The sequence below is a fragment of the Mobula birostris genome, chromosome 13, assembly GCF_030028105.1.
Source record: "Mobula birostris isolate sMobBir1 chromosome 13, sMobBir1.hap1, whole genome shotgun sequence".
Classification (NCBI taxonomy): domain Eukaryota; kingdom Metazoa; phylum Chordata; class Chondrichthyes; order Myliobatiformes; family Myliobatidae; genus Mobula; species Mobula birostris.
In genome coordinates, this window is record NC_092382.1 from 101463300 (window position 1) to 101994428 (window position 531129).

Consider the following 531129-nt stretch of genomic DNA (forward strand, 5'->3'; position numbering starts at 1 on the left):
CGGAAGGTTAGTTAGGAAGGTTCAATGGTTAGGTGTTAGTATTGAGGTGGCAAAATGGGTTTAGCAGTGGATGGATGGGAAACGCAAGAGAGTAGTGGTGGACAACTGTTTGTCAGATTGGTGGCAGGTGACTAGTGGTGTGCCTCAGGAATCTGTAATGGGTGCATTGTGGTTTGTCATATACATTGATGATCTGGGTGATGGGGTGGTAAATTGGATTGGTAAGTATGCAGATGATACTAAGATAGGTGGAGTTGTGGATAATGAAGTAGGTTTTCAACGCTTGCAGAGGAATTTAGGGCAGTTAGAAGAGTGGGCTGAAAGATGGCAGATGGAGTTTAATGCTAATAAATGTGAGCTGCTACATTTTGGTAGGACAAATCAAAATAGGACATACATGGTAAATGGTAGGGCATTGAAGAATGCAGTAGAACAGAGGGATCTGGGAGTAATGATTCATAGTTCCCGGAAAGTGGAATCTCATGTGGATAGGATGGTGAAGAAAGCTTTTGGTATGCTGGCCTTTATAAATCAGAACATTGAGTATAGGAGTTGGGATGTAATATTGAAATTGTACAAGGCATTGCTGAGGCCAAATTTGGAGTATTGTGTACAGTTCTGCTCACCGAATTTATAGGAAAGATATCAACAAGATAGAGAGAGTACAGAAAAGATTAATTAGAATGTTACCTGGGTTTCATCACGTAGGTTACAGAGAAAGGTTGATCAAGTTAGGTCTTTATTCTTTGTCGCGTATAAAGTTGAGGGGAGGGCTTGATAGAGGTATTTAACATTATGGGGGGATGAGATAGAGTTGATGTGGATAAACTTTTTTCTATTGAGGGTAAGGGAAATTCAAACAAGAGGACATGAGTTGAGAGTTAAAGCGCAAAGGTTTAGGGTTAAAATGATGGGGGAACTGCTTCAGGCAGAGAGTGGTAGCTGTGTGGAACGAGCTTCCAGCAGAAGTGGTTGAGGCAGGTTCGATGTTGTCATTTAAAGTTAAATTGGATAGCGAAATGGAGAGGAATAGTCTGAGTGCAGATCGGTGGGACTAGGTGAGAGTAATTGTTCGGTACGAACTAGAAGGGCCGAGATGCCCTGTTTCAGTACTGTAATTGTTAAATGGTTATCAGGTTATATACGCTTATATGGGCCTGAAAGATTCATCACTGTGGTATCCAATTAAACGTATTCCTCTCTCATCATGGACCTGTGGGCTTTCGTACTCGATTCTCCCTGAAGTGCTCATTCACCCGATTTATTCCCCTCATGGTTTTATACACCTCTGTAAGCTGACCGGCACACTGTAAGCAATAAAGTCCCGACCTGCCTGACCTCTCTCCGTAACCCAGTCCCTCAAGTCCTGGGAACATCCTCATAAATCTCCTTCTGCACCCCTTCCTTCCATCCATCCAGCCCAGTGGTGGCTTCCCCACAGCAGGACGACGGAAACTGAACACCGTACTTCATGTGCGACCCCACCGACATCTTGTAGAACTGCAACGTGGCCTCCCGACCCCCATACTCTGTGTCCTGACTGATGAAGGCCAGGGTGTAAAACGGCTTCTTCACCGTCTAGTCTTCCTGTGACGCCATTTTCAGGGAACCGTGTCCCTGTACCCCTGAGTCCCTCTGTTCTGCAACACTCCCCGGTGTCCCTGTCTACCTGTGACTCCGCTTTCAGGAAACCGTGTCCCTGTACCCCTGGGTCCCTCTGTTCGACAACACTGCCCAGGCTCCCTGTCTACCTGTGACTCCGGTTTCAGGGAACCTTATACCTGTACCCATGGTTCATTTTGTCCTACAACACTGCCCAGGCTCCCTGTCTACCTGTGACTCCACTTTCATGTAACCTTGTACCTGCACCCCGAGGTCATTCTGTTCTACAACACTCCCCAGTCTCCCTGTATACCTCTGACTCCACTTTCAGGGAACCGTGTCACTGTACCCCATGGGTCATTCTGTTCTACAACACTCCCCAGGGTCCCTCTCTCCCTGTGACTCCACTTTCAGGGATCCGTGCCCCTGTACCCCTGGGTCCCTCTGTTTTACAAAACACCCCAGGGTCCCTGTCTACCCGTGACTCCACTTTCAGGGAACCGTGTATCCGTATCTCTGCATCCCTTTACTTCATCCCCATGGCCGGCATCTTGAACTATCCTTGACTAGTGCAGCTTAACGACAAAACAACCTCTTTATTTATCTTCCACATTGACACAGAGTAACCGACCATAAGACCATATGATGTGGAGTAGTGTTCGGCCATTTTGCCCATTGAGACTGCTTCTCCTTTTCGATATGGCTGTTCGAATTTCCTCTCGGTCCAATCCCCTTCCTTCACCAACGATCCTCATGTCCTGACTGATCAAGAATCGATCACCGTCGCCCATAGATGTACTCAGAGATTTGGTCTCCACAGCGGTCTGTGGCAATAAATGCACAGATTCACCACACTTTGGCTGAAGATATTTTTCCTCATTTGCGTTCCAATGGACGCCCCGCCATTCTGAGGTTGTGCCCCCTGGTCTTCTACTCTCCCGCCACAGGAGACACCCTGTCCACGGGAGACACCGTGTCCACAGGAGACACCCTGCCCACGGGAGACACTCCGTCCACATCGACTCCTTCAGGGCCTTCATTTTTATTTTCCTTCAGTCCTGCTGATTGGTTTTGTCCCGAAACATCGACAGTGCAATTTCAAAGATGGTGCCTGGCTGCTGTGATCTTCCAGCATTCATCTCGGATTTCCATCATCTGCAGATTTTCACTCGTTTGCCATTCAACGTGGTCAGTCCACATCAAGCCTCATGAATGAACCAACCCGCCCCCCCGGACACTCTCTTCTCCCCTGTGTCATAGAAACATAGAGCAGCTACAGCACAATGCAGGTCCTTCGGCCCACAATGTTGTGATCAATTTACACTTACTTTGGAAATTACCAGAAGTTACCCATAGCACTTTATTTTTCCAAACTCCATGTACCTATCCCGGAGTCTATTAAAATACTCTATTGTATCCACCTCTACCACTGTCGTCGGCAGCCCAATCCACACATTCACCACTCTCTGCATAAAATAAACATACCCCTGACATCTCCTCTGTACCTATTTCCAACCACCTAAAAACTCTATCATCTCCTGTTAGCCATTTCAGCACTGGGGAAAAGACTCTGACTATCCACAGGATCAATGCGTCTCATCATCTTACACACCTCTATCAGGTCACCTCTCATCCTCCACCGTTTCAAACAGAAAAGGCAAAATTAACCTCTTCGCGTAAGGCATGCTCCCCAATCTAGGCACCATCCTTGTAAATCTCATCTGCACGCCTTCTATAGTTTCCACGTTGTTTCTGTAATGAGGCGACCAAAACTGAGCACAATCCTCCAAGTGGGGTCTGACCAGGGTACTATATATCTGCAATATTACCTCTCGGCTTCATAACTCAATCCCACAGTTGATGGCCAATGCGCCGTATGCTTCCTTAACCACAGAGTCAACCTGTTCAGCATCTTTGAGTATCCTATGGATTCCCACCCCAAGATCGTCCTGACCCTCCACACTGCCAAGAGTCTTACCCTCAGTTCTATATTCTGCCAAACACATTGGACCTTCAAAATCAACCACCTGACACTTATCTGGGTTGAACTCCATCTGCCACTTCTCAGCCCAGTTTTGCATCCTATCAATATTTCGCTGTGACCATTGACAAACCTCCACACTATGCACAAACCCCCAACCTTTGTGTCATCAGCAAATTTACTAACCCATCCCTCCAATTCCTCATCCAGGACATTTACAAAAATCATAAAAAGTGGTCCCAGAACAGATCCCTGAGCCACACATATGGTTACCAAACCCCATACAGAATGTGACACGTCTACTACTGCTCTTTGCCTTTTGTGGGCAAGACAGTTCTGGATCCTCTAAGCAATATCCCCTTGGATCCTATACCTCCTTACTTTCTCAATAAGCCTTGCATGGGGTACCTTATCAAGTGCCCCGCTTAAATTCATATAATCTACATCTACTGTTCTACCTTCATCAATGTGTTTAGTCATATCCTCAAAAAATTACTTCAGGCTCGTAAGGCACAACCTGCCTTTGACAAAGACATGCTGAATATTCCTATTCATATAATGTCTCTACAAATGTTCATTAATCCTGCTTTCAAGATATTCTCCATCAAAATACCAACCACTGAAGTAAGACTCAGTAATCAAATTTCCTGGACTGTCTTTGGTCCCTTTCTTGAAAAATCTGCAACCCACCAATCCTCCGGAACCTCTGCCGTGCCCTGTCATGAATCAAAATCATTGTGGAGGCTCAGCAATCTGCTCCCTCGATTCCCGCAGGAGCCTGAATTTCTACATGCTCCAGCTTTCCAATCCGCTGTAAGTCATCCGGACTGTCGGCAAGATCGTTTTCTGTTGTGAATAATGAAGCCAAATATTCATCAGGTACCTCTGCTGTCTCCTCCGTTTCCATACACACTTTTCTACTGTTACACGTAACACCCCATTGACCTGCGCGGCCAACCCGAAATCCTTTTCTACCTTTTCAGTTAAGTGTCCTACCCCTTCGCATTTCATGTACCACGTCAGTCCTGCACATCATATACAACTTTGCGACCTAGCTTTTAAAAATGTATTTAGATTTGAATATGTATTCGAAAAATAAAACTGTGCGTAAAACGGCACTTTCCACCCTTCAAGCCGCGCTGTCCACCAATCCCCAGTTTATCCCTCGCCTAATCACGGGACAATTTACAATGAGCTCTTCACGTAACAACTGATACGTCTTTGGACTGTAGGAGGAAACCCGAGAGCCCCAGGCAGTCCCCACAAGACCGTCATATATCCCATGTGGGAAAACATTATGAAGCGTGCAAACAATAATACAACCGTGAAAAATGACAAACTCTGAATCGAAGCGGCCAGTTCTCCATGGATCCCATGTATTATAATCTCTCTGGATAACCTCCCGTGAGGGACCTGGTCAAACGCCCAAATGAAGTTCACGTAAACAATATCCACGACTCCAGCTTCATCGATCACCTTCTGCAGTATATATATAAAATCCTCTGTAATCAGTTAGACATGAAGCAGATTTTGCCAGGACAAGGAATTTGGACTCCCAGCGATGACGGCTGAAAGTAGGTTTGATTGAGAGAGGGAGGGGGTGACAGTGGTGGACGGAGAGAGCGTGGGCGTTGGGTGGAAGGGAATCCCAGTGGGGGAGACGGCTGAGTTCACACACAGACTGAATGGTCTCTCTACAGGTCCGCATACACTGGAACCGAAAGAGAACATCGGAAATAGAACGTACGAGGGGTCTCGGCCCGAAATATCGACGGTACCTCGTCCTAGAGATGCTGCCTGGCCTGCTGCGTTTACCAGCAACTGTTTTGTGTGTCACTCGTACCGTAAGACCTGCCTACTCTGTCTCGTTACATCAGCCCTCCTCGCGACAGTGGCCAGGCTCTCGATCTATGGTGAGTCGAACGGGCTCCGGATGGAGTCAAAAAGTAAAGTAAAAGTGTGGAATGAAGACTTAGCGTAAAACCTCACAGTGCGGCCGACACGACCCTCAACGTGACACCGACAAACACCTCACCGTAACACCGACACACCCATTAACCGTGATTTTAACACGACCATTACCGTAACACAAACCCGTCTCATATTGACACACCCATTTACCGTGATATTAACACGGCCATTACCGTAACACAATCCAGTCTCATATTGAAACCGACATGCCATTCGCAATAACACCAACAATCCTGTCACCGTAGCGGTGACACGCCGCTGTACGCGACACTGATACACTACTAACCGCGACACGAATACGAGCCTCACCGTGACACAGACAAGGCGATCACTGTGACAGCAATGTGCCCATCTCCGTAACACCGACACCGTGACCGTGACATTGAGACACCACTCACCATGACAACTACACGCTTCTCAACATGAACCTTACGGTACTGTGACACTGACACACCACATACCCGAATCGGCGCAGCACCGTGGCAACGTCTCACACGTCACTGTTAACGCTAAACGTCGTTACCCATCTCTCTCAGTATTACAGATTCGTCAGTCTCAGATCACCTCCGATCAAAGCTACCAGCTGCTTTGCCAATTCCTGACCAGTAACAGAGGTGAGAGAACAACGGTCACCTACACGGCTCATCATCTCAGGGCGGAAGGTGGGGGGGGGGTGGTGTTGAGAGAGAGAGAGAGAGAGATAGAGAGAACTTTTCACTCTGTTTTTGACCCAAGGAGTGTGTGATGGGACGGTGTGGAGTGAGTTTCACTCTGTGTCCGACCCTGGGAGTGTATGATAGGACTCGGTGTTTGACACTGTGAGTGTGTGTCGGGAAGCTAAGGGGGAAATGCGGGGCGGCATCACGCAGTGTCAGATACCGGGAACGTGTGACCCGGTCTGGATGCAATTTCACTTTCTGTCTGATACCAGCAGGGTGTGATAGGACGATGGGGAAGGAGCTGTTTCGTGACTGCATGATCAGATGGAGTAGAAGGAACATTACTCAGATTCACTGATTGTCTGCCATGGAACAGTGTGGGGGGAGATTCACTGTTCTTTACTGTTGATTTCCACAGCCAACGTGTTCCAAGGACTGGATCAAAAATAAAGACCGGTGTTATTATATATCCACGATTGAAACATCTTTCCACACAGCGATGCAAGAATGTTCAGACGGTATTTCAACGCTGCTCGAAATCAACTCAAGGGATGAAGCGGTAGGAGTCACACCACGAGAAGATTCCACAGTAACACAGGACCTATCACAGTCTCCCGATACACAGAGTGAAACAACCTCAACACACAATCGGGGTCAGACACAGAGTGAATCTCCCTCCACACACGATGGAGTCAGACAAAGTGTGAAGCTGCCCCCGACCATCTTATGACACACTCCAGAAGTTAGGCACAGAGTAAAGGTTCCTCCACACCGCCCCAATAGACAATTGCGGGATGCGATCGAGTAAAATTCCCTGTACACCTTCCCATTACACACCCCCGGGATCAGACACATTTTGAATTTCCCTCCACACCGTCCCATCACACACTCCGGGGGTCAGGCACAAGTGAAGCTCCCTCCATACCGTCCCATCACAGATTCCCGGGGTCAGACACAGAGTGAATCTCCCTCACACCGTCCCATCACACACTCCCGGGGTCAGACACAGAGTGAATCTCCCTCACACCGTCCCATCACACACTCCCGGGGTCAGACATGCAGTGAATCTCCCTCCACACCGTCCCATCACACACTCCCTGGGTCAGATACAGAGTGAAGCCCCCATCGCACCTTCCTATCACACAACTGAGAGAGGCTTCGGAAATAGATTTTTTTTTGTAGGTATTAATCGAGGGAATTCAATTTCACAGAATTTTGTTTCCCGCAAAATTGTTTACCGAAACCGAAGGTACTGGATTGGAAAATGCGAGGACGGGTGAGAGTTGAACTGATCTGTCGGGTTGGAGTTGGGGGATGATATGGTCCTGACGGGAGAAAATGGGATTAGTTTACGGACTGAAGTAGGTTTGTTGGAAGAGGGAGGTTGATTGGGATTTGTTTGAAGACTTTACGGGGTGGTCGGGAGAAGGTGGTAGAATGGGAATATTTTGAGGACCGATAGGTGTCTATCGGGGAAGGACAGGGCAAGGGATAATCTTGAGGACTGCCGGAGGGCCGTAGCGAGGGAACCTACCCTGGAATTATTTAGGTGACTCACTCACGGTTGTGAGAATGCGCGATGCAGTGGAATTAGTTTGGACTGACATGGAACTGTGGGGATAGGGAGGGAGAATGGGGTTACCTTGCGGACTGACAATGTTCTTTGAGAAGAGCTGGGCAGGGGGAATAGTTTGGTTACTGATGGAGATCTGAGTGAGAGAGTGGGTCAATGGGATTCTTTTGAAGATCGATACAGGGTTGTGCGCACAGAGTAGTTCAGTGAGATTAGTTTGCAGACTGCCGCAAGGCTGTAGGAGAGAACGTGTCAGTGATATAATTTTGGCTGCGGACCCGTGATTATGGGGAGAGAGCGATGCAATAGGTTAAGTTTCAAAACAGACACGAAGCTGTGGGGAGAGGGAAGGGAAATGGGACTAATTTAGTGACTGACACGGGGCTGCGGGAAGAGAGAAGGCCTGTGGGATTAATTTCCAGACTTTAATGTGGGGAGAAAGTGGGGCAGTGAGATTTGTTTGTGGACTGAAACAGATCTGAGGGGAGCGAGATGTAGTGGGATTAGTTTGGAGATTGACACAGTGTTGCGGGGCCAGAGTAGGTCAGTGTATTATTGTGGGGTTGGTTTCAAGTCTGTGGGAAGAACGCTGTTTAATCGGATGAGTTTTGCGACGGTCTTGTTTTTTCTGCTGGAGCTGTTTTGTCTCTATAGAAATTGTTTGACCCTCTTTGACAGGAAAGTGGGCACTGAACTCCTGTACAATGTGTACTCTGGAACGACCGCCTGCAGTCATTGCGACCCCCACGGAAGGATTTTCCGTTGCGATGGCGATCGCCATTTCATCTGCGAGAAGTCGGTCTCATTGATCCCGGATGTTCCTGAAAATATCCAGAGTATCTGTCAAACAGCCCGTGGGGCAGATTTGAATTAAGTGATTACCCCTTCTTATTCCCCCTTCTCTGTACTCCACTATCATTCGACCATCCTCTCAAATTCACTCCACCCCCTCTCTGTCCCTCCCCCCTACTCCATTCTCCTCCATAGGTAGGAAAGGGGAGGATGTCCTGAAAGCACACTGCAGGGAGTTAGGAAGGAAGTTGAGAAGCAGGACCTCAAAGTTAGTAATCTCGGAATTACTGCCTGTGCCACGTGACAGTGAGTAGAGGACTATAATGAGGTGAAGGACAAATGCGGTGCTGACGGATTGGAGCAGGGGGCAGGGATTCAGATTTATGGAACATTAGGAGCTCTTCTGCGGCAGGTGTGACCTTTACAAAAAGGACGGGCTGCAATTGAAGCTGAGGGGCGCCAATATCCTGGCGTGGAGGTTTGCAAGGGCGATTGGGGGGAGTTTAAACTCGAATTTTTGTGGGGTTGGAACTGAGCTGAAGTGACGGAAGAAAGGGAGATTGGCTCACAAATAGAGTAAGCTTGGAGACAATGCGAAAGGGAGGATAGGCAAATGATAGAGAAGGGACGCACTGACACCGATGGTTTGACATGTGTCTATTTTAATGTGAGGTTTATTATGAATTAAAGCGGATGAATTTAGAGCGTGTATCAGCACGGAGCTATTATTACAAAGACGTGCATTCTGCAGGGGCAGGGATGGCTACTTCAAGTGCCAGGCTTTAGATGTTTCAGAAAGGACAGGGAGGGAGGCAAAGGAAGTGGAGGCGTGGCACTGTTGATCAGAGATGGTGCCATGGCTGCATAAATGGAGAAAGTCATGGAGGGGTTGTCTACGGACTGTCTGTGGTGGACGTTGGGATTAGGAAAGTGTCAATAACTCTACTGGATATTTTTTAATAGACCACCCAATAGAAACAGAGAAATTGGGGAGCAAAGAGGGAGACAGATTCTGGAAAGGAGTAATAATAACAGAGTTATTGCGGTGGGAGATTTTAATTTTTCTTGTATTGATTGGCATCGCCCTCAAGTGACCAGTTGAGATGCGGTGGAGTTTGTTAAGTGTGTTCAGGAAGGTGAAGGTTACTTGACACAATATCTAGATAAGCCTACAAGAGAAGAGACTGTATTTGATTTGGTATTGGGAAATGAACTTGGTTAGGTGTCAGGTCTCTCAGTGGGAGAGCATTTTGGAGATAATGATCACAAACTGGAGATAGTGATCCTTTATCATAACATTGGAGAGTGATAGGAACAGACAAGCGAGGAAAACGGTTTATTGGAGTAAGGGGAAACATGAGGCTATCAGGCAGGAACTTGGAAGCATATATTGGAAACAGATGTTCTCAGGAAAAAGTAGGGAAGAAATGTGGTCAATGTCCAGGGGATATTGCCCCTTGCCCATCCTCTGGCTCCCCGCCCCCCCCCCCCTCGGCTTGTCCTTCTTCCCGGATCTCCTGTCCCATGATCCTCTCGTATCCCTTTTGCCTATCACCTGTCCAGCTCTTGGCTCCATCCTTCCCCCTCCTGTCTTCTATCAATTTGGATCTCCCCCTCCCCCTCCAACTTTCAAATCCTTTACTCACTCTTCCTTCAGTTAGTCCTGACGAAGGGCCTCGGCCTGATACGTCAACTGCGCCTCCTCCTAGAGATGCTGCCTGGCCTGCTGCGGTCACCAGCAACTTTGATATGTGTTGCTTGAATTTCCAGCATCTGCAGAATTCCTGTTGTTAGGGGATATTTGCGTTGGGTTCTGCATTGATACGTTCCAATGAGACGGGGAAAGGATGGTAGGATACAGGAACGGTGGTGTACAAAGACTATTATAAATCTAGTCAAAAGAAGAGAAGAGCTTACGAAAGGTTCAAAAAGCTTAGCAATGATAGGGATCTAAAGATTATAAGGCTTGCAGGGAGGGGCTTAAGAATGGCATTAGGAGAGCAAGAACCGGCCATGATGAGCCCTTGGCGGACAGGATTAAGGAAAACCCCAATGTATTCTACTAGTATGTGAAGAACAAGAGGATAAGACGTGAGGGAGTAGGATCAATCAAGTCTGAGAGTGGGAAAGTGTGTATGGATCCGGAGGAGATGGCAGAAGTACTTAATGAATGATTTGCTTCAGTATTCACTTCAGAAAAAGAAACTGGCGAGTGTAGCGATGGCTTGGAGCGGATTGAAAAGCTTGAACACGTAGATATTAAGGAAGAGGATGTGCTGGAGCGTTTGCAAAACATCAAGTGGGATACGTCTCCGGGACAGGATGAGATGTACCTCAGTCTACTGTGGGAGTTCAGGGAGGAGATTACTGCGCCTCTGCAGTGATCTTAGCATCATGACAGGGGACGGTCGAGGTTCCGGAGGATTGGAGGGTTGCAGATATCGTTCCCTTATTCAAGAAAGCGAGAAGAGATAGCCCAGGAAATTAGACCAGTAAGTCTTACTTAGGTGGTTGCTAAGTTGATGAAAAATATCTTGTGTAGGGTTCTCAGTAATACTAGGTGGACTGTTAACTGTTAATCGCTTATTATCAAAATGGCTTCTCTGAAGTGTTATATTAAAATGGCTTCTCGTACTGTTAACTGCTGAACAAGGGGTTCTCTGTAACAACAATGTTTGGTTTATACGATGTTATAATGAAAATTGTATTTATATTTCTAGCCAATGGATTAAAATATTATGCGCACAAGATTGATAAGTTACTTATGTGGTGTCTTTTATTTTAGTTGCTGCTACTAACCCATCATCAAAAATTGCTCTAAAGTATAATTCTTTATTTGGACTTGGCATTTTGTTTGATATTTGCGTCGTGGATAATCATCAGGCGCCTCACCCCGTATCCGCACCAAAAGCATTTGCATTGTTTGGCGGGGTCGACGGCTATTCACACTAGGCAACGACAGTCAGTTGGGGCAAAGGCCGTTACATTGTGGGGGCTCGTCCGGGATTTGAATTCTGTCGGATACGGGGTAAGTCGCCCGGGTTAAATTAGAAGACACGGACGCGGATACGATTGAACTTTGGTGTGAGATCGAGGATGTCCAGGTTAATCATACCAGCGTATTACTTGGAGTGGATCAACGTACCCCAGACGATGTGTTAATTCGATGTTTAAATCCGGACAGAGCTATTGGTAAGGTTGAGACTGTAAGCAGAAAGATTGGTAAAAGGGGGGACTCAGCCTATGTGCTAGCACAGACTTGTGCTGACGTCAAGGAATTGGGACTGCCGCCGTGTATCGATGATGTTGGTGAGTCGGGGCTATGGGGCGTGCACACTCACACGGAGGAAGGGTTTGAAGAGACACCAGAGGAGTTGCCCGAAGCTAGGGGCGGAGATTTTATAGAGCGGCTCCAATCGTTTTTAAGGGATGAATGAAGCGACTGGTCGGATTTGGAGAATGTAATTAGTTCTCATTCGCCACGGAAGGGCGAGGGATCTGAGTCGGCCTAGACCATTAACTCTTTGGTGAACAGGACGGTGGGTCCGGGACAGAAGTTAAGAATTTTCTCAGGTGGGACCCCTATCTCCGACGGGAAAGAGGATTATGGGTCCTGGGTGGAACATACCTCTCAGCTGCTAGGTGAGTGGCAGTGTTCCGAGGAGGAGAAACGGGAAAGATCCAGAGACAGTTTGAGAGCGGCGGCAGCTGAGCTGGTCAAAGGGCTGAGAGTTAACCAGCTCTTGGCTTCTTGTGAGGCGTGTCTAGTCGCCCTAGAGGAGGCCTTTGGTCTGACGGGAAGCACGGTGGAGCTCTTGTTGGGGGATTCAGAATCTGCGTCAGGAGAAGGGGAAAAGCTTTTAGAGAATCTTCTCCGACTACAGTGTAAGCAACATTGCTTGAGGTGCCGGGGGGTCATTTCGCGGGATGAGGTGGATCGGATAAGGATCGACTAGATAGTCACGATAGCGCAGAGACATGATGCGATCTCTACGAGCCTCTGGCGTCCCGCAGAGTGCGTCGCCAACCGCACCCCACCCCCCGTCTGTTGCTCAGTTGTTCAGAGAGGTAAGTTAGGAGGAGGACGATTAGGAAACGGAGGAGGGCTACGTTAACAAGGTACAGTCCTCAGTAATAACTCCTTGTGGTGAAATGACCGGGGCCAGCTCCACACGGGAGACACATAAGTGGGTCGCGATAGGTAGGGTCCCTCTGTGGGAGGGGACTAGCGGAGAAAGCCCCTCCCGGAAGGGACGAACGGCACTGAGGCCAGGCGGAGGCCGGAGTCCTGCGACCCGAGGCGTGTGCTATAACTGCGGGGAAGGGGGGCACTTCAGGCGGGATGTGAACGGTTGGGAGCCCCTCGGAGGGAGAGCCCCCGGGTATCCCATCAGGAAGGAGGGTCACAAACTTAGAGGAGACTCAGTGCAGAAACGGACTGGAGACTCTGGGAAAATACGTTCCCAACAATGTGCCGCGGGACCATCGAGAGGAAAAGACCTTATCACAGAAGGATTGATGGGACCCCGATCCAGCGTGTCGATACGGATACAGGGGACAGATGCAGAAGCCATACTCGACACCGGGTCACAGGTCACAATACTGTACCGGTCGTTCTGCGATCAGAATCTGGCGCATTTATCCCTGACACCTTTCAGTGCACTGGACATTTGGGGTATAAGTTATGGTGATTAACCGTACGATTCCTATTTGTCTGTGAAATTGGAGTTCCTGGAAACTGAGGTGAGGATGTCTGAGGTTCATGAGACCCTGCTATTGGTTTTCCCCGACCACGATGACTGGGGGTGTGTCAATTCTGGTGGAGACCAACACCCCCACCGTGCGGGCACTACTGGGAGCCCGTAAGGAGAAGGAAGGTGACGACTTTTTGGAGACCCTGTCTGTGCACCCAGTTTCAGAGCAGGTTTTCAGGAAGAGTGGGGTCGCCCTGCGCTGGACACGACGTGTGAACGAAACACTAGGTGGTGTACCCAGTCGAAGCCCAGTCTGGTGCGGCAGGGTGAAGTAGCGAGAGTGATGGGGATCCCTATTTTCCCGGGGGTGCCTGAGGGTGAAGCCCTTTCAGTTGACACTCCGGAAGAAATCGATGGGGAGTCTAGATTCCCTGCTGGGGTGCTGGTGAGACCCGAGTCGCAGAATCTGTGGAATTCTGTGCCACAGGAAACAGTTGAAGCCAGTTCATTGGCTATATTTAAGAGGGAGTTAGATAAGGCTCTTGTGGCTAAAGGGATCAGCGGGTATGGAGAGAAGGCAGGTATAGGGTTCTAAGTTGGATGATCAGCCATGATCGTAATGAATGGCGGTGCAGGCTCGAAGGGCCGAAAGGCCTACTCCTGCACATATTATCTATGTTTCTATGTTTCTTAGTCCTCGCTGGTACAGGCACACAGGCTTGTGGTGATCGTCAGGAGTACTACAGCACGGGAGGTCACCTTTAAGCGACGGACGCCTCTGGCGCATTTGTTCCCGGTGACAGTGATGCATAGCGCCCCCGTGAGGCATGTTGTGGGACAGCTGTCGGGAAAACGGCCTAAATTGACTGCTGACGCTTTTAACTTTGGGGCATCACCTGTACCGGAGGGCTGGAAGCGGAGGCTGTTGGAGAAGATGTTGGCGATGACAGATGTTTTTCCCTTGACGAGTTTGATGTGGGTTGTTCCAGGAGCACTCGCCCCACCATACGGGTGACTGAGGGTACTCAGTTTAGGGAACGACCACGGTGCCTGGCCACTGCAGATGTGGAAGACGTGCGGCAGCATTTATGTAAGTTGAAGGAGGCTGGAATCATCACGAAGCCCTGAAGCCCTGATGCGTCTCCTATCGTAGTGGCCCGGAAGAAGAATGGGGAGGTTCGCATGTGCGTGGACTATAGAACACTGAGCAGGCGCACGGTCCCGGATCAGTGAACGGTCCCCGGGTTGAAGATGCGCTGGCCTGTCCCAGTGGGACGAAGTGCTTCAGCGTGTTGGATTTGAGGAGTAGGCATTACCAGATCCCGATGAGTGAAGCCGATAAGGAGAAGTCGGCCTTTATTTGCCCGTTGGGATTTTAGCAGTTCGAAAGAATGCCCCAAGGCATATCGGGGGCCCCTGCCATCTTCCAGAGGGTCACGGAGAAGACACAACAGGATATGAACCCGCTCGAAGTGCTAGTATATTTTAATGACCACATAGTATTTGGATCCACATTGGAAGAACACGAAGCGAGACTAATGAAGACTGAAGCAGGAAGGGTTAAAACTTTCCCTGGACAAGTGCCAGTTATCCCAGACGTCTGTTGGCCATGTTGGACACTTCGTCTCGCTGCATTGAGTAGCTAATTACCCGGCTAAGATCGAAGCTATGACCTGCTGGCCGAGGCCCCAGACCGTGAGTGCTCTGCGCTCGTTCCTAGCATTTTGTGGAAACGATCGGCGATTCGTGACGGGCTACGCCAAGGTGACAAGGTGAGTCATCCCTTGAACCAGTTTCTGCGTGGCTACCCTCTCCTAGATCAGAGGGGGAAAGGGATGAACCTACGGGAGGTGGGAGCATATTTGAACCCGTCAGAAACCTTTGGACACAAATGGGATGACAAATGTGAAGCGGCTTTCTAGTCACTGAAGGAGATGCTGGCTCAGACGCCGGTGCTGGCTTTTTCAGATCCCCGATTGCCCTGTGTGCAACATTCTGACGCCAGTCATGAGAAGTGAGGGGCCGTTTTATATCATGATCAGGGCGCTGGCCGGAGGCCTGTAGCGTTTGTCAGCCGGAGATTGTCACCTTCCGAGCGAAACTGCCCCACTCACAAGTTGGAGTTCCTGGCATTGAAATGGGTGGTGGTGTATAAGCTGACTGACTATCTCTACGGGGACAAGTTTGAGGTGAGGACAGACAACAACCCTCTTACCTACATCCTGACCTCGACGAAACTGAATGCCACAGGCCATTGGTGGCTGTCAGCTTTGTCTGTATATGATTTCAGCCTGAAATACCGGCCGGGGAGCCGGAATGTCGAAGCTGCTGCTCTGCCCCGACGGGTGTATGAGGAGCTGGAGAAGGACGAGGAGGGGGAGAGTGTTCCTGCATCCGGGGTGAAGGCAATGTGCCAGTTTGCTATCACCGTGGAGGCTGAGGAGAAAGAGAGGTCACATCGAGCAGTGGACTCATTGGGGGCATCTGATGACCCCCTGCCCATAGTGTACTGTGATTTGACTGCTCTGAAGACCACACAGCTGCCAGGGTTAAACCCTGGGCAAGTGGTCGCTTTCAGTGAGATGACCTGGACATTGGCCCAGTCTGGCATGCCGTGGCAGAGGGGGACGTAACACGGGCGGGGAAGGTTAAACACGGTTCAGTGTCCCTGTGACTGACAGAATAACGCGGTTGAGGTTGAAGAACCAAATGTTATACGGGGTAAGGTCACTCCGGGACCGACCTCGGTTATGGCAGCTGGTACTGCCAGAGAGTATCGGAAGGTTGTTTTGAAGTCCCTCTATGATGACTCTGGACATTTCGGGGTGGAAAAGACCTATGGATTGTTCAAGGATCGGTTTTACTGGCCACGACTGAGGACAGAGAAAGAAGTGTATTGCAAGTCCTGCGTCCGTTGCATACGGCGGAAGACGCTGCCCGGGCAGCCTGCCCCTTTGTCCAACTTGCAGAGTGCGGGGCTTCTGCACCTGGTGTGTGTGGATTTCCTGTCCATGGAACCCGAAGCCAGCAACACTGCAAATGTCTTGTTCATCACGGACTACTACACCAGGTATGCTCAAGCTTTTCCTACCAAGGATCAGAGGGCAACTACAGTGGCGAAAGTGCTATGGGAGAAGTATTTTGTGCACTATGGCCTTATTCGGCGGATACCTAGTGACCAGGGATGGGGCTTTGAGCGTAAGCTCATCTATGAGTTGCTGGGCATGGTGGGGGTTGAGAAATCGGGTACCACACACTATCATCCGCAGGGCGATCCCAAACCGCAAAGGTTCAATCGGACGCTGCTGGCCATGCTCGGGACTGTGGAGATCAGAAAATAAATCGATGGAGTCGACATATTGGGTATTTGGTTCACTGTTACAACTGTACACGCAACGAAGGTACTGGTTACTCGCCCTATTATCTTATGTTTGGGCGTAAGGCAAGGTTGCCCATTGACCTTTGTTTCGGGACTGATGCGGATGAGGTGTCGCCGAGGCTTACATGAAGTATGTGTCTGAAATGAGGAAAGAACAGAAAAGAGCTTACTGTTGGACGGGGAGGCAACCGCTTGGCAGAATCGGGGAAATAAGAGGAGGCGAATTATCAGAAGGTCATGAGGGCATGAATTATTGTAGGGTTCTCAGAAACACTAGACTGACTGATAACTGTTACTCACTTATTACCAAAATGGCTTTTCTGAGGTTTCATATTAAAATGGGTTCTCATTCTGTTAACTGCTGAGCAAGGGGTTCTCTTTAACAGCGATGTTTGGTTACACAATGTGAGAATGGAAACTGTATTCCTTTGTTCGACATTGGAAGTCAAGTTCTGTTATCTTGTATATGTGTGCTGAATTGAGAAGCGTGGGGTTTTTCGGGAGGCGAGCAGAGAGGTCGGACGTGTGAGGAACGGACAACAGTTCTAGGGCGGCGAATACCGGTCCTCGGGGGTTCGGATGGTGGCGGAGACTCGGAAGGACGTTGTGGATGGAACCGGAGGCGTGACCGCCAACGTATTAAAATATTATGTGCACAAGACTGATAAGGTACTTCTGTGGCGCCTTTTCTTTCAGTTTTTGCTCCTAACCCATCACCAAAATTTGCAATAAAGTATAATTCTTTACTCGCACTTTGCATATTATTTCATATTTGTGTCATGGCTGATCATTGGGCGACTCACACCTTATCCGCAGGGAAGCATTTGCACTATTTGGCGGGGTCGACGCGACTCACTCTAGACAACGGGAGGCAGGTGGGGCACAGGCCGTTACAAATTTATATCTGCTATACATGCCCGAAATGCCTTTCCCGGTCAAATCAGACCGACAACTCTCACTGGGTCTCACGCCATCTGGAATCAGCTTCCCCCTTCTATGTTCCACGCTCCCTCCCTCCTCCTCTCTTTCCCTCTCAGCACTCAGTTTCATTTCTGTCCCTCCCAAACTTCCATCTTCCACGGCGTCTACCTTCTGGGATATTCTTCATAGACTTAAGTCTATGTATATTACAAGTACCAATGCAGAAAAATAGGTTCTACACAATCAAATCAGACAGTCCTCTCACCCTGGGTCCCACATTAGTACGCTCGAAGGATTTACCCTGCTTTACCGTATTGGACTGTAAATGAATTCTTTCCCCTCAACAAACAGAAATCAAGACACGGCCCTCAGTGTCCGGTTAAACCCTGAATACGTAATTTCTGGGGTCGTTGCCTTACGTCTCCGCCAATATCGGTTACATCAGAAATATATACAGTGAATTTTCGGCAATAGCCAACAGGCAAAAATATTCAGTAACCGATTTCAAGAAGCATTTTTTTTTAGATATCAGACAGTCTGCAAATGCTTCCGGGCGGTTCGCAAAATTAGAACAGCTCGTCTACAGACAGTTCCTCTTTCACCAGGACAGTCTCAGACAAGGGTTAGGAACCCCTCGTTACTGACATGAACTGCTGCTAACTTTTGTCCGCTTGCACAAGCAAGGCAGCGTCTGCAGCTTATCCTGTGACCCTCGTGACCTCAAGCTTCAGCGAGGGAAGCTTCGCGACAAAACTTAGTTTGTCCACAATAAAACAGAGCAAACTTACCATAAGACCGTAAGATTTAGGAACCAATTTATACCCATTGAGTCTGCTCCTCCATTTCATCGTGAGATCTCCGATTTACCTCTCTACCCCAATCCCCTGCCTTTGCCCCGTATTTCTCCATGCCCTGACCGATCAGGAACCTCTGGCATAAATGTACAAAAGACTTGGTCTCCACGGCCGCCTGTGGCAGAGCAATCCACAGATTCATCACTCTCTGGCTCAAGAAACTTCTCCTCGTTTCCGCGCTAAAGGGACGAACTGCTCTTCTAAATCCTTGTCCTCTGGTCTTCGACTCCCCCACCGTACGAAACATCCTCTCACATCCACTCTGTCTGTTTCTTCTGGTCCTAGACTCCCCCACTATAGGAAACATCCTCTCTACATCCACTCTATCTGTGTCCTCTGGTCCTAGACTCTCCCCCACTACAGGAAACATCCTCCCCACATCCACTCTATCTGTGTCTTCTGGTCCTAGACTCTCCCACTACAGGAAACATCCTCTCCACATCCACTCTATCTGTTTCCTCTAGTCCTAGACTCTCCCCCACTACAGGAGACATTCTCTCCACATCCAGTCTATCTGTGTCCTCTGGTCCTGGACTCCCCCACTACAGGAGACATTCTCTCCACATCCAGTCTATCTGTGTCATTTGGTCCCAGACTCTCCCACTACAGGAAACATCCTCTCCACATCCAGTCTATCTGTGTCTTCTGGTCCTAGACTCTCCCACTACAGGAAACATCCTCTCCACATCCACTCTATCTGTGTCCTCTGGTCCTAGACTCCCCCACTATAGGAAACATCCTCTCCACATCCACTCTATCTGTGTCCTCTGGTTCTAGACTCCCCCAACACAGGAAACATCTTCTGTACACGCACTATATCAAGGCATTTAACTATTCGATGGATTTCAATGAGGCCACCCCCTCATTCTTCTAAATTCCACTCAGTGCCGGCCTTGAGATATCAAGCACTTCTCATTTGACGCCTTTCAAATCATGGAAACATTTTTTTTTGTGAATCTCCTTTGTTCCCTCTCCAGTTTGAGCACAATCTTTCCAACACCGGTCGTTGCGGAGCGAGGAATGGAGGGCGAGGGAGGGGTGGAGGTGAAGGGTCGGAAGTGTGAAAGGCATGTACAAGCAGGAAGGAGAATTGAAGAAAAAAGAGAGGTGGTTGAGGAAATATAAGGGAAGAGGAGGAAAGAAAGCGGTTAAGTTCGGTAAAAGAGGGAAGGTGTAGAGGAGAGAGGAAGTGAAGAGGAAAGCTGCGTGATAGGCAAGTCGTGGAGGGGGAAAGGTGAGGGGGACGGTAGGAGCCAGTGCGAGGCGAACGTGGGAGAGGGAAAAGAGGGACCGAGGGAGATGAAAGGATGAACAAAATTGGGAGAGGGAAGGATGAAGGTGTGGTGGGAGAGAACGGGAAACTGGGAGGGGTGAAGAAGGGAGAGCGAAGATGGGCCGAAGGAGATGAAGGTGGACAGTCGGAAGGGACGGTGGAAATACAGAAAACATCTCTGGGTGGGTGAGCACATCTGTGTGTCAGGTCGACTGGGTGTTGGTGGTGGAGAGGAGAAAAAGTGTGGGGCAGATAGGGGATAGAGTGGAATAAAATAACGGGGAGGAGGGGAGACTGGGTTAACGGTGGGAGGCAGGAGGTGGAGAGAAGAGCAAGAATTGAGTAATGGAGGAAGATAGGAAGATAGGATAGAAAGGCAGAGAGAATGATGGGATGGAAAGGGGAGAATTAAAAGCCGGGAGTCGGGGAAGGTCGTCGAAGGAGAACGAGAGAGAGAGAGAGAGAGAGAGAGAGAGAGAGAGAGAGAGAGAGCGAGAGAGGAGAGAGAGAGAGAGAGAGAGAGAGAGAGAGAGAGAGAGAGAGAGAAAGAGAGAGAGAGAGAAGGCCACGGAATAAGGAAGAAAAGAGAGAGTGCGCCATTGGGCGAGAAAGGCGAGGAAACCATCTGAGGGGAACAAGTTTCGAAGTGAACTGCCCACCTCACTCGGATGGAGGGGGCTCTCTCACATTGTTGGGTTTGAGTGTTTCTCCTGCTGCCCTGCTTTCTCGCAGACAGAGAGTCTGAAGCCCCGGCCATGAGCAAGAGCACTGGGAGCGCCCGATGCTCAAAACAGGAACCAACTGGCGGTGTTTTTGTCCCGGATAATTGAGGCTCTGTATGAGTGGCTAAGTCCCCCTGTCGTTCCCTCTTTCCTCATTCCTGCCTCCGTCTCAACTCACCTCCTCCAATTCCTTTCCTTTCTCTGTACCTCCTTCGATTCCTCTTCGCCTCAGTCCTCCCAGAATCCCTCTTACACTTCTACCGCCTTCTCTATCCTTCCTCTCCTCCTCTCCGCTGCCTTGTTCCATCCGGACCTCCCTCTCTTAGCACCGCTCACCGGCCCTCTCTTTTCACCATCTCTCCACAATCACTCTCCAACCCTCCCACCTTTATTTCTCCACGTCTCACCCTTTCCGCTCTCTTCTCCCCATCTCCGTCACTCCTTCCTCCCTCCTCTCTCCACACACCCCCTCTCCCCAGACTGTCCATTGTCACCCACCATTCTATCTGTACCCGACCTCTCTCATCCCCTCTTTCTCCCCACTCTCATTACTCTTCCCCCTGTCATTCTCATTTCTCACGACCACCCTCTGGATCTTCCTCATTCTGTCTGCTCCTCACACTGCCTCCCCCTGCTCTCGGTTCCTCTCTTGTTCAGCTCTTCGTACGCCGTTGGTTGGTGCCGGTCTGACCTCATGTCAACACAGTCTTCCTCTGACCACGGTTGCTTCCCCTTTCTGAGCTCAGAGGCGCAGAGAAACCTCGACAGGATGGAGGACAGCGAGACTTACATGAATGTTAAGTTCTCAAAAACGGACTCAGAGTCTCCTTCCCGAGTTGAGTGGGGCAGAGGGACAGGCGACAGATCTATTCTGCAGCTTATCCCCGGTGTGTGTGATCGGACGGGTGGAGGGACTTTCACACTGTGTCTGCCACAGGAGTTTGTAATGGGACGGTGAAGGGAGCTTCACTCTGTGTCTGACCCCAAGAGTGCGTGATGGGACGGTGTGGAGGGAGATTCTCTCTGTGTCTGAGCACAGGAGTGTTTGATGGGACGGGTGAAGGGAGCTTCACTCTGTGTCTGATCCCTGGATTAGGTGATGGGATGGTGTGGAGGGAGATTCACCACGTGTCTGACCACAGGACTGTGTGATGGGAAGGTGTGGGGGGAGTTTCGCTCTGTGTCTGACTCTGGGAGTGTGTGATGGGACGGTGTGGAGGGAGATTCACTCTGTGTGTCTGACCCCGTGAGTGTGTGATGGGACGGTGTGGAGGGAGATTCACTCTCTGTCTGAGCACAGAAGTGTGTAATGGGACGGTGCGTAGGGAGATTCACTCTGTGCCTGACTCTGGGAGTGTGTGATGGGACGGTGTGGAGGTAGATTCACTCTGTGTCTGAGCACAGGAGTGTGTGATGGGACGGGTGAAGGGAGCTTCACTCTGTGTCTCATCCCTGGATTGTGTGATGGGATGGTGTGGAGGGAGATTCACTCTCTGTCTGAGCACAGGAGTGTGTGATGGGACGGTGCGTAGGGAGATTCACTCTGTGTCTGACTCTGGGAGTGTGTGATTGGACGGTGGGGAGGGAGCTTAACTTTGCTTCTGACTCTGAATGTTCTGTCCCCAGCTGAACCTGATGTAACGTACGTGGAAATTAATTTCAAGAGCCTCTCTGAGCCCCGAGTCCGGACAGATGGGGGTCAGTTTCCTCTTTGCTGGTTTTACTCTGATTAGCTGATGTTTCCAATCCTGTCGAGAGATCTCAGGGCAAGCGCATAGTTGACCCTAATGATTCCCTGTTTGAGCATCAGACGGAGGGAACGCGTGAAAAATGCGAAGATGAGGGTAATCTCCTTGATGGTCGGTGAGGAGTGTTGCGCCCTGGGAGGGGCAGAATAGAGGGAACGCAGTGGTATTGTTTGAGCAGAGAATGCTGTGGGAAGGGTCGGTGGGGAGAGATAGCATGGAATGCACCGTGTGGAGAAGGGGCAATGAGGAGCGATCGCTGTGGGGTGGGCGTGGTGGAGATCTATTTCGGGGTGCTGAGGTGGGAGATACGTGTGAGAAACAGTGAAGAGGGAGCTTGGTATAAAAACTTAACCACTCTCTACCTTTTCGAACCACACTCTCTTTTCCCTCTTTCCCCTTCTCTCACCCCGTCAAATCTCTCAATCTCTCCCCTGTGCCTCACTCACACAATTTCCCCTACTGTCTCCCACTCTCCCGTTCTCTTCGTCCTCTCTCAGTTTAACCTCTCTCTCTCGTCTCTGCTCTGTCACAATCACTGTCTCTACCACTCTCGGTCTCCCCCTCGCCATCTTTCCCTCTCTCTCTGCTCACTCTCATCCGCTCCCCGTCCACCCCTCCCGTTCTTCCCACCTCTCTCTGTCCCTAAATTTGCCGCTCATCTCCTCTCCACGCCTTCTCCTCCTCTCTATCCACCCCTCTCTCCCGCTTCCCGACGCTCTCCCGCCTCGCTCTTTCCCCTCTCTTTGATATTCTCTTGTTCTCTCTTCTACGCTCCCTCCTTCTTCCTTTTTCATTTCTCTTACACCTCTCACTCCGCGCTCCCCGACACCCTCCCCCTCCCCCTCTCCCACTCTCGCCCCTTTTTCTCCCCGTTCCTTTCCCCATTCTTTCTCTCGCATTTCCCTGGCCAATGCCCACATCGCGCTCTCCCCTCTCTGTCCAAAGTGTTTGCCTTCTCTCTTTCTCAACGTCTCGGTCCTCTCTCCACCCCCCCACCCTTCTCCCTGACTTTCTCTCTGGCTCTCGCACCCTTTCGCTCCCCTCACTTATCCCTCTCTCTCTCTTCCCTCACCCATTTTCTCTTCTCTCTCTCCCCGACACCCTCCCCCATTTTCTGCCGCTCTCACTCTCTTCCTTATCTAGCTGTCCGACTCCCTCTCCCAGACGGTCTGAACTCTACCTACTCAGAGCTGAAGTTTCGGAAAGAGGAACCCCGCATCGACGAGGACAAAGATCCTCCCATTTGCTCGGGACCCGGCGGGCTGCCAACCACAGCACAAGCAGGTCAGAGTTCGCAGATATGACGTCATTTTTGAGGGATGACATGTAAGAAACCAAAGTGACCAAGTTTTTAATGAATTTGAAAGCTGGGGGACTGATAAGAGGTTCTGTGGAAGAGATCGAGAATCCCGGATGGTCTGTCGCCTCCCTGGTGCCCGGTCCGCAGTACCTGGAATCGAGTTCTCAGTATTCTCAAGAGGGAGGGTGAGCAGCCGGATGTCGCGGTCCGTTTAGGGACGAATAACGTGGGTAGGAAGAGTGAGGAGGTCCTGAAAGGTGAGTTTAGCGAGTTAGGCACAAAGTTAAAGAACAGGACCTCCAAGATAGCGATCTCACGATTGCTACCAGTGCCACATGCAGGCGGGTTTAGAAATAGGAAGATAGAGCAGATCACCGCGTGGCTGAACTCATGGTGCAGCGGGGAGTGCTTCAGATTTATAGATAATTGGGCAGTTTTCCAAGGAAGGCGGGATCTCTTCCGGCGGGACGGTTTACATCTGAACTGGAGGGGGACAAACATTCTTGCAGGTAGGTTTGCTAGAGAGGATCTAGTGGATATAAGCTAGATACAAAGGGAACAGGGAAGAAGAGTGCAGGAAGGGATGTAGGGAAGAAGGAAGTAAAAGAAGATGGTAAACTTGTTCACACTTTTAGTGATAAACAGAGAGTAACAGGTCCAGCTTTTCATAAATGCATTTAATTTAATGCTCTGAACATTGTAAGAAAGGTGGATGGGCGTGTAGGGCATGGATTGCTACCTGGAAATGTGATGTTATAGCTTTTAGTGAAACATGGTTGCAGGAGCGGGGTGATTCACAACGAAATATTCCTGGATTTCCTTGTTTCAGGTGTGATAGAATCGGAGGGATTAGAGGGGCAGCTGTTGTCTTGCTTATCAGAGAAAATATTACAACGGTGCTATGGCAGGATAGATTCGTGGGCTCGTTAGAGAGGTTATTTGGGTGGAATAAATGAGCGGGAATGATGTAGTATCACTAATAGAGATGTATTATGGACCACCTAATGGGGAGCAAGAATTGGAGGACCAAATTTGTAAGGTGATAGCAGCTATATGTAGTAAGCACAAGGTTGTAATTGAGGGAGATTTTAATTTTCCACAAATAGACTGGGAATCGCATACTGCAAAAGGGCTGGATGGTTTGGAGTTTGTAAAATGTGTGCAGGGTAGGTTTTTGCAGCAATACATAGAGGTACCAACTAGAGAAGGGACAGTGTTAGATCTCCTGGCAGGGATTGAGATAGGTCAGGTGACTGAGGTATGTGTTGGGGCGCACTTCGGGTCCAGTGATCTCAACGCCATTAGTTTCAATATAGTTATGGAACAGGATCGGTCTGGGCCCAGGGTTGAGTTTTTTGATTGGAGAACGCGAACTTTAGGGAGATGCGAAAGGATTTAGAAAGAATGGATTGGGACAATTTGTTTAATTGGCAGGGTGTAATACAGAAATGGAGGTCATTTAAATGTGAAAATTTGAGGTGCTGATTTTTTTCTGTTCCTGTCAGGTTGAAAGGAAAGATTAAAAGTTTGAGAGAGCCATGATTTTCAAGGGATATTGGAAGCTTTGTTCGGAAAAAGAGAGATAGCTACAATAAATATAGGCAACATGGAGTAAATGAGGTGCTCGAGGGTTATAAAGAATGTAAAACGATTCTGAAGACAGAAATTAGAAAAGCTAAAAGAAGATACGAGGATGCTTTGGCAAGGTAGGTGAAACTAAGTACAATCGGTTTCTACCGTAATATTGAAAGCAAAAGGATAGTGAGGTATAAAATTAATCCCTCAGAGAATCAAATTGGACAGCAATGTGTGGAGCCAGAAGAGATGGGGGAGATTTTGAACAATTTATTTTCCTCGGTATTCACTAAGGAGAAGGATATTGGATTGTGCAAAGTAAGGGAAACAAGTAGAGAAACTATGCAAACTATGATGATTAAAGAAGAGGAAGTCCTGGTGGTTTAAAAAAATATATAAAAGTGGATAACTCTCCGAGTCCTTAATGGATTTTCCCTCGGAACTTGAGGGAAATTAGTGTGGAACTAGCCGGGGCTCTGACAGGAATATTTCAAATGTTATCAGAAAAAGGGATGGTGCCGGAGGATTGGCGTATTGCTCATGTTTTTTTTCCAACCATTATTTGAAAGGGGTTCTAATAGTAAACCTAGCAACTATCGGCCTGTATGTTTGACAACAGTGGTGGGTAAATTAATGGAAAGTACTCTGAGCGACGGTATATGCAATTATCTGTCGAGACAGGGTCTGATTAGGAACAGTCAACATGGATTTGTACGTGGAAGGTCATATTTCGCAAAGCATATTGAATTTTTGAAGAGTTTACTGGGAAGGTTGACGAGGGTAAAGCGGTGGATGTTGTCTATATGGACTTCAGTGAGGCCTTTGACAAGTTTCCACACGGAAGGTTAGCTCGGAAGGTTCAACTCTTAAGTGTTAATATTGAAGTAGTAAAATAGATTCAACAGTGGCTGGAAGGGAGATGTCAGAGAGTAGTGGTGTCTAAGTGTTTGTCAGGTTGGAAGCCGGTGACTAGTGGTGTAACTCAAGGCTCTGCACTGGGTCCAATGTATTTGTCACATACATTAATGATCTTGATGATGGGGCGGGAAATAGGATTAGTCAGTAAGCAGATGCTAACGTAGGTGGCGTTATGGATAATGAAGCAGGCTTTGATAGTTTGCAGAGAGATTTAGGCCAGTTAGGTGAGTGGACTGAAAGATGGCAGATGGAGTTTACCACTGATAAGTGTGAGGCGCTACATTTTCGAAGGGCTAATCAAAATAGAACAAACGGGGTGAATGGTAGGAAAGAGAAGAAGGCAGTAGAACAGAGTTATCTAGGAATAATGGTGCAGAGTTCCCTGAAGGTGGAATCTCATGTGGATAGGGTGGTGAAGAAACATTTGGCTCAACTCACTCTTCCTCATCCCTCTCCCTCTGTTCTCCGCACACTCTGCCTTCTCAATCACCCTCTCCTTGGCTCTGTCTCGCACCTTTCACTCCTCTCAAACTGTTCCCGTCTTCCTTCGGTCTCCCGCGCACTGCCTTCCCTCCCCCTCTATTTCTTACTCTCTCTCCCCTTTCTCATCTCGTTCTCTTTCCCCACACTCTCGCATTTCCTGCCCTTCGCCCCTTTGCTCTCTCCCCGTCTCTGTCCATTGCTCCACCGTCTTTCCTCTCTCTCTCGCCACTCTTCCATACCATTTGCCTCGCTGACTCTCAGACACCCCCCCCCTCCCCCTAGCCTCACCCTCTCTCTCTTCTGCTGTCTCTTCAACTTCTCGGCGACTCTCTTTCCCAATCTCTACCGCTGACTCATTCGCTCACTCTCTCTCTCCCAGACGGCCTGGCCTCCACCTACTCAGAGCTGAACTTTCGAAAAGACGAACCCCTCATCGAGGAGGATGAGAATCCTCTCATTGCCTCGGGACCGGGTGGAATGCCAGCCACTGCACGAACAGGTCAGAGTACGTAGAAATGTTGTCATTTTGGAGCGGTCACGTGTCATACACGCAAATGACCAAGTTTCTAACGTATTCGATAGTCTGGGGGGCAGATAAGAAGTTCTGTGGAAGAGATCGAGAATCCCGGATTTTCTGTTGCGTCCCTTGTGCAATGTTTCGCGATTCCTGGGATCGAATTCTCAGTATTCTCAAGAGGGAGGGTCAGCAGTCAGAAGTGGTCGTACATTTTGGGACCAATGACGTGGGTAAGAAGAGTGTGGAAGTCCTGAAAGGTGAGTTTAGTGAGCTTGATGCCAACTAAAAGGACAGGACATCCAGGATTGCTATCTCAGGATTGCTACAAGTGCCACGTACAGGCGGGTTCAGAAATAATGAGATAGAGCAGATCAGCACGTGGCTGAAGACACTGTGCAGGAGGGAGGGCTTCAGATTTCTAGATAATTGGGCAGTTTTCTAAGGAAAGTGGACCTGTTCCGCCGGGACGGTCTATCTCTGAACTGGAGGGGGACAAATATTCTTGCAGGTAGGTTTGCTAGCGTGGCTTAGTGGATTTAAACTGTGTACAAAGGGGGAGGGGAAAAAGAGTTCAGAAACAGATGTAGGGGAGAGGGAAGAAAAACAAGATAGTAATGTTGCTCGCACCATCAGTGAGAAACAGAGAGTAAGAGGTCCAGATTTCCTTAAATGCATTTATTTTAATGCTGGTAGCATTGTAAGAAAGGTGCATGAGCTTAGAGCATGGATTGATACCTGGAAATATGTTGTTATAGCTATTAGTGAAAGATGGCTGCAGGAGTGGTGTGATTGGCAACTAAATATTCCTGGATTTCCTTGCTTCAGGTTTAGTAGAATCGGAAGGACAAGAGGGGGAGGTGCTGCATTGCTTGTCAGAGAAAAAAATTACAACGGTTATCTAGCAGTATAAATTAGTGGGCTCGGCTAGAGCGGCTATTAGGGTGGAATACAGGAATGGGAATGATGTAGTAACACTTATAGAGGTGCATTATGGACCACCTAATATGGAGCGAGAATTGTAGGAGCAAACCTGTAAGAAGATAGCGGATATTTTTCGTAAGCACAAGTGATTGTGGGAAATTTTTATTTTCCACACATAGACTGGGAACACCATACTGTAAAAGGGCTGGATGGTTTGGATTTCGTAAAATATGTGCAGGATAGGTTTTCGCAGCAATATATTGAGGTACCAACGAGAGAAGGGGCAGTGTTGGATCTAATCTTAGGAGATAAAATAGGTCAGGTGACGGGCGCATGAGCTGGGGAGCACTTCGGGTCCAGTGATCACAATGCCATTAGTTTCAATATAATTATGGAACAGGATAGGTCTGGACTCAGAGTTGAGTTTTTTTTAATTGGTGAAGGCTAACCTTAAGGAGATGGGAATGTAGTTATAAGGAGTTGATTGGGACAATCGGTTTTATTGGAAGGGTGTAATAGAGAAATGGAGGTATTTTAAAGGTGAGATTTTGAGATACAGAATCGTTGTGTTCCTGTTAGGATGAAAAGAATGGTTAAAAGTTTGAGAGAACCATAACTTTCAAGGGATATTGGAAGCTTTGTTCGGAAAAAAAAGAGCGATAGCTACAATAAATATAAGCAGCAAGGAGTAAATGAGGTGCTTGAGAAATGTAAAGAATGTAAAAAGATTCTAAAGAAAGAAATTAGAAAATCTAAAAGAAGGTACGAGGTTGCTTTGAGAAGTAAGGTGAAAATAAATCCAAACGCTTTCTTCGCTTATATTAATAGCAAAAGGATAGTGAAAGATAAAATTAGTTTCTTAGAGAATAAAACTGGACATCTATGTGAGGAGCCCAAAAGACATGGGGGAGATTTTGAACAATTTCTTTTCATCTGTATTAACTAAGGAGAAAGCTATTGAATTGTGCAAGTAATGGACACAAGTAGGGAGGTCATGGAAACTATGATGATTAAAGAAGAGGAAGTCGTGGCGCGTTTAGGGATATAAAATTGGATAAGTCTCCGGACCTTGAGGGAAGTTAGTGTAGAAATAGCAGGGGCTCTGAAAGAATTATAGAGCATAGAACATAGAATAGCGCAGCACAGTAGACCCCTTCGGCCGACAATGTTATGTCGACGCTCAAACCTTGCCTCCCATATAAGCCCCCACCTTAAGTTCCTCCATATACCTGTCTAGTAGTCTCTTAAATTTCACGAGTGTATCTCCCTCCACCACTGACTCAGGCAGTGCCTTCCACGCACCAACCACTCTCTGTGTAAAAGAAAAACTTCCTCTAATATCCCCCTTGAACTTCCCACCCCTTACCTTAAAGCGATGTCCTCTTGTATTGAGCAGTGGTGCCCTGGGGAAGAGGCGCTGGCTATCCACTCTAACTATTCCTCTTATTATCTTGTACACCTCTATCATGCCTCCTCTCATCCTCCTTCTCTCCAAAGCGTAAAGCCCTAGCTCCCTTAGTCTCTGATCATAATGCATACATTCTAAACCAGGCAGCATCCTGGTAAATCTCCTCTGTACCCTTTCCAATGCTTCCACATCCTTCCTATAGTGAGGTGAGCAGAAATGAACACAGTACTCCAAGTGTGGCCTAACTAGAGTTTTATACAGCTGCATCCTTACATCGCGACTCTTAAACTCTATCCCTCGACTTATTGAAGTAGTAACATGGTTTCAAGAGTGGCTGGATGGGAGATGCCAGAGAGTAGTGGTGGATAACTGTTTGTCAGTATGGAAACCGGTGACTAGTGGTGTGACTGAGGGATCTGTACTGGGTCCAATGTTGTTTGTCATATTCATTAATGATCTGGATGGTGGGATGGTAAATTGGATTAGTTAGTAAGCAGATGATACTAAGATAGGTGGCGTTGTGGATAATGAAGCAGGTTTTCAAAGCGTGCAGAGAGATTTAGGCCGGTTAGAAGAGCGGGCTGAAAGATGGAGGATGGAGTTTATTGCTGATAAGTGTGAGGTGCTACATTTTGAAAGGACTAACCAAAATAGGACAATCAGGGTAAATGACAGGGCAGAGAAGAAGGTAGGAGAACACTGTGATCTGGGAATAATGGTGCTTAATTTCCTGAAGTTGGAAACTCCTGTGGATAGGGTGGTGAAGAAAGGTTTTGGATGCTGGCCTTCATAAATCAGAGATTGAGAATAGGAGTTGGAATGTAATGTTAAAATTGTACAAGGCATTGCTCAGGCCAAATTTGGAGTATTGTTTACAGTTCTGCTCACTGAATTATCGGAAAGATGTTTAGGGGTAACACGAGGGTGAGCTACGTTACTCAGAGCGTGGTAGCTGTGTGGAACGAGCTTCCACTAGAAATGGTAGAAGCAGGTTCGATATTGTCATTTAATGAAAAAAAAAGGATAGGTATATGGACAGGAAAGGAATGGAGGGTTATGGGCTGAGTGCAGGTCGGTGGGACTAGGTGAGAGTATGAGTTCGGCATGGCCGAGAAGGGCCGAGATGTCCTGTTTCCGTGTTGTAATTGTTATATGTTTATATTATATGGTTATAGAAACATAGAAACATAGAAAATAGGTGCAGGAGTTGGCCATTCGGCCCCTCGAGCCTGCACCGCCATTTATTATGATCATGGCTGATCATCCAACTCAGAACACCGCCCCAGCCTTCCCTCCATACCCCCTGATCCCCGTAGCCACAAGGGCCATATCTAACTCCCTCTTAAATATAGCCAATGAACTGGCCTCAACTGTTTCCTGTGGCAGAGAATTCCACAGATTCACCCCTCTCTGTGTGAAGCAGTTTTTTCCTAATCTCAGTCCTAAAAGGCTTCCCCTTCATCCTCAAACTGTGGCCCCTTATTCTGGACTTTCCCAACATCGGGAACAATCTTCCTGCATCTAGCCTGTCCAATCCCTTTAGGATTTTATATGTTTCAATCAGATCCCCCCTCAATCTTCTAAATTCCAACGAGTACAAGCCCAGTTCATCCAGTGTTTCTTCATATGAAAGTCCTGCCATCCCAGGAATCAATCTGGTGAACCTTCTTTGTACTCTCTCTATGGCAAGGATGTCTTTCCTCAGATTAGGGGATCTGCCTGTACCACTTCCTCTGTCATCTCATTCCACAGACTGACCACCATCTGGTTATCACCTGGCTCTCCTATTAAATCCCTTTCCCTTCTCACCTGAGCCCTGTGCACTCTGTTCCTCTATTCTCCAAGTACCGGTAACATAGACGTACGCGTTCACCGCTCATGGTTTCATACTTGTCTGTCAGGTTACTCCTACGTTCCAAGAATAAAAATCCGAAACTGCCGGATATTCTCCATAAATTAGTTCCTCGCATCCGGCAACATCCTCGTTCTCTTGCTTCTCTCACCTCCACCCTCCCATTACACACCGCACCCTCTCTGTCCCTCACCTACCCCATTCACTTCCTTTGCTTGCATCCCGATTCTCCTCCACCACTCTCTGACAAACCTCTCCCCATCTCTGCACTTCTTTCTCGCCGTCTCTCCCAGTCAATCCGTCCGCCCACTCTCCCTCCACTCTCTCTTCTTCCATTTCCTCCACCACACTTTCAGTCGCTTTCCTCTTTCTAACACCGCCCACCACGTTTCCTCATCTCTCCCCCTCCTCGCCGTCGACCTTCACCTCAATCCTGGGCCCTCTGGTTCCCGATACCTCGGACCTGAGGAACGTCTGTGCTCATTCACCCGGCCTGCGCCGCCACGTGGTTTTACACAGTTTGTGACGTCACCCCTGCGTTCCAGGGAATAAAGTCCCGACCTGCCCGACCTCTCTCCATGCCTCACTCCGCCGTGCTCAACACCCTCGTAAACCTTCCAGCTCAGCGGCCTTTCCGATATCCGGGCGACCAACACTGAACAAGTGCGGCGTCACCGCACAACTGCAACGTAACCTCCCGAATCCTGTACTATCATCTTCCAGAGCAGTGTACCATCTGAGACTCTGTTAACATCTAGGTACTCTCCCTGGGTCTCAGGCCATCCAGTATCCCCCTCCCTACTCTGTCTTGCACGTCCCTATCTCACCGCTCCCTCCGTCTCTAATCAGTCCATTCTTTCTCCGTATCTCCATAGATACACAGAACATAGAATATAGAATAATGCAGCCCAATACAGGCCCTTCGGCCCACAATGCTGTGCCGACCCTCAATACCCTGCCTCCCATATAAGACCTCACCTTAAATTGCTCCACCTGTCTAGTAGTCTCTTAAACTTCACCAGTGTATCTGCCTCCACCACTGACTCTGGCAGTGCATTCCACGCACCAACCACTCTCTGAGTAAAAAGCCTTCCTCTAATATCCCCCTTGAACTTCCCACCTCTCACCTTAAAGCCATCTCCCCTTGTATTGAGCAGTGGTGCCCTCGGGAAGAGGCGCTGACTATCCACTCTATCTATTCCTCTTATTATCTTGTACACCTCTATCATGTGTCCTCTCATCCTCCTTCTCTCCAAAGAGTAAAGCCCTATCTCCCTTAATCTCTGATCATAATGCATACTCTCTAAACCAGGCAGCATCCTGGTAAACCTCTTCTGCACCCTTTTTAATGCTTCCCCATCCTTCCTTTAGTGAGGCGACCAGAACTGGAAACAGTACTCCAAATGTGAGATGCATCATTACATCGCGACTCTTAAACTCTATCCCTCGACTTATGAAAGCTAACACCCCATAAGCTTTCTTAACTACCCTATCCACCTGTGAGGCAACTTTCAGGAATCTGTAGACATGTATCTTCAGATACCTCTACTCCTCCACAGTACCAAGTATCCTGTCATCTACTTTGTAGTCTGCCTTGGAGTTTGTCCTTCCAAAGTGTACCACCTCACACTTCTCCGGGTTGAACTCCATCTGCCACTTCTCAGACCACTTATGCATCCTATCAATGTCTCTCTGCAATTTTCGACATTCCTCTACACTATCTACAACACCACCATCCTGTGGGTCGTCTGCGAACTTGCCAACCCACCCTTGTACCCCCACATCCAGGTCGTTAATAAAAATCACGAAAAGTGGAGGTTCCAGAAAAGGTCCTTGTGGGATACCACTAGTCACAATCCTCCACTCTAAATGTACTCCCTCCACCACCACCCTCTGCTTTCTGCAGGCAAGACAATTCTGAATGCAACTTTCCAAACTTCCCTGGATCCCATGCTTTCTGACTTTCTGAATAAGCCTACCGTGTGGATCCTTGTCAAATGCGTTACTCTAATCCATATCGATCACATCCACTGCACTACCCTCATCTATATGCCTGGTCACCTCCTCGAACATCTATATCAGGCTTGTTAGACATTATCTGCCCTTCACAAAGATATGCTGACTGTCCCTGAGCAGACCACGATCTCTAAATGCCCATATATCCCATCTCTAAGAATATTTTCCAACAGCTTTCCCACCACTAACGTAAGGCTCACTGGTCTATAATTACCCGGACTATCCCTACTACCTTTTTTTACCAAGGGGTCTACATTCGCCTCCCTCCAATCCTCCTGCACCATTCCCGCGGACAACGAGGACATAAAGATTCTAGCCAGAGGCTCAGCAATCTCTTCCCTCGCCTCGTAGAGCACCCTGGGGAATATTCTGTCAGACCCCGGGGACTTATCTGTCCTAATGTATCCTAACAACTCCAGCGCCTCCTGTCACTTAATATCCACATGCTCCAGAACATCAACCTCAGTCATATTGTCCTCACCATCATCAAGTTCCCTCTCATTGGTGAATACCGAAAATAAGTATTCATTGAGGGCCTCGTTCAATTCCACAGCCTCCAGGCACTGCTACCCACCTTTATCTCTAATCGGACTTACCTTCACTCCTGTCCTTCTTGTTTCCTTCATATGATTGAAGAATGCCTGGGGTTTTACTTTACTCTACTCGCCAAGGCCTTCTCATGCCCTCTTCTTGCTCTGCTGATCCCTTCTTAAGCTCCGTTCTTGCTTCCCTATATTCGTCAATAGACCCATCTGATCCTTGCTTCCAAAACCTCATGTATGCTGCCTTCTTCCACCTGACTAGATTTTCCACCTCACTAGTCACCGATGGTTCCTTCACACTACCATTCTTTATCTTCCTCACTGGGACAATTTTATCCCTAACATCCTGCAAGAGATCTCTAAACATCGACCACATGTCCATAGTACATTTCCCTGCAAAAACATCATCCCAATTCACACCCACAAGGTCTAGCCTTAGACACAGAGAAAACAGCCGGTATAACAGAGGCCCTTCGCCCCACAAAGCCGTGCCGAACATCTCCCTACCTTCGAACTACCTCGGCCTGTCCTTAGCCCACTATTTTTATAAGGTCCATGTTGGCATCTGGGGGTCTGTTAAAAGGGCCCATCGTTCCCGCCTCCACCTCCGCCGCCGGCAGCCCATTTCATTCACTCACCACTCTCTGCGTGAAAAACTTAGACCTGACAACTTCTCCGCACCTACTTCCAAGCACCTTAAAACTATATCCTCTCGTGCAGGCCAATTCATGGGGAAACGCCTCTGACCATCCACACGAGCAATGCTTTTCATTATCTTGTACACCTCTATCAAGTCACCTCTCATCCTCCGTCGCTCCAAGGAGAAACGTCCGAGATCACTCAACCTATTATTATAAGGCATGGTCTCCGTTCCAGGCAACATGCTTAGAATTATATCCTCCCTTCACTTCTCTCACCCCGTCTCCTCTCTCTCCTCCTCTCTCACCCTGTCCCTCTCTCAAACACTTTCCCCTACTGTCTCCCACTGTGTCTTTACCTTCGCCCTCTCCGCTCAGTGTTATCCCTTTCCGAACCCCATCGGTTCTTCCCACCTCTCTCTGTCCATAAGTTTTCCGCTCATCTCCCCTCCATCCCTTATTCACCTCCATCTCCCTCTCCCCGACGCTCTGTCTCCTCGCTCTTTCCCCTCTCTTAAATTCTCTTCCAGCACCGCCTCATCCCACTCACTGTTGTTGTGTTTCTGCAGTCTCACCCGGCACTCTCTTCCTTCTCCCTCCGTCTCTCACTCTCGCTCCCCTTTCTAACCTCGTTCTCTTTCCCAACATTAACGCATTTTCTCGCCCGTCGCCCCTTCACGCTCTCCCCATCTCTGACCATCGCTTTCACCGTCTTTCCTCTCTCTCTTCTCTCTCCCCTCTCTCCCTACTCTCTCAAAGCATTTGCCTCGCTGTCGCTCAGCCCCTCCTCCCCCTCGCTTTACCCTCTCTCTATTCTGCTGTCTTTTCACTCTCTCTGCGACTCTCTTCCCCATTCTCTACCGCTGACTCATTCTCTCCCTAATCTGCCTGTCTTACTCTCTCTCACAGACGCCCTGACCTCCACCTACTCAGAGCTGAACTTTCGGAAAGACGAAGCCCTCATCGAGGAGGACGAGGATCCTCCCATGGCACCGGGACCCGGAGGGAGGTCAGCTACTGCGAAAACAGGTCAGAGTTCACAGTAGTGACGTTATTCTGGAAGCGTCACGTGTCATTCGCCCAAGATTGTCGAATTTGTAATTCATCTGTCTCCACCACTTCTCTGTAGCACATTCCACCTCCTGTCTGTGACGTATATAAGTGATCCGGATGAGATTGTAGATGGGTGATTTGGTGAGTTGTACGTGATGCGAAGATGGGTGGTGTTGAAAACTGGCAAATTAATTCAATGCGACATTGATCAGTCACAGATACAGTTGGGGAAATGGCAGAGTTTAACCCGCCGTGTATCCAATGTGTGAAAAAAAAGAACAAAGCGGAAAAACAATAATGCAACTGTGAAAAATAATAAACACTGAATCCTCCAGTTTCAGCTGGTGGCGAAGAAACCGAAAAAAAATGTTGACATTCATTTCTAGAGCTATAGAATAGAAGAGCAGGGATGTGATGTTGAGGCACCAAAAGGCACTCGTGAGACACTCTTATGCTTTATACTTTATATTTTATACTTTATTGTCGCCAAACAATTGGTAGTAGAATGTACAATCATCACAGCGATATTTGGTTCTGCGCTTCATACTATTTAAAATAGTTAAAATTAGTCAATATTAAAAATTCAAATTATAAATCATAAATAGCAACCTGAAAAATGGGAAGTAAGGCAGTGCAAAAAAACCGAGAGGCAGGTCCGGATATTTGGAGGGTACGGCCCAGATCCGTGTCAGGATCCATTCAGCAGTCTTATCACAGTTGGAAAGAAGATGTTCCCAAATCTGGTCGTAAGAGTCTTCAAGCTTGTGAACCTTCTCCAGGAGGGAAGAGGGAGGAAAAGTGTGTCGGCTGGGTGGGTCGTGTCTTTGATTAGCCTGGCGGCACTGATCCGACAGCGTGCGGTGTAAAGTGAGTCTTCGAGTAGTGTGTGCAGTTTTGGGCTCCTGAGATATACTGACATAAGAGAGGGTTCAGAGAAGATTCGCGAGAATCATAACCGGAATGAAAGGGTTATTGTATGAAGAAAATTTGGCAGCTCTAAGGCTGTATTTCCAGGTGTTTAGGAGAATGAGGGATGATCTCATAGAAACGTTCCGAATATTGAAAAGCCTGAACAGGTTAGATATGGAAATGTTATTTCCCCTGGTAAGGGATTCTAAGACAAGAAGGTACGACTGCTGGATTGAAGGACGTCCTTTTAGAACTGAGGTACAGAGAAATTACTTCAGTCATAGGTGGTAATCTGTGGAATTCGTTGCCACGAGCAGCTGTGGAAGCCAAGTCATTGGGCGCATTAAAGGCAGAGATAGATAGGTTCTTGATAAGCCAGCGTTTCAAAGGGTATTGGGAGTAACAGGGGAGTGGGGATGACCGGAAGAATTAGATCAGCCCATGATTGAATGGCCAAGTAGACTCGATTGGCCGAATGGCCTACTTCTGCTCCTATATCTCATGGTCTTATGGCCGTATGGTCTCTCCACAGGTGCGCATGAACAGGAGTCGAAACTGAAGATCGGAAATAGACCGAACCGTCAGATCTGCTTCCTCTGCCTAGTTACGTCCGCCCTCATCGTGACAGTGATCGGACTCTCGATCCATGGTGAGTGGAATCGTCTCCGGGTGGAGTCAGACCATAAATAAAGAGAGTGGAATAAATTGTTTTTTTTAAAACACCACAGTGACACCGACACGCCCCTTACCGTAACACCGTTTAAAAAAAAAAAAAAAACGACACCGTAATACGGACACATCCCTAAAAGTGATAAAGACACGGCCTTCACAGTGATAAAGACACGGCCTTAACCGTAAGACAATCAAGACTCATCGTTCGCTAGCGTCACGTGTCACTGCAAACGGTAAACGTCTTTCACCATCTCTCTCAGTATCACAGATTCATCAGTCTAAGATCACCTCCGACCGAAACTACCATGACTTAATCTCAACCCTTGAATCCAAGATGGATCTCTCCCAGAGAAACTCTCTCAATAATTTTTCTGCGCTCAACTCTAATCTGTCCGTTCTGAAACGAATGCACACAGAACTCCTTCACCAGTTCACTGAGATGGAAACGAAGTTCAGATCTGTCAAAGAAACCAAGGCTCAAATCTGTGAATTCTTGATCAGCAGAAGAGGTGAGGCATCGTCCCCCTCTTTAGCTCGCTCCTCATCACAGGGCAGACACAGAGAGAGGAAGGGTCACACTGTTGTCGACATCGGGAGTGTGTGAAGAGATGGTATGGAAGGGAATTCACTCTGTATTTGACCGGTGAGTGTGTGATGGTGCTGCGTGGAGGAAGTTTCACTTTATCAGTGAACCCGCGAGAGTGTGCCGGGACGCTGCGGAGGTGGATTCAATGTGTGTCTGACGACGGAATTGTGAGACTTAACATTACAGCTTCAGACTATGTCTGACTCCGGGAATCTCGTATGTGACAGTATGGATCCAGCTTCACTCTGACAACCGGATGCTGCGATCGGACAGGGTCCAGGGAGCTGTACCCCATGTCCGTTCCCTAAAAGGTGTTATGGCAACGTGGAGAGAGAGTTTCACTCTGAATCCGGGAGTGTGTGATGGGAAGGTGCAGCGGTGGTTTCATTCTGTGTCTGAATCCGGGAATGAGTGATACGACGTGACAGAGGAGGCTTCACTCTGTGACTGAGTCCGCTAGTGTGTGATAGGATCCTGGAGAGAGAATTTCACTCCGTGTCTGACTCCACGGAATTAGTGATTGGATGTTGTGGAGAGAGTCTGACCCCGTGAGTGTGCCATGAGAGGGTGTGGGCGGAACTTCGCTTTATGTGTGGACACAGGGGCGTGCGATGTTTCAGTGAGATCTTCACTCTGTGACTCACCAGGGAGTGTTTAATGGATCGTAAAGAGGGAGATTCACACTGCGTTACACTCGGGGCGGTTGGTGGAGGTGGTGATCGGACTGTGTGGAGGGAGATTCATTCTGTGTCTGACCACGGAAGTTGTGATGGGACGAAAGGTGGGAGATAAACACTGTGTTAGACTCGGGAGTGTGTGATGGGCCCTGTGGGGGCAGCTTCCCTCTGCATCTGACACTTTGTTCTGTGGTGTGTTGAGAAGCTGCAGAGGGAGAATCACTCTCCCTCTGACATTTGTCGTGTGTGCTGAGGGAGTTTATTTCCGTGTCTGATCTCGGGGATATGTCATTGGCCAGTGTTGAGAGAGCTTCACTGTGTGACTGACCCCGGAGTGTGTGATAGGACGGTGTGAACGGAGGTTTAGACTGTGTCTAGCCCTGGGAGAGTGTGATGGGATGTTGTGGAGCGAGCTTCACTCTGCATCTGATCCCAGGAGTGCGTGATAGGATGGTGTAGAGGTGTTGCACTCTGTGTCTGATACTGGGAGTGTGTGATGCTGCGGTGTGAATGTAGCGCCACCTTCTGTCCGCTTCCGGGAGTGCGTGATGGGACATTGCGGAGGGAGATTCTCTCAGTGTCTGACCCGGGAATCTGTTATGTTACGGATTCTGGGGAGTCTACACTGTTTTTTTTTTTTACCATGAGATTGTGCAATGGAATGTTTCAGAATAAGCGTGACACTGTAACTGACCCTGGGAGTGTGTGATAGAACGGTGTGGATGCAGATTCCCTCTGTGTCTGGCCCTGGGATTGTGTGATTGAACGGTGTGTCGGGCGCTTTGTTGTGTGTCTGAATCCGAGAGTCTGAGATGCGAAGTACCAGACGGAGCTGCACTGTGTGTCTGACCCCGGGAGTGTGTGATGGGACGGAGTGGAGGGAGCTTCTCTCTGTGTCTGACCCTGCATTGTCTGTCTTGCCCCGGGAATGTGCGACGTGACGGAGTGGAGGGAGGTTGGCTTTTTCAGAAGCCTGTCGGTGTAATGTGACTTATGTTGGATGGCTCACTATTTGCTGATTTGCAGGGCAAACGTGTCCCCAGACCTGGCTGAGAAATAAAGACCGGTGTTATTTCATGTCCACGTTCGGGAAATCTTTTGATGGAGCGAGAGAACATTGTTCTAACTTTGAATCAAGGCTCCTCGAAATAAATTCAAACGAGGAAAAGGTATATGTCACTCCGTGAGAAGAGATAACAACAACAATAAGACGCTCCCGGGGTCTTCAATAGAGTCAATCAGTCACAGCGTACCCTCACACACGCCCAGGGACAGACGCCGAGTGAATCTCGCTCCACACCGTCCCATCCATCACGCACTCCTGAGGCCAGACACTGGATAATTTCCTCTCTGTCCCAGCCGTTAACACGCTCCAGTGGCTAGACATTGAGAGGGACGCCGCACATTCCCAATGTCTCATTATCTCTCGTCATAACCCAAACACTCTGCTGCTACAGAGAAACCATTTCATTAACAGCGAACTTTTTCCCAGGGCGTTGCATGCACATTAATCGAAGGGATTTATTTTCACAGGATTTTGTTTCCATCTCTATCGGCTATGCAGACAGAACCTACTGGATTGGAAAATGCAGAGAGGGGTGAGGTTTAGAATATTGCAGGTCGGTGGTGTGGGGGTGACACAGGATGTTGAGTTATGCAGGGTTGTAGGGAGAGGGTGGTGCAGTGGGATAAATTTGGGAGCTGACTCGGTACTGCCCGAGAGAGCGGTGTAGCGGGATTCGTACGGGCGATGTACTCGGGGCTGTGGGGAGAGCACGATATCATGGAATTAGTTTAGAGACCGACAAGGGGATGTAGAGAGAACACAGATCAGGAGGAGAGAGCGCACATTAGTGGGATTAATTTTGCGACGGTCTCCGGTGTCTGATGGATCTGTTTTGTCTCTGTTGAAATTGTCTAACCATCTTTGGCAGGAATGTGGCCTCTTATCTTCTGTACCAGAAGTTGTATGGACAGTCCACCTGCAGTAAGTGCAACTCGGACTTATGGAGTTACCATTGCAAAAGTAAATACAGATTCATCTGCGAGAAGTCTGCACATTTATCCCCGGATATTCCTGAAGAGATCCGAGTTCTCTGTCAACACCCCGTGGGTCCGACTTCAATCAACTGACTACACCCCACTTCTCCCCATTCAATCTACCCCTCTCTCACTTCCCCATCCTTTCATCCCTTCCCAACCTCTCTGCCCTAACACCTACCCCAATCTCCTCATCTACTCGCATCCCCATTGTCCCCCACGACTCTCCCTCTTCCCATCTGGACTGCTCTTCTCCCCTCCCGGCCCCGCTCTCCCCCCTCCCTCAATTTATTCCCCCTTTCCGACCCTCTCTTGTCTCTGCCCTTCTTCTCCCCAACTCATTCTGCTTCGCCCCCTTCCTCTCCCCCTCGTACCCCATCTCTGCCTCTCCTCTCTCGGTTTCCTCCACCCACTCTCGCCTCAATTCTGTGCGCACTGGCCCTCAGTTCACCAACGCAGGGGGAAAAAGACTGTGCACATTCAGCCTATCAGTGCCTATCCTGGCTTCATACCTGCGCTCCAAGGAACAAGTCCCATCCTTCGTGCCTTCTCTCCATAACTCAGACACTCTAGTCCCGGCAACATCCCCGTAAATCTCTCTCTGCGCTCTTTCCAGCTCAATGGCATCTTTCCCAAAACAAAGCGACCAGAACTGAACACCAAACTATCAACGCGGTTTCACCGACCTTTTGTACAACCACAACGTGGCTTCAGTGCCGTGCAAAAATATAAAATTCACGACAATTGGGAAAATTAATAAATACTGCAAAAAAGGTGAATGCCGAGTGAGTGTTTAACTGTTTACGGAACGTTCGCAATCTGATGGCGGAGGGGAAATAACTGCTTGTAAATTGTTGAGTTTCCCGGCTCCTGTACCCCTCCCCGGTGGTACCGATGAGCACAGAGCATTTCCCGGCGGGCGGGGAGCCTCGCTGATGGATGCGGTCTTCCCGAGGCATTCCTTCTTGAACATGTCCTCGATGGAGGACACGGTTGTGCCCGTGATGGAGCTGGCTGAGTCTAGAACCTTCTATGGCCCATGGCGACCCTCTGCGTTGCAGCCTCCACACCAGGCGGCCATGCGGCAATCCAGAATGATCGACACCGTACATCCCTAGAAATGTGCGAGTCCGGTTTTGATGTTCAACCCACTATCCTTATTAGTAACTACTTATAAAATAGTAACTTAATCAAGATAAACAAAAGTTAACAGTGTTTTGTGTAGATACGTGCGTAAATATAACTATTGAGCTGGGGGGGGGGTGGTTAAGGTCTTGAGATGGTAAAGTTGGAATGTTCAGTAATCCATTAAATAAATTATGCGAGAGAGCTTTTGTAGCCCAATGTAAAACGCAGACGGAAAAGGTAAGTACAAAATATTCCACAGATGTCACGCTGGTAAAACGAGATAACAGTGTCATTCCAAATGCACATACGAATTATCGCCGAAAGGGACATTTTCACGGGAATATCGTCTTCCAGAGGTTATCACACGGCATATCCAGGCAAGAGCTACAAACGTGGTCCCGCAGGATACCCCAAAACCCACTCCTATGGAATGTACGAAGTGACAGTCACACATTCATTGTGCACTATGTGCCGATGTTTAAAACACACTTCTGGGCACAGGCGAGTTTCAATCCTCAGCTGCGACAAGCTGAAGCTACCGGCTTCCCCAGTCTCTTCCTCTCTCTACTACGAATGAAGGTCTCGCTCTCTCTCTCTCTCTCTCTCTCTCTCTCACTCACTCACTCTCACTGTGTTTAATCTGCACAAAACACGGCAGCCAGTGACTGACGTCATAGTCCCGCCTGAGTCAGGCGCTCTTAAAGCGACAGTCCAGATTAAACGAAACCTGCGGGTTCGAACAACACCGACCTACCACACACTGACAGGGCTGGACACAGAATGAAGCTCCCTCCACACTGTCCCATCACACACACACGGGGTCGAACACAGAGTGAAGCTCCCTCCACACAGTCCCATTACACTCTCCCGTGGTGAGACACAGAGTGAGGCTCTGTCCACATCGTCCCATCAGGCAATCCCGGGGTCAGACTGAGAGTGAATTTCTCTCTACATCGTCCCATCATACACTCCCAGTGTCAGACACAGAATGAAGCCTCCTCCGCAGCGCCCTACCACACAATGTGATGGTCCGACACAGAGTGCAACTCCCTCCATACTCTCCCTCCACACACTCCTGTTGTAATAATCCGAGAGAGGCTCCTTAAATTGTTTTCCATTCTAGGCATTAATCAAAGGATTTAAATTTCACAGAGCTTTGTTACCACGCTCATGTCATCCTTACCCCTGCACACTGGATTGGAAAATGCGAAAAAGGGTAAGATTTGGACTGATCTGTGGGGTTACAATTAGGGAATGACACAATACTGACAGGAGAAAATTACGCTAGTTTACGAACTGAAATATGTTTGTGGGAAGACGGGTGCCATCGGGATTGTTTGAAGTCCGTACGAGATTGTCGGGAGAGGGTGGCATAATGGGAATATTTTGGGGAATGATACGTGTCTGTGGAGGAAGGGTAGGGCAGTGGGGACATCTTGAGGACTGGCAGGAACTCTGGGGAGGATCAGTACTCTGGCATTATTTTGTTGACTGACGCAGGGCTGTAGGAATGCAAGACGCAGCGGAATTAGTTTAGAGGGGGACACGAAGTTATGGGGAGATGGATTAGAGACTTTAAGCTAGAATCGTTGGGAGGTGGGAGTCGAATTGAAGAGACGAGGAGAGAAGGAGTTAGTTCAAAATTAGAGAAAGCTAGTAGACAGTGCATGATGGAGGATAGACAGGGGACAGCGAAGGGGAGCACACAGACCGAAGATGTAGGGGATAAGGAAGAAAAAGATAACAAAGTTGTTTTGGACAATTGGGGATAAAAACAGAGTAAGAGGTGGAGAGTTCCTGAAATGCATCTATTTTAATGCTAGGAGCATTGTGAAAAAGGTGGATAGTTTAGAGCTGGATCGATACCTGGAAATATGATGTTGTAGCTATTAGTGAAACATGTTGCAGGAGAGGTGTGATTGGCAACTTAATATTCCTGGATTTTGTTGCTTCAGGTGTGATAGAATCGGAGGGATAAGAGGGGAGGGTGTTGCACAACATGTCAGAGAGAATATTACAGCAGTTCTTTGGCAGGATAGATTAGAGATAGAAGATGATGTACTCGTCGGCAGCTACAAGATAGAAACTACAGGATAGAAACATGCACTGAGCTCATCTGCCTTTTGTACAATACTTCCTGCATTAAAACGCACTCAGCTCATAACATGAGGCCCAGCAGGCTCAACCTTTTACTTTCTGACTCTGTCTGAGATCTTAACAACATCTGTCCCAATAACCACTCCACTATCGGTTTTGGCATTCTGCTTTACATCCCTCTGCATCTCGAGTATAAACCGTTTCACTCCCCCTCTTATATGAAAACTTCCCGCTGGGTTATTGGCTCCCGTCCAGTTCAGGTGTAAACTGAGAGAGTTGCTCGGTGCAGAGAAAATGAATGAACTGCACAATGTGGGGTGTTGTGACGTGGCCTCCAAGCAGGTGTATGTGCTGCCCCCTAGTGTTCGGTCGGCAGATGACAAGCTCTGTTCTGGTCTTCTGCGGATTTCAGTGGCAGTCAGTGGACCCAGAGCTGCAGGCTGCGTTGTCGCCGATTTTTATATACAAGCCCACAGAACCTCTTTTCTGTCCTATAACACGAATCCGCTATCATCACCGCTGACCTCATCTCGTTCGTCCCTTTCTCTTCTGAATCACCAGAGCCAACCTCGTAGACATCATCTGCCAGACTTGCATCTACCCGGTTATTTGCACCCCTCTCCCTCGCCTAGAAGTCTACACAGTATTATGCCTGTTAATGAGGAGTTTGACCCGGGGCACTCTATACTGGGACTGGCTGTTTAATCCCTTTCATCCTCCTGACTGTCACCCAGTTCCCTGTTAACCTTGGTCTAACTTCCTCCCTATCACCGCCCCCCTCAGCTTCCCGCATGATCCTGAGCTCATCACGTTCCATTTCCTTATCTCTGAGTGTTGGAAGCAGCATCCGGATGCACTTCTCACAGGTGAAGTCGTCAGAGACACTGGAGGTCTCCCTGCCGTCCCAGGTCACGCAAGAGGAGCATTCAAATATCACTCCAGGCATGCCTACTGCTCTTACTGTGCTCTTACTAAATCAAGCCTATCAACATTTACCCCTATCTTATCTTTATTTGCCCCCGCTTGGGAATCCGCTTCACAGATTGGTTGTTGTTCAAAAAAAAAAAAAAAAACGCGAGACACTGTTTTTTAATGCACATACAGTGGAATGCAAAAGTTTGGACACTCCTGGTCAAACTTTCTTATACTGTGAAAAGATAAGCGTGTAAAAGATCACCTGATTTCCAAAAGGCATAACCTGAAAGATTACGCTTTTGGTTCATATTTTAAGCGGATTACTTTTCCTTTATTTCCATCTTGTACAATTTAAAAATAACAAAAAAGGAAAAGGGCCCGAAGCTAAAGTTTGGGCAGCCTGCTTGGCCAGTACTTAGGAACACCTCCTGTGGCAAATATCACAGCTTATAAACGCTCCTTATAGCCTGCTCAGAGTCTTTCAATTCCTCTTCAGGAATATTCTTCCATTCTTCCTGCAAAACGCTTCTAGTTCTGAGAGATTCTTGGGCCGTCCTGCGTATCTTTTCAGGTCTTCCACAGACTTTCGATGATGCTTGGGTCGGGGGACTGTGAGAGCCAGGGCAAAATCTTCAGTTTGCTCCCCTTCAGTTAGTCTATTGTGGATTTTGAGGTGTGTTTAAGTTCATTATCCTGTTGTAGAAGCCATCCTCTTTTCATCTTCATCTTTTTTACAAACAGTGTGCCGTTTTATTTATTTTTTATTTTCCAGAATTTGCTGATATTTAATTAAATTCATTCTTCCCTCTTCCAGTGAAATGTCCCCAGTGCCATTGGATGCAACACAAGCCCAAATCATTATCGATCCACCCCCGAGCTTAACAGTCGGAGAGGTGTTCTTTTCATGAAATTCTGCACCTTTTTTTCTCTAAACATACCGTTGCTCATTGCAGACAATAAGTTCTGTTTTCACCTCATTAGTCCACGGCACTTGTTTGCAAAATGAATCAGGCTTGTTTAGATGCTCCCTTGCAAACTTCTGACGCTGAATTTTCTGGTGAGGACTCAGGAAAGGTTTTCTTCATATGACTCTTCCATGAAGGTCATATTTGTGCAGGTGTCGCTGCACAGTAGAACAGTGCACCAGCACTCCAGAGTCAGCTAAATCTTCCTGAAGGTCTTTTTTCAGACAAACTGGGCTTTTGATTTGCCTCACCAGTAATCGTACGAGTAGATCTCTCGGAACATTTTCTGGTCTTCCAGCCCTCAACTTAACCTCCCCGTTCCTGTTAACTGCCATTTCTGAATTACATTACGAACTGAGGAAACGGCTACCTAAAAACGATTTGTTATCTTCTTATAGCCTTCCCTTGCTTTGTGGGCATGAATTATTTTATTTCTCAGAGGGTTATGCAGCTGCCTACAGGAGCCCATGGCTGCTGATTGTTGGGATAAGGTTTGAGGAGTCAGGGTCTTTATAAAGGTTTCAAATTTGCATCACCTTGCTTTTCCTAACGATGATTGTGAACAAGCCATAACCCTAACAAGCTAATTAAGGTCCGAGACTTTGGTAAAAGTTATCTGAGAGCTCAAATCTCCTGGGGTGACAAACCTTTGCATCGTCATCCTTTCCCTTTTTTTCGCTCTAAAATTGTACAAAACAAAACAAATGCACTAATCTTGATTACAATGTTGAAAAGAATGTTTAAACATTAACTTAATGACTTTTGGAGATCAGGACATCTTCTATTCGTCTACACACACATTGCATGCCAGTCTACTTGCCCCGCTCCTGATCTCTGTTTGGAGGCAGTCCCGACGCCAAAATTGTAAGAATTTATCACATATTCCTCAAATCATAGAGTGGAACTCCCACCGGATCGTTCCATCACACAGTCCTTGGGTCAGACACAGAGTGAAGCTTCCTCCACACCGTCCCATCACACAGTCCTGGGATCAGACACAGAGTGAAGCTCCATCCACACCGTCCCATCACACAGTCCTGGGATCAGACACAGAGTGAAGCTCCATCCATACCGTCCCATCACACACTCCGGGGGTCAGACACAGAGTGAATCTCCCTCCACACCGTCCCATCACACACTCCCGGGGTCAGAAACAGAGTGAATCTCCCTCCACACTGTCCCATCACACACTCCCGGGGTCAGACTCAGAGTGAATCTCCCTCCACACCGTCCCATCACACACTTCCGGGGTCAGACACAGAGTGAATCTCCCTCCGCATCGTCCATCACACACTCCGGGCATCAGACACAGAGTGAATCTCCCTCCACACCGTCCCATCACACACTCCTAGGGTCAGACACAGAGTGAAGCTCCATCCACACCGTCCCATCACACACTCCGGGGGTCAGACACAGAGTGAAGCTCCATCTACACCGTCTCATTAGACTTTGTCTGGCACAGACACAAAGGGAAAATTCTTCTTCACTGTCCCGTCCTACACTTGCCGCCGTTCAAACACTATGTGTGGCTCCCCTCCACCCATTCATTTCGAGAGGACTGTGATGTAAAACCAAGGTGGAATTTTACGGATCTGTGAGGTCATATTTGCAGTATTGTGATGTCAGTGACCTGTACTCGCTGGGATTGAGAAGAATGAGGGCTGACCTTATGGAAAGCTCTCGGATGGTGAAAGGCTGTGACAGAGTGGATGTGCAGAGAATGTTCATTATTGTAGGGGAGTTTCGGACCAGATGACACAGCCAGAGAACAGAGGGATATCTTTTAGAAAGGAGATGAGGAGGATTTTCCACAACCAGAGCGTGGGGAATCTGCGGAATTCATAGTCTCAGGAAGCCGAGGAGGCCCGGCCATTTGGGTATATTTAAGGCTGAGTTTGATAGAGTCTTGATTAGTCAGGGCTGGAAAGGTAACAGGGAGAGGGCGGGAAATTTGATGCTGAGAGGGAAATGGATCAGCCGTGATGAAATTCGGAACGAACTCCATGGTCTAATTCTGCTCCTACGTCGCATAGACTTATTTGAAGTTCAGGGTCCCTGGCTGTCAGTAACTCAGAGGATCTATAGTGGGTCCAACACGTTCATGCAACCACGGAGGTATCATGTGTCATACTGAATAGGACGGACATGCGGGTTTCCGCAACTCCATTTCCCAGAGTACGGTGAAGTTACTATTCTTTTGCGACTCAGACTTGCAATTATTCCCTGTCCCATTCCTGCATGGTAAGTCTGTAATTAAAGACCTCTTGCTGAGCACTCAGCGATCAACCGTAAGAGTTACGTTTCCAGTCCAACTGTTTGTGATGTTTTCCGATTGGTATCGTGCCGTCTAGTTTATTTAGAGTCGATGGTTGTGTTAATTCCAGACGTTACTGTGTAAGTCTATTGTTAAAGGAATCTAGCTGAGCACTCAGTGCTCAATCGTAAGAGTTACATTTCCAGTATTACCATTTGTGATGGTTTTCGATTGGTTTTCTGCAGTCTAATTTATTTTGAGTCTGAGTCTGAGTTAATTCTAGACCACATTCTGCATTTGAGTTCAACTGTATCCATAGCTGTCTCGTTACAGAAGGGATCACAGCTTTATGTGTTTGAGCACATGTGGGTTCTCATTGAAGATGAGGAATTTTCAATGGATGTACGTTGGAGACAGTTCAGTCTTGCCGGATCGCCTCCTGGTGTGCAGGCTGCAACGCACGGAATCTAAATAGGCTCCATAGGGTTCTAAGCTCAGACGACAGTCTGGCAGTCTCAGCCCTCCCCACAACCGAGGACATTTTCGTAAGGCGATGCCTCGAGAAGGCCGCATCCATCACTCAGGACCCTCACCACCCTGGAGAAGATCTGCCCGTTAGTACTAACAAGGAGGAGTCACAGGAGCCGAAACACCCACACACAACAATTCAGAAACAGCTCCTTCCTCTGAGCCGTCACGTATTTAAACGCATGAGCACAGACTCGACATTTTTGCTGTATTTATTCATACTATGTAATTTACATTAATTGTCATCTTTGACCGAATGAGCGACATGTTTGCGGTATTTATTAATGGTTGTAATTTACATTATTTCTAAATATTTGCACCGTACTGATGCTGCAAAAGAAGAAATTCCAGGCCGTATAAGTTTCAGATAATAAATGAAATAGCGATTTCGGTGGGAAACATCCGATACGAGTGGGCAGGACACTTGGCACGCTGGCCTTCACCAGTCGGGGCACTGAGTACCGGAGTCGGGAGGTCACATTGCAGTGTACAAGTCGTCGGTGAGGCCGCACACAGTTTTGGTCGCCCTGCTCCAGGAAAAATGCCATAGAGCTGGGAAGACTCCAGAGGGAGATTTACGGCGATATTGCAGGGACTCGAGGGACTGAGTTATGGAGAGAGGGAGGGAAGGTCGGTACTTTATTCCCGGGAGCGTAGTTGTAATCTTACAGAGTTGCATAAACCCAAGACGGACAGAGACAGAGTGCAGGCGCACAGACTTTTACCCTGGGTCGGGGTATCGACAACCAGACGGCTCAGGGTGGAGGTGAGAGTGGGTGAAAAAGGAGGAAGAGAAATGATCTGGGAGACGGAGGGTGTGGAGAGAACGGGGAGGGGAGAGAGAAAATTGGGCAGAGGGGTGCAGAAAGAGGTAGAGAGGGTAAAGAATTGGGTAGCGGGAGCGGCGAAAGAGCCGGCGGAGAAAGTGCGAGGGAGTGGCGAGAGAGAGAGAGAGCAAGGGTGATGGGGAAGAGCGGGGTGGGGTGCGGGAATCACGAGAAATGAGGGAATAGATGTGTAGAGAGGTTTGTCGTTGTCTGGAGAATGGGAGTGGGAAATGAGGCGGAGAATGGAGTGGGAGGGAGTAGCAGTGAGAGTGGGGAGGGAATTTGGGATGATGGATGGAGGGAGAGTGGAAGAGAGTTAAGGAGTAGAAATAGGGGGTAGTCCCGTGATTCATGAAGCCCCCACGGGTTGTTGACAGAGACCCTGGATGTTTTCAGGAATAGCTGGGTATAAAGGTGTAGACTTCTCGCAGATGAAATGACGATCACGATTGCAAGGGTCGTTCCTTCCTCTCGATTGGCACTGAATGCAGACGGGTGTTCCAAAGGACACGTAGTACAGCAAACCAGGGACCACTTTTCTATCAATGAGGGTTAAAAAAAATCAACACAGACAAAAATGCGCATCAGTAAACCAGATACCCTCGCAAAACTAATCTCATTAAACAGCGCTCTCCTCACAGCCATGAGACCGTCCCTAAACTAATCACACTGACCAACTCGGTCCGGACAGCCCTGTGTCAGTCTCCAGACTAATGTCACAACACCGCGGGCTACTCACAGCCTCCGGTCCGTCGCCAGACTAATCCCACTGACGCACTTTCTCTTCACAGTCCTGTATCAGTCCCCATACGAATCCAACAGACAAACTCTCCACCGCCCCCAAATCTGCCTCAGTACCCAAACAAAGCCCCCTGTCCCACCCTCTCCACACAGGCTTATGACAGTCCCAAAATGAATCCCTCCCGCCTGCTCTCTTCCCGCAAAACTTTGGCGTTCCCCAAATTAATCCCATGGACCCTTCCTATCCCAACAGCTTCGTGTCAGCCTCCAAACTAATTCCACTACACCGCCCTCAACCCACAGGCACGGGTCCGTCGCAAAATTTGTACCACTGAAAAACCCTCTCCCACAGCCCTGCATCAGTCCGCAAACTAATCCCACTGACCCACTCTTTGCACACAGTCTCCAAACTAATTCGATTGTCCCACTCTCTCCCCTCAGATCTCTGTCAGTCCCCAAATTAATCCCGCTGCCCAACTTTTTATCTCACAAATCAGCTCAGTGCCACGTTCTCTCCATCTCCCCAAACCTTCGTGTCACTCTCTAAACTAATTCCGCTGCATCTCGCATTCCCACAGCCCTGCGTCAGTCAGCAAAATAATGCCAGGGTACTGATCTCTCCCTAGAGTTCCTGCCAGTCCTCAAGATGTTCCCACTGCCCTACACTTCCTCGACAGACACGTATCATTCCCCAGAATATTCCCATTGTGCCTCCCTCACCTGACAACCTCGGACAGACTTGAAACAATCCCAGTGGCACCGCTTCTTCCAACAAACCTATCTCAGTCCGTAAACTGATCCAATTTTCTCCCGTCAGTACCGTGTCATCCCCAAACTCTCACCCCACAGATCAGTCCAAATCTTACCCTTCTTCGCATTTTCCAATCCAGGATGCAGCGATACGGGAGGCAAGAGCGCGGTTAACAAAACTCTGTGAAATTAAATTCATTTGATTAATGCCTAGAATAGGAAACTATTTACAGAGCCTCTCTCGGATTATTACAACAGGAGTTTGGGAAGGGAGACTGCGGAGGGAGTTTCACTCTGTGTCTGACCAAGGTAATGTGTGATGGGAAGGTGCACAGGCGGCTTCACTCGATGTCTGACCCCGCGCAGTGTGCGATGAGACGGAGTGGAGGGAGCTTCACTCTGTGTCTGACCACTGTGTATATATTTCAATGCTAGGACTATTGCGGGGAAGGCGGTTAGGTGAGGGCGTGGATTGACACGTGGAATTATGACGTTGTAGCAATTAGTGAAACTTGGCTACAGGAGGGGCAGGACTGGCAGTTTCAGGGTTCCGATGTTTCAGATGTGATCGAGGCAGAGGAATGAAAGGTGGGGGAGTAGCATTGCTTGTTAGGGAAAATATTACAGCTGTGCTCAGGCAGGACAGATTAGAGGGCTTGTCTACTGAGTCCTTATGGGTGGAGCTGAGAAACAGGAAAGGTATGGCCACATTAGTGGGATGTATTACAGACCACCCAACCAGTCAACGAGAATTGGAAGAGCAAATCTGCAGGGAAATAGCAAGCAACTGCAGGAAACATAAAGTTGTGCTGGTAGGGGATTTTAATTTTCCATATATTAATTGGGACTCCCATACTGTTAGGGGTCTAGATGGTTTAAAGTTTGTAAAGTGTGTTCAGGAAAGTTTTCTAAATCAATATATAGAGGGACCAACTAGAGGGGATGCAATATTGGATCTCCTGTTAGGAACAGATTTAGGATAAGCGACGGAAGTCTGTGAAGGGGAGCAATTTGGTTCCAGTGATCAGAAAACCATTAGTTTCAACTTGATCATGGACAAGGATTGATCTGGTCCTAGGGTTGAGGTTCTGAACTGGAAGAAGGCCAAATTTGAAGAAATGAGAAAGGATCTAAAAAGCGTGGATTGGGACAGGTTGTTCTCTGGCAAGGATGTGATCGGTAGGTGGGAAGCCTTCAAAGGAGAAATTTTGAGAGTGCAGAATTTGTATGTTCCTGTCAGGATTAAAGGCAAAGTGAATAGGAATAAGGAACCTTGGTTCTCAAGGGTTATTGCAACCCTGATAAAGAAGAAGCGGGAGTTGCATGACATGTATAGGAAGCAGGGAGTAAATAAGGTGCTTGAGGAGTATAAGAAGTGCAAGAAAATACTTAAGAAAGAAATCAGGAGAGCTAAAAGAAGACATGAGGTTGCCTTTGCAGTCAAAGCGAAGGATAATCCAAAGAGCTTTTACCGGTATATTAAGAGCAAAGGGATTGTAAGGGACAAAATTGGTCCTCTTGAAGATCAGAGTGGTCGGCTATGTGCGGAACCAAAGGAAATGGGGGAGATCTTAAATAGGGTTTTTTGCGTCTGTATTTACTAAGGAAACTGGCATGAAGTCTATGGAATTAGGGGAAACAAGTAGTGAGATCATGGAAACTGTACAGATCAAAAAGGAGGAGGTCCTTACTGTCTTGAGGAAAATTAAAGTGGATAAATCCCCGGGACCTGACAGGGTGTTCAGTTGAAGGAGACTGGTGTTGAAATTGCAGGGGCACTGGCAGAAATATTTAAAATGTCGCTGTCTACGGGTGAAGTGCCAGAGGATTGGAGAGTGGCTCATGTTATTCCGTTTTTTAAGAAGGGATCGAAAAGTAATCCGGGAAATTATAGGCCGGTAAGTTTAACGTCGATAGTAGGTAAGTTATTGGAGGGAGTACTAAGAGACAGAATCTACAAGCATTTGGATAGACAGGGACTTATTAGGGAGAGTCAACGTGGCTTTGTGTGTGGCAGGACATGTTTGACCAATCTATTGGAGTTTCTCCAGGAGGTTACCAGGAAAGTGGATGAAGGGAAGGCAGTGGATATTGTCCACATGGACTTCAGTAAGGACTTTGACAAGGTCCGGCATGGGAGGATATTTAGGAAAATTCAGTCGCTAGGTATACATGCAGAGGTGATAAATTGGATCAGACATTGGCTCAATGGAAGAAGCCAAAGAGAATTGCTTCCACGAGTGGAGGCCTGTGACTAGTGGTGTGCCAAAGGGATCAGTGCTGGGTCCATTGTTATTTGTCATCTATATCAATGATCTGGATTAAAGGGCCGAATGGCCTACTCTTGCACCTACTTTCTATGTTTCTATGATAATGTGGTAAATTGGATCAGCAAATTTGCTGATGATACAAAGATTGGACGTGTAGTAGACAGCGAGGAAGGTTTTCCGAGTCTGCAGAGGGACTTGAACCAGCTGGAAAAATGGGCTGAAAAATGGCAGATGGAGTTTAATACAGACAAGTGTGGGGTATTGCACGTTGGAAGGACAAACTAAGGTAGAACATACAGGGTTAATGGTAAGCCACTAAGGAGTGCAGTGGAACAGAGGGATCTGGGAATACAGATACAAAATTCCCTAAAAGTGGCGTCACAGGCAGATAGGGTCGTAAAGAGAGTTTTTGGTACATTGGCCTTTATTAATCAAAGTATTGAGTATAACAGCTGGAATGTTATGATGAGGTTGTATAAGGCACTGGTGAGGCCGAATCTGGAGTATTGTGTTCAGTTTTGGTCACCAAATTACAGGAAGGATATAAATAAGGTTGAAAGAGTGCAGAGAAGGTTTACAAGGATGTTGCCGGGACTTGAGAAACTCAGTTACAGAGAAAGGTTGAATAGGTTAGGACTTTATTCCCTGGAGCGTAGAAGAATGAGGGGAGATTTGATAGAGGTATATACAATTATGATGGGTGTAGATAGAGTGAATGCAAGCAGGCTTTTTCCACTGAGGCAAGGGGAGAAAAAAAAACAGACGACATGGGTTAAGGGTGAGGGGGGGGGAAGTTTAAAGGGAACATTGGGGGGGGGTTCTTCACACAGAGAGTGGTGGGAGTATGGAATGAGCTGCCAGACGAGGTGGTAAATGTGGGTTCTTTTTTAACATTTAAGAATATATTGGACAGATACATGGATGAGAGGTGTATGGAGGGATATGGTCCGTGTGCAGGACAGTGGGACTAGGCAGAAAATGGTTCGGCACAGCCAAGAAGGGCCAAAAGGCCTGTTTCTGTGCTGTAGTTTCTATGGTTCTATGGTTCTACGGAGTGTGCGATGAGACGGAGTGGAGGAAGCTTCACTATGATCAGGGACCACCACTGTTCTTCTCACCCTGGTAAACGTGGGAGCCGTGTGAATATCTCCTCTCGTGGTGTTGCACCTACCGCTTCATCCTGTGAATTGATTCGGAGAAGCCTTGAATCAAAGTTTGAACACCGTTGCCCAGCTTCATCGTAAGATGTTGCAAACGTGGAGAAGAAATAACACCGTTCTTTATGTCTGACCCAATCCATCGAACATTTTTCCTCTGAAAAGCAGGAATAAAGAAAAAATCAATCTCCCTCCACGCCGTCCAATCACACACTCCCGGGGTCAGACACAGAGTGAATCTCCCTCCACACCGTCCCATCACACACTCCCGGGGTCAGACACAGAGTGAAACTCCCTCCACACCGTCCCATCACACACTCCTGGAGTCAGCCACAGAATGAAGCTCGCTCGACACCGTGGCATCACACACTTTTTTAGTCAGAAACAGAGTGAAAGTTCCTCCATATGTCCCATCAGAGACTCCCGGGGAAGCTCCTACCACGCCGTCCCATCACACATTTCTTGGTTTAGTTTTAACGTGACGATGTCTGCCTCTGTCGCATCAAACAAACACACAGGGATGTTCCCAAATAACTCTCCCAAAACACATTCCCTGGACCAGACACAGAGTGAAGATTGCAAGAACACCGTCTCAGCACATGCACGTTGTGTTAGACATGGAGTATAGTTGCTTCTACACCAACCCATCATAAAACCCCGGGGTCAGACTCAAAGTGATGCTCCCTCCAGAATATCCCAACACACAACATGTCCTCAGACACAGAGTGGAACACTTCCACACCGTCCCATCACACACTCCAAAGATCAGTTTTAGAGTGATGCTCCCTCCGTAGCACAGCGTGTCAGTCACAGCGTGAAGCTCCTTCCACAGTATCTTTTCACAGTCCGCAGTGGTCAGACGCAGAGTGACAGTCCGTCCATACAATCACATCACACACACAGTAGTTGAACACAGTGTGAGCATCGCATAGCACTGTCCCATCATATACTCCCGATGTCAGTCGCAGAGTGATGCTCCCGCAACACCGTCCCCTGCCAGACTCCTGGAGTCACACACAGTCTGAGGCTCCCTCTAAACTGCCGGATTACACGTCCCGGGGTCAGATACTAACTCCCCCCACAGCCTCCTATCACGCATTTCCGTGTTTCCAACTCAAATTGAAGCTCGTTCACACCGACCCCTCACAATGTTCTGGAATCAATCTCAGTTGAATCTCCCTCCACGACAACCCATTACACACTGCCAGGACCCGTCACCAGGCGTAGTTATTTCAACACCGTCCCATTACAAGCTTCAGGATTCAGATACAAGCTGCTGCCCGCCACCCCATCACAGACTTCCTGAGGGACAGACTCAAATAAGAATTTCAATACACACCGTCCCGTCACACACTCCCGGGGTGAGAGACAGAAATTAGCTCCCTCCGCAACTACCAATCACGGAACCCGTTGCCGGACACTGAGGGAATCTCCTGCAACACTGTCCAATCACAGAATCTAATGGGACGAACACAGAGTAAAACTCCCTTACACTGTTACCTCAGACACACATGGGCAGACACAGAGTGAATCTCCCTCCACACTGTACCATCAATCAACACAGTGATCAGACAAAGATGAAGCTCCCTCCACACCGTCCCATCACACACTTCCGGGGTCAGACACAGAGTTAATCTCCTCCACACCATCCCATCACACACTACTGTGGTCAGACACAGAGTGAATATCCCTCCACAACGTCCCATCACGCACTCCCGGGGTCAGCCACAGAATATTGCTCCCTCTGCACGGTCCCAGCGCACACTCCGAGAGTCAGAACAGAGTGAAACTTCCTCCATACGTCCCATCACAGACTCCCGGGGTCAGACATAGAGTCAAGCTCCCACCACACCGTCCCATCACACACTCCCGTGTTCAGACACAGAGTGAAACTTCCTCCATATAACCCATCACAGACTCCCGGGGTCAGACATAGCGTCAAGCTCCCAATACAGCATCCCATTACACATTTCTGGGTTCACTTGTAAAGTGACGATCTCTGCGAACCGCCCGATCACTCAGACTCGCCGGGGCAGAGACAGAGTGTAGCACCCTGTGCCCTGTCCCATCAAACAGTAACACAGAGAAGCTCCCAAAACACGTTCCCGGGATCAGACACAGAGTGAAGATCCCAAAACACCGTCTCAGCACATGCACGTTGTGTTAGACACAGAGAAACGGTTCTTCCACACCAACACATCACAAAATCCCGGGGTCACACAGAAAGTGATGCTACCTCCAGAGCATCCCAACACACAACAAGTTCTCACACACAGAGTGGTGCACTTCCACACCGTCCCATCTCACACTCCAAGGATCAGGCACACAGTTATGCTTCCTGCTGAGCATCCCATCGCAAACACACTGCATGAGACCCAGAGTTAAGCTCATTCCACACCGTCCCATCATACACACCCAGGGTTAGACACAGAGTGAAGCTCCCTTCACACCGTCCCATCACATACTCCCCGGTCAGACACAGAGTGAATCTCCCTCCACACCGTCCCATCACACACCCAGGGTTAGACACAGAGTGAAGCTCCCTCCACACCGTCCCATCACACACTCCCCGGTCAGAAACAGAGTTAAGCTCCGTCAACACCGTCCCATCACGCATTCCCGGTCAGTCGCAGATTGAAGTTCCCTCCACACTGTCCCATCACATACTCCCTGAGTCAGATCAGAGCGAAGCCTCCTCCACACTGTCCCAACACACAACACCTCTGGGATCACACACAGACTGAGGCTCCCTCCAAAATGCCATATGATACGTTCCGGGGCCAGATACAAACTCCCCCCACAACCACCGATCACGCATTTCCGTGGTCAGACTCTAACTGAAGGTCGTCCACACCGTCCCATAACACTCCCCGGCTGTCAGACACAAATTGAATCTCCCTCCACAGCACCTCATTAAACACTCTTGGGGCCCGCCACAAGGTGTAGCTCCCTCAACACCGTCCCATAACAAACTTCAGGAGTCAGTTACAAGCTCCTTCCCACCATCCTATCACATACTTCCTGAGGGGCAGGCACAAATAGAATTTCAATCCACACCGTCCAGTCACACACTCCCGGTGTAGGACACAGGACTTAGCTCCCTCCGCAACTTCAAATCATGCAATTCATTGCCAGACGCTGAGGGAATCTCGTTCAGCACTGTCCCATCACAGAATCCAGGGGACTAACACAGAGTGAAACTCCCTTACACTGTTACATTAGACCCACCCGGGGTCAGACACAGAATGAAACTCTCTCTCTCTCTCCACGGCCCCATCAAACACACATTGGTTCAGACTGCACGCTGCTCACTGTCACATCACACGTTCTTGCGGACAGACACAGAGTGAAGCTCCATCAACACCGTCTCAGAACACACCCGGTAACAGACACGGAATGAAACTCCCTCAGGACCGTTCCATCACGGTCTCCCGGTGTCAGACATAGAGTGAAGTTCACTCCACACCATCCCATGACACGCACCCAAAGTCAGACATAGAGTGAATCTCCATCCATACCGTCCCATCACACAATCCTGAGATCAGATACGGAATGAAACTACCTCGGCATCACAGACACCGGATTCAGTTACAGAGTGCAACAGCCTGCACGCCATCCAATCACACACCTCCTAATGGGTCAGACACAAATTGGGCTTCCATCCACAATGTCCCGTCACGCACTCTCGGGAACAGACGAAGGATGAAGTTCTTGTCTCACGTTCCCATCATACTCTTCCGGTGTGAGACACAGAGTGACGCTCCTTCCACACTGTCCCATCACACACTCCACGGTTCAGCCTCAGACTGAAGCTTTCTCTCCACCTCACTATCACACACTCCATGGGTCAGACATGGAGTGAAGCTCCCTGCACACTCTCCTAACACAGAGTCCTGCAGGCAAACACAGAGTGAACCTACTCCAACACTACCGCGTTACACCCGCCCGTGATCAGATAGGAAATGAAACACTCTCGCCACCATCCCACTGCATACTGCCGTGGTCAGACACAGTATGATGCTCCTTCTACTCTGTCACATCACATAACACAGGGGTCAGAAAACGAGAGAAGCTCCCTCCGCACCGTTCTATCACTCACTCCTGGCATCAGACACGGAGCGGAAAACCATCCAGGCACGCGCCACTGTTCCCGGTGTCAGACACACACATAACCGCCCTCCCAAACGCAGTCACCCACCCCTACCTCCGCTATTCCTTCCCATCACACGCACACTGTGTCACAAACAGAGTCCAATGATACACACACGGGGTGAGACACTTTAAGCTTCCTGCACACGGTCAGATCACACAATAAGATGGTCAGGCGCAGATGGAATCTCTCTCTCCGCCGTCCCAACACACGCTACAGGTGTTAGACGTGGAGTGAAGCTCCCGTCCGCATTGTCCCATCACACACTCCCGGAGTCAGACAGAGAGTTTTGCTCCCTCTACAAACCCTCGCCACGTACTGCCTGGGTCAAAAACAGAGTGAATCTCTCTCTCTCTCTCTCCATGGGCTCATCACACATTTCAGCGGTCAGACGTGGAGTGATGTTTCCTGCACACCTTCCAAATACACTCTTCCCCGTGTCAGATTCTGAATGTTACTCCTTCCACACCGTTTCATTACGCACTCTCGGGGTCAGACACAGAGTGAAACTACCTGCACACCGCCCCTTATACATGCCCTGAGTAAGAGATCAGAATTTAGATCCTTTCCCAAAGTCCAATCTCACACAGCCTTGATCAGACACACTGTGAATCTCTCTCTCCACAACCCCATCACACACTCCAGCGGTTAGACACGGAAAGAGACTGCCTTAGCACACACGACAAATAACAGAGGGAGACCGATTCTCCCTCTACGTCTTCTCAACACACCACAGAGCAAACTGTCTGACACAGAGGGAACCTGCCTCCTCACCGTCCAATCACACACTCCCGAGAATAACACAGTGCGAATCTCCTTCCTCTCGTCCAATAACACACTGTCGTGGGTAGACACAGAAAGAATCTCCCTCCGCACGGCCACATCACACACCACCGAGTCTAACAAAGTGTGAATCTCCCTCCTTACGGTTCATCACACAGTCCCTGGCGACTCACAGAGTGAAGCTCTCTCTGAACCGTCCCATCATCCCTCCCCACCCCCCCACCGTGTTGACACACAAAGCGAAATTCCGCCCTCATCCTCCCATGGCATACTCACGGGGTCAGACTACCTTCACAACATCCAGTAACACAATCCGGTGTCACATAGAGTGAACGCCCTCTGCACTGTCCCATCACACACTCTCGGAGACAGACACAGACGTTCTCTCTCCCTACGATCCCATTACACACTCCGGGAATCAGATAGAGTGTGATGCTCCCTCCACACCGTCCCATCACACTCGTGGATACAGTCACAGAGTGAATCCCCCTCTGCAGCGTCCCATCACTCACTCCCGGATTCAGACACAGGGTGAAGCCCCCTCTGCACCGCCCCGTCACACACTCCCGGGTTCAGAGTGAAACTCTCTCTCCGCCAATCCATAACACCATTCAGGGGTCAGACCTTGGGTGAAGCTCTCTGGGCCCTGTCCGATCACACAAACCGCCTGTCAGACACAGAGTGAAGGTGGATCCATACCGTCCCATCAGAGATTTCCGGAGTCAGACATAGAGTGAAGCTGTAAAGATACGTCTCACAATCCTCTGGGCAGGCACAGAGTGAATCCACCTCCACAACGTCCCGTCATACTCTCGTGGGTTCAGTGATAAAGTGAAGCTTTCTCCTCGCAGCACCATCACACACTCACCGGTCAAACACAGAGAGGGAATCTCCCTCCATACCGTCTCTTCACACACTCCCGATGTCGAGCACAGAGTGACGCTTCCTCTCTCTGTGTCTGCCCTGTGATGAGGAGCGGGTTAAAGATGAGAATGATGCCTCACCTCTTCGGCTAGTCAACAATTCACAGATTTGAGCCTTGGTTTCCTTCACAGCTTTGTACTTCGCTTCCATCTCATTGATCTTGGATTGAAGGGTTGAGTTGAACTCATGGTAGTTTCGGTCGAGGATGCACTTGGACTGACGAATATGTGATACTGAGAGAGATAGTGAAGGATGATTAGCGTTTACAGTGACACGTGATTCAGCAACACGCTACCGAGCGGGCCACAGAGAGTGTTGTGTCAGTGTCACGGTGAAGGTCGTCACAGTGAGAGGTGTCGGCCTGTCGTGTCACGCTGAGGGGTATATTAATGTGTCAGTGAAGGTTATGTTGTTGTCACAATGGGGTCTGCGTCAATATCACGCGGGTCATGTTCGAGTTGTTGTGAAGGACGTGGAGGTGTCACCGTGATAGCTGATTCCGTGCCCCGGCGAGAGTTGTGCCGGGCCACAATGAAGTGTACCTCGAGGTCACGGCGAGGGAAATGTCAGAGTAAGGTGCCTGGTGCTGTCACGGTGAGTGGAGTATCTGTGTCATGGTATGGGGTGTGCTTGTCTCACAGAGAGGAATGTTTTTGTGTCACGGTCAGAGACATGTCATTGCGACGGTGGTTGTAACAGTGTCAGGCTGAGGTGTTTTGGTATCACGCTAAGAGGTTTGCCTGTGTCAGAATGAGGTGTGGGTAATTGCCTCAGTGAGCGGTGCATCGGCGTTATGTTGAGCGGTGATACTGTCTCGGTCAGGGGTGTTACAGTGACTTCTGAGTCTTTGTCTCGAGGCGGTGAGGATCACGTCGAGGAGCGTGAATGTGTCACAGTGTACGGTACCTCAGTGTCACAGTGAAAACCGTGTCGGGGTCATTTTGAGGTGTGTTTCGCTGCCGCCTTGAGGAGTTTATCAGTAACACGGTCAGTGGGAATGTCGATGTTACAGTGAGGGGTACATTGCGGTCAGTGTGACTGCCACGGGTGTGTCACGGCGATGTTCCGTGTCCGTGTTGCGGTTAGGAGTGTATCTGTGTCTCGTTGAAGGTCGTGACCCTGATACGGTGACTGAATTGTTCACGTTCTGGTGAATGGCGTGCCGGTGTCAGGGTGAGTCTTAATTGTGTTACGGTGAAGGCTATGTCTTTATCATGGTTATAAGCCATATGACCATAAGACAAAGGAGCAGAAGTCGGCCATTCGGCCCGTCGAGTCTGCTCCGCCATTTTATCATGAGCTTTACCATTCTCTCATTTAGTCCCTCTCCCCCGCCTTCTCACCATAACCTTTGATGCCGTGGCTACTCAGATACCTATCAATCTCTACCTCCACTGCCGCCCGTGGCAACAAATTCCGTAGACTCACCACCCTCTGGCTAAAAAAAAAAAATCTTTGCATACAACAGGAATTCTGCAGATGCTGAAAATTCAAGCAACACATATTAAAGTTGTTGGTGAACGCAGCAGGCCAAGCAGCATCTGTAGGAAGAGGTGCAGTCGATGTTTCAGGCCGAGACCCTTCGTCAGGACTAACTGAAGGAAGAGTGAGTGAGGCATCTCTGTTTTGAATGGGCGCCCTTCAATCCCTAAATCATGCCCTCTCGAACTAGACTCCCCCATCATGGGACACAACTTTGCCACATCCACTTTGTCCATGCCTTTGAACATTCGAAATGTTTCTATGAGGTCTCCCCTCATTCTTCTAAACTCCAAGGAATACAGTCCAAGAGCGGACAAGCGTTCCTCATATGTTAACCCTCTAATTCCCAGAGTTATTCTAGCAAATCTTCTCTACACCTTCTCCAACGTCAGCACATCCTTTCTCAAATAAGGAGCCCAAAACTGCCCACAGTACTCAGATTGATGTCTCACCAGCGCCTTATAGAGCCTCAACATCACATCCCTGCTCCTATACACTGTTCCTCCAGAAATCAATGCCAACATCACATTCGCCTTTTTCACCACGGACTCAACCTGGAGGTTAACCTGAAGGGTACCCTGTACGAGGATTCCCAAGTCCCGTTGCATCTCAGAACTTTGAATTCTTTCCACATTTATATAATACTCTGCCCGTTTATTTCTTCGGCCGAAGTCCATAACCATACACTTTCCAACATTGTATTTCATTCGCCACTTCTTTGCCTATTCTTCCAATCCATCCAAGTCTCTCTGCAGACTCTCCATTTCCTCAGCACTACCGGCCCCTCCACCTATTTTAGTTTCGACAGCAAACTTCGCCACAAAGCCATATATTCCATAATCCAAATCGTTGATGTACAATGTAAAAAGAAGCGGCCCCATCAAGGAACCCTGTTGAACACCACTGGTAACCGGCAGCCAACCAGAATAGGATCCCTTTACTCCCACTCTCTGTTTCCTGCCAATCAGCCAACGCTCTATCCACGTATATAACTTTCCCCTAATTCCATGGGCGCTCATCTTGTTAAGTAGCCTCATGTGTGGCACCTTGTCAAAAGCCTTCTGAAAATCCAAATATACAACTTTCTCTGCATCTCCCTTGTCTGCACTACCTGTAATTTCCTCAAAATATTTGAAATAGGTTTGTCAGGCTGGATTTTCCTTTAAGGAATGCATGCTGAGTTCTGCCTATCTTGTCATATGCCTCCAGGCACTCTGTAACCTCATCCTTGACAATCGACTCCAACAACTTCCCAAACACCGATGTCAAGCTAACATGTCTATAATTTCCTTTTTGCTTCCTTGCCCCCTTCTTGAATAGCGGGGTGACATTTGCTATCTTCCAGTCCTCCGGAACCATGCCAGAATCTATCGAGTTTTGAAAGATCATCGCTAGTGCCTCCGCAATCTCCACAGCTGCTTCCTTCAGAACACAAGGGTGCATTCCATCTGCTCCGGGAGATTTATCTACCTTTAGACTATTCAGCGTCCTGAGTATATTCTCTGTCGTAATTGTGACTGCGCACACTTCTCTTCCCTGCCAGCCTTGAGTGTCCGTTATACTGCTGGTGTCTTCCTCAGTGAACACTTATGCAAAATACTCGTTCAGCTCCTCCGCCATCTCCTTATCTCCCATTACAATTTCACCAGCATCATTTTCTATCGGTCCTATGTCTACTCTCACCCGTATTTTGCTCTTTATATACTTGAAAAAGCTTTTAGTATACTCTTTGATATTATTTCCTAGTTTCCTTCCATAGTTAATCGTTTCCCTCTTAATGACCTACTTAGTTTCCTTTTGGAAGCTTTTAAACATTTCCCAACCCTCTATCTTCCAACTATTTTTTGCTTCCTTGTATGCCCTCTCCTTTGTTTTAACTTTGGCTTTGACTTCTCTTGTCAACCACGGTTGCATTCTTTTTCCATTCGAAAATTTCTTCTTTTTTGGAATATACCTGTCTTACCCCTTCCTCACTTCTCACATAAACTCTAGCCACTGCTGCTCTGCCGTCTTTTCCGCCAGTGTCTCTTTCCAGTCAACTTTGGCTAGCTCCTCTCTCATGCCGCTGTCATTTCCTTTACTCCACTGAAATACTGACACATCGGATTTCGGCTTCTCTTTCTCAAATCTCACAGTGAACTCAATCATGTTATGATCACTGCCTCCTAAGAGTTCCCTCACCTCAATCTCTCTAATCACCTCCTGTTCATTACACAATACCCAATCCAGTACAGCCGATCCCCGAGTGGGCTCAACAACAAGCTGTTCTAAAAGCCATCTCGCAAACATTCTACAAATTCTCTCTCTTGAGATCCAGTGCCGACCTGATTTTCCCAATCCACTAGCATGTTAAAATCCCTCACAATTATCATAACACTGCCGTTCTGACAAGCCTTTTCTATTTCCAGTTGTAATTTGTAGTCCACAACTCTGCAGCTGTTTGGAGGCCTATAAATAACTGCCATCAGGGTCCTTTTACCCCTGAAATTTCTTAGCTCAACCCAAAAAAATTCTACACCTTTCGATCCTATGTCACCTCTTTCTAATGATTTAATATCATGCCTTACCAAGAAAGACACGCCTCCCTTTCTGCCTACCTTCCTAAACTTCCAACACATCGTGTTTCCTTGGACGTTCAGCTCAGATTTTATTTCCTTACTTCTACAAGGCTGCTTCTTCCTATACGTTCTGTCCTTGCTTTTAGCCAGAATATACTATTGTTGGGGACTCTAATGAGACTCTTGGAAAATCTTCCACTGTTATTTACCCGTCGCACTATATTATATGTGTTCCCAGTTTAAATTCTCTCACATCCCATTTTTGTGTTACGTTGTGGGGTTTATCGGTGTCACGGGGAGAGGACGATTTGTGTCAGGTTGAGGGCGATGTCGGTGTCACGGTGTGGGGCTTATCGTTACCAGGGTTTTGAGAGCATCGGTGTCAGAGTGCGGGGCGGGCGCGGCGTCACGTGGCGTGTCTCTGTCAGTGTGAGGGGAGTGAAGGTTCTCGGTGAGTGTGTGTCGCTCTGTGTCACGGCGAAGAACGTGTCGTCACAGTGGATGGCTCGTGTCAAATTGAGCGGTGTGCTGTTATCACGATGAGGGGTAAGTAGGCGAGCTGTGAGGGGCGTGTCGGTGTCACGATGGGGGATGTATTGTTTTGACGGCGACCCTTATGTAGGTGATGCGGTGAGCGTTGGTGTCACGATAAGGGACGAGTCGGTTTGAAAATGAGGAACGTGACTCTGTCATAGTGAGGGATGTGTCTGTGTCAAAGTGCGGGACTTGCGAGTGCCACGGCGAGGTGCGTGTCGGTGTTAGAGTGAATCGTTATTACAGTGGGGGTGTGTCGGTATCAGGTTGAGGGATTTGTGGTATTATGTTGACGGATGTGTTGGTGGGGTCGTGTCAGGGTCACGGTGAAGGATGTGTGGTAGTCATGGTCAGGGGCCCGTCAGTACCACAGTGAGGGGTGTGTTGGTACCGCAGTGAAGGCAGTTTCCCGGTAATGTTCGGAGTGTATCGCTGTTATAGTGGCCATTTTCATTTTCTGCGGTTTGGTCGTTACGAACGGTGTTAAACTCACCATGAACCCTCCAGCAGATACCCGTGATAATGAGGGTCGCTGTTAAAACGCAGATTAGCCATATGCTTGAGTCTGATCTGTCTCTCCCTGTGGGTCGTTCACTGACCATGTCGTCTGTGGAAAAATCGTTCCTCGACATTGTTAATTGTCATTTTCCCTGATCTATTCCACCCCTGATCGTCCCACTCTCTGAGTTCAAATCAGTCTCTCCCCTCCTGAAGAGCAGTGGACATAAATCACAGAAAAATACAGGCCCTTCGCTCACAATTCTGTGCTATACTAGTGAAATCCTTTCTGCCTTCGCAATCTCCATATCCCTCCAATCCAGTTAGATTCTCCCAGTCTACCTCTTGCCGTGGAGATTGGCCACAAGAATATTCTGTTCTAGCTCGACAACTCCTTTCAGCTTCCTGACTTTCACACTGTTTCCCCTTTCCTAAACGATGCATCTAACTTCATCCCAATATGTCCTCCCGATCACCCCTCAGCTTTCCGAATGATCCTGTGTTCATCCAGTTCCAGTTCCAACTCCTTAACGCCGAGTGTTGGAAGCTGTATCCGGATGCACTTCTCACAGGTGAAGACGTCAGAGACACTTGAGGTCTTCCTGCATTCCCATGTCCTACAAGAGGAACATTCAATTCTGCAGCCAGGCATGCCTACTGTTCTAAAAGAGCAATTATAAAAAAGGAAACAGTAAAATAACGGAAAATACATCTATGTGCTTTCTCTCAACCGAGACTCTCCTCGCTGAATCATCGAAGAGCTAAAACCTCAAATCCCCACGATAGCACTGCCCACTCCAATTATTGGCTCTCGGCTTGCACCGGCCCTTTCTAATAAATTCCGGACCCTGATTGGTTGCTCTTCAAATGCTGATACTTCCTCTAATCGCTGCTTTTTAATGGCCACTCGCCGACCAGTGTGAGTGACACTTACTTGGCTCCTGATCTCTGCTTGGAGACACTGAAACCAGATATCTGTCTGACTTAGACACAGAGGGAGTCTCCCTCCATACCGTTCCATCTCCCTCACGGAGTCAGACAGAGAGTGAACCCCACTCCCCCCCACCCCCCACAACGATCCAGTGCAAAAGATCGTGGTTAGGCAAGTAATTAAGCTTCATCCACATTGTTCTATCACACACGTCCGGCTATAGACACAAAGAGAATCTCCCTCTTTCCCGTCCCTAATACATTCCCAGGGTCAGACAAAAATACTGCACAACGTCCTAACACACACACCCTGAGTTAGACACTGAGTAATGTTCTCTCCACACAGTCGCAACACGCACTATCAGGGTTCAGCCACAGAGGGGAGCTGCATCCACCGCGTCTCATAACACGCTATTCAGTTCAGATATTTTATGAATTCGCCCCCTTCCTCCTGCTCCATCGAGGCCCACGCTACCGGATTCAGAAAAAAAAAAGAGTCGAAGCTCCCTCCCTCCCTTCTGCTCTGTGTGTGTGTGTGTGTGTGTGTGTGTGTGTGTGTGTGTGTGTGTGTGTTTGGGTGTGTGTAGTGTGTGTGTGCGTGTGTGTGGGGGAGGGGGGCTGCGTGTGCGTGTGTGTGTGTATGTGTCTGTCTGTGTGAACGGATGGGCTGTGGAGAACTATAGTAACGGCGATATCGAGGAGCAGATCGGGAAATAGGTCCTCGAAAGGTGTAATAATAAATTTGTCGTGAAGGAGTTTTAATTTCCCAAATATCGATTGCCATCCCCTCAGAGCAAGCGGTTTAGAAGAGGGGTGGAGCTTGTTAGGTGTTTTAGGAAGTTTTCTTCACACAATACGGAGATAAGCCTACAAGAGGAGAGGCTGTACTTGTTTGGTATTGGGAAACTCACTTGGTCAGGTGTCAGATATCTCAGTGGGAGAGTCTTTTGGAGAGAGTCATCATAATTCCATCTCCTTTGCAACAGCATTGGAGAGAGATAGGAACAGACAAGTTAGAAAAGCGTTTAAAAAGTGTACGGGTAATTATGAGGCCATCATGCAGGAAAATGGAGGCTTAAATTGGAAACAGATGTTCTCAGGGAAAAGTCGGAGGCAATGTGGCAAATATCCAGGTGATATTTGTCTAGAGTTCTGCATATCTACGTTGCATTGAAACAGTGAAGTTATGGTAGGGTACAGGAACAGTGGCGTACGAAGGCTGCAATAATTCTCGAAAGAAGAAAAAAAAAGTTTCTCAAGGTTCACTGAGGAAGGAAATGTTAGAGATCCAGAAGATTACAAGGCTAATCTTGTAATCTTGAAGGCAGCATACATGAGGTTTAGGAAGCAGGGATCAGATGGGTTTATTGAGGAATATAGGGAAGCAAGAAAAGAGCTTATGAAGGGGATGAGAAGAGCAAGAAGGGGGCATGGGAAGGCCTTGGCTCGCAGGGTAAAGGAAAACCCCAAGACATTCTTCAATTCTGTGAAGAAAAAAAGAATGACAGGAGTGAAGGTAGGACCAATTAGAGGTACAGGTGGGAAAACGTGCCTGGAGGCTGTGGAAGTGAGCGAGGTCCTCAATGAATACTTCTCTTCGGTATTCACCAATGAGAGGGATCTTGTTGATGGTGAGGAGAATATGAGTGAGTTTGATGTTCTGCAGCATGTTGATAATAAAGGAGAGGAGGTGTTGGAGTTGCTAAAATACATTAGGTCGGAAAAGTCCCCGGGGCCTGACGGAATATTCCCCAGGCTGCTCCACAAGACGAGGGAAGAGACTGCTGAGCCTCTGGCTAGAATCTTTATGTCCTCGTTGTCCACCGGAATGGTACCGGAAGATTGGAGGCAGGCGAATGTTGTCCTTTTGTTCAAAAAACGGCATAAGGGATAGTCCAGTAATTATACACCAGTGAGTCTTACGTCTGTGGTGGGAAACCTGTGGAAAAGATTCTTAGATACGGGATCTTTGGGCATTTAGAGAATCATGGTCTGATCAGGGACAGTCAGCATGGCTTTGTGAAGGGCAGATCGTGTCTAACAAGCCTGATAATATTCTTTGAGGAGGAGACCAGGCATATAGATGAGGGTAGTGCAGTGGATGTGATCCATATGGATTTTAGTAAGGCATTTGACAAGGTTCCACACGGTAGGCTTATTCAGAACATCAGAAGGCATAGGATCCAGGGAGGTTTGGCCAGGAGGATTTAGAATTGCCATGTCTGCAGAAGACAGAGCGTCGGGGTGTAGGGAGTATATTCAGCTTGGAGGATTGTGACCAGTGGTGTCTCACAAGGATCTGTTCTCGGACCTCTACCTTTCATGATGTTTATTAACGACCTGGATGTAGGGGTAGAAGGGTGGGTTGGCAAGTTTGCAGACGGCACAAAAGTTGGTGGTGTTGTAGAGAGTGTAGGGAGTGTAGAGGATTGTCGAAGATTGCAGAGAGACATTGATAGGATGCACAAGTGAGCCGAGAAGTGCCAGATGGTGTTCAAACCGGAGAAGTGTGAGGTGGTACCATTTGGAAGGGCAAACTCCAAGGCAGAGTGCAAAGTAAATGGCAGGATACTTGGTAGTGTGGAGGAGCAGAGGGATCTCGGGGTACATGTCCACAGATCCCTGAAAGTTGCCTCACAGGTGGATAGGATAGTTAAGGAAGCTTATGGAGTGTTAGCTTTCATAAGTCGAGGGATAGAGTTTAAGAGTCGCGATGTAATGATGCAGCTCTATAAAACTCTGATTAGGCCACACTTGGAGCACTGTGTACAGTTCTGGTTACCTCACTAGAGGAAGGATGTGGAAACATTGGAAAGGGTACAGAAGAGATTTACTAGGATGCTGCCTGGTGTAGAGAGTATGCATTGTGACCAGAGATTAAGGGAGCTAGGGCTTTACTTTTTGGAGAGCAGGATGAGAGGAGACATGATAGAGGTGTACAAGATAATAAAAGGAATAGATAGAGTGGATAGCCAGAGCCTCTACCCCAGGGCACCACTGCTCAATACAAGAGGACATGGTTTTAAGGTAAGGTGTGGGAAGTTCAAGGAGGATATAACACGAACGTTTTTTACTCAGTGGTGGTTGGTGCGTGGAATGAACTGCCTGAGTCAGTGGTGGAGGCAGATACACTAGTGAAGTTTAAGAGACTACTCCTCAGGTATATGTAGGAATTTAAGGTGGGGGCTTATACTGGAGGCAGGGTTTGAGGGTCGGCACAACATTGTGTTCCGAAGTGCCTATAATGTGCTGTAGTGTTCCATGTTCTATGTTCTGATAGGAAGCAGCTTAAGAAGGAAATTAGGAGAGCCAGAAGGGGCCATGAGAAGGTCTCGGCCTTCACGACTCAGGAAAACTCCAGGGCAATTCTACAAGTAGGTGAAGAGCAAGAGGGTAAGACGTGGAAGAATGGGGCCTATCAAGTATGACAGTGGGAAAGTGTGTATGAAACCGGAGGAAATAGCATAGGTACTTAATGAATACTGTATTCAGTATTCACTGTGCTTAAGATCTTGGTGATTGTCGTGATAAGTTACAGCAAACCGAAAAGCTTGTGCATTTATATATTAAGAAAGAGCGTGTGCTGGCGCGTTTTGAAAGCATTAAGTTGGATAAGTCGCCGGGACCGGATGGGATGTACCCCAGGCTACTGTGGGAAGCGAGGGGGGAGATTTCTGAGTCTGTGGTGATGATCTTTGCATTAGCAATGGGCACGCGAGAGTTTCCAGAGGATTGGAGGGTTACAGATGTTGTTCCTTTATTCAGAAAGGGAGTATAGATAGTTCAGGAAATTATAGACCAGTGAGTCTTATCTAAGTGGTTGGTAAGTTAATGGAGAAGATCCTGAGAGGCAGGTTTTATGAATATTTGGAGTGGAATAATGTGATTAGGAGTAGTCAGCATGGCTTCATCAAGGGCAGGTCATACCTTACGAGCCTGATTGAATATTATGAAGATGTGACTAAACACATTGATGAAAGAACAACAGTAGATTTAGTGTATCTGGATTTCGGAAAGGCATTTGATAAGGTACACCATGCAAGGCATATTGAGAATGTAAGGAGGCATGGGATGCAAGGGGTCATTGCTTTGTGTCTACAGAACTGGCTTGCCCACAGAAGGCAAAGAGTGGTTGTACTCGAGTCATATTCTGCATGGAGGTCGGTTACCAGTGGAGTGCGTCAGGGATCTGTTCTGTGACCCTCAGTCTTCGTGATTTTTATAAATGTCGTTGATGAGAAAGTGGAGTAATATATTGGTAGGTTTCCTGATGACACAAATGTTGTTCTCTGGCAGAGGAAATGAAGGAGCTGCACAACGTGAGGGCGGTGTGGCGCGGCCTACAGTCTGTGCTGCCCCCTAGCGTTCACACGGCAGAAGTCAAGATCTGCTGCGGTCGATTGAACATTATGGTAAATTCCATTGTCGCAGGGCCTCAGGTAGGTTGGAGGTGTTGGGGATAGTGTGGAGGGCTGTCAGGAGTTACAGCGGGACACTGATAGGATGCAAAGCCGGACTGAGGTGTGGCAGATGGAGTTCAACCCAGAAAAGTGTGAAGTGGTTAATTTTGGTAGGTCAAATATGTGGCAGAATGTAGTATTAATGGCAAGACTCTTGGAATTGAACGTAGGCCCGAGAAGTAATACTGCAGCTTCATAGGACCCTGATCAGACCACACCTGGATAACTCTGCTCAGTTCTGGTCGCCTCAATACAGGAAGATGTGGAAGCCATTTTAAAGAAACAGAGGAGATTTACAAGGATGTTGCCTGGATTGGGAAGCATGCCTTATGAGAATAGGTTGAGTGGACTCGGCTTTTTCCCCTTGGAGCGCCGGACAATGAGAGGTGACCTGATAGAGGCCTATAAGATGATGAGAGACATTGATCGTGTGGATAGTCAAAGGCTTTTTCCCAGGGCTGAAATGGTTGCCACAAGAGAACACAGGTTAAAGCTGCTGGGGAGCAGGTATAGCGGAGATGTCAGGTGTAAATGTTTTACTCAGAGAGTGGTGAGTGCGTGGAATGGCCTGCCCGCTACAGTGGTGTTGGCGGACACGATACACTATTTTAAGAGACCTTTAGATAGGTACATGGAGCTCGGTAAAATAGAAGGCTGGTGGTAAGACTAGTATTTTCTAAGGTAGGGGCGCGTCCGGCACAACTCTGTGGGCCGAAGGTCCTGTATTGTGCTGCAGTTTTTGTATGTTTCTGTGACGGAATGTGTGGAGCGGGCTTTGCTGTGAAGGCGTGCAAGCCACTGGAGTTGGTTGCGGTGAACCCACACAATCGGTTCAACCACACCGAGCATTGGAGAGTTTGAGAACCGAGAGATCGATATTCGGTTGGAAAGAGGGAGTTGTGGCCACAGACGTTAACTCTTCCACTCCCTCATCGCACTTCGCTCTGAACACAAAGAGGGAGGGGTGGAGTGGAGTGGATCACAGAGGCATGTAGGGGTGTAGGGGAGGTGTGGGATTACAGAAACAGGCCGGGGTGCAGGAGAGGTCTGTGTGACGCATGCGTGGAAGGATAAAGGGGTGGAATTCGGCACGCAGATATGGAGGTTTGTTAGCGAGGAGACAGGCGATGGAGACGGGGAGGAGTGTGTCAGCATTACAATGCAGGCTGTGGCGGTGTATCGGTGACGCAATGAAGGACGCGTCGTTGTCACGGTAAGGGGTGTGTCGGTGTCGAGGTGACGCGTGTGTCAGTCCCTTGGCGCACCTCACTATTCACAGTGTTTATACCCCGGACTTGTACACCTATGTCCCTCCCTCCTTCAACACTTCCCACTATTCACAGTATAGGTCATTGCATTCCACACTGAGATTAGACTGCGATTTGGATCCCAGTTACCAGGTACACCTTTGCAAGAAAACAACTTGTCCAAATTCACTTTATCCAAATTCATTTTGATCCAAGGTAAAATTGGACGTGCTCCAATTTAGAATCCAAACCCGAGGGCCGGATCTCTCCTCTTTCATAACTACCTTGAAACTGATGGTATTTTGATCACCAGATTAAAGGTGTTCCCCTGCACAAACCTCTGACACTTGGCTTCCCTCATTTTGCAGTAGGAGATCAAGTATTGTCTTCCCTCTCGCTGGGATTTCTCCGTACCGTGTAAGTAATCTTCCCTGAATATTTTTGACAAAATCTCTCGCACTGGTGCTCTTGCAGAATGGGACTCAGTTGAAAAGCTAAAATTGCCTGCTATATCAGTCTTGTATTTCAGCAACAGTCGGTGATCTCATGCAGTTTTGTTTCTCCTAATCGAGTGGACTGTTGTCTGGTGTATAATGTAGCCCCATGAACATGGTCATACAACCCGTATTCCTCGTTTGCACCCATAATGCCTCACTTAGACGAGTTCTCTTGTCTGTTCTGACTGTGCATTGCGGCGACATGTTCTCTGCTCAGTAATGTCACACCTCCTCCTGTAAGTCCTTGGCTTTCTCACGTCTGAAAATAGGGAAACCCAAAATATTCTGCTGTCCTGCTTGCTCCCCCTACAACCAATTCTCAATAATTGCTGCAAAATCATAATTCACTGTGTCTATTCATGCCCTGATCTCACTGCCTTTTTTTAAAGCTTCCTGCATTAAAATATACGGAGCCCAGTGCAGCAGACAGATCATGCACGACCTTTTGATTCCTGCTTTTTTTTTTTTTGAGGTCTTAACAACATCTGTATCCATATCGACTTCGCTATCTGCTCCAGAACCCTGAATCCCATCCCCCTGCAACTCGAGTTCAACAACTCTCTCAAAAACTCCCATGCACGGTACCGGAAAAACACATCCCTCTGGGATGTCAGTTTCCCTCCAGTTGAGGTGTAAGCCGTCGTCTATCTCTTCTGTATAGATCCCACCTTCCTTGGAAAAAAAAACACAATTTTCCCAAATTCTGAAGCCCTCCCACCGACACCACACTTGAGTCACGTGGTAAACTGTATGGTCTGCCTGTGTCTGACACGCCGGGACGGGTAATGGTCCTGTCCTTTAATTTAGTAGCTAAATCCCTGACCTCACTTTGCAGAACCACTTCCCGATTCATACCGATTTCATTGGTACCTATATGGACCAGGACCTCCGGCGGCTCACTCACACACTTCAGAATCATAAGGAAGGACTGGTGTGCTGAGAGAAGAGGAGGAAGGGGAGGAGAGTGGAGGCCACAGAAAGGGTGTTCTGATCGCAGCCTTTGGAGCAGAACTTGCGAGTCACCATTTTCTTGCTCTCTGTCTCTGATTGGAGACTGTTTAATGGCCGAAATGCACTGGCCAATGAGTAGGAGTCACAAACAAGCGAGAATCCTTCCATATAATCCAATCACACACTTCTGGAAACAGATACTGAGTGACGCTCCCTCACAACGGTCCATCACACACACCCTCGATCCGGTACAGCGGGCAACTCCCTCAACCCTGTCCCGACAGACACTCCAGGGTCATACAGAGAGTGGAACTCCATCCACACCGTCCCATCACACACTTCCAGGATCAGACAAACAGCGCAGCTGCCTATATATTATCCTATCACATTCCCGGGTCAGATATGTGAAGTACCTCCCGCCCCACTGCAGCAAACTCCACTGGAGTCAGAAAAAACTGCGCAACGCTCCCCCTCCTCCAGTCTCCCCACTCACCAATATCCAGTCCTTCCGCTTTCCAGTAATCTCAAATTGAGTGTGTGTCTCTCGGAGATGGTGTGTGTGTGTGTGTGTGTGTGTGTGAGAGAGAGCGAATGGTGTGCTGCTGGAAGAGGAAGGAAGGGGAGGAGAGAGGAGGCCAGGGAAAGGGTGCTGAGACTGCAGACACTGATGCAAGTGGTGTGGAACTACCGTGCATTCAGAGCTGTGGACAGTCTCAGAACCTGGTGATAGATGTCCGGTGGAATGGGGGAGGTGCAACACCAGATGTCATCTCCCCCTCATACTTCCCACAATTGCCTGTGACACAGAGGGAGGAGAGTGGAGGGACACGTAGATGGGGAGAGTTTAGCGGGTTCAGTGTATCACGGAGACGGGGAGGGGTGCATGGGTACGTACGGGATGATAGAACCGGCGAAGTGTGCAGGGGAGAGTGTGTCACAGAGACGGGGTTGCTTATCGGTGAGGGATGGGTGACGGAGACGCGACTGGTGTAGTGGAGACTGTGACGGTGACGGCGAGTACTGTCGGAGAGGGAGAGTTTGTCGGAGTGGGGGAAGGGTTTTGGAGAGGGTGGGTGTTATCCATACGGGTAAGGGTGTTTCACAGGTACAGTGCAGGGCGCGAGTCTGTGTTGGTATCGCTGAGTGGTGAGTTTCTGCTACGGTGCAGAGCCTGTCAGTGTGTCACTGTCACGATAAGGGCGTGTTCGTGTCATCTGTGGTTCGTGTCGGTGACGCCGAAACTCTTTCAGTGTCCCTTTGAAGAACATCTCTGTGTGACAGTGAGGGTAGTGTGTCTCGTTCACAGCTGATGCAAACTGTACTGTACAAACTGCAATAAAGTCTCACGATAAATTCCTTGGCCCCCACCCCTTTATTTTCACCATGGATATCCAGTCCCTGTATACTTCCATCCCCCACCAGGAAGGTCTCAAAGCTCTCCGCTTCTTTTTGGATTCTAGACCTAACCAGTTCCCCTCTACTAACACTCTGCTCTGTCTAGCGTCCTTACTCTTCAGAATATCTCCTCTGGCTCCTCCCACTACCTCCAATCTAAAGGTGCAGTCATGGGCACACGTATGGATCGCAGATATGCCTGCCTTTTTGTTGTGTTTCTGGACAGAGTGCAGAGGGAGATTTACGAGGATGTTTCCAGGGCTCGCGGTATGAACAGGCGTTATTCCTTGGAGCGTAGGGGTGGGTGCATAAAACCACAAGGTGCACAGATAGGTTGGGTACGCACAGTCCCCAGGTTCGGGGAATCGAGAATAAGAGGGCACAGGTTTCTGCTGATACGTGAGAGAGAGAGCAGAGAGATTGATTAGATGAGATTGGGGAGTGAGACGTTGGAGGGACGCGGGAAGAGTGGGCAAGATTGGGGGAAAGAGAGTGATAGAGCGAGAGGCGTTTAAAGCAGGGGAGAGGGGCAGGTGGGGGCTGACAGTGAATTTGAAAGACTAAGGAGAAAGAGGAGGTTGTCACGTGATTCATATCTCCTGTACTGGCTGTTTCAAGAGATCGTGGATCACCTCAGGAATATCCAGGCACACAGATGCAGCCGTCTCGCAAATGAAATGGTGCTTATCATTATTGCAATGGGAACGCTTACTGGACGATTTGCATTCAGTGCATTGGAACTGTCCAGAGTTCCACGTCTGTCCCCAAACTGTCCAAACTACACCGCTCTCTCTCTACAGCCTGGTGACAGTCTCCATACTAATCACAATGTCCAACTCTCTCCTTGGCCATGTGTCAGTGTTTAAACTAGTCCCACTGACCCACTCTGTTTCACTCTTTGTCTGACCCCGGGAATGTGTGATGGGATGGCGGAGAGGTACATTTCCTTCGTGTCCGACTCCGTGAGTGTGTCATGGGAAGGCGTGGAGGGAGTTTTACTCGATGTCTGACACCGGGAGTGTGTGATGCGACGGTCTGGAACGTGCTGTTCTCTGTGTCTGACTAGGGGAGTGTTTGTTCTGAGGATGCCGAGGCTCTCTCTCTCTCTCTCTCTCTCTCTCTCTCTCTCTCTCTCTCTCGCTCTCTCTCTCTCTCTCTCTCGCTCTCTCTCACGCACACACACAGACAGACACACACATGCACACAGACACACAGCCGCTCCAGCACATCGCCGCGCTACCACCACCCTCTTCACCAACTGCCCCCCTCGTTTCCAAACCCCACTTCTCTTGTCGCCTCCGCCCTTACTGACTGTGGAGAATGTAACCGATCCCAGCTGTTCAGCAGGCGGCAACTTTCCTGGAAACGACCCAGTTAAATTTCCGTGAGTGGAAGCTCAGTGTGCGCGGGAGGGAATGGGCAGAGTGAAGGTGGTGTTTTGAAGGTGTGGGGATAGAAAGATAGGCTTAGTGAGGAGGGAAGTGAGACGGAAAGGCACACGGCGAGTGGGTGTCCAGAGAGAGAGAGAGGGAGCGGGAAAGAGTTGCGAACCTGAAGCGGGATAGGTACATTCGTGGGGATAGATAGGGGGACAGTGACTTATGCAGAGAGCGAAAGGGATAGACAAGAAGTAATGGAGGGTGTTTGAAAGAGCTCCTGAACTCCCTCTGTTGGGCTGACTTCCCAGCTTTTTTTTTTGCTGCTTCGATGAAGAACCAGTCAGTGTCGCCGCCCGCTTTCTGGACTTCTCTGAAATACTGATAACACCCAACTTATGCTCTAATTGGAGATGAGAGTCAAACCGTAGATGCCGATCAGCGCGCGTTGGTTTCCTGTAAACATCAATGTCCACATATCCATTAGTAGAGAGAGAATGAGAGAGAGAGAGAGAGAGAGAGAGAGAGAGAGAGAGAGAGAGAGAGAGAGAGAGAGAGAGAGAGAGAGAGAGAGAGAGACTGTGGGGAGTTCTTCATTTCCCTCGGATGGTGGGGGCTCGCTTGTTCTCCATGTGTGTTTGTACCTTGGGATAAAATTCTCCCAGACAATAGGTGATCTGCATGAGAGACACATAGAAACATAGAAACATAGAAAATAGGTGCAGGAGTAGATCATTCGGCCCTTCGAACCTGCACCACCATTCAGAATGTTCATAGCTGATCATCCAACTCAGAATCCCGTACCTGCCTTCTCTCCATACCCCCTGATCCTTTTAGCCACAAAGCATATATCTAACTCACTCTTAAATATCAGCAATGAACTGGCCTGAACTGCTTCTTGTGGCAGAGAATTCCACAGATTGACCACTCTCTGTGTGAAGCAGTTTTTCCACATCTCGGTCCTAAAAGGCTTCCCCGTTATCCTAAAACTATTATCCCTCGTTCTGGACTTCCCCAACCGCGGGAACAATCTTCCTGCATCTAGCCTGTCCAGTCCCTTTAGGATTTTACACATTTCAATAAGATCCCACCTCAATCTTCTAAATTCCAACGAGTGTAAGCCTCGTCGATCCAGTCTTTCATCACTTGAAAGTCTTTCAGTCTTTCTTCATTCATTACATCTCACTCCAGTCCTCTTCTTCCACTCTTTTCTCCCTCCCTTCTCTCTCTATCCTCCTCCAACGTCCCTCTCATTTATCCCTCCGCCCTCTCTGCAGCACTCTCTCTGCTCCCTCTCATAATTATCGCTCCCTCCATGTCCCTCTCTCTCTCTCTCTCTCTTTCTTTTCCCCGTCAGGTCGCCCTCTGCTTTACTCCTTTCTCCCCTAATTTCTCTTCAAATATCCCCAACTATTTCCCCCCTCTCTATACCGATTCTCTCCTGCACCTGACCCTCAGCCCGCCCCCCCCCACCACTTCCTCTCGGCTCCCCCCTTTCTGTTCGCAGTCACCCATTTTTTTCTCTCCGAACCCCCTTCCCAACCTCACAATCACAGCTCCTTCCACCGCCACTCTCCCCTCTGGAGAACACAAGCTCTCACACCCTCAATCTCCGCCCCCCTGCTCTCGGCCTGTCTCTTTATCAGCCCTTCCTCCGCTGTTTGATGGCGCCGGTCTGACCCGGTGTCGACACGGCTTCCTCTGAAAACATTTTGTTCCCCTTTCTGAGCTGAGAGCGCAGAGAATCCTCGACAAGATGGACGACAGAGAGACTTACATGAACGTGAAGTTCACAAAAACGGAGTCACGGTCTCCTTCACGAGGTGAGTGTGTGATGGGACGGTGTGGAGGGAGATTCACTCTGTGCCTGACCCCGGGAGTGTGTGATGTGACGGTGTGGAGGGAGATTCACTCTGTGTCTGACCCCGGGAGTGTGTGATGGGACGGTGCGGAGGGAGATTCACTCTGTGTCTGACCCCGGGAGTGTGTGATGAGACGGTGCGGAGGGACATTCATTCTCTGTCTGACACTGGGAGTGTGTGATACAACCGTGCGGAGGGAGATTCACTCTTTGTCTAACTCCGGGAGTATGTGATGGGACTGTGCGGAGGGAGATTCACTCTCTGTCTGGACCCCGGGAGGGTGTGATACGACGGTGCGGAGGGAGCTTCACTCTGTGTGTGACCCCGGGAGTTTACGATGGGACTGTGTGGAGGGAGATTCACTCTGTGTCTGACCCCGGGAGTGTGTGACGGGACGGTGTGGAGGGTGCCTCACTTTGTGTCTGACGCCGGGAGTGTGTGACGGGACGGTGTGGAGGGAGATTCACTCTGTGTCTGACCCCGGGAGTGTGTGACGGGACGGTGTGGAGGGTGCCTCACTTTGTGTCTGACCCCGGGAGTGTGTGACGGGACGGTGTGGAGGGTGCCTCACTTTGTGTCTGACGCCGGGAGTGTGTGACGGGACGGTGTGGAGGGTGCCTCACTTTGTGTCTGACCCCGGGAGTGTGTGACGGGACGGTGTGGAGGGTGTCTCACTTTGTGTCTGACCCCGGGAGTGTGTGATCGGACTGTGTGGAGGGACTTCACTCTGTGTCTGACCCTAGATGTTCTGGTCCTAGCTGAACCTGATGTATCGTGCGTTGAAATTAATTTCAAGACCGTTTCTGAGCTCCTGGTCCGGACAGATGGAGGTCAGTTTTTTCTTGGTTGGTTTGACTGTTTAGCTGATTTGTCCAATGCTGCCGAGAGATCTCAGGGCAGCGCATAGTTGACCCGAAAAAAAAAAGACGGTGGGAACGCGCGCGAAATGCGAGGAGGAGGGATCTCTCTTTGATGGCCGGTGAGGAGTGTTGCGCCCTGGGAGGGGCGGGATAGAGGGAGCGTCGTGGGATGCTTTGAGGAGCGATTGCTGTGGGAAGGGTCGGTGGGGAGAGATAGCATGGGAGGTGCCGTGTGGAGGAAGGGGCAATGAGGAGCGAGCGCTGTGTGGCAGGGGTGGTGGAGATGAGATAGCGCCGCGTAGGGGTGTTGAGTGGGGACACAGTGGGAGCGCCGGTGAGAAAGGAGTGTTATAAAAACCTTAACCACTCTAACCTCCGTCTTCTAACCCCACTCTCTTTTCCTTCTTTCCCCTTATCTCACCTCCCTCACCCTCTCTCACCTCATCTCCTCTCTGCCTTTTTCCCCTGCCCTTCTCTCACACAATTTCCCCTATTGTCTCCCACTGTCCTGTTCTCTTCGTATTCTCCCATTACCCCATCTCTTTTCCGTCTTTCCTTTATCACAGTCATCGTCTCCACCACTCTCGACCCCCCCCCGCAATCTATCCCTCTCTCTCTTCTCACTCTCAACCCTCCCCCGTCCACCCCTCCTGTTCTTCCCACCCCTCTCTATCCCTAGGTTTACCTCTGATCTCCCCTCCACGCCTTGTCCTCCTCTATATCCACCCCTCTCTCGCGCTCCACGACGCTCTTCCCACTGCTCTGTCCCCGCTCTCTGAAAATGTCCTCTTCTCTCTTCTCCATCCCTCTCCCTTCTCCTACCCCTTGCTTTCATCTCTCACACGTCTCACTCCGCTCTAACCCAACACACTCTCCCCCTGTACCCCTCTCCTTTCTCTTTCCCCATTCTTTCTCTCGTATTTCCTCCCCAATGCCCACATCGCGGTCTCCTCTCTGTCCATTGTTTTTGCCTTTTCTCTATATCCACGTCTCTGTCCTGTCATTCCCCTTCTCCCTCACCATCTCTCTCACTTTCTAACTCCTTCTCTCCCCTCACTTAACCCTCTCTCTCTCTTGCCTCGCACCCGCTCTCTTCTGTCTCTCCCCAACTCCTTCCCCCATTCTCTACCGCTCTCACTCTGTCCCTTATCTGACTGTCTGACTCTCTCTCCCAGCCGGTCTGAACTCGACCTACTCAGAGCTGAATTTTCGGAAAGAGGAACCCCGCATCGATGAGGACGAAGATCCTCCCATTTCCTCGGAACCCGGCGGGCTGTCACCCACTGCAAGTACAGGTCAGGGTTCGTAGAAATGACGTCATTTAACGGGGTCACGTGTCATGCACCAGAGTGACCAAGTTTCTGATGCATCTGTTTCGACCGCTTCCTCTATCAGCTAGTTCTACATACTGACCACCATCTGGGTAACAAAACGTTGTCACTCGGCTCCCCAATTAAATCCTTTTCTCCACTCACGTTAGACCTGTGCGGTCCGATCCTCGATTCTCCAAGTGTATGGTACATAACTGTACACAGTTGTCATCTTTGCATCATCAATGGGGACGGGAGAGGTCCTAGAGGATCGGAGGGTTGAGGATGTTGTTCCTTTATTCAATAAGGGGAGCCGACATAGCCCAGGAAATTATAGACGACTGCGTCTTACCTCAGTGGTTTGTAAGCTGATGGAGAAGATCCTGAGGCAGGATTTATTAATATTTGAGGAGGTATAATATGATTAGGAATAGTCAGCATGGCTCGGTCAAGGCCAGGTCTTGCCTTACGAGTCTGATTAAATTTTTTGAGGATGTGACTAAACACACTGTTGAAGGAAGAGCAGCCGATGTAGTCTATATGGATTTCAGCAAGACATTTGATAAAGTACCCCATGCAAGGCTTATTTAGAAAGTAAAGAGGCATGGGATCCTACGGGACATCGCTTTGTGGATCCAGAACTGTATTGCCCGAAGAAGGCAAAGAGTGGAACTGAATTTAGGAGCCGAGAGATAATGTTGTAGCTATATAGGACTCTGGTCAGACCCCACTTGGAGTACTGGGCTCATTTCTGGTCACCTCACTACAGGAAGGATATGGACGCCACAGCAGGGGTGCAGAGGAGATTTACAAGAATGTTGCCTGGATTGGGGAGCATGCCTTATGAGAATAGGTTGAGTGAACTCGGTCTTTTCTCCTTGAAGCGACGGAGGATGACAGGTGACCGGACAGAGATGTACAAGGTGATTAGAGGCATTGATCGTGTGGATAGTCAGAGGCTTTTCTCCAGGGCTGAAATAGTTGCTACAAGAGGACACAGGTTTAGGGTGCTGTGGGGTAAGTGCAGAGGAGATGTCAGGGGCATGTTTTTTTTACTCAGAGAGTGGTGAGTGCGTGGAATGGGCTGCCGAGTGTGGGAAGCCTAGTAATTTCTATGGAAAGGACATGATCGGCAAAACTCTGGGGGCCTGTGTTGTGCTGTAGGTTTTCTGTTTCTATGCTCCTATCTCATCCGGTCCCGGCGATTTATCAAACTTGATGCTTTCCAAAAGCTCCAGCACATCCCCTTTCTTAATATCTCCCTGCTCAAGCTTTTCAGTGTGCTGCAAGTCATCACTACAATAACCAAGATACTTTTCCATAGTGAATACTGAGGTAAAGTATTCATTAAGTGCCTCTGCTATTTCCTCCGGTTCCATACATACTTTCCGACTGTCACAATTGACAGGCCCTATTCTTTCACTTCTTATCCTCTAGCTCTTCAGATATTTGTAGAATGTCTTGGGGCTTTTCTTACTCCTGCCCGCCAAGGCCTTCGCATGGTCCTTTCTGGCTCTCCTAATTTCCTTCTTAAGCTCCTTCCTATTAGCCTTATAATCATCTTGATCTCTAACATTACCTAGCTCTAGAAGCATAGAAACATAGAAAATAGGTGCATGAGTAGGCCATTCGTCCCTTAGAGCCTGCACCGCCATTCAGTATAATCATGGCTGATCATCCAACTCAGAACCCTGTACCTGCCTTCTTTCCATACCCGCTGATCCCTTTAGCCACATGAACCATAGCTAACTCCCTCTTAAATATGGAGAATCAACTGGCCTCAAATGTTTCCTGTGACAGAGAATTCCACAGATTCACCACTCTCTCTGTGAAGAAATTTTCCCTCATATCGGTCCTAAAAGGATTCTCCTTTATCCTTAAACTGCAACGCCTCGTCCTGGACTTGCTCAACACCGGGAACAATCTTCCTGCGTCTAGCCTGTCCAAACCCTTTAGAATTTTATACGTTTCAATAAGATCCCCCCTCAATCTTCTAAATTCCAAGAGTATTAGACCAGTCGATCCAGTCTTTCATCATATGAAAGTTCTGCCCTCCCAGGAGTCAATCTGGTGAACTTTCTTTGTACTCCCTCTATGGCAAGAATGTCTTTCCTCAGATTAGGGGACCAAAACTTCACACAATACTCCAGGTGTGGTCTCACCAAGGCCCTGTACAGCTGCAGTAGTACCTCTCTGCTCCTGTACTCGAATTGTCTTGCTATGAATGCCAGCATACAATTCGCCTTTTTCACTGCCTGCGGTACCTGCATGCCCACTTTCAATGACTGGTGTATAATGACACCAGGTCTCGTTGCACCTCCCCTTTTCCTAATCGGTCACCATTCATTTAATAAACGGCTTTCCTGTTTTTGCCACCAAATTGGAAAACCTCACATTTATCCACATTAAATCACAGCTGCCATGCATTTTCCCACTCATGTAACCTGTCCAAATCACCCTGCATCCTCTTAGCATCCTCCTCACAGCTAACACTGCCGCCCAGCTTCGTGTCATCCGCAAACTTGGAGATGTTGCATTTAATTCCCTCGTTTATGTCATTAATATATATTGTAAACAACTGGGGTCACAGCACTGAGCCTTGCGGTACCCCACTAGTCACTGCCTGCCATTCTGAAAAGGTCCCGCTTATTCCCACTCTTTGCTTCCTGTCTGCCAAACAATTCTCTATCTACATCAATACCATACCTCCAATACCGTGTGCTTCAAGTTTGCCTACTAATCTCCTGTGTGGGACCGTGTCAAAAAAATTTACAAATCCAAATACACCACAAACACTGGTTCTCCCCTATCTACTCTACTAGTTACATCCTCAAAAAATTCTATCAAATTCTTCAGACATGATTTTCCTTTTACAAATCCATGCTGACTTTGTCCGATGATTTCTCCACTTTCCAAATGTGCTGTTATCACATCTTTGATAAATGACTCTCGCATTTTCCCCACCACCGATGTCAGGGTAACCGTTCTAAAATTCCCCGGTTTCTCTCTCCCTCCTTTTTTTAAAAAGAGGGGGTTACATTAGCCACCCTGCAATCGTCAGGAACTAGTCCAGAATCTAAAGAGTCTTCTGATAGTGTGCCGCACATGAGGCCGCTTAACAAGACAGGGACCCATGGTGTTACTGGTAAGAGAGCAGATTGGCTGACTGGCAGGAGGAAAAGAGTGGGAATAAAGGGAGGGGTTTCCTGGTCAGCGGCCGGCGACTAGTGGTGTTCCACAAAGGTTCTGTGTTGGGACCGCTTCTTTAATCCTGCCCGCCAAGGCCTTCTCATCTTCCTTTATGGTTCTCCTAATTTCCTTCTTAAGCTTCTTCCTTTTAGCCTTATAATTTTCTCGATGTCTAACATTATCAAGCTCGCGTAAACATTTATAAGCATTTATTTTCTTCTTGACTAGATTTATTACAGCCTTTGTACACCAGTTTTCAAAGTCCCATGTAGCTATCCAGAATTCACTTAAGTAAAACCCTATCGTTTCCGCCTCCACTATCGCCGCCGGGAGACCATTCCACGCACTCACCACACTCTGCATTAAAACAAACTTACCTCTAAAATCTCCTCTGTTCCTGTTTCCAAACACCTCTAAACTGTGCCCTGTCGTGCTAGCCATTTCATCCCTTTGGAAAAGCTTCTGATTATCCACACGATCAATGCCTCTCATTAACCTGAGTTCCTCTATCAGGTCAACCCTCGTCCTCCGTCGCTCCAAGAAGAAAAGGCCAAGTTCACTCAACCTATTCTCAGAAGGCATGCTCCCCAGTCCAGACAACATCCTTGTTAATCTCTGCACCCTTTCTATGGTTTCCACGTCCTTCCTGTCGTAAGGTGACGAGAACTGAGCACAGTATTCCAAGTACGGTTGACCAAGGCCCTACATAGTTGCAACATTACCTTCGGCTCCTAAACTCAGTGCCACTAATAATGAAGGCCAATGCACCGTATGCCTTCTTAACCACAGAGTCAACCTGCGTAGCAGTTTTGAGTGTCCTTTGGACTCGGACCCCAGATCCCTCTGATCCTCCACACTGCCAAGAGTCTTGCCATTAATGATATATTTTGCCATCATATTTGACCTACCGAAATTAGCCACCTCACACTTACCTGCTTTGAACTCCATCTGCCATTTCTCAGTCCAGTTTTGCATCCGATCAATATCCCACAGTAACCTTTGACAGACCTCCACGCTATCCATAACATCTCCAACCTTTGTGTCAACAGCAAATTTGCTAACTCATTCCTCCACTTCCACATGGTGGTCATTTATAAAAATATTACAAAGTTTTTTGAACCTTTCGTAAGCTCCTCTTTTCTTCTTGACTAGATTTACAACAGCCTTTGTACACCACGGAACTAGTACCTCACCATTCTTTCCATGTCTCATTGGAACGTACGAACTCAGAACCCCACGCAAATATGCCCTGAACATTTGCCAACTTTCTTCCGTACGTTTCCCCGAGATCACCTGTTTCCAACTTATCTTCAAAATTACTGCCTGAAAGCCTCATATTTCTCTTACTCTAATTAAACATTTCCCAAATTTGTCTGTTCCTATCCCTCTCCATTGCTGTGGTAAAGGAGATAGAATTGTGATCACTATCTCGGAAATGCTCTCCCACTGAGAGACCTGACACCTGGCCAAGTTAATTTCCCAATATCAGATAAAGTACAGCCTCTCCTATTGTAGGCCTATGTACATATTATGTCAAGAAACACTACTGAACACACCTAACAAACCCTACCCCATCTAAACCCCTCACTCCAGGGATATGTCAATCATTATTTTGGGCAATTCAAATCTCCTACCACAACAACACTGCTATTATTGCTCCTTTCCAGAATCCGTCTCCGTATCTTCTCCTCGATGTCTCTGTTAATATTGGGTGGTAGATAAAAAAAACACCCATTAGAGTTATTGATCCCTTCCTATTCCTAACTTCCACTCACACAGATTCCGTAGACAACCCCTCCATGACTTCCTCCTAATCTGCAGCCGTTACCCTATATCTGATCAACAGTGCCACGCACTCCACTATTTTACCTCGCTCCCTGTCCTTCCTGAAACATATACAACCTGGCACCTGAAGTAGCCATTCCTGCTCCTGCACCACCCAACTCTCTGCAATGGCCACAACATCGTAGTTACAAGTTTTGATCCATGCTCTAATCTCCTCCGCTTTATTCACAATGCACCTCGCATTAATTTTGACACATCTCAACCCATTGGTCAGAGCGCGTCCCTTCTCTATCATCTGCCTATCCTCCATTTAGCACTTTCCCCATGTTTTCTCTGCTTGTGAGCAAACCTTTGTTTCCTGCATCACTTCAGTTTGGTTCTCAACCTCCAGCAATTCTAGTTTAAACTCTCCCCAATAGTCTTAGCAAACCTTTCCGTAGAATATTGGGCCCCCTCGGATTCAAGTGCAACCCTTCATTTTTGTGCAGTTAACACCTGCCCCAGAAGAAGTTCCAGTGATCCGGAAGTATAAATCACTGCCCCCAGCTCCAATCCCTCAGCCACTCAGTTATCCTCCACCTCATTTTATTCCTATACTCACTGTCACGTGGCGCAGGGAGTAATCCCGGCATTACTACCTTTGAGGTCCTGTTTCTGAACTTCTTTGTGAAGTTAAGAAATGGCAAGGTTAAAAAGACACTAATAGCAGTTATATACGGGCCTCCAAACAGCAGCCGGGATGTGGACTCCACGTTACAGCTAGGAATAGAAAGAAAGCGTGTGGAAGAGAATTGTCAGGATATTCATGAGGGATTTCAATATTAAAGTGGGGAAGTCAGGGAGGTACTGGATCACAGGAGAGGCAGTTTATAGAATGCCCACGGGATGGCTTTTTGGATCAACTTGTCCATAAGCACATCAGAGGATCAGCTGTTTTAGATTGGCTGCTGTGTAATGAACCTGAGGCGATTAAGTTCAGTTTCAAATTTGAAAAGCAGAATTTGGTGTCAGGTGTGTCAATATTTCAGAGGAACAGAGGAAATTACAGTGGCATGAGAGAGGAACTGTCCCAAGTCGATTTGAAAAGTAAACTAGATGGATGGACGGTAGAGCAGAATTGGATGAAATTCCCACAACAAGTATACTTGGTAGTGTGGAGGAGCAGAGGGATCTCGAGGTACATGTCCACAGATCCCTGAAAGTTGCCTTACAGGTGGATAGGGCAGTTAAGAAAGCTTATGGGGTGTTAGCTTTCATAAGTCGAGGGATAGAGTTTAAAAGTCGCGATGTAATGCTGCAGCTCTATTAAACTCTGGTTAGGCCACACTCGGAGTATTGTATCCAGTTCTGGTCACCTCACTATAGGAAGGATGTGGAAGCATTGGAAAGGGTACAGAGGAGATTTACCAGAATGCTGCCTGGTTTAGAAAGTATGCATTATGATTAGAGATTAAGGAGGCTAGGGCTTTACTCTTTGGAGAGAAGGAGGATGAGAGGAGACATGATAGAGGCGTACAAGATAATAAGAGGAATAGATAGAGTGGACAGCCAGCGCCTCTTCTCCAGGGCACCGCTGCTCAATACAAGAGGACATGGCTTTAAGGTCATGGGTGGGAAGTTCAAGGGGGATATTAGAGGAAGGTTTTTTTACTCAGAGAGTGGTTGGTGCGTGGAATGCACTGTCTGAATCAGTGGTGGAGGCAGATACACTAGTGACGATTAAGAGACTACTAGACAGGTATATGGAGGAATCTAAGGTGGGGGCTAAGATTGGAAGCAGGGTTTGAGGGTAGGCACAACATTGTGGGTCGAAGGGCCTGTACTGTGCTGTACTATTCTATGTTCTATGTTCTATACCGATTTGGATACTGTTGCGGTGTTTGACTGACCTGGGACACGCTGAGGCAGCCGGATCTCTGGCACTGAGTCTGGCTCTGCAGTGCAGAAGGGAGGGTGGAAAAAGATGAGAGCGGTAGTGATAGGGCACACGATAGATAGCCGTACAGAAAAGAGGTTCTGTTGTCGTGACAGAAATTCCCGGATAGTTTGCTGCCTCCTGGGTGCCAGGGTCAGGGATGTCTCTGATCGCTTGCAGAGCATTCTAAAGTGGGAGGGTGAACAGCCAGAAGTCATGGTGCACATCGGTACCAATGACGTAGGAAGAAAGAGTGAGAAGGTCCTGAAGAGTGAGTATAGAGAGCTTGGTAGGAAGTTAAAAAGCAGGACCTCAGGGGTGGTAACGGATGCTCTGGCGGATTAACACGTGGCTGAGGAACTGGTGTAAGGGGCAGAGTTTCAGATTTCAGTAACATTGGGACATCTTCTCGGGCAGGAGGGACCTGTACAAGAGAGATGGGTTACACTTGAACTGCAAGGGGAACAATATCCTTGCAGGGAGGTTTGTTAGTGCTGTTGGGGAGGGTTTAAACCTGATTTGCAGGGATATGGGAACCAGAGTGCCAGAGCAGATCGTGGAGCTGGGGTGAAAATAAATGATGTTAAAAGTTCATACAAAGTCACAAATAGAAGGTTTCAGTAGGATAGTAGGGGAGATTCAAACAAGCTGACATGACTTGAGAGTTAGGGTGCAGAAGTTCACGGCTAACACGGGGGTGGGGGGACTTCTTTACTCAGAGGGTGGTGGCTCTGTGGAACGAGCTTCCAGTAGAAGTGGTCTAGGCAATTTCGATATTGTCATTTAAAGAACAATTGGACAGGTATATGGACAGGAAAGGAATGGAGGGCTATGGGCTGAGTGCATGTTGGTGGGACTAGGTGAGAGTAAGCGTTCGGTACGGACTAGAAGGGCCGATATGGCCTCTTCCCTTCCTGTAATTGATATATGGTTATATGGCTACATGTGTGTGGTGGTAATAATCTTCGGAGGTGTGTCTATTTTACGGATGACACCAAGATAGGTGGAGGAGCAGGAAGTGTTGAAGAAACGGAAAAGTTACAGAGGGACATGGTCAGTTCTGGAGAGTGGGCAGAGAAATGCCAGATGAGATAGTATGTTGAGAAATTGTAGCGGAAAAGGAATACTCGGACCCGGAGGGAGAGGGCCGTCGAATATTCTTTATTCGTCACATGATATCATGGGCAGCCTAGAATCTAAAAGCGGGATCCTGGAGCTCCCTCAAACAAGGAAACTCAGTCATATTTATACATCAGTGGGACGTGACGAGAGACACATAGTTGGATTTTTGTTTACTGAAGTAAAGGTCACGTGCCTCAGGACATTGTACGACCAGATAATTCCTTATTTGAACCTTCGTCGAGCATTTCCAGAGAATGCTACAGAATAGGGAAGTAACAAAAATATGTTCTTGAGAAGCAACACATTTGACTTAAGTGTTACCTCTCAAAAAAATATATATTAGTCCAGCTGACTCAACCGCAGACATATGAAAATTCTCAGAAAAAAAGGTACAGATGCAGTTATTTTTATAACTCGGTTGCAGGGCACAGTTCAGTTACACAGAGTACATTAGTTACAGTTAAACTATTGTGGACTTTGAATGCACATTTTAAAACAAATCATTAGCCCCCAATGCCCAATACAATGCAAGGTCTTGATATTTTCTTCCACTGTTCCCTCCTTGTTAATCTTCTAGATTAACACTCCTTACTGGGGTACTGCATCCTCCTCCTCATCAGGGAGCTCAGAAGGGGAAGAGACTCTCCTTCCCTGGGTACAGCTCTGCACCCCACCAATGTTCCTTGCTGTCCTTTCATCCTTTGGGGTACCATAGAGACCTTCTGAGGGCCAGACAAGGCTACCTTCATTAAATGATAACAGCAGAATTGCAATGCTGCACATACACAACACTCTAAACACATATCATCGCGACTGCAACTATTCCATGCGTTACCCAGCCTCGCCAGCCAGAAAACCAACCCTTTATTATCTCCCACCAATTTTTCCCCGGACCAAAATTCTTGAACAGTTTCTCTATCTTCCTAATGTCCTCTATCTTCACCTTTATGTGCTGATCAGTTATATTTTCAGAGGCATCGGGGATACAGGTGCAACATTAGTTCCCTACTAACGCACAGACCCCTCCTTCTTAGGCTAATACTTCTTCTCCACTTTCCTGTTTCTTTGTATTTGCTTCCCACGCTGTTAGGTAATCAATCAATCCCACCCCCAATATGATTATCGCCACTACTTCCTTCATATGAGTCCTCTATTGAGCGTATATTTTGTTAATAATCTGTCACCATGTATATAACATGAGGTGCAGGTTAAAATAAATTTATGTCCCGGTCTCTCACTAACACTTTGTTCTTGGTTCTCAGAGCCGTTCCTCTCTCTCTCTCTGGGAAGATTTGACCTGTTCGGTATTTTATTTCCTCCCTGTCGTAGTGAAACCTGCGCCTGCTGACATGTGTTCAGTCAGGTCTCTCCTTCACCTTAACGGCTGTATGGGTCATCATCCGCCTGGGAGAGAAAGAGTCTTTATTTACCGATCTCTCATTTATTCCGTCTACCGGCTTAATGGATGCATGTTACCTTCAGTTAAAGGTGCCTGGGTTAACTGGACCCTCTGATACAATTTCCCTGCCCCCTGACGCAATGCTTGTGCGTATTTTAGTGTTTTCTTATCATTGTATATTAGCACTACTTTTTTCTGTTGTCATGGGAGGCTCAGTTCCTGCTGTCATAGGCCGCTTCATCAATATTTAATGAGGGGTAAGTCCTGTATTTCTATCCTTCTGATTTCACATCGTGTACATTACTAAGGGCATTGCCTCTTGCCGTCCGAGACCGTTTTGCTGACAATAATTTGTCAAAGTCGCTTTTATTTCCCCGTTTCCTCTTTCCACCATACCTGAGGGCTGAGGCTGGTAGGGGATTTGCAATTTCTAATGGAACCCCAAGTCTTCCTTCAGTCCCTGTGCTAATTTATTTGTAAAACGGGTTCCCCTGTCGCTATTTACCCTAGGGGACTTCCAAACCTAGGTATAATGTCTTTCATAAATATGTTCACCACAGTTCTTACATCATTCCTCCCAGCTGGATAGCCCTCCTCCCATCTGAAAAACATGTCCACTATTACCAATATATACCTAAACCTCCGTTTAGCAGGCATATGTACAAAGTCAATTTGCAGGGCCGTTTAAATAACGGTGTACAACCCGATCAGCGATGGATCCAAGGGGACATCGGTTTGTGGATCCAGAACGGGCTTGCCCACAGGAGGCAAAGAGTGGTTGTAGACGGGTCATATTCTGCATGGAGGTCGGTAACCAGTGAAGTGCCTCATGGATCTGTTCTGGGATCCTTACAGATCCTGACAGATTAGCCATGATCAGAGTGAATGTAGGTGCTAGCACGAAGGGATGAATGGCGGACTCTTGCACCTATTGTCTATTGTCTTACTCTTCGTGATTTTTATACATGACCTGGATGAGGAAGTGGATGGGTGAGTTAGTAGGTTTGTTGATGACGCAAATGTTGGAGGTGTTGAGGATAGTGTAGATTGCTGTCAGAGGTTACAACGGGACATTGATAGGATGCCAAACTGGGCTGAAAAGTTGCAGATGGAGTTTACCCCACATTAGTGTGTGATGGTTTATTTTGGCAGGTCAAACATCACGGCAGGATATAGCATTGTTTGTAAGAGTCTTGGCTGTGTGGAGGATCAAAGAGATCTTGGGGTCCGAGTCCATCGGGCATTCAAAGCAGCTGCTCAGGTTAACTCTGTGGTTAAGGAGGCGTACGGTGTATTGGCCTTCAACAATCGTGGAATTGAATTTAGGAGCCGAGAGATAATGTTCTAGCTATATAGGACTCTGGTCAGACCCCACTTGGAGTACTGGGCTCATTTCTGGTCATCTCACTACAGGAAGGATATAGAAACCACAGAAGGGGTGCAGAGGAGATTTACAAGGATGTTGCCTGGATTGGGGAGCATGTCTTATGAGAATAGGTTGAGTGAACTCGGCCTTTTCTCCTTGGAGCGACGGAGGATGACAGTTGACCTGACAGAGATGTATAAGGTGATGAGAAGCATTGATCGTCTGGATAGTCAGAGGCTTTTCCCCAGGGCTGAAATGGTTGCCACAAGGGGACACAGGTTTAGGGTGCTGGGGAGTAGCTACAGAGGAAATGTCAGGGGCATGTTTTTTACTCAGAGAGTGGTGAGTGCGTGGAATGGGCTGTCTAGTATGGGTAAGCCTGGTAATTTCTACGGTAGGGACATGTTCGGCAAAACTTTAAGGGCCTGTATTGTGCTGTTGGTTTTCTGTTTCTATGCTCCTATCTCATCCCGTCCCGGCGATTTATCCAACTTGATGCTTTCCAAAATCTCCAGCACATCCTCTTTCTTAATATCTCCATGCTCAAGCTTTTCAGTGTCCTTCAAGTCATTGCTACAGTAACCAAGATTCTTTTCCACAGTGATTCTTTTCCACACTGAAGTAAAGTATTCATTAAGTACCACTGCTATTTCCTTCGGTTCCATACACGCATTCCCACTGTCACACTTGACAGGCCGTGCTCTTTCACGTCGAATCATCTTGTTCTTCACATATTTGAAGAATGTCCTGGTGGGTTCCTTAATCCTGCCCGCCAAGGCTTTCTCATGGCCCCTTCTGTGTCTCCTAATTTTCCTCTTAAGCTCCTTCTTATTTGCCCTATAATCATCTGGATCTGTAACATTACCTAGCGCTAGAAACATGGAAACATAGAAAATAGGTGCAGGAGTAGGCCATTCGTCCCTTCGAGCCTGCACCGCCATTCAGTACAATCATGGCTGATCATCCAACTCAGAACCCTGTACCTGGCTTTTCTCCATACCCCGTGATCCCTTTAGCCAGAATGGCCATATCTAACTTCCTCCTAAATATAGCTAAACAACTGGCCTCAACTGTTTCTTGTGACAGAGAAATCAGCAGATTCACACTCTCTCTGTGAAGAAATTTTCCCTCATATCGGTCAGAAAAGGATTCCCCTTTATCCTTAAACTGCGACGCCTCGTTCTGGACTTGCTCAACATCGGGAACAATCTTCCTGCATCTAGCCTGTCCAATCCCTTTAGAATTTTATACGTTTCAATAAGATCCCACCTCAATCTTTTAAATTCCAGTGAGTATTAGACCAGTCGATACAGTCTTTCATCATATGAAAGTCCTGCCATCCCAGGAATCAATCTGGTCAACCTTCTTTGTACTCTCTCTATGGTAAGGATGTATTTCCTCAGATTAGGGGACCAAAACTTCACACAATACTCCAGGTGTTGCCTCCCCAAGGCCTTGCACAACTGCAGAAGTACCTCCCTGCTCCTGTACTCAACTCCTCTAGCTATGAATGCCAGGATACCATTCGCCTTTTTCACAGCCTGTTGTACCTGCATGCCCACTTTCAATGATTGGTATATAATGACACTCAGGTCTCGTTGCTCCTCCCTTTTTCCTAATCGGCCACCATTCAGATAATGAACTGCTTTCCTGTTTTTGTCTCCAAAGTAGATAACCTCACATTTATCCACATTAAATCCGATCTGCCATGAATGTTCCCACTCACCTAACCTATCCAAGTCACCTTGCATCCCGTTAGCATTCTCCTCACAGCTAACACTGCCGCCCAGCTTCGTGTCATCCGCAATCTTGGAGATTCTGCATTTAATTCTCTCGTATACGTCATTAATACATATTGTAAGCAACTGGGGTCCCAGCACTGAGCCTTGCGGTTCCCCACTACTCACTGCCCGCCATTCTGAAAAGTCCCGTTTATTCCCAGTCTTTGCTTCCTGCCTGCCAACCAATACTCTATCTCCATCAATACCATACGCCCAATACCGTGTGCTTAAGTTTACCCACTAATCTCCTGTGTGGGACCTTGTCAAAAGCATGCGCAAATCTAAATACGCCACAGTCACTAGTTCTCCTCTATCTACTCTACTAATTACATCCTCAAAAAATTCTATGACATTCGTCAGACATGATTTTCCGTTTATAAATTTATGCTGACTTAATCCGATGATTTCACCGTTTGCAATATGTGCTGTTATCACATCTTTGACAACTGATTCTAGCATTTTCCTCACCACCGATGTTAGGTTAACCGGTCTATAATTCCCCGGTTTCTCTCTCCCTCCTTTTTTTTAAAAAGCGGTGTGACATTAGCCACCCTTCAATCCTCAGGAACTAGTCCAGAATCTAAAGTGTCTTCTGAAAGTGTGCCACACATGAGGCCGCTTAACAAGACAGGGACCCATGGTGTTACTGGTAAGAGAGCAGATTGGCTGACTGGCCGGAGGAAAAGAGTGGAAATAAAGGGAGGGGTTTCCTGGTCAGCGGCCGGCGACTAGTGGTGTTCCACAAAGGTTCTGTGTTGGGACCGCTTCTTTAATCCTGCCCGCCAAGGCCTTCTCACTAATTTTCTCTGTCTCTCCAAAATTCATTCTTAAGCTTCCTCCTTTTAGAACCATAGAACCATAGAAACTACAGCACAGAAACAGGCCTTTTGGCCCTTCTTGGATGTGTCGATCCGTTTCTGTCTAGTCCCACTGACCTGCACACGGACCATATCCCTCCATACACCTCCCATCCTTGTATCTGTCCAATTCATTCTTAAATGTTATTAAAGAACCCGCATTTACCACCTCACCTGGCAGCTCATTCCATACTCCCACCACTCTCTGTGTGAAGAAGTCCCCGCTAATGTTCCCTTTAAACTTCCCCCTCCCCCTCACCCTTAACCCATGTCCTCTGTTTTTTTTTTTCTCCCCTTGCCTCAGTGGAAAAAGCCTGCTTGCATTCACTCTATCAATACCCATCATAATTGTATATACCTCTATCAAATCTCCCCTCATTCTTCTACGCTCCAGGGAATAAAGTCCTAACCTATTCAACCCTTCTCTCTAACTGAGTTTCTCAAGTCCCGGCAACATCCTTGTAAACCTTCTCTGCACTCTTTCAACTTTATTTATATCCTTCCGGTAATTTGCTGACCAAAACTGAACACAATACTCCAGAGAACACACATCAAAGTTGCTGGTGAACACAGCAGCCTCGGCAGCATCTCTGGAAAGAGGTGCAGTCGACGTTTCAGGCCGAAACCCTTCGACTTGAAGAAGGGTCTCGGCCTGAAACGTCGACTGCACCTCTTCCTAGAGATGCTGCCTGGCCTGCTGCGTTCACCAGCAACTTTGATGTGTGTTGCTTGAATTTCCAGCATCTGCAGAATTCCTGTTGTTTACAATACTCCAGATTTGGCCTCACCAGTGCCTTATACAGCCTCATCATAACATTCCTGCTCTGATGCTCAATACTTTGACTAATAAAGGCCAATGTACCAACAGCTCTCTTTACGACCCTATCTGCCTGTGACGCCACTTTTAGGGAATTTTGTATCTGTATTCCCAGATCCCTCTGTTCCACCGCACTCCTCAGTGCCTTACCATTAACCCTATATGTTCTACCTTGGTTTGTCCTTCCAACATGTAATACCTCACACTTGTCTGTATTCAACTCCATCTGCCATTTTCAGCCCATTTTTACAGCCTGTCCAAGTCCCTTTGCAGGCTCTGAAAACCTTCCTCACTGTCTACTACACCTCCAATCTTTGTATCATCAGCAAACTTGCTGATCCAATTTATCACATTATCATCCAGATCATTGAGATAGATGACAAATAACAATGGACCCAGCACTGATCCCTGTGGCACACCACTAGTCACAGGCCTCCACTCAGAGAAGCAATTCTCTACTACCACTCTGTGGCTTCTTCCATTGAGCCAATGTCTAATCCAATTTACCACGTCTCCATGTATACCTAGCGACTGAATTTTCCTAACTAACCTCCCATGCGGGACCTTGTCCAAGGCCTTACTGTAGTCCATGTAGACAATATCCACTGCCTTCCCTTCATCCACTTTCCTGGTAAACTCCTCGAAAAACTCCAATAGATTGGTCAAACATGACCTACCACGCACAAAGCGATGTTGACTCTCCCTAATAAGTCCCTGTCTATCCAAACGCTTGTAGATTCTGCATCTCAATACTCCCTCCAATAACCTACCTACTACAGACGTTAAACTGACCGGCCTATAATTTCCCGGATTACTTTTTGATCCTTTTTTAAACAACGGAACAACATGAGCCACTCTTCAATCCTCCGGCACCTCACCTGTCGACAGCGACGTTTTAAATATTTCTGCCACGGCCCCTGCAATTTCAACACTAGTGTCCTTCAGGGTCCTAGGGAACACCCTGTCAGGTCCCGGGGATTTATTCACTTTAATATTCCTCAACACGGCAAGGACCTCCTCCTTTTCGATCTGTACAGTTTCCATGATCTCACTACTTGTTTCCCTTAATTCCATAGACTTCATGCCAGTTTCCTTAGTAAATACAGACGCAAAACAAAAAATAAATAAAATAAATATAACTATTTAAGATCTCCCCCATTTCCTTTGGTTCCGCACATAGCCGACCACTCTGATCTTCAAGAGGACCAATTTTATCCCTTACAATCCTTTTGCTCTTAATATACCTGTAAAAGCTCTTTGGATTATCCTTCACTTTGACTGCCAAGGCAACCTCATGTCTTCTTTTCGCCCTCCTGATTTCTCTCTTAAGTATTTTCTTGCACTTCTTATACTCCTCAAGCACCTTATTTACTCCCTGCATCGTATACATGTCATACAACTCCCTTTTCTTCGTTATCAGAGCTGCAATATCCCTTGAGAACCAAGGTTCCTTATTCCTATTCATTTTGCCTTTAATCCTGAAAGGAACATACAAATTCTGCACTCTTAAAATTTCTCCTTTGAAGGCTTCCCACCTACCGATCACATCCTTGCCAGAGAACAATCTGTCCCAATCCATGCTTTTTAGATCCTTTCTCATTTCTTCAAATTTGGCCTTCTTCCAGTTAAGAAACCCAACCCTAGGACCAGATCTATCCTTCGTTTCCGCCTCCACTACCGCCGCCGGGAGACTATTCCACGCACTCACCACACTCTGCATTAAAAACAAGCTTACCTCTGACATCTCCTCTGTACCTGTTTCCAAACACCTCTGAACTGTGTCCTGTCGTGCTGGCCATTTCATCCCTCTGGAAAAGCATCTGACTATCCGCACGATATCAGGTCAACCCTCGCCCTCCGTCGCTCCAAGGAGAAAAGACCAACTTCACTCTACCTATTCTCATAAGGCATGCTCCCCAGTCCAGACAACAGCCTTGTACATCTCTGCATCCTTCCGATGCTTTCCACATCCTTCCTGTAGTGAGGCAACGAGAACTGAGCACAGTCCTCCAAGTACGGTAGACCGAGGCCCTACATAGCTGCAACATTACCTCTCGGCTCCTAAACCCAATGCCACTAATGATGAAGGCCAATGCACCGTATGGTAGATCTTAACCACAGAGTCAACCTGCCAGGCAGTTTTGAGTGTCCTATAGACTCGGACCTCAAGATCCCTCTGATCCTCCGCACTGCCAAGAGTCTTGCCATTAATGATATATTCTGACGTCATATTTGTCCTACCAAAATGAACCAGCTCACACTTATCTGGTTTGAACTCCATCTGCCATTTCTCAGTCCAGATTTGCATTCGGTCAATATCCCGCAGTAACCTCTGTCAGACCTTTACGCTATCCATAACCCCCCTAACCATTGTGTCATCAGCAAATTTGCTAACTCATCCCTCCAGTTCCTCAAAGAGATTATTTAAATTAAAAAAAAACAATTGGAAAGTTTTTTGAATCTTTCATAAGCTCCTCTTTTCTTCTTGAGTAAATTTACAGCGGTCTTTGTACACCACGGAACTTGTACCTTACCAGTCAATCCATGTCTCATTGGAACTTACCCGTTCAGAACTACAAACAATTATCCCCTGAACATTTGCCAAATTTCTTCCGTACGTATCCCCGAGAACACCTGTTTCCAATTTGTCTTCCAAATTCCTGCCTAAAAGCCTCATATTTCCCATTACTCTATTTAAACGTTTCCCAAATTTGTCTGTTCCTATCCCTCGACAATGTCGTGATAAAGGAGAAAGAATTGTAATCACTATCTCGGAAATGCTCTCCCACTTAGAGATCTGACACCTGGCCAGGTTCATTTCCCAATATCAGATAAAGTACAGCCTCTGCTATTGTGGGCCTACGTACATATTATGTCAACAAACCCTCCTGAACACACCTAACAAACTCTACCTCATCTAAACCCTTCACTCCAGGGATATGCCAATCATTATTTTGGGTTATTAAAATCTCCTACCACAACAACCCTGCTATTATTACTCTCTTCCAGAATCTGTCTCCGTATCTGCTCCTCGATGTCCCTGTTAATATTGGGTTGTATATAAAAACACCCATTAGAGTTATTGATCCTTTCCTATTCCTAACTTCCACTCACAGAGATTCCGTAGACAACCCTTCAATGACTTCCTCCTTTTCTGCAGCCGTTACACTATCTCTGATCAACAGTGCCACCACCCACCCCTTTTGCCTCGTTCTCTGTTCTTCCTCAAACATCTACAGCCTGGCACCTGAAGTAGCCGTTCCTGCCCCTGCACCATCCAAGCCTCTGTCATTGCCACAATATCGTAGTTCCAAGTGCTGATCCATGCTTTATGCTCCTGCGCTCCTCGCGTTAATATAGATACATCTCAAGCCACCGACCAGAGCGAGTCCTTTCTCTATCATCTGCCTATCCTCCCTTTCGCACTGTCTCTAAGCTTTCTCTGCTTGTGAGCCAATCTCTCCTTCCTCCGTCACTTCAGTTTGGTTCTCAACCTCTCGCAATTCTGGTTTAAACTCTCCCCAATCCCTCAGCAAACCTTTCCGACAGGAGATTGGTCCTCTCGGATTCAAGTGCAAACCCTGGTTTTTGTACATGTCCAACCTGTTGCACAAGAGCTTCCAGTGATCCAGAAGTCTAAATCCCTGCCCCCTGCTCCAATCCCTCAGCCACTCATTTATCCTCCACGTCATTCTATTCCTATGCTGACTGTCAGGTGGCACAGACAGTAATCCCCAGATAACTACCTTTGAGGTCCTGCTTCTCAACTTCTTTGTGAAGTTAAGAAATGGCAAGGGTAAAAAGACACTAATAGCAGTTATAAACAGGCCTTCAAAATACAGCAGGGATGTGGACTACAAGTTACAGCTGGAAATACAAAAAGCGTGTCAGAAGGAAATTCTCTAGAGAATTATAGGGGATTTTAATATGAAAGTGGTTTGGGAAAGTCGGGAAGGTACTGGATCTCAGGATAGTGAGCTTATAGAATGCCCAAGGGATGGATTTTTGGTGCAACTTTTCCATAAGCCCACCGGGATCAGCTGTTTTGGATTGGGGGCTGTGTAATGAACCTGAGGCGATTGAGTTCAGTTTCAAATTTGAAAAGGAGAAGCTACTGCCAGGTGTATGAATATTTCAGTAGAACAAAGGAAATTACAGTGGTATGAGAGAGGAACCAGCCCAAGTCGAATGGAAAAGTAATCTAGATAGAGGGACGGTAGAGCAGAGTTGGATGAAATTCCTACAACATGTATACCGAGTTGAATACTGTTGAGGGGGATGACTTACCTGGGACAAGCTGTGGCAGCCGGATCTCTGGCACCGAGTCTGGTTCTGCAGTGCAGAAGGGAGTGTGGAAAAAGAGGGGAGCGGTAGTGATAGAGCACACGATAGATATAGGTACCATCAGGAGGTTCTGCAGTCGTGACAGAAACTCCCGGATGGTTTGCTGCCTCCCGGGTGCCAGGGTCAGGGATGTCTCTGATCGCTTGCAGAGTATTCTAAAGTAGGAGGGTGAACAGTCAGATGTCACAGTACACAATGACGTAGGAAGAAAGAGAGAGAAGGTCCTGAAGAGTGAGTATAGAGAGCTTGGTAGGAAGTTAAAATGCGGGACCTGAAGGGTGTTAATCTCAGGATTGCTACATGTGCCACGTGACAGTGAAGGAAAGAATAGGATGCTGTGGCGGATTAACAAGTGGCTGAGGTACTAGCGTAGGGGGCGGAGTTTCAGAGTTCAGTATCATTGGGACCTCTTCTGGGGCAGGTGGGACCTGTACAAGAAGACGGGTTACACCGAAACTACAAGAGGACCCAATATCCTTGCAGGGTGGTTTGTTACTGCTATTGGGGATGGTTTAAACTAGATTTGCAGGGGGATGGAAAACAGAGTGCCAGACCAGATAGTGGAGCGGGGAATTAAATGATGTTAAAAGTTCATGTAATGTCACAATAGAAGGGTTGTGTAAGGGAGCAGGGGGGAATCAAACAAGAGAACATGAGTTGAGATTTATGGGGCAAAAGTATAGGGCTAGCACGAGGGGGAACTTCTTTACTCAGAGGGTGGTGGATGTGTAGAACGAGCTTGCAGTACAAGTGGTAGAGGCAGGTTCGATATTGTCATTTAAAGAAAAATTGGATAGATATATGGACAGGAAAGGTATGGAATGTTATTGGCTAAGTGCATGTTGGTGGGACTAGGTGAGAATAAGCGTTCGATGTGGACTACAAGGGCCGATATGGCCTCTTTCCGTGCTGTATTTGATATATGGTTATATGGCTACATGTGTATGGTGGTAATAATCTCGGAGTTGTGCCTATTTTACGGATGACACCAATATAGGTGGAGGAGCAGGAAGTGTTGAAGAAACGGAAAAGGTACAGAGCGACATGGTCAGTTCTGGAGAGTGGGCAAAGAAATGGCAGATGAAATACTATGTTGAGAAATTGTCGCGGAAAAGGAATACTCGGACCTGGAGGGAGAGTTCCGTGGAAATTTCTTTATTTGTCACATGACATCATGGGGAGCCTAGAACCAAAAAGCGGGATCCTGGAGCTCCCTCAAACAAGAAAACTCAGTCATATTTATACATCAATTGTACGTGACAAGAGACACTTAATTGGATTTTTTTTTTTACTGAAGTAAAGGTCACGTGCCTCAGGACATTGTATGACCAGATAATTCCTTATTTGAACATTTGTCTTGCATTTTCAGAGAATGCTACAGAATAGGGAAGTAGCAAAAATATGTTATTCAGCTGAAACACATTTTACTTAAGTGTTACTTCTCAAAGCACATATTAGGCCAGCTGGCTCGAACGCAGACACTTAGAAATTCTCAGAACAAAGAGGTACAGATGCAGTTATATTTATATCTCAGTTGCGAGGCACATTTCAGTCACACATAGTACATTAGTTACAGACAAATGATTGTGGTCATCGAATGCACATTTTAAGACAAATCATTAGCCCCCAATGCCCATTGCAATGCAAGGCCTCGATATTTTCTTCCACAGTTCCCTCCTTGTTAATCTTCTAGATTAACACTTTTTACTGGGGTAATTTCTCCTCCTCCTCATAAGGAGAAGGGTCTCTCCTTGCCTGGGAACAGCTCTTCTCCCCACCAATGTTCCTTGCTGGCTTTCATCATTCGGGGTACCATAGGGACACCTTGAGGGCCAGACAAGGCTCTTTTTCATTTATTGATAACAGCTGAATTGCAGTGCTGAGCATACACAGCACCCCAAAACACATATCATCGCCACTATAACGATTCCATGCGTTACCCAGCTTCCCCAGCCAGAAAACCAACCCTTTATTATCTCCCACTGCTTTTTCACCGGACCAAAATTCTTGAACTGTTTCCCTATCTTTCTAATCTCCTCTATCTTCACTTTTATGTGCTGATCAGTTATATTTTCAGAGTCATCGGGGATACAGGTGCAACATTCTTTCCCTACTAACGGACAGATCCCTCCTTCTTAGGCTAAGACTTGTTCTCCACTTTCCTCTTTCTTTGTATTTGCCCTCCGACGCTGTTAGGTAATCAATCAGTCCCAACCCCAATATGACTGTCACCACTACTCCTTTCATGTGAGTCCTCTATTAAGCATATATTTTGTTAATAATCAGTCACCATGTATGTAACATGAGGTGCAGGTTAAAATAAATTTATGTCCCGGTCTCTCAGTTACACTTTGCTCTTGGTTGTCAGAGCCGTTCCCCTCTCTCTCGGGGAAGATGTGACCTGTTCGGTGTTTCATATCGTCCTTGTCGTGGTGCAATCTGCGCCTGCTGGCATGTGTTCAGTCAGGTTTCTCGGTCACCTTAACACTGTATGGGTCGTCATCGGCCCGGGAGAGAGAGAGTCTTTATCCACCTATCTCACGTTTATTCTGTCTGCCGTGTTAACAGATGCCCGTACCTTCAGTTAAAGGTGCCTGGGCTTGCCGGACCCTCTCATACAATTTCCCTGCCCCCTGACGCAATGCTTGTGCGTATTTCAGTACTTTCTTATCATTGCATATTGGTACTACTTTTTCTGTGGTCATGGGAGGCTTAGTTCCTGCTGTCATCGGCCGCCCCATCAATATTTAATGAGGAGTAAGTCCTGTATTTCTATCCTTCCAATTTCACATCGTGTACATTATTGAGGGCATTGCTTCTGGCCGCCCGAGACCGTTTTGCTGACAAATATTTGTCAAAGCCGCTTTTATTTTCCCGTTTGCTCTTTCCACTATACCAGAATACTGAGATTGTTAGGGGATATGCAATTTCTACTGGAACGCCAAGATTTCCTTCAGTCCCTGTACTAATGGATTTACGAAGGGGAAATCGTGCTTGAATCGGGTAATTTTTTGAGTATACACTATGAAAATGGACAAGGGACAGCCAGTGGATATAGTGCACCTGGACTTTCAGAAATCCTTTCATATGGTCCCACATAGGAGATTAGTGGGCAAAATTAGGGCACATGGTATTTGAGGCAGAATACTGAGATGGACTGACAATTGACTTGTTGACAGGAAACAAAGAGCAGCGATAACGGGTCTCGTTTGGAATGGCAGACCGTGAACAGTTGGGTACTGCGGGGTCCAGTGCTGGTACCGCAGCTGCTTACAATATACATTAATAATTTAGATGAAGGGATTAAAAGTAACATTACCAAATTTTCAAGTGGCACAAAGCTGTGTGGCTGTGTGAAATGTGAGGAGGTTGTTATGGGAATGCAGGGTGACTTGAACAGACTGAGTCAGCGGGCGGATGCATAGCAGATGCAGTTTAATGTAGATAAATGTGGGCTTATCCACTTTGGTGGTAAGAACCACCAGACTATTCTCTAAATAGAGTGACGTTCTGAAAAAGGGAAGTACAACGAGATCTAGGTGTTCTTGTACATCAGTCACTGAAAGTAAGCATGCAGGCACAACAGGCAGTGAAGAAAGCTAAGGGCATGATGGCCTTCATAACAAGGGAAATTGAGTATAGGAGCAAAGATGTCCTTCTGCAGCTGTACACGGCCCTGGTGAGACCACACTTGGAGTATTGTGTTCAGTTCTGGTCTCCAAATTTGAGGAAGTACATTCTTGCTATTGAAGGAATGCAGCGTAGGTTCACAAGGTTAATTCTCGAGATGGCGGGACTGGCATATAGAACATAGAACATAGAATAGTACAACACAGTACAGGCCCTTCGGCCCACAATGTTGTGCCGACCCTCAAACCCTGCCTGCCATATAAGCCCCCACCTTAATTTCCTCCATATACCTGTCCAGTAGTCTCTTCAACTTCACTCGTGTCTCTGCCTCCACCACTGACTCAGCCAATGCATTCCACGCACGAACCATTCTCTGAGTAAAAAACTTCTTTTAATATCCCCCTTGAACTTCCCACTCCTTACCTCAAAGCCATGTCCTCTAGTATTGAGCAGTGGTGCCCTGGGGAAGAGGCGCTGGCTATCCACTCTATCTATTCCTCTTATTATCTTTTACACCTCTATCATGTTTCCTCTCATCCTCCTTCTCTCCAAAGAGTAAAGCCCTAGCTCTGTTAATCTCGGATCATAATGCATACATTCTAAACCAGGCAGCATCCTGGTAAATTTCCTCTGCACCCTTTCCAATGCTTCCACATCCTTCTTATAGAGAGGTAACCAGAACTGGACACAGTACTCCAAGTGTGGCCTAACCAGAGTTTTATAGAGCTGCATCATTACATCGCGACTCTTAAACTCTATCCCTCGACTTAGGAAAGCTAACACCCCATAAGCTTTCTTAACTACCGTATCCACCTGTGAGGCAACTTTTTGGATCTGTGGACATGTACCCCGAGATCCCTCTGCTCCTCCACACTACCAAGTATCCTGCCATTTACTTTGCGCTCTGCCTTGGAGTTTGCCCTTCCAAATTGTACCACCTCACACTTCAACCCAGAGAAGTCCATCTGCAACTTTTGCATCCTATCAATGTCTCTCTGCAATCTTTGACAATCCTCTACACTATCTACAACACCACCAACCTTTGTGTCGTCTGCAAACTTGCCACCCCACCGTTTTACCCGCACATCCAGGTCGTTAATAAAAATCACGAAAAGTAGATATCCCACAACAGATCCTTGTGGGACACCACTAGCCACACCTCACTCTGTCTTCTACAGGTAAGCCAATTCTGAATCCACCTGGCCAAACTTCCCTGGATCCCATGCCTTCTGACTTTCTGAATAAGCCTACCGTGTGGAACCTTGTCAAATGCCTCAGTAAAATACATATGGATCACATCGACTGCACTACCATCATCCATATGCCTGGTCACCTCCTCAAGGGACTCTATCAGGCTTGTTAGACACGATCTGCCCTTCACAAAGCCATGCTGATTGTCCCTGATCAGACCATGATTCTGTAAATGCTTATAGATCCTATCCCTAAGAATCTTTTTCAACAGCTTTCCCACCACAGACGTAAGACTCACTGGTCTATAATTACCCGGACTATCCCTACTACCTTTTTTGAGCAAGGGGACAGCATTCGCCTCCCTCCAATCCTCCGGTACCATTCCCGTGGACAACGAGGACATAAAGATCCTTGCCAGACCTCAGCAATCTTTTCTCTCGCCTCGTGGAGCAGCCCGGGGAATATTCCGTCAGGCCCCGGGGACTTACCTGTCCTAATGTATTTTAACAACTCCAACACCTCCTCTCCCTTAATATCAACATCCTCCAGAACAACAACTTCACTCATATTGTCCTCACTATCATCAAGTTCCCTCTCATTGGTGAATACCGAAGAGGAGTATTCATTGAGGACCTCGCTCACTTCCACAGCCTCCAGGCACATCTTCCCACCTTTATCTCTAATCGGTCCTTCCTTCACTCCTGTAATCCTTTTTTTCTTCACATAATTGAAGAATGCCTGGGGGTTTTCCTTTACCCTACTTGCCAAGGCCTTCTCTTGCCCCCTTCTTGCTCTTCTCAGCCCCTTCTTAAGCTCCTTTCTTGCTTCCCTATATTCCTCAATAGACCCATCTAATCCTTCCTTCCTAAACCTCATGTATGCTGCCTTCTTCCACCTGACTAGATTTTCCACCTCACTTGTCACCCATGGTTCCTTCACCCTACCATTATTTATCTTCCTGACCGGGACAAATTTATCCCTAACATCCCGCAAGAGATCTCTAAACATCGACCACATGTCCATAGTACATTTCCCTGCTAAAACATCATCCCAATTCACACCCGCAAGTTCTATCCTTATAGCCTCATAATGTGCCTTTTCCCAATTAAAAATGTTCCTGTCCTCTTTAATTCTATCCTTTTCCATGATAACGCTAAAGGCCAGGGAGCGGTGGTCACTGTCCCCCAGATGCTCAACCAGTGAGACATCTATGACCTGACCCAGTTCATTACCTAGTATTACATCTAGTATGGCATTCCCCCTGGTCGGCCTCTCCACATACTGTGACAGGAGTCCGTCCTGGGCACCCTTAACAAACTCTGCCCCATCAAAACCGTTGGAACTAATCAGGTGCCAATCAAGATTAGGGCAGTTAAAGTCACCCATGATAACAACCCGGTTATTTTTGCACCTTTCCAAAATCTGCCTCCCAATCTGCTCCTCTGTATCTCTGCTGCTACCAGCGGGCCTGTAGAACACCCCCAACAGAGTAACTACTCCTTTCTTGTCCCTGAGTTCCACCCATATTGACTCAAAAGAGGATCCTGCTACAATACCCACACTTTCTGTAGCTGTAATAGTATCCCTGACCAGTAATGCCACCCCTCCTCCCCTTTTTCCGCCCTCCCTATCCATTTTAAAACACTGAAATCCAGGAATATTGAGAATCCATTCCTGCCCTGGTGCCAACCAAGTCTCTATAATGGCTACTACATCATAATTCCATGTATGTATCCAAGCTCTGAGTTCATCACCTTTGTTCCTGATGCTTCTTGCATTGAAGGACACACATTTCAGCCCTTCTACCTTACTGTCTTTACACCGTTTATTCTGCTTCTCTTTCTTCAAAGCCTCTCTATATGTTAGATCCGGCTTTACTCCATGCACTTCATTCACTGCTCTATCTCTCTGGGTCCCACCCCCCCTTGCAAATTAGTTTAAACCTTTCCGAACCATGCTAGCAAACCTACCTGCAAGGATATTGCTCCCCTCGAGTTCAGGTGCAACCTACCCAATCTGTCCAGGTCCCACCTACCCCAAAAGAGATCGCAATGATCTAAAAATCTAAAACCCTGCTCCCTGCACCAAATCCTCAGCCACGCATTCAACTGCCATCTCCTCCAATTCTTACAATCACTGTCACGTAGCGCTTGTAACAATCCTGAGAAGGCCACCCTTGAGGTCCTGTTCTTCAGCCTTCTGCCTAGTTCCCGAAACTCACACTTCAGAACCTCATCCTTCTTCCTGCCTATGTCGTTGGTCCCAACATGTATAACGACTTCTGGTTGCTTTCTCTCTTGTACCAGGATGTCGTGCACCCGATCAGAGACATCCCGGACCCTGGCACCCGGGAGGCAACAAACCATGCGGGTGTCCTTCTCACGTCCACAAAATCTCCTGTCTGCTCCCCTGACAAAAGAGTCTCCAATGACGACAGCTCTCCTCTTCTCCGTCCCACCCTTCTGCACCACAGGGTCAGACTCAGTGCCGGAGGCCCTGCCACCGTGGCTCACACCTGGTCGGTCGTCCCCGCCAACAGTATCCAGGACGCTAAACTTATTATTCAGGGGAATGGCTACATGGGTGTTCTGCACTACCAGTCTGCTCACCTTCGCTTTCCCCCCTCTGAATGTCACCCAACGACCTGCTTCCGACAGCCTAGGTGTGACTACCTCCTGGTAGATCTCATCTATGACTGCCTCATTCTCCCTTATGAGTCGAGGGTTATCCAGCTGCTGCTCCAGTTTCCTTATACGGTCTTCCAGATCGCCCAGCCGTATGCACTTCTGGCAGATGTGACTCTGCGGGAGAGAGGAGTTCCCCCAAGACTGCCACATCTCACATGAGAGGCACATCACCATCTCAGGAGACATTGTAAAAACTAACTGGGAACAAGCTCGTCTTCCGTCTCTTCTCGTCGAAGCCTCTCGAGTCAAAGCCTCATAGCTCCACTCCTTCACTGGCCTACTCACGCACTGGCCGCTTTCCACTGGCCGCTTCACGTGAGCTAACCCTCTATTTATCTGTTTTAGCTTTTCAAAATGTTTGGTCACCTGCATTCGACTGCCCAATCAGCTGCTTTCTGCTGAGTCTGATCTATTCAAATCTTGACTGACTAATCAACGGCTTTCTGCTGATCTATTCAAATCTTGATTGACTTGATTGCACAGAACAACTGCTAAATCTGCCAGAATCTCTCGAGCCAAAGCCTCAAAGTTCCACTCATTCACTGGCCCACTCACGCACTGGCCACTTTCCACTGGCCGCTTCACTTAAACTATCCCTCTATTTGAAAGATTAGAACGACTGGGCGTGTATACACTGGAATTTAGAATGATGAGAGGGGATCTCATTGAAACATAAACGATTATTCAGGGATTGGACACGCTGGAGGCAGGAAGCATTTTCCCGCTGATGGGTGAGTCCAGAACCAGAGGCCACAGTTTCAGAATAAGGGGTAGGCCATTGGTTCCGCACATTGGTTCCGCACATTGGTTCCGCACATAGCCGACCACTGTGATCTTCAAGAGGACCAATTTTATCCGTACCAATCCTTTTGCTCTTAATATTCCTGTAAGAGCTCTTTGGATTATCCTTCACTTTGACTGCCAAGGCAACCTCATATTTTCTTTTAGCCCTCCTGATTTCTTTCTTAAGTATTTTCTTGCACTTCTTATACTCCTCCAGCACCTCATTTACTCCCTGTTTCCTATACATGTCATACAACACCCACTTCTTCATTATCAGAGTTGCAATATCCCTTGAGAACCAAGGTTCCTTATTCCTATTCACTTTGCTTTTAATCCTGACAGGAACGTACAAACTCTGCAATCAAAATTTTCCTTTGAAGGCTTCCCATGGACCACATCTGTTCCAGAGAACAACCTGTCCCAATCAACGCTTTTTAGATCCTTTCTCATTTCTTCAAATTTGGCCTTCTTCCAGTTCAGAATCTCAACCCTAGGACCAGCTCTATCCTTGTCCATGATCAAGTTGAAACTAATGGTGCTACGATCACTGGTACCAAAGTGCTCCCCTACACAGACTTCCGTCACTTGTCCTAACTCGTTTCATAACAGGAGATCCAATATTGCATCCCCTCTAGTTGGTCCCTCTATATATTGATTTAGAAAACTTTCCTGAACACATTTTACCAACATTAAACCATCTAGACCCCTAACAGTATGGGAGTCCCAATCAATGTATGGAAAATTCAAGTACCCTACCACCACGACTTTATGTTTCCTGCAGTTGCCTGCTATCTCTCTGCAGATTTGCTCTTCCAATTCTCGTTAACTATTGGGTGGTCTCTAATACTATCCCACTAATGTGGCCATACCTTTCCTGTTTCTCAGCTCCACACATAAGGACTCAGTAGACAAGCCCTCTAATCTGTCCTGCCTGAGCTCTGCTGTTATATTTTCCCTAACAAGCAATGCTACCCCCCACCTTTCATTCCTCTACCTCGATCACATCTGAAACATCGAAATCCTGGAATATTAAGCTGCCAGTCCTGCCCCTCCTGTAGCGAAGTTTCACTAATTGCTATAACGTCATAATTCCTCGTGTCAATTCACGCCGTCTCACCTAACCGCCTTCCCCGCAATACTCCTAGCATTGAAATATATACACCTCAGAAGATTTTTACCACCACTCACAAAATTCCTATTAGCGGATTTGCTTGAACTTTTAGCATCATTTATTTTCACCCCAGCCACCCTGTCAGCTCTGGCATTCTGGTTCCCATCCCCCTGCAAATCTAGTTTAAAGCCTCCCCAATAGCACAAACAAACTTCCCTGAAAGGAATCGGTCCCTCTGTAGTTCAAGTGTGACCCGTCTCTCTTGTACAGGTCTCACCTGCCCAAAACAGGTCCCAGTGATCCTGCCTCTGCCCCCCTACACCAGTTACTCAGCCACTTCTTCATCTTCCAGTGCATCCTATTCTTACCCTCACTGGCACGTAGCACAGGTAGCAATCCTGAGATTACCACCCTTGAGGTCCTGCTTTTCAACTTCCTACCAAGCTCTCTATACTCACTCTCCAGGACCTCCTCACTCTTCCTTGCTATGTCATTGGTACCAATGTGCACGCACGACATCTGGCTGATCACCCTCCCACTTCAGAATGTCATGCAGTCTATCAGAGACATCCTTGACCCTGGCACCCGGGAGGCAACAAACCATCCTCGATTCCCTGTCACGACCACAGAACCTCCTATCTGCACCTCTAATTTTCGAGTCCCCTATCACTACCGTTGTCCTTTTTTTCCACCGTCCCTTCTGCACTGCAGAGCCAGACTCAGTGTCAGAGATCCGACTACTGCAGCTAGTCTTCTGAGCGGTAGCCTCCCTTTAAAAAAACATCAGTCCCACTTTCAGCTAGGACGTGTGTTTTTTGAATCTTCTCCTCGGCCGAACCCCAGGACGTCGGCATCGGCCGACGCCAGGGGGCAGGAATAAATTTCTCCTCGAAATGGGAGGGAGAGGAGCCAGAGGTCGTGGTACATAGAGGTGCCAATAGCATTGGTAGGAAAAGGGAAGAGGTCCTGAAAGGATAGGACAGCGAGTTCGGAAGGGAGTTGAGAAGAAGGATAGAAAAGGTAGTAATCTCGGGATTACTGCCTGTGCCACATGACAATGAGAGTAGAAATGCAATGAGGTGGAGGATAAATGTGTGCCTGAGGGATAGGAGCAGGGGGAACGATTTAAAGTTTATGGATCATTGGGACCTCTTTTGGCGCAGGTGTGAACTGTACAAAAAGGACGTGTTGCACTTGAATCCTAGGGGGACCAATATCCTGGCGGGGGGATTTGCGAAGGCTACTGGGGAGATATTAAACTACATTGGTTGGAGGGTGGGTGTGGTAGGAATCAAATTGAAAATACTAGGAGGGAGCAGGTTAGTTCACAAATAGACAAAGCTAGTAGGGAGTCTGTGAGGGAGGATAGACAGGGGACAGAGTACGGGAACACTCAGACCGAAGGTATAGGGGAAAAAGAAGAAAAGGAAAAATAGAGAACAACGACCTTTGCACAATTAGGGATACACAGAAGAGTAAGAGGTGGAGATTTTCTTAAATGCTAGGAGCATTGTAAGAAAGTTGGATGAGCTTAGAGCATAGATCGATACCTGGAAATACGATGTTGTAGCTATTACTGAAACATGGCAGCAGGAGGAGTACGATTGGCAACTAATATTCCTGGATTTCTTTGCTTCAGGTTTGATAGAATAGGAAGGAAAAGAGGGGGATGTGTTGCATTGCTTGTAAAAGAAAATATAATAGTGGTGCTCCGGCAAGATAGATTAGTGGACTCGTCTAGGGATGCTATTTGGGTGGAATTGAGGAATCGGAAAGGTGTGGTGACTCTTATACGGGTGCATTATAGACCGCATAATGGGGAGCGAGAATTGGAGGAGCAAATTTGTGAGGAGATAGTAGTAAGCACAAGGTTGTGATTGTGGGGGATTTTAATTTTCCACACATTGACTGGAAAGCCCGTTCTGTAAAAGGGCTGGATGGTTTGGAGTTTGTAAAATGTGTGCAAGACAGTTTTTTGCAGCAATACATAGAGGTACCAACTAGAAAAGGGGCAGTGTTGGATCCCCTGTTAAGGAATGAGATAGGGCAGGTGACGGCGGTATGTGTTGGGGAGCACGTCGGGTCCATTGATCACAATACCATTAGTTTCAATATAATTATGGAGAAGGATAGGACTGCACCAGGGTTGAGATTTTTGATTGTAGAAAGGCTAACTTTGAGGAGATGGGAAAGGAATTAGAAGGAGTGGATTGGGGCAATTTGTTTATGGGAATGATGTAATAGAGAAATGGAGGTTATTTAAAGGTGAACGTTTGTGAGTACATGATCTTTATGTTCTTGTTAGGTTGAAAGGAAAGGTTAAAAGTTTGAGAGAGCCATGGTTTTCAAGGGATATTGGAAAGTTGGTTCGGAAAAAAAGAGAAAGATCTACAATAAATATAGTCAGCTTGGAGTAAATGGGGTGCTCGAGTAATATAGAGAATGTAAAACGAATCTTAAGTAGTAATTAGAAAAAGCTAATAGAAGATATGAGGCTGCTTTGGCAAGTAAGTTCAAAATAAATCCAAAAGGGCTCTACAGTTATAATAATAGCAAATGGATAATGAGGGATAAAATTGGTCCCTTAGAGAATCAGAGTGGGCGGCTCTGTGCGGAGCCAAAAGAAATGGGGGATATTTTGAACAACTTATTTTCTTTGGTATTCACTAAGGAGAAGGATATTGAATTGTGCAAGGCAAAGGAAACAAGGGCTAGTTATGGGAAGTAATGATTAAAAAGAGGAATTACGGGCACTCTTTAGGAATATAAAAGTGGATAAGTCTCCGGGTCCGAACAGGATTATCCATAGGACCTTGAGCGAAGTTAGTGTGGAAATAGAAGGGGCTCTGACAGAAATACCTCAAATGTCATTTGAAAAGCGGATGGTGCCGGAAGATTGGCGTGTTGCTCATGACGTTCCATTGCTTAAAACAAGTGTTCTAATATTAAACCTAGAAATTATCGGCCTGTGAGTTTGTCGTCAGTGTTGGGTAAATTGCTGGAAAGTATTTTTAGAGATGGTATATATAATAACCAGGATAGACCGGGTCTGATTAGGAACAGTTAACATGGATTTGTGCGTGGGAAGTCATGTTTGACAAATCTTAATGATTTTTTTGATGAGGTTACTCGGAAAGTTGATGAGGGTAAAGCGGTGGGAGTTGTCTATATGGACTTCAGTAAGGCCTTTGACAAGGTTTCACACGGAAGGTTAGTTAGGAAGGTTCAATCGTTAGGTATTAGTATTGAAGTAGAAAAATGGATTCAGCAGTGGCTGGATGGGAGACGCGAGAGAGAAGCGGTGGATAACTGTGTGTCAGATTGGAGGACGGTGTCTAGTGTTGTGACTCAGGGATCTGTACTGGGTCCAATGTTGTTTGTCATATATATTAATGATCTGGAAGATGTTGTGGTAAATTGGAATAGTAAATATGCAGATGATACTAAGATAGGTAGAGTTTGGATAATGAAGTAAGTTTTCAAAGCTTGCAGTGACATTTAGATCATTTAGAAGAGTGGGTCGAAAGAAGGAAGATTGAGTTTAATGCTGAATTTGGTGCTATATTTTGGTAGTACTAATCAGAATAGGAATGCATGGGAAATGGCAGGGCACTGCAGAATGCAGTAGAGCAGAGGGAACTAGGAATAAAGGTGCATGTTCCCTGAAGGTGGAATCTGATGTGGATACGGGAGTGAAGAAAGCTTTTGATATGCAGTTCTTTATAAAGCAAAGCATTGAGTACAGGTGTTGGGATGTAAATTTGAAATTGTATATGGCATTTGTGAGTCCACATTTGGAGTATTGTGTACAGTCGGTTTACCGAATTATAAGAAAGATGTCAATAAAAATGAGAGAGTACAGAGGAGGTTTACTAAAGTGCTGCCTGGGTTTCATCTCCTGAGTTACAGAGAAAGGTTGCACAAGTTTGGTGTTTATTCTTTGGAGCGTAGAAGGTTGAGGGGGGACATGATAAAGGTATTTAAAGTTATGAGGGGGATAGATAGAATTGACGGGGACAGACTTTTTCCATTGAGAGTAGGGGGAGATTCAAACAGGAGGACATGAGATGAGAGTTAAAGGGCAAACGTTTAGGGGTAACATGAAGGGGAACTTCTTTACTGAGAGCGTGGTAACTGTGTGGAACGAGATTCCAGTAGAAGTGGTAGAGGCAGGTTAGATATTGTCATTTAAGGAACAAAATCGATAGGTATATGGACAGGAAAGGGATGGAGGGCTATGGTCTGAGTGCATGTTGGTTGGACTAGGTGAGAGTAAGCGTTCGGCATGGACTAGAAGGGCCGAGATGGCCTCTTTCCCTGATGTAATTGATATATGGTTATATGGTTATACGTGTGGTGGTAATAATCTTCGGAGGGGTGTCTATTTTACTGATGACACCAAGACAGGTGGAGGAGCAGGAGGTGTTGAAGAAACGGAAAAGTTGCAGAGGGATATGGTCAGTTTTGGAGAGTGGGCAAACAAATGGCAGATGAGATACTATATCAGGAAATTGTCGCGGGAAAGGAATACTCGGACCCGGAGGGAGAGTGCCGTGGAAATTTCTTTATTTGTCACATGATATCATGGGGAGTCCAGCACCTAAAAGCGGGATCCTGGAACTCCCTCAAACAAGAAAACTCAGTCATATTTATACATCAGTTGTACGTGACTAGAGACACATAGTTGGATTTTTTTTTACTGAAGTAAAGGTCACGGGACTCAGGACATTGTATGACCAGATAATTCCTTATTTGAACATTTGTCGAGCATTTTCAGCGAAGCCGCAAAAATACGTTCTTGAGCAGCAGCCCATTTCACTGAAGTGTTAGATCTCAAAGCATACAGCAGGCCAGCTGGCTCAAACGCAGACACTTAGAAATTCTCAGAACAAAGAAGGACAGATGCAGTTATTTTTAGATCTCGGTTGCGAGGCACATTTCAGTCACACAGAGTAAATTAGTTACAGGCAAGTGATTGTGGACTTCGAATTCACATTTTAAAACAAATCATTAGCTCCCTCAATGACCATTACAATGCAAGGCCTTGATATTTTCTTCGAAGGAAATGTACGGCTGTACGTTTTTGAAAAATAAATAATCGGGCAGATTATTATTTAGATTGGGAGAAAAGAATCAAATATCGGAAATGCAAAGGGACCTGGGTGTCCTCGTGCAGGACACCCTAAAGGTTAACCGACAAGTTGGATCGGCAGTGAGGAAAGCAAATGCTATGTTAGCATTTGTTTCAATAAAAACGTGTCTAAGAGTGAGGAGGTGCTGATGAGGCTGTATTGGAAAACTGTGTGCAGATTTCCGCCCCCTAACTTAGAAGAGATGTACTGATGTTGGAGAGAGTTCAGAGAAGATTCAGGAGGATCATTCCTGGAATGCAGGGGCTAAAATATGAAGAGTTTTTATCTGTTCTTGGACTGTATTCATTAGAGTACAGAAGAATAAGAGGGGGTCTCATAGAAACATTTCGAATTTTGGCAGGGTTGGACAGAGTAGATATGCAAAGGCTGTTTCCCTTGGTGGGTGACTCCAGGACAAGAGGTCACAGTCTTAGAATTAGAGGGTACCCATTTAAATCAGAGATGAGGAGAAATGTTTTCTTTCAGAGGATTGTGGACTTATGGAATTCGGTGCCTCAAACAGCTGTGGAGCCCCGATCATGGAGGGTGTTTAAGGCGTAGATTAGTATGTATCTGATAAGTCAAGGTATCAACGTATATGAGGGGAAAGCCTGAAATTGGAACTAGATGGGAGAATGATTAGGCTCATGGTGCAGTGACGGAGCAGACTCGACGGTCCGAATGGCCTACTTCAACTCCTTTGTCCTGTGTTCTTGTTTCCTAACTTCCTGCAGTATTTTTTCAGGACCTCCTCCTTGTTCCTGCCTATGTCGTTGGTACCAGTCTGTTCCACGACCTCTGGCTATTCTCCCTCCCACTTCAAGTTATCGCGAACGCGATCAGAAACATCCAGGATCCTGGACGATCAGATAGAAACCATAGAAAAAAAAAAAAAAAACTACAGCACAGAAACAGGCCTTTTGGCCCTTCTTGGCTGTGCCGAACCATTTTCTGCCTTGTCCCACTGACCTGCACACGGACCATATCCCTCCATACTCCTCTCATCCATGTATTTGTCCAATTTATTCTTAAATGTTAAAAATAACCCGCGTTTACCACCTCGTCTGGCAGCTCATTCCACACTCCCAACACTCTCTGTGAAGAAGTTCCTCCGTTATGTTCCCTTTAAACTTCCCCCCTCACCCTTAACCCATGCCCTCTGCTTTTTTACTCGCCTCAGTGAGAAAACCCGCTTGGATTCACTCAATCTATACCCATCATAATTTTATATACCTCTATCAAATCTCCCCTCATTTTTCTACGCTCCAGGGAATAAAGTCCTAACCTATTCAACCTTTCTCTGTAACTGAGTTTCTCAAGTCCCGGCAACATCCTTGTAAACCTTCTTTGCACTCTTTCAACCTTATTTATATCCTTCCTGTAATTTAGTGACCAACACTGAACGCAATAGTCGAGATTTGGCCTCACCAATGCCGTATTCAACCTCATCGTAACATTCCAGCTCTTATACTCAATACTTTGATTAATAAAGGCCAATGTACCAAAATCTCTCTTTACGACCCTATCTAATTGTGACGCCACTTTTAGGGCGTTTTGTGTCTGTATTCCCAGATCCCTCTGTTCTACTGCACTCCTCAGTGCCTTACCATTAACCCTGTATGTTCTACCTTGGTCTGTCCTTCCAACGTGCAATAACTGACACTTGTCTGTATGGAAATCCATCTGCCATTTTTCAGTCCATTTTTTCCTGCTGGTCCAAGTCCCTCTGCAAGCTTTGAAAACCTTCCTCACTGTCCACTACACCTCCAATCTTTGTATCATCAGCAAGGTTTCTGATCTAATTTGCCACATTATCATCCAGATCATTGATATAGTTGACAAGTAACAATGGACCCAGTACTGATCCCTGTGGCACACCGCTAATCACAGGCCTCCACTCTGAGAAGCAATTCTCTACTACCACTCTCTGGCTTCTTCCATTGAGCCAATGTCTACTCCAATTTACTACTTCTCCATGACTAGCGACTGAAATTTCCTAACTAACCTCCCATGCAGGACTTTGTCAAAGGCCTTACTGAAGTCCAGGTACACAACATCCACTGCCTGGTAACCTCCTCGAAAAACTCCAATAGATTCGTCAAACATGACCTACCACGCACAAAGCCATGTTGACTCTTCCTAATAACTCCCTGTTTATCCAAATGCTTGTAGATTCTGTCTCTTAGTATTCCCTCGAATAATTTACCCACTACAGACGTTAAATTTACCGGCCTGTAATTTCCCGGATTACTTTTCGATCCTTTTTTAATCAAGGGAACAACATGAGCCACTCTCCAATCCTCCGGCACCACACTTGCAGACAGCAATATTTTAAATTTTTCTGCCATGGGCCCTGCAATTTCAACACTAGTTTCCTTCAGGGTCCGAGGGAACAGTCTGTCAGGTCGCGGAGATTTATCCGCTTTAATTTTCCTCATGACAGCAAGCACCTCCTCCTTTTCAATCTGTACAGTTTCCATGATCTCACGACTTGTTTCCCTCAATTCCATAGATTTCATGCCAGTTTCCTTGGTAAATACAGACGGGAAAAAAAAAAAAAAAAAAAAAAAACTTTTTAAGATCTCCCCCATTTTCTTTGGTTCCGCACTTAGCCGACCACTCTGATCTTCAAGAGGACCAATTTTATCCCTTACAATCCTTTTGCACTTAATATACCGGTAAAAACTCTTTGGATTATCCTTCCCTTTGACTGCCAAGGCTACCTCATGTCTTCTTTCAGCACTGCTGATTTCTTTCTTAAGTATTTTCTTGCACTTCTTATACTCCTCAAGCACCTGTTTCACTCCCTGTTTCCTATAGATGTCATACAAAGCCCTCTTATTCTTTATCAGAGATGCAATATCCATTGAGAACCAAGGTTCCTTATTCCTAATCACTTTGTCTTTAATCCTGACAGGAACATACAAACTCTGCACTCTCAAAATTTCTCCTTTGAAGGCTTTCCACCTACCGATCACGTCTTTGCCAGAGAACAACCTGTCCCAGTCCACGCGTATTAGATCCTTCCTCATTTCTTCAAATTTGGCCTTCTTCCAGTTCAGAATCTCAACCCTAAGACCAAATCTATCCTTCTCCATGATCAAGTTGAAACTAATGTTGTTATGATCACTGGAACCAAAGTGTTCCCCTACACAGAATTCCGTCACTTGTCCTAACTCGTTTCCTCACAGGAGATCCAATATTGCATCCCCGCTAGTTGGTCCCTCAATATTGATTTAGAAAACTTTCCTGAACACATTTTACAAACTCTAAACCATCTAGGCCCCTAACAGTATGGGAGTCCATATCAATATATGGAAAATTAAAATCGCCTACCACCACAAATTTATGTTTCCTGCAGTTGCCTGCTATCTCTCTGCAGATTTGTTCTCCCAAATCTCGTTGACTATTGGGTGTTCTGTAATACAATCCCACTAATGTTGTAATACCTATTCTGTTTCTCAGGTACACACATAAGAACTCAGTAGACAAGCCCTGTAATCTGTCCTGCCTGAGCACTGCTGTAATATTTTCCCTAACAAGCAATGCTACTCCCCTACCTTTCGTTCCTCTGTCTCGATCACATCTGAAACATCGGAACCCTGCAATATTAAACTGCAGTTCTTCCCCCTCCTGTAGCCAAGTTTCACTAATTGCTGTAACGTCGTAATTCCACGTGTCAATCCACGCCCTCAACTCATCCGACTTCCCCGCAATACCCCTAGCATTGAAATATATACACCTCGGAAGATTTTTACCATCACTCACAACCTTTCTATTCGCGGATTTTCTTGAACTTTTAGCATCATTAATTTTCACACCAGCCACACTGTCAGCTTTGGCACTCTAGTTCTCATCCCCCCGCAAATCTAGTTTATAGCCTCCCCAATAACACTAACAAACCTCCCTGAAAGGATATTGGTTTCCCTGTAGTTCAAGTGTAACCCGTCTCTCTAGTACAGGTCCCATATGCCCCAGAAGAGTTCCCAATGATCCTGAAATCTGAAATCCTGCCCCCTACACCAGTTCCTCAGCCACTTGTTCATCCTCCAGAGCATCCTATTCTTACCCTCAGTGGCACGTAGCACAGGTAGCAATCCTGAGATTACCACCCTTGAAGTCCTGTTTTTCAACTTCCTACCAAGCTCTCTATACTCACTCTCCAGGAACTCTTCACTCTTCCTTGCTACGCTATTGATACTGATGTGTATCACGACGTCTGGCTGATCACCCTCCCACTTCAGAAAGTCATGCAAGCGATCAGAGACATCCTTGACCCTGGCACCCGGGAGGCAACAAACCATCCTAGATTCTCTGTCACGACCACAGAACGTCCTATCTGCACCTCTAACTATCGAGTCCCATATCATTACCGCTCTCCTCTTTTTCGACCTTCCTTGCTGCACTGCAGTGTCAGACTCAGTACCAGAGATCCGGCTACTGCAGCTTGTCCCAGGTAAGTCATCCCCCCAACAGTATCCGATGCGGTACACTTGTTGTTGAGGAGAATGACCACTGGAGAACCCTGCTCTGCCTGCCCTTTCCCCTTCCCTCGCCCGACAGTGACCCAATTTGCGGTCCTTTGCTCCTTTGGCGTAACCACCTCCTTGTAGCTACTATCTATAACCTTCTCATTCTCCCGAGTGATCCGGAGGTCATCTAGCTCCTGCTCCAGTTCCCAAACGCGGTTTGTTAGAAGCTGCAGCTGGATGCACTTCTTGCTGGTATCGTTGTCAGGGACACCGGGACACCGGAGGGCTCCCTGACCTCCCACATCCTGCAAGAGGAGCATTCCAACATCCTGCCTGGCATATAGTTGACAAACATGACAGATCCCTCCACAGACCACGCCCCGCCCACGGTGATCACGTAAACGCGCGGGTTCCTATCTGAGAATCGAACTTCAACGCTAAATATTTGCCACTATTGCCAAGGCAATTGTATATCCAGTCTGCCATCCGTCCCAACGTCTCTATCAAAGCGATTAAAATCTTTCTACCATCGAGACCTCATCAGTTTTCCACAAGCAAATTAGTCAGACAGATCTCCTTGGGCTCGACATCATCCTCCCGAGCAGGCTACCGTCTGAGCCCTTGTTAATAACCTTGTTCAAGCCTTTGTACGGGACATCTACTACCAGTGCCCGATCAGTCCTCCCAAGTCAAATCAGCACGTCAACTCTCCCTGGGTGTCACGCCATCCAGCATCTCCCTCCCCATTCTGTCTTTTACTCAGCCTACCTTCCCGTCTCCTTCCAGGTTCACCGCTCTACTCCTTCTCTATATCTCCCTGCGTCCCTCTCTTCCCTCTTCCAGACCGATCTACCATCTGGGACCTTGATAATGGACTTGCTACCAAGTCACCTCTCATCCTTCTATGCTCCAAAGAGAAAAGTCCCAGCTCTGCTAACCTTGCCTCCTGCTTGCCATTATTAGTCGGGGTACTGAATTCAAAAGTCAGTAAGTTATGCCGGAAATTTATAAAGATCTCTAGTTAAGCTGAATCAGGCGTACTGTATACAGTTCTGGTCACCCCATTATTGGAAGGATGCCAAGGCCTTGGATAACCTCCGGAGAAGCTTAACGGGATTCTGCCAGGTTTCGATGGCATGTGTTACATAGAAACATAGAAACATAGAAAATAGGTGCAGGAGTAGGCCATTCGGCCCTTCGAGCCTGCACCGCCACTTATTATGATCATGGCTGATCATCCAACTCAGAACACCGCCCCAGCCTTCCCTCCATACCCCCTGACCCCCGTAGCCACAAGGGCCATATCTAACTCCCTCTTAAATATAGCCAATGAACTGGCCTCAACTGTTTCCTATGGCAGAGAATTCCACAGATTCACCACTCTCTGTCTGAAGAAGTTTTTCCTAATCTCGGTCCTAAAAGGCTTCCCCTCTATCCTCAAACTGTGACCCCTCGTTCTGGACTTCCCCAACATCGGGAACAATCTTCCTGCATCTAGCCTGTCCAATCCCTTTAGGATTTTATACGTTTCAATCAGATCCCCCCTCAATCTTCTAAATTCCAACGAGTACAAGCCCAGTTCATCCATTCTTTCTTCATATGAAAGTCCTGCCATCCCAGGAATCAATCTAGTGAACCTTCTCTGTACTCCCTCTATGGCAAGGATGTCTTTCCTCAGATTAGGGGACCAAAACTGCATACAATACTCCAGGTGTGGTCTCACCAAGGCCTTGTACAACTGCAGTAGTACCTCCCTGCTCCTGTACTCAAATCCTCTCGCTATAAATGCCAGCATACCATTCGCCTTTTTCACCGCCTGCTGTACCTGCATGCCTACTTTCAATGACTGGTGTATAATGACACCCAGGTCACGTTGCACCTGCCCTTTTCCTAATCGGCCACCATTCAGATAATAATCTGTTTTCCTATTTTTGCCACCAAAGTGGAGAACTTCACTTTTATCCACTTTAAATTGCATCTGCCATGAATTTGCCCACTCACCCAACCTATCCAAGTCACCCTGCATCCTCTTAGCATCCTCCTCACAGCTAACACTGCCACCCAGCTTCGTGTCATCCGCAAACTTGGAGATGCTGCATTTAATTCCCTCATCCAAGTCATTAATATATATTGTAAACAACTGGGGTCCCAGCACTGAGCCTTGCGGTACCCCACTAGTCACCGCCTGCCATTCTGAAAAGGTCCCGTTTATTCCCACTCTTTGCTTCCTGTCTGCTAACCAACTCTCCACCCACACCAATACCTTACCCCCAATACCGTGTGCTTTAAGTTTGCACACTAATCTCCTGTTTGGGACCTTGTCGAAAGCCTTCTGAAAATCCAAATATACAACATCCACTGGTTCTCCCCTATCCACTTCACTAGTTACATCCTCAAAAAATTCTATGAGATTCGTCAGAATTGATTTTCCTTTCACAAATCCATGCTGACTTTGTCCGATCATTTCACCGCTTTCCAAATGTGCTGTTATCACATCCTTGATAACTGACTCCAGCAGTTCCCACACCACTGACGTTAGGCTAACCAGTCTATAAGTCCCCGGTTTCTCTCTCCCTCCTTTTTTTAAAAAGTGGAGTTACATTAGCCACCCTCCAATCCTCAGGAACTAGCCCAGAATCTAACGAGTTTTGAAAAATTATCACTAATGCATCCACTGTTTCTTGGGCTACTTCCTTAAGCACCCTGGGATGCAGACCATCCGGCCCCGGGGATTTATCTGCCTTCAATCCCTTCAATTTACCTAACACCACTTCCCTACTAACATGTATTTCGCTCAGTTCCTCCATCTCACTGGACCCTCTGTCCCCTACTATTTCTGGAAGATTATTTATGTCCTCCTTAGTTACAACGAGAGGTTGCTAATTTGGGTTTCTTGCTCTGGAGTGGAGGACTATGAGAGGAGATCTGACGGAGGTTTATAAGATCATAAGTGGAGTAGACAGTACAATTTTCGTAAAGGTGAAACGTCTAATACCAGAGGGAATTCACCCTGGGCAACTTTGTGGGACTGTTCTTGTCCTGCACTGGTTGGCCTATGTGTGACAATAACAAACCAATTTACTAAATTTGTGATGCAGGATGTGGAACTCACAAATCCTTGTTAAATAATCGGATTTTCACAGGTCTGCCAAAGACAGCAAGGTTCCCAGTGCGGATCCATGCATAACACGACCAGTCACGGACTTCCAACCAGCGACCGCCGTCCTCTGCGACCTGTGGACAATCCAGTACGGAATCCAAATTCCCACATCACTGTGAATCACTGTCATCGCAATCTTATGAATGAATTTCCTACTAGAGATTCTTTTTTTTAAAGGCTCGGCTGCGCTCAACTCTTTAACAATCAATTGACTCGCATCGGCCCGGACAGACAGGAATAGCGGGGCTCTCACAGCTAACGGTGAGAGCTACCGATTTAACAAAAGTTCGTCTGCTTGGCGATGTAAGTGGGTGAGTAGACTTATTTTTCCTGTTTCATGCCTGTAGAAATAGATAACATGCCTGCAGGGTTAGAGCTTTGCTCAGGGTGTCAGAGGTGGGAATCCTGGGAGACCTCCAGCCTCCGTAATGGCCACATCTGCGCCAGATGCACCGAGATGAAGCTCCTCAGAGACCGTGTTATGGATCTGGAGCTGCAGCTTGATGACCTACCGCTTCTCAGGGAAAGTGAAGAGGTGAAAGACAGGAGCTACAGGGTGATAATTATCCCTAGGCTACAGGGGTCAGAAAACTGTTTCACTGTCAAGAGAGGGAAAGGTAATTCCCGGATAGTGTAGAGCACACCTGTGGCTGTCCCCCTCAGCAACAAATATCTTGTTCTGGATGCTGTTGAGGGGAATGACCTGACAGGGGACGCCCACGGTGACCGGGTCTCTGGCACTGAGCCTGGCGCTGTTGTGCAGGAGACAAGGAGGGTGAAGAGGAATGCGGTAGGCATAGGGGATTCCATCATCAGGGGAACGGACAGCCTAATAGAGATACCCGCATGGTGTGTTGCCTCCCAGGTGCCAAGGCACCGGATGTCTCGGAGCGGGTACAGAATATTCTGAAGGGGGAGTGCGAGCAGCCAGTTGTCTTGGTACTTGTTGGTACCAATAATATAGATAGGACAAAGGAGGAGGTCCTGAAGAGAAATGTCTGGGAGTTAGGAAGGAAGCTGAGAAGCAGGACCTCCAGGGTAGTAATCTCGGGATTGCTACCTGTACCACGTGCTAGCGAGGGCAAGAATAGTAAGATGAGGCAGACGAATGCGTGGCTGAGAGACTGGTGCAGCGGGCAGGGATTCAGGTTCTTGGATAATTGGGATCTCTTCTGGTGGAGGTATGACCAGTTCAAAATGGACAGATTACACCTGAACCGAATGCGTCCAATATCCTGGCGGGGAAGTTTAATAGAGCTGTTAGGGAGGTTGGGAACTAATTTGGCAGTGGGGTGGGAACCGGATTGAGAGAGCGGAGGAAGGGAAAAACAGAAATAAATCTAAGATAGTGAGCAGTAATTATGTCAGGAAAGACAGGCAGGTGATGGGGCAAATTTGTAGCCATTGGGATGAGTTGCAGTGCAATAACGTTGAAGTGAAATCAAAGAGAATAGTCCGAAATACTGGACTTAAGGTCTTACACTTAAATGCGCACAACATCAGGAATAAGGTGGATGATCTTGTTGTACAGCTACAGATTGGCAGGTATGATATTGTGGCCATCACTGAGACCTGGCTAAAGGATGCATGTCCTGGTACGAGAAGGAAAGCAACCAGAAGTCCTGATACATGTTGGAACCAACGACATAGGCAGGAAGAGGGATGAGGTCCTGAAGTGTGAGTTTCGGGAACTAGGCAGAAGGAGGAAGAACATGATCTCAAGGGTGGCGTTCTCAGGATTGCTGCCAGTGCTACGTGACAGCGATGGTAAGAATTGGAGGAGATAGCAGTTGAATGAGCGACTGAGGAGTTGGTGCAGGGAGCAGGGTTTTAGATTTTTGGATCATTGGGAACTCTTCTGGGGAAGGTGGGACCTGTACAGATTGGATGGGTTGCACCTAAACTCGAGGGGGAGCAATATCCTTGCAGGTAGGTTTGCTGGCATGGTTCGGGAGGGTTTAAGCTAATTTGCAAGGGAGATGGGACCCAGAGCGATAGAGCAGTGCAGGAAGTGCTAGTAGTAAAGCCAGATCTAGCAAATAGAGAGGCTTTCCGGAAAGAGAAGTAGAATAAGCGGTGTAAAGACAGTAAGGTAGAAGGGCTGAAGTGTGTGTACATCAATGCAGGAAGCATCAGGAACGAAGGTGATGAACAGAGAGCCTGGATACATACATGGAATTATGATGTAGTGGCCATTACAGTGACGTAGCTGGCACCAAGGCAGGAATGGATTCTCAATATTCCTGGATGCCAGTGCTTTAAAAGGGATAGAGAGGCGGGGTGGGGGAAGGAAAGGGAGGAGTGGTGGCATTACTGATCAGGGATAATAGTACAAAATAAATGGCAGGATACTTGGTAGTGTGGAACAGCAGAGGGATCTGGGGTACATGTCCACAGATCCCTGAAAGGTGCCTCACACGTGGATAGGGTAGTTAAGGAAGATGATGGGTGTTAGCTTTCATAAGTCGAGGGATAGAGTTTAAGAGTAGCGATGTAATGATGCAGCTCTATAAAACTCTGGTTAAGCCACACTTGGAGTACTGCGTCCAGTTCTGGTCACCTCACTATAGGAAGGATGGGGAAGGAATGGAAGGGATACAGAGGAGATTTATAGGATGCTGCTTGGTTAAGAGAGTATGCATTATGATCAGAGATTAAGGGAGCTAGGGCATTACTCTTTGGAGAAAAGGAGGATGAGAGGAGACATGATAGAGGTGAACAAGATAATTAGAGGAATAGATAGAGTGGACAGCCAGCGGCTCTTCCCCAGGGCACCACTGCTCAATACAAGAGGACATGGCTTTAAGGTAAGGGTTGGGAATTTCAAGAAGGATATTAGAGGAAGGTTTTTTTTACTCAGAGAGTGGTTGGTGCGTGGAATGCACTGCCTGAGTCAGTGGTGGAGGCAGATACACTAGTGAAGTTTAAGAGACTACTGGAGAGGTATATGGAGGAAATTAATTTGGCGGCTTATATGGGAGTCAGGGTTTGAGAGTCGGCACAATATTGTGGACCGAGAGTCGGCACAATATTGTGCCTGTTCTGTGCTGTACTCTTCTATGATCTATGTTCCCTCCTCCCTGTCTGAGTCACGGATAATTGTAGTGAGTATGAGAGAGAGATGACATCTAGTATGACACTCCACCACTTCCAAAAGATATCAATCACCAGCTTTTGAGCCTCTCCACAGCTCTACAATCTCAGGCTCCTGGTGTGGTTCCATACCCCTTGCATCAATATCTGCAATCGTAACACTCTGTAACTCGCCTGCTCTCTCCTCCCCTTCCTTCCTCTTGCCACAGCACACCATCCGGTCACTCACACAATCCACCTCCGAGAGACACACTGAATTCGAGACTACTGGAACGCCGAAATGCTGAGTATTGGTGAGTGAGAAGAACGGAGTCGGGAGATCGTTTGAACAGTTTTTCTGACTCCAGTAGAGTTTGCTGAGATGGTGCGCGAGCTATTTCACATGCCTGACCTTTGGTGTGTGATGGGTTAATACTACGGGAGCTTCGCTGGTTATCTGACTCTCGAAGTGTGTGTTGGAACGGTGTGGAGGGAGATTCACTGTTTCTCTGACCCCGGGAGCGTGTGATGAGACAGTGTTGAAGGAGCTTTACTCTGTTTCTGACCCCGGGATTGTGTGTGGGACGGTTTGAAGCATGATTCACTCTGTGGTTGAGACAGATATTCTGTGATGGGACAGTGCGGAGGGAATTATCACTGTTTGTCTGACTCCCGGTGCGTTTGATGGGACGATTTGGAGGGAGCTGCACTTTGTCGGACCCCCCGGGAGTGTGTGATTGGATAGTGTGGTGGGACTTTCACACTGTGTCTGACTCCGATAGTCTCCGTTCGGACGGTCCAGAGGGTTCTGGTTCTCTCTCTCTCTCTCTCTCTCTCTCTCTCTCTCTCTCTCTCTCTCTCTCTCTCTCTCTCTCTCTCTCTCTCTCTCTCTCTCCCCCTCTCCCTGCGGTCAAAGACTCAAACTCTCTTCACTCCGAGCTCTCTCTATACCTCTCACATACTCTCTCTCTCCCTCCCTACCCCGCTTCTCTTCTCTTTTGCTCTACCGCCACTATTTCACACACTGTCTCTACCCACTCTCATATCCCGTAAGTTCCCTACGCCCCTCTCCATCTCCGTCTTACACTCCACCTGCTAATCGTTCCCCATCTACGTCGCCCCCAACCACGCTCCCAGCTCTCCTCCCTCTCTGTGTCACAGACAATTGTGGGGAGTATGAGGGTGTCTAGTATGACACCTTCCCCCTTCCACGAGATATCAATCACCAGCTTTTGAGCCTCTCCACAGCTCTGCCTGCACAGGCTGGTAATGTGGTTCCGCAGCACTTGCATCGGTATCTGAAATCTTAACACCCTTTCCCTCGCACGCTCTCTCCTCCCCTTCCTTCCTTTTCCCGCAGCACACCATCCGGTCACTCACACAATCCATCTCCGAGAGACACACTCAATTCGAGACGACTGGAACGCCGAAATGCTGGGTATTGGTGAGTGCGGAGGACGGAGGAGGGAGAGAGTGCGCGGGTTTTCTCACTCCAGTGGATTGTGCTCAGATGGTGCGTGTCACATGTCTGCCACCGGGAGTGTGATGGGATAACATTTAGGGAGATTCGCTGGTTATCTGACACTGGAATTGTGTGATGGGACGGTGTGGGGGAGTTTTACAGTGTGTGTCATCCCGGTCGTGTTTCTTCATGCAGTCCAAGGGTCCAGATTCCACTCTCTCTCTCTCTCTCTCTCTCTCTCTCTCTGTCTCTGTCGCTGTTTGTCTCTCTTTCCCTCCACTTCTGTCTGCGCACACACAGACACACGCACACACACTCTCTTTCTACCCTGATTCTCTCTGTATCTCGCACAGCCTCCCACTTTCCCTCTAACCCTACCCATTTCTCCTTTGTTCTACCGGCTCTGTTTCACACACTCTTTCTATCACCACTCAAGATCTCAGGCCACCAACGTTAGAGTCGTCTGCAATCTCAGCAACGGCATCTTGTATAATCTGCTGCAAATAGTCTTTATATTTGACCGAGATCACTGGTCTCACCCCCGAACTTCTGGTGAACACCGCTTGTGAAGGTCTTCCAGCCTGAGAATAGATCCTCAACCCTAAAGCTTTGCCCCGACAGCAAAGCCGTGTGATAATAATTCCTTCTCTATGGTGGAATAATTTATCTGATGCTGATTGCATTTATTTTGAAAATAAGCCACAGGGTGGTCTGTACCATCATCCTCCGTTTTAGATTTGCACCATCGATAAAAAATCACAGACTTCTCATAATTCCTAAACCTTTGCATATAGGCTCCTGGAACCAGTTCATAAGCTTTAAGCACAGTCTGTTTTACTGCCCCATATTCAGATGCATCATCAACTGATAGTGCAGAATAATATTCCTTTTATTTCTCCCCGTCTTACATTCTCTCTCTTTCTCTTTCAGACGGCGAGACATCCACATACACTGCGCTGAACTTCGGGAAAGACGGTGAGTATGAAGATCCTCTCATCGCTCGGGACCCGCCGGTCTGTCAGTGACTGCACAGGCAGGTCAGAGTTCACATTAGCGACGTCACACTGAAGGAGTCACGTGCCATGCGCACAAGTATTCAAGTTTCTATGAATCTGCTGCAATCACCTCCCCTGCCAGCTCCCTCCGTAGACGGGCCGCTGTCTGAGTGGAAAAACAAAGTTGTCACTCAAGTCCCCAGTTTTATCACCTTCTGCTATCATGTTATCCCTGAGCGCTCTGGTTCTCGGTTCTCCAAACCGAGAGAAAAGTGACTCTGCACGTTCACCTAGTCTGTGCCCCATGTCCCCTGTGGTTTTATACAAGTCTGTAAAGTCAGCTCTGCGCTCCATGGTATGAAGTGTCAACCTACCTGACTTATCTTCATAATTCAGTCACCAAGGTCCCGGCAATATCCTCGTAAATCTCCTCCGCACTCTCTGCAGCTCAGTGGCATCTTCTCCAGACAAGGAGGATGGAAATGGAACATTGTACTCCAAGTGTGGCCTCACTGAGTCATGTTCAAAGCAACGTGACCTCCTTACTCCTGTACTCATTGCCTGACTGATGGAGGGGAGCGCTTCAGACGCCTTCTCCACCGCCCTGTCTATCTGTGACTTCACACTCTGGGAACCGTGCACCCCGAGCCCTGGGTCCCTTTGCTCTGCACCACTCCCCAGTGTCCCTGTCTACCTGTGACTCCACTTTCAGAGAACAGTGTCCCTGTACCCCTGGGTCCCTCTGTTCCACAGCACTCCCCAGTGTCCCTGCGTACCTGAAACTCCTCTTTCAGGGAACCGTGTCCCTGTACACCTGGGTCCCTCTGTTTCACAACACTCCCCAGGGACCCTGACTGCCTGTGACTCCACTTTCAGGGAACCGTGTCCCTGTACCCCAGGGACCCTCTGTTCTACAACACACCTCAGTGTCTCAGTCCACATGTGACTCCACTTTCAGGGAACAGTGTCCCCGTATCCCTGTATCCCACTGTTCTACAACACTCCCCAGGGTCCCTGCCGACCTGAGACACCACATTCAGGGAACCTTGTCCCTGTACCCCTGGGACCCTCTGTTCAACAACATTCCCCAGGGGCCCTGTCTACCTGTGACTCCATTACAGTGAACCCTGTACGTGTACCCCTGGGTCCCTCTGTTCTATAACATTTCCCAGGTTTCCTCCCGTTCACCGTGTAAGTTCTGCGCTGTTATTTGTCTTCCTCAAACACGATAGCTCAAAACTAGTTGCATATGTTCCTGCATGGCGCTCGTCCCCGGCTAATCGAGATCCCACTGTCAGAGAAAACTGCCTTCACTTTTCACCACACCACCGATGTTAGTGTTGCCTGCAGGCTTGTCAACCACATCTTATATATTCTGCTGTAAATGGTCGATATAGTTGAAAAACAAAAACACTGGTCCCACATCCGACCCCCCGGTGAACAGCGCTCGTGACGGGCTTTCAGTCTGAGAAACGAGGTACAACCTTAGACCTTTTCTCCTATCGCCGAACCAATTGTATATTCAGTCAACCATCCCTCCCAGCGTCGCACACCATCTCCCAGAGCGGTATACCATCTGGGAACTTATTAAAATCTCTGTATATTGCAACTACAACCCCGTCCTGACCAATCTTCCGCAAAAAAAAAGGAAAAAAAAAAACACCTGTCATCTGCTTCCCACTTCTCGCTTCTATTCTCCCCAGCTTCCGACCCCCGCAGAGTTTCATAGTCATAGTTATAGTGTTACTTTATTGATCCCGGGGGAAATTTTTTTTTGTTGCATTTGCTCCATAAATAATAAATAGTAATAGAACCATAAATAGTTAAATAGTAGCATGTAAATTATGCCAGTAAATTATGAAATAAATCCAGGACCATCCTATTGGGTCAGAATGTCTGACCCTCCAAGGGAGGAGTTGTAAAGTTTGATGGCCACAGGCAGGAATGACTTCCTATGACGCTCTGTGTTGCATCTCGGTGGAATGAGTCTCTGGCTGAATGTACTCCTGTGCCCACCCAGTACATTATGTAGTGGATGGGAGGCATTGACCAAGATGGCATGCAACTTAGACAGCATCCTCTTTTTAGACACCACCGTGAGAGAGTCCAGTTCCATCCCCACAACATCACTGGCTTTACACCAGCCTACCCACCATGAACTCTTCCTGCACATCCTGCTGCCTCGGTAAAGCAGCCAGCATCATCAAAAAACAACTCCACCCACCCCGAACATTCTCTCTTCTGCACCTTCCCATCGGATGGAAGATGGGAGAGCATGCCTGACCGGGCTCAGAGACAGCTTCTACACCACTGTGATCAGACTATTGAACGGTCCGCTACTATGATAAGATGTAAACTTGAGCGCGCAATATACCTCCTCGTGGCCTTTGCCTGCCTGCACTGTATTTTCCCTGTAATTGTGACACGTTTCTGCATTCTGTTATTGTTTCACCTTGTTCTACTCCAATGAAGTGACCTGTACCTATGGAATTTTCTGGGATCTCTCCTGTCTGTGATGTATATAATTTATCTGGATGACAGTGTAGATGGGTGGTTGGTACGGTTACAGATGATACGGAGATAGGTAGTATAGTGGATTGTGCAGAAGAGCTGTAAAGAGTTCCGCGGGATATTGATCAGTTTCGGATATGGGTTGGAGAAATGGCAGATGGAGTTTAACCCGGAGAAACGGAAAAATTTGCACCTTGGTAGGTCAAATGCAAAGAGATATCACAGTACTACAGCCAAGATCCTAAACATTGTTGGCTGGCAGACGGATCTTGGGGTCCAGTATCATTGTTCATGGACATGTTTTCTGATAGGGTGGTGAAGAATGCGGATATCATGCTTGCCATTATACTATTATTTAGGGCAATGAGTTCAAAATTCTGGAGATCATATTGCAATTTTATAAAAATCTCTAGTTAGGCTGAAGCAGGCTTATTGTATAGAGTTCTACTCACCCTATTATCGGAAGGATGTCAAGCCCTTGAGCAGCGTCCGGAGAGGTTTAACAGGATGCTGCCTGGTCTCGCTGATTTGAGGGATTGGACAATTCGGTTGCTTCCTATGGAGTGGAGGGAGATGAGGGGAAATCTGACGGCAGTTCATAAGATCATAAGACACATCGGCGGCCTCGGCAGACGTTGCCTTTTCCTCAAAGATGAAATGTCTAATATCACAGGGAATGCATTCGGAACATTATAATCCTCTCCTGTGCTATAAGGGTTGGTCTGTGTTCTATGTGTGACAATATAAAACCAATTTACTAACTCTACGAGGCAAGACATACTAAGGCACAAAGACCTACTGAGATTTCCATCCAAGTCATTGCCACAGACATCAGAAGTCGTGCGTATCATCACCAGTTGCAGAATTCCAAGAAGCAATCGCTGCCCGCTTAAGCCAAATCTTAACAAAAAAATCCCAAATTCACAGTTCGCTGTGAATTACAGAAATCGCAATCATGTAAATGAAGTTCCCATGAGAGGAACGTTTTTCAAATGCCCGTCTAATGTCAAGTGGTTAATCTCTACAGACTTGCGCGTCCAACCCATGATCCCCTTCTATGTCGGCAGGAAACGGTCCTGGATTTAACTGTGTCCTGTCCCTCTGCATTTGACTTCCCGGAGCTCAAAGCCTCCCTCTTACCCGGATTAAATTCGGTCTGCCATTTCTCCACCGATCTGCAAATGATCCACATCCCACTGAATCCATCAGCGATGTTCTACACTTTCCACAACCCTACCAATCTTTGTGTCGTCAGCAATTTTAACAACCGCCCATCTCCATTTTCATCCAGTTCATCAGACCCATCACAAACACTGGACGACCCGCTTGTACATGCAAACTATATTCAACCTCGAGGTTCATTAAAAAAATGTTATTTATATTTACTTATTTATTGAAAAACAATGCGGATTAGGCACTTACGATGCTTCGGGCGCCGCTGCCTGCTAATTACCTGACTATAATCCTGGCCGAATCACTATAAAATTTATAATCAGCAATTAACCTATCAACCGGTACGTCTGTGCACTGTGAGAGAAAACGGGAGCACTAGGTCGAAAACTAGCCGTTCACGGTTAAGAGGAACATACTCCTTGCAGTCAGTAGCGGGAAGTGACTGTAAACCACTATGTTACCGTACCGCTCTTCCTGTTGCAAGCAGCCACGAAACTAATAAACACAATGGAAGGCGAAATTCCCCAAAATCTGTTAATCCCCGTAAAACTGCAATATATCCCATTTGTGAAAAAGGAACAAATCTCCTCCTCCTCTCTCTCTCCCAGTGTTTTCTCCCCTCACTTTCCTACTCTTTCGCTATCACTCTCGCACATCCCACTCGCCCTTCACTCATAACATCGTTCCCTCTTCTCACGCCGCCACCCCTCTCCCCTTTCTCTTCCCGTTTTCGTTCCCACATTCTCTCCCATTTTACCACCCTTCTCCCGCTCCGCACACTCTCTCACATTTTCCCGCTTTTTCTCCCAGACGGTCCGAGCTCAACGTACTCAGTGCTGAACTTTCGGAAAGAGGAAGATCTCGTCCATGAGTATGACGATCCTCCCATTGCCTCGGGACCCGCCGAACCGTCAGTGACTCCACAAGCAGGTCAGAGTTCACATTAATGACGTCACTGTAAAGGAGTCACGTGCTATGCGCACAAGTGTTCAAATTCCAATGCATCTGCATCGTCCGCCTTCTCTGGCAGTTCGTTCCATAGACGGACGGCCATCTGGGTAAAATGGAAAACGTTGTAACTCTGGTCTCCAGTTACATCACCTTTGCTATCATCTTATCCCTGAGCGTTCTGGTTCTCGATTCTCCAAACCTAGAGAAAAGTGACTCTGCGCATTCACCTAGTCCGTGCCCCATGTCCCCTGTGGTTTTATACAACTTTTTTTAAGGTCAGCTCTAACCTACCTGACTTATCTTCATAATTCAGTCACCTAGGTCCCGGCAATATCCTGGTAAATCTCCTCAGCACTCTCTGCAGCTCAGTGGCATCATCTTCAGAGAAGGAGGACGGAAACGGAACACCGTACTCCAAGTGTGGCCTCACTGAGTCATGTTCACTGAAACGTGAACTGCCTACTCCTGTACTCACTGCCCTGACTGATAAAGGGCAGCAGGCAGACGCCTTCTCCATCACCTTGTCTATCCGTGACTTCACACTCAGGGGACCGTGCACGTCTAGCCCTGGGTCCATTTGCTTTCCTACACTCCCCAGTGTCCCTGTTTACCTGCGACTCCACTTTCAGGAAAGAATGTAACTGTACCCCTGGGTCCCTCCGTTCTATGACATTTCCTAGGTATCCTCCCGTTCACTATGTAAGTTCAGCGCTGTTGTTTGTCTTCCTGAAATACGATAGCTCAAACTTAGTTGCATATGCTTCTGCTCGGCGCTCGTCCCCGCTAATCGAGACACCACGGCAAGAGAAAACTGCCTTCACTCTTCACTACACCACCGACGTCCAGTCAACCATTCCTCCCATCGTCGCACGCCATCTCGCAGAGCGGTATACCATATATGGTATTAATGATATATTCTGCCATCATATTTGACCTACCGAAATTAGCCACCTCACACTTACCTGCTTTGAACTCCATCTGCCATTTCTCAGTCCAGTTTTGCATCCGATCAATATCCCACAGTAACCTCTGACAGACCTCCACGCTATCTATAACACCTACAACCTTTGTGTCATCAGCAAATTTGCTAACTCATCCCTCCACTTCCACCTGGTGGTCATTTATAAAAATATTACAAAGTTTTTTGAACCTTTCGTAAGCTCCTCTTTTCTTCTTGACTAGATTTACAGCAGCCTTTGTACACCACGGAACTAGTACCTCACCATTCTTTCCATGTCTCATTGGAACGTACGTACTCAGAACCCCACGCAAATATGCCCTGAACATTTGCCAACTTTCTTCCGTACGTTTCCCCGAGATCACCTGTTTCCAACTTATCTTCAAAATTCCTGCCTGAAAGCCTCATATTTCTCTTACTCTAATTAAACATTTCCCAAATTTGTCTGTTCCTATCCCTCTCCAATGCTGTGGTAAAGGAGATAGAATTGTGATCACTATCTCGGAAATGCTCTCCCACTGAGAGACCTGACACCTGGCCAGGTTAATTTCCCAATATCAGATAAAGTACAGCCTCTCCTATTGTAGGCCTATGTACATATTATGTCAAGAAACACTACTGAACACACCTAACAAATCGTACCCCATCTAAACCCCTCACTCCAGGGATATGTCAATCATTGTTTTGGGCAATTCAAATCTCCTACCACAACAACCCTGCTATTATTGCTCCTTTCCAGAATCCGTCTCCGTATCTTCTCCTCGATGTCCCTGTTAATATTGGGTGGCAGATAAAAAAACACCCATTAGAGTTATTGATCCCTTCCTATTCCTAACTTCCACTCACACAGATTCCGTAGACAACCCCTCCATGACTTCCTCCTAATCTGCAGCCGTTACCCTATCTCTGATCAACAGTGCCACGCACTGATCTATTTTGCCTCGCTCCCTGTCCTTCCTGAAACATATACAACCTGGCACCTGAAGTAGCCATTCCTGCTCCTGCACCATCCAACTCTCTGCAATGGCCACAACATCGTAGTTACAAGTTCTGATCCATGCTCTAATCTCCTCCGCTTTATTCACAATGCACCTCGCGTTAATTTTGACACATCTCAACCCATTGATCAGAGTGCGTCCCTTCTCTATCATCTGCCTATCCTCCATTTAGCACTTTCCCCATGTTTTCTCTGTTTGTGAGCAAACCTTTGTTTCCTGCATCACTTCAGTTTGGTTCTCAACCTCCAGCAATTCCAGTTTAAACTCTCCCCAATAGTCTTAGCAAACCGTTCCGCAGAATATTGGGCCCCCTCGGATTCAAGTGCAACCCTTCATTTTTGTGCAGTTAACACCTGCCCCAGAAGAAGTTCCAGTGATCCGGAAGTATAAATCACTGCCCCCAGCTCCAATCCCTCAGTCACTCAGTTATCCTCCACCTCATTTTATTCCTATACTCACTGTCACGTGGCGCAAGGAGTAATCCCGGCATTACTACCTTTGAGGTCCTGTTTCTCAACTTCTTTGTGAAGTTAAGAAATGGCAAGGTTAAAAAGACACTAATAGCAGGTATATACGGGCCTCCAAACAGCAGCCGGGATGTGGACTCCACGTTACAGCTGGTAATAGAAAGAAAGCGTGTGGAAGAGAATTGTCAGGATATTCATGAGGGATTTCAATATTAAAGTAGGGAAGTCAGGGAGGTACTGGATCACAGGAGAGGCTGTTTATCGAATGCCCACGGGATGGCTTTTTGGATCAACTTGTCCATAAGCCCATCAGAGGATCAACTGTTTTAGACTGGGTGCTGTGTAATGAACCTGAGGCGATTAAGTTCAGTTTCAAATTTGAAAAGCAGAATTTGGTGTCAGGTGTGTCAATATTTCAGAGGAACAAATGAAATTACAGTGGCATGAGAGAGGAACTGTCCGAAGTCTTCTAGATTAACACTCCTTACTGGGGTATTGCAACCTCCTCCTCATCAGGGAGTTCAGAAGGGGAAGAGACTCTCCTTCCCTGGGTACAGCTCCGCACCCCACCAATGTTCCCTGCTGTCCTTTCATCCTTTGGGGTACCATAGGGACCTTTTGAGGGCCAGACAAGGCTCCTTTCATTAAATGATAACAGCAGAATTGCAATGCAGTACATACACAGCACCCTAAACACATATCATCGCCACTGAAACTATTCCATGCGTTACCCAGCCTCGCCAGCCAGAAAAAAATAACACTTTTTTATCTCCCACCACTTTTTTCCCGAACCAAAATTCTTGAACAGTTTCTCTATCTTTCTAATGTCCTCTATCTTCACTTTTATGTGCTGATCAGTTATATTTTCAGAGGCATCGGGGATACAGGTGCAACATTAGTTCCCTAGTAACGCACAGACCCCTCCTTCTTAGGCTAATACTTCTTCTCCACTTTCCTGTTTCTTTGTATTTGCTTCCCACGTTGTTAGGTAATCAATCAATCCCACCCCCAATATGATTATCGCCACTACTTCCTTCATATGAGTCCTCTATTGAGCATATATTTTGTTAATAATCTGTCACCATGTATATAACATGCGGTGCAGGTTAAAATAAATTTATGTTCCGGTCTCTCACTAACACTTTGTTCTTGGTTCTCAGAGCCGTTCCTCTCTCTCTCTCTCTGGGAAGATTTGACCTGTTCGGTATTTTATTTCGTCCTTGTCGTGGTGCAACCGACGCCTGCTGACATGTGTTCAGTCTGGTCTCTTCTTCACCTTAACGGCTGTATGGGTCTTCATCCACCTGGGAGAGAAAGAGTCTTTATTTACCGATCTCTCATTTATTCTGTCTACCGGCTTAATGGATGCATGTTACCTTCAGTTAAAGGTGCCTGGGTTAACTGGACCCTCTCATATAATTTCCCTGCCCCCTGACACAATGCTTGTGCTTATTTTAGTGTTTTCCTATCATTGTATATTAGCACTACTTTTTTCTGTTGTCATGGGAGGCTCAGTTCCTGCTGTCATAGGCAGCCCCATCAAGATTTAATGAGGGGTAAGTCCTGTATTTCTATCCTTCTGATTTCACATCGCGTACATTACTAAGGGCATTGCCTCTTGCCGTCCGAGACCGTTTTGCTGACAATAATTTGTCAAAGTCGCTTTTATTTCACCGTTTCCTCTTTCCACCATACCTGAGGGCTGAGGCTGGTAGCAGATATGCAATTTCTAATAGAACCCCAAGTCTTCCTTCAGTCCCTGTGCTAATTTATTTGTAAAACGGGTTCCCCTGTCGCTATTTACCCTAGGGGAATTCCAAACCTAGGTATAATGTCTTTCATAAATATGTTCACCACAGTTATTACATCATTCTTCCCAGTTGGATAGCCCTCCTCCCATCTGAAAAACCATGTCCACTATTACCAATATATACGTAAACCTCCATTTAGCAGGCATATGTACAAATTCAATTTGCAGGGCCGTTTAAATAACGGTGTACAACCCGATATCGGTTTGTGTATCCAGAACGGGCTTGCCCACAGGAGGCAAAGAGTGGTTGTAGACGGGTCATATTCTGCATGAAGGTCGGTAACCAGTGAAGTGCCTCATGGATCTGTTCTGGGATCCTTACAGATCCTGACAGATTAGCCATGATCAGAAAGAATGTAGGTGCTAGCACGATGGGATGAATGGCGGACTCTTGCACCTATTATCTATTGTCTATTGTCTATTGTCTTACTCTTCGTGATTTTTATACATGACCTGGATGAGGAAGTGGATGGGTGAGTTAGTAGGTTTGTTGATGACACAAAGGTTGGAGGTGTTGAGGATAGTGTAGATTGCTGTCAGAGGTTACAACGGGACATTGATAGGATGCCAAACTGGGCTGAAAAGTGGCAGATGGAGTTTACCCCACATTAGTGTGTGATGGTTTATTTTGGCAGGTCAAACATCACGGCAGGATATAGCATTGTTTGTAAGAGTCTTGGCTGTGTGGAGGATCAAAGAGATCTTGGGGTCCGAGTCCACCGGGCATTCAAAGCAGCTGCTCAGGTTAACTCTGTGGTTAAGGAGGCGTACGGTGTATTGGTCTTCAACAATCATGGAATTGAATTTAGGAGCCGAGAGATAATGTTCTAGCTATATAGGACTCTGGTCAGACCCCACTTGGAGTACTGGGCTCATTTCTGGTCATCTCACTGCAGGAAGGATATAGAAACCACAGAAGGGGTGCAGAGGAGATTTACAAGGATGTTGCCTGGATTGGGGAGCATGCCTTACGAGAATAGGTTGAGTGAACTCGGCCTTTTCTCCTTGGAGCGACGGAGGATGACAGTTGACCTGACAGAGATGTATAAGGTGATGAGAAGCATTGATCGTCTGGATAGTCAGAGGCTTTTCCCCAGGGCTGAAATGGTTGCCACAAGGGGACACAGGTTTAGGGTGCTGGGGAGTAGCTACAGAGGAAATGTCAGGGGCATGTTTTTTACTCAGAGAGTGGTGAGTGCGTGGAATGGGCTGTCTAGTATGGGTAAGCCTGGTAATTTCTACGGTAGGGACATGTTCGGCAAAACTTTAGGGACCTGTATTGTGCTGTTGGTTTTCTGTTTCTATGCTCCTATCTCATCCCGTCCCGGCGATTTATCCAACTTGATGCTTTCCAAAAGCTCCAGCACATCCTCTTTCTTAATATCTCCATGCTCAAGCTTTTCAGTCTGCCTCAAGTCATTACTACAGTAACCAAGATTCTTTTCCACAGTGAATACTGAAGTAAAGTATTCATTAAGTACCTCTGCTATTTCCTCCGGTTCCATACACGCATTCCCACTGTCACAGTTGACAGGCCATGCTCTTTCACGTCGAATCATCTTGCTCTTCACATATTTGAAGAATGTCCTGGTGGGTTCCTTAATCCTGCCCGCCAAGGCCTTCTCATGGCCCCTTCTGTGTCTCCTAATTTCCCTCTTAAGCTCCTTCCTATTTGCCTTATAATCATCTCGATCTCTAACATTACCTAGCGCTAGAAACATGGAAACATAGAAAATAGGTGCAGGAGTAGGCCATTCGTCCCTTCGAGCCTGCACCGCCATTCAGTACAATCATGGCTAATCATCCAACTCAGAACCCTGTACCTGGCTTTTCTCCATACCCCGTGATCCCTTTAGCCAGAATGGCCATATCTAACTTCCTCCTAAATATAGCTAAACAACTGGCCTCAACTGTTTCTTGTGACAGAGAAATCAGCAGATTCACACTCTCTCTGTGAAGAAATTTTCCCTCATATCGGTCAGAAAAGGATTCCCCTTTATTCTTAAACTGCGACGCCTCGTTCTGGACTTGACCAACATCGGGAACAATTTTCCTGCATCTGGCCTGTCCAATCCCTTTAGAATTTTATACGTCAATAAGATCCCACCTCAATCTTTTAAATTCCAGTGAGTATTAGACCAGTCGATACAGTCTTTCATCATATGAAAGTCCTGCCATCCCAGGAATCAATCTGGTCAACCTTCTTTGTACTCTCTCTATGGTAAGGATGTATTTCCTCAGATTAGGGGACCAAAACTTCACACAATACTCCAGGTGTTGCCTTCCCAAGGCCTTGCACAAACTCAGAAGTACTTCCCTGCTCCTGTACTCAAATCCTCTAGCTATGAATGCCAGGATACCATTCGCCTTTTTCACAGCCTGTTGAGACCTGCACACCCACTTTCAATGATTGGTATATAATGACACTCAGGTCTCGTTGCTCCTCCCTTTTTCCTAATCGGCCACCATTCAGATAATGAACTGCTTTCCTGTTTTTGTCTCCAAAGTAGATAATTCACATTTATCCACATTAAATCGCATCTGCCATGAATGTTCCCACTCACCTAACCTATCCAAGTCACCTTGCATCCTGTTAGTATCCTCCTCACAGCTAACACTGCCGCCCAGCTTCGTGTCATCCGCAAACTTGGAGATTCTGCATTTAATTCTCTCGTCAAAGTCATTAATACATATTGTAAGCAACTGGGGTCCCAGCACTGAGCCTTGCGGTTCCCCACTACTCACTGCCCGCCATTCTGAAAAGTCCCGTTTATTCCCACTCTTTGCTTCCAATCTGCCAACCAATACTCTATCTCCATCAATACCATACGCCCAATACCGTGTGCTTAAGTTTACCCACTAATCTCCTTTGTGGGACCTTGTCAAAAGCATGCGCAAATCCAAATACGCCACAGTCACTAGTTCTCCTCTATCTACTCTACTAGTTACATCCTCAAAAAATTCTATGACATTCGTCAGACATGATTTTCCGTTTATAAATTTATGCTGACTTAATCCGATGATTTCACCGTTTGCAATATGTGCTGTTATCACATCTTTGACAACTGACTCTAGCATTTTCCCCACCACCGATGTTAGGTTAACCGGTCTATAATTCCCCGGTTTCTCTCTCCCTCCTTTTTTTAAAAAGAGGGCGTTACATTAGCCACCCTCCAATCCTCAGGAACTAGTCCAGAATCTAAAGAGTCTTCTGATGGTGTGCCGCACATGAGGCCGCTTAACAAGACAGGGACCCATGGTGTTACTGGTAAGACAGCAGATTGGCTGACTGGCAGGAGGAAAAGAGTGGGAATAAAGGGAGGGGTTTCCTGGTCAGCGGCCGGCGACTAGTAGTGCTCCACCGCTGTTCTGTGTTGGGACCGCTTCCTTAATCCTGCCCGCCAAGGCCTTCTCACTAATTTTCTCTGTCTCTCCAAACTTCATTCTTAAGCTTCCTCCTTTTAGAACCATAGAACCATAGAAACTACAGCACAGAAACAGGCCTTTTGGCCCTTCTTGGATGTGCCGGTCCGTTTTCTGTCTAGTCCCACTGACCTGCACACGGACCATATCCCTCCATACACCTCCCATCCTTGTATCTGTCCAATTTATTCTTAAATGTTATTAAAGAACCCGCATTTACCACCTCACCTGGCAGCTCATTCCATACTCCCACCACTCTCTGTGTGAAGAAGTCCCCGCTAATGTTCCCTTTAAACTTTCCCCCCCTCACCCTTAACCCATGTCCTCTGTTTTTTTTTCTCCCCTTGTCTCAGTGGAAAAATACTGCTTGCATTCACTCTATCAATACCCATCATAATTTTATATACCTCTATCAAATCTCCCCTCTTTCTTCTACGCTCCAGGGAATAAAGTCCTTACCTATTCAACCTTTCTCTCTAATTGAGTTTCTCAAGTCCCGGCAGCATCCTTGCAAACCTTCTCTGCACTGTTTCAACTTTATTTATACTCTTCCGGTAATTTGGTGACCAAAACTGAACACAATACTCCAGAGAACACACATCAAAGTTGCTGGTGAACGCAGCAGCCTAAGCAGCATCTCTAGGAAGAGGTGCAGTCGATGTTTCAGACCGAGACCCTTCGACCTGACGAAGGGTCTCGGCCTGAAACGTCGACTGCACCTCTTCCTAGAGATGCTGCCTGGCCTGCTGCGTTCACTAGCAACTTTGATGTGTGTTGCTTGAATTTTCAGCATCTGCAGAATTCCTGTTGTTTACAATACTCCAGATTTGGCCTCACCAGTGCCTTATACAGCCTCATCATAACATTCCTGCTCTGATACTCAATACTTTGACTAATAAAGGCCCATGTACCAACAGCTCTCCTTACGACCCTATCTGCCTGTGACGCCAGTTTTAGGGAATTTTGTATCTGTATCCCAGGTCCCTCTGTTCCACCGCACTCCTCAGTGCCTTATCATTAACCCTGTATGTTCTACCTTGGTTTGTCCTTCCAACATGTAATACCTCACACTTCTCTGTATTCAACTCTATCTGCCATTTTCAGCCCATTTTTACAGCCTGTCCAAGTCCCTTTGCAGGCTCTGAAAACCTTCTTCACTGTCTACTACACCTCCAATCTTTGTATCACCAGCAAACTTGCTGATCCAATTTACCACATTATCATCCAGATCATTGAGATAGATGACAAATAACAATGGACCCAGCACTGATCCCTGTGGCACACCACTAGTCACAGGCTCCACTCAGAGAAGCAATTCTCTACTACCACTCTGTGGCTTCTTCCATTCAGCCAATGTCTAATCCAATTTACCACCTCTCCATGTATACCTAGCGACTGAATTTTCCTAACTAACCTCCCATGCGAGGCGTTGTCAAAGGCCTTACTGAAGTCCATGTAGACAATATCCACTGCCTTCCCTTCATCCACTTTCCTGGTAACCTCCTCGAAAATCTCCAATAGATTGGTCTAACATGACCTACCACGCAGAAAGCCATGTTGACTCTCCCTAATAAGTCCCTGTCTATCCAAACGCTTGTAGATTCTGCATCTTAATACTCCCTCCAATATCCTACCTACTACAGACGTTAAACTGACCGGCCTATAATTTCCCGGATTACTTTTTGATCCTTTTTTAAACAACGGAACAACATGAACCACTCTCCAATCCTCCGGCACCTCACCTGTCGACAGCGACGTTTTAAATATTTCTGCCAGGGCCCCTGCAATTTCAACACTAGTCTCCTTCAGGGTCCGAGGGAACACCCTGTCAGGTCCCGGGGATTTAACCACTTTAATTTTCCTCAACACGGCAAAGACCTCCTCCTTTTCGATCCGTACAGTTTCCATGATCTCACTACTTGTTTCCCTTAATTCCATAGACTTCATGCCAGTATCCTTAGTAAATACAGACGCAAAAAAATAAATAAATAAATAAAATAAATAAAACTGTTTAAGATCTCCCCCATTTCCTTTGGTTCCGCACATAGCCGACCACTCTGATCTTCAAGAGGACCAATTTTATCCCTTACAATCCTTTTGCTCTTACTATACCTGTAAAAGCTCTTTGGATTATCCTTCAGTTTTTAATGCCAAGGCAACCTCATGTCTTCTTCTAGCCCTCCTGATTTCTTTCTTAAGTATTTTCTTGCACTTCTTATACTCCTCAAGCACCTTATTTGCTCCCTGCTTCGTATACATGTCATACAACTCCCTCTTCTTCTTTATCAGAGCTGCAATATCCCTTGAGAACCAAGTTTCCTTATTCCTGTTCATTTTGCCTTTAATCCTGAAAGGAACATACAAATTCTGCACTCTCAAAATTTCTCCTTTGAAGGCTTCCCACCTACCGATCACATCCTTGCCAGAGAACAATCTGTCCCAATCCATGTTTTTTAGATACTTTCTCATTTCTTCAAATTTGGCCTCCTTCCAGTTAAGAAACTCAACCCTAGGACCAGATCTATCCTTCATTTCCACTACCGCCGCCGGGAGACCATTCCACGCACACACCACACTCTGCATTAAAAACAAGCTTACCTCTGACATCTCCTCGGTACCTGTTTCCAAACACCTCTAAACTGTGTCCTGTCGTGCTGAGCATTTCATCCCTGTGGAAAAGCTTCTGACTATCCGCACGATATCAGGTCAACCCTCGTCCTCCGTCGCTCCAAGGAGAAAAGACCAACTTCACTCTACCTATTCTCATAAGGCATGCTCCCCAGTCCAGACAACAGCCTTGTAAATCTCTGCATCCTTCCGATGGTTTCCACATCCTTCCTGTAGTGAGGCAACGAGAACTGAGCACAGTACTCCAAGTACGGTAGACCGAGGCCCTACATAGCTGCAACATTACCTCTCGGCTCCTAAACCCAATGCCACTAATGATGAAGACCAATGCACCGTATGGTAGGTCTTAACCACAGAGTCAACCTGCCAGGCAGTTTTGAGTGTCCTATAGACTCGGACCTCAAGATCCCTCTGATCCTCCGCACTGCCAAGAGTCTTGCCATTAATGTTACAGTCTGCCATCATATTTGACCTACCAAAATGAGCCAGCTCACACTTATCTGGTTTGAACTCCATCTGCCATTTCTCAGTCCAGATTTGCATTCGATCAATATCCCTCAGTAACCTCTGTCAGACCTTTACGCTATCCATAACACCCCTAACCATTGTGTCATCAGCAAATTTGCTAACTCATCCCTCCAGTTCCTCAAAGAGATTATTTAAATAAAAAAAAAAACAATTGGAAAGTTTTTTGAACCTTTCATAAGCTTCTCTTTTCTTCTTGAGTAGATTTACAGCAGTCTTTGTTCACCACGGAACTTGTACCTTACCAGTCAATCCATATCTCATTGGACCTTACCCATTCAGAACTACAAACAATTATCCCCTGAACATTTGCCTCATTTCTTCCGTACGTATCCCCGAGAACACCTGTTTCCAATTTGTCTTCCAAATTCCTGCCTAAAAGCCTCATATTTCCCATTACTCTATTTAAACGTTTCCCAAATTTGTCTGTTCCTATCCCTCTACAACGTTGTGATAAAGGAGATAGAATTGTAATCACTATCTCGGAAATGCTCTCCCACTTGGAGACCTGACACCTGGCCAGGTTCATTTCCCAATATCAGATAAAGTACAGCATCTGCTATTGTGGGCCTACGTACATATTATGTCAACAAACCCTCCTGAACACATCTAACAAACTTTACCTCATCTAAACCCTTCACTCCAGGGATATGCCAATCATTATTTTGGGTTATTAAAATCTCCTACCACAACAACCCTGTTATTATTACTCTCTTCCAGAATCTGTATCCGTATCTGCTCCTCGATGTCCCTGTTAATATTGGGTGGTATATAAAAACACCCACTAGAGTTATTGGTCCCTTTCTATTCCTAACTTCCACTCACAGAGATTCCGTAGACAACCCTTCAATGACTTCCTCCTTTTCTGCAGCCGTTACACTGTCTCTGATCAACAGTGCCACCACCCACCCCTTTTGCCTCGTTCCCTGTTCTTCCTCAAACATCTACAGCCTGGCACCTGAAGTAGCCGTTCCTGCCCCTGCACCATCCAAGTTTCTGTCATTGCCACAATATCGTAGTTCCAAGTGCTGATCCATGCTTTATGCTCCTGCGCTCCTCGCGTTAATTTAGATACATCTCAAGCCATCGACCAGAGCGAATCCTTTCTCTATCATCTGCCTATCCTCCCTTTCGCACTGTCTCTAAGCTTTCTCTGTTTGTGAGCCAATCTCTCTTTCCTCCGTCACTTCAGTTTGGTTCTCAACCTCTCGCAATTCTAGTTTAAACTCTCCCCAATACCTTAGCAAACCTTTCCGACAGGAGATTGGTCCTCTCCGATTCAAGTGCAACCCCTCGTTTTTGTACATGTCCAACCTGTTGCACAAGAGCTTCCAGTGATCCAGAAGTCTAAATCCCTGCCCCCTGCTCCAATCCCTCAGCCACTCATTTATCCTCCACGTCATTCTATTCCTATGCTGACTGTCAGGTGGCACAGACAGTAATCCCCAGATTACTACCTTTGAGGTCCTGCTTCTCAACTTCTTTGTGAAGTTAAGAAATGGCAAGGGTAAAAAGACACTAATAGCAGTTATAAACCGGCCTTCAAAATACAGCAGGGATGTGGACTACCAGTTACAGCTGGAAATACAAAAAGCGTGTCAGAAGGAAATTGTCAAGATAAGTATGGGGGATTTTAATATGAAAGTGGATTGGGAAAGTCAGGAAGGCACTGGATCTCAGGATAGGGAGCTTATAGAATGCCCAAGGGATGGATATTTGGTGCAACTTTTGCATGAGCCCACCAGGATCAGCTGTTTTGGATTGGGTGCTGTGTAATGAACCTGAGGCGATTGAGTTCAGTTTCAAATTTGAAAAGGAGAAGCTGCTGCCAGGTGTATGAATGTTTCAGTAGAACAAAGGGAATTACAGTGGTATGAGAGAGGAACCGGCCCAAGTCGAATGGAAAAGTAATCTAAATGGAGGGACGGTAGAGCAGAATTAGACGAAATTCCTACAACATGTACACCGAGTTGGATACTGTTGAGGTGGATGACTCACCTGGGACAAGCTGAGGCAGCCGGATCTCTGGCACCGAGTCTGGTTCTGCAGTGCAGAAGGGAGGGTGGAAAAAGAGGGGAGCGGTAGTGATAGAGCACACGATAGATATAGGTACCATCAGGAGGTTCTGCAGTCGTGACAGAAACTCCTGGATGGTTTGCTGCCTCCCGGGTGCCAGGGTGAGGGATGTCTCTGATCGCTTGCAGAGTATTCTAAAGTAGGAGGGTGAACAGTCAGATGTCATAGTACACAATGACGTAGGAAGAAAGAGAGAGAAGATCCTGAAGAGTGAGTATAGAGAGCTTGGTAGGAAGTTAAAATGCGGGACCTGAAGGGTGTTAATCTCAGGATTGCTACATGTGCCACGCGACAGTGAAGGAAAGAATAGGATGCTGTGGCGGATTAACACGTGGCTGAGGTTCTACCGTAGGGGGCGGAGTTTCAGAGTTCAGTATCATTGGGACCTCTTCTGGGGCAGGTGGGACCTGTACAAGAAGACGGGTTACACCGAAACTACAATGGGACCCAATATCCTTGCAGGGTGGTTTGTTACTGCTATTGGGGATGGTTTAAACTAGATTTGCAGGGGGATGGAAAACAGAGTGCCAGACCAGATAGTGGAGCGGGGAATTAAATGATGTTAAAAGTTCATGTAATGTCATGTTGTGTAAGGGAGCAGGGGGGAATCAAACAAGAGAACATCAGTTGAGAGTCATGGGGAAAACGTTTAGGGCTAACACGAGGGTAAAGTTCCTTATTCAGTGGGTGGTGGCTGTGTCGATAGAGTTTCCAGTACAAGTGGTAGAAGCAGGTTCGATATTGTCATTTAAAGAAAAAAAATGGATAGGTATATGGACAGGAAAGGTATGGAGGGTTATGGGCTGAGTGCATGTTGGTGGGACTAGGTGAGAATAAGCGTTCGATACGGACTACAAGGGCCGATATGGCCTCTTTCCGTGCTGTATTTGATATATGGTTATATAGCTATATGTGTGTGGTGGTAATAATTTTCGCAGGTGTCCCTATTTTACGGATGACACCGAGATAGGTGGAGGAGCAGGAAGTGTTGAAGAAACGGAAAAGGTACAGAGGGAGATGGTCAGTTCTGGAGAGGGGGCAAAGAAAAGGCAGATCAGATACTGTTGAGAAATTGTCGCGGAAGAGGAATACTCGGACCTGGAGGGAGAGTTCCGTGGAAATTTCTTTATTTGTCACATGAGCCTCGAACCTTAAAGCGGGATCCTGGAGTTCCCTCAAGCAAGATAACTCAATCATATTTATACATCACTGGTTGGTGACAAGAGACACTTAGTTGGATTTTTGTTTACTGAAGTAAAGGTCACGTGCCTCAGGACATTGTACGACCAGATAATTCCTTATTTGAACATTTGTCGAGCATTTTCAGAGAATGCTACAGAATAGGGAAGTAGCAAAAATATGATCTTGAGAAGCAACACATTTGACTTAAGTGTTACCTCTCAAAAATATATCAGGCCAGCTGGCTCAACCGCAGACATATGAAAATTCTCAGAAAAAAGAAGTACAGATGCAGTTATTTTTTATAACTCGGTTGCGAGGAACATTTCAGTCACACAGAGTACATTAGTTACAGATAAATGATTGTGGACTTCGAATGCACATTTTAAAACAAATCAAGCCCCCAATTCCCATTACAATGCAAGGCCTTGATATTTTCTTCCACTGTTCCCTCCTTGTTAATCTTCTAGATTAACACTCCTTACTGGAGTACTGTATCCTCCTCCTCATAAGGGGGTTCATAAGGAGAAGGGTCCCTCCTTCCCTGGGTACAGCTCTGCACCCCACCAATGTTCCTTGCTGACCTTTCATCCTTTGGGGTACTACAGGGACACCTTGAGGGTCAGACAAGGCTCTTTTCATTAAATGATAACAGCAGAATTGCAATGCTGCACATGCACAACACCCTAAACACATATCATCGCCACTGCAACTATTCCATGCGTTACCCAGCCTCGCCAGCCAGAAAACCAACCCTTTATTATCTCCCACCACTTTTTCCCCGGACCAAAATTCTTGAACTGTTTCTCTTTATTTCTAATCTCCTCTATCTTCACGTTTATGTGCTGATCAGTTACATTTTCAGAGGCATCGGGGTTACAGGTACAACATTCTTTCCCTACTAACGCACAGACCCCTCCTTCTTAGGCTAATATTTCTTCTCCACTTTCCTGTTTCTTTGTATTTGCCCTCCGACGCTGTTAGGTAATCAATTAATCCCACCCCCAATATGACTATCACCACTACTTCCTTCATGTGAGTCCTCTATTGAGCGTATATTTTGTTAATAATCAGTCACCATGTATATAACATGAGGTGCAGGTTAAAATAAATTTATGTCCCGGTCTCTCAGTAATACTTTACTCTTGGTTCTCAGAGCCGTTCCTCTCTCTCGGGGAAGAGGTGACCTGTTCGGTGTTTTATTTCGTCCTTGTCGGTATGCAACCTGCGCCTGCTGACATGTGTTCAGTCAGGTTTCTCCGTCACCTTAACGGCTGTATGGGTCCTCATCCGCCTGGGAGAGAAAGAGTCTTTATTTACCGATCTCTCATTTATTCTGTCTACCGGCTTAATGGATGCATGTTACCTTCAGTTAAAGGTGCCTGGGTTAACTGGACCCTCTCATACAATTTCCCTGCCCCCTGACACAATGCTTGTGCGTATTTTAGTGTTTTCTTATCATTGTATATTAGCACTACTTTTTTCTGTTGTCATGGGAGGCTCAGTTCCTGCTGTCATAGGCCGCTTCATCAATATTTAATGAGGGGTAAGTCATGTATTTCTATCCTTCTGATTTCATATCGTGTACATTACTAAGGGCATTGCCTCTGGCCGATGAAACCATTTTGCTGACAAACATTTGTGAAAGTCGCTTTTATTTCCCCGTTTGCTCTTTCCACCATACCTGAGGGCTGAGGCTGGTAGGGGATATGCAATTGCTAATGGAACCCCAAGGCTTCCTTCAGTCCCTGTGCTAATTTATTTGTAAAACGTGTTCCACTGTCGCTATTTATCCCTAGGGCACTTCCAAACCTAGGTATAATGTCTTTCATAAATATGTTCACCACAGTTCTTACATCATTGCTCCCAGTTGGATAGCCCTCCTCCCATCTGAAAAAACATGTCCACTATTACCAATATATACGTAAACCTCCGTTTAACAGGCATATGTACAAAGTCAATTTGCAGGGCCGTTTAAATAAGGGTGTACAACCCGATCAGCGATGGATCCAAGGGGACATCGCTTTGTGGATCCAGAACGGGCTTGCCCACAGGAGGCAAAGAGTGGTTGTAGACGGGCCATATTCTTCATGGAGGTCGGTAACCAGTGAAGTGTCTCATGGATTTGTTCTGGGATCCTTACAGATCCTGACAGATCAGCCATGATCAGAGTGAATGTAGGTGCTAGCACGAATGGATGAATGGCGGACTCATGCACCTATTATCTATTGTCTATTGTCCATTGTCTGACTCTTCGTGATGTTTATAGATGACCTGGATGAGGAAGTGGATGGGTGAGTTAGTACGTTTGTTGATGACACAGAGGTTGGAGGTGTTGAGGATAGTGTAGATTGCTGTCAGATGTTACAACGGGACATTGATAGGATGCCAAACTGTGCTGAAAAGTGGCAGATGGAGTTTACCTCACATAAGTGTGTGATGGTTTATTTTGGCAAATCAAACATCACGGCAGGATATAGCATTGTTGGTAAGAGCCTTGGCAGTGTGGAGGATCGAAGGCATCTTGGGGTCCGAATCCATCGGGCCTTGAAACAAGCTGCTCAGGTTAACTCTGTGGTTAAGGAGGCGTACGGTGTATTGGCCTTCAGCAATCGTGGAATTGAATTTAGGAGCCGAGAGATAATGTTCTAGCTATATAGGACTCTGGTCAGACCCCACTTGGAGTACTGGGCTCATTTCTGGTCATCTCACTACAGGAAGGATATAGAAACCACAGAAGGGGTGCAGAGGAGATTTACAAGGATGTTGCCTGGATTGGGGAGCATGCCTTATGAGAATAGGTTGAATGAACTCGGCCTTTTCTTCTTGGAGCGACGGGGATGACATGTGCCTGGACAAAGATGTATAAGGTGATGAGAAGCATTGATGGTCTGGATAGTCAGAGGCTTTTCCCCAGGACTGAAATGGTTGCCACAAGAGGACACAGGTTTAGGGTGCTGGGGAGTAACTACAGAGGAACTGTCAGGGGCATGTTTTTTACTCAGAGAGTGGTGAGTGCGTGGAATGGGCTGTCTAGTATGGGTAAGCCTGGTAATTTCTACGGTAGGGACATGTTCGGCAAAACTTTAGGGGCCTGTATTGTGCTGTTGGTTTTCTGTTTCTATGCTCCTATCTCATCCGGTCCCGGCGATTTATCCAACATGATGCTTTCCAAAAGCTCCAGCACATCCTCTTTCTTAATATCTCCATGCTCAAGCTTTTCAGTCTCCTTCAAGTCATGACTACAATAACCAAGATTCTTTTCCATAGTGAATACTGAAGTAAAGTATTCATTAAGTACCACTGCTACTTCATCCGGTTCCATACACACATTCCCACTGTCACACTTGACAGGCCGTGCTCTTTCACGTCGAATCATCTTGCTCTTCACATATTTGAAGAATGTCCTGGGGGTTTCCTTAATCCTGCCCGCCAAGGCCTTCTCATGGCCCCTTCTGGGTCTCCTAATTTCCCTCTTAAGGTACTTCCTATTAGCCTTATAATTATCTGGATCTCTAACATTACCTAACTCTAGAAACATGGAAACATAGAAAATAGGTGCAGGAGTAGACCATTTGTCCCTTCGAGCCTGCACCGCCATTCAGTATAATCATGGCTCATCATCCAACTCAGAACCCTGTACCTGGCTTTTCTCCATACCCCGTGATCCCTTTAGCCAGAATGGCCATATCTAATTCCCTCTTAAATATAGCGAAACAACTGGCCTCAACTGTTTCTTGTGACAGAGAAATCAGCAGATTCACACTCTCTCTGTGAAGAAATTTTCCCTCATATCGGTCAGAAAAGGATTCCCCTTTATTCTTAAACTGCGACGCCTCGTTCTGGACTTGACCAACATCGGGAACAATTTTCCTGCAGCTAGCCTGTCCAATCCCTTTAGAATTTTATACGTTTCAATAAGATCCCACCTCAATCTTTTAAATTCCAGTGAGTATTAGACCAGTCGATACAGTATTTCATCATATGAAAGTCCTGCCATCACAGAAATCAATCTGGTGAACCTTCATTGTACTCTCTCTATGGCAAGGATGTATTTCCTCAGACTAGGGGACCAAAACTTCACACAATACTCCAGGTGTTGCCTCACCAAGGCCTTGTACAACTGCAGTAGTACCTCCCTGCTCCTGTACTCGAATCCTCTTGCTATGAATGTCAGCATACCATTCGCCTTTTTCACTGCCTGCGGTACCTGCATGCCCACTTTCAATGACTGGTGTATAATGACACCCAGGTCTCGTTGCACCTCCCCTTTTCCTAATCGGCCATCATTCAGATAATGAACTGCTTTCCTGTTTTTGTTTCCAAAGTAGATAACCTCACATTTATCCACATTAAATCGCATCTGGCATGAATTTTCCCACTCACCTAACCTATCCAAGTCACTCTGCATTCTCTTAGCATCCTCCTCACAGCTAACACTGCCGCCCAGCTTGGTGTCATCCGCAAACTTGGAGATGCTGCATTTAATTCTCTCGTCTAAATCATTAATACATATTGTAAGCAACTGGGGTCCCAACATTAAGCCTTGCGGTACCCCACTAGTCACTGCCTGCCATTCTGAAAAGTCCCGTTTATTCCCACTTTTTGCTTCCAATCTGCCAACCAATACTCTATCGACATCAATACCATACGCCCAATACCTTGTGCTTAAGTTTACCCACTGATCTCCTGCGTGGGACCTTGTCAAAAGCATGTGCAATTCCAAATACGCCACAATCACTGGTTCTCCCCTATCTACTCCACTGGTTACATCCTCAAAAAATTATATGAAATTCGTCAGACATGATTTTCCGTTTATAAATCTCTGCTGACTTAATCCGATGATTTCACCGTTTGCAATATGTGCTGTTATCACATCTTTGACAACCGACTCTAGCATTTTCCCCACAACCGATGTTAGGTTAACCGGTCTATAATTCCCCGGTTTCTCTCTCCCTCATGTTTGGAAAAAGCGGGGTTACATTAGCCACCCTTCCATCCTCAGGAATTAGTCCAGAATCTAAAGTGTCTTCTGAAAGTGTGCCACACATGAGGCCGCTTAACAAGACAGGGACCCATGGTGTTACTGGTAAGAGAGCAGATTGGATGACTGGCCGGAGGAAAAGAGTGGGAATAAAGGGAGGGGTTTCCTGGTCAGCGGCCGGCGACTTGTGGTGTTCCACAGGGGTTCTGTGTTGTGACCGCTTCTTTAATCCTGCCCACCAAGGCCTTCTCACTAATTATCTCTGTCTCTCCTAACTTCATTCTTAAGCTTCCTCCTTTTAGAACCATAGAACCATAGAAACTACGACACAGAAACAGGCCTTTTGGCCCTTCTTGCATGTGCCGTTCCATTTTCGGTCTAGTCCCACTGACCTGCACACGGACCATATCCCTCCATACACCTCCCATCCTTGTATCTGTCCAATTTATTCTTAAGTGTTATAAAATAACCCACATTTACCACCTCACCTGGCAGCTCATTCCATACTCCCACCACTCTCTGTGTGAAGAAGTCCCCGCTAATGTTCCCTTTAAACTTTTCCCCCCTCACCCTTAACCCATGTCCTCTGTTTTTTTTTCTCCCCTTGCCTCGGTGGAAAAAGCCTGCTTGCATTCACTCTATCAATACCCATCATAATTTTATATGCCTCTATCAAATCTCCCCTCTTTCTTCTACGCTCCAGGGAATAAAGTCCTAACCTATTCAACCTTTCTCTCCAACTGAGTTTCTCAAGTCCCGGCAAAATCCTTGCAAACCTCCCCTGCACCCTTTCAACTTTATTTATATCCTTCCGGTAATTTGGTGACCAAAACTGAACACAATACTCCAGAGAACACACATCAAAGTTGCTGGTGAACACAGCAGCCTAGGCAGAATCTCTAGAAAGAGGTGCTGCCTGGCCTGCTGCGTTCACCAGCAACTTTGATGTGTGTTGTTTGAATTTCCAGCATCTGCAGAATTCCTGTTGTTTACAATACTCCAGATTTGGCCTCACCAGTGCCTTATACAGCCTCATCATAACATTCCTGCTCTGATACTCAATACTTTGACTAATAAAGGCCAATGTACCAACAGCTCTCTTTACGACCCTATATACCTGTGACGCCACTTTTAGGGAATTTTGTATCTGTATTCCCAGATCCCTCTGTTTCACCGCACTCCTCAGTGCCTTGCCATTAACCCTGTATGTTTTACCTTGGTTTGTCGTTCCAACATGTAATACATCACACTTGTCTGTATTCAACTCCATCTGCCATTTTCAGCCCATTCTTACAGCCTGTCCAATTTCCTTAGCAGGCTCTGAAAACCTTCCTCATTGTCTACTACACCTCCAATCTTTGTATCATCAGCAAACTTGGTGATCCAATTTACCACATTATCATCCAGATCATTGAGATAGATGATAAATAACAATGGACCCAGCACTGATCCCTGTGGCACACCACTAGTCACAAGCCTCTACTCGGAGAAGCAATTCTCTAGTACCACTCTGTGGCTTGTTCCATTGAGCCAATGTCTAATCCAATTTACCACCTCTCCATGTATACCTAGCGACCGAATTTTCCTAACGAACCTCCCATGCGAGACCTTGTCCAAGGCCTTACTGAAGTCCATGTAGACAATATCCACTGCCTTCCCTTCATCCACTTTCCTGGTAACCTCCTAGAAAAACTCCAATAGATTGGTCAAACATGACCTACCACGCAGAAAGCCATGTTGACTCTCCCTAATAAGTCTCTGTCTATCCAAACGCTTGTAGATTCTGCATCTTAATACTCCCTCCAATAACCTACCTACTACAGACGTTAAACTGGCCGGCCTATAATTTCCCGGATTACTTTTTGATCCTTTTTTAAACAACGGAACAACATGAACCACTCTCCAATCCTCCGGCACCTCACCTGTCGACAGCGACGTTTTAAATATTTCTGCCAGGGCCCCTGCAATTTCAACACTAGTCTCCTTCAGGGTCCGAGGGAACACCCTGTCAGGTCCCGGGGATTTATTCACTCTAATATTCCTCAACACGGCAAGGACCTCCCCCTTTTCGATCTGTACAGTTTCTATGATCTCACTACTTGTTTTCCTTAATTCCATAGACTTCATGCCAGTTTCCTTAGTAAATACAGACGCAAAAAAAAAAAAATAAATAAAATAAATAAAACTATTTAAGATCTCCCCCATTTCCTTTGGTTCCGCACATAGCAGACCACTCTGATCTTCAAGAGGACCAATTTTATCCCTTACAATCCTTTTGCTCTTAATATACCTGTAAAAGCTCTTTGGATTATCCTTCAGTTTTTACTGCCAAGGCAACCTCATGTCTTCTTTACACCTCCTGATTTCTTTCTTAAGTATTTTCTTGCACTTCTTATACTCCTCAAGCAACTTATTTACTTCCTGCTTCTTATACATGCCATACAACTCCCTCTTCTTCTTTATCAGAGCTGCAATATCCCTTGAGAACCAAGGTTCCTTATTCCTATTCACTTTGCCTTTAATCCTGAAAGGAACATACAAATTATGCACTCTCAAAATTTCTCCTTTGAAGGCTTCCCACCTACCGATCACATCCTTGCCAGAGAACAATCTGTCCCAATCCATGCTTTTTAGATCCTTTCTCATTTCTTCAAATTTGGCCTTCTTCCAGTTAAGAAACTCAACCCTTGGACCAGATCTGTCCTTCGTTTCCGCCTCCACTACCGCCGCCGGGAGACCATTCCACGCACACACCACACTCTGCATTAAAAACAAACTTACCTCTGACATCTCCTCTGTACCTGTTTCCAAACACCTTTGAACTGTGTCCTGTCGTGCTGGCCATTTCATCCCTGTGGAAAAGCATCTGACTATCCGCACGATATCAGGTCAACCCTCGCCGTCTGTCGCTCCAAGGAGAAAAGGCCAAGTTCACGCAAACTATTCTCATAAGGCCTACTCCCCAGTCCAGACAATAGCCTTGTAAATCTCTGCATCCTTCCGATGGTTTCCACGTCCTTCCTGTAGTGAGGCAACGAGAACTGAGCACAGTACTCCAAGTACGGTAGACCGAGGCCCTACATAGCTGCAACATTACCTCTCGGCTCCTAAACCCAATGCCACTAATGATGAAGGCCAATGCACCGTATGGTAGGTCTTAACCACAGAGTCAACCTGCCAGGCAGTTTTGAGTGTCCTATAGACTCGGACCTCAAGATCCCTCTGATCCTCCGCACTGCCAAGAGTCTTGCCATTAATGATATATTCTGACGTCATATTTGACCTACCAAAATGAGCCACCTCACATTTATCTGGTTTGAACTCCATCTGCCATTTCTCAGTCCAGATTTGCATTCGATCAATATCCCGCAGTAACCTCTGTCAGACCTTCACGCTATCCATACCACCCCTAACCATTGTGTCATCAGCAAATTTGCTAACTCGTCCCTCCACTTCCTCAAAGAGATTATTTAAATTAAAAAGAAAAGCAATTGGAAAGTTTTTTGAACCTTTCATAAGCTCCTCTTTTCTTCTTGAGTAGATTTACAGCAGTCTTTGTACACCACGGAACTTGTACCTTACCAGTCAATCCATGTCTCATTGGAACTTACCCATTCAGAACTACAAACAATTATCCCCTGAACATTTGCCACATTTCCTCCGTACGTATCCCCGAGAACACCTGTTTCCGATTTGTCTTCCAAATTCCTGCTTAAAAGCCTCATATTTCCCCTTACTCTATTTAAACGTTTCCCAAATTTGTCTGTTCCTATCCCTCTACAATGTTGTGATAAAGGAGATAGAATTGTAATCACTATCTCGGAAGTGCTCTCCCACTGAGAGACCTGACACCTGGCCAGGTTCATTTCCCAATATCAGATAAGGTACAGCCTCTGCAATTGTGGGCCTACCTACATATTATGCCAACAAACCCTCCTGAACACACCTAACAAACTCTACCTCATCTAAACCCTTCACTCCAGGGATATGCCAATCATTATTTTGGGTTATTAAAATCTCCTACCACAACAACCCTGCTATTATTACTCTGTTCCAGATCTGTCTCCGTATCTGCTCCTCGATGTCCCTGTTAATATTGGGTGGTATATAAAAACACCCTTTATAGTTATTGATCCCTTCCTATTCCTAACTTCCACTCACAGAGATTCCGTAGACAACCCTTCAATGACTTCCTCCTTTTCTGCAGCCGTTACACTATCTCTGATCAACAGTGCCACCACCCACCCCTTTTGCCTCGTTCCCTGTTCTTCCTCAAACATCTACAGCCTGGCACCTGAAGTAACCGTTTCTGCCCCTGCACCATCCAAGTCTCTGTCATTGCCACAATATCGTAGCTCCAAGTGCTGATCCATGCTCTATACTCCTGCGCTTCTCGCGTTAATTTAGATACATCTCAAGCCATCGACCAGACCGAGTTCTTTCTCTATCATCTGCCTATCCTCCCTTTCGCACTGTCTCTAAGCTTTCTCTGTTTGTGAGCCAATCTCTCTTTCCTCCGTCACTTCAGTTTGGTTCTCAACCCTCCGCAGTTCCAGTTCAAACTCTCCCCAGTAACTTAGCAAACCTTTCCGACAGGAGATTGGTCCTCTCGGATTCAAGTGCAACCCCTCGTTTTTGTACATGTCCAACCTGTTTCAGAAGAGGTTCCAGTTATCCAGAAGTCTAACTCCCTGCCCCCTGCTCCAATCCCTCAGCCACTCATTTATACTCCACGTCATTCTATTCCTATGCTGACTGTCAGGTGGCACAGACAGTAATCCCCAGATTACTACCTTTGAGGTCCTGCTTCTCAACTTCTTTGTGAAGTTAAGAAATGGCAAGGGTAAAAAGACACTAATAGCAGTTATACACAGGCCTTCAAAAAACAGCAGGGATGTGGACTACAAGTTACAGCTGGAAATACAAAAAGCGTGTCAGAAGGAAATTGTCAAGATAAGTATGGGGGATTTTAATATGAAAGTGGATTGGGAAAGTCAAGAAGGTACTGGATCTCAGGATAGGGAGCTTATAGAATGCCCAAGGGATGGATATTTGGTGCAACTTTTGCATGAGCCCACCAGGATCAGCTGTTTTGGATTGGGTGCTGTGTAATGAACCTGAGGCGATTGAGTTCAGTTTCAAATTTGAAAAGGAGAAGCTGCTGCCAAGTGTATGAATATTTCAGTAGAACAAAGGGAATTACAGTGGTATGAGACAGGAACCGGCCCAAGTCGAATGGAAAAGTAATCTAAATGGAGGGACCGTAGAGCGGAATAAGATGAAATTCCTACAACATGTACACCGAGTTGAATACTGTTGCGGGGGAAGACTTACCTGGGACAAGCTGTGGCAGCCGGATCTCTGGCACTGACTCTATTTCTGCAGTGCAGGAGGGAGGGTGGAAAAAGAAGGGAGCGGTAGTGATAGAGCACACGATAGATAGAGGTACAGACAGGAGGTTCTGTAGTCGTGACAGAAACTCCCGGATAGTTTGCTGCCTCCCGGGTGCCAGGGTCAGGGATGTCTCTGATCGCTTGCACAGCATTCTAAAGTGGGAGGGCGAACAGCCACATGTCATGGTACACATCGGTACCAATGACGTAGGAAGAAAGAGAGAGAAGGTCCTGAAGAGTGAGTATAGAGAGCATGGTAGGAAGTTAAAATGCGGGACCTGAAGGGTGTTAATCTCAGGATTGCTACATGTGCCACGTGACAGTGAAGGAAAGAATAGGATGCTGTGGCGGATTAACACGTGGCTGAGGTACTAGTGCAGGAGGCAGAGTTTCAGAGTTCAGTATCATTGGGACCTCTTCTGGGGTAGGTGGGATCTGTACAAGAGAGACGGGTTACACCTGAACTACAAGGAGACCAATATCCTTGCACGGAGGTTTGTTACTGCTGTTGGGGATGGTTTAAACTAGATTTGCAGGGGGATGGGAACCAGAGTGCCAGACCAGATAGTGGAGCGGGGGTGAAAATAAATGATGTTAAAAGTTCATGTAATGTCTCAATACAAGGGTTGTGTAGGGGAGTAGGGGAGAATCAAGCAAGAGAACATGAGTTCAGAGTTATGGAGCAAAAGTTTACGGGTAACACGAGGGGGGGACTTCTTTACTCAGAGGGTGGTGGCTGCGTGGAACGAGCTTGCCGTACAAGTTGTAGAGGCAGGTTCGATATTGTCATTTCGAATTGGATAGGTATATGGACAGGAAAGAAATGGAGTGTTATCGGCTGAGTGCATGTTGGTGGGACTAGATGAAAGTAAGTATTCGATACGGACTAGAAGGGCCGATATGGCCTCTTTCCGTGCTGTATTTGATATATGGTTATATGGCTACATGTGTGTGGTGGTAATAATCTTCGAGGGTGTGCCTGTTTTACGGATGATTCCAAGGTAGGTGGAGGAGCAGGAATTGTTGAAGAAACGGAAAAGTTACAGAGGGACATGGTCAGTTCTGGAGAGTGGGCAAATAAATGGCAGATGAGATACTATGTTCTGAAATTTTCGGGGAAAATGAATACTCAGACCCGGAGGGAGAGTGCTGTAGAAATGTCTCTATTTGTCACATTATATCATGGGGAACCTAGAACCGAAAAGCGGGATCCTGGAGCTCCCTCAAACAAGGAAACTCAGTCATATTTATACATCACCGGTTCGTGACAAGAGACACTTAGTTGGATTTTTGTTTACTGAAGTAAAGGTCACGTGCTCAGGATATTGTATGACCAGATAATTCCTTATTTGAACATTTGTCGAGCATTTTCAGAGAATGCTACAGAATAGCGAAGTAGCAAAAATAAGTTCTTGAGCAGCAACACATTTTACTTAAGTGTTAGTTCTCAAAAAATATATCAGTCCAACTGACTCAACCTCAGACATATGAAAATTCTCAGAAAAAAGAAGTACAGATGCAGTTATTTTTATATCTCAGTTGCGAGGCACATTTCAGTCACACAGAGTACATTAGTTACAGATCAACAATTGTGGACTTCGAATGCACATTTAAAAAAAAATCATTAACCCCCCAATGCATAATATAATGCAAGGCCTTGATATTTTCTTCCACTATTCCCTCCTTGTTAATCTTCTAGATTAACACTTCTTACTGGGGTATTGCATCCTCCTCCTCATACCTGGTTTCATAAGGGGAAAGGTCTCTCCTTCCCTGGGTACAGCTCTGCTGGCTTTCATTATTTGGGGTACCACAGGGACACCTTGAGGGCCAGACAAGGCTCTTTTCATTAAATGATAACAGCAGAATTGCAATGATGCACATACACAACACCCTAAACACATATCATCGCCCCTGCAACTGTTCCATGTGTTACCCAGCCTCGCCAGCCAGAAAATCAACCCTCTATTATCTCCCACCACTTTTTCCCCGGACCAAAATTCTTGAACAGCTTCCCTATCTTTCTAATCTCCTCTATCTTCAGTTTTATGTGCTGATCAGTTATATTTTCAGAGGCATCGGGGATACAGGTGCAACATTCTTTCCCTACTAACGCACAGACCCCTCCTTCTTCGGCTAATACTTCTTCTCCACTTTCCTGTTTCTTTGTATTTGCCCTCCGACGCTGTTAGGTAATCAATTAATCCCACCCCCAATATGACTATCACCACTACTTCCTTCATGTGAGTCCTCTATTGAGCGTATATTTTGTTAATATTCAGTCACCATGTATATAACATGAGCTGCAGGTTAAAATAAATTTATGTTCCGGTCTGTCAGTAACGCTTTGCTCTTGGTTCTCAGAGCCGTTCCCTCTCTCTCGGGGAAGAGGTGACCTGTTCGGTGTTTTATTTCCTCCCTGTCGTAGTGCAACCTGCGCCTGCTGACATGTGTTCAGTCAGGTTTCTCCGTCACCTTAACGCTGTATGGGTCCTCATCGGCCTGGGGGAGAAAGAGTCTTTATTCACGGATCTCACATTTATTCTGTCTGCCGGCTTAATGGATGCATGTTACCTTCAATTAAAGGTGCCTGGGTTAACTGGACCCTCTCATACAACTTCCCTGCCCCCTGACGCAATGCTTGTGCGTATTTTAGTGTTTTCTTATCATTGTATATTAGCACTACTTTTTTCTGTTGTCATGGGGGGCTCACTTCCTGTTGTCATAGGCCGTCCCATCAATATTTAATGAGGGGTAAGTCCTGTATTTCTATCCTTCTGATTTCACATCGTGTACATTAGTAAGGGCATTGCCTCTGGCCGACGAGACCGTTTTGCTGACAAACATTTGTCAAAGTCGCTTTTATGTCCCCGTTTGCTCTTTCCACCATACCTGAGGGCTGAGGCTGGTAGGGGATACGCAATTTCTAACGGAACCCAAAGTCCTCCTTCAGTCCCTGTGCTAATCTATTTGTAAAACGGGTTCCCCTGTCGCTATTTATCCCTAGGGGAATTCCAATCCTAGGCATAATGTCTTTCATAAATATGTTCCCTACAGTTCTTACATCATTCCTCCCAGTTGGATAGGCCCCCTCCCATCTGAAAAAAAACGTGTCCACTATTGCCAATATATACTTAAACCTCCTTTCAGTAGGCATATGTACAAAGTCAATCTGCAGGGTTCTTTAGATAGGGGTGTACAGCCTGATCAGTTAGTAAAGTGTTATAGTCAGTGCAATGGGGATGATTCTTTTCTCGGCTGTTCTATAAAGTTCTGCAGAATTTGCATGTAGAGGTTGGGTCGTCCAATCAATGTGTCATACAGTCTCTGAAGCTGCCAAACACAGAGACTGCTATCCAGCTGCCACCAGCATAGTATGAACGTAGAACATACAATAGTACAGCACAGTACAGGCCCTTCAGCCCACAATGTTGTGCCGACCCTCAAGGCCTGCCTCCCATATAAGCCCCCACCTTAAATTCCTCCATATACCTGTCTAGTAGACTCTTAAACTTCACTAGTGTATCTGCCCCCACCACTGACTCAGGCAGTGTATTCCACGCACCAACCACTCTCTGAGTGAAAACCCTTCCTCTAATATCCCCCTTGAACTTCCCACCCCTTACCTTAAAGCCATGTCCTCCTTTATTAAGCAGTGGGGTCCTGGGGAACAGGCGGTGGCTGTCCACTCTATCTATTCCTCTTATTATCTTGTACACCTCTATCATGTCTCCTCTCATTCTTCTTCTCTCCAAAGAGTAAAGCCCTAGCTCCCTTAATCTCTGATCATAATCCATACTCTCTAAACCAGGCAGCATCCTGGTAAATCTCCTCTGTACACTTTCCAATGCATCCGCATCCTTCCTATAGTGAGGTGACCAGAACCTGAACTGTATGGGCCCTGACTGTCATTTTCTCGCCCATTCATTAATTTTAGCATTTCAAGGGCCCTAATTTGAGGAAGTTCCACGTATATAACTTCATCTGTACAGTGCAGTATTGCCCATAATTTACAAAGGGTCTGCGGACCAAGCAGGGGAAGCGGGTCTGTTTTAGATAAAATGAAGGCATCTGTTAAAAGCTTATCTTCCATTCCCTTTTACTCTTTTCCTACCTGTTTTTTTTTTTGCCTTTTTGGGTGTGTTTTTTTTTCTGAGTAATCTCTCGTACTGCTAATACTTGCTTCAGTTCCTTCAGCTTTAATTCCTCTGTCCTGAGATGCTTCTCTCGTTACAGTGATGTCTTCTCCGCTGGGGTGTCAGATGCCTGAACTTGTGGCATGGAGAGTTGGAAGGAGTGGGTGCGGGTCGTCCCAAGGCAGTCGTAGTCATTATTAAATGGTCTATTTCAGTATTGGGTGCCAATGGGGCACTGGCCGGTACGGAGAGTTGAGGATAAAGTCCCGTGACCGGTTTCGTTTCAGCCCCAGCCTTCTGTGATTCCGGCTTCTTAATCTCCTTTTTCGTTGGAGGTTGGTGTCTTTTAGCCACCTCCTTCCATCGTTTAAAACGTCTTAGCATTTAACCAGGATCCCAATTTGGGTCGCCGTCCCCAAATCGGGTGGCGGCCTCCCAGTGCTGGATTAGTCTCAAATTAAAACTTCCCCCATACGGCCAATCCCCATGTGACCACTCCAACAAATCACTGCCGTATGTTACCGCACAACGACCATCTCCGGTCTCTCTGATTACCATATCCACCGGACACCCAGCCGGGACTAAGGGGTCTCCTGTTTGCTGGTGGTGCAATTCTATCTTTTTTTACCCCCTGCGCTCTTTTTTTTTTAAACCTGCTTGTGGTTGAGTGTTCAAAACCTTCGCCTTACCTCCGGAACTCTTCGGTTTATTAGTAGGGTTCGCGCCAGCCGATGCACTTCCCGTTTTTTTTCCTGTTTAGGATTTTAATTTCAGTTCAAAAAACACAAAGTTTCTTTATACACACTATGTACACAATGATCGCTCGCTGGTGGGTTTGACACAGTTACGCCGCGCACTCACTTACTTCCCCCAAAAGCATATCTACAGCGCTCACTGGTGTTTAGAATTTTCTCGGCAGTTCCTACATTCCTTATCTTCTCAGCGGCAGCCTTCCTTTAAACAAAAACTCAGTCCCACTATCAGCTAGGACGTTTGTTTCTCAGAATCTTCTCCTCGACGGAACCCCAGGACGCCGGCATCGGCCGCCGCCAGGGGGCCGGGATAATTTTCTCCTCGAAGTGGGAGGGAGAGGAGCCAGAGGTCATGGTGCATAGAGGTACCAATGACATAGGGAGGAAAAAGGAAGAGGTCCTGAAAGGAGAATATAGGGAGTTAGGAAGGGAGTTGAGAAGAAGGACTGCAAAGGTAGTAATCTCGGGATTACTGCCTGTGCCACACGACAGTGAGAGTAGGAATGGAATGAGGTGGAGGATAAATGCGTGGCTGAGGGATTGCAGCAGGGGGCAGGGATTCAAGTTTCTGGATCATTGGGACCTCTTTTGGCGCAAGTGTGAACAGTACAAAAAGGACTGGTTGTTCTTGAATCCTAAGGGGACTAGAATCCTGGCGGGGGGATTTGCGAAGGCTACTGAGGAGACATTAAACTAAAATGGTTGATGGGGGGTGGGGTGCGGAACAAATTGAATAGACGAGGAGAGAGGAGGTCAGTTCACAAATAGAGAAAGCTAGGAGACGGTCTGTAAGGGCCGATAGGAAAGGGGAAAGAGAACGGGAGTGCTCAAACCGAAGATTTAGGGGAGAAGGAAGAAAAAATAACAAGGTTGTTTGCTCCATTAGGAATAAAGAGACAGTAAGAGGTGGATAGTTTCTTAAATGCATCTATTTATTTCGAGGAGCATTTCAAGAAAGGTGGATGAGCTCAGAGCACGATTGATACCTGGAAATATGATGTTGTAGCTATTAGTGAAAGATGATTGCAGGAGGGGTGCGATGGCAACTAAATATTCCTGGATTTCGTTGCTTCAGGTGTAATATCATCGGAGGGGCAAGAAGGGAACGTGTTGCATGGCTTGTCAGAGAAAACATACCAGCGGTGCTTTGGCAGGATAGATTGGAGGACGTCTAGGGAGACTATTTGGGTGGAATTGAAGAATGGGAAAGCTGTAGGGTACAGGAACATTATGTTCCTGTTAGGTTAAAAGGAAAGGTTAAACGTTTGAGAGAGGCGTGGTTTTCAAGGGGTATAGGAAACTTAGTTTGGAAAAAGAGAGATATCTACAATAAATATAGGCAGGTTGGAGTAAATGAAGTGCTCGATGAACACAAAGAATGTAAAAGTACCTTCAGAAAATATTAGAAAAAACTAAAAGAAGATATGAGGCTGCTTTGGCAAGTAAGTTGAAAACAAATCCAAAGGGTGTCTACAGTTTTATTAATAGCAAAGGATAGTGAGGGATAAAATTGGTCCCTTAGAGAATCAGATTGGACGGCTATATGCGGAGCAAAAAGAGATGGGGGATATTTTGAACAATTTATTTTCTTTGGCATTCACTAAGGAGAAGGATACTGAATTCTGCAAGGCAAAGGAAACCGGAAGGGTAGTTGTGGAAAGCATGATGTTTAAAAAAGAGGAAGTACTGGCGCTTTAAAAAATATAAAAGTGGATAAAAATCCGGATCCGAACAGCATTATCCCTAGGATCTTGAGGGAAGTTACTGTAGAAATAGAAGGGGCTCTCACCGAAATATTTTAATTGTCATTAGAAACGGGGACTGGCGGTTTGCTCATTACGTTCCATTGTTTAAAAAGGGTTCTAAGATTAATCCAAGAAATTATCGGCCTGTGAGTTTGACGTCAGTGGTGGGTATATCGATGGAAAGTATTTTTAGAGATGTTATATATAATTATCTGGATAGACGGGGTCTGATTAGGAACAGTCAACATGGATTTGTGCATGGAATGTCATGTTTGACAAATCTTATTGAATTTTTTAATGAGGTTACGCGGAAAGTTGATGAGGGTAAAGGGGTGAGAGTTGTCTATATGGACTTCAGTAAAGCCCTTTACAAGGCTCCACACGAAAGGTTAGTTAGGAATGTTCAATCGTTAGGAATTAATATTGAAGTAGAAAAATTAATTCAGCAGTGGCTGGATGGGAGACGCCAAAGAGTAGTGGTGGATATCTATGTGTTAGATTGGAGGATGGTGTCCAGTGTTTTGACTTAGGGATCTGTACTGGGTCCAATGTTGTTTGCCATATATCGCCAATGAACTGGCCGCAACTGTTTCCTGTGGCAGGGAATTCCACATATTCACCACTCTCTGTGTGAAGAATGTTTTCCTCATCTCGGTCCTAAAAGGCTTCTCCTTTATCGATAAACTGTGACTCCTCGTTCTGGACTTTCCCAACATCTGGAACAATATTCCTTCATCGAGTCCGTCCAATCCTTTCAGGATTTTATACATTTCAATAAGATCCCTGCTGAATCTTCTAAATTCCAGTGAGTATAAGCCTAGCCTACCAGACTTTCATCATATGAAATTCCTGCTATCCCAGGAATCAATCCGGTGATCCTTCTTTGTCCTCCCTGTATGGCAAGCATGTCTTTCCTCAGATTAGGGGACCAAAACTGCACACAATACTGCAGGTGTTGTCTCACCAAGGCCTTGTACAACTGCAGTAGTACCTCCCTGCTCCTGTACTCGAATCCTCTGGCTATGAATGCCAGCATACCATTCGCCTTTTTCGTCGCCTGCTGCACCTTCATGCCTACTTTCAATGACTGATGTATAATGACATCCAGATCTCGTTGCTCCTCCCCTTTTCCAAATCGGTCACCATTCAGAAAATAACCTGTTTTCCTGTTTTTGCCACCAAAGTGGATAACCTCACATTTATCCTCTCTAAATTGCATCTGCCATGAATTTGTCCACTCACCTAATCTATCCAGGTCACCCTGCATCCTCTTTGCATTCAGCTCACAGTTAACATTTCCGCCCAGCTTCGTGCCATCCGTAAGCTTAGAGTTGCTACATTTAATTCCTTCATCCAAGTCATTAATATATATTGTAAACAACTGGGTTCCCAGCACTGAGCCTTGCGGTACCCGACTAGTCACTGCTTGCCATTCTGAAAAGGTCCCGTTTATGCCCACTCTTGCTTCCTGTCTGCCAACTAATGCTCTACCCACATCAATGCCATACCCCCAATACCGTGTGCTTTAAGTTTGCACACTAATCTCCTGCGTGGGACCTTGTCAAAAGCCTTTTGGAAATCCAGGTATACCACATCCACTGGTTCTCCACTATCCACTTTACTAGTTACATCCGAAAAAATTCTATGAGATTCGTCAGACATGATTTTACTTTCATAAATCGATGCTGACTTTGTCCGATGATTTCGCCACTTTCCAAATGTGCTGTTATCACATCCTTGATAACTGACTCTATCATTTTTCCCCATCACCGATGTTAGGCTAACCGGTCAAGAAATCCCCGGTTTCTCTATCCCTCCTTTAAAAAAAAAGCGGAGTTACATTAGCCACCCTCCAATCCTCAGGAACTAGTCCAGAATCTAAAGAGCTTTAAAAAAATATCACTAATATTTTCACTAATCACTAATCACTATTATCACTAATACCACTATATCTTGGGTTGCTTTCTTAAGCACTCTGAGATGTAGACCATCTCGCCCTGGGGATTTATCTGCCTTTAATCCCTTCAATTTACCTAACACCACTCCCTACCGTCATTTATTTCCCTCAGTTCCTCCATCTCACTAGACCCTCGGTCCCCAACTATTTCCAAAATATTGTTTATGTCCTGCTTAGTGAAGACAGAACCAAGTAGTTATTCAATTGGTCTGCCATGTCCTTGTTCCCCTTGATCAATTCACCTGGTTCTGACATTTGTCTTAACCAATCTTTTTCTTTTCGCATATCTATAAAAGCCTTTACAGTCAGCACTTATGTTCCCTGCCAGTTTTCTCCCATAATCTTTTTCCCTTTCCTAATTAAACCCCTTGTCCTCCTCTGCTGGACGTTTTTTTTTTTTCTCCCAGTCCGCAGGTGAACCGTTTTTTTTGGGAGTAATTTGTATGTTTCAGCTTTGGAATTGATACTATCCCAAATTTCCCTTGTCAGCCACGGGTGCACTACCTTCCCTGGTGTAGTCTTTTGCCAAACTGGAATGAACAATTGGTGCAATTCATTCATGCGATCTTCAAATGCTTGCCATTGCATATCCACAGTCAACCCTTTAAGTATCATTTGCCTGTCTATCTTAGCTAATTCACGTATCACACCTTCAAAGTTACCTTTCTTTAAGTTCGGAACCTTTGTTTCTGAATTAACTATATCAGTCCCCATCTTAATGAAGAATTCTACCATATTATGGTCACACTTACCCAAGGGGCCTCTCGCGACAAGATTGCTAATTAACACTTCCTCATTGTCCAATACCCAGTCTAGAATGGCCTGTTCTCTAGTTAATTCCTCGACCTGTTGGTTCAGAAAACCATCCCGCACACATTCCAAGAAATCCTCTTCCTCAGCACCCTTACCAATTTAGTTCACCCAATCTATATGTGGATTGAAGTCGCCCATTATAACTGCTGTTCCTTTATTACAACATTTCTAATTTCCTGTTTAATGCCATCCCCAACCTCACTACTACTGTTAGGTGGCCTGTACACAACTGCCACCATCGTTTTCTGCCCCTTAGTGTTATGCAGCTCTGCCCATATCGATTCCACATCCTTCAGGCTAATGTCCTTCATTTCTATTGCGTTAATCGTCTCTCTAACCAGCACCGCTACTCCACCTCCTTTTCTTTCATGTCTATCCCTCCTGAATATTGAATATCCCTAAATGTTGAGCTCCCATCCCCGGTCACTTTGGGACCATGTCTCTGTGATTCCAACTATATCATATTCATTAATAACAATCTGAACTTTTAATTCATCCACCTTGTTACGAATGTTTCTTGAATTGGCACGCAAAGCCTTTAGGCTTGCTTTTACAGCACTCTTAGCCCTTATACAATTATGTTGAAAAGTGGCCCTTTTTGATTTTTGCCCTGGATTTGCCGGCCTGCCACTTTTACTTTTAACCTTACTACTTTTTGCTTCTGTCCTCATTTTGCACCCCTCTGTCTCTCTGTACTTGTTCCCAAACCCCCTGCCACATTAGTTTAAATCCTCCTGAACAACAGTAGCAAACGCTCCCCCTCGGACATTGGTTCCAGTCCAGCCCAGGTATAGACCGTCCTGTTTGTTCCGGACCCACCTACTGAAGAACTGGTTCCAATCCCCAGAAATTTGAATCCCTCCCCTTTGAAACATTTTTGAAACCACGTATTCATCTGATATATCCTCCTATTTCTACTCTGACTATCACGTGGCACTGCTGGTAATCCAGAGATTATTACCTTTGTGATCTTACTTTTTAGTTTATCTCCTAACTCCCTAAATTCACCTTGTAGGACCTCATCGCGTTTTTTTTTCTATATTGCTGGTACAGCACGACCAATGGCTGTTCACCTTCCCACTCCAGAATGTCGTACAGCCGCACAGAGACATCCTGTCCCTTTCACCAGGGAGGCAGCATACCCTTCTGGAGTCTCGTTTGCGGCCGCAGAAACGCCTGTCTATTCACCTTACAATAGAATCCCCTATCACTACAGCCCTCCCACTCCTTTTCCTTCCCTGATCTGGATGATGGGCTGGTAAATTGGATGAGTAAATATGCAGATGATAATAAGATAGGTGGAGATTTGGATAATGAAGTAGGTTTTCAAAGCTTGCAGTGACATTTAGACCACTTAGAAGAGTGGGGTGAACGATGGTAGATGGACTTTAATACTCCAACTTTGGCCTCACCATTGCCTTGTAAAATTTCTACATTACATCTCAACTCGTATACTCAATGCTCTGATTTATAAAGGCCAGCATACCAAAAGCTTTCTTCACCACCTTATCCACATGAGATTCCACCTTTAGGGAACTATGCACCATTATTCCTAGATCCCTCTGTTCCACTGCATTCTTCAACGCCCTACCATTTACCATGTATGTCCTTCTTTGTTTAGTCCTACCAAAATGTAGCACCTCACATTTATCAGCATTAAACTCCATCTGCTATCTTTCAGCCCACTCTTCTGAATGGCCAAAAAATCTCTCTGAAAGCTTTGAAAACCTACTTCATTATCGACAACTCCACCTATCTTAGTATCATCTGCATACTTATCCAATTTAACACCCCGTCATCCAGATCATTAATTTATATGACAAATAACATTGGACCCAGTACAGATCCCTCAAGCGCACCACTATTCACCGGCCTCCAAATTGACAAACAGCTATCCACCACCACTCTCTGGCGTCCAGCCACTGCTGAATCGATTTTACTACTTCAATATTAATAGCTAATGATTGAACCTTCCGTGTGGAACCTTGTCAAAGGCCTTAGTGAAGTCCATATAGACAACATCCACCGCTTTACATTCGTCAACATTCCTAGTAACCTCTTCAAAAAAAATCAATACGATTTGTCAAACATGAATTTCCACTCACAAATCCAGGTTGACTGTTCCTAATCAGACCCTGTCTATACAGATAATTATATCTACCATCACTAAGAATACTTTCCGTCAATTTACCCACCACTGACGTCAAACTCACAGGGCGATAAAATCTAGCCTTATTCTTAGACTCCTTTTTAAACAATGGAACAACATGGGCAATACGCCAATCCTCCGGAACCATCCCCGTCTCGACTGACATTTCACTTATAACGAATTTCTCTCTCTCTCTCTCTCTCTCTCTCTCTCTCTCTCTCTCTCTCTCTCTCTCTCTCTCTCTCTCTCTCTCTCTTTCTCTATCTCTGTCTCTGTCTCTCTCTCTCTCACACACACACACACACACACACACTGACACTTTCTCATTCACTCACACACAGCCGCTCCAGCACATTGTCACCCATACCACCCTCCTCTTCGCCAACAACCCCCTAATACCAAAGCCCCTCCTTCTACTTTCGCCTCCGCCCTTAGTGACTGTGGAGAATGCAACCTATCCCGGTAGTGCAGCGGCGTCGCCTTTACTGGAACCGTCCCGGTCATATTTCAGTGTGAACAGGAGAGTGAGGGAAGAGAAAGCGGGTCGGGGAACAGGACGAGAAGGTCCAGTGAGATAGACAGACTTAGGGAGAGAGGGGTTAGAGCGTGGGAGAGAGTTGCGAAATTGAAGCTGGTTACATACATTCATGAGAGATAGATAGTCATAGTCATAGTCATACTTTATTGATCCCAGGGGGAAATTGGTTTTCGTTGCAGTTTCACCATAAATAATGAATAGTAATATAACTTTAAATAGTTAAATAGCAATATTTAAATTATGCCAATACACTATGAAATATATCCAGGACCAGCCTATCGGCACAGGATGTCTGGCCCTCCAAGGGAGGAGTTGTAAGGTTTGATGGCCACAGGCAGGAATGACTTCCTATGACGCTCTGTGTTGCATCTCAGTGGAATGAGTCTCTGGCTGAATGTACTCCCGTTCCCACCCAGTACATTATGTAGTGGATGGGAGTCACTGACCAAGATGGCATGCAACTTAGACAGCATCCTCTTTTCGGACACCACCGTGAGAGAGTCCAGTTCCATCCCCACAACATCACTGGCCTTACGAATAAGTTTGTTGATTCTGTTGGTGTCTGCTACCCTCAGCCTGCTGCCCCAGCACACAACAGCAAACATGATAGCACTGGCCACCACAGACTCGTAGAACATCCTCAGCATCGTTCGACAGATGTTAAAGGACCTCAGTCTCCTCAGGAAATACAGACGGCTCTGACCCTTCTTGTAGACAGCCTCAGTGTTCTTTGACCAGTCCAGTTTATTGTCAATTCGTATCCCCAGGTATTTGTATTCCTCCACCATGTCCACACTGACCCCCTGGATGGAAACAGGGGTCACCGGTACCTTAGCTCTCCTCAGGTCTACCACCAGCTCCTTAGTCTTTTTCACATTAAGCTGCAGATAATTCTGCACACACCATATGACAAAGTTTCCTATAGTAGTCCTGTACTCGATCTCATCTCCCTTGCTGATGCATCCAACTACGGCAGAGTCATCCGAAAATTCCTGAAATGACAAGACTCTGCGCAGTAGTTGAAGTCCGAGGTGTAAATGGTGAAGAGAAAGGGAGACAAGACAGTTCCCTGTGGAGCCCCAGTGCTGCTGATCAATCTGTCGGACACACAGTGTTGCAAGCACACTTACTGTGGTCTGCCAGTCAGGTAATCAAGAATCCATGACACCAGGGAAGCATCCACATGCATCGCTGTCAACTTCTCCCCCAGCAGAGCTGGACGGATGGTGTTGAACGCACTGGAGAAGTGAAAAAAAAAACATGACCCTCACAGTGCTCTCTGGCTTGTCCAGGTGGGCGTAGATACGGTTCAGCAGGTAGACAATGGCATCCTCAACTCCTAGTCGGGGCTGGTAGGTGAACTGGAGGGGATCTAAGTGTGGCTGACCATAGGCCGGAGCAGCTCCAGAACAAGTCTCTCCAGGGTCTTCATGATGTGGGAGGTCAATGCCACCGGTCTGTAGTCATTGAAGCCGCTGGGGCGCGGCGTCTTTGGCACAGGGACGAGGCAGGACGTCTTCCACAGTACACGAACCCTCCGGAGCCTCAGGCTCAGGTTGAATACATGGTGAAGTACTCCACATAGCTGAGGGGCACAGGCTTTGAGCACCCTGGTACTGACACCATCCGGTCCTGCAGCCTTGCTTGTGTTGAGACGTTTCAGCTGTCTTCTCACCTGTTCAGCCGTGAAGCCCAGCGTGGTGGTTTTGTGTCGGGGAGGGGTATAGTCATAAGAGTAGGGTTGGGGACTGTGAGGAGGGGTAGGAGGGGAGAGTGGTTTGATGTAGGCCCAGTCAGTGTAGCCACACGCTTGCAAGACTTCTCTGAACTACTGACCGCCCCTGACCTTATTTTCTAATTGGAGATGAGAGTCAAGCCGTTGATTACGATCAGCGTGCGTTGGTTTCCCGTAAACTTCAATAACCGCATGTAAATTTTCTTTGTTCAACACTGCATGGTCTATAAAAGGGCAATCTGTTTTTAGCGACTCCTTCTAGTGTAAAGTTGGTGCAGATTTGATAGAGCAAGAGCGAGAGAAAGAGAGAGAGAGACTGTGAGCAGTTATTAATTTTACTCGCGGGGGGTGTCTCGCTTGCTTCGGTGGGTGTTGGGTATTTATCCTGGGGCCGTGGTTTCTCGCGCACAGAGGGTCTGAATCTCCAGCCATGAGCACAGCAATGGGAATGGCAGGGGACGATGTTCAAAGCTGGAACCAACCGCTGGTGGGGCGCTGTCGAACCGGAGAGTAGGGCTCTGCATAAGTGACACATATCGCTCCGTCTTTCACTCCTTCTTCACTCATTGCATACTTCAATAATCCTCTTCTTCCACTCGGTTCTCCCTCCCTTCTCTTTCTATCTCCTTCTCACGTCCCTTTCCTACATCCCTCCGCCCTGTCACCTGTTTCTCCCTCTCCGACCTCCCAAACTTCGCTCATTCTCTCCTCCCCCTCTTTGTCGCTACTCTCATAACTGCTCCCCCCGGCATTCTCATTTCTTGAGAACACCAGCTCTCAGACCCTCAATCTCCCTCCTGCCCGGCACTTCCTCCCCCTGCTCTCGGCCTCTCTCTTTATCATCTCTTCTTCTGGTGTTTGCTGGTGCAGGTCTTAACCCCTGTCAACAGCAAGACTTACATGAATGTGAATTTAACACAAACGGACGCATGGTCTCCTTCCCGAGTTGAGTGGGGCAGCAAGACGGAGGGAGGGGGCTTTATTCTGTGTCTGACCCCGGGAGTCCTTCATGGGACGATGTGGAGAGAGCTTCACTCTTTGTTTGATCCCAGGAATGTGTGATGGGCCGGTGTAGAGGGAGCTTCACTCTGTGTCTGTCAATAGACAATAGACAATAGGTGTAGGAGTAGGCCGTTCCTCCCTTCGAACCAGCACCGCCATTCACTGTGATCATGGCTGATCATCCACAACCATTATCTAGTTCCTGCCTTCTCCCCATATCCCTTGACTCCGCTACCTTTAAGAGTTCTATTAAAGTCCACAACTCTCTGGGTGAAAAAATGTTTCTTCAACTCCGTTCTAAGTAGCCAATCCGTTGTTCTTAAAGTGTGGCCTCTGTTTCTGGAAAAATGTTTCCTGCCCTTAGCGTGTCAAATCCCTTAATGATCTTATGTTTAAATCAGATCCCCTAACATCTGTTTGAATTCGAGTGCATACAAGCCCAGTCGCTCCAATCTTTCAATATATGACACTCCCGCCATCCCGCGAATTAATCTCGTGGACATCCGCTGCACTCCTGTAATAGCAAGAATGTCCTTCCTCAAAATTGTAGAGCAAAACTGCACACAATACTCCAGGTGTGGTCTCACCAGGGCCATGTACAAATGCAGAAGGACCTCTTTGCTCTTATACACAATTCTCTTTGTTATGAAAGCCAACATTGCATAAGCTTTCTTCACTGCCTGCTGTACCTGCATGCTTACTTTCAGTAACTGATGAGCAAGGATACCTAAAACTCGTTGTACTTCCCCTCTTCCTAACTTCACACCATTCAGATAGCAATCTGCTTTCCTGTTCTTGACACCAAAGTGGATAACCTCGCATTTATCCACGTAAACTGCATCTGCTATGCATTTGCCCAATCACCCAACTCGTCTAAGTCACCCTGCAATCTCATAACATCCTCCTCACATTTCCAACTGCCATCCAGCTTTGTGTCATCTGCAAATATGCTGAATGTTACTTTTAATCCCTTCATCTAAATCATTAATGCATAATGTAAATAGGTGCGCTTCCAGCACAGAGCCTTGCGATACCACACACGTCACTACCTTTTATTCGGAAAGGGAACACAAAATAATCTGCAGATACTGGGGTCAAAACAACAGTCACAACAGTCACAACAGTCACTCGTCACTGCCTGCTATTCGGAAAGGGACGGATAATTCCAACTCGTTGTTTCCTGTCTGCCAACCAATTTTCTATCAATGTCAATACCCTACCCCCAATAACATGTGCTCCAAGTCCGGCAACATCCTCGTTCTCCTCCTTCTCTCTCCTCCACTCTCACATTACTCACCCCATCCTCTCTTCCCCTCCCCAACCCCTTTCACCTCTTTGCTCGCATCCCGATTCTCCCCGACTACTCTTCTACAAACCTTTCCCCATCTATGTCCTTCTTTCTCCCCATCTCTTTCACGCTTCTCCGTCTGTGCACTGTCCTGCACTCCCTCCCTCCACTGTCGCCTCCCCTATTTTCTCCCCTTCCTTTCTCTCGCCTCTCTCTCTCGGGTTATTCGTTCTACTGCACAACCACTCCCACCCGTTTCCTCATCTCCCTCCCTCCTCGCCATCGACTCTCACCTCAATCCTTTGCCCTCTGGTTCCGGATAGCCAGGACCTGAGGAACGTCTGTGCTCATTCAACCTGCCTGCGGCGCTCGTGGTTTCATACAACTCTCTAAGGTCACTCCTGCGCTCCAAGGCATAAAGTCCCGAGCTGCCCGACCTCCCTCCGTACCTCACTCCACTGAGTCCAACATCCTGGTATACCTTAAACACAACATATTCTGCAGATGCTGTTGTCAAAGGAGCACTCACAATGTGCTGGAGGAACTCAGCAGGTCAGTCAGCATCAGTTGAAAAGATTAGCCGACGTTTCGGGCCGCAACCCTACGTCAGGACCGAAGGAAGAAGTTTGGGGAGGGTTTGAAGAATGCTGTTATCTGAAAAAAAAAACAGTAATTTGAAAGACAAAGGGGTGGGAGAGAGGAAGCAGGGAGGTGATTGGTAGGAGAACAATGCTCAGTAGTAGAAGGAGGCGGAACTATGAGGGCGGTGATGTGAAATAGGGATAGAGGAAGGGAGGGGGAGGGAATTACCGGAAGTTGGAGAATTCTGTGTTCATACCAAGGGGCTGGAGACTACTTAGACGGTATATGAGGTGTTGCTCCTCCAACCTGAGCTTAGCCTCATAATGGCTGTAGAGGAGGCCATGTATGGACATATCTGAATGGAAGTGGGAAGCAGAGTTGAAGTGGATGGCGACTGGGAGATCTTGTCTGTTGTGGCGGACAGAGTGGAAGAGCTCGGTGAGGCAACACTTTACTTGCGAATCTGTTCCGGTCATCTATGTAATCCGGTGCTCCCGGTGAGGCCTCCGCTACATCGGTGAAACCCGACGCAGATTGGGGGACCGCCTCGTCGAGCACCTCCACTCGTCCGTCACAACGAATTGATCTCTGCGTAAAGATGTAACTACTCCCTCTCCGGTTTCTGATGTGTGTAGAAACATAGAAAACATTCATCACAATATAGTCCCTGCAGCCCACAAAACTCTGCCTAACATGTCGCTAGCTGAGAACTACATCGGCTTTACTCATAGCCCTCCACTTTTCAAAGCTCCATGCAGCCATCTAGGAGTCTCTTAAATGACCCTCCGCCTCCTCCACCGCCGCCGGATGCCCATTCAATACACTCACCACTCGTACGTAAAAAACTTACTACTGACATCTCCTCTGTACCTACTTCCAAGCACCTTGAAACCATGTTCTCTCCTGATAGCCATTTCAGCCCTGGGGAAAAGACTCTGACTATCATCACGATCAATGTCTCTCATTACTTGTACACCTCTATCAGGTCACCTCTCACCCTCCGTCGCTCCAAGGAGAAAAGGCCGTGTTCACTCAACGTGTACTCATAAAGCATGCTCCCCAATCCAGGCAGCATCCCAGTAAATCTCCTCTTTATCCTTTCTATGGTTGCCACGTCTCTCCTACAGTGAGGGGAACAGAACTGAGCACAGTACTTCAAGATTGATCTGACCAGGTTCCCATATTGCTCCAATATTACCACTCGACTCTTAAATGTATATAAATGATCTGTATGAAATTGCAGATGCGTGGGTTGGTAGGTTTGCAGTTGATACGGCGAGAGGTGGTGCTGTGGAGAGCGGAGAAGACTGGCAAAGAATTCAGTGGGACGTTGATTAGTTACAGATATGGTTTGGAGACCGGACAAATCTAAAATGCTGCGCCTTGGTTGGTCAAATAAAAGAAATGGCATACTGTCAAAGCCAAAATACTAACCAGTGTGGAAACATATAAACATACAAGCACAGACTTCTTCGTTTTAACTTTCACCGGAGTTCAGAGAGGCGGAATTGCGCAGGCGTGAGACGTCGGGCAGTGAAGCGCCGAAGATTTAAAAGGAACACTGCCTTATACAGTGAACAGCATAGTTTGCGGAATCCGGAGTGAGCAGGGAGCAGAGCGAAGGCTTAAGTGCTTTGGCTCAGCCGGCTTAGGCGGAAGCGGGAGAGGCGAGGAAGAGTTAGAATATAGAACATAGAACATAGAATAATACAGCACAGTACAGGCCATTCGGCCCACAATGTTGTGACGAACCTCAAACCCTGCCTCCATAGATCTCCCACCTTAAATTCCTCTATATACCTGTCTATAGGCTCTTAAATTTCACTAGTGTATCTGCCTCCACCACTGACTCAGGAAATGCATTCCACGTACCAACCACTCTCTGAGTAAAAAACCTTCCTCTAATATCCCCCTTGACCTTCCCACCACTTACGTAAAAGACATCTCCTCATGTATTGAGCAGTGGTGACCTGGGGAAGAGGTGCTGGCTATCCACTCTATCTATTCCTCTTATTATCTTGTACACCTCTATCATGTCTCCTCTCATTCTCCTTCTCTCCAAAGAGTAAAGCCCTAGCTCCATTAATCTCTGACCATAATGCATACTCTCTAAACCAGGCAGCATCCTGGTAAATCTCCTCTGTACCCTTTCCAATGCTTCCACATCCTTCCTATAGTGAGGTGACCAGAACTGGACACAGTACTCCAAGTGTGGCCAAACCAGAGTTTTATACAGCTGCATCATTACATCGCGACTCTTAAACTCTCTCCCTCGACTTAGGAAAGCTAACACCCCATAAGTTTTCTTAACTACCCTATCTACCTGTGAGGCAACTTTCAGGGATCTGTGGACATGTACCCCGAGATCCCTCTGCTCCTCCACACTACCAAGTATCCTGTCATTTACTTTGTACTCTGCCTTGGAGGTTGTCCTTCCAAATTGTATCACCTCAATTTTCTCAGCGCTGAACTCCATTTGCTACTTCTTAGCCCACTTCTGCATCCTATCGATGTCTCTCTGCAGTCTTCGACAATCTTCTACACTATCCACTACACCACCAACCTTTGTGTCGTCTGCAAACTTGCCAACTCACCCTTCTACCCCCACATCCAGGTCGTTAATAAAAATCACGAAAAGTAGATGTCCTAGAACAAATCCCTATGGGACACCACTGGTCATAATCCTCCAGTTTGAATGTACTTCCTCCACCATGACCCTTTAACTTCTGACGGCAAGCCAAATCAAAATCCATCTGGCCGAACGTCCCTGGATCCCATGCTTTCTGACTTTCTGAATAAGCCTACCGTGTGGACCCTTGTCAAATGCCTTACTAAAATCCATATAGATCACATCCACTGCAGTACCCTCATCTCTATGGTTGGCCCCCTTTCCAAAGAACTCAATCAGGCTTGTTAGACACGATCTGCCCTTCACAAAGCCATACTGACTGTTCCTGATCAGACCATTATTCAGTAAATGCCCATAGATCCTTCCTTTGAGAATCTTTTCCAACAGTTTCCCACCACAGACATAAGGCTCACTGTTCTACAATTACCCAGGCTATCTCTACACATAAAAATCCTAGCCAAAGGCTCAGCAATCTTGTCCCTCGCCTCATGGAACAGCCTGGGGAATATTTCGTCAGGACCCGGGACTTTTGCGTCCTATTATATTTTAACGACTCCAACACCTCCTCTCCCTTAATATCAACATGCTCCAGAACATCAACCTCACTCATATTGTCCTCACCATCATCAAGTTCCCTCTCATTGGTGAATACCGAAGAGAAGGATTCATTGAGGACCTCGCTTATTTCCACAGCCTCCAGGCACATCTTCCCACCTTTATCTCTAATCGGTCCTACCTTCACTCCTGTCATCCTTTTGTTCCTCACATAATCGAAGAATGTCTTGGAGTTTTCCTTTACCCTACTCGCCAAGAACTTTTCGTGCCCCCTTCTTGCTCTTCTCAGCCCCTTCTTAAACTCCGTTCTTGCTTCCCTATATTCCTAAATAGACCCATCTGATCCTTGCTACCTAAACCGCATGTATGCTGCCTTCTTCCACCTGACTAGGTTTTCCACCTCACTCGTCACCTATGGTTGCTGCACCCGACCATTTTCTATCTTCCTCACCGGGACAAATGTATCCTTAACATCCTGGAAGAGATCTCTAAACATCGATCACATGTCCGCAGTATATTTCCCTGCAAAAAAAGATCATCTCAATTCACATCCGGACGTTCTTGCCTTATAGCCTCATAATTTGCCCTTCTCGGATTAAAAAAAATGTTCCTATCTTTTCTGATTCTATCCTTTTCCATGATAATGCTAAAGGCCAGGGAGCGGTGGTCACTGTACCCCAGATGATCACCCACAGGGAGACCTGGTTACTGGTACTAGTAACTAGTATCATTACCTAGTACTAGATCTATTATGGCATTCCACCTCGTCGGCCTGTCCACATACTGTGACAGGAATCCGTCCTGGACACACTTAACAAACTCTGCCCCATCTGAACCCTTGTAACCAATCAGGTGCCAATCAATATTAGTGAAGTTAAAGTCACCCATGATGATTACCCTGTTATTTTTGCACCTTTCCAAATCTGCCTCCGAATCTGCTCCTCGGTATCTCTGCTGCTACCAGGGAGCTTATAGAACACTCCCAGCAGAACAATTGCACCTTTCCTGTTCCTGATTTCCACGTATACTGATTCAAAAGAGGATCCTGCTACACTAGCCACCCTTTCTGTAGCTGTAATAGTATCCCTGACCAGTAATGCCACCCCTCCTCTCCTTTTACCCCCTCTCTATCCCTTTTAAAACACTGAAATCCAGGAATATTGAGAATCCATTCCTGCCCTGGTGCCAGCCAAGTATCTGTAATGGCCACTACATCACAATGCAATGTCTGTATCCAAGCTCTCCGTTCATCACCTTTGTTGCTGATGCTTCTTGCATTGAGGTACACACACTTCAGCCCTTCAGCCTTACTACCTTTACACCATTTATTCTGCTTCTCTTTTTCTCAAAGCCTCTCTATATGTTAGATCTGGCTTTACTCTATGCACTTCTTTCACTGCTGTATCGCTCTGGGTCCCATCCCCCTTGCAAATTAGTTTAAACCCTCCCAAACCATGCTAACAAACCCACCTGCAAGGATATTTCTCCCCCTCGGGTTCAGTATTCATTTTTTTTACCTGTTATTTGAGGAGAGTGGGAAGTATGAGTGTCAGGGAAGCTTGTTGCTGTCAGTGTCGGATGTGGGAGGTCGTGTAGTCTCCCAGCCTCCCAGATGTCCATATCTGCGCCAGATGTGCCGAGATGCAGCTCCTAACATGACCGCGTTTCGGAGCTGGAGCTGCAGCTCGATGACTTTCGTCTGGTCAGGGAGAGTGAGGAGTTGATAGAGAGGAGTTACAGACAGTGGTCACACCGTTGCCACGGGAGGCAGACAAGTGGGCCACGATTAGGAGGGGGAAGGGGAAGAGTCAGGTACTAGACAGTTCCCCAGTGGCTCTGCTCCTTGACAATAAGTACTCCTGTTTTAGTACTATTGATGGCGGACAACTTATCTGGGGGAAGCAACATTGGCCGTGCCTCCGGCACGGAGTCCGGCCCTGCAGCTCAGAAGGGTAGAGAAAGGAAGAGGCGGGCAGTTGTAATAGGGGAATCGATAGTTTGGGGGTTAGATAAGAGATTCTGTGGACTCAGTCCGAAGACCTGGATGGTAGTCTGCCTCCTTAGTGCCAGTGTCCGGGATGTTTCTGATGGCATCTAACATATCCTGAAGGGAGGGAGAGGAACCAGAGGTCGTGGTACACAGAGGTAAACAATGACATAGGTAGGAAAAGGGGCGCGGTCCTGAAAGGAGAATATAGGGAGTTACGAAGGGCGTTGAGAAAAAGGACCGAAATGTAGTAATTTCGGGATTACTGCCTGTGCCACGTGACAGTCAGAGTAGGAATGCAGTGAGGGGGAAGATATGTGCGTGGCTGAGGGACTGGAATAGGGGACATGGATTCAAGTTTATGGATCATTGGGACCTCTTTTGGCGCACGTGTGACCTCTACAAAAAGGACAGGTTGCACTTGAATCCTAGAGGGGACCAATATCATGGCGGGGAGATTTACGAAGGCTACTGAGGTGAATTTGATCTAGAATGGTTGGGGGGTGGGAAACAAATTGAAGAGACTGGGAGAGAGGAGGTTAATTCACAAATATAGAAAGCTCGTAGACAGTGTGTGAGGGAGAATAGGCAGGGGACAGAGATCTGGAGCACTCCGAACAAAGATGCAGGAGAGAAGGAAGAAAAAGATAACAACGTTGTTTGCTCCATGAAGGATAAGCAGAGAGTAGGATGTGGAGAGTTTCTTAAATTCATCTATTTTAACGCTGGGAGCATTGTAAGAAAGGTGGATGAACTTAGTGCATGGGTTGATACCTGGAAATATGATGTTGTAGCTATGAGTGAAAGTTTGTTGCAGGAGGGATGTGATTGACAACTAAATATTCCAGGATTTCGTTGCTTCAGATGTGATAGAATAAGAGGCGCAAGAGGCGGAGGTGTTGCATTGCTTGTCAGAGAATATATAACGGCGGTGCCCTGGCAGGATAGATTAGTGGACTCGTCTAGGGAGGCTATTTGGTTGCAATCGAGGAATGCGAAAGGTGTATTGAAACTTATAGGGGTGTATTATAGACCGCCTAATGGAGACCGAGAACTGGAGGAGCAAATTTGTAAGGAGATAGCAGATATTTGTAGTAAGCACAAGGTTGTGGTTGTAGGAGATTTTAATTTTCCACACATAGACTGGGAAGTTCGATTCTGTAAAAGGGCTGGATGGTTTGGAGTTTTTCAAATGTGTGCAAGGTAGTTACTTTTGGCAGCAATACATAGAAGTACCAACTAGAGAAGGGGCAGTGTTGGATCTGCTGTCAGGGAATGAGATAGAGCAGGTGACTGAGGTATGTGTTGGGAACACTTCGGGTCTAGTGATCACAACAACATTATTTACAATATAATATGGAGAAGGATAGGACTGGACCCAGTGTTGAGATTTTTGATTGGAGAAAGGCCAACTTTCAGGATATGCGAAAGGATTTAGAAGGAGTGGATTGGGATAATTTGTTTTATGGGAAGGATGCACGACCGAAATGGAGGTCATTTAAAGGTGAAATTTTAAGGGTACTGTCATAGTCCGGTCCGTGAAGTCCGCATTCCGGTTCACGGTCCGGTCCATCGACCATGCTCCAGGTTTTCCTGTTTCTGTTCGTGTTGAGCACTAATGGAGGCAGCTGATTCTCGTTGGAGCTGGCTGCTTAAATACCTCCAGGGGCGAGGGCGTGGCGGCTGGATTGTTCCTGTCCTTACTCCTTGTATCCATTCCCCTGCCTTCTGTTTCCTCGCCTGGAGCCTTGCCTTGTCTTGCTGGTAACTCTCGCCTCGCCTGAATTTCTTGCCTCGCCTTGCATTGCCTGAAACCTTGTCTTATCTTACTGGTAACTCTCGCCTCGTCTCGCCTGAAGTCTTGTCCTGGAGCCACCCTGAACCTTGTTCCTTCCATGTCCCTGCCCCTGTGGGGTAAACCAGTCCAGATTGCCGTGACACTGTGGTGGGTTCTGTCTCTTCCTGTCCCTTGTCTGCGTAGGGTAAGTCAGGCCAGATTGCTGTTACCCTGCGGTTGGTTCTACCCCTTCCTGTCCCTCGCCTCCGTTGGGTGGAGATCAGCGCCCTGCCCAGGTGATCCGCGCCCTGTTCAGGAGTACGGCGCCCTGCCTAGGAGTACCGCGCCCCGCCCAGGCTAAGTTTCAAGACCCCAAGTCTCAAGCCTTGCCTCAAGTCTCTGGTCTCAAGCCTCGCCTCAAATCTATGGCCTCAAGCCCGTCCTCAAGTCTCTGGTTTCAAGCCTCGCCTCAAGTCTCTGGCCTCAAGCCTCGCCTCAAATCTATGGTCTCAAGCCCGTCCTCAAGACTCTAGTTTCAAGCCTCGCCTCAAGTCTCTGGCCTCAAGCCTCGCTACGAGCCTGAAGACTCCATCCTCGTCTTTCCTACCAGCCTAGTCACGTCATTCCCTAGTTCTGGGGTCCGAGCCAGAGGCAAGGCACAGGTTCTGGGTCCTTGCCCAGTCTCTGGCTCGGAGACCAATCCCTGGGCTCCTAGCTCTCTTGTCCTGTCCTGTTCCGGGTTCCCGGTTTTCGTTTCCATGTCCTTGCCTTCGCCCTGTATCCTAGTATGTCCCTGGTACTTCCGTGTCTGTGTCTTTCACTTGGGTCCGTACCCAGCCACCCCCTTATGACAGTACAGGATCTTTATGTTCCTGTTAGGTTGAAAGGAAAGTTTAAAAGTTTGAGAGAGCCATGGCTTTCAAGGGATATTGAAACTTTGTTCCGAAAAAAGAAAAGGATCTACAATAAATATTGGCAGCTTGTATTTAATGAGGTGCTCGATGAATATAAATAGTGTAAAAAGAATCTTAAGAAAGAACTTAGAAAAGCTAAAATGGGATACGAGCCTGTTTGCGCACTATGGTGAAAATAAATCCAAAGGCTTTCAACAGGAATATTAAAAGCAAAAGGATCGTGAAGGATAAAATTGGTCCCTTAGAGAATCAGAGTGGACGGTTATGTGCGGAGCCAAAAGAGAAATCACTAAGGAGAAGGATATTGAATTGTGTAAGGTAAAGGAAACAAGAAGGGTAGTTATGGAAAGTATGACGATTATAGAAGAGGAGGTACTGGCTCTTTTTAAGGAATATATTTGTGGATAAGTCTCCGTGTCCACAAAAGATATTCCCCAGGAACTTTAGAGAAGTTAGTGTGGAAGTAGCTTGGGCTCTGACAGAAATATTTCAAATGTCATTAGAAACGGGGATGGTGCCGGAGGATTGACATATTGCTCATGTTGTTCCATTGTTTAGAAAGGGTTCTAAGAGTAAACCTAGCAATTATCGGCCTGTAAGTTTGACGTCAGCGGTGGGTAAATTGATGGAATATATTCTTAGAGATGGTATATGTAACTACCTGGAATGACAGGTTCTCATTAGGAACAGTCAACATGGATTTGTGCGTGGAAGGTCATGTTTGACAAATCTTATTGCTTTTCTTTTTTGATGACGTTACTAAGAAAGTTGACGAGGGTAAAGCGGTGGATGTTGTCTATATGGACTTCAGTAAGGCCTTTGGCAAGATTCCACATGGAAGGTTAGTTAGAAAGGTTCAGTAGTTAGAAAGGTTCAATCGTTAGGCATTGATATCGAAGTAGTAAAATGGATTCAGCAGTGACTGGATGGGAGACGCCAGAGAGTAATGGTGGATAACCATAACTCGGGGATCTGTACTGGTATTTATATTAATCTAATATTGTTTGTCATATGTATTAATGATCTGCATGATGGTGTGGTAAATTGGATTAGTAAGTATGCAGATGAAACCAAGATAGTTGGCGTTGTGGATAATGAAGTAGGTTCTCAAAGCTTGTAGAGATATTTAGGCCAGTTAGAAGAGGGGCTGAAAGATGGCAGATGGAGTTTAATGCTGAAAAATGTGAGCTGCTACATTTTGGTAGGACTAATCAAAACAGGACATACATGGTAAACGGCAGGGCATTGAGGGCTGCAGTAGAACAGCGGAACTAGCAATGATTGTGTATAGTTCTCTGAAGGTGGAATCTGATGTGGATAGTGTGGTGAAGAAAGTTTTTGGTGTGCTGACCTTTCTAAATCAGACCATTGAGTATAGGAGTTGAGATGTAATGTTAAAATTGTTTAAGGCATTGGTAAGGCCAAATTTGGAGTGCTGTGTACAGTTCTGGTCACCGAAATATAGGAAAGATGTCAATAAAATTGAGAGAGTACAGAGGAGATTTACTAAAATGTTACCTGGATTCATCTCCATATTACAGAGAAAGTTTGAACGAGTTAGGTCTTTATTCTTTGGAGCATAGAAGGTTGATGGGTGACTTGATAGAGGTGTTTAATATTATGATGGGGATATGTAGAGTTGACGAGGATAGGCTTTTTTTTTTCCATTGAGAGTGGGTGAGATTCAAACAAGAGGACGTGAGTTGAGAGTTAAAGGTCAAAAGTTCAGGGGTAACACGAGGGGGAACTTCTTTACACAGAGAGTGGTAGATGTGTAGAACGAGAGGTGGTTGAGGCAGGTTCGATGTTGTCATTTAAAGTTAAATTGGATAGATATATGGACAGGAAAGGAATGGAAGGTTATGGGCTGAGTGCAGGTCGGTGAGACCAGTTGAGAGTAAGAGTTCGGCACGTACTAGATGGGCCGAGATTGCCTGGTTCCGTGGTGTAACTGTTATATGTTTATATGGTTATAGAAAACTCACAGCACAATACAGGCCGTTCGGACCACAATGATGTGCGGAACATGTCCTGACTTTAGATGGGCAGAGGATCTTGGGGTTTATGTTCATAGCTCCCTGAACATGGCTTCACAGTTTGATGGGATGGTGAAGAAGAACTATAGCATCCTTACCTTAATTATTCGGGGCATTGAGTACAAATGTCAGGGAGCTATGTTGCAACTTTATGAAAATCACTAGTTTGGCTGAATCAGGCGTATTGTATACAGTTCTGGTCACCACATTATCAGTGAGATTTCAAGGCGTTGGGCAGCCTCCGGAGAGGTTTAACAGGACGCTGCCAAGATTCGATGGCATGTGTTACAACGAGAGGTCAGACACCCGAGTTATTTCCTCTGGAACGGAGGAGGCCCAGGGGAGATCTGACTGATCTCTGGAATCCGTCAGACACCTGTCAGCCAAACCCAAGTCAAGGAAGTTGGACACTCGGCGATGACGGCTGAAAGTAGATGAGATTGAGAGAGGGAGGGAGTAATCGTGGTGGAAGGACGGAACACGGATGGTAGGAGGAAGGGAATGCTAGTGGGGAAGACGGCTGAGTTCACATACACATTGAATGGGCTCTCTGCAGGTGCGCCTGAACAGGAGTCGAAAAAGAACATTGGAAGCAGATCATGCCGGAAGGTCTGCCTGCTCTGCCTAGTTATGTCCATCCTCATCGCGATAGTGGCCGGGCTCTCGATCTATGGTGAGTCGGACGGGCTCCGGATGGAATCAGACTGTAAACAAACAGTGTCGACGCGCCGCTCAGCGTGACACTGACACATTACTCACCGTGACACTGAATTTCACCTCATGGTGACACCGAGACGTCCAGCACCTTGACAACAGCACGCCCAACATCCTGAAACCGTCACGCCCCAAATCGCGACTCCGACAGCCGCCTGACTGAGACACTGATGCTCACAAAAACGTGGCACTAACACGACCCAACCCGTGACACTGACACACACTTCACCGTGAAACCTATGCCGTCTTCATCGTGACACCAACACGCTCCATACCGTCACAATGATATTCCATTCACCGTGACACCGACACTCGCCTCAGCGTGACACTGACGCACACTTCACCGTGACCCCGCCGGTCCTCTACTCGGGACACCGGCACACCCTGGGGTCAGACACAGAGTGAATCTCCCTGTACACCGCCCCAAAACACACTGCTGAGTCAGAAACGGAGTGAATCTCCCTCCGCCCGGCCCATCACACACTCCGGAGTCAGACACAGAGTGAATCTCCCTCCGCACCGTCCCATCACACACTCCCAGGGTCAGGCACAGAGTGAAGCTCCTTCCACACCGTCCTATCACACTCTCCCGGGATCAGACACAGAGTGAATCTCCCTGCAGTCTGTCCCATCACCAACTCCCAGGTTAAGACACCGACTGAATCTCTGTCCACATGCTCCCATCACACTGTCCAGGCGTCAGACACAGAGTGATGCTCCCTTCACACCGTCCCGTAACACACTCCCGCGCTCAGACGCAGAGTGGAAATCCCTCCAGACCGTCCCATCAGACTTCTGGCGTCAGACAGAGAATGAACGTCCCTCCACAACGCCCCATCACACACTGCTGGGGTCAGACACAATGTTGTGCCGACCCTCAAACCCTGCCCCCCATATAAACCCCCATCTTAGAATCCTCCATATACCTGTCTAGTAGTCTCTTAAACTTCACTAGTGTATCTGCCTCCACCACGGACTCAGACAGTGCATTCCACGCACCAACCACTCTCTGAGTAAAAAAACCTTCCTCTAATATCCCCCTTGAACTTCCCAACACTTACATTAAAGCCATGTCCTCTTGTATTGAGCAACGGTGCCCTGGAGAAGAGGTGCTGGCTATCCACTCTATCTATTCCTCCTATTATCTTGTACACCTCTATCATGTCTCCTCTCACCCTCCTTCTCTCAAAAGAGTAAAGCCCTAGCTCCTTTAATCTCTGATCATGATGCATACTTTCTAAACCAGGCAGCATCCTGGTAAATCTCCTCTGTACCCTTTCCAATGCTTCCACATCCTTCCTATAGTGAGGTGACCAGAACTGGACACAGTACTCCAAGTGTGGTCTAACCAGAGTTTTATAGAGCTTCACCAAGTGTGGCCTGACCAGAGTTTTATGAAAGTAAACTAGCACACAATTAAAATTGGATAGAAAAAACTTTTTTTTTGTAATTATCTAAAGCAGGAAAGAATGGTCAAAGTGAATGTAGATCTCTTGGAGGAAGAGAGAGGGGAATTTGTTTAGGGTAATGAGGAAACGGCAGAGGCGTTCAATGACTGTCTTGTGTCGTATTCACGGTGGAGTCCGTGCCTATCATATTAAAGAGAGACGTTATGGATGCGATGGGATTTGAGGACCTCAATACAACAGCTGAGCAAACCTGTGAGCCGGAACATAGACAAGCCTCAGCTCCGGATTGAAAGCATCGCAGGGTGCTGAATGAAAAGGCAGAAGTTACAGTTGAGGCTTTGGTGATGGTTTACCAACACTCTCGGGACTCTGGGCAGGTCGCAGCGGACTGGAAGACGCCGAACCGAACGTCACGTCGGTATTCAAAAATGGATGTAAGCAATAGGCAGTTAACTATAGGCTGGTTAGTTTAACATCTGTATTTGGGAAAATGCTTAAGGCTATCACTAAAGAAGACATAGCGAGGCATCTGGAATGAAATGGACCCATCAGGTAAGCGCAGCATTGATTCTTCAAAAGCAGATCCTGTTCAACAAACAGTTTGAGCACGTAACGAGCGCAGTGAATAGAGGGGAAGATATGACGCTATTTACTTGGATATCCAAAAAAAACATTCGATAAGGTCGGCATAAGATACGGAGTTAGGGGTGTTATATTTACATGCGTAGAGCATCGGTTAACTGATAGAAAACAAGAACTGGGGTACATGGATATTATTGGGTTGGCAATCAGTGCTGAGTGGTGTGTGGCAGCAGATGGTGTTGGGCCCGCAAAGTTTTACCATATGAATTAATAATCAGGAAGAGGGGACCGAGTGTGGTGTATCTAAGTTTGCAGATCATACTAAGTTGAGAGGAAAAAGATCCGGAGAGATACAGGAAGGGCGAGACTGCGGAGGCGCGTGACGTCAGCAGGACCGCCCGGAAAGTTTAAATAGGCAGGTTTGCTACCAACGGTTGTCCTTTGATCGGGACTACAGAGCGTCGCGGGAGCTGAACTCTGAAGGAAGGCAGTTTTTTTTTTAAACTTCTTCGAGTGCAAAAAGGGCGAGACTGCGCAGGCGCGTGACGTCATCAGGACCACTCGACGAGTTTAAAAAGGAGACCACCCTATACAGCGGGCAGCTGTCGGAGCGGGCAGCGGAATGTAGGGCTTTGGCTTCAACGGGAAGAGGCGAGAGTGAAGTGCCAACTCTTTTTTTTTTCTCCCCACCCCACCCCTTTCGTGAATCGGCCCGAACAGACAGGAACAGCAGGGCTCTCACAGCTAACGGTACGAGCTAACGATTTTAAAAAGTTCGTCTGTTTGGCGAGGTAAGTGGGTGAGTAGACTTACTTTTCCTGTTTCATTCCTGTAGAATTAGATAACATGCCTGCAGGGTTAGTGCTTTGTTCAGGGTGTCAGATGTGGGAATCCTGGGAGACCTCCAGCCTCCTTGATGGCCGCATCTGCGCCAGGTGCACCGAGTTGCAGATTCTCAGAGACTGTGTTAGGGATCTGCAGCTGCAGCTTGATGACCTACTGCTTATCAGGGAAAGTGAAGAGGTGATAGACAGGAGCTACAGGGAGGTAGTCACCCCTTGGCTACAGGGGTCAGAAAACTGGGTCACTGTCAAGATAGGGAAGGGAAATGCCCGGATAATGGAGAGCACACCTGTGGCTGTCCCCCTCAGCAACAAATGTCTTGTTCTGGATGCTGTTGAGGGGGATGACCTGAAAGGGGACGCCCACAGTGACCGGGTCTCTGGCAATGAGCCTGGCGCTGTTGTGCAGGAGAGAAGGAGGGAGAAGTGACATGCGGTAGTCGTGGGGGATTCCATAGTCAGGGAAACAGACAGGAGATTCTGTGAGCCTGACAGAGATACCCGCATGGTGTGTTGCCTCCCAGCTGCCAGGGTACGGGGTGTCTCGGATCAGGTCCTGAATATTCTAAAGAGGGAGTGTGAGCAGCCAGTTGTCTTGGTACATGTTGGTACCAATGACATAGATAGGACAAAGGAGGAGGTTCTGAAGAGAGATTTCCAGAGGTTAGGAAAGAAGCTGAGAAGCAGGACCTCCAGGGTATTAATCTCGGGATTGCTACCAATACCACGTGCTAGCGAGGGCAATAATGATAGGATCAGGCAGATGAATGCGTGGCTGAGAGACTGGTGTAGGGGGCAGGGCTTCAGATTCTTGGATAATTGGGATCTCTTCTGGGGGAAGTATGACTTGTTCAAAAAGGACAGCTTACACCTGAACCCGAAGGGACCAATATCCTGGCGGGAAAGTTTAATAGAGCTGTTAGGGAGGGTTTAAACTAATTTTGCAGGGGGATGGGAACCAGAATGATAGAACGGAGGAAAGGGAAAACAGAAATAAATCTAAGATAGTGAGCAGTAAAGAAGACAGGAAAGACAAGCAGGTGATGGGGCAAATTTGTAGCCATTGGGATGAGTCGCAGTGCAATAAAGTTGCAGTAAAATCAAATCAAAATGTATCAAATACTGGTCTTAAGGTGTTGTACTTAAATGCACGCAGCATAAGGAATAAGGTGGATGATCTTGTTGTACAGCTACAGATTGGCAGGTATGATATTGTGGCCATCACTGAGACCTGGCTAAAGGATGCATGTCTCTGGGAGCTGAATGTCCAAAGATACACAGTGTATCGGAAGGATAGGAAGGTAGGCAGAGGGGGAGGCGTGACTTTATTGGTAAGAAATGATATTAAATCATTAGAAAGAGGTGATATAGGATCGGAAGGTGCAGAATCTTTATGGGTTGAACTAAGAAATCGCAGGGGTAACAGGACCCTGATGGCAGTTATTTATAGGCCTCCAAACAGCTGTAGTGATGTGGACCACAAATTACAACTGGAAATAGAAAAGGCTTGTCAGAAGGGCAGTGTTATTGTAATTGTGGGGGATTTTAACATGCCAGTGGATTGGGAAAATCAGGTCGGCACTGGATCTCAAGAGAGAGAATTTGTAGAATGTCTGCGAGATGGCTTTTTGAACAGATTGTTGTTGAGCCCACTCGGGGATCGGCTGTACTGGATTGGGTATTGTGTAATGAACAGGAGGTGATTAGAGAGATTGAGGTGAGGGAACCCTTAGGAGGCAGTGATCACAACATGATTGAGTTCACTGTGAAATTTGAGAAAGAGGAGCCGAAATCCGATGTGTCAGTATTTCAGTGGAGTAAAGGAAATGACAGCGGCATGAGAGAGGAACGAGCCAAAGTTGACTGGAAAGAGACACTGGCGGAAAAGACGGCAGAGCAGCAGTGGCTGGAGTTTATGCGAGAAGTGAGGAAGGGGCAAGACAGGTATATTCCAAAAAAGAAGAAATTTTCGAATGGAAAAAGAATGCAACCGTGGTTGACAAGAGAAGTCAAAGCCAAAGTTAAAACAAAGGAGACGGCATACAAGGAAGCAAAAAATAGTGGGAAGATAGAGGGTTGGGAAATGTTTAAAAGCTTCCAAAAGGAAACTAAGTAGGTGATTAAGAGGGAAACGATTAACTATGAAAGGAAACTAGGAAATAATATCAAAGAGTATACTAAAAGCTTTTTCAAGTATATAAAGAGCAAAATACAGGTGAGAGTAGACATAGGACCGATAGAAAATGATGCTGGTGAAATTGTAATGGGAGATAAGGAGATGGCGGAGGAGCTGAACGAGTATTTTGCATCAGTGTTCACTGAGGAAGACATCAGCAGTATAACGGACACTCAAGGCTGGCAGGGAAGAGAAGTGTGCGCAGTCACAATTACGACAGAGAACATACTCAGGAAGCTGAATAGTCTAAAGGTAGATAAATCTCCCGGAGCAGATGGAATGCACCCTTGTGTTCTGAAGGAAGCAGCTGTGGAGATTGCGGAGGCACTGGCGATGATCTTTCAAAACTCGATAGATTCTGGCATGGTTCCGGAGGACTGGAAGATAGCAAATGTCACCCCGCTATTCAAGAAGGGGGCAAGGAAGCAAGAAGGAAATTATAGACATGTTAGCTTGACATCGGTGTTTGGGAAGTTGTTGGAGTCGATTGTCAAGGATGAGGTTACAGAGTGCCTGGAGGCATATGACAAGATAGGCAGAACTCAGCATGGATTCCTTAAAGGAAAATCCTGCCTGACAAACTTAGTTAAAATATTTTGAGGAAATTACAGGTAGTGTAGACAAGGGAGATGCAGAGAAAGCTGTATATTTGGATTTTCAGACGGCTTTTGACAAGGTGCCACACATGAGGCTACTTAACAAGATGAGCGCCCATGGAATGACGGGAAAGTTATATACGTGGATAGAGCGTTGGCTGATTGGCAGGAAACAGAGAGTGGGAGTAAAGGGATCCTATTCTGCTTGGCTGCCGGTTACGAGTGGTGTTCACAGGGGTCCGTGATGGGGCCGCTTCTTTTTACAATGTACATCAACGATTTGGATTATGGAATATATGGCTTTGTGGCTAAGTTTGCTGTCGAAACTAAAATAGGTGGAGGGGCCGGTAGTGCTGAGGAAATGGAGAGTCTGCAGAGAGACTTGGATGGATTGGAAGAATAGGCAAAGAAGTGGCGAATGAAATACAATGTTGGAAAGTGTATGGTTATGGACTTTGGTCGAAGAAGTAAACGGGCAGAGTATTATTTAAATGGGGAAAGAATTCAAAGTTCTGAGATGCAACGGGACTTGGGAATCCTCGTACAGGATACCCTTCAGGTTAACCTCCAGGTTGAGTCGGTGGTGAAAAAGGCGAATGCGATGTTGGCATTGATTTCTGGAGGAACAGTGTATAGGAGCAGGGATGTGATGTTGAGGTTCTATAAGGCGCTGGTGAGACATCAATCTGAGTACTGTGGGCAGTTTTGGGCTCCTTATTTGAGAAAGGATGTGCTGACGTTGGAGAAGGTGTAGAGAAGATTTGCTAGAATAACTCTGGGAATTAGAGGGTTAACATATGAGGAACGCTTGTCCGCTCTTGGACTGTATTCCTTGGAGTTTAGAAGAATGAGGGGAGACCTCATAGAAACATTTCGAATGTTCAAAGGCATGGACAAAGTGGATGTGGCAAAGTTGTGTCCCATGATGGGGGAGTCTAGTACGAGAGGGCATGATTTAAGGATTGAAGGGCGCCCATTCAAAACAGAGATGCCTTACTCACTCTTCCTTCAGTTAGTCCTGACGAAGGGTCTCGGCCTGAAACATCGACTGCACCTCTTCCTACAGATGCTGCTTGGCCTGCTGCGTTCACCAGCAACTTTAATATGTGTTGGTTGAATTTCCAGCATCTGCAGAATTCCTGTTGTATGCAAAGATTTTTTTTTTTTTTTTTTTTTTTTTAGCCAGAGGGTGGTGAGTCTACGGAATTTGTTGCCACGGGCGGCAGTGGAGGCCAAGTCATTGGGTGTATATAAGGCAGAGATTGATAGATATCTGAGTAGCCAGGGCATCAAAGGTTATGGTGAGAAGGCGGGGGAGAGGGACTAAATGGGAGAATGGTAATGCTCATGATAAAATGGCGGAGCAGACTCGACGGGCCGAATGGCCGACTTCTGCTCCTTTGTCTTATGGTCATATGGCTTATAACCATGATAAAGACACGGCACTCACCGTAACACAATTAAGACTCACCGTGACACCGGCACGCCATTCACCAGAACGTGAACAATTCAGTCACCGTATCAGGGTCACGACCTTCAACGAGACACAGATACACTCCTAACCGCAACACGGACACGGAACATCGCCCTGACACACCCGTGGCAGTCACACTGACCGCAACGTACCCCTCACTGTAACATCGACATTCCCACTGACCGTGTTACTGATAAACTCCTCAAGGCGACAGCGAAACACACCTCAAAATGACCCCGACACGGTTTTCACTGTGCCACTGTGGTACCGTACACTGTGACACATTCACGCTCCTCGACGTGATCCGCACCGCCTCGAGACAAAGACTCAGAAGTCACTGTAACACCCCTGACCGAGACAGTATCACCGCTCAACATAACGCCGATGCACCGCTCACAGAGGCAATTACCCACACCTCATTCTGACACAGGCAAACCTCTTAGCGTGATACCAAAACACCTCAGCCTGACACTGTCACAACCACCGTCGCAATGACATGTCTCTGACCGTGACACAAAAACATTCCTCTCTGTGAGACAAGCACACCCCACACCATGACACAGATACTCCACTCACCGTGACAGTACCAGGCCCCTTACTCTGACATTTCCCTCGCCGTGACCTCGAGGTACACTGCATTGTGGCCCGGCACGTCTGTCGCCGGGGCACAGAGTCACCTATCACGGTGATACCGCCACGTCCTTCACAGCAACTCGAATATAACCCGCATGATATTGACGCAGACCCTCATTGTGACAACAACATAACCTTCACCGACACATTAATATACACCTTAGCATGACACGACAGGCCGACGCCTCTCACTGTGACAATCTTAACGTGACACTGACACAACACTCTCTGTGACCCGCTCGGTAGCGTAATGCTGACTCACGTGTCACTGTAAACGCTGAACATCCTTCACCATCTCTCTCAGTATCACAGATTCGTCAGTCTCAGACCACCCTCGACCGAAACTGCCATGAGTTAAACTCAACCCTTCAATCCACGATGTCTGAGATATCTGATCTCCGTCACCAGTTCACTCAGATGGAAACGAAGTACAAATTGGTCAACGACAGCATGGCTCAAATCTGTGAATTGTTGACCAGCAGAAGAGGTGAGGCATCATCCCCCTCTTTAACCCGCCCCTCGTCACAGGGCGGGATAGAGAGAGAGGAAGCATCACTCTGTGCTTGACATCGGGAGTATGTAAAGAAATGGTATGGAAGGAAATTCCCTCTGTGTTTGACGGATGAGTGTGTGATCGTGGAGGAAGTTTCACTCTGACACTGAACCCAGGAGACTGTGACGGGACGTTTTGGTGGTGGATTCACTCTGTGTCTGACCACAGGATTGTGAGACGTAACATTACAGCTTCACTTCATATCTGACTCCGGGAATCACTGATGGGTCGGTATGGATCCAGATTCACTCTGTGTCTGACAGGCGGGTTGTGTGATCAGACAGGGCCCAGAGAGATTCACCCCATGTCTGACCCCTGATTGGTTTTATGGCATGGCGGAGAGAGAGTTTCACTCTGAATCCTGGAGTGTCTGACGGGACGCTGCAGAGGGGGCTTCACTCTTTGACGGAAACCGCGAGTGTGTGATAGGACGGTGTGGAGGGAGCATCACAGTGTATCTGATTCCCGGAGTGTGTAATGGGTTCGTAGAAAGAGAGAGCGTCTGTGTCTGACTCCGGGAGTATGTGATGGGACACTGCAGGGAGGCATTCTCACTATGTGTGACTGGGTGTTGTGAAGTTAGTCTGACTCAGTGAGTGTGCCATGGGAGGATGAAGGCGGAACTTCGCTCTGTGTGTGAACACAGGGGGGTGTGGGGACTGTTCAGAGAGAGCTTCACTCTGTGGCTCGCCAGCGAGTGTGTGATGAAACGTAAGGAGGGAGGTTCACACTTTGTTAGGCTCGGGTTGGGGGGTGTGTGATGGGATTGTGTGGAGTGAGATTCATTCTGTGTCTGACCACGGGAGTGTGCGTTGGGACGTAAGGAGGGAGATTCACATTGTATTAGCCTCGGGAGTGTGTAATGGGACAGTGTGGATGGAGCTTTCCTCTGTGTCTGACACTTTGCTCAGTGGTGTGTTGGAAGTTGTAGAGGAAGAATCACCCTCCCTCTGACACTTGTCGTGTGTGCTGAGGGAGTTTCTTTTCGCTTCTGACCGCTGGACTGTGTGATGGGAACGCGGAGAGGGGGATTCACAATGTGTCTAAGCAAGGCTGTGTGTGATGGGACTTTGTAGAGCGATCTCTGATCTCTGCGCCAAGGACTGTGTGAGAAGTGTTATGGAGCGAGCTTTACTCTGTGTTTGAGACGGTGTGGAAGGAGTAAAGCCCGGTATCTGACCCCGGAAGAGCGCGACGTCTGACCGGTGGAATGTCTGATGAAGCCATGGAGAGAGAGGTTCACTCTGTGTCTGACCAAGGCAGTTCGTGACGAGGCTTTGTAGAGGGAGCGAAACACTGTGTCTGACCCCGGGAGTCTGTGATCGGAACGTGTGGAGGGAGCTTCACTCTGTGTCTGACCCCGGGAGTGTGTGATGGGACGGTGTGGAGGGAGATTCACTCTGTGTCTGGCCCCGGGAGTGTGTGATCGGACAGTGTGGAGGGAGATTCACTCTGTGTCTGACCAAGGCAGTTCGTGACGAGGCTTTGTAGAGGGAGCGAAACTCTGTGTCTGACCCCTTTTTTTTTTTTTTTTTTTTTTTTCAAAATTCTTTATTACAAATGTCGGTGCCATACAATATTTACAAACCCAGTGAATAACACATTTACTACACTACAAACAGACAATACATGTTAAACCATTATATTGCCATCCTCGTCAATGATGGCATTTACACCCCGCGGAGCCCAACGGTCCCGGAACATCTCGACGGTCGCCGTGGACTGTGCGTATTCCTTTTCAATGTTCACCCGGGCTCGAACATACCCCCTAAACATAGCCAGGCAGTCCGCCCGGGGAGAACCTCCTGCCACCCTTTTCCAGGAGCCACGGATGGCAATTTTCGCCAGCCCCAGGAGCAAGTTGACAAGGACATCCTCATCCCTCTGTGCCCCCCTCCTTACTGGATGACCATATATGAATAGGGTGGGACTGAAATGCAACCAGAAGGCGAGAAGCAGCCCACGCAAATACGCGAAAAGGGGCTGCAGCCTCACACACTCCACGTACATATGGTACACGGTCTCCTCCAGCCCGCAGAAGTGACACGCGGCTGGGAGATCCGTGTACAAACTAAAGAACTTATTGCAGGGCACCGCTTTATGCAGCACCCTCCAGCCGAGATCCCCAAGGTGCATGGGAAGGACTCCCTTGTAGAGGGACTTCCACTGGGGACCCCCCTCACCTCCAGGTGGAAAGACCGACCGCCATGGCGTGTCGGGACGGTGGACAAATGCTAGGAAGTGGAGGGTGTGGAGCAGCAGCCCATAAAGGTACCTCCTGCCTGCATCCCTAAATGGGATTGTGGGTGTTGATGAAAGACGGCTCAAGTTGTGTGGATTCGTCTCTCGGGTAAGGCTGCGGGGCCTGGGCCCGACGAGCAGCTCAGCCCGAGTCGTTCCACACACCTGAGCCGCACTGACATCCGTTGAGACAGGGCAAGGGTCGGCCAGGACCCCGCCCTCTGCCAGAGGAGGGGATTCCCGGCCTGAGGCAACCATGTTCCAGACTCTCAGTAGGTCCTGATAGAAGCCGGGCAGCCTCTGCAAAGCAGCACGGCTGACGCCCACCGGTGGTAGCTGCATATCTTCGGCAAGACAGCAGCCCCTCCGGAGGAAGAAAGTCGCCAACACGTGCCACCTGGGAGGGTGCTCGGCGTACAGGAATCTCTGCAGCGTCCTGAGGCGGAGAGCCGCCAGTCGTGTGCGTACACACACCAGCGACTGTCCGCCCTCTCCTTCTGGGAGACTCAGAACCGCTGCAGAGACCCAGTGCTTCCTGTTTCCCCAGAAGAAGTCCACTAGCTTCCTCTGCATTCTTGCGACAAAAGGGGCAGGGGGGGCCAAGGTGACCATCCGGTACCACAACATGGAGGCCACCAGCTGGTTTATGACCACCACCCTGCCTCGATAGGAAAGCACCCTGAGAAGGCCTGACCAGCGCCCTAGCCGGGCCATGACCTTTGTCTCCAGGTCCTGCCAGTTCGCCAGCCAGGTCTCCCCAGAAGGACTCAGGTAGACTCCCAGATAGAGAAGACGTCTGGTGCTCCACTCAAAAGCTCTCATCTCCTCCGGCAGGGAGTCCACCTGCCACTGGCCTACTAAGAGTCCGGAACATTTCGCCCAGTTGATCCTGGCGGAGGATGCCGCCGAGAAAACATCTTGGCACTCGCGCATCCTCCGCAGGTCACAGGGGTCTGTCATCATGAGGAGTACGTCATCGGCGTAGGCCGAGAGGACGACCCCCATGTCCGGTTCGCGCAGAACCAGACCTGTCAGCCTTCGCCGAAGAAGGCCGAGGAATGGCTCGACACAGATCGCATACAGTTGACCGGACATGGGGCACCCTTGACGCACTCCTCTTCGGAAGTGGATAGGTCCTGTCAATGATCCATTAATTTTAACTAGGCACTCTGCGGCAGAGTACAGGAGCCGAACTCGGGCCACAAAGTGTGGTCCGAGCCCAAAAGCCTGCAGGGTGCCCACCAGGAAACTGTGGTCCACCCGGTCAAAAGCCTTCTCCTGGTCAAGAGAAAGAAACGCTGTCGGGGTCCCAGTCTCCTGGAGTAGGTGGATCAGGTCCCGTACTAGGTGGACATTGTCCTGGATGGAGCGGCCCGGGACTGTATAAGATTGGTCAGGATGGACCACCTGTCCAATTACCGAACCCAGACGGTTGGCCATTGCCCGGGCGAAGATCTTGTAGTCCACGCACAAGAGGGAGACCGGCCGCCAGTTCTTTAGCAGGCGGAGGTCTCCCTTCTTGGGCAGTAGGACCACAACAGCTCTCCGCCATGAGAGGGGCATTTCTCCAGTGGCTAGGCTCTCCCCTAGGACAAGGCTGTAATCATCCCCCAGGACATCCCAAAAAACCTGATAAAACTCAACACTCAGTCCATCCAAACCAGGGGACTTGCCCCTCCGGAGTTGCCGAAGGGCAGTGGACAGCTCCTCCCGAGTCAGGGGGGCATCCAGACGCACTGCGTCCTCTGGGCTGACCTTCGGCAAATCCTCCCAGACCTCATTACACGCCTCCGCATTTGACGGATCAGGCGAGAATAAGGACCGATAGAATGAACGGACCTCGTTGTTAATTCCATCAGGGTCCGTGATGGAGGAGCCATCGGCAGCCAGCAGCTCCACTAGCTGCTTTTGAACTCCCCGCCACCTTTCCAACGAGTAGAAGAAGGGTGAGCCATGGTCCAAATCCTGCAGCATTTGGATCCGTGACCTCACGTACGCACCTCGGGACTGCTGAAGCTGCAGGTTCCTTAGTGCGTCCTTCTTCTCCTGGTATTCCTGCCACAGCTGTTGGTCTCCAGCGGTCGGACCGAGGCGGGACTCCAGGTCAAGCAACGCTCTCTCAAGCCGCTCAACCTCAGAGCTCCGCCTCTTTGTCGACCCCCTAGTGTACTCCCGACATAAAAACCGGATGTGGGCTTTGCCCACATCCCACCATAGCCGTAGGGAGCAGAAATCTCTTCGCCTCTCCTTCCAGGAGACCCAGAAAGCTCGGAACGAATCCCGGAATCGGCTGTCCTCCAGCAGCCGGTTGTTAAAATGCCAGTACCCGGATCCCACCCGAGGGTGTAGTGGAATAAATTCCATCCACACAAGGTGATGATCCGAGCACGACACCGGCTGCATGGAGGACGCCGACACGCGGGAGACGTAGGCCCGAGAGATGTAAATGCGGTCTATCCTGGAACCTCCTTCTCTAGACCTTCTCGAGAAGGCGCTAGAGTTGGGGTGAAGATTCCGCCAGCTGTCCACCAAGTCAAAGGAGCCGACTAGCTCCTTTAACTTTTTTGCCGATGCTGGGTCGCGTTGGAGGCCCGAACGGTCCTCCCCCTCGAGGGTACAATTGAAATCTCCCCCGAGGATGACGCAATCCCCAGGATCGATGGACCTCAGCAGGGTGGACAGCTGGCAGAATAGGCGCGTCTGCATCACACCGCGCCTGGGAGCATACACATTGATAAAATGCAATGGTACGCCATCCAGGCGCACAACCAGGTGGAGCAGACGGCCGGGCACAACGTCCTGGACTCTTTCAATTACTGGCTGGAAGGTCGGGGCCAACAGGATCGCCACCCCGCTAGAAATGGAGCTGAGGTGACTCATGTAGACCCCGCCCCGCCACTCCAGGAGCCAAGCAGACTCGTCCCCAGGGATGGTATGGGTTTCCTGCAGGAAACTCACCGTATACCGCCCATCCCTGAGGGCTGAGAGATTGTTATGCCTGCGAAGAGGACCCCTGCTGCCGTTTACGTTGAGACTTGCTATGGTAAGCTTCATGGCGGGAGCACACTAGGTCTCAGCAGCTGTGCCCATTTCGGTGAGAGCGGAGGCGCCCTCCACCACACTGTCCGGAAAGAAAGCAAGGTTACTTTTTGCCTTCCGGGCTCGAGCGGTACCAGCGACACCCTGTGACCCACCATCCCCCGTAGGAGCGAGGCTGCTTCTCCCTCTAATGTCCCTTACTAGGTCATCTAGGAAGGATTTTAGTTGCCGTCTGTCGTTCCCCGCCACCGCATTCCTCTTTCCCTTTCCCTTTCGTCCGAGGATGACTCGCAGGGACCTCACCAGCCTCGGCATGCTGGGCCAGCGTAGCGAGGCTATTTGAGGCCGGTGCTTGGCACCCTCAGAGGTAAGAATAAAATGCTTAATTTCCTCTACAGGTATCAATGGGGACTTCTCAGGAGGGGTGAGGATGTCCATTATTTCACTATCGAAAGAGTCCCCCTCCAACCCGTCACTGCAGACAGAATCCCCATCGGCCTCCCCGCATGTTCCAAAAGATGGCTGCGCTTGTGACCCATACCGCGCAACGGGCACCTCGCTCTTACCTGCCCGCTCCACCGTCGCATCAGCCTCATCCACATTTGCGACAGTGGAGGGACAATCCCCAGGGACTCCCTGCAAGTCATTAATTGCTGGGGTCGACGTGCACAGAAAAACGCCCTCCCCAGGGGGCAGGCATAGAGGGGAACCCGGCACCTTTGGTCCAAGGGATTCACAAGCAGCCTGGTGCTGAGAATGAGAGCGCTTTGTCTCGTCTCCTCTTACATTATTCGGTACACTGGCCTCCAGAGAGGCGCTGACTTGTAGGTCCTGGGTGGAGGCCTCCAGGGCTGCCTCATTGGTGCAAACAGGGCTATCACAAGCTATTTGCACAACCACACCATCTTCCCCAGGACTGGTGGCTACATCTGGGGACTCAGGTTTAGAACCAACCCCTACCCGGATTCCCACCCCTTCCTGGGACTCCTCCGCATCTACATCCCCTGCCCTCTTGCGGGAACGTTCCCTTCTCCTCTTCACACCGGAGGAGCACACAGGTGCAGGCTTCACCGATGGGGCGGCGCTCTCTGTTTCCATCGCCCCGTCTGCTAGCGCACCTCCCCGAGCCCCACGCTCCACTTCAGGCGAAATGGGCGTGAGCTCTGCAGCCTCAAAGGCCCGCTTCTTACTGTGTTTGGATTTCCCCTTTGCCTTCTTACTCCGCACAGACTCCACCCCATCCCCCACCCGAACCACAGGGAGAGGAGCAGGGACCGACCCAACCGTAGGAGTAGAGGTAGGGGTAGGGGCAGGGGCAGGGTGAGGGGCTGGGGCAGGATTACGGGCGGGGGCAGGGTCAGATGCAGGCGCAGATGCACGTGCAGGAGTAGGATCAGGGGCAGAGGTAGCTGGGGCACTGGTGCCCGAAATGGGCTCCCTCGGGTTCCGGCCGGCAGGACAGTCCCTCCGAAAGTGCCCCACCCCCCTGCACGCATGGCACCGCGGGCGCTCGGAGCTCCAGTACACCTGATAATCCACTCCCTCATGCCGGACAGTAAACCGGCCTTCAACATCGTCCTCCCTTTCCAGCTGCATGAATACCTGACTCCGGAAAGAGATTACGGTGCGGAGGGTGCGTCTCTTAAATTTGTGTCGGATGGCAGTGATCTCCGACCTTACTTGCCCTAAACGGGCCAGTGGGGGTAGCAAGTCCTCATTTGGAATGAAAGGCTTAACATGCCCAAGCACGATACGTTGCGTGGGGGCCGTCACCAGCTCCATAGGTAAAAAGATGTTGTCTACCGTGACTCCCCTGCTTAGGGCCCGGTGCACTAGCTCTTCATTCACCAGATAAAACACCGCCTTTCCAAACTCCTTCTCGGTGGCCAGAATACCACCTTTCCCAACAAGGTCCTCCATTGCCTCCGTACACTTTTCTAGTGTCATTCCAGGGCGCAAAATACATTGCACCCCACGTTCCACCTTCACCGACCGAAAAAGGGCGTTGTCCGAGGCCGGGGAGGCAGCCGCCCTTGCGTAACTCCCCGAAGGCCCGCGACTCCCTGGAGACCGGTCCGGCATGCTGGCGCTCTTTCCAGTCCGAGAATCCTACAGCGGTGCCGGTTAGAAGTCCTGGAACGAGTCGAATAACTGGCCGGGAAAGTTTGCAGTCGACAGTTCCTCGCTGGCTCGACGCCAGGAAAAGCTCCGTCGGACTTGCAGAGACCCAGGCCGGGAGAGGCCGAAACGTCCTTCCAGATGCTTCGGCACCAACACCGGACGAAAATCAGGAAAAACAATGGAGGAGGAACGTTACCCCGCTGTCAATGGGGGGGAACGACGGCGTTTGCCTCCGGTTTTGGAGCGAACCGGCTTCCTGGCGAGTTGCCAGCGGCCGCAGCTGGGAGCTATGCAGTTAGCAGCCGCCAACAAACCCAGCCCAAACCGGCAGTAAAACTGCACACCGAGTTTCTTCACCAGCGCCGTCACTCACTCGATTGTTCAAGAGACTTTTAGAGCCACCTCCAAAGTATTCCACGAACTTTATCCAGTAGTTTTGCCTCGATTTCTCCCAGCTCAGTCAGCACAGCTCCTCTCTGTGTCTGACCCCGGGAGTGTGTGATCGGAACGTGTGGAGGGAGCTTCACTCTGTGTCTGACCCCGGGAGTGTGTGATGTGACAGTGTGGAGGGAGATTCACTCTGTGTCTGACCAAGGCAGTTCGTGACGAAGCTTTGTAGAGGGAGCGAAACTCTGTGTCTGACCACGGGAGTGTGTGATCGGAACGTGTGGAGGGAGCTTCACTCTGTGTCTGACCCCGGGAGTGTGTGAAGGGACAGTGTGGAGGGAGATTCACTCTGTGCCTGACCCCGGGAGTGTGTGATAGGATGATGTCGAGGGCGATTCACTCTGTGTCTGATTCCGGGAGTGTGTTATGGGACGGTGTGGAGGGAGCTTCACTCTGTGTCTGATCACGGGAGTGTGTGATGGGACCGTGTGGAGGGAGATTCACTCTGTGTCTGACCCGGGAGTGTGTGATGGGACGGTGTGGAGGGAGCTTCACTCTGTGTCTGAACCCGGGAGTGTGTGATGGGACGGTGTAGAGGGAGATTCACTCTGTGTCTGACCAAGGCAGTTCGTGACGAAGCTTTGTAGAGGGAGCGAAACTCTGTGTCTGACCCCGGGAGTGTGTGATCGGAACGTGTGGAGGGACATTCACTCTGTGCCTGACCCAGGGAGTGTGTGATGGGACGGTGTAGAGGGAAATTCACTCTGTGTCTGACCCGGGGAGTGTGTGATGGGAAAGTGCGGAGGCAGATTCACTCTGTGTCTGACCCCGGGAGTGTGTGATCGGAACGTGTGGAGGGAGCTTCACTCTGTGTATGACCCCGGGAGTGTGTGATGGGACGGTGTAGAGGGAGATTCAGTCTGTGTCTGATCCGGGGAGTGTGTGATTGGACAGTGTAGAGAGACCTTCACTCTGTGTCTGCTCCCGGGAGTGTGTGATGGGACGGTGTGGAGGGAGATTCAGTCTGTGTCTGACCCCGGGAGTGTGTGATCGGAACGTGTGGAGGGAGATTCACTCTGTGTCTGACCCCGGGAGTGTGTGATGGGATGCTGTGGAGGGAGATTCAGTCTGTGTCTGACCCCGGGAGTGTGTGATCGGAACGTGTGGAGGGAGATTCACTCTGTGTCTGATCCCCGGAGTGTGTGATGGGATGCTGTGGAGGGAGATTCAGTCTGTGTCTGACCCCGGGAGTGTTTGATGGGACGGTGGGCAGCGAGATTCACTCTGTGTCTGATCAAGGCAGTTTGTGACGAAGCTTTGTACAGGGAGCGAAACTCTGTGTCTGACCCCGGGAGTGTGTGATCGGAACGTGTGGAGGGAGCTTCACTCTGTGCCTGATCCCGGGAGTGTGTGATCGGAACGTGTGGAGGGAGATTCACTCTGTGTCTGACCTCGGGAGTGTGTGATGGGACAGTGTGGAGGGAGATTCACCTTGTGTCTGACACCGGGTGTGTGTGATGGGACAGTGTGGAGGGAGATTCACTCTTTGTCTGACTCCGGGAGTGTGTGATAGGACGGTGCGGAGGGAGAATCACTGTGTGTCTGACCCCGGGAGTGTGTGATGGGACGGTGTGGAGTGAGATTCACTCTGTGTCTGACCCCTGGAGTGTGTGATGGGACGGTGTGGAGGGAGATTCACTCTGTGTCTGACCCCGGGAGTGTGTGATCGGACGGTGTGGAGGGAGATTCACCCTGTGTCTGACCCCGGCAGTGTGTGATGGGACGGTGTAGAGTGGGCTTTGCTCTGTGTCTCAATCCGGGAGTGAGTGATGGGACGTTGCAGAGGGGGCTTCACTCTGTGTCTCAATCCGGGAGTGAGTGATGGGACGTTGCAGAGGGGGCTTCACTCTGTGTCTGACCCCGGGAGTGTGTGATGGGACGGTGTGGAGGCAGATTCACTCTGTGTCTGACCCCGGGAGTGTTTGATCGGAACGTGTGGAGGGAGATTCACTCTGTGTCTGACCCCGGGAGTGTGTGATGGGATGCTGTGGAGGGAGATTCAGTCTGTGTCTGACCCCGGGAGTGTTTGATGGGACGGTGGGCAGCGAGATTCACTCTGTGTCTGACCAAGGCAGTTTGTGACGAAGCTTTGTAGAGGGAGCGAAACTCTGTGTCTGACCCCGGGAGTGTGTGATCGGAACGTGTGGAGGGAGCTTCACTCTGTGCCTGATCCCGGGAGTGTGTGATCGGAACGTGTGGAGGGAGATTCATTCTGTGTCTGACCCCGGGAGTGTGTGATGGGACAATGTGGAGGGAGATTCACTCTTTGTCTGACTCCGGGAGTGTGTGATGGGACGGTGTGGAGGGAGATTCACTGTGTGTCTGACCCCGGGAGTGTGTGATGGGACGGTGTGGAGGGAGATTCACTCTGTGTCTGACCCCGGGAGTGTGTGATCGGACGGTGTGGAGGGAGATTCACCCTGTGTCTGACCCCGGCAGTGTGTGATGGGACGGTGTAGAGTGGGCTTTGCTCTGTGTCTCAATCCGGGAGTGAGTGATGGGACGTTGCAGAGGGGGCTTCACTCTGTGTCTGACCCCAGGAGTCTGTGATGGGACGGTGGAGAGGGAGATTCATTCCGTGTCTGACCACGGGAGTGTGTGATCGGAACGTGCGGAGGGACCTTCAGTCTGTGTCTGACCCCGGGAGTGTGTGATGGGACGGTGTGGAGGGAGATTCACTCTGTGTCTGACCCCTGGAGTGTGTGATGGGACGGTGTGGAGGGAGATTCACTCTGTGTCTGGCCCCGGGAGTGTGTGATGGGACAGTGTGGAGGGAGATTCACACTGCGTCTGACCAAGGCAGTTCGAGACGAAGCTTTGTAGAGGGAGCGAAACTCTGTGTCTGACCACGGGAGTGTGTGATCGGAACGTGTGGAGGGAGCTTCACCATGTGTCTGACCCCGGGAGTGTGTGATGTGACAGTGTGGAGGGAGATTCACTCTGTGTCTGACCAAGGCAGTTCCTGACGAAGCTTTGTAGAGGGAGCGAAACTCTGTGTCTGACCACGGGAGTGTGTGATCGGAACGTGTGGAGGGAGCTTCACTCTGTGTCTGACCCCGGGAGTGTGTGAAGGGACAGTGTGGAGGGAGATTCACTCTGTGCCTGACCCCGGGAGTGTGTGATGGGACCGTGTGGAGGGAGATTCACTCTGTGTCTGACCCGGGAGTGTGTGATGGGACGGTGTGGATGGAGCTTCACTCTGTGTCTGAACCCGGAAGTGTGTGATGGGACGGTGTAGAGGGAGATTCACTCTGTGTCTGACCAAGGCAGTTCGTGACGAAGCTTTGTAGAGGGAGCGAAACTCTGTGTCTGACCCCGGGAGTGTGTGATCGGAACGTGTGGAGGGACATTCACTCTGTGCCTGACCCAGGGAGTGTGTGATGGGACGGTGTAGAGGGAAATTCACTCTGTGTCTCACCCGGGGAGTGTGTGATGGGACAGTGCGGAGGCAGATTCACTCTGTGTCTGACCCCGGGAGTGTGTGATCGGAACGTGTGGAGGGAGCTTCACTCTGTGTATGACCCCGGGAGTGTGTGATGGGACGGTGTAGAGGGAGATTCAGTCTGTGTCTGATCCGGGGAGTGTGTGATTGGACAGTGTAGAGAGACCTTCACTCTGTGTCTGCTCCCGGGAGTGTGTGATGGGACGGTGCGGAGGGACATTCACTCTGTGTCTGACCCCGGGAGTGTGTGATCGGAACGTGTGGAGGGAGCTTCACTCTGTGTATGACCCCGGGAGTGTGTGATGGGACGGTGTAGAGGGAGATTCAGTCTGTGTCTGATCCGGGGAGTGTGTGATTGGACAGTGTAGAGAGACCTTCACTCTGTGTCTGCTCCCGGGAGTGTGTGATGGGACGGTGCGGAGGGAGATTCAGTCTGTGTCTGACCCCGGGAGTGTGTGATCGGAACGTGTGGAGGGAGATTCACTCTGTGTCTGACCCCGGGAGTGTGTGATGGGACAGTGTGGAGGGAGATTCACCCTGTGTCTGACACCGGTTGTGTGTGATGGGACAGTGTGGAGGGAGATTCACTCTTTGTCTGCCTCCGGGAGTGTGTGATGGGACGGTGTGGAGGGAGATTCACTGTGTGTCTGACCCCGGGAGTGTTTGATGGGACGATGTGCAGTGAGATTCACTCTGTGTCTGACCCCTGGAGTGAGTGATGGGACGTTGCAGAGGCGGCTTCACTCTGTGTCTCAATCCGGGAGTGAGTGATGGGACGTTGCAGAGGGGGCTTCACTCTGTGTCTGACCCCAGGAGTCTGTGATGGGACGGTGGAGAGGGAGATTCACTCTGTGTCTGACCACGGGAGTGTGTGATCGGAACGTGTGGAGGGAGCTTCACTCTGTGTCTGACCCCGGGAGTGTGTGAAGGGACAGTGTGGAGGGAGATTCACTCTGTGCCTGACCCCGGGAGTGTGTGATGGGATGATGTGGAGGGCGATTCACTCTGTGTCTGATTCCGGGAGTGTGTTATGGGACGGTGTGGAGGGAGCTTCACTCTGTGTCTGACCCCGGGAGTGTGTGAAGGGACAGTGTGGAGGGAGATTCACTCTGTGCCTGACCCCGGGAGTGTGTGATGGGATGATGTGGAGGGCGATTCACTCTGTGTCTGATTCCGGGAGTGTGTTATGGGACGGTGTGGAGGGAGCTTCACTCTGTGTCTGAACCCGGGAGTGTGTGATGGGACGGTGTAGAGGGAGATTCACTCTGTGTCTGACCAAGGCAGTTCGTGACGAAGCTTTGTAGAGGGAGCGAAACTCTGTGTCTGACCCCGGGAGTGTGTGATCGGAACGTGTGGAGGGACATTCACTCTGTGCCTGACCCAGGGAGTGTGTGATGGGACGGTGTAGAGGGAAATTCACTCTGTGTCTGACCCGGGGAGTGTGTGATGGGACAGTGCGGAGGCAGATTCACTCTGTGTCTGACCCCGGGAGTGTGTGATCGGAACGTGTGGAGGGAGCTTCACGCTGTGTATGACCCCGGGAATGTGTGATGGGACGGTGTGGAGGGAGATTCACTCTGCGTCTGACCAAGGCAGTTCGTGACGAAGCTTTGTAGAGGGAGCGAAACTCTGTGTCTGACCACGGGAGTGTGTGATCGGAACGTGTGGAGGGAGCTTCACTCTGTGTCTGACCCCGGGAGTGTGTGATGGGATGATGTGGAGGGCGATTCACTCTGTGTCTGATTCCGGGAGTGTGTTATGGAACGGTGTGGAGGGAGCTTCACTCTGTGTCTGACCCCGGGAGTGTGTGAAGGGACAGTGTGGAGGGAGATTCACTCTGTGCCTGACCCCGGGAGTGTGTGATGGGATGATGTGGAGGGCGATTCACTCTGTGTCTGATTCCGGGAGTGTGTTATGGGACGGTGTGGAGGGAGCTTCACTCTGTGTCTGAACCCGGGAGTGTGTGATGGGACGGTGTAGAGGGAGATTCACTCTGTGTCTGACCAAGGCAGTTCGTGACGAAGCTTTGTAGAGGGAGCGAAACTCTGTGTCTGACCCCGGGAGTGTGTGATCAGAACGTGTGGAGGGAGCTTCACTCTGTGCCTGATTCCGGGAGTGTGTGATCGGAACGTGTGGAGGGAGATTCATTCTGTGTCTGACCCCGGGAGTGTGTGATGGGACAGTGTGGAGGGAGATTCACCCTGTGTCTGACACCGGGTGTGTGTGATGGGACAGTGTGGAGGGAGATTCACTCTTTGTCTGACTCCGGGAGTGTGTGATGGGACGGTGTGGAGGGAGATTCACTGTGTGTCTGACCCCGGGAGTGTGTGATGGGACGGTGTGGAGGGAGATTCACTCTGTGTCTGACCCCGGGAGTGTGTGATCGGACGGTGTGGAGGGAGATTCACCCTGTGTCTGACCCCGGCAGTGTGTGATGGGACGGTGTAGAGTGGGCTTTGCTCTGTGTCTCAATCCGGGAGTGTGTGATCGGAACGTGCGGAGGGACCTTCAGTCTGTGTCTGACCCCGGGAGTGTGTGATGGGACGGTGTGGAGGGAGATTCACTCTGTGCCTGACCCCTGGAGTGTGTGATGGGACGGTGTGGAGGGAGATTCACTCTGTGTCTGGCCCAGGGAGTGTGTGATGGGACAGTGTGGAGGGAGATTCACTCTGCGTCTGACCAAGGCAGTTCGTGACGAAGCTTTGTAGAGGGAGCGAAACTCTGTGTCTGACCACGGGAGTGTGTGATCGGAACGTGTGGAGGGAGCTTCACCATGTGTCTGACCCCGGGAGTGTGTGATGTGACAGTGTGGAGGGAGATTCACTCTGTGTCTGACCAAGGCAGTTCGTGACGAAGCTTTGTAGAGGGAGCGAAACTCTGTGTCTGACCACGGGAGTGTGTGATCGGAACGTGTGGAGGGAGCTTGACTCTGTGTCTGACCCCGGGAGTGTGTGAAGGGACAGTGTGGAGGGAGATTCACTCTGTGCCTGACCCCGAGAGTGTGTGCTGGGATGATGTGGAGGGCGATTCACTCTGTGTCTGATTCCGGGAGTGTGTTATGGTACGGTGTGGAGGGAGCTTCACTCTGTGTCTGATCACGGGAGTGTGTGATGGGACCGTGTGGAGGGAGATTCACTCTGTGTCTGACCCGGGAGTGTGTGATGGGACGGTGTGGATGGAGCTTCACTCTGTGTCTGAACCCGGAAGTGTGTGATGGGACGGTGTAGAGGGAGATTCACTCTGTGTCTGACCAATGCAGTTCGTGACGAAGCTTTGTAGAGGGAGCGAAACTCTGTGTCTGACCCCGGGAGTGTGTGATCGGAACGTGTGGAGGGACATTCACTCTGTGCCTGACCCAGGGAGTGTGTGATGGGACGGTGTAGAGGGAAATTCACTCTGTGTCTGACCCGGGGAGTGTGTGATGGGACAGTGCGGAGGCAGATTCACTCTGTGTCTGACCCCTTTTTTTTTTTTTTTTTTTTTTTTTTTTTATTTTTAATTTTTTTCTTTTTTAACAAAATTCTTTATTACAAATGTCGGTGCTATACAATATTTACAAACCCAGTGAATAACACATTTACTACACTACAAACAGACAATACATGTTAAACCAATATATTGCCATCCTCGTCAATGATGGCATTTACACCCCGCGGAGCCCAACGGTCCTGGAACATCTCGACGGTCGCCGTGGACTGTGCGTATTCCTTTTCAATGTTCACCCGGGCTCGAACATACCCCCTAAACATAGCCAGGCAGTCCGCCCGGGGAGAACCTCCTGCCACCCTTTTCCAGGAGCCACGGATGGCAATTTTCGCCAGCCCCAGGAGCAAGTTGACAAGGACATCCTCATCCCTCTGTGCCCCCCTCCTTACTGGATGACCATATATGAATAGGGTGGGACTGAAATGCAACCAGAAGGCGAGAAGCAGCCCACGCAAATACGCGAAAAGGGGCTGCAGCCTCACACACTCCACGTACATATGGTACACGGTCTCCTCCAGCCCGCAGAAGTGACACGCGGCTGGGAGATCCGTGTACAAACTAAAGAACTTATTGCAGGGCACCGCTTTATGCAGCACCCTCCAGCCGAGATCCCCAAGGTGCATGGGAAGGACTCCCTTGTAGAGGGACTTCCACTGGGGACCCCCCTCACCTCCAGGTGGAAAGACCGACCGCCATGGCGTGTCGGGACGGTGGACAAATGCTAGGAAGTGGAGGGTGTGGAGCAGCAGCCCATAAAGGTACCTCCTGCCTGCATCCCTAAATGGGATTGTGGGTGTTGATGAAAGACGGCTCAAGTTGTGTGGATTCGTCTCTCGGGCAAGGCTGCGGGGCCTGGGCCCGACGAGCAGCTCAGCCCGAGTCGTTCCACACACCTGAGCCGCACTGACATCCGTTGAGACAGGGCAAGGGTCGGCCAGGACCCCGCACTCTGCCAGAGGAGGGGATTCCCGGCCTGAGGCAACCATGTTCCAGACTCTCAGTAGGTCCTGATAGAAGCCGGGCAGCCTCTGCAAAGCAGCACGGCTGACGCCCGCCGGTGGTAGCTGCATATCTTCGGCAAGACAGCAGCCCCTCCGGAGGAAGAAAGTCGCCAACACGTGCCACCTGGGAGGGTGCTCGGCGTACAGGAATCTCTGCAGCGTCCTGAGGCGGAGAGCCGCCAGTCGTGTGCGTACACACACCAGCGACTGTCCGCCCTCTCCTTCTGGGAGACTCAGAACCGCTGCAGAGACCCAGTGTTTCCTGTTTCCCCAGAAGAAGTCCACTAGCTTCCTCTGCATTCTCGCAACAAAAGGGGCAGGGGGGGCCAAGGTGACCATCCGGTACCACAACATGGAGGCCACCAGCTGGTTTATGACCACCACCCTGCCTCGATAGGAAAGCACCCTGAGAAGGCCTGACCAGCGCCCTAGCCGGGCCATGACCTTTGTCTCCAGGTCCTGCCAGTTCGCCAGCCAGGTCTCCCCAGAAGGACTCAGGTAGACTCCCAGATAGAGAAGACGTCTGGTGCTCCACTCAAAAGCTCTCATCTCCTCCGGCAGGGAGTCCACCTGCCACTGGCCTACTAAGAGTCCGGAACATTTCGCCCAGTTGATCCTGGCGGAGGATGCCGCCGAGAAAACATCTTGGCACTCGCGCATCCTCCGCAGGTCACAGGGGTCTGTCATCATGAGGAGTACGTCATCGGCGTAGGCCGAGAGGACGACCCCCATGTCCGGTTCACGCAGAACCAGACCTGTCAGCCTTCGCCGAAGAAGGCCGAGGAATGGCTCGACACAGATCGCATACAGTTGACCGGACATGGGGCACCCTTGACGCACTCCTCTTCGGAAGTGGATAGGTCCTGTCAATGATCCATTAATTTTAACTAGGCACTCTGCGGCAGAGTACAGGAGCCGAACTCGGGCCACAAAGTGTGGTCCGAGCCCAAAAGCCTGCAGGGTGCCCACCAGGAAACTGTGGTCCACCCGGTCAAAAGCCTTCTCCTGATCAAGAGAAAGAAACGCTGCCGGGGTCCCAGTCTCCTGGAGTAGGTGGATCAGGTCCCGTACTAGGTGGACATTGTCCTGGATGGAGCGGCCCGGGACTGTATAAGATTGGTCAGGATGGACCACCTGTCCAATTACCGAACCCAGACGGTTGGCCATTGCCCGGGCGAAGATCTTGTAGTCCACGCACAAGAGGGAGACCGGCCGCCAGTTCTTTAGCAGGCGGAGGTCTCCCTTCTTGGGCAGTAGGACCACAACAGCTCTCCGCCATGAGAGGGGCATTTCTCCGGTGGCTAGGCTCTCCCCTAGGACAAGGCTGTAATCATCCCCCAGGACATCCCAAAAAGCCTGATAAAACTCAACACTCAGTCCATCCAAACCAGGGGACTTGCCCCTCCGGAGTTGCCGAAGGGCAGTGGACAGCTCCTCCCGAGTCAGGGGGGCATCCAGACGCACTGCGTCCTCTGGGCTGACCTTCGGCAAATCCTCCCAGACCTCATTACACGCCTCCGCATTTGACGGATCAGGCGAGAATAAGGACCGATAGAATGAACGGACCTCGTTGTTAATTCCATCAGGGTCCGTGATGGAGGAGCCATCGGCAGCCAGCAGCTCCACTAGCTGCTTTTGAACTCCCCGCCACCTTTCCAACGAGTAGAAGAAGGGTGAGCCACGGTCCAAATCCTGCAGCATTTGGATCCGTGACCTCACGTACGCACCTCGGGACTGCTGGAGCTGCAGGTTCCTTAGTGCGTCCTTCTTCTCCTGGTATTCCTGCCACAGCTGTTGGTCTCCAGCGGTCGGACCGAGGCGGGATTCCAGGTCAAGCAACGCTCTCTCAAGCCGCTCAACCTCAGAGCTCCGCCTCTTTGTCGACCCCCTAGTGTACTCCCGACATAAAAACCGGATGTGGGCTTTGCCCACATCCCACCATAGCCGTAGGGAGCAGAAATCTCTCCGCCTCTCCTTCCAGGAGACCCAGAAAGCTCGGAACGAATCCCGGAATCGGCTGTCCTCCAGCAGCCGGTTGTTAAAATGCCAGTACCCGGATCCCACCCGAGGGTGTAGTGGAATAAATTCCACCCACACAAGGTGATGATCCGAGCACGACACCGGCCGCATGGAGGACGCCGACACGCGGGAGACGTAGGCCCGAGAGATGTAAATGCGGTCTATCCTGGAACCCCCTTCTCTAGACCTTCTCGAGAAGGCGCTAGAGTTGGGGTGAAGATTCCGCCAGCTGTCCACCAAGTCAAAGGAGCCGACTAGCTCCTTTAACTTTTTTGCCGATGCTGGGTCGCGTTGGAGGCCCGAGCGGTCCTCCGCCTCGAGGGTACAATTGAAATCTCCCCCGAGGATGACGCAATCCTCAGGATCGATGGAGCTCAGCAGGGTGGACAGCTGGCAGAATAGGCGCGTCTGCATCACACCGCGCCTGGGAGCATACACATTGATAAAATGCAATGGTACGCCATCCAGGCGCACAACCAGGTGGAGCAGACGGCCGGGCACAACGTCCTGGACTCTTTCAATTACTGGCTGGAAGGTCGGGGCCAACAGGATCGCCACCCCGCTGGAAATGGAGCTGAGGTGGCTCATGTAGACCCCGCCCCACCACTCCAGGAGCCAAGCAGACTCGTCCCCAGCGCTGGTATGGGTTTCCTGCAGGAAACTCACCGTATACCGCCCATCCCTGAGGGCTGAGAGATTGCTATGCCTGCGAAGAGGACCCCTGCTGCCGTTTACATTGAGACTAGCTATGGTAAGCTTCATGGCGGGAGCACACTAGGTCTCAGCAGCTGTGCCCATTTCGGTGAGAGCGGAGGCGCCCTCCACCACACTGTCCGGAAAGAAGCAAGGTTACTTTTTGCCTTCCGGGCTCGAGCGGTACCAGCGACACCCTGTGACCCACCATCCCCCGTAGGAGCGAGGCTGCTTCTCCCTCTAATGTCCCTTACTAGGTCATCTAGGAAAGATTTTAGTTGCCGTCTGTCGTTCCCCGCCACCGCATTCCTCTTTCCCTTTCCCTTTCGTCCGAGGATGACTCGCAGGGACCTCACCAGCCTCGGCATGCTGGGTCAGCGTAGCGAGGCTAGTTGAGGCCGGTGCTTGGCACCCTCAGAGGTGAGAATAAAATGCTTAATTTCCTCTACAGGTATCAATGGGGACTTCTCAGGAGGGGTGAGGATGTCCATTATTTCACTATCGAAAGAGTCCCCCTCCAACCCGTCACTGCAGACAGAATCCCCATCGGCCTCCCCGCATGTTCCAAAAGATGGCTGCGCTTGTGACCCATACCGCGCAGCGGGCACCTCGCTCTTACCTGCCCGCTCCACCGTCGCATCAGCCTCATCCACATTTGCGACAGTGGAGGGACAATCCCCAGGGACTCCCTGCAAGTCATTAATTGCTGGGGTCGACGTGCACAGAAAAACGCCCTCCCCAGGGGGCAGGCATAGAGGGGAACCCGGCACCTTTGGTCCAAGGGATTCACAAGCAGCCTGGTGCTGAGAATGAGAGAGCTTTGTCTCGTCTCCTCTTACATTATTCGGTACACTGGCCTCCAGAGAGGCGCTGACTTGTAGGTCCTGGGTGGAGGCCTCCAGGGCTGCCTCATTTGTGCAAACAGGGCTATCACAAGCTTTTTGCACAACCACACCATCTACCCCAGGACTGGTGGCTACATCTGGGGACTCAGGTTTAGAACCAACCCCTACCCGGATTCCCACCCCTTCCTGGGACTCCTCCGCATCTACATCCCCTGCCCTCTTGCGGGAACGTTCCCTTCTCCTCTTCACACCGGAGGAGCACACAGGTGCAGGCTTCACCGATGGGGCGGCGCTCTCTGTTTCCATCGCCCCGTCTGCTTGCGCACCTCCCCGAGCCCCACGCTCCACTTCAGGCGAAATGGGCGTGAGCTCTGCAGCCTCAAAGGCCCGCTTCTTACTGTGTTTGGATTTTCCCTTTGCCTTCTTACTCCGCACAGACTCCACCCCGTCCCCCACCTGAACCACAGGGAGAGGAGCAGGGACCGACCCAACCGTAGGAGTAGGGGTAGGGGCAGGGGCAGGGTGAGGGGCTGGGGCAGGATCACGGGCGGGGGCAGGGTCAGATGCAGGCTCAGACGCACGCGCAGGAGTAGGATCAGGGGCAGAGGTAGCTGGGGCACTGGTGCCCGAAATGGGCTCCCTCGGGTTCCGGCCGGCAGGACAGTCCCTCCGAAAGTGCCCCACCCCCCTGCACGCATGGCACCGCGGGCGCTCGGAGCTCCAGTACACATGATAATCCACTCCCTCGTGCCGGACAGTAAACCGGCCCTCAACATCGTCCTCCCTTTCCAGATGCATGAATACCTGACGCCGGAAAGAGTTTACGGTGCGGAGGGTGCGTCTCTTAAATTTGTGTCGGATGGCAGTGATCTCCGACCTTACTTGCCCTAAACGAGCCAGTGGAGGTAGCAAGTCCTCATTTGGAATGAAAGGCTTAACATGTCCAAGCACGATACGTTGCGTGGGGGCCGTCACCAGCTCCATGGGTAAAAAGATGTTGTCTACCGTGACTCCCCTGCTTAGGGCCCGGTGCACTAGCTCTTCATTCGCCAGATAAAACACCGCCTTTCCGAACTCCTTCTCGGTGGCCAGAATACCACCTTTCCCAACAAGGTCCTCCATTGCCTCCGTACACTTTTCTAGTGTCATTCCAGGGCGCAAAATACATTGCACCCCACGTTCCACCTTCACCGACCGAAAAAGGGCGTTGTCCGAGGCCGGGGAGGCAGCCGCCCTTGCGTAACTCCCCGAAGGCCCGCGACTCCCTGGAGACCGGTCCGGCATGCTGGCGCTCTTTCCAGTCCGAGAATCCTACAGCGGTGCCGGTTAGAAGTCCTGGAACGAGTCGAATAACTGGCCGGGAAAGTTTGCAGTCGACAGTTCCTCACTGGCTCGACGCCAGGAAAGGCTCCGTCGGACTTGCAGAGACCCAGGCCGGGAGAGGCCGAAACGTCCTTCCAGATGCTCCGGCACCAACACCGAACGAAAATCAGGAAAACAATGGAGGAGGAACGTTACCCCGCTGTCAATGGGGGGGGGGGGGGGAACGACGGCGTTTGCCTCCGGTTTTGGAGCGAACCGGCTTCCTGGCGAGTTGCCAGCGGCCGCAGCTGGGAGCTACGCAGTTAGCAGCCGCCAACAAACCCAGCCCAAATCGGCAGTAAAACTCCACACCGAGTTTCCACACCAGCGCCGTCAGTCACTCGGTTGTCCAAGAGACTTTTAGAGCCACCTCCAAAGTATTCCACGAACTTTATCCAGTAGTTTTGCCTCGATTTCTCCCAGCTCAGTCAGCACAGCTCCTCTCTGTGTCTGACCCCGGGAGTGTGTGTTGGGACGGTGTGGAGGGAGATTCACTCTGTGTCCGACCCCGGGAGTGTGTGATGGGACGGTGTGAAGGGAGATTCACTCTGTGTCTGACCCCGTGAGTGTGTGATGGGACGGTGTGGAGGGAGATTCACTCTGTGTTTGACCCCGGGAGGGTGTGATGTGACGGTGTGGAGCGCGTTTCACTCGGTGTCTGACCCCGAGAGTGTGGGATGGATGGTTTGGAGGGAGCTCCACTCTGTAACTCACCCCGGTAATGTGTGATGGGACAGTGTGGAGGGAGATTCACTCTGTGTCTGACCCCGGGAATGTGTGGAGGGTCACTGCGGATGAAGATTCACTCTGTGCCTGACCCCGGGAGTGTTTGATGCGACGCTGTGGAGGGAGATTCTCTCTGTGTCTGATCCCGGGTGTGTGATGGGACGGTGTGGAGGGAGATTCACACTGTGTCTCACGCTGGGAATGTGTGATGGGACGGTGTGGAGGGAGATTCACTCTGTGTCTGACACCGGGAGGGTGTGACGTGACGGTGTGGAGCGCGTTTCACTCGGTGCCTGACCCCGGGAGTGTGGGGTGGATGGTTTGGAGGGTGCTCCACTCTGTAGCTCACCCCGGTAATGTGTGATGGGACAGTGTGGAGGGAGATTCACTCTCTGGCTCACCCTTGTAATGTGTGATGGGATTGTGCGGAGGGAGCATCACTCTGTATCTGACCCTGTTTGTGTGTGATGGGACGGTGTGGAGGGATATTCAATCTGTGACACACCCGGGATTGCGTGATGGGACGGTGTGAAGGGAGATTTGCACAGTGTTTGACATATAGAAAGATTGATGCGAAGTTGTTGGGCGACATTCTCTTTGCGTTTATCTCTTGCGTGTTTGGTAGTAGAGTGTGGAGGGATATTCACTCTGTGTTTTTCCTAGGTGTGTGGGACGGGACAATGTGGTGGGAGCTTCACTCTGTACCCGATCCCGGAAGTGTGCGATAGGACAGTGTGGAGGGAAATTCAGTCTGTTTCTGAGCCCGGGAATCTGTGATCGGAGAGTGTGGAGCGAGTGTCTGACCACTGATGTGTTTGAGGGGACTGTGTCGATCATGCTTCAATCTGTTTCTGACACCGTGATTGTGTCCTGAGACGGTGTGGAGTGAGCTTTACTCTGTGTCTGACCCCGGGAGTGTGTGTTGGGACGGTGTGGAGGGAGATTCACTCTGTGTCCGACCCCGGGAGTGTGTGATGGGACGGTGCGGAGGGGGATTCGCTCTGTATCTGACCGCGTGAGTGTGCGATGGGACGGTGTGGAGGGAGATTCGCGCTGTGTCTAACTCCGGGAGTGTGTGATGGAACGGTGTGGACGGAACTTCACTCTGTGTCTGAACACTGGAGTAAGAGATGGGACGGTGTGGAGGGAGATTCAGAAGTTACGACAGGACATTGATGCGATGCCAAACTGGGTTGAGAAATGGTAGATGGAGTTTAACATTGATAAGTGTGAGATGGTTCCTTTTGGTAGGTCAAATATCATGGCAGAATATAACATTAATGTTTAGACTCTTGGCAGTGTGGAGGATCGGAGGGATCTTGGGGTCCGAGTCAATCGGACACTCAAATCCTGTGTAGGTTGACTCTCTGGTTAATAAGGCGTACGGTGTATTAGCCTTCAACAATCGTGGAATTAATTTTGGGAACCGAGTGGTAATATTGCAGCTATAAAGTGCACTGGTCAGACCACACCTTGTGTACTGTGCTCAGTTCTGGTCGCTTCACTACAGGAAGGATAGGAAGCCACAGAAGGGGTGCAGAGGAGATTTACAAGGATGTGGCCTGGATTGGGGAGCATGCCTTATGAGAATAGGTTGAGTGGGCTCGGCCTTTTCTCCTTGGAGCGACGGAGGATGAGAGGTGACCTGATAGAGATGTATAAGATTATGAGAGGGAATGATCATATGGATAGTCAGAGTATTTTTTTTTCACAGTCCTGAAATGATTGCCACAAGAGGACGCAGGCTTAAGGTACTGGATAGTAGGTACAGAGGAGATGGCAGGGGTAAGGTTTTTACTCAGAGAGTGGTGGAGGCAGATGCGATAGGGTCTTTTAAGAGACTTCTGGATCGGTACATGATGTTTAGTAAAATAGAGGGCTATAGGTAAGCCTAGTAATTTCTTCGTCGCTCCAGCACACCCTCTTTCTTAATATCTACATGCTCAAGCTTTTCAGTCCGCTGCAAGTCATCACAACAATCACCAAGATGCTTTTCCATAGTGAATGCTGAAGTAAAGTATGCATTAAGTACCTCTGCTGTTTCCTCCGATTCCATGCACACTTTCCCACTGTCACACTTGATAGGTCCTATTCTTTCAAGTCTTATCTTCTTGCTCTTCACATACCTGTAGAATGCTTGGGCTTTCCTTAATCCTGCCCGCCCAGGCCTTCTCGTCTTCCCTTCTGGCTCTCCTAATTACCTTCTTAAGCTGCTTCCAGTTAGCCTTATAACTTTTAGGTGTCTAACATTCCCTGGCTCTCTAATCCTTCTGTCAGCATTTCTTCTCTTCTTGACTAGATTAATTACAGCCTTTATACACCAGTTTTCCAAGCTTCAAGTAGCCATCTGTGGGTCTCTTAGAAAACAAAACGATCGTTTCCGTATCCACTACAGCCACCGGCAGCCTATTCCACATACTCACCACTCTCTGCGTAAAAAAAAGGAAAAAAAAAAAAAAAGCTTACCCCTGAGACCTCCTCTGTACGTGCTTCCAAGCACTTTAAAACTATGCCCTGTCGTGGCTGCCATTTCAGCCTGTGGAAAAGCTTCTGACTCTCCACACTATCAATGCCTCTCATTGTCTTGTACACCTCTATCAGGTCACCTCTCGTCCTCCGTCGCTCCAAGGAGAAAAGGACAATTCTCTCAACCTTTTCTCATAAGGCATGTTCCACAGTCCATGCAACATCCTTGTAAATCCTCTCTGCACGTTTTTTGTGGCTTCCTCATACTTCCTCTAGTGAGGCGAACAGAACTGAGCACAGTACTCCAAGTACGGTTGACCAAGACCCCACATAGCAGCAACTTTAACTCTCGGCTCTTAAACTCAGTCCCACGATTGATGAAGGCCAATACACTTTATGCGTTTTTAACCATGGAGTCAACTTGCAGAGCAGCTTTGAGTGTCCTATGGACTCGGACCTCAAAATCCCTCTGATCATCCACAGTGCCAAGAGTCTTGCATGAATGCTATATTCTGCCATCATATTTGGCCTAACAGAATAAACCACCTCACACTTATCTAGGTTAAACTCCATCTGCCACTTATAGCCAATTTTACATTCTATCAATGTCCCGTTTTAAACTCTGACAGCCTTCCACACTATCCACAACACCCCCAATCTTTGTGCCATCAGCAAATTTACTAACTCATCCCTCCACTTCCTCATCGAGGTCACTTATAAAAATAATTGCCAAGTTTTTTGAACCTTTCGTAAGTTCTTCTTTTCTTCTTGACGAGATTTAAAACAGCCTTTGTATTCCACGGATCTTGTACCCTACCATCTTTCCCATGTCTCATTGGAACCTACCTACTCAGAACCCCACGCAAATATTCCCTGAACGTTTGCCAGATTTCTTCCGTACGTTTCCCCGAGAACATCTGTTTCCAACTTATCTTCCAACTTCCTGCCTAATAGCCTCATATTTCCCCTTACTCCAATTAAACGGTTGCCTAACTTGTCTGTTTCTATCCTTCCCCAATGCTATGGTAAAGGAGGGAGAATTGTGATCACTATCTATAAAATGTTCTCCCACTGAGAGACCTGACGCCTGACCAGGTTCATTTCCCAATACCAGATCAAGTGCAGCCTCTCCTCATGTAGGCCTATCTGCATATTGTGTCAAGACACCCTCCTGAACACACCTAACAGACTCTAACCCATCTGAACCCCTCACCCTAGGGGGATGCCGATCATTATTTGGGGAATTAAAATCTCCTACCACAGCAGCCCTGTTTTTATTACTCCTTTCCAGAATCTGTCTCCCTATCTGCTCCTCGATGTCCCTGTTACTATTGGGTGCTCTATAAAAAATACCTAGTGGAGTTATTGACCCCTTCCGGTTCCTAACTTCCATCCACACAGATTCCGTAGACAACCTCTCCAGGAGTTCCTCCTTTTCCACATCCCTGCCGCTATCTCTGATCAACACCCACCTCTTTTGCCTCCCTCTCTATCCTTTCTGAAACATCTAAAGCTCGCACTTGAAATAGCTATTCCTGCCTCTGCACTCTGCAACTTTATGTAATGGCAACAACATCGTAGCTCCAAGTGCCGATCCATGCTCTGAGCTCCTCCGCTTTATTCATAATGTTCCTCGTATTAATTTCAACACATCTCAAGCCATCAGTCAGAGCGCGTTCCTTCTCTATCATCTGCCTATCTTCCCTTTCGCAATGTCTCCAAACTTTCTCTGTTTGTGAGTCAAAATCCCTTTCCTCCATCTCTTCAGTTTGGTTCCCAACCCCTAGCAATTCTAGTGTAAAATCTCCCCAGTAGCTTAGCAAATCTTTCCGCCAGGATATTGATCCACCTCGGATTCAAGTGCAACTCCTCATTTTTGTACAGGTCACATGTGCCCCAGAAGAAGTCCTAGTGATCCAGAAGTCTAAATCCCTGCCCCCCTCCTCCAATCTCTCAGCCACTCATTTATCCTCCACCTCATTCAATTCCTATACTCACTGTCACGTGGCACAGGGAATATTCCCGAGATTCCTACCTTTGAGGTCCTGCTTCTCAACTTCTTTGTGAAGTTAAGAAATGGCAAGGATAAAAAGACACTAACAGCAGCAGTTATATACATGCCTCGAAACAACAGCCGGGATGTGGACTACCAGTTCGAGCTGGAAATACAAAAAGCGTGACAGAAGGAAATTGTCAAGATAATTATGTGGAATTTTAATATGAAAGTGGATTGGGAGAGTCAGGAAGGTACTCGATCTCAGGAAAGGGAGATTATAGAATGCCCACGGGATGGCGTTTTGGAGCAACATGTCCATACGCCCACCAGGGGATCGGCTGTTTTAGATTGGGTGCTGTGTAATGAACCTGAGGCGATTAAGTTCAGTTTCAAATTTGAAAAGGAGAAGTTGGTGCCAGATGTAACACTATTTCAGTGGAACAAAGGAAATTACAGTGGTATGAGTGATGAACTGGCCCAAGTCGAATGGAAAAGTAAGCTGGATGGAAGGACGGTAGAGCAGAATTGGATGAAATTCCTACAACAAGTATACCGAGTTGGATACTGTTGCGGAGGATGGCTTACCTGAGACAAGCTGAGGCAGCCGGATCTCTGGCACTGAGTCTGGTTCTGCAGTGCAGAAGGGAGGGTTGAAGAAGATGAGAGCGGTAGTGATAGGGGACGCGATAGTTATAGGTACAGAAGGGCGGTTCTGTGGTCGTGACAGAGACTCCGGGATGGTTTGCTGCCTCCCGGGTGCCAGGGTCAGGGATGTCTCTGATCGCGTGCACAGCATTCTAAAGTGGGAGGGTGAACAGTCAGATGTCATGGTGCACATCGGTACCAATGACGTAGGAAGAAAGAGAGAGGAGGTCCTGAAGAGTGAGTATAGAGAGCTTGGTAGGAATTTAAAATGCGGGACCTCAAGGGCGGTAATCTCGGGATTGCTACCTGTGCTACGTGACAGTGGGGGAAAGAATAGGATGCTCTGGCGTATTAACAAGTGGCTGAGGTAGAAGTGTAGGGGGCAGAGTTTCAGAGTTCAGTATCATTGGGACCTCTTCTGGGGCAGGTGGGATCTGTACAAGAGAGATGGGTTACACCTAAACTACAAAGGGACCAATATCCTTGCAGGGAGGTTTGATAGTGCTATTGGGGAGGGTTTAAATTAGATTCGCCGGGGGATGGGAACCAGAGTGTCAGAGCAGATAGTGGAGCGGGGGTGAAAATAAATAATGTTAAAGTTCATACAAAGTCACAAATAGAAGCGTTGTGTAGGAGAGTAGGGGAGATTCAAACAAGCAGACATGACTTGAGAGTTAGGGGGCAAAAGTTCAGGGGTAACACGAGGAGGAACGTTTTTACACAGAGAGTGGTGGCTGTGTGGAACGAGCTTCCAGTAGCAGTGGTTGAGGCTGGTTCGATATTGTCATTTAAAGAAAAATTGGATAGGTATATGGACAGAAAAGGAATGGAGGGTTATGAGCTGAGTGCAGGTTGGTGAGACTAGGTGAGAGTAAGCGTTCGGCATGGTCTAGAAGGGCCGAGATGGCCTCTTTCCGTACTGTAACTGATATATGGTTATATGGTTATATGTGTGTGGTGGTAATAATATTCGGAGGTGTGTCTATTTTACGGATGACACCATGATATGTGGAGGAGCAGGAAGTGTTGAACAAACGGAAAAGTTGCACAGGGACATGGTCAGTTTAGGAGAGTGGGCAAAAAAAATAATGGCAGATGAGATACAATGTTAGGAAATTGTCGCGGACAAACGATGCTCGGACCCGGAGTGAGAGAGCCGTAGAAAATTCTTTATTTGTCACATGATATCATGGGGAGCACAGCCCCTAAAATCGGGATCCTGGAGCTCCCTCAGACAAGAAAACTCAGTGATATTTATACATCAACGGTACGTGACAAGAGACATTTGTGTGGAATTTTTGTTTTACAGAAGTAAAGGTCACGTGCTTCAGGACATTGTATGGTCAGATAATTCCTTATTTGAACTTTTGTCTAGCATTTTCAGAGAACGCTACCGAATAGCGAAGTAGCAAAAATATGTCCCTGAGCAGCTACACATTTTACTGAAGTGTTAGTTCTCAGGCCAGCTGGCTCAACCGCGGACACATAAAAATTCTCAGAACAAGGAAGTACAGATGCAATTATTTTTGTATCTCGGTTGCGAGGCACAGTTCAGTCACACAGAGTACATTAGTTACAGATAAATGATTGTAAACTTCGAATTCACATTTTAAAACAAATCATTAGCTCCCTCAATGCCCATTACAATGTAAGACCTTGATATTTTCTTCCACAGAAGTGTACGGCTGTACATTTTGGAAGAAGAAATAATCGGGCAGATTATTGTTTAGAATGGGAGAAAATTCAAAAAGTGCAAAGGGACTTGGGGGGTCCTCGTGCAATGCACCTTAAAGGTTACCACCAGGTTGAATCGGCTGTGTGAAAAGCGAATGCTATGTTAGCGTTCATTTCAAAAGAAATAATGCGTAAGAGTAAGGAGGTGTTGCTGAGTCTCTATGGGGCACTGGTGTGACCTCATTTGGAAAACTGTGTGCAGTCTTGCGCCCCAAGGGATGTACTGATGTTGGAGAGAATTCAGGAAAGATTCACCAGGATCATTCCTGGAATGCAGGGGCTAAGATAGGAGGAACTTTTGTCGGCTATTGTACTGTATTCATTAGCGTACAGAAGAATGAGTGGGGTTATCATAGAAACATTTCAAATGTTGAAAGGGTTGCACAGAGTAGATGTGGAAAGGCTGTTTCCCTTGGTGGGTGAGTCCAGGACAAAAGGCCGCAGTCTTAGGCTTAGGGGGTATCCATTTAAAACAGCGATGAGGAGAAACATTTTAGCCACAGGGTCCTGGACCTATGGAATCCGTTGCCACAAACAGCTGTGGAGGCCCGATCATGGAGGGTGTTTCAGGAGGAGATTGATAGGTATCTGATTTGTCAGGGTATCAAGGGATATTGGGGGAAAAGCCTGAAATTGGAACTAGATGGGAGAATAATTTTGCTCATGTCGGAGTGGCGGAGCAGACTCGATTGGCCGATTGTCTTATTTCAGCTCCTTTGTCCTGTGATCTTCTTTCCTAACTGCTTGTAGTCTTTGTCAGGACCTCCTCCCTTTTCCTGCCCATGTCGTTGGTACCAGTGTGTACCAGGACCTCTGTCTCTTCTCCCTCCCACTTCAAGGTATCGTGGACGCGATCAGAATCATCCCAGATCCTGGACGATCAGATGGACTCCTGACCTCACGATCAACCTCGTCGTGGCCCCTCGCACCCTAATGACTGCCTGCAGTGCACTCTCTCTGTAACTGTGACACTTTACCCTGCGTTCTGTTACTGATTTACCTTGCTCTAATGCAATAAAGTGATGTGTATCTATGGTTGTAACTGGGACCTCTCCTGTCTGTGATGTTTACAAATGATCTGGATGATAATGCAGATGGGTGGGTCAGTAGGTTTGCAGATGTTACGGCGAGAGGTGGTGTTGCAGAGAGCGTGGAAGTCTGGCAAATAATTCAGTGCGATATGAGTCAGTTACAGATATGGGTTGGAGAAATGTCAGAAGGAGTTTAACCCGGACAAACCTAACTGTTGCACGTTGGTAGGTCAAGTAAAAGAAATGAAACCATAGAAACCATAGAAACTACAGCACAGAAACAGGCCCTTTGGCCCTTCTTGGCTGTGCCGAACCATTTTCTGCCTAGACCCACTGACCTGCACACGGACCATATCCCTCCATACACCTCCCATCCATGTATCTGTCAAATTTATTCTTAAATCTTAAAAAAAGAACCCGCATTTACCACCTCGTCTGGCAGCTCATTCCATACTCCCACCACTCTCTGTGTGAAGAAGTCCCCGCTAATGTTCCCTTTAAACTCCCCTCCCCCCTCACCCTTAACCCATGTCCTCTGGTGTTTTTCTCCCCTTGCCTCGGTGGAAAAAGCCTGCTTGCATTCACTCTATCTATACCCATCATAATTTGATATACCTCTATCAAATCTCCCCTCATTCTTCTACACTCCAGGGAATAAAGTCCAAACCTATTCAACCTTTCTCTGTAACTGAGTTTCTCAAGTCCCGGCATCATCCTTGTAAGCCTTCTCTGCACTCTTTCAATCTTATTTATATCCTTCCTGTAATTTGGTGACCAAAACTGAACACAATACTCCAGATTCGGCCTCACCAATGCCTTATACAACCTCATCATAACATTCCAGCTCTTATACTCAATACTTCGATTAATAAAGGCCAATGTACCAAAAGCTCTCTTTACGACCCTATCTACCTGTGACGACACTTTAGGGAATTTGGCATCTGTATTCCCAGATCCCTCTGTTCCACTGCATTCTTCAGTACCTTACCATTAACCCTGTATGTCCTACGTTGGTTTGTCTTTCCAACGTGCAATACCTCACACTTGTGTGTATTAAACTCCATCTGCCATTTTTCAGCCCATTTTTCCAGCCGGTCCAAGTCCCTCTGCAGGCTCTGAAAACCTTCCTCACTGTCTACTACACCTCCAATCTTTGTATCATCAGCAAACTTGCTGATCCAATTTACCACATTATCATCTAGATCATTGATATAGATGACAAATAACAATGGACCCAGCACTGAACCCTGTGGCACACCACTAGTCACAGGCCTCCACTCAGAGAAGCAATTCTCTACCACCACTCTGTGGCTTCTTCCATTGAGCCAATGTCTAATCCAATTTACCACCTCTCCATGTATTGGTCAAACATGACCTACCACGCACAAAGCCATGTTGACTCTCCCTAATAAGCCCCTGTCTATCCAAATGCTTGTAGATTCTGTCTCTTAGTACTCCCTCCAATAACTTACCTACTACTGACGTTAAACTCACCGGTGTATAATTTTCCATATTACTTTTCGATCCTTTTTTAAACAACGGAACAACATGAGCCACTCTCCAATCCTCCGTCACTTCACCCGTAGAGAGCGACATTTTAAATATTTCTGCCAGGGCCCCCACAATTTCAACACTAGTCTCCTTCAAGGTCCGAGGGAATACCCTGTCTGGTCCCGGGGATTTATCCACTTTAATTTTCCTCAAGACAGCAAGCACCTCCTCTTTTTCAATCTGTACAGTTTCCATGGTCTCACTACTTGATTCCCTCAATTCCATAGATTTCATGCCAGCTTCCTTAGTAAATACAGACGCAAAAAAACTATTTAAGATCTCCCCCATTTCCTTTGGTTCCGCACAAAGCCGACCACTCTGATCTTCAAGAGGACCAATTTTATCCCTTACAATCCTTTTGCTCTTAATATACTTGTAAAAGCTCTTTGGATTATCCTTCACTTTGACTGCCAAGGCAACCTCATGTCTTCTTTTAGCTCTCCTGATTTCTTTCTTAAGTATTTTCTTGCACTTCTAATACTCCTCAAGCACCTGATTTAGCCCCTGTTTCCTATACATTTCATACAACTCCCTCTTCTTCTTTATCACAGTTGCAATATCCCTGACTATAGAGTCTCCAATGATGACAGCTCTACTCTTCTCCGTCCCAACCTTCTGCACCACAGGGTCAGACTCAGTGCCGGAAGCCCTGCAACTGTGGCTCACACCTGGACGGTGTCCCCCCCCCACCCCAACAGTATCCATGACAGTAAACTTATTATTCAGGGGAATGGCTACAGGAGTGCTCTGCACTACCTGTCTGCTCACTTTCGCTTCCCCCCCCTCTGACTGTCACCCAACGACCTGTTTCCGACAGCCTAGATGCGACTACCTCCCTGTAGCTCTCATCTGTGACTGCCTCATGGAAACATGGAAATCTCATTGACCATAGAGCGCAATGTTGTGCCGGCCATGAGACCTCCTCGAGAAACAATCTCGAATTTTCCTGGCTCATAGCCCTCTATTATTTCTAAGCTCTAAGGGTCTCTTAAAATACCCTATTGTATCCGCTTCCACCGCTGCCGCCGGCAGTGCATTCCACACACGCACCACTCTGTGAGTAAATCTTACCCCTGACATCCCCCTCTGTATCTAGACTATACTGAACTCTACCTCCTCGTGTTAGACACTTCAGCCCTGGGGGGCGGGGGGGGGGGATGCCTTTGGCTATCCATTCCATCAATACCCCTCATTATCTTGTACACCTCTATCTACCCGTCACTCTCATCCTCTGTCGCTCTAAGGAGAAAAGACGAAGTTCAGTCATCCTATTTTCATAAGGTAGGCCCTGCAATCCAGGCAGCATCTTTGTAAATCTCCTCTGCACTCTCTCTATAGTATCCACATCTTTCCTGTAGTGAGGTGAGCACAGCTGAACACAGTACTCCAAATGGAGTCTGATCAGGGTCTTAAATAGCTGTAACTCCTCTGAAGCACAGCTTCTGTCGCTCTGGTATCAGACGATCACCTATTACGATATCAGGTTCTCTTCACATCTTGGTCTGGGTACGTGTCACCCTTGTACCTTATTGCCTTCCTGCAGTGCAGCTTCTCTGAAACTTTGACACTTTAGTTTGCATCGTGTTATTGACTTACCTTGTTCTACTACTTTCTGTATCTCTGGTTGTAACGAGGACCTCTCCAGTTGGTGACAAGTTCAAATGCTAAGAGATAGCACACTATTAAAGCCAAGGCTGTAAACAGTGTTGATTAGCAGAGGGATCTTGCGGTCGAATGCTATTGCTCATGGTCAGGCTTTCTGATAGGGTGAAGAAGGCGTCTATCATGATTGCCATTGTTCGTCCGGATAATGAGTTCAAAAGTCAGGGAGTTACGTTGCAACTTTATGAAAATCACTGGTCGGGTTGCATCAGGCGTATTGAAAAGGTTCTGCTCACCCAACGATAGGAAGGATGTCAAGTGCTTGGATAGTCTCTGGAGAGTGTTTAAAAGCGTGCGCCAGGTTTCGATGACGTGTGTTACAAGGAGAGGAAGCTGAGGGGAGATCTGATAATGGGTTATAAGATTATAGACAGAGTAGACATTCAGTTACCTTTTATTTCCAGAGATATAATATCAAAGAGTAGCGGGAATGCATTTGGGACAACATTGTGCGCCGAATTATCTCATGCTGTACTGTTGGTCTTTATGTGACAAAAACAAAACACTTTACTGAATCTAGGATGCTGGATGTCCTGAACACACAGGTTTTCATCCTAGTCTTTGCCGCAGACAGCAGAGATCTCAGTGCGGATCGGTACATAACACCATCAGTCACGGACTGCGAACTGGCAACCGGCACATGTCTAAATTAGCACGAGCTAATTCTTAACGCAAATTCCCAAATAACCGCGAATTCCGGTCATCGCAATCTTGCGAATGAAACTCCCATGAGAGGGATATTGACAAAGGCTTGTCTAATCTCAACTTTTCAACATCCCATTGACCTGCGCGTTTAACACTCGATCCCTTTCTCCGTCGACAATTAAGTATATCGCAGTTAATGTGTCCAGTTCCTTCGCAAAATTGACTTCCCAGAACCTACCCGGATTTAATCCCATCAGCAAATTCTCCACCGATCTGCAGCTGATCCGCTACCCACTAAAACAACCCCGGTTGTATATGTAAAACATATTCGACCTTGAATTTCATTTTTTCCCCAAAACAAATATTTAGATTTATTTATTTATTGAAAAACTGTGCGGACAGGCCCTTCCAGGCTTTCAGACCGCGATGCCCAGCAATTCCCCAATCCCGGCCTAGGCACTGTACATTTTACAGTGACCAATTATCTTACAACTGGTCTGTCTACTGACTATGGGAGCAACCTGGAGCACCTGCCGGTCACGGGGAAGAAGTGCAATCTCCTTGCGGCAGCTGTGGGAATTGAACCTGGGTCCCTGGTACTGTAACGCGTCGTGCGAACCACTCCCTTACGGTACGGCTCTTGCAAGCAGCCACTAAACATCCTCGTAAATCTCGTCTTCACTCTTACCAGATCAATGGAATCAGTCAGACATGAGGCATGGTGGGTGGAAATAAGCTACCCTGCGGGTCATGGTTGAATTCACGCACACGTTGAATGAATTCTCCACAGATGCGCATAAACAGGAGCCGAGCGAGAACATCGGAAATAGATGGCACTGTAAGATCTGTCCACTTTGCCTTACTATGTTCGTCCTCGTCGCGATAGTGGTCGGGCTCTCGATTTATGGTGAGTCGAAGGAGCTCCGGGTGGAGTCGGACCGTAAAGAGATTGTAATGAAAAGTTGTCGTAAAACCTCGTGACACTGACACGACGATCAACGTGACATCGAAACGCTCTCACTGTGACACCAACACACCTCTCACCGTAACTCCGATACACACCTCTCCGTGACACCCACACTCCCTCACACTGCGACATCGGCGCTCCCAACACCGTGATACCGAAGCAGCAAACACCTTGACACCAACACAGCTCTCCAGGAGATACCTGCACGCCCCTCACCATGACAACGTGACAGTAACGCTCCCACTCCCCTCACAGTGACACCGTCACGTCACGCACCGTCACACCGTCCAGCCCACACGTGAAAACTACGCTGCCCGCACCGTGACACCGATACACCCGAAACCGTGACGCTGTCACTGCCTTCACCATAACACGGACACATCACTCACCGTGACACTGACGGCGGCGTCACCTGACAACAACACTCTCAGTGTTACAGCTTCGTCAGTCTCTGATCATTTGCGACCGAAACTACCGGAGACTTTGGAAACAGCATCAGGAGATGAACAGGACCCAGCTCCAATATCAACTAAAAGTCCATGAGTTGAACTCAACACTTGAGTCCAGAATCTCAGAGTATTCCCGCATCTCCACACTCGAAAATAACATAACCGTCCTCAATTCGGACCTCTCTGTTCTGAATCGAGCGCACACCAATCTCCGTCATCAATTCAATCACGTCGACATTAAATACAAGAACATCACCGAAAGCAAAGCTCAGATTTGCCAATACCTCACCAGGAGAAGAGGTGAGACAATGTACCCCGCCTCTGTTGCTCCTCATCACAGGGGAGAGAGGGATGGGTAGAGGGTGGAGGTGGAGAGTTTAACTCTATGTCTGACAGCGGGAGTGTGTAATGGGGCGGAATGGAGGGAGATTCACTCTGTGTCTGATCCCGGGCGTGTGTGATGGGACGGTGTGGAGGGAGATTCACTCTGTGTCCGACCGGGGGAGTGTGCAATGGGGCGGCATGGAGGGAGATGAACTCTGTGTCTGACCACGGGAGTGTGTGATGGGTCGGTGTGGAGCGAGATTCACTCCGTTTCTGACCCCGGGAGTATGTGAGGGGACGGTATGGAGGAAGATTTACACTGTGTCTGACCCCGCGAGTGTGTGATGCGACGGTGTGGGGGGAGATTCACTCTGTGTCCGACCCCTGGAGTGTGTGATGGGACGGTGTGGAGGGAGATTCACTCTGTGTCTGACCCCGGGAGTGTGTGATGGGACGGTATGGAGGAAGATTTACACTGTGTCTGACCCCGGGAGTGTGTGATGCGACGGTGTGGTAGGATATTCACTTTTTCTTGTTCCTGATTTGCAGAGCAAACGTGTTTTCAGGACTGGATCAGAAAGGCAGACCGCTGTTATTTCATATCCACGTTGAAAACATCTTACATTGAAGCGAAGGAACATTGTTCAAACTTTGATGCAAGGCTACTGGAAATAAATTCGAAAGCAGAGGAGGTATGTGTCGCACCGAGAGAGGAGATATTTACAACAATCAGAATCTCCTGGGGTGAGACATAGAGTGAATCTTCCTCCACGTGGTCCCATCATAAACTACATTTGCCAGACACAGAGTGAATCTCCCTCCACACCGTCCCATCACACACTCCCGGGACCAGACTCAGAGTGAATCTCCCTCCACACCGTACCATCACACACTCCCGGGGACAGACACAGAGTGAATCTCCCTCCACACCGTCCCATCACACACTCCCGGGGTCAGACTCAGAGTGAATCTCCCTCCACACGATGCCATCACACGCTCTCGGGTCAGACACAGAGTGAAGCTCCGTTCACACCGTCTCAACACACACTCCCGGGGACACACAGAGAGAGAATCTCCCAACACAGTATCCGATCACATATTCCCGAGGTCAGGCACAGAGTGAAGCTCCCTCCACACCGTCCCATCACACACATCCCGGTACAGAACCGAGTAACCCACCCTCCACACCGTGCCATGACGCACTCCCTGTGTCAGACACAGAGTGATGATGCCTCCATCTCGTCCTAACACACTTTCGCGGAGTCAGTCAGAGAGTAAAACTCCCATAACATACTCCCAGGTATCGGACGCAGAGATAAAATCCTTCCAGAACGACCAGTCACACCTCGTGGTGACAGCTACAGAGTGACAGTCCGTCCACGGTGTTCCATCACACTTTGCCTGGGTCTGGAACAGGGTGAAACTCCCTCTAAAATGTCCTATCTCACCCTCCCGGTGTGGGACACTGAGTGAAGTCCAGTACATAGCCCAGCATCACACACTGCCAAGGTCAGAAACAGAACAAAGCTCCATCAGAAGCTCCCCGGGATCAGCCTCAGAGTGGTAGTAGATAATCAGCCATGATCTCAGAATGGCGGTGCAGGCTGGGAGGGTCGAATGCTCTACTCCTGCACCTATTGTCTATTGTCTATTGATGCTCCTTCCACACCGCCCCAACACACACTCCCGGCTCAGACACAGAGTGAATCTCCCTCCGCACCGTCCCATCACACACTCACGGGGTCAGACTCAGGGTGAATCTCCCTCCACACCGTCCCATCTCACACTCCCGTGTCAGACACAGAGTGAATCTCCCTCCACACCGTCCCATCACACACTCCCGGGTCAGACACACAGTGAATCTCCCTCCACACCGCCCCAACACACAGTCCCGGCTCAGACACAGAGTGAATCTCCCTGCACACCGTCCCATCACACACTCCCGGGTCAGACACAGAGTGAATCTCCCTCCGCACCGTCCCATCACACACTCACTGGGTCAGACTCAGGGTGAATCTCCCTCCACACCGTCCCATCTCACACTCCCGGGTCAGACACAGAGTGAATCTCCCTCCACACCGCCCCATCACACTCTCCTGGGTCAGACACAGAGTGAATCTCCCTCCGCACCGTCCTGTCGCACCACCCCCCCCCCCCACCCCCGGGGTCAGACACACAGTGAATCTCCCTCCACACCGTCCCATCACACACTCCCGGGTCAGACACAGAGTGAATCTCCCTCCACACCGTCCCCTCACACACTCCCGGGGTCAGACACAGAGTGAATCTCCCTCCACACTGTCCCATCACACACTCCCGGGGTCAGACACAGAGTGAATCTCCCTCCACACCGTCCCATCACACACTCCCGGGGTCAGACACAGAGTGAATCTCCCTCCACACCGTCCCGTCACACACTCCCGGGGCCAGACACAGAGTGAAGCTCCCTCCGCACCGTCCCATCACACAGTCCCGGGGTCAGACACAGAGTGAATCTCCCTCCACACCGTCCCGTCACACACGCCCGGGGTCAGACTCAGAGTGAAGCTCCCTCTACACCATCCCATCACACACTCCCGAGGTCAGACACAGAGTGAAACTCCCCCCACACCGTCCCATCACACACGAGTCAGACACAGAGTGAAGCTCCAATCACATAGTCCCATCTCACACTCCCAGGACCAGGCACAAGGGGTGAATCTCCCTCCACACCGTCCCATCACATACTCCCGGGGTCAAACACAGAGTGAAGCTCTCTCCAGACTGTCTCATCACACACTCCCCGGATCAGTCAAAGAATGAAACTCCCTCTTTCTCGACCATCCCATCCCACACTCCCGGTTTGAGGCATTGAGGGAGGTTCCTTCTTAAAATTAATTAAAACAATTAATTTCGCAGAATATTGTTTTCAACGCTCTCAGCCATCACTACGGCGCATACCGGTGTGGAAAATGCGAAGACGGGTGAGATTCGGATTATTACTGCCATGTGGCTTGGGACTGGGTCAGTACGATTAGTCTGGGAAAACACTGGGGCTGTGGGAAGTGAGGGGGTCACGATCGTATATTAGATTCTGACGCAGATTGTTCAGGAAGTGTGGGGCAGTGGCATCTCTTTAGGGAGAGATACTGGTCTGTGAGGAGAAAATGGTTCAGGGGGTTAGTTTGGGGACCGACGCGTGGTTGTGTGGAAAGTGCGATTCAGTGGGATCAGTTTGCTGACGGTCTCGGTTGTCCTCCTGGAGCTGTCTTGACTCTGTTGATATTGTTTAACCTTCTTTGACAGGGAAGAGACTTCTAGTCTTATTTACAAGTATAGCACTGGAAGGTCCGTCTGCGTGAACTGCGACTCGGACGGATGGAGGAACTATTGCAATCATCAACACCGTTTCATCTGCAAGAAGTGTACACATTCGTGCACAGATATTCCTGAGAGGATCCAGGGTCTCTGTCAGCAGTCCGTAGGGCACACTTGATTCACATTACAATCTGTTTTTCGCGCCCGTCTCTCTTCCCCTCTCTTATCCACGTCATCCTCAAATTCCCTCTTCACCCAATCTGTCCCTCCTCCAACCATTATTCCTCCACTACTCGCATCCCATTCCCCCAACACTCTCCCACATTCCTCTTTCTCCAACAATTTCTTTCTTTCTCGCCATCTCTCCCACTCTTCTCCCCTCCCTGCACCGTTCCCCACACCTCCTTCTCTGTTATCTCTTCTCCACCCACTCTCACCTCTCTCCTGTGCACTCTGTTAAACAGATTCCCGACCCTGGGGTAAAGGACTGTGCGCATTCAGTCTATCTATGCCCCTCGGGGTTTTATACACCTCTGTGGTGTCACCCGTATTCTCCAAAGAATAAGCTCCTCACGTCAGTCCAGTCTCCACAACGCAGCCACTCGAATCCCCATAACATCCACGTAAATCTCCCTCTGTACCCTTTCCAGGTCATCTTTCCTACACCAAGGCGACCAGAACCAAATGCAGTACTCCAGGTTTGGCTTCACCAATGTCTTGTACAACTGCAATGTGACCTCCCGAATCCTATACTCAGTGACGAGCAGCGTGCCACATGTCCTGTCTGTCTGCAGCGCATATTTGTAACCGCAATCACGATCTGATCTGTTGTCTGTGACTGATACCACCTGAGAGTTGATCATTTGCACAATTAGTACGGTGGAAAAACGTAATTTTTTTAATGTAAGTTCCAAAAATTAATAAAAACAAAAAATAGCTGAATATCGAGGGTACTCATGGATTCAGGAAGCGTTTAATAATCTGATAGTGGAAGGGAAGTAACCTGTTTTAAATCGTTGAGTGCGGGCCGTCAGGCTCCTGTACCTCCTCCCCGATGGTACGAATGATGACAGGGCATTTCCCGGTTTGTGAGGGTCCTCAGTAATGGATGCGGTTCCTCTTGAACATGTTCCCGATGGAGGGGAGGGTTGTGCCCGCAATGCACCTGATTGATCTAGAAACGTCTTCAGCCTCTGGCGACCCTCTGCGTTGCAGCCTCCACACCAGGCGGCATGCGACTGACCAGAATGCTCACCGCCGTACAACCTGAGACATTCGCGAGTTTTCAATGACAGACAACAACTCCTGAAACTCCTAACGTTTTAATCCCCTCTATAACGACAGATATATGGACGCTGGTGAAGGTACCTGCAGAGTCAGACTCAGACTAGAAATATCCAAGAGGACAGTAAGGAAACCCAGGAGGAAATGGATCTCGTGCGGTTGAGCACGGAGTGCTCAACACGAGTCTTTTAACTACAGACATCCCACGAGGGAATGAGGGAGGCAATAATTGTCAGGCTGAGTCTCAAATGGAAAGTAACAGCTCTCCATACTCCGGGGAACGAGAGTGACGAACCTGGATGAACGTGCCCTCGTAGGTTAAATAACATGCAGTTCCAGAAAGACATCACGGCTGCAGTCCATGATGTCCTCCTCAGGACTGCATCGAACAAATTGATTGTGCAGGTTAAGGTCCCCCATGACATCTGTTCTTCCATTCTTATATGCCCAGATGTTTCTCTGCTTCTCGCCTGTGACTCTGCAAAGATATTATTCGTTGACCAACTGACAACTCACACCAGTGATTTATTTTTTTCCCTTTACTATTAGTTATCTCTACCCAGATGGATTCAACATCCTGCTCCTTAGACTTTATATCGTCTCTCACAGTCGCCCTGATCTCATCATCAATGAAGTGTGCTACGCGTCCTCCTTGACCTTCCTGCCTATCCTTCTGTATTACCTGATATACTTGGATATTCAATTTGCCATCTCTACACCCTGCAACCAGGTCTCCATAATGGCCACTTAATCATACCCCTGTGTACTGATTTGTGCCACAAGTTCACTGACCTTATTTCGAAAACTACGGGCGTTCAGATAAAGTGATTTTACACTCATTGTGCTTTTCAAATCATGTCAACTTTCTCTCTTTACACATGAATTTTCTTCGCTTCACCTCACCCCGCTATTACCTTTCTCCTTTTTATCTTTTGATGGCGAAGGAGTCGGTGCAGGAGGGAAGGCTCCACGTCTCTGTAAAATTGGTCCTTGTTCCAGGGAAGGTGGGACCTGTTTCGACGGGAACAGTTTTGCACCTGAACTGGAGGGGGACTAACATCCTTGCGGGAAGGTTTGCAAATGCTGCTCCGGGGAGTTTAAACGGGATTCGCAGGGGGAGGGGAACCAATGTGTTAGAGCAGATAAGTGAGAGGGAGGAGGATGAAGGTCATGTGAGAACTGCAAGTATAGTGCATGGACTAAAGACAAATCTAACATATAAAGCGGCTTTGAGGAAAGAGAAGCAGAATAAACGGTGTGAAGGTACTAAGGTAGAAGGGCTAAAGTGTGTGTATTTCAATGCAAAAAGCATCAGGAACAAAGGTGATGAACTATGAGCTTGGATACATACATGGAAATATGATGTAGTGGCCATGACAGGGACTTGGCTGGCACCAAGGTAGGAATGGATTCTCAATATTCCTGGATTTCAGTGCTTTAAATCGGCATGGGGTGGGAGGGCTGCTGAGGAGGGTTGGCATTACTGGTCAGGGATACTATTACAGCTACTGAAATGTGGGTAATGTAGCAGGATCCTCTTTTGAGTCAGTATGGGAGGAAGTCAGGAACAGGAAGGGAACAGTTACAATATTGGGAGGATTCTATAGGCCCCCTGGTAGCAGCAGAGATACCGAGGAGCAGATTGGGAGGCAGAATTTTGAAAGGAGCTAAAATAACAGGGTTGTTATCTAGGGTGACTTTAACTTCCCTAATATTGATTCACACCTGGTTAGTTCCAAAGGTTTAGTCGGGGCAGAGTTGTTTTATGTGTGTCCAGGACGGATTCCTGTTACAGTATGTCGACAGGCCTACTAGGGGGAATGCTATACTAGCTTTCGCATCAGGTAACGAACAGGGTCAGGTCACAGATCTCTCAGTGGGTGAGCATCTGGGGGACAGTGACCACCGCTCCCTGGTCTTTAATATTATCTTGGAAAAGGATAGAATCAGAGATGACAGGAAGACTTTTAATTGGGGAAGGGAAAATTATTAGGCTATCAGGCTAGAACTTGCGGGTGTGAATTGGGATGATGTTTTTGCAGGGAGTGATATCATGGTACGATTTTGAGCGATATCTTGCAAAATGTTAGGGATAAATTTGTCCCGGTGAGGAAGATAAAGAATGGTAGGGAGAAGGAACCATGGGTGACAAGTGTGATGGAGAATCTAGTCAGGTGGAAGAAGGCAGCATACATGAAGTTTAGGAAGCAAGGATCAGATGGGTCTATTGAGGAATATAGGGCAGCAAGAAAGGAGCTTAATAAATGAATTTCCACCTCAAAAACAGCATTCACGACTCCATTTATTTTTATAACTGTACTCACGGTTGCTATCCTACCAAGCAAGTGTTTTATTTTAATTTGAACATTCTGCAAACGTGCTGTGTAACGTCATACACCTTATTAAACCTTTTACAGAATTTCGAAACATAATCTAACACGCTGCCACACACTTTTGGTTTCGACCATTGCTCCTTGAGCAAGGTAAAATGTCTTTTGGGCCTATAGTCGAAAATGAATTCAAATGGACTGAACCCCAGGGATACTTGAATTAATATTCTAACAGTAAATAAGAGTACGGGAGCCCCCTCATCTCAGTTTTCCCATTTTTCACACAATATGTTTTAACCATGGTCTTAAGCGTGGAGCTGTACAGTTCCAAGTCTCCCTCGGACTCTGTGCGATATGCAGATGACCCAGTGTGCTTAGCTCCCAGTTCTCCAACATCCCCAGGAATGTTCTCGAAGTAAAGTTACTATCCTGCTCAACTTTAATTCCTTTGGGCAGACCTACCAGTGTGAAAAAACTTACTGAATGCTTTTACCACAGTCTAAGCCTTGATGTTTCCGCGAGGCACGGCCTCAGGGAACTCAGACACTGCACACATAACAGTTAGCACATACTGATGACCAGTTGCAGTCTTTGACAATGGGCCTTCATACTCCACTATGACTCTAGAAAAAGTTTCACCAAAACTAGGTATCAGTTTAAGTGTTGCTACTTGAATAACCTGAATAAGTTTCCTTTCAACCTGGCAGGTATGGTATGTCCAGCAAAAAATCACAGCATGCTTTCTTAAATTAGGCCAGCAGAATTCCTTCATAATCTGTTCACTGTCTTTCTCTCTCAAAAATGTCCACATTAAGGCAGACGATGGGCCAGCTTTAAAACTTCAGCCTATAAACCATTGGAATTACTACCTGATACGCAATAGCCCAATCCTGACTTGCAGGCCCAGTGGCTGGTCTCCACTTCCTCAGCAACACCCCAACTTTGAGATAATATCCCATTGACTCTCTCAGTAGCACTTGTTCTATGAGAGCTATCTCCTTTAACGCTACCATTTCAGAATCTTTATTCTGTTCCTCTATAAAGTCCCTCCTGGATAAGGACAAACCTTTCTCAAACACCTTACTCTCATCAGTTTTACTACCCTCTACGTCCTGCTGGAAAATGGAAGGTAGAAAAGTCTGTGACACATCATCGTACTTTAAACCATTTGGTGTTGCTATCATGGGCCTCAGCAGACTTTCTAAACATGCTCTGACTTACTACAAGAGTCAACACCAGTCCCTCTGTGTGAATCATTAGCAGCAGCATGCTCATGCGTTGAACTGTTAAGTCAACCTTACCATGGAGAGTTGTGCACCTCCCCCATTGTTTCCTCAACTTAGCACGATCACCAGATTTATAACTACCATGTTTATGTTATGGAAGAGGCCAAGCAATCCTTCTATCTTATTCCTACGGCTTTTCTTCAGACCTGTCTGAATAGCAACATCTACCGATAGTCCCTCCTGGTCACAACAGCACTACAAATTTTGTCTCTCAACGCCCCAAACTTGAACAACATCATAACCTTGAAGATGTTTACCTCCAAAGGTCAAATCAAAATTCAACAGAATGGCACATACTTCCTCAGCACTCCTGCAAACAGGGCCAAAGGTCGCAAAGCCAATCCAACCTTCACAAGTACTTTATTCAACAGTCCAGGAACAACACTTTTACCAATATTTTCAGTGGCATTGACTTCACCAATTTTTATCTCATTACTATGTTTTAGAACATTACCTAATGCAAGTGACTGAGAATTTTCAATTTCCACTGGTACCAAGGTTAACCCCAAGATCATCTGACACAAATGAACTGCATTCCTCTCCAACCAAGTCAGACACTTCAGGTTTTAACTGAGCTTCAACACAAGGTTCAGTACCCTGTGAATCCACAGGTACTTCAACAGCCTGAACACAGACAATTGGGAAAGCTGCCTCTTCTGGACCTTCATCCTTTCCCCCAGTTTCATATTCATGGTCACCCCGAACCTCCCAGATACTCTCTGGGTAACTCTCATCTGGAGTAAACTCAACCCCGTGGGTGAAAACAAACTCCTCTGCTGTCTTAGCAGACCCCCGCAGGGTGGCGGCATCCTCTTCACCGAGGTGTGCCATTACATCATCAGGAACTCAACTTTTAAATTCATCAAACAACACAAGATCTCTCGAGCTGTAAAAGTCAGCAGGGTCCGACACTGAACCTCTCAGCTGCCACATCTCCCTCTCGAACTGTCTCTGTCTTTCTGCCTCTTCTCTCTCGAGCTGTTTCAGGAGCAACTCATGCTGCATTTTAATTTTTCCAGCTGAAACTGAAGCTTAGCTTCAGTAAGTACTTTACCTTCAGCAAACATTTTCAACACATCCTTAGTAAATTGTTTCGTCGAAATATAATATTCAACTATTTTTCTTTGAATTTCTACCTTAGTCAAACCTTCTTCACTGTCTTAAGTTCCAATTCCTCAACAATCGTCCGCAGCTCATCCTTTTTAGTTATCTTCAAAACCACAGACTTTGGCGATGCCAGAAATTTCCTAACACCCAGCTCTGCTCTTTTTCCACATGACGAAATCAAATGGGATTTTCCGCAATCAATTCAAACAAGCAGCCCAAATAATTTGTTCATGTCTCGGACGTAGGCCCCAATTCTGTCACGTGCCCTGTGACGGGTTAAAGTACCAGCTGAAATGGAAAACACTTTGGAGTCCTGCATTGCCATTAACTAATGATATTTGTTAGTAACCACGCAATACAGTCGTATAGATGCAGATATCTCACACAGGTTAGCAGTGATTATATATTAGTGAGCGTGGAAATATATGAAAACCAAGCTTCTTCACGTCTAGGGGTAAATAGATAGTCTTACGATGATGAGTAAAGTTCAGTTCAGGTCGAGGTATTTAGTTGAGTAGTGATGAAGAGAGAGAGAGAGGGAAAGATCTGAGTCCTCAGGTGAGCTGACGACGCCGATCTTCCCGTTGTCCTCGGAAATCCTTTAGAAGTCACCGACTGTGTCCACAACAAAAGGCACCCTTCTTCTGTGGTGGAATTATCAACCCAGGCGAGGGTCGGTCACACGAATTATTCCCAACGGGTCACACCCTCTTCACACTGCGAGATCCTCCAAAACCCACTTTTTTTCTGTGGGTGCAACAAAGCTCATTCAGTGTCCAAAACCCTGTGTCTGCAGGTCTAACAGCTGCCCGTCTGTTTATCTCACCGCGCTGAACACTGTCTGTCCATCAGGCGGCTCCTCCCTTCTGTCTCGTAAGAACACAGAAGCTGCCAGTGTCCTTGTAGAAAGTGTAAACAGGCTGTGAGCCGTCTTCGCTCTCTCGCTCTCTCTCTTTCTTTTCAAAGAAACAATTGATAGGGGTAATTCAAGACCCCGCAACACTGTGCAAAAATATAATTTGCCAAACTCATCTCCGTTGACCCTTCACCCTATCACGCTAATGAGGACACTCTGGTAATAGACATTTCTACCCTGGGTGAAAAGATACACGCTGCATGTTCTATTTGTGTCTGACTGTGATGTAAACTTCAATATGAAGCTAAACCCGAGTTCATACCTATGCTTTTCTATAAATGTCTTGTATCTATTGGCATTACCATCACTAGAAGCAAAGCGGCCGCCTACACAAACATCTGTCCCCTGCATTGTCCCATTCCTCAGGAAGAGATCGATTATTGCACTGTCTCGTTGGTACTTTCTATGCGCTGATAAGGAAACCCTCTTGAAAACATTTGAAAAACTAACCCACTGGTCCTTTCACAATATGAGGATGACAGTCGATCCCTAGAACTATAAAATCACCCAACATCATAAACTAATGTCTCTTGCAACAGTCTGCGAAATCTCTACAGGTTTGCTCCACGAAGTGCCCGGGAATGTTAGGCGGTCGATAATGTAGTCCCATTAACGAATTTATGTCTTTCTTATTCCTCACCTACACCCTTAAAGCCTCACCTAGCCGAGTTATTCAGTCTGTCCTAACTGAGCACCGCCGTGATGTTTTACCTGACGGGTAAAACAGCCCCTCAGCCTGAATTATTTATGCCTTAGCACGACTATAAACAGCTGTAAATTGGAAGGTTGAGCTAACAGACCTGCCCCTCCTGCACCCAAGTCTTACTAATGGCTAGAAGATCGTGCTTCCAGGCGTTGAACCCTGCCCTGAACTCATCTGCTGTACTTCCTGTATTGAAATGTACGCCGCTCAGAACTCGAGCCTCAGCAGGCTCAACTTTTTGCTTCCTGACTTTGTTGAGCTCGTACCAACATCTGTCCCATACGACCCCACTATCTATCCTTATTCACCTCCATTCCCCATCAAGAAGGCCTCAAGGCACCCCCGCTACTTTCTGGACAGTAGACCTCACCAGTTCCCCACAACCACTACCCTCCTCCGGTTGGCGGAACTGGTTCTCGCACACAATAACTTCTATTTTGGCTCTTCTCACTTTCTTCAGTCTAAGGGTTTAGCTATGGGAACTCGCATGGGACCCAGCTACGCCTGCCTCTACGTTGGTTATGTAAAACAGCCCGTACTCCAGACCTATTGTAGTACTGCCCGCCAACTTTTCCTTCGGTACATTGACGTCTACATTGGTGCTGCTTCCTGCACCCTTGCTGAGCTCGTCAATTTCATCAACTTTACTTCTAACTTCCACCCAGCCCTCAAATTCACTTACTGTATTTCGCACACTTCTCTCCCCTTTCTCGATGTCTCGGTCTCCATCTCTGGAGACAGACTGTCCACTGACATCTTCTACAAGACCACTGACTCTCATAACTACCTCGACTATACCTCTTCCCACCCCGCCACATGCAAAAATGTCATTCCCTATTCCCAGTTACTCCGTCTCCGCCGCATCTGCTCCGAGGATGCGGCTCTCCGTTCCAGGACATCTCAAATGTCGTCTTTCTTTAAGGATCGTGGTTTCCCTTCTGCCGTCATCAATGATACCCTCACCCGCATCTCCTCCATTTCCCGCACTTCGGTCTTCACCCCATCCTCCTGCAACCACAACAGGGACAGAGTTCCCCTTGTCCTCACCTACCACCCCACCAGCCTCCGGATCCAGCACATTATCCTCCGCAACTTCCGCCACCTTCAACAGGACCCCACAACTAAGCACATCTTTCCCTCTCTACCCTTCTCCGCTTTGTGCAGGGATCGGTCCCTACGCAAATCCCTGATCCACACGTCCTTCCCCACTGATCTCCCACCCGGCCCTTATCCCTGTAAGCGTAAGTGCTGCACCTATCCCTACACCTCATCTCTTGCAACCATTCAGGGTCCCAAATAGTCCTTCCAGGTGAGACAACACTTCACTTGTGAGTCTGATGGGGTCACCTATTGCATGCGGTGCTCCCGGTGCGGCCTCCTGTACATCAGTGAAAACCGACGCAGATTGGGGGACCGCTTCGTCGAGCACCTCCACTCTGTCCGCCACAACAGGCAGGATCTCCCGGTAGCCACCCACTTCAACTCTGCTTCCCATTCCCATTCAGATATGTCCATACATGGCCTCCTCTACTACCATGATGAGGCTAAACTCAGGTTGGAGGAGCAACACCTCATATACCGTCTAGGTAGTCTTCAGCCCCTTGGTATGAACATAGAATTCTCCAACTTCCGTTAATTCCCTCCCACTCCCTTCCTCTTTCCCTATTTCACTGCAGCCCCTCCCCCAGGTCTCCCATGGTTCCGCCTCCTTCTTCTACCACCCATTGTTTTCAGGGCTATGACGTCAATGCTTCCCCTCCTCCACCCCTTTGTCTTTCAAATTACTGGTCTTTCAACTGACGCGACAAGCATTCTTCAAATCCTTCCCCATCTTTCAATCTTCAGTCCTGACGAAGGGTTCCGGCCCGAAACGTCAACTCGTCGTTTCTAACTGATGCTGCCCATCCTGATGAGTTCATCCAGCGTACTGATAGTGCTGCTTTGACTCCACTATCTGTTATGCCATTCTGGTTTTCATCCCCTGCAACTCCACACCGACCCCCTTTTAATGACAAACCTTTCCACTGGGATCTTTGTTCCACCGCAGTTCAGGTATAAACTGAGAGAGTTGATCGCTGGCCCAGGAAATGATGGAGCTGCGCAACGTGGGCGTGGTGTGTGGCGGCCTCCAGACCTGAGTCTGTGCTGCCCCCAGTGTTCGTTCGGCAGAAGACAAGCTCTTTTGTGTAGATTGTAGATAGTCATAGTCATAGCCACAGTCATACTTTCTGGATCACGGCGGAAATTGATTTTCGTGACAGTTGCACCATAAATCATAAATGGTAATAGAACCATAAATAGTTAAACAGTAATGTGTAAATTATGCCAGTAAATTATGAAATATGTCCAGGACCAGCCTATTGGCTCAGGGTGTCTGACCCTCCAAGGGAGGAGTTGTAAAGTTTGATGGCCACAGGCAGGAATGACTTCCTATGACGCTCTGTGCTGCATCTCAGTGGAATGAGTCTCTGGCTGAACGTACTCCTGTGCCCACCCAGTACATTATGTAGTGGATGGGAGACATTGACCAAGATGGCATGCAACTTGGTCAGCATCCTATTTTCAGACACCACCGTCAGAGAGTCCATTTCCATCCCCACAACATCACTGGCCTTACGAATGAGTTTGTTGATTCTGTTGGTGTCTGCTACCCTCAGCCTGCTGCCCCAGCACACAACAGCAAACATGATCGCACTGGCCACCACAGACTCGTAGAACATCCTCAGCATCGTCCGGCAGATGTTAAAGGACCGCAGTCTCCTCAGGAAATAGAAACGGCTCTGACCCTTCTTGTAGACAGCCTCAGTGTTCTTTGACCAGTACAAGACATTCGGAGACATTCAAAGTACGTAGGTATCGTTCTGTTTTTTTTTTCTGCATTATTTGTGCTTTGTGCCGTGTACGACTCTTGGTATTGTGTTTTGCAGCTTGGTCCTGGCTGTATTCATGGGTATTCATATATGAAGGAATTACAATTAAACATACATTGAATTGAATGAAACCGTCACGTCCTGTAGAGGTCGCACCTTCCGTGGAAGAGAGTCCAATGATCCACATATCTGAAGCCCTCGTTCGGAAATCAACTCTTTAGCCCCATGTTAAATTGATTTTTTTTCTCTATTACTGCAACACCTGCGCATACATAACTTTATAGAACCACCTCCCCTTTTATATCGATATTACTGGTACTCAAAACGACCACATACCATCGAGTAATCTCGTTCTCGTTTATGGAACCACTTTCTGCTCACGCAACAAAGATAACCCGATCGCTACAGCTGGTCACATTTCCAACTTACAACCCCTTATTTCCTTCTGAGCTACAGAAACGTACTCAGTGCCAGAGACACCAATCCCCAGCACTCCGCCGTTCTAATAGTCTTGAATTGTGTATCGGACTCAGAGATTGTCCGTGTGTTTGTGTTCAGATGATGTGCAGGGAAGAGGAGAGAATTGGAAGAGGAGCAGGGTGGTGTTTATGGCAGCCGGGACGTGCTGGTGAGACAGCAGTCACTGGGAGGAAGCTGTGTCGAACCTAACGAGCGGCCTGTCCACACCGAACAATGAAGAGGCACAGAACCGAGAGATCGATATCCGGTGGTGGTGGTGGACCGGGGGTCGGGGGGCGGGGTAATGTAACATCACACGTCACCTTTCCTTATTCCTCCCCAATATTCCACCATCTCAGAGGATCTATCCTGGGCCCAACATATTCATGCAAACTCGAAGATGTCATGAGGACATTCCCCGGAGCTTGGTAGGCTGCGTCTTTCAATTTCAACCTCAGACTGCCAATTATTGTCTGTAACATACCTTCACGGAATGTCTGTAGTTGAAGGCCTCGGACTGAGCACTCTGTGCTCAACCGTATGAGATCACTTTCCTGTCCTCCAGCTTGTGATTTTACCTTTGGATTTCGTTCGTGTCCTCTTGTTTATTACGAGTCTGAGTCTCGGAAATTGTCTTCTCAACCATCCATAGCTCTCTTGTTACAGAAGAGATTACAACATCAGGAGCTTGAGAAGATACGGTCTTTCATTGAACACAAGCAAATGATCATTGGGATGATTATGACGTGTCGCCTCGCCGCCTGGTGTGGAGGCCGCAAACCTTCAGGTCGCAGGATGTTACATAGAAACATAGAAAATAGGTGCAGGAGTAGGCCATTCCGCCCTTCGAGCCTGCACCGCCATTTATTATGATCATGGCTGATCATCCAACTCAGAACCCTGCCCCAGCCTTCCCTCCATACCTCCTGATCCCCGTAGCCACAAGGGCCATATCTAACTCCCTCTTAAATATAGCCAATGAACTGGCCTCAACTGCTTCCTGTGGCAGAGAATTCCACAGATTCACCACTGTCTGTGTGAAGAAGTTCTTCCTAATCTCAGTCCAAAAAGGCTTCCCCTCTATCCTCAAACTGTGAGCCTCGTTCTGGACTTCCCCAACATCGAGAACAATCTTCCTGCATCTAGCCTGTCCAATCCCTTTAGGATCTTATACGTTTCAATCAGATCCCCCCTCAATCTTCTAAATTCCAACGAGTACAAGCCTAGTTCATCCATTCTTTCTTCATATGAAAGTCCTGCCATCCCAGGAATCAATCTGGTGAACCTTCTCTGTACTCCCTCTATGGCAAGGATGTCTTTCCTCAGATTAGGGGACCAAAACTGCACACACTGCTCCAGGTGCGGTCTCACCAAGGCCTTGTACAACTGCAATAGTACCTCCCTGCTCCTGTACTCAAATCCTCTCGCTATAAATGCCAGCATACCATTCGCCTTTTTCACCGGCTGCTGTACCTGCATGCCCACTTTCAATGACTGCTGTATAATGACACCCATGTTGTATGTGGATGTAGATTCAACCAGCGCCATGACGGTTAACCTCTCCCCGCCCCCCAGTATCCAGGACATCTTCAAGAGGGAATGCATCTAAAAGGAGGCATCCATTACAGATGCCCCTCACACCGGGACAAGCTCCAAGATTGTTTCTTACATCCGGGAAGAGACGCAGGTTACTGAAAACTCAACGATTCGCGAACATCTTCTTCCCCAGTGCCATAATATTTTTGAATGCATAAACTCCAACACCACATTTTTGCGGTATTTATTATCCTTTTATATTTTCCAATAATCTTACATATTTGCGCCATACTGATGCTTCAAAAGAACAAACCTCAAGTGGTAAATTCACAGTAATAAAAGAGAACGTGAATCCGGCAGAAAACATGCGAGACAGGTGGACAAGACATTTGGCTCTCTGGCCTTCATCAGTCCGGACACTGAGTACAGGAGACCGGAAGTCACTTTGCAGTTGTACAAGCCGTCGGTGAGTCCGCACTTGGAGTACGGTGTTCAGCTCTGGTCGCCCTGCTGTGGGAAAGAGCACTGAGCTGGAAGAAAAAAAAATGCAGAGGGAGATTTCCGAGGATGCTGCCAAGACTCGAGGGACTGAGTTATGGAGCGATGTCAGGAATTTTGAGACTTTATTCTGTGACGTTATAGAAGTGTATAGAACCAGAAGGGTAACAAATAAGGCGAATGCGAGCACTCTATTTCCCCAGGGCTGGGGTATCGAGAACATTAGGGCACATGATTAAGGTGACAGTAGCAGTAGAGAGAAGAGAGAGAGTGAGTGGGGTTAGATTTAGAAAGAAGAGTGGGATGGGGAGAAAGCGCTAGACAGGGAGTAGAGAATCAGGGGACAGAGATTGTGAAGAGACGGGAGAAGAGTTGCGGGGAAGGAGGCAAGAAAGCGAGGGGAAGGAAATGGGGATAAAATAGAGGAGGTAGGAGGGGGGGAGGGTGATAGTGTTTAGATGGAGCAGGGGAAAGAGAGGTCGGGAGGGCGAGTAAGAGGACGATGGAAGGAAGGAGGATAATAGGGTAGGGTCGAAGTGGCAGAGAGGGTGGGGTAATGACTGGCGGAGAGACATAAATGGGGCAGAAGGAGTGTATTTTCATTTGATTCAAGTCGGCTCCTCGGGCTGTTGACAGAGATCCTGGATCTTTTCAGGAATATCCAGGCACAAAGGGGCAGACCTCTCGCAGATGAAACGGTGCTGAGCACTGCAACGGCGAGACCAACTGAGTGATGGACATTCACTGCACTGGGACTTTCCAACGTTGATCTGGTACAGGACATGAGAGGCCACATTCCTATCAAGGAGGGATAAACAATCTGAAATGGGACAACGCAGCGCCAGCAGACAGTCCTGCGTCAGTCCCTAACATCACTGATACACCCCCTCATCATTGAACTATAGAAGACCCCGAAATCTCTCACTACTCCACTTCCCCAGCCAGGCCTGTATCAGTCTCCAGAATACTTCGACTGACACATTATTTCCCTGCACCCCTGTGTCAGTCCCTAAATTAATCTCTTGTCCCAGCCTCTCCCCACAGACCGGTGTCAGGCCCCAGAATAATCCCAGTAACCCACCTTCTCCCCACGACCCCGTGCCAATCCAACATTACTTTCATTGCCTCTATCTCTCCCCTCAGCCTCGTGTCAGTTTCCGGAAGAGCCCCACAGATCCATTGTCTTCCCACGGCTCCGCGACAGCGCGCAGAATATACCTGCATTTCCCACTCTTACTCCACAGCCCTGTACCAGTCCCCAAAGTGATCCCACTGCCCAACCTTCTCCGTCTAGATATTCAAAACACTCCCGCTTTGCACTTTCCACCCACAGTCTATGTCAGTCCACAAATTAATCCAACTGCTTGCACTCTACAAAGAGCCCGTGTCTATCCCTGAACTAATCTCATTGCCCAGTCTTTCCCTAAAGATCTGTGTGAGTCCCAGATTGAGCCTGGTGCCTACTATCTCCACACAGTGTCCGTTCCGAAAATACCCAACTGACACATTTTTCCCCACAGATCTGTGCCAGTCCCCAAACAAATCAAACTGCCCCGCTCTCTCCCCGCAGACCCATCTCTATCCCCATAATACCCTCACTGGGCCACCCCTCACCACTGAACTCTGCCAGTTCGCAGAAGCTCCCCTTATCCCACCTCCGCCACAGACATGAGTCAGTCCCCAAGCACCCTCCATTTCCCCAGTCTCTCCCCATAGACCAGTGCCTCTGCACAAATGAATCCATCGGCACACTCTCTCGCCACAGTCCTGTGTGCGTCCCGAAACAGATCCCACTTCCCACAAGCACGGTCCCAGTCCCAAAACTAAACCCACTGCACAGTCCATCCTCGCAACCTGTGTCAGTCCCCAAACTAATCCCATGGCCCACACTCGCATCAGAAACCTGAATGACCTGAAATCTCACCCGGGTTTGCATTTTCCAATCCAGTACGAACTGCCTTGTTCGCGGAGAGCTTTGTTAATAAAATTCTGTGAAATTAAAGTGTGATCAATTTATAATTGAAATCAGGAACAATTTAAGGAGTGCCACTCTAAGTTTGACACCGGTTGTGCGTGAGGTAAAGGTTTGTGTCTGACGCAGGGAGTTTGTTATAAGACTATGTGGAGGGAGCTTCACTCTGTATCTGATCCTTGAAGTGTGTGATAAGACTATGTGGAGGGAGCTTCACTCTGTGTCTGACCCCGGGAGTGTGTGATGGGACGCTGTGGAGGGAGAGTCCCTCGGTGTCTGACCCCGGGAGTATGTGATGGGACGGTATGGAGGGATACTCACTCCGTGTCTGACCCAGGGAATGTGTGACGAGATGGTTTGGAGGGAGCTTCACTCTGTGTCTGACCCCGGGCATGTTTGATGGACACCGACTGGAGGGAGTTTCACTCTGTGTCTGAACGCAGAGGTGTGTGATGGGACAGGGTGGATGGAGATTCACTCTGTACCTGACCCCGATAGTGTGTTAAGGGACGAGTATGCAGGGAGATACACTGTGTATCTGACCACGGGAGTGTGTCATGGGACGGTGTGGAGGGAGATCCACTTTGTGCCTGACCCCGGGAGACTGTGACGGGACGGTGTGTAGGGCGATTCACTCTGTATATAACCCCGGGAGTGTGCGATGGGACGGTGTGGAGGGAGATTCACTATAGCGTGGATATAACTTCCGTGGATATGACACATACCATTTCCTCTTTTGAACTGATTTCAAAAAGGTTTGATTCAGATTTATCACAATATTCTTTCGCTGCATTATAATATCTTGCAAATGTGGATATAAAATAGCAGCTGTCTTCATTTCCGATCCAGTCCTGGGGACATGCTTGCTCTGGAACTGAGAAAAAAAGAACAGTAAATGTCCCTCCGTACGCCCAATACATCCGCCGGGAGTCAGACACAGAATGGGGATCCCTCCACACCGTCCATCACACACACATCTGCAGTTAATTACAGAATTAATCTCCCTACAATACCGTCCCATTGCACACTTCCGGGATCAGAGATACAGTGAATCTCCCTCCACACCGTCCCGTCACACACTCCCGGGGTCAGGCATGCAGTGAATCTTCCTCCATGCCGTCCCATCACACACTCCCGGGGTCAGACACAGAGTGAATCTCCCTCCACACCGTCCCGTCACACACTCCCGGGGTCAGACATGCAGTGAATCTCCCTCCATACCGTTCCATCACACGCTCCTGGGGTCAGACACAAAGTGAATCTTCGTCCACACTTTCCCAGCACACACTCCCGGGGTCAGACACAGAGTGAATCTCCCTCCATACCGTCCCATCACACACTCCCGGGGTCAGACACAGAGTGAATCTCCCTCCATACCGTCCCATCACACGCTCCCGGGGTCAGACACAAAGTGAATCTCCCTCCGCACCGTCCCAGCACACACTTCTGGGGTCAGACACAAAGTGAATCTTCGTCCACACCGTCCCAGCACACACTTCTGGGGTCAGGCAAAAAGTGAAGCTCCCTCCAGCCGTCCCAGCACACATTCCAGCGGTTAGATACAGAGTGAAGGTCCCTCCACACCGTCCCATCACACACTCCCGGGGTCAGACACAGAGTGAATCTCCCTCCATACCGTCCCATCACACGCTCCTGGGGTCAGACAGAAAGTGAAGCTCCCTCCATACCGTCCCATCACACACTCCCGGGGTCAGACACAGAGTGAATCTCCCTCCATACCGTCCCATCACACGCTCCTGGGGTCAGACAGAAAGTGAAGCTCCCTCCAGCCGTCCCAGCACACATTCCAGCGGTTAGATACAGAGTGAAGGTCCCTCCACACCGTCCATCGCGAACACCAAGTGTCAGGACACCTGAAGCCGAACATCTCCTTACCATGGAACCTCCTATTTTCCTAAGCTCCAGGAGTCTCTTAACTGACCCTGTCGTTTCGCCTCCAGCACTGCTCGCCGGCAGCCCATTCCACGCACTCTCTACTCTCTGCGTAAAAAAGTAACACCTGACATCTCCACTGTACCTACTTCCAAGCACCATAAAATATGCCCTCACGCGCTAACCATTTCAGCTTTGAGAAGAAGCCTCTGAATGTCACGATCAATGCCTCTAAATTATCTTGTACACCACTATCAAGACACTTCCCATCCTCCGTCGCTCCAAGGAGAAAAGGCCGAGTTCACTCAACCTATTCTCATAAGGCATGCTCCCCAATCCAGGCAACATCCTTCTAAATCTCCTCTGCACCCTTCCTGTGGTTTTCACGTCCTTCCTGGAGTGGAGTGCACGGTACTGGAAGTGGGGTCTGACCAGGGTCCTGCATAGCTGCATATTAGATCTCGCCATTTTTAACTCAATCCCACGATTGATGACGGCCAATGTACCGTATGCCTTCTTAACCCTGAGCCAACTTGGCTGACTGGATCCCTAACACACTTCAGGGTTCAGAAGTTGAGTGAAGCTCCCTCTGCATCTACCCTTTACAAACTCCTGTGGTCAGCAACACAGTGATGCTCCCTCCGCAACTTCTCATCACAGAACCTGTTGCCGGGCACTGACCCATCATACTCAGCCGTGGTCAGACACAGAATGAGGCTCTCTCCCCGCGGCCGAACCACACACTCCGAGGATCAGACGCAGAGTGAAGCTCCCTCCACAGCGTCCCAACATACACTCTCTAGAATGTAACTGAGGGAACCTCTCTCTGAACCTTCCCATGACACCCCCACCCGTGGGGGCCAAGCAGATAGTGAAATTCCATCCACACCTTCCCATGGTACTCTCACTGTGTCATTCCCCTTCCACAACATCCAATCACTCAAAACGGTGTCATACAGCAGCTCCCTCTGCACTATCCCATCACTCACTCCCGGAGTCAGACACAGACTGAAGCTGTCTCTCCGCGATCCCATCACACACTGCCAGAGAGAGGCACTGCTGAGTGATGAGGAGCGGGTTAAAGAGGGAGATGATGCCTCACCTCTTCTGCTGATCAAAAAATCACAGATTTGAGCCTTGGTTTCGTTGACGGATTTGTACTTCGTTTCCATGTCAGTGAACTGGTGACGGAGTTCAGTGCGCATTCGTTTGAGAACGGACAGATTAGAGCTGAGAGCAGAAATAATCTTGACACAGGTTCTCTGGGAGAGATCCAGGTAGGAAATCTCAGATATCTTGGATACAAGAGTTGAGTTTAACTCATCAAATTGTAGTCGACATTGGCGCTAGGTCCTGTTCATCTCGTGAGAATCTTCCCGTTGGAGCTGATTGTCTACTTCGGAGGTGATCTGAGACTGACAAATCTGTGATACTGAGAGAGATGGGGAACGATGTTCAGTGTTCAGAGTGTGTCAGCGTCAGGCTACCGAACTAGTCACAGAGAGTACCGTGTCACTGTCACGGTGAAGTGTGTCACAGAGATGGGTGTACTGGTGGCACAGTGAGGGGCGGCGCCGCCACCGTGAGGGTCGATTCTGTGTGGCGCTGAGGGGTATATCAGTGTCCCGGTAAAGGTATTTTGTTTTTGTTACAATGGGGTCTGCGTCACAATCGTGGTGATGGTTGATTCCCTGTCTCAGTGCGGGATTTGTTCGAGTTGCTGTGAGGGACGTGGTGGTGTCACTGTGACAAGCCTTCTTTTTCTGTACCGGCGGAAGTGTAACGGGTCAAAATGAAGTGAATCTCGATGTCACGGTGGGGGATATGTCAGAGTGAGGACTCTGGTGGTGTCACGGTGAGTGCAGTATCTGTGTCATGGTCTGGGGTGTGTCTAAGCCACAGTAAGAGGCATGTCATGGCCACGCTGGGTGTGAGGGTGTCATACTGAAGTGTGTGTCGATGTCACGGAGAGTACTATATCGGCGTCATTGTCAATTTAGGTGTCGGTACCACACTGACGGGTTTGCCTGCGTCAGTGTGAGGTGTAGGTAATTGCCTCAGAGTGCGGTACATCGTGCTATGTTGAGGGACAATACTGTCCCGGTAAGCGTGTCGGTGTCATTGTGAGGTGTGTTTCGATGTCGCCTTGATGAGTTTATCATCAACAAAGAAAAACGTCCTTGTTTCGTTTTGTTAATTTCTAACTATATGAGTTTTAAAACTGTTTGATGTAGAATTTGTATTGCACTGGGGAATATCTTGTGTTTTTTTTTTGATCGTACAATAAAATAGCGTTTTCTTTTCCTTTTCTTTCATAATACCTTTTGTCTTTTTTACTGAGCCATTTCTCGTATTCCACTTCTTTTTTCTTGAAGTGCCATTAATAGTTGCTTATATTTGTAAATGAATAATAATATCGATTGGCGCTTACTCTTTTCTCTCATTTTAGAAACTGCAACATTAAGACGTCTTATTTTGTTGTATATGTCAATTTTTCGTGTTTTTCTGTTTTTGTTATATTGCAGTGTTTAATTTCTTTTGAGTTTTGGGTGGTTCTCTTTTCAACGTATATCTTTTGAGCTGCCTTCTGCAGAAATGGAGGCAGATTTAGTGTTCGTTTATTCTCTAGCCTTTTCTTGGACTAGTTTCGGGACTTTGTGGGTGGAGGGTAAAGGATTTTTACTATTAGTTTTTTCAAATGGGCTGACTTAGAACTACAAAAATGTCTGCACTGTCGCGCTTCCAGTTCCTTTTTGATTTTTTGTTCCTCTTCCGATTTCATGAGTTTGCATTTTGGTTAACTTTTTGCACACCAAAGAGTTGATTCTAGGAACATATGGTTCAGACCATTAATTTTGTTTATTGGAATACAAACGGTTTAAACCATCCGATTAAACGGGAAAAAAAGTATTTTAAAGTATTCCATAGATTGAATGCTCATATTATTTTTGCACAATGAACTCATTTGAGGGGAGAGGATAATCAGCTCTTCTTTAAGTTTTGGAAGGAATAGATCACCAATCCAACTCTCAGGCCACAGTCTAAGGAGTTTTTTATAGATTCCTCAATTATATGTGTACATCATGACATTTTTTTCAGATCGGAATGGCAGATTTTTGGTAATTACTGGGTTACTTTTTAATTTAAAAAATCGTTATGTTTAATGCCTATGCTCCAATCGTGGATTATCCTGAATTTTTAAGCATTTATTTACTCCTCTCCCTAGTTTAAATGAGTAATATGTTGATAATGGATGGTGAATTTATTGTTGTTTTTGGCCCCCGATCGTATGCGTTTGGACAGGGCAGAGGTTCTCTGTCTCTCTATTTTCTCGCACCCCCACCTCTTTCTTTCAGCCGTGCCACAGAACCCCCGCACCCCACCTGACTCTGAGTTTCTGAGACCCAGGAATCCAGGAAATTCAATTAAATCCATCCCGACAGAGATTTAGCCATCGAATCGACTCTGCCGTTTCTCCGTTAGTGTGTTGCGGGACAAGGCAGAAGGGGCTTCACTCTGTGTCTGAACCCAGATCGTGAGTGTTTGTATAGCGCTGAAACTCTTCCTCCTTTCCCCTCGCGCCTGACTTACAATGGAGAACGTGATAGAACCCGACTGCAGTGATAAAAAATGGTGACGAGGGTGTACGAGCATTTCACGACCTGGCCAGCGGGTGGCGCCTTTCCTGGGTGCAGAACAGCCGACCGGTATAGTTATCAGATATCAGTGAGGACGGACAGACCGGGAAGAGAGGAAGGATGAAACTGAGGGTGGTGGAGAAAGGAAGAGGGTAGGTAGAAACAGCGGGCTAAGTGAGGAGGGCAGTGAGATGGAAATGCATTGGAGAGAGGGTGCAGAACTAGTGAGGGAACAGGAGAGAGGAGAGAAATTGAAGCAGGTTAGGGACATTCATGGGGGATAGAGAGGGACTGAGTGAGGCGGGCAGCGTGCGATACGGAGAGAGAGAGGGTAGATTGAGGGAAATGGACTCGGACTGAGAGAGAGGGCAGCAGGATGGAAAGAGAGAGGGAGAGGGCGGGAAAGGGGAAAGTAATAGGAGAGAAAAGGAAGGACGGTGGGGAGGGAAGATTGAGGGGAGAGGGAGAGGGAGTGGGAAAGGGGAAATGGGCACAGATGGTGAGTGGGCATCAGGAAAAAAGAGTAGGAGAAGAAAGCGGTAGGTAGGGAGAGTGAAGACTGAGGGAGGCCGGAGAGAGAAAAAAAAGATGCGATAGAGCGGGAGATGATGGGATGGAGAGGGGGAAGAGAAAGTTAGAGAGGTTTGGAGAGAGGGAGGGAGAGGCAGAGATGAGGATGTCACTTCTGGGGAAGTGGTGGGGGGAGATCGGTGAGCCGGATATGGAGAGTGAAGAGGGTAAAACGAGAGGGAGGAGGTGGACGTTGGACAAGGAAGGAGAAAGCGAGAGTGAGGGAGAAGCATGAGGATAAGGAGGGAGAGGGGAGGAAGAGGCAGATTGAACGGATAGCGCAGCGGGTGGGAGACTGAGAGAGAGGCAGATGGAAATGAGCGTGAGGATGTAAAGCGAGGGGAGAGGGAGACAGGGAGTTTGGAGGAAGACTCACAACGCGCTGGAGGAACTCATCAGGTCGGGCAGCATCCGTGGAAACGATCAGTCAACGTTTCGGGCCGGAACCCTTCGTCAGGACTGTAGAGGGAGGGGGCAGAGGCCCTATAAAGAAGGTAGGGGGAAGGTGGGAAGGAGAAGGCTGGTATGTTCCAGGTGAAAAACCAGCAAGGGGAAAGATAAAGGGGTGGGGGAGGGGAGGCAGGGAGGTGGTGGCAGTAAAGGTGAAGAAGGAATAAGGGAAAGAAGGAGGCGGAACCATGAGGGAGGTGACAGGCAGCTGGGGGAGGGGGCAGAGTGGAATTGGGTAGGGGAGGGAGGGGGAGGGAATAACACGAAGTTGGAGAACTCTATGTTCGTATCAAGGGTGGAGGAAGAGGTAGAAGAGACGAAGTGGTGTAATGAATAGGAGAGGGAGGTGGAGAGGATTCCACTCTGGCCCTCACCTTGCCGTGCGCCGTGCCGTGCCGCGATATTCCCCTCCGGATTTTCCGAGTCTTCAAAGAGAGGCAGAGACACAGAGTGAGAGTCGGCAGGTGCGGAGGATTGGGGACGAGGCGAAATTCTCCCCATTGTTAGCCACCCCGACACCCTTCCCAGCTCCTATGTCCCCCTGCTCACCACTGTATCCCGTCAATCTCCCCATCTTTTTTCAGAACTACATCCTGCTTCCGAGCGAGGGAGACATGAGATTGGGAGAAAGACTTTCTCGCCTGTGTCTTCAAGGCCCATTTCGACCCTATACTCCACTCCTCATCTTCACCGACAGGGGTGGTTTAGCGCCCCTCCTTCTATCGGAATAACACCATAACCATCGCTCCTCTACCTCCCAGGATCTTACCTCCTTCTGTCCTTTTGCCCTTTGTCTACCCCTCTCGAAACGATAATTTCCTCCCACCCATCTCTACCCTCCACTTCCCTGCCATAAATCTACCGCTTCCAATAACTCTTGCACGTCCCTCCCTCCCCCCTCTCCACTCCCACATCCTATCCCATCTGCAGCCGCATTTCCCCCTCCCTTGCAAAACCCTCCCCTCTTTTGCTTCCTCTCCTCGCGTCTCCACAGAGAACAGCGGAGGATAATTGGAAACCCATCCTGCCACCGGGTTACAAAGTAAGGGAGGTGCGCAGGGGGGTGGGCAGGGTTTTCTGGGAGGGAGGGACAGATGCAGCGAACGGGAGATATAGATAGGGAAAGAAGGGGAGTGAGGAGGGAGGGTGGTGGAAGGGGTGGAGGGAGGTGTGGGATAAAGAGAGAGGGATTGAGGAGGTTGGGGAGTGGGGAAGAGGGATCGGAAGAGAAAGGTGAAGGGCTGTTACCAATATTCAGGACAATATAAACTTTGCATGAATGACACAAATCGCTCCGACATTCGTTACACCCGCTTCTCTTCTCGAAATCCCTCCTTCCGTGCCTTTCCTTTCTCTCCCCCTTCGACTAATCTCTCCCTCCACCGTCTATATCCTTTTCCCTCAACCCTCCCGTTCTACACTCCTCTTTCCTCTCTGTACCGCTCTCCTAATCCTCCTCTCCGCTTCCCCCCATTCTCTCTCTCTCCCTCTATTCTTCCCGTTCAAACGCCTCCAGGTTTCTCCCTCTCTCTCCCAATCTCATCGACTTCTAAGTTCGCACACATATACCTCGTCCTCTCCGGTTTCCCCGTCTCCAACACTCTTATCTTCCATGCTGTCCCACCTCTCTCCCATCACTCCTTCTTCTCTTATTCCCTATAACCTACTCAGTCCACCATCACACAGTTCCCTCATTCTCTCTGCTGACCCCCAATCTTCGCTTCTCTCTCCCTCCACCACTTTATCCCCACTCTCCCGACTCTCCGACCCCCGCTACTCTCATCTCTCTCGACCATCCTCTTCCACGCCCTCAAACTCTCTCCCCAACACTTGCCGCTCCCCCCGCCCCGGCTCTCGGTTCTTCTACTTGTCAGCTATCCATCTGGAGCTGGTGTCGGTCTGATTCTCCTGTCAACACGGGCTTCCTCTGACAACGGTCGCTTCCCCCTTTGAGCTCAGAGACGCAGAGAATCGTCGAGAGGATGGACGACAGCCAGACTTACATGAACGTGAAGTTCGAAAAAACGGACACACAGTCTCCTTCCCGAGGTGAGTGGGGCAGAAAAAACGGACGGAGGGAGTTTCAATCCGTGTCGGACCCCGAGTGTGTGTGATGGGACCGTGGGGAGGGGAGAAAAGCTCGCCCTGTGAATGACTTCGGCAGTCTGTGAGGTGACTGAGTGTTAGCAGCCGCACTCTGTATCTGACCCTGGAGGTGTGTGATGGGACAACGTGGAGAGAACTTCACTTTGTGTCTGACTCCGGGAGTGTGTGATGCGACCGGGCGGAATGAGCTTCACTCTGTGTCTGACCTGGGGAATGTGTGTTTGGACGGTGCTGGGGGAGATCCACTCTGTGTCTGACGCCTGGAGTCTGTGATGGGACGGTCTGGAGGAATCTTCACTCTCCGGTTGATCCACAGGAGTGTGTGATGGGTCGGTATGGAGTGACATTCACTCCTTTCCTGACCCGGGAGTGTGTGATCGGACGGTACGGAGGGTGCTACACTCTGTGTCTGACCACTGGAGTGTGGGTCGAGACGGCGTGAAGGGAGATTCAGTCTGTTCCTGACCCTGGAGTGTGTGATGGGACGTTGCAGAGGGGGATTCACTCCATGTATCACCCCGGGAGTGTCTGCTGAGACGGTGTAGAAGGAGCTTCTCTCTGTGTCTGACCACCGGAGTGTGGGACGAGACGGCGTGAAGGGAGATTCAGTTTGTTCCTGACCCCAGGGTATGTGATGGGACGGTACAGAGAGAGGTTCACTGCCTGCCTGACCCCAAAAGTATGCGATGGCGCAGTACAGAATGAAAATCACTCAGTTTCTAACCTAACACTGTGTGACGCGTCGCTCCAGAGGGAAGATAACTGTGACTGGCTACCGAAGTGTGTGATGGCGCGGTGTGGAGGGAATTACACTATGCGTCTGATACCGGGAGTGTGTGACGGGACTGTGTTGGGAGACCCTCAGACAGTTTCTGACCCTCACTCTTCTGATCCAGGCTGAAGCTGCTGTATCGTCCCTGACCCCCAACGTCAAGATCCTCTCTGAGCCTCGGGTCCAGAGAGATGGAACTCAGTTCCATCTTTGCTCGTTTCACGGTGTTTATCTGATGACTCAATTCCTGTCCTGAGATCTCAGCGCGAAAGTGCCCTTAATCCCAACGGTTCCCTGCTTGAGGATAAGTCAGAGGGAAATCCTCGGAGAGCGAACAATGTAAGGGCGTCAGTGGGGATGGTGCGCATTGGGAAGGGCGGAGTGCAGGGAGCGACGTAGGAGGGCGGTATAGAAGGAGGGCCGGCGAATCGGGGTTGTGTGGGAGGATGGATTCCTATGGGAGGGGCGGTGTTTTTGCACTGTCGCAGTAGGCGCAGTGTGGTGGAAATGTAACTGCAGAGGGAGGGCTGATGGGTCGAAGGAGGGAGAGCGGTGGGATGGCAGATGTAGGAGGAATGCCGGGGGGAGGCGGTGATGAGGGAGTACTCTGTAAAATGTTATACTCCTCTCTCTCCCCTTTCAAAACCCAAAATCTCTCCTCTCTCTCTCGCCCTTTTCTCCCTTCTCTCTTCTCTCGATCCCAACACAAGCCATATCCCTTCCCTCTTTTTTCTTCCTTTCACTCCCACCCACTCTTTCCTTCTTTTCCCCTCTACCTCTATTTGCCCCCTTCTCGTCCACGCTCGCCTCTCTCGTCCTCTCTCCGCTTTGTCCCTTATCTCAGTCTCTCATTTCCCCTCTCTCCATTATCTCCGCATCACTGCCCCTCCTCTTTATCGGCCCCTTCCCCCCTCTCTTTCTCTTCCTAGCTCCCCGTCCCCTGTAACTCACACTATCTGTTCTACTTTCACTCTCCCTCCCCCGTCTCCACTCCTTCTCACACTCTCCATCTCTCTTTCCCCCCTCTCTTTCCTCCCTCTCTCTGCCCCTCCCACTCACTCTCGCTCGCTCTTTCTCCCCACTCTCTACCCATCTCTCAACCTCTCCTTCCCCCTTCGCCATTATCTCTTCCCTCTCACATTGCCCATTTTCTCAATATTCTTCCCTTGTCACAGTCTCCCGGTCTCCCACACGTGCTCTCCCCTTCGCACTCTTCCCTTCTCCTTCGCACACTTGGTCTCTTCCGCCTTGTATGTCCCACTTCGATCACGCATGTCTCAACCACCCCATCGATCCCTTTTACCCTCCCTCCGCTTCTGTCTTCCCTCACTCCTCCTACTGTCTCTCATCCCTCTCTCCCCTTCGTTTATCTCCTCTTTCCATACTCTGTCTTCCCCTCTCTCACAGTCCACCATTCTCTAACATTTTCGCCCACTTCGATCACGCATGTCTCAAGAAACCCATCGATGCCTTTTACCCTCTCTCCCCTGCTGTCTTCCCTCACCCCTTCTGCTGTCTCCCATCCCTCTCCCCCCCTCGGTGATATCCTCTTTCCCTACTCTCTCTTCCCCTCTCTCGCTGTCCCCCCATTCTCTGACACTGTCTCTCAATTCTCTCGCTATCTCTTGCAGACGGTCTGAACTCCACCTTCTCAGAGCTAAACATTAGGAAAGACGAACCCCCCATCAATGAGGATGAGGATCCTCCCTTTGCCTCGGGATGCGGTGAGTTGCCAATCACTGCACAAACAGGTCAGATTCCTCGACAATGACGTCATTCCGGAGGGATGACGTGTCAGGTGCTCACGTGTCCAAATAAGTAATGCATCCGCCTCGACCGCATCTCTGTCAGCTCGTTCGATAGACTGACCACCATCTCGGTAACAAAAGGTTGTCGATCGGTTCCCCAACTAAATCTGCTTTCCCTTCTCTCCTTATTCCTGTGCGCTCTGGTTCTCGATTCCCCAAGTTCAGGGAAAATAACTGTGTGCATACACTCTGTTTGTGCCCCTTGTGGCTTTAGAAGACCCTGATAGGTCACCTGGGCGCTACAAGGTATAAAGTCGCAACCAGCCCAACCTCTCTTCATTACTGAGTCACTGGAGTCCCGGCAACATCTTCCTCTGCACTCTTTCCGGTTCGATTGCACCTTTCCAAGAGCAGGGCGATCAAAGCTAATAACGTAGTCCTTGTGCGGCCTTACCGGGGTCCTGTACAACTGCAACATAGTCTCCCGACTCCTGTATTCAGTGCGCTGACTGATGAATGCCTGCGCGTCGGACGCCTTCTTCTTCGCCTTGCCTCCCTGTGACTCCACTTTCTGGGAACGGTGCTCCTGAACCGTATGTCACTCTGTTCAACAACACATCTCAGCGTTCCTCCCCATCATTGTGAATGTATTACTCTAGGCTGTCTTACTGCAAGACGATAGCTCGCACTTATCCGATCTAAGATAAGCGGAGAGCGGCCAGCGAGTGAATGGGCCAGTGTAGGAGTGGAGCTTTGAGGCTTTGGCTCAAGAAGTTCCGGCAGTTATGTCAGTTGGATTGTGCAGTCAAGTCAAACAAGATCGGAATAGCTCAGACACATCAGAAAGCAGCTGAATGGGCAATCGAGTTCAGGTGGCCAAACAGTTTGATCGGGCAACCGAAAATTGAACAGCTCAAACAAATAAAAAGAGGGATAGCTGAAGCAGAGCGGCCAGTGAAGGAGTGGCGCTTTGAGGCTTTGGCTCGAGAGGCTTCGGCGAGAAGAGGCGGAGAACGAGCTTGCTCCCAGAGAGGTATGCCGGGGTAGTTATTTAAAATTTAATTAACTTAGGAGTTGGTGATGGAGGCAGTAGATAGGGCAGTCCAGTGCTCCGATTGTAGGATGTGGAAAGTCAGGGACAGCGCAGTTGTCTCTGAGGACCGCAGCACCTGTTAAACTGAGTTCGGAAATTGGAGCTGGAGCTGCATGAACTTCGGATCATTCTGGAGGCAGAGGCAGAAATAGATCCGAGTTTTAGGGAGACAGTCACCCCTAAAAGTCAGGAGACAGATAACTGGGTGACTGTCAGGAGAGGGAAGGGGAATGGACAGAAAGAGCCGAACACCTCTGTGACAGTTCCCATCAATAATAAGTACACAGTTTTGGATACGGTTCGTGAGGATCACCTACCAGTGTCTAGTTGTACTAGTCGCGTCTCTGGCACCGAGACTGGACCCTTAGCTCAGAAAGGAAGGAGGGAAAAGAGGAGAGCAGTAGTGATAGGGGATTTTATTGTTTGGGGGACAGATACGATGTGCTGTGGGAGAGATGGAGAATTGCGGCTGGTCTTTCGAATCCCTGGTTCCAGGTTCCACGATATCTCGGATCGGATTCTCGGTATTCTCAGGAGGGACAGTGAGCAGCTAGAGGTCGCGGTCCACGTGGGGTCAAAGGGCATAGATAGGAGTAGGGATGAGATCCTGAAGAAGGAAAATAGGGAGTTAAGAAAGAAGTTAAAAAGCAGGACCTCAAGGGTGGTGAGCTCGGGATTGCTGCCTGTGACACGAGACAGAGAGGGTTACGGCAGATGAATGCGTGGCTGAGGAGTTGGTGCAGGGGGCAGGGTTCAGATTTCTGGATCATTGGAATATCTTCTGACGAAGGTCTGACCTGTACAAAAAGGACGGGCTGCACCTGAACTGGAAAGGGACCAATATCCTGGCGGGCAGGTTTGCTGGAGCTGTTGGGGAGGGTTTAAACTAGTTTGGCAGTGGGGTGGGAATCAGAATGTGAGTGCAGAGATGAGGGTGGATGGACAAGGGCATGATGCTGTGTGTTCTGAGTTGGTGAGGAAGGACAGGCAGGAGACAAAACATAAATGTAGCCAGGTAGAGGGGTTGAAATATGTATACCGCAACGATAGGAGTATTTGGGGAAAAAAGGGGATGAACGTAGATCATGGATCAGTACGTGGAACTACGATGTTGTGGCCGTTATTGAAACTTGGCTGGAGGAAAAGCAGGATTGTTTGATGAAGGTACCGGGGTTTAGGCGTTTCAAACGGAATAGGAAGGGAGGTGTAGAAAAGGCGGTGTGGGCGTGGGGGGGTGGAAGGGCAGGGTGGAGAAGCATAGCTGTCCGGGATAGTATCACAGCTATAGAAAGGTGCGACCCTGCAGAGAGACTGTCCACCGAGTCGTTGTGGGTGGAAGTCAGAGATAGGAAGGGATCAATCACTCTACTGGGAGTAGTCTATAGGCACCGAAATAGTCCTCGGGACACCGAGGAGCAGATAAACAGGCAGATTTTAGAATGGTGCAGGAAATACAGGGTTGTAGTTCTGGGTGATCTCAACTTCTCTCATATTGACTCGCACCTCCTGACTGCAGGGGAGATAGATGGGGTTGATTTTCTCAGGGGTATTCAAGAAGGATTCCGGGCACAGTACGAGGACCGGCCGACGAGAGGAGAGGCCATACTGGATCTTGTTCTTGAACATAGTCAGATGGCAGACCTCTTGGTGGGGAGCATTTTGGTAAGAGTAAGCACAACTCCCTTAAAATTAGCATAGCTATAGAAAAAAGATAAAAACAGACAACATGGTGAAGTGCTTAACTGGGGAAGGGCTAACTATAAAGGGATGAGGCAGGAACTTGGGACGGTAAATTGGAAACAGATGTTCAAAGGTGAAAGCACGGAAGTAATGTGGAAGAAGTTTAGGGAGTACTGGTACTGGGTTCAGGATAGGTTTGCCCTATTGAGACAAGGAAAAACAATGGTGGGAAAAGGGGACCGTGGCTGACGAAACACGTGAGGCAACCCGTCAAGGGAAAGAAGGAATACACATTACATATAAGAGGCAGGGAGCAGATGGGCTCATGAGACATAGAGGGCAGCCAAGAAGAAGCTGAATAAAGGAATAAGGAGAGCTCTAAGAGTTCAGGAGAAGGCCTTCGCACTTAGGATTTAGGAGAACCCCAAGGCGTTCTATACGTATGTGAAGAACAGAAGGACACAAGAATAAAGGTGGGGTCGCTAAAGGGTAAAGAGGGTAAAATGTGCATGGAGGTGGAGGAGGTTGGGGAGGTCCTAAATGAATACTTTGGTTCAGGATTGGCAAATTAAAAGGACCTTGATCAGGGTGAGGTCGAAATAGAACAGACCTATGTGCTGGACAAGGTGGAGATAAAGGAAGAAGAAGTGCTGGATCTTTTTAAAAACATCAAGATGATGAGGTCCCAGGGCCGACGTGATATACCTCAGTTTGCCGTGGGAGAAGAGATCGCTGGAGCAATAGTTATGATAGGAGGTGCGAGGGATTGGAGAAAGGCAAATGTATCTCCCTAATTTTACAAAAGTTATAAGGAGAATCCTGGGAACTATAGACCGGTGAGTCTTATGTCGTTGGTCTGCAAACTATTGGAAAGTATTCTTAAGAATAGAATCCACGAGTACTTGGAGCCGTATAGTGTACTGAAGAATAGTCAACATAACTTTATGGAGGGAAGGTCCTACCTCACAAGGCTAATTCAGTTCTTTGAAGAAGTAACAAAATAAATTGATGAGGGTAGGGCGGTAGATGTGGTCTACATGGATTCTAGCAAGGCATTTGACAAGGTCCCACCCAAGAGACTCATCCAGAAAGTCATGAAGCGTGGGATTAGTGGAACCTTGGTCCTTTAGATTAAAAAAAAATGGCTTAAAGGAGGAAGAAGACGGGAGTACTGGAAGGAAAGTGTGTGTTGCAGCTCGGTGACTAGTGGAGTACCGCAAGGATCTGAGCTAGGACCCCTGCTCATGTGATTTTTATAAATGACCCAGATGAAGAGGTGGAAGGATGGGTGCGTAAATTTGCGGATGACATGAAGGCTGGAGAAGTTATGGATGGAGCTATAGGTTGTCGAAGCTTACAGGAGGATACTGACGGGATGCAGAGTCGGGCATAATGGTGGCAGATGGAGTTTAATTCGGATCATTGCGCGCTGATGCAATTTTGAAGGACAAACCAGAAGGAGAAGTACAGGGAAAATGGTCGGTTACTTAAGAGTGGGGATGAACAGAGGGACTTTGAGGTTCAAATCCAGTCATCTCTCAATTTCGCTGCACAGGTTGATGGGTTAATTAAGAAGGCCTATGGGATGCTAGGCTTTATCAATAGGGGGATTGAGTTCAAGAGTAGAGATGTCATGTTGCAACTCTACAAATCTCTGGTGAGACCACACCTAGAGTATTGCATTCAGTTCCGGTTATCTCATTATAGGAAGGGTGTGGAAGCTATGGAGGGGGTGCAGAGGAGATTTACCAGGATGTTGCCTGTATTGGAAAACAAGCCTTATACGGCAAGTTTCGCAGAGGTGGGATGTTTCTTTCTGGACAGTAGAATGATTAAAGTTGACTTGATAGAGGTCTAAAAGATTATGAGAGGCATAGATAAGGTGGATAGCCAGTACATCTTTCCCAGGGCACGAATAGCAAACACCAGATGGCATATGTACAAATTTAAGGGAGGGTTGTTCAGGGGAGACATCAGGGGTAAGTTTTTTTTACACCGAGGGTTGTGCTTGCCTGGAATGACTTGCCAGGTATGGTGGTGGAGGCTAAAACATTAGGGGTATTTAAGAGCCTCTTGGACAGGCACATGGATGAAAGTAAAATAGAGTATTCATAAGCAGTGTTGGTTTAGTACGTGTTTATAAAGGAATATATCGGTCGGCACAACATGGAGGGCCGAAGGGCCCATACTGTGCTGTAGTATTCTAGTGTCTAGAGTCTAATTTGGTTTTGCTGCTCTAGGCCCTCTTACCAACTAATCGAGATCCAACTGTAAGAAATAACTGTCTTCACTGTTTATCACACCTCCAACTTTTCTGTCGTCTGCAAGTTGGCCTACTGCGTATTGTATAAATGTTCGGTGTAGTTGACAGTGATGACTAGTCCCACCGTCGAACGACTGGTAAACACCACTAGTGACGGGCTTCCAGTCTGAGAAAAGAACTTCAACTCGAAGCCTTTGCTCTTTACGCCAAGCCAATTCTATGTCTAGTCAGCCATCCTTCCCATTGTCGCACACCATCTTCCACAGCGGTATACTCTCTGGGACCTTGTTAAAATCTGTGTACTTTACAACTACCATCCCGACTTGATCCGTCCTCCGCAATCAAATTCGTCAGACAGATCTCCTTCGTTTCCACATTATCCTCCAGAATAGACAACCATCTAAGCCTGGTTAATAGCCGTATTAAATTCAATGTAGGGAACATCTAGTTTCCGTGCCTGATCGGTCTTCCCCGGTGAAATCAGCCCAACAGCTCACCCGGGGTCTCACACCATCTAGAATCTCCCTGACTCTTCTATCTTCCACCCTCCCTATCTTTGCCTCTCAGGCCCTCCGCCAGTGACCCGTTGCTTCTCCGTCTCCCCCATCCCTCTCTTCCAGCTTCCAAAGCGATCTACCATCAGGAACCTAATGTTAAATTCAGCGTACACTATCCCTCCCAATCCGCATAAACCAGTCAGTCAAATCTCCTTGGGCCCCACACCATTATACATAGTAGCCTACAAAGTGGGAACATAAAATGCCTTATTCAGTTCCCAAAGGTCAAGTCTAACTTCCCTGCTCTCGTGACTCATCCTTGTTCCTCAATCAAAATGTAGAAACCGCTTCGCCCGTGACCGCAAGAAACAGCAGGGCACTGTGGACACAGCTGACATCAGCTCTAAACCAGCTTCCCCTCCATGAACTCTGTCTAAACTTCCTGCTGCCTCGGTAAAGCAGCCAGCATCATCAAAAATCCACATCCACACACACCCACGCATCTCTCTTCTGCACCAACCCCATGGGAAGGAAGATACGAAAACATGTTTCGGCAGAACATAAAATATAGAAATCTACAGCACATAGCAAACCCATCAGCCCACAGTGTTATTCGACCACTTAACCTACTATAGAGACTGCCCAGAATTTCCCTAGCCGCAAGACCGTCATATATCCAATGTGTGAAAAAAAAAGTTTCAATCATTAATATTACAACGAGCAAAATAGTACAGCCATAACTCTCCGGCTTTTCGCACTCACTCAGCAATTCTCTCTCACTTCCTCTGTCCCTCTCCCTCCCCACTTTTTCATCCTCTCCCTCTACCCCTCTGACCTTCACTCTTTCGCTATCACTCTCACACCTCTCACTCCCGCTTCACTCGAACCTCGCTCCCTCTTCTCCATTCGTAGCTCCCTCTCCCATTTCTCTCACCGTTCCCTTTTTCTACTCTCTCTCTCATTCCCCGCCTATCGCCTCCATCTCTCAGCATCTTTCCCTCTCCATCCACCCAAAACACCTTTTCTCTCCTGCTCGGTTTCTCCGTGTTTCATTTCACTCTCTCCCTCACCTCCTCTCCCTGCCTCTCAGCCCTTAATTCCCCCCTCATATAACAGTCTCTCTTTCTCTGTTCAATCTCTCTATCGTCACACGCCACATTCTCTACCGATCGTTCCTCCTCTATTTCTCTCTCTCTCATTCGTTCGTTTCTGTCTCAGACCTTCTGAAATCCACCTACTCAGTGCTGAAACTTCGGAAAGACGAACTTCTCATCGATGAGGATGAAGATCCTCCCATTGCCTCGGGATGCGCCAAAATGTCAGTGACTGGACAAGCAGGTCAGAGTTCACAGCAATGACGTCACTCTGAAGGGGTCACGTGCGTACGCACAATTGTTCAAGTCCTAATGTATCTGCATTAATCACCTCTTCTGGCAGCTCGTTCGATAGACGGACAGCCGTCTGAGTAAAAAAAAATGTCGTCACTCGGGTCCCCAGTTAAATCTCTTTCTGCTATCCCCTGAGACTGCTGCGGTCTGTTCTCAATTCGAATAAGAGGACATGAGTTGAGAGTTAAAGGGCAAAAGTTTAGGGGTAACCGAAGAGGGAACTTCTTTACTCAGAGAGTGGCAGCTGTGTGGAACGTGCTTCCAGCAGAAGTGGTTGGGTAGGTTCGTTGTTGTCCTTTAAAGTTGAATTGGACAGATATATGGGCAGGAAAGTAATGGAGGGTTATGGTCTGGCTGCGGGTAGGTGGCACTAGGTGAGAGTTAGAGATCAGCATGGGCTAGAAGGGCCGAGATGTAATTGTTATATGGTTATAAGGTTAAAGCTTTGTTCCTACAACAAAGCCAATTTTATATCCAGTTAGCCACCCCTCACGGCTTTGCACACCATCTTCCAGAGCGGTGTACCTCTGGGACCTTGTAAATAGCCCCGTTAAATTCTGCTATTGGCGCCTGTTCACGTTCCTGGTTCAATAGGCCCGATTACTCTCCGTGGGTCACACACCATCTAACACCTCCCTCCCTCTTCTATCTTCCAATCCCTCATCTCCCCCTCTCTCTCTTTAAATCTGCTCCGTTCCTTCTCCGTCTCTCCCTACCTCTGCCTCTTCCATCTGCCAGAGCCATCTACAATCTGGAACCTTGTGAATGGAATTGTTAAATTCTATGTACAATATACCTACCACTACTCTCAAAACAGTCTGAGAAATCACCCTTGGTCCCACACCATTCTACAGAACAGCCTAGAATGTGGAAACGCCTTATTGAGTACTCTACACATCACATCTACCTCCCTGCTCTCATGGTCCGCCCTGGATCCTCTCTCAGAATATAGAAACTGCTCCATTCGTGACCACAAGAAACTGCAGAGCACTGTGGACACAGCTGAGATCAGCTCTAAACCAGGCTCCCCTCCATGAACTCTGTCCGAACTTCCTGCTGCCTCGGTAAAACAGGCAGCATCATCAAAAGTCCACATCCACACACGCCCACGCAGCTCGCTTCTGCACCAACCCCATGGGAAGGAAGATATGATAGCATGTATCACCAGAGCAGAGAACAACGAAATCTACAGCAGATAGCAAGCCCATCGGCCCACAGTGTTGTGCCGACCATCTAAACTACAATTCAGACTGCCGAGAATTTCCCTAGCCACAAGGCCGTCATATATCCAATGTGTGCAGAAGAAGTTCAAACAACAATATAACAACGAGCAAAATAATACAAACATAACACTCTGGCATTTCGCACTCTCTCAACAATTCTCTCTCGCTCCCTCTGTCCCTCTCCCTCTTCCCCTCTCCATTTTTAACCCTTTCACTCTACTGCTCTGTACTTCACTCTTTCGCTATCGCTCTCACACCTCTCACTCCCCCTTCACACGAACATCGCTCCCTCTTCTCCATTCGTCACTCCCTATCCCATTTCTCTCTCCGTTCCCTTTCTCCATTGTCTCTCATTTCCCTCCTATCGCCCCCATCTGTCAGCATCTTTCCCCCTCCATCCGCCCAAAACACCTATGCTCTCCTGCTCGGTTTCCCCGTGTTTCTCATCTCAGTTCACTCTTTCTCTCCCACCTCCTGCCCCTGCCTCTCAGCCCTCACCGTGCCTACGCCTACCTGGACAAGCCAGCGGGCACTGTGAGGGTCATGTTTGTTGACTTTTCCAGTGCGTTCAACACCAGCCGCCCTGCTCTGCTGGGGGCGAAGCTGACAGCGATGCAGGTGGATGCTTTCCTGGTGTCATGGATTATTGATTTCCTGACTGGCAGAACACAGTACGTGTGCTTGCAAGACTGTGTGTCCGACAGAGTGATCAGCAGCACTGGGACTTCATAGGGGACTGTCTTGTCTTCCTTGATCTTCACCATTTACACCTCGGACTTCAACTACTGCACAGAGTCTTGTCATCTTCAGAAGTTTTCTGATGACTCTGCCATAGTTGGATGCATCAGCAGGGGAGATGAGGTCGAGTATAGGGCTACGGTAGGAAACTTTGTCACATGGTGTGAGCAAAATTATCTGCAGCTTAATGTGAACAAGACTAAGGACCTGGTTGTAGACCTGAGGAGTGCTAAGGCACCGCACCGGTGACCCCTGTTTCCATCCGGGGGTCAGAGTGGACATGCTGGACGACTACAAATACCTGGGGATACGAATTGACAATAAACTGGACTGGTCAAAGAACACCGAGGCTGTCTACAAGAAGGGTCAGAGCCGTCTCTATTTCCTGAGAAGACTGAGGTTCTTTAACATCTGCCGGACGATGCTGAGGATGTTCGACATGTCTGTGGTGGCCAGTGCGATCATGTTTGCTGTTGTGTGCTGGGCCAGCAGGCTGAGGGTAGCAGACACCAACAGAATCAACAAACTCATTCGTAAGGCCAGTGATGTTGTGGGGATGGAACTGGACTCTCTGACGTTGGTGTCTGAAAAGAGGAGGCTGTCTAAGTTGCATGCCATCTTGGACAATGTCTCCCATCCACTACATAATGCACTGGGTGGGCACAGGAGTACATTCAGCCAGAGACTCATTCCACCGAGATGCAACACAGAGCGACATAGGAAGTCATTCCAGCCCGTGGCCATCAAACTTTACAATCCTCTCTTGAAGGGTCAGACACCCTGACCCAATAGGCTGGTCCTGGCCTTATTTTCTGGCATAATTTACATATTTCTATTTAATAATTTATGGTTTTATTACTATTTATTACTTATGGTGCAACTGTAACGAAAACCAATTTCCCCCGGGATCAATAAAGTATGGCTATGACTATGACCATAACCGTCTCTCCCGAATCTCTTTCTATATCTCTGTTCAGTCTGTCTATCGTCACTCGTCCCGTTTCTAACGACCTCTCATCCTCTATTTCTCAATCTCATTTTGTTGCCTTCTCTCCCAGAAGGTCTGAACTGCACCTACTCAGTGCTGAAGCTTCGGAAAGACGAACTTCTCATCGATGAGTATGAAGATCCTCCCACTGCCTCGGGACCAGCCGAAATGTCAGTGACCGGACACGCAGGTCAGAGTTCACAACAATGACGTCAGTCTGGAGGGGTCACGTGTGTACGCTCAAATGTTCAAGTCCTGATGTATCTGCATTAATCACTTTTTCTTGGCAACTCGTTCGGTGGACGGACCGCCGTCTGGGTAGAAAAAGAAGTCGTTACACGGTTCCCCGGTTAAATCACTATCTGCTATCAGTTTTGAACAATGCGCTCTGGCTCTCGATTCTGCAACCGAGAGAAAAAGACTCCGCGCACTCATATTTTCTGTGCCCCGCGTGGTTTTATACTCTTCTGTAAGTTTACCCTTGCGCTGAAAGTTATAAAGTCCCGACATGCCCGACCTCTCTCTGTAGCTCAGTACTCGGGTCCCGGCAGCACCGCGTAAATCTTCCTCTGCACTCTGCCAGTTCAGTCGCATCGCTCCGACATCAGGGCGACCAAAATTGAGCACCGTGCTTCAAGGGCGGCCTCACCGACGTCTTGTAAAACTGAATCGTGACCGCTTGCCTCTCGTGCTCAGTGCCTTCTTCACCGCCCTGTCTATCTATGGCTTTACTTTCAGGGAACCGTGTTCCTGTACCTCTCGGCCCCTATGTTCTATAAAATTTCACAGGGTTGCACCCATTCACTGTGATAATCCTACCCTGTTAGTGTTCTTCTTCAAATACAACAGTTTATTTTTTTCTGAAATAAACGTCATTTGCCACTGCTTTACCCTCTTCCCCATCTGACCGATATCCCTCTGTAAGTGATAACTGTCTTTACTGTTAACAACGCCGCCAACGTCAGAGTCGTTTGCAAGGTCACCAACAGCCTCCTGTAAAATCTGCTACAAATGTTCGATATAGTTGACAGCGATCACTGGTCCACCCATGCTCGTAACTTCCCTGTAATTCCATGGGCTCTTATCTTGCTAAGCAACCTCATGTGCAATACATTTTTAAAGCCAAGACCCTAGACAGTGTTGATTAGCAGAGGGATCTTAGCGTCCAATATCATTGCTCATGGCCATGCTTCCCGATAAGGTGGTCATAAGGCGGATATCCTGCTTGCCATTAACATTTGTGACACTAAGTTAACAAGTTCGGAAGTTATGTTGAAACCTGAAACAATCTCTTGTCAGGCTGAACGGGCGTATTTTACACAGTACAGGTCACCGCATTATATGACTGATGTGAAAATTATGGACGGCTACCGGAGAGGTTTAACAGGATGCTGCCTGTTAAGTGTCCTGCCGTGAAGTGTGCCCTGTCCTTTCGCGTTTGACTTCCCAGTGCGCAACGCCACACACGGTTAATCTCCATCTGCCATCTCTCCACCCATCTACAACTGATCTATACCCTACGGAATGCATCAGCGGTGTTCTGCACTTTCCACAGCGCCACCAATCTCTGCGTCGTCTGCGATTTCAGCGACCACTCAAGTCTGCCTTACACGTCAGAAACAACCGAATACGAGGTTGCATATGTCAACGATAATCAACCTTGAGATTAATCTTTTTTAAACAATATATTTAGATGTATATATGTATTGGGATAAAAAACACTGCTGAACAGGCCCTTCCGGCGCTACAGGCGGCGCTGCCCGACAATTCCCCCATTTAATACCGGCCGAATGACTGTACAATTTACTATTAACAATCAACCTACCAACCGTTCTGTCTGCGCACTGTGGGAGGAAACTAGAGCACCGGGACGAAACCCACTCTGTCACAGGTTCAAACTCCTTGCAGCCATCGGCGGGAATTGAACCCGCGTCGCTGGTACTGTAAACCACTACGTTACCTTCCGCTCTTCCTCTTGCAAGCAGCCAAGAAATAAAGGAACACAAAGGAGCGCGAAAATCGCAACATGTTAACCCCTACACGATCGTCATATATCCAACGAGTAAAAATAGTACAAAGCTTGCAAACAATAATTCAACCATGACGAGTAATAACACAAACTTCTCTCATCAATTCTGTCTCGCTCCCTGTGTCCCTGTCCTTCCATGCCCCACTTCTTCCACCCCTCATTCAACCTCTCTCTCTCACTTGCGCTATCTCTGCCTCACTTCTCACTCCCACTTCACATATAACCTCGCACCACTTATCCCTCTTCTTCTCCCTTCTCTCTCCCTTCTCTCTCCCAATCTCTCTGTGTTCTCTCTCACCATTCTATTCCATCTTCCAGTCTCTCCCCCTCGTTCCCGTCTTCCATCTATCCCTTCTAACCGACTTTCCCCTTCACTTCTCCCTCTCCCTCACCGTCTGTCCCTGCTTCGCAGTCGTTCACCTCCCTCTCACCTCCCTCCCTCTCCCATTCTCTCTTCCCCTCTCTCTGCTCTGTGTCTCCGTCCACCAATCTTGTATAATGTGCTAAAATTGTTCGAAATATTTGACAAAGATCACTGGTCTCGGTCTGAAACATCGACTATACCTCTTCCTAGAGATGCTGCCTGGCCTGTTGCGTTCACCACCAACTTTGATGTGTGTTGCTTATCCTTCATGAGCTCTGTCTACGCTTCCCGGCGCCTCGATAAAACAACTAGCGGCATCTCAGTGTTACGTACCAGCAGCAATACACCACAAACTGAGTCAGGGTTTAATGTTAAACCGGTATATTTCTTTCTATGCCCTCAAAATAAAGAAAAATAAGCAAAAACACTCTTCTAAACAGAGGTTAGCAATGGAATGCGTTTGTGGCTCCCAAACAGTCAGGCTTAGGAGCAGTTCTTAAAGTTTTAAGACGGCAAGCTGAAAAGTTTCAGCTATCCACGGAATAGGTGAGTGTATAAACTTGTAAATGCACATTAAAATGCAACGAGAGGGAGATCACGAAGAATTTCACATGTTCCACGCTGGGAAAACGAAGTAACATTTACAGAAGATCTTTGCCGTCTAGTTGCCTTCCGAAATCCACTGCATAAATTCAGTGGGATATGAATCAGTTACAGATATGGGATGGACAAATGTCAGATTGAGCTTAACCCAGACAAACGTGAAATGTTGCACCTTGGTTGATTAAATGCAAAGCAAGTGCACATTATTAAACCAAGACACTAAACAGCGTTGATTAGCAAATAAATCTCTCTGCTCCCTCTAACACTTCTTTCCTCCCCTCTCACCCTCGCCCTTCCGCTACCACTCTCACACTTCTCACTCCCCCTTCTCTCATAACCTCGCCATCTCCATTCCCTCGCCACTCACTTTCCCATTCTCTCCCTGTTCTCTCTGCCGCATTCTATTGAAATTTCGTGCATATCGCACCAATTCATCACGTTCTCCGCCGTCATATCCTCCATCCATCCCTTCCACACTCTCTCTCCTACTCAGACTCCCTGTCTTTCCCTGTCACTTCTCCTCTCCTTCTCCTTCTCCCCCTGTCTCTCAGTACTTTATCTCCCTCATTAATCGCTGTCTCTCCTCCTCTCTCTACAACACTCTGTGCTCTTCTCTGTTCTCACTTCCAACCCTCCTCCAATTCTTTCTCGGTCTCTCTACCTTCTATTTCTCCCCCTCTCTCACATTCTTTCGGTTTCTCTCCCAGATAGTGAGACATCCACCTACACAGCGCTGAACCTTGGGAAAGACAAACTTCTCATTGGTGAGTATGAAGATTCTCCCATCGCCTCGGGACCCGCCGAAGTGTCAGTGACTGCGCAACCAGGTTAGAGTTCACATTAATGACGTCACTCTGAAGGAGTCACGTGCTATGCGCACAAGTGTTCATTTTCCAATGCATCTGCATCGACCACTTCCTCTGGCAGCTTGTTCCATAGACGGGCCGCCGTCTGTGTTAAACAACAAAAAGTTCTCACTCAGGTCCCCAGTTAAATCACCTTCTGCTATCATCTTATCCCTGAGCGCTCTGTTCCATGCTTCTCCAAACCTAGAGAAAAGTGACTCTGCACGTTCACCTAGTCTGTGCCCCATGTCCCCTGTGGTTTTATACAACTCTGTAAGGTCAGCTCTGCGCTCCATGGTATGAAGTCCCAACCTACCTGACTTATCTTCATAATTCAGTCACCAAGGTCCCGGCAATATCCTCGTAAATCTCCTCCGCACTCTCTGCAGTTTAGTGTCATCTTATTTAGAGGAGGACAACGGAAACGGAAAACTGTACTCCAAATGTAGCCTCACTGACGTCTTGTTCACTGCAACGTCACCCCCTACTCCTGTACTCATTGCCGTGACTGATGAAGGGTAGCAGGTCAGACGCCTTCTCCACCGCCCTGTCTATCTGCGACTTCACGCTATGAGAACTGTGCACCTCGAGTCCTGGGTCCCTTTGTTCTGCAACACTCCCCAGTGTCCCTGTCTACCTGTCATTCCACGTTCAGGGAACCGTGTCCCTGTACCTCTGGGTCCTTCTGTTCGACAACACTCTCCAGAGTCCCTGTCTACCTGTGATTCCACTTTCAGGGAACTGTGTCCCTGTACCTCTGGGTCTCTCTGTTCTATAACATTTCCCAAGTTTCCTCCCGTTCACTGTGTAAGTTCTACGCTGTTGTTTGCCTTCTTGAAATACGATAGCTTGAACATAATTGCATATGCTCCTGCACTTCCCCGGCCAATCGAGATCCCAGTGTAAGTGAAAACTGCTTTTACTGTTCACCACACCACCGACGTTAGTGTTGTCTGCAAGCTTAGCAACCGCATGATTTATGTTCTGCTATAATGACCGATATATTTGACAAAAATCACTGGTGCCACCACAGACCCCCCCCCCCCCCCCAACACACACACTCCCCGGTGATCACCGCTTATGACGGGCTTCCAGTCTGAGGAACGAACTGCATCCCTAAACTTTTGCTCCTATCGCCAAGGCAATCGTATATCCAGTCAACCATCCCTCCCAGCGTCGCACACCATCTCCCAGTGCGGTATACCGTCTGGGAACTTATTAAAATCTGTGTACATTACGTCTACCACCCCGTCCTGATTAGTCCGCAATCAAATTAATCTGACAGATCTCCTTGAGTTGAATCAGCAAATTTGCTGATGATATAAAGATTGGCGGTGTAGTGGACAGTGAGGAAGGTTTTCAAAGCCTGCAGAGAGATTTGGACCAGCTTTAAAAATGGGCTGAAAAATGGCAGATAGAGTTTAATACTAACAAGTGTGAGGTATTGCACGTTGGAAGGACAAACTGAGGTAGAACATACAGGGTTAATGGTAAGGCACTGAGGAGCGCAGTGGAACAGAGTGATCTGGGAATACAGATACAAAATTCCCTAAAAGTGTCGTCACAGGTAGATATGGTCGTAAAGAGAGCTTTTGGTACATTGGCCTTTATTAATCAAAGTATTGAGTATAAGAGCTGGAATGTTATGATGAGGTTGTATAAGACATTGCTGAGGCCGAATCTGGAGTGTGGTGTTCAGTTTTAAAAGAATTTAAAAGGATCTGGCCGGGACTTGAGAAACTGAGTTACAGAGAATGGTTGGATAGGCTGGGACTTTATTCCCTGGAGCGTAGAAGAATGATGGGAGATTTGATAGAGGTATATAAAATTATGATGGGTATAGATACAGTGGATGCAAGCAGGCTTTTTCCACTGAGGCAAGGGGAGAAAACAAACAGAGGACATGGGTTAAGGGTGAGGGGGGAAAAGTTTAAAGGGGACATTAGGGTTGGATTCTCCACACAGAGGGTGGTGGGAGTGTGGAATGAGCTGCTAGACGTGGTGGTAAATTCGGATTCTTTTTTAACATTTAAGAATAAGTTGGAGAGATACATGGACGGGAGGTGTATGGAGGGATATGGTCCGTGTGGAGGTCAGTGGGACTAGGCAGAAAATGGTTCGGCACAGCGAAGAAGGGCCAAAAGCACTGTTTCTGTGCTGTAGTTTTTCTATGGTTTCTATGGTTTGTAGTTCCAGATCATCCTCCAGAGCAGTCTACCATCTGAGCGTTTTTTATAGATTTGTTAAACCCTCTGTATGGTACATTTACTACGAATTACTAGTCTGTCCTCCCCAGTCAAATCTCCCTGGGTATAATACCACCTATCATCTGCTTCCCCTTTCTCTCTTCTGCTCTCCCCACCTTTCGTTCTCCCGCCGAGTCCCACCGCCTATTCCTTCTCCATCTCCCCCTACATCCCTCTTTCCCATTTTCCAGACTGACCTAGCATCTGGGATGTGAATAAGGGAGTTGCTAACTATCTATTATATCTAACAATCTGGACATATCAGCCTTTCAAATTCCCCTGGGTCCCACAGCATTCTGCAGAGTGGTCTAGCAAGTTGAAAAAAAAAAATGTCTTATTGTGTTCCCTGTTCACCATGACTACTGCCCTGCTGTCATGAACAGTCCTGGTTCCTTACTAAAAATATAAACACTGCTCGGCCCATGACCACAAGGAACTGCTGAGCGTTGTGGAAAGAGCTGAGCCCAGCTCCGAAACCAGCCTAACCAACATGAACTCTTTCTGCACATCCTGCTGCCTCGGTAAAGCAGCCAGCGTCATAAACAAAAAAAAAATAAAAACAATTCCACCCATCCCGAACACTCTCTCCTCTGCACCCTCCCATCGGAGGGAAGATGCGAAAGCATGTCTGACCGGGCTCAGAGACAGCTTCTACAGCACTGTGATCAGACTATTGAACGGTCCGCCACTACGATTAGATTATGAGAACACTCAGTCCTCGTTTATTGACATTTATAAATGCATGCATGCATTAACAAATGATACAATGTTCCTCCAGAGTAATATTACAGAAAAACAGGACAAACCAGAGACTAACACTAACAGAACCACATGATTATAACAGATAGTATTAACAGTGCAAAGCAATACCATAATTTGATAAAGAACAGACCATGGGCACGGTAAAAAAAAAAAAAAGTCTCAAAGTCCCGAGTCGATCCACTCCCGAGTCCCGGATAGCAGGCGGCGAAGAGAGAAACTCCCTGCCATAAACCACGAGGCACCGACCACAGCCGACACTGAGTCCGTCCGTCCGAAACTTCGAGCCTCCAACTAGCCCCTCAGTTACAGCCTCCCGAGCGCCATTCTCTGCCGAGTACCTTCCACCTCGTCCTGGCCACCGAAACAAGCGAAGCGGAGGAATTGGGGCCTTCTCCTCCGGAGGTTCAGGATCACACAGCAACAGCGGCAGCGAAGCGAGCATTTTATAAATTTCTCCAGATATTCCTCCGTACTCTCATGTCCGTCTCCATCAAATCAGAATTGTGCACGGTCCCCTACTTGATATGATCTAAACTTGACCACAGAATATACCTCCTCGTGGCCATTGCCTGCTGCAGAGCATTTTCCCTGTAATAGTGACACATTATTCTGCATTCTGTTAGTATTTCATTCTGTTCTACTCCAATGAAGTGATCTGTATCTATGGACGTGTCTGGGATACCTCCTGTCTGTGATGTATATAATTTAGCTGGATGGCAATATAGATGGGTGGGTTGGTAAGATTACAGTTGATGCGGAGATAGGTAGTATTGTAGTTCGTGTAGACGGCCTGCAATGAATTAGTCATAATCATAGTCATAATGATACTCTATTGATCCCGGGGGAAATTGGTTTTCGTTACAGTTGCACCATAAATAATAAATAGTAATAGAACCATAAAGAGTTAAATAGTAGTATGTAAATTATGCCACTAAATTATGAAATACGTCCAGGACCAGCCTATTGGTTCAGGGTGTCTGACCCTCCAAGGGAGGAGTTGTAAAGTTTGATGGCCACAGGCAGGATTTAAGTACTATGACGCTCTGTGTTGCTTCTTGGTGGAATGAGTCTCTGGCTGAATGTAGTCCTGTGCCCAACCAGTACCTTATGTAGTGGATGGGAAACATTGACCAAGATGGCATGCAACTTAGACAGCATCCTCTTTTCAGACACCACCGTGAGAGAGTCCAGTTCCATCCCCACAACATCACTGGCCTTACCAATGAGGTTGTTGATTCTGTTGGTGTCTGCAACCCTCAGCCTGCTGCCCCAGCACACAACAGCAAACATGATCGCATTGACCACCACAGACTCGTAGAGCATCATGAGCATCCGTGGGATATGGATCAGTTTCAGATATGGGTTGAAGAAATGGCAGATGGAGTTTAAAGCGAACAAACCTAAAATCTTGCACCTTTGTAGGTCAAATGCTAAGAGATATCACACTCTTTCAGCCATGACTCTAAGCACTGTTGACTGGCAGAGGGATCTTGGGGTCCAATATCATTGTTCATGGACAAGCAGTCCGATAGGGTGGTGAAGAATGCGGATATCCTGCTTGCCATTATTAGTTGGGGCAGTGAGTTTAAAATTCAGGAAGTTATATTGCAACTTTATAAAAATCTTTAGTTAGGCTGAAGCAGGTTTATTGTATAGAGTTCCACTCACCCCATTATCGGAAGGATTTCAAGACCTTGAATAGCATCCAAAGAGGTTTAACGGGATGCTGCCTGGTTTCGCTGATTTGAGGGATTGGACAAGTCGGTTGCTTCCTCTGGACTGGAGGAAGATGAGGGGACATCTGGCGTAGGTTCAGAAGATCATAAAAGCCATCGACTGACTCGGCAGACATTGCCTTTTCCCTAAAGATGAAATGTCCAATATCACAAGGAATGAATTTGGAACAACATTACGGGCCTGTCCTGTGCTGTACGGGTTGGTTTGTGTTCTAGGTGTGACAATGTAAAACACAATTTACTGACTCTACGGGGCAGGACATCCTAAAAGCCCAAAAAATTGTTGAATATTTAGATTTCCATCCAAGTCCTTGCCACAGACATCAGAAGTCGAGCGTAACATCACTAGACGCGGAATTCCAAGCAATAATCGTTGCCTTCTTAAGCCAATTCCGAAAACAAATTCTCAAATTACCAGTTCATTGTGAATCACAGAAATCGCAATCATGTGAACGAAGCTCTTCAATATGTAAGCAGCCATGAAACAAAGAAACACAATGGAACACGAAAATCCCCACAACATTGTAATCCCCACAAAACCGTCATGTATCCAAAGCTTGAAAAAATAACGAAGCTTGCAAACAATAATACAAGTACGAAAAACAATAAAACCGTAACATTCTCTTGTTTCCCCCCTCTCACCAATTCTCCCTCGCTCTCTCTATCGCTTTCCTCCCTCTACCGTTTTTCCTTCCCCCCCCCACCACTCTCTCGCTCATTCTCACGTTCGCTGTCACCCTTCGCACTCCCTCGTCACACATAACCTCGCTCCCTCTTCTCCCTCCGCCACTCTGTCTATTCTCTATTCTCTCTGCCCATTCTCACCTTTTTTTTTCTGTCCATCACACCAACCTCGAACCCTCTCAAATCACTGCCCCATCCATACCTTCCACACTCTCTCTCCTACCAGGAATCCTCGTCTTTTAGCCTCACTACCGCTCCCGGTTACTTTCACTCCCTGCCACTTAGGCATCTATTTACCCCTCATTAATGTCTTGCTTATGGGTTGTTAACTTTCATAAGTTGAGGGATAGAGTTTAAGAGTTGCGATGCATCTCTGTAAAAACTCTGGTTAGGTCACACTTGGAGTACTGTGCCCAGTTCTGGTCACCTCACTATAGGAAGGATGTGGAAACATTGGAAAGGGTACAGAGGAAATTTACCAGGATGCTGCCTCGTTTAGAGAGTATGTATTATGATCAAAGGTTAAGGGAGCGAGGGCTTTACTCGTTGGAGAGAAGGAGGATGAGAGGAGACATAATAGAGGTGTACAACATAATAAGAGGAATAGATAGAGTGGATAGCCAGCGCCTCTTCCCCAGGGCACCACTGCTCAATATAAGAAATATGGATTTAAGGTAAGGGGTGGGAGGAACAAGGGGGATATTAGCGGATTTTTTTTTTTTTCTCAGAGAGTGGTTGGTGCGTGGAATGCACTGCCTGAGTCAGTGGTAGAGGCAGATACACTAGTGAAATTTCAGAGACTGCTAGACAGTTATATGGAGGAATTTAAGGTGGGGAATATATGAGAGTTTGGGTTTAAAAGTCGGCACAACATTGTGGGCCTGAGGGCCTGTACTGTATGTTGTGTATTACCCTGTGTTCTATGTTCTCCCACGACTCTCTCTTCCCCCTCGCTGATTTGTCTCTTTATCCTCTCTCCTACCATTAGAAACATTGAAACATAGAAAACCTACAGCACAATATCGGCCTTTCGGCCCACATTGCTGCGGCAAACATGTAATTACCGCGGGTTACCCATAGCCCCCTATTTGTCGAAGCACCATATACCTTTCCAGCAGTCTCTTGACCTACCCCATCGAATCCGGCTCCACCACCATCGCCGGCAGCCCATTTCCCGCACTCGCCACTCTCTGTGTAAAACACATACGCTGACATCTCCTCAGTACCGACTTCCGAACACCTTAAAACTGTGATCTCTCTTGACAACCGTTTAAGCCCTGGTGAAAAAAAAAATCTGACTATCAACCCGATCAATGCGTCTTATCATCTTATACACCTCTATCAGGACACCTCCCATCCTCCGTCGCTTCAAGGAGAAAAGGCTAAATTCACACAACCTATTCTCGTAAAGCATGCCGCCCAATTCAGGCAAGATCCTTGTAAATCTCCCCTGCACCCTTTCTATAGCTTCCACATCCTTCCTGCAGTGGGCTAACCAGAACTGAGCAAAGTGCACCAAGTGGGGTCTGACCATGGACCTATAGATCTGTAACATTACCCCTGGGCTCTTACGTTCAATCCCACGGTTGATGAAGGCCTATGCACCGTATGCCTCCTTAACCACACAGTCAACCTGTGCAGCAGCTTTGAGTGTCCTATGAACTTTAAGCCAAATATCACTCTGATCCCCTACACTGCCAATTGATACTACATTCGGCCAGCATATTTGACCGAGAAAAATGAACCACATCACATTCATCTGGGCCGAACTCTATCTGCCACATCTCAGCCCTGTTTTGTATCCTACAATGTCGCGCTCTAACCCCTGACAGCCCTCCACACTATCCACAACACCCCCAAACTTGGTGTCATCAGCAAATTTACTAACCCGTCTATTACTTCCTCAGCCAGGTCATTTATAAAATTCACGAAGAAAATGAGACCGAGAACAATCCCCTGAGGCACACCACTGGTCACCGACCTCCATGCAGAATATCACCCGTGTACAACCACTCATTGCCTTCTTTGGTCAAGCCGCTTGAGGATCCGCAAAACTATGTCCCCTTGGATCCCGTGCCTCCTTACTTTCTTAAAAGGCCTTGCTTGGAGTACCTTATCAAATGCCTTGCTAAAAATCCATATACACTGCATCTACGGCTGAATGTGTTTAGTCACATCCTCCTAAAAAAAAAAAAAAAAAAAATCGATCAGGCTTGTAAGGCCCGACCTGCCTTTCACGGAGCCATGCTGACTATTCTTAATCATATTCTGCCTTTCCAAATGCTCATAAATCCTGCCTTTCAGGATCTTCCCCATCAATTTCCCAAACACAGAAGTAAGATTCACTGGTTTAAATTTCCGCGGATATCTCTACTCCCTTTCTTGAATAAGGGAACAACATCTGCAGCCCTCCAATCTCCGAACCTCTCCCATCCCCATTGATGATGCAAAGTTCATTGCCAGAGGCTCAACCCTTTCCTCCCTCGTTTCCCACAGTAGCCTGGGGAGCATCTCGTCCGGCCCCGCTAACTTATCCAACGTTTTGCTTTCCCAAAGCTCGAGCGCATCCTCTTTCTTAATATCTACATGCTCAGGTTTTTCAGTCCATTGTACATCATCCGTACAATTGCCTGGATCTTTCTCCGTAGTGAATACTTCAGCAAGGTATTCAGTAAGTACCCCTGTTTTGACCACCTGATTCACATAGACTTTTCCACTGTCACAATTGATTGGCCCTATTCTCTCCCTCGTTATCCTCTTTCTGTTCACATACTTGTAGAATGCCTTGGGGTTTTCCTTAATCCTGCTCACCGAAACTTTGTCTTGGTACCTTCTGGCTCTCCTGATTTCATTATTAAGCTACTTCCTGCGTGGCCAAGTGGTTAAGGCGTTCGTCTCGTGATCTGAAGGTCGCTAGTTCGATCCTTGGCTGAGGCAGCGCGTGTGCCCTTGAGCATAGCACTTAACCACACATTGCTGTGCGACGACACTGGTGCGAAGCTGTATGGGTCCTAATGCCCGTCCCTTGGACAACATCGGTGCTGTGGAGAGGGGAGACTTGCAGCATGGGCAACTGCTGGTCTTTCATACACTCTTGCGCAGCCCTACACCTTGGAAAATTGCAAGGCGCAAATCTATGGTCTCATGTGACTAACAGATGCCTAAAAAAGGTGCTTCTTGCTAAGCATATAATCTTCTAGATCTCTATCTTTGCCTAGATTTTGCACTTTTCGTAAGCTTTTCTCTTCTTCTTGACTGTGTTTTTCAACAGCCTTTGTACACCACGGTCCCTGCGCTTTACCGTCCTTTCCCTATCCGTGTCTCTTTGGAATGTACCTATGCAGAACGCAAATATCCCTTGAACACTTGCCACATGCCGACTGTCCATTTCCTTTTCAACATTCGTTCCCAATTTATGCTTCCAAGTTCCTGCCTGATAGCGTCATATTTCCCCTTACTCCCATTAAAGGCTTCCCTAAAGTATTTGTTCCTCTTCCTCTCCAATACAAGATGAATGAGATCGAATTGTGATCGCTATATCGAAAATACTCTCCCAATGACAGACGTGACACCCGAGCTGGTTCATTTCCCGATACCAGATCAAGTACAGTCTATTCCGTTGTCAGCTTTTCTGCATGTTGTGTCAGGAAATCCTCCTGAACAGACCTAATAAACTCTAGCCCGTCTAAACCCCTTGCTTTCGGGAGATGCCAATCAATATTTGGGAAACAAAAATCTCCCACGACGACAATCCTATTATGATTACACCTTTCCAGAATCCATCTCCCTCTCTGTATTTTGATGTGCGTGTTACTATTGGGTGGTCCATAAAACATTCAGTAGAGTTATTAACCCCTTACTGCTTCTAACATCAGACACAGAGACTCAGTAGACAATCCCGCCATGACTTCCTTTTTTTTCTGCAGCCGTGACACTATCTCTGATCAGCAGTGACACGCCCCCAACTATTTTCCCACCCTCCACGTCCTTTCTGTAACATCTAAAGCCGGGCACTCTATGTAGCCATTCCTATCCCTGAACCATCCAAGTCTCTGTAATGGCCGTAACATTTCTATGTAACATCATCGCTCGGGGTTCTGAACCATGTTCTGAGCTCATCAGATTTATTCATGATGCTTCTTGCATTAAAATAGACACATCTTAAAAACCATCGGTCTGAGCGCGTTCATCTCTATCATCTTGCTATTTCCCCTCTAGCGCTGTTTCCATGCTTTACCTTTTTATGAGCTAACCGCCTATTTTCCACCTCTTCAGTTTGGTCCAACCCCCCAGCAATCCAAGTTTAAACTCTCACCAATAGCCTTAACAAGCCTCCCCGCCAGACTATCGGTCCCCCTCGGATTCAAGCGCAACCCGTCCATTTTCTAAAGGTCATGCCTGATCCAAAAGAGGACCCAATGATCCAGAAATCTGAATCCATGGTCGCTGCCCCAATCCCTCAGCTACAAATTTATCCTCCACCTCACTATATTCCTAAATTCACATGTCCCGAGGAGCAGACAGTAATCCCGAGATTATTAACTTTGAGGTCCTGCTGTTCAACCTCCTTCCTTACTCCCTGTAGCCTGAATTCAAGACCTCCACCATTTTTCTAACTATGTCGTTGGTACCAATGTATACCACGACCTCTGGCTGTTCTCCGTCCCACTTCAGGATAACATGGACGGAATCAGAAACATCCCGGTCCCTTGCAACAGAGAGGCAAACGACGATCCACTTTTCTTTCCTGAGTCCCTAGAATCGTTTGTCTGACTCCCTAACTATAGAGTCCCCTTGTAATTCTGTCTTCTTCCTTTTCCTACCCTTCTGAGCCACAGGTCCAGACTCTGTGCCAGAGGCGCGGCCATTGTTGCTTCCCCCAGATAAACTGTCCTCCAAATAGTAGTCAAAGAGGAGTACTTATTGTTAAATGGGACAGCTGTAGAGGTACTCTCTAGTATCTGACTCCTGCCTTTTCTTCTCCTGACTGTTCTACATTTATCTGTCTCCCGAGGCCCCGGTGTGACTACTTGCCTGTAGCTCCTCTCTATCAGCTCCTCACTCTCCCCGCCCAGACGAATGTCATCGAGCTGCATCTCCAGTTCCCTCGCCCGATCCCGGAGGAGCTGCAGCTCGACACACCTGGCGCGATGTTGCCGTCCGGGAGGCTGGGAGTCTTCCGGATTTCCCACATCTATCACCCCGTCGAGAACACCGTCCTCACAGACATAATTCCTGTTCTACTTCTCAAAAATACCTCACCTCGCCTCAACCCGTTATCGCTGAGGCCGGAATGAGCAGAATCCCTACCATTATGTCTCAGATCACTGCTTTGATAACTACATCCTTGATGAAGGCTCTGCGAGGCAGAATCTCCCTTTTATGCCCAAACCTTGCATACAATCCAACTCACTATCGAGGCGCCAGTTATAGACACTGACAGGCCACGTCCAATGGACTAAGATTCTCAAATTCCTCTTTTTAAATAAGCGCCGCAGACCTGCGATAAATCCCAATTGGTAAAGCTCTGTTGACGCCACCGACAGGCAATGTGTGTTCCGTACGGTCTCTCCACCTTCTATTTCTCTCTCTCGTTCATTCTCTCTCAGACGGTCTAAACTCCACCTACTCAGTGCTGAACCTTCGGAAAGACAACCTTCTCAGGGATGAGTATACAGATCCTCCCATTGCCCCGGGACCCGCCGGAATGTCAGTGATTGCACAAGCAGGTCAGAGTTCACAACAATGACACCACTCTCAAGAGGTCAGGTGTCGTAGATTAGATTAGATTAGATTCAGCTTTATTGTCATTGTGCCGAGTGCAAATACAAAACCAGTGAAATGCAGTTAGCATCAGACCAGAAATGAAAAGAATATGTTATTTACAAAATAACTGCGAATGAAAAGAAAGTGCTACGACACACAAATATAAAAGCACCGAGGCAGTGCAATATGTATACAATACTTCTTCGCGCTGTGATGTGAGGTTCAGCAGTGTCACAGCCTCAGGGAAGAAGCTCTTCCTGTGCCTGCTGGTGCGGGAGCGGAGTCTCCTGTAGCGCCTACCGTATGGGATTAGAGTAAAAAGTCCATGGTTATGGTGAGATGCATCCCTGATAATGCTTTTCGACCTGCCCAGGGAGCGTTTATGGTAGATGTTCTCAATGGTGGGCAATTGGGTGCCGATAATCCGCTGGGCAGTTTTCACCACACGGTGGAGTATTTTGCGGTCCGATACGGGACAATTGCCATACCACACTGAGATGCAGTTGGTGACTATGCTTTCAGTGGTACAGCAGTAAAAGTCTGTCAGTATCCTGGGACAGAGTTGAGCTTTCTTCATGCTCTGCAGGAAATGAAGGTGCTGTTGCGCCTTTTTGACCAGGGTCGAGGAGTTCAGGGACCAGGTGAGATCCTCGGAAATGTGGACACCAAGGTATTTGAAGCCTGATACACGCTCCACTCGAGCTCCGTTGATGTAGATGGGGACGTGAGTGTGGCCGTGTTAGCACAATGATCTCCGTGGTCTTCTGGGGGTTAAGGGCCAGGGTGTTGCCGGCACACCACGGGGCCAGGTGCTGGACCTCGTCCCTGTAGGCCGTTTCGTCATTCCCTTTGATCAGATCAACCACCCTACTTTGGTCTCGAACTTGATTATGGAGTTAGAACGATGTACAGCAACGCAGTCATAGGTGAAAAGGGAGTACAGGAGAGGGCTCAGCACACAGCCTTGAGGCACGCCTGTGTTGAGGCTGTGTGTGGAGGAGGGGAGGTTGTCTAAATTAATTGATTGGGTCTGTTATTCAGAAAGTCCAAGGTCCAATTGCAGAGGGATGAGCTGATACCAATCTGGCGAAGTTTGGCGATCAGCTTGGAGGGGATCACAGTATCGAATGCGGAACTAAAGTCAATGAACAGCATTCTGACGTCAGAGTTGGGGCTGTCCAAGTGAGTCAGGGCAGAGTGAAGTGCCGTGTAGTTGGCGTCCTCTGTTGACCTGTTGTTGCGCTAGGCAAATTGATGGGGATCCAGGATTGTGGGCAGACAGGATTTTAGATGAGATAGAACTAGTCTCTTAAAACAGCTTGTAATGATGGGAGTGAGAGACACTTGGCGGAAGTCATTCAGGACCGTGGCAGTGGAATGCTTCGGCACTGGCACGATGGTGGCGATTTAAGTTTGTAGGGACAACTGCCTGGCCAGTGACATATTAAAAATGTCAGTGAGAACCCCGGCAAACTGCCCTTCACAGACTCTGAGCACACGTCCAGGTATTCCATCCGGACCAGCTGCCTTCCGTACATTCACCCTGCTCAGGGTGACGCAAACATCGAGGGTGGAAACTGAGAGATGCAGTTCACCAGGTGGGAGATCCGCGTTCAGGCTGACCTCCTTGTTCTCTTGTTCAAAGCGAGCGTAGAAGTAATTGAACATATCAGGAAGAGAAGAGAGCTGGAAGGGAGCACAGTACTAAGTGGATTGAAGTCTGTAATCAGCTGTATGCCATGCCACATGAGCCGGGGGTCCGAGGAGTTCAAATGCTCCTCGATTTCCTGATTGTATATGTCTTTAAGCTGAGAGATTCTCCTCCTCAGGTTGGCCCTGGCTGAGCTGTAACCTCCCGGTCTCCAGACCTGAAGGCTGAATCTCTGACCTAGAGAGGAAGGGGACTTCTCTGTTCATCCATGGATTCTGACTGGGGGTGGGGGGATATTTGTTTTTGTGATGACTCTCTATCTACACAGTTGCTGAGGTGCTCAAGGACAGAGTTGGTATACAAATCAATGTTAACCTGAGAGCCTGTGGGGATACGGGCAGCAAACGCGCTCCAGTCTGTGTGCTGGAATTGGTGCTGAAGAGCAGAGTCAGCACCCTCCAGCCAGATCTTAATAGTCTTCATTGTGGGGCTGTACTTGGGAATCAGAAACAATGAAAGATAGTCGGACTGTCCCAGGTGGGGCAGGGCAGTGGCTTTATAAGCGTCAGCCACATTTGTGTAGACATCATCTAAGTTTTATTTCCCTTGTGGTACACAATACATTTTGGTAAAATTTTGGAAGCACGGTACGTAGGTTGCAATGATTAAGGTCCTCATCGACAATAAAGACTCCCTCTGGATGCAATGTCTGCAGCTTACTAATAGCGGCACTGAGGTCTTTCATGGCTACTTTAGCCTTGGCATCCGGTGGAGCATAAACTGCGACAGCAATGATGCATGTAATCTCTCGTGATTGATAAAAAGGTCTGCATTTAATAATCAGGTATTCCAGATCAGCAGAGCAATAAGTGTCAGAAGTGTTAGATTTACTGCACCATGATCGATTGACGTAGATGCATAAACCGCAAGTGTTCAAATTCTAATGCATCTGTCTTGACCACTTCCTCTGGCAGCTCGTTTGACGGACAGACCACTGCCTGGGTAAAAAAAAAAAAAAAAAGTTTTCACTGGGCTCCCCAATTAAACCCCTGTCTGTGATGTACATAAATGATCTGGATGATATTGTAGTTGGGTGTGTTAGAAGCATAGAATCATAGAAAACATACCCCACAATACAGGCCATTCGGCCGACAAAGTTGTGCCGAACATGTCCCGACCTGAGAACTACCTGGGCTTTACCCATAGCCCTCTATTGTTCTAAGCTCCATGTAGCCATCCAGGGGTCTCTTCGAAGAATTTATCGTTTCCGTCTCCACCACCGCCGCCTGCAGCCCATTCCACGCACTCACCATTCCCTGTGTGTAAAAAAAAAAACTTACCCCTGACATCTCCTCTGTACCTACTTCCAAGCACTTTAGAACTGTGCCCTCACGCGTTAGCGTTTTCAGCCCTGGGAAATAAAGCCTCTGACTATCCACACGATCAATGACGTCTCATTATCTTATACACCTCTATCAAGTTACTATTCATCCTCCGTCGCTCCAGGGAGGAAAGGGCAAGTTCACTCAACCTATTCTCTTAAGGCATGCTCCCCAATCCAGGCAGCCTCCTTATAAATCTCCTCTGCACCCTTTCTATGGTCTCCACGTCCTTCCTATAGTGAGGCGACCAGAATTGTGCACAGTACTCCAAGTGGGGTCTGACCAGGGTCCTATATAGCTGCACATTACCACTCAGCTCTTAAATGTATATAAATGATCTGGATGAAATTGCAGATCCGTGGGTTAGTGGGTTTCCAGATGATCCGCCGAAGACTGGCAAAGAATTCATTGGGACGTAGATCAGTTACAGATATGGTCTGGAGACCGGGAAGACGGAGCTTAACTCGGACAGACCTAAAATATTGCACCTTGGTAGGTCAAATGAAAGAAGTGACACACTGGCAAAGTCAAGACCCTAAACAGTGTTGAAACATAGAAACAGAGAAGCATAATAGAGGCATTCTTGCCTTTATTAGTTGGGGCATTGAGTACAAATGTCAGGGAGTTATGTTGCAATTTTACTAAACTCACTATTTAGTGTGAATCAGGTGTTTTGTCTACAGTTCCGGTGACCACATTATCGGAAGGATGTCAAGGCATTTAGTAGCCCACCAGAGAGGTGTAACAGGACGCTGCCTGGATTCGATGGCATGTGTTACAACGAGAGGTCGGACACCTGGGTTGCTTTCTCTGGAGCGGAGGGGACTCAGGGGAGATCGGACTGATCTCTGGAACGCGTCAGACACCTGTCAGCCTTTCCCAAGTCACGGAATTTGGACTCTCATCGATGACGGCTGACAGTAGATGTGATTGAGAGAGGGAGGGGTGATTGTGGTGGTAGGAGAGAGTGCGGATAGAGGGTGGGAGGGAGCACTAGTGGTGGTCACGGTGGAATTCACACACACGCTGAATGGTCTCTCCACAGGTCCGCATAAACAGGAGTCGAAAGAGAATTTCGGAAATAGATCGCACCGTAAGATCTGCCTACTCTGCCTCGTTACCTGCGCCCTTATCGCGATAGTGGCCGCGGTCTCGATCTTTGGTGAGTCGAATGGGCTCCGGGTGGTGTCAGACCATAAACAAACAGAGTGGAATGAAATGTTTGCGCAGAAGTTCACGGTGACACCGAATCGCCCCTCACAATGACACCATCTTCACTGTGACAACGACACGTTCCTCACCGTGACAGTGACACGACCCTCACCGTGACAGTGACATGACCCTCAATGTAGCACAGAAAAGACCCTTACCATTATAATGACAGTACCGTCACACGGTGCACGACGACAGCAGACTCACTGTAAAACCAACACGCCCATCACCGTGACACCGACACACCCCTCGCTGTGACACTGACACAGCCTTCACCGTGAGAGCTACACACCCTTCTCCCTGAAACAGACACTTCTCTCTCCGTGACAACAGCATTCACCACACTGTGACACCGACACCCCCAGCACCGTGACACCGTGCAGCCCACACCATTACACCAACACCCCCGTCACCGTGACACTTATACACCCCACACCGTTACACTGACACTCCTCTCACAGGCACACCGACACGACCCTTACCGTGACACCAACAGGCCCCACACCGTGACATCGCCACGCCCCTCACTGTGTCACGGACACTCCACCTCACGACACTCCATCACTCTGTGACTTCGACGCTCTCTTCACCTTGACACTTACACACTCCATACCGAAACACTGACACTCCTTCCACTGTGACACCTATACTTCACTCACTGTGACACCAACACAACCCACTCCGTCACCCTGATACACCACTCACTGTGACACCCACGCAGTCCTCACTGTAACACTGACACAGCCCTCTGCGTGACACTGACAAACCCTCTCTGTGACAGCAACACACCCATCACTGTGACATTGACACAACCCTCTCCGTGACACTGATACACCCCTCTGCGTGACAGCGCCACTCTCCACACCGTGACACAGTCAAGCCCGTCACTGTGACACCAACACACCACTCACCTTGACACCCACACTACCCACACCGTGTCACAGACAGGGCTCTCATTGTGACGCCAACATTCAACACACTGTGTCATAGAGAGGCCTATCACTGTGACACCCACACAGCCCTCACTGTGACACAGACACGCCACTCACTGCGGCACCAAGACACACCTCAGTATGACCCCCACACCGTGACAGCGACACTCCTCGGACCTTGTCACAGACAGGCTTCTCACTGTGACACATAAACTACCTTCATCTGACACAGACACACACTTCACTGTGACACCGAAACACACCTCACACTGTGTCACTGACACACCACTTACTATCACTCTCAGTATCACAGACTCGTCAGTCTCTGATCACCTCCAACCGAAACTACCGGAGACTTTGGGAACAACATCAGGAGATGAACAGGACCCAACGCCAATATCAACAGCAAGTCCATGAGCTGAACTCAACCCTTAAATCCAGGACATTTGAACACTCCCGCCTGCATCTCTCCCAGAGAAACTGTCTGAAGAATATTTCCGCCCTCAACAACAACCTATCCAATCTCGAAAACAACTTTACCATCCTCAACTCCGAACTCTCAGAGCTGAATCAAACACACACCGATCTCCGCCATGAATGCAATCAGCTCGAAACAAAGTACAGAATCATCACCGAAACCAAAGATCAGATTTGCCAGTACCTCAACAGGAGAAGAGGTGAGACGACATCCCTCATTTCCCCTCCTCCTCATCACGGGGTGGGGTGAGAGAAGGGGAGGGAGGGGGTGGAGAGCTCACCTCCATATCTTGCCCCGGGAGAGTGTGATGGGACAGTGTGGAGTGAATTTCATTCTGTGTCTGATCCTGGGATGGTGTGATGGGACGGGGTGGAGGGAGCTTCACTCTGTCTCTGACCGTAGAAAGTGTGATGGGACAGTCTGGAGGGAGCGACATCTAGTGTCTGACCCCGGGAGTGCGTGATGCGCATGTCGGACAGAACTTGACTCTGCGTCGGATCCTAACTGTGTGAAGAGACAATGCATAAGGAGCTTCACTCTGCGTTTGACATCAGATCCCTTTGGTAGCTCGGACGAAGCGGGCTTCGCTCTCTATCTGATCTCAGAAGTGTGTGATGAGCCGGAGTGGAGGGAGCTTTACTCTGTGCCTGACCCCAGACGTGTGTGATGGGACGGTGCGGAGGGAGATTCACTCTGTGTCTGACCCCGGGAGTGTGTGATGGGACGGCGTGGAGGAAGCTTCACTCTGTGCCTGACACCGGGAGTGTGTGATGGGACGGTGTGGAGGGAGCCTCACTCTGTGTCTGACCCCGGGAGTGTGTGATGGGACGGTGTGGAGGGAGATTCACTCTGTGTCTGACCTCGGGAGTGTGTGATGGGAAGGTGTGGAGGGAGATTCACTCTGTGTCTGACACCGGGAGTGTGTGATGGGAAGGTGTGGAGGGAGGGTCACTCTGTGTCTGACCCCGGAAGTGTGTGATGGGACGGTGCGCTGTGAGATTCATTCTGTGTTTGACCGGGGGAGTGTGCAATGGGACGGTGCGGAGGGACATTGACTTTTTTTTATCCGAGTCGCTGCAACGGGATTAATGGAGGAAGATTCACTGTTTCTTGTTCCTGAGTTGTAGAGCAAACGTGTCCCCCGTACTGGACCAAAGAGGAAGGCCGGTGTTATTTTATATCCACGTCCGTAAAATCTTATGATGGAGCGAGGGAACATTGTTCAAAATTTGATGCAAGGCTTCTCGAAATAAACTCAAACGTGGAAAAGGTATGTTTTACCGTGGGAAGAGATACCAACAATAAAGAACTCCCGTGGTGTAACGCACAGTGGAGTTTCCTTCACACCATCTCAACACACACTGCTGGTATGAGACACAGGGTGAAGCTCCTTCCACAACGTCCCGTCACAAACTTCCGGGGACAGAGACCGTGAATCTCCCTCAACACTGTTGCATCAAACACGACTGGGATCAGAGACAAAGTGAAGCTCCCTACACACCGTCCCGTCCACAGTCCCGTGGTCAGTCACCGAGAAGCTCACTCAACGCCGTTCCATCACACACTCCCGGGATTAGACACAGAGTGAAACTCACTCCACACCGTCCCGTCCACACACCCGCGGTCAGACACAGAGTGAATCTCCCTGAACACCATCCAATCAGACACTTCCGGGGTCAGACATAAAGTGAAGATCCCTCCGCACCGTCCCATCACACACTCCCGGGGTCAGACACAGAGTGAATCTCCCTGAACACCATCCAATCAGACACTTCCGGGGTCAGACATAAAGTGAAGATCCCTCCGCACCGTCCCATCACACACTCCCGGGGTCAGACACAGAGTGAATCTCTCTCTGCTCCTTCCCATCACAAACTTCCGGGGTCAGACACACAAAGTGAATCTCCCTCCGCACCGTCCCATCACACACTCCCGGGGTCAGGACTGGGTGATTTCCCCTCTGTACCGTCCCTTTACATGGACAGGCATTGAGAGAGACTGGTTCTAAACATTAATGAAGGGATTTAATTTCACAGAATTTTGTTTCCAATGATGTCACTCGATACACAGCGTACTGGATTGGAAAATGCGCAAACAGGTGAATTTGGACTGTTGCTGGTCTGTGCTGTGGGAGTGGGTCACTGGTGTTAGTTTGTTGACTGACACAGCGTTGTCGGGAGAGGGCTGTGCAGTGAGATTAATTTGGGAACTGACTCGGGATTTTAGGAAAGAGCGGTGCAGTGGGATTCATACGGCGATGTATTCGGGGCTGTGGGGAGAGCAGGGTTTCATGGGATTAGTTCAGAGACTGACATGGGGCTGTGGGGACATGAGTCGGATTAGTTTGGCGACGGTCACCGGTTGTCTGCTGACTCTGTTGAAATTGTTTTAACCTCTGATAGGAACGTCGCCTCTTATCTTCTGTACAAGGTGAGCTATGGATGGGCCACCTGCAGTAAGTGCGACTCGTACGCATGGAGTTACGATTGCAAAGGCGAATACAGATTCATCTGCGAGAAGTCTGCATATTTATACCTGGATATTCCTGAGGAGATCCAAGGTCTCTGTCAACAGCCTGTCGGGCCGACTTCAATCAAGTGACTACACCCCACTTCTCCCCATTCAATCTACCCCACTCTGAAACCCTCATAATTTCATACCCTCTCACCCTCTCTGCCCCTCCCTGCTACCGTATTTTCCTCCTCACCTCGCATCCACATTGCCCCCACTACCCCCCTCTCCCCATCTGAACTACTCTTCTCCCCTCCAGGCCCCGCTCTCTCCTTCTTTCCCCATTTATTCCCCCTTTCCACCCTTCTTCTCTCCCTGTCCTTCTTATTCCTAACTCATTCCGCTTCTTCCCCTTCCTCTCCACCTCCGACCCCATTTTCCGCCTCTCCTCTCTCGGTTCCCTCCACCCAATCTCGCCTCAATTCTGTGAGCACTGGCCCTCAGTTCACCAACCCAGGGGGAAAAGATTGTGCACATTCACCCTATCTGTGCCTCTCCTGGCTTCATACTTACGCTCCAAGGAACAAAGTCCGATCCTTCTTGCCTTCTCTCCATAACTCAGACCCTCGAGTCCCGGCACCATCCTCGTAAATCTCCCTCTGCACTCTTTCCAGCTCAGTGGCATCTTTCCTACAGCAGCGCGACCAGAACTGAACACCAAACTCCCAGCGCGGCCTCACCGACCTTTTGTACAACCACAACGTGGCTTCAGCGCGGTACAAAGATATAAAATTCACGACAATTGGGAAAATTAATAAATAGTGCAAAAAGGTGAATACCGAGGCAGTGTTTAAGTGTTCAGGGAGCGTTCGCTATCTGATATCGGAGGGAAGCAACTGCTTGTAAATTGTCGTGTTTCCCGGCTCCTGTACCCCTCCCCGATGTACCGATCAGCACAGGGCATTTCCCTGCGGGAGGGGGCCCTCGCTGATGGATGCGGTCTTCCCGAGGCATTCCTTCTTGAACATGTCCTCGATGGAGGAGAGGGATGTGACCGTGATGGAGCTGGTTGAGTCTAGAACCTTCTATGGTCCATGGCGACCCTCTGCGTTGCAGCGTCCACACCAGGCGACCATGCGACAAACCAGAATGCTCGACACCGTACATCCCTAGAAATGTGCGAGTCTGGTATGATGTTAAAACCACAATCTTTATTAGTAACTACTTAAAATATAGTAACTTAACCAAGATAAACAAACGTTAACGGTGTTATGAGTAGATATGTGTATAAATATAGCTATTTAGTTTGGGGGACAAGGCTTAGGCTCTTTAGATGGAAAAGCAGGAGTGTTCAGTAATCCACGAAATAAATTATTGGAGAGGGACATTTGCAATTCAAGGTAAAACGTAGAGAAAAGGTAAGTACAAAATATTCCACAGGTTTCACGCTGGTAAAACGAGATGGCAGTCGCCGTCGGACTTGTCTGACGTGTCGTTTCAAATGAACATATGAGTTATCCACGATAGTGACCTGTCACGGGAATATCGTATTCCAGAGGTTACCACACAGCACACACAGCAAATCCACTCCTATGGATCCTTGGAAGTGACAGTCACACATTCGTTGTGCACCGTGTGCCGAAATTAAAGTGAAACCTGCGGGTTCGGAACAACACCGACCCATAGCACACTGACAGGGTTAGACACAGAGTGAAGCTCCCTCCACACCGTCCCATCACGCTCTCCCGTGGTCAGACACAGAGTGAATTTCCCCCCATGCGGTTCCATCACACAATCGCGGGGTCAGACACAGTGTGAATGTCCCTCCACACCGTCCCGGCACAGACTCGCGGGGTCCGACACAGAGTGAATCTGCCTCCGCACTGTCCCAGCCCACACTCCCGGGTTCAGACACAGAGTGAATCTCCCTCCACACCGTCCCATCACACACTCCCATGGTCAGACACAGAGTGAATCTCCCTCCACACTGGCCCATCACACAATCCCGTGGTCAGACACAGAGTCAATCTCCCTCCATACCGTCCCATCACACACTCCCAGGGTCATACACAGAGTGAATCTCTCTCCACACCGCCCCATCACACACTTCCGGGGTCAGACACAGGGTGAAACTTTCTCCACCCCGTATCATCATACAGTCCCGCGTTCAGACACAGAATGAAGCCTCCGCCAGAACATCCTTTTACACAATTTGGTGGTCAAACACAAAGGGTGCAGCTCCCTCCGCACTCTCCCTTCCCCCCACTCCTGTTGTAATAATCCGAGAGAGGTTCCTTAAATAGTTTTCCATTCTCGGCATTAATCAAGGGAATTTCGTTTCACAGAGTTTTGTTAGCACGCTCATGTCATCCTTACACCTGCATACTGGATTGGAAAATGCGAAAAAGGGTAAGATTTGGACTGATCTGTCGGGTTAGAATTAGGGAATGACACAATACTGACGGGAGAAAATTGGATTAGTTTACGGACTGAAATATGTTTGTGGGAAGAAGTAGTCCATCGGGATTGTTTGTAGACCGTACGAGGTCTCGGGAGACGGTGGCACAATGGGAATATTTTGGGGAACGATACGTGTCTGTCGAGGAAGGGTAGGGCTGTGGGAATATCTTGAGGACGGGCAGGAACTCTGGGGAGGATCAATACCCTGGGATTATTTTGCTGACAGATGCCGGGCTGTAGGAATGCAAGACGCAGCGGAATTAGTTTAGAGAGGGACACGAAGTTATGGGGAGATGGGTGGAACGTGGCACTGAACTGATTTGTGAGAAAAACGTTGGGCAGCGGGACCTCTTTGGCGCAGGTGTGACCTGTACCAAAACGACGAGTTGCACTTGAATCCTAGGGCGACCAATATCCTGGCGGGGAGATTTGCGAAGGCTACTGGGGAGACTTTAAGATAGAATGGTTAGGGGGTAGGAGTCAAATTGAAGAGACTAGGATAGAGGAGGTTAGTTCACAATTAGAGAAAACTAGTAGACAGTGTGTGAGGGAGGATAGACAGCGGACAGAGAACTGCAACACACAGACCGAAGATGTAGGGGAGGAGGAAGAAAAAGATAGAAAAGTTGTTTTGCACTAATAGGGATAAACTGAGAGTAACATGTGGAGAGTTTCTGAAATGCATCTATTTTAATGCTAGGAGCATTGTGAAAAAGGTGGATAGTTTAGAGCTGGATTGATACCTGGAAATATGATGTTGTAGCTATTAGCGAAACATGTTGCAGAAGGGGTGTGATTGACAACTAAATATTCCTGGATTTCGTTGCTTCAGGTGTGACAGAATCGGAGGGACAAGAGGGGGAGGTGTTGCATTGCTTGTCAGAGAAAATATTACAGCGGTTTTTTGGCACGATAGATTAGAGATAGAACATGATTTACTCGTCGGCAGCTACAAGATAGAAACTACAGGATAGAAACATGCACTGAGCTTATCTGTTTTTCGTACAATACTTTCAGCATTGAAACACACTCAGCTCATAACATGAGACCCAGCAGGCTCAATCTTTTCCTTCCTGACTTTGTCTGAGATCTTAACAACATCTGTCCCAATAACCACTCCACTATCGGTTTTGGCATTCTGCTTTTCATCCCTCTGCATCTCTAGTTTAAAAGGCATAACGTGAAATATTACACGTTTGGTTCATATTTTAAGCCGATTACTTTTCCATTATTTCCATCTTGTACAATTTAAAAATAACAAAAAAGGAAAAGGGCCCGAAGCTAAAATTCGGGCAGCCTGCTTGGCCAGTACTGAGGAACACCCCCTGTGGCAAATATCACAGCTTGTAAACGCTCCCTATAGCCTGCTGAGAAACTTTCAATTCTTCTTCAGTAATATTCGGCCATTCTTCCAGCAAAACGTTTCTAGTTCTGAGAGATTCTTGGGCCGTCTGGCATGTCTTTTCAGATCTTCCACAGACTTTCGATGATGCTTGGGTCGGGGGACTGTGAGAGCCATGGCAACATCATCAGGTTGCGCCTCTTCAGGTAGTTTATTGTGGATTTTGAGGTGCGTTTAAAATCATTATCCTGTTGTAGAAGCCTTCCTCTTTTCATCTTCAGCGTTTTTACAAACAGTGTGCTGTTTTATTTATTTTTTTATTTTCCAGAATTTGCTGGTATTTAGTTAAATTCATTCTTCCCTCTTCCAGTGAAATGTTCCCGGTGCCATTGGATGCAACACAAGCCGAAAGCATTATCGATCCACCCCCGTGCTTAACAGTCGGAGAGGTGTTCTTTTCATGAAATTCTGCACCATTTTTTCTCTAAACATACCGTTGCTCATTGCAGACAATAAGTTCTGTTTTCACCTCATTAGTCCACGGCACTTGTTTGCAAAATGAATCAGGCTTGTTTAGATGCTCCTTTGCAAACTTCTGACGCTGAATTTTCTGGTGAGGACGCAGGAAAGGTTTTCTTCAGATGATTCTTCCATGAAGGTAATATTTGTGCAGGTGTCGCTGCACAGTAGAACAGTGCACCAGTACTCCAGAGTCAGCTAAATCTTCCTGAAGGTCTTTTTCAGTCAAACGGGGCTTTTGATTTGCCTCACCAGTAATCCTACGAGTAGATCTCTCGGAAAATTTTCTGGTCTTCCAGCCCTCAACTTAACCTCCCCGTTCCTGTTAACTGCCATTTCTTAATTACATTACGAACTGAGGAAACGGCTACCTAAAAACGATTTGCTATCTTCTTATAGTCTTTCCATGCTTTGTGGGCATGAATTATTTTAGCTCTCAGGGGGCTAGGCAGCTGCCTACAGGAGCCCATGGCTGCTGATTATTGGGATAAGGTTTGAGGAGTCAGAGTATTTATAAAGTTTTCAAAGTTGCATCACATTGCTTTTCCTAACGATGATTGTCAACAAGCCATAACCCTAACAAGCTAATTAAGGTCCGAGACTTTGGTAAAAGTTATCTGAGAGCTCAAATCTCCTGGGGTGACAAACCTTTGCATCGTCATCCTTTCCCTTTTTTTCGCTCTAAAATTGTACAAAACAAAACAAATGCACTAATCTTGATTAAAATGTTGAAAAGAATGTTTAAACTTTAACTTAATGAGTTTTGGAGATCAGGATGTTTTCTATTCTTGTACACACACATTGCATGCCACTCTACCTGTCCCGCTCCTGATCTCTGTCTGGAGGCTGTCCCGACGCCAACATTGTAAGAATTTATCACATATTCCTCAAATCATAGAGTGGAAAACCCACCGGAGCGTCCCATCACACAGTCCTTGGATCAGACACAGAGTGAAGCTCCATCCATACCGCCCCATCACACACTCCCGGGGTCAGACACAGAGTGAAGCTCCATCCACACCGTCCCATCACACAGTCCTTGGATCAGACACAGAGTGAAGCTCCATCCATACCGTCCCATCACACAGTCTTTGATTCAGACACAGAGTGAAGCTTCCTCCACACCGTCCCATCACACAGTCCTGGGATCAGACACAGAGTGAAGCTCCATCCATACCGTTCCATCACACACTCCGGAAGTCAGACACAGAGTGAATCTCCCTCCACACCGTCCCATCACACACTCCCGGGGTCAGACACGGAGTGAATCTCCCTCCGCACCGTCCCATCACACACTCCCGGGGTCAGACACAGAGTGAAGCTCCATCCATACCGTCCCATCACACACTCCGGGGGTCAGACACAGAGTGAAGCTCCATCTATACCGTCCCATCACACACTCCGGGGCTCAGACACAGAGTGAAGCTCCATCCACACCGTCTCATCAGACTTTGTCTGACACAGACACAGAGGGAAAATTCTTCTTCACTGTCCCGTCCTACACTTGCCGCCGTTCAAACACTATGTGTGGCTCCCCTCCACCCATTCATTTCGAGAGGACTGTGATGTAAAAGCAAGGTGGAATTTTACGGATCTGTGAGGTCATATTTGCAGCATTGTGATCTCAGTGACCTGTACTCGCTGGGATTGAGAAGAATGAGGACTGACCTTATGGAAAGTTCTCGGATGGTGAAAGGCTGTGACAGAGTGGATGTGCAGAGAATGTTTCCTATTGTAGGGGAGATTCGGACCAGATGACACAGCCTGAGAATAGAGGGATATCTTTTGGAAAGGAGATGAAGAGAATTTTCCACAACCTGAGCGTGGGGAATCTGTGGAATTCAAAGTCGCAGGGAGCCGTGGAGGCCCGGCCATTTGGGTATACTTAACGTAGAGTTTGATAGATTCTTGATTAGTCAGGGAATGAAAGGAGACAAGGAAAAGGCGGGAGAATTGGGGCTGAAAGGGAAATGGATGAGCCGTCATGAAATGGCGAGCGGACCCGATGGCCTAATTCTGCTCCTACGTCGCATGGACTTATTTAAAGTTCCTGGGATCCAGGTCGTCAGCAACTCAGAGGATCTATAGTGGGCCCAACACGTTCATGCAAACACGAAGGTATCATGTGTCCGACTGAACAGGACAGACATGCAGGTTTCCGCTACTCCTTTACCCAGAGTACGGCGATGTCACTTTCCTTTTAAGGCTCAGACTTGCAATTATTCCTTGCCACATTCCTGCATTGGAGGTTTGTACTTAAAGGCCTCTTGCTGAGCACTCGGTGCTCAACCGTCAGATATACGAGTCCAGTCCTACTGTTTGTGATGTTTTTCGATTGGTTTCGATTCTTCTAGTTTATTTCGAGTCGATGCATGCGTTAGTTCCAGACGTTAATATGTAAATCTGTCATTAAATGACTCTAGCTGAGCACTCAGTGCTCAATCGTAAGAGTTAGGTTTCCAGTCCTACTGTTTGTGATGACTTTCGATTGGTTTCCTGCCGTCTGGCTTATTTCGTGCCTGAGTCTGAGTTAATTCTAGACCTCACTCTGCATTTGTGTTCAACACTATCCATAGCCGTCTTGTCACAGAACAGATCACAACTTTAGGAGTGTGATCAGATGTGGGCTCTCATTGAAGATGAGGAAATTCCAATGGATGCACGTTGGAGATCATGTCGGATAGCCTCCTGGTGTGGAGGCTGCAACGCACAGAATAGCAAGAGACTCCAGAGCGTTACAGGCACAGCCAGCAGACACTATGATAGTCACACCCCTTCCAACCACAGACAAAACAGCGCAGCAGTCAACCGAAGACCCTCGCGAAACGAATCTCATTATACAGCGCTCTCCTCACAGACCTGAGACCGTCCTCAAACAAATCACACTGACCCAATTGGTCCCGACAGCCCCGTGTCAGTCTCCAAACTAATCTCACAACATCGTGGACCACTCACGGGATCCGGTCCATCGCCAGACTGATCCTACTGACCCAGTTTCTCTTCACAGTCCTATATCAGACCCACACGAATCCAACGGATGAACTCTACCTCGCCCACAAATCTATTTCAGTCCACAAACAAATATCCCTGTCCCACCCTCTCTCCGCAGACTGATGACAGTCCCGAAATGAATCGCTCAGCCCTGCTCTCTTCCCGCAAAACTTTGGCGTTCCGCGAATTAATTCCATGGACCCTATCTCTCCCAACATTATCGTGTCAACCTCCAAACTAATCCAGCTATACGGCGCTCAAACCACAAACACGGGTCCGCCGCTAAATTTGTACCACTGAAAAACCCTCTCCCACTTCCCTGCTTCAGTCCGCAAACTAAACCCACTGACGCACTCCTTGCACACAGTCTCTAAGCTAATTCATTTGTCCAACTCTCTCCCCTCAGATCTCTGTCAGTCCCCAAAGTAATCCCGCTTCCGAACTTCTTTTTTCTCAAAAATCATTTCTGTCCCACGTTCCCTCCATCTCCCCATAACTTCGTGTCACTCTCTAAACTAATTCCGCTGCATCTTACATTCCCACAGCGCTGCGTCAGTCAGCAAAATAATCCCAGGATGCTGATCTCTCCCGGGAGTTTCTGCGAGTCCTCAAGATATTTCCGTTCCCCTACCCTTCCTCAACAGACACGCAACGCTCCCCAAAATATTCCCATTGTGCCAGCCGCTCCCGACAACCTCGTACAGACTTCAAACAATCCCGATAGCCCCCTTCCTCCGACAAACCTATTTCAGTCCGTAAACTAATCTATATTTCTCCTCTCAGCACAGTGTCATACCCAAATTCTCACCCCACAGATCAGTCCAAATCTTACACTTTTTCGCATTTTCCAATCCATTATGCGGGGATACGGGTGACATGAGTGTGCTGACAAAATTCTATGAAATTAAAATCCTTTGATTAATGCCGAGAATGGAAAACTATTTACGGAGCCTCTCTCGGATTATAACAACAGAAGAATGTGAAGGGAAAGTGCTGAGGGAGCTTCACTGTGTGTCTGACTACCAAACTGTGTGTTAGGACGGTCTGGAGGAGGCTTCATTCTCTGTCTGACTACGGGACTGTGTGATGAGAGTGGGTGGAGGAAGTTTCACTCTGTGTCTGAACCCGGTAGTCTGTGATGGGACGATGTGGAGGGAGCTTCACTCTGTGTCCGACAGCGGGACTCTGTGATGCGACGGTGTGGAGGAAGCTTCACTCAGTGACTTACCCTGTCGGTGTTTTCACGAACCCGCAGGTTTCTTTTACTGTGGACTGTAGCTTTAAGAGCTCCAGACTGAGGGGGGACTATGACGTCAGTCACTGGCTGCCGTGGTTTGTGCAGATTAACCACAGTGAGAGTGTGTGTGTGTGTGTGTGTGTGTGTGTGTGTGTGTGTGAGAGAGAGAGAGAGAGAGAGAGAGAGATAGAGAGACGTTCAAAGTAGTAGAGAAAGTGAGAGACTGGGGAAGCCGGTAGCTTCACCTTGTCGCAGCTAATGCTTGGAACTCTCCAATACCCACAGGAGTGGGTGAAACATCGGTACACGGTGCACAACGAATGTGTGACTGTCATTTGCAAGGATCCGTAGGGTGGATTTTAGGTTGCCTGGGTATGCTGTGTGGTAACCTCTGGAAGACGATATTCCCGTGACAGGTCACTTTCGGTGATAATTCCTATGTGCATTTGAAACGACACGTCGGACAAGACCTACGGCGGCTGTCATCTCGTTTTACCTGCGTGAACCCTGTGGAATATGTCGCACTTACTTTTTCTCTACGTTTTACCTTGGAACCCTAATGTCTCTCTCCCATAACTTATTTCGTGGATTACTGAACTTTCCTACTTTACCGTCTCAAGACGCTGAGCCTTTCCCCCCTCAAGCTCAATAGTTTTCTTTCCACACAATACCGTTAACTTTTGTTTATCTTGGTTAAGTTACTATTTTATAAGTAGTTACTAATAAGGATAGTGGTTATAACATCAAAAACAAACTCGCACATTTCTAGGGATGTACGGTGTCGAGCATTCTGTCTTGTCGCATGGCCGCCTGGTGTGGAGGCTGCAACGCAGACGGTCGCCATGGACCATAGAATGTTCTAGACTCAGCCACCTCCATCACGGACACAACCCTCCTTTCCATCGAGGACATGTTCAAGAAGGAATGCCTCGGGAAGACCGCATCCATCAGCGAGGCCCTCTCCCGCCGGGAAATGCCTTGTGCTCATCGGTACCATGGGGGAGCGGGTACAGGAGCGGGAAAACTCAACAAATTACAAACAGTTGCTTCCTCTCCGCCATCAGATTGCGAACGCTCCCTGAACAGTTAAACACTCCCTCAGTATTCACCTTTTTTTGTAGTATTTATTACTTTTCCCAATTGTGGTGAATTTTATATTTTTTGCACGGCACTGAAGCTACGTTGTAGCTGTACAACATGTCAGTGAGGCCGCGCTTGGACCGTGGTGTTCAGTTCTGGTCGCTCTGCTGTAGAAAAGCTGACTCTGAGCTGGGAAGATGCAGAGGGAGATTCACGAAACTGTTGCCGGGACTAGAGGGTCTGATTTATGGAGAGAAGGCAAGAAGGCTGGGACTTTATCCTTGGAGAGTTGGTATGAAGCCAGGAGAGGCACAGATAGGATGAATGTGCACAGTCTTTGTCCCCTTGTTTGGGGTATCGAGAGCCAGTGCGCACAGAATTGAGGTGAGAGTGGGTGGACAGAACGGAGAAAGGAGAGTAGAGAATGAATTCCGAGGGTGAGAGGGAGAGGGTGAAAAGGAAGGAGTTGGACAGAAGAAGGGGAAGAAGAGAAGAGAAGTGGAAAGGGGGAGTAAATAGGGGGAGCGAGGGAGAGCTGGGCAGGGAGGGGAGAAGTGTGGACTAGATGATGGAGAGGGAGAGCAGTGGAGGAGAATGGGGATGATAGTAGAGGAGGAGAATAGGTATGAGGGAGGGGCAGAGCGGGTGGGAGGGGATGAAAATATGGGGGAGTGAGAGTGCGGTAGATTGAATGGGGTGATGTGGGGTGTCGTCACTTGATTGAAGTCGGCCCGACAGGCTGTTGACAGAGACCTTGGATCTCTTCAGGTATATCCGGGTATAAATATGCAGACTTCGCGCAGATGAATCTGTATTTACTTTTGCAATTTTAACTCCATCTGTTCAGTGTCCCTTTGAAGAACATCTCCGTGTCACAGTGAGGCCAGTCTGTCTCGTTCGCAGCTAATGCAAACGGTACTGTCCCTTCTGCAGTCAAGTTTCACTAATATCTGCAATGTCAGGCTCAGAGGCGTTGACCCCTGCCCTGAGCTCATCTGCCCTTCGAACAAATCTTCCTGCATTGAAACGTACGCCGCGCAGAACATTAGTCCCAGAAGACTCAACGTTTTGCTTCCTGACTTTGTCTGCGGTCTTAAAAGCATCTGTCCCAACAACCACTCAACTACCTGTAATGACCTTCTTGTTTATATCTTCCAGCAACTCCAGTTTATACCACCGCTCAACACTTTTAATGGCAAACCTGACCGCTGGGATATTAGTTCCAACCCAGTTCAGGTGTAAACTGAGAGAGTGGCTCAGGAAAGAGGAAATGAAGGAGCTGAGCAACGTGGGGCCGGTGTGGCGCGGCCTCCAGGCAAGAATCTCTGCTGCCCCCCAGTGTTCGCTCGGCAGAAGACAATCTCTGTTGTGAACAATCGTCTATTACGGTTCCATTCAATGTGCCCAGGGCCCTCAAGCTGCATAAATGCGTGTGTGTGTGTGTGGGGGGGGGAGTTAGTATTGTGTTTAGTAGCTTGGTCTTTGGCTGTATTCATGGGCTTTCATGTATGATGGAATTACAATTAAACTTAAATTGAACTGAATTGAAATGAAATGAAACCGTCTCGTCTGCAGAGGTCGCACCTTCCGTGGAAGAGAGTCCAGCGATACGCATATCTGAAGATAGTGATCCAACCCTAACTCTTCAGCCACAGTTGAACTGAACGTTCTTTTTAATTTTGGCCACACCTGAAAATACGTAAGTTTGCAGAACCGGCTCCCTCTTTATACCTATATACTGCTGTCCATAACGACCGCATACAGCGATAAATCTTGTTTTCGTCCACAGTACCACTTTTCTGTTCCCCATCAAATCCCTATCTATACAGCTCGCTACATCTAACCCCCTTCCCTTCTGAGCAACAACTACACTCTGTGCAGAGACGTGACCGATGAGACATTGCTCTGATTAGTGATTTGCATCTCCCTCCTTCCATCCAGAAATATCCGAAGTGGTGTACCACAAGGGGTCTCTGCACTGGCTCTACCTTTTTAGGCCCTTTCACTTTCCTGAATGACACAATTTTCTGTGTCCTGCACCCAGCGTGTAAATATCTCTTGTATGTCCTCCCTATAAACCCCTCAGTTACTCGAACGATCCCAAGTTCATCCAGTTCCAGCTCCAACTCTGCAACACAGTGTAAGGGGCAGCTCTATGGCCTTCTTACGCGTGAAGTTATCAGGAACCCTGGAGGACCTCCGCCTCCCCACATCCCGCATGGGGAGCATTCAATTGTCCTGCCAAGAATTGCTACCGCTCCAAATGTGCAATTATAAAGAAAGAAATGATAAATAAACTGAAAACAAATCAACCAACAGTTTTGTGCTTTCTGTCACTCGGGACTCTCCTCTCTGAAAAGAATCCATGAGTGACCCTAACCTGCTCTTCTTTTCAGTTCCATCTGATGCTCTAACCGCTCACTCCTATGCCTTTCTATCTCACTGTCCTTTCTACCTCCGCCCTCTCTTCCTCTCTTCGATCTCCCTTTCTCCATCACCCTGACGCTCATCATTTTTTTCCTCAGAGAGAGAGAGAGAGAGAGAGAGAGAGAGATTTGGGGGAGGGGAGGGTGGGAGTTGGGGGGTGGGGACCTCAGCACTGTCCAAACACTCACGATCGGGGGTCAGAAACAGAGTGAAGCTTCTTGAAACTTTATAAAGCACTGGTGAAGCTTCACTTGGAGTATTGTAAGCGGTTCTGGGTCCCTTATCTAATCCGGCCAGATGTGTTTGCAGTGGGAAGGGTTGAAAGGAAGCTCACGGAAATGATTCCGGGAATGAAACTTTTATCAAATCAGGAACTTTTGATGGCTGCAACTCAGAAGAATGATGGTTGTGTGTTTGTGGGAGGGGGCAGGGAGTGGAGTCGATTGCTGTAGTTGAAACCGATTGAAATTTTAGAGGCCTCCGTAAAGTAGATGTCCAGAGAAATTTCCCCATGGAGGGATAGTCGAAGACGAGTGGACCCATATCAGACCTTTTAGAACGGAGTTTTGGAGGAATTTATTTAGCCAGAGTCTGGTAAGTCTGTGGAATATGTTACACAGGCGGTTGTGGAGGCCGATATTAGCTATATTGAAGTCATAGGTTGACAGATTCCTGATTAGTCTGGGCATGAAGCAATATGGTGAAAAGGCAGGAGATTGTGGCCTAGAGGGAAATGGATCAGACTAGATGAAATGGCGCAGCAGCCTGAATGGGCCAAATGGCCTATCACTTCTCCCATATCTTACGGACTTATTTTAAGTTGCTGCGTTGCTGGCTTTCACCATCTCAGTAGAGCTATTCTGGGCCAAACAATTTCGCTCAAACACAAAGAAGGCGTCATGTTCCCGACAGAACAGCGGTGGGCATCAAGTGCGGGCACGCCCATTCTTACTAGCTGTCACTTTCCCTTTAAGACTCAGACTGCCAATTATTGCCCGTCAACATTGCTTCATGGAAATTCTGGAGTCAAAGGCCCCCTGCTGAGCACTCGGTGCTCAACCGTAGGAAATCCAATACAGTACTGTTCTTTGTGATTTAAACTTTGCATATCTTTACTGCCGTCTTGTTTATCTCTAGTCTGAGTATGAGTGTATTCCAGCCCATGCTCTACTCGTCGTATCCCAACCATCCATGGCTCTGTTGTTACAGAAGAGATTAGACCGTTAGCAGTTTGTGAAGATTTGGTCTTTCATTGAAGACCAGCAAATGGTCACTAGGAGCATTCCGTCTTGTTGCATCGCCGCCTGGTGTGGAGGCTGACACGCCCGACGTGGCAGGAGGCTGCAGATGGGTGTAGACCCAGCCAGCTCTGTCACGGACACAATCACCCCCAGCATCCAGGACATCTTCAAGTTGCAATGCCTGGAGAAGGCGGCATCCATCACTCAGACCCTCACCCCGGGATAAGCTCCCTGTTCATTTCTATCATCGGGGAAGAGACACAGGAGCCTGAAAACTCAACGATCGGGGAAACCTTCTTCCCCACCGAAATCATATTTTTGAAAGCATGAGCACCACCTGGATATTTTTGCGGTCTTTATTATCTTTTCGTAGTTTACATTTTTTTGCTCCGTACTGATCATGCAAAAATACAAATCTCAGGGCGATTTGTCACAGGTAATAAGTCACGTGTCGGGTGGCAAGAAACTGAAGGGAAGGAAAGTTGGGATGAAATAGGGGCGATGGGAGAACGAGTTTGCGGGGAGGAAGGTAAAGAGATGGAACATTGCGGGTAAGAGTGCCGTTCGTAGAGAGAGGAGAATAGGGTAGGGGCGAGAGGAAGAGCGGATGGGATTGTCAGAGTTGGGGAGGGAGATGGAATTGCGGTAAGAGGATGATGTCACTTGATTTACGTCGGCTCCACCAGATTTTGACAGAGATCCCAAATCTTTTCAGCAACGTCCGGGTGCAAAGATGCAGACTTCTCACAGATGAAACGGTGCTGATCATTTTTACAACTGCTAAGCCAACCAGATTTACATTCGCTGCACTCGAACTTTCCAGCGTCCATCTTGTACACGAGATTAGAGGCCACTTTCCTGTCATGGAGGTGTAAATAATTTCAAAAGGGACAGCACAACTCCCGCAGAAGTCCTGTATCAGTCTCCAAAATACAACCACTGACTCTATCTCCCCACACCGACCGGTGTCAGACCCCAAAATACTCCCACTGGAACTCAGTCTCTCCTCACTGACCGGTGTGAGGCCTCAAAATATTCTCATTGACTCAATCGGTCCTCACTGATCCTGTATCAGTCCCCCAAATACTCCACTAAATCCATCTCTCCACGCCGACCGGTGTCCGTCCCCAAAATATTCCCACTGACACAATCTCTGCTCACCGACCAGTGTCAGTTCCCAAAATACTCCCACTGACACAATCTCTCCTCACCGACCGGTGCCAGTCCCCTAACTACTCGCACTGACTCAATCTGTCCTCACCGACCTGCGTCAGTCCCCAAAATACTCCCACTTATCTTCTCTCTCCCCACATACCTGTACCAATTCCCAAAACACTGTCACTGACCCACTCTCTGTAGCCCGGTTTCAGCCTCAGATTAATTCCTGGCCCAACTCTCTCCCCACAGAGCTGTGACACTCCCCAAAATAACCCCACGATACTTCTTTCTCCCCACAGGCCCGTGTTACTCACCAAATTACTCTCAAATCCCGGCCTCTCGCCACGGCCTCGTGTCAGTCCCTAGGATAGTCCAACAACCCGACTCACTCCCCACGGAAACGTGTAAATCTATAAACTGATTCCCTTGCTCCACTGTCCCCATATGCCGGTCTGATTCCCCAAAATACTCCCGATGATCCACTCTCTATCTCAAGACGCGTGTCTGTCCCCAAAATACTTTCACTGCCCACACCTCCATGACATTACACAATTAATCCCACTGCCCACTCCCGTCCCGCAGCCTGTATCAGTCCACAAAAAAACCCACGACCCATTCTCTCCTGAAAAACCTAAATGATCGCAGATCTTACCCGGCTTTGCATTTTCCAATCCAATATGAGTTGTCTTGTTCGCCGAAAGTTTTGTTAACAAAAATCTGTGAAAATAAATGCCTGTCATTAATGATTGAAATCGAGCATAATTTAAGGAGCCTCACGCACTTTCTAACCCCCGGAGAGTGTGATGGGACGTTGTGGAAAGAGTTTCACTCTGTGTCTGACACTGGAAGAGTGTGATGAGACAGTCTGCAGGGAGTTTCAATCTGTTTCTGATCCCGGGACTGTGTGATGTGATATTGTGAAGTTAGCTTCACTCTGTGTCTGACCCCGGAACTGTGTGATGGGACCGTATGGATGGAGCTTCACTCTGTGTCTGACCCCGGGAGTGTGTGATGGGACAGTGTGGAGGGAGCTTCACTCTGTGTCTGACCCCGGGACTGTGTGATGGGACGGTGTGGATGGAACTTCACTCTGGCGTAGATACAACTTCTGTCGATCTGACACATACCTCTTCCTCTTCTGAATTTATTTCAAAAAGCTTTGAATCAGAGTCAGAACAATGTTGTTTCGCTCCATCGTATGATCTTTTAAATGTGGATATGAAATAACACCGGCCTTCATTTTTGATCCAGTCCTGGGAACACGCATGATCTGGAAATCAGGAATAAGGAACAGTGAATCTCCCTCCATACCGTCCATTCTGTCCGCTCGGAGTCAGACACGGAAAGGCACACCCCCGTGAACAGACATAGAGTGCAGCTCCCTCCACACCGTCCCATCACAGACTCCAGGGGTCAGAAACAGACCGAATCTCCATCCACACTGTCACGTCACACATACCCGGGGTCAGACAGAGAGTGAGCTCCTCCTCAAGGTCTATCAGAGACACCCGGTATCAACAGCAGGGTGAAGCACAGCTAGTAATAGACAATAGGCATTAGACAATAGGTGAAGGAGTAGGCCATTCGGCCCTGCGAAACAGCATCACCATTCACTGTGATCATTGCTGATCATCCGCAATCAGTACCCCGTTCCTGCCTTCTCACCATTTACCTTGACACCGCTGTTTTTCAGAACTTTAACTACTCATTCTCGAAAGCATCCAGAGAATTGGCCCTCACTGCATTCTCTGGCAGAGAATTGCACAGATACACATCTCTCTGGGTGAAAAAGGATTTTTTCTGAACTCCGTTCCAAATGGCCTACTCCTTATTCTTAATCTGTGGCCTCTGCTTCTGGACAGCCCAACACCGGGAACGTTTCCTGCCTCGAGCGTGTCCAATCCATTAATAATCTTATGTGTTTCAATCAGATCCGCTTTCATCCTTCTAAATTCCGGATTATACAAGCCCAATCCCTCCCATCTTTCAACATATGACAGTCCCGTCATCCCAGGAATTAACCTCGTGAACATGCGCTGCACTCCCTCAATAGCAAGAACGTCATTCTGCAGATTTGGAGACTAAATCTGCACATAATACTCTAGGTGTGGTCTCACCAGGGCCCTGTACAACTTCGGAAGGACCTCTTTGCTCCTATACTCAACTCCCTTTGTTATGAAGGCCAACATGCCATTAGCTTTCTTCACTGCCTGCTGTACCTGCATGCTTACTTTCAGTGACTGATGAACAAGGACACCTAGATCTTGTTGTACTTCCCCTTTTCCTAATTTGCCACAATTCAGATGGTAATCTGTCTTCCTGTTCTTGCCACCAAAGTGGATAACCTCATATTTATCCACATATAACTGCATCTGCGTTGCATCTGCTCATTCACCCAACTTGTCCAGGGCATCCTGCATTCTCATGACATCCTCCTCACATTTCACACTGCCACCCAGAATTGTGTCACATGCAAATTTGCTAATGTTACTTTTAATCTCTTCCTCTAAATCATTAATGTATATTGTGAATAGCTGCGGTCCCAGTACCGAGCCTTGCGTACCCCACCAGTCACTGCCCGCCATTCAGAAAGGGACACGTTAGTCCCTACTCTTTGCTTCAGAATTTCCTTCAGTTTCCTCCGTTACCCTAGGTCCTCTGGCCACTCGGTCCATCATCTCTGGAGATTGTTTGTGTTTTCCCTAGTAAAGACAGATCCAAAGTACCTGCTCAACTCGTCTGCCATTTCTTTGTTCCCCATAATAAATTCACCCATTTCTATCTTCAAGGGCATAACTGTAGTCTTATCTAGTTTTTCCTCTCTTCACATACCTAAAGAAGCTTTTACTATCCTCCTTCATGTTCTTGGCCAGCTTACATGCCTACCTCATTTTCTTTCCCAGTGTTGGCTTTTTAGTTATCTTCTGTTGCTCTTTAAAAGTCTCCCAATCCTCTAGTTTGCCCACATCTTTATAATGTTATACTTCTCTTTTATCTTATACTGTCCTTGATTTCCCTTGTCAGCCATGGTCGCCCCTTACTCCCCTTAGAATCGTTCTTCCTCTTGGGGATGAACTGATCCCGCATCTTCTGTATTATTTCCAGAAGTATCTGTCATTGTTGTTCCACTGTCATCCCCACCAGGGTGTCGTTCCAGTTAACTTTGGCCAGCTTCTTCGTCAAGGCTCATTCGTTCAACTGTAATACTGAGATTTCCAATTTCCCTTCTCCCTCTCAATTGTAAATTAAAACTTATCACACTATGGTCACTACCTCTTAATGTCTCTTTTACCTCGAGTTTCCTTATCAAATCCGGTTAATTACACAACACTAGATCTAGAATTGCCTTCTCCCTGGTAGGTTCCAGTATAAACTGCTCTAAGAATCCATCTTGGAGGCACTTCACAAACTCCCTTTCTTGTGGTCCAATACCGACATGATTTTCCCAGTCTACCTGCAGGTTGAAATACCCCATAATCCGCAGCATTACCTTTGCGGCATGCCAAACCCTGAGCGAAATTATCTCCGTAGCGCCGCATCACGCCCTCCCGCGTATAGACACTTGGTGTCTCTCGCTCCACACATTCCCATCACACACTCTCGGTGCAGGACCTTGGCTGTCGCTCCACCCCACCGTCCTATGACACACATTCGGTGTGACACTGTGGGTGTCGGTCCGATCGCACCTTCCCATTACACATTCCCGAGATAGCTACAGAGTATAGATTCCTCTCTGTCTGCCGTGATGAGGAGAGGGAGAATGGCGGATGTTATCTCACCTTGTCTGCTGGTCAGCAGTTGGCAGATTTGAGCATTGGTTTCGTTGAGAGTTCTACACTGCATTTCGAGGTGATTGAAGTTGTGACGGAGATCGGCTTGCGTTTGATGCTGATCAGAGAGCTCGGTGCTCCGGGGGGACAGGTTGCTTTCCAGGATCATCAATTGGTTTTCAAGGATGGAGACGTTGCATTCGCAGACAAATAATTTGTGTTCGAGCATGGAGAGGTTGTTGCTGGGGACGGAAACATTCTTGAGACAGGTGTCCAGGGAGAGCTTTTGGTGGGTATTCTTGGATGTCCTGGACTGAAGGGTTGAGTTCGGCTCGTGTATATGCAGCAGACATTGGCGCTGGGTGCTGTTCATCTCCTGATGTTGCTCCCAAAGTCTCTGGTACTTTTGATCGGAGGCGATCAGAGACTGACGGATCTGCAACACTGAGAGATACTGTGTAAGGTGTGCTAGTGTAACCGTGAGTGACGTGTCGGTGTTACATTAAGGGATGTTTTAGATATCACGTCGATCCGTGTGTTTGTGTTACGATCAGGTGCTTGTCCATGTCACGGTGAGATGCGTGTGCCGTCACTTTGAGGGCTTGTTAGTGTCACGGTCACGGTTGCTTTCGTGTCCCCATAAAGGCATGTCGGTGTCACAGTGAAAGGTAAGTCGTCATCACTCTGAGAAATATTTCGGTGTCATGGTGGTAGGCGTGTCGGTGTCACGGTGAAGTGCGTGTAAGTGTCACATTGAGAGGTGTGTCGGTGCTTGAAGAATTGTTGCGGGGCAGTAGTTTAGATTTTTTGGATCTTTGAGTTCTCTTCTGGCGGAGGTGCGACCTTACAAGTGGGATGGGTGACACCTGACCGCAAGGGATCCAGTTTGGGAGGGGTTACAAGAACTAAACGATTGGTTGTAAATGGAGTGATATGGTCGACGACATTGTTCTTAACAGGATGATTTGCGACGCTAAACGTGGACAGAATGGAGGAAAAAAAAACAGATGTGTAAAGTGTTGACGGTATTATATTTGAACTACCATTGTGAACTGAATGAGGCAGATAAACGTGGAGCACAGTTTTGGTTCGGATATATGAAGTTGTGGATATAGTTCTAACATGGCCGCAGGAAGATTATAGCTGGGAGATTAACGTCCAAGCATCGACATTGTATCGAATATGGAGTCAAGTAGACAGAGGGAGCGGCGTGTCTCTGTTGGTAAACAGCTCAATCAAATCATTGGAAAGATATGACTTTTATCGTAAGGTTTAGAATCGTTGTGGATCGAGTAACGAAACTGCAAAGACAAAATGACACTGATGCGGGTTATATACAGACTCCCGAATAGTGACGAGGATGTACTCTACAAATGCTGGTAGATCGATAAAATTAGGTTGGTGCTGTACCGTAAAAGGGGGAGGTGGTGGAGGGGATGTGTAGAATGCAAAGGAGTTGAACTTTTAGAGCGGCTCGTGGTTGAGCCCACGAGGGGATTAGTTATTCGGAATGCATGCTGTGCAATGGATGGGAATTGATTAGAGAGCTTACGGGAAAAGAACCCATCGGCGGCACAGATCACAATATCACAAAATTCATCCTGCAATTTGAGAAGAGGAAGCTGAAGTCAGATGTATTTGTATTACAGTGGAGTTACGGAGAGCTGAGAGAGAAGCTAAACAAAATTTACTTCGAGGGGAAAACTAGCAGGGGCAGGAATAGTTAGAATCTCTGGGAACAATTCTGAAGGAGCAATATCGGAACATCCCAAACAGGAAGTAGAGGTATTCTAACGGCCGTATGCTGATGACCCAAACACGGCTGACAAGAGAATCGTATCCAGCATGAAAGCCAAAGATATAGAAAAATATTACAACAATAATGGGAAGTTAGACGATTGGGAATCCTCTAAAAACTAAAGGAAGGCAACAAGAAAGTCATAAAGGGATGGTGGACGAAGTTAATCTAGCCAATAATATTAAAGATGATATAAAAGTTTCTGCAGATATATAAAGTGTAAAAGAGAGGAAAGGGTAGATATCGGACCGCTGGACAATGATGCTGGAGAGGTGGTAATGGGAGACAAGGAAATTGTGAAAGAACCGAATAAGTATTTTACATCAGTATTTACCGTGAAAGACACCAGCAGTATGCCCGAGATTTCTGATTGTCAGAGGGTAGAATTGGGTGACGGTGCCTTAACTATACAGAAGTTGCTTGAGAAACTGAGATGTATGAAGGTCCGGAAGTCATTTTGAATAGATGGTCTACGTCCAGGTTCTGAAGCGGGTGGATGAAGAGATCATGGGTAGTTACTAATGCTTCTTCAAGAGGCATTGGGTTCTGCCATGGTTCAGAATGACTCGGAAATTGCAGATGTCACTCCACCCTTCAACAAGGGAGAGAGGCAGAAGAAAGGAAATCACTGGATTGTAGTTCTGACCTCTGAGGTTGACAATATATTGCAGTAGATTATCGAGTGTGTGGTTTCGGGTTGGAGGCACCTCCTAAAATAGGCCAAAGTCAGCATAGTTTCCTTAAAGAAAAATCTCTCATGATCAATGCGTTGAAATACTTTGAAGGAATAGGACACTGGATAAACAAAGGAGATTCAGTGGAGATTGTGTACTTGGATTTTCAGAAATCCATTGACAAGGTACCACACATGAGTCTGAATAGTAAGTTAAAAGCTTATGTTATTACAGGAAAGATAAGAGCATGGATAGAGCAGTGGCGGATTGGCAGGACGCAAAGTATGCGAATAAAGGGAGACCCTTCTGGTTGGCGGCCGGCGACTACTGGTGTTCCTCATGGTCTGAGGTGGGACCGCTTCTTTTTGCATTATATGTAAATAATATGGGTGAAGGAATTGCTGGCTTTGTGACCAAGTTTGTGGACGATACGAAGACAGTTATTGTTGCGAAATGGGAGAGGACATAGAAGGACTTACATTGATTGGGAGATTTAATCAACAATTGTCACAGGATACATTGTCGGCACGTGCACATTTGTAGCGGAAATAAAAGGGAAAATTATTTTCAAACGGTGAGATAACTACAAAGGTGCTTGGCAGTCCTCGTGCAGGGTTAATGGTAAGGCACTGAGGAGTGCCGTAGAACATAGCGATCTCGGAACACAGATACAAAATTCCCTAAAAGTGGCCTTACAGGTAGATAGGGTCGTAAATAGGACTATAGGAAGGATGTTGAAGCATTGGAAAGGGTACAGAGGAGATTTACCAGGATGCTGCCTGGTTTAGAGAGTATGCATTATGATCAGAGATTAAAGGAGCTAGGGCTTTACTTGTTGGAGAGAAGGAGGATGAGAGGAGACATGATAGAGATAGAAGTTTAAAGGGAACATTGCGGGGGGAGGCGCTTCTTTACACTGAGAGTAGTGGGAGTATGGAATGAGCTGCCAGACGTGGTGGTAAATGCGGGTTCTTTTTTAACATTTAAGAATAAATTGGACAGATACATGGATGGGAGGTGTATAGAGGGATATGGTCCGTGTGCAGGTCAGTGAGACTAGGCAGAAAATGGTGCGGCAGAACCAAGAAGGGCCAAAAGGCCTGTTTCTCTGCTGTAGTTTCTATGGTTTCTATGGTTTCCCTAAAGGTGAATATGCTGGTTGAGTCTGTGGTGACAAAGGCAAATGAGACGCTAGCATTGATTTAGAGCGGACTCGAGTACAAAAGCAAGGGTGTCATGTTGAGTCTTTATTAAGCACTGGTGAGGCCTCACATGGAGTATTATGAGCACCTGTAGGCCCCCTTATCTAAGAAAGGATGAGTTGACATTGGAGATAATTCAAAGGAGAATCACCAAAATGACGTCAGGATTGAAAGGCTTGTCAAATGAAGAACATTTAATGGCTCTGGGCCTGTACTCACTGGAAGTCAGGAGCATGGAGGGCAAATCTCATTGAAACCAAACGGTGACACGAGGCTGTGCGTGTTCATGCCCGTGACGCTGTAAAGACACTGTATTGTCACGCTGAGTGGCAAGTCGGAATCAGCATGAATAGAGAGTCGGTGAGGGGCCTGTCTGCGTCACGGTGATGGGCGTATTGGTATCACAGTGAGGGTCGTGTTGGTGTCACGTCGAGGAGAGTGACGGCGTCACTGTGAGGTTTTACGCGGTCACCTCACTCCACTCCGTTTCTTTAATGTCTGACTCCACACGGAGCCTATCTGACTCACCATGGATTGAGAGCCCCGCAATTATCGCAACGAGGACGGACGTAACGAGGCAGAGTAGGCAGATCTTACGGTACGATCTATTTCCGATGCCCCTTCTCGGCTCCTGTTTATGCGCACCTGTAGAGAGACCAGTCAGCGTTTGTGTGAATTCAGCCGTCTGCCCCACTGGGATTTCCTTCCACCCACCATCCACGCTCTCTCCTTCCACCACGATCACCCCTCCCTCTCCCAATCCCATTTACTTTCTAACCGTCGTCGCTGAGAGTGTTAAATCCTAAACTCGGCAAAGACGTTCTAATGTGGACTGATTTTTCGCAGTTGTAAATTGTTCAGAGGTTGGTAAATATTTGAAAAAAAGAAAGTTGATTTCATAATAAATGCATTTTACAAAAATGAGTTTTTAACTTCGAGTTCGGCTGCCTACATAAGGCAGAGGGTGCTGCCGGTTGGGACATATTCTCGCTCGTGGTCTGTGATTAGTGACGTCCCGCTGTGACCTGCGCGGGGACCTCTGGTATTGTTGATGTATCGGATTGACATGGATGAAAATGGAAATGGGTGGGTTGGCAAACTTGCAACGACCGAAGGGTTGATGATATCGTGGACAGTGTAGAAGATCGCCCTCGGATTCAGTGGGTTATTTGATCAGTTCTAAATGTGGGTGGAGAAAAGGGAGACGGGGTTTAACCTGGGTAAGTGTGAGGATTTGCGCTTTCCCAAGTCAAATGTAAACGGCCAGAACAGAGTTAACGGCAGGACCCTTGAATTTCGACCTTCGAAGGGATCTTGGGTTGATCGTGCAATTGCGTAGGGCGTTAAAGAGTTGACTTATGACGGGCCCTTGACAACGTCCCTTTCATGGCTGATTCACTCACAAGCTTGCCACGCATGGGATTCACATTGAACTGGCCATTTAGATTCCAAATCGGCCTGTCAACGGAACACAGCTGCGGCGGGTCGCTGGTTGGACGCCAGTGACAAGTGGAGTTACGCACTGATCCGCAGTGGGACCGCTGCTGTCTATGGCAATGTTTTCGATCAAAATCTGGCTGATCAACTTGGATTTCTAGGTTTGGGAAACTCCGCCTAGTGGATTTGGTATATTGGTATGTTATATTCACACATAGACAACAGACCAACCAGTTCCGAACAGAACAGACCCACAGTGTTTTCCCGAGTACATTCCCTCTGGTATTCGACATTTCAAGTTTGATGAAAAAGGTACCAGCAATCTACTCTCTCAGTGCATCTCATAATCTTAGAAACCTCTGTCATATCTTCACACAACTTCCGCCGCTCCAGAGAGAACAACCCATGTGCCCGACCTCTCGTTGTTACACACGTCATCTAATCCAGGCAGCTTCCTGTTAAACCTCTCTGGAGGCTATCCAAATCCTTGACATCCTTCCTGTAATTTGTTGACAGGAACTGTATGCAATGAGCCTGATACAGCCTAATTAGAGTTTTATTAAGTTGCAACAAAACTCTCTGATTTGTTAACTTAATGTCCCGACTAATAAATGCAAGCAGGCCACTTGCCTTCTGAAACATCCCATCAAAAAGTGTAGCCATGTGTAATGACTCTGGAATCCAGGATCCCCCTGCATTCTTTGCAAGTCTTCTCCGCTATCCACAACATCACCCATCTTCCTAGCATCTGCACACCTACTGATCACCCATCTACAGGTTATAACCATATCAACCATATAACAATGACAGTACGGAAATAGGCCATCTCGGCCCTTCTAGTCCGTGCCGAACTCTCTCACCTAGTTCCACCGACCTGCATGAACCACATAACCTTCCCTTCCTTTCCTGTCCATATATCTATCCAACTTAACTTTAAACGACAACATCTAACCTCCCTCAACTACTTCTGCTGGAAGCTCGTTCCACACAGCTACCACTGTCTGAGTCAAGAAGTTCCCTCTCATGTTAGCCCGAACCTTTTGCTCTTTAGCTCTCAACTCATGCCCTCTTGTTTGAATCTCCCCAACTCTCAGTGGAAAAAAGCCTATCCACATTAACTCTATCTATCGCCCTCATAATTTTCAATACCTCTACACACACCCCCGCCCCCCCCAACCTTCTACGCTCCAAAGAATAAAGACGCAACTTGATCAACCTTTCTCTGTAACTTAGGTGATGAAACCCAGGTCACATTCTAGTAAATATTGTCTGTGCTCTCTCTATTTTATTGACAGCTTTCCTAAAATTGGGTGACCAGAACTGTACACAAAACTCCAAGTGTGGCCTCACCAGTGCCTCGTACAATTTCAACATTACATCCCAACTCCTATGTTCTTCCAGATCGTTTATATACATCACAATCTGGAGAGGTCCCAGCCACTTCCATGGATACAGATCACTTCACTGGAGGAGAACAAGGTTGATCAATCACAGAATGCAGAATAATGTGTCACAGTTACAGAGCAAGTCCAGTGCAGGCAGACAATAAGGTACGAGGGCCGGGACGAGGTGGACGAGAAGGTCAAGAGTGCATCTTATCGTGCTGGGGGGCGTTGAATTGTCTGCTAACAGCGAGGCAGAAGCTGTCGCAGAGCCTGGTGAGACGTGCTGTCAGGCTTTTGTATCTTCCCCCGATGGGGGCGGGAGGGTAAAGAATGTCCTGAGTGGGTGCGGCTGGGGGCTTTACCGTCGCAGCAGGACGTGTAGACAGACTGCGTGGAGGGCAGTCTGGTTCCCGTGATATTCTGAGCTGCCTTCACCACTCTGTAGTTTCGTGCGATCACGGGCGGGGCAGTTCTGGACCAAGTCGTGATGCATCCCACTTGGATTCTGTCTGCGATGCCTCTGTATGAATGGCGGGTGTCGACGGGAACATGACAAACCTTCAGCTTTTGAGTGTGGAACCAGCGCTATTCATGAGGTCAGTGGAGGAGAAATTTCAATAAGGGATTTATGGTTCCACACGGTAGGCTGCTCTGTAAAATGGTGTGGGGTCCATTATGATTTGACTGACTGATTTGATAGTGGAGGACCTCTTTGTCTGGATTGCTGGATCCAATATATGCTGACATTAACATGTCCATTCACAAGGTCCCAGATGGTAGATTGCTGTGGTAGATGGATGAGGCAGAGATTAGGAAGGATATAGGGAGAGACTGAGAAGGAATAGAGTGGAGGGAGTGAAGGAGAAAGGGAGGATGGACGTTTGAAGCCGGAGGGAGATGCTAGATGACGAAAGACCGAGTGAGAGTTGCCTGAATGATTAGATCGGTGAGAACTGATCAGGCACGTAGAGCAGATGTAAGGACATGGACATGAAGAAGTCTATTAACAAGGGCACAGATGGTTCGCTGCTCTGCAGGCTGATACAGAACCAAAGGAGATCTGTCTGACTAAATTGACTGCGAAGGCCTGATGGGGTCTGACTTGCAGATATAATGTAAGAGAATTCAAACAAGGACCCAGATGGAATAGCACTCTCGTTGCTGGTCTACGGCGCCGGTAGAGATGAGTGACTGGAAATACAATTGCCTCGGCAGTCAGAGCAAAGGTTTAGGGTTGATGTCCGTTTCTCAGACAGGAAGCCCGTCACTAGTACTTTTCACCAGGGGGTCGGCGTCGGGACCAATGATCTCTGTCAACGCTATCGACCATTCGCAGCAGATTACACAAGACGCGGTTGTTCAGCTTGCAGACAACACTAACTTTGCTGACGGAGTCAAGAGTGAAGACAGTTTTCTCTCTTAGTGGGATCTCGATGCTGGGGAAGTGAGCAGAGCAGCAGCAAACGCAACTTAGATCAGATAAGCGCGGGATATCTTACTTCAGTAACAATAACCCTCTTTCACAGGGTTCAGGTTCAACGCTGAGAAGTGTTGTAGAACAGAGGGACCCAGAGGTACAGGGACACGGTTCCCTGACACTGGAGTCACAGGTAGACAGGGACCCTGGGGAGTGTTGTAGAACAGAGGGACCAGGGTTAAAGGTACACTGTTCCTTGAAAGTGGAGGCGCAGATAGCCAGAGATCCCGGAGAGTGCTGTAGAACGGAGGGATCCATGGGTAAAAGTACACTGTTCGCTGAAAGTGAGGTCACAGGTCATAGGACGGAGAAGAGGGGAGCAAAGAGAGGGGGAGGAGGGGGAGAGGGTGAGACGGAGGGGAGAGTGAGGGGGAAACAGATGAGGCGGAGAGTGACAGAGGGTGAGAGAGAAGAAGAGAGGAAGAGGATGGGGTAATGGAGGATAGAGAGTGAAAGCTACGAAGTTAAAACTGTCGTCCATCTATCCGGAGACGGGGCTCAGGCAGAGCCGTGACGTTACATCCCACGTACGGTGCACCAGGTTCAGCTGGGGACAGCACAGGGAGGGTCAGAAACAGGGTGAGGCTTCCTCCACACCGTCCCAACACACACTCCCGCGGTCACACACAGAGTGAAGCTCCCTGCGCATCATTCCGTGACACACTCCCGAGGTCAGGCACAGAGTGAAAGTCCAAATATATCGTCCCTTCACACACTGCCGGGGTCAAACACAGAGTGAAACTTCCTCCACACCGTCCCATAACACACTCCCAGGGTCAGACACAGAGTAAATCTCCATCGCCCTCTATACAGTCCCATCACAAATTCCCGCGGTCAGATACAGAGCGAATCATCATCCGCACCGACTCCTCACACACTCCCGCGGTGTGACACAGAGTGAACCTCCCTCCATATCGTCCCTTCACACACTCACGGTGTCAAACTCTAATTGAATCTCCCTGCATACCGGCCCATCACACAGTCCCGGGGTTAGACCCAGACCGAAGCTCCCACTACATCGTCCCATCACACACTCCCGGAATCAGAAACAGAGTGTAGCTCCCTCCACGTTTCTAGGGTCAGACACAGAGTGAATCTCCTTCCACCGCGTCCCATCACAAACTCCCGCGCTCAGACACAGAGTGATGTTTCCTCTCTTTCTGCCCCACTCACCTCTGGAAGGAGACCGTGAGTCCATTTTGATGAACTTCGCATTCATGTAAGTCTCGCACTGTCCTCCCGTCGAGGATTCTCTGCGTCTCTGAGCTCAGCGAGGGGAAGGAAATGTTGTCAGGGGAAGCCCGTGTTGACAAGGGGGTGTGACCGACACAAACAAACACCGGATGAACAGCTGATAAAGGGACCAGGGGGAGGAGAGAGACGGAGGGTGGTGGAGAGGGTGATCCGGAGACACGAGAGTGGCGGGGCAAAGGATAGAGAGAGTGCGGAGATAGTGGGGGAAGGGGAGAGAGTGCAAAGCTGGTGCTGACGGAGAGAGAGAAGTGGGTAACGGGGCAGACCGGTTAGAAAGGGCTGAGAGAAGGAGATGTGTCAGGAGAGAGCTGGAAATTAAGGAATGGATATGGGGAAGCGTGAGGAGCCGGGAGAGGGTTAGAGAAATAGAGGCTGTGGAGACTTGGAGAGAGAGGCCGAGAAGAGAGGACCGGAAAACAGGAGAAAGAGTGAGAAGGGAGACGTAATGTGATGAACGGAGAAAGAGGAGAGGGAGAAGAGTGAAAGCGATAGAGGGAAGTGGGGCTCATGGAAGGCAGGAATGAGGGAGTGTGGACGATGGAGGGAAAAAGTAATCGAGGAGGGAGAGAGAGAAGGTAGGAATGGAGGGACGGAGTAGAGAGGGTGGGTGTGTGTAAGGAGAAGCAAGTTAGGTGTGAGAAATGAATGTGATGTGGAATGCAAAGTTGGTGGTGTATAGAGGCTGTAATTATGGAGTTATCGGGTTGTGTGTACGTCCGGATCAAGATAAGGAGTGGGGTAGAGGGCAGGGTTTCACCTCCCTGAGAAGGAGGAGGATGTTCCCAAAGAAAGAGGGATAGACAAGGTAGAGGGGTGAGGAATAGGACACAGGAATTGGGAGGGGTTACGGATAGCCCTGCTCCTCTTCTCTTGCCGTCTGTGCTTCTCCGTTAAGGCTCGGAAAAGCGGGACAAGAATCTCCCGGCGCACGGAGAGGTGAGGGACCGAGTGGAATCCTCTCCCCCTCCCTCTCCAATTCTCTACCCGCCCTCTTGTTCCTGTAAATCTCTTTCTCCCTCTCCTCTCACTTTATCTCCTCTCTTCCTCTCCAGCATCACCCTCTCCTCCGTGTCTCTGTCTGTCTCCCGCGTCCCTGCGGAATTCGCTGTCTTTATCTCTTTCCCTCCCTCTCTCTCCATCTCACCCTCTCTCTCCATCTCACCCTCTCTCTCCATTTCACCCTCTCTCGCCATCTCACCCTCTCTCTCCACCATCCCCCCTCACTGTAGCAGTTCTATCTACACCCTCTCTTTGAAGGCGTGCAAGCCTTCACACAACAGATCAACTCGTTGAATAAAAATATTAAATTTACAGTAGACCACGTCGAGAAAAATGTAATGTCCTTTTTTTAGATTGTGGAGGACTTATCAAAGGAAATGGACAGCTGGATATTGAAGTTTACAGGAAACCAACGCAGACAGATCACTCTTTAAGGTTTGACACTTCCCACCCATTGGAACATAATTATATGTTATCCGAACACAAATATCACCGCGCCGAGGATAAGCCCACAAACATGACAGCCAAAGGCAGGGAGCACAAATATTTGAAAGAAGTCTTGAAAGCTTGTGGCTTCCCTGACAGACCTTCGTGAAGACAGCAACAACAAAAAAAAGCAGTGACGTCAGCCCAGCAGAAGGCGATAAGGAGCAATGCAGACGGGAAACACAGACTTCCCAGACGGACCGGAGTTTCAGAGTAGCTCAGACAGGTTTTCAACAAACATCAAGTCCCTGTGTTCTTTCAACCTGCACACTCACCCAGAGAGAAACCCGTCCACTGCAAGCCTCCTGAACCCAGATATACGCAGAGCAATGTTTATATGCTGGCGAAAGCAATGGGAACTGCACAGATCTGTGTATCGGCGAGAAAAACAACCACTTCACAAACGGATGGCCCAAAATCGGAGTGCTCACCCATCAGGTCGAGATTCGGCAGTATATCTACGCCTAAAGGACAACGGACAGACCTTTGATGGCAACAATTTGCACATATTGCACAGAGAGGACAAGTGGCTTGAAAGAGGGGTTAAAATAGCCATCTTTGCCAAACTGGATAATCCATCCCAGAACAGAGGGGGTGTTGCACGACACCACCTGTCAGCTACCTACAAATCGGTCCTCAGATCCCAACCCCGCGTCCCCATTGTAGGTCACACCTCCGTTCATGCAAAGATAAGGCTCATGACTCTGCTATTTCCTCTACGACTCTTACCGACCCTCACGTGATTTTTGTACCTTCAAACAACTCACAGAGTTTATCAGCCGGATAAGAGTCGCGATGTAATTCTGCAGCTCTATAAAACTTGACCACACTTGGAGTACTGTGTTCAGTTCTGGTGCCTCACTATAGGAAGGATGTGGAAGCATTGGAAAGGGTACAAAGGAAATTTACCACGATGCTGCCTGGTTTAGAGGGTATGGATTATGATCAGAGATTAAGGGTGCTAGGACTTTACTCTTTGGAGAGAAGGAGGATGAGAGGAGACATGATAGAGGTGTACAAGATATTAAGAGGAATAGATAGAGTGGATAGCCAGCGCCTCTTCCCCAGGGCACCACCGCCAAATACAATAGGACATGGCTTTAAGGTAAGGGCTGGGAAGTTCAATGGGGGTATTAGAGGAAAGTGTTTTACTCAGGGAGTGGTTGGTGCGTGGAATGCACTGCCTGAGTCAATGGTGGAGGCAGATACACTAGTGAAGTTTAAGAGTCTACTAGACAGGTATATGGTGGAATTTAAGGTGGAGGCTTATATGGGAGGCAGCGTTTGAGGGTCGGCACAACATTGTGGATCGAAGGGCCTGTACTGTGCTGTACTATTCTATGCTCTATGTTCCCTGTGAACACAGAGAGGGAGGCGTTTGGGTGGCAGTGGGTAGTAACGGAGCCGTGGGGGCTGCAGGGAATGAGGTGGGTATCGGGGAATGGGCATCGGGGACGACAGGGGATGACGGAGAAGGGGCGGGTGTAGTTCCCTCAATGTCGCCAAAACAAAGAAGCTGTTTGTGGGCCACAAGAGGAATGGAGCCAGGCTGAGCTCTGTTGACATCATTAGATCTGCTGTTGAGAGGGTGAGCAACCTTTAGATCTTCGGCAGAAAAGTCACCGAGGATCTGATGTGGTCTATACCTACCGGCTCTGTGGTGAAAAAAGTCACAACGGCGCCTCTTTCACCTCAGAGGTTGACGAAGTTTGGTATGAGCTCCCCAAACCTAAAAACGTTCTACCGCTGTAGACTTCAGAGCATCCTGACTGTCTACCTCATTGCCTGGCATGGGAACTGTAATTTCCTCAGTCGCAGGTAGCCAAATGCAATGTTAGCATTCATGTTAAGCGGATTAGAATATAAAATCACGGATGCAAAGTTGGTGGTTTATAAAGCACTGGCGAGGCCTCACGGAGGACTGTGAGCGGCTCTGGGTCCTTTATCTAATCCGGCCAGATGTGTTTGCACTGGGAAGGATTGAAAGAAAGTTCATGGGAATTATTCCGGGATTGAAACGCTTAACAAATCAGAAACGCTTGATGGCTGTATCTCAGAATAATGATGGGGCGGTGGAGATGGGGGGTTGTTGCTGTTGTTGAAACCGAACGACCGTATAAAGGCTTCGATAAAGTAGATGTGGAGGGAAGTTTCCGTATGGTGGGAGAGTCTAAGGCCAGTGGGTTAACATGGAATAGAGGGCCGTTATTTTAGAATGGAGTTTTGGAGCAATTTCCTTTGCCTGAGTTGGGTGCATCGATAGAATTTGTTGCCACAACCGGCCGCGAAGGTTAAGGCATGAAATTTATGGCAGAGTTTGAGGGATTCTTGATTAGTCAGGTCATAAATGGATGCAGGGAGACAGCAGGAGATCGGGGCTGAGAGGGAAATGGACCGACCATGATGAAATGGCGGAGACAGACCCAACGGGCCAAATATCTTAATTCTGCCTATCCGTCCTATGATCGCATTTCACGTTCCTGAGTTGCTGTGTGTCAGCATCTCGAAGGATCTACACTGGGCATGCAAACACGGAGAAATTATTTTTATCGGCATGGATTCAAGATTCGAAATCTCTATTTCCGGGTGTGTGGTTAGCTGTCACTTTCCCCTGAAGGCTCTCACTGCCAAATTTTGCCTGTCAGTCGTTAAAGGGCTCGAGCTGTAGGGGATCCGTTTCTAGTAATACAGATTGTGATTTCATTTTTGGATCTCCTCACTGTCGGATTGTTTATTTCAAGTCTGAGTCTGAGTGCATTCCAGACAATGCTCTACACCTGTTCACCACCACCCATATCTCTCTCGTTTCAGAAGGTGTTGCAAAGTCAGGAGTCTGAGAAGATTTGCCCTTTCATTGAAGACTAGGAAATGTCTACAGATGAACGTTGGGAGCATGCTGACTTGGAGCATCGCCGCCTGGAGTGGAGGTTGCAAGGGGCAGGGTCACAGGAGGCTGCAGAGGGATGTAGATCACCCGGCGTCAAAGGCCCCGCCTTCCCCAGCATCGAGGACATCTTCATCAGTGAGGCCCCTCACCCCGGGACAAATTCCCTGCTCAAAACTACCATGGGGAAAGAGGTACAGAAGCCTGAACACTCAGCGATTCAGAAACGCCTTCTTCCCCTCCACTACCACATTATTGAACTCCTGTGCACCAACATCGACATTTTAAGGTTTTTATTATCTTTGTTTTTTTGTAATTCACATTAATTTTACATCTTTTCGCTGTACCGATGCTGCGAAAGAACGCATTCCAGGCTGCATAAGTATCAGATAATAAAACAAATAGCGATTGCGTTGGAAAACATCCGATACGTGTGGAGAGGACACCCGGCAGGCTGGTCTTCACCAGTCAGGGCACTGACTACAGGAGTCGGGAGATGACGTTGCAGTGCGAGAACACGTCTGCAAAGCCGCTGTGCTTTATGGAAAATGCCATTGAACTGGATAGCGTGTACAGGAAGTTCTGCGGGGATATTGCCAGAACTCGAGGGACTGAGTTGTGGAGAGAGTGAGGGGAGGCTGGGACTTTATTCCCTGGAGCGTATTTGTAAATTTACAGAGTTCCCATAAACACAAGACGGGCACAGACAGAGGGAATAGGCATAGTCTTTTACCCAGGGTTGGGTTATCGAGAACCGGACAGCACAGGATTGCGCTGAGAGTGGGTGGAAAGGAGAACGAGAGAGAGAGATAAGGGAGACGGATGGTTCACAGAGAACGGGGAGGGAAGTCAGAGAGAGCGGTAGAGAGGCGTCAGAACGGGGGATAGAGTTGAAAGTTGTGGACAGAGCGAGCAGAGGAAGAGTGGGCGGAGAAAGAGCGAAGAAATAAGAGGAGGTGAAGGGGTAGAGAGAAAGTTAGATGGAGCGGGAAAAAAGCGGGTAGGAGGAAATGGCGAGAAAGAAGGTGATACACAGAGAGAGAGGTTTGTCGGTGTGTGGTGGGGAGAATATGGTTGCGACAAGAGGAGGGGATGGAGTAGGAAGGAGGGGCAGAGAGCGTTGGGAGGAAAATTGAAAGGATCCAGGAGTGAGAGAGAAGGAGAGAGAAGGAGGAAAAACTGGGGTTAGGCATTTGATTCATGTCGTCTCCACTGGCTGTTGACATAGATTCTGGATCCTTTCAGGAATCTCCGGGAGCAAAGGTGCTGACTTCTCGCAGATGAAACGCCGATCACGATTGCAAGGGTAACTCCCTGGGTACGAATGGCAGTCTTTGCAGTCCGACGTTACAGAAGACACCTTGTACAGGATAGCCAAGGCGACATTCCTGTCCAAGAGGGTTAAACATTTAAACAGAGACAAAACAGCTCCAGCAGAGAACCCGAGCCGAGACCATCCACAAGCTAATCCCATAACATCGCTCTCTCCTAACAGCCTGTGTCAGTCCGCAAACTCATCCCACTCATCCACTCTCTCCCCACAGCCCCGCGCCAGTACCCAGACAGATACCACGGTCCCAATGTCTCCCGACAATCCTGTGTCATCCCCTCAATAATCGTACTGACTCAATGTCACCCCACAGCCCCGTGTATTCGCAAAGGAACTCACAGAACCGCCTCCAAACCACAGTCCTCTCTCAGTCCCCTACGAATCGAACAGGGCCACCCTCTCCCCTCAGATCTGTTTCAGTCCCGGAACAAATACCACTGTCCCACCGTTTCACCACAGACTTTTGGCTGTCCCAAAATGAATAGCACTGGTCAACACTCTTCCCTCAACCCTATGTCGTCCCAGATGAATCCCGTTGACCCTCCCTCGACCCAGAGCTTTGTGTCTGTCTGCGAACATATCGCACTGCACCGCGCTCTCACCATCGCCTCTGGTCCGCCTCCAGAATTATACAGTTGGCACCCTCTCTCCCCATCCGTGCGTCCGTTCACAAGCTAATCCCATGAACACACTCTGTGCCAACCGCTCTGTATCGGTCTCCAAACTAATCCACTTGTCCTACTCTTGCCCCCCAGATCTATGTCATTCACCAAACTAATCCCGCTGTTGCTCCCTCTCCTTACAACCCAGCGACTATCTCCAAAATAATCCCACTTCACCGCGCTCTCCACCCCGACATGCGTCAGTAACAAAATAATCTACGTGTACTGATCTCTCCTGCCTCCTCGCAGTATCGGTAATTATTCCACTGCCCTGTCTTTCCCCGACAAACACGCAGGCCCGAAAAAGTTCCCTTTGTACCACACTCTTCCGAAAACCTAGTGTAGTCTAATCGTAAACTAATCCCATTTTCTCCCGTCAGGGCAATGTCGACGCCCAACTCTCACCCCACAGATCAGTTCAAATCTCACCAGTTCTCGCATTTTCCAATCCAATATGAACGGTCTCCGTCCACAAGTTTGCGGGAGACAAAGTTCTGAGAAATTAAAATTATTTGATTTACGCCAAAAATAGAAAACTGTTGACGGAGCTTCTTTCAGTTTATTAACAACCGGAATTGTGATGGGACGGTGCGGAGAGACCTTCACTCGGTTTCTGACCGCGGGAGTGTGTGATGGGATGGAGTGGAGAGTGCTTTATTCTGAGTCTGATCCCGGGAGTGTGTGATAGGGTGGTGAGGAGGGAGCTTCACTCTGTGTATGACCCCTGGAGTGTGTGATGGCATACTGTGAAGGAGACTTAATAGTGTGTCTGGTACCGGGAGTATGTGTGGAGGGAGATTCACTCTGTGTCTGACCCCGGGAGTGTGTGATTGGACAGTGTGGAGGGAGATTCGCTTTGTGTCTGACCCCGGGAGTGTGTGATGGGACGGTGCAGAGGGAGATTCACTCTGTGTCTGACCCCGGGAGTGTGTGATGGGACGGTGTGGAGAGAGATTCACTCTGTGTCTGACCCCGGGAGTGTGTGATGGGACGGTGCAGAGGGAGATTCACTCTATGTCTAACCCCGGGAATGTTTGACGGGACAGTGAGGAGGGAGATTCACTCTGGTCTGACTCCAGGAATGTGTGCTGGGAGTGTATTGTGAGTTTTCACTCTATCTGACCTCGGTGGTGTGTGTTGATTCCTGTGTTACTGCGGGATCTTCTCGTGGCGTGACACATACCGTTTCATCCCTTGAATTGATTTCGAGAAGCCTTGAATCACTGTTTGAGCATTCTTGCATCGCTCTTAAGGAAGATGTGTCAACCGTGGAGACATAATAACACCGGTCTTTATTTCTGATCCAGTCCTTGGAACACGGTTGCTCTGGAAATCAGGAATACGGAACAATGAATCTCCCTCTACACCTTCCTCTGGCAGACACACGCCCGGCGTGAGGCACACAATGAAGATCCCTCCACGCTCTCGCATCGCACACACCATGGACCAGACATATCGTCTCTCTCTCTCTCTCTCTCTCTCTCTCTCTCTCTCTCTCTCTCTCTCTCTCTCTCTCTCTCTCTCTCTCTCTACCTCTCTTTCTCTCTATCTCTCTCTCTCTCTCTGTGATGAGGAGCGGGCAAGGGCGATGTCGTTTTACCTCTGCTACTCGTTAGAAATTGGCAAATTTCAGCCTTCGATTCAAGAGTCGAGCTCAACTCATAGTCCTGCTGTTGATATTGCAACTGTGTTCTCTTCATCTCCCTGTACTGTTCCTAAAGTAGCTGTTCTTTTATGTCGGAGATGATATGAGACTGACGAATCTGTGATACTGAGAGAGATGGCCAAGGATTTTCAGCATTTACAGTGACATGTGAGACAGCAGTACTTTACTGGGCGGGTCGCGGAAAGAGGTATGTCAGTGTCATGGTGTGGTGGTGTGGGGTTCATACTGAGGAGCGTGTAGGCGTCACGGTGACGAGTGCTATGTTACAATGAGGATGTGATGGTTTCGTGTCCCAGTGGTGGGTTTGTATGTCACGGCACTGATCGTGTATGTGCCACGGTAAGGGGCCTGTTAGTATCAGGAATGAGGGGCCTATCGGTGTCACAGTCCAGAGCGCGCTGCCACCGTGAGGTGTGAGTTTGTGTCAGTATCACGGTGATGCTTGTTTCCGTGTCACAGTGAGGGTCATGTCGGTGTTGCGGTGAGGGCACAAGCAACAAGGACAGATGAGCAGCAGTGGCTGGGATTTCTGCGAAAACTGAGCGAAGTGCAAGACAGATATATTCCAAATAAGAAGACATTATCGTATAGAAGAAAGACACTACCATGGCTGACAAGTGAAGTCAGAGCCGAAGTAAAAGCAAAAGAGAGGGCACAGAAGGACGCCAAAGCTAGTGGGAACGTGGAGGACTTCCGAGTTTTTTTAAAATCTTGCAGAAGGAAACTAAGAAGGTCATAAGGAAGGAAAAGATGAATTATGAAAAGCAGCTTGTGACCAATATCAAAGAAGATACTAACAGTTTTTTTTTTTTTGAGTATATCAACGGTAAAAGGGAGCCGAGGGTAGATATGGGCCCAATAGAGAATAATGCTGGAAATATTTTAATGAGAAGGAGCATTGGAACTGAATGCGTATTTTGCATCAGTTTTCACAGTGCAATGGGTCTGCAGTATACGGGACATTCAAGAGTGTCAAGGAAATGAAATTTGTGCAGTGACAATTACGGCAGAGAAGATGCTCAGGAAGCTTAATGGTCTGAGGGTGCAAAAATCTCCTGGACCTGATGGAGTGCACCCTCGGGTTGTGAAGGAAGTAGCTGGAGAGGTTGCGGACACATTGCCGATTATCTTTCAAGAATCGATAGATTCTGGCATTGCACCGGCTGACTGGAAAATTGCAGACGTTATTCCGCTCTTTAAGAAGAGTGGCAGGCAGAAAAAAAGGAAACTTTAGGTCTGTGAGCCTGGCAACTTTGATTTGGAAGTTGGTGGAATCGGTTGATCGGAGTGGGACTGCAGAGTACCTGGAGGCACAGGAGAAGAGAGGCCAACGCCAGCGTGTTTTCCTCAAAGGAATATCCTGCCTAACAAACCTAGTGCAATTCTTTGAGGAAATTACAAGGACGGTACATAAAGGAGATGCAGTACACATGGTGTACTTGGATTTTCAGAAGGCCTTTGACAAGATGCCGCTCATGAGGCTGCCTATAAAAATAAGAGACGATGAAAATAAGAGGCTCAGAGATTAAGGAAGCAAAGGCTTTACTCTTTGGAGAGAAGGAGGATGAGAGGAGATATGATAGATCTGTACAAGATAATAAGAGGAATAGATAGAGTGGATAGCCAGTGCCTCTTCCCCAGGGCACCACTGCTCAATACAAGAGGACACAGCTTTAAGGTGAGGGCTGGGAAGTTCAAGGGGGATATTAGAGGAAGTTTTTTGTACTCAGAGAGTGGTTGGTGGTGGAATGCACTGCCTGAGTCAGTGGTGGAGGCAGATACACTAGTGAAGTTTAAGAGACTACTAGACAGGTATATGGAGGAACCTAAGGTGGGGGCTTATATGGGAGGCAGGGTTTGAGGGTCGGCACAACATTGTGGGCCGAAGGGCCTGCACTGTGCTGTACTATTCTATGTTCTATGTTCTCTGGAATTACAGGGAGGTTATTAGCATGGCTCGGGCATTGGCAGGTTAGCAAAAAAAAAAAAAAAAATGGGCATAAATGAATTAATTTCTGGCTGGCTCCCGGTTACCCGTGGAGTTTACACCCGTCGGTGTTGGGACCGCTGATTTATACGACGGATTCATTGATTTGGACAACGGTATTGATTGATTAGTGCCTAAACCTGCCGATGATACAAGAGCGGGTAGTGTTGAGGAGGCAGAGAGCCTGCAAAGAGACTTAGATAGTTTCGGGGAATGGGCAAAGAAACGTTTAATGAAATACAATGACAGAAAGTGTATGATCATGTATTTTGGTAGCAGAAATAAGCAGGCAGACTATTATTTAGGTTCGCAGGGAATTCAAAATGCAGAAATGCGAAGGGACTTTGGTGTCCTTGTGCAAATATCAAACAGATGAACATCCAGGTTGAGTTGATGTTGAGAACGGGAATGCAATGTGGACATTCATTCCTAGAGTTACAGAGGTATGGAAACCCGGTTTCGCTCCCCCTACAAAGCCTCGTCACACATTGCCTGGATGAGACACAGAGTGAATCTTTCTCCCCATGGCCTCATCCCACATTCCAGCGGTCAGACCTGGAGTGACGATCACTGCACACCGTACCGTCACGCTTTTCCGGGGTCAGATACTGGGTGTGTTTCCTTCCACACTGTCTCATCACACACTCCCGGGGTCAGACACCGCGTGAAGCTCCCTCCACAGCGCCCCTGACATACTCCCGGGGTCAGAGAACAGAATATAGATCCCTCCACAAAGTCCAATCACACACAGCCTTGGTCAGACGCACTGTCAATCACTCTCTCCGCGACCCCATCAAACAGTCCAGCGGTCAGACACGGAAAGAAACTCCCTCAGCACACACGACAAATGTCAGAGGGAGAGTAATTCTCCCTCTACGTCTTCTCATCACATCACCGAGGAAAGTGTCAGACACCCCCTGGTGAGTCACAGATTGAAGCTCTCTCTGAGCAGCCCATACCATGCCGGGCACACTCACGGGGTCAGACTCCCTCCACAACATCCAATCACCCAATCCGGTGTCAGAAAGAGTGAGTGGCCCTCTGCGCTATCCCATCACACATTCCTGGATTCAGACACAGAGATTAACTGCCTCTCCACGGTCCCATCACACATTCCCGGATTCAGACACAGAGTGAGGCTCCATCCACACAATCCCATCAGACACTCACTGATTCAGACACTGAACGAAGCTCCCACTGCACCGTCCCCTCACTCACTCCCGGAAGTCAGAGACAGACTGAAGCCACACCGTCCCATCAGACACTCCCGGGGTCAGATACAGAGTGAAGCCTTCTCTGCAGAATTCCGTCACATCCTCCTAGATTTTACAAAGTGAAAATCACTCTACATGGTACCATAACAGACTTCAGGGATCAGGCATGTGGTGAAGCTCTCTGGGTGCTGTCCCACTGTCAGATACAGAGTGAAGCTGGATCCATCCAGTCCCATCAGAGATTCCCTGATTCAGACATAGAGTGAAGCTGTGATGTTACGTCTCAAATTCCCGTCATCTGTCACAATGAATCCACCTCCACAGCGCCGCATCACCCTCTCCTGGGTTTCGTGATAGAGTTAAACTTCCACCAGGCTTCACCATCACACACTCAGCCTGTCAAACACAGAGTGAATCTCCCTCCATCCCACCTCTTCACACGCTCCCGATGTCAAGCACAGAGTGAGCTTCCTCTCTCTATGCCTGCCCTGTGATGAGGAGCGGGTTAAAGAGGGGGATGATGCCTCACCTCTTTTGCTGCTCATTAGATCACAGATCTGAGCCTTGATTTCGTTGACAGATCTGTCTTTCCTTTCCGTCTCAGTACAGTTTCGGTCAGAGGTGATCATAGACTGACGAATCTGTGATACTGGGAAGGATGGTGAAGGATGTGTATCGTTTACAGTGACACGTGAGTCAGCGTCATGCTACCGAACGGGTCACAGAGAGTGTTGTGTGATTGTCACGGTGAATGGTGTCACAGTGAACGATGTGCTGGTGGCACAGTGTGAGACGTCTGCGCAAACATGAGGAGCGTGTCTGTCTCAAGCTGAGGGATATATCAATGACCTGGTGAAGGTTTTGTTGTTGATACAATGGGGTCTGTGTCAGCATCGTGGTGATGATTGATTCCCTGTCTGATAGCGGGCCGTGTTCTACATTCTGAGAAGGACGTGTCGGTGTCACTGTGATAGGAGTTTCTGTGCCCTGGCGAGAAGTGTGCCGGGTTACAATGAAGTGTATCTCCACGTCACGGCGAAGGAAATGTCAGAGTGCGGGAAATTTTAGAATGACGGTTCTGGCGATGTCGCAGTGAGTGGAGTATCTGTATATTGTGTGGGTGTTGGTCTCATTGAGCGGTGCGTGTCTGTGTCATCGTGAGAAGCATGTCATGGCCACGCTGTGTGTGACTGTCTCAGGCTGACGCGTGTGTGTGTCGGTGTCGTGGAGAGTACTATGTCTGTGTCATTGTGAATTTAGGTGGCGGTATCACGGTAAGGGGTTTGCCTGTGTCAGGGTGCAGTGTGGGTAGTTGCCTCAGTGAGCAGTGTATCAGTGTTATGTTGAGGGGCAATGCTGTCTCGGTAAGGGTTGTTACAGTGACATGTGAGTCTTTGTCACGACGCGGAGCTGGGCGGTTCGCTTTGAGGAGCCTGTCGGTGTCACAGTGCGTGGTGTCTTAGTGTCACGGTAAAGGGCATGTCGGTGTCACAGTCAGCTGTGTTTGGAGTCCCCTTAGCCAGGTTCTCTGGGAGAGATCCGGCTGGGAAATCGCAGATATCTTCGATTCAAAGGTTGAGGTTAACTCATGGACTGGTAGTCGACATTGGCGTTGGTTCCTGTTCATCTCCTGATATTCTTCCCTGAGGAGTTTGTAGTTTCGGTCGGAGCTGATCTGAGATGGTGAGCTATGTTTGGCGTTTACACTGTGTCAGCGTCAATCTACTGATCGGGTCACGGAGAGTGCTGTGTCAGTGACACGGTGAGGATGTCACAGCGAGGGGTGTGTTGGTGGCACCGTGAGGGGCGTCGGAGCCACCGTGAGGTACGTGTCTGGGACACGCTGAGGGGTATATCACGGTACCAGCGTGGTTTTTGTTGGTGTCACGATGGGGGCTACGTCAGTATCGCGGTGATAGTTGATTCCCTGTCACAGCGAGTCGCTCTTTCAGTGAGGGACGTGTAATTGTCACTGTGACAGGCGTTTCTGGGTCCGAATGAGAGGTGTACCCGGTCACATCGCGGTGTATCTCTGTGTCACGGTGAGAGATATGTCGAGGTCACAGTGGCAGACTTGTCGGTGTTGCAGTGAGACGAGCGTCTGTGTCGTAGTGTGCGGTGTATTGGTGTTTAAGAGGGAAAATGTCGTTGTCACGGTGAGGGGTGTGTCTGTGTAACGGGGAAGGGTCTGTTGTGGTCACAGTGGATGTGTCAGTGTCATAGTAAGTTTAATGTTGTTGTCACGGTGAGGACTGAGTGGGTGACACACTGAGGGGCTTTTCGGTGTGATGGCGGGGGTTGAGTCTTTGTGACGGTGACTGTTATGTCGGTGTTTTGGTGGAGCGGCCGCCATGATAAGAGGTGAGTCGGCTTCAAAGTGATGGTCGTGTCTGTGTCACAGTGACGGATGTGTTCACGTCACAGTGTGTGACGTGTCGGTGCCAAGGCGAGGGGCGTGTCAGTGTTACAGTGAATCGTTATTACATTATGTTGTGTGTTGGTATCACGTTGCGGGATATATCGGTACCATGTTGAGGGATGTGTTGGTGGGGGTTGTGTCGGTGTCACGGTGAGGGGTGAGTCGTGGTCATGCTGAGAGACCCGTCAGTCCCACAGTGAGGAATGTGTTGACATCACCGTAAAGGGTGTTTCTGGTATATGTTGAGAATGTGTCGCTATTACAGTCGCCATTTTTATTCTCTACGGTTTAGTCGTTCCGACCGTTGTTCAACTCACCATGAAACCACCAGCAGATCCCTGTGATAACGAGGGCCGTTGTTAAAACGCAGATTAGCCATATTCTTGAGTCTGATCTGTCTCTTCTTGCGGGTCGTTCACTGCCCATGTGGTCTGAGGAAAAATCGTTCCTTGACATTGTCAATCCATCATCATATTCCCTGACCTACCCCACCTCTGCTCTTCCCACCTTCTGAGTTCAAATCACTCTCTTTCGCTCATGCACAGCAGTGAGCGTAAATCACAGGCAGGCTTTTTCCAAGGAGATTAGGTGGGACTTCCACCAGAGGTCACAGGTTAAGGTCAGAGTTCGCTGGTCTATTATGTAGCCCGAAGAACATGGTCATACATTTCTTATTCCTTATTTCCACCCATAATGCCTCACTTCGACGACCTCCTTTGTCTGTCCTGACTGCGCAGTTCGGTGATATTTTCTCTCCCTCGTACCGTCACCCCTCCTCCTTTAATTCCTTACGCCTTTTGACGTCTGAAAATGAGGAACCCCGAAACATTGTGCTGTCTGGCTTGCTCCTCCTGCCACCAAGTTTCAATAATGGCTACCATATCAAACGGCCAAGTGCTGATTCATGCCCTGAGCTCACCTGCCTTTATGTAAAACTTCCAACACTGAAAGATAAGCACTACGGGACACTTTCCACATCTTGCTCGACCATGTGATGCCTGCCATTTTCTGACGTCTCTGGAATATCCGTCTCCACATGGAGTCCGCTATCTGCTCTGCAGCTCTGTGTCCTATCTCCCAGCAGCTCGAGTTTAACAAACTCTGTCCAAAAACCCTCATGCTCAGTACTGGCAAACCACCCCGCTCGGATATGAGCTCTCCTCCAGATTGGGTCTAGACTGACTCATGACCCGCGTGCTAAACTGTATGGTCTTCCTATGTCCGCTCCGAGCTTCGCCGCTCCACTTGCCGCTGCCTTATATTTGTTTGCAATTGTAATGAATCCCGTCCCGTGATTGTTTGCTGTTCAAACGCCGGATCTTCCGCAAAGTACTGTTTTTAATGCACACTCCCATAAAGTTTAAGTTCCAACTTTCTCGTTCCCTATCTCTGACTGGAGTCTGATTAAACGCCAAACTATCGCCTGACACTCTGCCGGTGTGAAAAAAAGGGCGAAGCTCCCATCTTCCCTGATTCTCACCGCTCATTAATACCCAGCACTTCGGCATTCAGTAATCCCGAATTATGTGTGTCTCCCGGGGATTGTGAATGTGTGGATGCCGATGGAAGCGGGGATAAGAGGAGGCCAGAGAGAGGGCGTTAAGATTCCAGCCTTTGGTGCAAGTTTTATCTGTCCAAACGACCGGCCTGTGCATTCAGAGCTGTGGAGACAATCAGAACCGACAGATTAATAACCAGTGGAATGGGCCAGTTGTGAGTTCCAACATGTTGAGGTCTCTCGGAAATGGAGTTTGTCACGGACACGGGGAGGAGCGTAATGGAGTCCGGGCGTGACGGAGACATGGAGGTGTGCAGAGCAGGACGTGTGTCATTGAGTTCGGAAGTGTTTTTGAGGGGATGGGGGTAATGGAGACGGTGAGGCGTGTGTCAGTGTTACAATGCAGGACGTGTCGGTGTATCATTGTCACGATGAAGAATGTGTCGTGTCACGGCGGTGAGTGTGTCAGTGTCACAAAAGCCGGTTTTTGTGCCCCGTCGAGAGCGGTGCGCCCTGTCCCATTCACAGTGTGTGTATCCCAGCCTTGTACACTAAAGTCCATCTCTCCTTCAACACTTCCCTCAATTCACAGTGTAGGCTGTTCCCTTTAACACCGACTTTAAACAGAGCTTGGGCTCAAAATTACCAAGTACATCTTTGGCAGAACAGAGCTTGGCCAAATCTACACTTTCCAGATCCTTTCTGATCGAACGTAAAATTGGCCTTGCTCCAATTTACAATCTAAACCGATGGTCAGTCCCGTACTTTTCCATACTTACGTTAAGACAAATGGCTTTACGATCAAGAGATACAAAGTGTCCACTTGCCTTGTCTCATTGCGTAGTAGGAGATCAAGTATTGCTCTCTCTCCTTGGGCTTTCTACGTACTGATTAAGGAAACTCCCCTGAATGTTTTTGACAAACTCGCTCCCACTGGTACATTTGAAATCTACGGCCCACAGTCAATACGTGTAAAGCTAAAATCACCTGTTATCGCAACGTAATGTTTCCTGCAACAGTCTGCGATCTCTCTACAGGTTTGTCACCCCGCCTCCAATAATTCCTTCCTCTTTTGACGTCTAAAAATAGGGCAACCCAAAATATCGTGCTCTCGGCTTGATGTTCCTGCAGCCAAGTCTCAATAATGGCAAAAATATTATATTTCAATGTGCTGATTCATGCCCTGAGTTCATCCGCCTTTACTTAAATCGTCCAGCATTGAAATGTACGCAGGTCAGGACATCAGTCACAACATGCTCCACAGATTGGTTCCAGCCTTTGTCTGAGGTCTTTGCAACATCTGTCTCCACAACGATAACGCTATCTGCTGGGAACTCTGAATCCCTTCTCCGTCCAACTAGAGCTTAAAAACTCTCCTCAAAACCCTCAAGTACAGTACCGGCAAACATTCCCGCTGGGACGGATTGTGGTCTTGTCCGTTAGTTTCATAACTGAATCCCTGAGCTCACTTTTTACAACCAACTTCCTGTCCATACCGATGTCGCTAATACCGATATGGAGACGGACTTCCGGCTACTCACTCACTCACTTCAGAATCATACAGAAGGAACAGTGCGCAGAGGGAAGAGGAAGCAAGGGGAGGAGAGTCGAGGCCACAGAAAGGGTGTTCAGATTGCAGCCTTTGGGCATGAACGTCTCAGTTAACATTTTCTTCTTCACGATCTCTGATTGGAGTCAGTTTAAACGCCGAAATACTCAGACCTACGACTGTGAGTCAGAGACAGAGCGAGGCTCCCTCCAGATAATCCCATCACACTCTCCTTCCACACCATACCATAACACACTCCCGGGGTCAGACAGAGAGTGAATCTCCCTGCGCAACGTCCCATCACACACTCCTGGGGTCAGGCACAGAGTGAATCTCCCTCCACACCGTCCCATCACACACTCCCGGGGTCAGACACAGAGTGAATCTCCCTCCGCACCGTCCCATCACACACTCCCGGGGTCAGACACAGAGTGAATGTCCCTCCGCACCGTCCCATCACACACTCCCGGGGTCAGACACAGAGTGAATCTCCCTCCGCGCTGTCCCATCACACACTCCCGGAGTCAGACACAGAGTGAATCTCCCTCCACACCGTCCCATCACACACTCCCGGGGTCAGACACAGAATGAATCTCCCTCCGCGCCGTCCCATCACACACTCCCGGGGTCAGGCACGGGTTGAATCTCCCTCCGCACCGTCCCATCACACACTCCCGGGGTCAGACACAGAGTGAATCTCCCTCCGCACAGTCCCATCACACACTCCAGGGGTCAGACACAGAGTGAATCTCCCTCCGCACCGTACCATCACACACTCCCAGGGTCAGACACAGAGTGAATCTCCCTCCACACGGTCCCATCACACACTCCCGGGGTCAGACACGGAGTGAATCTCCCTCCACACCGTCCCATCACACACTCCCAGGGTCAGACACAAAGTGAATCTCCCTCCACACCGTCCTTAACACACTCCCGGGATCAGACACAGAGTGAATCTGCCTTCACACCGTCCCATCACACACTCCCGGGGTCAGACACAGAGTGAATCTCCCTCCGCGCCGTCCCATCACACAGTCCCGGGGTCAGACACACAGAGTGAATCTCCCTCCGCACCGTCCCATCACACACTCCCGGGGTCAGACACAGAGTGAATCTCCCTCCACACCGTCCCATCACACACTTCCAGGGTCAGACACGTGAGGTACCTACCGCACCATCATGTGGTGCAGAGGCACTCCACCGGCCTGTGCATGCAGAGTTGTGGAGGGGCTCAGAACCTGGTAACAGATATGCGGTGGAAGGGGAGGTGTAGCGCCAGACGTGAACTCTCCCTCATACTCCCCACAGTTGCCTGTGAACACAGAGTGCGGCAGCGACGGAGTTGGGGCTGTCTCTAGTGGATACAGCGGGTCACAGAGACGGGGTGTGCAGTAGGGCAAGTCAGGGATGACGGAGACGGGAAAGTGGGCAAGAGAGGGTGTGGGTGACGGAGACGGGGAAGTGTGCAAGACAAGGTGTGGGTGACGAGACGGGGTAGTTTAGTTTGCCAAGGAGGGAGTGGTGTCGGAGACAATAGTGATGTTCCAGAGGGAGTGCATAACGGAGACGGGGATCAGAGCAGGAGAGTAAGAGGGTGTCGGAGACGTGGAGAGTTTTGCAAACTGAGGGACTTATACATACGGGGAGTAGTGTTCCCGTGCTACGGTGATTCGTGTATCGCTCTGCCGGTATCTTTGAGTGGTGGGTTCCTGTTACGGTGCAGGCCATGTCGGTGTGTCGGTGTCCCGATCATGAGCGTGATCGTTTCACGCCGCGGGTTCTGTCGGTGCCACCGAAGCACTGTGAAGAGTCTTTGAGTGCCTGTCACGGTGAGTGTTGTTTGTCTCGTTCACAGCCTGTGCGCTCTTTGCTGTTTTTCCCCTGTGTTTGTCAACTTATCGTCAAATTCCTTGATCTCCCAAACCCCCTGCTCTTCCCATAGAGTGCGCTGGTAACCCCAGGGAATTTCTCAGGTAAGGACATTTTCGAGACAGCCTTCTGGGCCGGAAGGCGTGAATTGTGCTGCAAGTTTTCTATGTTTCTAACTATGTGTTCAATTCTCTATCTGCTGTTTCTTCAGAACAGAGAACGTAGATCACAGAAGAGATCAGACCCTTCGGCTCATAAAATCGTGATATCCCAATGAAACTAAATCCGTTCTGCCGACACAACGTCTGTCTCCCTCAATTCCCTGCACACTCACGTGCCTGTAAATAGCCTCTTAAACGCCTTTATGAACCTCCCTCCACCACCAGCGCTGGCAGCACGTTCCAATCACAACCCACTCTCTGTGACCATGCAGGGAAGGGAGGATTGAAGGAGAAGGAATATGGAAGTTGGAAGGACCTAGAAATAGAAGAATGGAGAGAGAAAAGAATGGAAGAAGGGGAAGAGTGAGGGATGACGAGTGAAGAAGGAGGGAAGGGCGGGCGGATATGTTGTCACAGATGCAGAGACTTTATTGTCCGAGAGACTTGCAACGAACACCAGCCCTCCCTCCCCTTAACCCCAACCTCCAGGTGATTCCTGGTTTGAGCGTCAGTGCTCCCGTTGCTCTGCTTATCGCCGGGTCTTCAGACCTTCAGTGCTCCAGAAACCACGGCGCGGGGACAAACCCGCAACACCCACCGAAGTAAGCGAGCCCCCTCCCTCCGAGAAGACGTTACAGCAATAGATTGACATTTTTAGACTGTGCAGTACTTATCAAAGGAAACAGGCATTCAGATATGGAAGTTTACAGGAAACTAGCGCACGCTGATCTGTATCTGAGGTTTGACTCTCCTCACCCATTGAAACATAAGCCTGGGGTTATCATTATTTCAGAGAAGTTTTGCAAGCGTTCAAATACACTAATTGACCCACCATATAGACAAAAAAAAATCGGTAAAGTATTCCCTCCGTCGTCTGCAAACTATTGGGAAGGATTGTTAAGGATAGAATCTTCGAGCATTTGGAGCAGTATCGTCTACTCAAGGATAGTCAACATGGCTTTTGAAGGGAAGGTCGTGCCTCACGAGCCATATTGAGTTTTTTGAAGAGGTAACAATTATATATTGATGAGGGTAGGGCGGTAGATGTGGTCTACATGGATTTTAGCAAGGCATTTGAAAAGGTCCCTCACGAGAGACTCATCCAGAAAGTCATGAGGCATGGGATCATGGAACCGAAGCTGTTTTGATAAGATATTGGCTTAAAGGAAGGAAGCAGAGGGTAGTAGTGGAAGGATAGTTTTCTGCCTGGAGGTAGGTGACTAGTGGAGTTCCGCAAGGATCTCACCTGGGACCCCTGACTTCTGTGATTTTGGAAACTGACCTGGATGAAGAGGCGGAAAGATAGGTGTGTAAGTTTACGAATGACACGAAAATCGGAGGAGTTGCGGATGGAGCTGAAGGTTGTCGAAGGTTACAGGAGGATATATACAGGATGCAGAGTTGGGCAGAAAAGTTGCAGATAGAGTTCAATCCGGATAAGTGTGGGCTGATGCATTTTGGAAGGACAAACCAGAAGGCTGAGTACAGGGTTAATGGTCGGTTACTTAAGAGTGTCGATGACGGAGGGATCTTGGGGTTCAAATCCATACATCCCTCAAGCTAGATTGACAAGTTGATAGGATATTACGAAGGCCTATGGGATGCTAGGCTTCATTAATAGGGGGACTGAGTTCAAGAGTAGAAAGGTCATGTCTCAACCCTACAAATCTCTGGTGAGACCACACTTAGAGTATTGTGTTCAGTTCTGGTCACCTCATTATAGGAAGGATGTGGAAGCTATGGAGACGGTGCAGAGGAGATTCACCAGGATGTTGCCGGGATTGGAAAACAAGTCTTATGAGGCAAGGCTGGCAGGGCTGGGACTTTTCTTTTTGAGGCGTTGAAGGATGAGAGGGGACTTGATAGAGGTCTACAAGATTATGAGAGGCATAGATATAGTGAATAGCCAGTACCTGTTTCCCAGGGCACGAACAACAAACACCAGAGGACATATGTACAAGGTTAAGCGAGGGAAGTTTAGGGGAGACATCAAGAGTTCATTTTTTGCATCTAGTGTTGTGGGTGCCTGGAATGACTTGCCAGGAATGGCGTTGGAAGCTAATGCATTAGGGGTGTTTAAGAGCCGCATGGACAGGCACATGGATGAAGAAAAATGGAGAGTTACAGGGTAGTGTGAGTTTAGTACGTTTTTTAGTGATATAGGGGTCGGCACAAGTGAAGTGGTCTATTTTGATAGGTCAAATATGATGGCAGAATATAGTATAAATGGTAACATTTTTGACAGTGTGGAGGTTCTTGAGGGATCTTGGGCACCGAGTGCATAGGACGCTCAAAGCAGCTGTGCAGGTTGACTCTGTGGTTAAGAAGGCGTACAGTGCATTGCCTTTCATCAACCGTGGGATTGAATTTAGGAGCCGAGAGGTAATGCTACAGTTATATAGGACCCTGGTCAGACCCCACTTGGTGTACTGTGCTCAGTTCTGATCGCCTCACGACAGGAACGATGTAGAAACCATAGAAAGGGTGCAGAGGAGATTTAACAGGATGGTGCCTGGACTGGGGATAATGCCTTATGAGAATAGGTTGAGTGAACTCAGCCTTTTCTCATTGGAGAGACGGAGGATGAAAGGCGACCTGGCAGAGGTATGTAAGCTTATAAAAGGCATTGGTGGTGTGGATAGTCAGAGGCTTTTAGCCAGCTATGAAATGGCTAGCAGGAGAGGGCACAGTTTTAAGGTGCTTGGAAGTAGTTGCAAAGGAGATGTCAGGTGAATGTTTTTTTTTTACGCCGAGAGTGGTGAGTGCGTGGAATGGGCTGCCGGCGGCGGTGATGGAGGCGGATAAGATAGGGTCTTTATGAGACTGCTGGATAGGTACATGGAGCTTAGAAAAATAGAGGGCTGTGGGTAACACGAGGTAATTTGTAATGTTAGTACATGTTCGGCACAACATTGTGGCCCGAAGGCCTGTGCCGTGCTAAGGTTGTCTATGATGTTTCAGCACTGCTTAGGGTCTTCGCTGTGATAGTCTGTCATTTCTTTCATTTGACCGACCAAGGTGTACCATTTTATGTTTGTCCGGGATACACTCCAACTGCCCGGTCTCTAAACCATATCTGTAACTGATCTACGTCCCACTGAATTCTTTGTCAGTCTCCTCCGCTCTCCACAGAACCACCTCTAGCCGTATCATATGCAAACCTACTAACCCACGCATCTGCAATTTCATCTGGATCACGTATATACATTTAAGGGCCAAGTGGTAATGTTGCAGCTATACAGGATCCTGGGCAGACCCCACGTTCAGTACTGTGCTCAGTTCCGTTCGCCTCACTATAGGAAGAACGTGGAAACCATAGAAAGGATACAGAGCAGATTAACAAGGATGTTGCTTGGATTGGGGAGCATGCCTTCTGTGAATAGACTGAGTGAACTCGGTCTTTTCTCCTTGGAGCTACGGAGGATGAGAGGTGACCTGAGATATGTGTACAAGACAATGAGAGGCATTGATCTTGTGGATAGTCAGAGGCTTTTTCCCAGGGCTGAAATGGCTAGCACGAGAGAGCATGGTTCTAAGGTGCTTGGAAGTAGGTACAGAAGAGATGTCAGGGGTAAGGTTATTTTTTGTTTTTTTATGCAGAGATTCGTGAGTGGAATGGCCAGCCGGCGGTAGTGGTGGAGGCGGAAAAGATAGGGTCTTTTAAGAGACTCCTGGATGGCTACGTGCAGCTTCGAAAAAATAGAGTGCTATGGGTAAAGCCAAGGTATTTCTAAGGTAGGGGCATTTTCAGTACAGCTTTGTGGGCCGAAGGACCTGTATTCCGCAGTAGGTATTCTATGTTTCTATGTACATCAGGCACAGGAGAGGTACTAGATACATCCGTATACACAGATCACTTCATTGTCGTAGAACAAAGCAAATCAATAAAACAACGCAGAATGACGTGTCACAGTTACAGGGAGAGTGCAGTGCAGGCAAACTAGGTAGATCGTGAGGTCAGGTGTCCATCTGATTGTCCTAGGGGGCCGTTCGATAGTCCGATATCAAGGGGGTAGAAGCCGTCCTTGAAACTGGTGGGACGAGCTTGCGTATCTTCCCCCACGATGGGAGACTGTCCGTGTTGGGTGGGTGTCTATGATTATGCAGCAAGCTACCAGGAGCTGTAAACAGAGTCCACGGAGGGAACATGGCAGATACCTATCTTTCGAGAGAGGCAGCAGGACGGCTGATGAGGGCAGTGTACTAGACGTGATGTATTGGGACTTCAATGAGCTATTGTTGGGCTGCTGTGCATAATAGTGCGGAAACCAGGGAGATTAGACTGACCGAGTTGATTGCGGGTGACCTGTTTGTCCTGATTGGTAGATAAAATGTACACTGACTTGGACAAGTACAGTCACAAGATCCCTGATATTAGATCACTCTGGGAGATGGAAGAGAGGAAGCCCGGAAGTGACGGAGAACAAATGGACCGGTGAGAGAGGGAGGAGGGGTGAGATAGGGAGAGTGGAAGGTGAAGGAGGGAGAGAGATACCAGATGGCCTGAAACCCAGGGGGTGTTGTCGGGCTAATGTGATCGGGAAGGACTGATCAGGCACCGACAGTGGATGTCATCTACCTAGACTTTAACAACGTCTCAGATGATACACTACTGTGGAGGATGATGGTACAGGGGTCGGGAGGTCACGATGCAGTTGTACGGTGACGCCGCACTTGTTCAGTGCTGGTCGCCAGGATATCGGAAAGGCCAAAGAGCTGGAAGGCTTACGAGGATGTTGGACTCGGGGGTGTGAGGCATGGAGAGAGGTCGGGCAGATCGGGGCTTAATTCCTTGGAGCGCAGGGGTGACCTTGCACAGGTGTATAAAACCACGAAGGGCGCAGGCAGGGTGAATGTGCACAGACCTTCCTTACTTCCGGGGTATGGGGAACCAGAAGGTATAGAATTGAGGTGAGAGTCGATGGCGAGGAGGGAAAAGATGTGTAAACGGTGGGGGGTGGGGGTGGTGGTGCTAGAGAGAACGAAGAAGGCGAAAGAGAGGCGAGAGATAGGGAGGGGAGGAAATAGGGGAGGAGAGAGTGGAAGGAGGGAGTGGGGAGAGTGGAGGGACGGCGAAGAGTGGAGAGATGGGGAGAAAGAAGGGCAGAGATGGGGCAAGGTTTGTAGGAGTGTGGTGAGGGAGAATCGGGAAGCGAGCAAAAGAGGAGAATGGGGTAGGGGAGGGGCAGAGAGGGTGGGTGGGTAATGTGAGGGTGGAGGAAAGAGAGGGAGGAGAACAAGGATTTTGCCGGACTCGAGGAGCTGATTGATGGAGGGAGGTCGGGCAGGTTAGGTCTTTAATTCTTGGAGCGTCGGGGTGACCATACAAACCCGTATAAAACCACGAGCTGTGAATGCGTACAGTTACTTTCTCTAGACTTGGAGCATCGAGGACCAGAGAGCACAGGTCTAAGGTGAGAGGGGAAAGGGATGTAATTGGGGAGCCGAGTGACAACTTTTTGTGACCCACATGGTGCTCAGTCTATGTCACGACCTGACAGAGGAAGTGGTCGAAGCAGATGCATTGGAAACTTGGTCCCTTGGGTGTATAACACAAGACCCCTCCAAAATGACGTCATTTCTGCGAACTCTGACCTGTTTTATCAGTGGTTGGCAGCCCGCCGGGTCCCGAGGTAATGGGAGGATCCTCGTCCTCATCGATGCGGTGTTCCTCTTTCCGAAAGTTCAGCTCTGAGTAGGTGGAGTTCAGACCAGCTGGGAGAGAGAGTCGGACAGGCAAATGAGGAAGAGAGTAAGAGCGGTAGAGAATGGGGGAGGGAGTCGGGGAGAGAGAGAAGACAGAATGGGTGATGGAAGAGAGAGAGAGGGATAAGTGAGGGGGAGAGACGGGGTGAGACAGCGAGAGAGATAGAAAGTGAGGGAGAAGGGGAATGAGAGAGGACAGAGATTTGGAGACAGAGAGAAGGCGAAAACGATGGACAGAGAGGGGAGAGAGCGATGTGGGCAATGGGCAGGGAAAAGCGTGAGAAAGAATGGGGAAAGAGAACGGGTAGAGAAAGGGGAGAGAGTGGGAAAAGGGCAGACGGGGAGATTGTGTCGGAAACCGCGGACTGAGAGGTTTAAGAGGAATGAAAAGGGAGACGGAGGGAGGGTAGAAGACAGAACAGGAGAATTTCAGAGAGAGGGGAAAGAGCGGAGGGGAGTGCGTCGGGGAGCGGGAGAGGGGTGTGGGTAGAGAGGAGGAGAAGGCGTGGAGGGGAGATGAGCGGCAAAGTTAGGGAGAGAGGGAGGTGGGAAGAACGGGAGGGGTGGATGGGGTGCGGATGAAAGTGAGCAGAGAGAGAGGGAAAGAGTGCCGGGGGAGACCGAGAGTGGGACAGACGATGACTGTGACAGAGGAGAGACGAGACAGAGAGGGGGCAATGAGAAAGGGCGAAGAGACGGGACAGTAGAAGACATTAGGGGAAATACTGTGAGGCGGGACAGGGGAAGGGGGAGAGAGGAGACTGGGTGAGAGAAGGGGTAACAGGGTAAAGAGAGTGGGGTTAGTAAAGGGAGAGAGTGGTTAAGGTTTTATACGGCGTTCCCTCCTCACCGTCTGTCCACCGTCCTCCATCCTCACCACCCCGACACGGCGCTAACTCATCTCCAGTACCCCTGCCCACTGCGCAACACTCCGCACCGACCATCAAAGAGTGTTCCCCCCTCATCACATCTCTCACGCGTTCCCTCTGTCGTATTACAAGACACGGAATCATTAGGATCAACTGTGCGCTTGTCCTGAGATGTCTCGACAGGATTGGAGACATCAGCTAAACAGGGTGCACCAACAAAGATAAAACTGACCTCGATCAGTTCGGACCCGGGGACGAGAGCCGGTCTTGAAATTAATGTCCGCATACGATACATGAGGTTCAACTGCGGACAGAATAGCGAGAATCAGACACTGAGTGATGCTCCCTCCACACCGTCCCATCAAACCCTCCCGGGGTCAGACACTGAGTGAATCTCCCTCCACACCGCCCAATCACACACTCCCGGGGTCAGACACATAGTGAATCTCCCTCCACACCGTCCCATCACACACTCCCGGGGTCAGAAACATAGTGAATCTCCCTCCACACCGTCCCATCACACACTCCCGGGGTCTGACACAAAGTGAATCTCCCTCCACACCGTCCCGTCACACACTCCCGGGGTCTGACACAGAGTGATGCTCCCTCTACACCGTCCCATCACACACTCCCGGGGTCTGACACAGAGTGAATCTCCCTCCACACCGCCCTATCACACACTCCCGGGGTCAGACACAGAGTGAGCCTCCATCCACACTCTCGCATTACAGACCCCGTGGTCATACACAGTGAAATCCCTAAACACCATGGCTTTACGGATTCTCGAGGTCACATACAGAGTGAAACTCCCTCCACAATGTCCGACCACACACTCCCGCAGTCAGACACAGAGTAAAACTCCCTCCACACCTTCTCATCACGCTCTCACGGGATTAGACACGGACTGACGCTCCCTCCACACCGTCCCATCACAAACTCCCAGGGACAGACACAGTGTGAAGCACCTTCAACACTGTCCAATCACACACTCTAGGGGTCAGCCACCCAGTGGAGCTCACTCCAGGCATACCATCACACACTCCCCCCGACAAACACAGAGGAAAGCTACCTCGACACCGTCCCACCACACACTCCCGAGGTCAGACAGTGAGTAACTATCCGTCCACACCGTCTCATCACACACTCCCGGGGTCAGGCACAATATAAAGCTCCTTCCACACTGTCCCAACACAGAGTCACGTGGTCAGAGACCCGGTGGTGCTCCCTCCTCACCATTCGCATCACACACTAACCCTGTCAGAAAATGCAAAACTACCTCCACACCGTCCCAACACATACTCCTATGGTGAGACACAGAGAGAATTTCTCTTCACACTGTTCCATCACACACTCACGGGTTCGGATACAGAATGAGCTATCTCCACAGAGTCTCATGACATACACTCGGGGTCAGAAACAGAATGCAACATCCTCCACTCCGTCCCATCACACACTCCCGGGGACAGACACAATGTGAAGCTCCTTCCACAACGTCCCATCACACACTCCCGGGGTTAGAAACCTCGTGGAGCTCCCTCAACACCATCCCATCGTAAACTCCCTCAGTCGGACATAGAGTAAAACTACCTCCACACCGTCTCATCACATAATCCCGTGGTCAAATACAGAGAGAATCTCCCTTCACACCGCACCATCACATACTCCAGGGTCAGACGCAGAGAGAAGCTCCCTGTACACTGTCCCATCACGCACTCCAGGGGTCAGACACATAGTGAATCTCCCTCCACACCGTCCCATCACACACTCCCGGGGTCAGAAACATAGTGAATCTCCCTCCACACCGTCCCATCACACACTCCCGGGGTCTGACACAAAGTGAATCTCCCTCCACACCGTCCCGTCACACACTCCCGGGGTCTGACACAGAGTGATGCTCCCTCTACACCGTCCCATCACACACTCCCGGGGTCTGACACAGAGTGAATCTCCCTCCACACCGCCCTATCACACACTCCCGGGGTCAGACACAGAGTGAGCCTCCATCCACACTCTCGCATTACAGACCCCGTGGTCATACACAGTGAAATCCCTGAACACCATGGCTTTACGGATTCTCGAGGTCACATACAGAGTGAAACTCCCTCCACAATGTCCGACCACACACTCCCGCAGTCAGACACAGAGTAAAACTCCCTCCACACCTTCTCATCACGCTCTCACGGGATTAGACACGGACTGACGCTCCCTCCACACCGTCCCATCACAAACTCCCAGGGACAGACACAGTGTGAAGCACCTTCAACACTGTCCAATCACACACTCCAGGGGTCAGCCACCCAGTGGAGCTCACTCCAGGCATACCATCACACACTCCCCCCGACAAACACAGAGGAAAGCTACCTCGACACCGTCCCACCACACACTCCCGAGGTCAGACAGAGAGTAACTATCCGTCCACACCGTCTCATCACACACTCCCGGGGTCAGGCACAATATAAAGCTCCTTCCACACTGTCCCAACACAGAGTCACGTGGTCAGAGACCCGGTGGTGCTCCCTCCTCACCATTCGCATCACACACTAACCCTGTCAGAAAATGCAAAACTACCTCCACACCGTCCCAACACATACTCCTATGGTGAGACACAGAGAGAATTTCTCTTCACACTGTTCCATCACACACTCACGGGTTCGGATACAGAATGAGCTATCTCCACAGAGTCTCATGACATACACTCGGGGTCAGAAACAGAATGCAACATCCTCCACTCCGTCCCATCACACACTCCCGGGGACAGACACAATGTGAAGCTCCTTCCACAACGTCCCATCACACACTCCCGGGGTTAGAAACCTCGTGGAGCTCCCTCAACACCATCCCATCGTAAACTCCCTCAGTCGGACATAGAGTAAAACTACCTCCACACCGTCTCATCACATAATCCCGTGGTCAAATACAGAGAGAATCTCCCTTCACACCGCACCATCACATACTCCAGGGTCAGACGCAGAGAGAAGCTCCCTGTACACTGTCCCATCACACACTCCAGGGACAGACACAGAGTGAAGCTCCCTGTACACTGTCCCATCACACACTCCAGGGACAGACACAGAGTGAAGCTCGCTCCACACCGTCTCATCACTCACTCCCGATGTCAGGCAGAGAGTGAAGCTTCCTCCACACCCTCCATTCGCACACTCTGGTGTCAGACACAGACTAAACATCTCTCCACTCCGTCCCATCAGACAGTCCCGGGGACGGACACGATGTGAAGCTTCTTCCACACCGTCCCATCGCACACCCCCGGGGTCAGACTCAAAGTGGAGCTCCCTCCACACCGTCCCATCACACACTCCCCAGTCACATACAGAGTAAAACCACCTCCACACCGTCTCATCCCACACTCCCCAGTCACATACAGAGTAAAACCACCTCCACACCGTCTCATCCCACACTCCTGTGGTCATACACAGTGATAATCTCACTCCATACCGTCTCATCACACACTCACGGGGTTAGTCATGGAGTCACGCTCACTCCACACCATCCCATCACACACTCCCTCTGTCGGACACAGAGTAAAACGACCTCCACACCGTCCCATCATACACAACCTTGGTCGAACACAGAGTGAATATCCTTCCACATCGTTCCATCACACACTCAGAGGTTCAGAGACCCAGTGAAGCTCCCGCCACACCATCACATCACACAGTACCCCAGTCAGACACAGTTTAAATCTACCTCCACAGCGTCCCATCACACACTCCGCTGGTCAGACACAGAGAGAATCTCCCTACACACCGTCTCATCATACACTCACTGGGTTAGACAGAGAGTGAGGCTCCCTGTACACCGTCCCATCACACACTCCAGGGAAAGAGACAGAGTGAATCTCCCTCCACACCGTCCCATGACTTACACCAGAGGTCATACCGAGAGTGAATCTCCCTCCACACCGTCGATCCGCACACTCCAGGGGTCAGGCACAGAGTAAAGCCCTCTCCACACCGTCCCTTCACACAGTCCTGGGCTCCGATACAAAGTGAAGCTCCTTCCACACCGTCACATCACACATTGCCAGGATCAGACACCAAGTGGAGCTCCCTCCACACCGTCCCATGACACACTCTCCCAGTCGGACAGAGAATAAAACTACCTCCACACCGTCCCAACACACGCTCCCTTTTCCAGGCGTAAAGAGATTCTCCCTCCACAAAGTCTCATTAAACACTCACGGGATTACATACGGAATCATGCCCACTCCAGACTGTCCCATCACACAATCTCGGGGTCAGACACAGAGTGAAGATCCTTCCAAACCGTCCCATCAAACCGTCACGGGGTCAGACACCTAGTGCAGCTCCCTCTACACCATTATATCACACACTCCCCCAGTCAGACACAGAGTAAAACAACCTAAACAACTTCCCATCACACAATCCCATGGTCAGAAACAGTGTCAATCTCCCTCCACAACGTGTCATCATACACTTACGGGGTTAAAAATGGAGTGACGCTCACTCCACACCGTCCCATCGCACACTTTTCGGGTCAGACACAGAATCAATACCCCTCAACACCGTCTCATCACACAATCCCGTGGTCAGACATAGAATGAAGCTTCCTCCAGACACTAACATGACACAGTCCGGGGATCAGGCACAGAAGTAAGCTCCATCAACACCGTCCCATCACCCACTCTCGGGGTCAGACACTGAGGGAGATCCCTGCGCACCCTCCCATTACACACTCACGTGGTCAGAAACGGAATGATTCTCCCTCCTACCGTTTCATCACTCACTCCCGGGGTCAGACACAGAGTGTTGCTCCCTCCACAAAATCGAATCACAAACACACGGGGTCAGACACAGAGTGAATCTCCCTCCACACCGTCCAATCACACAGTCCCGGTGTCAGACACAGAGTGAAGATCCGTCCACACCATCGAATCACAAACACACGGGGTCTGCCACGGAGTGAGGCCCCTTAACTTAGCCCGATCAATGATTCCTGAGATCAGACACAGAGGGAAGTTCCTTCCGCACCGTCCCATTACACAATCACGGGGTCGGACCCTGAATGAGCTATCTCCACACATTCTCATGACACACACTCTGGGTCAGACACGTAGTACAGCTCCTTCTACACAGTCCCATCACACACACACACTTTGTCAACACAGAGTGAATCTCCATCCACCCCGTACCATGACAAACTCTCGGGGTCAGACACAGAGAGAAGTTCCCTCCTCACTTTCCCATCAATCATACTCGATATCAGACACAGACTGAAGTTCCCTCCACACCTTCCATTCGCACACTTCCGAGATAAGACACAGAGTACAGCTCTTTCCAAACCGTACCAGCACACACACCCGGGGTCAGACACACAGTGAATCTCCCTTCACACTGTCCCATCACCCACTGCCTAACTCAGACGCAGAGTGGAGCTCCCTCCACACCGTCCAATCACACAATCCCGAGATCAGAGACAGAGTGAATCTCCCTCCCTCTGTCTCTCTGCCCCACTCACCTCGGGAAGGTGACCGTGAGTCTGTTTTTGTGAACGTCATATCCATGTAATTCTTTCTGTCGTCCATCCTGTCGAGGATTCGCTGCGTTCTGAGCTCAGAAAGCGGAAGCAACCATTGTCAGAGGAAGCTCGTGTTGACACTTAGGTCAGACCGACACCAGCGTGCACCAGAGAAAGGGCTGATAAAGAGAGAGGCCGAGAGCAGGCAGAGGAAGTGCCGGGCAGCAGGGGAGATGGATTGTGTGTGAGCGGTTGGAACCTCTTCTCACCGGGCGAATAGTATCCCATCCACCGACCCTCACCCGCAGTTGGTTTCGGTTTTAGTTGTCGGACCCTCCCACTGCTCTACTCACCGCTGGAGATTCAGACCCTCTGTGCGTGAGAAACCACGGCCCCAGAATAAATACCCAACACCCACCGAAGTGAGCGAACCCTCTCCTTCCGAGTGAAATGAACAACTCATTTGAGTCTCTCTCTCAATTCTACACCAAATTTACACCACAAGAACTTGCCAACAACAGACTGCCATTTTTGGACCATATAACGCTCATCAAATAAACTGGGCATGCAGCTGTTGAGGTTTACAGGAAACCAACGCACGCTGATCGGTGTCTACGTCTTCACTCTCGTCTCCAATTCGAAAACAACTTGGGGGTTATCAGATTCTCAGAGAAGTCTTGAAAGCGTGCGGCTACACTGACGGGGCCTTGACCAGACCATTATCTCCCTATTGATCTCCCATGAATGGCTCTAACACGCTTCAATTTCGCAGCTCTCTCCCCAACCCTCCCTAAGCCTTTCTCTCTCCTTTCCAACGTCACTGAGCCTTCTCTTTCTGTCTCCCCACCTTCGGAACCAAACTCTCTCTCTTCCCACTGTCTGCCGGTCAAACTGAGTTTTCACCTCACGGAATTGTGACTGGGACATTCCAAGTAAAGGCGCGGCCCGCTGGACTGCCGGGATCGGTTACAATTCTTCACAGTAAGTAAGGGCGGAGGCGAAAAGAGAAGTGGGGTTGGAAATTTGGAAATGGGGGTGGGGTGGTGTGGGTGGCGATGTGCTGGAGAGGCTGTGTGTCTGTGTGTGTGTGTGTGTGTGTGTGCGTGTAAGACAGAGAGACAGAAGGAGAGAGAAAGAGAGAGAGAAAGAAAGAGAGAGAGAGAGAGAGAGAGAGAGAGAGAGAGAGAGAGAGAGAGAGAGAGAGAGAGAGAGAGAGAGAGAGAGAGCATCGGCAGAACAAGCATTCAAGCATTCCCGGAGTCAGAAACAGAGAACAGCAGAACAGCTCCTTCCAACTTAAATCACATACTCCCTGGATCAGACAAAGAGTGAAGCTCCCTCCGCACCATCCCATCACACACTCCCGGGATCAGACACAGAGTGAAGCTCCCTCCACACCGCCCCATTACACACTTCTGGGGTCAGATATAGCGTGTAGCTCTCTCCACACCGACCCATCACACACTCCTGGGGTCAGACACAGAGTGAAGCTCCTTTCATCCCGTCCCATCACACACTCCCAGGGTCAGACACAGAGTGAAGCTCCTTTCACCCCGTACCATCCCACACTCCAGGGATCAGACAGAGAGTGAATCTCCCTCCACACCGCCCCATCACACACTCCTGGGGTCAGACATAGCGTGAAGCTCTCTCCACACCGACCCATCACACACTCCTGGGGTCAGACACACAGTGAAGCTCCTTTCATCCCGTCCCATCACACACTCCCAGGGTCAGAGACAGAGTGAAGCTCCTTTCACCCTGTACCATCACACACTCCCGGGATCAGACAGAGGATGACGCTTCCTCCTCACGATCCCATCACACACTCCCGTGGTCACACACAGAGTTAATATCGCTCCACACCGTCGCATCTCACACTGCCGGGATCAGATACAGCCTGAAGCTCCCTCCATACCGACCAATCGCCCTCTCGCGGGGTTAAATACGGAGTGACGCTTACTCCATCCCATCACATCACACTCTCCCGGGGTCAGACACAGAATAAAACGCCCTCCACACTGCCCCATCACACACTCCTGGGTCAGACACTGTATTCAGCTCCGTCCACACCGTCCCATGACACACTCCCGGGGTGAGAGACAGAAGGATGCTCCATCCACACCATCTCATCACACACTCCCGGGGACAGTCACAGATTGATGCTCCCTGCACACGATCATATCACCAACTCCTGTGGTCATACACAGAGTCAAGATCCTTCCACACCGTCTACTCACAGACTCTTCGGTCAGATCCAGAGTGAAGCTTCCTTCATGCCGTGCCATTACACACTCCCGGGGTCAGACACAGAGTGTTTCCCACTCCGCACCGTTGCATCACACACTCCCGGGGTCTGACACAGACTGAAGCTCCCTTCACAGCATCGAAACACAAACACACGTGGTCAGACACTGAGTGAAGTTCCCTCCACGCCATCCGGAGTCGGACTCAGAATGAGCTATTTCCACACAGTCTCATGACACATACTCTTGGTCAGACATAAAGTGCAGCTGTCTCCACACAGCCCCCTATCACACACCCTTTGTCAGGCACAGAGTGAATCTCCCTCCAAATCGTCCCATGACAAACTCGCAGGATCAGTCACAGAGTTTAGCTCCCTCCACACCGTCCCATCACACACTCCCGGGGTCAGACACAGAGTGAATCTCCCTCCACACCGTCCCATCAGACACTCCCGGGGTCAGCACAGAGAGAAGCTCCCTCCACACCGTGGAGAATGAGGCAAGGTTGGATGAGGTCGAAGAGGGAGAAATGGGTGACTGGGGACGGAAAGGGGGAGCCGGGAGAAAGGGGTCAGGGTCACATTTAGGAGAATGCGTATAGAGAGTTGGAAAACAGCGGGAGATTTTTGAACGGGAATTAGTGGTGAGAGGGGGAAAGCCGAGGGCGAGCTGATGGGGTAAAGAAAGAGAGAGAGAGAGAGGGACATAGATGGGCCGAAGAGTATGAGAGGAAGGAGAGAGAGTGCTACAGAGAGGAAGAAGGGATGCAGGGCAGGGACGTTGGAGGGAGATAGAAAGAGATTGGAGGGAGAATGTAGTGGAAGAAGGGGATTAGTGAAGGATGCACTGACTGAAGAAGGAGTGAAAGACGGAGGGTTATGTGTCACTCATGCAGAGTCTCTATTGTCCGGGAGAATTGTATCCCCTCCACCCAACCTCCCCCGGCCCTCACCCGCGGTTGGTTCCGGGTTTGATCGTCAGACACCAGCCCCCACCCCCACCCCACCCCCGCCACTCTTCTGCTCATCGCCGGGGATTCAGACCCTCTGTGCGCGAGAAACCACAGCCCCAGGGTAAACAGCCAACACCCACCGAAGTAAGCGAGCCCAGTCCCTCCGAGTGAAATAAACAACTCCTTTGAGTCTCTCTCTCAAATCTACACCAAATTTACAACAGAAGAAGTTGCGAAAAAACAAACTGCCCTTTTTCGGTCAATGTAGTGCTTATCAAAGAAACTGGACATGCAGCTGTTGAGGTTTACAGGAAACCAACGCACGCTGATCTGTATCTGCGTCTTCACTCTCGTCTCCAATTCGAAAACAAGTTGCGGGTTATCAGCTTTTCAGAGAAGTGTGGAAAGCGTGCGGCTACACGAACGGGGCCTTTATCAGACCACTATCTCCTATGAATGTCACTCACACGCTTCAAATTCACAGCCCTCTCTCCCTCTCTCACCCTCCCTCAGCCTTTCCATCTCACCCCACCCTCAATGAGCCTTCACTGTCTGTCTCCGCACCCTCTCATCCTCACTCTCTTCTCGTCCCACTCTGTCCCGCTCACACTGAGCTTTCACCTCACGGAAATGTGACTGGGAAACTTCCAGGAAATGCGCCGCCCGCTGCACTGCGGGGGTCGGTTACATTCTCCGCAGTAAGTAAGGGCGGAGGCGAAAGGAGAATGAGAGGGGGGCTTTGGAAATGGGGGTGGTAGTGAGGTTGGCGATACGCTGGAGCGGCTGTGTGTGTGTGTGTGTGTGTGTGTGTGTGTGTGTGTGTGTGTGTGTGTGTGTGTATGTATGTGTGTGTGTGTGTGTATGTGTGTGTGTGTGTGTGTGTGTGGGTGTATGTGTGTGTGTGTGTGTGTGTGTGTGTGTGTGTGTGTGTGTAAGAGAGAGAGAGAGAGAGGGGAGAGAGAGAAAGTGAGAGATTAACAGATTAAGGTGAGTGGATAAAGGGAGGGAGAGACAGAGAAAGGAACACACACACACACACACACACACACACACACACACACAACAAACACACACACACACACACACACACACACAACAAACACCCATGGAGTCAGAAACATTGAAATAGAGAACAGCAGAACAGCTCCTTCCAACCGTCCCATCACACACTGCCGGAATCAGACACAGAATGAATCTCCCTCCATACTGTCCCATCACACACTCCTGTGATCAGACAGAGAGTGAATCTTCCTCCACACCGTTCCATCACACACTCCTGGGGTCAGACACACAGTGAATCTCCCTCCACACCGTCCCATCACACACCCCCGGGGTCAGACACAGAGTGAATCTCCCTCCATACCGTCCCATCACAACTCCCGGATTCAGACACAGAGTGAATCTCCCTCCACCCCTTCCCATCACACACTCTCGGGGTCAGACACAGAGTGAATCTCCCTCCGCACCGTCCCATCACACACTCCCGGGGTCAGGCACAGAGTGAATCTCCCTCCACACCGTCCTATCACACAGTCCTGGGATCAGACACAGAGTGAGTCTCCCTCCACCCCTTCCCATCACACACTCCGGGGGTCAGACACAGAATGAATCTCCCTCCATACTGTCCCATCACACACTCCTGGGATCAGACAGAGAGTGAATCTTCCTCCACACCGACGCAGCACACTCTCCCGGGGTCTGACACAGACTGAAGCTCCCTTCACAGAATCGAAACACAAACCCCCGGGATCAGACACAGAGTGAAGCTCCCTCCGCACTGTCCCATCACATACTCCCGGGAAAAGACACAGAGTGAAACTCCCTCAGCACCTTCCCATCACACACTTCTGGGGTCAGACACAGAGTGAAGCTCCTTTTCACCCCGTACCATCACACACTCCCGGGATCAGACAGAGGGTGACACTCCCTCCTCACGGTCTCATTACACACTCCCGCCGTCACACACAGATCGAATCCCGCTTCACACCGTCCCATCTCACACTGCCAGGATCAGATACAGAGTGAAGCTCCCTCCACACCAACCAATCGCCCACTCGCGGGGTTAAACACGGAGTGACGTTTACTCCACACCATCCCATCACACTCTCCCCTAGTCAGGTAGAGAATAAAACGACATCCACACCGTCCCATGACACACTCTCGGGTCAGAAACAGTATTAAGCTCCGTCCACACCGTCCCATGACACACTCCCGTGGTGAGAGACAGAAGGATGCTCCATCCAGGCCGTCTCATCACAAACTCCCGTGGTCAGACACAGAGTCAAGATCCTTCCACACCGTCCACTCACAGTCTCTTCGGTCAGACACAGAATAAAGACCCTCCATATCGTCCAATTACACTCTCCAGGGGTCAGACACAGAGTGAAGCTCTCTCCACACCGTCCCATCACACACTGCCGTTGTCAGACACAGAGTGATGCTCCCTCCGCACCGTTGCATCACACACTCCCTGGGTCAGACACAGAGTGAATCTCCCTACACACCGTCCCATCACACACTCCCGGGGTTAGACACAGAGTGAATCTCCCTCCGCACCGTCCCATCACACACTACCGGGGTCAGACACAGAGTGAATCTCCCCCACACCGTTCCATCACACACTCCCGTTATCAGACACAGAGTGAATCTCCCTCCACACCGTCCCATCACACACTCCCGTTGTCAGACACAGAGTGAATCTCCCTCCACACCGTCCCATCACACACTCCCGTTGTCAGACACAGAGTGATGCTCCCTCCGCACCGTCCCATCACACACTCCCGTTATCAGACACAGAGTGAATCTCCCTCCACACCGTCCCGTCACACACTCCCGGGGTCTGACACAGGGCGAAGCTCTCTCCACACCGTCCCATCACACACTCCCGTTGTTAGACACAGAGTGATGCTCCCTCCGCACCGTTGCATCACACACTCCCGGGGTCTGACACAGACTGAAGCTCCCTTCACAGCATCGAAACACAAGCACACGGGGTCAGACACAGAGTGCAGTTCCCTCCACGCCGTCCCGGATTCGGACTCAGAATGAACTCATCTCCACACAGTTTCATGACACATACTCGTGGTCAGACATAAAGTGCAGCTCTCTCCACACAGACCCATATCACACACCCTTTGTCAGGCACAGAGTGAATCTCCCTCCAAAACGTCCCATCACACACTCCCGGGTCAGAAACATTACTAAGCTCCGTCCAGACTGTCCCATGACACACTCCCGTGGTCAGAGACAGAAGAAAGCTCCATCCACACCGTCTCATTATACACTCCCGGGGACAGTCACAGATTGAAGGTCCCTGCACACGATCATATCACAAATTCTCGTGGTCAGATACAGAGTAAAAATCCTTCCACACCGTCTACTGACAGACTCGTCGGTCAGACACAGAGTGAAGCTCCCTCCACACCGTCCCATCACATACTCCCGGGCCCAGACATGGAGTGAAGCTTCCTCCACAGCATCTTGTCCCTCACACCCGAGGTCAAACACAAGGTGACTCTCCCTCCACAGCATCCCATTACACACTCCAGGGACAGACACATAGTGAAGCTCCCCTCCATACCGTCCCGACACTCACACGCGAGATCAGACACAGGGTGAAGCTCCCTCCGCACCGTCCATTCGCACACTCCAGGGGTCAGGCAGAGAGTAACGTTCCCTCCGCACCGACCATTTGTACAGTCAAGGGGTCAGACACAGAGCAAAGCTACATCAACACCGTCCCATCACACACCCCCGGGGTCAGACACAGACTGAATCTCCCTCCACACCGTCCCATCACACACCCCCGGGGTCAGGCACAGAGTAAAGCTACATCAACACCGTCCCATCACACACCCCCGGGGTCAGACACAGAGTGAATCTCCTTCCACACTGTCCCATCACACACTCCGGGGGTCAGACACAAAGTGAGTTTCCCTGCACACCGTCCCATCACACATCCCCGGGGTCAGACACAAAGTAAAGCTACATCAACACCGTCCCATCACACACCCCCGGGGTCAGACACAGACTGAATCTCCCTCCACACCGTCCCATCACACACCCCCGGGGTCAGGCACAGAGTAAAGCTACATCAACACCGTCCCATCACACACCCCCGGGGTCAGACACAGACTGAATCTCCCTCCACACCGTCCCATCACACACCCCCGGGGTCAGGCACAGAGTAAAGCTACATCAACACCGTCCCATCACACACCCCCGGGGTCAGACACAGAGTGAATCTCCTTCCACACTGTCCCATCACACACTCCGGGGGTCAGACACAAAGTGAGTTTCCCTGCACACCGTCCCATCACACATCCCCGGGGTCAGACACAAAGTAAAGCTACATCAACACCGTCCCATCACACACCCCCGGGGTCAGACACAGAGTGAAACTCCCTCCCTCTGTCTCTCTGCACCACTCACGTCGGGAAGCAGTCCATGAGTCCATTTTCGTGAAAGTTACAGTCAAGTAAGTCTTGCTGTCGTCCATCCTGTCGAGGATTCTCTGCGTTCTGAGCTCAGAAAAGGGAAACAACCGTTGTCAGAGGAAGCCGGCGTTGACACGGGGTCAGTCCGACACCAGCCAGCAAACACCAGATGAAGGGCTGATAAAGAGAGAGGCCGAGAACAGGGGAAGCAAGTGCAGGGCTGGACGAAGACTGAGGGTTTGAGAATGTATGTTGTCGAGAGGTGAGAGATGTGGGGGGAGGAGTTGTGAGAGAGGGGAGAAAGAGGTGTAGTGGAGAATGAAGGAAGATTGGAGGAGGTCGGAGAGGGAGAAATGGGTGACTGGGGACAGAAAGGGGGAGCAGGGAGAAAGGGAGCAGGGTCACATGTAGGAGAATGCTTATAGAGAGTTGGATAACAGCGGGAGATTTTTGAAAGGGAATTAGTGGTGAGAGGGGGAAAGCCGAGAGCGAGCTGATGGGGTAAGAGAAAGAGAGAGAGAGAGAGAGACATAGATGGGGCGAAGAGTATGAGAGGAAGGAGAGAGAGTGCTACAGAGAGGGAGAAGGTATGCAGGGCAGGGACGTTGGAGGGAGATACAGAGATTGGAGGGAGAATGTAGTGGAAGAAGGGGATTAGTGAGGGAATGAATGAGTGGAGAAGGAGTGAAAGATGGAGGGATATGTGTCACTTATGCAGAGTCTGGGAGAATTGTATCCCCTCCACCCAACCTCCCCCAGCCCCTACCCGCGGTTGGTTCCGGGTTTGATGGTCGGACACATTCCCCCCACCCCCGCCACTGCTCTGCTCATCGCCGGGGATTCAGACCCTCTGTGCGCGAGAAACCACAGCCCCAGGGTAAACAGCCAACACCCACCGAAGTAAGCGAGCCCAGTCCCTCGTAGTGAAATAAACAACTCCTTTGAGTCCCTCACTCAAATCTACACCGAATTTACAACAGAAGGAGTTGCGAAAAACAAACTGCCCTTTTTCGGTAAATGTAATGCTTATCAAAGAAACTGGACATGCAGCTGTTGAGGTTTACAGGAAACCAACGCACGCTGATCCGTATCTGCGTCTTCACTCTCGTCTCCAATTCGAAAACAAGTTGTGGGTTATCAGCTTTTCAGAGAAGCGTGGAAAGCGTGCGGCTACACGAACGGGGCCTTTATCAGACCACTATCTCCTATGAATGTCACTCACACGCTTCAAATTCGCAGCCCTCTCTCTCTCACCCTCCCTAACCGTTTCTATCTCACCCCCACCCTCAGTGAGCCTTCACTTTCTGTCTCCGCACCCTCTCGACCCCACACTCTTCTCGTCCCACACTGTCCTGCTCACCCTGAGATTTCACCTCACGGAAATATGACTGGGACGTTTCCAGTAAAGGACCCGTCCGCTGGACTGCCGGGATCGGTTACATGCTCCGCTGTAAGTAAGGGCGGAGGGGAAAGGAAAAGCGGGGGCTTTGGAAATGGGGGTGGTAGTGAGTTTGGCGAAGTGCTGGAGAGGCTGTGTGTGTGTGTGTGCATGTCTGTGTATCTGTGTCTGAGTGTGCCTGTGTGCGTGTTTGTGTGTGTGTGTGTGTGTGTGTGTGTGTGTGTGTGTGTGTGTGTCTGTGTCTGTGTCTGTGTCTGTGTATGTGTGTGTGTGAGAGAGAGCGGAGAGAAGGAAAAGGAGAGATTAACAAATTAAGGTGAGTGGATAAAGGGAGTGAGAGACAGAGAAAGGAACACACACACACACACACACACACACACACACACACACACACACACACACAAACACACACACACCAAACACCCACGGAGTCAGAAACATTGAAGCAAAGAGCAGCTCCTTCCAACCGTCCGATCACACACTCCCGGGGTCAGACACAGAGTGAAACTCCCTCCACACCTTCCCATCACACACTCCCGGGGTCAGACACAGAGTAAATCTCCCTCCACACCGTCCCATCACACACTCCCGGGGTCAGACACACAGTGAATCTCCCTCCTCACCGGCGTATCACACACTGCCGGGGTCAGACACACTGTGAATCTCCCGCCTCCCCGTCCCATCACACACTGCCGGGGTCAGACACAGAGTGAATCTCCCTCCACACCGCCCCATCACACACACCCGAGTTCAGACACAGAATGAATCTCCCTCCACACCGTCCAATCACTCACTCTCGGGATCAAATACAGAGTGAAACTCCCTCCACTCGGATCCATCGCACACTCCCGGGGTCAGACACAGGCTGAATCTCCCACCTCACCGTCCCATTAAACACCCCCGGGGTCAGACACAGAGTGAATCTCCCTCCACACCGTCCCATCACACCCCCCCGGGATCAGAGACAGAGTGAATCTCCCTCCACAGCGTCCCACCACACACTCCCAAGGTCCGAAACACAGTGAATCTCCCTCCTAACCGTCTAATCACACACTCCCGGGGTAAGACACAGAGATAATCTCCCTCCACACCGTTTCATCACACACTCCCAGTGTCAAAGACACAGTGAATCTCCTTCCTCACCGGCCCATTACACACTCCCGGGGTCAGACACAAAGTGAATCTCCCTCCACACCGTCCCATCACACACTCCCGGGGTCAGACACAAAGTGAATCTCCGTCCGCACCGTCCCATCACGCACTCCCGGGGTCAGACACAAAGTGAATCTCCCTCCGCACCGTCCCATCACACACTCCCGGGGTCAGACACAGAGTGAATCTCCCTCCACACCGTCCCATCACACACTCTCAGGATTAGACACAGTGTGAAATTCCCTCCACAGCGTCCAATCACACACTCCCAAGGTCAGACACACAGTGAATCTCCCTCCACACCGTCCCATCACACAATCCCGTGGTCAGACACAGAACGAATCTCCCTCCACACCGTTCCATCACACACACCCGGGGTCAGACACAGAGTGAATCTCCCTCCACAGCGTCCCATCACACACTCCCGAGGTCAGACACAGAGTGAATCACCCTCCACACCTTCCCATCACAGACGCCTGGGGTCAAACACAGTGTGAATCTCCCTTCACACCGTCCAATCACACACTCTCGGGGTCAGACACACAGTGATTCTCCCTCCTCACCGTCCCATCGCACACTCCCAGGGTCAGACGCTGACTGAATCTCCCTCCACACCGCCCCGTCACACTCTCCCGGGGTCAGACACAGAGTCGATCTCCCTCCACACCGTCCGATCACACACTCCCGGGGTCAGACACAGAGTGAATCTCCCTCCACACCGTTCCATCACACACCCCCGCGGTCAGACACAGAGAGAATCTCCCTCCACACCGTCTAATCACACACTCCCGGGGTCAGACACAGAGTGAATCTCCCTCCACACCGTCCCATCACACACTCCCGGAGTCAGACACAGAGTGAATCTCCCTCCCACAGTCCCATAACACACTCCCTAGGTCATACAGAGATTGAAGCACTCTCCACAACGGCCCATGACTCACTCTCAGGGACAGACATATAGTGAATCTCCCTCCACACCGTCCCATCACACACTCCCGGGGTCAGACACAGAGTGAATCTCCCTCCTCACCGTCTTATCACACACTCCCAGCGTCAGACACACAGTGAATCTCCATCCACACCGTCCCATCACACACTCCCGTGGTCAGACACAGGGTGAATCTCCCTCCACACCGTCCCATCACTCAATCCCGGGCTCAGACACAGAGTGAATCTTCCTCCTCACCGTCCCATCACACACTCCCGGGGTCAGACACAGAGTGAATCTCCCTCCTCATCGTCCCATCACACACTCCCGGGGTCAAACACAGAGTTCATATCCCTCCACACTGTCCCATCACACACAGTCCCTGAGTCAGACACAAAGTGACGCTCCTTCCTCGGTATCCCATTACACGCACCCTGCTTGAGACATAGAGTGCAGTTCCCTCTGCACCATCCCATCACACTCTCCAGAGGTCAGACACAGACTGAAACTTCCTCCACACTGTCCCATGACACACTATGTGTTAAGAAACAGAACGGATCTCAGTCTCTGTCCACTGAGCCGCTCACCAGTCAGCAGCTGCTCAGAACCGAGAGATCAATATCCGATTGTAGGGAGGAGTTGTAACACCAGACATCAACTCTTCTCACAATTCCATGTGGAGCGAGGGGGAATGACGGAGCCGATGTGGCTGTATGGCTGAGGTGGGACGCGGGGAATGGGTATCGGGGAGGGAGGGGGTGACGGAGAAGGGAAAAGCGGTGTATGTTGAAGCGGTTGAAGGAGACGGAGAGTGCTGCAGGTGAGGGATAGAGTGACGTAAGTGGGGACAGCTGCAGCGGCAGGTGGAGTGTCCGAGGACATCTTCGACCCCTCTCTGTTGCAGTCGGAATTCCCCACCTGTTTCAAAAGGGTGAAAATCTCACCAGTGCCTGAGAAGAGTACGGTGAGCTGCCTCAACAACAAATGCCCAGTGACCCTCACAGCTACTGTGATTAAGTGGTTTGAGAGGCTGGTCATACCCGCAGTCAAGTCCTTCTACAGCAAGGTCGTGGAGCAGCTGCAATTTTCCGAACATCACAAAAGGACTGCAGATAATGCAATCTCATTTCCTCTACCCTGGCCCTGCACCATCTGGGCAATACAACGCCAATGTCAGGCTGCTGCTGACTGACAAAAGCTCGGCGTTCAGCAGAATCATCCCCTCATTTCTACTCCTCAAGCTCCAGGTGTTGGGCCTGTGTACCTCCCTCTGTCACTGGATGATGGACATCCTCATCGGAAACCTCAGTCACTGCAGATCGGCAGTGACGTCACCGATCTACAGGTCGGGTTGGGGAAGCAGCGAGGCTACAGAAGGGTTCAGGGAGATTGAGCGAATGGGCAAAGAAGCGGCGGGTGTTTCACAGTGTCGGGATGTGTATGGTCGTGTACTTTGGTACAGGAAATAAAGACATAGACTAATATATAAATGGAGAGGAAATTCAAACATCTGAGGCGCAAAGGGAATTGGGAAACCTCACGCAGGATGGCCTAAAGTTTAATTTACAGGTGGCGTCGGTTTTGAGGAGAGTAAAAACAATGTCAGCATTCTTGTCAGGAGGATTAGAATATGAAAGCAAGAATGTAGCGTTGACACTTTAGAAAGCTCTGGTTAGGCTTCACTTGGAGTACTGTGAGCGGTTCTGGGTCCCTCATTTACCCTGACCAGATGTGCTTGCATTGGGAAGGGTTGAAACGAGGTACACGAAAATGATTCCTGGATTTGACATGTTTGACAAATCTTACCGAAATTTTTGAGAAGATTACTTGGAAAGGTGAGGATGGGAAATGGGAAGATGTTGTCTATATGGACTTCAGTTAGGCCTTTGACAAGGATCCACACGGACGGCCTGGTACATTTATAGGTACCAATGACATAGTTAGGAAAAGGAAAGAGGTCCTGAAAGGTGAATAAAGGGAATTAGGAAGGGAGTTGAGAGAAGGAACGCAAAGGTAGGAATCTCGGGATTACTTCCTGTGCCACGTGACAGTGAGAGTAGGAATGAAATGAGGTGGAGGATAAATGCGGGGCTGAGAGATTGGAACAGGCGGCAGGAATTCAAGTTTATGGATCATTGGGACCTATTTTGGTGCAGGCGTGACCTGTAGAAAAAGGACGGGTTGCACTTGAATCCTGGGGGGGCAATATCCAGGCGGGGAGATTTGCGAAAGGGAACTGATGAGACTATAATCTGGAATGGATGGTGGGTAGAAATCAAATTAAAGAGACTATGAGAGAGCAGATTAGTTCACACATAGAGAAAGCTAGTAGACAGTGCCTGAGGGTGGATAGACAGGGGACAGAGAATGACAGCACACAGAGCGAAGATGTAGGAAAGAAGGAAGAAAAAGATAACAAAGGTGTTTGCTCCATTAGGAATAAACAGAGAATAAGAGGTGGAGACTTTCTTAAATACATCTATTTTAATGATAGGAGCATTGTAAGGAAGGTGGATGAGCTTAGATCATGGGTTGATACCTGAAAATATGATGGTGTAGCTATTAGTGAAACATGGTTGCAGGAGGGGTGTGATTGGCAACTAACTATTCCTGGATTTCATTGCTTCAGGTGTGATAGAATCGGAGGGGCAAGAGGGGGAGGTGTTGCATTGCTTGTGAGAGAAAATATAACAGCGGTGCTTTGGCGGGACAGATTGGAGGACTCGTCTAGGGAGGCTATTTGGGTGGAATTGAAGAAATGGAAAGGTGCTTTGACGCTTATAGGGGTGTATGCTAGACCAACTAATGGGGAGCGAGAATTGGAGGAGCAAATTTGTAAGGAGATGGCAGATAATGTCGCAAGCACAGGCTTGTGATTGTGAGAGATTTTAATATTCCACACATAGACAGGGAAGTCCATTCTGTAAAAGGGCTGGATGGTTTGGAGTTCGTAAAATGTGTGCAAGATAATTTTCTGCTGCAATATATAGAGGTACCAACTAGAGAAGGGGCAGTGTTGGATCTCCTGTTAGGGAATGAGATAGGGCAGGTGACGAAGGTATGTATTGGGAGCACTTCGGGTACAGTGATCACAACGCTATCAGTTTCAATATAATTATGGAGAAGGACAGGACTGGACCCAGGGATGAGATTTATGCTTGGAGAAAGGCTAACTTTGAGGAGATCCGAAAGGATTCAGAAGGAGTGGATTGGGACAATTTGTTTTATGGGAAGAATGGAATAAATAAATGGATGTCATTTAAAGGTGAAATTTTGAGTGTACAGAATCTTTATGTCCCTGTTAGGTTGAAAGGAAAGGCTAAAAGTATGAGAGAGCCATGGTTTTCAAGGGATATTTGAAACTCGGTTCGGAAAATGAGAGATATCTGCAATAAATATAGGCAGAATGGAGTAAATGAGGTGCTCCAGAAATATAAAGAATGTATAAAGAATCGTAAGACAGAAATGAGAAGAGCTAGAAGATGATATAAGGTTGCTTTGGCAAGTAAGGTGAAAATAAATCCAAAGGGTTTCTACCGTTATGTTAATAGCAAAAGGATAGTGAAAGATAAAATCAGTCCCGTAGAAAATCAGAGTGGACAGCTATGTGTGGAGCCAGAAGAGTTGGGGGGAGATTCTGAACAATTTAGTTTGTTCGGTATTCACAAAGGAAAATAATATTGAATTGGGTAAGATAAGGGAAAAAGGTAGGGATGTTACGGAAACTATGATGATTAAGGAACAGGAACTACAGGAGCTTCTAAGGAATATAAAAGTGAATAAGTCTCCGGGTCCTGACAGGATATACCCTAGGACTTTGAGGAATGTTGGTGTGGAAATAGCAGGGGCTCTGACAAAAATATTTCGAATTTCATTAAAAACGTGGATGGTGCCGGAGAATTGGCGTATTGCTCATGTTGTTTCATTTTTTAAGCAGGGTGCTCAGAGTAAGCCTTGAAGTTATCGGCCTGTGAGTTTGGCGTCAGTGGTGGGTAAATTGATGGTAAATATTCTTAGGGATGGTATATATAATTATCTGGATAGATGGTCTGATTAGGAACAGTCAACGTAGATTAGTGCGTAGAAGGTCATGTTTGACAAATGTTATTGAATTTTTGAAGTTACGACGAACGTTGACGATGGTAAAGCGGTGGATGTTTTCTATATGGACTTTTGTAAGGCCTTTGACAAGGTCCCACACGGAAGGTTGGTTAAGAAGGTAAAATCGTTTGGTATTAATATTGAAGTAGTAAAATAAATTCAGCAGTGGCTGTATAGGAGACGCCAAAGAGTGGCGGAGGTTAACTGTTTGTCAGATTGGCGGCCGGTGACTAGTGGTTTGCCTCAGGGATCTGTACTGAGACCAGTGAGACTCAGAGAGTGGTAACTGTGTGGAAGGGATTCCTGCAGAAGTGGTTGAAGCTGGTTGGATGTTGTCATTAAAAGTTAAATTGGACAGCTCGACGTACAGGAAAGGGATGGGGGGTTTTGGGACGAGTGCAGGTCTGTGGGACGAGATGACAGTAAGAGTTCAGCATGGACCAGAAGGGCCGAGATGGCCTTTTCCATGCTGTAAGTGTTATATGGTTATGTGCTTTTATGAGTGGAACGCTTATCAAATCAGTAGCGTTTGATGAATGAAACTCAGAGAAATGAGGGCGGTGGGTGATGGGAGGTGTTGTTGAAACCGATCGAATCTTTAAAGGCCTCGTTAAAGTAGATGTGGAGAGAAGGTTCCCCGTGACGGGACTGTCGAAGACCAGCGGACCTACATGGGAATGGAAGTCCGTCCTTTGAGAAAGAGATTGGGAGGAATTTATTTCGCCAGAGTATGGTTAGTCTGTGGAATGGGTTTTACAGGCGTCTGTGGAGGCCGATATTAGATATATTGAATGTTGACTGCTTCTGGATTAGTCAGGGTATGAAACAATACAGTGAAAATACTGGAGATTGCGGCTGAGAGGAAATTGATCAGACATGATGAATGGTGCAGTAGACTCGATTGGCCAAATGGCCTATCACTGCTCCCATATCTTAAGGAATAATTTTAAGCTGCAGTGTTGCTGGGTGTCACCGTCTCAGTGGATCTGTCCTGGGCACAACACATTTCATGCAAACACGAAGGACGTGTCATGTTCCCGACTGAACAGCGCCAGACTTCGAAGCGTCAGCAGGCCCATTCCCCGGAATGTGGTTAGCTACCCTTTCGCTTTCAGGCACAGACTGCCAATTATTTCCCGTCAAAATTGTTTAATGGCAAATCTGTCGTAGGCGTCACCATGCTGAGCACTCAGTGCTCAACCGAAGGAGATCCATTTTGGAGGACTAATTTTGTGATTTAATCTTTGGATTTCTTTACTGTCGTCTTGTTTGTTTCGAGTCTGAGTTTCAGTGTACTTCCGACCATTCTCTACACTTCCTATCACCACCACATACCTCTCGTTACAGAAGTAATTACAACGTTAGCAGTTTGAGAGGATTTGGGCTCAAATGGATCAAGTGATCGCCGGGACTTATTGCATCGCCGCCTGTTGTGCAGGCTGCAACGCACAAGGTCCTCAGAGGCGGCAGAGGGATGTAAACTCAGCCAGCTCCAACAAGGGCAGAACACTCCCCAGCATCGAGGACATCTTCAAGATGCCATGCCTCCAGAAGGTAGTATCCATCACAGAGTCCCTCACCCCGGGACAACCTCCCTGTTCGTTTCTGTCACCAGGGATGAGGCACAGGATCCGGAAAACTCAACGATTCAGGAACACCTTCTTCCCCTCCGGCATCATATTTTTGAACGCATGAGCACCACTTCGACATTTTAGAGGTACTTATTACACCTTACATTAACTTTACATCTTTGCGCTGTACAGATCGTGCAAGAATACAAATCTCAGGGCTGATAACTCGCAGATGATAAGTCAGGTGGCAAATATAGGAAACAGTCTTGATGCTGGCAGGGGGAGACAGGAACGTGAGGGGAAGGAAAATGGGGATGAGATAGGGGGAGGTGGCACGGGAGGAGTTATCAGAGAGAGCGAGTTCGGAGGGGCGAGGGTAAAGAGAGAGCGAGATGATGAGTAAGAGTGCCATAGGTGGGGAGATAGTAATTGGGTATGGGCGAGGAGCAGAGCGGATGGGTTTGTCAGAGTCGGGGATGCGAGCTGCAATTGGGGTAAGAGAATGGTGTCACTTGACTTAAGTCGGCCCCACGGGCTTCTGACAGAGATCCCGGATCTTTTCAGGAATATCCGCGCACAAGGGTGCAGGCTTCTCACAGATGAAACGGTGCTGATCATTTTTGCAACTGCTAAGCCAACCGGCGTTACATTCACTGCATTGGAACTTTCCAGCGTCCATCTTGTACACGACAGGAGAGCCCATTTTCCTATATTGGAGGGGTAAGCAATTTCAAAAGGTACAGCACAACTCTAGCAGGCAAACGTGTATCAGTCACCAAATTAATCCCACTGACTCAATCACTCCTCACTGACCGGTGTCAGATTTCAGAATGCTCCCATCTCCTCATCGACCGGTGTCAGTCCACAAAATACTCCCACTGACATAATATCTCCTCATCGACCGGTGTCTGCTTTGAAAATACTCCCACTAACTCGATGTCCACTCACTGACTGGTGTGAGTCCACAAAATACTCGCACTAACTCAATCTCTCCTCACCGACCGGTGTCAGTCCCCAAAATACTCCCACTGACTCAATCTGTCCTCACCGACCGGTGTCAGATCCCCAAAATACTCCCACTGACTCAATCTGTCCTCACCGACCGTTGTCAGTCCCCAAAATACTCCCACTGACACAATCTCTCCTCACCGACCGGTGTCAGTCCCCAAAATACTCCCACTGACTCAATCTGTCCTCACCGACCGGTGTCAGATCCCCAAAATGCTCCCACTGACTCAATCTGTCCTCACCGACCGGTGTCAGTCCCCAAAATACTCCCACTGACTCAATCACTCCTCACCGATCGGTGTCAGTCCCCAAAATACTCCCACTGACTCAATCTGTCCTCACCGACCGGTGTCAGTCCCCAAAATGCTCCCACTGACTCAATCACTCCTCACCGACCGGTGTCAGACCCCAAAATATTCCCACTGACTCAATCACTCCTCACCGACCGGTGTCAGTCCCCAAAATACTCCCACTGACACAATATCTCCTCACCGACCGGTGATATTCCCCATATTACTCCCACTGACTCAAGCTCTGCTCACCGACTGGTGTCAGATCCCAAAATATTCTCACTGACACAATCGCTCCACACTGACCGGTGTCTGTCCCAAAATATTCCCACTGACTCATTCTCTCCTCATCGACCGGTGTCCCTCCACAAAATACTCCCACTGACATAATATCTCCTCACCGACCTGTGTCTGCTTCGAAAATACTCCCACTAACTCGATGTCCACTCACCGACCGGTGTCAGTCCCCAAAATACTCCGACTGACTCAATCTGTCCTCACCGATCGGTGTCAGATCCCCAAAATACTCCCACTGACTCAATCTGTCCTCACCGACCGGTGTCAGTCCCCAAAATACTCCCATTGACTTAATCACTCCTCACCGACCGGTGTCAGTCCCCAAAATACTCCCACTGACTCAATCTGTCCTCACCGACCGGTGTCAGATCCCAAAATACTCCCACTGACTCAATCTGTCCTCACCGACCGGTGTCAGTCCCCAAAATACTCCCACTGACTCAATCTGTCCTCACCGACCGGTGTCAGTCCCCAAAATACCCCACTGACACAATCACTCCTCATCGACCGATGTCCCTCCACAAAATACTTCCACTGACACAATATCTCCTCACCGACCGGTGCTATTCCCCATATTACTCCCACTGACTCAAGCTCTGCTCACCGACTGGTGTCAGATCCCAAAATATTCTCCCTGACACAATCGCTCCACACTGACCGGTGTCTGTCCCAAAATATTCCCACTGACTCATTCTCTCCTCATCGACCGGTGTCCCTCCACAAAATACTCCCACTGACATAATATTCCTCACCGACCGGTGTCTGCTTCGAAAATACTCCCACTAACTCGATGTCCACTCACTGACCGGTGTGAGTCCACAAAATACTCGCACTAACTCAATCTCTCCTCACCGACCGGTGTCAGTCCCCAAAATACTCCCACTGACTCAATCTGTCCTCACCGATCGGTGTCAGATCCCCAAAATACTCCCACTGACTCAATCTGTCCTCACCGACCGGTGTCAGTCCCCAAAATACTCCCACTGACTTAATCACTCCTCACCGACCGGTGTCAGTCCCCAAAATACTCCCACTGACTCAATCTGTCCTCACCGACCGGTGTCAGATCCCAAAATACTCCCACTGACTCAATCTGTCCTCACCGACCGGTGTCAGTCCCCAAAATACCCCACTGACACAATCACTCCTCATCGACCGATGTCCCTCCACAAAATACTTCCACTGACACAATATCTCCTCACCGACCGGTGCTATTCCCCATATTACTCCCACTGACTCAAGCTCTGCTCACCGACTGGTGTCAGATCCCAAAATATTCTCCCTGACACAATCGCTCCACACTGACCGGTGTCTGTCCCAAAATATTCCCACTGACTCATTCTCTCCTCATCGACCGGTGTCCCTCCACAAAATACTCCCACTGACATAATATTCCTCACCGACCGGTGTCTGCTTCGAAAATACTCCCACTAACTCGATGTCCACTCACTGACCGGTGTGAGTCCACAAAATACTCGCACTAACTCAATCTCTTCTCACCGACCGGTGTCAGTCCCCAAAATACTCCCACTGAGTCAATCTGTCCTCACCGACCGATGTCAGTCCCCAAAATACTCCCACTGACTCAATCTGTCCTCACCGACCGGTGTCAGTCCCCAAAATACTCCCACTGACTCAATCTGTCCTCACCGACCGGTGTCAGTCCCCAAAATGCTCCCACTGACTCAATCACTCCTCACCGACCGGTGTCAGACCCCAAAATATTCCCACTGACTCAATCACTCCTCACCGACCGGTGTCAGTCCCCAAAATACTCCCACTGACACAATATCTCCTCACCGACCGGTGATATTCCCCATATTACTCCCACTGACTCAAGCTCTGCTCACCGACTGGTGTCAGATCCCAAAATATTCTCACTGACACAATCGCTCCACACTGACCGGTGTCTGTCCCAAAATATTCCCACTGACTCATTCTCTCCTCATCGACCGGTGTCCCTCCACAAAATACTCCCACTGACTCAATCTGTCCTCACCGACCGGTGTCAGACCCCAAAATACTCCGACTGACTCAATCTGTCCTCACCGACGGGTGTCAGTCCCCAAAATACTCCCACTGACGCAATCACTCCTCACCGAGCAGTGTTAGTCCCCAAAATACTCCCACTGACTCAATCACTCCTCACCGACCGGTGTCCCTCCACAAAATACTCCCACTGACTCAATCTCTCCTCACCGAACGGTGTCTGTCCCCAAAATACTCCCACTGACTCAATCTCTCCTCACCGAACGGTGTCTGTCCCCAAAATACTCCCACTGACTCAATCTCTCCTCACTGACTGGTGCTATTCCCCATATTACTTCACCTGACTCAAGCTCTGCTCACCGACTGGTGTCAGTCCCCAAAATAGTCCCACGGACTCTCTCTCTCCTACATACCTGTTCCCGTTTCCAAAATACTCTCAATGACCCCTTCTTCACAACCCTGTATCAGTCCCCAAATTATCTCTTGCCCAACGCTCTACCCACACAGCTTTATCAGTCCCCAAAATAACCTCACTCTCACACTTTCTCCCCACAGTACGATGTCATTCACCAAGTTACTCCCGGAACCCCAGCCTCTTCCCCACGACCCTCGCGTCCGTCCCAAAGATACTCCCACAGCCTCAGTCTCTCCACACAGAACGCTGTCAGTCCCCAAACAAACTCACTGCTCCACTGACCCCACAGCCCTGTCTTCTTCCCCAAAATACTCACACTGACACACTCTCTCTCTCCTGAGGCCGCATGACGGTCCCAAAATGCTTCCACTTCCCACTCTCACCCGTCAGCCCCGTGCTAGTCCCCAATATGACCCCACTGCCCAAACCTCTCCCTACAGATCTGTGTCAATCACGAACACGCTCCCACTTCCCACTCTCTTCTGACAGTCCACGTCAGCCCACAAATTGACCCAACTGCCTGGTCTATACCAACAGCCCGTGTCGGTCCCCAAACTAATCGCCTTGTCCAATCTACCCCTACGGACCCGTGTCGGTCGCCACTCCTTCTTCACAGTGGCTCTACCCAAATAGTCGCACTGAGGCATTTTTCTTGCCACAGATCTATGTCATTTCCCAAAACACTCCTCCTTTACACTTTCTTCCCGCAGACCGCGTCAGTCAGCAGTTAATCACACTGCCCACAAAATAGTCCTACTGCCTGACTCTCTCCCTAGAGACCTGTTTCTGTCACCAAAATATCCCCAGTGACCCACCCCTCACCACTCAATTGTGACAGTCCCGAAAAGTTCCCCGTACACCACTTCCCCCAGAGGCACGTGCCAGTCCCCAAAATTAATCCCACTGCCTAATCTCTCCCGAAAAACCTGCATGAACCCAAATCTCACCCCGCTTCACATGATCCAATCCAGTATGAGTCTCGTCGGCCGCGGAGAGCATTTTTGACAAAATTCTGTGAAAATCAATTGCTAAAATTAATAATTGAAATCCAGCACAATTTACGGAGCGTCACTCAGTGTCTGACCCCGGGGGTGTGTAATGGGACGGGGTGGAGGGAAATTCAGTTTGTGTCTGACAACGGGAGTCTTGATTATAAGGTCTGGATGAAGCTTTGCTCTGTGTCTGAAGGCGTGGTTCACAATGTGTCTGACCCCGGGAGTGTATGATGGAACGTTGCGGAGGGGAGCTTCACTCTGTGTCTGACCCGAGGAGTCTGTGCTGAAGGCAGTTTTACTCTGTGTCTGACTCAAGGATTGTGTGATTGGACAGTGTGGAGAAGATAACCACTATTTCTGACCCCGGGAGTGTGTGATGGGACGGTGCGGAGGGAGATTCACTCTGTGTCTGACACCGGGAGTGTGTGATGGGACGGTGTGGAGGGAGATTCGCTCTCTGTCTGACCCCGGGGAATGTGTGATAGGACGGTGTGGAGGAGATTTACTTTGTGTCTGATACCGAGAGTGTGTGATGGGACAGTGTGGAGGGAGTTTCACTCTGTGTCTGTTCTCCGGAGTGTGTGATGGGAAATTGCGGAGGGAGCTTCACTCTATCTGATCCCGGGACTGTATGATGAGACGGTGTGGAGGGAGATTCACACTATTTCTGACCCCGGGTGTGTGTGACGGGACGGTGTGGAGGGGATTTACTCAGTGTCTGACCCCGAGAGTGTGTGATGGGGCAGTGTGGAGGGCGTTTCGCTCTGTGTCTGTCCTCCAGAGTGTGTGATGGGAAGTTCCGGAAGGAGCTTCACTCTGTCTGACTCCGGGAGTGTGTGACGGTACAGTGTGGAGGAGATTACCACTCTTTCTGACCCCGGGTGTTTGTGATCGGACGGTGTGGAGGGAGCTTCACTCTATCTGTTCCCGGAAATGTGTGATGGGACAGTGCAGAGGGAGATTCACTCTGTTTATGACCCCGGGGAGTGTGTGATGGGACAGTGTGGAGGAAACTTCACTCTGTGTCTGAGCGCCAGAGCGTGTGATGGGACGGTGCGGAGGAAACTTCACTCTGTCTGACCCCGGGAGTCTGTGATGCCACAGTATGGAGGGAGATTCTCTTTGTGTATGACCCCTTGACTGTGTGACGGGAAGGTGCGGAGGTAGATCCACTCTGCGTCCGACAATGGAGTGTGTGCTGGGACGCTGTGTACAAAGATTCACACTGTGTCTGATCCCGATAGTGTGTGAAGGGGTGTTGCAGAGGGAGTTTCTGTCCGTGTCTTATCCCAGGAATGTGTGATGGGACAGTATGGAGGGATCTTCACTCTGTGTCTTACCCCGAGAGTGTGTGATAAGTTGGTTCGGAAGGAGATCTATTCTGTTTCTGACCTCGATTGTGTGTGATGGGGCAGTGTAGAGAGAGATTCACGCTGTGTATGACCCCTTGACTATGTGACGGGAAGGTGTTCAGCGAGCTTCACTCTGTGACTAACCCCGAGAGTGTGTGATGGGACGGTGTGGAGGGAGCTTCACTGTGTACCTGTCTACTGGAGAGTGTGATGTGACCGTGCGGAGGGAGATTCACACTGCTTCTGACACAGGGATTGCGTTTGGGACGGAGTGGAGAGAGCTTCACTCTGTGTCTGTCCCCGGGAGTGTGTGAAGGGGCGGTGTGGATGGAGATTCACTCTGTTTCTGACCCCGGGAGTATGTGATGGGACGTTGCGGAGAGAGTTTCCCTGTGTGTCTGACCCCGGGAGTGTGTGATGGGACGGTGTGGAGGGAGCTTCACTGTGTACCTGTCTACTGGAGAGTGTGATGTGACCGTGCGGAGGGAGATTCACACTGCTTCTGACCCAGGGATTGCGTTTGGGACGGAGTGGAGAGAGCTTCACTCTGTGTCTGTCCCCGGGAGTGTGTGAAGGGGCGGTGTGGATGGAGATTCACTCTGTTTCTGACCCCGGGAGTATGTGATGGGACGTTGCGGAGAGAGTTTCCCTTTGTGTCTGACCCCGGGAGTGTGTGATGGGACGGTGTAGAGGCAGCTTCAATCTACGTCTGACAGCCGAAACGTGTAATGGGACGGTGTGGCGGGAGCTTCACTCTGTTTTTGAACAAGGGAGTGTGTGATGAGATGGTGAAACGGGAGATTCATTCTGTGTATGACTCCTTGAAGGTGTGATGGGAGGCTACGGCTTGAGCTTCACTCTGTGTCTGACCCCGGGAATGTGTGATGGGACGGTGCGGAGGGAGATTCACTCTGTGTCTGACCCCGGGAGTGTGTGATGGGACGGTGGGGAGGGAGATTCACTCTGTGTCTGACCCCGGGAGTGTGTGATGGGACGGTGCGGAGGGAGATTCACTCTGTGTCTGACCCCGGGAGTGTGTAATGGGGCTGTGTGGAGGAAGCATCTCTCTCTGTCTGACTCCGGGAGTGTGTGATGGGAGTGTATTCTGGGTGTTCACTCTCTGTCTGATCTCGCGGGTGTGTGATGATTCCTGTGTTACGGTAGGATCTTCTCTTGCTGTGATACATACCGCTTCAAGCTTTGAATCGATTTCCAGCAGCCTTGAATCAAGGTTTGAGCATTCTTGCATCGCTTCGTGGAAAGATGTTTCAGACGTGGATACGTAATAACATCGGTCTTTATTTGGGATCCATTCATCGGAACACGGTTGTCCTTGAAATCAGGAACAAGGAAGAGTGAAAAACAGAGTGAATCTTCCTTCACACTTTCCCATGACACACACGAGGGGTGACACACAGAGCGAATTTTCCTCCACGCGGTCCAATCACGCACACCCGATATCAGACACAGAGAGAATCTCTCCCATGCCGTCCCAACGCACATTAACAGGATCAGGCACAGAGTGAAGTTCCCTCCACATCATCCGTCACACTCCCGGGGTCAGACACGGACTGAATCTCTTACACATTGGCACAACGGACACGCCCCGGAGAGACACAGAATGAAGTTCCCTCCACAACGTCGCATCAGAAATTCACAGGATCAGGCAACGAGTGAAGTTCCATCCACATCATCGATCACAGACTCTCCGGTCAATCACAGATTGATCTACCTCTATCCCCTCCCTGATATACTCACGGAGTCAGATACAAAGTGATGCTCCTTACACACTGTCCCATCACAGACTCGGGATGTCAGACACAGAATGATGCTCCCTCCACACCGTGCCATCACAGACTCCAAGGATCAAACACGGAATGAATCTCACTCCACAGCGCCTCATCACACAGCCTCTGCGTCAGACCCAGAGTGAAGTTCCCTCCGCACTTTCCCACAGCAATGGTGTCAGGCACAGAGCGATGATCCCTCGAAGCGTCATATCGGGCACATTCACCGGGTTAGAGGCGCGGTGTCCTATCCAGAGACTCACGGAATCAGATAGTGACTGATGTTTTCCTCCCACCACACGCTCCCGGGATCAGAAACATACTGAAGCTCCCTCCACACCCTCCCTTCCCAGTGCACACACTCCCGGGGTCAGACGTGGAGGGATGCTTCACCTCTACCATTCATCAGAAATTGGCAAATTTCACCCTTCGTCCATTCGAAAGTTCTGAGCTCGTTTTCGAAGATGGAGAGGTTGTTTTTGAGGACAGAAAAGTTCTCGAGACAGTCGTAGTTGGAGAGATTCAGCTCCTGGATCTGTTGTCGATATTCGGTCTGTGTCCTGTTCATCTACAAATACTGTTCCCAAAGTAGCTGGTATTTTATGTCAGAGGTGATCTGAGACTGACGAATCTGTTTTGCGTTTATAGTGACAGGTGAGACAGCGTCACGGTGCTGGGCAGTTCTCGGTAATCGGAGTGTTAGTGTCACCTTGTGGTGCGATGAGATTCATACTGAGAAGCGTGTAGGTGTCATGGTGCGCTGCGCTGCGGTGGACGTTGAGAAGCACTGACGAGAGTTAGGGTGAGAGGCGTGTTTTTGTCACGGTACAGATCATGCCTGTGGACTGGTGAGGGGCCTGTCACTGTCAGGAGAGAGCGGCGTGTTGATGACAAGGGGACGGGTGTGTTGGTGTCACAGTGAGAGGGCACTTTGCCACCGTGAGGTGCCTGTCTGTGTCAAGCTGACGGGTATATCAGTGTCCCGCGAGGTTTTCCTTGGAGTTATGATGGGGATTCGTCAGTATTAGGGTGATGATTAATTCCGTTACACAGTGAGGGTTGCGGGTAGGGACGTGTCTTCGTCACTATGATGGGTGGTTCTGTGTCTCCATGAGAGGTGTGCCGAGTCACTGTGAGGTTTACCGGGATGTCACGGTGAGGGATTTGTCGGAATCACGCTGAAGGGTCTCTCGGTATCACGGTGAGTGGAGTGTCTGTGCCATCGTGTTTGGTGCGCTGGTGTCACAGATGAAGGTGTCGCCCCTAGGAGCGTAACAGTAACACGGCCAGGGGCATGTCGATGTTACAGTGAGGGGTACACTGCAGCCATGTCTGTGTAACTGTGAGGGTCGTGTCCGTGTCACGGTTAGGAGCATTTCCAAGGGTTTAGATCGGGCAGAGTTTGTTTAGTGTGTCCAGGACGGATTACTGTCACAGTATGCTGACAGGCCGACCAGGGGGAATGCCATACTAGATCCAGTACTAGGTAATGAACCGGGTCAGGTCACAAATCTCTCAGTGCGTGAGCATCTGTGGGACAGTGACCACCGCTCTCTGGCCTTTAGCATTATTATGGAAAAGGATAGAATCAAAGAGGACAGGAAAAGTTTTAAATTGTGAAAGGCAAATTGTGATGCTATAAGACTAGAACTTGCGGGTGTGAATTGGGATGATGTTTTTGCAGGGAAATGTACTATGGGCAGGTGGTCGATGTTTAGAGAACTCTTTCGGGATGTAAGCGATAAATGTGTCCCTGTGAGGAAGATATAGAATGATAGGGTGAAGGAATCATGCGTAACAAGTGAGGTGGAAAATCTAGTCAGGTGGAAGAAGGCAGCATACATGAGGTTTAGGAAGCAAGGCTCAGATGGGTCTATTGAGGAATATAGGGAAGCAAGAAAAGAGCTTAACAAGGGGTTGAGAAGAGCAAGAACGGGGCATGAGAAAACCTAGGCGAGTAGGGTAATGGAAAACCCCAAGGCATCCTTCAATTATGCGAAGAACAAAAGGATGACAGGAGTGAAGGTAGGACCTATTAGAGATAAATGTGGGAAGATGTGCCTGGAGGCTGTGGAAGTGAGCGAGGTCCTCACTGAATACTCCTCTTCGGTATTCACCAATGAGAGGGAACTTGATGATGGTGAGGACAATATGAGTGAGGCTGATGTTATAGAGTATGTTGATATTAAGGGAGAGGAGGTGTTGGAGTTGTTAAAATACATTAGGACAGTAAAGTCCCCGGGGCCTGACGGAATATTCCCCAGGCTGCTCCACGAGGCGAGAGAAGAGATTGCTAAGCCTCTGGCTAGGATCTTTACGTCCTCGTTGTCCACGGGAATGGTACCGGAGGATTGGAGGGAGATGGGCAAATAGATGAGCGTAGTGCAGTGGATGTGATCTATATGGATATAGTAAATCATTTGACAAGGTTCAACACCGTAGGCTTATTCAGAAAGTCTGAAGGCATGGGATCCAGGAAAGTTTGGCCAGGTGGATTCAGAATTGGCTTGCCGGCAGAAGGCAGAGGGTGGTGGTGGAGGGAGTACATTTAGATTGGAGGATTGTGACTAGTGGTGTCCCACAACGATCTGTTCTGGGACCTCTACTTTTCGTGATTTTTATCTAACGATCTGGATGTGGGGATAGAAGGGTGGGTTGGCAAGTTTGCAGACGACACAAAGGTTGGTGGTGCTCTATATAGTGTAGAGGATTGTCAAAGATTGCAGAGAGACATTGATAGGATGCGGAAATCGGCTGAGAAGTGGCAGATGGAGTTGAACCCGGAGAAGTGTGAGGTGGTACACTTAGGAAGGTCAAACTCCAAGGCAGAGTACAAAGTAAATGGTAGGATTCTTGGTAGTGTGGAGGAGCAGAGGGATTTCGGGGTACATGTCCACAGATCCCTGAAAGTTGCCTCACAGGTAGATAGAGTAGTTAAGAAAGATTATGGGCTGTTTGCTTTCATAAGTCGAGGGATGGAGTTTAAGCGTCTCGATGTAATGATGCAGCTCTATAAAACTCTGGTTAGGCCACACTTGGACCATTGTGTCCAGTTCTGATCACCTCACTATAGGAAGGATGTGGAAGCATTGGAAAGGGTACACAGGAGATTTACCAGGATGCTGCCCGGTTTAGAGAGTATGCATTATGATCAGAGATTAATGGAGCTAGGGCTTTACTGTTTGGAGAGAAGGAGGATGAGAGGAGACATGATAGAAGTGTACAAGATAACAAAAGGAATAGATAGAGTGGATAGCTAGCACCTCTTCCCCAGGGCACCACTGCTCAATACAAGAGGACATGGCTTTAAGGTAAGGGGCGGGAAATTCAAGGGGGATATTAGAGGAAGTTTTTTGTAATCAGAGAGTGGTTGGTGCGTGGAATGCACTGCCTGAGTCAGTGGTGGAGCCAGTTACACCAGTGAAGTTTAAGAGACTACTAGACAGGTATATGGAGGAATTTAATGTGGGGGTTTATATGGGAGCCAGGTTTTGAGGGTCGGCACAACATTGTGGGCCAAAGGGCCTGTACTGTGCAGTATTATTCTATGTTCTATTTCTGTGTAGTGTACAAACGTCTGTCGGTGCTATGGCGACAGGATTGTTAGTGTTATGGTGAATGTTGAATCGGTGTGAGTAGGAAGTCGAAGAAGGAAGACTAAGAGTCGGAGCGTGGGTGCGGAGGAAGCCATTTTTGAATTTTTCGTTTTTTTATTCTTTCGGAGTTCAGAGAGGCAGGACTGCGCAGGCGTGTGACGTCGGGCAGTGAAGCGCGGACGATGTAAAAGGAACAGAGCCTCATACAGCGGGCAGCGTAGTCTGCGGGCTGCGGAGTGAGCCGGGAGCAGACTGGAGACTTAAGGGCTTCGGCTCAACGGGCTCATCGGAGACGGGCGAGGCGAGGAAGGTTTGGTATACATATTTTGTTGTTATTTGAGCAGCGGGGCAGTATGAGTGTCAGGGCAGTTTGTTGTTCTCGGTGCCGGATTTGGGAGGCCCTGGAGTCTCCAAGCCTCCCGGACTCTCACATCTGCGCCAGGTGCGCCGAGATGCAGCTCCTAAGAGACCGCGTTAGGGAACTAGAGCTGCAGTTCGAAACCTCCATCTGGTCAGGGAGACTGAGGAGTTACAGGCAGGTGGTCACACCAGGGCCACGGGAGGCAGACAAGTGGGTCACGGTTAGGAGAGGGAAGGGGAAGAGTCAGGTAATAGAGAGTACCCCGGTGGCGGTACCCCTTGATAATAGGTACTCCTGTTTGAGTACCGTTGGCGGGGAACGGCTTACCCGGGAGAAGCGACAGTGGCCGTGCCTCCGGCACAGGGTCCGGCCCTTTAGCTCAGAAGGGTAGGGAAAGGAAGAGGAGACAGTTGTAGGAGGGGAATCGATAGTAACGGGGTCAGATAGGCGATTCTGTGGACGCAGTCCAGAGACCCGGATGGTGTTTGCCTCCCTGGTGCCAAGGTCCGGGATATTTCTGATGGCATCCAAGATATCCTGAAGTGGGAGGGTGAGAATCCAGAGGTCGTGGTACATATAGGTACCAATGACATAGGTAGGAAAAGGGAAGAGGTCCTGAAAGGAGAATATAGGGAGTTAGGAAGGGAGTTGAGAAGAAGGACCGCAAAGGTAGTCATCTCGGGATTACTGCCTGTGCCACGCGACAATGAGAGTAGGAATGCGATGAGGTGGAGGATAAATGCGTGGCTGAGGGATTGGAGCAGGGGGCAGGGATTCAAGTTTTTGGATCATTGGGACCTCTTTTGGTGCAGGTATGACCTGTTGAAAAAGGACGGGTTACACTTGAATCCTAGGCGGGGAGATTTGCGAGGTCTACGGAGGTGACTTTGAACTAGAATGGTTCTGGGGTGGGAATCAAAGTAAAGAGACTAGGAGGGAGGAGGTTAGTTCACAACTGGGGGATGGGAAGAAGTGCAGAGAGACAGAGGGCTGTAAAATAAGGGGGGAGAATCAAAAAGTAGTAAGGTGAAAATTAAAAGTGGCAGGCTGGCAAATCCAGGGCAAAAATCAAAAAGGACCACTTTTCAACATAATTTTATAGGGACTAAGAATGCTGTAAAAGCAAGCCTGAAGGCTTTGTGTGTCAATCCAATTAATGTTCGTCACAAGGTGGATGAATTAAATGTGCAGGTTTGTTATTAATGAATATGACATAGTTGGGATCACAGAGACATGGCTCCAGGGTGACCAAGGACGGGAGCTCAACATTCAGGGATATTCAATATTTAGGAAGGATAGGCATGAAAGGAAAGGAGGTGGGGTGGCGTTGCTGGTTAGAGAGGAGATTAACGCAATAGAAAGGAAGGACATTAGCAGGGAGGGTGTGGAATCAAAATGGGTAGAGCGGCATAACACTAAGGGGCAGAAAACGCTGGTAAGAGTTGTGTACAGGCCACTTAACAGTAGTAGTGAGGTTGGGGATGGCATTAAATAGGAAAATAGAAATGCGTGCCATAAAGGAACAGCAGTTATAATGGGTGACTTCAATCTGCATATAAATTGGGTGAACCAAATTGGTAAGGGTGCTGAGGAAGAGGATTTCTTAAAATGTATACGGGGTGGTTTTTTGAACTGGCGTGTCGAGGAACCAACTAGAGAGAAGGCCATTCTAGATTAGGTATTGAGCAATGAGGAAGGGTTAATTAGCAATCTTACCGCGAGAGGCCCCTAGGTAAGAGTGACCATAATATGGTGGAATTTTTCATTAAATTGGAGAGTGACATAGTTAATCCAGAAACAAAGGTTCTGAACTTAAAGAAGGGTAACTTTGAAGGTATCAGACGTGAATTAGCTAAGATAGACTGACAAATGACACTTAAAAGGTTGACGGTGGATATGCAATGGCAAGCATTTAAAGATCGCATCGATGAACTACAACATTTGTTCATCCCGGTCTGGCAAAAGAATAATTCAGGGAAGGTAGTGCACCCATGGCTGACAAGGGAAATTAGGGATAGTATCAATTCCAAAAAAGGAACGTACAAATTGTCCAGAAAAAGCGGATCACCTGAGGACTGGGAGAAGTTCAGAGTCCAGCACAGGAGGACGAAGGGCTTAATTAGGAAAGGGAAAACAGATTATGAGAGAAAACTGGCAGGGAACATGAAAACTGACTGTAAAAGCTTTTTTAAATATGTGAAAAGAAAAAGATTGGTTACGACAAATGTATGCCCCTTTTAGCTTGACATAGATAAATTGATTATGGGGAGTAAGGAAATGGCAGACCAAATGAATACCTACTTTGGTTCTGTCTTCACTAAGGAGGACATAAATAATTTTCCGTAAATAGCAGGAGACGGAGGTACTAGTGAGATGGATGAACTGAGGGAAATACATGTTAGTAGGGAAGTGGTGTTAGCTAAATAGTTCCTGAGGATTGGAGGGTGCCTAATGCAACCCCGCTTTAAAAGAGAGAGCGAGAGAGAGACCGGGGAATTATAGACCGGTTCGCCTGACACCAGTGGTGGGGAAAATGCTAGAGTCAAAGATGTGATAACAGCTCACATGGAAAGCGGTGAAATCATCGCACAAATTCAGCATGGATTTGTGAAAGGAAAATCATGTCTGACGAATCTCATAGAATTTTTTGAGGATGTAACTAGTAGAGTGGATGGAAGAGAACCAGTGGATGTGGTATATTTGGATTTTCAAAAGGCTTTTGACAAGGTCCCACACAGGAGAGTTGTGTGCAACCTGAAAGCACATGACATTGGGGTAAGGTATTGCTGTAGATAGAGAATTGGTTGGCAGATAGGATTCAAAATGTGTGAATAAACGGGACCTTTTCAAAATGGCAGGCAGTGACTAGTGGGGTGCCGGAAGACTCAGTGCCGGGACCCCAGTTGTTTACAATATATATTGATGACTTAGATGAGGAAATTCAATGTAGCATCTCCTAGTTTGCGGATGACACGAAGCTGGGCGGCAGTGTTAGCTGTGAGGAGGATGAAAAGAGGATGCAGGGTGACTTGGATAGGTTAGGTGAGTGGGCAAATTCATGGCAGATGCAATTTAATGTAGTTAAATGTGAGGTTATCCACCTTGGTGGCAAAAACAGGAAAACAGATTATTCTCTGAATGGTGGTCGATTAGGAAAAGGGGAGGTGCAACGAGACCTGGGTGTCATTATACAGCAGTCATTGAAAGTGGGCATGCAGGTACAGCAGGCGGTGAAAAAGGCGAATGGTATGCTGGCATTCATAGCAAAAGGATTCGAGTACAGGAGCAGGGAGGTACTACTGCAGCTGTACAAGTCCTTGGGAGACCACACCTGGAGTATTGTGTGCAGTTCTGGTACCCTAATGATATCTCAGGATACTTAGCTGTGACTTTGATCCAGAATGCCAGCAGAGATGTTATATCAAACATACTTTTCAGCCCGCCGTCATTTGTAAGCTTGAGGAGTTGATCTCCTTCCCGCGCTGACATGCATGTCGCGCGGGTAATGACGTCGTGTGCTTTCAAGCTCCTCAGTGACCGAGACAGTAAATGAGGACAGGCTCGGATGCCTCCTGTCGCTAAATTATATCGTTTTCTCCTGGCCCTGTAGCGCATGCTTTGCGGCCCGGTGATTGGGGACCACTGCCTTAATCTGAGGAAAGACATTCTTGCCGGAGTAGGAGTACAAAGAAGGTTCACCAGATTGATTCCTGGTATGGCAGGACTTTCATATGATGAACGACTGGATCGACTAGGCTTATACTCGCCGGAATTTAGAAGATTGAGGGGGGGATCTTATCGAAACGTATAAAATTCTAAAGGGATTTCACAGGCTAGATGCAGGAAGATTGTTCCCGATGTTGGGGAAGTCCAGAACGAGGGGTCACAGTTTGAGGATAAAGGGGAAGCCTTTTAGGACCAAGATTAGGAAAAACTTCTTCACACAGAGAGTGGTGAATCTGTGAATTCTCTGCCGCAGGAAACAGTTGAGGTCAGTTCATTGGCTCTATTTAAGAGGGAGTTAGATATGGCCCTTGTGGCTAAAGTGATCAGGGGGTATGGAGAGAAGGCTGGTACAGGGTTCTGTGTTGGATGATCAGCCATGATCATACTGAATGGCGGTACAGGCTCGAAGGGCCGAATGGCCTACTCCTGCACCTATTTTCTATGTTTCGATGTTTCACTCCTGTCATCCTCTTTTTATTCACATAATTGAAGAATGCATTGGGGTTTTCCTTTACCCTACTCACCAAGGCCTTCTCATGCCCCCTTCTTGCTCTTCTCAGCCCCTTCTTATGCTCCTTTCTTGTTTCCCTATATTCCTCAATTGACCCATCTGATCCTTGCTTCCTCAACCACATGTATACTGCCTTCGTCCACCTGACAAGATTTTCCACCTCACTTGTCACCCATGGTTCCTCCACCCTACCATTCTTTATCTTCCTCACCGGGACAAATTTATCCCTAACATCCTGCAAGAGATCTCTAAACATCGACCACATGTCCATGGTACATTTCCGTCTACTCTACCCCATTCCACTCTCCCGTGATAAGACAGAAAACGAAACACTTTCAGCCCTATCTCACCGTGGTCAGACACAGTCTGCTGCTCTTCTTCCTCTTCAGATCACACAACACAGAGGTCAGATACGCAAGAAGCTCCCTCCACACCATCCTATCGCACACTCCCGGGTGAAAAACAGAGAGACGTCTGCTCCATACCCTCCCACCATAACATCGAGCGGTCAGGCATAGAATTAAGCGACTCTCACAGTTTCCATTTGCACACTCCAGGGATCAGGCACAGTGTAGCTGCTTCAGCACCGTCTGATTACTGACACCTTGTGAAAGACATGGAGTGAAGCTCTCTTCCGCTCTCCCGTGACACACGAGCAGGATCTGAGACCCATCACAGACACCCGGAGTCAGTTATACAGTGTTGGTCTCCGCACGCCATTCAGTCACAGACTTCCTGATGGGTCGGACACACATTACGTTCCTTCCGCAATGACCCGTCACACACTCCCGGGAACAGACGAAGAATGACGCTCTTGTCTCACGGGCCCATCATACTCCCCCCGGTGTCAGAAACAGAGTGATGCTCCTTCCACAATGTCCCGGGTTCAGACTCAGACTGAAGGTTTCTCTCCACCACACTATCACACACTCCTTGTGTCAGACATGGAGAGAAGCTCCCTGCACACTGTCACATCACACAGTCCTGCGGGCACACACAGAGTCAACCTCCGCCCACACTGCCCCATTACTCCCGCCCGTGATTAGACAGGCAATGAAACGCTGTCGGCACCATCCCACCGCATACTCCTGTGGTCAGACACAGTATGATGCTCCTTCTACCCCGTCACATCACGCAACACAGGGTCGGGAAACTGGAGATGCTCCCTCCGCACCGTTCTATCACTCACCCCTGGTAACAGACACAGAGCGGAACACCATCCAGGCACGCTTCACTGTTCCCGATGTCAGACAGACACATGACCCCCTCCCAAACGCACTCACCCACTCCCCACCTCGGCTATTCCTTCCCTCATCACTGTGTCACAAACAGAGTCCAATCATACACACACGGAATGAGACACAGATTTAAGCTTCCTGCACAAGGTCAGATCACACAATAAAATGGTCACACGCAGATGGAATCTCTCTCTCCGCGGTCTCATCACACACTACAGGCGTCAGACGTGTAGTGAAGCTCCCTTCCACATTGCCCCATCATACACTCCCGGAGTCAGACACCGAGTTTAGCTCCCTCTACAAAGCCTCGTCACGTACTGCCTGGGTCAGAAACAGAGTGAACCTCTCTCTCCATGGGCTCATCACACATTCCAGCGATCAGACGTGGAGTGATGTTTCCTGCACACCGTCCAATTACACTCTTCCCGTGTTAGATTCTGAATGTTACTCCTTCCACACCGTTTCATTACACACTCAGACACAGAGTGAATCTACCTCCACACCGCCCCTCATACACTCCCTGAGAAAGAGATCAGAATTTAGATCCTTCCCCAAAGTCCAATCTCACAGAGCCTTGGTCAGACACACTGTGAATCTCTCTCTCCACAAACCCATCTCACACTCCAGCGGTTAGACACGGAAAGAAACTCCTTTCGCTCACACGACAAATCTCAGAGGGAGACCGATTCTCCACTTCGTCTTCTCAACACACCATAGAGCAAACTGTGTGACACAAAGGGAACCTGCCTTCTCACCGTCCCATCACACACTCCCGAGAATAACACAGTGCGAATCTCTCTCCTCACGTCCCATCACACACTCCCGTGGTCAGACACAGAATGCATCTCCCTCCACACGGCCACATGGCACACCACCGAGTCTAACAAAGTGTAAATCTCCCTCCTTACGTTTCATCACACACTCCCTGGCGACTCACAGAGTGAAGCTCTCTCTGAACCGTCCTATCACACCCACTGTGTTCACACACAAAGCGAAGTTCCGCCCTTACCCTCCCATGGCACACTCACGGGGTCAGACTACCTTCACAACATCCAGTAACACAATCCGGTGTCACATAGAGTGAACGCCCTCTGCACTGTACCATCACACACTCCCGGAGTCAGACACAGACGCTCTCTCTCCCTACGATCCCATTACACACTCCGGGAATCAGATACAGTGTGATGCTCCCTCCACACCGTCCCATCACTCAGTCGCGGATTCAGTCACAGAGTGAAGCCCCCTCTACAACGTCCCATCACTCACTCCTGGATTCAGACACAGGATGAAGCCCCCTCTGCACCGTCCCGTCACACACTCCCGGATTCAGAGTGAAACTCTCTCTCCGCCATGTCATAACACCATTCAGGGGTTAGACCTTGGGTGAAGCTCTCTGGGCCCTGTCCGATCACACAAGCCGCCTGTCAGACACAGAGTGAAGGTGGATCCATACCGTCCCATCAGAGATTTCCGGATTCAGACATAGAGTGAAGCTGTAAAGATACGTCTCACAATCCTCTGGGCAGGCGCAGAGTGAATCCACCTCCACAACGTCCCGTCACACTCTCGTTGGTTCAGTGATAAAGTGCAGCTTCCTGCACGCAGCACCATGACACACTCACAGGTCAAACACAGAGAGGGAATCTCCCGCCATACCGTCTCTTCACTACTCCCGATGTCAAACACAGAGTGACGCTTCCTCTCTCTGTGTCTGCCCTGTGATGAGGAGCGGGTTAAAGATGAGAATGATGCCTCACCTCTTCTGCTGGTCAACAATTCACAGATTTGAGCCTTGGTTTCGTTCACAGCTTTGTACTTCGCTTCTATCTCGTTGATCTTGGATTGAAGGGTTGAGTTTAACTCATCGTAATTTCGGTCCACGGTGAACTTGGACTGACGAATCTGTGACACTGAGAGAGATAGTGAAGAGTGATTAACGTTTACAGTGACACGTGATTCAGCAACACGCTACCGAGCGGGCCACAGAGAGTGTTGTGTCAGTGTCACGGTGAAGGTCGTCACAGTGAGAGGTGTCGGCCTGTCGTGTCACGCTGAGGGGCATATTAATGTGTCGGTGAAGGTTATGTTGTTGTCACAATGGGGTCTGCGTCAATATCATGTGGGTCATGATCAATTTCTTGTGAAGGACGTGGCGGTGTCACCGTGATAGGTGATTCTGTGCCCCGGTGAGAGTTGTGCCGGGTCGCATTGAAGTGTACCTCGATGTCACGGTGAGGAAAATGTCAGAGTAAGGGGCCTGGTGCTGTTAAGGTGAGTGGAGTATCTCTGTCATGGTGTGGGGTGTGTTTGTATCATACAGAGGGATGTGTTTGTGTCACGGTGAGAGGCATGTCATTGCCACGGTGGTTGTAACAGTGTCAGGCTGAGGTGTTTTGGTATCACGCTAAAAGGTTTGCCTGTGTCAGAATGATGTGTGGGTAATTGCCTCAGTAAGCGGTGCATCGGCGTTATGTTGAGCGGTGATACTGTCTCGGTCAGGGGTGTTACAGTGACTTCTGAATCTTTGTCACGAGGCGGTGCAGATCACGACGAGGAGCGTGAAGGTGTCACAGTGTACGGTACCACAGTGTCACAGTGAAAACCGTGTCGGGGTCATTTTGAAGTGTGTTTCGCTGCTGCCTTGAGGAGTTTATCAGTAACACGGTCAGTGGGAATGTCGATGTTACAGTGAGGGGTACGTTGCGGTCAGTGTGACTGCCACGGGTGTGTAACGGCCATGGTCCGTGTCCGTGTTGCGGTTAGGAGTGTATCTGTGTCTCGTTGAAGGTCGTGGCCGTGATACGGTGACTGAATTGTTCATGTTCTGGTGAATGGCGTGCCGGTGTCAGGATGAGTCTTGATTGTGTTACGGTGAATGCCGTGTCTTTATCATGGTTATAAGCCATATGACCAGAAGACAAAGGAGCAGAAGTCGGCCATTCGGCCCATCGAGTCTGCTCCGCCATGTTATGATGAGCTTATCCATTCCCCCACTTAGTCCCTCTCCCCCGCCTTCTCACCATAACCTTTGATGCCCTGGCTACTCAGATACCTATCAATCTCTGCCTTAAATACATCCAATGACTTGGCCTCCACTGCCGTCCGTGGCAACGAATTCCATAGATTCACCACCCTCATGCTAAAAAAAAACAAAAAAATCTTCGCATCTCTGTTCTGAATGGGCGCCCTTCAATCCTTAAGTCATGCTCTCTCGTACTAGACTCCCCCAACATGGGACACAACTTTGCCACATCCACTCTGTCCATGCCTTTCAACATTCGAAACGTTTCTATGAGGTCTCCCCTCATTCTTCTAAACTCCAAGGAATACAGTCCAAGGGCGGACAAGCGTTCCTCATATGTTAACCCTCTAATTCCCAGAGTTATTCTAGCGAATCTTCTCTGCACCTGCTCCAACGTCAGCATATCCTTTCCCAAATAAGGAGCCTAAAACTGCCCACAGTACTCAGATTGATGTCTCAGCAACGCCTTATAGAGCCTCAACATCATATCCCTGCCCCTATACACTGTTCCTCCAGAAATCAATGCCAACATCGCATTCGCCTTTCGCACCACCGACTCAACCTGGAGGTTAAGCTGAAGGGTATCCTGTACGACGATTCCCAATACCCGTTGCATCTCAGAACTTTGAATTCTTTCCCTATTTAAATAATAGTCTGCCCGTTTATTTCTTCTGCCGAAGTCCATGATCATACTCTTTCCAAAATTGTAATTCATTCTTCACTTCTTTGCCCATTCTTCCAATCTATCCAAGTCCCTCTGCAGACACTCCATTTCCTCAGCACTACCAGCCCCTCCACCTATCTTAGTTTCATCAGCAAACTTAGCCACAAAGGCATATATTGTATAATCCAAATCGTTGATATACAATGTAAAAAGAAGCGGCCCCATCACGGACCACTGTGGAACACCACTGGTAACCGGCAGCCAGCCAGAATAGGATCTCTTTATTCCCACTCTCTGTTTCCTGCCAATCAGCCAACGCCCTATCCACGTATGTAACTTTCCCGTAATTCAATGGCCGCTCATCTTGTTAATTAGACTCATGTGTGGCCCCTTGTCAAAGGCCTTCTGAAAATCCAAATATACAACATCCACTGTATCTCCCTTGTCTAGCCTACTGGTAATTTCCTCAAAAATTTATAATAGGTTTGTCAGGCAGGATTTTCCTTCAAGGAATCCATGCTGAGTTCTGCCTATCTTGTCAGATGCCTCCAGGTACTCTGTAACCTCAGCCTTGACAATCAACTCCAACAACTTCCCAACCACCGAAGTCAAGCTAACAGGTCTATAATTTCCTTTTTGCTTCCTTGTGCCCTTGTTAGATAGCGGAGTGAGATTTGCAATCTTCCAGTCCTCCGGAACCATGCCAGAATCTATCGACTTTTGAAAGATCATCGCTAATACCTCCGCAATCTCCACAGTTACTTCCTTCAAAACACGAGGGTGCATTCCATCTGCTCCGGGAGATTTATCTACCTTTAGACTATTCAGTTTCCTGAGTAATTTTTCTGTCGTTTTTGTGACTGCGCACATTTCTCTTCCCTGCCAGCCTTGAGGGTCCGTTATACTGCTGATGTCTTCCTCAGTGAACAGTGATACAAAATACTCTTTCATTTCCTCCGTCATTTCCTTATCTCCCATTACAATTTCTCCAGCATCATCTTTTATCGGTCCTATGTCTTGCTCTCACCTGTATTTGACTCTTTATATGCATGAAAAACGTTTTAGTATATTCTTTGATATTATTTGCTAGTTTCCTCTCATAGTTAATCGTTTCCCTCTTAATGACCTTCTTAGTTTCCTTTTGTAAGCATTTAAAAATTTCCCAACCCTCTATCTCCCACTTCTTTTGCTTCCTTGTATGCCCTCTCCTTAGCTTTAACTTTGGCTTTGACTTCTCTTGTCAACCACGGTTGCATCCTTTTTCCACTCGAAAATTTCTTCTTTTTTGGAATATACCTGTCTTGCACATTCATCACTCCTCGCATAAACTCCAGCCACTGCTGCTCTGCTGTCTTTCCCGCCACTGTCCTTTCCAGTCAACTTTGGCCAGTTCCTCTCTCATGCCACTGTAATTTCCTTTACTCCATTGAAATAACGACACATCAGATTTCGGCTTCTCTTTTTCTAATTTCACAGTGAACTCAATAATGTTATGATCACTGCCTCCTAAGGGTTCCTTCACGTCAATCTCTCCAATCACCTCCGGTTCATTACACAATACCCAATCCAGTACAGCCTATCCCCTAGTAGGCTCAACAACAAGCTGTTCTAAAAAGCCATCTTGCAGACATTCTACAAATTCTCTCTCTTGAGATCCAGTGCTGACCTGATTTTCCCAATCTACTCTCATGCTAAAATCCCCCACAATTATCATAACACTGCCCTTCTGACAAGCCTTTTCTATTTCCAGTTGTAATTTGTAGTCCACATCCCTGCAGCTGTTCGGAGGCGTATAAATAACTGCCATCAGGGTCCTGTTACCCCTGCGATTTCTTAGCTCAACCCATAAAGATTCTGCACCTTCCGATCCTATATCACCTCTTTCTATGACTTAATACCATTTCTTACCAATAAAGCTACGCCTCCCCCTCTGCCTACCTTCCTATCCTTCCGATACATCGTGTATCCTTGGACGTTCAGCTCCCAGAGACATGCACCCTTTAGCCAGATCTCAGTGATGGCCACAATATCATACCTGCCAATCTGTAGCTGTACAACAAGATCATCCACCTTATTTCTTATGCTGCGTGCATGTAAGTACAACACCTTAATACCAGTATTTGATACTTTTTGCTTTGATTTCACTGTAACTTTATTGCACTGCAACTCATCCCAATGGCTACACATTTGCCCTATCACGTGCCTATGTTTCCTGACATCTTTACTGCTCACTATCTTAGATTTATTTCTGTTTTCCCCTTCCTCCACTCTATCATTCCGGTTCCCATCCCCCTGCCAAATTAGTTTAAACCCTCCCTAACATCTCTATTAAACTTTCCCGCCAGGATATTGGTCGCCTTCGGGTTTATGTGTAACCTGTCCTTTTTGGACAGATCATACTTCCCCCAGAAAAGATTCCAATTATCCAAGAATCTGAAGCCCTGACCCCTACACCAGCCTCTCAGCCAGGCATTCATCTGCCTGATCCGACTACTCTTGCCCTCGCTAGCACGTGGCAAAGGTAGCAATCCCGAGATTACTACCCTGGAGGTCCTGCTTCTCAGCTTCCTTCCTAACTCCTGGAAATCTCTCTTCAGGACCTCCTCCTTTGTCCTATCTATGTCATTGGTACCAACATCCCCCTTTAGAATATCCGATACATCCCGTACCCTGGCACCTGGGAGGCAACACACCATGCGAGTATCTCTGTCAGACTCACAGAATCTCCTGTCTGTTCCCCTGACTATGGAATCCCCCACGACTATCGCATTTCTCTTCACCCTCCTTCTCTCCTACATAACAGCGCCAGTCTCAGTACTAGAGACCCGGTCACCGTGAGCGTCCCCTGTCAGGTCATCCCCCTCAACAGGATCCAGAACAAGATATTTGTTGCTGAAGGGGACAGCCACAGGGGTGTTCTCCACTATCCGGGCATTTCCTTTCCCTCTCTTGACAGTGACCCACTGTTCTGACTCCTGTAGCCTAGAGATGACTACTGACTCCTGTAGCTTAGGGATGACTACCTCCCTATTGCTCCTGTCTATCACCTCTTCACTTTCCCTGATAAGCACTAGGTCATCAAGCTGCAGCTCCAGATCTCTAACACGGTCTCTGAGGAGCTGCAACTCGGTGCACCTGGCGCAGATGTGGCCTTCAGGGAGTCTGGAAATCTCCCAGGATTCCCACATCTGACACCCTGAACAAAACACTAACCCTGCAGGCATGCTATCTAATTCTACACGAATGAAACAGGAAAAATAATTCTACTCACCCACTTACCTCGCCAAACAGACAAACTTTTTAAACCGTTAGCTGTGAGAACCCTGCTGTTCCTGTCTGTCCGGGCCGATTCGCGAAAGGGGTGGGGGGTGGGAGAGAAAACAAGAGTTGGCGCTTCGCTCTCGCCTCTTCCCGTTTATCACCGAAGCCCGTTGCAGCCAAAGCCCTACACTCTGCTACCGCTGACACCGCTGCCCGCTCCGACAGCTGCCCGGCAGTATCATTGGCATGGTGGGAAATGTGTCAGTGTTACGGCCAGAGATATGGTCGGTGTTACGCTGAGGGTTGTGTTGGTGTCATGTTCAGGGGTGTGCCGTCATCACTGTGAGATTTCACGCGAACATTTCATTCCACACTGTTTGTCCACTCTCTGACTCCATCCAGACTTACCATAGATCGAGAGCCCGGCCACTATGGCGATGAGGACGGACGTAAATAGGCAGAGTAGGCAGATCTTCATGTATCGTCTATTTTCGATGTTCTGTTTCGGCTCCTGTTCATGCGCACCTGTAGAGAGCCCATTTAGTGTGTGTCTGTCTGAGTTCAGCCGTGTCCCCTACTGCGACCCCCTTCCACCCACCATTCACGCTTTCTCCTTCCACCACGATCACGAGAAGATGGATATGGCCACCTCACTATAGGAAGGATGTGGAAGCTTCGAAAAGGATAGAGAGGAGATTTACCAGGATGCTGCCAGGTTTAGAGAGTATGCATTATGATCAGAGATTAAGGGAGCTAGGGGTTTCCTCTTTGGAGAGAAGGCCGATGAGAGGAGGCACAATAGATCTTCAAGGTATTAAGAGGAATAGATAGAGTGAACAGCCAGCGCCTCTTCCTCAGGAAACCATTGCTCAACATAAGAGGACATGGCTTTAAGGGAAGGGATGCGAAATTCAAGGGGGATATTAGAGGAAGTTTTGTTTTACTCAGAGAGTGTTTGGTGCGTGGAATGCACTCCCTGAGTCAGCGGTGGAAGGAGATACACTAGTGAAGTTTAACAGACTACTAGACAGGTATATGGTGGAGTTTAAGATGTTTATTTTATGGGAGGCAGGGTTTAAGGGTCGGCACGACATTGTGGGCCGAAGGGCCTGTACTGTGAAGAACTATTCTATGTTCTATGTTAAGTCATCCCCTCCCTCTCTCAATCCCATCTATTTTTATCCGTCATCGCTGAGAGTCCTAAATCCTGTACTGGGCAAAGGCTGTCTAATGTCTGGCTGTTCCTCTTTCTGCTTCTGAGCTGAACTGTGAAGTTAGAGTCGAGGACGTTGTCTTCGTGAACTTCAATTGGACATTTGACTGGGACCCTCAGAGGAGGCTTATACAGACGATTAGGAAACCTGGGATCCACGGGGAATTGGTCGTCCGGATTCAGAGTTTATTATTTTTCATAGTTGAATTGCTGTTAACCAGCTTTGTTCTTTAATTACACGTGGGACATATGACAGTCTTGTAGGAATTAACATGTTGTGGGGGGTATGGTAACGTAGTGGTCAGCAAACGCTTTACATTACCAGCGAACCGGGTTCAGCTCCCGCTGCCGCTTGCATTGAGTTTGCACCTTATCCCGTGAGCCAGTAGGATTCTTCCGGGTGCCCCGGTTTCCTCCCACATTCCAAAGACGCTCCAGCTGGGACATACATCGATTAATGTCAATTGTCCCGTCATTAGGCTAGGAATAATTTGGGGAATTGCCGGGCAGCGCGGCTTGAAGTGCCGGAAGAGCCGATTCCGCACCGTTTATTAATAAATATGTAAATCCAAGGACAATTTTAAAGCTCTGAATCTCAAGGTTGTATATGATGCATTAGGACCGACTTCAAAGAAACTGAATATGAGTGGGTTGGTAAAATTGCAGATGACATAAAATTCGTGGTATGGTGGACAGTGTAGAAGATCGCCAATACATTCAGTGGGTTTGGATCTGTTAAAGATCTGAGTCAATAATGGTAGATGAGTTTATCCCGGGTTAGTGTGAGGTTTTGCGCTCTGGAAATTCAGTCGTATCGGGACAGGACACCTGCAACGGCAAGGCGCTTAACTGTGCATTCGAAAGAGATTTTGGCTTTATTACGCAGGTCAATGGGGTGTTACAGAGTTGACTGCAGACGGGCCTTTTATATAAATCTTCTGGTGGGAGTTTCATTCACAAGATTGCGATGCATGGGATTCACGGTGAATGGGCCATTTGGATTCGAAGTTGACTTGCCCACCGAACAGAGTGGGCGGCGGTCGCAGGTTGGCCGCCCGTGACTGGTTGTGTTCCGCACGGATCGGTGCCGCCTGTGGCAAAGACTTGGACGGAAGCTTCGTGTTCAACACGGCTTTGTGCGTTTAGGACATGCTGCCTCGCAGATACCGTAAAGTATTTGCACACACAGAACACAGACTGACCAGCACAGCCCCTCGGCCCACAAAGTTGTCCCCGATACATGAATTCCTCATCAAATGGATAACAATCCTCATCTCTTTTGCCTACACAATCTCCATATCTCTCCGTTTCCTTCACATTCATCGGCTTACCTAAATATCTCGTGAAACTCCCTGCTGTGTCTGTCTCTAACCCTACCCCGGGAAGCGCAAATCCAGGCACCACTCTCTGTGTCCAAACAACAGCCTCTTTACACCTCGATTCAAACCTCACCCATTCACTTCGGTTGCATTCACTCTGGGATCTGATATTTCAGCCCCAGGGGAAAAAAAAAATACTGTTTGTCTGTCTATCTCTTTCTCTCGTAATCTAACAAAACTCTATCAGATCTCCTCTCGTCATCCTCAGAGCCGGTGATGACAACTCAATTCTGTACATCCTCTCCGCACAGCTTGTGCCCTCTCATCCAGGCAGCATCCTGGTAAACCACTTCTGCAGCCTCTCCAAAGCCTCGGCTCCTTTCTGTAATGGGGCGACCAGCAATGAACAGGACGCAAAGTGTGGGGATAAAAGGTGTCTTTCCTGGTTGGCTGCCGCTGACTTGTGATGTTCCACAGGGTTTCTGAGTTGTGACCGATTCTTTTTATTTTATGTCAAAGACTTGGATGATTGAATTAATGCGCTGTGTGGAGATTGGTGGAGGAGAGTTAGCTTTGAGGAAGGAAGGAGGCCGTAGAAGAACAGAAGTCACAGGGGGACAGGGCGGTGAAGAAGGTGTTTGGCACGCTCGCGTTCACCGGTCAGGACACTGAGTTCGGGAGTTGGGAGGTCACTTTGCAGTTGTACAAGATGCCGGCGAGGCCGGAATCGGAGCTGGGTGTTTAGCTTTGTTGGCCGTGCTGTAGGAAAAATGTCACTCAGCTGGAAAAAGTGCAGAGGGAAATTTATGAGAATGTTGCGGGGACTCGAGGGACCTAGTTAGGAGATGTCGTGCAGTTCTGAACTTTAATCCTTGGAGCGTAAGACTGACCTTACAGAGGGACATTCTTCCTTGGAGTGTACTGGTGACCTTACAGAGGTGTATAAAACCACGAGGGGCACAGACAGGGTGAATGCGCATATCAAGGAGAATCGCGGAAGAGAGTGCACACGCAGAAAGTGAGAGAGTAAAAAAATAATTGGGTACCCTTGTGACAAAAGTTTGTAACCAATTGGCGGTCCGTATGTGGAACGAGATGCCAGAAATGTGGCTGAAGGAGAAAAATGCTAAGCACTTAAAAATACACACACTTCCGCATAAGACATAATGAGGTCATAATGGTGAACTCTGACCTGTTTGGGCATTGGTTGTCTGCTTGCGGGATCCTGCGGCAATGGGAGGGGCCTCGTCCTCATCGATGACGGGCTCGTCTTTCGGACAGTTCACCTCTGCGTAGGTGGAGCTCAGACCAGCTGGGGCGTCGAGCGAGGGAGGATGAGAGAGAAGGGAAGAGAAAGAGGAGGGAGGACAGCGACAGCGAGCAGTTAGAGGCGAAGGGAGACCAGGGAGAGAGAGTATGTTAAGTGAAGCGGAGAAAGGATGAAAGACAAAGAGAAAGAAGTTGAAGGAACGGGTGAAGACGGGGGAGAAAAAGGATGAGAGATGGATGGAAAAGAGGAGACAATGATGAACGATAAGGGCAATGGACGACGAATTGGGAGTGAGTGAATGGGGAGAGAGTATGGGTATGAGATACGGAGAGAGTGGCAGAGGGAGGAACGGAAGGGAGAGGGAGAGGGGCGAGAGAAAGCAAAGAGAGCGGAGGAAGATAGGAGACAGATGGAAGGAGAAAATTTGGAGTGCGAGGGGGTAAGAGGCAGGAGAAGAGAGAGAATGTGAGAGAGGGGAAGGGAGAGGAGGGAAAGCATGAGCGAGAGGGAAGAAGGGGAAAGGATCATCAAAGAGATGATGTTGCGGAGCGGGAGATAAGCGGAAAATGGGGCGAAGGGGAGAGAACAAGGAGAAAATGAAGGAAGGAGAAACGGGGCAAATTGCAGAAGGTCAGAGAATGAGCACAGAATGAGGGAAAGAGTGCGAAGGAGAGAGCGAGAGTGAGGAAGGGAGAATGGTGGAGTGTGATAGAGGGGCCAATACGGAGAGTCGGGCAAGTGAGGGAAGGGAGAGTGGTTGATATTGGGGGAAAAGGGGGAGTGGGTGGAAGAAGGGCGGGAAAGAGGAGGGGAGAGTTTAGTGGGAAGGGAGAGAGGGATGGGGAGAGAGAGAGGGGTGTTGATAGACGAGCGAGTTTACAGAGAGTGGGCAAAAGAAGGGGAATGGAGAGAGGGGTAGTGGGAGAAAGTGGTAGAAAAGATGGAGCGGTTTAGAAGGGAAGGGAGAGTGGAGGGAATGAGGTGTGAGGAGCAGGGGGCAAAGGAGAGGGGAGAAGGGAGGGGAAGTAGGGAGAGAGGAGGTATAGGAGAAGAGAAAGAGGGTGACAGGGTGATCAGAAGAGAGAGAAAGATGGTTAGAATTTTCGGAGAATCGTTCAAATTCTGCAACGCTGTCTCCTCTCCGCCTCCTCCATGTCCCCCCTCGTCCTCAGCACCCCTCCAATGGTGTTCCCGACTTACCAACCCCTCCCACAGATGTCCCTCCTTTCCTCACCGACCGCTCCAACGGTGCTCCTTCTGCTCCGTGCCCCACACAGCTCCCCATCCTCAATCTCTCTTTATCCTCACCGATGATTCACACGGCAATCCCTCCTCACCCAATTCCATGTAACACCCACCACTCCACGCCTCCCAGAGCACCCCTCCTTTCCGACCCCTTCCACAGCACTGCCTCGTTCCCGATCCCACAACGCTCCGTCCACACATCCCCTCGCAGAACGCACCGTCCCCACCAAACACAGCTCCCTGCTGCCATGGTGCTGAATACCCACCGCACCTCACAGAGCGCACCCTCCACACCGACACTCCCACAGACCTCCCACATTATGGCCAAAGCCACCGGTTCCCTCCGTCTTATTCTACAGCAGCTTATCATTAAGGTCAACTGTGCGCATGCGCTGAGATCTCTCGACAGGAGTGGACACGTTACCTAAACACAGTCAATTCAACAAAAATGATACTGACCTCCATCTCTCCGGACCCGAGGAGCGGAGAGGGCCGTGACGTTAAGTTCCACGTACGATACATCAGGTTCAGCTGGGAACACAACAGTAAGGGTGAGAATCAGGTTGAAGATCCCTCCGCACCGTCGCATGATACACTCACGGGTTCAGACACAGAGTAAAACTCCCTCCACAACTTCACATGACATACTCCCGGGTTCAGACACAGAGTGAAGCTCCCTCCACACCGTCCCATAACAGCCTCCTGGGGTAGGCACAGAGTGAAACTCCCTCCACACAGTCCAATCACATATTTCCCAGAGAGAAACACATTGAATCTCTCTCCACACTGTCGCTTCACTGATTCCCGAGTCAGTCACTGAGTAAATCTCCCTTCACAGCGACTCGTCATAAGCTCCTGGTGGCAGGCACCGAGTAAAGTGCCCTCAGCACCGACCGGCCAACCCTCCTACCTGGTGTCAGGCACAGTGTGTAGTTCCGTACACGCTGTCCCATCTCATATTTCCAGGGTAACAGACACAGTGTTAAGCTTTCTCCCTCTCTCCGCACCACTCACCTCTCGAAGGAGATTGTGAGTCCGCTCCTGTGAAACGCATGTTCGCGTAGGGCTCGCTCTCATCCATCCTATCGAGTTCTTGAGCTCCTGAAAGATACGGGAAAGTGATTGAGTGTGTGTGGGATGAAAGTGGTGAGGGAAGGGTAGTGTAAAGGGAGAGGAGAGATATGGAGAGTACTGGACACAGGACACAAACCCAACCCACTCTCCCTCTTCCTCGTCCTCTGTCTTCTCTGTCTTGCCTTCCTTATCGCACGGCAGTCTCTCTCTCTCTCTCTCTCTCTCTCTCTCTCTCTCTCTCCTTCCTCAGTTTTCTCCCATTCCCACTCTCTTTCCTTCCACATCTCCCACTACACTTACCGCATCCGACTTGACGAAGGTGGGGAAGGCGTTGGGTGTTATTTTTGCCTCGCGATACCCATCCCTCTCTCACATTCTCCAGTCCAATTCCCCCCCGTCCCCCCTCGTTCACTCCGACTCACTTCTTCCTGTTTCTGTCCCTTCTTTCCACATCCTCCTTCGCTTCTCCTTTCCCTCCCCCACACCGTTCCTCTTTCCCTCTGCACTACTCGTCCCTCCGTGTGCCCTTCCCCCACCCCTCTCCCTCACTCCCACCCTCACCCCCACCCGCTCCTTTTCACCCTCTCGCCATTCCACCTTCCCCACCACCTCCCTACCTCCAGCCGTTCCTGAAGTCTTGAATTCTGTGTCTGCCTCTAAGATTGCGTGTGTGTGTGTGTGTGTCTGAGAGCCGTTATGATGCAGAGGAAAGAGGAAGGAAGCGGAGGCGTGGAGTGGGCGGGGACGGGGTGGTGAGATTGCACATAGGAAAGGAATCACATGGTAGGTTTATCCACACAGAACTGTGGACAGGCTCGGAAGCCTTAGGGAGCTAGGGCTTTACTCTTTGGAGAGAAGGAGGATGAGAGGAGACATGATAGAGGTATACAAGATAATAAGAGGAATTGATAGAGTGGATAGCCAGCGCCTCTTCACCAAGGCACCACTGCTCAATACAAGAGGACATGGCTTTAAGGTAAGGGGTGGGAAGTTCAAGGGGGATATTAGAGGAAGGTTTTTTACTCAGAGAGTGGTTGGTGCGTGGAATGCACTGCCTGAGTCAGTGGTGGAGGCAGATACACTAGTGAAGTTTGAGAGACTACTAGACAGGTATATGGAAGAATTTAAGGTGGGGCTTATATGGGAGGCAGGGTTTGAGGGTCGGCACTGCATTGTTGACCGATGGGCCTGTTCTGTGCTGTACTATTCTATGTTTTGTTCTATGCTCAGAACCGAGAGACCGGTATACGATATAAGGGGAGTAAAACCCTATCGTTCTCAGAAATCCCGGTGAACACAGAGAGGGTGAATTGTAGAGGAGGGGCTTGGGTTGGACCCAGAGATCTGGAGGTCTGCTGGGGATGGAGTGGTCCACGTAAACAGGGAGTAGCTTTAGGGAGTTTGGGGATGAGGGAGATCGGTATAGTCGAGTAAGGAGGTGAAGGATTTAATAGGTGTTTAGGGAAAGGAGGGGGTGATGGAGACGGGGGATTACTCTGAGGTAGAAAGGGGTAGTCGGTGACAGAGAGTCGGTGCAAGGGATAATGGAGGGGCCGGATACTCCAGAGGTGTCAGGAGCGCATGGAGCTGGTCAGTGGTGAGGGGTGAGAGATTTTCTGCGCTCTCTGTTTCGGGGCACAGGGTCAGAACGCCCTTGAGGTGGGTGAACGCTCACCAGGTGTCGGGCCCCGATGGTGTACCTGGAGTGGGCCCTGCAGACCTGTGTCGACCAGCAGACCGGATTGCCCGAGCCTCTTCCTCAGTCTCTCACTTCTGCATTGGAAGCATCCCATCCGCTTCAAAAGGGCGACGATCATACCAGTATTCAGGGAGGGCGGGGTGAGCTGCTTCGGCGACTATGAAGTGTAAAATAACGCGTTAGTGTTTATTGGCTGGAACATAGAAATCTGCAGTACATTGCCTGCCCTTCGGCCCACAACGTTGTGCCGTCCAAGTAACCTTCTCCAGAAGCTGCCAAGAATTTCCCTATTACATAGCCCTCTATTTTACTGAGCTCCATGGACTATCCAAGAGTCTTTAAAAGACCCGTTTGTATCGGCCTCCACCACCGTCGCTGTCAGTGCGTTCCCCGCACTCACCATTCCCTGTGTGAAAACCTTGCCCCCGACATCTCCTGTGTACCTACTTCCAAGCACCTTAAAACTGTGTCTTCCCGTGTTAGCCATTCCAGTCCTGGGGATAAAAGCTTCTGACTATCCACACGACCAATGCCTCTCGTCATCTGATACACCTCTATCAAGTCACCTCTCATCCTCCGTCGCTCTCAGGAGAAAAGGCCAAGTTCATTCAAATTATTCTCATAAGCCTTGCTCCCTAATCCAGGCAACCTCATTGTCAATATCCTCTGCACCCTCTCTATAGTATACACATACTTCCTGTACTGAGGTGACCTGAAATGAACACACTATTCCAAGTGCGGTCTGACCAAGTTCTTATATAGGTTTAGCATTACCTCCCACGGTTGATGAAGGCCAATACACCATATGCCTTCTTAACACGGACCCGAAGATCTCTATGATCCTCCACACTGCAAGGGATCGCTAATAATATTAAGTTATGTCTTCAGATGTGACCTGCCGAAATGAACCACTTCACACTTATAGGAGTCGAACTGCTTTCGCCAGTTGTCAGCCCAGTTCTGCATCCTATCGATATCGCGCAGTAACCTCTGACAGCCCTCCACACTATCCACAACACCCGCAACTTTTGTGACATTGAGAAAGACAGTAAGCCACCTTCCACCTTTCACAGCGACGAGGGGTCCCAGAACAGATCCCTCTGTTGTACAGCAGGTCTCTGGCCTCCATGCAGAAGGACCCTCTGCGATGTGTCTGTCTCCACATTAGGTCTACTGCTGTTGTCATCTCACTTGCTCTCCTCTGGGCCCGGGACCATCTGGACAATAGCAGAACTTACGTCAGGCTGCGGTTACCTGGCAACAGCTCAGCGTTCAGCACAATCGTTCCCTCAGTTCGAATCAGCAAACTGCAGATCCTGGGCTGGTGCATCTCCCTCTGCAACAGCACGTTTGTCTTCCTCATCCGGGAAACCACGGTCAGTGTAGATCGGTGATGACATTCCCGATCTACAGGTAGTGTTGCGTTAGCAGAGAGGCTGCAGAGGGTCTTGTACTGGCAGAGGAAATACAGTGCAGGGGAGTGTATGGTCATGCAGTTTGCTGGAAGAAATAAAAGTGCAGACTATTTTCGAAATCGAGAGAACATTTAACAATATCCAGAGCAACAGGATTTGAGAGTCTTGGTGCAGGATTCCCTCAGGATTAATTTACAGGTGGATTCGGTGCTGAGGAAGAGAAATTCAATGTTCGCATGCATTTCCAGATTACCGGAATATAAGAGAAAAGATTTAAATTTTAGGCTTTACACGACACTGGCGAGGTCTCATTTGTAGTATCATGAGCGATGTTGGTCCCCTAATATATAGATGGATTTGCTGACTTGGGAGATTATACGACCAGAAAACACATGCGATGAAATAGACCATTCAGCCCATCAAAACTGCTTTGCCATTGCATTCATGGCTGATGCCGGATCCCACTAAACCTCATACTCCTGCCTTCTCGCCATATCATTTGATTCCCTGACAAATCATAAAACTGTCAAATTTCGCCTAAATGTACTCACAGGCTTGGCCCCCATCATAGTTTGTGGTAGAGAATTCAGCATATTCGTTTCGCCCTGGCAACAGAATCTCCTCTTTGCTTCTAATCGAAAAGTTCGCCAGGCAATTCTGAGTATGTGCCCTCTCGTTCTGCATATCCCCATCATCGGAAACATCCTCTCCACATCCACCGTATCTCGTCATTTCAACATTCGGTAGGTTCAACAAGATCACCCCTCATTTTTCTAAATTTTAGTTAGTACAGGTATAAGGCTGCGAACACTCCTCATATGTTAACCCCTTCTTCCCCAGTCTAGATTCTCTGAAATTCTAACATCGGGGAAACTCAAATAATTAGAGAGGCTTACGTGGTGATAGATAAGTCGTAGAGAGATGTAGTTACACTCGAACTGTTTTTCCAGGAAACTGGGTGAAAGCCAGGATGGGAAGTCGGTTAAGGAGCTAGTGGAGAGTTCCTCTGTGGACATCTCCCTCAGTAGCAGGGATACCACTTCAGATACTGTCGCGGGACGACCTAACAGAGGAAAGTCCCAGTAGTCAGCTGTTTGACAGTGGGTCTACCTCTTGACTCAGAAGGGAAGCGGGGAGGAAAAGACACGCTGTGGTGATAAGGGATTCGTTATATAGGGGAACAGGCAGGAAATTCGCTGTGCCAGAATGAGATTCCATTTTACACCTGCTGTCCCCTGATAAAGCCACGCCATTGTTTCCTTTTTATTTTATTATTAACCCCAGACTCAACTTGTACATTAATCTTCTGGGAGTCTTGCACAAGGGATTCTAAGTCCCTCTGCACCTATGATGTTTGAAATTTCTCCACATTTAAATAATGGTCTACCCTATTGTTTCTTTTTGCCGAAACACATTATCATACATTTTCCAACACTGTATTGAATATGGCAGTTTCTTGCCATTTTCCAATTTGTCTAACTCCTGTTGCGATCGCATTGCTTCCTCAGCACGACCAACCCCTCCATCTATCTTCGTATCATCCGCAGATTTTGGTACGAAATAGTGCAAATCATTATCCAGATAATTGTCAAACAATGCTGAAATAGAGGACTGGATACTGACAAATCAGGAGCACCACTACTCACCGGCAGCCATCCAGAAAAGGCCATTGCTATTCCCTCTCGCTGCCTCCTGCCTGCCAGATATTCCTCTATCCATTGCAGTATCCGTCCTTGAACGCCATGGGATTTCGTCTTGTTAAGGAGTCTCACAAAATGCGCCTGATCAAATTCCTTCTGTAAATCAAGTAAATGGCGTCCACTTCCTCTCTTTTGTCCACTCTGTTTGCTAATTCCTCTATTTATTTCTCTCTCTCTCCTTCAACTGCCCATCCTTCTTCCCTCAATTTCCCCGCCCTTCACCCCCTCACCGTCTCCTCTTCTTCCATCCTCGTCACTTTCCTCATTTTTCTACGTACTCCCTTTTCCCCTCTCACTGTACCTCACTGCCCACCATTCTCTCACACTCTCTCTCATTTCTCTCGCTGTCGCTCGCAGACCGTCTGATCTCCATCTACTCAGAGCTGAATATTGGGAAAGACGAACCCCACATCGATAAACACGAGGATCCTCCCATTGCCTCGGGACCCGGCGAGTTGCAAATCACTGCACAACCAGGTCAGAGTTCGTGACAATGGCGTCATTCTGCAGGGATCACGCGTCATATGCCCAAATGCCTTCATGTCTAGCGCCCCGACCACGTCTCTGGGTCCTCAATCCGTAGACGGGCAACCATCTGGTAACAAAAGGTTGTCGCTCTGCTCCCCAATTAAATGTCTTTCCCCTCTCACCTTACACCTCTGCGCTCTTTTCCTCAATTTTCAAAGTTTGGGGGAAATAACTGTGCGCATTCATTCTGTCTGTGCCCCTCGTGCCTGTAACTAACCCTGAAAGGTCATCCCAATGCTCCAAGGAATAAACCACTCTCCATAACTCAGTCCGTCTCGTCCCGGCAGCAACCTCGCCAATCTCCATCTGCACTCTTCCCATTTGGGTAGCATCTTGCAGACGGTCGACCAGAACCGCACAAGCCACTCCAAGTGCGGCCTCACCTACGTCCTGTACAAATGTAACGTCACCTCCCGACTCCTGCGCTCAGTGAACTGACTGATGATGGCCTGCGCGTCAGACTCCTTCTTCACCGCCCTGTCTACCTGTGATCCATTTTCTGGGTACAGTGTTCCTGTACCGTGTGTCCGTCTGTTCTACAACACTCCTCAGTGTTCCTCCGGATCGCTGTGGAAGACCTACCCTGGGTTGTCTTACTACAGTACGATAGCTCGCACGTATCCGATCTAAACTGCATTCGGCCCACTTCAGCAGCTCATCGAGATCCCACTGTAAGAGGAAACTGTCTACACTGTTTACCCCACCACCAACGTTACTGTCGTCTGCAACTGACCAACCATGTTTTGTATAATCTCCTAGAAATGGTAGATACAGTTGACAAGGATCAGTGGTCCCACCGCCGACCTCCTGGTGAACACCGCTAGTGACGGGCTTCCAGTCTGAGAAAAGAACTTCAACACTGAAAGTGAGCTCCTCACGCATAGCCAATTGTACATCCAGTCACTCATTCCTCTGGGACCTTGTTAAAATCTGTGTACATTACATCTGCATTACATCTACCATCTCGATCTGATCAGTGAGCCGCACTAAAATTAGTCAGACAGATCTCCGTTGGTTCCACATCACCCTCCAGTGTACTCTACCATCTGACACTTTGTTAACAGCCTTGTACACAGTGACATGCAAACGTTTGGGCACCCCAGGTTAAAGTTTCTGTTACTGTGAATAGCGAAGCGAGCCAACGAGAAACTGATTTACAAAAGGCAGAAAGTTAAAGATGACACATTGCTTTAATATTTTAAGCAAGAAAACTTTTTTATTTTCATCTTTTACATTTTCAAAAGAACAAAAAAAGAAAAGAGCCGAAAGCAAAATTTGGGCACCCTGCATGGTCAGTAGTTAGCAACACCCCCTTTGGTAAGTATCAGAGCTTGTAAACGCTTTTTGTAGCCAGCTGGGAGTCTTTCAATTCTTGTTCAGGGGATTTTCGCCCATTCTTCCTTGCGGCGGTAACAAAACCCAATTTCCCTCGGGATTAATAAAGTATATCTATCTATCTATCTATCAAGAGGCTTCTAGTTCTGTGAGATTCTTGGGCCGTTTTGCATGCACTGCCATATTGAGGTCTATCTACGGATTCTCGATACTGTTTGGGTCGGGGAACTGTGAGGACCATGGCAAAACCTTCAGCTTGCGCCTCTTCCGGTAGTCCATTGTGGACACTGAGGTGTGTTTCGGTTCATTATCCTGTTGTAGAAGCCATCGGCTGATTTACAGTCTATGTGATGTTTGCTTCCAGAATTTGCTGGTATTTAATTGAATTCATTCTTCCCTCTACCAATAAATGTCCCCCATGCCACTGGCTGCAAAACAAGCCCAGAGCATGATCAATACACACCCGTGCTTAACAGCTGGGGAGGAATTCCTTTCATGGCGTTCTGCACCTTTTTTCTCCAAACATGCCTTTGCTCATTGCGGCCCAAAGGACTTGATACCAAAATGCAGCAGGTTTGCTTACATGTTGCTTTGAAATTTTTGAATAGTCCTTTTTGGCAATATGAGCAAAGGTACTTTTAGAAACATAGAAAGATAGAAAATAGGTGCAGAAGTGGGCCATTCGGCCCTTCGAGCCTGCACCGCCATTTATTCTGATCATGGCTGATCATCCAACTCAGAACCCCGCCCTAGCCTTCCCTCCATACCCCCTGATCCCCGTAGCCACAAGGGTCATATCTAACTCCCTCTTAAATATAGCCAACGTACTGGCCTCAACTGCTTCCTGTTGCAGAGAATTCCACAGATTCACCACTCTCTGAGTGAAGAAGTCTTTCCTAATCTCGGTCCTTAAAGGTTTCCCCTTTATCCTCAAACTGTGACCCCTCGTTCTGGACTTCCCCAACATCGGGAACAATCTTCCTGCATCTAGCCTGTCCAATCCCTTTAGGAGTGTATACGTTTCATTCAGATCCCCCCTCAATCTTCCAAATTCCAACGAATACAAGCCCAGTTCATCCAGTCTTTGGAGAAAAAGGGTGCAGAATTTCATAAAAAGAATCTGTCTCCAACTGTTAAGCACGGCCGTGGATTAATCACGCCTCTGTCAAATTAATTAGGGAGATTTCCTTTGGTTCCACATCAGCCTCCGGAGCGGTCCACCATCTGAGCGCTTGTCGATAGCCTTGTATAGGTTTCTGCACGCTTCTTCATTTCGATGGGGGGTGCAGAAGAGAGAATGTCCGGGATGGTTTGATGATGATGGCTGCATTAACGAGGAATCAGGAAGTGCAGACAAAGTTCATGGAGGGGAACCTGGTTTCAGAGATGAGCTCAGCTCTTTCCAGAACATTTTGCAGTTTCATGCGGCCAAGGGCGAAGCAGCTTCAATATCTTCAGTGAGGAACCAAGACGGTTCATGCAAGCAGGACAGTAGAAAGGTTGTATTGGGAAATTCAGTAGCATTTTTTTCAACTTTGTCAGCTACTCTCTATAATGGCTTGGATCCAGTGTGATTTGACTGACTAATTTGTTCCGATTGGCAGATGTAATTTACGGTGAATTTAACAATTCCATTATCAAGATCCCACATAGTTGATCGCTCTGGAAGTGTAAGAGTGGGAGGTACGGAGAGACAGAGACTGAATGGAGCGGTGAGACTGGGAGCGAGAACAGAAGACAAATGGGGAGGGAGATGCTAGATGGCGTGACACCCAGGGAGAGTTGTCGAACTGATTTGTTGCTCCTCTGCCGATCTCCCCAGCTAATCGAGAACCCACTGTCAGAGAAAACTGTCTTCCCTGTTTCACACGCGACCGACTTTAGTGTTGTATGCAAGCGTAACAACCGAGTCGCATATAATCTGCTACAAATGGTCGATGCAGTTGACAAAGACCACGGGGCCCACCACCGATCCGCCGGTGAACATCGCTGGTGATTGGCTTCCAGTCTGAGAAACGAACTTCAACCCCTAACCTTTGCTTCTCACGCCGGGCCTATGTCCAGTCAGCTATCCCTCCCAGCTTCGCCGACCATTTTTCAGAGGGGTACACCCTGTGAGACCATAAGACCAACAGACATAGGAGCAGAGTTAAGCCATCTGGTTCATAGAGTCTGCTCCGCTATTCTGGCATGGCTGATGTTTTTTTTTTTTTTCAGTCTCCTCCTCAACCACATTTCCTGACCTCCCCGTGACGTTTAATGTCATGTTCAATCAAGAACATTTTAAATTCTGCCTTAAATACACCAAACGACCTGGCTTCCATAGCTGCATTTGGTAATACATTCCACAAATTCACCACGCTCTATCTAAAGACATTTCTCCGCATCTCTGTTTTGAAATGGCGCTCCTCTAGCCCAAGTCCGTCCTCTGTTGTCACCGACTGTGCCACCACGGGAAACGTCCTTTCCACATCTGCTCTGTCTAGGCCTTTCAACATTAGAAAGGATTCAATGAGATCCCCCCTCATCCATCTGAATTCCAGCGAGCACGGACCCAGAGTGATCAAACGTCCCTTGCATGGAAATTCTTTCATTCCTGGAATCATCCTTGTGAACCTCCTCTGGACCCTCTCAAATGCGAGCATATCTTTTTCTCAGATGCGGGGCCCAAAAATGCCCATAATTCTCATGGTGAGGGGCCACAGGTGTCTTATAAAGCCAAGACCGACACCTGCGGAACACCACTAGTTACTGGCAGCCAGCCAGAAAATGAACCTTTTTATTCCCACTCGTTCTCCTACCGTATTACACGTTCTCTCACTCGAACCACATTAGTACCTTTCCTGTAATATCATTGACTCTTAAATTGCTAAGCAGATTCATGTGTGGCACCTTGTCAAATGAAATCTGAAAGTCCGAAAATGCAGCATCCACTGCAGCCCCTTTATCTATCCTAATTGTAATCTCCTCAAAGAATTTCAACAGGTTCGTCAGGCAGGATTTCCCTGAAGGAAGCGATGCTGACTTTACACTACCTTGCTCTGTTTCACGAAGTACTCCATCACCTCATCCTTAACAATTGACTCGAACATCTTCCCAACCACTGAGGTCAGGCTAACTGGTCTATAATTTTCTTTATGCTGCCTTCCTCCTTTCTAAAAGCGTGGTGTAGCATTTGCTATTTTCCAGTCCTCTGGCACCACGCCGAAGTCCAGGTTTCTTTCCAGTGCCACCACAAACTCTCGCGCTCCCTCTTTCAGGACCGCAGGGCGCAGTTCCTCTGGTTCGTGTGAATTGTACAACTTTAGGTCTCTCTGTCTTTTGAGCACCTTCTCTCTTGTTACAGTAACTTTTATTCTTTCACACATTACAGCATCAGGCATTCTGCTAGTGTCTTCCACTGTGACTGCTTTCAAGTTTGAGCATCTGTTCACTTTTGGAATGTACTGTATGTGCCCTGCGCCTTCCTCATTTTCTGCAGCAGAGAAGGCAGAGAAGGTACAGAGAGAGAGAGAGAGAGAGAGAGAGAGAGAGAGAGAGAGAGAGGCATTGCATGAAAAGGGAAGCTTGAGCTCGCCACGGGTAGAAGAAGACTAGAAAACCCAGTGGAGGGAACGAGTTTGGAGGGGAGCTGTTGACGCTACGTGGAGGGAGGGGGCTGACTCACTTCGGTGGGGTTAGGTGTTTATCCTGGGGCCGTGGTTTCTCGCAGAGAGGGCGTCTGTAGCCCGGCGATGAGCAAGAGCAGTGGGAGCGTCCGACGCGCAAAACAGAATCCAGCCAGGGGGATGCAAATCTCCAGGAAAACAGAAGCTCTGTGTGAGTGACACAAATCTCTTTGATATTCCTTACACACGCCGTCCTTCTTTACTTCCGTCCTTCCATTCCATTCCTCTCTCAACCCCTTCCGACTACTTTCGCTCCATCGTCTACATTCCTTCTCCCTCATCCCTCCCTTCCTGCACTCCTCTTTCTTCTCCGTACCACACTCTCTATCCTCCCTCTTCTCTCCGCTCCCTCCCATTCTATATCTCTCTCCCTCTCTCTCCTCCCTATCCACGCCCCGCTTTTCTTCCTCTCTCTCCCAATATCCCCCCCATTTCTCTACCCATCTCCGTCGTCCCCTCCCGTTTCCCCATCCCCATCACTCCCTTCTTCGCCACCCCTCTCAGAACACTCCCTCTCCTCTCATGTCCTCTACCTACTCAGTCCACCGTCACCCACTTAAATCTCTTCAGCGACCCCTAGTCTCCTGCTCTTCTCTCCCTCCCCCTCTTTCACCCCACTCTCACTGCTGCTCCCCCCTCCACTCTTATCTTTCTCGACAACCCTCTCGCACAAACTCCACCCACACTTCCCGCAACACACTGCTCTCGGTCCCTCTTTGCATCAGCTGCTCATCTGCTGTTTACTGGTGTCGGTCTGACTCACTTGTCAGCACGGGTTTCTTCTGACCGCGGTTGCTTCCCCTTTCTGAGTTTAGTGATACAGAGAATCGGCGTCAGGGTGGACGACAGCGTGACTTACATGAATATGAAGCTCACAAAAGCGGACGCACGGTCTCCTTCCCGAGGTGAGTGGGGCAGAAGGTTGGAGGGAGGGAGTTTCAACCTGCATCCGACCCAGAGGGCGTGTGATGGGATAGTGTGGAAGTAGCGTCACATTGCGTCTGACCCTAGGGGGTTGTGACTTTTCAGTGCGGAGGGAGCTCACATTGTTTCTGACTCCGGCATTCTGTGAAGAGACGATCTGCAGGGAGATTCAGTCTTTTCTGAACCCCAGCGTGTGTGATGAGACAGTGTGGAAGCAGGCTCACCATATGTCTCACACCAAGAGTGTGTGATGGGGCAATGATGAAGGAGTTTCACTTTGTGTCTGAATCCCCGTGTGTGACATGGGGTAGTGTGGAAGGAGCTTCACTCTGTGTCTGACCCAGAGAGTGTGTGATGAGACGGTATGTAGGGAGCTGCACTCTGTGTCTGATCCAGGTACTGTGTGATGGGACGGTATGTAGGGAGATTCACTCTGTGTCTGATCCCAGGACCGTGTGATGGGACGGTATGTAGGTAGACTCACTCTGTGTCTGTTCCCGGGACTGTGTGATGGATTATTGAGATGGAGCGTCACTGAATTCATAATTCCAGGAGTGTGTAATGGGATTATATGGGGGGCGGGGGAAAGTCTCGCTCTGTCTGTTACTCACAGTCGTATCCCTGAGGGTTTTGGCGTTTAAACGGACTCCAATCAGAGATCGGGAGCAAGAAATTTGTCACTGACACGTTCTGTTCCCAAGGCTCCAATCTGAACAGCTTTTCTGTGGCCTCCAGTCTCCTCCCCTTCCTTCCCCTTCCCTTAGCACACAATTCCTTCTCTGTGATTCTTAACTGTGTGAGAGAGTAGCCGGAGGTCCGGCTCCATATTCGTACCAAAAACATCGGTTTTTATAGGAAGGCAGTTATACAAAGTGAGTTCAGTGATTCAGGTTTTAAATTGAAGGACAGGGCCAGTACCCGTCCCAGTGAGGCCAGACATAGGAAGACAGTACAGGTTAGCGCGCGGCTGAAAAATAGGTGCAGGTGCGATGGCTTCAAAATTTGGTACATTGTGATTTTTCAAAGGAAGGTGGGATCTGTACAGAAGAGATAGAAGACAGTTTACACCTAAGCTGGAGAGGAACGAATATCCCGGCGGGAATGGTTGTCGATACTGCGCATGACGGTTTTGGGCAGTGTTGTTAAACTCGGGTTGCAGGGGAATGGGATTCAGAGTTCCAGAGCAGACAGCGGAGTCGAAATGGAGACAGATGGTGTTAAGACCCCAGGGGAAGGCTGGAATTAATCTGTGGAGCATGTTGCGACTGGAGTCCTGATCTGTGTATATTTCGGGTTTCCCTATTGTCAGACATCAAGAAGCGGAAGGAATTGAAGGAGGAGGGGTGAAATTACTAGGTATGGAGTGAGCCACCCTCTGCGTCTGAGTCAGACAGAAAGATGGTTTTGGCGACTCCAAGCAGAGCTCAGGAGCCAGGTAAATGTCACTCACACGGGTTGGCGAGTGCACATTAAAAAACAACGATTTGCGGAAGTTTCGGAGTGAGGAAAGTCAGGTCTCTGGTACTGAGCATGGTTTTGTGCCTCAGAAGGAAAGCAGGGAGAGGAAGATGAGAAAACTGTAGAGAAAGGGGCTTCTGATATTTGTTTCTTTGGGTTCACTTCCAAAGAAGTTACAACCGGTACTGAAGAGACCGTTTCGCTTCAATACAAGTTGCATTCAACGATTCATGAATACCCATGATTACAGCGAAACTGGTCTGGGTTATTGCAGGACAAAAGTTCACAACACAAAACCAAAGGTCACACACGGCACAAACTACAGATAAAATGTAGAAGATAGAAAGATAACAAGCGGATGTAGAATGTCAGGAAAAGCATTCATGCAATATCTGAGTTTTTCATATAGATTCCATATGTATCTCGGGCTAAGGGGCGAGCTGATGCAGGTACATATCATTACGAGAGACAGAGATGGATCAGGCAACCGGTGCATTTCTCCCACAGAGAGAAATGTATAATACCGCGGAATGGAAGGTGAGAGGGTATATCTTTATGGGAGATATGAGAGGCAGGAATTTGTTTACACAGACAGCGTGGGTGACTGGAAAGTGCTGCCAGGGGTGGTGGTGAAGGCGATACGATGGAGGCGTTTAATTGGCTCTTTGACGGGCATGTGGATGTGCAGGGATTGGAAGCAGTTGGACATTGTGTCGGTAAAAACGAGTTAGGTATAAATTATAATTTGTTCAGCAAATATTTTGGGCCGAAGAGTCTGTAATGTTCTGTTATGTACGCTCTCTGCTCTGCATGAGGGAAAGAGGGTGATTTGAACTCAGGGGGTGGGGAGAGCAGGAGTGGGGGAGATCAGAGAATATGACGATAGATTGACAATGGCAAGGAACGATTTTTCCACAGACGACATGGGCATTGAACGCCCCACAAGAAGAGACAGATTAGATTCAAGCATATGGCTAATCTGCGTTTTAACAACGACCCTAGTTCTCACGGGTATCTGCTGGAGGATTCATGGTGAGCTGAACAACGGTCGGAACGGCAAAACCGCAGAGAATAAAAATGGACACTGTGACAGCGACATATTCCCAACATTTCCCAGAAACACCCTTTACGGTGATATCAAAGCGCCCTTCACTGTGGTACTGACGGGAATCTCAGCATGACCACGACACGTCACCTACCGTGACACCGACACAACGCCCACCAACACATTCCTCACCATAATACCGATATATCCCTCAAACTGATGCCAACACATAACATAATGTAATCACGATTCACTGTAACACTGAAACGACTCTAGTGGCACCGACAGGTCACGCAACGTTGTCACATTCCTCAGTGTGACACAGACACGTCCATCGCTTTGAAACCGACTCATCTCTTATCATGACAGTAACAGCCGATCCACTGAAACACCGTCATAACACTCGCCGAAACACCGCACACTGACACCGACACCGACACGCCCTTCACCGTGACACTGACACACCGCTGAGTGTGACACCTGCAGCTTCCTCAACGTGACCCGTCCAGCTCCGCATCGTGACAAAGACTCAGAAGGCACTCGAACGCACTCAGTGAGGCAATTACCCAAAACTGACCCTCACACAGGCAAACTCCTCACCGTGATACCGACACCTAAATTCACAAATGCACAGACATAGTCCTCTCCATGACGCCGACACACACCTGAGCGTGACACTCTCACACACACCGCGGCCATGACATGCCTGTCACGGTGACACAGACATGCTCCTCTCAATGAGACCAGCACCCACACATTGTAAAGATACTCCATTCACCGTGACACCACCGGACCCCTCAGTCTGAAATTACCCTCACTCTGACATTTCCCTCGGCGTGACGTCCAGATACACTTCATTCTGACCCGGCACCCCTCTCGCCGAGGCACAGAAACAACTGTCACAGTGACACCGACACGTTCCTCACAGCAACTCGAACATGCCCCGCTCGATACTGACGCAGACCCCACTGTAGCAACAAAATCTGCACCGGGACATTGATATATCCCTCAGCGTGACACAGACACGCCCCTCAATGTGGCGCCGACGCCCCTCACTGCGCCATTAGCACATCCATCACTGCGACACCCTTCACCGTGACACTGACACATCACTCTCTGTGACTCGTTCGGTAGCGTGACGCTGATTCACGTGTCACTGTAAAAGCTAAACATCCTTCACCATCTTTTTCAGTATCACAGATTCGTCAGTCTATGATCACCTCCGACCGAAACTACCACGAGTTAATCTCAACCCTGAAATCCAAGATATCTGAGATCTCCCTCCTGGATCCCTCTCAGCGAACTTGTCTCAAGAGTCTTTCTGCGATCAGCTCTGATGTGTCTGTTCTTGAACGAATGCACACTGATCTCCGTCACCTGTTCACTGAGATGGAAACGAAGTTCAGATCTGTCAACGAGACCAAGGCTCAAATTTGTGAATTGCTGACCAACAGAAGAGGTGAGGCATCATACCCCTCTTTAACCCCGTCATCATCACAGGACAGGCATAGAGAGTGGACGCGGCACTCTGTGCTTGACATCAGGGGTGTGTGAAGAGATGGTATGGAAGGAGATTCCCTCTGTTTTTGTCCCGGTGTGTGTGTGTGTGTGAAGGTGCTGCGTGGAGGAAGTTTCCCTCTACCACTGAACCCACGAGCGTGTGACGGGACAGTGTGGAGGTGGATTCACTATGTGTCTGACCACGGGATTGTGAGACGTAACATTACAGCTTCACTCTCTGTCTGACTCCGGAAATCTCTGATGTGACAGTATGGATCGAGCTTCACTCTGTGTCGGGCAGGCGGATTGTATGATCGGACAGGGCCCAGAGAGCTTTATCCCATGTCTCACCTTGAACGGCTTTATGGTTCCATGCACAGAGAGTTCCACTCTGAATCTGGGATGAGTGATCGGACGTTTCAGAGGGGGCTTCACTCTGCGACTGAATCCGGGAGTGTGTTGTGTGATGCGATCGTGGAGGAAGAGCTTAAGTCTGTGTCTGAATCTGGGAGTGAGTGATGGGACGTTACAGAGGGTGCTTCACTCTGTGTCTGAATCAGGGAGTTTGTGATGGGACGGTGCGAGTGGAGCTTCACTCTGTGTCTGACTCCCGGAGTGTGTAATGAGATTGTCGAGAGGGAGCGTCTGCGTCTGAATTCGGGAGTGTGTCATTGGACTATGCAGAGGGAGATTCACTCTGTGACTGAATCAGGGAGTGTGTGATGGGAAGGTGTGAATGGAGCTTCACTGTGTGTCTGACTCCAGGAGTGTGTGATTGGACTATGCAGAGGGGCGTTTTACTTTATGTGACACCGGATTGTGTGATTGAATGTAATGGAGAGAGGTTGTCCCCGTGAGTGTGCCATTGGAAGGTGTGGGCGGTGTGGAGGGAGACTCACTCTGTGTCTGACCCCGGGAGTGTGTGATGGGACGGTGTGGAGGGAGATTCACTCTGTGTCTGACCCCGGGAGTGTGTGATGGGACGGTGTGGAGGGAGATTCACTCTGTGTCTGACCCCGGGAGTGTGTGATGGGACGGTGTGGAGGGAGATTCACTCTGTGTCTGACCCCGGGAGTGTGTGATGGGACGGTGTGGAGGGAGATTCACTCTGTGTCTGACCCCGGGAGTGTGTGATGGGACGGTGTGGAGGGAGATTCACTCTGTGTCTGACCCCGGGAGTGTGTGATGTGACGGTGTGGAGGGAGATTCAGTCTGTGTCTGACCCCGGGAGTGTGTGATGGGACGGTGCGGAGGGAGATTCACTCTGTGTCTGACCCCCAGAGTGTGTGACGGGACGGTGTGGAGGGAGATTCACTCTGTGTCTGACCCCGGGAGTGTGTGATGGGACGGTGTGGAGGGAGATTCACTCTGTGTGTCTGACCCCGGGAGTGTGTGATGTGACGGTGTGGAGGGAGATTCAGTCTGTGTCTGACCCCGGGAGTGTGTGATGGGACGGTGTGGAGGGAGATTCACTCTGTGTCTGACCCCGGGAGTGTGTGATGGGACGGTGTGGAGGGAGATTCACTCTGTGTCTGCCCCGGGAGTGTGCAATGGGACGGTGCGGAGGGAGATTGACTTTTTCTGATCCCAGTCGGCGCAACGGGATTAATGGACGAAGATTCACTGTTTCTTGTTCCTGAGTTTCAGAGCAAACGTGTCCCCAGTACTGGACCGAAAAGGAAGGCTGGTGTTATTTTATATCCACGTCCGTAAAATCTTATGATGGAGCGAGGGAACATTGTTCAAAATTTGATGCAAGGCTCCTGGAAATAAATTCAAACGTGGAAAAGGTATGTTTTACCGTGGGAAGAGATATCTACAATAAAGAACTCCCGTGGTGTGACGCACAGTGGAGTTTCCTTCACACCATCTCACCACACACTCTTGGTATGAGACACAGTGTGAAGCTCCTTCCACAACGTCCCGTCACAAACTTCCAGGGTCAGAGACCGTGAATCTCCCTCAACACTGTTGCATCAAAGACTACTGGGATCGGAAACAAAGTGAAGCTCCCTACACACCGTCCCGTCCACACTCCCGTGGTCAGTCACCGTGAAGCTCACTCAACGCCGTTCCATCACATACTCCCGGGATGAGACACAGAGTGAATCTCTTTCCGGACCGTCCCATCACACACTCCCGGGGTCACACACAGAGTGAATCTCCCTGCACACCGTCCCATCACACACTCCCGGGGTCAGGCACAGAGTAAAGATCCCTCCACACCGTCCCATCACACACTCCCGTGGTCGGACACAGAGTGAATCTCCCTCCTCACCGTCCCATCGCATACTCCCGTGGTCGGACACAGAGTGAATCTCCCTCCACACCGTCCCATCACACACTCCCGTGGTCAGGCACTGGGTGATTTCCCCTCTGTACCGTCCCTTCACATGGACAGGCATTGAGTGGGTCTGGTTCTAAACATTAATGAAGGGATTTAATTTAACAGAATTTTGTTTCCAATGACATCATTCGATACACAGCGTACTGGATTGGAAAATGCGCAAACAAGTGAGCTTTGGACTGTTGCTGGCTTGTGGTCTGTGAGTGCGTCAGTGCGGTTAGTTGGCTGACTGACACAGCGTTGTCGAGAGAGGGCTGTGCAGTGAGATTAATTTGGGAAATGACTCGGGATTTTAGGGGGAGAGCAGTGCAGTGGGATTCATACGGTGATGTACTCGGGGCTGTGGGAAGAGCAGGGTATCATGGGATTAGTTCAGAGACTGACATGGGGCTGTGGGGAGATGAGTCGGATTAGTTTGGCGACGGTCACCGGTTGTCTGCTGACTCTGTTGAAATTGTTTTAACCTCTGATAGGAACGTCGCCTCTTATCTTCTGTACAAGCTGAACTATGGATGGGTCACCTGCAGTAACTGCGACTCGTACGCATGGAGTTACGATTGCAAAGGTGAATACAGATTCATCTGCGAGAAGTCTGCATATTTATACCCAGATATTCCTGAAGAGATCCAAGGTCTCTGTCAACAGCCTGTCGGGCCGACTTCAATCAAGTGACTACACCCTTCTTCTCCCCATTCAATCTACCCCACTCTGAAACCCTCATAATTTCATCCCCTCTCACCCTCTCTGCCCCTCCCTGCTACCCTATTCTCCTCCTCTACTCGCATCCACATTGTCCCCAGTACTCCCCCTCTCCCCATCTGAACTACTCTTCTCCCCTCCAGGCCCCACTCTCTCCTTCTTTCCCCATTTATTCCCCCTTTCCACCCGTCTTCTCTCTCTGCCCTTTTTATTCCCAACTAATTCCGCTTCTGCCCCTTCCTCTCCACCTCGGACCCCATTTTCCGCCTCTCCTCTCTCGGTTCCCTCCACCCACTCTCGCCTCAATTCTGTGCGCACTGACCCTCAGTTCACCAACCCAGGGGGAAAAGATTGTGCACATTCACCCTATCTGTGCCTCTCCTGGCTTCATACTTACGCTCCAAGGAGCAAAGTCCGATCCTTCTTGCCTTCTCTCCATAACCCAGACCCTCGAGTCCCGGCAACATCCCCGTGAATCTCCCTTTGCACTCTTTCCAGCTCAGTGGCATCTTCCCTACAGTAGCGCGACCAGAACTGAACACCGAACTCACAGCGCGACCTCACCGACCTTTTGTACAACCACAACGTGACCTCAGTACGGTGCAAAGATGTAAAAATCACGAAAATTGGTAACATTAATAAATACTGCAAAGCAGTGATTACCGAGAGAGTGTTAAAGTGTTCAGGAAGCGTTCTCAATCTGATGGCGGAAGGGAAGCAACTGCTTGTAAATTGTTGAGTTTCCCGGCTCCTGTAACCCTCCCCGATGGTACCGATGAGCACAGGGCAATTCCCGGCGGGAGATGGTTCTCGCTGATGGATGCGGTCTTCCCGAAGCATTCCTTCTTCAACGTGTCCACGATGGAGGAGAGGGTTGCGTCCGTGATGGAGCTGGCTGAGTCCAGAACCTTCTATGGTCTATGGCGACCCTCTGCGTTGCAGCGTCCAAACCAGGCGGCCATGCGACAAGCCAGAATGCTCGACACCGTACAGCCGTAGAAATGTGCGAGTCTGGTATGATGTTAAAACCACTATCTTTATTGGTAACTACTTATAATGTAGTAACTTTAACAAGATAAACAAAAGTTAACGGTGTTATGTGTAGACAAGTGTGTAAACCCAACTATTGAGTTTGGGGGAAAAGGCTTAGCGTCTTTAGATGGAAAAGCAGGAATGTTCAGTAATCCACGAAATAAATTATTGGGGAGAGACATTTGTAATCCAAGGTAAAACGTAGAGAAAAGGTAAGTACAAAATATTCCACAGGGTTCACGCTGGTAAAACCAGATAACAGTCGCCGTACGTCTTGTCCGACGTGTCTTTCCAAATGCACATAGGAATTATTACCGATAGTGATCTGTCACGGGAATATCGTTTTCCAGCGGTTACCACACAGCATACCCAGGCAACCTAAAATCCACTGCTATAGATCCTACGAAATGACCATCATACATTCATTGTGCACTGTGTGCCGATGTTTAAAAGATCCTTCTGGGCACAGGAGATTTCCAAGGCTCAGCTGCGACAAGCTGAAGGTACCAGGGTCCCCACCCTTTCCCTTTCTCTATTACGACTGAAGGTCTCTCTCTCTCACTGTGTTTAATCTGCACAAACCAGGGCAGCCAGTGACTGACGTCATAAACCCGCCTCCTTCAGGCGCTCTTAAAGCGATAAACAGAGTCAATGAAACCTGCGGGTTCGTAACAACACCGACCCATAACACACTGATAGGGTCAGACACAGAGCGAAGCTCCCTCCACACTGTCCCATCACACACTCCCGGGGTCAGACACAGAGTGAATCTCCCTCCACACCGTCCCATCACACACTCCCGGGTTCAGACACAGAGTGAATCTCCCTCCGCACCGTCCCATCACACACTCCCGGGGTCAGACACAGAGTGAATCTCCCTCCGCACGGTCCCATCACACTCTCCCGGGGACAGACACACAGTGAATCTCCCTCCACACCGTCCCATCATACACTCGCGGGGTCAGACACAGAGTGAATCTCTCTCTACACCGTCCCATCACACACTCCCGGGGTCAGACACAGAGTGAATCTCCCTCCGCACCGTCCCATCACACACTCCCGGGGTCAGACACAGAGTGAATCTCCCTCCGCACGGTCCCATCACACTCTCCCGGGGACAGACACACAGTGAATGTCCCTCCACACCGTCCCATCACACACTCCCGGGGTCAGACACAGAGTGAGTCTCCCTCCGCACGGTCCCATCACACACTCCCGGGGTCAGACACAGAGTGAATCTCCCTCCGCACCGTCCCATCACACACTCCCGGGGTCAGACACAGAGTGAATCTCCCTCCGCACGGTCCCATCACACACTCCCGGGGTCAGACACACAGTGAATCTCCCTCCGCACGGTCCCATCACACTCTCCCGGGGACAGACACACAGTGAATCTCCCTCCACACCGTCCCATCATACACTCCCGGGGTCAGACGCAGAGTGAAACTCCCTCCACACCGTCCCATCACACACTCCCGGGGTCAGACACAGAGTGAATCTCCCTCCACACCGTCCCATCACACACTCCCGGGGTCAGACACAGAGTGAATCTCCCTCCACACCGTCCCATCACACACTCCCGGGGTCAGACACAAAGTGAATCTCCCTCCGCACGGTCCCATCACATACTCCCGGGGTCAGACACAGAGTGAATCTCCCTCCGCACCGTCCCATCACACACTCCCGGGGTCAGACACAGAATGAATCTCCCTCCGCACGGTCCCATCACACTCTCCCGGGGACAGACACACAGTGTGTGATCAGACAGCGTGGAGGGAGATTCACACTGTGTCTGATCACCGGAGTGTGTGATTGGACGGTGTGGAGGGCGCTTCACTCTGTGCCTGACACCGGGAACGTGTGATGGGAAGTTGTGGAGGCTGATTCACTCTGTGTCTGACCCCGGGAGTGTGTGATGGGACGGTGTGGAGGGAGATTCACTCTGTGTCTGACCCCGGGAGTGTGTGATGGGACGGTGTGGAGGGAGATTCACTCTGTGTCTGACCCCGGGAGTGTGTGATGGGACGGTGTGGAGGGAGATTCACTCTGTGTCTGACCCCAGGAGTGTGTGATGAATCGGTGAACAGGGACCTCCACTTTTTGTCTCATCCTGGTAGAGGTGGGAGACGTGTAGATATCACTGCTCCTGATGTGACACATACCGCTTCGTCCGTTGAATTGATTTCGAGGAGCCTTGAATCAAAGTTTGAACACAGTTGCCTCGCTCCATCGTAAGATGTTTCAGACGTAGAGAAGAAATAACACCTGTCTCCAGATCTTTTCCAATCCTTCGAGCAGTTTTGGTCTGGAAATCAGGAATCAGAAAAAAATGAATCCCCACACAGCTTTCCATTAAACACTCAGGGGGTTAGAGACAGAGTGAAGTTCCCTCCGCACCATCCCATCACACATTTCCGGAGTGAGACACAGAGTGAACGTCACTCGACATCGTCCCACCGCACACATCCGGGTCAGACACACAGAGTGAATCTCCCTCCACACCGTCCGATCACACATTTACACATTTCCGGGGTCAGAAAGAGTGAAGCACCTTCCACACCGTCCCATCACACACTCCAGGGTCAAACACACAGAGTGAATCTCCTTCCACACCGTCTCATCACACTGTTCTAGTGTCTGACACAATATTAACCAATCTCAATCTCTCTCTCTCTGTCTCTCTCTCTCGCTATCTCTTGTCTGTTCCCTCTCTCTCTCTCTCTCTCTGTCTGTCTCTCTCTCTCGCTATCTCTCCCTCTCTCTCTTTCTCTTTCTCTCTCTCTATCTCTAACTCTATCTCAATCTCATTTTCTGACTCTCTCTTCACCTCCTCGGCCTCTCTCTCTGGTGAGTAGCGGCGTAAAAGGGCGACGTTGTCTCACCTCTGCTCCTGTTCAATAATTGGCAAATTTCAGCCAGATTTCTGTTGAGGAGAGAAACGTTTTGCACACAGGCGCTGTGGGAGAGATTCAGACGGGAATTCTCGGATGTCTTTGATTCAACTGTTGAGTTCAAATTATGGATCTGTTGTCGGCATTGTGTCTGTATCCTGGTCATTTCTTGATTCTGCTCCGAAAGGAGCTGAGACTGACGAACCTGTAACACTGAGAGAGATGTTAACGGATGTTTAGTGTTTACAGGACGTGTGAGGCAGCGTCACGGTGCTGGGCCGGTCGCCGTGAGTGTTGTGTCAGTGTCACGGTGCAGTGCGCCAGGTTGATGTTGAGGAACGTGAGGGTGTCACGGTGACTGGAGTGTCTGTGAGGAGTTTCTCAATGTCAGCGTTGAGGGGCATTTTGGAGTCAAGCTGAGGGTTGTGCTGGTTTAACAGTGAGGGCGTCTATCTCACCGTGTGTGCCAGTCTGCGACATATTACGGTGATGATTGATTCCTTGTCACAATGAGGGACATGTCGATGTTGCGGTGAGGGACGTGTCGGGACACCGCGATACGTATTTCTTTGTCTCGGTGAGAGGTGTTCCCGGTCACAGTGAGGTGTATCTTGATGTCACGGTGAGGGATATGTCGCAATCACAGTGAGCTGTTTGTCTGTCTCATGGTGTAGGCAGGGTGAGTTGGAGTGACAGTGGAGGGTTTCCTGGCATCACGGAGAGTTGTCGCCTTGAGGAGTTATTCAGCGACACGGTCAGAGTCATCTCGAGGTTACAGTGAGGAGTGCGTTGCTGTCACTTTGAGCGCCATGTCTGTGTCTCGGTGGAGGTCGTGTTCGTGTCGCGGTAAGGAGATACCTGTGTCGTGTACAGGGTCGTGTCAGTGCTACGGTGACAGGATTATTGGTGATATGGTGATGGCTTATTGGTTGTCATTTTGAGTGCTTGTACAGCGGTAAAGCCCGTGTCTTTATCACGGTTAGAGCTGTGTACAATGAGGGACGTTTCGGCATCGCTGTGAGGTTTTACGCTGACAATTGATTGCACTCTGTTTACGGTCTGATACCACCCGGAGCCCGTTTGACTCACCATAGATCGAGAGCCCGGCAGCTATTACGACGAGCGCCAAAGTAACTAGGCAGAGCAGGCAGATCTTCCGGCACGGTCTATTTCCGATGTTCTCTTTCGGCTCCTGTTTACGATCCCCTGTGGAGAGCCCATTCAGCGTGTGCGTGAATTCAACCGTGTACCCGCACTCGGACTCCCTTCCGCCCACCATCCGCGCTGCCTCATTCCACCACGATCACCCCCTCGCCCTCACAATCACATCTACTTTTATCCGTCATCGCTGACACTCCAAGTTCCTTGACTCGGAAAATGCTGACAAACGTCTGACTGATTCCAGAGATTCTCTTTCTCGCTCGAAGGTGATCGATGAAGTTAGAAACGTGGATGTTGTCTCCGTGAACTTGATTTGGGCGTTTGACTAGTCCCTGAGGTTCCTGAGCTATGTTCTTTTTTTCACACGTGGAATATATGACGGCCTTGTGGGCATTAACATGTTGTGGGCGGAACGGTAGCGTTGTGATTTTAAAACGCTTTACGGTACCAGCGAGCCGGGTTCAATTCCCACTGCCGCCTGCAATGAGTTTGCACCTACACCGTGACTCAGTGGGATTCCTCCGGGTGCCCGGGTTTCCTCTCACAGTCCAAAGACGTACCAGTTGGGAAGTTGACAGGTCACTGTAAATTGCCCCGTCATTAGGCTAGGATTAAATTGGGGAATTACCGGGCAGCGCTGCTTGAAGTGCCGGAAGAGCCGATTCCACACAGTATATTTATTTAACATGTAAATCTAAGTACAATTTCTAAACGCTGAATCTCAAGGTTGAAAATGATACAAAGAGCTGATTTGAATAAAGCTGGGGATAAGTGGGTCGGTAATATTGCAGACGGCACAAAGATTGATGGTACGGTAGACAGTGTAAAATATCGCCAAAAGATTCACTTGGTTATGGATAAGTTAAAGAAATGGATCGAAAAATGGCAGATGGGATTTAGCTCGAGTTCGTGTGAGGCTTTGCGCTATGGGAAGTCAAATGCAAAGGGACAGGACACCTGCAACGGCAAGGCGTTTAACTGTGAACCTCGAAAGAGATCTTGGGTTGATCGCGCAGGTGAATGGGTTGTTAAAGAGTTGACTGTTGTCGGGCAACTGGCAAAGTCGCTCTCGTCGGAGATTCATTCACAAGATTGCAATGCATGAGATTCAGGGAGAATGGGCAATTTCTATTCCGGATTGGCTCGTCCACAGAACACAGAGGGCGGCGTGACTGGTGGTGTTACGCAGGGGTCGGTGCTGTCTGCGGCAAAGACTTGTAGTCTTAGCACATCCTGACCTGTAGATTTTGTAAAATCGGTTTATTATTGTCTCACTAGGAACGCAGACCGACGAGCACAGACTTTTGCCCCACAATATTGTCCCCGATACATAGAACGTATCATAGAACATAGATACATAGTGCTACAGAGAACGACAAAGGCGAGAGAGAGGCGAGAGAGAGGGAGAAGACGACATAGGGCAGGAGAAAACGGAGAGAGGGACTGGGGGAGTGGGGGCGGACGGGAAGAGTGGGAGAGCTGGGGAGAAAGTAGGGCAGAAATGGGGAAAGGTTTGCAGGAGTGCGGAGAGGGAGAATCTGGAAGCGAGCAAAGGAGGAGAATGGGGCAGGGGAGGGGCGGAGAGGGTGGGTGGGTAATGTGAGGGTGGAGGAGAGAGAAAAAGGGTAAAGAAGATGTTGCCGAACGCAAGGGGCTGATTTATGGACAGAGGCCGGGCAGGTTAGTCGATAATTCTTGGAGCGTAGGGGTGACCATACAAAGGCGTATAAAACCACGAGCGCTGAATGCGTACAGTTATTTTCCCCAGACTTGGAGAATCGAGGATGAGAGCGCAGAGGTCTGAGGGGAGAGGGGAAATGGATTTAACTGGGGAGCCGTGTGACAACCTTTTATTACCCAGATGGTGGTCAGTCTGTGGAACGAGCTGACAGAGGGAGTGGACGAAGCAGATGCATTAGAAACTTGGTCACGCTGGTGAATGTCACGTGACCCCTATAAAATTACGTCAGTTCTACGAACTCTGACCTGTTTGTGCAGTGGTTGGCAGCCCGCCGGGTCCCGAGGCAATGGGAGGACCTTCGTCCTCATCGATGCGGGGTTCCTCTTTCCGAAATTTCACCTCTGAGTAGGTGGAGTTCAGACCGGCTGGGGGAGAGAGTCGGACAGTCAGATAAGGAAGAGAGTCAGAGCCGTAGAGAATGGGACAGGGTGGCGGAGAGAGACAGAAGAGAGAGGGGGTGAGGGAAGAGAGAGAGGGATAACTGAGGGGGAGAGAAGGGGTGAGACAGAGAGAGAGAGAGGGTGAGGGGGGTGTAGAGGACAGACGTGGAGACAGAGAAAAGTCGAAAACGATGGTCAGAGAGGAGAGTGCGGGATGTTGGCATTGGGCAGGGAAATGCGAGACAAAGAATGGGGAAAGAGAATGGGGAGAGAACGGGCAGAGAGTGGGAGGGGGAGAGGGGAAGAGGGGAGACTATGTCGGCGGAGGGCGGAGGGCGGAGTGAGAGGTGTGAGAGATGAAGGAGAGGGGAATGGGAAGGGAGAGGGAGGGACAGTAGAAGAGAGAACAAGAGAATTTCAGAGAGACGGGAAAGAACAAGGCGGGGGAGCGGGAGAGAGGGGTGAATCAAGAAGAGGAGAAGCCATGGAGGGGAGATGAACGCCAAACTTAAGGACAGAGAGAGGTGGGAAGAACGAGAAGGGTGGATGGGGTGCGGAGAAGAGTGAGCAGAGAGAGTTGGAACGAGTGCGAGGGTGAACTGAGAGTGGTATAGACGGTGACTGTGGCAGAGGAGAGACGGGAGAGAGAAGGGGCAACGACAGAAGGCGAAGAGAACGGGACAGTGGGAGACAGTAGGAGAAATTGTGTGAGAGGGGGACAGGGGAGAGAGGGAGAGAGGAGACGCAGTTAGAAAGGGGAGGGAGGTGAGAGAAGGGGAAAGAGGGAAAATTGAGTGGGATTAGAAAAGGGAGAGAGTGGTTAAGATTTTATACCAAGCTCCTTCCTCACTGCCTCTCCCACTTTTTTCCCTCCTCACCACCCCGATACGGTGCCAACTCCACTCCACCAACCCCGCCCCACAGCGCTCGCTCCTCATTGCCCCTTCCTCCACACGGCACATCCCATGCTATCTTTCCCCACCGACACTTCTCACAGCAAACTATCCTCAAACCATCCCACGGCGCTCCCTCAATTCCGCAACACTCCGCACTGACTATCAAAGAGAGTTTCCTCCCCATCACATCTCTCACACGGTCCCTCTGACTTATTCTCAAACAGGGAATCATTAGGGTCAACTGTGCTCTTTCCCTGAGATGTCTCGGCAGGATTGGACACATCAGCTAAACACAGTCAAACCACGAAAGATAAAACTGACCTCGATCAGTCGGGGCCCGGGGACGAGAGCCGGTCTTGAAATTAATGTCCGCATAAGATACATCAGGTTCAACTTCGGACAGAACATCGAGAGTCAGACACTGAGTGATGCTCCCTCCACACCGTCCCATCACACACTCCCGGGGTCAGACACTGAGTGAATCTCCCTCCACACCGTCCCATCACACACTCCCGGGGTCAGACACACAGCAAATCTCCCTCCACAACGTCCCATCACACACTCCCTGGATCAGACACAGAGTGAATCTCCCTCCACACCGTCCCATCACACATTCTGGTGGTCAAACAGTGAGATAATCTCACTCCACACCGTGTCATCACACATTCATGGGGTTAGTCATGGACTCACGCTCACTCCACACTATCCCATCACACACTACCCCTGTCAGACATAGAGTTAAACGACCTCCACACCGTCCCATCACATGGACCCGTGGTCAGACACGGAGTGAATACCCCTCAACACCGTTTCATCTCACACTCTCGGGGTCAGACAACATATGAAGCTCCTTCCGCGCCATCCCATCACACACTCCCGGGGTTAAACACAAAGTTAAGCTCCCTCCACACCGTCACATCACATACTCTCGGGGTCAGAAACTTCGTGGAGCTCCCTCTACACCATTCCATCCCACACTCCTTCAGTCAGACATAGAGTAAAACTACCTCCATACCGCACCATCACATACTCCAGGGTCAGACACAGAGTGAAGCTCCCTCTACACCGTCCCATCACACACTCCAGGGACAGACACAGAGCGAAGCTCCCTCCACACCGTCCCATCTCTCACCCCTGAAGTCAGACAGAGGGCGAAGCTCCCTCCACACTCCCGGGTGAGACACAGTGTAAAGCTTTCACCACACCGTGCCATCACACAATCCCGGGGACTGACACAATGTGAAGTAACAGCCACACTTTCCCATCACACACTCCTGGGGTCAGGCACCTAATGGAGCTCCCTCCACACCATCCCATCACACACACACACACACACACACACACACACCCTGTCGCACACAGAGTAAAACTCCTTCCACACCAACCCATCACACTGTTCCCTGGTCAGACACAGAGCAAAACGATCTCCACACGACCCCATCACATACACCCGTGGTCAGACACAGAGTGCATATCCCTCCACACAGTCTCATCACACACTCCCGGGGACAGACACAATGTAAAACTCCTTCCACACCGTCACATCATACACTCCCGGGGTCAGACACAACTTGAAGCTCCTTCTGCACCGTCCTATCACACACTAAATGGGTCAGAAGCCCAGTGGAGATCCCGCCTCACCATCGCATTACACACTACCCTAGCCAGACACAGAGCAAAACTACCTCCACACCGACCCTTTACACACTCACCTGGACAGCCACAGAGAGTATCTCCCTCCATACGTTCTCATAACGCAATGACGGGGTTTGATCGGGAGCCACGCTCAGTCCGGACCATCCCATCACCACTCCCGGGGTCAGACACAAAGTAAGGCTCCCTACACACCGTCCCATCGTACACTGCCTGCGTCAGAATCAGAGTGAATCTCCCTCCACACGGTCCCAGCACACACGCCCGGGGTCAGACACAATGTGAAGCTCCTTCCACACCGTCACATCACACATTCCCGTGGTCAGACCCGAGTGGAGGTCACTCCATACCATCCCATTACACAGTCCCCAGGTAACATACAGAGTAAAACAACCTCCCACGGTCACATCGCACACTCCCGTGTTCAGACACTGAGTGGAGCTCCCTCCAAACCATCCAATCACACACTCCTGTGGTCATAAACAGTGATACTCTAACTCCACACCATCTCATCACACACACACCCTGTCACACACAGAGAAAACGACCAACACACCGTCCCAACACACACACCCATGGTCAGACACAGAATGAATATCCCTCCACAATGTCCCATCACATACTCAGAGGTTCAGAGACCCAGTGAAGCTCCCGCCATACCATCACATCACACAGTACCCCAGTCAAACACGGAGTAAATCTACCTCCACAGCGTCCCATCACAAACTCCCGTGGTCAGACACAGAGAGAATCTCCCTACACACCGTCTCATCATACACTCACGGGGTTAGACACAGAGTGAAGCTCCCTGTACACCGTCACATCACACACTCCAGGGAAAGAGACAGAGAGAACCTCCCTCCATACCGTCCCATCACTTACACCAAAGGTCAGACAGAGAGTGAATCTCCCTCCACACCGTTCATTCGCACACTCTCGGGGTCAGACGCAGAGTAAAGCTCTCTCCACACCGTCCCATCACACAGTCCTGGACTCTGATACAATGTGAAGCTCCTTCCACACCGTCCCAACACACACTCCCGGGGACAGACACAATGTGAAACTCCTTCCACACTGTCACATCACACACTCCCGGGGTCAGACACCAAGTGGAGCTGCATCCACACCATCCCATGACACACTCCGCCAGTCAGACAGAGAATAAAACTACCTCCACACCGTCCCAACACACACTCCCTTTTTCAGGCACAGAGAGATTCTCCCTCCACACCGTCCCATTACACACTCCCGGGGAGGGGGAGAGGCGGAGAGAAGAGGTGAGACAGCGAGAGAGAGGCTGAGGGAGAAAGGGGAGAGAGAGGACAAAGACGTGGAGACAGAGAGAAGTCAAAAACGATGGACAGAGAGGGGAGATCGCGATGTGCGCATTGGGCAGGGAAATGCGAGAGAAAAAATGGGAAAGAGAACGGCGAGAGAACGAGGGGAGAGTGGGATGGAGGAGAGGCGGAGATGGTGTCGGGGGAGGGCGGAGTGAGAGGTATCAGAGAGAAAGGAAAGGGGAATGGGAAGGGAGAGGGAGGGAGAGTACAAGAGAGAAGATAATTTAAGAGAGAGGGGAATAGAGCAAGGGGGGGAGCGTCGGGGAGCGGGAGAGAGGGGTAGATAGAGAGGAGAAGAAGGCGTGGAGGGGAGAAGAGCGCCAAACTTAAGGACTGAGAGAGGTGGGAAGAACGGAAGAGGTGGACTGGATGCGGATGAGAGTGAGCAGAGAGAGTGGGAACGAGTGCGCGGGAGAACCGAGAGTGGTAGAGGCGGTGACTGTGACAGCGGAGAGACGGGAGAGAGAAGGAGCAACGAGAGAAGGCGAAGAGAACGGGACAGTGGGAGACAGTAGGGGAAATTCTGTGAGAGGGGTACAGGGGAGAGAGGGAGAGAGGAGACGCGGTTACAGAGGGGGAGGGAGGTGAGAGAAGGGGAAAGAGGGAAAATTGAGTGGGATTAGAAAAGGGAGAAGTGGTGAAGATTTTTTACCAAGCTCCCTCCTCACTATCTCTCCCACTTTTCCCCCTCCTCACAACTCATCTCCACCGACCACGCCCCACATTGCCCCTTCCTCCACAGGCACATCCCATGCTATCTCTCCCCACCGACGCTTCTCACAGCACTCTCTCCTCGAACCAACCCACGGCGCTCCCTCAATTCCGCAACACTCCGCACTGACTATCAAAGAGATTTTCCTCCCCATCACATCTCTCACGCGTTCCCCCTGACTCATTCTCAGACAGGGAATCATTAGGATCAACTGTGCTCTCTCCCTGAGATGTCTCGACAGGATTGAACACATCAGCTAAACACAGTCAAACCAACAAAGATAAAACTAACCTCGATCAGTCGGGGCCCGGGGACGAGAGCCGGTCTTGAAATTAATGTCCGCATAAGATACATCAGGTTCAACTTCGGACAGAAGATCGAGAGTCAGACACTGAGTGATGCTCCCTCCACACCGTCCCATCACACACTCCCGGGGTCAGACACACAGCAAATCTCCCTCCACAACGTCCCATCACACACTCCCGTGGTCAGACACTGAGTGAATCTCCCTGCACACCGTCCCATCACACACTCCCGTGGTCAGACACTGAGTGAATCTTCCTCCACACCGTCCCATCACACACTCCCGGAGTCAGACACAGAGTGAATCTCCCTCCACACTGTCCCATCACACACTCCCTGTGCCAGACACAGAGTGAATCTCCCTCCACATCGTCCCATCACACACTCCCGGGGTCAGACACACAGAGTGAATCTCCCTCCGCACAGTCCCATCACACACTCCCGGGGTCAGACACAAAGTGAGCCTCCATCCACACCGTCCCATCACACACTCCCGGGGTCAGACACAGTGTGAATCTCCCTCCACATCGCCCTATCACACACTCCCGTGTTCAGACACTGAGTGATGCTCCCTCCACACCTCCCTATCACACACTCCCGTGGTCAGACACAGAGTGAATCTCCCTCCACACCTCCCTATCACACACTCCCGTGGTCAGGCACTGAGTGATGCTCCCTGCACACCGTCCCATCACACACTCCCGGGGTCAGACACAGAGTGAATCTCCCTCCGCACCGTCCCATCACACACTCCCAGGGACAGATACAGTGTGAAGCTCCTTCAACACCGTCCCATCACACACTAAATGGGTCAGAAACCCAGTGGAGATCCCTCCTCACCATCGCATCACACACTACCCTACACAGACACAGAGTAAAACAACCTCCATACCGACCCATTACACACTCCTGTGGTCAGCCACAGCGAGTATCTCCCTCCATAGCTACTCATAACGCACACACGGGGTTTGTTAGGGAGCCGCGCTCAGTCCGCACCATCCCATCACCACTCCCGGGGTCAGACACAAAGTTAGGCTCCCTCCACACCATCCCATCAGACACTCCGCCAGTAACATACAGAGCAAAACCACCTCCACACCGTCTCATCACAGACTCCTGTGGTCATAAACAGTGATACTCTAACTCCACATTGTCTCATCACACACTCACGGGGTTAGTCATAGAGTCACACTCACTCCACACCATCTCATCACACACTCCCCGTGTCAGACACAGAGGAAAACGACCAGCACACCGTCCCATCACACACACCCGTTGTCAGACACAGAATGAATATCCCTCCACACCCTCCCATCACACACTCACAGGTTCATAGACCCACTGAAGCTCTCGCCACACCATCACATCACACAGTACCCCAGTCAGAGACAGAGTAAATCTACCTCCACAGCGTCCCATCACAAACTCCCGTAGTCAGACACAGAGAGAATCTCCCTACACAGTCTCATCATACACCCACGGGGTTAGACACAGAGTGAAGCTGCTTGTACACCGTCCCATCACACACTCCAGGGAAAGAGACATAGTGCATCTCCTTCCACACCGTCCATTCGCACACTCTCGGGGTCAGACACAGAGTAAAGCTCTCTCCACACCGTCACATCACACACTCCCGGGGACAGACACAATGTGAAACTCCTTCTACACCGTCACATCACACACTCCCGGGGACAGACACAATGTGAAACTCCTTCTGCACCGGCACATCACACACTCCCGGGGACAGACACAATGTGAAACTCCTTCTACACCGTCACATCACACACTCCCGGGGACAGACACAATGTGAAACTCCTTCTGCACCGTCACATCACATACTCCCGGGGACAGACACAATGTGAAACTCCTTCCACACTGTCCCAGCACACACTCCCGGGGACAGACACAATGTGAAACTCCTTCTACACCGTCACATCACACACTCCCGGGGACAGACACAATGTGAAACTCCTTCCACACTGTCCCAGCACACACTCCCGGGGACAGACACAATGTGAATCTCCTTCTGCACCGTCACATCACACACTCCCGGGGACAGACACAATGTGAATCTCCTTCTGCACCGTCACATCACACACTCCCGGGGACAGACACAATGTGAATCTCCTTCTGCACCGTCACATCACACACTCCAGAGGTCAGACACCGAGTGGAGCTCCATCCACACCGTCCCAGCACACACTCCCGGGGTCAGACACAATGCGAAACTCCTTCTACACCGTCACATCACACACTCCCGGGGACAGACACAATGTGAAACTCCTTCCACACTGTCCCAGCACACACTCCAGAGGTCAGACACAATGTGAAACTCCTTCTGCACCGTCACATCACACACTCCCGGGGACAGACACAATGTGAAACTCCTTCTGCACCGTCACATCACACACTCCCGGGGACAAACACAACGTGAATCTCCTTCTGCACCGTCACATCACACACTCCCGAGGACAAACACAATGTGAATCTCCTTCTGCACCGTCACATCACACACTCCCGGGGACAGACACAATGTGAATCTCCTTCTGCACCGTCACATCACACACTCCAGAGGTCAGACACAATGTGAAACTCCTTCTGCACCGTCACATCACAAACTCCAGAGGTCAGACACCGAGTGGAGCTCCATCCACACCGTCCCAGCACACACTCCCGGGGTCAGACACAATGCGAAACTCCTTCTACACCGTCACATCACACACTCCCGGGGACAGACACAATGTGAAACTCCTTCCACACTGTCCCAGCACACACTCCAGAGGTCAGACACAATGTGAAACTCCTTCTGCACCGTCACATCACACACTCCCGGGGACAGACACAATGTGAAACTCCTTCTGCACCGTCACATCACACACTCCCGGGGACAAACACAACGTGAATCTCCTTCTGCACCGTCACATCACACACTCCCGGGGACAAACACAATGTGAATCTCCTTCTGCACCGTCACATCACACACTCCCGGGGACAGACACAATGTGAATCTCCTTCTGCACCGTCACATCACACACTCCAGAGGTCAGACACAATGTGAAACTCCTTCTGCACCGTCACATCACACACTCCCGGGGACAGACACAATGTGAAACTCCTTCCACACTGTCACATCACACACTCCGGTGACAGACACAATGTGAAACTCCTTCTGCACCGGCACATCACACACTCCAGAGGTCAGACACAATGTGAAACTCCTTCTACACCGTCACATCACACACTCCCGGGGACAGACACAATGTGAATCTCCTTCTACACCGTCACATCACACACTCCCGGGGACAGGCACAATGTGAATCTCCTTCTGCACCGTCACATCACACACTCCGGGGACAGACACAATGTGAAACTCCTTCTACACCGTCACATCACACACTGCAGAGGTCAGACACAATGTGAAACTCCTTCTACACCGTCACATCACACACTCCAGAGGTCAGACACAATGTGAATCTCCTTCTGCACCGTCACATCACACACTTCAGGGGACAGACACAATGTGAAACTCCTTCTGCACCGGCACATCACACACTCCAGAGGTCAGACACAATGTGAAACGCCTTCTACACCGTCACATCACACACTCCCGGGGACAGACAGAATGTGAATCTCCTTCTGCACCGTCACATCACACACTCCGGGGACAGACACAATGTGAATCTCCTTCTGCACCGTCACATCACACACTCCCGGGGTCAGACACCGAGTGGAGCTCCATCCACACCGTCCCAGCACACACTCCCGGGGTCAGACAGAGAATAAAACTACCTCCACACCGTCCCAACACACACTCCCTTTTTCAGGCACAGGGAGCTTCTCCCTCCATAAAGTCTCATTACACCCTCACGGGGTTACATACGGAATCATGTTCAATCCAGACCATCCCATCACACAATCTCCAGGTCAGACACAGAGTGCAGGTCGTTCTACACCGTCCCATTACACAGTCCCGGGGGAGGGGGAGTGAGTGAGAAAAGAGGTGAGACAGCGAGAGAGAGACTGATGGAGAAAGGGTGGAGAGAGGACAGAGACGTGGGGACAGAGAGACGTCAAAAAGGATGGACAGAGAGGGGAGATCGCGATGTGCGCCTTGGGCAGGGAAATGCGAGAGAAAAAATGGGGAATGTGAACGGAGAGACAGAGGGAGGGGGAGAGGGGGAGAGGGGAATACGGTGTCGGGGGAGGGAGGACTGAGAGGTGTCAGAGATAAAGGAGAGGGGAATGGAAAGGGAGGGAGGGTAGAAGAGAGAACAAGGGAATTTCAGAGAGAGGGGATAGAGCAAGGGGGGAGAGCGTCGGGGAGAGGGAGAGAGGGTTGGATAGAGAGGAGAAGAAGGCGTGGAGGGGAGATGAGCGCCAAACGTAAGGGCAGAGAGAGGTGGGAAGAAAGGGAGGGGTGACGGGGTGCGGATGAGAGTGAACAGACAAAGAGGGAATGAGTGCGAGGGTGAACCAAGAGTGGTAGAGACGATGACTGTGACAGAGGAGAGACGGGAGAGAGAAGGAGCAGCGAGAGAAGGCGAAGAGAACGGGACAGTGGGAGACAGTAGGGGAAATTGTGTGAGAGGGGGACAGGGGAGAGAAGGAGAGAGGAGAAGCGGTTACAGAGGGGGAGGGAGGTGAGAAAAGGGCTGACAGGGAGAATTGAGTGGGATTAGAAAAGGGAGAGAGTGGTTAAGATTTTATACCAAGCTCCCTCGTCACTTTCTCTCCCACTTTTCTCCCTCCTCACACCTCATCTCCACCATCCCCGCCCCACATTGCCCCTTCCTCCACACGGCACATCCCATGCTATCTCTCCCCACCGACGCTTCTCACAGCACTCTCTCCTCAAACCAACCCACGGCGCTCCCTCAATTCCGCACCACTCCGCACTGACTATCAAAGAGAGTTTCCTCCCCATCACATCTCTCACGCGTTCCCCCTGACTCATTCTCAGACAGGGAATCATTAGGGTCAACTGTGCTCTCTCCCTGAGATGTCTCGACAGGACTGGACACATCAGCTAAACACAGTCAAACGAAGAAAGATAAAACTGACCTCGATCAGTCGGGGCCCGGGGACGAGAGCCGGACTTGAAATTAATGTCCGCATAAGATACATCAGGTTCAGCTGGGGACAGAACATCGAGAGTCAGACACTGTGTGATGCTCCCTCCACACCGTCCCATCACACACACCCGTGGTCAGACACAGAATGAATATCCCTCCACACCGTTCCATTACCCACTCACAGGTTCAGAGACCCAGTGAAGCTCCCGCCACACCATCACATCACACAGTACCCCAGTCAGACACAGAGTAAATCTACCTCCACAGCGTCCCATCACAAACTCCCGTGGTCAGACACAGAGAGAATCCCCCTACACACTGTCTCATCATACACTCACGGGGTTAGACACAGAGTGAAGCTCCTTGTACACCGCCCCATCACACACTCCAGTGAAAGAGACATAGTGAATCTCCCTCCACACCGTCCATTCGCACACTCTCGAGGTCAGACACTGAGTAAAGCTCTCTCCACATCGTCCCATCACACATTCCTGGGCTCTGATACAATGTGAAGCTGCTTCCACATCATCCCATGACACACTCCAGAGGTCAGACAGAGAATAAAACTACCTCCACACCGCCCCAACACATACTCCCTTTTTCAGGCATAGAGAGATTCTCCCTCCACAAAGTCTCATTACACCCTCACGGGTTTACATACGGAATCATGATGAATCAAGACCATCCCATCACACAATCTCCAGGTCAGAAACAGAGTGAAGATCGTTCCTCACCGTCCCATTACACAGTCCCGGGGGAGGGGGAGAGGGTGAGAGAAGAGGTGAGACAGCGAGAGAGAGGCTGAGGGAGAAAGGTTGGAGAGGGGACAGAGACGTGGAGACAGAGAGAAGTCAAAAACGATAGACAGAGAGGGGAGATCGCGATGTGCGCCTTGAGCAGGGAAATGCGAGAGAAAAAAAAGTGGGGAATGTGAACGGGGAGATAGAGGGAGGCGGGAGAGGGGGAGAGGGGAAGAGGGTGTCGAGGGAGGGCGGACTGTGAGGTGTCAGAGATGAAGGAGAGGGTAATGGGAAGGGAGAGGGAGGGAGGGTAGAAGACAGAACAAGCGAATTTCAGAAAGCGGGGAAAGTGCAAAGGTGGAGAGCGTCGGGGAGCGGGAGAGTTGGGTGGATAGAGAGGAGAAGAAGGCGTGGCGGGGAGATGAGCGCCAAGCTTAAGGACAGAGAGAGGTGGGAAGAACGGGAAAGGTGGACGGGTTGCGGATGAGAGTGAGCAGAGAGAGAGGCAACGAATGCGAGGGTGAACCGAGAGTGGTAGAGACCGTGACTGTGACAGAGGAGAGACGGGAGAGAGAAGGAGCAACGAGAAAAGACGAAGAGAACGGGATAGTGGGAGACAGTAGGGGAAAATTTTGTGAGAGTGGGACAGGGGAGAGAGGGAGAGAGGAGACGCGGTTAGAGAAGGGGAGGGATCAGTCGGGGCCCGGGGACGAGAGCTGGTCTTGAAATTAATGTCCGCATAAGATACATCAGGTTCAGCTGGGGACAGAACATCGAGAGTCAGACACTGAGCGATGCTCCCTCCACATCGCCCTATCACACACACCCGGGGCCAGACACAATGTGAGGCTCCATCCGCACTCCCGGGTGAGCCACAGAGTAAAACTCTGAACACACCGTCCTATCACACAGACCCAGGGACTGACACAATGTGAAGCTCCATCCACAATTTCCCATCACACACTGCCGGGGTCAGACATCTAATGGTGTAGCTCCTTCTACACCATCCCATCACACAGTCCCGTGGTCAGACACAGAGAGAATCACTCTGCACACCGTCTCATCATACACTCATGGGGTTAGACACAGAGTGAAGCTGCCTATACACCGTCCCATCACACATTCCAGGGAAAGAGACAGAGTGAATCACCCTCCACACCGTCCCATCACACACTCCCGGGATCTGACACAGAGTAAAGCTCTCTCCACACCGTCCCATCACACAGTCCTGGGCTCGGATACAATGTGAAACTCCTTCCACACCGTCACATCACACACTCCCGGGGTCTGACACAGAGTAAAGCTCTCTCCACACCGTCCCATCACACAGTACTGGGCTCGGATACAATGTGAAACTCCTTCCACACCATCACATCACAAACTCCCGGGTCAGACACCAAGTGGAGCTCCATCCACACCATCCCATGACACACTTCCCCAATCAGATAGAGAATAAAACTACCTCCACACCGCCCCAACACATACTTCTTTTTTCAGGCACAGAGAGATTCTCCCTCCACAAAGTCTCATTCCACACTCACGGGGTTACACACGGAATCATGCTCACTCCAGACCATCCCATCACACAATCTCGGGGTCAGACACAGAGTGAAGATCATTCCACACCGTCCCATTTCACACGTCCGGGGTAGAACAAAGAATGAGCCAGCTCGACAAAGTTCCGTGACACGATCTCTGGGTCAGAAACATAGTGCAGCTCCCTCCAAACCTTCCCATCACGCACTCCCTGGGTCAGGCACAGAGTAAAGCTCCCTCCATACGTTCCCATCAGTCATACACGATGTCAGACACAGGGTGGTGTTCCCTCCACACCTTCCATTCGCTCACTCTAGGGGTCAAACAGAGAGTAAAGCTCCTTAAACAGCATTCCATCACACATTCCTGGTTTTAGATATGGAGTAAACATCCTTCACACCATCCCAACACTCATTCCAGAGTTCAGGCACAGAGTGAATCTCCCTCCACACCGTCCCGTCACATACTCCAGGGTCATACACAGAGTAAAGTTCCCTGTACTCCGTCCCATAACACACTCCAGGAATAGACACGGAGTGAAGCCTCCCTCCACACCGTCTTATCACACACACCCGAGATCAGACACATAGTGAATCTCCATCCACACCGTCCATTCGCACACTATCGGGGTCAGACAGTGAGTTAAGCTCCTTACACACCGTCTTATCACACACACCCGAGATCAGACACATAGTGAATCTCCATCCACACCGTCCATTCGCACACTCTCGGTGTCAGGCAGTGAGTTAAGCTCCTTACACACCGTCCAATCACTCACACCCGAGATCAGACACATAGTGAATCTCCATCCACACCGTCCATTCGCACATTCTCGGGGTCAGACAGTGAGTTAAGCTCCTTACACACCGTCTTATCACTCACACCTTGAGGAGGATAAAGAATGGTCGGGTGAAGGAACCATGGGTGACAAGTGAGGTGGAAAATCTATTCAGGAGGAAGAAGGCAGCATACATGAGGTTTAAGAAGCAACGATCAGATGGGTCTATTGAGGAATATAGGGAAGCAAGAAAGGAGCTTAAGAAGGGGCTGAGAAGAGCGAAAAGGGGGCATGAGAAGGCCTTGGCGAGTAGGGTAAAGGAAAACCCCAAGGCATTCTTCAATTATGTGAAGAAAAAAAGGATGACAGGAGTGAGGGTAGGACCGATTAGAGATAAAGGTGGGAAGATGAGCCTGCAGGCTGTGGAAGTGAGCGAGGTCCTCAATGAATACTTCTCTTCGGTATTCACCAATGAGAGGGAACTTGATGATGGTGAAGACAATATGAGTGAGGTTGATGTTCTGGAGCATGCTGATATTAAGGGAGAGGAGGTGTTGGAGTTGTTAAAATACATTAGGACAGATATGTCCCCGGGGCCTGACGGAATATTCCCCAGGCTACTCCACGAGGCGAGAGTAGAGATTGTTGAGTCTCTGGCTAGGATCTTTATGTCCTCCTTGTCCACGGGAATGGTACCGGAGGATTGGAGGGAGGCGAATGTTGTCCCCTTGTTCAAAAAAGGTAGTAGGGATAGTCCGGGTAATTATAGTCCAGTGAGCCTTACGTCTGTGGTGGGAAAGCTGTTGGAAAAGATTCTTAGAGATAGGATCTATAGGCATTTAGAGAATCATGGTCTGATCAGGGACAGTCAGCATGGCTTTGTGAAGGGCAGATCGTGTCTAACAAGCCTGATAGAGTTCTTTGAGGAGGTGACCAGGCATATAGATGAGGGTAGTGCAGTGGATGTGATCTATATGGATTTTAGTAAGGCATTTGACAAGGTTCCACACGGTAGGCTTATTCAGAAAGTTAGAAGGCATGGGATCCAGGGAAGTTTGGCCAGGTGGATTCAGAATTGGCTTGTCTGCAGAAGGCAGAGGGTGGTGGAGGGAGTACATTCAGATTGGAGGATTGTGACTAGTGGTGTCCCACAAAGATCTGTTCTGTGACCTCTACTTTTCATGATTTTTATTAACGACCTGGATGTGGGGGTAGAAGGGTGGGTTGGCAAGTTAGCAAACGACACAAAGGTTGCTGGTGTTGTAGATAGTGTAGAGGATTATCAAGGATTGCAGAGAGACATTGATAGGATGCCGAAGTGGGCTGAGAAGTGGCAGATGGAGTTCAACCCGGAGAAGTGTGAGGTGGTACACTTTAGAAGGACAAACTCCAAGGCAGGGAACAAAGTAAATGGCAGGATACTTGGTAGTGTGGAGGAGCAGAGAGATCTCGGGGTACATGTCCACGGATCCCTGAAAGTCGCCTCACAGGTGGATAGGGTAGTTAAGAAAGCTTATGGGGTGTTAGCTTTTATAAATCGAGGGATAGAGTTTAAGAGTCGTGATGTAATGATGCAACTCTATAAAACTCTGATTAGGCCACACTTGGAGTATTGTGTCCAGTTCTGGTCACCTCACTATAGGAAGGACGTGGAAGCATTGGAAAGGGTGCACAGGAGATTTACCAGGATGCTGCCTGATTTAGAAAGTATGCATTATGATCAGAGATTAAGGGAGCTAGGGCGTTACTGTTTGGAGAGAAGGAGGATGAGAGGAGACATGATAGAGGTGTACAAGATAATAAGTGGAATAGATAGAGTGGATAGCCAGCGCCTCTTCCCCAGGGCACCACTGCTCAATACAAGAGGACATGGCTTTAAGGTAAGAGGTGGGAAGTTCGAGGGGGATATTAAAGGAAGGTTTTTTTCTCAGAGAGTGGTTGGTGCGTGGAATGCACTGCCTGAGTCAGTGGTGGAGGCAGATACACTAGTGAAGTTTAAGAGACCACTAGACAGGTATATGGAGGAATCTAAGATGGGGGCTTATATGGGAGGCAGGGTTTGAGGGTCGGCACAACATTGTGGGCCGAAGGGCCTGTACTGTGCTGTACTATTCTATGTTCTATATATGTTTGTTCAGACAGTAAGTGGAGTTGCCTCCCCACCATCCCATCACACACTCTCGTGGTCAGACACAGAGATAATCTCCCTCCACACCGTTTCAAGCAAGGCGGGAGACGAAGTTGGCGACGCGACGCAGCGCGCGCAGCTTCTCCGGTGAAATGATATCGTAATTATTAAATAGGGTACGGTGCTCAATTCTGTTCTGACAAAACAGAATAAAGCCCCCTCCACACCGTCCCATCACACACTCCCGGGGTCAGACACAGAGTGAATCTCCCTCTACACCGTCCCGTCACACACTCCCGGGGTCAGACACACAGAGTGAATCTCCCTCCACACCGTCCCATCACACACTCCCGGGGTCAGACACAGAGTGAATCTCCCTCCACACCGTCCCATCACACACTCCCGGGGTCAGACACAGAGTGAATCTCCCTCCACACCGTCCCATCACACATTCCCGGGGTCATAAGCACAGTGGAACTCCCTCCACGCCGTCCTATCTCACACTCACGGGGACAGACACAATGTGAAGCTCCCTCCACACTGTCCCATCACACACTCCCGGGGTCAGACAGCTAGAGCAGCTCCCTCTACAGCATTACATCACACACGCCCCCAGTCAAACACAGAGTAAAACAACCTCCACAACTTCCCAACACACAATCCCGTGGTCAAAAACAGTGACTTCTCCCTCCACAACGTCTCTTGACACACTCACGGGGTTGGACACAGAGTGACGCTCACTCCACACCGTCCCATCACACACTCTTCGGGTCAGACACAAAGTCCATATCCCTCAACACCGTCTCATCACACAATCCCGAGTTCAGACACAGAATGAAGCTTCCTCCAGACTGCAACGTCACACAGACCCGGGATCAGGCATACAAGGAAGCTCCATCAACACCGTCCCATCACCCACTATCGGGGTCAGACACAGACGGAGCTCCCTGTACACCCTCCCAATACACACTCACGGGGTCAGAAACGGAATGATTCTCCCTCCTACCGTTTCATCACTCACTCCCGGGGTCAGACACAGAGTGATGCTCCCTCCACAAAATCGAATCACAAACACACGGGGTCAGACACAGAGTGAATCTCCCTCCACACCGTCCAGTCACACACTCCCGGGGTCGGACACAAAGTGTGATCCGTCCACACCATCGAATCACAAACGCACAGGATCAGCCACGGAGTGAGGCTCCTTAACTTAGACCGATCAATGACTCCTCAGATCAGCCACAGAGTGAAGTACCTTCCACACAGTCCCATTACACACTCACGGGACCGGACACAGAACGAGCTATCTCCACACAGTCGCATGACACACACTCTGTGTCAGACACATAGTGCAGCTCCTTCTACACAGTTCCAACACAACTCCCTTTGTCAACACAGAGTGAATCTCACCCCGTCCCATGACAAACTCTCGGGGTCAGACACAGAGAGAAGCTCCCTCCACACTTTCCCATCACTCATACCCGATGTCAGACACAGAGTGAAGCTCCCTCCTCACCTTCCATTCGCACACTCCCGCGATAAGACACAGAGTAAATCTCCCTCCAAACCGTACCATCACACGCACCCGGGGTCAGACACACAGTGAATCTCCCTCCACACTGTCCCATCACCCGCTCCCTGGGTCAGACGCAAAGTGGAGCTCCTTCCATACAGTCCGATCACACACTCCCGTGGTCACACATAGAAAGAATCTCCCTCCACACAGTCCCATCACACACTCATGCGGTCAGGTACAGAGTGAAGCTTCCTCCAAAATGTCCCAGCACAAACTCCCGGTTGAAACATTGGGTGAATCTATCTCCACAACGTCCAATCACACACTCCCCTGGTTCAGAGTGAATCTCCCTCCCTATCTCCACAACACACACTACAAGATCAGACACTGAGAAGGTAAGTCCCCAGCACCTACTCCCGGTATGAGAAACAGCGTGAAACTCTCTCCGCACTATCCCATCTTAAATTCCCCGGGTCAGACACAGAAGAAGCTAACTCCACACTTCCCCAGCACACACTCCAGGGGTGAGACACAGCGTGAAACTCCCTCCGCACTATCCCATCACAAATTCCCCGGATCAGACACAGAGTGAATCTCCCTCCACAACGTCCCATCACACTTTCCCTGCGTCAGACAGAGTGAAACACTTTCCACACCGTCCCACCACACGCATCGAGCGTCAGACACAGAGTGAAGCTCCCTCCGCACTCTCCCATCACACACACCCAGGTTCAGTCACAGAATGAATGTCCCACCACACCGTCGTATGACCGTCATACTGTCCCATCATACACCCTCCGGTTCAGAAGTAGAGAGAATCTCCCTCCACACCGTCCCGTCACACACTCACAGGGTCAGACACAAAGTGAATCTTCCTCCACACCGTCCCATCACACACTCCTGGGTTCAGAAACAGAGTGTATCTCCCTCCACACCGTCCCATCACACACCCACGGGGTCAGACACAGAGTGAATCTGCAACTACACCGTCCCATCACATACTCCCGGGATCAGATACATGAAAGATGTCAATAAAATTGGAAGAATACAGAAAAAACTTACCAGATTGTCACCCGGGTTTCATCTCCTATGTTACAGAGAAAGGTTGAAAATGTTGGGTCTTTATTCTCTGTAGTGTAGAAGGTTGAGGGGGGACTTGATAGAGATATTTAAAATTATGACGGGGATAGATAGATTTGATGTGGATAGGCTACTTCCATTTGAGAGTATGTGAGATTCAAACAAGAAGACATGAGTTGAGAGTTGGGGGGAAATGTTTAGGGGTAACATAAGGGGGAACTTCTTTACTCAGAGCGTGGTAGCAGTGTGGAAAGAGCTTCCAGCAGAAGTGGTTAAGGCATGTTCGAAGTTGTCGTTTAAAGTAACATTGGGCAGCTCTAAGGTCAGGAAGGGAATGGGGGGTTATGAGCGGAGTGCAGGGTGGTGGAACTACGTGAGAGTAAGAATTCTGCACCAAATACAAGGGCCGAAATGGCCTTTTTCCGTGCTGTAATTGCTATATGGTTATATATATAGCTATATGGTTATGTTATATATGAGGCTGCTTTGGAAAGTAAGGTGAAAATAAATCCAGAAGGTTTCTATAGTTACATTAATAGCAAAAGGATAGTGAGGGATGAAATTGATTCCGTAGAGAGTCAGAATGGACAGCTATGTGCGGAGCCAAAAAGATGGGGGCGATTTTGAACAATTTCTTTTCTTCGGTATTCACGAAGGAGAAGGATTTTGAATTGTGTAAGCCAAGGGAAACAGGGAGGGAAGTTATAGAAACTATGATGATTAAAGAATAGGAAGTACTGGCGCTTTTAGGGATATAAGAGTGGATAAGTCTTCGGGTCCGGGCAGAATATTCTCTTGGACTTTGAGGAAAGGTAATGAACAAATAGCAGGGGCTCTGACAGAAATATTTCAAATGTCATTAGAAGCGGAGATAGTGCCGAAGGATTGGTGCATTGATCATGTTGTTCTTTTGTTTAAACAGGGTTCTAAGAGCAATCCTGGCAATTATTGGCCTGTAAGTTTGACATCAGGGGTGGGTAAATTGATGGAAAGCATTCTTACAGATGGCATATATAATTATCTGGATAGACAGGTTCTGATTCGGAGCAGTCAACCTGGATTTGCGCGTGGAAGGTCATGTTTGACAAACCTTATTTATTTTTTTGTAGAGGTTACCTGGAAAGTTGACGAGGGTAAAGCGGTGTGTGTTGTCTACAGGTGCCCGACCTCTCGTTGTAACACATGTTATCGATTGTAGGCAGCGTCCCGTGAAATTTTCCCGGAGGCTGCCCAACTGATGGACCCCAAGTTCCCTCTGCCCATCAACTCAGTTTACGGTCTTGGCTTCAACCGTGTACCATTTATTTCATTTGACCTACCAACGCGCAACATTTTATGTTTGTCCGGGTTAAACTCCTGCTATTTCTCCAACCCTTATCTGTAACTGATCCATATCGCACTGAATTCTTTGCCAGTCTTCTTCCCTCTCTACAACACCACCTCTCGCCGTAAGATCTGCAAACCTGTAGATCATTTGTAAACATCACAAACAGCAGAGGTCCCAGTTACAAACATAGACACAGATCACATCATTGCAGTAGAACACGGTAAATCAGTAACAGAACGCGGAGTAAGGTGTCACAGTTACAGAGAGAGTGCAGTGCAGGCAGTTAGCATGGTGCAAGGGGCCACAACGAGGTTGATTGTGAGGTCAGGAATCCATCAGTTAGGGGTCTAAAAGGGTTAGTTTGTAAAATGTGTTCAGGAAAGTTTTCGAAATCAATATATAGAGGTACCAACTAGAGGGATACATTATTGAATCTCCTGTTAGGAAACGAGTTAGGAAAAGTGAAAGAAGTATGTGAGGGGAGCACTTTGGTTCCAGTGATCATAACACCATTAGTATCAAATTGATCAAGGACAAGGATAGATCTGATCCTAGGGTTGACGTTCAGAAATGGAAGAAAGTCAAATTTGAAGAAATGAGAAAGGATCTAAAAAGCATTGATTGGGACAGGTTGTTCTCTGGCAAGGATGTGATCGGTAAGTCGGAAGCCTTCAAATGAGAGATTTTGAGAGTGCAGAGCTTGTATGTTCCTGTCAGTATTAAAGGCAAAGTGAATAGGAATAAGGAACGCAAGCAACAGGAATTCTGCAGATGCTGGAAATTCAAGCAACACACATCATGGTTGCTGGTGAACGCAGCAGGCCAGGCAGCATCTCTAGGAAGAGGTACAGTTGACCTTTCAGGCCTTTGAGGAATAAGGAGCGTTGGTTCTCAAGGGATATTGCAACCCTGATAAAGAAGAAGAGAGAGTTGTTTGATATGTATAGGAAACAGGGAGTAAATAAGGTGCATGAGGGGTATAACATGTGCAAGAGAATACTTAAGAATGGAACCAGGCAGACTAAAAGAAAACATGAGGTTGCTTTGGCAGACAAAGTGAAGGATAATGCAAAGAGCTTTGACAGGTATATTAAGAGTAAAAGGATTGTAAGCGATAAAATTGGTCCTCTGGAAGGTAAGAGTGGTCGGATATGTGCGGAACCAAAAGAAATGGGGGAGATCTCAATTTTTATTTTATTTTTTTTTTTTTTTTGCGTCTGTATTTACTAGAGAAACTAGCATGAAGTCTATGGAATTAAGGGAAACAAGTAGTGAGATCATGGAAACTGTACAGATTGAAAAGAGGATGTGCTTGCTATCTTGAGGCAAATTAAAGTGGATAAATCCCCAGGACCTGACAAGGTATTCCCTCGGACCTTGAAGGAGACTAGTGTTGAAATTGCAGGGGCCCTGGCAGATATATTTAAAATGTTGATATCCACGGGTGAGGTGCCGGAGGATTGGAGAGTGGCTCATGTTGTTCCGTTGTTTATAAAAGGACCGAAAAGTAATCTGGGAAATTATAGGCCGGTAAATTTGACGGTGGTAGTGTGTAAGTTACTGGAGGGAGTACCAAGAGACAGAATCTACAAGCATTTGGATAAACAGGGAGTGATTAGGGAGAGTCAACATGGCTTTGTGCGTGGTAGGTCATGTTTGACCAATCTATTGGAGTTTTTCGAGGATGTTACCAGGAAAGTGGATGAAGGGAAGGCAGTGGATGTTGTCTACATGGACTTTAGTAAGGCCTTTGACAAGGTCCCGTTTGGGAGGTTAGTTAGGAAAATTCAGTCGCTAGGTATACATGGAGTAGTGGTAAATTGGATTAGAGATTGGCTCAATGGAAGAAGCCAAAGAGTGGTAGTAGAGAATTGCTTCTCAATTGCTTCTCAGAGCGGAGGCCTGTGATTAGTGGTGTGTCAGAGGGATCAGTGCTGGGTCCATTGTTATTTGTCAATGATCTGGATGATAATGTGGTAAATTGGATCAGCAAATTTGCAGAAGATTGGAGGTGTAGTGGACAGTGACGAAAATTTTCAAAGTTTGTAATGGGACTCGGACCAGCTGGACAAGCATGCTGAAAAATGGTAATAGGGTCTAATACAGACAAGTGTGAGGTATTGCATTTTGGAAGGACAAACCAAGGTAGAACATACAAGGTAAATGGTAAGGCACTGAGGAATGCAGGAGAACAGAGGTATCTGGGAATACAGATCCAAAATTCCCTAAAATTGCGTCACAGGTAGATAGGGTCGTAAAGAGTGTTTTTGGTATATTGGCCTTTATTAATCAAAATATTGAGTATAAGAGCTGGAATGTTATGATGAGGTTGTACAAGGCATTGGTGAGGCCGAATCTCAAGTATTGTGTTCAGTTTTGGTCACCAAATTACAGGAAATATATAAATAAGGTTGAAAGAGGGCAGGGAAGGTTTACAAGGATGTTACCGGGACATGAGAAAATCAGTTACAAAGGAAGGTTCAATAGGTTAGGACTTTATTCCCTGGAGCGTAGAAGAATGAGGGGAGATTTGATAGAGGTAAGTTAAATTATGATGGGTATAGATTGAGTGAATGCAAGCAGGTATTTTCTAGTGAGGCAAGGGGAGGAAAAAACAGAGGACATGGGTTAAGGGTGGGGGGGGAGAGTTTAAAGGGAACATTACTGGGGACTTCTTCACACAGAGGGTGTTGGCAGTGTGGAATGAGCTGCCAGACCAGGTGGTAAATGCGGGTATTTTTTTTAATATTTAAGAATAAATTGGGCAGATAGATGGATGGGTGGTGTATGGAGGGATATGGTCAGTGTGCAGGTCAGTGGGACTAGGCAGAAAATGTTTCGGCACAGCCCAGCAGGCCAGAAGTCCTGTTTCTGTGCTGTGTTTTTCTATGTTTTTGATGGTTTCTATCTGATCCTCCAGGGTCCGGGATGTTTCTGATTGCGTTCACGATAACTTGAAGTGGGAGGGAGAACAGCCAGAGGTCGTGGTACATACTGGTACCAACGAAATAGGTAGGAACAAAGGTGGGGGGGGCCTGAAAAATAGACTACAGGGAGTTAGGACAGAAAAAAACACAGGACAAAGGAGCTGAAGTAGGCCATTCGGACCATTAAATCTGCTCCGTCACTCCAACATGAGCCAAATTTTTCTTCCATCTAGTTCCACTTTCAGGCATTTCTCCCATATCCCTTGATACCCTGACTAATTAGATACCGTTTAAACTCCTCTTTAAACACCCTCCGTGATCGAGGCCTCCACAGCTGTTTGTGGCACCGAATTCCATATGTCCACGACCCCCTGACTGAAAACATTTCTCCTCATCTCTGTTTTAAATGGGTACCCTCTAATTCTAAGACTGTGACCTCTTGTCCTGGACTCACCCCCCAAGGGAAACAACCTTTCTACATCTACTCTGTCCATCCCTGCCAACATTCGAAATGTTTCTATGAGATCCCCTCTCATTCTTCTATACTCTAATGAATACAGTCCGAGAGCCGACAAAAGCTCCTCATATATTAGCCCCTGCATTTCAGGAATCATCCTTGTAAATGTTCTCTGAGCTCTCTCTTGCATCATAACATCCCTTCTAAGATAGGGGGTCCAAAACTGCGTACTGTATTCCAATTGAGGTCTTCCCAGTGCCCAATACAGCCTCATCACACTCTCCTTACACTTGCACACTATTCTTCTTGAAGTGCTAACATAGCATAAGCTTTCCTCACTGCCGATCCAACCTGGTGGTCAACCTTTTGGGTGTCCTGCACGAGGACACCCAGGTCCCTTTGCACTTCCAATTTTTGAATTTTCTCCCCATCTAAATAATAATCTGCCCGATTATTTCTTCTTCCCAAATGTACAGCCGTACATTTCTGTAGTAGAAAATATCAAGGGTTACATTGTAATGGGCACTGAGGGAGCAAATGATTTGTTTTAAAATGTGAATTCGAAGTCTGCAATCATTTATCTGTAACTAATGTGGACTGTGTTACTGAACTGTGCCTCACAACCGATTTATAAAAATAACTGCATCTGGACTTCTTTGTTCAGAGAACTTCTAAGTATCTGCGGTTGAGCCAGCTGGCCTGATATATTTTCTGAGAAGTAGCACTTAAGTAAAATGTGTTGCTGCTTAGGCATATATTTTTGCTACTTCGCTATTCGGTAGCGTTCTCTGAAAATGCTAGACAGAGGTTCAAATAAGGAATTATCTGTTCATACAATGTCCTTTACTTCAATAAAAAAAAAATCACTTAAATTTCTCTTGCCACGTAGGATTCATGTACAAATATGACTCAGTTTTCATGTTTGAGGGAGCTCCAGGTTCCCAGGTTTAGGTGCTGGGCTCCACATGATATCATGTGACTAATAAAGAAATGTCTACGGCACTCTCCTTCAAGGTCCGAGTATTCTTTTTCGGCGACAATTGACTTCCCAGTCAGGAGCGAATTACTTGACGGACACTATTTCAGCAGGGTCTCTCAAAAAACAAAAAGAACCCGAGCGGAAAGAGGGGTCCTTCCAAGTGAGAAAAATTATTCCGTCACCCTAGAGTGGCCGATGCCGTCGTCCTAGCAGAAAGTGGGACGGTCATATAACTATATAGCCATATAACAATTACAGCATAGAAACAAACCACCTCGGCCCTTCTAGTCCGTGCCGAACTCTTACTCTCACCTAGTCCCACCGACCTGCACACAGCCCATAACCCTCCATTCCTTTCTTGTCCATATATCTATCCAATATAACTTTAAATGACAACATCTAAACTGCCTCAACCATTTCTCCACGAAGCTCGTTCCACACAGTTACGACTCTCTGTGCAAAGAAGTTCCCCCTCATGTTACCGCTAAACTTTTGCCCTTTAAGTCTGATCTCATGTCCTCCTGTTTGAATCTCCCCCACTCTCAATGGAAAAAGCCTACCCACGTCAACTCTATTTATCCCCCTCATAATAGTCAGATGCTTTTCCACAGGGCCGAAATGGCTAGCACGACAGGGCACAGTTTAGAGGTGTTTGGAAACAGGTACAGAGGAGATGTCAGAGGTAAGTTTGTTTTTAATGCAGAGTGTGGTGAGTGCGTGGAATGGTCTCCCGGCGGCGGTAGTGGAGGCGGAAACGATAGTTTTTTTTTTTTTTTAAGTGAGTTCTGGATGGCAACATGGGACTTCGAAAACTGGTGATCAACGGCTGTAATAAATTTAGTCAAGTAGAAAATAAATCCTTATAAATGGTTTCTAGAGGTAGATAATGTGAGACATCTAGAAAATTATAAGGCTAAACTTGATCATGGACAAGGATAGATCTGGTCCTAGGGTTGAGTTTCTTAACTGGAAGAAGGCTAAATTTGAAGAAATGAGAAAGGATCTAAAAAGCATCGATTGGGACAGGTTGTTCTCTGGCAAGGATGGGATCGGTAGGTGGGAAGCCTTCAAAGGAGACATTTTGAGAGTGCAGAATTTGTATGTTCTTGTCAGGATTAAAGGGAATGTGAATAAGAATAAGGAACCTTGGTTCTCAAAGGTTATTGCAACTCTGATAAAGAAGAAGAGGGAGTTGTATGGCATGTATAGGAAGCAGGGAGTAAATAAGGTGCTTGAGGAGTGTAAGAAGTGCAAGAAAATACTTAAGAAAGAAAACAGGAGGGCTAAAAGAAGACATGAGGTTGCCTTGGCAGTCAAAATGAAGGATAATCCAAAGAGCTTTTACAGGTATATTAAGAACAAAAGGATTGTAAGGGATAAAATTGGTCCTCTTGAAGATCAGAGTGCTCGGCTATGTGCGGAGGCGAAGAAAATGGGGGAGATCTTAAATAGTATTTTTGCGTCTGTATTTACTAAGGAAACTGGCATGAAGTCTATGGAATTAAGGGAAACACGTAGTGAGATCATGGAAACTCTACAGATTGAAAAGGAGGAGGTCCTTGCCGTGTTGAGGAATATTAAAGTGGATGAATCCTGGGACCTGACAGGGTGCTCCCTCGGACCCTGAAAGAGACTAGTGTTGAAATTGCAGGGGCCCTGGCAGAAATATTTAAAACGTCGCTGTCTGCAGGTGAGGTGCCGGAGGATTAGAGAGTGGCTCATGTTGTTCCATTGTTTAAGAAAGGATCGAAAAGTAATCCGGGAAATTATAGGCCGTTAAGTTTAACACCGGTTGTAGGTAAGTTATTGGAGGGAGTACTAAGAGACAGAATCTACAAGCATTTGGATAGACAGGGACTTATTAGGGAGACTCAACATGGCTTTATGCGTGGTAGGTCATGTTTGACCAATCTATTGGAGTTTTTCGAGGAGGTTATCAGGAAAGTGGATGAAGGGAAGGCAGTGGATATTGTCTACATGGACTTCAGTAAGTCCTTTGACAAGGTCCCTCATGGGAGGTTAGTTACGAAAATTCAGTCACTAGGTATACATGGAGAGGTGGTAAATGGGATTAGACATTGGCTCAATGGAAGAAGCCAAAGAGTAGTAGTAGAGAATTGCTTCTCCGAGTGGAGGCCTGTGACTAGTGGTGTGCCACGGGGATCACTGCTGGGTCCATTGTTATTTGCCATCTATATCAATGATCTTGATGATTATGTGGTAAATTGGATCAGCAAATTTGCTGATGATACAAAGATTGGAGGTGTAGTAGACAGTGAAGACGGTTTTCAGAGCCTGCAGAGGGACTTGGACCAGCTGGAAAAATGGGCTGAAAAATGGCAAATGGAGTTTAATGCAGACGAGTGTGAGGTATTGCACTTTGGAAGGACAGACCAAGGTAGAACATACAGGGTAAATGGTAAGGCACTGAGGAGTGCAGTAGAATAGAGGGATCTGGGAACACAGATACAAAATTCCCTAAAAGTGGCGTCACAGGTAGATAGGGTCGTAAAGAGAGCTTTTGGTACATTGGCCTTTATTAATCAAGGTATTGAGTATAAGAGCTGGAAGGTTATGATGAGGCTGTATAAGGCATTGGTGAGGCCGAATCTGGAGTATTGTGTTCAGTTTTGGTCACCAAATTACAGGAAGGATATAAATAAAGTTGAAAGAGTGCAGAGAAGGTTTACAAGGATGTTGCAGGGACTTGAGAAACTCAGTTACAGAGAAAGGTTGAATAGGATAGGACTTTATTCCCTGAGCGTAGAAGAATGAGGGGAGATTTGATAGAGGTATATAGAATTATGATGGGTATTGTTAGAGTGAATGCGAGCAGGTTTTTTCCACTGAGGCAAGGGGAGAAAAAAAAGAAACAGAGGACATGGGTTAAGGGTGGGGGGGGGAGAGTTTAAAGGGAACATTAGAGGGTCTTCTTCAGAGAGGGATTGGTGGGAGTATTGAATAAGCTGCCAGGTGAGGTGGTAAATGCGGGTTCTTTCATAACATTTAGGAATAAATTGGACAGATACATAGATGGTAGGTGAATGGAGGGATATGTTCCGTGTGCAGGTCAGTGGGACTAGGCAGAAAATGGTTCGGCACGTCCAATAAGGGCCAAAAGGCCTGTTTGTGTGCCGTTGTTTCTATGGTTCTATGGTTCTAAAAGGAAGAAGCTTAAGAAGGAAATTACGAGAGCCAGAGATAATTAGTGAGAAGGCCTTGGCCGGCAGAATTAAGGAAACGGTCCTCAACACAGAATCCCTGTGGAGCACCACTAGCCGCCGGCCGCTGACCTGGAAACCCCTCCCTTTTTTCCCACTCTTTTCCTCCGGCCAGTCATCCAATCTGCTCTCTTACCAGTAACACCATGGGTCCCTGTCTTGTTAAGCGGCCTCATGTATGGCACACTGTCAGAAGACTCTTTAGATTCTGGACTAGTTCCTGACGATTGGAGGGTGGCTAATGTAACCCCGTTTTTTTAAAAAAAGGAGGGAGAGAGAAATCGGGGAATTATAGACCGATTAACCTAACATCGGTCGTGGGGAAAATGCTAGAGTCAGTTATCAAAGATTTGATAACAGCACATATGGAAAGCGGTGAAATCATCGGACAAAGATAGCATGGATTTGTAAAAGGAAAATGATGTCTGAAGAATGTCATAGAATTTTTTTGAGGATGTAACTAGTAGCGTAGTTAGGGGAGAACCAGTGATTATGGTGTATTTGGATTTGCAAAATGCTTTTGACAAGGTCCCACAGAGGAGATTAATGGGCAAACTTCAGCACACGGTATTGGGGATATGGTATTGATGGAGATAGAGTATTGGTTGGCAGACAGGAAGCAAAGACTGGGAATAAATGGGACTTCTCAGAATGGCAGGCAGTCACGAGTGGGGTACCGCAAGGCTCAGTGCTGGGACCCCAGTTGCTTACAATATGTATTAATGACTTAGACGAAGGAATTAAATGCAATGTCTCCAAATTTGCGGATGACACAAAGTTGGGCGGCAGTGTTAGCTGTGAGGAGGATGCTAACAGGATGCAGGGTGGCTTGGATAGGTTAGGTGAGTGGGAAAATTCATGGCAGATGCGATGTAATGTGGATAAATGTGAGGTTATCTACTTTGGAGACAAAAACAGGAAAGCAGTTCATTATCTGACTGGTGGTCGATTAGGAAAAGGGGAGGTGCAACGAGATCTGGGTGTCATTACATACCAATCATTGAAAGTGGGCATGCAGGTACTACAGGCGGTGAAAAAGGCGAATGGTATGCTGGCATTCGTAGCAAGACGATTCGAGTACAGGAGCAGGTAGGTACTACTGCAGTTGTGCAACGCCTTTGTGAGGCCACACCTGGAATATTGTGTGCAGTTTTGGTCCCATAATCTGAGGAAAGACATTCTTGCCACAGAGGGAGTACAAAGAAGGTTCACCAGATTGATTCCTGGAATGGCAGGACTTTCATATGATGAAAGACTGGATCGACTGGGCTTATACTCGCTGGAATTTATAAGATTGAGGGGGAATCTTATTGAAACGTATAAAATTCTAAAGGGATTGGAAAGGCTAGATGCAGGAAAATTTGTTCACGATGTTGGGCAAGTCAAGAACGAGGAGTCACATTTTAAGGATAAAGGGGATTCGTTTTAGGACCGATATGAGGGAAAACATCTTCACAGAGAGAGTGGTGAATCTCTGGAATTCTCTGTCACAAGAAACAGTTGAGGCCAGTTGATTTTTAAGAGGGAGTTAGAAACGGCGATTGTGGCTAAAGGGATCAGCGGGTATGGAGAAATGGCAGGTACAAGGTTCTGAGTTGGATGATCAGCCATGATTATACTGAATGGCGGTGCAGGCTCGAAGGGACAAATGGCCTACTCCGGCACCTATTTTCTATGTTTCCATGTTTCTAGAGCTAGGTAGTGTTAGAGATCCAGATGATTATAAGGCTAATAGGAAGGAACTTAAGAAGGAGATTAGGAGACCCAAAAGGGGCTATGAGAAGGCCCTGGCGGGCAGGATTAAGCAAACCCCCAGGACATTCTACAAATATGTGAAGAACAACATGATACGGCGTGAAAGAGCACGGCCTGTCAAGTGTGACAGTGGGAATGTGTGTATGGAACCGGAGGATATAGCAGAGGTACTTAATGAATACTTTACTTCAGTATTCACTATGGAAAAGTGATTGTAGTCATGACTTGCAGCAGACTAAAACGCTTGAGCATGGAGATATTAAGAAAGAGGATATGCTGGAGCTTTTGGAAAGCATCAAGTTGGATAAATCGCCGGGACCGGATGAGATAGGAGCATAGAAACAGAAAACCAACAGCACAATACAGGCCCTTAGAGTTTTCCCGAACATGTCCCTACCGTAGAAATTACCAGGCTTACCAATACTAGACAGCCCATTCCACGCACTCACCACTCTCTGAGTGAAAAAAAAATATGCCCCTGACATTTCCTCTGTACCTACTCCCCAGCACCCTAAACCTGCTTCCTCTTGTGGCAACCATTTCAGCCCTGGGAAACAGCCTCTGACTATCCACACGATCAATGCCTCTCATCACCTTATACATCTCTGTCAGGTCACCTGTCATCCTCCGTCGCTCCAAGGAGAAAAGGCCGAGTTCACTCAACCTGTTTTCATAAGGCATGCTCTCCAATCCAGGCAACATCCTTGTAAATCTCCTCTACACCCCTGCTGTGGCGCCCATATCCTTCCTGTAGTGAGGTGACCAGAAATGAGCCCAGTACTCCAAGTGGGGTCTGAGCAGAGACGTAGCATATAGCTACAACATTATCTCTCGGCTCCTAAATTCAATTCCACGTTTGTTGAAGGGCAATACATCGTACTCCTCCTTAACCACAAAGTCAACCTGAGCAGCTGCTTTGAATGCCCGATGGACTCGGACCCCAAGATCACTTTATTCCTCCACACAGCCAAGACTCTTAGCAACAATGCTGTGCCCTGCCGTGAGGCTGGGGCGGGGTTCTGAGTTGGATGATCAGCCATGATCATAATAAATGGCGGTGCAGGCTCGAAGGGCCGAACGACCTACTCCTGCACCTATTTTCTATGTTTCTATGTTTCTATGAGCTGTCTCATACCGAAGGGCACTGATTAAGATGAGAGGGGGTACGTTCAATGGAGATTAGTTTGGCAAGTTTATTTTTCACAGAGATTGCTTGGTTATTGGAACGTGCTACCAGCGCTGGTGGTGGAAGGAGATTCATAGACCTTCTAATTCCCTCTTTAACCAGCATGTGGGTGTGCAGAGAATGGAATGAGATGGATATTGTGTGGGCAGAAGGAAATCTGTTTAACTGGTATATCACAACCTTTAGACCGAAGGGTCTGTTATGTTGTGTGATTTACGTTTTCTGCTTTGTAGAAAGAGCGGAGACTGATTTGATCAGATCGGGTGGGAAGAGAAGGGGGTTGGGTAGAACAAAGAATTTGATGATGTATCGACAAACAGAGGGAACGACCAGTTCACAGGAGGCATAGCCTATGAATAAGACACACATCGACATCGTCTTCAAACGGGCACTGAAATACCCCTCGTAGTCTTTTGATGTCACCGAGCAAACCCTCTTCGTGACACGAACACGCCCCCCTCGTCACACCGACACAGCGTCAGACCTGGCACGGCAAAACAGAAACTTCCTCGCCGTGTGCATAACACCCTCCCTCAACAGAACCCCTCTCCATATCAGTCAAACATTTCCTCTCCTCGTCACCGTCACACATTCCCTTCACTACGCTACTCTTGCCTCCGTCACCCCTCCGCCCCTTACAAGCTACCCCGTCTCCGGGACACACTCCCTCCCCTGTACACTTCACTGTCTACTTCATCCCCTACTGTCACTACGCCGCTCCCTGTCCGTGTGACCTACTCCATCCATTGAAACCCCAACCCGACTTCGTCAACCTCTCCTTTTCCTATATTACTCCCTATCTCTGTCACACGCACAATTCACAGCACCCATACCCTTTCCGTCAGCCCTCCCTCCCTTACAGGCTACACCCGGCACCATCACTCATTCCCTCCGCAACACACCTCCGTTCTCCCTTATGCTATACCTTCCTTGCGCCCCAGCCTGCTCAATCCCCTAAAATTGTCCCCATCTCCGTCGCCACCCCATTCGTCTTCCTTTCTGTGTTGACGGGCAATTGTGGGGACTGTGAGTGAGAGATGGCGTCTGGTGTTACACCTCCCCCCTTCCACCGGATATCTATCACCAGGTTCTGAGCCTCGCCAAGCTCTGCGTGCACAGGGCGGTCATGCGGTGGAACAACACTTACATCAGTGACTGCAGTTTCATCACCCTTTACCTGGCCTCCTCTCTCCTCCCCTTCCTTCCTCTTCTCGCAGCACACCACCCGGTCACACACACACACCATCTCTGAGAGACACACACAACTCGAGAGTACTGGAACGCCGAAGTGCTGGGTACTGGTGAGTGGGGAGACGGGGAGATGGAGGGAGCTGCGCACTTTTTCTGACTCCGGTACAGTGTACTGCGAAGGTGCGGGAGGTACTTCACATGTCTGACACCAGGAGTGTGATTGGATAATATTTTGCGTTTCAATGGTTGTCTGACCAAGGTACTGTATTTAGTTCGGTGTGGAGGGAGCTGCACTCTGTGTCTGAACACGGGAGTTTGTAATGGGACGGTGTGAAGGGAGCTTTACTCTGAGTCTGACCCCGGGAGTGTGTGATGGATCGTTGCGTCGGGAACATCACTCATTGTATGTTTCCCGGAGTGTGTGATAGGATTGTATGGAGGGTGCCACCCTCAGTCTCTAACTCATAGTCATAGGTCAGAGGACTTCGGCGTTTAAACAGACTCTAATCTGAGATAGGGGGCAAGAAAATGGTAACTCACACTTTCTGCTCCACTGTCCTCCCCTTCCTTCTCTATGATTCTAAATTGAATAAGTGAGGAGACGGAGATCCTGGTCCATATAGGAACAAAGGACTTCGGTGAGTAATGTCAGGTAGTTCTGCAAAGTTAGGTCAGGGATTTAGCCATAAAATTAAAGAACATGACCATTACTCCACCCACTGAGATCAGACTCAGGAAGACCATACAGTCCAGCAAGTGGTCAAGAGTTGCTTTAGCTGGGAGGGCTTCAGAATTTGGGATCGGTGTGTCTTTTCCGAGGAAGGTAGGATCTGTACAGAAGAGATGGCAGACGGTTTACACCTAAATTGGAGGAGCTCACACGAGCGGGAAGAGTTGCCAGGACTGTGCCTGAGAGTTTGGTGGAGAGTTGTTAAACTGGAGTTGCAGGGGGATGGGACTCAGGGCTGCAGAGCAGAAAACGAGTCAGCGTGGAGACAGGTATTGTTAAGGCCTCAGACAAAGGCAGGAATCAAAAGGTTGAGCATCATGCGATTGGTGCCCTGAGCTGTGTATAGTTCCATGTAGGAAAATTTAAAGAAAGGCAGGTGAGCTCAGCGTATGAATCAACACTTTGAATTATGATATTGTAGCCATTATTGAGAACTGGTTGTAAGAGGAGAAAGTAGGTCAGCACGATATTTCTGGGTGCCCTATTTTTAGACGTGAGAAACCGGAAGGCTAAAGGACTGGGCAGAGAAAATGTCACCGCAGTGCACAGTCAGAACAGATAAGAGAACTCGTGTCAGTCAGGCTTTGTGGGTGGAAATGAGGCATAAGAAATGTATGATCATGTTCAAGGGGCTACATTATAGACCAGCCAACAGTCCGCTGGGTTAGGAGGAATAAACCTGAAGAGAGATCGTCGACTGTCAACGAAACAAAAGATTGTGAGAGCAGGTGATAATTCACTTTCCCCGTAAAGCCTGAGTCGGATACTGCAAAAGAACAACTGGGAGAGATGTTTTTTTTTCAAAAATGTTCAATACGTAGAGGTCTCAACGAGAATGAGAGACAGAGAGAGAGAGAGAGAGAGAGAGAGAGAGAGAGAGAGAGAGAGAGAGAGAGAGAGAGATACTTGATTTCCTACTGCGGAATGAAACAGGTCGGCCCTCCAGACTATCCACAACACCCCCAAACTTCGTCTCATCAGCAGATTTACTATCCCATCCCTCCACTTCTTCATCCTGGTCTTTTGTAAAAATCACGAAGGGCAGGGGTCCCAGAACAGATCCCTGAGGCACACCAGTGTCACCTGCCTCCACGCAGAATATTATCCGTCCACAATCACTGTTTGCTTTCTGGGCAAACCAGTTCTGGATCCACAAAACAGTGTCCACTTTGTCTCCCACATAACCATATATCAATTACAGCACAGGAAGAGTGCATTATCTGCCCTTCTACTCCGAGCCGAACTCTTACTCTCACCTAGTCCAACCCTTCAATCAGCCCATAACCCTCCATTTCTTTCCTGTCCATATAGCTATCCAATTTAACTTTAAATGACATTATAGAACCTTTCTGAACCACTTCTGCTAGAAAATATTTCCATACAGCTATCACTGTCAGAGTAAACAAGTTCCCCCTCATGCCTCCTTACTTTCTCAGTAAGCCTTGCATTGGATACCTTATCAAATGCTTTGCTGAAATCCATATACACTACATCCACTGCTCTACCTTCATCAATGTGATTAGTCACATCCTCAGAAAATTCAGACAGGCTCGAAAGGCACGACCTGCCTTTGACAAAGCCGTGCTGACTATTCCGAGTCATATTCTGCCTCTCTAAATCTTTTCCAAAAAGCCCCAGGACATCCTCTTTCTATATACCCATACGCTTTAGCTTTTCCGTCCGCTGTAAGCCATCCCTGCAATCGTCAATATCCTTTTCTGTAGAGAATACTGAAGCACTGTATTTGTTAAGTACCTCCGCTATCTACTCCGGCTCCAGACGCACTTTTCCATTGTCACACTTGATTGGTCCTATTCTTGGTGTTAACCTATTATTGGTCTTAACCACACCTACTAAGAGACCTGACACCTGACCAAGTACCTTTCCCAATACCAGATCAGTACAGCCTCCCCACCTGCAGCGGTGGCGCTATGCCTGATCAGCAGTGTCACGCCCCCTCCTCTGTTGCCTCCCTCCCTGTCATTTCTGAAATTTCTAAAGCCCTTCGTTCCAAGTACCCAACCTTGACGTTGAGCTTCCAAGTCTCTGTAATGGCCACGATAGTAACCCTTTTGACAAGGATCCACACGGTAGGCTTATTCAGAAAGTCAGAAGGCTTTGGATCCAGGAAAGGTTAGCTAGGTGGATTCACAAATGGCTTGCCTGCAGAAAGCAAAGGCTCGTTGTAGAGGTCGTGGAGGGTTGATACTAGTGGTATCCCACCAAGGATTGGTGCTTGGAACTCAACTTCTCGTGATTTTTATTAGCAACCTGGATGTGTGGGCCGAAGGCTGGGTTTACAAGTTTGCAGAAGACACAAAGTTCGATGGTGTTGTGGATAGTGTAGAGGATTGTCGAAGATTGCAGTGAGACATTGATACAATGCAGAAGTGGGCTGAGAAGTGGCAGATGGAGTTCAACCCGGAGAAGTGTGAGGTGGTACACTTTGGAAGGACAAACTCCAAGGCAGAGTACAAAGTAAATGACAGGATACTTGGTAGTGTGGAGGAGCAGAGGGATCTGGGGTACATGTCCACAGATCCCTGAATGTTGCCTCACAGGTAGATAGGGTCGTTAAGAAAGCTTATGGGGTGTTAGCTTTCATAAGTCGAAGGATAGAGTTTAAGAGTCGCGATGGAATGATGCAGCTCTGTAAAACTCTGGTTAGGCCACACTTGTAGTACTGTGTCCAGTTCTCGTCGCCTCACTAAAGGAAGGATGTGAAAGTAGTGGAAAGGGTACAGAGTAGTTTTACCAGGATACTGCCTGGTGTAGAGAATATGCATTATCATCGGAGATTAAGCGAGCTAGGGCTTTACTCTTTGGAGAGAAGGAGGATGAGCGGAGACATGATAGAGTTGTACAAGATAACAAGAGGAATAGATAGAGTGGATAGTCAGCGCTTCTTCCCCAGGGCACCACTGCTCAATACAAGAGGACATGGCTTTAAGGTAAGGGGTGGGAAGTTCAAAGGGGATATTAGAGGAAGATTTTTTACTCAGAGAGTAGTTGGTGCGTGGAATGCACTGCTTGAGTCAGTGGTGGAAGCAGATACCCTAGTGAAGTTCAGGAGACTGCTAGACAGGTATATGGAGGAATTTAAGGTGGGGTGTTATATGGGAGGCAGTGTTGGAGGGTCGGCACAACATTGTGGGCCGAAGGGCCTGTACTGTGCTGTACTATCCTATACCCTATGTTCTAATGAAGTAGATTTTGAACAGTGCAGTGTAGCTTGCAGAGAGATTTAGGCCAGTTAGAAGAGTGGACTGAAAGATGGCAGATGGGGTTTAACGCTGATAAATATGAGGTGCTACATTTTGGTACGGCTAATCAAAATAGGACATACATGGTAAATGGTAGTGCATTGAAGCATGCTGTAGAACAGAGGGTCTAGGAATAATAGTGCATAGTTCCCTGACTGTGGAATCACATGTGGATAGACTGGTGAAGAAAGCTTTTGGTATACTGGCCTTCATAAATCAGAGCATTGAGTATAGGAGATGGGATGTAACGTTGAAACTGTACAAGGCATTGGTAAGGACAAATTTCGAGAATTGTGTGCAGTTCTGGTCATTGAATTATGGGAAAGATATCAACAAAATAGAGAGAGTACAGAGAAGATTTACTCGAATGTTACCTGGGTTTCATCACCTAAGTTACAGAGAAAGGTAGGTCAAATATGATGGCAGAATATAGTCTTAATGGTAAGACTCTTTGCAGGGTGGAGGATCAGAGGGATCTTGGAGATCGAGTCCATAGGACACTCAAAACAGCGGCGCAGGTTAACTCTGCGGTTAAGATGACATACGGTTTATTGGCCTTCATTAATCATGGAATTTAATTTAGGAGCAGAGAGGTAATATTGCAGTTATATAAGGCCCTTGTCAGACCCCACCTGGAGTACTGTGCTCATTTTGCGTCGCCTCACTGCAAGAAGGATGTAGAAGCCATAGAAAGGGTGCAGAGCAGATTTACAAGGATGTTTCCTGGTTTGGGGAGCATGCCTTCTGAGAATAGGTTGAGTAAACTTGGCCTTTTCTCCTTGTAGCGACGGAGAATGAGAGGTGTCCTGATAGAGGTGTATAAGGTAATGAGAGGCAGTGATCGTGTGGATAGTCAATGGCTTTTTTTCCAGGGCTGAAATGATTGCCACAAGAGGACACAGGTTTAAAGTGCCGGGTAGTAGGTGGGTAGAGGAGATGTCAGGGGTAAGTTTTTTTTTTACTCAGAGAGTGACGAGTGCTTGGAATGGGCTACCGGCAACGGTGGTGGAGGCGCATTCGATATGGTCTATTCAGAGACTTTTTGAGCTTAGAAAAATAGAGGGCTGTCGGTCGGCCTAGAAATTTCAAAGGTAAAAATATTTTCGGCACACCTTTGAGGGCCGAGGGCCTGTTTTGTGCTGTAGGTTTTCTATGTTTCTATCTCTAAGCGCACAATTACACCCAACCCCTGCTCCTGTTTTTTTTTTCTCTTCATCAGCTGTTCTTCTGCTGTTTTTTTTTGGTGTCGGTCTGACTCCCAGGTCAACACGGGCTTCCTCTGACAATGGTGGCTTTCACTTCTGAGCTCAGAGAGGCAGATAATTCTCGACGGATGGACGGCAGCGAGACTTACATGAATGTGAATGTGAAGTTCGCAAAGACGGACACACCGTCTCCTTTCCGAGGTGAAAGGGGCAGAAATGACGGAAGGAGGGTGTTTAAATCTATGTTTGTCCACGAGGGCGTGTAACGGGAGAGTGTGGAAGGAGCTTGCCTCTACGTCTGATCATGGAGGAGGGAGTGGTGTGATGCAAAGTGCAGAGGGAGATTTTCTCTGTCTCTGACCCCAAAGGTGTGAGAACAGTCGGTGTGGAGGGAGCTTTTTCTCTGTGTCTGACCCAGAGGGTGTGTGATGGGATGGTATGGACGGAGCTTTATTCTGTATCTGACCAAGGAAGTGTGTGATAGGACGGTGTGGATGGAGATTCAATCTGTGTCTGAACCCGGCAGTGTGTGATGGGACGGTGTGGATGGAGATTCAATCTGTGTCTGAACGCGGCAGTGTGTGATGGGACGTTGCGGAGGGAGCTTTTCTCTGTGTCTGACCCGAGGGTTTTTGGAATGGGACAGTGTGGAGGGATCTTCGCTTTGTTTCTGAGGCCGAGAGGGTGCGATACGGCATTGTGGAAGAAACATCACTCTGCGTCTGACCCTGGGTTTGAGTGATGGGACGAAATGGAGGGAGCTTCACATGTCGTCTTACTCGGAAACTCTTGGATGGTCCGGTGTGGAGGGCGCTCCACTCCATGCCTTACAACGGGAGTGTGTGACTCGACCGGGCGAAGGGAGCTTCACTCAGTGTCTGACCGCAGAAATGAGTGCAGACGGGGCTTCACTCTGCGTCTGACCTAGGGAATGGGTGATGGGACGGTGAGGAGGGAGGTTCACTCTGCTTCTGAGCCCGGGAATATACGATGGCACTTTATGGATTTAGCTTCACTCAGTCTTTGATCAAGAACCGTGCGATGCGACGCTATAGAGGGAAGATCACTGCGTCTGATCCCGGGAGTGTGTGATCGGACGGTGTGGAGGGAATATCACTCTGCATCTGAACCCGGAAGTGTGTGACTGGACCGTGTAGAGGGAGCTTCACTCTAAGTCTGTCCCCGGAAGTGTGTGTTTGATTGTTGCGTTGGGAACGTCACTCATTGTATGTTTCCAGGAGTGTGTTTAGGGTTGTATGGAGGGTGCCTCCCTCAGTCTCTGACTCATAGTCATAGGTCAAAAGATTTCGGCGTTTAAACAGACTCTAATCTGACATAGGGAGCAAGAAAACGGTAACTCACACTTCCTGCTCCAAAGGCTGCGATCAGTGAACCTTTTCTGTGGCCCCCACCTTCCTCCCCTTCCTTCCTCTTCTCTCAGCACATCATTCCTTCTCTATGATTCTAAATGGAGTGAGTGAGCGGCCGGAGATCCTGGTCCATATAGGTAACAATGACCTCGGTAAGTATAGTCAGGTGGTTCTGCAAAGTGAGGTCAGGGATTTAGCCATTAAATTAAAGGACAGGACAATTACCCCACCGACTGAGTTCAGACACAGGAAGACCATACACTTTACCAAGTGGTCAGGAGTTGGTCTTGGGTGGAGGGCTACAGAATCTGAGATGTGTATGTATTTTCCAAGGAAGGTGGGAACTGCACCGAAGAGACGGAGGACGTTTTACACGTAATCTTGAGGGTACTTATGTTTGAGCGGAAGGACTTCCCAGGACTGTGCATGAGAGTTTGGTGGAGAGTTGTTAAACTGGAGCTGCAGTGTGATGTGATTCAGAGCTTCAGAGCAGATAACGAGTGGGTGTGGAGACAGATGTTGGAAAGGGCTCAGACAAAGGTAGGAATCAAAAGGTGGAACATTATGCGACTGGGGCACTAAACTGCGTATAGTTCCATGCCAGGAAAAAAATAAGGAAAGGCAGGTGAGCTCAGGGCATGAATCAACACATCGAATTATGATATTGTCGCCATTATTGAGAACTGGTTGTAAGAGCAGAAAGTAGGACAGTACGATATTTCTGGGAAACCTATTTTTAGACGCGAGAAAGCGGAAGAATAAAGGAGGAGTGGTAACATTACTGGGCAGTTAAAAATGTCACCACAGTGCGCAGTCAGAACGATTAAGAGAACTCGAGTAAGTGAGGCTTTATGGGTGGAAATAAGGAATATGAAATGTATGATCATGTTCATGGGGCTACATTATAGACCAGCCAACAGTCCGTTGGATTAGGAAAAAAATCTGCAGATGGAACATAGAACATAGAACATAGAATAGTTATACCAACACTCAAAGCCTGCATCCCATATAACCCCCCACCTTAAATTCCTCCATAAACATGTCTAGAAATCTCTTAAACTTCACGAGTGTATCTGCCTCCACCACTGACTCAGGCAGTGCATTCCACGCACCAACCACTCTCTGATGGAAAAACCTTCCTCTAATATCCTTCTTGAACTTCCCAGCCGTTACCAGAAAGCCATGTCTTCGTGTTTTGACCAGTGGTGCCCTGGGGTAGAGGTGCTGGCTATCCACTCTATCTATTCCTCTTATTATCTTGTACACCTCTATCGTGTCTCCTCTCATCCTCCTTCCCTCCAAAGAGTAAAGCCCTAGCTCTCTTAATCTCTGATCATAATGCATACATTCTAAACCAGGCAGCATCCTAGTAAATCTCCTCTGTACCGTTTCCAATACTTCCACATCCTTCCTATAGTGAGGCGACCAAAACTGAACACAGTACTCCAAGTGCGGCCTAACCGGAGTTTTATAGAGCTGCATCATTACCTCGCAACTCTTAAACTCTATCCCTCGACTTATGAAAGCGAACTCCGCATAAGCAGTCTTAACTACCCTATCCACCTGTGAGGCAACTTTCAGGGATCTGTGGACATGTACCCCCAGATCCCTCTGCCCCTCCACACTACCAAGTATCCTACTATTTACTTTGTACTCTGTCTTGGAGTTTGTCCTTCCAAAGTGTACCATCTCACACTTCTGCGGGCTGAACTCCATCTGCCACTTCGCAGCCCACTATGCATCCTATCAATGTCTCTCTGCAATCTTCGAATCTGCACTATCTACAACAGCACCAACCTTTGTGTCGTCTGCAAACTTTCCAACCCATCTTTCTACCCACACAACCAGTTCTTGAATAAAACTCTCAGTAGTAGAGCTACTAGAACAGATCCCTGTGGGACACCACTAGTCACAACCCTCCAATCTGAATGTACTGCCTCCAGTACGACCCTCTGCCTTCTGCAGGCAAGCCAATTGTGAACCCACCTGGCCCAAACTTCCTGAAGGAGCCCATGCCTTCTGACTTTCTGAATAAGCATACCGTGTACAATATTGTCAAATGACTGACGAAAAACCATGTAGATCACATCCACTGCACTACACTCATCTATATGCCTGGTCATCTCCTCAAATAACTCTCTCGGGCTTTTTAGACGTGATCTGCCCTTCACAAAACCATGCCTGATCAGACCATTATTCTCTAAATGCCCATATATCCTATCTCTAAGAATATTTTTCAACAGCCTTCCCACCAGAGACAAAAGGCAAGCTTGTCTATAATTACCCGGACTATCCCGACTACCTTTTTGAAGAAAGGGAAAACATTCGCCTCCCTCTAATCCTCCGTCACCATTCCCGTGTACAACGAGGACATAACGATCGTACTCAGAGGCTCAGCAATCTCTTCCCTCGCCTCGTGGAGCAGTCTGGTGAATATTCCGTCAGGCCCCTGGGACTAATCCGCCCTAATGTATTTTAACAACTACAACACCTCCTCTCTCTTAATATCAACATGCTCTAAAACATCAACCTCACTCATATTGTCCTCACCATCATCAAGTTCCTCTCATTGGTGAATACCGAAAATAAGTATCCGTTGAGGACCTCGCTCACTTCCACAGCCTCCAGGCACATCTTCCCACCTTTATCTCTGATCGGTCCTACCTTCACTCCTGTCATTCTTTTTTCCTTCACATAATTGAAGAATACCTTGGGGTTTTCCTTTACCCTACTCGCCAACGTCTTCTCATGTCCCCTTCTTGCTCTTCTCAGCCCCTTCTTAAGCTCCTTTCTTGCTTCCCTATATTCCTCAATAGACCCACCTGATCCCTGCTTCCTAACCCTCATGTATGCTGCCTTCTTCCACCTGACAAAATTTTCCACCTCACTTGTCACCCATGGTTCCTTCACCCTACCATTCTTTATCTTCTTCATCGGAACAAATTTATCCCTAACATCCTGCAAGGGATCTCTAAACATCGACCACATGTCCATAGTACATTTTCCTGCAAAAAAGCAACATCCCAATTCACACCCGCAATTTCCAGACTGATGGCCTCATAATTTGCCGTTACCCAATTAAAAGCTTTCCTAACCTCTCTGATTCTATCCTTTTCGATGATAATGCTATATGCCAGGAGATCGCAGGCAAAAGATTGTGAGAACAGGTTATTATTAACTTTCCCCGTATAGACTCAGTCGCATACTGCCAAAGAACCACGGGAAGTGTTTGTGAAAGATGTTCAATACGTCGAGTTCCCGAAGACAGAGAGAGCAATACTTAATTTCCTACTGCGGAACGAGACAGGACAGCCCTCCAGACTATCCTCAACACCTCCAAACTTCATGTCATCAGCAAATTTACTATTCCATCCCTCCACTTCCACATCCAGGTCATTTATAAAAATCACGAAACGTAGGGCTCCCAGAACAGATCCCAGAGGCACAGCACGGGTCATCAAGTCTATAACCACTCTCAGCCGTCTGTGAGCAAGCCAGTTCTGGATCTACAAAACAATTCCCCTTTGTCTCTCATGCCTCCTTACTTTCTCAATAACCCTTGCATTGGATACCTCATCAAATGCTTTGCTGAAATCCATATACACTACATCCACTGATCTACCTTTATCAATGTGTTTAGTCATATCCTCAAAATAATTCAATCAGGCTCGTAAGGCGCGACCTGCCTTTGACAAAGCCGTTATGCCTATTCCGAATCATATTATGCCTCTCCAAATCATTTCCTAAACTACGGGACATCCTCTTTCGATATACCCATATGCCCAATCTTTTCGGTCCGCTGAAAGTCATCCCTGCAATGCCAAGTATCCATTAAGTACCTCACTGTATCCTCCGGCTCCATACACACTTTTCCATTGTCACACTTGATTGGTCCTATTCTTGGTCTTATCCTATGATTGGTCTTAACCTCACCCACTGAGACACCTGGCACCCGACCAGGTGCATTTTCCAATACTAGATGAAGTACAGCCTCTCCTTCTGTAGCTGTGGCGCTATCTCTGATCAGCAGTGCCACGCCCCTCCCGTTTTGCCTCCCTCCCTGTGACTTCTGAAGCATCGAAAGTACTGCTCTATAACTAACCATTCCTGACGTTGAGCTTCCAAGTCTCTGTAACGACCACCATAGTAAGGCATTTGACAATGTTCCACACAGTAGGATTATTCTGAAAGTCAGGGACGTTTGGCAAGGTGGATTCACAGTTGGCTTGCCTGCAGGACGCAGAGTGTCGTGGTGGAGAGGGCACATTCGGATTGGAGGGTTGTGTGTCGTGGTGTCCCACAAGGATTGGATCCTGGACGTCTGCTTTTCGTGATTGTTATTATCGACCTGGATGTGTGGGTAGAAGGGAGGGTTGGCAAGTTTGCAGACGGCACAAAAGGTCAGTGGTGTTGTGGAGAGTGTAGAGGATTGTCGCAGATTGCAGAGACACATTGATAGGATGCAGAAGTGGGCTGAGAAATGGCAGATGAAGTTCAACCCGGAGAAGTGTGAGGTGGTACACTTTGGAAGGACAAACTCCAAGGCAGGGCACAAAGTAAATGGCAGGATACTTGGAAGTGTGGAGGAGCAGAGGGATCTGGGGGTACATGTCCACAGATCCCTGAAAGGTGTCTCACAGGTGGATAGGGTGGTTAAGAAAGCTTAATAGAAATACTATAATCCTAATCCTCTCTTTCCCCAGTCTCTGCCGTCACTCTACCCCTATTTCCCTCAATATTTTCCTATCCCTCTCACATTTCCCCAGTCCATCCTCATTCATAACCTCGCTCCCTTCTTTCCTTTCGCCACTCTCTCTTGCTCCTTTACCGGTTCTCTACCCCCCATTCTATCCTATTTTCCCGCCCACCGCCGTAATATCTCACCTTCCTTCTCCCACCCCTCCCACTATACATTACACCCTGTGTCTCCACGTCTTTCTCCCCGCACTTGCCCCTCTTCATCACTTTTTCCCCCACTTAAGAGCGCGCTCTCTCCCCATATCTTACCCCCCTCTCTGCCTACTATCAATTCTCCTCTCCATCCTCAGTCTTTCGGCTCGCCCCCTTCCGTTCCTCTCTCTCCCTCATTCTCTCTCTTTCACTCCCAGCCGGTCTAACATCAGCCCACTCAGTGCTGAACGGTCGGAAAGAGGGACTTCTCATCAGTGATTTTGAAGATCCGCCCATTGCCTCGGGAACCGCCGAACTATCAGCGACTGCACAAGCAGGTTAGAGTTCACGTTAATGACGTCATTCCGAAGGGGTCACGTGCTGTACGTACAAGTTTTCAATTCCAATACATCTGCATCGCTGCTTCCTCTGGCAGCTCGTTCCATAGACGGACAACCATCTGGGTAAAAAAAAAATGTCACTGAGGTCCACAATTAAATCTCTTTCTGCTGTCACCAAACCCTGTGCGTTTTGATACTCGATTCTCCAAGCGTAATTAAATTGACTCTGCGCATTTACCCTATCTGTGCCCCTCTTGGATTTATACTCCTCTGTAAGGTCACCCCTGAGCTCCAAATTGTAAATTCCCAACCTGTTTGACTCATCTCCATAACTCATCCCTCGGGTCCCTGCAGTATTCCAGTAAATGTCCCATCACTCTTCCCAACTCAGTGGTATGCTATCTCGAGCAGGGCGACCTGGACTGCGCACTGTACTCCAAGAGCGGCCTCACCAACGTCTTGTACAACTGCAACGTCACCTCTCGACTCCCGTACTCAGTGTCCGGACTGATAAAGTCCGGCGCTTCAGGCGCCTTCTCCACCGTGCTGATAACAAATGTCTTCATATTTTGGGAACCGTGTACCTGTAGCCCCGTGTCCATCTGTTCTATAACACTTCCCGGGGTTCCTCCATTCAACGTAAATGCCCTACCCTGTTGTTTGTCTGCCTGAACTACGATAGCTCGCATTTATCCGAACTGAATTGCAATTGCTCCTGCTCGGCCACTTCACCAGCTAATCGAGATCCCACTTTAAGAGAAAACTGTCTTCTCTATTTACCACCGACGTTAGTGTTCTCTGCAAGCTCACCAACAGCATCTTGTATAATCTGCTACAATTATTCCATATAGTTGACAAAGAATACTGGTCCCGCCACCTTGGTGAACATCGCTAGTGACGGGCTTCCAGTCTGAGAAACGAACGATAACATTAAACATTTCCTCCTACCGCCGAGTCAATTGTCTCTCCAATCAACCATCCTTCCCAGCGTCGCACACCATCTTCCAGAGCTGTGTACGTTACATTTATCACCCCGTCTTGATCGGTCATCCACAATCAAACTGGTCAGACAGATCTCCTTGGATTCCACATCATCCCCAGACCAGTCTATCATCTGAGCCCTTCTTGATAGCCTTGTTCAAGCCGCTTAAATCTTTGTTAAATTCCATGTACGGTAAATCTAATACCTGTCAAATCATCTTGACAAGACTCCATGGGTCTCACGCCATCGAGTTACATTCTTCCTCTTCTGTTTTCTACTCTCCCTATCTTCCTCTCCCCTCCCATATCACCGCTTCGATCCTTCTTCTTCGTTCTCCACCTCCCTTTCATCAATCTTCAATCTGCCATCTGGGTCTTCACTATGAACTTGTTAAAACCAGCGTAAATTTTATCTTCCAATCTGAACACATCAAATTCCCTGCAACCCTCACCATTACACAGAGTAGGCTACCAACTGGAAGCATTAAATGCCTAATTGATTTTTCCAATACCTCACTTCGACTGCACTGCTCTAGTGGGCTGCCCTGGTTCCTCACTCAAAAAATAGAAACTGTTCTGCCCGTGACCGCAAGATTCTGCAGACCGTTGTGGACAGAGCTGAGCACAGCTCTGAAACCAGCTTCCCCTTCATGAATTCTGTCTACGCTTCCTGCCTCGGTAAAGCAGCCAGCAGCATTAGAGAACCACCTCCAGCTACACCGGAAATTCTCTCTTCTGCACCCTCCCATCGGAGGGAACATGAGAATGCAGGTCTCACTAGGCTCAAGAACAGCTTCTATCCCACTGTTATCAGAATATTGAACGGTCACCTACTGTGATAAGATGCACTATTGACCTCACAATCTACCTCTACCCGGTCCTTGCCCCTGTTGTCTGCCGGCACTGCAATTTCTCTGTAACTGTGGCACTTTTTTCTGCATTCTGTGATTGATTTACCTTGGTCTATTTCAATGATGTGATCTGTATCCCAGTGGCCACACATTTTAATTCCACAACCCATTCCGATTCTGATATGTCTATTCTCAGCCTTCTCTACTGTAAAGGTGAAGCCACACTCAGGTTGGAGAAACAACACCTTATATTCCGTCTGGGTGGCCTCCAACCCGACGGTATGAACATTGACTTCTCAGACTTCCTCTAATGCCCCAACTCACCCTCGTACCCCATCCGTTAATTAATTTATATACACACATTCTTTCTCTCTCTCTCTCTCTCCTTTGTTTCTCCCTCTGTTCCTCTGACTATTTTATGTTAAGATAGAGTGGTAAATTGGATTCGTAAATATGCAGAGAATGCTAAGGTAGGTGGAGTTGTGGATAATGAACTCCCTCTGTCCCTCTGAATATACCTCTTGCCCATCCTCTGAGTTTCACCCCCCCTTGTCTTTCTTCCCGGAACTCCTGTCCCATGATCCTCTCATATCCCTTTTGCCTATCACCTGTCCAGCTCTTGGTTCCATCCCTCCCCCTCCTGTCTTCTCCTATCATTTTGGATCTCCCCCCCCCCTCCAACTTTCAAATCCCTTACTCACTCTTCCTTCAGTTAGTCCTGACGAAGGGTCTCGGCCTGAATAGTCGACTGCACCTTTTCCTACAGATGCTGCCTGGCCTGCTGCGTTCACCAGCAACTTTGATGTGTGTTGCTTGAATTTCCAGCATCTGCAGAATTCCTGTTGTTTGTGGATAATGAAGTAGGTTTTCAAAGCTTGGAGATAGATTTAGGCCAGTTAGAAAAGAGGGCTGAAAAATGGCAGATGGAGTTTAATGCTGACAAATGTGAGGAGATATATTTTGGTAGGACTAATCCAAATAGGACATTCGTGGTAAATGGTAAGGCATTGAAGAATGCAGTAGAACAAAGGGATCTCGGAATAATTGTGCATAGTTCCCTGAAGTGGAATCTCTTGTGTATTGTGTGCTGAAGACAGCTTTTGGGATGCTGGCCTTTATAAATCCGTGCATTGAGTATTGGAGTTCGGACGCAATGTTGAAATTTTACAAGGCATTGGTAAGGGCAAATTTGCAGTATTGTATACAGTTCTGGTCACAGAATAATAGGAAAGATATCAACAAAATAGAGATAGTGCAGGGAAGATTTGCTCGAATATTACCTGGGTTTCATCTCGGTTTTATGGTTTCAGCACCTAAGTTGCAGAGAAAGGTTAAACGAGTTCGGTCTTTATTCTTTGGAGAGCAGAATGTTGAGGGGTGACTTGATAGACGCATTTAAAATTAGGAGGGGGATACATAGAGTTGACAAGGACGTGCTTTGTTGCATTTGGAGGTGGGGGGATTCAAATAAGAGGACATGAGTTGAGAGTTGTAGGTCAATAGTTTAGGGGTAGTATGAGAGGGAACATCTTTACTCAGGGAGGGGTAGCTGGGTGGAACGAGTTTCCAGCTGAAGTGGTTGGGACAGGTTCGCTGTTGTCATTTAAAGTTAAATCATATAGCTATATGGAGCGGCAATAAAATGGAGGGTTTTGGACTGGGTGCAGGACGGTGGGACTAGGTTCGGCACGGGCTAGGAAAGCCGAGATGGCCTGTTCCCGAGCATTAATTGTTATATGGTTATATAGATAAGTGGCTCATTTTGGTAGATCAAATATGATGGTAGAATATAGCCATGGCCATAGTCATAGTCATAGTCATACTTTACTGATCACGGGTGAAAATGGTTTTCGTTGCAGTTGCACCATAAATAATAAATAGTAATAGAAATAGTAGTAGTAATATTACTATTAGTAAATAGTAAATAGTAATAGTCATAGAAATAATAAATAGTAAGAGAATAGTAATAGGCAATAGTAATAAATAGTTAAATAGTAATATGCAAATTATGCCATTTAAGTATGAAATAAGTCCAGGACCAGCCTATCGGCTCAGGCTGTCTGACCCTCCAAGGGAGGAGTTGTAAAGTTTGATGGCCACAGGCAGGAATGACTTCCTATGACGCTCTGTGCTGCATCTCGGTGGAATGAGTCTCTGGCTGAATGTACTCCTTTGCCCATCCAGTACATTATGTAGTGTATGGGAGGCATTGACCAAGATGGCATGCAAATTAGACAACATCCTCTTCTCAGAGACCACCGAGAGAGAGCCCAGTTCCATCCCCACAACATCACTGACCTTACGAATAAGTTTGCTGATTCTGTTGGTGTCTGCTACCCTCAGCCTGTTGCCCCAGCACACAACAGCAAACATGATAACACTGGCCACCACAGGCTCGTAGAACATCCTCAGCATCGTCCGGCAGATAAAAAGGACCAAAGTCCTCTCAGGAAATAGAGACGGCTCTGACCCTTCTTGTAGGCCTCCTCAGTTTCTGAGACCAGTCCAGTTTATTATCAATTCGTATCCGGAGGTACTTGTAATCCTCCACCATGTAATACCGTTAATGGTTATACACGGCAGTGTGGAATATCAGATGGATCCTGGAGACGGTCCATATGACACTTAAAACAGCTACGCAGGTTGACTCTGTCGTTAAGTAGGTATATGGTTTATTGACCTTCATTAATCGTAGAATTGAATTTTGATGCCGAACGGTTATATTGCAGCGATATAACATAGAAACATAGAAAATAGGTGCAGGAGTAGGCCATTCGGCCCTTCGAGCCTGCAATGCCATTCAGTATGATCATGGCTGATCATCCAACTCAGAATCCTGCACCAGCCCTCCCTCCATACCCCCTGATCCCTTTAGCCACAAGGGCCATATCTAACTCCCTCTTAAATATAGCCAATGAACTGGCCTCAACTGTTTCCTGTGGCAGAGAATTCCACAGATTCACCACTCTCTGTGTGAAGAAGTTTTTCCTCATCTCGGTTCTAAAAGGCTTCCCCTTTATCCTCAAACTGTGACCCCTCGTACTGGACTTCCCCAACATCGGGAAAAATCTTCCTGCATCTAGCCTGTCCAATCCCTTTCGGATTTTATACGTTTCAATCAGATCCCTCCTCAATCTTCTAAATTCCAACGAGTATAAGCCTAGTTCATCCAGTCTTTCATCATATGAAAGTCCTGCCATCCCAGGAATCAATTTGGTAAACCTTCTCTGTACTCCCTCTATGGCAAGGATGTCTTTCCTCAGATTAGGGGACCAAAAGTGCACACAACACTCCGGGTGTGGTCTCACCAAGGCCTTGTACAACTTCAGTAGTACCTCCCTGCTCCTGTACTCGAATCCTCTCGTTATAAATGCCAGCATACCATTCGCCTTTTTCACCGCCTGCTGTACCTGCATGCCCACTTTCAATGACTGGTGTATAATGACACCCAGGTCTCGTTGCTCCTCCACTTTTCCTAATCGGCCACCATTCAGATAATAATCTATTTTCCTGGTTTTGCCACCAAAGTGGATAACTTCACATTTGTCCACATTAAATTGCATCTGCAATGAATTTGCCCACTCACCTAACCTCTCCAAGTCACCCTGCATCCTCTTAGCATCCTCCTCACAGTTAACACTGCCACCCAGCTTCGTGTCATCCGCAAACTTGGAAATGCTGCATTTAATTCCCTCATCCAAGTCATTAATATATATTGGAAACAACTGGGGTCCCAGCACTGAGCCTTGCGGTACCCCACTAGTCACTGCCTGCCATTCTGTTAAAGTCCCGTTTATTCCCACTTTTTGCTTCCTGTCTGCAAACCAATTCTCTATCCACATCCATACCTTACTCCCAATACCGTGTGCTTTAAGTTTGCACACTAACCTCCTGTGTGGGACCTTATAGAACCCAGCTCAGACCCCAAGTGGAGTAATGTGCTCTGTTTGGGTCGCCTCACTGCAGGTATGATGTGGAAACAATCGGAAGGGTGCAGAGGAGATTTACAAGGATGTTGCCTGGATTGAGGAGCATGCCTCATGAAAACAGATTGAGTGAACTCGGCCTTTTCTCCCTGGAGCGTCGGAGGATGAGAGGTGTTCTGATAGAAGTGTATAAGAAGCTGAGTTGCAGTGATCGTGTGGATGGTCAATGGCTTTTTCCCAGGGCTGAAATGTTTACCACAAGAGGACACAGGTTTAAGGTGTTGGGGAGTAGCTACACAGGAGATGTCAGGGATTGTTTTTTTTTTTTACTCAGAGAGTGACGAGTGCTTGGAATGGGCTGCCGGCAACGGTAGTGGAGGCGGACACAATAGGGTCTTATAAGAGACTTTTGGATAGGTAGATGGAGCTTAGGAAAATAAAGGATATGGGTCACCCTTGTTATTTCAAAGGTAGTGACATGCTCGGCACACCTCTGCGGGCCGAGGGCCTCTTTTGAGCTGTAGGTTTCTATGTTTCTGTCTCTAAGCCCAGAATTACACCCACCTCCAGCTCTTGGTTTCTCTCTTCATCAGCCTGTTCATCTGCCGTTTTTTGGTGTCGGTCTGACTGCCATGTCAACACGGACTTACTCAGACAAAGAACCCTTCCCCTTTGGAGCTCCGAGAGGCAGATAATCCTCAACAGGATGGACGGCAGCGAGACTTACATGACTAAGAATTTAGCTTAGACGGACACACCGTCTCTTTTCCGAGTGGAGAAGAACAGAAAGAAGGAACGAGAGAGTTTAAATCTAAGTTCGTCCACGAAGGCGTGTAATAGGAGAGTGTGGAAGGAGCTTCTCTCTACGTCTGGCCATGGAGGAGGGTGTGGTGTGATGCAATAGTAAGGAGGGGGATTTTCTCTGTGTCAAACCTCGAGGGTGTGTGATGAGGCAGTGCGGAGGAAGCTTCATTCTGTGTCTGATCCCTGGAGTGTGTGATGGGACAGTGTGGAGGAAGCTTCACTCTATGTTTGACCCAGGGAGTGTGTGATGGGACGTTGTGGAGGGAGATCCACTCTCTTAGTGACTTACGCTCCCTGCTCTGTGGAGGAACAAAAAAACAGAGAGCGGTTTGGACTTTACGTGTGGGACGAGCAGGGTCCTAGGCAGATCAGGGAATCTGGCGAATCTCCGTCACCCCTCCCTCCCTTGCGAGCTACCCCGTCTCCGGTACCCACTCCCTCACTTCGCCGTCTCCATCATCCTCTAACGGTCCACCCATTCTCCGTGACACGCTCCATCCTGAAAAGCCCTGACAATCCCCGTCGCTCCCCCGTCCCCACACGGCTCCCTCTGTGTTCACAGGCAATTGTGGTGACTATGTGGGAGAAATTACGCGTTGTGCTACACTCCCCCCCCCCCGCCCTTCTAACGGATATCTGTCACCAGGTTCTGAGCCTCTCCACAGCTCGACATGCACAAACCGGTTGTGTGGTTTCACCACCAGTGGCTGCAGTCTCATCACCCTTTCACTGGCCTCCTCTCCCCTCCCCTTCCTTCCTCTTCCCTCAGCGCACCATCCGGTCACATACACGCCATCTCCGAGAGACACACACAATTCGGGACTACTAGAAGGCCAACGTTCTGGGTATTGGTGAGTTGGGAGACTGGGGCAGGGAGGGAGCTTCGCGCAGTTTCTGACTCCAGTAGAGTGTGCTGCCATGGTGCGGGGGTTAATTCGCTTGTCTGACTCGAGGTGCGGTGGGTCGGTGTAGAATGAGTTTCTGTCCGAGTCTGTCCCCGAGACTGTGAGATGGGGGCGGTGTGAAGGGAGATTCACTCTGTGTTTCACCCCCAGAGTGTATGTTGGGACGGTGTGGAGGGAGATTCGCGCTGTGTCTGACCCCGGGAGTGTGTGATGGGACGGTGTGGAAGGTGATTCACTCCGAGTCTGACCCCGGGAATGTGTGATGGGACGGTGTGGAGGGAGCGTCACTCAGTATGTTATTCCAGGAGAGTGTGATGGGATTGCATGGAGATAGCCTCGTTCTGTCTCTATGTTGAGTCATAGAGATAAGTCGGAGAATTTCGGCCTTTATGCAGACTCCAGTCAGAGATAGGGTGCAAAAATGGTAACTCACACGTTCTGCTCAAAAGGCTGCAATCTGAACACCCTTTCTGTGGCCTCCACTCTCCTCCCCTTCCTTCCGCTTCTCTCAGCTCACCATTCCTTCTCTATGATTCTTAACTGTGTGAGTGAGCAGCCGGAGCTCCTGGTCTACATAGTTACCAATGAAATCGATATGTATAGGGAGGTGGTCCTGCAAAGTGAGGTCACGGATTTAGCAATTAAATTAAATATATTGAATTTAAAGCTGTTAAATATAGCTATTGAATTTAATTTAATTAAATGACAGGACCACTACCAGTCCCAGTGAGGCCAGACAAAGGAAAGTCATGCAGCTTAACACGTGGTTCAAGAGTTGGTGTAAGTGGGAGGGCTTCAGAACTTGGAATCATGAAAAAACTATTGAAAATCATTGAAAGTTTACAGCAAAGAAACAGGCCTTTTGGCCCCTCTTGCCTGTGCCGAAACATTCTTCTGCATAGTCCCACTGACCTGCACCTGGACCATATCCCTCCATAAACCTCTCAGCCATGAACCTGTCCAAGTGTTTCTTAAATATTAGAAGTGCGACCGCATTTACCACTTTATCTGGCAGTTCATTTCACACTCCCGCCACTCTCTGTCTGTCGAACCGTCTCCATAATGTTCCCTTTAAACGTTTGTCCCTTCACCCTTAACCCTTGACATCTGGTTTCTCTCTCCCCTAGGTTCAGTGGAAAAAGCCTGCTTGCATTCACTCTATCTATACCCATCATAATTTTATACAGCTCTGTCAAATCTCCCTTCATTCTTCTACGCTCCACGGAATAAAGTCCGAACCTATTCAACCTTTCTCTGTAACTCTTTTTTCTCTTGTCAACATCCTTCTAAACCATATTTGCACTCTTACTAATATTCTTCCTGTAAATAGGTGACCAAAACTGCACACAATACGTCAAAATCGGCCTCAGCAATATCTTATACAACCTCACTATAACATTCCAACTCTTATACTCAATACTTTGATTTATAAAAACCAATGTACCAAAAACACTCCTTACGACCTTATCTACCTGTGACGCCACTTTTAGAGAATTTTGTCTCTGTATTCCCAGACCCCTATGTTATACTGCACTCCTCAGTGCCCTACCACTTACCTTGTATGTTCTACCTTGGTTTGTCCTTCCAAAGTGCCATACCTCACACTTGTCTGTATTAAACGCCATCCGCCGTTTGAAGCCCATTTTTTCCAACTGGTCCAAATCCCTCTGCAAGCTTTGAAAACCTTCCTCACTGTCCACTACTCCTCCAGTCTTTGTATCATCAGCAAATTCGTTGATCCAATTTAGCAATTATCATCCAGATCATTGATACAGATGACAAATAACAATGGACCCCAGCACTGATCCCTGTGGCACACCACTAGTCACAGGCCTCCATACTGAGAAACAATCCTCTACTACCACTATCTGCCTCTTTCATTCACCCAATGTCGAATCCAATTTACCACCTCTCCCTGTATAACAAGCGACTGAATATTCCCAACTAATCTCCCATGCGGGACCTTGTCAAAGGCCTTACTGTTGTCCATATAGACAACATTCACTGCCTTCCCTACACCCACTTTCCTGGTAACCTCCTCGAAAAGCTCTAACAGATTTGTTAAACATGACCTACCACGTACTAAGCCATGTTGACTCTCCATAATAAGTCCCTGTCTATACAAATACTTGTAGATCCTATCTCTTAGTACTCCTTCCAATAATTTACCTTCTAGCTATGTCAAATTTACTTGTCTGTTATTTCCCGAATTACTTTTTTTTTTGCCTTTTTTGAACAAGGGAACGACATGAGCTATTTTCCAATCCTCTGGCACTTCACCCGTGGATACAGACATTTTAAATATATCTGCCAGGTCCCCTACAACTGCAACAGTAGTCTCCTTCGAGGCTATACCCTGTCAGGTCCTATGGATTTATCCACTCTAATTTGTCTCAAGATAGCAAGCAGCTCCTGATCTTCATTTTGTATAGATTCCATGACCTCACTATTTGTTTGCCTCATTTCTATTGACTCTCTATCAATTTCCTTCATAAACACAGACGCAGAAACCTATTTAAGGTCTACCCCACTTATTCAGTTTCCATACATAGCCGACCACTCTGATCTTCAAGAGGACCAATTGTATCCCTCCCTATCCTTCTGTTCTTCATATACCTGTAGAAGCTCTTTGGATTATCCTCCACCTTGACTGCCAAAGCAACCACATGTCTTCGTTTAGACCTCCTGATTTCTTTCTTAAGTTTTTTTTGCACTTTTTCTGTTCATCAAGCACGCTGTTTGCTCCCTGTTTCCTTTGCATGTTATACATCTCTCTCTTCTTCTTTATCAGACTTCCAATATCCCTCGGCAGCCAAGCTTCCTTACTCTTACTCACTTTGCCTTTAATCCTGACAGGAACCTACAAACTCTGCACTCTCAAAACTTCTCCTTTGAAGGCTTCCCACTTACCAATCACATCTTTGCCAGAGAACAACCGGTCCCAATCCACGCTTTTTAGATCCTTTCTCATTTCTTCACATTTGGCCTTTTTTTTTTCCAGTTTAGAACCTCAATCCAAAGTCCAGACCTATCTTTACCCATGATCAAGCTGAAACTAAAGATGCTACGATCGCTGGAACCAAAGTGTTCCCCTAAATACACTTCCGTCACCTGTCCTAACACCTTTTCTAATAGGAGATCTAATGTTGCGTCCTCTCTAGTTGGTACCTCTACATATTGGTTTAGAGAACTTTCCTGAACACAAACTCTAACTCGTCTAGACCTTTAGCAGTATGGGAGTCAAATCAATATGTGGAACATTAAAATCCCCTGCTATCACAGCTTTCTGTTTCCTGCAGTTGTCTGCTATCTCTCTGCAGATTTTCTCCTCCAATTCTCGCTGACTATTGGGTGGTCTATAATGTAACCCCATTAATGTGATCATACCTTTCCTGTTTATCGCCTCCACCCATATAGCCTCGGTAGACAATCCCTCTAATCTGACATGCCCGAGCAGTGCTGTAAATTTTTCATCTTCCCCTTGTGTCATTGTTTCTTTGTCAAGGAAGGTGGGTTCTGTACAGAAGAGATGGAACTCTTACAGCTAAACTGGAGGGCTGCTAATGTCTGAGTGGGAAGATTTGTCAGTATTTTGGGGAAAGTTTGGAGGGCTTTGGGGAGAGTTGTTAAACTTGAGTTACAGGGGGAGGGATTCAGAGTTCTAGTGCAGATAGCAGAGTCGGTGTGGAGACAGATGTTGTAAAGTCCTCAGACGAAGGCAGTAATCAAAAGGTTAAGCAGGATGGACTGGTGCCCCTGCGCTGGGTACATTTCAATGCAGAAAGATTTAAAGAATGGCAGGTGAGCTCAGGGCACGAATCAATACATTGAATTGTGATAATGTGGCGATTATTGAGACTTGATTGCAAGTGAAGAAAGCTGGACGGCATAATATTTCGGGGTTCCGTATTTTTATCGTCAGAAAGTGGAAGGATTTAAAGGAGGAAGAGCGACATTACTAGCAAGAGAAAATGTCACGGCAGCTCACAGTCAGTATAGATAAGATAACTCGTCGAAGTGAGGCATTATTAGTGAAAATGAGGAATAACAAGAATATGACTATGTTCATGGGGCTACATTACAGTCCGCTGGATTAGGAGGAGCCAGATCCCTCTCTCCAGCGACCTGCGACCTCCAACTATCTCTCTCCAACACTTTCTCCCCACTCTCACTGCTCTTCCTCCAGGCGCTCATATCCCTCTCGAACTCCGTTTCGCACAGCATCAATCCCACTCCATCCGCAACAACCCCCTCACCTCCCTTGCCTTCTTTCTCTCTCAGCTGCACATCTGCTGTTTGATGGTGTCGGTCTGACTTCTCTGTCTCCCCGACAACGGTTGCCTCCCTTTCCTGAGCTCAGAGACGCTGAGAATCCTCGACAGGATGGACGAGAGCGAGACTTACATGAACTTCGCAAAAACGAACTCAGGCATCCTGAGAAAGGCATCCCGAGGTGAGTGGTGCACAAAAAACGGTGGCGCGGGGTGGGGGGCGGAGTGGAGGGTGGCACTCTCTGTGTGTGACCACGAGACTGTGTGCTGGGACAATATGGAGCGAGATTCAGTCTGTGTCTGACCCTGGCAGTTGTGATGGGACGGTGTGGAAGGAGCTTCAATATGTGTCTGACACCTGAAGACTGTTTTGGATTATTGACTCCGCGCTGGTCTCCTTGAATGTGTGATGGGGCGGTGTGGAGGGAGCTTCACTCTGTTGCTGACCCCGCACCTATGCGATGGACAGTGTGGTGGGAGCTTCACTGTGTCGGACTACGGATTGAGTGATGCGGTACTGTACAGGGAGTTACACTCTGTACCTGGCCCCAGGTGTGTGTGATCGGACGGTGTGGAGGGAGCTCATCTCTTCCCACTCTATCTTCAATCTGCAACTCTCTATCCTCCATTCTCTACTGCTAACTTTCCCCGTTCTCTACTTCTTTCTCCCAGATATTCTGAGCTCCACCTATTCAGAGCTGAAAACTGGGAAAGAAGAACCCCTCAGCAATAAGGAACAAGATCCCCCCGTTGCCTCGGGGCGCGGCGAATTGCCAATCACTGCACAAACAGGTAAGAGTTCGCGCTAACGTCATGCTGGAGGAGTCTCGAGTCATCTGCCCAAGTGCCCCGCTTTCTAATGTATCCGCCTCGACTAATTCTCTGTCAACATGTTGCATAGACTGACCATCATCTGGGTGCAAAAGATTGTCACTCGCTCCCCAATTAATTCTCTTTACCCTCGTAAATCGCCCTCTACACTCTTTCCAGCTCAGCGGCATTTTTCCTACTGCAGGGCGAAAAAAAACTGTAAACCGAACCCCAAGTGCACCGAACACCGACGGCTTGTACATCTGGGACGTGACCTCCCGATTCTCGTACTCTGTGCCCTGGCTGATGACGATCAGTGTGTCAAACGCCCTCTTCACCGCCCTGCCTACCTGTGACACCTCTTTCTTGGACCGTGTTCCTGTACCGTGTGTCTCTCTGTTGTACAACACTCCTCATGATTCCCCCCGTTCACTATGCAAATCATGTCCTTTTGTTTGTCCTCCTGAAACACGATAGCTCGCACTTATCGGATCTAAATTTCATTTCCTCCTGCTCGGCGCACTTTCCCAGATAATCGGAATCCCACTGAAACAGAAAACTGTCTTCATCGTTTAGTAGGCTACTAACGTTAGTTGCATCTCAAAGCATACGAACCGCGTCTTGTATAATCTGTTTCAAATGGTCGATAGAGTTGACAATGATCAATTGTCCCACCATCGAGCCCTTGCTGAACATGGCGGGTGACGGGCTCTCTGTCTGAGAAACGAACTTCAACGCCAAACCTCTGTTCGTCAGGCCGAGCCAATTGTATATCCAGTCAGCCATTCCTCCCAGCGTCGCCCATCATTCTCCAGAGCAGTATGTCATCGAGCCCTAATCTGTCTTCCCCGGTCAAATCAACCCGGGAACTCACCCTGGGTCTCATACCATCTCGAATCTCTCTCGTCATCTATCTTCCACCCTTCCTATCTTCCCCTCTCCCTCCCTCTATCACTCCTCCGTTCCTTCTCCGTCTCTCCGTACCTCCATCTCTTCCACCTTCCACAGCGATCTACTACCTGGAACCATGTGAATGGACTTGTTAGAGTCAGCGCCCATTATGCCTACCAATATGCACAAATCAGTCAGTCAAATCTCCCTGGGGACCACACCATTATGCAGAGTAGCCTACACATTTGAAAAATAATTTTAAAAAAATGCCACATTGAATTTCCTATAAATCACATCTGTTACAATGCTCTCATGAACCGTCCTGGTTCCTCAATCCAAATACAGAAAATGCTCCCCATGTGACAGCAAGAAACTGCGGAACGCTGTGGACACAGCTGAGCAGATCTCGGAAAGCAGCCGCCCTTCCAGGGACTCTGTCCACACTTCCTTCTACCTCGATAAAGCAGCCAGTATAATCAAAAAAACACTCTCGGACATTATTTCTTCTGCACCCACCCCATGGGAGAGACGATACGAAAGCATGTCTCACTGGAACATGGAAAATCGAAATCTACAACACATTACAGACCCTTCGGCCCACAATGCGGGGCCAACCATGCAATCTACTCTAGAAACTGCCCAGAATTTCCCTCCCGCCTCGCCCCCTATTTCTCTATCTAAGAGTCTCTTCAAAGACCGTATTGTATCGGGTCCCAACACCGCCGCCAGCTGTACATTCTACGCACCCACCAGGTTATGTGTGAGAAAACTTACCCCTCGCAATCCCTCGGTACCTATTTCCAAACACCTTAAAACTATGCCATGATCAAGGCCTCCCTTCATCTTATGCACCGTTATCGGGTCACCTCTGATCCTCGTCGCTTCATGGAGTAATGGTCAAATTCATGCAACCCATTTTCATAATTAAGGCAACATCCTTGTAAATCTCCTGATTATCCACATCCTTGCTGTAGTGAGCTGACCAGAAATGAACACATGTGGGGTCTGGGGTCTGACTAAGGTCTCATATAGCTGAAACTAGTCTCAGAGAATGTTTCTATCCCATTGCTTTCTGACTATTGACCGATCCGCCATTACGAAATTAGGGAGTATCGACCTCATAAATTCGGTAGTCGTGGCGTTTGTATTTTATTGTTTGCCTGATCTGCACTTTCTCTGTAACTGTGACATTTTATCCTCCATTATGCTGTTGATTTGCCTTGTTCTACACCAATCAAGTGACCTGTATCTCTCGATGCAGCTGGGAGCTCTTCTGTTTGTGATCAATATAGAAAATAGAACATAGAATAGTACAGCACAGTACAGGCCCTTCGGCCCACAATGTTGTGCCGACCCTCAAACCCTGCCTCCCATATAAGCCCCCACCTTAGATACTTCCATATACCTGTCTAGTAGTCTCTTAAACTTCACTAGTGTATGTCCCTCCAACACTGACTCAGGCAGTGTATTCCACGCGCCAACCACTCTCTGAGTAAAAAAACCTTCCTGTAATATCCCCCTTGAAAATCCCACACCTTACCTTAAAGCCATGTCCTCTTGTATTGAGTAGTGGTGCCCTGGGGAAGAGGCGCTGGCTATCCACTCTATCTATTCCTCTTATTATCTTGTACACCTCTATCATGTCCCCTCTCATCGTCCTTCTCTCCAAGGAGTAAAGCCCTAGATCATTTAATCTCTGATTATAATGCATACTTTCTGAACCAGGCAAAATCCTGGTAATTCTCCTCTGTACCCTTTCCAATGCTTCCACATCCTTCCTATAGTGAGGTGATCAGAACTGGACGCAGTCCTCCAAGTGTGGCCTAACCAGAGATTTATAGAGCTGCATCATTACATCGTGACTCTTAAACTCTATCCCTCGACTTATGAAAGCTAACACCCCATAAGCTTTCTTAACTACCCTATCCACCTGTCAGGCAACGTTCAGGGATCTGTGGACATGTACCCCCAGATCGCTCTGCTCCTCCACACTAACAAGTATCCTGCATTTTACTTTGTGCTCTGCCTTGGAGTTTGTCCTTCCAAAGTGTACCACCTCACACTTCTCCGGGTTGAACTCCATCTGCCACTTCTCAGCCCACTTCTGCATCCTATTATTGTCTCTGCAATCTTTGACAATCCTCTACATTATCTACAACACCACCAACCTTTGTGTCGTCTGCAAACTTGCCAACCCACCCTTCTACCCCATATCTAGGTCGTTAGTAAAAATCACGTAAATTGGAGGTTCCAATACGTCATGCAGGAGGAGTCACGAGTCATCTGCTCACGTGCCCCCGTTTCTAATGCATTCGCCTCGACCAATTCTCTGTCAGCACGTTGCACAGACTGACCATCATCTGGGTGTCAAAAGGTTGTCACTCGCTCCCCAATTAATTTTCTTTCCGCTGTCACCTTAATCTTCTGCGCTCTGATCCTTCAGTCTCCATCTCTGGAGAAAATGACTCTGCGCATTCACCTGGTCTGTGCTCCTCGAGGCTCGATATATCCCTGATGTGTCACCCCTGCGCTCCATGGAATAAAGTGGCAACCAGCACAACCTCTCTCCATAACTCAGTCCCTGGAGTAACTGCAGCAGCCTCGCAAATCACACTCTGCACTCTTTCCAACTCAGCAGCATCTTTCCTACAGCAGGGCGAAAAATAAACTGAACACCGAACTCTAATTGCACCGAACACCGACGTCTTGTATAACTGGGACCTGACCTCCGACTCCCGTACTCTGTGTCCTGACTGATGAAGCCCGGCGTCTCAAACGCCCTCTTCACCGCCCTGTCCACCTGTGACTCCACTTTCTAGGACCGTGTTCCTGTTCCGTGTGTCTCTCTGTTGTACAACACTCCTCATGATTCCTCCTGTTCACTGTGCAAATCATGTCCTTTTGTTTGTCTTCCCGAAACACGATACCTCGCACTTATCCGATCTCAATTTCATTTGCTCCTGCTCGGCGCACTTTCTCAGATAATCGGAATCCCACTCTCAGAGAAAACTGTCTTCATCGTTTAGCGCGCTGCTAACGTTAGTGTCATCTGAAAACTTACCAACAGCGTAGTGTGAGATCTGTTTCAAATGGTCGATAGAGTTGACAATGATCAATTGTCCCACCACCGAGCCCTTGGTGAACATGGCGGGTGACGGGCTTTCTGTCTGAGAAACGAACTTCAACGCCAAACCTCTGTTCGTCATGCCGAGTCAATTGTATATCCAGTCAGCCATTCCTCCCAGCGTCGCCCATCATTCTCCAGAGCAGTATGTCATCGAGCCCTAATCTGTCTTCCCCGGTCAGATCAACCCGGGAACTCACCCTGGGTCTCATACCATCTCGAATCTCTCTCGTCATCTATCTTCCACCCTTCCTATCTTCCCCTCTCCCTCCCTCTATCCCTCCTCCGTTCCTTCTCTATCTCTCCCTACCTCCATCTCTTCCACCTTCCACAGCGATCTACTAGCTGGAACCTTGTGAATGGACTTGTTAAAATCAGCGCACATTATGCCTACCAATCTGCACAAATCAGTCAGTCAAATCTCCCTGGGCTCCACACCATTATGCAGAGTAGCCTACACATTTGAAAAAATATATATTTTTTTTTTTAAAAAATGCCACATTGAGTTTCCTATAAATCACTTCTGCTACAATGCTGTCATGAACCGTCCTGGTTCCTCAATCCAAATATAGAAACTGCTCCCCACGTGCAGCAAGAAACTGCGGAACGCTGTGGACACAGCTGAGCAATCTCGGAAACCAGCCGCCCTTCCAGGGACTCTGTCCACACTTCCTAGTGTCTCGATAAAGCAACCAGCATAATCAAAAAAAAAAAAAAAACACTCTCGGACATTCTTTCTTCTGCACCCTCCCCATGGGAGAGACGATACGAAAGCATGTCTCACTGGAACATGGAACATCGAAATCTACAGCACATTACAGACCCTTCGGCCCGCGATGCTGTGCCGTCCTTGCAATCTACTCTAGAAAATGCCCAGAATTTCCCTCCCGCTTAGCCCCCTATATCTCTATCTAAGAGTCTCTTCAAAGGCCGTATTGGATCAGGTCCCAACACCACCGCCAGCTGTACATTCTGCGCACCCACCAGGTTATGTGTGAAAAACTTACCCATCACAATCCCTCTGTACCTATTTCCAAACACCTTAAAACGATGTCTTCTCGTGTGAGCTATTTTCGTCCTGGGAAAAAGCCTCTGGCTATCCACATGATCAAGTCCTCACTTCATCTAATGCACCGTTATCAGGTCACCTCTGATCCTCGTCGCTCCAAGCGGAAAAGTCAAATTCATGCAACGTACTTTCATAATTAATGCAACATCCTTGTAAATCCCCTCCTGGTTATCCACATCCTTGCTGTAGTGAGGGGACCAGAAACGAACACAAGTGGGCTCTGACCAAGGTCTCATATAGCTGAAACTACTCTCAGGGAAAGCTTCTACCCCATTGCTTTCTCACTAATGAACGATCCCCTATTACGGTATTAGGGAGTATTGACCTCATAAATTCGGTGCTCGTGGCCCTTGTACTTTATTGTTTGCCTACTCTGCACTTTCTCTGTAACTGTGACATTTCATTCTGCATTATGCTGTTGATTTGCCTTGTTCTACACCAGTGAAGTGATCTGTACTTCTGGATGCATCTGGAACCTCTCCTGTTTGTGATGAATCTAAGTAATCTGCAAGAAATAGTCGATCGGTCGGTTAGTAACTCTGCAGATCATACAAAGACTGGGGTGTTGTGGATCGTGTAGAAAACCTTAAAATAATCCAGCGGGATATGGATCAGTTACAGATATGGGTTGGAGAAACGGCAGATGGTATTTAACCCGGCCAAAAGTGAAATGTTGCACCTTATAGGTCAAATGCAAAGAGATCTCACACTCTTAATTGTTCGGGCCTGTGCTACACATACCTCTCACATCTAACTCTCTGTTCCCCTCTCTCTGCTCCATTTCTCTGTCCTCACTCCCCTCATTCTCTACCCGTCTCTACTCCTTCTATTTCTCTATTTCTCTCTCACATTCTCTCGCTTTCTCTCCCAGAAGGTATGAACTCCACCTACTCAGTGCTGAACCTTCGGAAAGACGAACCTCTCATCCATGAGTATGAAGATCCTCCCATTGCCTCGGGACCCGCTGAACTGTCAGTGACTGCACAAGCAGGTCAGAGTTCATTGTACTGACGTCATTACGTAGGGGTATGTGCTATACGCACAAGTGTTCAAATTCTAATGCATCTGCAACGACCAATTCCTGTGGCAGCTCGTTCCATAGACGGACCACCGTCTGTGTAAAACAAAATGTTGTCAAACATGTCCCCAGTAACATTTCTTTCTACTCTCACCTTAGACCTGTGTGCTCCTGTTATCGATTCTCCAAACTTACAGAAAATTAGTCCGCGCATTCACATTGTCTGTGCCCGGCATGGTTTTATACAAATCTGTAAGGTCACCCCTGCTCTCCAAGTTTGAAATCCTAACCAGCCTGACTTATCTTCATATCGCAGTCCCTCGAGTCCCGGCAAAAGCCCCGTGAACTCCTTCTGCACTCTTTCCAGCTCACTACCGTCTACCTGTAGCTCTGTGTCCCTCTGGTCTACAACACTCTGCAGGGTCCCTGCCCACCTTCACTTTCTGGGAACCGTGTTCCTCTCCCGGGGATCCTCTGTTCTATAGCATGCCTCAGGGTCCATCCCGTTCACCGTGATAATCCGACTCTGGGTTGTCTTATTGAAGTACCATAGCTCGGACTTATCCGACGTAAGTTGCTTTTGGTAGTTTCCCAACTAATCGAGATCCCACTGTAAGAGATAACTGTCTTCACTGCTTAAAAAGATCACTGTTCCCGCCACCGACCCCCTTTTCCCCCGATGAACACCGCTAGTATCGGGCTTCCAGCCTGAGACACGACCTTCAACCCTAAAGCTTTGTTCCTACAGCAAAGCTAACTGTATATCCAGTAAATCCAGTGTGGCGTTGCTCACCATCTTCAACAGCGGTGTACCTTCTCGGACCTTGTTAATAGCCTGGTTCCAGTCTATGTACGGTACAACTATTACACGTGGCTGGCTTGTTCCCCCCCCCCCCCCCCGGTCAAATCAGCCAATCAACTCTCGCTGGGTCTCTGGCCATCTGGCATCTTCCTCCCACTTCTATCTTCCACGCTTCCTACCATCCCCTCTTCTTCTCTCTGTCTCCGTTCCTTCTCCGTCTCTCCCTACCACCCACTCCTCTATCTTCCAGAGCAATCTACCATCTCAGATCTTGGAGATGTACTTTTTAAAGTCAGCATACATTTTATCTGCCAGTCAGGACAAAATAATCAGGCAAATCTCCCTGGGTCCCACACCATTACACAGCGTAGCCTACCAGGAACAATTTAAAGCCTTATTGAGTTCCCTACTGATTACTTCTATCCCCTGTTCTCACGACCCGCCCTAGTTCCTCACTCAAAATATAGAAACTGTTCTGCCCGTGACCGCAGGAAGCTGCAGATGCTGTGGACACAACTCTGAAACCAGCCTCCCCTCTATGAACGCTGCCTACACTTGGCTTTGTCGAAAAAGCAGCCAGCATAATCGAAGTTTACCCTAAACCAGCTGAATTTTCTCTGTTCTTCACCCACCGCATGGGAAGGAAGGTCGAAAGCATGTCTGACTGGAATTTAAACCATCGAAATCTACAGCACATTACAGGCTTTTCGGCCCACAGTATTATGCTATCCATGTAACCTACCTTAAAAAGTGCCAAGATATTCCCTAGCACATAACCCACATTTTCTTTTTCCTGATCTCCATGTACCTATCTAAGAGGCTCTTTATAGACCCTTATTTTATCGGCTTCCACCACCGCCGCTGGCAGTGCATTCCACGCACCCACAATCTCGGTGTGAAAAACTTAGCCCTGACATCCCCTCGGTACACCTTAAACAATGACCCCTCGTGTTGGCCCTGGGAATTAACATCCCGCAGTCCATGAGATCAACGCCTCTCATCATCTTATACATCTCTATGAGGTCCCCTCTCACCTTCCGTCGCTACACGGATAAATAACAAGTTCACTCAAACTATTCTCAGAAGGTAAGCCTGTCCAGGCTACACCCTTGTAAATCTCCTCTGCACTCTCTCTATAGTATCCTCATCTTTTCTGTAGTGAAGTGACTGGAAGTGAACACGGTACTCCAAGTGTGGTCTGACCATTATCGCTAAAAATAGTCTAAGCGAGTGCTCCTACCTCTCTGTTACCAGACGATTTAACAATCTATTTTTACGTTATTAAATAATCTTCATCTCATAATCAAGGTTTTCTGGCCCTAGCACTTTATTGTGAACCTGCACTGCACATTCTCTGTGACTGTGACACTTTATTGTAACTAGTGGTGTCCCACAAGGATCTGTTCTGGGACCTCTACTTTTCGTGATTTTTATTAATGACCTGGATGTTGGGGGTAGAAGTGTGGGTTGGCAAGTTTGCAGACGACACAAAGGTTGGTGGTGTTGTAGATAGTGCAGAGGATTGGCAAAGATTACAGGGAGACATTGATAGGATGCAGAAGTGGGCTGGGAAGTGGCAGATGGAGTTCAACCCGGAGAAGTGTGAGGTGGTACACTTTGGAAGGACAAACTCCAAGGCAGAGTACAAAGTAAATGGCACGATACTTGGTAGTGTTGAGGAGTAGAGGGATCTCGGGGTACATGTCCACAGATCTCTGAAAGTTGCCTCACAGGTCGATAGGGTAGTTAAGAAAGCTTATGGGGTTGTTAGCTTTCATAAGTCGGGGATGGAGTTTAAGAGTCGCGATGTAATGATGCAGCTCTATAAAACTCTGGTTAGGCCACACTTGGAGTACTGGGTCCAGTTCTGGTCACCTCACTATAGGAAGAATGTGGAAGCATTGGAAAGAGTACAGAGGAGATTTACCAGGATGCTACCTGGTTTAGAAAGTATGCATTATGATCAGAGATTAAGGGAGCTAGAGCTTTACTCTTTGGAGAGAAGGAGGATGAGAGGAGACATGATAGAGGTGTACAAGATAATAAGAGGAATAGATAGAGTGGATAGCCAGCGCCTCTTCCCCAGGGCACCACTGCTCAATACAAGAGGACATGGCTTTAAGGTAAGGGGTGCAAAGTTCAAGGGGGATATTAGAGGAAGGTTTTTTACTCAGAGAGTGGTTGGTGCGTGGAATGCACTGCCTGAGTCAGTGGTGGAGGCAGAAACACTAGTGAAGTTTAAGAGACTACTAGACAGGTATATGGAGGAAACTAAGGTAGGGGCTAATATGGGAGGAAGGGTTTGAGGGTCGGCACAACATTGTGGGCCGAAAGGCCTGTACTGTGCTGTACTATTCTATGTTCTATGTTTGTTCTGTATTCTGTGATTGATTTTCCTTGTTCCACTCTAGCGTAGTGATCTGTCTCTCTGGATGTAACTGGGAGCTCTACTGTCTGTGATGTATAGAAATGATGCAGATGAAAATATCGATGGGTGGGTGGTAACTCTGTAGATGATACGAAGATGATGTGTGTCGTACATCGTGTAGAAGAACTGCGAAGATTTGGTGGGATATGTCTCAGCTTTAGATAGTTGTTGGAGACATGGCAGATGGAGTTTAATCAGGACAAAAGTGAAATGCTGCACCTAGGTCGGTTAGATGCAAGGAAATAACATACTATTAAATCCAAGACCCTCAAAAGTTTTGATTCGCAAAATAACTCTCTCTCGCTCCTTTTGTCCTTCTACCTCCCTCACCCACTTTTATCCTTCCCTCACTCTACCCTCTCTCCCTCATGCTCTACCCCTCTCACATTTCTCTCTCTACCTTCACTCAGCTCGCTCCCTCCATTCCCTCCGCTACTCGCTTTCCCATTCTCTCCCTTGTCTCTCAGCGCAATTCTACTCCATTTTAGCGCATCACACCAGTCGCTCAACCTCTCTACTCTCACCCTCTCCATCTATCCCTTCCACCCTCTCACTCCTACTCGGACTCCCTGTATTTCCCCATCAATCCGCCTCTTTCGTGTGGAGAGAGTGTCTAACCACTGATGTATTTGAGATGACTGTATGGAGGGTGCTTCAATCTGTTTCTGACACCGAAATTGTGTCCTGAGACAGTGTGGATGGAAATTTACTCTGTGTCTGACCCCGGGAGTATGCGATGGGACGGTGTAGAGGGAGATTCACTCTGTGTCTGACCCCGGTGGTGTGTAATTGGACGGTGTAGAGGGAGATTCACACTGTGTTTGACCCCTGAAGTGTGTGATGGGACGGTGTCGAGTGAGCTTTACTCTGTCTTTGACCCCGGGAGTGTGTGATGGGACAGTGTGGAGGGAGATTCACTCTGCGTCTGACCCCAGGAGGGTGTGATGTGACGGTGTGTAGCGCGTTTCACTTGGTGTCTGACCCCGAGAATGTGGGATAGATGGTTTGGAGGGAGCTCCACTCTGTAACTCACCCCGGTAATGTGTGATGGGACAGCTGTGGAGGGAAATTCACTCTGTGTCTGACCCCGGGAATGTGTGATGGGACGGTGCGGAGGTAGCTTCACTCTGTGTCTGACCTCGTATGTGTACGATAGGACGGTGCAGAGGGAGGTTCATTCTGTATTTTAACCCGGAAGTGTGTGGAGGGTCACTGCGGATGAAGATACACTCTGTGCCTGACCCCGCGAGTGTTTGATGCGACGCTGTGGAGGGAGATTCCCTCTGTGTCTGATCCCGGGTGTGTGATGGGACGGTGTGCAGCGAGTTTCACAAGGTGACTGACCCCGGGAGTGTGTGATGGGACAGTGTGGAGGGAGATTCACTCTGTGTTTGACCCCGTGAGTGTGTGATGGGACGGTGTGGAGGGAGATTCACACTGTGTCTCACCCTGGGAATGTGTGATGAGACGGTGCGCAGGTAGCTTCACTCTGTGTCTGACCCAGGGCGTGTGTGATGGGACGGTGCGGAGGGAGATTCTCTCTGTGTCTGACACCGGATGTGCATGATAGGACGGTGCAGAGGGAGCTTCATTCTGTGTCTTAACCCGGAAGTGTGTGGAGAGTCAGTGTGGAGGGAGACTCACTCTGTGTCTGACCCCGGGAGTGTTTGATCGGACGGTGTGGAGGGAGATACTCTCTGTGTCTGATCCCGGGAGTGTGTGATTGGACGGTGCGACGAGTTTCACGCGGTGACTGACCCCGTGAGTGCGTGATGGGACGGTGTGAAGGGAGATTTGCACAGTGTTTGACATAGGGAAAGGTTGATGCGAGGTTGTTGGGCGACATTCACTTTGCTTCTGACCACTTACGTTTCTGGTGGTAGGGTGTGGAGTGAGATTTACTCTGTGTTTTTCCTAGGTATGTGGGATGGGACAATGTGGTGGGAGCTTCACTCTGTGTTCGATCCCGGAAGTGTGGGATAGGACAGTGTGGAGAGAAATTCTGTCTGTTTCTGACCCCAGGAATCTGTGATCGGAGGGTGTGGAGAGAGTGCCTGACCACTGATGTATTTGAGGTGACTGTATGGAGGGTGCTTCAATCTGTTTCTGACACCGAGATTGTGTCCTGAGACAGTGTGGATGGAAATTTACTCTGTGTCTGACCACGGGAGTGTGCGATGGGACGGTGTAGAGGGAGATTCACTCTGCGTCTGACCCCGGTGGTGTGTGATTGGACGGTGTGGAGGGAGATTCACTCTGTGTCTGACCCCGTGAGTGTGTGATGGGACGGTGTGGAGGGAGATTCACTCTGTGTTTGACCCCGGGAGGGTGTGATGTGATGGTGTTGAGCGCGTTTCACTCGGTGTCTGACCCCGAGAGTGTGGGATGGATGGTTTGGAGGGAGCTCCACTCTGTAACTCACCCCGGTAATGTGTGATGGGACAGTGTGGAGGGAGATTCACTCTGTGTCTGACCCCGGGAATGTGTGGAGGGTCACTGCGGATGAAGATTCACTCTGTGCCTGACCCCGGGAGTGTTTGATGCGACGCTGTGGAGGGAGATTCTCTCTGTGTCTGATCCCGGGTGTGTTATGGGACGGTGTGGAGGGAGATTCACACCGTGTCTCACGCTGGGAATTTGTGATGGGACGGTGTGGAGTGAGCTTTACTCTGTGTCTGATTTTTTTTTTTTTTTTTAATTAATATTTAAACAAAATTCTTTATTACAAATGTCGGTGCTATGCAATATTTACAAACCCAGTGAATAACACATTTACTACACTACAAACAGACAATACATGTTAAACCAGTATATTGCCATCCTCATCAATGATGTCATTTACACCCCGCGGAGCCCAACGGTCCCGGAACATCTCGACGGTCGCCGTGGACTGCGCGTATTCCTTTTCAATGTTCACCCGGGCTCGAACATACCCCCTAAACATAGCCAGGCAGTCCGCCCGGGGAGAACCTCCTGCCACCCTTTTCCAGGAGCCACGGATGGCAATTTTCGCCAGCCCCAGGAGCAAGTTGACAAGGACATCCTCATCCCTCTGTGCCCCCCTCCTTACTGGATGACCATATATGAATAGGGTGGGACTGAAATGCAACCAGAAGGCGAGAAGCAGCCCACGCAAATACGCGAAAAGGGGCTGCAGCCTCACACACTCCACGAACATATGGTACACGGTCTCCTCCAGCCCGCAGAAGTGACACGCGGCTGGGAGATCCGTGTACAAACTAAAGAACTTATTGCAGGGCACCGCTTTATGCAGCACCCTCCAGCCGAGATCCCCAAGGTGCATGGGAAGGACTCCCTTGTAGAGGGACTTCCACTGGGGACCCCCCTCACCTCCAGGTGGAAAGACCGACCGCCATGGCGTGTCGGGACGGTGGACAAATGCTAGGAAGTGGAGGGTGTGGAGCAGCAGCCCATAAAGGTACCTCCTGCCTGCATCCCTGAATGGGATTGTGGGTGTTGATGAAAGACGGCTCAAGTTGTGTGGATTCGTCTCTCGGGCAAGGCTGCGGGGCCTGGGCCCGACGAGCAGCTCAGCCCGAGTCGTTCCACACACCTGAGCCGCACTGACATCCGTTGAGACAGGGCAAGGGTCGGCCAGGACCCCGCCCTCTGCCAGAGGAGGGGATTCCCGGCCTGAGGCAACCATGTTCCAGACTCTCAGTAGGTCCTGATAGAAGCCGGGCAGCCTCTGCAAAGCAGCACGGCTGACGCCCGCCGGTGGTAGCTGCATATCTTCGGCAAGACAGCAGCCCCTCCGGAGGAAGAAAGTCGCCAACACGTGCCACCTGGGAGGGTGCTCGGCGTACAGGAATTTCTGCAGCGTCCTGAGGCGGAGAGCCGCCAGCCGTGTGCGTACACACACCAGCGACTGTCCGCCCTCTCCTTCTGGGAGACTCAGAACCGCTGCAGAGACCCAGTGCTTCCTGTTTCCCCAGAAGAAGTCCACTAGCTTCCTCTGCATTCTTGCGACAAAAGGGGCAGGGGGGGCCAAGGTGACCATCCGGTACCACAACATGGAGGCCACCAGCTGGTTTATGACCACCACCCTGCCTCGATAGGAAAGCACCCTGAGAAGGCCTGACCAGCGCCCTAGCCGGGCCATGACCTTTGTCTCCAGGTCCTGCCAGTTCGCCAGCCAGGTCTCCCCAGAAGGACTCAGGTAGACTCCCAGATAGAGAAGACGTCTGGTGCTCCACTCAAAAGCTCTCATCTCCTCCGGCAGGGAGTCCACCTGCCACTGGCCTACTAAGAGTCCGGAACATTTCGCCCAGTTGATCTTGGCAGAGGATGCCGCCGAGAAAACATCTTGGCACTCGCGCATCCTCCGCAGGTCACAGGGGTCTGTCATCATGAGGAGTACGTCATCGGCGTAGGCCGAGAGGACGACCCCCATGTCCGGTTCGCGCAGAACCAGACCTGTCAACTTTCGCCGAAGAAGGCTGAGGAATGGCTCGACACAGATCGCATACAGTTGACCGGACATGGGGCACCCTTGACGCACTCCTCTTCGGAAGTGGATAGGTCCTGTCAATGATCCATTAATCTTAACTAGGCACTCTGCGGCAGAGTACAGGAGCCGAACTCGGGCCACAAAGTGTGGTCCGAGCCCAAAAGCCTGCAGGGTGCCCACCAGGAAACTGTGGTCCACCCGGTCAAAAGCCTTCTCCTGGTCAAGAGAAAGAAACGCTGCCGGGGTCCCAGTCTCCTGGAGTAGGTGGATCAGGTCCCGTACTAAGTGGACATTGTCCTGGATGGAGCGGCCCTGGACTGTGTAAGATTGGTCAGGATGGACCACCTGTCCAATTACCGAACCCAGACGGTTGGCCATTGCCCGGGCGAAGATCTTGTAGTCCACGCACAAGAGGGAGACCGGCCGCCAGTTCTTTAGCAGGCGGAGGTCTCCCTTCTTGGGCAGTAGGACCACAACAGCTCTCCGCCATGAGAGGGGCATTTCTCCGGTGGCTAGGCTCTCCCCTAGGACAAGGCTGTAATCATCCCCCAGGACATCCCAAAAATCCTGATAAAACTCAACACTCAGTCCATCCAAACCAGGGGACTTGCCCCTACGGAGTTGCCGAAGGGCAGTGGACAGCTCCTCCCGAGTCAGGGGGGCATCCAGACGCACTGCGTCCTCTGGGCTGACCTTCGGCAAATCCTCCCAGACCTCATTACACGCCTCCGCATTTGACGGATCAGGCGAGAATAAGGACCGATAGAATGAACGGACCTCGTTGTTAATTCCATCAGGGTCCGTGATGGAGGAGCCATCGGCAGCCAGCAGCTCCACTAGCTGCTTTTGAACTCCCCGCCACCTTTCCAACGAGTAGAAGAAGGGTGAGCCACGGTCCAAATCCTGCAACATCCCACCATAGCCGTAGGGAGCAGAACTCTCTCCGCCTCTCCTTCCAGGAGACCCAGAAAGCTCGGAACGAATCCCGGAATCGGCTGTCCTCCAGCAGCCGGTTGTTAAAATGCCAATACCCGGATCCCACCCGAGGGTGTAGTGGAATAAATTCCATCCACACAAGGTGATGATCCGAGCACGACACCGGCCGCATGGAGGACGCCGACACGCGGGAGACGTAGGCCCGAGAGATGTAAATGCGGTCTATCCTGGAACCTCCTTCTCTAGACCTTCTCGAGAAGGCGCTAGAGTTGGGGTGAAGATTCCGCCAGCTGTCCACCAAGTCAAAGGAGCCGACTAGCTCCTTTAACTTTTTTGCCGATGCTGGGTCGCGTTGGAGGCCCGAACGGTCCTCCGCCTCGAGGGTACAATTGAAATCTCCCCCGAGGATGACGCAATCCCCAGGATCGATGGAGCTCAGCAGGGTGGACAGCTGGCAGAATAGGCGCGTCTGCATCACACCGCGCCTGGGAGCATACACATTGATAAAATGCAATGGTACGCCATCCAGGCGCACAACCAGGTGGAGCAGACGGCCGGGCACAACGTCCTGGACTCTTTCAATTACTGGCTGGAAGGTCGGGGCCAACAGGATCGCCACCCCGCTGGAAATGGAGCTGAGGTGGCTCATGTAGACCCCGCCCCACCACTCCAGGAGCCAAGCAGACTCGTCCCCAGCGATGGTATGGGTTTCCTGCAGGAAACTCACCGTATACCGCCCATCCCTGAGGGCTGAGAGATTGCTATGCCTGCGAAGAGGACCCCTGCTGCCGTTTACATTGAGACTAGCTATGGTAAGCTTCATGGCGGGAGCACACTAGGTCTCAGCAGCTGTGCCCATTTCGGTGAGAGCGGAGGCGCCCTCCACCACACTGTCCGGAAAGAAGCAAGGTTACTTTTTGCCTTCCGGGCTCGAGCGGTACCAGCGACACCCTGTGACCCACCATCCCCCGTAGGAGCGAGGCTGCTTCTCCCTCTAATGTCCCTTACTAGGTCATCTAGGAAAGATTTTAGTTGCCGTCTGTCGTTCCCCGCCACCGCATTCTTCTTTCCCTTTCCCTTTCGTCCGAGGATGACTCGCAGGGACCTCACCAGCCTCGGCATGCTGGGTCAGCGTAGCGAGGCTAGTTGAGGCCGGTGCTTGGCACCCTCAGAGGTGAGAATAAAATGCTTAATTTCCTCTACAGGTATCAATGGGGACTTCTCAGGAGGGGTGAGGATGTCCATTATTTCACTATCGAAAGAGTCCCCCTCCAACCCGTCACTGCAGACAGAATCCCCATCGGCCTCCCCGCATGTTCCAAAAGATGGCTGCGCTTGTGACCCATACCGCGCAGCGGGCACCTCGCTCTTACCTGCCCGCTCCACCGTCGCATCAGCCTCATCCACATTTGCGACAGTGGAGGGACAATCCCCAGGGACTCCCTGCAAGTCATTAATTGCTGGGGTCGACGTGCACAGAAAAACGCCCTCCCCAGGGGGCAGGCATAGAGGGGAACCCGGCACCTTTGGTCCAAGGGATTCACAAGCAGCCTGGTGCTGAGAATGAGAGAGCTTTGTCTCGTCTCCTCTTACATTATTCGGTACACTGGCCTCCAGAGAGGCGCTGACTTGTAGGTCCTGGGTGGAGGCCTCCAGGGCTGCCTCATTTGTGCAAACAGGGCTATCACAAGCTTTTTGCACAACCACACCATATACCCCAGGACTGGTGGCTACATCTGGGGACTCAGGTTTAGAACCAACCCCTACCCGGATTCCCACCCCTTCCTGGGACTCCTCCGCATCTACATCCCCTGCCCTCTTGCGGGAACGTTCCCTTCTCCTCTTCACACCGGAGGAGCACACAGGTGCAGGCTTCACCGATGGGGCGGCGCTCTCTGTTTCCATCGCCCCGTCTGCTTGCGCACCTCCCCGAGCCCCACGCTCCACTTCAGGCGAAATGGGCGTGAGCTCTGCAGCCTCAAAGGCCCGCTTCTTACTGTGTTTGGATTTTCCCTTTGCCTTCTTACTCCGCACAGACTCCACCCCGTCCCCCACCTGAACCACAGGGAGAGGAGCAGGGACCGACCCAACCGTAGGAGTAGGGGTAGGGGCAGGGGCAGGGTGAGGGGCTGGGGCAGGATCACGGGCGGGGGCAGGGTCAGATGCAGGCGCAGACGCACGCGCAGGAGTAGGATCAGGGGCAGAGGTAGCTGGGGCACTGGTGCCCGAAATGGGCTCTCTCGGGTTCCGGGCGGCAGGACAGTCCCTCCGAAAGTGCCCTACCCCCCTGCACGCATGGCACCGCGGGCGCTCGGAGCTCCAGTACACCTGATAATCCACTCCCTCGTGCCGGACAGTAAACCGGCCCTCAACATCGTCCTCCCTTTCCAGCTGCATGAATACCTGACGCCGGAAAGAGTTTACGGTGCGGAGGGTGCGTCTCTTAAATTTGTGTCGGATGGCAGTGATCTCCGACCTTACTTGCCCTAAACGAGCCAGTGGAGGTAGCAAGTCCTCATTTGGAATGAAAGGCTTAACATGTCCAAGCACGATACGTTGCGTGGGGGCCGTCACCAGCTCCATGGGTAAAAAGATGTTGTCTACCGTGACTCCCCTGCTTAGGGCCCGGTGCACTAGCTCTTCATTCGCCAGATAAAACACCGCCTTTCCGAACTCCTTCTCGGTGGCCAGAATACCACCTTTCGCAACAAGGTCCTCCATTGCCTCCGTACACTTTTCTAGTGTCATTCCAGGGCGCAAAATACATTGCACCCCACGTTCCACCTTCACCGACCGAAAAAGGGCGTTGTCCGAGGCCGGGGAGGCAGCCGCCCTTGCGTAACTCCCCGAAGGCCCGCGACTCCCTGGAGACCGGTCCGGCATGCTGGCGCTCTTTCCAGTCCGAGAATCCTACAGCGGTGCCGGTTAGAAGTCCTGGAACGAGTCGAATAACTGGCCGGGAAAGTTTGCAGTCGACAGTTCCTCGCTGGCTCGACGCCAGGAAAGGCTCCGTCGGACTTGCAGAGACCCAGGCCGGGAGAGGCCGAAACGTCCTTCCAGATGCTCCGGCACCAACACCGGACGAAAATCAGGAAAACAATGGAGGAGGAACGTTGCCCCGATGTCAATGGGGGGGAACGACGGCGTTTGCCTCCGGTTTTGGAGCGAACCGGCTTCCTGGCGAATTGCTAGCGGCCGCAGCTGGGAGCTCGCAGTTAGCAGCCGCCAACAAACCCAGCCCAAACCGGCAGTAAAACTCCACACCGAGTTTCCACACCAGCGCCGTCACTCACTCGGTTGTCCAAGAGACTTTTAGAGCCACCTCCAAAGTATTCCACGAACTTTATCCAGTAGTTTTGCCTCGATTTCTCCCAGCTCAGTCAGCACAGCTCCTCTCTGTGTCTGACCCCGGGAGTGTGTGACGGGACGGTGTGGAGGGAGATTCACTCTGTGTCTGACCCCGGGACTGTGTGACGGGACGGTGCGGAGGGAGATTCACTCTGTGTCTGACCCCGGGAGTGTGTGATGGGACGGTGCGGAGGGAGATTCACTCTGTGTCTGTCCCCGGGAGTGTGTGATGGGACGGTGCGGAGGGAGATTCACTCTGTGTCTGTCCCCGGGAGTGTGTGACGGGACGGTGTGGAGGGAGATTCACTCTGTGTCTGACCCCGGGACTGTGTGACGGGACGGTGCGGAGGGAGATTCACTCTGTGTCTGACCCCGGGAGTGTGTGATGGGACGGTGCGGAGGGAGATTCACTCTGTGTCTGTCCCCGGGAGTGTGTGATGGGACGGTGTGGAAGGAGATTCACTCTGTGTCTGTCCCCGGGACTGTGTGATGGGACGGTGCGGAGGGAGCTTCACTCTGTGTCTGACCCCGGGCGTGTGTGACGGGACGGTGTGGAGGGAGCTTCACTCTGTGTCTGACCCCGGGAGTGTGTGACGGGACGGTGTGGAGGGAGATTCACTCTGTGGCTGACCCCGGGACTGTGTGACGGGACGGTGCGGAGGGAGATTCACTCTGTGTCTGTCCCCGGCACTGTGTGACGGGACGGTGTGGAGGGAGCTTCACTCTGTGTCTGATCCCGGGAGTGTGTGATGGGACGGTGCGGAGGGAGCTTCACTCTGTGTCTGACGCCGGGAGTGTGTGATGGGACGGTGTGGAGGGAGCTTCACCATGTGTCAGACCCCAGCAGTCTGTGACGGGACGGTGTGGAGGGAGATTCACTCTGTGTCTGACCCCGGGAGTGTGTGACGAGACGGTGTGGAGGGAGCATCACTCTGTGTCTGTCCCCGGGAGTGTGTGATGGGACGGTGCGGAGGGAGATTCACTCTGTGTCTGATCCCGGGAGTGTGTGATGGGATGGTGCGGAGGGAGCTTCACTCTGTGTCTGACCCCATTTGTTCTGTCGCCAGATGAACCTGAGGTATCGTACGTGGAAATTAATTTCCAGAGACTCTCGGAACCCCGGCCCCATGCAGCTGGTGGTCAGTTTCATCTTTGTTGGTTTGACTCTGTTTCGATGATGTGTCTGTCAGAAACATGGAAACGTAGAAATATGGAAAACTTCCAGCACAATCCAGGCCCTTCGGCCCACAATGCTATGCTGAATAGATACTTTAGAAATTACCAGGCTTACCTGTAGTCCTCTATTTTGCATGTACCTATCCAAAAGTCTCTTAAAAGACTCTCTCGTATCCCCCTCCACCACCGTCGCTGGATTCCCTGGGAAAAAGCCTTTGACTATCCACACGATCAATACCTCTCATTGTCTTATACACCTCTATCAGGTCACCTCTCATCCTCCGTCGCTCGAAGGAGAAAAGGCCGAGTTCACTCAGCCTGTTCTCATAAGACATGCTCCCCAATCCAGGCAACATCCTTCTAAACCTCCTCTGCACCCTTTCTATGGTTTCCACATCCTTCCTGTAGTGAGGCGACCAGAACTGAGCACAGTACTCCAAGAGGGGTCTGACCAGGGTCCGATATAGCTGCAACATTACCTCTCAGCTCCTAAACTCAATCTGACGGTTGATTAAGGCCAATACACTGTATACCTTCTTAACCACAGAGTAAACCTGCTCAGCAGCTTTGAGTGTCCTATGGACTCAGACCCCAAGATCCCTCTGATCCTCCACACTGCCAAGCCTTAACATTAATACTATATTCTGCCATCATATTTGACCTACCAAAATGAACCACCTCACACTTACCTGGGTTGAACTCCATCTGCCACTTCTCAGCCCAGTTTTGCATCCTAGCAATGTCCCGCTGTAACCTCTGACAGCCCTCCTCACTATCCACAACACCTCCAACCTTTGTGTCATCAGCAAACTTACTAACCCATCCTTCCACTTCCTCATCCAGGTCATTTATAAAAATCACGACGGGAAGAGGTTCCAGAACAGATCCCTGAGGCACACCACTGGTCACCAACCTCAATGCAGTTTATGACTATCTACAACCACTCTTTGCCTTTGGTGGGCAAGCCAATTCTGGATCCACAAACCAATTTCCCCTTGGACCCCATGCCTCCTTATTTTCTCAATAAGCCTTGCATGGGGTACCTTATCAAATGCCTTGCTGAAATCCATATACACTACATCTACTGCTCTACCCTCATCAATGTGTTTAGTCACATCCTGAAAAACTCAATCAGGCTCCTAAGGCACGACCTGCCTTTCACAAAGCCATGCTGACTATTCTTAATCATATTATGCCTCTCCAAATGTTCATAAATCCTGCCTCTCAGGACCTTTTCCATCAACTTACCAACCACTGAAGTAAGACTCACTGGTCTATAATTTCCTGGGCTAGCCCTACTCCCTTTCTTGAATAAGGGAACAACATTTGCAACCTTCCAATCCTCCAGAACCCCTCACGTCCCCACTGATGATGCAAAGACCATTGCCAGATAGATCTCATCCGGTTCTGGTGACTTATCCAACTTGATGCTTTCCAAAAACTCCAGCACATCCTCTTTCTTAATATCTACATGCTCAAGCTTTTCAGTCCACTGCAAGTCATCCCTACAATGGCCAAGATCCTGTTCTGTAGTGAATACTGAAGTAAAATATTCATTAAGTACCTCTGCTATCTCCCTTCGGTTCCATACACACTTTCCCACTGTCACACTTGATTGGTCCTATTCTCTCACGTCTTATCCTCTTGCTCTTCACATACTTGCAGAACGCCTTGGGGTTTTCCTTAATCCTGTTCACCAAGGCCTTCTCATGGCCCCTTCTAGCTCTCCTAATTTCATTTTTAAGCTCCATCCTGCTTGCCTTAATCTTCTAGATCCGTATCATAACCTAGTTTTTTGAACCTTTCATAAGCTTTTGTTTTCTTCTTGACTCGATTTTCAACAGCCTTTGTACACCACGGTTCCTGTACCCTACCATCCTTTCCCTGTCTCATTGGAATGTACCTATGCAGAACTTCACACAAATATCCCCTGAAAATTTGCCACAATTCTGTACATTTCCCTGAGAGCATCTGTTCCCAATTTATACTTCCAAGTTCCTGCCTGATAGCCCCATATTTCCTCTTACTCCAATTAAACACTTTCCCAACTTCTCTGTTCCTATCCCTGTCCAATACTATGGTAAAGGAGATAGAATTGTGATCACTATCTCCAAAATGCTCTCCCACTGAGAGATCTGACACCTGACCAGGTTCATTTCCCAATACCAGATCAAGTACAGCCTCTCCTCTTTGCTTTGCTGAACACCTACGCTCTGTCCGCCGGAGAAAGCAGGATCTCCCAGTGGCCACACATTTTAATTCCACGTCCCATTCCCATTCTGACATGTCTATCCACGGCCTCCTCTACTGTAAAGATGAAGCTACACTCAGGTTGGAGGAACAACACCTTATATTCCGTCTGGGTAGCCTCCAACCTGATGGCATGAACATCGACTTCTCTAACTTCCGCTGAGGCTCCACCTCCCCCTCGAACCCCATCTGTTACTTATTTTTATACACACATTCTTTCTCTCACTCTCCTTTTTTCTCCCTCTGTCCCTCTGAATATACCCCTTGCCCATCCTCTGGGTCCCCTCGCCCACCTTGTCTTTCTTCCCGGACCTCCTGTCCTATGATCCTCTCGTATCCCCTTTTCCCTATCACCTGTCCTGCTCTTGGCTCCATCCCTCCCCCTCTTGTCTTCTCCTATCATTTTGAATCTCCCCCCACCCTTCCAACTTTCAAATCCCTTACTCACTCTTCCTTCAGTTAGTCCTGACGAAGGGTCTCGGCCTGAAACGTCGACTGCACCTCTTCCTAGAGATGCTGCCCGGCCTGCTGCGTTCACCAGCAACTTTGATGTGTGTAGCCTCTCCTCTTGTAGGCTTATCTACATATTGTGTCAGGAAACTTTCCTGAACACACCTAACAAACTGCACCCCACCTAAACCCCTCACTCTAGGGAAATGCCAATCGATAGCTGGGAAATTAAAATCTCCCACTTCAACAACCCTCTTATTATTACTCCTTTCTAGAATCTGTCTCTCTATCTGCTCCCTGAGGTCCCTGTTACTATTGGGTGGTCTATAAAAAAACATCCAGTAAAGTTATTGACCCCTTCCTGTTTCTAACTTGCACCCACAGAGACTCAGTAGACAATCCCTCCATGTCTTCCTCCTTTTCTGCAGCCGTGACACTATCTCTGATCAACAGTGCCAGTCCCCACCTCTTTTGCCTCCCTCCCTATCCTTATGAAACATCTACAGTCTGGCACTTGACATAACCATTCCTGCCCCTGCACCATCCAAGTCTCTGTAAATGGCCACAACATTGTAGCTCCAAGTGCTGATCCAGCTCTAAACTCACCCATTTTGTTCATAATCCTCCTTGCATTAAAATAGACAGATCTCAAACCATCGGTCTGAGCACATCCCTTCTCTATCACCTGCCTATCCTCCCTCTCACACTGTCTCCAAGCTTTCTCTATTTGTGAGCCAACCACCCCTTCCAACGTTTCTTCAGTTCAGTTCAGACCCCCCAGCAATTAGAAACATAGAAACATAGAAAATAGGTGCAGGAGTAGGATATTCGGCCCTTCGAGCCTGCACCACCATTTATTATAATCATGGCTGATCATCCAACTCAGAAACCCGCCCCAGCATTCCCTCCATACCCCCTGATCCCCGTAGCTACAAGGGCCATATCTAACTCCCTCTTAAATATAGCCAATGAACTGGCCTCAACTGTTTCCAGTGGCAGAGAATTCCACAGATTCACCACTCTCTGTGTGAAGACGTTTTTCCTAATCTCGGCCCTAAAAGGCTTCCCCTTTATCCTCAAACTGTGACCCCTCATTCTGGACTTCCCCAACATCTGGAACAATCTTTCTGCATCTAGCCTGTCCAATCTCTTTAGGATTTTATACGTTTCAATCAGATCCCCCCTCAATCTTCTAAATTCCAACGAGTACAAGCCCAGTTCATCCAGTCTTTCTTCATATGAAAGTCCTGCCATCCCAGGAATCAATCTGGTGAACCTTCTTTGTACTCCCTCTATGGCAAGGATGTCTTTCCTCAGATTAGGGGACCAAAACTGCACACAATACTCCTGATGTGGTCTCACCAAGGCCTTGTACAACTGCAGTAGTACCTCCCTGCTCCTGTACTCGAATCCTCTCGCTATAAATGCCAGCATACCATTTGCCCTTTTCACCGCCTGCTGTACCTGCATGCCCACTTTCAATGACTGGTGTATAATGACACCCAGGTCTCGTTGCACCTCCCCTTTTCCTAATCGGCCACCATTCAGATAATAATCTGTTTTCCTATTTTTGCCGCCAACATGGAAAACTTCACATTTATCCACATTAAATTGCATTTGCCATGAATTTGCCCACTCACCCAACCTATCCAAGTCACCCTGCATCCTCTTAGCATCCTCCTCACAGCTAACACTGCCACCCAGCTTCGTGTCATCCGCAAACTTGGAGGTGCTGCATTTAATTCCCTCATCCAAGTCATTAATTATATTGTAAACAACTGGGGTCCCAGCACTGAGCCTTGCGGTACCCCACTAGTCACTGCCTGCCATTCTGAAAAGTTCCCGTTTATTCCCACTCTTTGCTTCCTGTCTGCTAACCAATTCTCTATCCACATCAATACCTTACCCCCAATACTGTGTGCTTTAAGTTTGCACACTAATCTCCTGTGTGGGACCAGGTCAAAAGTCTTTTGAAAATCCAAATATACCACATCCACTGGTTCTCCCCTATGCACTCTACTAGTTACATCCTCAAAAAATTCTGTGAGATTCATCAGACGAGATTTTCCTTTCACAAATCCATGCTGACTTTGTCCGATGATTTCACCGCTTTCCAAATGTGCTGTTATCACATCTTTGATAACTGACTCCAGCAGTTTCCCTACCACCGACGTTAGGCTAACCGGTCTATAATTCCCTGGTTTCTCTCTCCCTCCTTTTTTAAAAAGTGGGGTTACATTAGCCACCCTCCAATCCTCAGGAACTAGTCCAGATTCAAACTCTCCCCAATAGCTTTAGCAAATCTCCCCGCCAGGATATCGGTCCCCCTCAGATTCCAGTGCAACCTGTCCTTTTTGTACCGGTCACACCTGCCCCAGAAGAGTTCCCAATGAACCAGAAATCTGAATCCCTGCCCCCTGGTCCAATCTCTCAGTCACACATTTATCCTCCACCTCATTATATTCCTGTACTCACTGTCGCATGGCACAGGCAGTAATCTCACAGCGACACAAAGGTTGGTGGTGTTGTAGATAGTGTAGAGGATTGTCCAAGATTGCAGAGAGACATTGACAGGATGCAGAAGTGGGCTGAGAAGTGGCAGATGGAGTTCAACCCGGAGAAGTGTGAGGTGATACACTTTGGAAGGACAAACTCCAAGGCAGCGTACAAAGTAAATGGCAGGATACTTGGTAGTGTGGAGGAGCAGAGGGATCTCGTGGTACATGTCCACGGAACCCTGAAAGTTGCCTCACAGGTGGATAGGATAGTTAAGAAAGCTTATGGGGTGTTAGCTTTCATAAGTCGAGGGATAGAATTTAAAAGTTGCGATGTAATGATGCAGCTCTATAAAACGCAGGTCAGGCCACACTTGGAGTACTGTGCCCAGTTCTGGTTGTCTCCCAGGTGCCAGGGTCCGGGGATGGATGGATAGGAAGGATGTGGAAGCATTGGAAAGGGTACAGAGGAGAATTACCAGGATGCTGCCTGGTTTAGAGAGTATGCATTATGGTCAGAGATTAAGGGAGCTAGGCCTTTACTCTTTGGAGAGAAGGAGGATGAGAGGAGACATGATAGAGGTGTACAAGATAATAAGAGGAATAGATAGAGTGGATAGCCAGCGCCTCTTCCCCAGGACACCACTGCTCAATACAAGAGGACATGGCTTTAAGGTAAGGGGTGGGAAGTTGAAGGGGGATATTAGAGGAAGGTTTTTTACTCAGAGTGGTTGGTGCGTGGAATGCACTGCCTGAGTCAGTGGTGGAGGCAGAAACACTAGTAAAGTTTAAGAGACTACTAGACAGGTATATGGAGGAATTAAAGGTGGTGGGTTATATGGGAGGCAGGGTTTGAGGGTCGGCACAGCATTGTGGGCCGAAGGGCCTGTACTCTGCTGTACAATTTTATGTTTTATGTTCTATGTATCCCGAGATTACTACCTTTGTGGTCCTGCTTCTCAACTTCCTTCCTCACTCCCTGCCGTCTGTTTTCAGGACTTCCTCCCTTTTCCTACCCGTGTCGTTGGTACCAATATGTGCCACGACCTCTGGCTGTTCTCCTTCCCACTTCAGGATATCGTGGATGCTATCGGAAACGTCCCCGGACCCTGGCACCTGGGAGGCAAACGGCCAGCCGCGTTTCTTTCCCGAGTCCGCAGAATCTGCTGTCTGACCCCCTCCCCCAACGATTGAGACCCCTGTCACTGCTGCCTTCTTCCTTCCGAGCCGCTGTTTCTGACCCCTGGGTAAGCCATCTCCGCCCACAGTATTCGAACGGGAGTAGTGATTGTTCAGGGGGACAGCCACAGGGGTGCTCTATGGCCCTGATTAACCCTGACGGACCCACATAATTATAACATATAGTTACAGCAGTGCAAAGCAATACCGTAATTTGATGAAGAGCAGACCATGGGCACGGTAAAAAAAGAAGTCTTAAAGTCCCCGAGTCGATCGACTCCCGAGTCCCTGATAACAGGCGGCAAAAGGGAGAAACTCCCTGCCATAAACCCCCAGGCGCCGTCGACCTGCCGAGGCCTTGGAAGCAGCCGACCACAGCCGACACTGAGTCCGTCCGTCCGAAAACTCCGAGCCTCCGACCAGCCTCTCCGATACAGCCACCCGGGCGCCATCCTCTGCCGAGCGCCTTTGACCTCCCCCCGGCCGCTGAAACAAACAAAGTCGAGGATTTCGGGGCCTTCTGCTCCGTAGATTCCAGACCACACAGTAACAGCGGCCATTTCAGTAGTTTCTCCAGATGTTCCCCCGTACCCTCGCGTCCCTCTCCATCAAATCAGGATTGTGCATGGTCCCCTACCTGACAGATAGGCCACGCGCGCTGCGTCGTGCTGCCATCTTCTGCTCTCTTTCATACATCCTTTAAATTTGAGCAAATATGGGGCGACCCTTTATCCAAAATTTTCATTTCATTTGAATTATTACTCTTTTAATCTTTTTTTTTTCCCGAAGTTTTAGATTTGATCAGAAAGTTGTTTTATTCTCTCTTTTCATTTAAAACCCAATGTTTTTTCCTTTCTCTTCAGAAACTGGTAAGAGGAGAGTTGCTATTTTCATTTCTTTGTTATTATATATTTTATACTAGTTTAACAATATCTTTGACTTTGACAAAGTTTGTCTTAATCTTGGTTTATATTGTTACTGATATATATATTTGAACTAATTCTCCTCTGTATTTATGCTTGTTAAAAAAAATCACTAAAAAATTAATGAAAGAAAGAAAGACGATCAGACGGAGGGGATGCGTGGGGAGGAGACACAATGAGCGAGCGGGCGTTCAGTAAGGATGGTGTGTTTTGGGCAGCGGGGTGCCTGGAGGGCCTTTGTGGGATGGCGGTATGAGAGGGGTGCCGTGGAATGGGGTGAAGAGGAAGTGGTGTTGGGGGGGGTAATGGCATGCCATGGGAGGGTCGGTGTGCTGGGAGTGCCGTGGGAGGGGCGATGAGGAGGAAGGGGGGCTGAGGAGGAAGCGATGTGGGACGGTGTGTGACAAGGAACGGCCTGGAGGAGTGCTGAGGAGAGAGGGCAGCGGGAGAGGTGGTGATGGCGGAGCCCTGTCTCTCAGTTCTCTCTCTCTCACTTAATGTCTCTCTCTCTCTCTTCTCAATGTCTGTCTCTCTCTCTCTCAATGTCTCTCACTCTCTTCTCAATGTCTCTCTCTCTCAATGTCTCTTTCTTTTCTCAATGTCTCTCTCTCTTCTCAATGTCTGTCACTCTCTTTTCAATGTCTCTCTCTCTCTCAATGTCTCTCTCTCTTCTCAGTGTCTCTCTCTCTTCTCAATGTCTCTCTCTCCTCTCAATATCTCTCTCTCCTCAATGTCTCTCTCTTCTCAATGTCTCTCACTCTCTCTTCTCATTATCTCTCTCTCTCCTCAATGTCTCTCTCTCTTCTCAATGTCTCTTTCTCTTCTCAATGTCTCTCTCTCCTCAATGTCTCTCTCTCTTCTCAATGTCTATCTCTCCTCAATGTCTCTCTCTCTCCTCAATGTCTCTCTCTTCTCAATGTCTCTCTCTCTCCTCAATGTCTGTCTCTCTTCTCAATGTCTCTCTCTCTTCTCGATGTCTGTCTGTCTCTCCTCTTTATGTTTCTCCCTGGCAGATGGTCTGACCTCCACCTACTCAGAGCTGAACTTCCGGAGAGACGAGCCCCTCATCGAGGACATTGAGGATCCTCCTGTTACCTCAGAACCCGGGGGGCAGCCACTCGCTGCTCGAACAGGTCAGAGTTCACAGTAATGGCCTCTTTCTGCAGGGGCCACGGGTCACACGCCGAAGCGCCCGAGTTTCTGTCGCATCTACCTCGACCATTTCATCAGGCAGCTCGTTCCTTAGACAGATCACATCTTGGTTAAGAAAGCTTGTCCCCAGTGAAAAACTTTTCCCCTCTCACCTTAAACCTGTGCCCTCTGGTTCTGGATTCCCCGACCCTGGGGAAAAGACTGTGCACGTTCACCCTATCTGTGCCCCTCGTGGTTTTACACACCTCTGTAAGGTCACCCCTACGCTCCAAGGAATAAAGTCCCAACCTGCCCGACCTCTCTCCGTCACTCAGTCCCTCGAGTCCCGGCGACATCCTCGTAAATCTCCCTCCGCACTCTTTCCAGCTCAGCGGCATCTTTCCTACAGCAGAGCGACAAAAACCGAACACCGTACTCCCAGTGCGGCCTCACCGACGTCTCGTACGACTGGGACGTGACCCCCCCCGACTCCCGTACTCAGTGTCCTGACTAATGAAGGCCAGCGTGTCGAACGCCTTCTTCACCGTCCCATCTACCTGTGTCTCCACTTTCAGGGAACCATGTCCCCATACCCCTGTTTCCCTCTGTTTAACAATACTCCCCAGGGTCCCTCTCTACCTGTGACTCCACTTTAAGGGAACCGTGTCCCTGTACCCCTGGGTCCCTCTGGTCTAAAACACTCCCCAGGGTGCTGGGTCCCCTTGTTCCACAACACTCCCCCCGGGTCCCTCTCGTTCACTGTGGATGTCCTACTCCAGCTTCTCCTCCCGAAATACAATGGCTCGCACTTCTCTGAATTAAACTGCATTTGCCACTCTTTGGCCCACGTCCCCAGCTAAATGAGATTGCACTGTAGGAAATGACTGTCTTCGCTGTTGACCCCACCACCAAAGTTAGTGTCGTCTGCAAGCTTGCCGACCACGTCTTGTACAATCTGCCGCAAACGGTCGATAGAGTTGACAAAGATCACTAGTCCAACACCAACCCTGTGGTGAGCACCGCCGGTGACGGACTTCCCGTCTGAGGAGGAGAGAGCGCGGACGGTGGGTGGGAGGGAGTCCCCAGTGGGGGAGACGGCTGAATTCACGCACACGCTGAATGGGCTCTCTGCAGGTGCGGATAAACAGGAGCCGAGAGAGAACATCGGAGACAGATCGTACCGGAAGATCTGCCCATCCTGCCTCGTCACGTTCTCCGTCATCGCGATCGTGGCCGGGCTCTCGATCCATGGTGAGTTTAACGGGGCTCCGACCGCAGGCAAGCAGAGTGGAACGAAATGTTAGTGTAAGCCCTGACGGTGACACCGACACATCCCTGACTGCGACACCGGGGAGCCCACACGGTGAGTCCATCACCTCCCCACCTCACCGTAACGCCGGCAGACTCCAAACCGTTCCTGTGACGCGACCTTTACCCTGGTACAACCAAATGCCAGCGTGACGCAGGAACACGACACCAGCTCGCCGTGACTCCGACATGCCCCTCACAGTCTCACCGTGAGTATAAGACCATAAGACTATAATACGTAGGAGCAGAGCTAGTCCATTTGGCCCATCGAGTCCGCTCCGCCATTCGATCTTGGCTGATCCTTTTTCTTCCCCCATCTCCTCCTTGGCCCCAGTTCCCGGCCTTCTCCCCGTAATCTTTGATCCCGTGTCCAATCAAGAACCTATCAATCTCGGCCTTAAATACACCCAATGACCTGACCTCCACAGCTGCCCGTGGTAACAAATTCCACCAATTCACCACCCTCTGGCGAAAGAAATTTCTCCGTATCCCTGTTTTGAAAGGGCGCCCCTCTATCCTGAGGCTGTGCCCTCTTGTTCTAGACTCCCCCACCATGGGAAACATCCTTTCCACATCTATTCTGTCTAGGCCTTTCAACATTTGAAAGGTTACAATGAGATCCCCCCTCATCCTTCTGAATTCCAGCGAGTACAGACCCAGAGCCATCAAACGTTCATCGTACGATAACCCTTTCATTCCCGGAATCATCCTTGTGAACCTCCTCTGGACCCTCTCCAATGCCAGCACATCCTTTCTAAGACGAGGGGCCCAAAACTGTTCACAATACTCAAGGTGAAGCCTCACCAGTGCCTCATGAAGCCTCAACATCACATCCCTGCTCTTGTATTCTCGACCTCTTGAAATGAATGCTAACATTGCATTTGCCTTCATCGCCACCAACTCGACCTGCAAGTTAACCTTCAGGGTGTTCTGCACAAGGACTCCGAAGTCTGCCTGTATCTCAGATTCCTGGATTTTCTCCCCGTTTAGAAAATAGTCCACACATTTATTTCTACTACCAAAGTGGGCATTATCATGCATTTCCCAACATTATATTTCATTTGCCAATTTCTTGCCCTTTCTCTAAATCTGTCTAAGTCGTTCTGCATCCTACCCGTTTCCTCAACACTACCTGCCCCTCCACCAGTCTTCATATCATCTGCAAACTTGGCAACAAGGCTCTATTCCATCATTTAAATCATTAATATACAGCATAAAAAGACGTTGTTTCAACACCGACCCCGCGGAACAGAACTAGTCACTGGCAGCCGAAGAGAAAAGGATCATTTTATTCCCAGTCACACCCCTTAACGTGATACCGACACACCGCTCACTGTAGCACTGACAGACGATTCACCGTGACAATGACATCCCCTTCACGACCTCTCTCAGTGTTACAGATCCGTCAGTCTCTGATCGCCTCCGATCAAAAGTACCAGAGACTTCTGGAAGAATATCAGGAGATGAACAGGACCCAGCGCCAACGCCGACTGCAAAACGACGAGCTGAACTCAACCCTTGAATACAGGACAAACGAGAATTCACGCCTGGATCTCTCCCTGAGGACCTGTCTCAAGAATGTCTCCGTCCTCGAAAGCAAGTTACTTGTTCTCGAAAGCAACCACTCCACCCTTGAAAACAAGGTGTTAGTCCTGGAAAGCAACCTCTCCGTCCTGAGCAGCAATCTCTCTGATCAGCGCCAAATGCAAATCCATCTCCTTGACAACTTCAGACACCTCGAAATGAAGTACGGAACTCTCAACGAAACCAAGGCTGAAATCTGCCAACTGCTGTCCAGTAGAAAGGGTGAGATAACATCCACACTTCCCACGCTACTAATCACAAGGCAGAGATGGGAGGGCAGGCTGTAGTCTGGGGCTGATATCGGGACTGTACGATGAGACGTGCGGCGATTCCCGGCAAGTGCGTGAACGGACGGTGTAGCGCAAGCGACACCTAGTGTCTGATCCCGGCAAGTGCGTGAATGGACGGTGTAGCGGGAGCGACACCTAGTGCCTGAATGCGGGCAGTGCGTGAAGGGACGGTGTGACGGGAGCGACACCTAGTGTCTGGACCCGGGAGTGCAATGTTATCGCTGCACAGGAGGAGCTTCACTCTGCGTTCGATAGGACGAGGGGAGAAGCTCTGATCTCTGAATATGAGTGGCGTAATAGTGTGGAGGGAGATTCACTCAGTGTCTGACCCCGGGAGTGTGTGATGGGACGGTGTGGAGGGAGATTCACTCTGTGTCTGACCCCGGGAGTGTGTGATGGGACGGTGCGGAGGGAGATTCACTCTGTGTCTGACTCTGGGAGTCCGTGATCGGACAGTGTGGAGGGAGATTCACTCTGTGTCTGACCCCGGGAGTGTGTGATGGGACGATGTGGAGGGAGATTCCCTCTGTGTCTGACCCCGGGAGTGTGTGATGGGACGGTGTGGAGGGAGATTCACTCTGTGTCTGGCCCCGGGAGTGTGTGATGGGACGGTGTGAAGGGAGATTCACTCTGTGTCTGACCCCGGGAGTGTGTGATGGGACGGTGTGGAGGGAGATTCACTCAGTGTCTGACCCCGGGAGTGTGTGATGGGACGGTGTGGAGGGAGATTCACTATGTGTCAGACCCCGGGAGTGTGTGATGGGACGGTGTGGAGGGAGATTCACTATGTGTCTGACCCCGGGAGTGTGTGATGGGACGATGTGGAGGGAGATTCCCTCTGTGTCTGACCCCGGGAGTGTGTGATGGGACGGTGCAGAGGGAAACATAGAAACATAGAAAATAGGTGCAGGAATAGGCCATTCGGCCCTTCGAGCCTGCACCGGCATTCAGTACGATCACGGCTGATCATCCAACTCAGAACCCTGTACTTGCCTTCCCTCCATACCCCCTGATCCCTTTAGCCTCAAGGGCCATATCTAACTCCCTGCAATGAACTGGCCTCAACTGTTTCTTGTGACAGAGAATTCCACAGATTCACCACTCTCTGTGTGAAGAAGTTTTTCCTCATCTCGGTGCTAAAAGGCTTCCCCTTTATCCTCAAACTGTGACCCCTCGTTCTGGACTTCCCCAACATCGGGAACAATCTTCCTGCATCTAGCCTTTCCAATCCCTTTAGGATTTTATACTTTTCAATAAAATTCCCCCCTCAATCTTCTAAATTCCAACGAGTATAAGCCCAGTCAATCCAGTCTTTCATCATATGAAAGTCCTGCCATCCCAGGAATCAATCTGGTGAACCTTCTTTGAACTCCCTCTATGGCAAGAATGTCTTTCCTCAGATTAGGGGACCAAAACTGCACACAATACTCCAGGTGTGGTCTCACCAAGGTCTTGTACAACTGCAGTAGTACCTTCCTGCTCCTGTACTCGAATCCTCTTGTTATAAATGCCAGCATACCATTCGCCTTTTTCACCGCCTGCTGTACCTGCATGCCCACTTTCAATGACTGGTGTATAATGACACCCAGGTCTCATTGCACCTCCCCTTTTCCTAATCGGCCACCATTCAGATAATAATCTGTTTTCCTATTTTTGCCACTAAAGTCGATAACCTCACATTTATGCACGTTAAGTTGCAACTGACATGAATTTGCCCACTCACCTAACCTATCCAAGTCACCCTGCATCCTCTTAGCATCCTCCTCACAGCTAACACTGCCGCCCAGCTTCGTGTCTCATCCGCAAACTTGGAGATGCTGCATTTAATTCCCTCATCCAAGTCATTAATTATATTGTAAACAACTGGGGTCCCAGTACTGAGCCTTGCGGTACCCCACTAGTCACCGCCTGCCATTCTGAAAAGGTCCCGTTTATTCCCACTCTTTGTTTCCTGTCTGCCAACCAATTCTCTATCCACATCAATACCTTATCCCCAATACCATGTGCTTTAAGTTTGCACACTAATCTCCTGTGTGGGACCTTGTCAAAAGGCTTTTGAAAATCCAAATATAACACATCCACTGGTTCTCCCCTATCCACTCTACTAGTTACATCCTCAAAAAATTCTATGTGAGGCTAACTGGTCAATAATTCCCTTTGTCCTCCTCTGCTGGACTCTGAATTTCTTCCAGTCCTCAGGTGTACCACTTTTATGTGAGCCACATAAATAATCTTCCGGAAATAGTAGGGGACAGAAGGTCCAGTGAGATGGAGGAACTGAGCGAAATACATGTTAGTAGGGAAGTGGTGTTAGGTAAATTGAAGGGGTTAAAGGCAGATAAATCCCCAGGGCCAGATGGTCTGCATCCCAGAGTGCTTAAGGAAGTAGCCCAAGTAATAGTGGATACATTAGTGATAATTTTTCAAAACTCGTTAGATTCTGGACTAGTTCCTGAGGATTGGAGGGTGCCTAATGTAACCCCACTTTTTAAAAAAGGAAGGAGAGAGAAACCGGGGAATTATAGACCGGTTAGCCTAACATCGGTGGTGGGGAAAATCCTAGAGTCAGTTATCAAAGATGTGATAACAGCACATTTGGAAAGTGGTGAAATCATCGGACAAAGTCAGCATTGATTTGTGAAAGGAAAATCATGTCTGACGAATCTCATAGAATTTTTTGAGGATATAACTAGTAGAGTGGATAGGGGAGAACCAGTGGATGTGTTATATTTGGATTTTCAAAAGGCTTTTGACAAGGTCCCACACAGGAGATTAGTGTGCAAACTTAAAGCACACGGTATTGGGGGTAAGGTATTGATGTGGATAGAGAATTGGTTAGCAGACAGGAAGCAAAGAGTGGGAATAAACGGGACCTTTTCAGAATGGCAGGCAGTAACTAGTGGGGTACCGCAAGGCTCAGTGCTGGGACCCCAGCTGTTTACAATCTATATTAATGACTTAGACGAGGGAATTAAATGCAGCATCTCCAAGTTTGCGGATGACACGAAGCTGGGCGGCAGTGTTAGCTGTGAGGAGGATGCTGAGAGGATGCAGGGTGACTTGGATAGGTTAGGTGAGTGGGCAAATTCATGGCAGATGCAATTTGGTGGAGGGAGTCTGACCCCGGTAATTTGTGTGATGGGTCGGTGTGTATCTGACTTCCGGCAGTTGTATTGTACGATACGGAGAAGTATTCACTGTTCCTTGTTCCTGATTTCCAGAAGAACCGTGTTTCCTGGACTGGATGAAAATTGAAGACAGCTGTTATTTCATATCGAAGTTTAAAAAATCTTATGATGAAGCGAAAGAATATTGTTCGAAGTTTAATTCAAAGCTTCTTGAAATAAATTCAGAAGAGGAAGAGGTATGTGTCAATTCGACAGAAGATATATCGACACCAGAGTGAATCTCCCTCCACACCGTCCCATCACACACTCCCGGGGTCAGACACAGAGTGAATCTCCCTCCGCACCGTCCCATCACACACTCCCGGGGTCAGACACTGAGTGAATCTCCCTCCGCACCGTCCCATCACACACTCCCGGGGTCAGACACGGGGTGAATCTCCCTCCACACCGTCCCATCACACACTCCCGGGTCAGACACAGAGTGAATCTACCTCCACACCGTCCCATCACACTCCCCCCCCACCCCAGGTCAGACACAGAGTGAATCTCCCTCCACACCGTCCCATCACACACTCCCGGGGTCAGACACAGAGTGAATATCCCTCAACACCGACCCATCACACACTCCCGGGGTCAGACACAGAGTGAATCTCCCTCCACACCGTCCCATCCCACACTCCCGGGGTCAGAGACAGAGTGAATCTCCCTCCGCACCGTCCTATCACACACTCCCGGGGTCAGACACAGAGTGAATCTCCCTCCGCACCATCCCATCACTCACTCCCGGGGTCAGACACAGAGTGAATCTCCCTCCGCACCGTCCCATCACACACTCCCGGGGTCAGACACGGGGTGAATCTCCCTCCACACCGTCCCATCACACACTCCCGGGGTCAGACACAGAGTGAATCTCCCTCCACACCGTCCCATCACACCCCCCCCCCCACCCCAGGTCAGACACAGAGTGAATCTCCCTCCACACCGTCCCATCAGACACTCCCGGGGTCAGACACAGAGTGAATCTCCCTCCACACCGACCCATCACACACTCCCGGGGTCAGACGCAGAATGAATCTCCCTCTCCACCGTCCCATCACACACTCCCGGGGTCAGACGCAGACTGAATCTCCCTCCGCACCGTCCCATCACACACTCCCGGGGTCAGACGCAGAGTGAATCTCCCTCCGCACCATCCCATCACTCACTCCCGGGGTCAGACACAGAGTGAATCTCCCTCCGCACCGTCCCATCACACACTCCCGGGGTCAGACACAGAGTGAATCTCCCTCCACACCCCCCCCACCCCAGGTCAGACACAGAGTGAATCTCCCTCCACACCGTCCCATCAGACACTCCCGGGGTCAGACACAGAGTGAATCTCCCTCCACACCGACCCATCACACACTCCCGGGGTCAGACGCAGAATGAATCTCCCTCTCCACCGTCCCATCACACACTCCCGGGGTGAGACGCAGAGTGAATCTCCCTCCGCACCGTCCCATCACACACTCCCGGGGTCAGACGCAGAGTGAATCTCCCTCCGCACCGTCCCATCACACACTCCCGGGGTCAGACGAGAGTGAATCTCCCTCCGCACCGTCCCATCACCCACTCCCGGGGTCAGACACAGAGTGAATCTCCCTCCGCACCATCCCATCACTCACTCCCGGGGTCAGACACAGAGTGAATCTCCCTCCGCACCGTCCCATCACACACTCCCGGGGTCAGACACGGGGTGAATCTCCCTCCACACCGTCCCATCACACACTCCCGGGGTCAGACACAGAGTGAATCTCCCTCCACACCGTCCCATCACACACCCCCCCCACCCCAGGTCAGACACAGAGTGAATCTCCCTCCACACCGTCCCATCAGACACTCCCGGGGTCAGACACAGAGTGAATCTCCCTCCGCACCGTCCCATCACACACTCCCGGGGTCAGACGAGAGTGAATCTCCCTCCGCACCGTCCCATCACCCACTCCCGGGGTCAGACACAGAGTGAATCTCCCTCCGCACCGTCCCATCACACACTCCCGGGGTCAGACACAGAGTGAATCTCCCTCCGCACCGTCCTATCACACACTCCCGGGGTCAGACACAGAGTGAATCTCCCTCAGCACCATCCCATCACTCACTCCCGGGGTCAGACACAGAGTGAATCTCCCTCCGCACCGTCCCATCACACACTCCCGGGGTCAGACACAGAGTGAATCTCCCTCCACACCGTCCCATCACACACTCCCGGGGTCAGACACAGAGTGAATCTCCCTCCACACCGTCCCATCAGACACTCCCGGGGTCAGACACAGAGTGAATCTCCCTCCACACCGACCCATCACACACTCCCGGGGTCAGACGCAGAATGAATCTCCCTCTCCACCGTCCCATCACACACTCCCGGGGTCAGACGCAGAGTGAATCTCCCTCCGCACCGTCCCATCACACACTCCCGGGGTCAGACGCAGAGTGAATCTCCCTCCGCACCATCCCATCACTCACTCCCGGGGTCAGACACAGAGTGAATCTCCCTCCGCACCGTCCCATCACACACTCCCGGGGTCAGACACAGAGTGAATCTCCCTCCACACCCCCCCCACCCCAGGTCAGACACAGAGTGAATCTCCCTCCACACCGTCCCATCAGACACTCCCGGGGTCAGACACAGAGTGAATCTCCCTCCACACCGACCCATCACACACTCCCGGGGTCAGACGCAGAATGAATCTCCCTCTCCACCGTCCCATCACACACTCCCGGGGTGAGACGCAGAGTGAATCTCCCTCCGCACCGTCCCATCACACACTCCCGGGGTCAGACGCAGAGTGAATCTCCCTCCGCACCGTCCCATCACACACTCCCGGGGTCAGACGCAGAGTGAATCTCCCTCCGCACCGTCCCATCACGCACTCCCGGGGTCAGACACAGAGTGATGCTCTTTAAGCTGTGCTTTCATTAATGATAGCAATTTAATTTCTCAGGACCTTATTGACAGATCTGACTATGACCGGAACAAATTATACTGGATTGGAAAATGCAAATTCGGGTGAGATTTGGGGATCATAGCGGGTTTTGCAGAGAGATTGTGCAATGGGACTATTTTGGGGACTGACATGGGCTGTGAGAATGGAATGGGCAGGGTTTGTGGAGAGTGTGTTGAAGTGTGTGTATTTTCAGGACTGACACAAGTCTGTGGGGAGATAATTTGTCACTAAGAGTAGTTTGAACATAGAAGATAGGATAGTACAGCACAGTACAGGCCCTTCGGCCCACAATGTTGTGCCAACCCTCAAACCCTGTCCCCCATATAACCCCCGCACATTAAATTCCTCCATATAGCTGTCTAGTAAACTTCACTAGTGTATCTGCCTCCACCACTGACTCAGGCAGTGCATTCTACACACCAACCACTCTGAGTAAAAATCCTTCCTCTAATATCCCCCTTCAACTTCCCACCCCTTACCTTAAAGCCATGTCCTCTTGTATTGAGCAGTGGTGCCCTGGGGAAGAGGCGCTGGCTAGCCACTCTATCTATTCCTCTTATTATCTTGTACACCTCTATCATGTCTCCTCTCATCCTCCTCCTCTCCAAAGAGTAAAGCCGTAGCTCCCTTAATCTCTGATCATAATGCATACTCTCTAAACCAGGCAGCATCCTGGTAAATCTCCTCTGGACCTTTTCCAATGGATGGACACTGTGGGGAGGGAGTAGGACACAAAGATGTATGCGGAGAGATTGGGCAATTGGATTAGTTTGGGAACTGACATGGGTTGTTGTTAGATTGCACAGTTGGTTTAATTTGTGACACGATACGGGTCCTGTGCACAGCGTGGGAAGTGGGTGTCCTTTTCTGACTGAACCAGGTCTGTAATCAGAAGTTTGGCTAGTGGGGTTACTTTGTGGACTGGCGCGGAGCCATGGGGAGAGAGTGGGGCTGTGCCTGTATTTTGGGGTCCGACACGGGCCTGTGGGGAGAAAGCGGGATCATGGGGTTATTTTGGGGGCTGACACCGATCGGTGAGGAGAGGGTGGGTCAGTGGGAATATTATTGGGACTGAAACAGGTATGCGGGGAGAGTGTGGGGCAAGCAATTAATTTGGGTCTGACACAAGGCTGCAAGGAGAGAGTGGGATGTAGGAGTATTCTAAAGACTGACACGTGACTGTGCTGGGTAAGTGGGGTAGTTGGAGATTTTGGAGTCTGCTACAAGTCAATGGTGAGGGAGGGCATCAGTGATTTTGGGGGCTGACACAGCTGTCTGCTGGAGTTGTCATTTTGAAACTCTTTTCCCCTCCTTGACAGAGAAGTGTCCTCTAATGTCGTGTACGAGGAGAAAGCCGGAAAGTTCAAATGCAGGAAATGTCAATGGTACAATGCGTTTTACCCTTGCAGTCAGAAACAACACCATTTCATCTGCGAGAAGTCTGCCTGTTGGTGTCCAGATAGTTCTGAAAAGATCCAGGCTATGTGTCAACAGCCCGAGGGGCCGACTTGATTCAAATGACAACACACTCTTTCTGCCCATCTCTCTCTCCGACTGTCACTAACCATCTCCTCTGCCCCTCGCACCTACTGTATTCTCCTCTCTCCTCCTATCGCTCTCTTACTCGCCATCTCAATTTCTCTTCACCCTCGTTCCTCCAAACACTTTCCCTCTCATCCTCCTCCCTTCCCACCTTTCCTATTCCATCCCATGTCCCTTCCGCTTGCTTTCTTGCCTCCCTCTCCACAACTCCTCCAACTTCTAATCACAATCTCTCTTCCCATTCCCTACTCCCTCTCTACCCCGCTCTCCGCATCCCCCTCTTCCTCTTATCTAACTCCTCTCGCTTTCCCTCTTCTCTCTTCAGCCGCTTTCACCTGAATCATGTTCGCTGTTGTTCACGATACCCCAGCCCTGGGGGAATAGAGTGCACGTGTTCGCCTTATCCGTGCCCGTCGTGGTTTTATACGCCTCTGTGTGGTCACAGAATAAATCCTCAAAATTCCTGACCTCGCTCCATATCCCAGTCCCACGAGTCCCGGCAAGTTCCTCGCAAATCTGCCCCTGAACTGTTCCTGCTCAGCAGCATCTTTCCTACAGCAGGGCGACCGAAACCGAACACCGTGCTCCCAGTGCGGCCTCGCCGACGTCTCGTACAACTGGGACGTGACCTCCCGGCTCCCGTACTCAGTGTCCTGACTGATGAAGACCAGCGTGTTAAATGTCTTGTATCAGACGTTTTCCACTATAATCTCTGGCAGTTTTATTATCTGTGATTTATACAAACTGAATTTGTTCTTTTGCACTATCAATAAATTGAAAAAAATGTAAAATTAATGTAAATTACAAAAAAAATGCAAAAATGTCGGGTTGGCACTCATACATTCAGAAATCGGATGATGGAGTGTAGGAAGGTGTTCCTGACTCGTTGAGTTTTCAGACTCCTGGGCCTCTTCCCCGATGGTAGGAATGGACAGGGAGCTTATCCTGGCGGGTGAAGGGCCTCAGTGATGGATGCTGCCTTCTCCGGGGCTTCGCATCTTGAAGATGTCCTCGATGCTGGGGAGGGCCGTGACCGTGATGGACCTGGTTGACTCCACACCTCTGTGCAGCCTCTGGTGGCCATGTGCCTTGCAAACTCCAGACCAGGTGCGAAAAGTCAGAATGCTCCCAGCGTTCATCTGCAGAAATCTGCGAGTCTTCAATGAAAGACCGACTATTCCCAATCTCCCGATGTTGTAATCCCTTCTGAAACGAGAGAGCTATGGATGGTGGTGAAGGAAAGTGCAGGGTTAGGTCTAGAATACACACAAACGCAGACTAGAAATAAACAAGGCAACAGTGTGGAAAGCCAAAGATAAAATCACAAACTGTATTACTAGCAATGGATCTCCTACGGTTGAGCACTGAGTGCTCAGCGCGAGGCTTTTAACTGCATACATTCCGTGCAGGAGGGTCACAGGCAGTAATTGGCATCCTGTGTCCGAAAGTGAAAGTGACAGCAAACTACTCTCCGGGAAATGGTACTGCCGAAACCTGGACGCCGGCCCCTGTTCCGTCGGGAACATGAAACCTTCTTCGTGTTTGCATGAATGTGTTGGGCCCAGTGTAGATCATCTGGGATGCTGACAGCCAGGAATTTGAATTTTGACAGGGAGAAAGTAAAGTCTGAGGCAGCACTATTCCAGTGGAGTAGGGGAAATTACAGTGGTACGAGAGAGGAGTTGGCCGAGGTAAATTGGAAGGAGATGTTGGCACGGATGTCTTTTCTGGGAAAAATGACTAAGGTGCAGGACATGTGTTTTCAAGTAGTAAAATAGCACAACTGTGGCTGACAAGGGAATTCAAAACCATTGTAAAAGCAAAAGAGCAAACAATAAAGCAAAAATTAATGGGAAGTTAGAGGACCGGGAAGTTTTTTTAAAAAAGCCTCAGAAAGCAACTAAAAAAAAACATTAGAAGGAAAAAGATGAAATATGAAAGCAAGCTACAAACAACATCAAAGTGGATAGTAAAAACTTTTTTCAAGTATGCTAAGAATAAAGGAGAAATGAGAGTGGATATGGTACCGCTAGAAAATGAGGCAGGAGAAATAATAACAGAGGAAAAGGAGATGGCTGATGAGCTAAATGAGTATTTTGCATCAGTCTTCACTGTGGAAGACACCAGCAGTGTGCCTGATGTTGTAGTGTGTGAGGGAAGAGAAGTGGCACAGTTACCATCACAAGGGAGAAGATGCCCAAAAATCAGAAAGACCTAAAGATACATTAGTCACCAGGACGGGAGACAAGCCGGGGAGAACCTACCTGCAAAAGGGGAAAGGTTGACCGCTGATTCATTCATCTTTGGGGACTCACCGGTGCTGGCGGTTTGGAGAGGAGATTGATGGAGAAGATGTTGAAACTGGAAGCTGTCTTCTTTACTGACGTGTTTGATGTGAGTTGTTCCAAGAGCGCTCGCCGCACTATTCCCATACGAGTGGGAAAGTGTATGGTCGGCACTTTGGTATAAGAAATAAACGGGCAAACGATTATTTAGATGGGGAGAAGTTTCAACATGCTGGAGATGCAAAGGGATTTGGGATTTCTTGTGCAAGATACCCTAGTCAGAGGGGGGAAAGCGAAGGTGAGCAGACAGGTAGTGCAGAGCACAACTGTAGCCATTCCCCTGAATAAAAAATTTACCATCCTGGATACTGTTGGCAGGGACGACCGACCAGGTGTGAGCCACGGTGGCAGGGCCTCCGGCACTGAGTCTGACCCGGTGGTGCAGAAGGGTGGGATGGAGAAGAGGAGAGCTGTTGTCTTTGGAGACTCTATAGTCAGGGGAGCAGACAGGAGATTTTGTGGATGTGAGAAGGACACCCGCATGGTTTGTTGCTTCCTGGGTGCCAGGGTCCGGGATGTCTCTGACCGGGTGCACGACATCCTGGTACGAGAGGGAAAGCAACCAGAAGTCGTGATACATGTTGGGATCAACAACATAGGCAGGAAGAGGGATGAGGTCCTGAAGTGTGAGTTTCGGGAATTAGGCAGAAGGCTGAAGAACAGGACCTCAAGGGTGGCGTTCTCAGGATTGCTGCCAGTGCTACGTGACAGAGATGGTAAGAATTGGAGGAGATGGCAGTTGAATGCGTGGCTGAGGAGTTCGTGCAGGGAGCAGGGTTTTAGATTTTTGGATCATTGGGATCTCTTCTGGGGAAGGTGGGACCTGTACAGATTGGATGGGTTGCACCTGAACTCGAAGGGGAGCAATATCCTTGCAGGTAGGTTTGCTAGCATGGTTCGGGAGGATTTAAACTAATTTGCGAGGGGGATAGGACCCAGAGCGATAGAGCAGTGAAAAAAGTGCATGGAGTAAAACCAGATCTAACATATAGAGAGGCTTTGAGGAAAGAGAAGCAGAATAAACGGTGTAAAGACAGTAAGGTAGAAGGGCTGAAATGTGTGTACCTCAATGCAAGAAGCATCAGGAACAAAGGTGATGAACTGAGGGCTTGGATACATACATGGAATTATGATGTAGTGGCCATTACAGAGACTTCTCTGGCACCAGGGCAGGAATGGATTCTCAATATTCCTGGATTTCAGTGCTTTAAAAGGGATAGAGAGGGCGGAAAAAGGAAAGGAGGGGTGGCATTACTGGTCAGGGATACTATTACAGCTACAGAAAGGGTGGGTAATGTAGCAGGATCCTCTTTTGAGTCAATATGGGTGGAAGTCAGGAACAGGAAGGGGGCAGTTACTCTACTGGGGGTATTCTATAGCCCCCCTGGTAGCAGCAGAGATACAGAGGAACAGATTGGGAGGCAGAATTTGGAAAGGTGCAAAAATAACAGGGTTGTTATCATGGGTGACTTTAACTTCCCTAATATTGATTGGCATCTGATTAGTTCCAAGGGTTTAGATGGGGCAGAATTTGTTAAGTTTGTCCAGGATGGATTCCTGTCACAGTATGTGGACAGGGCGACCGGGGGAATGCCATACTAGATCGAGTACTAAGTAATGAAGCGAACCAGGTCACAGATCTCTCAGTGGGTGAGCATCTGGGGGACAGTGACCACCACTCCCTGGCCTTTAGCATTATCATGGAAAAGGATAGAATCAGAGAGGACAGGAAAATTTTTAATTGGGGAAAGGCAAATTATGAGGCTATAAGGCTAGAACTTGCGGGTGTGAATTGGGATGATGTTTTTCAGGGAAATGTACCATGGACATGTGGTTGATGTTTAGAGATCTCTTGCGGGATATAAGGGATAAATTTGTCCTGGTGAGGAAGATAAAGAATGGTAGGGTGAAGGAACCATGGGTGACAAGTGAGGTAGAAAATCTAGTCAGGTGGAAGAAGGCAGCATACATGAGGTTTAGGAAGCAAAGATCAGATGAGTCTATTGAGGAATATAGGGAAGCAAGAAAGGAGCTTAAGAAGGGGCTGAGAAGAGCAAGAAGGGGGCATGAGAAGGCCTTGGCCAGTAGGGTAAAAGAAAACCCCAAGGCATTCTTCAATTATATGAAGAAAAAAAAGGATGACAGGAGTGGAGGGAGGACCGATTAGAGATAAAGGTGGGAAGATGTGCCTGGAGGCTGTGGAAGTGATCGAGGTCCTCAATGAATACTTCTCTTCGGTATTCACCAATGAGAGGGAACTTGATGATGGTGAGGACAATATGAGTGAGGTTGATGTTCTGGAGCATGTTGATATTAAGGGAGAGGAGGTGTTAGAGTTGTTAAAATACATTATGACAGATAAGTCCCCGGGGCCGGACGGAATATTCCCCAGGCTGCTCCACGAGGCGAGAGAAGAGATTGCTGAGCCTCTGGCTAGGATCTTTATGTCCTTGTTGTCCAGGGGAATGGTACCGGAGGATTGGAGGGAGGCGAATGTTGTTCCCTTGTTCAAAAAAGATAGTAGGGATAGTCCGGGTAATTATAGACCAGTGAGCCTTACTTCTGTGGTGGGAAAGCTGTTGGAAAAGATTCTTAGAGATAGGATCTATAGGCATTTAGAGAATCATGGTCTGATCAGGGACAGTCAGCATGGCTTTGTGAAGGGCAGATCGCGTCTAACAAGCCTGATAGAGTTCTTTGATGAGGTGACCAGGCATGTAGATGAGGGTAGTGCAGTGGATGTGATCTATGTGGATTTTAGTAAGGCATTTGACAAGGTTCCACACGGTAGGCTTATTCAGAAAGTTAGAAGGCATGGGATCCAGGGAAGTTTGGCCAGGTGGATTCAGAATTGGCTTGCCTGCAGAAGGCAGAGGGTGGTGGTGGAGGGAGTACATTCAGATTGGAGGATTGTGACTAGTGGTGTCCCACAAGGATCTGTTCTGGGACCTCTACTTTTCGTGATTTTTATTAACGACCTGGATGTGGGGGTAGAAGGGTGGGTTGGCAAGTTTGCAGATGACACAAAGGCTGGTGGTGATGTAGATAGTGTAGAGGATTGTCAAAGATTGCAGAGAGGCATCGCTAGGATGCAGAAGTGGGCTGAGAAGTGGCAGATGGAGTTCAACCCGGAGAAGTGAGGTGGTACACTTTGGAAGGACAAACTCCAAGGCAGCGTACAAAGTAAATGGCAGGATACTTGGTAGTGTGGAGGAGCAGAGGGATCTCGGGGTACATGTCCACAGATCCCCGAAAGTTGCCTCACAGGTGGATAGGGTAGTTAAGAAAGCTTATGGGGTGTTAGCTTTCATAAGTCGAGGGATAGAGTTTAAGAGTCGCGATGTAATGCTGCAGCTCTATAAAACTCTGGTTCGGCCACACTTGGAGTACTGTGTCCAGTTCTGGTCACCTCACTATAGGAAGGACGTGGAAGCATTAGAAAGGGTACAGAGGAGATTTACCAGGATGCTGCCTGGTTTACAGAGTATGCATTGTGACCAGAGATTAAGGGAGCTAGGGCTATACTCTTTGGAGAGAAGGAGGATGAGAGGAGACATGATAGAGGTGTACAAGATAATAAGAGGAATAGATAGAGTGGACAGCCAGCGCCTCTTCCCCAGGGCACCACTGCTCAATACAAGAGGACATGGCTTTAAGGTAAGGGGTGGGAAGTTGAAGGGGGATATTAGAGGAAGGTTTTTTACTCAGAGAGCAGTCGGTGCGTAGAATGCACTGCCTGAGTCAATGGTGGAGGCAGAGACACTAGTGAAGTTTAGGAGACTACTGGACAGGTATGTGGAGGAATCTAAGGTGGGGGCTTATATGGGAGCCAGGGTTTGAGGGTCGGCACAACCTTGTGGGCCGAAGGGCCTGTACTGTGCTGTACTATTCTATGTTCTATGATCTAAAGGTTAACCTTCAGGTTGAGTCGGTTGTGAAGAGCATGTCGTGGTCCATGTAGGGAACAATGATGTGAGTTGGAAGACAGAGGAGGACCTGAAATGTGAGTTTAGGGATTTAGGCACCAACTTAAAAGAACCAGACATCCAGGATAGCATTCTGAGGATTGTTCCCAGTGCCACGTGTAGGCGGGTTTAGAAATAGTAAGATACTACAGATTAACAGATGGCTGAAGACATGGTGCAGGAGGGCAGGCTTCAGATTTATAGACGATTGAGCAGTTTTCTGGGGAAGGTGGGACCTGTTCTGGAGGGTTGGTTTACATCTGAACTGGAGGGGGACAAATGTTCTTGCAGGTAGGTTTGCTGGAGGCGCCCCAGTGGATTTAAACTAGATACGAGTGGGGAGGGGAACAAGAGTGTAGGAAAATATGCAGTGGAGAAGGAAGAAAAAGAAGATAGTAAAGTTGTTTGCACCGTTAGTGACGAACAGAGATTAAGAGGTGGAGAATTCCTTAAGTGCTGTTATTTTAAAGCTTGGAGCATTGCAAGAAAGGTGGATGAGCTTAAAGCATGGATTGATACCTGGAAATACGATGTTGTAGCTATTCGTGAAACATGGTTGCAGGAGGGTTGTGATTGGCAACCAAATATTCCTGCATTTCGTTGCTTCAGGTGTGATAGAATCGGAGGGACAAGAGGGGGATGTGTTGCATTGCCTGTCAGAGAAAATATAACATCGGTGCTCCGGCAGGATAGATTAGAGGGCTCATCTAGGGAGGCTATTTGGGTGGAATTGAGGAATGGGAAATGTGTTGTAACACTTATAGGTGTGTATTATAGACCAACTAAAAGGGAACGAGTATTGGAGGAGCAAATCTGTAAGGACCTAGCAGATATTTGTCATAAGCACAAGGCTGTGATTGTGGGACATTTTAATTTTCCACACATTGACTGGGAAGCCCATTCTGTAAAAGGGCTGGATGGTTTGGAGTTTGTAAAATGTGTGCAGGATAGCTTTTTGCAGCAATACATAAAGGTACCAACTAGAGAAGGGGCAGTGTTGGATCTCCTTTTGGGGAATGAGATAGGTCAGGTGACAGAGGTATTTGTTGGGGAGCACTTCGGGTCCAGTGATCACAAAGCCATTAGTTTCAATGTAATTATGGAGAAGGATAGGTCTGGACCCAGGGTTGAGATTTTCGATTGGAAAAATGTTAACTTTAAGGAGATGTGAAAGGATTTAGAAGGAGTGGATTAGGACAATTTATTTTATGGGAAGGATTTAATAGAAAAATGGAGGTCATTTAAAGGTGAAATTTTGAGGGTAAAGAATCTTTATGTTCCTGTTAAGTTGAAGGGAAAGGTTAGGAGTTTGAGAGAGCCATGGTTTTCAAGGGATATTGGAAACTTGGTTCGAAAAAAGAGAGATATCTACAATAAATATAGGCAGCATGGAGTAAATGAGGTGCTCGAGGAATATAAAGAATGTAAAAAAAATCTTAAGAAAGAAATTAGAAAAGCTAAAAAAAGATACGGCGTTGCTTTGGTAAGTAAGGTGAAAATAAATCCAAAGGGTTTCTACAGATATATTAATAGCAGAAGGATAGTGAGGGATAAAATTGGTCCCTCAGAGAATCAGAGTGGACAGCTATGTGTGGAGCCAAAAGAGCTGGGGAGAAATTGAACAATTTCTTTTCTTTGGTCTTCCTCTAAGAAGAAAGATATTGAGCTGTGTAAGTAGGGAAGTTATGGAATCTATGAGGATTAAAAAAGAGGAAGTATTGGCGCTTTAAAGTAAAATAAAAGTTGATAAGTCTCCGGATCCTGACAGGATAGTCCCTAGGACCTTGAGGGAAAATAGTGTAGAAATAGTAGGGACTCTGACAGAAATATTTCAAATGTCATTAGAAACGGGGACGGTGACGGAGGACTGGCGTATTGCTCATGTTGTTCCATTGTTGAAAAAGGGTTCGAAGTGTAAAGCTAGCAATTATCGGACTGTAAGTTTGACGTCAGTGGTGGGTAAATTGATGGAAAGTATTCTTAGAGATGGTACATACATCTGAATAGACAGGATCTGATTAGGAACAGTCAACATGGATTTGTGCGTGGAAGGTCATGTTTGACAAATCTTATTGAATTTTCTGAAGTGATTACTGGGAAAGTTGACGAGGGTAAAGCGGTGGATGTTGTCTATGTGGACTTCAGTAAGGCCTTTGACAAGGTTCCACATGGAAAGTCCAATCGTTAGGTATTAATATTAAAGTACTAGAATGGATTCAACAGTGACTGGATGGGAGATGCCAGAGAGTAGTGGTGGATAACTTTGTCAGTTTGTAGAACTGAGGCTGGTGACGTGCCTCAGGGATCTGTACTGGGTCCAATGTTGTTTGCCATATTCATTCATGATCTGGATGACGGGGTGATAAATTGGATTAATAAGTATGCAGATGATACTAAGATAGGTGGCGTTGTGGATAATGAAGTAGGTTTTCAAAGCTTGCAGACAGATTTAGGTCAATTAGAAAAGTGGGCTGCAAGATGGCAGATGGAGTTTAATGCTGATAAATGTGAGGTGCTACATTTTGGTGGGACTAATCAAAATAGGACATACATGGTAAATGGTAGGGCATTGAAGAACGCAGTAGAACAGAGTGATCTAGGAATAATGGTGCATAGCTCCCTGAAGGTGGAATCTCATGTGGATAGGGTGGTGAAGAAAGCTTTTGGTTTGCTGGGCTTTATAAATCAGAGCATTGAGTATAGGAGTTGGGATGTAATGATGAAATTGTACAAGGCATTGGTAAGGCCAAATTTGGAGTATTGTGTACAGTTCTGGTCACTGAATTATTGGAAAGATGTCAGCAAAATAGAGAGTACAGAGAAGATTTACTAGAATGTTACCTGGGTTTCATCTCCTAAGTTACAGAGAAAGGTTGAACAAGTTGGGTCTTTACTCTTTGGAGCTTAGAAGATTGAGGGGGGACTTGATAGAGGTGTTTAAAATTATGAGAGGGATAGATAGAGTTGGCGTGGATAGATTGATTTCATTGGTAGTAGGGGAAATTCAAACAAGAGGACATGAGTTAGAAGTTAGGGGACAAAAGTTTTGGGGTAACACGAGGGGGAACTTCTTTACTCAGAGAGTGGTAGCTGTGTGGAACGAGCTTCCAGCAGAAGTGGTTGAGGCAGGTTCGATGCTGTCGATTAAAGTTAAATTGGGTAGATATATGGACAGGAAAGGAGGGTTATGGGCTGAGTGCACGTCGGTGGGACTAGGTGAGAGTAAGAGTTCGGCATGGAGTAGAAGGGCCGAAAAGGCCTGTTTCCGTGCTGTAATTGTTATAGGGAAGGTGAATGCAATGTTGGCATTCATTTCTAGAGGTATAGAATATAAGAGCAGGGATGTGATGTTGAGGCTCTAAAAGGCACTCGTGAGACCAAACTTGGAGCATTGTATGGAGTATTGCGCTCCTTATTGTAGAAAGGATATACTGACTTTGGGGAGGGTTCAGCGAAGATTCACGAGAATTATTCCAGGAATGAGAGGGTTACCGTATGAGGAACGTCTGGCAGCTCTTGGGCTGTGTTCCCTGGAGTTCAGGAGAATGGGGGGGGGGGGGATCTCAGAAACATTCCGAATGTTAAAGGCCTGAACGGATTAGATATGGCAAAGTTATTTCCCGTGGTAGGGGAGTCCAGGAGAAGAGGGCGCGACTTCAGGATTGAAGGACGTCCAGTTAGAACTGAGACGTGGAGAAATGACTTTAGTCGGAGGATGGTAAATCTGTGGAATTTGTGGCCACAAACGGCTGTTAAGGCCAAGTCATTGGGTGCATTTAAGGCAAAGATGGATAGGTTCTTGATTAGCCAGGGCATCGAAGGATATCGGGTGAAGGCAGGGGAGTGAGGATGACTGGAAGAATTGGAGCAGCCCATCAATTAATGGCGGAACAGACTCGATGGGCCGAATGGCCTACTTCTCTTATATCTTATGGTCTTATTCGGGTAACCGAGCAGCCCATTCCGAGAAAGGTCGCGGCCACAGGCCCCTGCCCCTGAATGGGATACTTTATACTTCTTAAATAGTCGCCAAACAATTGACAATAGAGCATACAATCATCACAACGATATTTGATTCTGCGCTTCGCGCTCCCTGGAATACAAATCGATAGTAAATATTAAAAATTTAAATCATAAAATAGAAAACAGAAGGTCAGGTAGTGCAAAAAAACTGAGAGGCAGGTCCGGATATTTGGAGGGTACGGCCCAGATCCGGGTCGGGATCCGTTCAGCAGTCTTATCACAGTTGGAAAGAAACTGTTCCCAAATCTGGTCGTACGAGTCTTCAAGCTCCTGAGCCTTCTCCCGGAGGGAAGAGGGATGAAAAGTGTGTTGGCTGGGTGGGTCGTGTCCTTGATTATCCTGGCAGCACTGCTCCGACAGCGTGCGGTGTAAAGTGAGTCCACGAACGGAAGATTAGTTTGTGTGATGTGCTGGGCAGTGTTCACGATCTTCTGCAGCTTCTTCCGGTCTTGGACAGGACAACTTCCATACCAGGTTGTGATACACCCTAGAAGAATGCTTTCTACGGTGCATCTATAAAAATTAGTGAGGGTTTTCGGGGACAGGCCAAATTTCTTCATCTTTCTCAGGAAGTAATGTGCTTGTGGGCCTTCTTGGCAGTGAACTCTGCTTGGTTGGACCAAGTCAGGTTATTTCTGATATTGACCCCAAGGAACTTAAAGCTTTTGACCTGTTCCACTTGCGCACCACCGATGTAAATTAGGTCATGCGGTCCGCTACTCCTTCTGAAGTCAACAACCAATTCCTTCGTCTTGCTGACGTTGAGGGATAGGTTATGTCTTCGCACCATGCCACCGGGTTCTTAATTTCCTCTCTGTACTGAAACTCATTATTACCCGAGACACGGCCTCCTAGTGTTGTGTCATCAGTAAACTTATATGCTTGTCACAATGGGGTGCTGGTAACGGACCCAAATGTGAAGTACAAGGAACTGGACTTGACTAGAGTAGGGACGTGACCGGATTCAGACACGGAGCAGGGACAAGAACGCAGACTTGGGCTGGGGAAAACGGGACCAGGACTAGGAGGCAAGGCTTGGACTCCGAGCCCGAGACTGGACAAGGACCCAGAACCTGGGTCTTGCCTTGGGCTCGGACCCCTGAACCAGGCAAGGACATGACATAGCTACACTTTCAGTACGCCGGATGAACTCATCAGGACGGCCAGCATCAGTCAGAAACGATGAGTCGACGTTTCAGGCCGGAACCCTTCGTCAGGACTGAAGAATGAAAGATGGGGAAGGATTTGAAGAATGCTTGTAGCGTCAGTTTATAGACCAGTAATTTGAAAGACAAAGGGGTGGGGGAGGGGAAGCATTGACGTCATAGCCCTGAAAAGAATGGGTAGTAGAAGAAGGAGGCGGAACCATGAGGGAGCTGGGAGAGGGGCTGCAGTGAAATAGGGATAGAGGAAGGGAGGGGGAGGGAATTACCGGAAGTTGGAGAATTCTATGTTCATACCAAGGGGCTGGAGACTACCTAGACGGTATATGAGGTGCTGCTCCTCCAACCTGAGTTTAGCCTCATCATGGCAGTAGAGGAGGCTATGTATAGACATATCTGAATGGGAATGGGAAGCAGAGTTGAAGTGGGTGGCTACCGGAGGATCCTGTCTGTTGTGGTGGACGGAGTGGAGGTGCTCGACGAAGCGGTCCTCCAATCTGCGTCGGGTCTCACCGATATAGAGGAAGCCGCACCGGGAGCACCGAATGCAATAGATGACCCCAACAGGCTCTCAAGTGAAGTGTTGTCTCACCTGGGAGAATGCTTGCGGGCCTGAATGTTTGCAAGAGAGGAGGTGTAGTACTTACGCTTACAGGGATAAGTGCCGAGTGAGAGATCAGTGGGGATGGACGTGTGGATCAGGGAGTCGCGTAGGGACCGATCCCTGCAGAAAGTGGAGGGGGTGGAGAGGGAAAGTTGTGCTTAGTGGTGGGGTCCTGTTGAAGGTGGCGGAAGTTGCAGGAGGATAATGTGCTGGATCCGGAGGCTGGTGGGGTGGTAGGTGAGGACAAGGGGAACTCTGTCCCTGCTGTGGTGACGGGAGCATGGGGTGAGGGCCGAAGTGCGGGAAATGGAGGAGATGCGGCTGAGGGCATCATTGATAACGGTAGGAGGGGGAAAAACATGGCTGCAGGCTGGGTTCTTGGGTCTTGAGCTTGGCTTGAGATCCGCGAAGGTTGGGTTCTTGGAGCTCAGAGACAGACTGGGAACCGAACATCGACATAGAGCCGGGACTTATCCTTCGACAAGCCAGGACTCATCTTTAACACGACACTAACATGGGACAGGACAGAACATAGACATAGAGCCAGGACTTATCTTAAGACAAGCCGGGACTAAACTTCATCTGCACACCAAGCTGGGACAGATATCTCCGTCAGATAACGGCAGAACAGCCTGACTTACCCACCAGAGGCGAGGACAAGACAAGACATGACGCCCCCCACCCCCCGCAGGGCAACGGCAGAACGGCCTAATTTACCCCACAGAGGCGAGGACAAGAGACAAACACCAAAGAACAACAGGCAGTTCTATCTCTGCTCCAGGGAAGCTCTAAGTCTCAGTTTGGCCAGCAACCTCAGCTGGCTACAGAAATAGCTGGATCCCTACCTAGCTCGGAGTGGCTGGCAGCCACACAGCTGGCCCGGGAAACAGCCGAATCCATACCGTAAAGACTACTCCAACGAGTGGCAACAAGGCTCCATGAACCAGTGGTCCTCCAACCAGGCCTAGAGATCACAAATCGTTTCACTAACCTTCCATCAACAGGTTGCTCCAAGGGGGACTGACTATACAAACCAGACACCCCACTGGAATCCAGGACTACTTATATTCCAAGCATCATGATGGGAATCAGGTGCCTATGATTAACCCAACTGAAACAAGGGGCAGATGGAAGACCCGGAGTCCTTAGTCCACGGACCGGACCGTGAACCGGAATGCGGTCTGCACGGACCGGATCATGACAATATTGAGTTCGATGGAAACTTGGCTACACAATCATGGGTGTATATTGAGTACAGCAGGGGGCTGAGTACACAGCCTTGTGGGGCATCGGTGCTCACGGTGATTGTAGAGGAGAGCTTGTCCCCTATTCTTGTAGTCTGTATCCTGTGCTAAGACCCAGGTTCCGGAGCTCAGGAATCAGTTTATTTGGAATGATGGTATTAAAGGCAGAGCTGTAGTCAATGAAAAGGAACCTTACATATGCGTCTTTATTCTCCAGGTGTTCAAAGGAGGAATGACGGTACGGAATCGGCACATGAGGAAATGGGAGTGTGCTACATGCTGCCTTTTGCTGACACCCCACTGACTGAGGAAAATATTCTCAACCCTTATCACGCTGAGTGAGGCAAAGTCGGGAGGAGTATTTGTGGACAGACCGGGTTTCAGCGGGACCATGAAAGGAGTGAAGCGGGGTTCAGCCAAGTGGCATTGGGGTCCCGGTTGCAAGAGGGTACGAGCGATATACCGGTGGGGGTGGGGAGGGGGATCTTGCCATGTAGACCAGAAGTATTCCCAGGAGGGTCTCAACCTGAAGAAGTACATGACGGGGTACGGAGATCTTAAAGAATCAGGAGATTCCACCGGATATGCTGGCCTATGTAGCACCGGGTAACAGTATTTGTGTGTTGTTTTCCGTAGTTCAGTATAGTTTTTGTATTTTTAAATGTAACACCATGGTCCTGAAAAACGTTGTCTCAGTTTCACTGTGTACTGCACCAGCAGTTATGGTCGAAATGACAATAAAAAGCGACTTGAATTGACTTAAGTGTGTTCTGGGTCGGTGTGCAGGGAGCGTCACTCTGTTTCTGACCCCGAGCGTGTCTGATGGGACGGTGTGGAGGGAGCATTACTCTGTATCTGACCCCGGGAGTGTGTGATGGGACGGTGTGGAGGGAGCATCACTCTGTGTCTGACCCCGGCGTGTGCGCTGGTCGGTGTGGGGGGAGATTCACTCTGTGTCTAACCCCGGGAGTGTGTGATGGGACGGCGTGGAGGGAGATTCACTCTGTGTCTGACCCCGGGAATGTTTGTTTTGCGGATGCCGAGGCCCTTTCTCTCTCTCCCACCCCCGCACACTCTCTCTCTCTCTCTCTCTCACTCTCTCTCTCTTCTTCACACACACACACACACACACACACACACACACACACACACACACACACACACACACAAACACACACACACACACACACAGAGCCGCTGCAGCAGATCGCAACCCTCACCACCATCGTCTTCGCTACCCAATCCCCACCCCGTATGTCCAAAGCCCCTCTTTCTCCTTTCGCCTCCACCCTTACTTACTGTTTTTGAATGTCACCGATCCCGGCGGCCCAGCAGGCGGCGCCTTTCCTGGAAACGACCCTGTCACATTTCTGTGAGGGGAAAGCTCAGTGTGAGCGGGACAGAGTGGGAAAAGAGAGAGTGGGGTAGAGAGAGTGGGGAGACAGAATGTGAAGACTTAGTGAAGGGGAAGTGAGATAGAAAGACTTAGGGAGAGAGGTGGTAGAGAGAGAGAGAGGGAGCAGGAGAGAGCTGCAATATTGAAGCGTGTCAGATACATTCATGAGAGATAGACAGGGAGATAGTGGATTGATGTAGGCCCAGACAGTGTAGCCGCACGCTTTCGAGAGTTCTCTGAAAAACTGATAACTCCCAACTTATTTTCTAATTGGAGATGAGAGCCAAGCTGTAGATACCGATCAGCGTGCGTTGGTTTCCTGTAAACTTCAACAGCTTCATGTCCATTTTCTCTGATAAGCACTACATAGTCCAAAATAGGGCAGTCTGCTTTTCGCGACTTCTTCTGGTGTAAATGTGGTGTAGATTTGAGAGAGAGACTGTGAGGAGTTGTTCATTTCACTCGGAGGGAGGGGGCTCGCTTACTTCGGTGGGTGTTGGGTGTTTATCCTGGGTCCGTGGTTTCTCACACACAGAGGGTCTGAATCCCCGGCGATGAGCAGTTGGAGGCTCCGACGATCAAACCCGGAACCAACAGCGTGTGGGGGGAGGTTGGCTGGAGGGGTACAGTTCTCCCGGACAACAGAGTCTCTGCATGCGTGACACATATCCCCCCGTCTTTCACTCCTTCTTCACTCATTGCATCTCTCTCTAATCCCCTTCTTCCACTCATTTCTCCCTCCCTTCTCTTTCTATCTCCTTCTAACCTCCCTGCCCTACTCTCTCTGTGTATCAGTCTATCTCCTTCCTCTCATACGCCCCATGTCCCTTTCTCTCCCTCCCTTTCTTTCCCCCATCAGCTTGCCCTCTGCTTTGTTCCTCTCTCCCCTAATTCCTCTTCAAATATCCCCCGCTGTTTCCACCCTCTCAATCTCCATTCTCTGCTACCTCTGACCCACCCCATATTTCTCTCCGCTCCCCCTATCTGTCGCCTGTCACCCAATTCTCCCCGAACTACCCAACCTTCCCTGACACTGTCCTCTCCCGCTTGCTCCTCACTCTCACAACTTCCCCCCCCGCGCCCCCGCCACTGTCAACTCTCGAGAACACCCGCTCTCACACCCTCAATATTAGCCCTGCGCGGCACTTCCTCCCCCTGCTCCCGGCCTCTCTCTGTCTCAGCCCTTCATCTGCTGTTTGCTGGTGTCGACCTCACCCCCTGTCAACACGAGCTTCCTTTGACAGCGGCTGCTTCCCCTTTCTGAGCTCAGAAGGCAGAGAATCCCCGACAGGATGGACGGCAGCGAGACTTACACGAATGTGAAGTTCAAAAAAACGGACTCAGGGTCTCCTTCCCGAGGTGAGTGGGGCAGAGAGACGGAGCGGAGGGAGATTCACTCTGTGTCTGACCCCGGGAGTGTGTGATGGGACGGTGTGGAGGGAATTTCACTCTGTGTCTGACACTGGAGTATGTGATGGGACGGTGTGGAGGGAGACTTACTTTGTGTCTGACACCGGGAGTGTGTGATGGGACGGTGTGGAGGGAGATTCACTCTGTGTCTGACCCCGTGAGTTTGTGATGGGACGGTGTGCAGGTAATTTAACTCTGTGTCAGACTTGGGGAGTGTGTGATGGGACGGTGTAGAGGGAGCTTTACTCTGTGTCTGACCCCGGCAGTGTGCGATGGGACGGTGTGGAGGGAGATTCACTCCGTGTCTGACCCCGGGAGTGTGTAATGGGACGGTGTGGAAGTAGTTTTACTCTGTGTCTGACCCCGGGAGTGTGCGATGGGACGGTGCGGAGGGAGATTCACTCTGTGTCTGACCCCGGGAGTGTGTGATGGGACGGTGTGGAGGGAGATTCACTCTGTGTCTGACCCCGGGAGTGTGTGATGGGACGGTGTGGAGGGAGATTCACTCCGTGTCTGACCCCGGGAGTGTGTAATGGGACGGTGTGGAAGTAGTTTTACTCTGTGTCTGACCCCGGGAGTGTGTAATGGGACGGTGTGGAAGTAGTTTTACTCTGTGTCTGACACAGGGAGTATGTGATAGGAAAGTGTGGAGGGAGCTTCAAACTGTTTCTGACACCGGGAGTGTGTGATGAGACGGTGTAGAGGGAGTACACACTGTGTCTGACCTGGGGAGTGTGTGATCAGATGGTGTGGGGGATACTCACTCTGTGTTTGACGACGAGACAGTGTGGCGGTAGTTTTACTCTGAGTCTGACTAGGGGAGTGTGCAATGGGACGGTGTGGAGGGAGCGTCACTCTGTGTCTGGCCACGGGTGTGAGTGCTGGAACGGTGTGGAGAGAACCTCACTGTGTTTGATCCCTGGAGTCTGATGAGAGAGTATGGAGGGAGCCTCACTTTGTGTTTGACCCCGGGAGTGTGTGATAGGGTGGTGTGGAAGGAGTTTCACTCAGTGTCTGTCCCTCGATGTTCTGTCCTCAGTTGAACCTGATGTGTCGTACGTGGCAATTAATTTCAAGACCGTCTCTGAGCCCCGGTTCCGGACTGATCGAGGTTAGTTTCATCTTTGTTGGTTGACTCTGTTTAGCTGATGTTTCTAATCCTGTGGAGACATCTCAGGGCAAGCGCACAGTTGACCCTAATGATTCCCTGTTTGAGAATAAGTCAGAGGGAACGCGTCAGGGATGTGATGAGGAGGGAACTCTGTTTGATAGTCAGTGCGGAGTGTTTTGCTCAGGGAGAGGCGGAACTGGGGGAGAGCCGTGAGATGGTTTGAGGAGAGCGTGCAGTGGGAAGGGTCGGTGGGGAGAGATAGCATGGGATGTGCCGTGTGGAGGGAGGGGCAATGAGGAGCGAGCGCTGTGGGGCGGGGGTGGTGGAGATGAGTTAGCACCGTGTCGGGGTGTTGAGGAGGGAGGACAGTGCGAGAGACGGTGAGGAGGGAGCGCGGAATAAAACCTTAACCACTCTCTCCCTTTTCGAACCCCACTCTCTTTTCCTGCTTTCCCCTTTTCTCACCTACTTCCCCTTCTCTCACCCCGTCTCCTCTCTCTCTCTCTGTCTGTGCGTCTCTGACCTCTCTCTTCCCCAATCCCTCACCCTCTCTCTCACTGTCTCACCTTTTCTCTCTCCCTCACCTATCCCTCTCACTCTTCTCTCAAGCACCCCCCTCTTCTCTGTCTCCACGACTCCCTCTCCCATTCTCTACGGCTCTCACTCTCTTCCTTATCTGCCTGTCCGACTCTCTCTCCCAGCCGGTCTGAACTCCACCTACTCAGAGCTGAACTTTCGGAAAGAGGAACCCCGCATCGATAAGGTCGAAGATCCTCCCATTGCCCCGGGACCCGGCGGGCTGCCAACCACTGATAAAACAGGTCAGAGTTCGCAGAAATGACGTCATTTTGGAGGGATCACGTGTTATGCACCCACGTGACCAAGTTTCTAAAGCATCTGCTTCGAACACTTCCTCTGTCAGCTCGTTCCAGAGACTGACCACCATCCGGGTAACAGAAGGTTGTCACTCGCCCCCCCATTAAATCCCTTTCCCCTCTCACCTCAACATCTGCGATCTGTTCCTCG

General features: G+C 48.7%; 10 protein-coding genes across 51 annotated transcripts; 5 read left to right on the forward strand and 5 right to left on the reverse strand.

Moving 5' to 3' along the window:
* The first annotated feature begins 26999 nt into the window (after window positions 1-26999).
* Window positions 27000-40369, forward strand: LOC140208126 (uncharacterized). The gene is made up of 8 exons (XM_072276609.1): window positions 27000-27219; window positions 31689-31832; window positions 35249-35368; window positions 36834-36950; window positions 37234-37482; window positions 39263-39405; window positions 39770-39834; window positions 40171-40369. Exons 1-8 carry the CDS (start codon window positions 27000-27002, stop codon window positions 40367-40369), a joined length of 1257 nt encoding a protein of 418 aa, XP_072132710.1.
* Window positions 40370-48367: 7998 nt separating this feature from the next.
* Window positions 48368-95817, reverse strand: LOC140207213 (CD209 antigen-like protein C). Of its 3 annotated transcripts, none has more exons than XM_072275591.1 (6): window positions 95692-95817; window positions 64833-64946; window positions 59846-59998; window positions 53923-54065; window positions 50598-50662; window positions 48368-49529 (listed from the first exon to the last, which is right to left on the reverse strand). In XM_072275591.1, exons 1-6 carry the CDS (start codon window positions 95774-95776, stop codon window positions 49340-49342), a joined length of 750 nt encoding a protein of 249 aa, XP_072131692.1. In that variant the 5' UTR covers window positions 95777-95817; the 3' UTR covers window positions 48368-49339. The 3 variants fall into 3 exon arrangements, with proteins under 3 accessions (XP_072131692.1, XP_072131694.1, XP_072131693.1); XM_072275593.1 differs by lacking the exon at window positions 95692-95817 and adding an exon at window positions 76785-76898; XM_072275592.1 differs by lacking the exon at window positions 95692-95817 and adding an exon at window positions 73416-73502.
* LOC140207210 (uncharacterized) lies at window positions 75500-229766 on the forward strand. 14 transcript variants are annotated; one of them, XM_072275580.1, is made up of 15 exons: window positions 75500-77516; window positions 78314-78385; window positions 79591-79710; window positions 120450-120554; window positions 120644-120777; window positions 123769-123852; window positions 125931-125975; window positions 130490-130609; window positions 182223-182339; window positions 190397-190579; window positions 224588-224704; window positions 225196-225513; window positions 226087-226229; window positions 228436-228500; window positions 228823-229766. In XM_072275580.1, the coding sequence occupies exons 6-15, from the start codon at window positions 123840-123842 to the stop codon at window positions 229010-229012; spliced, it is 1311 nt and encodes a 436-aa protein (XP_072131681.1). In that variant the 5' UTR covers window positions 75500-77516; window positions 78314-78385; window positions 79591-79710; window positions 120450-120554; window positions 120644-120777; window positions 123769-123839; the 3' UTR covers window positions 229013-229766. The 14 variants fall into 14 exon arrangements, with proteins under 14 accessions (XP_072131681.1, XP_072131680.1, XP_072131678.1 ...); XM_072275579.1 differs by having other exon boundaries at window positions 78299-78385; window positions 120450-120777; XM_072275577.1 differs by having other exon boundaries at window positions 120450-120777.
* Window positions 229767-242431: 12665 nt separating this feature from the next.
* Window positions 242432-250770, reverse strand: LOC140208127 (C-type lectin domain family 9 member A-like). The gene is made up of 5 exons (XM_072276610.1): window positions 250721-250770; window positions 246791-247120; window positions 244521-244669; window positions 243748-243812; window positions 242432-242621 (listed from the first exon to the last, which is right to left on the reverse strand). Exons 2-5 carry the CDS (start codon window positions 246891-246893, stop codon window positions 242432-242434), a joined length of 507 nt encoding a protein of 168 aa, XP_072132711.1. The 5' UTR covers window positions 246894-247120; window positions 250721-250770.
* LOC140207214 (uncharacterized) lies at window positions 250269-288811 on the forward strand. 21 transcript variants are annotated; one of them, XM_072275596.1, is made up of 12 exons: window positions 250269-250390; window positions 252301-252395; window positions 254856-254975; window positions 261724-261843; window positions 264913-265032; window positions 268546-268602; window positions 279721-279840; window positions 283956-284072; window positions 285360-285731; window positions 286660-286802; window positions 287569-287630; window positions 287935-288811. In XM_072275596.1, the coding sequence occupies exons 2-12, from the start codon at window positions 252329-252331 to the stop codon at window positions 288131-288133; spliced, it is 1497 nt and encodes a 498-aa protein (XP_072131697.1). In that variant the 5' UTR covers window positions 250269-250390; window positions 252301-252328; the 3' UTR covers window positions 288134-288811. The 21 variants fall into 21 exon arrangements, with proteins under 21 accessions (XP_072131697.1, XP_072131695.1, XP_072131699.1 ...); XM_072275594.1 differs by lacking the exon at window positions 250269-250390 and adding an exon at window positions 251160-251388 and having other exon boundaries at window positions 251863-252395; XM_072275598.1 differs by lacking the exon at window positions 250269-250390 and adding an exon at window positions 251160-251388 and having other exon boundaries at window positions 251863-252395; window positions 264916-265032.
* A 12821-nt stretch (window positions 288812-301632) lies between these two features.
* LOC140207768 (uncharacterized) lies at window positions 301633-315433 on the reverse strand. 2 transcript variants are annotated; one of them, XM_072276322.1, is made up of 6 exons: window positions 315355-315433; window positions 310411-310527; window positions 306218-306652; window positions 303566-303708; window positions 303091-303155; window positions 301633-302138 (listed from the first exon to the last, which is right to left on the reverse strand). In XM_072276322.1, exons 1-6 carry the CDS (start codon window positions 315398-315400, stop codon window positions 301949-301951), a joined length of 996 nt encoding a protein of 331 aa, XP_072132423.1. In that variant the 5' UTR covers window positions 315401-315433; the 3' UTR covers window positions 301633-301948. The 2 variants fall into 2 exon arrangements, with proteins under 2 accessions (XP_072132423.1, XP_072132424.1); XM_072276323.1 differs by lacking the exons at window positions 310411-310527; window positions 315355-315433 and adding an exon at window positions 310102-310132.
* Window positions 315434-320213: 4780 nt separating this feature from the next.
* LOC140208128 (uncharacterized) lies at window positions 320214-354695 on the reverse strand. Its single transcript, XM_072276611.1, has 8 exons — window positions 354631-354695; window positions 353860-353948; window positions 340967-341038; window positions 339755-339874; window positions 329400-329513; window positions 322980-323122; window positions 322226-322290; window positions 320214-321192 (listed from the first exon to the last, which is right to left on the reverse strand). Exons 1-8 carry the CDS (start codon window positions 354693-354695, stop codon window positions 321003-321005), a joined length of 858 nt encoding a protein of 285 aa, XP_072132712.1. The 3' UTR covers window positions 320214-321002.
* Window positions 354696-362582: 7887 nt separating this feature from the next.
* Window positions 362583-394348, reverse strand: LOC140207217 (uncharacterized). The gene is made up of 9 exons (XM_072275615.1): window positions 394266-394348; window positions 393589-393675; window positions 393034-393105; window positions 391252-391371; window positions 387936-388052; window positions 382338-382490; window positions 370551-370693; window positions 367962-368026; window positions 362583-363722 (listed from the first exon to the last, which is right to left on the reverse strand). The coding sequence occupies exons 2-9, from the start codon at window positions 393653-393655 to the stop codon at window positions 363533-363535; spliced, it is 927 nt and encodes a 308-aa protein (XP_072131716.1). The 5' UTR covers window positions 393656-393675; window positions 394266-394348; the 3' UTR covers window positions 362583-363532.
* A 9711-nt stretch (window positions 394349-404059) lies between these two features.
* On the forward strand, window positions 404060-412591 carry LOC140208129 (C-type lectin domain family 10 member A-like). The gene is made up of 6 exons (XM_072276612.1): window positions 404060-404144; window positions 404809-404898; window positions 407294-407407; window positions 408613-408879; window positions 410568-410710; window positions 411741-412591. Exons 1-6 carry the CDS (start codon window positions 404060-404062, stop codon window positions 411795-411797), a joined length of 756 nt encoding a protein of 251 aa, XP_072132713.1. The 3' UTR covers window positions 411798-412591.
* A 48969-nt stretch (window positions 412592-461560) lies between these two features.
* On the forward strand, window positions 461561-513606 carry LOC140207218 (uncharacterized). 6 transcript variants are annotated; one of them, XM_072275618.1, is made up of 12 exons: window positions 461561-461764; window positions 462619-462781; window positions 473516-473687; window positions 474178-474297; window positions 480271-480390; window positions 493470-493541; window positions 501889-502008; window positions 503141-503257; window positions 504707-505120; window positions 508410-508552; window positions 511298-511362; window positions 512620-513606. In XM_072275618.1, the coding sequence occupies exons 3-12, from the start codon at window positions 473618-473620 to the stop codon at window positions 512810-512812; spliced, it is 1434 nt and encodes a 477-aa protein (XP_072131719.1). In that variant the 5' UTR covers window positions 461561-461764; window positions 462619-462781; window positions 473516-473617; the 3' UTR covers window positions 512813-513606. The 6 variants fall into 6 exon arrangements, with proteins under 6 accessions (XP_072131719.1, XP_072131718.1, XP_072131720.1 ...); XM_072275617.1 differs by lacking the exons at window positions 461561-461764; window positions 462619-462781 and adding an exon at window positions 469093-469180; XM_072275619.1 differs by lacking the exons at window positions 461561-461764; window positions 462619-462781 and adding an exon at window positions 469093-469180 and having other exon boundaries at window positions 493470-493538.
* The last annotated feature ends 17523 nt before the right edge of the window (window positions 513607-531129 follow it).

Excerpts from the sequence above, each read along its gene's own strand:
- LOC140208126 (XM_072276609.1), top strand. The coding sequence starts at position 27,000 with ATGACCAAGTTTCTAACGTATTCGATAGTCTGGGGGGCAGATAAGAAG. Across the intron at positions 27,220-31,688 it reads GAGTGTGGAAGTCCTGAAAG|GGAATAAAGTCCCGACCTGC; the intron begins GTGAGTTTAGTG and ends CCTGCGTTCCAG. Across the intron at positions 39,835-40,170 it reads ATTGGAAAATGCAGAGAGGG|GAATGTGGCCTCTTATCTTC; the intron begins GTGAGGTTTAGA and ends CATCTTTGGCAG.
- LOC140207214 (XM_072275596.1), top strand. The coding sequence starts at position 252,329 with ATGGACGACAGCCAGACTTACATGAACGTGAAGTTCGAAAAAACGGAC. Across the intron at positions 284,073-285,359 it reads GGCCGCGGTCTCGATCTTTG|TATCACAGACTCGTCAGTCT; the intron begins GTGAGTCGAATG and ends TATCACTCTCAG. Across the intron at positions 285,732-286,659 it reads GTACCTCAACAGGAGAAGAG|AGCAAACGTGTCCCCCGTAC; the intron begins GTGAGACGACAT and ends CCTGAGTTGTAG.
- LOC140207210 (XM_072275579.1), top strand. Across the intron at positions 130,610-182,222 it reads GTCAGTGACTCCACAAGCAG|GTGCGCCTGAACAGGAGTCG; the intron begins GTCAGAGTTCAC and ends GGCTCTCTGCAG. Across the intron at positions 182,340-190,396 it reads GGCCGGGCTCTCGATCTATG|TATCACAGATTCGTCAGTCT; the intron begins GTGAGTCGGACG and ends CATCTCTCTCAG.
- LOC140208128 (XM_072276611.1), bottom strand. The coding sequence starts at position 354,695 with ATGAGCAGAGCAGTGGCGGGGGTGGGGGGAATGTGTCCGACCATCAAA. Across the intron at positions 339,875-340,966 it reads CCGGGTCCGAACTGATCGAG|CTGGTCTGAACTCCACCTAC; the intron begins GTCAGTTTTATC and ends TCTCTCTCCCAG. Across the intron at positions 323,123-329,399 it reads GATCTGCTGGTGGTTTCATG|AGCAACCGTGTTCCAAGGAC; the intron begins GTGAGTTGAACA and ends CCTGATTTCCAG.
- LOC140207218 (XM_072275616.1), top strand. The coding sequence starts at position 501,333 with ATGGCGGAGCCCTGTCTCTCAGTTCTCTCTCTCTCACTTAATGTCTCT. Across the intron at positions 502,009-503,140 it reads GCCACTCGCTGCTCGAACAG|GTGCGGATAAACAGGAGCCG; the intron begins GTCAGAGTTCAC and ends GGCTCTCTGCAG. Across the intron at positions 503,258-504,706 it reads GGCCGGGCTCTCGATCCATG|TGTTACAGATCCGTCAGTCT; the intron begins GTGAGTTTAACG and ends GACCTCTCTCAG.
- LOC140208129 (XM_072276612.1), top strand. The coding sequence starts at position 404,060 with ATGAGCAAGAGCAGTGGGAGCGTCCGACGCGCAAAACAGAATCCAGCC. Across the intron at positions 404,145-404,808 it reads CAGGAAAACAGAAGCTCTGT|TGATACAGAGAATCGGCGTC; the intron begins GTGAGTGACACA and ends TTCTGAGTTTAG. Across the intron at positions 407,408-408,612 it reads TATCTGCTGGAGGATTCATG|TATCACAGATTCGTCAGTCT; the intron begins GTGAGCTGAACA and ends CATCTTTTTCAG.
- LOC140207768 (XM_072276322.1), bottom strand. The coding sequence starts at position 315,400 with ATGAATGCGAAGTTCATCAAAATGGACTCACGGTCTCCTTCCAGAG. Across the intron at positions 306,653-310,410 it reads TGCGGGGCTCTCAATCCATG|TGTTGCAGATCCGTCAGTCT; the intron begins GTGAGTCAGATA and ends AGTATCTCTCAG. Across the intron at positions 303,156-303,565 it reads TAAATTCAGAAGAGGAAGAG|ATTTTTGTTAACAAAACTTT; the intron begins GTATGTGTCAGA and ends TTATTTTCACAG.
- LOC140207217 (XM_072275615.1), bottom strand. The coding sequence starts at position 393,655 with ATGGATGAGAGCGAGCCCTACGCGAACATGCGTTTCACAGGAGCGGAC. Across the intron at positions 391,372-393,033 it reads TCGGGTCCGGAGAGATGGAG|CTGGTCTGAGCTCCACCTAC; the intron begins GTCAGTATCATT and ends TCGACGCCCCAG. Across the intron at positions 363,723-367,961 it reads ATTGGATCATGTGAAGCGGG|GAAAATGGGCTCTCCTGTCG; the intron begins GTGAGATTTGGG and ends CCTCCAATATAG.
- LOC140208127 (XM_072276610.1), bottom strand. The coding sequence starts at position 246,893 with ATGCGCACTGAACTCCGTCACCAGTTCACTGACATGGAAACGAAGTAC. Across the intron at positions 243,813-244,520 it reads TCAGTTCAAAAGAGGAAATG|AATTTTATTAACAAAGCTCT; the intron begins GTATGTGTCATA and ends TTAATTTCACAG. Across the intron at positions 242,622-243,747 it reads ATTGGAAAATGCAAACCCGG|GAATGTGGCCTCTCATGTCC; the intron begins GTGAGATTTCAG and ends CCTCCTTGATAG.
- LOC140207213 (XM_072275591.1), bottom strand. The coding sequence starts at position 95,776 with ATGCTTTTCCAGAGGGATGAAATGGCCAGCACGACAGGACACAGTTCA. Across the intron at positions 59,999-64,832 it reads TATCTGCTGGAGGGTTCATG|TATCACATATTCGTCAGTCC; the intron begins GTGAGTTTAACA and ends TATCTCTCTCAG. Across the intron at positions 49,530-50,597 it reads ATTGGAAAATGCGAAGAAGG|AAAAGTGGTCCCTGGTTTGC; the intron begins GTAAGATTTGGA and ends CCTCATTGATAG.